Genomic DNA, 576,716 nt, shown 5'->3' on the forward strand with positions numbered 1-576,716 from the left:
GTTCAGGTACTCCGTGCATGCCTCTTGCTGGGATGTACACGCTAATATATGTCACTCATACCAAAGTTTCCCTCCCAAGTGATGTTTCTTCCCCTGCCACACTCCCACCGATATCTTTCTCCTGTGTGCAGGAGAAGGGCCGCAGAACCCACCTCAGGGCTCCGGGGTTCCTCCATGAAGCAATCTGGTTTTGCATCATCTTCAGCGATGGCCTCCCTGTGCTTTTTGGGGGAACACACTTGGCAGGTTAATGACCTCCCTCAGCAGCTATCTTTCCCTTCCCTGCACAGTGAATATCCTCACCTGCACACATTCCTTTGCACTTTTCTGAATGTCTGAGCAATCACTTAAAAGGGCTTTTCTGCTCTTCTTGCCCTTGCCCTCCAGGCCAAGCAGATGCTCCACACTTAGTAGTACTTCAAGTCAAGTTTGTAGAGGAAGAGGAGGCATTCTAAAATGTCTTTTCCCCTCAGTTTTGGAATATTCCTTTTCCCTTTTCTGGTCCTTGATTACTTTGAAATTATAGGTAGATGAGGGGTTTTGGGAGGACTGCATGGGGTTGGTGTGACCTGAGTGCATGATCTGGCACTTGGCCCTTGTTGAACCTCATACCATTGGCCTCAACCCATAGATCCAGCCTGTTCAGATCCTGCTGCAGAGCCTTCCTACCCTCCAGCAGATCAACACTTCCACCCAACTTGGTGTTGCGTCAAACTTACTGAGGGTGCACTGGATCCCCACATCCAGATAAATATAATAAACAGGACTGGCCCAAATACTGAGCCCCAGGGAACACCACTCATGCCCGGCCACCAGCTGGGCTTAACTCCATGCACCACCCACTCTCTGGGTCCAGCCATCCAGTTTTCTACCCAGGGAACAGTGTATCCATCCAAACCATGATCAGTTTCTCCAGGAGAATTCTATGAAGTCTCCAGGAGAATTCTTTATAAAGTCTAGGTAGACACATCACAGCCTTTCCCTCATCCATTAGGCAGGTCACCCTGTCATAGGAGCAGACCAGGCTGGTCAAGCAGGATCTGCCTTTCACAAGCCCATGCTGGCTGGGCCTGATCTCCTGCTTGTCCTGCACATGCCATTTGATGGCACTCAAGATGATCTGCTCTGGCATTGAAGTCAGGCTGACATGACTGCATGGCAGCACTCCAGCCCTGTGAGCCTCCCCACCCTGTTCCCATGATGGCAACTGTATCATATGTTTTCCTGCTGCATAATGAGTTCCTGCTCCTCCTGATTGTTGCCCATGCTGCATGCACTGGCGTCGATGCACTTCATTTGGGCTATTGCTCCCACTGCCTTTTTGGGGGTAGAAGCCCTAAGTCCTGCATGACCATTTTCACATGCTTCTGTGATTTCTAACACCTCAATGACCCCTGCATCTTTGCTGCCCCGTGGGTCTCCATCCATCTCCATCTCACTGCCACTGAGGCAGCAGACTGAAGGAGCTTGCTAGCACACTGTCCACCAAATATTGATGCACTGCCTCCAGGCTTTTCTCTAGCTAGACTGGTTTTATTCCCTTTCCCCTTCAAATCTAGTTTAAAGCTCCTCCAATGAGCCCTTCTAACTGGGAAAAGATCTTTGAGATCAGGAGTATCCTGTCTGTCACAAACAGACCTGGAGTCATGTAGATTGACCCATGATTAAAAAAAATCAGATTCTGCTGGTTTCTTGTCTCAGGTTTCACACCAAGGCCACTTTCCTAGCATAGGATTTTTCATTTATTTATTTACACCACAGTTTAGTTTACAAAAGCACATACTGCTTACTGTCTGGAACTCAATTTTGAGGAAAGATGGGTCCAATTCATCTGATAAAATGTCAGTGTCTGCAGGGGAGATGAAGATGTCAGAGCTGGTCATAAGATTGCAAGAGTGGCCATATTGTGTCAGTATGGCCAAGAGTTCAGCTCAACAGCCACAAAGGCAGTAAGCATGGGCTTAAGAAGGGTAAGAAAATGGAGAGCAAGTTGGATAAATTCCCCAAGTTTCTTTCCTAGCTCTTAATTATTTTTAGTTCCATATGATGAGTTTTACCTTTTCAGTAACCCTTAATAGATCTATAATTCAAGTACTTTTCTGTCTTTCTTTTAAGTGAGTTGTGTTTTTACCTTATTTTTTGCTGATGTCAAGCCAACTAGGCACCCTTTATGGTCACAGCAGGAAAACAGTTACTTTGAGGTAGAAATTCATATAAAAGATGTCTAAAATAGATCAAGAAATCTTTCCTAAGAAGTGGACATTTCTTTGCATTCATTGGAAAGGAGCCTACAGTGACTAATTCAAGTGCAGAAATCTGCTCTGTAGGTAGATGGAATGAATGTCCCTTGAAGTCTCTGCTTATCAAGTCACCCTTGACTGAAGGAAGACTCTGGGCTTCTCAGGAGTCTACCTCCTCAGCACATCGCAGCCAGCCTGGGGTCTGCCCACTGGCATCGTCAGCATCCGCTCTGGCTTTCCCTCACCAGCACCCCCCGGCTGGCCAAGTGACTGCAGCAATGCTGGAAAACTCGATTGCTTTTCGGTCTGTTGCAAATCCCCCTGTGGTCTTTGCTTTGGGGCACTCAGGAGAGACCTGGGGGTGGCCTCCTGCCACATAGCGTAAGGACTAAAAGCAGGAATGAGTTGTGGGCATGTAATCAGCTGGAGAGGGATATGTACCAATCCTGGGAGCGGAGGAAGTGAGCAGAGCAGGGAGACAAGAAAAGTCTTATGCTGATTTAGTCATTTAGTCTCTACAGTTAAGGAAAGAAAAGGAACTCTCAGTAGACTCGTCCAAGAGTGGATTTATTCCATCTGGGAAAGCATGCATGAAGTAGGACAAGTAGCAGTCCGCAGATGCCTAGGCTCCCTCTCTCCCTGTCTCTCCCAGCTGATGGAAATGAGACAGCTTACAGAGAAAATAAAAGGGAGCATTTAAATTACTGAAGACAAAGGGAAATTTATCTCCTAAAAATTTTGGAAATCTTAAATCTTTTACTTGTAAAAGAGGTGCGCTTTACATGTGCTTCTCTATCACATATCGTCATCTTTTTTAACAGTTAAGATACAGGAGCTATGTACACAGAGATTTGGATTTCACAACTATTTCAAAATGCATCATTCTTGAGTCATTAATGAAACACAGTATGTTTTACCAAACAAACCTTTAAAAAGCGAAAACTCTCTTTTAATCCAGATTTTACTCTCTCTTATAATGATGTTAATCTGAAGTAAATCCACTGATATCTGCATTGCCAAATATTTACAATGAATTTACACTAAACATTAAAGGTCAGAATATTATTCTAAAGCAGTTTAGGGGGGGCTTATCTGACTAAATACAAAAGCCTACAATGCAGGTGTGGTAGTAAGTATTAAGTGGATCCTTCAGTTCACAGAGGACATTGAGGGCCCGAGGCTCTGGGGGGCATTGAGGGCAAACCTGATCGACAGCTCATGAGGAGCCAGGCAGTGCTTAGTGATGCAGAGCTGCTCTACAAATACTGAATGAAATTCAGAAGAGGACATGTCAGTGTGAAGATAAAGAAGATGTTGCTATAGTTTAACTATAGAGACAAGCAGAAGATACCAACATGGTGTGGAAAGGTTCAAAGAGGGTCTAATGCGATCTTAAACCAAACTCACTGGTTTTGCAGGTGCTAAACTAGCTTCAAGTAAAAATAAAAACTGGCAGGCAAGAAAGCTGCTTCCCACAAAATTAGGCAGAAATCACAAGCAAAGCCTGTGGTTTGACAACTGAAAGATGAGGGAAAATGCTTCTAAAACTGCAGATCATGGAAATTACAAGATTCTCTACAAACGCTGTGGCCTAAAACCACTTTAACCCTGTTGGCTGATCAAAGGGAAATTGCAGATGGCCTGCTCAAATATCTCAGCAATTTCTTAAACCTTGCATTCTTTAGCCCTGCTAGAGTTAAAAGCCACTTCTCAGCTCCCCATTCAGAAACCGTGAGCAGAGATTCCTACAGCATCTGAGCTGTTGCCACAGAGCAAGGCAAAGTCTCTGCTCACACCCTACCCCTGCACATAAATACAGTGTCACCAGCCAATTAGAAAACATGAGTTCACCACTATCACCTAATAAAGAGATTGGTACCTCAAGGCATTCAAGAAGACAGATGCATAGTGCCTTTTACAATAAAAAAGGTAAAAACACTCTTGCAATGACAGCAAGGCCTATTGATTTTTTCAACTGCTGAGAAAAATACCTGTCACAATGACATCAGCAGTTTTGTGGGTGAGGGTGTTGGAAAAGGCTTTTGCAGAAAAAACAGGGCTTTTAGCCTTGTCCTGTTCAAAGTGAACAAAAGTCTCTACCTGGCCTTTGCAGAGCTGGCTGACGATTCCAGCACTGCCAGCCATGGGCAACCCAGAGGCATCTGCATAAATTTGGGTATTGAAATAAGTTTCTGAGTATATTTTGGTTCTTTCATGATGATGTGAGGTAATGAAAAGGTTCTTAGTGATGACAAGATGTCAGAACATGTCACTGTCAAAAACAGCCCCAAGCAAGGCTATGTCCTAGCCCAGCTCTTGTTTACTGCCTTTATGCAGCAGTTTTTGTTGCTGCATCTGGAAGCCGTGGCAAAGCAAGCTGCTTTAATTATTTTGTAAGTGGCAGAATTGCTAAACTGGAGACATGCCAGGCTAAATCAAAAGCCAGAGAGGTCCTCTCAGACAATCTGCCCTTTGGTGCTGACAGGGTGCTGGGTGTGCAGGATAGTACTGGTGGTTTTGACTGCACTGCCACGGTTCAGCCCTGTCACAATCATAAAGAAAATAATGCTGTCTTTTTTCAGCCAGAAGCATGCTGAGCCAGTAGTGTGCATTGGAAGTACAATCCTTCAGTCTTGCAGGTGAAATTCTGCTAACGTGGCAGCAAGCTCCCCAAACACTGTGACTGATAACAAGTTGTTTGGCTGAGGGAGAGGGCCTTGTGGCTTTTGAAAGATTAAAGCAGTGTATGAAAGCAAGGAGGTTCCTGACTTCAAAGACAAGTAAAGGAGATCATGTCATTATCACTCCTCTGTACAGTAGGACTCTCAGGCAATACACAACAATTGCTCTCTCAGCCCACTCTATGTGCACTACTTTCATGCACTTGCAAATAAAAAAACCCAAAAATTCAATGTCCTGAATGCTGACATTTGATCCACTGTCAAATATTAACCACTGACAAAGACTACTGCAGTCTTAGGTACACTGGTGAGAGCACTGGTGCATACAGCACATATATGTGCTGCATATGGTTGGGTTCTGGGGCAGAAGGTGAAATACAGTCTAACAAAATCTTACAAGTGCATCCAGCACTAATTTTTAATTATGGCATCAGTTTCACAACACAAGAGGCTCACCACTGGCTGCTGTGGCAAAGATATGCACTGATGCCATCACAGCATCTCACCTAAATGGAACAAGCCAAGGACACAGAAAAGGACTAAGAGGGAAAGGTCCAATTAAGCTTACCCAGTGCTACCCCTATTTATTTATGCATTGCAACTATCAGTAAAATTTCTCAGAGGGAAAAAAAAACTGCAACAACAAAGCTGGATTTTCAGGGTACAGTATCTCAGTAAAAAGATACAAAATGAGATCTAGAAATTCAGATTATTTCAAAATACTTCAACACAAAGGGAGAAAATAGCCTTGACATAATAACAAACAAGGAAAACTGTTAAACACATTATGCTATGGTGTTTTCTGCTATAGCAAAGTGATACCATGATAAAGAGTTTGAGTATATAAAGTAGACTTCCCAAATTTTATTGCCACTATGAAGGATAAAGAAAACAAGAGAAAACTGAATTCTAGAATGAGCATAGAAGTGCACATTTCTTTATAGTTCTTCAACTGTATTTCCTGCACCTGATTTCTCACTTTCTGGGCTACCCCACATCTGCCCAGCCTACTTGAAGATTTACATTCCTGTAGATCCAGTATAACAGCATCTAGAATAACTTACTCTTATATTGCTGTTCCAAGTCATGGTACTGGTGTTACTGGGGCTGCTTCAAATACATGACTGTGGATGTTGGCTATGGAGGTTCTTACATGACACAAAGGTAAGTAGACCTTCAAACTAGACTGTTCTTGTGGAGAAATCATCAATTCTAATGCTGTGAAATGCACTTCATACCTCTTCATTGGAAACATGATGGCCTGAAACTGTACAAGTGGACTGGGACTGTATGTCAATTGTATCTAGAATATTTGGGGTTTCAGATAACCAGGAGCAGCAGAGACCCAAATTAACATCCTTGCCTCTGGGTGAGATGGCATCAGGAGTTCAGTAGTTCAGTTTGGCCTGATCCCCCTGTGTTCACTGAGTGACACAACACAAATGCAGGGAGAAGCCAGAGTTGCTGTGGTAGGGAGATCACATATGTGGATAAAACTGCACACACCCCCACACTGTCCATTTTATTGCCAGTGTATAAAGCCAAGTTCTGACAAACCTGAGAGCAGCCTTGCAATTAGCAGCTTTTAATTCCCTTTAGCATGGGGAGTATCCTTAGCAGGAGAAGTAGTTTGGAGGCCAAGACAGCAAGATATAAGAATCAGGACATGAGAAGCAACAGAATCAATTTTGCTCACATTTTTTGGCAGCTTTAAGTAATTGCAGTCTTAACAGATACCTCTCAGTTAGACTGTGTTGCTGCAAACCCAGCCTATGAGCTTGTCTAAGCATGAGCAAGAGGAATGACATTGTTTTCAGTGTGAAGAACTTTATGCAGGTATTTGATTGTTTTTGTGTGTGTCTGGATTTGTTTTCTGAATTTTCAAACCCTTGATGTAAAAATGATGTGAAAAAGAAATACACTGTCATAAAGCTATGACTTACAAAAAATTACTATGATCTTATCCTTTGGGTAACCAAGGTGAGAAAGACCACTAACTAATATAGAGTGTGCACTTAGAGTCTGATCCCTACACAGAGTATGATTACCCACTGTCGACTGGAATCAAGATAAAAATAAAGCATAAAATCTCCAGCTAAGATTTAATTTAGCTGAAAGAGAAAACAATAATATCCCTGTAGATGAGGCTGTCTAAATCATGCTCACAGTAAATCTGAAAAAATCAAGAGATTCTTGCATTATTCTTGTCCTGTCACCCCAGGACAACAGCCAGAGAAGTAAATCTTCCTATTTGTACTTACATTCTTAATATTTATCTTGAAAAATACTTTCAGGTATAACAATATATGGATATATATGTCTGTACGCTGTTATAAGAGCATATAACCATATAAAGGTACAATTCATGTGGAATCATAAGCTATTTAACTTTTCTTTTAAGCATAAACTATGAACAAATAATGTGAAAAAGACTGTAGGACCTAATCCAACACTTACTGAAATCCTTGAGAGCTGTTACCTCATAGCCTCTCCTCTGCTAACATGTGCCAAAGAGCAAAGAGCATGGCCTTGGTAGCGCCAGAGCCTTTGTAGCATCCAAAAACAACACCCTCCACCCCCTCCTTCTTCACTCTGCTTTTGTGGAGGAGGTGTCATGCTACAGTCCATGGTCAGATGTAGACATCCATCTCACTCTCAACCTAATTCAGCTCAAGAGCAGGTTGTACATGAACCTCATCAGGCTCTGATGTACTTTCTAGATGAAGGTAGACTGTGTCTTTCCTGCCTAATATCACCACAAGGAAAACAAAGTGGAGCTAGAGAGTACACAGCATGGAGTATTGTACACTTGACACCCAGAAACACTGTATTTCTCCTCATCTCCTTGGAGTACCCCAGGTGACTGGTCCCAGCAGTCCTCCAGCAGGTAGAGAACCTGAGTATGTGGTATCAAAACTACTAGAATTTGTCTGACAACAGTTTTTAGGAGACAGTGCATACGTTTTTTTTTTGTGGTTCACCTTTTGTTCTAACATGAGCAGAAATCTGAAATTTAAAAGCAAACAGCTGATTTATATTTTATGATAAGAAAGCAGCAATAATTATATTTAAAACCTTTGATTAGAAGCTTCTCTTTGAGAGAAGCTTGACATTTCAGATCAAAGTGTGGAGGTACACACGGTGCAGACCATGTTCCAATTTTTGACCACATTAATTTGAATTATAAATACCAGCTCCATGAACAAGAAATAAGGCCGTACACCTCCATCTTTCAGCAATCCTACATACAGTGGTCAGAAGGCTGTAGAGCACTCCTGTTAGAGTGTAGAGTTAGGCTGTAGAGTACCACCTGTTAAAACATTCTTGTGATCTACTACTAAGGTCTCATCTCAATATGTACATTCTGATTTTTAAAATTCTATAGCCATATAAGTGGGTTTGGTGGTTTGGGTTTCCTTTTCCCATTAGCACCTTCAAAACTTTTTGGATTCATAACTTGTTTTCTTATAACCTAGTGGCACAAGTTTACAATTCAGTAAAATTGCACATGGTTAGAACTTTCAGCACATTCCTTTTAAAGCCTAGGTGGGGCTTCAACTGCTGTGTAAAGTGTCTTCACTGAATCAACTAAGTGCTATGCAAATCTCAAAAGAAACTATGGACAGATGAGTCTGCTGGTCTCAGGCTGGCCTAGGGGCTTCTCTGCACAGCAGGTCAGATGCAGCCACGGCACTTGGGCGTCCCCTGAGAGAGCACAGAAAGGGAGATCTGTCATCCCTGACACCCTCAGGTGGACACTCACAGCACTGGCTCTTGCTTGCAGCTTCCTCGAAGTTTGGTGCCAAGTCTAGTTTTGCTCTGAGTCCTAAAACGCCTAAAGTCGCTTGTGTTTTATGGAGATGGTTCAGGGATTTGTCTCCAATTCCTACTTTTTTCCTTCCCCTAGGAATACACTCGACACTTTTAGGTGTGGATGCCACTGGATTGCCAGTGCAGTGCTGTGGATGTCTCCCAGGGTGTTGGTCACAAGCAGGCTTTGAGTGTTGGGAGGGAATGGTTTGGGCAAGGAGCTCATTGCTGGGAGCCACAAGCCTCCTTCCACCACTCACACGCCTCGGGGATCACAGGTGTCAATGGCCAAACTGGGGCAAACCCAAACATTTAGACATGTTCATTCTGGGGTAGTTTTTTCTCTTTGAACCACCCTGCTTTGGTTATCAAACAGCAGTCACAGAACTGCACATTATAACAGAAATCTTCCTCAAAGTGTTTCCTCAGAGATTCATTAGATTGCAAGCACCTTGGATATTTACTCTCACCTTTTGCAGTACCAACTTTCTCAGCGTTTTTAATATGTGAACGATGCCTATCACTTTTAAGAAAATAAGTCAGAATTATATAACCATGGTTTGGGGAAATTTGTCTTTTAGTGGGTCATTTTAAATAAAACCAGAATATCCTTAGAAGGAAAGTTGGATTTTTTTTTCTAAAGGGAATTCTTTGACTTCTTCTGTGGGCTCTCCTCCAGAAATCAGGCATATTTTTATGATGACCAGATCTTACAGTGCACTTTCCATTGATTCGGAGGTGAGCAATTAGATGGATTAAGAGGAAAAAAATGTCACTTTCTGAATAGCACAACAGATTCTGCATCACAATTTGATTTCAGTGTTAAGTAAAAAATATAATTAATAAAAGAAAAACAGTAATGTTCTATTTCTGCATAGTATTTGAAAGCAGTTTCTAACATCACCATGGCACATACCTTACTTACTAATTAACTTTTATTTATGCATAGTATTACTAAACATGTCCTAAAAATCAACTCACTTCTAAAAATATTGATTAAATTACTGCCTTTGACAAGCATATATAATTTACTACTAAAAATACTCTCCTACAGAGAGTTATTTGTAACCCTCTTTTATTTGGCTTACTTTATAACTAGATTTATAACCCAGATTATATTTGGTTTACTTTACACTTAATGTTTCCAGAGTATGTCTGATCTGGTTTTGGTTTCCATCTTCAGACAAGTGAAATTGCACCCTACAAGTGTGCCACAAACTCTTGCAGGAGACAATGTAACAAACTCAAGAGTCAGGTATTTATGCTGTAGATATCGATGTTTGGGCAAATGAGGAAAAATATTTCTTGTCTGCGCTGAGCACTGGCATGCTGTAAGAGTGACATAATCCTCCAAACTATCTCACTCTGGCTTGTTCTGTCTTTAAATAGTTGTATTTGCTTCTCTGGGCCTACCAAGTAAACAAAAGTCTCATCTTTAGAAAGGTGATGGCAAAAGTGAGTAACTAGATCCCCTCTCTCTACTAATCCTTGCTTCAGAAATGTTCTTGTGCCTCTCCCCATGTAAAAACTCTTCCACCAGCCTTAGGTGGAGAGGATACACAATGTGCAGGCTCTTTAGCCTGTTCTTCTCTTGGAGAAGTTACATATTTCAAGCCGGAATAAAAACACCACTCTAAGTTACCATTTCTCAGAAGGAAGTACATTATTGACAAGATTTGTGCTGCAACAGAATGGTAAGTGAGTTGATTTTTTTAAAGGTTTGATTATAAGGAGTCTTCTTGAAACATCAAGAATTTTCTCCATGTGCTTTTCAGTTTTAGATGCAATTCACCAGATCTTTGACATGACTATATTGATACTAAAAGGTGTCAGACTCCCAGGGCTTTTGATATTTCAGGACTTCTTATGTTAGGTCTGGGTAATCTGTTGATGACAAAGAAAGCCCACAGTGCACAGCGCTGTACTTTCTTGTTTCTTACATAATGATTTAAAAAGAAGAGCCAAGTCATGATCTTTATTTTAAACTTAGTTAGAATGATTTAATTGAGAATATGGTTGGAAAAGGACAGGCTATAAAAAGAATAAAAAATGAGTTAAATGAGGACTTGGCACAGAGAATGCAGGAGAAAAAATAAAACGAAGCAAAAATAAAGCCTACATCCAATGCGTAGACAAAGCTACTGAGAAAGTTGTGATTGGTCACTATGGCAACAGATTTTTAAATGGAAATAAAATGCTTTTAATACTGCAGGCACATTTTTCTATACAGATCTGGTAAATTAACTCAGACCCATTAAAGTGAACATAATTTTACAATACGTATTCTATATAATGTTGGAAAGAGCAGTACACAGAAAATCAAAATATAAATAGCTATAAGATGTTGATGGTTTTGCCGTATTACTGGTTCAGTCACCCAGAGGCTCAGGCAGTAAATGGTAGCATTAGTTATTTTCTTTCCTCAGGGAATATTTTAATAACTGGTTTAAATCAAGGCAACTGTAAGCTTAAATGAGAAATATTTGCTTTTATTTTCTTGGCTTTTATACTAATGGTCTCAGGGTGGTGAACAAACATATTAAATTCCATTCCATAATGCCAGAGTTTGTTCATACACCCTCCACTCCACACTGATGGACGCGATTCACTTCTCACCCCCTTTGCTCTGCATCCCACACAACAGCATCAAAGCCGAGCCAGCCTTGCATCATTCATGCACATTTTGGATGTCTGTCAACAAGAGCTGGCATTCCTGCAGTTGGAGCAGGATTTATCCTGTCCACTACCAATAAAACCAGCATCTAAGGTGATGTGCACATCCTGGTTTAGACTAACACGGCTATATTTTCACTTCTGCACCTTCAACTTGATCTGTTGTGCTCGGGGAAGGTAGAGGGCAACACCCCGAATGAACAAGCTTAACAGCTTACATTGCTTAGAAATGTAGCAAGCAGCCACCGTGTATGAGTGACTGATTTATCAGCAAAGGTTGGGAAACGCAGGCAACAGCAGAGATTGCAAACATTAATCAAAAACCCTGGCACAACCCGTGGGCGTAGGATGATTATGAAGCCACATCAGACCTGCACTGTCCCTGCCTCTCTGCTGCCTCCAGCCGTGTTTGTGATGCACTGCTTAATTTGTGATGTCGCCTCTTCCCTCTCCAAACATTCACGCTTTCGGCAGATTCTTCCATATGCTTTATTTCGGCATTGCTTCAAATTCAGTCCTTCAGAGCAAGAACAGCTAGATTCCCAGGCCAGCAAAGAGCTGGCCCTTTGATGTCTGTTTAAAGAATACCAGCACTGCTTCTGCTAAAAGTGTTTGTATTCCTTCATACATCAGCATTTTGATCCAAAAGGACTGGCATTTTAGAGCAGTTTCAGAACCAGAGATCCTTTCACACTTCAGCTGTTTGCCTGTCCTAAAACTCCTGTCACTTAATTCAATATATATTTAATATCAAGGAAATAATCTAATATATAGTAACCATCTCATAGACACCATCTCAGCTCTGTACAAATCCCACTTTAACATGCAAGGCAAAAATTATTGGGAAGATCCTGATGATAAACTCTCATCTTCAGCCAGCTGCTGCCACAGTTCAGCCCCAGCAGGGAGCCCAGCCAAGCAGCAGCAGCCCCACATCAGAGTGGGCAGGGAAGATGCAGCTGCCTGCAAGGCACTTTCTATGGGCAATCAATTATTTTTGCTCTGAAGGAATACTTGTCTTTAAAGAACTGCTTTCCACAGGCTTCTTTGAAACCATAGTCCATGCCTGACTGCATCAGGAGGAAAGAAGTGGTAGAGATTCACATTCATATTTAAGTTTGGTTGCAAAGTCCTACTGCTTTACATACTGTCTGATAATCAGACATCAAACTGCAAAAAATATGAGGAGAATTTTCCAATAAGCATAGATAGGCAAGATTTGTCTTCTCCATGTCTTAGAAATACTGTCCACTTGATTTTAAATTCTGTGTGCTTGCTTCGTGTTTAGAGCACTCATGCCCTTTGAATCAAAGAGAACCTTCAAGCATTCTGTCTTGGTGTCCATGGTTTTTCTTTTAACGGTCTTGTAGAAGCAGTGCATTTTGTGCATACTTTTTATAGGACAATAAACTAATAATTATCTTAGTAGTAATTTTTGAAAGACTATTCCTCATTTTAAAATACCCTAAATTTAACAGCTAACTCTCCAATATCAATAGCTAATCCAACCCTGAACTTCTGAACATGCTAATAAATAAACTGATAGCAGGAACTGGAGCAACATGTAGAAATAAAGGAAATGGGTCCCTGGGGCTGAAGATGGAAATAGCAGGCATGAAAGCCAAAACTAAACCCATGGAAGGATGGGCTAAGCTTTCACCACAAAGACAAGAACATCCATGAGAACAAAATTCTGGATCATTTCCATCAACTTTTGATTTTGTAATGCATGTGTATCTTAAGGCTTAAGCATGTCACTTGCTCCATATTTCAAAATTTTTGCTTTACTGAAAACAAACCTACAAGGCCCCAACTCTCATCTGCACATAGGTTCCCAGTTCCTAGGAAGTGTACATCAGGGACTTGGGAAGTTTATGTCTAAATGCCTTTGAGTATCTGAGACTGTTTCCATCCCTTGCAAATGAGAACAAAAGTTAAATGATATAACAAAGAACAAGAGGAGGATTCAAAACTAATGATAGTAAGAAGGTTTCAGGTTAACCAACCACAGGGATGAATGTACAGAGAGGGCTTTTCTCAAAAGATTGTTTACAGCTGAGCACCTGGAGAAGATACTTTGCACCTGGCAGAGCTAAAGAGCTTTTTTCCTAATAAGAAATAAAGCAAGAAGCATGGGGATGATTTATGTAATCGTCACACTCAGAGTCAGCATCCTGGAAAATCAGATAAAATATGACAATGGCTAAAGCTGGGAGAAAGATGTGCAGCAGTGAAAAAAAAAATCAATATTAATATTAGGAAAAAAATGTGCTAAATGAATAAGTAAGTGGGCTGTGCTTAATCCAGTTTGGGAACTGAGAGCTGTAAGAAACAAGGGATATACTTGGCAACACAAGGGATATACAAGGTAACATTGCCCACGGAGTGGGCAGCAGCGTGGCAGACTTGGTCTGATGCTGCAGATGCCGTAGGGGCCGCGGCAGAGCAAGGGGGCTGTGATCACCACTGCAACAGTATTTCTACAAGCATGCGCCGTTCAGAAGAGACCAAAGGGTGAGATTAACTCAAGGATCTAGTTTTTTGCTTCAGGCCCACAGATCTGATGTTCAGTGCATTTTCCTCCTTAGTATGAAGGCTTCAGAGCAGAGCAGACTGCTTCACCCGGAGGTGTGCTCCTGCTGTTGAAGTGACCCCCATTAGCCGGCCACCAACTTCCCTGCCCAGGTGTGCTGGGACACTGCTGCAAAGCAAGCCCCTCTGGAGCCTGGGAGAGGAGAGTATATGTGATGCCACCTGTGTGGGTGACCTTGCATCTACTGCTGCTCTTCGCACCCCACGATGCTGCTACTGGAACAGGGCTGCTGCAGAACAGGCCAGCTGGCTGGGGACAGCCAGGGGACTGTCAGGATGTTCACTATCACAACTTGGAGCAGCCCCATGGCTCTGCTTGCATCCCCACCATTCTTTGGAAGCATTTCTCCTTTTGCTGGTTTCCTGCCTGCCCCAGCATAGAGCTCAGAATGTTGGTTTTCACCTCCAAACTCCATTCAAGCTGTTCCCAGCTGTGAGTTATGTGGTTGTCAATAGATGACTGCTCTACATCAGCAAGTGCCGATGCAGGGGCTCTGGCTCCTCAGGAGTCATGCTCGGCACACTCTGCCAGTACATCTTTTCTCACTCTCTGCTTAAGCCTGCCTTTGTCTTCTTACGAGCAGTCCCAACTCTGATTTTCATACACGCTCCTGTGCCACCCATCATCCTTCTCATAGCACCCCAGTGGTGCTCGTGCACTCACCTCTGGGCAGCTCTGCACTGCTCAGCTCAGCTGCTTGGTGCCCAACCTAATAAAGGACATGCCCCACTGAAATCAGTGGAAATACTTCCCTTGACTTCAGTGGACTTAAGAATAAGCCAGTGGTCATGCTGATGGAGAGGGTCCCCAGCAACTCAACTAAAGCCAGGGACAACGGTCCCATCACCTGAAGTGGGAAGAAGGGTGCAGATGCTGTTTGCTCTTCTCTTGCTTGCTGTGTAACCTTCACACCTGCTTCTTTAGGAGCTGTCATTTTAGAGGGGCAGAACCAGCCTGTCCCCCTGAGGTGAAAGTATTTGTGTGCCTGTGTTGCGTAGCACTGCATGGAGCAGAAGGAAGGGTTGGAGGCAGGAGCTGTCTGCCTGGCAAAACTGTGCCTTTGCATTAGCTCTGCAATTTAGACAATTGATCCTAAATGTGGAAGCCATGTTTTTTCAGTGGTAGTGTGTGAATGCACAGCACACATGACAGTCGCCTCAAGTCTAACTTACATATTGTAACCGTCATTTATGTTATCCAAGGGATGAGCTATTGTTTCACAGTAAAATGTTCAGAATATTTGGCAGACCTGGGGTTTGGATGACATCAATGTTGACTTCCAAAGTCAAACTGCCACCTTGTGGTACGATGAGGGAGAAGTCTTCAGGAAACACACACAACAAAAATACAGATGTATAGTAAATACTGGCCCCTTTTGTTCTCCTCATGTCTTACAGTATTTACGTATTCTTACCCATGTTTTGATTATATTTCAGGCAAATTAATAAAAATCTTATTTCATGCTTTAAAAATACTATCTTACTTTTTGTGACTGTTTTCAATTTAAAACATAAAAACATTTCCTTATTCTTGTGTGTAATTGTACTGAAACCACGCATATGAGTAGATTTTTTTCAAGATTAAACCCAAATGCTGCTTACAGGAAAACACTAACTACAAAGTCCATACAGGTATCTATATAGGTTATATATGTATCTATAATTATTTCCTTTCTTTTAAACTTAATAATGTTTAGAAAAATTTCTGAGAGAGTCAGAGCAGGGCCACACAAATTGCTGAAGGTGAGCAAGTTGTAATGCATCATCTGGTCTGAAGTGCTCTTCCTTCCTGCGCATGCTCTTGGACCATGACAAACATAAGGTAATTTTAATCAGCTTTCTGGGCCAAGCCAGCACAAATTACTTCACCTTTCTTGTCAACCAAGAGCAAGCACAATGGATCAGCAGATGAGCAGTAATCTGTTACAGCAACGTGCTTGTGCATGTCGACCTTTGAGCAGCAGAGAGGCAGAGAGATGTCCCAACACAATCCTTTCAGCCAGATTGAACGTCCTTGTGTCATATAATACTATTTATGAAAGATGATAGATAAAAAGCTAGTCCGCTCCAAATCGAAAGTGTAGCTGAGGTGAACAGTTGATTGCAGCCACATATCAGTGCTTTGTGCATCCATGACTTTCCAGGAATATAGTGGTTTAAAAATAAAGTTGCAGGTAACAAGAGGCCTGTAAGATCTGGAGTTCACATCTTGTTCCTCTCCTCATACCAGGTAATCATCAACACTTTTCTTAAAGCCTGAAGTCGTCCACTACTGCAAGTAACAAAATAAGTGGGAGGTGGTTCTGCAGGAGGGAATGTAAAGGTATGAAGATCCTAATGCTGACTCTGGTCTTAAGCCTCAAAAGACACAGATGAGCTGTCTGAGACCTATAGCACCAGGGCAAGTTGTTTTCCTTCCCACTGTGTCTATTACAATGTACATTACTTCAGGGAGTTAGTTTCTATAAAGTATTTTTCATTCTAAAGTAGAAGGAATTCAAAAATATGAGCTGCTGTCTGGTACCACCTTTGCTGAGCACTGGTTGTAGGAGAGAGCTGGTGAGCATTCCCATGGACAGGGGTCCTGCAGGTCCTCATAGGGCTGCCTGAGGAACCTGGCCTCTGGAAACCCTTCAAGCAGAGAGGCTGCTCTGACTTCTATTGTCACCAGGCTCATGTTTCTCCATCAGCCCACTTGGCAGCCAAACTCACAGGAAGGAGAAACATGAAGATTTCTTTATAATGATGGTTGTGGCCGTGTCTGGTTTGCTGGGTGATTTAAATCAAGGGTAAATAGTGTCCTTCTAGCTATGGTCTCATCCAGCAGCCCAAGTGGGTGCAGGTGTGAACCACTTCTAAGTGATGCATAGCAGCAGCTCATGCTAGCTACATGTAGATTTTCATCCTCTAACTGCTGTCAATGGGGGGATGGGGCTGGCAAAGACTGAAGGAAAAGGCAGGGAGGGGGCAGTGTTCAGTGGGTGATGGGCTTGTGAGAGAGAAGTTCTGAATTTAGATGAAGGGTGAGCAGGGGAAGGAGAAGAGCCTAGGGACACATGCAGCCTCCTGTGCTTGCAGCTGAGTTAATTCACACATAAACCCCCTGCAGTGCATGAGATCCCCCACCCCATAACATGGTTGTACAGCCCTGCAGCCCCCTCGTCCCAGCATTTCTCCTTCCAAGGAGCACTGCTTGTTGCCCCTGAACCCAGCACCAACATGCAGAATGCTGTCCTGGAGAAGAGTGGGTTACCTACCTCCCATGTGAAGAGTGCCTTGGAGATTTTTAGATTTTTTTTTTCCGAATTAGATTAGTTAAAAGGCATCTGCAGGCAGAGCACCACATCCCATTGCAGCCAATAAATCAGCCATGGCAACCCTGAAAGGAAGTGTGGGTGCTTCTCCAGCTGAGAAATGACACCCAGGACTAGTGTCTTTTAATGTAAGTGTATGGGCAGGAGCAGAAGGTAATCAGGTGGTTAATGAAGCCTGATGTGTATGAAGCCCATGGAAATAACTCTTATTTTGTTTTAATTGCTAGTGTGTCTGTCCTTGCTTTCATCAAAAGAGTGTGGTGATATCCAAGAGTGGCATTTCAATGCCTGAAATGCTCCTCATATAAATAGAACAAGCAGATCAGCATGACTGAGAGATAAAATTACCTTCTGGTCTTCAGAAACTTCAGCATGCATTTGTGGTATAGGGACCTCGGTGTGTCCCTCTTCACAGCACAAACAGATACCTTTGGAAATGGATTTGGAGGAGTCATACAAAGAGGGAGAGAATACAGAGGGGAAAATTACTCGAGCTGCAGAGGCAAAGTTGGTGAAAAAAGCTTTTCTTGAAGCCCTGAAGTCCAATGACTTTGAAACACTGGAAGAGCTCTTGAGCCAAAAGAAAATAGATGTGGACACAGTGTTTGAAGTTGAAGATGAAAACCTGATTCTGGCATCCTACAAACAAGGTAAATGTGGCAGCATTCACCAGACAGGAAGTAGAGGGGTGTGAGTGATTTCAAGGAACTGTGGCCTTTTATCTCTTCTGAAACTGCAGCACAAGCCAGTCCATAGGCAGTACCGTCTCATTAGGCTCATACGGACAGGGCTGCTGTAGTAGGGGAGCTTATCAGCTGTATGGGCTTGGTGGAGGGCAGGCCAGAGCCCAGCCTGAGCCTCCGTGCAGCAGCTGCAGGGAGTCCAGAAAGAGGAGTCCTTTGCCATTTCTTTGCAGACAACTCGGGTGCAAAGCCCAGAATAGACACATGCAGACTAAATGTGGTATACACATTTCTTACATGAACCCATTCATATATACAGACTATTTAGAAACATAAAATATTCCCTGTCTTCCATTCTCAATGGAAGTAAAGTGGATTCTCCCCAGCTCAGGGGAACTAAGGAAATCCTGTGGACCTTGGATGTTGCTGGATGGGAGAAGATTTATTCTTCCAACTGACAGAAAATGATGATGTGCTAGTTTATCAAAACAGAAAAATAATCTGGAAAAACAAAACCTGAACAATCAACACAACATCTGATTTGGAGTGTAGAAACTAGTTCCCAGCCAGATACTGAAAGAGTTTCCAAAACCTTACAACTTAAAGCAATAAACCAAGTTTGCTCTTTGATAAAATCAACATACTTCATGACCTACTTGCTAACAGACTCTTTGTGTGTATTTAGAAAACAGTAATGATCAGTCTCTGCCAGAAGTTAATAGTATGTGGAGATAAACACTTCCAGTAGCAGCAGCACAGCAAATGCTACTTTCTCTTCTGTGACATGAAGAAGGTACTATCTCCCCTCTTCTCTTTATCTGTTTACGCCTTATTTAATGATTGGTTACTGCTCTTTTGATTTTTTCAGGGTGAGGATGATGCAGTCATGAGGTACTCTTAGGAACAGTGTATGAACTAAGCCACACAGTGCTGAATTTATCTTAAAATACACCTTCTTCTGTCCTCAGCAGGCTAAAATGCAGCCTGGTTGTGGTTTGAGACTACAGGATTAATGCATAGATTTTTAATCATAGATCATTTGACTGCAATCATTAACTAGTCTCTTTTGAAGAATTCTCTTTGTTTTCCAAAAAGTAGAGAGAGAGGAAAATGCACCCTTATGGCCTAAATCACAGTATTGTATTCACTTTGTCTGAAAGTCAGGAAACACTTCTATCAACACTTGTGTAAATTTTACTTTTGTTCTGAATGCTAGATAACTGTGTTATTAAAAGGGGGTTTCCTCAAGGATGAAGAGGGGAGAAAAATTCAGCACCCCACCATTCTGACAGTCTGAGCTTTGCCATAGCCCTTAGTGATGAAGTGGAAAAGAGATGTCATGAGTGACAGAGTGACTTTTCTTCCTCTTTTCCAAAGAGGCTGAGAGCTCTCAAAGGCACTGACCTTGCTTGCACCATGGCTTTTTTATGTTACTAACCAAAGCAACAGGTAAGCTGAATGAGGTTTCCCATGGAGCCCACACCTGCCTCCTGCTCAGTGTCTGTCCCTGTCCCTCTGAGCTCAGAGATGTCTGCAGGTTTGGGCAGAGGTCATGGGAGATGCTCCCTGGGGATATCTCAGCACAACTCACCCGCAAGCAGCACAGGCAACAGAAATCAATGTTTCAGGCAGGAAAATTGTGGCTATAAAAAGTGGTAGCTTGGCTTTTAAGTATCATTTTCCTGCTGTTAATATATAAAATATGGCTTACATCTGGCCATAAACAGGAGACCCAGCCCTATGTGGGATAAGCTGGCAGTGCATCACAGCTCACTGGCTACAAGAGGGAACACCGCACGTGGAGTTGGAAAGGGAGGGGATTTAAGAAGCTTGCTCTGCTGTATGCAGAGACTTTGGGATAGAGCCCACCTTCTCTGTGCCTGGTTTGAGGGTATATGATGAGAAGGTTGCCCTAACAGAGTTGCCAGTGTAACCTGCACAGTCAGCAGGTTGAGTGTCCTCAGAGGAGGCTGTCACCCCGCTCAGACACTCTGAGGCCTCAGGGCTGCTGCCCTTGCCATTTACAGTGTGGGGTCCTTGAGAACTGGTTCTGGCAGTCCCAAATATTTGGTCCTAGAGTAGATGACATGATCTGCAGTTTATTGCCCCTATCTGAAAATATACTTGTAATAGATTTAGGAGGGAACAAAAATTTTAATCCATTTCTCCCTGACACCAGTACTCTGTTTCCTTCCTTCTAGTACCTCATGAATACTGTAAAAACTATATAAATATGACATTAGCCAGAGACTAAAAAAGGAAGGTTTGAATTAATTTAACCTCACTATACATCTTCAGTATTTTTTCTGTGTTTTTTACATGATAACAGGCAGTGGTCCAAGGAGAAACAGATAAATCAAACCCACAGAATTTTGTAGTCACATTCTAGCTAAGATGCAGCTGCTGTATCTGGAAAAAAAAAAGTAGACTTCTCTTGTCCTTCTGCACATTATTATAATGCTTTATTATTTTTAAACAAGTGATTATAGTAATCACTTCTGAGACTGTATCTGTGCAGTCATTAAGCATGTAGTCCTATTTTGGGAACAAGTATTTATGTGTTATTTGGTCTTGCACCTGTTTGTAAGTAACAAAAAAAAAATTTTAAAAATAAAAAATTCATTGTGACATTTTCTGAGAAAAAGCCAAACATTGTGAAGCCAAATTTCCTGCTAAAGTGTCACTGTTTCTATTTGGCTCTTCAGCCTAACTTACATCAGCATCCAATCTCCTCACTTCATGCTCCTGGGCAGTAGCTGGCAGGAGGTCCCTGACACAGCTGCAGCCACATTATCAGGGGTCACATTATCAGGATGTGTAAGGCATCCGTGGAGGTCTGCATCCAGCTCCTGACATGCAGGATCCTGCCATCTCCCACACAAAAAGAGTAGGATGAGCTGTCTCTTGAGTCATTGTCCTAAGTAAACGCTGCCATCTTATTCCAATGCCACCTTTGTTTAGCTATTGGCAGGCTAAAGATCCCACTTCCCCCATATCTTTTAGCTGGTGGCATTTCAAAATCGCTAAGCTTTTTTTTTTTTTAATCTACACAAGTCACAAAAAAGTGTAATAGCTTATTTCAGAGTACATCTACATGGGAATTATCTCTCCAAAAGGCAGGTTATTCAGCACATGCAGTAACAGTGCTTAACGAAAATGAAGTTACGCTTGAGAGAACTTTGTGTGCACTATGCTGGTGAAATTACAGTAAATTACATTAAAACTCCAACCCTGCCTTCCCCTTCAATTATTCTCAGTAGGTACATAGCCCAAAGAAAATTCTTTGCCAAGGCTGGTAACATATTCTCACTTTGCACAGGGTACTGGCTGCCTAGCTATAAATTAAAAATATCCTGGGCAACTGGACTTCATCTAGCTGTCATGTATGGACATCTGGAGAGTCTTTTGGTCCTCCTCAATCACAAAGCTACAATCAACTGCCGGCCCAATGGAAAAGCTGCGATCCACATAGCCTGTGAAATGGCAAATGTTGAGTGTCTCAAGATCCTTTGCAACCACGGAGCTAAGCTGAACTGCTTTTCAATGAGCGGGCAGGCGCCCTTGCACTTCTGTACGACACGAACCTCCATGCCTTGTGCCCAGCAGCTGCTTTGGAGAGGTAAGGTAAAGCTCAGGAGCACCTCTCATGCCATGGACAAAGATATTGGGTATGGTCTGGGCTTTCACTAAGGAGGCAATTTCTCAAAGCAGATGTGTATTTTTCCCTTCCATCCACAGGTGACTCATGTCTTCATCTCAGACTCCTTGTCCTCATCTCTTTGATCAGAGGAAGTTTTTCCCATTCTGTTTCCTTACTTCATCTATCTTTCCCTTTCCCTAGCCACTGGTCCTTGCTGCACGATTTTTTCCCTTTTCAGTGTCTCCAGCCCACTGTCCAATCAGTCCATCAGCAGCAGAGCTCCTCTGAATTAGGGACTCCCTATTTCTCTTGGGTTTTTTTCCTGTCTTTTTTGTCTAGGTTTACTATTGAGCTATTTTCATATGAAAGGGCATCCCTCCTCTTCTTTCTTGTTTAAATTTCCTGGACCTGAGTAAAATTCTTCCAACCACTTGTTTTTTTGAGATCTGGCCTTGAAATATTGGACGCAGTTTTTTGTACCATCTTTTCATTTGTCATGGATGCAGCCAAACCCATGCATCTATGCAGGGCTTGGAGAAAAAAAAAAAGGTAATTTTTTAAGATTTTTGCTTTCCCCAGAGTAAGGTACATTATGCTGCCGGACGTCTGTAACAAATGAAGCTATAAATAGATGTAATTCTTCCATAAATATATTTGTCACACTCTATTTTCTGACCAGAAGGGTACTGACACAGGACACAGTACAAGAAACACAGTTCAAGTCTTTAGTTACAAACAGAGAGCCTCCCGTATTTATCACACTGTGCCATGGCGATACAAATGATTTTGGGTTGGTTTTGTTACATGAGTTGTTATTGAAGGCTTTTCCTGAGATGCAAAGCCCAAGTGCAAAGCCCATGCTTTGTGGGCAAGGCAATCTGCAGTCATAAATGAATAACAACATTGCTTTTCTTCGGATGGAAAGATAAATATTATTTTGTTTGGTAGAAAGGAAAATAAATGCTGCCAGTTGTATCCTGCCCAAAGCAAACAGTCCTGACAGCAGGAGTTGAATTTGCTAGCATAGAAAAGCTTAAAAGTCAAATGTACTCTTATGAAACTCAGCATAGGATGAATGCAAGTGAAAGGATGTATTCTGCAGTCTTTCTCCACCCCCGCATCAACAACAGCATAACAGAACTTTAAAAGCCACCCTTCCTCCCAAAGCACTCATTAAGCTCTGATCCCCATATGAGCTGAATGCTGAGACTCCAAATAGAATGGGAAAGGTCTGGAGCAAACCGTGTCAGACGTGCAGATTCACAGAGCAGCGCCCCCCAAGAGCTAAAGCCAGGGTGCCAGTTAATGTCCCTGCGCCAAAGTTTCCAAGATGCATCTTCCACCTGCCATCTCCACTCAGTGGTGCCCCTTGGGATCCATCCAGGTGACTGCAGTTTAATCCCCTCTGGCTGGCGCGACAGCGCAGGCAGTGCTGATCCCACGTCTGGTTACCACCTCCAAACTTGGATTGCCGATGCTGCCTCAGGGACATCGAGCACAACTAACACTCAACACGGCTTAACAGCATTAGCACTCGGGTTTTCCAGACCAGAGGCAGTTTCTGACCCCTTTTCCTCGCGATCTCTGCCCGTCGCTCCCGTGCAAGCGCCGGGGCCGGCTCGCTGCTCGGCAGATGGTGCTGTTGCTTCAGCTGCGGCCGCCGCTCCGCACGGACGGGGCGCTCGGACCCTCTCCCCAGCACTTCGGAAACAGGATCCGGACCCCAGCCGGATCCCTGGCAAGGCGTTCTTTAATATCATCCACGTATCTGTCATAAAATGTCCTTTCATCCAGGCTCGCGTTAACGAGGTGCTGCAGGGAGTGTTCTCAGGGTACAGAGCAGAGCAGAGCTGTTCTCTGGAGTAGGAATAAGGCTCTCCTTTCTCCAGCAGTTCTCAATATATAGGAAAAAGCATTTTACACAGAAACTTGGGCTTGCATGCTGCTCTGAAATAGAATGTTCCTATAAGGTCTTCCAGCTTGGGGCCAGCATATCAGATCTGAAGCTGGACCCAAGAATCTTGAGTTTCTAGGAGCTTCGCTGGAGACTTAAGTAATGCAGGATCCACGCTATTTGTATTTACATATGTGTCTTTCATGCCAGTTTCCCACCCTGACCTTTTCCTTGGGAAGAAGGGCCCAAGCAGAGAGAGGGCCAAACAAGTGTTTCGTTGCCTTCATTCTCCCCCATCATATTTCTTTGGCAGGAGCAAATGTGAATATAAGAACAAACAACAAAGATGAGGAGACTCCTCTGCACGTTGTTGCACGTTTGGGTGTCCCAGAGCTCGTGGCCTTTTACGTGGAACAGGGAGCACAGGTAGATGCTCTCAATGCCTACATGGAGACACCCCTGGCCTGTGCAGCCTACTGGGCTCTTCACTATAAGGATCAGATATACAGCCGGGATCACCACCTCATCTGTCGGATGCTCCTAGACTATAATGCTGAAGTGAATGCTCGTGATGAGGATTTCAAATCACCACTCCACAAAGCTGCCTGGAACTGTGATCATGTCCTGCTGCATATGCTGCTGGAGGCAGGAGCAGAAGCAAACATCATGGATGTCAATGGCTGTGCACCCCTACAGTATATCATAAAAGTGACATCTGTGCGGCCAGCTGCTCAGCCAGACATCTGCTACCAGCTGCTACTGAATCATGGAGCAGCTAGGATATATCCTCTGCAATTCCACAAGGTTAAGGATGACTTCGTACAGTAGGGATATGGAGAGGCATGGTGTCTTGAACAGGAATGGGTTGAGAGATCAAACTTCAGGATTGAGTGGTATCTTTATTTGCCCCTGTCAGTGTGGGCCCCAAATGCCCAAAACATTGTGAGATGACCTACTGTAGGAGTGGTATCATTCAACTGAAGCGAAATTACAGCTGCCCATACCAGAAACCAGATCCAGATCTAATTTTCCCTCTTAACCAACCTGAAATGCCAAACCCTAAATGCTGGTTGAAGCCTAATTTTTCAGAGCAGATTCGTTTTCTCATTCCAGAGAACTCACATCCCATTGTCAAATCTGGCTTCATACTGGTTTAACTGAGTTATATGAAATGCGTATTTCATGGTCACCACTGAAGATTAGAGATGAGACCGCTTGATTCAGTTTGTCACATCTGACCTTTAAAAATTTATTCAAATCTATTCAAAATGAAATGCATCTCAACAAAGCTTTGGATTATTCCCAGGAAATGTGAAAATTAAGGGGAAGTGCTAGGCCTGGGCTCATAGCTGATGACCAAATTAAAAAAAGAAAAGAAAGAAAAAGACTTGCAGGATCTCTCCTTAAAACTTCTTAAACACCTGCAAAGCCCCAAACACTGACAGAAGGACCTGCGAGTCTTGTTACATCACACAACTAAGTAAGCTTGCTGAAGTCAGAACTTATTCTCTCTCATCCAGTGCCCTAAGCAACATTTTGCAGTTCCCCCACTGCATATGTAAAGTTTTAACAAGCCAAGAAAGCAGAAGCCTTTGAATAAAGTGCCAAAATTTTAGTTGTGCCCTCTTGAGCCCAGGATGATCAGGTTCTGTCTGTAGCAGAAAGATGCTTAGCCCCCTAGAGGGCATTTGATAACACGGTCTGGACTCTCCTCTTCCTACCTCCTATTTCATGAAGTGGGTCTCTCTCTTCCAAACCATTATTTCCCCATCTGTAAAAATGAAGGATGGTATTTATCCCAGAGGGATGTTCTGCAGTTTTGTTTGTGAAACCTGGTGACTGTATGGGACAAAATTGGGTGAATGCAATGTTATCCCCTGCATGTGAGTGACAATAGACTGGGTTTTTCCCTGTTGAGCTGAAGTTACTGGACAGAACAGTTGTTTCAGGGGCCTTGTGTGGCTTGAAAGCCTTACTTCTGAGCTGTCTTTTCTCCTGGTCATATTTTAAATTTTTCTGTAACAATGCATTTTTGATTCATATGATGGGATTTTTTTCTGTTCCTGAGCTGCATAAGCTGAAGATTTGTGCATGGCTTTGCCTGGTGTTGACTCACTCAACCCAGCTATGAACAAGCTATCTCTAGATTTGGGTGATAAAGCCCATCCCATCTAGATTGCTGGGGAGATCTAAGCCAGCACTTCTGTATGGTGTTAATCTGGGGATGAGGCTGGGGTTTCTTGCTGTGCTTGCACAGACTAGTGTGGAGGGGCCTTGCATCTTTTGCATCTCCAGCCTTATCCTCTTGTAATCGTTTGGCTGTGTCAGTCTCAGTTTGCTGTTGCACAGTGCCAAGCACCCAGCCTAGCCCCAGCTTCCTGTGATATTCATGGTCTCCATGCATCCTGCTTGCAGGTGCTACAAGCCTGTCACTCCTACCCCAGAGCTGTGGAGGTAGTTGTCAACTCCTATGAACACATCAAATCGACATCTAAGTGGAAAGCAGCCATACCTGAGGATGTCTTGGAGGTAAGCTCTCAGTGAGTTATAACTGAGTAAAATCCAGGCTTATTTGCATAAGCCATACCCAACCATAAGAAAGAAGGAACACTTTTGAAAGACAAGAACATCTCAGAGGATGGAGATTTCCCCACTTAGTATCTCTCACTTGACAAAAGCATATCACTCACTGAAAAAAAGACATATTTTTGAGATATTTTAATTGCAACATTAGCCTTTGGAGCACCCCCTGTCAAAGGTACAGCAGGAGTTCAGCTGTCCCTGCACTCAACAAGTAAAAAGATTTTGGCTGTGATTGGTGTTTCTTCAGATCTGTCAATATGTATATTTATATATATTTTTAAGTCATCAGATATTTTTTAAGTGTCGTATTACACGGGTATGACTATGCACCTCTAGGTTCTGTTGCATGGATCAGATTTCTGTGAACAGAGTGAGTTAGCTGCAAATGCAAGGGAGAATTTAAATGAAAAATAAGGGATTAAAGAGGAAATGATGTTGTCAAAAGGCAGAATTGTGGGACAAACTACATGCTTTGACATAATTATCCCTTTAATTCAAAAACCCTCATAGTCCAAATATTCCAGTTGCCTTAAAACATGCTTGTGGTTTTCCTTACAGCAGCACCAGGATTTCTATGACTCTTTGTTCACTGCGTGCAGCAATTCACCACGGTCACTGATGCACTTATGCAGATGTGCTATTCGGGCAATATTGTCAGAAAGGTGCCACCGAGAAGTCCCCTTGCTCTCCATCCCTCTGTCCATGAAGAAGTACTTGCTGCTGGAACCAGAAGGAATCATCTACTGAGCCACCACAGAGCAGGCACTGGCATCTCCCTTCCCACATCCATATGCCTCTGTGGGGTGCCAGAGAACCAGGCACAATCCTGACAGAGCCCTGTGCATGTGTCCATTTGCTGGCAAGCTGGGTTGGCATTTACTGGCTCTCCTCGGAGCTGCTCTCTTTCCCTACACTGAGAAATCACAGCTGCAGGCTGCAGTTTGTACGGGGGAGGCAGAGCTGGAAAGGCCCCTGCTCTAAACACAAACAGGGCACACACTGCTTTGTTCAGCCTAGCTTAAACAGTGCTGCTGCTTCCTTCAGTATTTATACCACTGCCTGCTAGACAGCATTAGCTTAAATCTGAGCAACCTTTCATATTGTTTCACGATGATTTTCTTCAGCTGTCATTTTGGGAGTAAAAGAAAGGATACTGTCAAAAAATAAGTCACAGAAATGCTTTCCCAGAAAGAAATAAGCAAACTGATTTGAATTGTGGCCACAGACAGGTCTTCAGTAGTTTCTGTATTTTCCTGTGCACTGACTCTCAATTCAGTGTTAGTTCACTGTTCACTACCTGCCTGTATCTTATAAAACTTTGTCATATTTATCCTTTTTAATTGTAAGATTTTTTTTTCCTTTTTCAACCACAGTATGTAAACAAGATAGAAACAAGCAACCTCGACATTTTTGTATGTTAATGTTCAAGCCGGGTAGCTTTTAGCATATGCTGTGTCTGTTCCCACTCTCACTGTGACCAATGTTAAATTAATATCCCAGTGTCAAGAAAGGTGAAAAAAACGTGCCCCTGAAACCCGCACAGCTGTACTTTTACCCATCCCTATACCTCTCAGAATGGTGTTGGATGTGATCTGGGAAGCATATGACCCTTCTCTTCATTGGCTACAAAATGAACCTAGCCTGCTAGCATGGACTATACACCTCATTTTTGGCAGCTAAGTGCAGGTGAGAGGAATCCCACATTAACCAAAAGGGGTTTCCAAGATGAAGATGAGTTGGCTGTGCTGTTACAGACCTTCCAGGCCCCCTGATTTGCAATTCCTGTGGTTTTGGACCTGCCAGCATTGGTTTCCTTTACTTCTGACCAAGCTACTTTCTCCAGTCCAGGAAGATGAAATGCAGGGCAGTGGCAGTTCACACAGCAAATATCTCACAGCAAGCACAAGTATATGATCTGACCTACATGTAAACCTTAATTTTCTTCCTTTTTTTAGTTTGATGCAACCCATCTGGGCTGTTCCAGATTTTTTAGGTCCTGACAATTCTGGGCTCTGTGAAAAGAGAGGTGAGCCATGCCTGCCACTGGGAGCCACTAACTCCTGACTTCTCATTGCATCTCCTTATCATTATTGTTATCTCTTTGCGAAACAGACCACAGCACACTAGGCTCTTCCCAGACAAACAGGAGCAGCCAAGCTGTTCAAGTGTCCCTGTGTCTCACAAAGTGGCAACCACAGCATTTGAAGAAATGTGCACATTATTTAGCATTACAAATCACTTCCATTTCCTTTCATCTCAGTTTTCATTAATTAAAACATTTACACTGCATACAAGAATCCAATTCACGGGCCTGTTTATGTTTAGCCAGACAGGAATGAAGATTGCTATTTAGCAGTTTCCTATTCCAATAAGGAATTTCAAAGTGAACACAGACCATGAGTAAATGCTTTCTTATGTGAATAAAGTCGTAATACAGGTCCCTGTACTTTACTAAACCAATGAGAGATTTCTGTACAGCTGCAGAGATGTCTCTATCAGAGATACTATGGTAATTTACTGGGGAGAACAATTCAGCATCTGGGAGAGGTTTTCTATAGAAAAATCTGCTTGAGGTACTTCCAGGTCAATGGGACCCACTGGATTCTGCACTGCAGAAAAACAGTGAATTTGGAAAGATGAAAAAGCATAGGTTAGCTAAACCCACTGCTTTTCTAGGTGATGCATCTCTTTAAGTCAGGCATGAGGAAGAGGATTTGCCAACTGGTCAAGGCAAGAAATGTTTGTTGCTTTCCGAACAGTCTGACAATGGGGCAAGTTGTGTAGTCCAGAAGAGACAGATGGAGGTAGTTGATTTTATTGGAAACACATCCCCACACTGGCTGCTTCTGAAAGTGAAATTCTGCACCTGGAAAAGAGAGGTTTAAGGCAGAACAATAGCAGCATTTTCTGACCTGTTGTAGCCAGGACTCTCTTGCTGAGAGAGAAGAATAAAGGCTGTCACCAGTGTTCCTAAATTCCCTCTGATCCTTCCCCTCTGCAGTGAACACGCTTAATTTTTATTCTGTGGGCACCCAGGCTCACTTCCAAGCTTTGTACCAAGCAGGTGCCAGATTATAGCCATTGTGGTATCTGACAGGGAGCACAGTGGGATCAGGCTGATTATAGTCATAGGAATTTGCAAGCTGTTAAAAACACTAGAGAACATCACTATCACAGAAAAAAAGACCTGATTGATGCACTTTAATTGCTTCTGCTGTTGAAGTTAGAAAGACCAAGAGTAAGCAAACTTCAGTATTTTTTCCTTTTTAGCACTTTTTTCCTCTCTTACTGCACTCTATTCCCACACACTGGATGGAGTCGCTCATGTGAGGTGTGGGAGTACCTGATCATAAGATCACCATTTATTAAATTCATGGGATGCACAAAGGAGGGGCAGGCACTGATCTCTTCTCTGTGGTGACCAGTGACAAAACACAAGGGAGTAGCCTGAAGTTGTGTCAGGGGAGGTTTGGGTTGGATATTAGAAAAAGGTTCTTTACCCACAGGGTGGTTGGGCACTAGAACAGGCTCCCCAGGGAAGTGGTCACAGCACCAGGCCTGACAGAGTTCAAGAAGCATTTGGGCAATGCTCTCAGGCTCATGGTGTGACTCTTGGAAATGGTCCTGTGCAGGGCCAGGAGTTGGACTCAACAATCATTGTGGGTCCCTTCCAACTCAGCATATTCTGTGATTCTGTGAGATGTCTTGAAATTTGATACTGTCATATAATTCCTGATCATGCTTTTGTATTTTCAAAGCTGCATCAGATTGGATGACTCCACATGGAAGAGAGACCTCTACACCACAAGTTTGAGCACAGTCATGACCTAAAATGACAGAAAATTGTTTTCAGGGTTGTTTGCTGTCCTCTGTGAAATAAGTTGCTTTTTGCCTTTTGGCTTCTTAATACAGATGTAGACATGTTTGAAACATTTTCACTGCATTCTATGGCCTATTAGAATATTTAAAGCTCAGATGGGCACAAAGAATGAACTATCCTTACCCGTTCCCATTGGCAGCCCTTTCCCAGAGCTCCCTTAATGACTTCTCAGTGGATAACAGTGAGATTCTAAGTTTTGGTCCTTGTGCTTTTTTAAGAGTTGTATATAAAGATATGTTCTTAAGACACATGCATTGTGGACAAAAGAAGTTACCCATTCTATGACCATAGGAATACTCTGCATGTGTTTGGGGACCAGTGCAGCTGTTCATGGAAACATGGGCATCCTCTCTGTAAGGTGCTCTTGCAACATTTTTAAACTTAACCTCTGATGTCTAACTGGGTCCACCTTGACTCAAAACTCCAATAGTTTATCCATGGAGAGTCCGCAGGTGAAACTGAAGTCTAACAGTGTTCAGGAGTGTATTTCCCTGCAAAAGCTTTAAAAGTCTATTCATACTTGATCAGCTTTTAGATACTAGGACAAGGAGTTTAAAAGAGTCTGACTGCTTTAGCTCTTCAAAATTGCTGCCTGTCCTGATGGCATAATGCCAAGAAGAGAAGACAGAGACTGTGAAGCATCAACTTAGGTCATTGAAAGAGGAAGCAGTAAATGTTGACCATTTCCTGCTCAGCCTCCATCTAACATTTTTAAAACTTTCACTATTTGTCCTTGAGACAGGCTATTTTCCCAGCGCTGCTGGTGGGAGGAGGGGAAGGATATATTCTTAGCCTCTTACTTGATGCACTGATATCAAGAACAGGAGGATTGCACAAGGCTGAGAGATCTGCTAAGTAAGGTCTTCTCTCCACAAAGGGGGCTTTAATTAGGTAAAGACAATTACCTGCACACAAACTAGTCCTAGAATGTGACATGTTTTGTACTGTGCTCACTTCTTTAAGATCATACTCAGCAGTGTCACCCACGTCTACTCCAAAAACAAACTCGCTGGTGAGAGCCCATTGCTTGGCTGAATGGCAGCAATACTCAGCCTCAGGACCTTCAGCACAAGGGGAGGCTGTTTCCACATCCCTTGCTCCTCTCATAATGGACTGTATTAATTTGAGTTTTCAATGAAGAGAGGAAAAGGTTCAAAGCCCAAACCAGAATATAGGGCCTTAGTGCCCCTGGCACAGGCAGCCAGGACTCCAGGCCTTCCTGCCCTTAGCATTTCAACAGCCGGCAGAGGAAGGAGGGAGGCGCTGCTATGACCCAGCCCACTGCGGGGCTGGGGCAGCGAGATGCCAATCAATCCCAGTCCATCCCCTGGATCGAGTTTCCCGAAGAGGCAGACTCAGAGGGTGGGTTGATGGGCGGCTCAGAAGCCTATGCCACACCCCCTGGGCGGTGCCTGGGTCCAAGCCGCCTCCCCCGGTTCGGGAAATTTCCCGGTTACTCGGTTGTTCACTGGTTCTCTGTTATACCTCCGGCCTCTCGGTTTGCCCCCAGTGGTTCTTGTTGCATTGTATCCTCCCCCTGGCTTGTAACTCATTGGTTGTTTTCCCCTTTCCCCGCGGTTTTCAAATTCCCTATAAAACTGAGGACGAGCCTCGGGGAAGGATCCCATCGCATTCCATCCCTTCCGAGCTTGTTCGGGCTGTGAAACTTCTAACAATAAACCTGTTAGGAGTCAGACCAGAACAGCCTCTCTTCGTTTGTCTCCGAGCTAACGTGAGCCGATCCCATTGGCTCCTGCCGTGTTCCCTCTGCAAAGAAGCCAGCCAGCTAGCCCAGCCAGCAGCTCTTTTCCTGATGCCGAAGTTGTTTCTGCGATGCACAGAAGAACGCAGCTGGACTCCCTCTGACCTGGGGCACGCCAGAGCTCGTGCCTCGAGCAGCAAGAACTGCATTAGGGGGGTTGTCTGCACCCCTTTTCATGCTGTCACATGGCATTTTCTCCAGGGCTGTGTGGAGGATAACAAGGTTGTCTGCATCATCTTGTAAAGTTTTGAACCAAACCTCATGACTACACGAAAGCAGAATGGTGTTGAAATGCCCATTTTGATTCTGGCAGCTCTCTGTGTGTCTGTGTGCACGCTGGCTTGTGTGTGCATCAGCACACCTGTGCATGTGTGAGGAGACCCGCACAGGGATCCCACTCAAAATCTTTGACCCAGTTTCAGTTGGAGTGTTCAACCCAAATCAGGGTATTGGAGCTGAAACCAGTAAGTTCCCACAAGTGTTTTGGCATCAATGACATTTTATTTATTCAAAACTGCTCACCATCTTGAAAATAAACATTTCTCATCCTTCTGTGGGCCAATATCTTACGGTCTATACATCAGTTTTGACAGAATTGATTTAACTGCTGTGATCATGAATTTATAAAAGTCTCCCAGGCTGAGCAAGACTGACTATTTTTGTAAAATATCAGCAATAAAAATATTAGGCAGCAGGGGAAAAGGTCTGGTCTGCCGTACTTTTAGCTGCAAGCACTGCTGGATCAATTAAAATGATCACAGGGGCTCAGCTCATTCATATTTAAGGCATGTCCTTTGAAAACGCACTAATGCTTCTGGCAGCAGATTTTGCTCATGGGACAAATACCTTTAAATTAAACATACAAGAGTTCAGTCTTTGAGATTGAAAGGAAGATTGAAATAGTCTGGGGTAGTCTATGCTATTATATGCCTTATTAAACTTTGAGAGGATAAAGAGGCATGCCAGGTTTTCAGTGTGCTGGAAGGTTTGCAGGGCTCTTGAAGGGCTGCTGTTGCTTTTCTGAAACACTTCAAGATACACATGGGTCAGACACAGCAATATTTCCATTTACTTTCAGGATATGTCAGTAGAATTTCCCTGTAATCCCTAGGGTTTGCTCTTCTACTAAATGACAGTGCAGAACATACTATTAGCAGAGATGCCAAAGCCTAGCTAGTGTCTGACACCTTAACCTCCCCAGGAGTTATATTAAAGTAGCAGAAAGATCTACCACAGTCTCTCTTTCTAGAAAGGCAGGGACCTCTGGCACAGCAAACAAATGGGTCAGGAAAAATTGCTGTATGCAGCACCTGTTAGATGAAATCAATTGGCTGCTCGGAAATTTGTTTCTGATTATTTCTCCAAACGCATCTTAAGTGTCATAGGACACAAAGCGTAGAAGTGACAATGGATATCATGCATTCCAATGACCTGTTTGATTTTAATATACAGTTAATGTTTTTCAGTATGTAGCAGCTGTGTGCTGCCCTTCACCTTGCACAGGCACCCCATGGAGTGCTGCTAAATTACAATTAAGGCATTTGGAACTAGGACAGTGGGCATGTGATGATTTTTATACCACCAATGATCCGTTCAGTTCTGTTCTTTCAAGCTGGGGCTGACTAGGGATGATGGTAGCAGCCTTCTGCCTAGTGCCCGAGTCACACTGTGCTTCAGCTTTGTAACAGTGCAATTGATGTGGCTGCTCAGGCTGCTGGTACTGCAATCAGCACTGAATTATTTAATGACAATAGTAACTGTCAGTGGGGAGTTGCACAGCCTCAGTATAGCCATAAGCTTGCTGGCTGTTTGTGGGAAGGAAGGGGGTTGAATCCAGACAGATCTGGTCAAGGACAGGGATCTTTACCTCTTCATGGTAACCCTACAAAAATCACTTGTTGGTTAGAAAGTTAAGGATAAATAACTGCTAAGGTCTGAGGAAGAAAGTGCAGGAACAAAAGAACAAGAATACTCACAGAAAGTCTACTTTATAACAACATGCTATAAAAGAGGAGACAGAATTGTGTGCCTTGTAAATATATGGCCATTGGTTCATACTGTATGAAAACACAGGCATCACTGAAGGGCAGGGCAGTGCCTGAGCTGGCTACAAGCACACAGCATGCTGGAAAGCACAGGTGAAGTGACACCACTACAGTCAGGGCACAGCCATTTCATGGCAAAAAGTAATGTAGCTACTGTAATATTTATGCAGAGTAAAACTGGCCCAAAAGACCCAGTGGCACCAAAGTCCACTGAATTACACCTACCTCCCAAAGGCTGAGCCAACCCTCAGGTGAGTCTATCCTGCTGTTTCCAAGTTCCCTTCTGGGGAAAGGTGTGTGGCTGTCCTGAACTCAAGGGCACGGTGTCAGCCTGTATCCATGGTGAGCACACCTTGTAGTGGCAGCAGATCTGAACTATACCTTGCTGGAAATTTGGACTTAAGTTTGTCATATGGGTCCATTTCTTCCACAGTCCTGTCCTTCCCTTCACCATAGATCCACAGAATTTCACTGATTTAGTTTCTTTCTGTCTTTCCTTTTCTTTCTCCTTCCTGGCTATGTACCCTCTGGCACATGACATAGGGCCTGACCCCCACTGCAACTCTTTCACTACTCCCTTTTCTAACAAGGGCAGCAGAGCCACTACCCCTCTACGCCCCTGTGGTTCTGCAGTTTTGTGCCATGATTGACCACGTCTGGATTTCCTAACCCACAGAAATTACTCATTTACTCAGTCTGCTGTTGCAAAATCTTCTCTCAAACGCCCCTCACTCCTATGATGGGTGGATGAAACCCAAATGCTGGATGGATTTTGTGGGGCTGGCAGTGTGCTTTGCCTTGCTAAGCACCAGCCGAGTTGAGCTGTGCTCACACATTTCACCTGCCAGCATAGCAGGGAGGTTTCTACCCTGTAATCAGAAACATGGCAGAGACTCCTTGTTCTGCCAGCTTACTGTGAAATCAAATTCTGCATCCTCCAGTGGTGTGGGAGGAAATACAAACCAGTGACCTTGGCTTCTAATGACACCAGGATGCTCTAAAGATCTGAGGTCTATCAGCAAAGCCTCTGTTCATAAAGCCATTTATTTCTGGCAGTTTCTTTTTGTGCTGCTGGAGCAGCGGTTGCACTCTTCCCTGGCCAAAACAGTTCGGCCTGGTGGATGGAAATGGGCAGATGTGGCAGGCAGCTGTGCAGGGGAGAGGTAGGAGCTCAGCCTATTTACATGGTGTTGGGAAGAAAAACTGAGAGAGAAAGGGGAGAACTGGCATCAGAACTGATATTATAGATTTTCACATGGTGAATACTAAGTGTCTCAATAAACCTGGGAGAGTTGCCATGCACATTTGGAGGTGAAGTTCAACAGCAAATTAGAAAAACAAAAAAAGAAATCTAATGTTAGACAAGAAGATTAAACATTGTTTACTTAACAAAGCAAATCTGCATTTTGAGGGCTGCAAACTATGACTTGTGGTACTTGAAGCTGACAGTGTTATTATGAACAGAAGACTCCTTTTGGTCACAATGTTCCTGTGTGCTCTTCCCCCTCAGGCACACCCAAAGGCCTGTCCCTGGTACCAAGGTCTCACGAGCCACCAGTGTGGGCTGAAGCCCCTCTGTGGAGAGCAGCTTTCCACTGCAGTGACTGCAAGTTTAAGGCAAACCCAAACATTTTCTCCTGCACTTCAGGGAACCTTAACAAAGAAGCACATACAGCCCCATCCCAGGCAGACAGGTGGCATTAGCAAGCCTGGATGGAGGCATGCAAGAGACCCTGACACAGCTGTGGAGAGCTGGATGCCGGAGGTCTCCATAACCCAATTCTCTCCTGCTTTTCTTTCCAGCTGATTAAAACTCCACCAAGTACTTAACATGCTGTGCTATGGCTGTCATGGTCCCCTCTTGCAGGGCCCCCCACACAGCCCCTCTGTGCTTTAGAGATGTACTTGAGTTATGCACTTGGTGTCCCTTTAAGCCTTTCACGGGGTGCATCCTGCCTGTAAAAGATCAAGGAAGAGGACTCATTTTTCAGCTGACCAGGACACACTATCTGCTGTTGCCTGGCTGTGCTGCGAGTGTGGGAGGGTTTGATATCAAATGGCACTGAGTTCTGCCCGGTTGCTGGAACTTGCTCGAGCACAGGGAGGGCTGCCCTTTCCAACACAGAGCAGGGAGAGGGGCAGAGGGGCAGCCCTGTCTGCCCTTCACTTTCAGGTGACCTGGGTGCATTGGTGAAGTGGCGGGTGAGTGACTCTGGGCAGGCAGGATCCAACTGCAGGCAGTGCCTGCAACAGACTTAAATGTGGGCTTGGACTTTGACGCAGCTCCTTCCAGCAGCCTGGAAGGGGAGAGAGAACAGTGCATGACCGGTCTGGGCAGTTTTTGCTGACTCGACATAAACATGTTTTGAAGCTTACAGTGCAGCCAGCAGGGAACAGACTGTCCCCGTGGGTTCCCTGCCTTTGGCTCAGGGGGCTGCCAGAACAGCGGCCAGAGGCAGCACTGCTTCCTGTGGCCTCCACTCCCGGCTGGAGCAGGCTGTGCTGTATCTGCAGCCAGGGTTTGTCCTCATAAGAAAAAAAAATTGAGAAAATAAAAGGATGGAAAGCTGTAAGTAGAACAAAAGATCCAGCAGCTAGCAGCAGAACAGCAGCCATGTGTTTCCTGAAGGGTATTTTTAAGGTTTATAATTGTTCACTTCTTATTTACAGTGCTGTTTTGTATTCTTTTATTTAGCACTACCTACTAGTCTGCCCTCTGTTTAAACCAAGGTATTCATGTCCAAGTGTCTGGAGCTCAACTAACTATGGGAGGCAAGCTTCACTTTTTTAGGTTCCTGGCCCCAAACAGCTGGAATAATCTTCCAGCCGTATTGAAGCAGACCCTCACATTGTTTGGGGTTTGTACACTCTTAATCCTTTCTTTAAAAAGCCTCAGCTGTGTGAAATGAGCACAAGCTGTGGCCAGTCACTGTCATGTACTGTTAAAGAGTTCTGTCCTTCTGTCTCCAGGCAGGGGCAAAAACCCTTTATCTCAGTGGGGCTCTTGGTGGCCAGGGACACAAGGACAAGCTGCCCACTTTGTGGAACAGGGACATGCTTATACCTCAGACACAATGGTGTCTCTGCACCCAGACTCCTGCAGCATGGACCTGGGCTTTTGGTCTCACCTGGCTTGAACAGAAAGGTTGAGAGCTGGCCTTCCTCTAGTGTGGGGTGTTTGGATCTCAAGCTTCCCCAGAGTTGTACTGCATTAAGTAAGGAGGATGGGCTGAAGAAAGAGCTGCCAGCCAGTTCAGTGCATTTAAATAGGCCATATGTGCATATACACATTTCTATTCAACATATCTTGAAGGTCTAAATGTCAGTCATATACTTCTCTTCCTCTCCTAGGTATGGCTCTTGATTTTAAATTCTTCCCACACAACGAGCGCCATCTTGCAGAATTCATGGTGGGTAACACAATGAGGCCCATCTCTTGTCTGGTCTTGTGCTCTGAAGGAGTTAAAAATTAATTTGCTTCATGTTTTCTAGAGACCTTTAGGGGTGTATGTGTCTCTTTACAGATCAACAGCTTAAAGCCCTTTGGCTTTGTCTGCAACTCACTGGTGTCAACAGGAATCTTGTCACACATTTCAGCAGACATGGCGTGAAGTCTAAAAATGAATTATTACTACTCTAATATCTATGATTTACATTGTTTAATATGTTGTTCCCACATTATATTACAGTCTTTTATTGGTTGGAAAAGAATTAGCATATGTTAGAAACATTACAGAAAAGAACAGTAAATTACATCAACAGTTCTCAGACAGGCTTACAGACAACTCATTGATCCATCACCTATATTCTGTATTCCATACTCATACGCTATTAGAATAAGAACAACTGAATAACTGCTTCTGAATCTATTATAAAAAAATACTTCCATAAGTGAAGGTTTACCATAATTTACAGCAATATACTGTTATTCTTCTAGAAATGTTTGCAGTATTTAAAACCCCCAAGCTTTCCAGTGTAAATATACTTTAAAGAAATGCTGAAAAATATTTATTTTACCCTTTCATTGTCAACAATTTTGCTGGAATCTTCTTCTGCTCATATGAAAAGAAACCACCCTCTTCTGAAACAGCCCCCTGTTAAGGGTAGACCTTTTCCCTCCAAAACTCTCATTTCCTAAGGCAGTGGATATGTTTATTCCTGGGAAGAATTGGGAGGATCTCCAGTTCTTCTCTGCTTTGTTTGACTACTATTGTTCAGACTTAAAGTCAAGACACATCATCTCCCTAAAGATCAATACTCAGAGGTGAGGAATATTGTTCTGCTGCAAAGGAAAAGGCAAGAACAATTCATTGGAGAAGGATGGTAACATGTCTTTCAGGAAGTCCTGAGTACCGTAATATAATTTCCAAGGTCTGTCTGCATCAATTTATGGCACTCCCGTGAATAATTTTGCCATTGTTTCAGCTGTTCTTACATGGACGTTGTCATTCAAAGGACAGAAGCCTGGGAATATGCAGAAGGTGTCACAATTTTTTTTCCTCAAGTGAATTGATCATCCAGTGGCCTTGAAAAATCATCAAAAGCTTTTGGAAGTGTGACATGTCTCCAAAGGACTGTTCCCATCCTTTGGCAGAAGATAGGCTCAGAGCATGCAGAGCCAGGCATCAGTAGCCAGAGTAGGAAGAACACAGGAACAAGAGGGTGAGCCCATGGGGGAGAAGCACATGAAGGAATTTGTACCAGAAGAAGACTTCTGGGCATCTCCATGAATAACATGAATAATGAAAACTTCAGGTGTCCCTGGCCAGAGCTTGAAAATGAAGATTTCTTCGTTGTGCATTTATGTAAAACTGGAGGCAAAGCTGATCAGAAGCAATGGAAAGTTGTGAGATCAGAAGGTTTTATAACAGCCCCTAACTAAGCAGAAACAAGTGCTTCTGTGTAAACACAAACATAGTTTTATGCCTGAGCAAACAGCTTCCTGCGGTCTCTGAGGCAATGACACATACCTAGTAACACCGAGAGTAGTCCAAACCACCTGATCCACCCCTGTGTGAAGGTTGAATTCCACCTGTAATACCCTTTGTAAGCAGGGGAGTGACTCTGGGTCACCAATAGGCTTTGCAATGCATGTTACTACCTCTGCTGCATGCCACGGTGATTGGAGGAGATGACAAGCAGCCCTGGCAGGTATTCAGATCTGTTTCCCAGTTAATTCGTTAAAAATCAGCCCAGGGTGTTGTGGGCAGTAAAGCTGCTAGGAAGAGAAGACCATTCTAGGGAATAAACACTACAAAAAGGAGCTTGCAATGCATTACGATGCTGCCTCATGGCACCTAACAATCAGCATCAGCTACAATTAGCTCCTAAGTTTCTGTAAAAGGTCTGCTCAGCAATTGGTATTTGGTTGTCCCAGGAGTGCTAGGCATGGCTCAGAGCTGTCTGACAGCACTGCTGCCTGTGGGGTGCAGAGTGATGAGCCTCATGCTGTCTCCTGCAATCATGTGGCACTAGGACCAGTCCCAAACACAGACAGATCAGCAGTGTCAATGATGACAAGCTGCACAGAGGCAGCTCCAGGCTCACACAGTTTGTGCCAGCAGCCAGCTTATCTGCAATATCCCACTGGCACTTGCTGCAGAATAAATATTGTCTGTGATTTTCCATTATATATCCACCCTGGCCAGCAATGACACAGCAGCGATACAATTTTGAGCTCTGTTATTTCCAGTTTCCCACAACCATGCAGAACTAGTAAGAGGACTTGAGTCATTTACCTAAACATAAATATTCACTGCTACTTTAGAAAGCCAGGAGTGTCCATACAAGGTATTTGCATGGGACTGGCAGGCATGATAAAGGACTTGTGGAAGATCTCTGTCTTCCAGAGTGACAGATGAGAGACAGGAAGAATACTCCAGCCTTCCTCATGTAGGACCGGGTGTCTATTTTTCAGTAACTGAATGAGCTGAGAGCCAGCTCACAGCTGAAGCCATCTAAACACAGGTGCCTAGAGGCATCCCCAGTGTCTGGGGTCCCATTAGAGTCAGTTGAACTCTGCCACTGGACACAGGATCACTCTTCCAGCACCAGAAGTGTCTGTTTCAGAAGAAGCTTCTGGAGTCCTCTGGATAAACTGACACTGGCCATGAGAGGCAGCTGAGATATCTAACTCACACCTCGGCACACACACACAGAGACATGTACACAGTGCCATGATAAGGTGTAGTACTTGGTGTGCTGAATCCCATGCCAAGGTTCTCAGCTTTCAGGCCCAGTCCAGTGATGTGACAAAGTACAGAAAGCCCAACCTATAACGGTAATGAAAACATTACTTGATTTTCTTATTTCAGCCTTGCAGACAGGGCTGTACCACATTAATGTAACTTAAAGCATGCCTGTTCTAAACTAGAAACTCTCTGTCACCTTCCAAGAGACTGTTTGGCAGCTCAAAATAGTGGGATTGTCACTCCTCTTGCTGTGTTTCCTGCATCACACTTCTGTCTGAATTTTAAACTGGGTATGACTCCAGGAAGGCAGTGAGTCTCATTCCTCAAGGCTGTGCCCCTCACACAGCAGGAAATCAGATAGATCCTTTCCTTTCTTTCCCCTTCCTTTTAGGAACTGCAAAGCAAGAGAGTGACACAGGGAAATCTGTGCTAATTCTACATGGGCCAATTTGTTGCACTCTGCTTTGATTTTCTTTCATAGCTGCAGAAGGGATATTGAGGAGAGTTGATGAGGAGCAGCTCCTGATACCCCATACATATTTTTCTGTTTATATAAAAATCTTACATTATTAAGAGTTCTCAGGATATTCTGAAGACCCAGGACTGTGTTCCAGCTTTGACACCCAACATTCGAGATTGCAGGGAAGAAGTAAGACTGCCCCTGGGTATTTATGCCCTTTCCTCCCTGTGAAGTGAGTGGAGAGAAGCAGGAATGACTGAAGCTGCCTACCAACGTGTCCTTTCTCTTTGCTGACTGTGAGGAGTAGCAGCATCTAGCCAGGTACTGAGTCAGTCATTCTGTCTTGAATGTGCACAACAGCACAGGTGTGCAAAGCCACCTTTGTAATACAGGGTCAGGACACAGACATTAAAAATTGCGTTGTCAGTTCTTGGGAAATACAAACTCAAAGATGTTAACAGAGGAGTGTGCCCCTTCTTCTTCACCATCCCCACCCCCAAAAATTACCTGAGCGGAGCTGAGGGACTGCCATGTCCTAACTTCCATTTGCTAAAACTGCTAAAGAACATCAGGGCAGAAAATTCTTGGGTGTTATACCTGATCCTCTCAAGCTGTCATTGCTACTCTAAGGAGAAAAACACCCAACAGTTTTTCCAGTCCAGTAGTGTTTCTTATCAAAGGTAGCAAAGCTTGTTTTGTAATACTGCTTTGGGAAGGACATTATTGCATGTTAAGGGCAAAGTCTGCTGAACTTAAAAACTTGGTTAAGGGATAGGGAAATGATGACAATGAACAACTCTATCAAGGCTCCAGGGAGATTTATCTGGATATGTGCCCAAGGCACAAGTAAAACTAACCAGTAATCAGTGTACACTTTTTAGCTAATGATCTGGAAGAGAAAACACAGGGTGCTTTGGCGTGGTTTCTGTTGACATCAGGAAGCTGGCTGTGTAAGGTCCTGATCAGGGGGCAAAGGGCGAAAGTGCAACACCTGCTTATCTCCTGTGAAACCAGCACACTCTTCAGCTGTGGGTAAACGTGCTGATGTCAGTGCCCCCCAGACGTGCCAGCAGCAAGCCAGCCCCACACAGCAACCAGGAGCTGGTGCATGGCCTCTCTTACCCACTGGGCTTGTGCAGGGGAAGGAAAAAAGACCCACCTTTTGCCTTCCAGACTGTGGGAGCTTGGCCGGGACTGATGGTCTGTGCACAGCATGTTGCAGAGAGACCTGGATCTGCTGGGGCCATGTGCTCAACAGGGGGCTGCACAGACAGCAGCTTGGGTCTATCCTGCTGCACTTCAGATCCCTGCTCTCAAGCCTGCAACAGGCAAGGTATAGAATGCATGTATGTGTACTTCTGCTTGGAAAAACCTGACAGGAAACATGCAAGTCCTGTCTATAGAGACTACAGGACAGTTAAAATGATGGGAAAACACAATGGGTGTTTGTGTTGTTGGTTTCCTTTTGTTTTCTGTAGTAGTTTATTGAAGTCCCTGGTGTACTTAAGTTCTGGGTTGTTTCTCCAAACACACCTGGCATACTGGTATATGTCAGAGTGGTACATTTCTGTAACTGCAAAATGCAAAAAAGGGATGCCATGTGATCTGCTTCCCTGGCATTACAAGTAAAAACCCTTAGGAAGTGAAACCCACACTGCTAAGGAGGGTAAATTCAGTACACAACGCTGTCACTTGTAAGCTTGCTGCCAGACACAGCTGTTTTTCACCTTTCCTCTTTCAAGAAAAATATCTACATGTATTTTTATAGTTACTCTGTACTTAAATTACGGGAGATGCAGGATGGCCCCAGGCAAACACAAGTCTGCGAAAACACCCGTTGTACAGGACTGTTGGATCATGACACCATCTGATCCAGAGGATTACTACCATTTTCTTACACAACAGGTATGAAATGCCAGCTGTCCCATGGCTTCAGAGTTGAAAGACAGCCATCCATTTAGTCTGTGGAAAACCTTTTTGTTAGATATAGACCCAGTGAAGGACATCTTTTTTTCTTAGTCCATTTTCATTTTCTTTAAAACTGAACAAAAGACAACTATTTTAGAGCGTAAAACATACTCTGATGGAAGATTCCAAATTCTCATCTCAAAATGAATACTGTCCTAATTATAGAGTAAGGAGCTGCATAAGGTAATGCACTGATTTTAGGTACTATGTAACCTCTCAACCAATGCAACATTAAGCATAAGCAGGTAATTCTGCCAGTGTTTCTTCCTCCTGCTGTACCTGACATGGTATGAGTGTTGTTTTTCTCAACTCCATTTGATAAGGCTTAAAACAAAAAGCCCTTGCTTGCACTAGACTTCTTAAAAAACCAAAGATACAGACAACCATTTAAAAGATTTTATTATAAAACTATTTCAGCATCTACATCCAAGTAAAAGACTTAAAACTACAGCTCTACTTTCAGAATAAAAAGTCAGTGAATGCTGGAAAAGGTGCTGTATTGTCTAGGTAGACAGACATAGTTTGTAATACTACAGAGATTTCAAATGGATTCCTTAAGTGCTACAAAACCTCTGCCTCCATCATGAATATTCCACAGTTTCTCTCTGCAAGCAGCATCACAAACATTTTTCCATCACCCATCCTCAGCTGCTTTGAAACAGAAATTACAGCTCCTAACTGGAGCAGCTGCAGCTGTGTTACAGATGTACCATCAGATCACAACTCAGGTTCAAGCATTACTGGGTGCAGGCAGAAAGGTATAAATTGTGTTTGCTTGACAATAATGACTACCTAGGTATGTGTTTGTATTTTTGTATTCAATACAAAAATCAACGAATACTCATTTATTTTATGACAGTGAGACCAGGTTTTTCACACCTGTACATTCTAGACAAAGATATTTCCTTTTTATTAGTCATTTCATTCACTGAGCTGAGCCCAGATGCATGATCTGGTGACCTTTGGTGACTGCACCTCATTCACCAGGATAAAAACAGCCCAGATGCAGTACTAAAGTCATACTCAGCAGTTATCATTAATACATCTAAAATGAGTTTTTAAAATAAATGAGGCATATCAAAATTCTATTTTATTTTCAATGAGAAATAAAGCTCAACAGGACTTCTAGAACACAAAGGTAATTTCCTATTAAAAACCATTTTAGATTCACAGTGGAATATGAAGTGATTTTCCATACAACAAATAGAAATCTCTAATAGAAAACTATCATACTGAGCAGGATGCTCTGCTGTATTTGCAACTTCTTGCACAGGATCATGTAAGATAATATGATAATTAGGTAAAAAATTCAAGTAATATTATACAGCCCTGATGAACTTCTGACTGGCCAGCTTGGCAATGTCCAATAGTTTAGCATCTGTTAAGTTTACCTTGCTTACAAAAGTGAAAACACAGAAAGATAGGCAAGGAAGAAGCTTATTGAGAATGGAATATTTTCGGAACAACTCTCTCCCACTGGCTCTGTTCCTGTAGGAATTCCCCCTACTTTTCTGTTCATAAAAGCTGTTCTGTAATTTTCAGTGCTGCTTATATTTTGAAACATTTCCTAAGCCCTTTCCATTGTAATGAACAGTTCCTAGAATGAATTTTTATAGTTCCAACACCACTCCTGAAAACCTTTCCAAAAGACCTTCAGTGCTCACCACAGCTTTCAGATTACAGATTCCCCATGTACCTCTTTGAGCTGCTGTGGTCGGATACTAATTTGGAAAATACAATTGGCAGATTTTGGTTTAGTGTACTGAGCCACTAACCTCCTAACAGCACAACAGAAACAAACCACAAGACTGTGTTTTAAACATGCTGTTTTTCACAACATGCTTATACAATACACATCACCAAAACCTTTCTACTCAACTTGCACGTCTGACTTCAGTTCTTGGAAAATCCTAACTGACTTACTTGGCACACATTCTCCAGAATACAGGGATGTAGGCTAGATGTACCCTAACGTTAGAGCTGTTTATATTTCCATTTCTTTCCAGTAGCTTTTAAAAATATCCTGATTTTCTTCTTCATTACCTTACGCATAGAAGCCTTACTTGGCTGATTTCCCATGAACAGCTTAACATAAAATATCTAGCAACGTGACTCACAGGGCAAGGCATCGCAGAAGAATTATTCCTGGAATACCTTTTTTCTTTAAATGGGACTTCCTTATATAGGGAAAACACTTTCTCCCTACCTCCCAGGGCTCCCTCCCTTCCAGTCAGGCTGTATTTGAATGCTGTTTGCATCTTGCTACAAGACTGCCATGTTAAGTGTCTCTTTTCCAAATGTTATAAATACAGCTTTAAAGCACAGATGTTATCTATCTACCTGAGAAGTTCTGTAATAAGATAAACTGCTGATAACTATTCTAACAGAAAAATATGCATCAATATAACTCATGTTTATCAGTATTCAGAATTCAAGCATTAAACAGGATTTGAAAATTGCACACCTCTACCACACCAAGTCTTTGATCATAGTAAAAAAATGGCCTGATTTTCCTCTATACACAGCTCTTCTTTAAAGACATATGTGCTCCTATTTTCCTCATCCTCATCCTGAAGTCCACAGCAAGGTTTCAGATCCAGCACATACAGCCTAGGTTTATAATATTCTTATCTTCTTTCTCCTCTGCCAGTTCTGAAACTTGCTTGTTTGGAGGTAGATTAGTACTTCCAGACGCTGCTCTTGAAGCCAGCTTGATCCCTTTGGGTGTCTGGATACCAACTTCTCTTCAGAAAGCTGCACTCTGTTTTGCCACGTTCTTTGGGTCTTTACTTGGGACACACCAGTCATCTGCTTCTGAGGTAGCCTGGTAATGCTTGGAAGCTGATTTGTTAAAAACTGGGAGTTTTTCTACTGATTCTGTTGATAAGGCCTAAAAGTCAAGAAGGAACAAGTTACTTGGTTTCTATCTCTCAATAATGCCACTTAGCAAAAATTCATTCAGCATGCCTATAGTATTAAGCCAGTGACACTACAAAATGAAGTTATTCACGCAAGTGTTTCTACAATAGATGCAGTAGCTTAGGTGCTTCAGTATCTATGACTGCTTTGGATAATTTGGCAGGACAAATGCAGTAACATCACATCCTATTTATGCATTTTTAATAGGCCTTAAGCAGTACCCTCTAACATGATTTCAAGATAGTCCAGGAATGCATGGAAAAGGACCTTCGTTTGCAAAATTCCGGTGAAAATGTTTTAATAGAAATGTTATATATATATATATATATATATATATAGCTGAACTGTCTCTTCCTTTTGTACTTCTGCTCTGATTGTGCTTCAGTGTTTTCAGTTTAGCAAAAGAAATTCAAAGCAAGTTTTTCCCATGATTAAGTGCAGAAAGTAGAAAAGAACATGTAGTGCTGTTTGCAGGTTTCTTACAGAAACAGCAGTGCATGTTATATGCCCAGTGTTCAAAATTACTGGTATCTGAATCCCATAGCTTGCTATAAGGCAGATGTTGAATAGCACCTTGACTCCTTAAGGATTTAGTTTACATGGATTTTCTAGTTTTCAGAGTAAACAAACTAGATCTGTTGCTCACACCTTTACTTCACTCTCTTCAAGTACTTTGTATTCCATGAACAAGGAGATAATATCTTAACACAAGCTGAAAACCAACAGGGCTCTCACTAGTAGTTTTTCAAGTAAACTAGTTAAAGCCAAGTGACTTTTTTAATACCAGTTAAAAACCAGTTACTAAATCTGTAATTTCTCAAGAAAAAACAAGAGCTACTCATGAGCAGAGAATTTGTTTACCTTAAAATGGTAATGAGTAAACTCGCTGCATTAATGGTAGTTATCTTTTATTTAACTAAATTTAAATACATACCTTCAAGTAGATGATAGCATCTGTTCCATAACCACATATGGAGTAAAGATTTAGATCTCCTTGAAAGTATTTAGCATACAGACGAGAAATTGGCAAGCCATACCCAAAGCCAGCCTAAAAATAAAGTACAATATAAAATTAATTAATTTTTTACTAGCTCTTATGGCTTAAATATCTGGAAAGTCTTCAGAGATTTTTAAGCTGTTAAAAAATCCTTTGCACTTCCTCTTCTGGTAGAAGAAAACATAAATCTCTACTCCGTTTCATAGAGAATGCTGAAACTGACCATTAAAAAACCCAAAACCACAAGAAAAAAGATCTCCATGGAAGTGGAAGGGTCTATATTCATGTCCCACTTTTACATATTACATTTCAGTATTTTTCCCTCCCTTGTTTTTGCTAGTACAGCTTGATTAGTAAAAGGAGCTTGCTACTGGGAGATTAGGAACAGTCTAAAAGCCTGTTCTAGTTGCACTTGCCTCCAGAAAGACAGTGTGATTTACAGTAAGTTTGAGGACTGAGTGGAGAGTGAAGACAAAGTAAATTAGTGTCATTGGAATGTAAGAAGAAAAAAAAAGGGGTTAGATTCAGGTTGCAATGCTCTTCTTCATTTTTTCCTTTAAAAGCATATTTTTGTCCACTAAGCTAAATATCAAAACTTTGTTTCAGAAAGTGTAAATTCATATTTATGGAGCTAAGTAATCTTTGCACATCCCACAAAGCAGGAGGGGGGACACAGTGCTTCATTATTAACACAGCAACACTTAACAACAACCTAATTGCAACATAAGTATTGAAAGTATCTTACAAGAGGGGTATTTCGACCATCATCCATATTTGGCCTTGGTGCGGTGGAGTACATGTAGCTGAACAGCTGCTCAATTTTCCTTACTGGAACACCACCTCCTCGGTCTGAGATCTGATTTAAGAGAGAATGAAGTTAACAACAAGCATGCACTAAGAATGGTATTTAAAATGCTGCTATTTGAACACACCTTTCCAACAGTCATGAATGCAAACATTTGTTTTGCAGCGTATTGTTTTCCAATTAGATAACTGTGCTATGTGGAGGCTCATATCATCAAGAATGCTCATGTGCTCATACACAGTATCTTTGATCTTTTCTCAGAGGCCAGAAGATCTTTTAATAGAATCAGCTAAGCACGTATAATAACAAAGATTACATTGAGTCCATATTGTAGTAGGCCAGCAAAATACCTTGATTGCCAGGTCTTCTTTCCCTAGAACAACTGTCACTTCAATTGGAGAAAGGGTAGGACTGTTTTCTTGGAACTCAACAGTTGCTCTCATTGAATTCTGTGGAAAAGAAGGTTACCATGATCAGAGATTGTTGAATCCATGCACTTCAAACCATACTCGTTGTACATAGAGGCAAAATTACCCTCTATTCCTATCAGTGCCTAGCTTCCAAGGGACACACTTAGCATTTTGGCATAATGGGAACAGAGGAGGTCTCACACCTAGAAGTATCTAAGCATAGCCAAGACTCTTCTGAGTGAAAGATTACAACTTCTTGCCCAACATAACTCAGGCACTGTAAACTGAATAACATAACTCCCTTAAAATCAACAGGTTTATGGAGAAGAGCAAAGTTCAGCAGTTGCTAAAGGCTGCCAGATTTCTGCATCTCATGCTGGCAGCACTGAAGTTTGGCCCATTCACTACTCCTAAATACACTGTCCAATCCACAGAAAAGGCACCAGGGCAAACCTGCAGATGTAATCTCTAAAAGCAGAAGGCTAGTGGTGGTCACAACCCCACAGCCCACTTAACTCTCTCAGTTTATATTGACATACCTTAAAGAGCTCAAAAAGCATGTGAAAAAGATGAGATGGAACATATACAATGGTAATTGGCTCTCCTGGAGCTTTTCCTAGAGGAAAGGAAAAATACAAAAGATTTAAAAGGGTGATGACATTTTTCTATATTGTATCCAAATTTTACAATGAGTGAGTTGCCAAAACAAACAAGAAAATAAATCAAGTTTAATTTTTGGTTTTCCTCTCTCCAAAATTGGCAAACAGCTTTATGCATTCATAACAGTGTTTAGATTGCAATTGCCACTTGCTTTGTAACAGCTTCTTTTCAAATAAACAAGTAAAAAAATCAAGTATTAATACCCCTTTATAAATAAAGGATTTTAATAATTAAGCAGACTGCTGACATCAGACACCTGCAGGCAGCTCAGACCAGACCCAGCATTTCAGCAGCCTCACTTCCTCACCCCAGATATGGAGCTCCTCTGTAGCAACTTCTTGTGTTACTTCAAGTCCAGGTTTGTCTGACTTTTCTCAAATTCATAAATGGTACCTCAAAAATTTAGTGTTCAAGATGCATTGACATTTGAGTTCTAACACAGGAGGTTAAATGAGGCACCTCTAATAGAAAATGAAGAGGAACTAGCCCAAGTCAGATTAACTAGTATGTGCATTAAGGTTACAGAACTGGGAGCCTTTTGAGTCAGTAAAAGCAGCAGTTTGGTATCAATAGGAAGCTCTCATCTTACCATTCACTTGAGTAAGTTTCAGTTCTGGAGATGTTAAGTAATACTGGTCACACAACATCTTGGAACTTTCATAAGCATCTGAAATAATTATTTACATAAATGATGTAAAGTATAATATCAAGCAATGTAGAAATTAATTTTAATGCATGGCAGAATACACCTTTTAACTGCACAGCTGCTAAGGTGTTAGAGAGTCTAAGACATAGACAAGGGAATGTGTGTCAAGGGAATGATAACATTGCATCCACTGTGTGCACTATAGATTGAGAACAACGTGCAATTATGGCGGCATGAGCAAATCTTTGTACACTTTGATAATTGTATGGAACTGATGCACCTGTTATCTACCTGTAGGTAAAACCAATCTCAACACCTCAGACAACTTCAACTCCTACCTCATCTGTCACTTGCTAGGACTTACTCCAACATGGTTTTTTGCTGCTACTTTGTATTTTAAATTCTGTCCTCTAAAAGCTCATGCCTTGGTAAGACTGCTTTCAGCTATTTCAATTAAAGCCAGTCAGCATCCTCTACAACACAAGTTGGTACCCAAACTGCTTGCAATCAGATATAGATACTGATCAGGAAGACAAACATTAAAGCTCTGAGAATACGCACCATTCACTACTTCAGCAACATCACAGCAAGGATCAATACTTCCAATGTGCCTTGGGTGCCCCGAGCCAGATTTATCATCAAAAAGAAGAGCTGTTTGAGATGAGAACAATACAGTATTTAATCACAAATACTGTATTATGTAAAAGTCTAAACATTGAGACTAATACAGTGAAATCACAACACATAATCACATAAAATACTGGATGTTTTTTATGCCTTTTATGAGTTAAAATGCTATATAATGTCAGCAAACTATGTTGGCTTTTCTGTAGTTCACATCTAAAGGTTTTTCAGACATTGATAATATCCCTATATATTCCACAAAAGAGTTATTTCAATTATTCTGTAGTCTAGAAAACAAGTTTTTCCATTACTCTCGTAAGTGATAGTTTCCATTTCTAACTTTTCAGTGTCACACAAAATCATGTGAAGCAGTTCTCCATCAGTTTTCAGAAGTGCTGACATTAACATGTTACTCATCAGGTTTAAGTTTTTTCTCAGGCAAAAATTTCTACTTACTGTGTTGGTTCATTAGCATCCGGGTGGAAATACGGCTCATGTAAAAACGATCCAAAAAATACTGGATGTTATGATTGGTGACAGGATCTGCTTTGAAAGTGTCTTTGTATTCAATTATTCCTTGTGCCATTGTAGGAACCACATCATGATGTCTGTTTCGAACTCTAATTAGAGTATCTATAAAGCTAGGTCAAAAAGAGATCTTTTTAGAACATTATTCTCAGACTACACAGATGCAAGCTTTGTATAATGTAATTATTTAATCCAGCACCAGCACAGGTAAGTGCTTAACAGCCTGTTAAAATACAGTCTGTTTCTTTCACTCTTTTAAAAGTAATTCCTCACTAACCTAACCCAGAAGAGTTTGGCATTTTTAAAACAGAAGGTATAATGAGCCATATCAAATTCACTGCCTGTTTAATCATTTATTTGAGCAGAGAAAAATGTAAGAAAGGGAAAAAGATCCCAAGCCAACATCTTGGAAAGAAGCAGAGATGTGACTTTACAGATAATTTTTTTTAATATTTCTCTGTCATAACAGTTCAAGGGACAATAGACCAGCTTGTTCTATGTTCAGCTCTTCTGCTAGATTATCAAATTCAGATGATGGCTGTCAGTCTAAAGTAAATATATTGTGAAAAGTAGAATGTGAACTAAAAAGTTCCAAAAAACAAATTAAAAGCTTACTCAGATAAGACTTTTTGGTCATCTGGGCTTTTCTGATTGAACTCAACCAGCTCCTTTAGGCTTTGGATGTACCTATTGAAAAAGAACACAAGAAATATATGCTATTAATTGATTTTTATTAATCTATCAATTTGAAAAATACTTTGTCTTGTGCACATCATTAGTCCTAACAACTCATCTAGGAGTTTTAAGTATCTCTGAAATATCAAAGTTACAACCAGCAATGGGATGACAGATTAACACTTCTCGACTGCCTGAACCCCAGAAGTTTTACGTCTTTTTTTGTGCCTGCCACCAAAGAGGAATCTAAACCCTCGCTTAAGGGTTCCCCTTATAATTCTCGAGTACAGAGTATTTCAAAAGAAGATCCAAATGACAATGACAATCAGTAAGATACTTAAGCAAAATTTTTCCAAATCTGATCAGCATTGGCAGAAGCTAAGTAGCTGAGCCTCTTGCACTAACACCTGACAGTCTTGACGCATATGGCAAAGGCACAACTGTTGGCTATATTAAGAACAGTTTCTAGATCTCACTCTAATACTTCTACTATTTATGTCAGCCATCCTGGCAAATGCTGCAACTGTGCCAGTAAACAAGGTTAAATCAGATTCAACCACTGTATCAACTGCAGAGATTATGTTAATTGAATTTCAAACACTTGTTGCACGTGTTAAGGCAATATACTTTGGAACAGAAGCTCTGTTAGTAACTGCATCAGTGACAGATCAAAACAGGTACATAGCCTACTTTCCCATTTTGTTTGGGTCTAAGAGTCTGTAATGCTATGGGGAAACAGAACGTGTTTTCCCCCTTCTTGAAGAATAAGAAGTGAGATTTGCTCTATTAGCTATTTCAAACTCTAAACTCCCCCCAAACATACTAATTTAAAGATGACAATATAACCATATTGGTTTTCAATTTAATTTTAGTGTGCTAGAAACGGACAGTGTGTAACAGCTCGCAATTCAGCTTTGAGGAAGGAACTGCATTTCTACTGTATTTTGTTGTGCTTTCTACTATTCAAAAAAGTCTGTAACAACAAAGTTCTCAAAGCTATGTTAATTTGCATGCTGAATTCATGCAGTTCATACTCACCAGCTTTTTACTAATTTTACTGATGGAGTGCCTAGTAATTTATCAGGAAGAAGATCGATTTCTTTCAGGATGTTTGCAAACCTCACAGGAAGCTCTTGTCGCAGAAATGAGAAAGAAGTTCTCTCACATCCATTAGTCGAGCCTATGAATAAATCCAAAATAAAGTTTTTGTTTAAGAAAGTTTCAAGATGTAACTACAGATTGCTGACTTTCCAGAAACTTCAGGAATCTATCCGTCTGCAGTCATGAGGCTTTTACTGGCCAGGTCATCTAAGTGTACATATATGTTTGTGCTGAACGCTGTTTACATGACAGTAAGACACAGCGTGTTCTTGGACGGGATACTTGTACAGTTCCCACTTCGCATGAGACTTAATTGCAATCCCCTAACAAGTACTCCAGCCTCTGTAATCAGGAGCTTCTTCGGGGTGACGTCTGGCAGTATCGTGCGCGCACGGCCGCCAGAGCTGCCAAAGCGCTAATGGGATCAGGGAACAGCGCGTTCACTCCGCCTGACACGCCCCGCAGCCCATGGGCCTCTCAGAGCCCGCACCCTCCGAACACCGCCGAAACAGCGCTGGAGCGCATCTTCAGCTCTGATGACGGCACTCAGACGTCTCCAGCGCCTGGCACCTGGCCAGGGGGTAACTGCGGCCGGGGGTGCCCACCCGAGGCGACCTCCCCGCTGCCGCCACCACCCCGGGATCGGCAGATTCCCAGCGGGGCTGGGAATACCAGGCAGGGGCACCTCCCCTGCTCCGCCCTGGCGCTAGGCAGCCGAGCCGGGGGTCGGCAGCGACTTCAGCGCTGGCCGAGCGCGGACCCGTCGGGGCGGGGATCGCCGCCTCCTCTGTCCGGCACAGCACCGCTCCCGCACCCCCTTCCGCCGCAGCCCCCGGGCTCGCCCCTCTCCGGAGAAAAGAGCCTCCGAGCCCCGGGCTTGGGCTGTCCCCCGGCCCCGACCTCCTCCTGTTCCTCCCCACTCTCACCAAAGTCCAGCAACTGCTTGATGGAGAGCGGGGACGGGGAGAAGCGGGAAAACTGCTCCACCTCCTGCGGCAACCGGCCGCTGCTGCTGCCGGCACTGGCCCCTGCCAGTGGGGCGGCGCTGCGCAGGGCTATCCGGGCGGCCTTCATCGCTCCCGGGGTGGCGGGTGTGTGGCACGTAAGCGATCGGGTGGGTGAGCGGGTGATCCAGTGGCTGCGGGACTGTCGCTATCCCCTCGCCTGTGGCGGGCGGCTTCACGTGGCGCCTCTATTTACAATCGCAGCGGGGCGGGGCTCCGGCAGGCCGCGCCCCGCCGGGCGCCTCGTGACAGCGCTGGCGGGTTCCCCTTGCCCGGAGGCCCGGGCCAGCGGGCGCCTCGCCAGCGGTACGGTCAGGGGTGTCGGGCCGGGGGACAGCTGCGGGGCTAGGGCACACGGAGAGGCGGGTGCTGCTCCTGCACCGCCCGCGGTGACCTTGTGTACGGGGCAGGGGCCGGTCGAGGCCGGCGGGGTGGTCGTGCCCAGCTCCGAGGCGCCGCGTTGCCCCCGCCCCTCACGGGCTGCGGGGGGTCCGGCCGTGCGCAGGCACCCAGCGGGCGCCCGGGCTGCGGGGGGAGCGGGTGGCGCTGACACGGCGTGAGGGGCGCGATGGCGTCCGGGGGAAGCTGTGTCTTCGCACTCATACCGGGGCTGCTGGTGGTGCTCGTACTGATAGGGTAACTCCAGGGTCGGCGCAGAGGCTGCATGGAATGCAAAAGGAGCAAAATGAGATCCCAGCCGCAGGGGTGAGGGTGCCTACATGTAGGCCATGGCTGTGACCTTGGTTAATAGTGACCAGATACCCGAAGACAGCTGTGTTGGTGACGCACTGGCCCCAGATCGGCATGTGGCCTTTATTTACTGTCACTAGAGCTGATCTAAGAAGGGCCTGATACAGTGCTCTCAGGGACAGCTCATCTTCCATTGTCACAGTCGATCTGGGAAAAGCCACCTTTCCTCTTTGCTGGAGAAGGAGCTTGGAATTCCAGTGCTGCCTGGCCTTTTCCCAACATACTGAGTCCACTTCACTGAGGGCAGGGTTTGCATAATGCATTGAAGAATGGAGTTAATGTCAGCAGAGGGCTTCTTGACATCTGAAAATTTGGTCTGTAACAGCGGGAGCATGTGGCAGTAAAATAATACAAAATAATGGTGCCCTAATATTTGCATACAACTCCCCAGTCCAATTTTATATGCATATATTTACACACACAAACATGTAAACTTTTTCAAGGGAAGGAAGATAACATTCCTAACAAGAAATGCTTGCACTTAGTTTAATAGACAGAAGAATACTTTAGCTTGTCATTAGACTGTTTTTTAAACTTCATCTCATTTAGTCATTATATCTGTTTTCCCTGTTTATGGTTCTACTCCCACTGTACTGTATGTTTTATTATTTTACTGCTCCCTGTTTTATTATTTTATTGGGAGAGTTACTCTGTTATTTTTCCATCAGTTATATTCTGGTTTACCACAGTGATTGAATGTTGGCATTTGAAATTTGAAATTAAGCAAAATGTAGACCTCTAATAGCAGCAAATGTAATCACTTTGATTTTTCCTGTTCTTGCCAGAAGTTAAAAATTTAAGAATTTGGGATTTTCTTTTGACTGTTTCAAGTTGGTTTGCCTGCAAGTTGCAGTTGACTCACAGAAGTGAAAATATCATACAAATTTGTTTAAACCATGAAACATGTATAGGATAGGTTTTGTTTTGTTCCATTTTCTTCCTGAAGCTACTAATTGGTGACAAGCAGGAACATCAAAATTAACACTTTGCAATAAAATCTGGGTCAAGAAAGTTCTCTGCACTAGGCAGTTATTCCAGTTTATAAAGTCACTATTTCTATTCCAATGAGATACTTAATCTGTTGGTGTGCTGAGCCTGCTTAATACAACTTGAATATCCTATGTGAGTAGTCATTTTACACACCCTGTTCAGAATAGGGAGAACGTCTACTAAGAATAATTTCTGTTGTTTGCATTCATTTTCTTTACAACAACTCGTTTTCTCATTGTTTTCCTGGTAGTTATATGCAGTAAGGTATGAACGAATCTCTTACATATTCAGTTTAGCTCTGAACAAAGGTAAAGTTGAAGTTGCAGGAAATACAGGAAGTGTGTTGCCTTCCCCATTTGTTAAAAGGGCAAAGCTCCAGTAATTCAAAACCTGGATGTTTTTCAAATCAAAACAAACTTCTACAAGAATTTTACACATCAGCAGCACAAGAATGGTGTTTTATTATTCAGATGAGCTTCTAAAAGAAGTGTGTCTCCTTCATATTTCAGATTTGCTTCTCGCTCATTGTATGATGGTTATATTTTACAGGAGATTCTGAACAATATAAATTTCCATTCTTGTATATATAAACTATATATTTGTGAAATAATTGTTATGGATGTCCTGAATGTTGAGCAAGACAGCTAAGCTTCAGGCACAAATGTAACAATATATGAGGATTCATGATCAGCCAAGCTGCAGGTGAACTAGGCTGTGAAAATTGTAACCAGTTCAAAGAATGCCTCCGTCTATCCTGTCTTTAGCAGTGTTCTCACTTTACTTCCTCTCCAACCACCATTTCGCCCTCCTTCTGAAACACGTGACAGTTTTAAGTGCAGGTGTCAGAGAACAATATTTTGACTGTGAAGGACAGTGCCAAATTCTGAACTGCAGTATTCATCAGAGGGGGTCTCATTTCTGCTGCTTAGATATTTTAACTTTCCTCTTCTGAACTGCCCTGGGGCAGGTTTTGAAGAGGTGGTAACAACGCTTGCAGTTGCTTGGTCACAGTAATGTTTTGCTGACTATGCTTAAGGAAATGGAGCTGTGTTAACATTCTGCTTTTTTCCACAACAGATGGGTCCAGAAGAGTGGAATGAATGAAGCCTGGATTTCTGTCCATTTGTGTCCTAATAGCTCTCCATTGCAATCAGCTGTCTCTCGCCTCATGTTTCTTATGTCCTCACCCCTGCTGGAGACACTACATGCTGTACTTAGATCAGAGCCGTGTTCCTGATCAGCCAGCACGTGTAATGACTGACCATGTTGCTGATGTCTAATAGAAGGTATCATGGTTGCTTTTGCCCTACTTTTTTCTATGTGGGGACAAAAATTTAAGGTTTTTTTCCTAACCCAACAAGTGCTGGAGACCCTGTAGGATGTGCTGGGATGAGTGCCCTCTCCTGACCAGCCAGAATACGTGGGATGACTACTGGTGTGGTTGCTGCTCTCAAGTAGAATGAGTGGCTCAGTTTCCCCACCCTTTTATTCAGTGTGGAGCAAAATTTTAATCTCTCCTCCCTAAACCACCTCCTAGTTTGTACAAAGTTTGTAGGGAGTTGATTATCTATTCAAATTTGGTTAAAATGCTTAGGAGGTTTGGCAAACAGGTGAACAGGCAACATTATCAAAGTTTTTTCCCTTATGGAACCAGACTAACGTTCTCTGCTAGGGACAAAGGCAACTTCTAATCCTGCTTTTGTAAGGAAGGGTAAATGATAATCCAGGAGGAGCAGTAAGTCTAGGTGAAAATTAATGGTAGCACTAGGAAGTTTTGAATGTAAGTGGAAGCAATAGTCTGGTGACAAGAGCATGAGTCACATTCTTAGCTCTTCATGAAATTTCCAACAGTACCAAGGGCAAATTGCTCACCCTCTGCCTGCAGATGGTTCTGCATTTATGGAACTGGATTGATACTTTAACCTACTAATACATTTGTTTTCTAAATATTTATGTGGCCCTTTACATGGAAAAAAATACAGAAATAGCATTACAAACAAGGGTCATATCTTCCCGTTCTCATCTTTCTGTCACCCAATGCTGCTGCCTTATGAGCTGTCAAGCTGCTGGGGGCTCCCAGTGCAGCCAAAACAGCCAAAGTAGGTGAAAGGTTGTGGAGAAGCACACAAATAAGCTGGCATGCCTCTTCAGTAGTTCAGTGAGGGAAAGGTTCTGCAGCTGCTCCAGCACTTTCCCAGTCTCCCCCGGCTGGTCATAACTTGGCAAAAGTCAAGACTACGGTAGCTGGATCATTTTACAGGTGGAGCTGTGGCCGGTCAGCAGCATGCTTGGAGCTGTAAACATGGCAACTCAGCAGCCCTGAACAGGAGACACCCTTTTTCCTCAGTCCCTGCCTTTGTTACCCATGTCTGAAATTATCTGTTAACTCCTTTAAAATCATGGAAAATGAGACTGGATTGCTGGTTTCAAAATTGCTTTTCCAGAAAATAGCTAGAGGCTTGCATGAGATTAACTGTGGGTGTTGAAACTGGGAGAGTAGAGATAGCAGAAAGGGAAAAAACTGTTTTGGAGTATAGCTGTACCATTCAGGAAATAAAGCTAAGACTCAAACTGTGATAAAAGTAGGACTCAAAAGTGTTTATCTTGAAATGCTTGTCACAATTCAGGAGGCTGCTTACTAAGTAGGGGAATAGTAATCTTCAGCCAAGTACACCATTGCAGAGGAAATAAAGGTAGACTTTCAGGGTGGGCTGACACTGATCTGAAGTACATAGCTAAATACAAAATAATGTCGTTTTCCAGCCTCAGCTGAATACCGTAGCAGTTCTTGTGGAAGAGCATGTGGCATGCTCCATGAGAGTTGCAGGTGCAGAGGAAAATAAAGAGGAAAGGTATCATCAGGACAGCTGCCACTTTGGGCCATGGCTGCCTTTACTGTGAACAGCCCTGCTCTGGAGAAGATCACCTGGGGAAAAGTGGACACCTTGTGGAAAGTCAGAGAAAAAGTTAACGGTACCAAAAGAATACATCTTTTAAGGTCTAAATATGTTTCAGCTGAACAGTTATATTTTTCTGTAGGAATATGGGAATGGGGTTAGTGTAACAGGATTATCTCAAAAGTTTTGGATTAGACATTTTAGGAAACACCTCACCCAGAGAAGAAGGAGTTCTACCTTCACCTGTAACCCTTCCATGGGTCAGGGGCTTTGAACATACTGCTTTTGTTTTTCAGAGTAGATCACGCTGGGTTAAGAGGAGATGTTTTTGCTAAGTCTTCTACCAGATGCACTTGATACTGTTGACTGTAGCAGGACAATTGGTAAAGTGGATGTGGTGGCTTGAGTTTCTGCTCCAAAGTGGAGCCTTGAACTGTTACTCCAGGTTATTTTATCTGAGGCTGATCTTAGAAAGCATTTCCAGTTGTTCCCTCTCAGCATTTCCTTCATCAGATATGAAAGGGTTTATTTTCTTTTAGTGTCCAAATCATATGAACTTGATTGAGAAGTTTAGTCTAGGAAATAGTAAGCCAAGACATCATCTAGAAAAGGGCTCTCTAGGGTGTTACCTGGCCACTCTTTCAAAAGTTTCATGGTATCTCTGGAATGCTGCTTCTCCTTAGTGCTTTGGATTACCCAAGGGAAGTTTGTTTTTTGTTTGCAACACCCTGACTATTATCTCTGAAGTGTGAGTTCAGAGATACTAATCAGTTGCTCTCATAAAGACTGAATTTCCATAACATACTCTATGGGAGATATCTACACGGTAGGTGCATGGGAGTTTTCTTATTTGATGAAATGTATAGCCACAGGCTAAGATGTGATAACTGCAGTTAAATATGAAAATGTAGCTTGTGTATTAAAATAGTCCTGATAAAGAGCCAGTACTATAAAAAATGTTGCACTGCACAATTAAAATGCTTTGCCTTTGGGTCCCAGTAAGCGCAAAGTATTTTTGTGTCATGACTAACAGGTATCTAATTATGGGTAAATCGCCAGTGCAACATTGCTGGAACATTAAGAACAGTCTAAACAGGGATGCTGTCCCTCTCTCCATTTACTGTGTTACTGTTTCAGTCTTGTGGTATATTAGACAAAATCCACAGTTTTGCTACACAACATTAAGTACTTTTTCTTGTAATTCTTTTATATTATTTATTACTCCACCCACTTTGGTCTTTTCAAATTCAGTTTTCAATGTAGTGCTTATCTAATAGACACTGAAATGAAAAACAAAATCATCAGAGCTATGGTGATACTTGATTTCCAAGATTTCTGTCTACCTAAACTGACATAAAAACTCAATTTAATATTTCTTCATTTCATTTACTGAAATTACACCAATATTCTAAATTTACTGTGGTGCTTACATTTATATGCAGGCATTCATGAACATACATTTCCCATATAGTTTCTATATGGGAAAAGACACCTAGATATAAAAAAAAAGGAAAATTAAGAGTTAAAAATATGTGCAAATAAAAGTCCTGATTCCCTATTATCTGGGACATAATACCTGGGTACAAATAACCAGCAATAAGTTTGCAGGTACTGGTTTCAAAAAAACACCTTTTAAAGAAAGTATTTTAACATACAGGAGAATACAGTCTGTGAAACAATATCTTTTTCTGTTGTGAGACCAATTGAATTACAAATTTAGTTTGAAAATAATATGTTATTAACAAGCATATTTGCACTGCACAAAACCAGATTCACTAAAATGTGTAAGATCTCCATTTACACCAGATAAGAAGCAGCGTAATTTCTTCTTGCACACTCACACAAGTACTGTTGAAGTGAGAATTGTTAAGCGTTCCATTTTTTGGATACTCATTATGAGTACATGTTTAAGTAAGGTTGAATGTTTGGGCATTTCCTCATTCCCAGAAAGAAATACAAGCTTCTTATTCTCTGTTTCCACAGTACTGGAGAAATGTTTTGAAATTTTAATATTCAGATCAAGAAATAAATCCAAGGTAAATGTAAACAACCAGAAGATACTCTAGACAAGAAAAAGCTTTGTGATCACCACAAGAGCCCTTGCTAGCTTTCGGCAACTGCTGAGAGGGAGGGCAGTGCTTTCCCCTGGTTTGAGTGCTGGAGAACCAGTTTTCCTTCTGCTTTTTGTTCCAGATATGCTACATGGAATCCTGGAAACCAGTTCCTTATTTGCAACTCCCTATATGCTGAAGTTTAAGAAAGGGAGATAAGAGTGTTATCAAAGAAGCAATGGAGTAACATGCTGAAACGGATATTGCTTGGGTGTGTTGCCATGCTGAAGTAAACAAGTCTATCTGTATTTATTTTTATTGGTATTTTGGGCTTACAGCATGTACATCAAATGATGTACACGCTTATCACCTCTCATGTATGGAAACAGTTTTTAAATTCTAAGCATTTCATTTAAAAGAAGTCAAATCAAATCAATGCCAAGAACCCTAGTTAGGATGTAATTTTTGCTGAAAATTACCTTTTTCAAGGCCTTGGAGAAAACAATCAGAGATTTAGTAAAATTCAACAAATAAAGACATTCCTATCACACTTCCTTCAGTCAAACCTTCATTACATTTTTCCTCTTTATGTGAAATACAGTAAATGGATATGGTATTTGCCCTTTCCATGAGAAAGGAATGAGAAAGACTCAAAAAAGTGTTGGACTGCATTTTGAGAAGCAGTCCGTAGTTTTATGTGAGCACTTCTGGCTGCTTAATAAAGGCTGCAAGACCTTGCAGGTCTGAGGGATTTATGAATTATGAACCCATAGCACCTTGAGAAATTAGGTGCTAGGTCTGACCTACATGCTGAATTGAACTCTACTGTTGAAAACGGGGGATAAATTTCCATCTGAAGGCACTCAAAGAGAACAGAGCGTTTTGACTCCAAGAATTTTCTCTTTCAAATAAAAAGGATGTCTCTATTTAACCATTCCTGGAGAAAAGTTTTTAATATTGTACTTTTGAATCATCCACATAATTCCAGTCCTTTACAGTCAGTTCATGTTTCAAATCTTGTGCCAAATGCTTACATGCCTTGGAGTAGAGAAGACCCAGAGGGAACTCATAAAATTATATAGGAAGGGCACCAATTCACTCTTGCTGAGAAGTAATTTGGTTTGGTTTAGTAACCTGTGAAATAGTTCTGTAAAATTATGAACTTTAAGGAAACTGTAAAGAGTGTGATTATTGACATCTGCTGTAGGTGACCTTTACATGCTGAAAAGATCACAAGGTAGTAAAGACAAAAAAATTACAGCCTCCTTTCCTTCTTCTCTCTAATGGTCTGAAATTGAAAAATTGGATCTATTGAACCCCAGTTAAAGTTAGGACAGCCAAATAAAACAAGGCTACAACCTGCAACTTGCAGTTTTCCAAGTGTGTAATTTATATACTTTAGAGACTAAATGCTGCTGCTCGAGGGAGTTGAGTCTCCACTCTCACCTGAACATAAATCACTTCATTCACTACCTTTTCCGTTAACTTCCCCCTCTACGGTAAAGAAACATATCCCAGTATTTCAAAGGAATAGATGTACACGTGCAGATCATCCAAAGCTGTTTGTCCTGATTCTTTTCTCAGTGCTATGATGAGGGCTGTGTGCCTCACTATCTTTCCTACTTCTTGGTATCTTTTCTTTGCTGTTTGTGTCAACATAATCTAAACTCCTGGCAGCTTTACAAAATTTGTACTGGCATTGATCAGCTTGCAGGTTATGGTGAATGCCTTAATGTCATAGTTGCTGACATTACAGCAGTATGTAGCAGCTAACATTTTTAGTGCATTAGCTGTGCAAATGACCTTTTAACTCTCCCTAAGAGCATCTCACAGTTGTCCTGAGTCAGCGTGCCAGTTACCACCATAGTCTGAGGGTGGCATTTTAAGTGTCTGTCATCACCTTGATAAGGGACCAAAAAGGCAGTAGCAGGACACTAGGTATGCCCTATGACACACACATGGCCTGAGTGTGCTGGATGCTGGGACATGCTGAAGGGGGCCCAGACCAGAGCCAGAATAGCATTGCTTTCCTTGATGTAAATATCCCCTAACAATTCCCCCATAATCACATCAGTTAAATTATTTTTTCCACAGCTCCCTTTGGAAAGGGATTCTGTCTGGTCCTGTCCTGTCTCACTCTTTTCATTTTAATAAACATGTTTTCCAGAAGTATATTGAGCAACACGACGAGCATTGAGACATGCAATTGCCTCATTCTTCAGTTTTTTTTTTCATTAAGAAAGTTATTAACATATGCATTTTTTAAAATTTAATTTTATGGTTGATACACTGTTTACATCATGGTCAAAAGGATGTGTTTCCCAGTTCTAGTAGAAGTGTATGGACTGTGTGATCCCAACTACTGTGTGTATTTGTACATAACCTTGATTTGGCCTAAGAGAAAGCCTTGATGCTTGCAGAACAGATTTATTCTGGGTCATGACTGGGAAACTGGGCTGTCACCAGTAGGGTACAACCCAGATTTTCAAATGCTTTGGAAAGTATTTGAGGATCTGACAGCTGTGTCTGAAAATACATTAAGTAGAAGTTGTTTACAGGAAAGGACAGGTTTGGTATGCTCACTAACTATTGCTGAAGAGCTGGCTGTAATATTCTGTACTCAGAGTTCAGATAGTAACTCATGAGTTGTTATATGAGTTAAGTGGATGATTTTCAACAGGATGGTGGGAAATCTTCTTGCCAGCTGCACATATTAAGTACTATGCATAGCTGTTGCAGTGTGAGATATTAGAGGGGATTGATAGGACATCCTTGAAGTGATGGGTAAACTTCTCAGCAAGAGGGAAGTTGTACATGTGCCATTTCCAGTTACTGGATAGTGTGTGAATGACTGTGACTGAAGTCCTAATTCAATGTCCAGTGCATTCAGTTTGTTTCCAGTCATTTCAGCTGTAGTCTTAACTGGGAACTGGATCAAACCTCTCTCTGTAAGATTGGAGATAGCAAAAAGCATGCTGAAAGGAAAAAGTCAGTTTTAAGGTTCATATTTTAATTTTTCAATAATTCTTAAAGACTTCCAGAAAAGTATTTTTTAAGTCTGATTTCCCCCTTTTTCAGTTTCCTACATTATGCATAGATTAGTTCTATGAGTAAGAAATTTTTTTTCTTATGGCTGTCTAACTTGAGGAAGTCAGTAACCTAGGCCACCTTTGTAGCAAGGAAAAATAAAGCAGACATTCATATCCTTGTTTTGAAATCCTTTTCTCCATGTGCTTTGTTCTTTCTGACTAAAATAAGCAATACTTCAGTTTTAAAAGTGCTCTGCCAGTGTCATGTCCATCATTACCCATGGACTGTCAGAGGAAACATGGGATATCTGAATTGAGAGAGACCATCGGGGAGATCTGGGGCCAGGGAACCAGGAGGCAGGAAAGGAGGAGGAACTGATATTCCCCCATGTGAAGACCAACATCTGAGTGCACTCTGTGGTCAGGAGGGAAGCAAGGGACACCTAACCCTGGAACTGCCTGTCTCTTCTCCAGATGTAGTAAGAAAATATCAGAAAGGCAAGATGGAGCTCTCCATGGAAATTTTTGACTGATTGAATGTTGCTTTATGCAGGATCTCAATGAAAACAGCCTCTTGCTGTTTTAGTCAGTTGTTGGGGCCACCGTGTTCTGTCAGACAGCTCTCTTCCCAGACTAGGCATGCATGACATGTTAGGGAGCTTCACTGAGCCATCCCACCCGTGTCCATACAGTGTAGACTGCTAGGATGGATATCCCACAGAGTGGGATAGGCCTTTTTAGCATTCATACCACCACATATAGGACCCTGATTAGCTGTTGCTATTACGCTAAAGCACCCCACAGCTAATGACTGAGAAGAGATGATCTTGCTGGGTTTTTTGGTATTGGAGAGGGGTAGGAAAGTGAAAGAAAAAGTGGACTTAATACCCATATTCAAAACAAGACCAATCAAAAGATGAGACATGGATTGTAAGTTGCTGCACACTTTATTGCTAGCAGGGCACGCAAACCTTCTGTTTTTTTCTGGTCAAAACATCTTTGTTTTCCTTACTCCTTCAGACCTTGGATAGATGCTCTTGCTATCAGGATGAACGGTGTTTTGGTTTTTTTCCATGAGTAAGTGATGCATATATGTTTAGATATTCCCTAGACTTTTTACAGGTGTAACTCTGTATTAATTAGTTGTAACATTAGCCTAAATTCTGAAACTGGGTACTTAGCAGGGAGTCAGATATAGGCTGCTGCTTCAACCCACACAGTAAGACCTCATGAAACATGGGAAATGTTCCTAAGTCCCTTCAAGGAATTGCATAAATTATGTGTCCTATAGCAAGTCTCTAGCTCTAAGCTAAACAAAATTCTTTGAAAGGTTTTCACACCCCACCCTGGCCTTTTGTGTTAGCTCCCAGATCAAGACTCTCAGCTTTCTGCCCAGTTAGTCAATCTGGAGGGAACAATACACAGATACCATTTGCTGCTGCCTGCAGACATCGAGTCTGAAGATCCAAGTCAGTGAAGGTGTCTCTCATTGTAGAGTGGTATCCAAAATGAACAGAAGCTGAAGATGTTTTACAAGGAAAAAGTAGTCTGAGCAAATAATCACAAAAAAAAATTAATCTAAGATGGTTTGACTGCCTCTTTAAAATTATTACAGGAGAGGACCCAGGCACAGCTGACCTCCCTCTTTGTGCTAACTTAGGAATGGTCCCTCGGATATTACGAGGGTTGGCATCCATACAGGCCAATGCCCACACCTTGAGTTTTGATTGAGGTTTGGCACCTCTATGCACTTCTGAGTAGCGTAGGGAAGAAGAGCAGGAAAGAGTGTTGATTTGGGGAAGAGGGTGAGGGTGTCTGAATGGAAGACCTTGTGCCTTATCCATTAGGAAACTAATTTTTCAGTCAGCTGCACAGAAGCTTCCCATTTGTCACAGGGGATATTGAGGGATGGGAGAGGTCTGCTCAGCTGTGAAGAGACAACAGTAGCCATGGCTGGAGTAAGGGCTGGACTTGGAAGGACTGAAGGCATGTTTTTGTGTGAGCCCCTGTGTCAAGGGCTTCACAGATTGGAATGGGGTTGGACTGAGTGTGAAAGGCTGGTAGGTCTCAAGTGGGCCCTAAATCCTCAGTCCCAGCTCTCGCTGCCTGTGGACAGTGTTCAGCACTGTGTTCAGAGCCACTATCCTATGCTTTATATTAGGATGGCTAGTGGTGTTAGAATTAGGGTAAGAGTTACAGTTAGGGAAAGGAAGAGTAAAATGAAAATTGAAAGAAGCTAGATACAAATATGTCCTGTGGGATCTGCTTGGACTTGTGCAGGTCTGGTGTTGGCAGTGCACTTAGACAACATTTTCATCAAGGTACTCAGGTCATGTATTTTCTTGTGGGCTCCAATCACTTTGCTATTTTTACTTCAAGGATTATTTCAGATTTATGTTTAGGGACAGAAAGAAACAGAGTTGTTTTATACTGCATGTATAATTTGGAGTTCAAATGAGGTTTGATATCTGTACAGGGTAATGGTTTGTTACTGATACCTGTGAAAACTTTAGTCCCAAAGTGAAGAATAAGATTTTTGAGGGTGTCAATCTTCCATAAGTATAAACTCACATGACTTCTTTTCCTTGGCAAAATACTGATGAGAACTGGCCCTAGTTCTGCAAGAAACGTAAGTACAATTCTGCACTAAAGATACAAAGTGTGTAGGACAATGAACAAGATGGTATATTAATATATTATTGTTCTCTACTTTCCAAGCAAACAGGTTGTAGCGTTTGAACTAAGCATAGACATGATTAGAGCCTGGGTTACATCTCCTGCATGACATAAACCCAGAGCTACTAGCTTACATAAATAGAAATTTGTTAGTTTAAGGAAGATACGAAAGAGATATAAACACAGCTAAGACAACTTAGTTTCTGTCAGAACCATGGCAGTTGTAGTTATGACACATTAGAAACAGCCTGTTTATGAAAACTAGGCAGCAATGCAACAGTATGGCATTCCTCTTTTACTCTGGCAGATAGTACTTAAATATCTTCTTGCAACTTAACACAATAAAATGAGAAATATTTACTATTCTGTGGACCTTTTCTCCTCCATATGGCTGAATTCCTTGAAGACATTATTTTTCTCATTTGTGAAGTGTCAACATTTCCATAACACATAATTTTTTTCCCACTGTGGAAAGAAGGAATTCCTCATTCACTGACATTTGTCTGAGAGCTTGGCATGCCTATACATGACCAAGTACCCACATGCAGCAGGGTTTGTGTTTTGGCTCTGAGCAGAGGTGGTAAGGGAAAACATGATACAGGTGTACAGAAATAGACTGGGTATTTAAGATTCTAAACAAGTTGTCAGATCTAATCTAGGCCTCTGGTAGGGCTAAACCTATTTTCTCATTTAACACGGACATTCGGTAATATTCTGGAGGAAAATGCTATAGAGTTGAAAATTAAAATTTTCATAGGAATTGAAAATAATTCTGATATTATTCTACACATTCAAGTTTTTTATCTAAAATTAAATAAAGGGAATGATTTTAGAACTGACAAATGCCTTTTATGTGCCCAAGTTTCTGGGAGTCCAGCTCAAAACATCTTAAATGGACAATTAATTGTTCTTTCAGAAAGTTAACTTCCAGACTGGCACTGAGCAGACAGACACTGTATCCCCAGTCCTTGGCATAGTGAAAGTATCTGCTAGGGAAGCTGTTGCAAAACAGAAAGGCTCATTCTTCCTGGCCCAGAAAAATTAAGTTTCTGCTAAGTCCTTTCAACTAGAGTTTGCTCCTGAAATGGGGAGAATCTTGCTGTGCACTGTGCAAACATAATTTGTGTAGCTGTTAGAATAAATGTGTGTTGTAGCCAAGGTAAATAATCAGAGAGAAAACTTTCTAATTATATTCTAATAAGTGACAAAAAAAAGAAAGCAAAATTTTGTCTAGAAAGCAAAAGATTTTGAAATGGGCAGTAGACATTATTGAATTCGATGAATTCTGTCTCTGTTCCTTGAGACATTGCACCCCAGCAGATTTCTGTGGCAATGCAGGATGTCATGACAGCTAACCCAGCCTAGGTTAGATTTGCCTGTGTGGCACTGTCTGAGCTCAAGGATGCTGCCTGCTGAGATCCTGAAATGTTTTCTTATAATGCTGATCCTTTCTTTTGCCTGGTTGCAAAGTCATACTTAAGACTCTTATTTACTCCTATTTATTTCTATATAATTTTTTTTCAGTGTTTCTGGTTGGTCATTTGAATGTATTTGGTGTCAGCTAGAGAATTATTTAGGTGTGTTACTTTGAATCATAATTGAAGATTTCTGAGCAAAAATAACAATTTTCCAAGAAAAGTCTTCAGGCTACTTTAAAGGTACCTTACATTTTACATTCCTGCAGTACATATCTGTCACCAAATAAACAATAAACACCCTGTCACAGTATCATTATATATTACCAACAGACAGTTCTACAGGGTGTAGTAAATCTGTAAGTACTTTGGAGGTTAGTTTATTGAACGTTCCAGAAAAATAATCTTTCTTTTTCCTGAACATTTTTCCCACTGTTTTCTGTATTATTAGCAGACAATCTCATGTTTCTGATGATGGCAGTGATGGCTAAAAATGAAACAGGAATCTTATCTACAGCACATATAATAAAACACAGTAGAAAGGGTCCAGTCCCAAGTCCAGTTCCTGCACACAAAGAGATCCTCAGACAACATGGCAAATGGAATCTTGGGTAGTTCTGTGGATCCTGCACAAAGGACTGCCAAAGCCATGGAAGTCAGCTCATGTCAACAGAGTAAAACGTATTGCATAACAAGTTCAAAATACAGCGCTGATTTAGATAGTATTACCTGCAGAATATCAATGATAACAACACTGTGGGACATAACAAGCCAGGAAGTTCCTGGAAAGCATTTATGATAACTTCTTCCTCCAGGCCTCCAAGTGATAAAGAAGCCAATGAGGAGAAGTGCTCTGCTTGACCACATCCTCACCAAGGAGGGGCTTATTGGGGATGTGAAGATCAAAGACAGCCTTGTGTGCAGGTCAGCCTGCAGTGACCATGAGATGGTGGAATTCAGGATCCCAGGGGAAGGGAGGGTGGAAAAACAAGGTCAGAACCCTGGACATCAAGAAAGCAGACTTCGCCCTCTTCAAAGATCTTGAAAATATGCTATGGGATAAGGCCCTGGGTGAAAGGTGGGGCTAAGAAAGACGATTAATATTGAAAGGTTACCTCCTACAAACTCAAGATTGTTCCATCCCAATGAATAAGAACTCAGACAAAAATTTCAAGAGGGCCACATGGATAAACAAGTTTCTCCTGGCCATACTCAAACACAAAAAGGATGCAAGGATGGGTAACCTGTGGGGAATACAGAATCATTGTCTGAACATTTAGAGATGAAGCTTGGAAAGCTACAACCCAACTGGATTTGAATCTGACCTGGGGTGATGGAGACAACAAGAAGGGCTTCTATAAGTACATAGGTGACAAAAGGAAGACTAGGGAAAATGTGGGCACCTTGCTCAGTGAGATGGGGCATCTGGCTACCCAGGGCATGGAAAAGGTTGAGGTACTGAATGTCATCTTTGCTTCCATCTTTACTAACAACACCAGCCTTCAGGAATCCCAGGTCCCAAAGACCAGGAGGAAAGACTGGATCAAGGTACAGGTACCCTTGGTGAAAGAGGATCAGATCAGGGAATACTTAAGCAAACTGAACATTCATGAATCCACGGGTCCTGACAGGATGCTGAGCGAGCTGGCAGATGTCATTGTGAGGCCACTTTCAATAACTGTTCAATGATCTTTGATTGTTCATGATTACTGGGAGAAGAACCTGAAGACTGGAGGAAGGTAAATGTCACTTTGATCATTCAGAAGGGCAAGAAGGGAATGACAGGCTGGTCAGCCTCACCCCGATCCCTGGGAGGGTGATGGAACAACTAATCTTGGAAACCAATCCCAGGCACATGAACAATCAAAAAAAAAAGCATCAGGAGTGGTCAGCATGGCTTGACTAAGGGGAAGGGCTTGACCAACTTGAGAAACTTGTATGATGAAGTGACTGGCCTGGTAGATGAGGGGAGAGCAATGAATACTGTTTACCTGGACTTCAGTAAGGCCTTTGGCACTGGCTCCCATAAGATCCTTATAAACAAGCTGTTGATATATGAGCTGGATGAGCAGTGAGGTGGGTTAAAATCCTGCTGAACGGCAAGGCCCAGGGGCTGGTGATCAGAGGCATGATATCTTTGCTGGACTTTCTTCAGTATGTCCATGTCTGTCTTCTACTGGGACCTCAGAACTGGACATAGTACTCCAGGTGTGGCCTCAGTACTGTTGAGTAGAGTGGAAGGACCACCTCCCTTGACCTGATGGCAACACTCCTAACGCAGCCCAGGATCCCTTCAGCCTTCTTTGCTACACAGGCACATCGCTGGCTTATGTTCAATTTTGCATCTACTAGGACCCCAGATCTTCTGCAAAGATGCTTTCCAGCTGGATGGCCCCCAGCAAATACTGGTGAATGGGGCTGTTCCTCTCCAGATTCAGGACTTGCACTTTCCCTTACTGAACTTCCTAAGGTTCCTACTCACCCATTCCTGTCATGGTCCCTCTGGATGGCAGCATGACCCTCTGGTATATCAGCCCCTCCACCTAGCTCCCAGATTTGTATCATCTGCAAACTTGCAGAGGGTACACTCTGTCCCGTCATCCAGACCATTAATGAAGATGTTGAACAGAATTAGACCCAGTCCTGACCCCTGAGGTACACTGCTAGTTCCTGGCCTGTGGCTAGACTCTGTGCCTCAGATGTTCAGGCAGTTTTCAGTACCTCACTGTCTGCGTATCCAGGCCATGCTCCACTGGGTTCTCTGTCAGGTTCTTGTGAGAGACAGTGTCAAAGGCCTCACAGCAGTCCAGGTAGACAATATCTGCCACTCTGACCTTGTCTTCATACTTTCTTTATACTTTGCCTCTAATTTCTATTTGTAACTCCCTCACTATGGCTACCAGGGCAACAGAACTAAGTGCACCACTACATAGAAGTTTTCAAAACAGTGATCTTCTCAAAGGGAGGACCAGTTCCACTGGGGTTTTAAAGCCTTTAACTGAGAAGCATAAGAGAGTAGACAAAATTATCCCTCAATCCTTGGGGGATGTGAGCCATAGCTGAGCCTGCGATCCTGCTGCCCGGGTGGAGTGAATTTTGTGTCTCTGACACCTAGTGGCAACATGGCACTGTGTAGCAGTAATTGAGTCTGTGATACTCGTTTTATTACGATGCTCACACTTTTATGAGGTGTTTTATTTTCATTTTCACTGTATTACCCCTCTTTTTACTAATGGAAGATCAAGCATCAATCAATCAATGTCTAAAGTCTTAATTGAAGTTCTGATATATGATGAGAAGCCTGAATAAATAGGAGGATCAAGAATACTGAATAACTATATTTTACTAGCAGTGTATCAAACATGATTATTTGAACAAATTCAAAATACAGAGGTGAGTGAAGAAACAAAAGAGGTGTTTTTGTAATAAGTAATGACTTATTAGGTTGATTTTCTTATTTCTTCTAATTTAGACATAAGAGTTATTAAATAAGAATTTAAATGGGAAAAAATTAAAAATGAATGGCTGTCCCAATCACTCTATTATATCATGTATATGTTCTGCCATGAAATACACCCCTACCCTTTTATTCACCCATCATATCTTCCTGAAAAGTTTGATGGTTAACAAAGCGATGTATAGTGAAATGATTTTTGCAGTAAGAAGTAAAGGGGTGGGTTCATGGACTAAGGAAGTATTCATAATCTAAGGAACAGAATCTATGGTTTGTATGATGAAGAGCAGGATCATTAAGTGGATGAGATGTTGGCTTGTCAGGGACTGGTGTTGTGGAGCAGCTCAGTCTTCTGAAAGATCCCAGCCACTTCATCTGGAGACTGAACATCCAAGTGCTCCCCATTGACCAGCTTGATTGACCCTGACTTATCTGAAGATGATTATGAAAATATACTATTTAGACAGAGGTAGGAGAAGCACTTACAGTGGAAGACTTACGGTGAGCACCTCTGTGGGGAAAGATCACAAAACATGAAAGAGGCTGCAGTTTTGGGTAGCAGAACATGGGACTGGTATCAATGGCACAAACCTAAGGATCCATTTATGAGGTTCCCAAATGCAGGCCTCTCTCTTACTGTGTCAGTGGTCATGCCAAACTGATCTCATAGCTCAAGAGTTGCTTTGTACATAATTCAACTTCTCTTGAAGGGGGGTGGTGATCTGAAATAATTGCAGAGGCATGGCAGTGGTATGTAATGCAAAAGCTTCTCCTTCAACGTGACACCAGATGGTGATGCTACATATCTGTTTGGTGTTAAGTTTTGCACAATGCACATTACATGCACTCTGAGCAAGGGGGATTTTGGCACTGACTTCATCATTGGCTCCTGTACAAAGACATGAGCCTGGGGCTTGTCACTGGAATGTTGCTTACTTACATGTCTCATAGATCTCACTGAAACTTTTTGCACAATTTGTTTCACAGCTTATGTGCATATTAGAGGTTTTGGGACAACGATAGAGTACTCTCAAATACTAAGAAAACCCACAAAAATCAAGATACACAGAATTAAATATAGAACTATCTCAGCATGCATTGAAATTCATTGAAATGAAGTTTCCTGTTACACATAGAAAAATGTTCTTCAGGTAAACAGGGAAGATAAAACCTTTATTTAAAAGTAGACTGTTATCTGTCTTTATGATAGTAATTAAAAAAAGTATGTATATAGGATGAACCAGTGGAAAGCAGAGTATCTGTCATGCTCCAGAAAATACTTATATTTACTGGAGAGAGTTGTATATATATTGTCTAAAAACATGCACAGAACTATTTTTATTTACATCATAGTCATAGTGAGAAAACCGTGCGGAGGTAAGGATACATTCATCTTCCTGGCATAGACTGTGTCATAGGTAATAGTTCCTCTGGCTCAGTTTGACATTTTTCACAGATACTTTTCTATTAACTCTGTGACACCTTTATAGTAGTACTACATGGATTGGTTATTTTAGGGGATGGGTTGAAAAGCAGTATGCCTTTATAAATTCATCTACTCTAATTAGTGGTTACAAACACAAAACATCATCATCCTAATGCTAATATAATAATAATATAATAATAAACATCATACTAATAAATCCTGCAGTGCCCTTCTAGATCTTTATGAGATCTGTTGTGTTTTCTTTTTCTGCATAACCCCGGAACAGGATCTTATGGACCTGTAATACAATTGGGGTACAATTGCGCACCTTTGTAAACTTTTTACTCCTAAGCTGCTTACAATGCTTTCAACATAATTTCATGTAATCATCATTTTCTCTTGCTATAGCTGTATTTATAGCACATTAATAAAAGCTGCTGGTGGTGAGGAGGATTTTACGTCTGTACTGTACTGCAAAGCCTGACAGTTAATTTTCAAAAACTAATTCCTGCTAATGAGTTACTACTCCTGGATGCTTTTGGAGAGGCATTAGCAATATGTGCCAGACCTGGCAGCTGTGCTGCTGGGAAATGGTGAGAAGTAGGAAGCAGATATGGACTGCAGGCAGCTGTCAGGCAATTTTGTAAAGGAAGGTATCAAAGAAAACACTGCACAGCAGGTGCAGCCCAGGGAAGAAGAGGCAACACTAGCCACTGACACAGAAATGGGAAGGGTTGCTGAGATGTAAGCTGGTGGCACACACAGTCCCAAGGCTGCAGCAAAGCCTCTGCCTTGCCATTAGCTGTGACTGCGCAGGAGCAGTCTGTGACAAAAAGTGAATCTCTCACAACATGCACTTACACGATACTTCACAATGGATGGGTCTACCTGATGTGTAGTTCATCTGACTAGAAGATGTCATCCACATTTAGGCTACAGGCATCTCCCAAAGCTGCAGCCTGCGTTCAGTCATGCAGCAGGTACGTCACTCCCCTGCTTATTCAGAGGGAAGCCTGGGGGCATTGAAGACTGCAGGTGGAGCTGTTCAGTGCTCTAGCATCCCTGAGCTGCTTGCCAAGGTGGCTGCAGGGCTGCAGCCAGGGCTGCAGGGCTGCAGAGCTGCAGCTGCTGAAAGACCCCTCTCCCATGTACCATTCATAGGTCTCCTGCAGCAAAAAGACCTTGGAAGCCCGTGTTCTTTTCCAACAGTGAGACCCTCCCCTTGTAACACAAGGTCTCAGAAATGCTAGCATCACTGCAGGGCTGGAGGGCAGCAGCACTACTAGGGACAGCAGATCTCCAGCCTCAAGTGGAGGATTCCAACCCCTCAGCCAGTCACTGTCTTCTGCTGATAATGCGTATGTCAAGAAGAAATACCTTATCTTGGGAATGGCTGGGGTAGGACAGACTCTCAGCAAGGCACAGCAGTTCCTTGGGCAAATACTGCACAAGAGTCAAGACAACACTGACAGATTTGTCTGCTGATAGACAAAATTTCATGGGGAAAAATATGATCCTCAGTTTGTGTTAAGAGGTCCTTCTTTCATGCTTTCTCCCAGACTCTTGGCACCATACAGCCAACTAGACTCATGGCAGCTCTGCATCAGCCCTGATGAATGATGCTAAACAGCTCTGCTGTAAGCAGGTCAAACTATGCTCAAATGAAATCAGTGCCTCTCTTAGCTACTCCAAAGCATGGCTACTCCAAAGCATGGTTTCTCAACAGTGTCACGTGGGGCCTCTGAGATGACATAAGTCTGGCAAGAATGCCCTTTTCTCCTTCACATTGGGCATCATGAACAGACAGTTTGGGGATTGTCACATGCCCTGCACTGTCCTCCCATGGTCTGACGAGGAATGTGGGTCCATGGGTTTCCTACTGTGGCACCTGACTGAAGCTCCCCTCTGCAGCTGCCTGCACACAGACAAATCTGGGATGTGACAGCATTGCTGCAGTGAGGGAGTAGGTTCATAGGGCAAGAAACAAGTCATTTAGTACAACTCTCTGCTTCCAGCATGACTGGCAGTAAGACATCAATGCAGACACAAGGTGTCTACTAATGACACTGCTGATCTCTCATCACTGAGACGCCACCAAGCCAATGCACAATACTTCTGACCAGACTACATGTTTTTCCTTTCTTTCTGCAGACCATTGCCAGATGTCTCACAAGCTTCATGGGAATATGGTCTGTGGATGGGCACTTAAGATAATTTGGCACCACAGAGTTTGACCCCTTTTAACAGTCCAAGAGGTAAGAGAGACTTAGGAACACCAACCTTGACCTCCCTAATACTCCCCTTCTCTCCCTAGTCTCCACTGTAGCTCATCACTTCCAGTGTACAGCTTTCCAGGAAAAGACTGTACTTCTAACATGACCTTGATCTTATCTTCTCAATCAAGATTTCATATTTTGGGCTGTTTTCTAAAGATGTCCAATGTGCTCCATAAAACAGAGGCCAGCAACTATTCCACAACAAATTTGTGAGGCTCTTTGGCACTGCAGAGCACTGGTGCAACTGTGTAATTCATCATGGATATATTTCCCACTATCAGTTACTATCCTAGCCCTCCAAATAATGAGCTCTGTCAAGCTGATGTGCAGAAGGAAGGTCAGCACTCAAGTGAGCCCCTGCTGTACTTGATGATCACAGCCCCCAAGGTAAGACAAGTTGCCCCTGCTTGGGACCATGAATTTCAGGCAGATACCTCCTGGTTTTTTGGGTGGAAGTACAGACATAGCATCTTTCTCCTTCCATTGCTGTCTCAACATCATCTGGGCTGTGCTAGATTGACATCTAAACTTGACATCACAGCAGCAACATCTTTGACATTCACCACCTCTCCCTTCACCACTCAGGGAATGATTGTGCTGTGACTGCTGTCATTTACTCACAGAGAACCACTCTTGGAGCTACTGTCACCTCAGCCTCTGCAGCAGCTGCAGACCTTTCCTCATCAAAAGGCTTAGGGGTGAGTTCCTCCACCACAATCCAAGTAGACAAGGCAGGTGCCACAATCACTTTCAGACCCTCTCAGTTCTTTAGGCCTCTAGCTGTTGGACTCTTGCCTATATCTTGCAGAGCTGCTTGTTCTGACCCTGTCCAGACCTAAAGTTCATCCCAGGCCTTTACTCTCCCTAATCCCTATTTACTCTAATTGTCACTGGCTTTATAACCATCTAGTGTACAAATTCCTAAGTAAGCCTTCTGCCTCCATCTCTTCTGCAGTCTTCACTAACCTCTAAGTTAAGAAGAGTGGGCAGGAAATTTTATTGCCAGTGGATAAGATTCAGTCATCCCTGGCACTTCATTCTAGAGATGCCTTTTGTTGCATAGTTCTGTCACGACTGGAGAGAGCAGGCAGGCAGTCCTTGAGAATGGCACAGGGCATGAAATGTCTACATCACAAGTCTTAGTGGAGATGTGTTAGTTGTATGTACAGGACAGTGACATAGACATCCCTCAAAGCAAAAACGTTGGAATTGTGCTGCCTACCAAGCACAGACATCCCATTCAGGACATGGGTGTGTTAAAAATTGTGGGGAAGTCAAGGTGAATCATTGTCATGCACCACAATGTGTAAACTGACACTGGATGCCTGCCTACTTTCAGTTCCAAGTCATAATCTCAGTGTCCTGTGAGCTGAGGGATTTACCTGCTATATGCCAGACATGCAGCACTCAGTTCTACCATGAAGTGAGGACAGATAGCCCTGTTCATGTCATGCTAAGCAGTACTATTCATTTTGGCTGTGTGGAAGGAGCCTCCTGCCTCTGAACTGAAATGTAAAATTGATTTGATTTTCCAAAAGCTTGGGTATGAAGGCCACTTGTCTGCTGAATTTTAATTTGCCTTGTCTTGGTGGAACAGTCTGTGCTGCCATATCTTTTCCCTTAGGCTTCCTTGCTATGATGGTTGTCATGTCTGAAAAATTCCATAAGAAATTTTCCCCAACTCCTCCAGTATTTATTTTTAGATTTCAATGAGAAAAAACCATACCTATCTACAACTCTAGGCAATGACAGCTATTTGGGATCAGAAGCAATGCTGAAATAATCATGCTCACACACTGCAACAATAAATTGCCTTAACCAAATAGCACTTTGAAGCAGTGGAACAAGCCCACCCCAGAACTGCTTTATCAGCTATCCCCTTTTAAGAAGATTAAACTGTTATATTTTTCTGCTGCTTCTTTCATCTTTCCTCTGTGAGTGTCATCCAGGCCTTCAGGCAAGCATAGCTGCTTATCATCATCTGGAGACTTTAAGTCAGGAAAAATGAGGGTGAGAGAAAAGAAAATGACAGACATATTTGTTAATGAGCAGTGGGTATATATGAGAAGAGCAAGGTTAAAAAATGGAAGCCAGGGCCAGGGCTGGCTGTCTCAGGCCCCTGGTAAGTGGTTTTCTAACACTGCAGCATCAACTCAGAGCTAGGACACTGCTTGAAAACTTTTGTTGTGCACTGACACGTTGATAGCCACTTCTACAAAGATCCAGATCATTACTGTAATTAGTACCTACTGTTGTTGTGTCTGTAGATGGGACATTAAGGCCAGAATTTGCTATTAATTTACACCAATTATTCCATTCACTTCATGGTTAAGGCATAATTGTAAGGTGAGCAAAGATTACTGTCTTGGGCAGAACAAAATATGAAAAATAAGGGATATTTCAAAAAAACATTTTAGATAAATATTTCCTTTAGAATCTTCTCTACATAATGCATTTCTACTTTCACACGTATGAATAATTTGCCATAAGGTTAAATTTGTTGTTAAAAATAGCACTTATCTGCTTTCATACATTTTAATACATTTTCATTATGTATTAAATTCATGCATCACCTTTTATGTATCGCTGATTTTAATTTTGGTAAAGATAACCTTCAAGTTAATATTTGGGAGGTTTCAGGAATCCTATAAGGGAATGCAACATCCTTTGGTGTTTGCAAAAATGCAAACTGTCGTTGTTTTAAATCAAACATAAGTGTATGGATTTCAAACCAAAGGTGGTATGGGGAAATGAGACAACCTTTCTTAAAAAGGACACAATAATTGTAAAGGTATCTGAGTGCTGCTGGTAATTCTGTAAACTCAGACATTTCTTTTGCTCCCTTCAACAAAGCTATTGAATTCTCAGGAACTCGAAACAGAGGTGAATGGAGAAACCTGTGTAGTTTGGTTTTAAAGAGAGCATTTCAGAGCCTGTGTTCCCTTAACTGTCCAGTCCTGCCCCAAGCCCATGTCACTTACAGGTGCTGCCACTCAAGTTGTGGAGCTCTCCTGTTGCAGCTTTCCTCAGTAATTCAGAACATGAGTACAGTAGCAAAGCACAGTAAAACCCTTCAAGCCTGAAGTCCTCTATATGCTGCTGAATCTGCATGACCATTGCCAGGAAGTGTCTCCCAGAACGTTCCACTTCCTTCCCAGGTTAGCTGCTTTGCTGACGTTTCCAAGCCCTTCCCAGTACAATGAATCTTTTCAAATGAAAGGAACTGGTTGCATTACATGGCAAGCACCTACTATTTACAAAGGCAGTAACAAAATTTCTGGAGCCTTTCTTTCTTGCAGGCTATTTCTGTACCTTGGTTACAAGTGCAAAATCAGAATCCTGGGCAATTACGTGTTTTAACAGGCAGAGTCTCAGATGTGAAGCCAAGTTCATAATTTCTATTTTAGATGTACAGAACTGTTGAGTTTTAGGACAACAGCTCTTTGGTGACAATGTTGTAGGAAAATGAGGAATAAAGCAAGAAAAGAGTCTTAGAAAGGACCCTTTCACTAAAATAATTGTTTCTAAGAGCACACAGTTGCAATATGTTTGAAGAATAACCCAAATCCAGAGCAGCATGGAACTCACCCATCTGCCACAGATCTCCCTTTACCTTCTACTTGTATATATCATCTCTTATTTTTGATGGTTTTTTTCTGAGAAATAATTTATCTTTTAAAAGATATGTACGGTTTTTTAGCTTTGTACATGTGTTTGGGTGAAGATCTTGGAACTGGCAATTTACCAACAGAAAATCAATTGACAGAGGAATTATTAGTGACTGTGTACCAGATACATTTGAAGTCTTCATTTGTATTCTTGCATGTATTGTGGATATTCAGACTTGCAGAAATTTCAACTCAGTGATCTGCCTGGAGATCTAACTGATTTCAGCAAACAGTAAAAAGAGCTCCCCAAAACTTTCTGCTTTTTTTACAGCTGAGCAACCACCCATGCATTTCTTACATGAGTAACTAACTAGTTCACTTGTGAAGGAAAGATTTCTGAAGCCATGTGGAATAGTGGCTTATAGTGACTTTACTGCTGTAACAATAAACCTGACTTCAGAATATTCCTCACTTTTTCTAAAGCTTGCTTTCATTCTGCCTTTTGATCCTTTGTTTAAAGCTTTTGAAAAGCTGGAAGGCATATTGTAACATCCTCTGTTATTTGCCAAGCCCAGGTTATGCCTACCATGCAAAGTGTCTAAAATGTGCTGCCATTTCCACTAAGTCTTAGAAATGTCTGCTTTGAAATTAATTTTTAATCTTCCAGTGGTGCAAACTTCCTAGAGGGTTTGCTCATTTATTAATGCCCCTTGTGATTGATGTAGGAGTTGCTGGTGTCTAAGGCAGGGAAATGCAACGCACTACTAATTATTACTAATTATTTGTCTTATGTTGCATCATAAACAGCTATTCATTTGCCAGAGCAACTTATGCCCTTCTTCATTAATAACTTAAATGTGAACAACTCTATATAAAGTACTTCAAAAAGAAAATATGTCTTTTTTTTTTCCCTTGAACTTTTTCAATCTAGCAATTAACCACATAGTGCACTTACTGATGTTCACGGAAAACTCTACATTTTACATGTGTGTAAGGCAGAAGAGGGGAGACAGGCAAACAATGAATTTTTCTAGTTTTAACAATTGCCTTTTTCTACACAATCCATGGTCCGTGATGGACCTCAAACTTTCTGTTAATCTTTGATTTCTCTTCAGGTAACAGCGTGGTGGCTGTGTGTCCAGGTACAACTGACCTCTGCTGCAGGGAAGGCAGCTTGTCAGATATCTGTAATTGCTGACCAGTTTGCCCTCTGTTGTTCTCATAAAGCAATCTGGGGCTGCAATAACTACCTTCTGAACTCACAGAATGAGAACATAAAAGTTTTGAAAATAATCTTAACTCTGTGCTACTGCACATTCACCTGATGATTAGGACATACATAATCAGATAATGCCTACTAGTAGAATATATTGAGTTGAATAATATTATGGATTTGTGTTTAATGGGAAAATGTAAAATTAGTACATATCCTGGGGTATACTGAAATGACTGGATATTTTTCATTAAAAGCAGTTACAAAGACGTTATGGATCATAATTCTTTTGTTTTGAAAAATGAATATAATCATATCTTCTTGCTGTGTAAAGTTTTTATCCCTGTCTTGTAAAACTAGTGACAACACAAATGAAAAAAATCCACAAAAATGGTGAGACCTTTTGCTGTGGAAGATTAGAGAAGGCAGTGGTGAGATTGAGGTCAAAAAGGACAGAGCATCACTTACAGGGAAATTTGTTTTTCCTTCAGAGAACTGCTTAACTGGACTGCTCATGAATTCTTCTTGAGTTCCTGAAGGTTGTTACCTGTAGGAACACCTAACCTATACTACCTAGGATTGCTTCTCTCCAAATGTCCTTACAATAATTCATTCTGAGGAGAAATTGGTGGGGTTTTTTATATAATACCCTGGACACTAAAGTTATCTCTGAACTCCTCTGTATACAATTCCCCGTTTTTTAATACTAATTTTTCTAAACCTGTCATTATGTTAGATGAGGATTTTTAAGCATTTTTTCCTTGACACATCCATTTCCATCCTTTATTTTTATATTTTCAAAAGACCAAATCACCTCGATTGAATAACATGATAATATATAATAATATGAATATATAACATGAATATAACATAATAAATGTGAATGTAACAGATATCAAAATTGTATCCCATTGAACTGGGGTTTACAGGGTTTTTTAAAGAAACATCTGATGTAGTTATTGCTAGAACACAAGGTACCACTACTTTGTAACCAAAAATGTAGGGCTTAACAAGCTCTGGAAACCTACTTATGACATATATTAGTATGCCTGATATCATCATACAATGTGATGTCATGGTATATGTGATACCATGTTGCATGTGTATGATACCACAGAATCGTATGGATTATTATATGGATAGGACAGCATGCTAACAATAGCAGGATCTCATCAGGCCCCATGGAGAACCAGTATCATCTGTCGATTCAGGAATACTAAATGACTCCAAGGCCCTCTTAGGTCAGGAACAATTTAAAGCAATCTGCTGAGTTTGCAGGAAATTTGCAAGTGACACGCAATTCAAAGGATCTGAATAAACCCTGTGGCATTTCTATTAAAGCTGTGACTAAGGCCAACACTCCAACACTTTCAAAAGCAAAAAACAGTTTCTGAAGTTTAATTTTGGGTGTCTGATATTGAAAGGGCCTTATTTTAATAAAGCATTGCAAACCAAATGCTCCAAACTCAAATCTTTTCAAATGGCGCATTTAAAAGCACAGGGTTTTTTCCCACATGTTCCAGCCTGCAGAATCAGAAGATATTGCTCTTTAAGGACTTTCACATGAGAGCAAAAAATGAATCTTTCCTGATTCAACTCAAATTAAATTAAGAAACTGTTATTTCATCACTGTATCCTCACCAGCAATCAAGCCTTGTGCTCCTCTTCAGGATTCTTTGACTCCTGGCCAGGTGCAGTCTGGCTGGGTCTGGTAGGAACTGGAGGTGATGTGAATTCTTTATGGCTTTTCAGTGGGCTGGGTATACCTCACTCTTCCCAGGACAGGCCCTAGACCTCGAATGACAGTGGCTGGAATTAGTGTTTCCCACCAAAAGAAAACAAGCCATTAGGCTCCAGGGACAGGGTTCTGAAGGGTACCTTTCCTGCTCTCTTGGACCAGAGGGATGGAGAACAGTGTCCAGAACATCACATTTTTAAAGGACAAACCATGGTACCAAAGGGTACACTTCCCTTGAGTGTGGGGCAACATACCTATGGGCAATAAGGGAGAGAGAAGCTGGGTTATCTACAGCGGAGGTGGGTGCTGTTTGCAGGAACTTGGACTGTCTCCAACAGCTCTCCTTGGCGCCTCTCCCCCAGGAGATGGCTACGTCGGTGTGTGGAGAGAAGCAGGGGCAATGCTAGAAGCCTGGCCCTCCTGTCTGCCATGTCCTCACATGAGTGGTGTGAGGAAACAGGGACAAACCAAACCCTCTGCCTTTGGGCAGTCTTGTCCTTATTTAACCATGAAAGCTTCGTCTCGTTCATCTGTTCTGGAGCTCTCCCTGTTCTTCCTGAAAGAGACAGGACTAAGCAGGAGCCTGGTGCCCTCATGACAGGCCATTGACCAGGCTGCTACGGGGCTGATGGCCAGGCTGCCGTGGGGGTGATGTTGATGGTGAGGCTGGCCTGGGGGGGATATCCTAGGCAGCTTAGAGAGTGATGGCTAAGCAGTTGTGAGGCTGCCAGCTGCTGCCGTGAGGATGGTGGTGGGGTTGCTGCCTCGACTGTCGCGGGGCTGACGGCTGCTGCCATGGGATGGTGTCAGGGATGCTGTGGAGGGTGCTATGGATGCTGCCTGGGCTGTCGTGGAGCTGACGGTGAAGCCGGTGTTGTGCTGACAGCCGGGCAGCCGCGCAGCTGCCGGCTCGGCTGCTCCTGGGGCGAAGCCTGCGCCTCTGTGGGGCTGACAGCGAGGGGAGCACCGACGAGCCGAGCGAGCCCACTTCAGGCAGGAGTTGCTGGGGAGCCGGGCGGGGACACTGAGCCGGCCCCGCCACCGCCACCTGCCCCGCGCCCCCCGCGGCCCCGCCCCGGTCCCACGGGCGGCGGCGGGGGTGTCGCTACCGGGGGCGCGCGGGCGGAGGAGGAGGAGGAGGAGGAGGCGGGAGGAGTAAGGCGGCAGCAGCAGCTCTCGGGAGGAGCCTGTCCACCGTGAGACAGCACATTCAGCCGGCGGCGGCGGTCCTGCCGCAGCGGCGGGCGGCACGGCACAGCTCGGCTCGGCTCGTCACGGCTCTGCTCAGCACGGCTCGGCTCGGCAGGGCGCAGCTACTGGCAGCAGCCCTTCAGGCAGCGGGGCATCCCTCTGCTCCCCCGGCGGCGAGGGCTCGGTGAGAGCTGCAAGGCGCCGGGAGCCGCTCCGCATCTCCCGGGCGCCGGCGGAGGTGAGGCACCCTCGGGGGCGGCGGGGCCGGGACGCGGCGGGGCCGCGGCGGAGGGGGGAGCGGGGGCTGCCCTTGGGGCCCGGCGCTGGCGGCGGAGGAGCGGGGCGGGACTCACTCCGCGGGATGCGCAGCGGCCGCGGAGCCTGGTGCGGCCGCCGGAGGCGCTCCCCGGGTAGGCGGGCCGGCTGGGCGAGCGGGCATCCCCGGCTGGGCGAGCGGGCATCCCCGGCTGCCCGCGGGAGCCGGGCGGCCCTCGCCGCGGGTGGGCTCTGGCGGCCCGGCGGCTCGTCTGCGGGAGGGCTGCGGTGAGAGAGCCGCGCCGGCCTCGGCACCTGCTCCGGTCCCTGGGGCGCATCTCGGCCCCGGCCGCGAGTGGCGGCCGCAGGCTCCCGGCTGGTGCCTGAGCGCCGAACAGCTTAAAGCAAAAGGGGGTGGTAAAAGTTTTTCATCTATAATTCTTCGCACAGCTGGAGCGGTAGTGGGTTTACTCAAGTCCAAGACGACAGAGGACAGTAAATAGATCTTTTCCCCTTCCTAAGGTTTTCTCACCTAAAAGGGTGAGAGAATGAGGGAGTCAGCCAGAGGCCTTTTTACACTGGTAGCCCACTGAAATAGATTTTCAAAAGGATGTTATTACAGTTACATCATCCCAGGAATCCCCCATGGTTAGCAGAGAACATAAGGCCCCAGATTTCCTAGACAAAGCCTCTGTTTTAAAGACTGGAACTAAGTTTGTTTTTCTGTCAATATTGCCATTGACAGAAAGTACAGATTTGAGCTATAAATGTGTATAACATAAGGCTTCTCAACAGATCAAGTAGTCTAACCTGCTGATATAGAGGGGATGAGATGGAAGGACCTGACATGAAGTTGGCATGTGACTTTGGGACTTGCACCTGGCAATTTATCCTGACATACAAGGTTTTGTCAGTGCTTTGCTTCTGCATGAGGACTTTAATTTACATTGGAAGTTGCGCTAAGTATCATGAAGCATGGATCTGCAAAAACCTATTTCAGAATGGAAATCCCAAGTCCCAGGACTGCCTATCTCCTGATAGATGGTGTTATCAGAGCAATTAGGGGATTTAATTTCTGCTACTACCGATGTGTTTTGTCAAAGTGCCTCATTTGTTCTTGCTAAGTTAATGGGGTAAAGTTACATCCTGATTCTTTTAAGCTCTTTCTTTTTGTTTTTTTTTTTTTTTTTTTTTCATTTGAGATGGCATTTCTAGTAACATTTTCCACAGTTAGTGAAGGCAGATAAAATTCCATTTATAATTTCTCTGCAGCATTTTTCTGCAAGAATGGGTTTCTTCAACACAAACCTTGGGGCTGCATCCAGGTCTTCTCCCCGTGGGAATGCTCACTCTGATAACCATCCTCTGCTTTGTTTTCTTTTCCCAAAATCATCCATTTATAGTCCATAAAAATACAAAATGTGTTGCCCCTTCTCTACCTTCTTTATGAATAGACTGTTTTGAAGGTTGGGACTTGCCCTCATCTTCCTTGATAAGCAAGACTTCTGAGGGCCAGGTATGTGGAGATCCAGAAGATTTTTTAGAGTTGGATTGGCTGGATTTCTCTGAGCTCTAAGCACCTCTGCCTCAAATTAGTCTACCACAAAAATGCACTAACTGTGGTGCTGCCGTATCCTCAGTTTAAGGGAGGAATCTTTAAAAGAATAGCAATAAACCACACCCATCACATGCAGTACTTATTGGACGTTTGGAAATGTGGCTACTCAAAGAATACTCAGGGAAATACTGTTTTGTACCCCGAAGATCTTAAATTAAGAAGCTGACCTTTCAGCTCTTTCTATAGAAGGAAGGGGAGTGAGCTGCCCCCTTTGTGATGCCCTTCAGTGGCTATTTTTTTCATGATTGAAATGCATTTGCTTTCCAGTGTATTTTCCCAACCTCAGGTTTCTGGTTCCTGTTATGCCTCCCGTAGATAAAAGCTTTGCTTTAGCAGCTGTCTTCAGTGTAGGTACTCTAAATGATGCAGCAAGAACTTACCTGCCTTATTTTCAAATAAATTAACGGATCAAGTCTCTTGATCTTCTTTACTTTTGTAAGACAGGTTTCAAGAAGCATTCCTTGCTGCCATCTAGTTTCCTGCCTGCAAGAAGAGAGAGGAGTAGTACTAGGTAGAGCTGCTTGCAATGGGTTGTGTTAGAGGTCCCACCATTGCAGGATACTGGACAATGATGTGTAATGGGCTGGAAGCGAAAACGATGAGGGATTGAAATAGAAAAAACATGAGGGTATAGAAAGGCAGTGTTGTTTTTAAAAGCTTCACTTAACTCCTGCTAATGATTCAGGTAATCGTGGTATCTTTCAGCTCCTCAAACTTCTCACAGAGCTTTTAAACATATTCATGATCACTCTCTAGGACTGCTCAGGCTTCCTAACCAGGGCTATGCCTCGAGTGCCCTGTTGAGCTCCTTTGGCTTGGTTTGACCCAGCAGCAGAAGTAGTAATTAGGAATCTTTCAGAGTTACCAACACCTAGTGCCAAAAGGAGTTGCTGCTTGGTGGTGGTGAGATGTGGTGAGATGTTAACAGAATGATCCTCCTTGTCCTATCCATGGGCTTTAATTTTCAGAGGAGTTGGAGGGAAGTAACACTGCAGTTCTCACTGAGGCACACGGGGCAGTTCATACCTGCAGAGATACGGTCTCAGGCTTTCTGCAGCCATACTCATTCTTAGTGCAATACTCATCTGGTACTTTCAGATTTTTATTTTAAAAACCTTAAACATAATGACTTTAGATGTAGTCTGTGTTTAAAAGGGATATTTTCCAGCCCAACTACTGATGGAGTATGCTGGCAAAGTGCCCTCAGTACAGATGCAACTTGTGTTAGTAAAAGTGTGCTTTTGCCAGTGCAGCTTATTTCTTTTCATTAGAGGAATGGAAATCCTGCAGGTGAGCACACATTCATGTGTCCATATGGGGGCTTGCTTTCCAAATGAGGGCTTGGATGGTCTTCCCCACAGGTGTTTGTAAGCAGGCAGAAATGGTAATGCAGGAATGATACTGCTTAACAAAGAGACCCTGACTCAGTCTAAATCTCAGATCGATGCAATATGTCCCTTTTGCTACCTGGTAATAATCCATCTGCTAGCTCTTTTTTGTTAGAGATGACATTGGGAGCTGTTGTTTGCTTGGCCATTGCTCCCCCAATACTGTTCATTTTATGTGGCATCATCTTCCCAACTTTTCTGGGAAAATGGCTACTTCCAGGCAGATGGGAGGAGCTGCAGGAAGCTGTGAAGCAGACTAATGTGTGAGCCACTAGGTCTTACAGTGATCATCTGTGACAGGTGATGTACCAACTCCTCCTGAGCTTAAAACTATACCCCTTCCTTTTTTACTGAGCTTCTTCAGCACCTTTTGTACCTTTTGAGGCAAAAGCATTCTGATGAGTGTCTGGGAGTGCAGTGCAGCATGGGGAAGGCATGGAGCAGGAGTGACAGTTTCTTGAAGCTTTTTGTGGGCAGCACACTGTAACTCCATGCTCAAGTTTAAGGACAGAGGTCTTAGCCCTATCACTGCTGACAGTAATAGGAGTTTTTCTCTGACTTCTCTAGTGGTGAACCTAGCCTCTAGAGTGATGGCAGAAGCCAGCTGTCATCACTGTTTGAAAGCCACGATACTTCTCCAAACGCTATTGAAGGAAATGAGAGTTTTGCACTGACTTAACAGAGTTTGTATGAGTCCCTGTCTGGCTGCTGCATTGACTGGTGTGCAGATATCTGTGTTACCTGATAAATAATAGCTGCCTAGATGTCTCCTGTGATTCTTGGGTCTTAATCTTAAGAGTAAAAATACATGTTTTGTATTTAATACTGCTCCCATGCATGTGAATCAGGTTACCTGATCTGGAGAGACAAGTTACATCAACCTGAGGAGCAGACCTCCTGGGAGTCCTTCTGGAGATCTACCCTTCTGGAGATCTACCCTTCTGGAGATCTACCCTGTGGGTTCCCCAGGTGGTGGCTGACTGTCCCTGCTTGGCTCTAGAATAATTAATGAATAATTTGATAAAAGGAGAAGGCCCATTTATTGCTTCTCTGCAGAAAACAATTACAGAGGGAATCTTTTCAAGACATAACATTTTGTTTACAGTGGTATCTCTTCTTCACATTTCCTTTCCCTCTTGCTATCGTTCTTTGAGGCTTACCCTTTTCTCTTTTCCTCAATAGTTTTAACATCACATTCCCTGCTCACTGGCTTTCCCTTCCCCTTCCCTTTGTTTTCTCTCCCTAGCAGAGAAATTATATTAGTTCCTTGTTCTTTTCTCCTTCCATCTATGATGTGGTACAAATAATTCCAAATCCTGCTCCTCAGTTACTAATTTTTCACTTCAGCCCAGCAGAAAGATGCAGTGTGTTTTGTGTTCAAACAATGGGGAGTTACAGCAAGGCAAAGACACAAAACTGCCAAGTACGATTAAATATAAGTAACTATAATGGAGAATTTATTTCTTATCTATTTATATCACTTTATATCAAGCCTTCCTTGATTCGAATATTTTCAGGCTGAATTTGACAGAAAAAGCTATGATATGTTAGTACTGAAACTATGCTGTGTTAGTATTGAAAGTTAGTCACTGTAGGTCTTAGACCACATGCAGGGAAAATATGGATTTCCCTTGCCTTAAACTATTCAGCCCTTCCGTTTTGTATCCATTAACAGAGATCTTAGCTTTTAAAGGGCATGGACAGCCATATTAAATCCTTACTATTCAAGGCATGCCCTTGTTTCGTGTTTTGCACATTAGGCCACCACTGTTAGGATCAGAGTGGTTACCAGGTCACTTGGTAATTGGGGCAAAGACATTTCAAATTATTGCTATTGTATATTTCTAGAAATTAAAATATTTAATAAAACAGGGTTACAGGAAAAAAACCCAAACCAACCCAGACTATTTATAATGTTTTCTTATATTTGAACCTGTCATTCCTGGTTTAAGGACTGTTCCACTGACACTGAGCTTTTAAAATAATTTCTTGTCAGATTCTCACAGCACAAAGTTGGGGGACTGTCTAAACTCATGTGACTTGTTTCATAATACATGTTTATCTTCTCTTTAAGTAATATAAAAGATTTGCCATTTTTGTTAATCTCACTATTCAAAGTCATATGACATTGTTGTTTCTTTCATCAGTTTGTTTCTAGTTACATGTTGAGCAATTGCTGAACCAGAAGGTGGTTTGTATCATAATTCTGAAGTATTTCAGATCTTAGCTTGCCCTTAAATGAATTAATTCTTTGTCCGTTTTAGCTGTAATTGCTCACAGAGCTTTGTCACACGCTTATACCACTTTGTTACAGACTATCCACTTCTTCATTGCCTAGGAACACAAATTACTTCTGCAAAAACCAGGGAAAAGATAGTTCAGGTTATAAGCGCTTATGACTGTAAACTGTGTGGTGCATTGAACACTGAATGGCTTAAAAATCTATAACCTTTTGGAATGAAACAAGAAATTTGACCTAAATCATACCCCCTAGTGTGCAGTTAGCTATTCATGTACATAATCTGCTGCACTTGGCAAAGCCTGTGAATGTTGTATTCTTGCCTTTCACTGTCGCCACAGTAGTAATAATAATACAACAAAAATTGTGCTGATGGGATAGGAGGCTATTGTACTGGAGACAAAATAAGAAAAAAAACGGTGATGCCATTCTCTCTTTGTACTGAAAGAGCCCATGGGAAAACTGTCCCTTTATTTCCCACAATATTTTCTTTTTCACAGAAAGTTGAATAGCAAGAAAATGCAGGAAAGCCTAGTTTCTCAGCCTTTAAGGGCCTCTGCAAATATATTAAAAACACCTTGTGGAAATTCCGTACTTTGTCTGATAATTATAAATTAAAGAGCTTTAGGATTTTTCCCATATGTTTAAGCATAGATCTCAAAAGGTGACAGTAAATTATATTCTCTGTAAGGGACTAAGATGGAAAAACCCCCATGTTTCAGCCTTACTACTGGTGCTGTCCACACTTTTTAGGGCAGCCTTCATGTACATAACCCTTATTGGGTTTTATTATTTACTTATCAATAACTCAGGGGACAAGGAAGTAAAAAACTCTAGACTTCCACATGGACAAACATATGTGTTTTTGAACAAAAATTATAGTAAAATGCAGCAGTAATATTAGTTACTACTAGTATTAATTTTGAAATCTTTAAATGGAGATCGCGTTTCCTCAGTGTTCATTCAATAAAGTTTAATTAAGTTTAATTTTTTCCCCAGAAAGTTTCTGATCTCACCAAATCAAGGGATGAATCAGGAGTAAGTATGATTAAAGTTGTTGGCCTCCCATTTTTGTGTTATTTTTCTTGAGGTAGTGTGTACATATGTATATGTCAATGAGAAGGCTGTGCTTTCTCCTATCACATAATGACCAGTTTTGCTGAATGATTAACTATTACCCAATTACTCCTGGGTTCTCTCTGGTGATACTTCAATGATCTGTAGAGTTCTAAAACTACGTTGTACTCTTAATTCTCAAGACTACCTGTTGGAAGCAGTTTAACAGTTTGATGTGGCTGGAAACCAGACATGGACCCTTTCTGATTGCCTTGTGGACCTTCAGTGGTCCACAGCCACTAGTAAATGTATTTTGACAGCTACTAGTAAACGTTGATATATTTTCCAAAACTACCTATATCGTGTTCTGCATTTGAAGAGAGCTGGTGGTCTAGAACTAATGTCTTGTTCTCGAATTCTGGAGCCAAGGTCCTGGTGGAGTGGGCCATGCACTGAGGCTTGCTTCTGGAGGAGTCCTGCAGTGTGCTCCAGGGATGTGATTGCCCCACCATGTAGGCTGGGCACTTGTTTGCTTTTGCTCTCAAGTCAGCCCGTTTGCCAAACTTGTTCTCAGTGGAAGCCAGGGCATTTGAGAGATACGTGCGTGTGTGGGAGAGAAGAGCTCATGTGCAGCCAGCCTTGCCTTTGTCGGAGGCTGTGCTTAAAGTGCAGAGCATGCCCACGTCTTAAACCTGGGATGCAGTCTTTATTTCCCCAAACTGGAAGTTCTTATGGTGCCTGGGAAGGTCAGCTGCATCTAAACCCACAAAATGGTGTGGAAACAGAAACTATAATTGCTGTCCTCAAAAATCAGCTTGGCTGTCACCTAGCTCTTGAAACACAGGCAGTCTCTAAAAACTCACTTTTTCTCCTTTTTTCCCCTTTTCTGGTGTGTTCTTACCCTTGAACCCCCAGACTCAGCCCAGGTGTCCTCTCCCTGTCTCTCCAAGGCTGCTCCATCTAGTTCACATTCCTTGAGCCCATCTGCCAGATTCTGTGCTCTATGCCGAATTGCATCTGACAGCATCTGCTCCTGCTTTTAGTAGACCCTGGTTTTAATGGGACTCACCTGAAGTAAAAGAAGTCTCAGGTAATTTTTGCCTTTGCTTAAAGAGATATTTGCCTTCATCCATGCTCTGACCAGCAACCTATGTGTCTTCTGCAGTAGGTGCCTCCCCAGTCTTTCCCACTGAAGCTGCTCCACATAAGTCTAAAGTATTAAAGTTTCTTTGGGTGCAACAGAGCATGTGGGAGAAAGAGAAAGGACTCTTCAGCACCTTGCTTCAAATGCTCAGAAAGAGGAGTCTTTGGCTCCAGACACTTAAATACAGCATTGTATTATAAACTAAACAGTTGCTGCGTATAATATAAACTAACCCTGAAACAAAGACTAGAACCCAGGGGCCTCTGTTAGGGATTAATGTTCGCTCTCTTGCATCTGCTTCTTCTGGTCCAATGAATCTTTGCAGAAAAGAAATTAATAGAAAATAGCTTCAGTGGTTAAAAATGCAATCTCCATTCCTCCAGTCCTTCTCACCCATTAGCCAGCAGTCACTCTAGGAATGTGGGTTTCAGTTTTCTCTAGACAAAAAACTCCAACTCCCCCCAAAAACCCCCAAACAAACCACAAACAAACAAAAAAAACCCCAAACATATTTCTCCTATTTGGGGAGAATGCTTTAACCACAGAAAAGATAAATGGAAGACACAGATTTCTTGGTTCTTAGTCCTCTCTCATATTCAAATTCTTTGCAGATGTCCTTTAGATTATGCTGTTAGAGATCTGCATTTATCATCTTGCCTTGTTACCTGGACATACCTTTTTTCTCTTCTGTTGATCAACAGGAATGATTGGCTAAGGCAGGCTCTGAGCATTCATCTTGCTTAGTTAGTATAGCCAGATAAGCCCTGGGAAGTACAGAGGGAGTGGTAGTGTTGTTTATTCTACTTTTTGAGAACTTTCTGTATATTTCTTACAGCCAGGGCTCTTCCCTGCTTTTTAAATCTTTAGCTGTCTTGACTTCAGAAATGAAATCAGTGTGTAATATTTTTAACCTAGTTACATCCTTACAGACAGCAGCAGCAAAGCAAAGCGTATTTTGTTATAAGAAAGAAATGATATCTGGGTAAGTCTTCCAACAAAACCTGTGTGATGGCAGCATAGCTTGTTCTTTGATGTCTCTCTGGCAGTTGTCATAACTGGGTTAAGAAGCAGACACTAGAGCATGCATTTTTCATGTTTGGGTAAATGGCTTTAAGTATCACGTTGCTGGCCATGTACCACTAGGGTTAGCTCAGGAGGAGAGTGGAAAAGTCAGAGGGGTTAGTTTTACCCCCCATATGGAATGAAAATAGATATTTTAATGTCTGAAATATTTTCAGGATGGAGAAAATGAGTCTTTGTTCCATTTCAGGAGAGACTAGTAGACATCTTGAAGCAAAGTTCTATGTTAGGTTTTAGTAAGTCATTAAATTTACCCCTGGGAGGCACTTTGGTACTTTTAGGATGAACAAGATATTTTATATAGGTTTTGAAGAAATGGTCATATCAATGATAGCAGCAGATCTCACTGACATCTGAGCATTGTATAAGAAATACGTACAAAAGAAAGTGAAATCAAAACCATCAAAATACAAGGCTCTTATTTTTCTAGATAAGTGACCTGCAGCTTGAGGTTTAGATTGTTACCTCTCTCATGTTATCCATCTCTAAAATCTTACCAATTTACAGCTTGCATTTGGCTGCCTTTTACTGTCAGAAAACATCTTTAAATTATCCTGCTAGGTCACAGAATCATAGAACAGTTGGGGTTGAAAGGGACCTTTGAGATCATCTAATTCAAAGCCCCCTTCAGTGGATAGAGACACCTTTCACTCAGAGCTCCATCCAACCTGGCCCTTAAACACTTCCAGGTATGGTGCATCCACAGCTTCTCTGGGCAACGTGTTCCAGTGCCTCACCACCATCACAGTGAAAGCTTTTTTTCCTAATATCCAACCTAAACCTACTCTTTTTCAGTTTGAATCCCTTTCCCCTTGTCCTGTCACTTCATGCTGTTGTAAAAAGTCTCTCCCTCTTTCTTGTAGGCTCCTTTCAGGTACTGGAAAACTGTAATTAGGTCATCCCAAAGCCCTTTCTTTTCCAGGCTGAACAAATCCAAATCTCTCAGCCTTTCGTCATAGGTGGTGTACTCCATCTCTCTAATCAACTTGGTGGCCTCCTCTGGACTTCAACCAGGTCCATGTCCTTCCTGTGCTGGGACCCCAGAGCTGGATGCAGTGCTCCAGGTGGGGTCTCACTGGAGCACAGTAGAAGGGCAGAATCCCCTCCCTAACCTTGATGGCCACACTGCTTTTGGTGCAGCCCAGGACACGTTTGGCTTTCTGGGTTGTAAATGCACATTTCTGGGTCATGTCCAGCCTCTCATCTGCCAGCATCCCCAAGTCCTTCTCAGCAGGGCTGCTCTTGATCTGTTCATCCTGCAGTTCATCTCTGGAGCAAGCTGGGAAATTCACAGAAAATAACACAGTGCAATGAGGAAGACCAGTTAATGTGTGGTGAATGTAGAGTCACAAAATTTGGAATTTCGCTGTGTCCATTCCCAGCCATACACAGAGCCACGTGTGGAGCGCTGCGTGTTACCACACCCAAACAGTAGAAGATAACAGAGACAGAAGCTGATAGAGTGGGAAGTGACCAAGAAGGCTTAGGAATCGCTTCTATATTACAAGATCTAAAAGTTGTCAAGCATGCAAGTGGTTGTTATGTTAGAAACATCTGCTCTTCATAACTGGGGCACAATTCCTGAGTCAGATTCCTGGGAAGTACAAATCAGTATTGGCTGCTGCATTGAGGACCATCTCACAGCAGCACATCTGAGATCACTGTGCAGTTATAACTATGCTCATTAAAGCTTATTGAGAGAAAATCCAAGATGCTTGAAAAGACCTATTTAAAATTCAGTTTTCTTTGAGGTGATACATGCAATTGGTTTTGTGGAACTCAATATAAAGGGAGTGTGTTTGGTGCAAGATGTGCAGCAGTTTTGCTAGAGTGACATGTTAGTATGTAGTCCTCGAGTTCATTCTACTGCTTGCTGTAATGTTGTGTGTTTCTTGCTCATCTCCAGTGAGTTGTTGCCAGCAGCTTCTTCCCTTCAACCTTGATGGCTCTTCCATGGCACTAGGTTTGTTGGAATTGGAATGACCATGGTAAATTTAAGAGATTAAAGGGGCATGAGAGAAAGGGATGGCAAGAAGGTGTTGCTTCATTGATTGCTCCTGGTGCTAGAAGAATGGGCAGTAGTAGAGTTCTGCTCACATGACGCTTTGTGGGGGCCCTACAATTCTGCTGAAACTGTGTTAATTTTGTAGTAGGGCCATTATGGAAGAACAAGAGTGAAGAGATTAAATGGTAATAGATTGTAAGGGATGTAAGAGCAGTTGTGGCTACATATCTTATACCCTGTCAGCACTAAAATAAATAGGCTAGAGATGTGCTGACCTGTTGCATAGCAACCAGGAAGAAGCACAGAACCAAATCTCTGGGTGCTTGTGATTTGTAAACCTTTACAGAACAAAGTACAAGACCTTTGCCCATCTGTTAGAAATGTTCAGAAGCTGAAGGATAAAAATGGTACATTCCCTGAAATGGAACACTTGACAACCATTTTTATTTATAGATAAATACACAGATGCAGTGTAAAAAGCCTGACTGTTTTGCCTCAAGGTTATATGGAAAAAATACTTAGTCTCTCCAGTTTTACTTAGTGTTTTCCTGAATTCATCACACACAGGAGATTCCTTTAAATACTGCAAATGCTAAGTTTTTGCAGCTGCAAATATTTGCGCATTGTTGTGATCTCGTAAACATTGATGTGCCCATTTAGCAAAATTATTTATGTTATTTGACTGAAGTCAAGTGCAAATTCTGATGCATGATGAAAAGAGGCACTCATATTTATGCAAAAATTGCTGTTGAGATGCTTCTAGCCCCTTTTGCCCATTTGAAGTGTGTTTCAAACATTACTTTCAAATGAATGCAATGTATTAGAATGCACTTATACTAGGGTAGCAACTCCCTCTGGTTTCTTGCAGACCAAAGACATTTATCTGCTTTGTACAGTATCATAATGTGCATGCACACTTTATAGTTGTAGAAGTCATAGGTAGATCTCATGGGAATTTTTTTCTATTGTAAAAATACATAGTATTCCTAGCTGTAGGAAAGATGCTAATTTGTACCAAGTAGAGATAAATATGGTACATGATAGAAATGAATAAATTTTTTTCCAGTGGAACACTTCATATGTGAGAGTTTCAATAGTAATAGTACTCCCACTCTGTAAACCCATTCTTTAAAACCAAAATCACTGAGTAATATATTTTATTGGGGAACATCCTGTGCATTTCACACGAATACGTTTTGCAGTTTTGGACTCCAGTAACTGGCTATTTATGAAGGCATATGAAAAATACATGTACAGCATCTCTAAATATTGGATGCTGCCTATTTTTTAAAGAAGTATATTAATGAATCAATTATTTATAATTAGTTACATAGGATGACTAATGCCATATGTAACAGTATTTAATGAACCCCTTTGGTAAGTGCAATGGAGATAATAACGAAAAGGACAACACAGGCAGGCACAAGCCAGGAAAGACCTCAAGGCTCATGAAGGGCAAAATTTCTACTCCTTCTGGAAAATTTCTACTCTAGTGCAGCCTACTGAATGAACAGTGTGTAAAAATCCTGCAAACACCAAAAAAGCAGTACAATTCGTAGGCTTTTTTAATGTCCTATTAGAGTTGGAAAGTTAGGTTTCTTTTGAGATGAGCTTAACGAAGGCACGCAGGCAAGATGCTATTTTAGGAAATATAAAGAAAAGGCTTGAAGAGAAGGGAGATCTTATATATTGTTTACTTCTTCTACTTAAAAAGTGTGCACTGTTGTAATTGTCTTTTTATTTTATTGTTTATACATTGGACATTTTGGACTTATTTTTTCCTGTATTTAGTCCAACCTGTGTACATGTCTTGCTACTCTTTGTACCTGTTCTTCTGATTTTATTACTCTAAAAAGTATCAACTTATAGGTACTGAAATTCAAGTAAACCTTTTTAGATATCTGTGGCTGTTTCTGCTCTTAAGTGCTCATATAAATGTTTTGAAAAAATATCTGCTCAAATGCTGTGATATTGATCACTGATAAAGACCTTGTTGCTTATAAAGCTGTAGTAAAACTGGCCTGTACCTGTTAAAGTACTTGCATGGCTTTTAGTCCAGTCGAGGATAAAATGCTGTTGTTTGCATGTTTATATTCTTACTGCTACCACAAATGAAATTGTTGTGAGATGTTACTACCTGTGGGATGAGCTTTGTGGAGTAGTTTGGCGTATGTTCTGTACAGCAGAGAAGTTTGTGCAAACATCATTACTATTTTTAGGTTAATGTAAATTGTCTTTCAAATATCTTGTTTCATACACTGAGAAGCTAAAAGGAACTTCTGGGAGCATGTTAAGGACAGGATTGTTCTCACCCTGTCTGAGACATTTACAGTGGAGATTTCTAGAACTTAATGTAGATCACTCAGGGCCCTTTATCATCATTAGAGAGGAACTGGTGACTTTGGGGCATGCTTAATCTTAGCTGCTTTTAAACGTCTGCTTTAGGAAAAGTGGAATCACATCCTAGGATACCCAGACTCTTTAGATTTTACCTGTCCTGATGGTAGGGATAGCTCTGCATGTACACTGTGGGCATCTAAGGTGCTGTGAGCCAAGCCAGTAGATGGTGATGTCCCAGAAAGCAGTCTCCAGAAGCCAGCACTGCCTGTGCACAGGCCTGGGTAGCTGCCATCACACTGGCTCTGATGTGTAAGTGGAATCAACTGCATTTCCAAGACTAAAAGGGGACTATGAGGCATGTTTAATGCACATGGGGAAAACTGACATCTTGAAATAGAACACTCTGTTTCATTAAAAGTCATGCCATGAGGAACCAGCTCCTTTCTTCAGTAACTCAAAGAAAGGAGAATTTTCTCTGAGTATTGGGAGTTCAGGCAGGTGCTCTCTGTGCAAGGTCCTGGTACAAGAACCTATGCTACCATGTGTGGGAAGCTCTTCTGCAGTGGGAGGACTCTCTCTCCCCTTTTAAAACCATGACAATAAACTGGGCTAAACAAATAAAAATTGATCTAGACTCTAAGATTATGCATCTCCCTTGAAGAGGGGAGCCCCAGGGTGTTGCCCTGCTATGAAAGTTATTTCTACACTTACTCAATGTTCAGTGTGTTTGTTCCTGTGTGTTCCTTCTCCCACACAAGGGATTTAATTGCTTCAGTACAAAATGTGCTCCTCAGTGATTCCCTCTGACCAGTGCCTTCTCCCAGGCTGGAGATTAGGTCATGCATAAGCCTTGGGCTGTCATCTGCACCACAGAGAATGTTTAAAGTAAATCCTTTTTACTGTTTACCTTTATCTCTCTTGGTGTAGCATGCCTTTTGGCACTGAGAACAGCATTTATTAGAAATTTGCTCTCAGTAATGAACAGTGTTAACTCCATGGTTAACGCCAAGCAGAGTGATAAGTACACTTGCCTCCTTTCTTGGTACCAGCTTGCTGGCATCTGAGAAAGGTGCTTACATACCCTTGGTGTTCAATTTGTGCTAAAATTGTAAACAGCCAGTCTGCAGGTTGGTAAGCTGTCTGGGGGGCTCAGGCATGGCTGTAATATATTCAGGATGAAAGTGTATAACTGAGCTCTGGCAACATTCTTTGAAGGGAATTTAATACATCATCTTTATTGTATGTAAATCTATTTTGTTAAAAATAGAGCAAAGTTATAATAGGATTTGATCACCCTGACTGGAGCATTGTAAAAAAGGGGCCAGGCACTAAACCATTGATGCTCAAATCAGGGGAAAAGCTAGTTAGCTTCCCTGACATAAAGGGAATGAATTTTTAGAAAGCCATTCATTGATATCTGACAAACAGCTTGAAAGGGATGACAAACCCTCAGGGTTTCTGTCAGGAGCCTTAAAATGCATTTGCATATTTTTTGCATAGAAACAGGAGCTCTCTCTCTGTAGCCAAACTGCAGAACTAAAAGGATGCTAAAACTCTATCTAGTCCAAAGGGCGCTGAGGGGTAACTTCATAATCAGAATTCAAATGTGTGCAACAGATTAGGAAAATGACTTGAAATGGGATTTCAATCATATCTAAGAGAGACACAGAAATCCTGAACAGATTGGTAGGCAAAACACTACCTGCACTGCTACTGAAATGCTTTTTTTTTCTCTGGGCATTTCTCATGTAAAAAATAGTTCACTGACGTCAACTGATCACACAGATTAATGTTGTTTAAGGTGCTATGGCTTAGTTCTCTTGACATCGAATGCAATTTTTTTCTGATGGTTTTGGTTTTCTCCAGTTGATAGCAATACTGTTGTGAATAGGATGAGAGTGATGGAGGAATAAAGAAATGGTGGTCCTCCACATGCAGCCGGTGTATCCAGTGGTCCCGTTGTTTGGCAGCTGAATGTTCTTCCTAGCTATACCATTTGCTGTGGATTGAACCAGGGATTGAATGCTGGCCTTGAAAGGATGCCTTGCCAGCATGGGCAGCTCTGCTGAAGTGCAGAATCTGTGGCAGTGTGAGCTGGACTTTGAGCTGCTCTTATGCCTGTCCTTTTCATTAAATGGTTTCCTTGTCTGATTCCAGATGTTATTCTGTTCTTTCCTAAAAGAAAAATGCTTGCAAAGACAACAAAGCATTTGGGGCTGAGATTGTGCTTAATGTGCAGGTGATGTTTTCTTGGCAATATCCTCTATGTCACAGGCTAACTATTCCTTTATCATTTTGAGGAGGAAGCTGATGACTGCAGAGAAATCCATGATGTGTGAAAGTGCCATGTAATTTTTAGCATGTAATTTTACTCTCTGGTCATCCACCCACCCAGGCCGTAATGTGAGTAGAGTTCTCATTATATTAACGGAGAGTTGACATTCAAATTTCCCATGCATCAAGTGAACAATAGACTTCCATTGCATATACATGGCACTGCCATTGATCTGATTGATTTTGAGCTGCAGCAGTGGATACAGTTGGTGATGTGTGAACAGGAAAGACACAGTTAACTCTTTTCATGAATGGCTACGTTAGTCAGAACTGTCTTTGAAGCAAAGTCCTAAGAAGAAAATCAGTATTGATACAGTTAGATTGCAGTTCGTAATGGTTATATGTTAGAAAATCAATAAATAATCTGTGATTCAAGTTACGGATTTGTGCAACACTGGTGGGGTTTTAAAACTGTAGAAAAAGACTGGATTCCTGTCTTCTGTAAAGATCTGGATCTATATCTGTATTGTATGACTTTTTATTTCCTTACCTTTCATTTTCAAGGCTTGTGTACATCAGCTTAGGCTGCCAGAGATTTAAAAGACAAAGGGTATTTGTGGCTTCACATCACCCTCCTAAAGAAAAATGGGTTTAAATGGTGGAAGAGGTCTTTCAGCATCTCAGAAGAAATGTTTTTGCCCAGTTTGTGTGTTTGGCATGAAATCAGGATTGTTAGGCATATCTCCTGCCTCATAGAAAGATGGTCTGAGCACATGACTGTTGGCAAAGCAATGTGCTGCTTCATTAAAGACAAACTTAGATTTGCTGGGTTGTGTGATTTTGCTCCTTGTCTGCAGCCACTTGAGGGAATGGCCTGGCTTTCCCTGGAAGGGGTGGAGGAGATTCCTATGCAGGATAGCTCATACTTTGGTGAGCCAGAGGGGTGCATGTGTGAAAGGTACTGAGACTGAGCTGATGGTCTGTCTGGGACTGTGTTGGTGTAACGGGGGGTCCCACCTGGCAGCCGTGCAAAGCACCTGCAGAAGCAAAAGCTCTCCCGTTTCCATTTTTTGCAAGTAAAAGTATTACTTGCCTAAGAAATATGGGGCTGTTTGGGGCAGATCTCATTCTGGTACTTGAAATATATTTGTGAATCTGAGTTCTACAGTCTGGCAGAGATGCTGAAGATCACGAAAATCAAAAGACTTTAGCTTCACTTCGAAAGCATTAAAGCATTATTTTGAACAGCAATAGGTTTGCTTCACAAAGGTAGTTTTCTAGTAGAGGTAATCTGAAAATATATTCCACATTTGGTGATACTCTGGTCTAATTTCTTGAAATGAAAATTGCGAAGAAAATGCTCTGCTTTTTACAGTGTCAGTATAGTCCAAGGACCAGTGTTTATATAGAAATATATTTGCTGCAATTTTAGAAGCCCTACTTTTGATATAATTAGCTATCTTTTTTTCAGTAAATAGGGAAATCATTCAATTTTCATCTTGATCTCCATGCTTTTGTTTCCAGCAGAGTCAAAATGTCAGACAAAAGTGATTTAAAAGCAGAACTTGAGCGCAAAAAACAACGTTTGGCTCAGATAAGAGAAGAGAAGAAACGGAAGGAGGAAGAAAGGAAGAAAAAAGAGGTAAATTTGCAAAACCGCCTTTTAGATAGCTCATGCTTGCACAAGGGGCTTGCTGAGGTTTTGACATCTCAGTGTTGTATGCCCCAAGGTATCTGTCATGTGGAATGAGATCCTCAAACCCACGTCAGACTAACCTTAAAGTCAAAAAGCTTATTTTTAGTCAAGAATGTTGGGGTGAGGGAATTGCTTTTAAAACCACGGCACTGTCAAATGACAACAGTTTAGACAACATGATGTGCATGTGTATGGAGAAAGAGAAATTGATTTGCCACAATGCTTTTTGCTGGGCTCTCCTTCAACGCAAAGGGAGTGGAGAGTGGGAAAAGACTGAAAGAGGACTCACATCTTTTCAAGCCATTACAATCTAAATATGTATTTTTGTACTCTGAAGACTAGTTTGATTACTAGCTAAGGTAACAGATTTACAATTATTATTCTCCAGTAAAGTAAAACATAATTGCAATTGCATTTTCTTCTTCTGGCATGGGTGCATCTTTCAGTTCTGTTAAAGTTTGATTGACATATTAGTTTATTTGTCCTTGACAATATGCATTAAGTTTTTCATTAAGGGATTTGTACTTCTTTTTATTCAGTCACTTAGTGGAATAGAGGTGAGAATTGACAGGGAGTGGATATTCATTTTCATGCAAAGTCAGAGAAGCATTAAGTGATTATGCTTCCTTTCCTTCAAATGTCAACACTTACTATAGTTTAAAGCACCTGTTATCCTTTACTAATAACTGGTTTCCTTTTAAACTGACACTTTAATATTGTACATGAATTTCGTGGAATTACCGTGGAAATGTGATGTGATCCAAGAAATCAGCATTCCAGTTTTGTCTGTCTTTTTAATCTCTTTTCATTTGAGGTACATTTGTGCAGTTACAGCACATGCCCCAGTGAGGCTCCTGGAGTCACTGGGGAAGTCCTCCATAAGCAGACCTTTAAATGGTAATGCTTTCAGTGTTGGTTACTAAAGAACTAGAGGAAAGGGGGCCAAGCCTGTGGCTCGAGGGAGCTTTTAGGTTCTTTTTCTTTGTCCCCTGGCTCTGACTTTATGCCTCGTGGAGATCTTGTGGTGGTTGGAACTTTCCATTGGCCCCCAGAGCCATCTCTACAGATAATGCTACGGTGCATAACTGTGTAAATGGGCTGTGCTGTGGTGCCACATGGGTCCAGGAGTGAAGGCTGACACTCACAAAGGTGCTTGCCCATTCACACTGGTGCAGGAGAGCTGTCCACAACCCTACATACTCTGAGATAGTTCATGTGAAGAGCTGAGCATGGGAATATGCCTGGACCTTGACTGTAAAATCAGTATTTTCTGGCTGTATCCAAACTAAAGAATGTGGAGATGCTTCTGAATTTCCAGGTTTTCTGTTGGTGCCTGCACCAAGATCAACACCAGTCTGAGGAGCTGTACAAGTCCTCACTCTGTTCTCGGCAGAAAGGACAACCTGTTTGTGGGATTCTGGCTAATGTAGGTGCACCTACTGATTTTAGATGCCCATAAGTCAGAGTGGGAGAAGGCTGATGTGTGGAAGCTCCAAGGATGTGGAGATAGCTAAGCAGAGGGAAGGGTCTTGTGGACCTTTAGTGGGCCAAGGGCTGCCAAAGTCCTAGTTTAGAGATGTTCTTTCCTTTGCACCTTTAGATGTTGAAGTCAATGAGAAAGTATTTCTTTTCCCGACAAGTGCTTGGGAAAAAAGTGTAGGACCTTAAGCTACATCACTGAAATCCAGTGAAATTTTATGCTTGATCCCTGGAGAAAGGGGCCAGTTTTATTCAGGGTAACGATACCTGTTGCTCTATGGACAGCTTTTGTTAGTTGAATAAGTTGCGCTTAATGAGTGAGAGGCAGAAAATTTCCGTCATTGTCCTGTAAAAAATCTTGCAAATATCCTTGCAAAAGCTGGTTCTACCATCCATTTAGGGTAAAATACTTTTACTGCTATATACAGTATGAATTATCTAAGTTATAGATTACCTAAACATATCAAAATGAATTTCAAAGTGTACCTAAGCAGTAGTGCATACAAATATTTCCACGCATATAATTGCTCGAGCTGATTATGTGTGAAATAATTGCTAGAGCTGATTAGGTATGAAACAAATTGTTCTGTTTTCTTCTGGTTTAACTCAGGCTGATCTACAGCAGAAGAAGGAGCCAGCTCAGGAAGATTCTGACCTAGACCGTAAAAGAAGAGAGACAGAAGCTTTGTTACAGAGCATTGGTATATCCCCAGAACCACCTCTAGGTATTTAAGAGAAGCACACTGTAAAGCATTCAACTCTGCCACAACTAATGCTTTCTTTCTACTAAAGCATGCTTGGCTTTTTTGGTTTTTGGCTGTATTAGTGAAGTGAACTCTTCTGTTTGAATGCCTGCCATACCATTCACATATACAAGCTCATGGCATTTTGAGTACTTGTCATTGCCAAAAACATCTGTTTCATTTCTTCAAGAATTTTTTATGAACATAATGCAGGTTGATTTTGCATACCAGCAGTGATTTCTTTTCTGATGGACTGTTTTATCTTCTCTCCCATCTATCTGATGACCCAAAAATATAAGTGCTGTACTTCATTAGCCCCAAGTTTTGTTTCTAAAATTCAAATTAAGCATTTGTAAGGAAGGAGGAGCATAGTCATGTGGGAACTCCCACTGAGTTTCTTCTAAAATCAAGCAAAACTGGAGAAGGAAAATAAAAAAAAAACCAAATCACAAATAGAAAAACAGTTATCAACAGACACTATTGTAGATTTTTGCTCTGGTTTCATGTGCTTGACTTCTTTTTTGGTTTTGATGTTTCAGTTCTCGAACCCAAAGTCTTCAGTTTAAAAATACATGCAGTATCTGAGTATGGGTTACCTTGATGAAGATCTGCCTCATTTATTGAATGGTCCGAAAGCAAGAAATCCCTTCCCCTTCCCCTTCCCCTTCCCCTTCCCCTTCCCCTTCCCCTTCCCCTTCCCCTTCCCCTTCCCCTTCCCCTTCCCCTTCCCCTTCCCCTTCCCCTTCCCCTTCCCTTCCCCTTCCCCTTCCCCTTCCCCTTCCCTCCTCTCCCCTCCCCTTCCCTCCCCTTTGGAATCATTCTCACTGTTTTAGCTGAAATCTTGGCCTCTCTGGAGCTATCAAGCCTTGTCATTAAGTTCATTGTGACTGAATCTAGGATTTTACCCCTAGTTATTCTTGCCAGTAATATACAGGAAAAACTTCAAATTTGATGAAATAGTTAAGGTTTTATTTAGGAAAGCACCTTAGACAGATGCCTGGGTGCATATGCAAGTAGGTAGTGACATTCTGAATTGGAATTTGAATTAATTAGTTCCATCAACCAACATTTATTGAGAAAAATTACTATTTTTATAAGTTATGGTAGAGTGACTGAAGCTTTTAGACACCACTTCTCAGAAGAATTGCCTGACAAGTAATGGTTAGGTTATTTTTATGAATAATAAAATATGTTTTTTTAATTATATCATGATACAAAAATAAGGTCCAAGATAAAATCAGATATATTTTTAATGTATAAAATTTAAAATACTCATTTTTATATAAGAATGAGTATATATGTCCTTATCATTTTATTAACTAGACACATATATTCATGTTGCAAATTACCAGGTTTTTTCTTAGTTAATTTTTTTTGTATTTGGTACTGTCAAAAGAACATGTAAATTTACATATGATTCCTTTTAGTTAAAAATAGTATTGTGTTCTCTTTTGTTCCCTTTACATACACTCCCAATTAATATACAAAGCAGGCTTTAATTCCACCTTCACACGATGCCAGGTCTCAGTGTGAATATGGAATATGTAAACAACCAGACATACCTGTAACCTGCCAAAGGGCTGTCACAAAGATGAATTCACTTTTCGTGCTGCAGTCATTTCTGTGACAATCTCTAGGGAGAATCTGCATTAAATGTTTGACCACATGGAAAATCTGAATCTCTTGACAGGTCTGTCATTATACATTGTAAACCATAACAAAGTATTTTAAAGTTTTACTCTGTTAAATCTATAAAAGAAAATGGATATGATTTAAACCAAATGGGAAGCTTTGCTTTTGCATTAAACCCCCTTTTTGTGTTTTATTCAATGTGGCTGCTTTGAAAAATACTTGCATTAAATCTTGACTGGAGCCATCTCTTAATTTTTAATATTTTTGAGAAACCATTTTAAAAGAAATCAGGGTATTTTTACTCTTTTATTTATTATTTCCTTGCTGAAGAGCTTTAACTCGGGCTGACCTTGAGCTATGAACTTCCTTTCCTGTTTCAGGAAACAAAACAGCCTTTGCATGAAATATGCTTCAAAAGCCCTGGCAAACCAAAGAGAAAATCATTTCAAGAGCTTGGGCAAATAGTGTCTAAACCAAGGGAAACTTTTCCTTGAGTGTTGAAATCATGTCCCACCCAAAATGGAAATTTTGTATGACCTACATTGCTTAAGAAAACACAATCACCAAGCAAACTAATGTGTATTCTCAGCATCTTTGGGAAATGATTTTAACTTAGCTGGATTTCCTTATTTAGCTTTTATTTTTTATGTCATTTCCACACTGCAGCCTTGGAGCATATCTGATGGACACTGGCTTTTGATTTAAATTCAGAATTTGAAAAGTGTGCTTGTTCTGTTGCCTACTTAACTTTACCAGAAGAGTTCACTTAGTTTTTTGACAAGACAAGCCCCTGATATTTCTTCATACCTTTAAAATCTTTTGCAAGTCAACTTCAAGCCAGACTCAAGAAAACAAGTCCTATTTTATTTCCACAGGTATCTTCTCCATTGATTAGCTGTAAATTCCCATTGGGCTTTCAGTCCTGTCTAAATACATGTCAGTGGTAACACTTCCAGAAGATTTAAAATTCACTTGACTCTCTTCCTTTTCTTTTTCTTTCCTTCCTTATTTGCTTTCACCATTTCAAACTCTCCCACTCATTCATCCACTATCATTTTGGTCCATTGGTTTTGATTTGTCTGACACTGCTCTTCATCAGTGCAGTCGCTGCATGTGTTAACATGGGATACCTGTTATTTTCATTATTTAGTCCCAACCCCTATGTCTCCCTCTTCGAAATCAGTGAGCACACCCAGTGACGCAGGCAGCCAGGATTCAGGGGATCTGGGACCCATAGGAAGGTAAGACAAAGAGTTAATGGACTTGAATAAATATGAGGTTTTTTCACTTTGCTCTTACTTCCCCATTTTTTCCTTTTCTGCTGTAAATAAGAACATGCTGTATCAAATGTGTATTTTTGTTTCTGCATTGTCCGCTGTGTGTTACCATCCAGTAATACTGGTGTAGGAACCCAGAGTGCCAAGAATATTTCTCTGACTGTTTTTAAGGGTTCTTACTCCCCTGAACAACACTGTTTTAACCTCCAACCTTGTAAAAAATTACCAATGATCAGACAAGAACTAGAAAATACAGTGGTGTGAATTAGGTGATAGACTACTATGTAAGATTGTCACGGGGTGAAAAATTTAGAGGTCTTGGGCTTCCCTTTGTAGTAAATAGATAAGACTAAAAAATAGCAAAATGGAGGATTGTTGTTGTTCTCTAAATCTTCTTCTCCTCCTTCTACTACTCCATGTTCTGCAGTAAAATAGTTTGGAATGATTGGATAGAGAATTCCTCAGTTCCTGCCCGTGTTACTGAATAATTGGTAGGAAAATGAAAACAATATACATTTTTAGTAACCATTGGTTAAATTATCTTTAAAAGGCTGTGTAAATCTTGATAATGAGAGACTTCACTCCTGCTTTCTGTGCTCTGTCTGTACCTGGGTCACGCTAGTGGCTCTGCTCCTCTGATAAGACTTAATAAACAACTATCCAGCAGCATTGAAACTCCAGGAAAAGTCTCGGTTTATCTTTGAAACTCCTTGCAAGAACTTTTAGAAAGTTCTCTCCCTTCCGGAGGGATTTGATTTATGGCACAGTTCAGTGTCATACTGGTCTCAGATCTGAGGTAAATAAATGCATGCAGCAAGTAGATCTTAAACTCTGAGCCTCAAACCTTATAGTGGAAGCAAGAGCTGAATTTTCACTTCTAAAATGGCTTACAGAAAGCTCTCATGCTGTTTGGAAATACACTAAAATCAGGGGGATATGCCCAGGGATAGAACCTGTTATTCATGTTGAGTTATCTTTGTTCACATAGCCAGTCCCCTTGGAATTCCTCCCCCATGTAACACCAGGTTGCCTCAGGTTCCTGTGACTAGTCTTGGCAGTGTGTGACGCTGACAGTGGCAGAGAAGAGCTTGGACAGGAGCTCGCTGAAACATCCCAGGACCCACTGGCAATTCTGCCTTGGAAACTCTGGAGAGTTTCATGCACAGTGGAAGGGAAGGGGCTCTGTTCTTGTTGGAAGGTGGAATGTGTGTGAGGGATGGAAACAAGAGTAATCTTCTTATTTTTGTTTCCATGGTGGAAATAAAAAATGAAGTGGCAATCCCAAACCAATTCCTTCTCTGGAATAGAAAAGAAAGGAGAATGTGAGGATACTGCTGGTAAAGAAGGGTATGTTCAAGTAAGAAGAGGTGCAAGCAGCTATATTTTGAGAAGTATATGTATATTTTGAGGAGTGTAAAAGATGGATCCTAATATCTCTTTTTGTATGACACTAATTCATTTAGAGCTGAGCTGCCAGCTCATCCAAGTCTGTGAGCCAAGACTCTGCTAATGGCTTGAAAACACAGTGATTGCTTTCTGTAGTTAGCCGTGCTCAGTAGACATCATACCTCTCCAGACACAGACTGTCATGTGACACAGCTTCAGGTCACCAGATTTCATGCCACACCAGCCTTCTGCTTAGAAAAATCACACTTCCATAAGCAGAAGGTATGCTGTGTCCCTTTCAGCCAGATGCTGATGCTCTCCCTTGTGATGTGGATGCTGCACAGCTGCTATTAAATCAGCTCAGCCCTGCTCCCAGGTCTGCCCTCTAGAAGAAATGGATTTTGTTAAGTTAAAAGCCCTAGCCTGTGAGATGTAGCAGTTTAAAACACAGTAAATAGTGTAATGCTGTCTTCATAAGTAAATTCAGTAGATTTCAGCAAGTCAAAATACTCTGTGTAGAACAAAAATCTTTTTTAAGCATAGTATAGCCTGCTGTTCAGGATGAGCTATTTACCACAGTCCTACGGGAAGCTCTGACAAAGGTGTGTGGAGACTTCTAAATTCCTGCTTTTTCTCTGAACCTTAATGGTGTAACTTTTTTACCATTAAGGTAAAAAGGCTGTTGGAAGAGTTTATTTGGCTGTGACCCGCGCTAGCACTTTGGCTCTCTGTCAGCAACGAGCAGTGAAAGCACATGACCATGTGTCCTTTCAGAGGAGAATGGAGTTTGTCCCCTTCTTCTGAGCTCATGACGCACTGCATTGTGGCCTTTCATTTTGGATCCATTTTTTGGCTTCTTGTGGCCATACTAGGAATTCAGTGGGAATCCTAAGACCTTGCTTGTATTGTACCAGTTTGCTTGGCATCTTCTCAGGCTTTGAAAAGGCTGTGCTGTGTGCCAGGAAGGCTGCTTGCAGATGTTTGCCTAGAGCGATTGGTTTGTGGTAATGGAAATATGGTAATGTCTGGTCCAGGCCCCAGGGAATGTCTGTAACCAGTGGATAGTATTGAGTGGCAGTTAGTCAAATTAGTGTCACTGGGTGAAGGTAGATGTGCTCAGTGTTTGTGTGGACAGGTGCACTCAAGCCTGCATGTGTGATAGAGTGGTCAGACTTGGTGAGAAAGATGTTGGTAGTACTGTCATCATGGTGGATAAACAGGATCAAACCACCTCAGCTGTTTTCTCCGAGAGGTGCCCAGACCATACATCTAACTTATTTTGACTACTGCATATATTATTGCCTGTTTTTCTGTATAAACAAGGTTATCCTGCTTCATTTTAATGTATTTTTCCATTTCACTCTCTGTGATAGAGAGGGCACTTTTGCTGGATCCCCTGTCATGCCATCATGCTTGTTAGATCTTTTCCTTATTCTGCTATGAATTTTCTGTACTAGGCTGAGGTCAGGCTTTAGAGGAGAGCAGATTAGTTTCAAAGCTGCTAATGCCCCCATCTTGGCGATCACAGCTTGTCTGTCGTTGTTGCTGCTAACTGCTGCAGAAATGATGAGCTCACACAGCCTGGCAGAAATCCTGCGGGCAGTCTGATTGCTCATTGCTGAAGTGTTCCCCAGAGGAAGATGATGGATATTAAAAAAAAAAAAAAGCTGTGGAGATGCAGATTTCGTCTCGTTACAGGTGAGAGGCTCTGTTGAAAGCTTTGAAGAATGCAGAAGATCATGCGTTCCCATTAGAGGGAGCAGATTCTGGTACAGAACTAGGTTGTGTTCATACTTCTTTGAGTTGTTGGTTCTTCTGGTAGTTGTCCGACTTAATCCGTTGGTCCCAGTATCACCAAGTATATTTGAGATATGCTTTGATCAGCAAGCATCTGTGATTTCTTGTACAACAGTGAATGGAGTTCAGCCAGAAACACAGGTTTATGGCATCTGCTTTTCAGGAAAGAAAATTGATAAACTGGAGTGTTTGAACACTGTTCAGTAGTTGTAGTCCTGGAACCACAGACCTCATTCACTCTTACTTTGCAAGATGAAAACTGACTGGTAACTTGTTTACCATGTGTAATAGTTATACAGTGAGCAAACAGGCTCCTCCAGCAGAAAAGGTGAAAGCAGCAAAGTGTTTGGTATTGAAGCTGGAAAAATATAAACCAGAAAAACTTTAAAATTCAATAGTGAGACAAATTCATCGCTAAAACAATTTACCTAAAGACTCTGTGGGGTCTTCTATCACAGGCCATCACTCATTCAGGACAATGTGCCTGGCAAACTGGCAGATAATAGGTCAAACAATAATTCATTCATTACAGTTGTATGGCCCTTTTGTTGCACAGGAAGAAAAGCTGCATGGACACAATAGTCACTTCTGCCATGGGACCTACAGACTAGTAGTGCTGCTATCCATCAGGACCATTGTCCATTATCTCCAGCACAATAGCCAGAGCAGCGTTGTCTTTTCTCTGATGCCATTCAGTGTATTAGAAGAGATAGGGTGGACTTTGTAATACCACTAAATTCTGGAACCATTTCTGCCTTCTGCATGCCGTGTTTCTATGGGGATTTTTTTCTGCTTTATCTTTAGTACCATTTTGCTATTTGTCATAACCTTTTCACTGGGGAAAACATTAGGTTTCAACAGCATTCCAGCTTCCCTCTGAGCCATGATGGCAACTATAAGAATAAGCAGATATTAGATGGATAACAGTTCTAGAAACTGCTGACTGAATGCTTTCAGTTGGACAGGAGAGCCAAATTTTTTTCTTTTCTGTGGTCTTGGGAATCATTCCTGGGTAGGCAGAGAGAGGTGTGTTACACTTCGATTCTGATGCTGCATGTAGTTACCAGGCTACATGGAACAATTCATTGGAGCCCAGTTGTTCCTCAGAGAGCAACTTACCTATCTCCACATTGCTTTGCACATCCCACTTTGCTTTATTGGTGCCTGTGTTGCTAGTGCTACACAGATAGGAGAGAAAAATTACATCATAGCCTGAGCAGATACCCATCTCTTAATTGATGGGTCATTGGTTCACAGAATTTTTTTACATGATGTATTCAGACATGACTCATTTTCCATAAGACAGTATTGCAGGATTGCATGAAGATTCTCCTTGGAATAGGGCATGTTTGGCTCTTTTGAGATAAGTGTTTTGGTTTGTTTAGTATTCTGTAAGCATTGTGATGATTCCCAGTGTCCTCTTGTTGATGGTCAGCTTATACGGACAGGCACAACTGCAGTGTAGATTTGAATGCATGTGAAGAAAAGGGCTGAGGTAAAGGCATTTGTTGAGAGCTCCTGTGCTGTAGCATAGTGTGAAGCACAAATTCGCCTCTATTAATACAAAACTGCTTTGTGATAACTATATGCATCTCCCTGGTGGATCCTCTGAACTTTTGCTACCCTAGTGTGCTAGAGAGCATGCTAACTATTATGGTAGAGCCACCATGAAACATGCCCATGGAGAGGCATGTTCTGCTACCTTAGGCATTTGTAAATCTCCTCAGCACTCATGGCCATGAACTCTGGATTTATGTTGTCGGAGGAAGTGCACAAGGACAAACTTTGTACAGTGCCTCAGAGACAGGCAGTGCAGTATAAGGTTGTGTGGGCTGAGCAGCTCCCTGGAAAGACTTTGTGTCCTTGCTCAGGTAGGGTCAGTCTGGGCTTTGCATGTCAGCTCAACATAAGAGAGCAGAAGTATATCCATGCTGGGAGGATGTGCTGCTGTGGCTGGGTAGCTTCCAGTGCTCACACCAGCCTGCGTTGGTGTGTATGCCTGTATAACCCACAGGGGATCCTGGGTTCGCCCTGGCATGTGGCATCTGGGAGGAGTTCCATTTGTGGACCAAGGTGTGATTTATCTGTGTGGCCCATTTTGCCCTGTATCCTTCACTGCTCCTATATGTTCCTAGCTGGGAACATCCTACATGTTCTCAGCTAGCTTCACCATCCTACAGTAGTAGGTTTGCACAGTAGCATCTCATTTATTGTGGACTCTGTGTGTGTGTGTCCAGTGGAGTCCCATGTGTGGAGCACTTCCTGCTGTGCATTGGGGAACATGAGAATCCCATTAGGCTGGGTGTAAGGTTTCCTGCCTTCCATCTGCTCAGTGAACTGTACCAGGCTCAGCTGTCTTGGATGTGTAAAGGTTAATGGTTGCCCTTCTTTCTGCAAGAATTTTATCTGTGCTCTTTTGCTTTCTAACTTGTGTATTTTGCTGTGCCTAAGTTTAGGGACGTGATTATTTTGTGGGCTCCCATAAAGGCAAAGGGATTTATCTTCTGGTGGCTTCTTTCAGATGATAATTATTTCAAAATGGTGCTTTATTTGCTGTAAAATAATGTAAGATGGATTATTTTGTACTATTTCTCTGATAGCCCATTGGACTCTGCAGATTTGTCAGGCTACGGCTACTCTTTCTGTAATTATTTTTCTTACTTGGATTAGGGCACTATGTAATACTTAGTTTAAATGATTCCTACCTGATTTATGTTGTTGTTCCTTTGATAAAGCTTAGGTTTTGGGATGGGTTTTATGCACTGAAATCCATTAGCTTCCTTCAGTGTATGAAATGTACTTGCGGTAAAGCAGGGTTAGTCCTTGTTTGGATGAAGCTCTAAATATTTAATGAAAATTCCTGTGAGAATGAGTTTAAGCATTGCATTAGGTAGCAAAGAAAACAAAAAATAAAGGGAAACTGGATTTCTCAAAGAGATTTTGTAGCAGTAATATGCTGGAGAAGTTAGATCACTCTGGAATCCTGATTGTCTCATCATCACTAGTTTTTTAATTCTACATAAAATACATTATGTGAGCAATCCTAGAAATAGAACAGCCGTCTGCAATGCTGGAGCACTTTTCTCTGAGGAGCAGTATCGCCTTTGGCTTTGGCTCATGGCATGATTTTTTGTCCACTACATCAGTTCATCTTACAGTCACTGTGACCTCTGAATGTTCCCAGTTGTATTCCAGAGAATATAGTAGCAGCTGTCACATTAGGTTGGATGTCCTTACTGATAGAGAGTAGAGAGCATGTCTTCTTCTCTCTCATTCTGTTTGGAAGTTTGCTGACAGTATTAGTCTGCATTCGTATATCTTTTCATCAGATGTGATCTTGTGTTGCTTTCATCTACCATGGGCACTTTGAGCCATATTGTTATAAAAAGAAATACACTAGGATATATTTTCTTTCACTGTGTTGATGTTCACCCCAAGATTTTATTGGCCCAGTGCCAGGAGAAGCAGATCTAATTCCAGTCCTTTTTCTCTGCAGCATATTGTTTACTCATTTTTGTATAAATAATAGGTGTTCTGATTTATAATGGAGCATCTAAACACACACACCAGTCTTGTGTTAATCCCATATTACTTCATATCTGTCTGTCAAACACAAATATTTCTTACTTTTCAGATACACAATCAAAAGGAAGGAGGTAGCTCTGGAGCATCTGGGCACGAAATGAGTCAAAGCATATCATTATTTTACAGTTTGGTATTTAATCTTGCTCACTGTCAGTCAAGAAAAAAAGATACCTCTACTCCAGTGTGTTCTTACCACATAATATTTAAAATCAGAAAGATACTTTTTGTTTGATGATCGCTCATGAGTACATCTACATGTCATCAGAGTGTTTGGGTTCTGTGCTTTTTTCCTGAAAAATCAGACTTGGCAACTCAGCTTTTATTTTCAAACAGCTTCTTACCTAGAATAGTAATATAACACATCAGCAAGCTGAAAAAAGATATCAGAATGCCATTCTCCCTTTTAAGTGTCTACTTTGCTGTTGAATTAGACAGATAAAGAAGGCAAAAGAAGAAGATGTATTTCCTATCTTCTCTTTAGCTGCAGGAAACATCTCTCACAGACATTGGCAAAACCATGTTTCTGTAATATCTGCTAAAACCACTGCCAACAGAACCGTATTGCCTCGGGCTTAGTTACTTTATCATTAAGTAAATGCATTTGACAGGTTCTGTGCAATGATGCTGTTTCATCACTGCCACTCAGCTTTGCATTACCAGCGTTTCATTGTGTTACCACATTCAGAAATGACAGGGATCCTTCTTCACTTGTGCAAGGACAAGTGGGCCTGTGATGTATTGCTTCAGGAGTAACAGCTGTAACAGTTATTAGTAGTGGATTATTTTCTTTATGGAGATTTTCTGTAAGATCAATTTAGATGTACAAAATGCTTTCTAAATGGCTGCTTTAGTGGCATACTTATTTCATAAATGGGCTGACCCAAAGGGAAGCACAGAACAATGTAAAGACTCTGAGGGAGCTACAGGAAAGACTGAGGGAAAATTACTTCATGGCAAACTTCGCTTGCATGGTGTTTCATTCAGAAAAGAGGGATTGTAACCCTCGGGACTGTTGTGTAGTCTTTCACAGTGCAGAGTCAAGAGAAGTTTTCTGCTCGGTGGCTAGAGATAAATGGGATACCCTCTGGGATGCTGTATTGCCACTCTGTTTTGGTGGCTTTGGGCTTGGATATGCAGCATTATATGGTAGGACAGAAATTAATAATGCCCAGCTGTTAAATTTTTTCCCATTTAATTTGCCATGACTCCATCATCAGGATCTCTTGGCACACATTTCATTTTAAAATTTCCTGCAGATTTAGAAGCCAAATTGTGCCTTAAGCCTTCTTGAGCTGAATGGTGATGGCTTCTGTGAAGCAGTGACAGTGTCAGCCTCCTGCCCTTGCCTGGGAGAACACTGGCTGTCTCTGCTGTCTCTGGCCTAGGAACTCTGCTGCTTTTTAAAGAGATGCTGTGATCTCTCACACTTCCCAACATCAGCCTGTTTACAGGGTAGTAACGAGTGGCTGTGTCGAGCTGTTTGCACATCACGGCTTGCCCTGCAGATGTTAGGATGCAAGGCTGGAGGATGGCAGATTTCTTACATTGTCTTCCCTCCTTTTGTCCCTGCAAAGAAAAACCACAATCCTTCTTTACATTCAATGGATATTTAGCCCTAAATATCTAAAGCCTCTCCCTGCCAGTTGGTTGTGGTTTTTTTAGCCTATAAACAGAAGCAGACACCTTAGGGACTGATATTTGGCAGTTGCTTTCAAGTGTCTGTATATCTCACCTAGAAAGGAGGGAGTGTTTTTTGGTGCATGCCAGTTACAAAGTCTAAGTGGTCCATATTAATTAGAATCATCTGCAGTCCTTTTAGCGTGTCAGCCTGTGGCATCATTAAGGATTTTCATGCTTTCCTTCCTAAAGGATTGATAGAGTTCAGTCCTCCAGATCTTTGATTATTTTTCTCACTAGCAAGCATCTCCATGCTATAAATCAAAGGAGAAGGAATGATTGCCATTCCCAGGGTGCTACGTAAAATGCCTTGGAAACCTGAGCCCCAGCTGCATCCAGAAGAAAATAATATTAATGTATAAAGCCCCACTTAACCATTTAGGTTATCAGCCCAGCTACACTTATATCTCTTTAGTTATTTACAGGCATATCATCATATATTTAGTCAGGCAATCAGATGATTTTAGGGACTAAAACACTAATCCTCTTAAAACAAAACAACTTACTTGCTAAGGCCAGCTCAGCTTAAACAGTTCTCTTGTACTCAATTTCATCTTGATTTAATTAAATTTTGTGAGATCACCTCCTATGTTAAACCGTTTAACATAGTTAAACTGGTACAGTTAGTGCATATTGATGTTTTCTCCTTCTATAGCCTATTAAAAAGACCCTTAGAAAATTCCCATTCACAATTTTATGTTTCATCTGGAAAAATAAAAATATTCTATGAGTGACTGTTTTGGTAATGCAATTTTTAGGACTTTTCTTCAAATATATAAAGTGGGAATTGCTGCCACTGGTGAGATACTGCTAAATTTCTTTTTTTTTTTCCCCAAGGAGTTTTGAAACAGTCTTAGTGTTCCATATAAAATTTTCCGTAAGCAGAACCTATGAAAATGAATGGGTTTCCATTTAAAACAGATTTTGTTTCATAAATTTTAAATGTACTTATTTACTGTAATAGTTCAAACTCAGAGAATAATTTCTGAGCTGGTCTATTAGAGTCAGATCATTGGGCCACAAGAACTTTTGACATTTTTGACTGTTAATGTGAAAAATTTTTGATAACTCTCATACAGTGAGTTCTTGTTTCAACCCTAGTTGTAGCCAAAAATCTCACCCCCTTTTGGAATGATTTTGCTTTTTCTACCACAAAATAAATGGTGTAAAGGAAGGGAAACACTAGCTGTTCTTCCAGCTAGTAGTTACTGGGTTTTAGTACCAAAGCAAAATTAAAAATTTGCTGAAATCTTCCTACTTCTTCAGCTGAATAATGCCAGACCTAAAAGTTGTGGGTTCAGACTTTCATGTTACCTCTTCGAGTCCTCTCAAAGGTTATGGATTGCCTTTCCTAGATTTGACTATTAAATGTGATTTTGTCTTTTATGCAATTGTACCAAAAGCCTCTTGAAGTTTATGAGAAAACTTTTCTCATATGCATATCCATGGGTCTGGATCAAAGACTCCTAATGTGAGTACTGCAGTTCCTTTCAAGCACTTGCACGAGCTGATAGTATGTAAAACTTCTCCTGCCAAGTTCTTTCTTTACATTTGTGATCATTTGAGTTCTGTTTTATTGCATAGACTTACTCTTAGTATAAAACCAAGGCAGAAACAGAGTTTGAAAAAAGAATTTTCAGGGTTTGCTAAAGGAATAAAACAACTTGTGCCTTCCCCCTGAGCCTGTTTTTTATTACTGCACTTTCGAAATGACCATTTTGGTATCTGGCACTCAGAGTAAATCTGTGTCAGTTCTAACTATTTGACCTTCTGTCCTCAGAGATCCAGGCTGCTGCCCACAGTGACCCTCCTGGTAAACCAGCATAAATTTGCAGACTAAGATTTCTGTAGCTATAGAATAAAAAGTGTTAGTATGACATTGACATGAGATCTGTAATGTAGACCTGAATCAAAGGACAGACTTTAAATATAGCAGATAAGTTCAGCAGCTTGGGTGAATAAAACTGCTGATTTAATTAGTGGAATTCTGTGAAATGGGAATCAGCAAGGTGTTGGTCTTTATCATTGCAGGCTTGCCAGAATTGTTCATCCTGATTTAAAAGTCAAGTGTTTTTTGAAAACTATTAAATCCATTCTGCAGCATAGCCTTGATTCAAGAAGAATTTTGAAATACACGTGTTTTAAATATTATTTGTCCATGATTTTTCATAAATACACCTCAAAAAAAAAAAAAAGCGTTTGAACTCATGCCATTCTGAAAAGGGCTCTTGTGGTTGCCAGGCAGCTAAAAGATAGTGCTGTGCTCTCAGGGAGGTCAGAGTTGCTCTTTTTATTGGTGAAGACTGGAAGTCAGAGGTGCCAGCCTGCTTGGAAGTGTAAATGCAAACCCAAGCAAAACCTTCTGGCTGTGCTCCAGTAGCGGTGCCAAACTCCTTGTTCTCTGAATGTATTATGGCATTTTATTTTATGATTAGCATTAGCAACCCAGCTCTGAACAAAAGAACACACAGTGAAGTCAGAGCAGACTTCTGCTCTACGAGCACAAGTGAGCATCTTGTTAAGATGCACAAATCCTCCCCTAGCTGCTGATAGCCATCTTGCTTATAATGTGCTTCAGAAAACAAGTAGCACAAGGAAGGTATTTTCTTTTTGCCAATCCTTTCAAAGTGGAACAGATCTGCAAAACAGAGCACAGATGGCAGCAGAAAAGTGGCTTAGATGCAAACCATCCATTGAGGCAAGTGGTACTTTTCCATCTCTTACTCGTAGCTTTGAATCTTCTTTTTTTTTTTGATATAGTTTTTTTGGAGATGCACCTCAAATGTACCAAAAATATCAGAAAGTGAAAATTATAGTGGGAAAAATTAAAATTATAAAAATCTAGAGTGAAAGGAGTAAAAATAAACCAGCTTATCTGTACACACATTTATATTTAAGCATCTGCAGTAATTTCTCATCAGCAGTTTCTTAGTTCAGATTTTCTATTTAATCAGCAGCAAGGTAGGAGCTTTGGAGTAACTGACACAACAAACTAGGTAGAACTCTGCAAAGTAGCAAAATAATTACACAGCCTTAAATTCATTCTGGCGATATTCAGACATTAAGAAAAAGTAGTCTAGATACATGATAGATTACACATTGAAATTGCAAATAATACTGGATTGCAATTTGCTGATGATATTTGGTAACATATTGGAAAAATGCATTCATATTCTGTTGGTGATTTTAAAATATGTCTCATCTCACAATTGTTGCATCCAGGTTTTTTTAAGATTGTATAACTTGGGTGTAACGTGTTTTTCAGTGTGCCCTCAGTGTGAAGATGCACAGTTTTTAGTTCTGAATCTTTTGGAAATTGTAATCCAGGGTTAAAACTGTAGTTTTAAACGTGAGGCTCCTCCTTACATCAAAGTCAGAAGCAAGAATTGTGTTGGGCCTGTTGGTTAGCTCCTTTTCCCTAATTTCCTAATTCACTACTTTTGCTAGTTGCATTTGAAGTTAGAAGAGAAGAAAGCATGAAGCAGACTGAAGCCTGCAGGCTCTCAAGTAGTAGCTGATGGCTTCCTTATCTATTTCTCAGCAGATCAAAGTGAAAGTAAGCGAACAATTAAGATACCAACCACCTCTAATACCTACTCACAATTGGAGTCTAAGTTGGGTGCTTGGAACTGCTGCGTGGAGCAATCTCTCCTGCCTTTCTGTTTATATGGAAGAGTCCATGGTAATGTTTCGCTGGTGGAGCTCCTCCTTTAGGTGCCTGAAGATTGTGTAAATACCTCCTGCAACATCAAGACCCCCTCCTACCATAGATGGGGAGAATGAGATTAGTCACATTCACATAATTTTAGAAATACTGCTCTGGTAAGCAAAGGTACCTTGGGATTTCCTACAGGATAGGAGAGTCCATATGCTCTGTGTGAGTCCCACCTTCATTTCAGGTCTCTTTGCTGCAGTGTAGTAACAGTCTGTGCTCCGCTTAGTGGGCTGGCCTTTGATCACTGAAAAACCCTGGCACAGCCTAATCTGTGGAGTCATGGCACAGTCCATCACTGAATTTAGGGTTAGGAGGGCATTGCTATTTACCATATGAAGGGTCATTTTAGGACATTGTTGTTGCTGCAAGGGGAGATGCTTGGTTTGGGGCCTGTCAGATCTAATGGTGTTTCATTAGGGACACATATGGATATCTCAGTTCAGCAGATACCTCGGGTCTCAGTACACTGTCAGTGCAGTTTTCTCCTGGTCTGGAGAGCACAATAGCTCTTGGTGACAGGAGATGCCAGAATATGGTGTTTGCTTTCCTCCAGTTCTGCTTGAAGGTGTGATTTGCAAGGCTGCAAAGAGGTTTCTGCCCTGCAAGAAACCCTGGGAAAGCAGAGTTTGCTATTATTCCTGTGGGTAGCCTTTTTTTCAAAAGCATGGTTTTTCAGGCCTGGTTGCTCTTGACCTGGGAAAGGGGAGTGGGGGGAGAAAAGAAGTCATGCAGAACACTTGTTCTGCAGCATCAGCAACAGATGAGGAAGGATTTGATTTTGGCTGCAGGGAAGCAGAGTCAGAACTAAGCTGTCAGTATGTTGCACATGAAAAGTGTTGGATTGGGGCACTTACCCAGAGCCAAGTTCTGTTGCAGTATGACCATGATTACAAATATTAAATATCATTTGATGATGGCAAATTGCTAAGTGTGTGTATTGGAACTGATGCCTTACATGTTTCGTACACTACTGCTAAGGCCAGACCCAAAGTTGCTTAAATCAGCTGTGAAGTTCTCACGGATTCCAGACAGTTTTGGATGTCAGATTCTATGCTTCATTAATGCATTCTGATGTTGGGAATTTTCCAACAGGTTTCAAGTGGTTTATTTTATTTTTAGTTTATTTATTTTAGTCTTTTCCACATTTTTAATCGACATAATTGACATTATGCAATCAGAATAAAATCTTCTGGAAGTAAGGTTACACAGAGCATTGTAACATATGGCAGTGCCTGTTTTTCCATGGTAATAATAACAATGCTACAAAAAAGGGAATGCTTCTGTTCAAATTCCTCCCACCTTAAATTTTGCAATGGTTCTCTATCCTCTTAGAACTGTGCTTTGAACATCTTCCTAATGCTTTGAACTTGAGTTCGGAAGAGATAAGTGTTGTTTTATTATCCAATCCTTTAGTAAATGTATGACATCTGGGCCTCTTCCTCTTGTTGGTTTTTTTCTACAGGTTATTAAAAGATGATGTGTCAAAATTATCTGGTATTTTCAGTAGTAAGAGCTGAAACAGCACCAGCACTAATACTGTCCTAAATTTGAGAAAAATAGGTTATTGAGATGCCTATCCAAAGGAGGAGAGTGAAAGCAGATCAGTTTAAAGAGAGGTAATAACAGTTGTACCTTGACTTCTTAGTGCAACATCTAACAGCCCCCATTCCCTTTGTGCTGCTTTAGAACAATCTGTTATTTGGTGATACAGCTTCTTATCCTTCAGTCAGCCAGCGTCAGCTGTTGTGCACCGAACATGTAAAAGGGGGATGGACCATGACACAGGGCTATAGTTTGCCACTGTGTGGGAGACTGATAACAGCAACTGGCTCTGAAACTGCGTTGGGTAGTTCTGGGTAGAATAGTGTCAGTGCGGTCTGGGTGGGGGAGACGGACTGATCTGGCTTAGCCCTGACTGTGCTGTTCAGTGAGTTTCCAGGGTCCTTCCCATGCCTGTGTCACTCCCTTCACCCATGGGAGGAGTCTGCAGGACTGGAGACTGCAAGGGACCACTGCTTTTACCTGCTTGGTCTAATGCTCCTCTCTTTCCCCCATAAAAATGTTCACCTAAGATGTTTTGCATCTCTTCTACATAGACCTGTGCCAAAATCCATTGAATCCAGTTGGGGAAACTTGACCAACTTGTGCTCTCTAGAAGAGTCCAGAGTGGGAGCACCTCTGCCTGACTGCTGACTCCTAGGCCATACACTTGTCCTCAGGGTCTGTGGCATTACCTCCTCTGCCTCTGTGTCTGGGTGACTTGAAGTCAAGCCATTGCAGTTTTCTCTTATGAAGAAGTAAGAAAGAAAAAAGAAGAGCAACAACACCTAATCCTTTTCCTCCTGAGGAAGTGTCTGGAGGAGGAACTCATGCATTAGCTGGAAAAAGGTTGGCAACCGCTTTTCTGCTGAGATCCAGTGACATTTCAAAATCCTCACTGAGAACAAGCGTAATTATGATGCTCACCCATACGATCAAGGAATGTCGTACGCACTGTATGTTCATCACAACAGATTAGCTTTAATTTTCTAGTCAGGATGACAGCACAGGCTATTCAATATCATTTTTGGGTTGCTAATCTTCAAATAATCTATTTCTTTCTTTTTTGATGTTATTGCCATGGAAACTGGCTAAATTGCAGGTCCAGATTACATCTTTACTGTTCACTCACTTTCATTTTGATCTGATGACTTTCTTCAGGTGCCAGGAAGAGACAAAGAACAAATCAGTAGTGTTCCTTGAAACACAGAGTCATTTCCTGTGCTCTCCAGCCTCCGCTACATGAGCGTAGCCACTTGTGTTCTGTCTCCCAGGGCAAGAGACTTGAAATCTGAAGATTTGCTACCTGCAGCCTCATTTTCTTTGATAGCATTGCTCAGTCAAGCTGGAGAGGACAACTCAGCAAATGGCTTCCTCATCTGTTTCTCAGGCCTTTGCAAGTGGTAACACAGCATTGCACAGTGGAGCACAGATCTAGGAAATGTTTTGCAGAAGCACTAAAACTGTTGAAAACAGATACAATCAGGAGCCAAGGAGAATTGCTATTATAAATATGTATCAGTGTCCAGAAAGGTGAAGGCTCTGTGTCAGAATCCAGATAATAAATACTAAGGGAAGAACACGTCTCTACTACGTGTATGCATGTGATGGCCCAAACCATAAGTGTTGCTCTTTTCATATTTTTGGGATTTGAGTGCTGTCTTGAGTGTGGGACATCTCTAAATTTATTTTGTTTCAGCATTTTTATCTGGGTACCAGGTAAAGGTGTCCTCTCTTGTGACCTGGCCTGGATTCTTAGAGGTGGAACCTAGGGACCATACTTCTAGAGACCTCTTGCAAGTTCTTGCTCTAATCAAATAATAAAGTTTTCTTTCTGATGAAATAGCCTTTATCCCCCTACAAATTCTGTAGGTTTGAAAATGAATGTTGGGGAGAGGAAACTGAAATGAGTTATGTATATTTTCTTTTAAGAGTTTGGAAAACCTGGACATGAACGTACAAGTAGCCCTTAGGCAGCAATAAAATTAGAAACTGGCACTTAGATAGAAAGATCTAATATATGCTACTGACCTTGCTGACATTACAAGAGTAATCTTCACACAGATAGCATTTTTAATGGAATATCTATAAGGCATTAGTCATTGATGCCTTTGCCTTGCATCAGGCATTCAGATCTTCTGTCCATTTTCCACTATACTTACGCTGCAGTGAAGTTACAAGGGAAAAATCTGTTCTTTATTGCTGTATTATTTTATCTCTGACCTTTTGTAATACAGCTGAGTTTTGGAGAAGCTTTTCTCTGTTTATCAGGATTAAGTCTTTTATTCTGATAAACATTACTATGGATCATAAGAAGTTGAGGAAAATGAGTGCCCTTACGTTGCATGAGAAGGCAGCTTTGCAGTACAGTTTTTCATTCTTCATGTGCACAGGGGCTTGAGATTTACTCTTTTTCATTCTGAAATGACAAAAGTGCAGCACATGCCCTTGTCTGTCTCTCCAGAGAGTGAGTTAACATTGGTAATAGAATGGGTGAGTTTACTAAGAACAGGAGGTAGAATTACTTGGCTTTAAGAGATCTATTTCTAACCTAATTCAGTCTCTTGTTAGTTTGTATCAGTGATTCATTTGCAGAGGTTGCTGTTGCAGAAAGGCTTGTGTATATTGAACACAGCTGCTTATATGGCTGGTTTTGGCTGAACCTGGAAATATTATGATCTCTATATCCTCAGAATTTGTATTCAGAAGGAATTAGGGGAGTTTTTAATTTTGACAACTATCATTATCCAGCATGTCTTCATGACTTGCATGCTTAGTGAAGGAGCACTGCACTTTGCTTTAGCCTCTGCTAGTGAGAACAGGAAAAGGTGCTCAGGAGCCAAAGATGTGTTCCTGATTCTGTCATGGATTCCAGCAGTTTTCTTGCATATAAGATGTGGCTTCCTGAGTGTGGAAAAATAAAGTAAAATTAAGACAGAGGAAGGAGCAGGCATTTTTGAAAATGTTGGCCTCAATATATCAATTTTTGCATTTCTAAATTGGAGGATTCTGAGTATTTCACAAGACTCCGTGAAGGCTCCGTGAATGTTTGCAAGGCATTTTAGAGCTGGTAGCATGGCAAGGTGCCCTGCTATGCAAGGAGCAACATCTTCACTTCAGACCACACCACTAGAACATTTGTACATTTGGTGATAGCCTCATCTGACAGCAGTCCATTAAGAGATTGTAATAGAACTGATTTTCCCAGATGTATTATTGCCCTCTTCCCCAGGAATTTTATCTGGAGGAAAAGAAGTATTTATTTGTTTGTCCCAGATGCCCTCAGAGTATGTCAGAGCTGGTATCAGTGTGCTGTTTGTTATATGTACTATGTGATGTTCATGCCCAGAGCAGTGTTGTACAGGATGGATTACTGTCTGTCTCAGGAGTGTGTGGAGGGATAAACTCTTCAGTGGAGTTCATGGCAAATTCTCAGTCTACCTTATAACAAAAACATAAATAAATTGTGCCTGCAGATTTTACAGATTGTTGTGAATCCATCAACCTAAGTTAAAGAGTTAGAAATTTTTCAGGAAAAGGAAAAAAAACCCACCCCATGTCTCATTTATCAATATGTGACAGAAAATCCAGCTTCTTTCCTTTGTTTATCAATAATATGTAATTTTAATAAATTTCCTGCCCTGTCTCAGTTTGACGTACAAACCTTGTTTGACATATGGTGTCTGTCGCTTGCACTGGGAGGTTGAATGTACTACATAGAGCATGTAACTAAGGAGATGGGGTTTTGTTCATCCTTTCAGTTAATTCTGTGTGTTCTTTTTTTCCCTCCCCTTCACGCTGCACGGCTGATTACCACCCTAGGACCTTGCAATGGGACACAGACCCCTCAGTGCTGCAACTCCAGTCTGACTCTGAACTTGGGTATATGTCAGCTCTTTTTGTTATCATTTCTTTGCAAGAATTATGTTGAAAATGCTTCCTAGTTGAGCTGGTTGTATGTGATTTTCCTTTGCTTTTTTGACTCAAAAAGACCATAATTTAAGTTTCCTTTTTTAGTTTCATAAATAAGAAGCTTCAGCAAATTCATCTTTGTGGAAAAAAAGCCCAACTATTTAAACAAGCTTATGAAAAGATAAATTGCTGTTTCTGTTGCCTGAAACACAATACAAATAACTATTTCATTTCAGATGAAATGTTATTATTGTGGCATATATGTGCATGTATAGTTACATTGATTTTGTTTGTACCTGTTGATTCAGACTGTTCTCTCTGAATCATTTGCAAGATACTTTTCCCCCTCCTTTCTGCCTGCTATTGCTGTTTCCACATGCAGTAATTATGTCCCCTTTTCTCTTAGGAGCTGTGTATGCATTTAAAATTGGGCACTTAAGTATGATCATAGTCCAAGAATATTTGGCATCTTAGTTGAGTTCAGGCCTATCAAGCTTTTCTAAAATTGTTATAGAACTAAAATGAATATTTTATAGTTTGGGATGGAACTTCTTTATGCCATACAAGTGAAAAAAATAGTTAATTTAGATAATGTAGAAATGCTTGTCTGCAGAGGTATTCAGGATAAACTGTTCCTCTAAAAGGATAGGTAGCAGTATCTCAAGTTCTTCAGAGCATGAGTCATAGGCAAAAACAAATCACTACACTGAAAAATTTGCTCTACCAATGAACTTAGGGGGTTGTTTTGAGTCTCCAAGCAAGTGTCTTGTGCTTTTATTTGTTCATGTGCTGCTTCATTCAGCATTCTGTAAGAAAAACAACAGCTTCCCTTTAGCTGCTGATTGACAGTGCTCCCAGCTGCAGTTAGGTGTGTTAGGTCTATTTACTAGGAAAGATTGGAAGGAAAGTGTCCAAGGAGCTTTCTAAACAAAAGTATTTCTCCATATCCAGAACTCCTAGGAATGTTTTTAGTTTTTCATGTGAGTGTGACTTCAAATAGGTCACAATTCAGCAACTCTGGCTGGGCTGTACCAAAAAGGTAGAGTTTTTTGAGCTGTTTTAACCTACAGAAACCTTTTAGAAATCCCAGCTGCTTTTTTTACAGAAGTTTGGATTAAAAGATGAGCACTCCTAGGAGCAAGGTTTCTCAAACAGCTGTGCAAAGCAAGTTCCTTTATTTGACTCGTGAAAAGATAACTCTGTGTGTAGCTACAGGACTTCAATCATTTATGAGCGGTCAGTGCAAAGACAGAAAAGAAGCATGCCAAAGAGCAAATCCACAGGTGTACATTTTAATGAAAGTCCTGCCTCTTTTGAAAGAAAACTGTCTTCAAACCTAAGGCAGAGTTAAACTTCCCTCTGGTGTCCTGAGACTAGGGCAAAAAAGCCCCCAACAAAACCAATGCAGAAGAAATCCTGCAGTCAGCAATTAACTGATGTGTGTAGCAAAACACTTCTAGCAGATACGTCTTTCTTGTGATACCTGTGGACAGAAGAACCGATTTTAATGCGTGGGTTTTAGTCACTATCCTCCTACTGACATCCCATTGGCAGTTTGGAAAGGAATCCTTCCAAGCTTGTGTGCTCTCTAAGATGAATATTCATTGAATTTATGAGCTTTATGAGCATCTCAGATGAAAAATGGGGATGGGAAAACAATAGACCATTTAGTGTTGCCCTAAAAAGAACTAGAGACTAGAACATTACAGCCCATATCTGGTAGAGTCCAGCTACTGAAAGGATGCTCCAGTTGTCCCTAAGTGCTTGGGACCAAAGGCTAGGCCAACTTTTAGTAACATGAGAACCATTAGAGGTGGCTTGACACAGGCAAAAAGCAATCAGTAGATCGTGTTCCTTCAGATAAAGAAAGACCTCCCAGTAATTGCCAGAATACAGGTGGCACAAGGCATTTGTACAGGCACCAGTAATTCCTGAATTGGAAGTGTTTTAGATGAAAAATTCCACACGTTGTCTCAGCACAGTGCTGTGGGAAGTAGCTCACTTCTGGGATTCAGTGTGCAAAGAGGTTCAATACACCCAGCTAGGGGTTAAATCCTGATCTCTGTTAGGGTCATGTTCCCCATCCTCAGGCAGTCCAGGAGATACGGAGTGACCTCATGTGAAACTGTTTTAGAATTAGGTGAGGTTCTAATTAGGTCCAGATTAGACAATTAATTAGGGATTATACTTAACCAAGACCCCTGTCAAGAGACTTTTTCAATGCAAAGGCTTAAGAACCTCAGTAAATGGAAAGAGTAGCCTGGGGCAGTAGGGGACTGCTTACACAGGGAAGTCAAACTGACCAAGCAGGCAACACAGATTGCACATCTGGTGCTGAGGGAAGCAAAGGCACATGAGAGTTGTCTGGGGTGAGATATTTATTAAAGATTGAATTCACACAGACCCTAAGTTAAAGCACCTACAAAAATGTCAAACTACTGAAACCTCTGCTAGCTGAAGAAACTTTTCTGCCCCCAGTAATGAGGTAGAAGTTTTTCTGTAGAATTTTTGGACAACTGTAGATTTTGTTCATATTGGCAAAGTCAGAGATGGTTGTAAGGAGGGAGACTTGCTAATTTTTCTTCTTTGAAAAGAGGAAAGACTCAGAGCTACAACTGTTTCTGCTCTAGTGGTTTGTTACACAATACAGCTGATTTGTACTGATTACCTGCTGAATCTAATTGCAGTCAGCTTAATAACAACTCTGGCAGTAAAATAGATTAGAAAAAATATAGCTGATGTAGTGTTAATCAGGTGAAAACTTCAGTAGGTGCTACCCAATGATGTCAGTTTCCTTTTGAGACGCGCATTTCCTTTCAGACATCAATCTTAACTGAATACCTAAACCACTGTAAATTAATCAGATCAGAAGCCCTTTGACTTCTGTTCTTCTAGCAGTCTGGAAAATGAAGAGGATATGGATAATGTGTAAGAATTTTCTGCTTTTCCAAATTGTTCTCTTCAATAATGTGACAAGTTGAGAAACATTGTGTCCAGGAATTTATTTCCCCATAAATGCACAAGCATGCTCACACTTGCTGATATAGGTAACTGGTCTTACTTAGTTCATTTGTTTATTAAATTTGCATTCTTTTCTCTGCTAAAATTGGCATTTTTTCCAGTAAAACACTTCCAAGTAACCATTTGTATATTCTTCACTCCCTGCAGTGAATCAAATAATATTCAGGAAATAAACTGATTTTTTCCCTCACAGAGTGAACTGTGAGAACTAAAAGTGTTCATGACCATGCTCAGCTGCCTCTCTTCTTTTTCACTTACAGTTAGCTTGCTTCACTGTTTTATTTCATATGGTTTATTTAAAGTAAGGGAAGTAGACAAAACAGAAGGCTATAGTGGCCCTGCTCTGGTTGTGTTTTAGCTCTCCTCCAGCCCTAGCATTAAGACTCCACTAATCATGAACCTACATCAATGCCATGATTAACGACTTCTGTGGAAGGGAGAATCTCCTTCTTTATGGAAATTACCCACCTTGCCAGCTAAAGACTCTGTTACTGCTCCCAGCTGAACATTTGGCAGTCCTAATCCATCCTGGTTTAAACACCACTGTTCTCTTTCCACAACTCTGTATCCCAGGCTGAGGATGAACTCCTTTGAGCAGGCGGAACATTATAGTAATGATGGTATGAAAGAGAATTTTGTTGCAGTTAAGAGGGGCACAAGCAGGCCATTTCTCTCTCCCATTTACAATCCCTCTCAGCAGCATGATCTATAGGTTCAACAACTGTACTTTATTATGGCAAATGGTTCCCAGGTTAATTTTTCTTCACTGCAGTATGGTACTTCTCATGCATACTGTGTTGTGTATCATCTTAACAAACACTGAAGTATTTTTTATCTTGTTCATAACAGCAAACATTTGTTCCTGCTGCTGATTTACATTTAGCATGACTAACCTTTTGATGTCATGTATTCTACCTTAGACGCAGACTGCACAAACTAGGGGTGTCAAAGATTACCCAGGTTGATTTCTTACCTCGAGAGGTGGTATCATACTCCAAGGAGACGCAGACACCTCTTGCCACGCATCAATCTGAAGGTAAGATTTATGCTTTTTTTAAAAAAAATTAATAGAAAATTTGCATTTGAGTTAAAGAATGTAATAAAAATAATAGTAAGTCATAACATGGCTGCTTATCATGTATTTTCTGCAAGCCAGGTATTGTTTATGTGATTAATGGCTGTTCTGATGACAAGAGTTATAAAAATCACTTTAAATGCAGGTGGAACCAAACTACTTCTGACTTACAATGGGTTGTGCTCAGATAGCAGTTTAATGAGAACATTTTTCCAAATAAATCATTATGAATGTAGTTAAAATAGTGCTTCGATTTTTTTTGCTTTCTCAGGGAAGTTATTAATTCTGTGCTTTGTAAAGAGGCAGTGTTGGAAAGTTGCCCTCAGTTGTTTGGTCATTGTAATTGTGTCCCCCTGCTGTAGGTGAAGCTTAGGGAGAAGTTGCAGCTTAGCTCCATGTACTGAAAAAGGAGGTTTGCATACTCTGATATGGACAGTCCTACTTTCTCTCTGCTGACATCATGCTGGCATCTGTACTCATGGAGCTGTTTGTTGGCTGTTTGGCTCTCTTGTTGATAAGTAAATACACAGAGTGGCAGGGGGGTGCTGATCTGCCAGTGCTGTACTGCAGGATGCTGAATGCAGGTCAGTGGTGCCATTTAAACTGAAAGCAAAACTGTACATTAGCCTGATGTTGTCTATGCACTAGAACAAAGCGGATAGAAGAGGAAAAGCTCATACCAGTCTTGACCATAATCTTTGCTATTAACAATGAAGGATCAAGAAAAGTTCAACAACCAAGTAATTTTCTGCAGAAGATAGTGTAGAACTTTACCAAGCTTCATTCAGAGAAGAAAAACACTCAAGTAGGTTCAAAATGTGGTGGTGGTGGTAAATCTGTCTAAATATAAGTTACTGTCAGGGAAAACAGAGTGAAAAACATAGCTAGCTTTCTTCTGCAACTGGGTTACCAGGTCTGCATTTAGGAAGGCAGCTGCCTTAGGAACCAGAAACAGAAACTGCTGAGCTAGATGCTCAGATTCTGCTATCCTGGAGCACAAATCTACCCTGGTCATCTGTGGACTGAAATAGTGCCTTCAAACATAGACAGCCCTTTTGCTTGGATGACGCTCCTTGAGCAGTGTGTCCAGAGAGCTTTGCCTGCTCATAGGAAGACGCTGTCTCAGAAGCCTCCCTGGATCAGCCCAGCTCATCTCTGCTTCTCTCTCTGTGGGCTGCTGAAGCCTCAAGAAAAGCCCCTGAGTCCTTGTCTTCTTTGATTAAGACCAGTTAATGCTCAACCCCAGAGCATTACCGTGAGTTCATTGTTAGATCAGATGCAGGGGGTGTCCTTCCTCTCTGACACATGGCCTTTATCCAATGCAAGAACCTATGGATATGGGAAATTTAAGACATGGCTTTGTGTTTGTGTCCCTCAGCAACTCCAGCGCTCATGAGCTGACCTGTCTTTCTGAACAGGACAGCCTCACTTGAGGAAGCATCTTCTTTCAGTAAGATCTTCTTGCTTTTTTCCCAAGGAGCTCTCCAACTATTACAAAATCTTTTTCTTGGCTAGACAAGATGACAATCTCCTACCCTTCAAGGAAAAAATCCCCAAACAACAGCATGATGCTGTAGAGCCCGGCAGTCGGGACAATGAGGAAAGAGGCAGTGTGGTTTGAAATGGTCCTTCCAGCACAGAGGAAAGTCACTTGTTTCTCATTTGTGTGAACAAAGATAAGTGGAAACATAAACCACCATGCACTTTAAGCTGCCTGGGCCAAAACTGTGATGGAAGAGGTCAAATATGTGGTTTTGGTGACTGGATTTGTTATTTTTCCTATTCTCTGTGTCATCACAGCGAAGGAAGAAACATCAGCAATAGTGGTGCTCAACATGTTAAAACACAGAGAAAATATCACCCAATCACTTCCTTCAGGTGTGTGAGGAAGAGAAAGCGTAACTTATATTTTCTTTCCAATCTGCTGCTAGGGAATTCTCTGCACATAACTTGGATATGATTATGGCTGTGCATCAGTAAAGGAGATTCAGGAAAGTTTGGTTATTCCATTGAAAGGCTATTTAATTGGAAATTCTCTAGGGGGTAAATAAGCCCTGTGGTTTTGGTCTCCCAGGTGTGATGGAAACGAATTCTCAGGTTTTCAATCTCCCAAGCCTCTCTATGAATGCTGAGCCTTTCATACTGTCACTCTAAAGATGAGCAGCAGAGAGAAATTCCTCAGGAGAGCAGCTTAGAGAAGAAGTCTTTACACTGTTTCTATGCATTCATGTGATAAAACATAGCCATTATCTTTTCAAGATAAATTGTTCAGTCATTACTACAGTTATGGGCTCAGTTATTCAGCATCTGAAGCCTTAGAATTTGAGAATAGAAAATAAGAAACTTCTTATTTACTTGGATGAGTCTGACTTCAGCATTCGGAATTCACACTTTTCACTGCCTGCCTTAAATACTGGAAATGTCAAAATGCAGAATTTTAGGATGAGATTGTCCCATGCTTGCTTCTTTTTTGGAAGACAACTAATGAAGGGTACAGCTGGTTGGAAAGATGGGTAAAAAGAGGACTTTGAGTCCATTCAGTATTCTTCAGCTTTTTTTCAAAATATCCTTATCAGGTTTTCTGCATTTGCTTCTCTAGAGAGCAAGAAAGAAACTCTGAGGTACTTTAAACCTACTGCTGTCTGGAGCTTAGTGGATGTTCTTTGTGGTAATGGCTATTGCCCAACAAACCTTATAAAATTGGAAAAGGAAGGGTTCACTCTGGTAAGTCCATGTGGTGCCAGAGAGCCAGATGCTATGTTCACTGAAGTCTCAGCTTGTCAGCTGCTAATTTTAGAAGAAATAGTGTGGCATTATTCTTCACTGAATAAAAAACAGATTAACTCCTCTTTTCAGAACAGGTAATTTGATTTATTTCAGAGGAATAATGACATGTCATTTCCCCCACAAACTTTATTATTTAGGGAGATGTGTATATGCATCATTCAGTCCTTTGATCAGAAGTACATAATTCTTTTGCTTTATTTAGGTCACAGTCAGCTTCAGCCTTTTCTTCCTTGCAGGATGACTTCAAAAACACACAGATCTTGGCTCTGGAGCCTGAGAAAAAAATGTGCTCTTTACTTTCCCCGTCCTCCTGCTATAATTGAACTTGAATTTAGGTATTTGTAGGCATTGAGAGACATTTTCCTTGTGCTGCTTTTTCCATTCTGGAGTTGATTAAGACCTAGACAATGCCAAATCTTTTTTGAGAGGTCTCTGGGACACTTCCTCCACTGTGCAGAGACTCTCACATCACCTCAGGAGTGTCAGCCCCATGTAGCCTTTAATGGTTGGACCCTCCAAAGCCCTTCAGACCTGCTGTTTGCTGAAGGTGCGCCTAGGAGAAAAGAGAAAAGCCATGGCCTGGCCTCTGCCCAGGACAGATCCCTCACTGCTGTGCAGCAATGGAAGAAGCTCTGTATGACTGCCTGCAGCCCACCTTTTCAGACAGGAAAACAGTCTGCACATTCAGGCTCTGCTAGGTGACTGCCTCATTTCCAGCATACTGTTCTGCTCTTTAATGGTTCAGGAGGTAAAATCTCAGAGAAGGAAGATGCTCCTCTGATCTGGGTCCCCTCGGAAACCAAGGGCTGCAAGAAGGAGAAATTATGTGAGCTTTCTGGCTTTGCTGTCCAGTGTCAGGAGTGTTGTTATTCCTCTTTTGTGAAGTAGAAACTACTTCATCGGTAAAATGAGATGTTCTCACATTCTGGCTTGACAGACTGTCACTGCAAATAGGTTAGTCAGAAATGCATTCCTGAAAGAGTAGGTCCTGTGTGCAGGAGAAGATCTGACTCTCTAGAACAGTGGAGGTTGTGTGCACTTCATCAGTTTATCATCTTCAACAGGTGTTTGTTCATGTGGGGAAAACAAATTATATGCCATACTCACCTCCTGAGCAGGATAACCTCATCTTACATCACAAATGTAGCCCAGTTCTGGCAAAGAACACAACTGAGACCTGTGATCCATCTGTTTATGTGCCGTTTTCAAACACTAAGGGTATTTTGACTATTAGGGAAAGAAGAAAAATAAACTCTCTACTCCATCTGGAAGTAGGCTGGAATGAAGTGGCAAAATGGAGGTGGGGCTCCAGAGGCTGGGTTGGGTTCTGCATGTGTCTGACAGTGTTATTCTCTGAACTAAGGTTCCTGAAAGTTGCCTTTTTTAAAGCACTGAGGGAAGAGAGGGGAGTTCTGCTCACACTCAGGCTCATGAGACACATGAGTTTGGGTATCTGTGTGATACCAAATGTTAAGTGTCTACTGTAGGGCGAACCAAAATTCTGTAGGTGCCACTGATTGCATGGACTAGTTCTTCACTGACAAACTTGGTAACAGAGCACTTAATATAGCCATATTAATTTAGGTTTCTTGTTATTGAGTAAAGTGCATGTGTCTAGAAGAGTGATACATTGGCATCCTGTGAGGCCTGTGTCCTACTTTGAGTTTTGATAATTGGATGGGAAGTTATCTGTGGCTGGGACTGCCAAGCCCCAGTGCCGTGAAAGCAAGTCAGGCCTCTGGAATTTTATCATTTCCATGATAAAATCCATAGATAAATGTATTTATACTTTGGTTGTTAAGGTCTTTATGATGCTGTGCAGCAGACCTCTAGCACAGCAAACTCGGCCCCAGTCCTGTTGTGCCTTGCCGTGCCTGAGTGTAGCTCAGCTGTAGCTTTGTGAATGTATTCTGTACTTTGGAAAAGCCAGTCCTGGAACTAAGTGAGATCATACTTAAGCTTTCCTATGGCCAATCTGCCTAGAGCCCACGGATCAGAAGCTGGGCTTTAAGTTAAGGAGCTTACTTTGGCTTTTCTCTTCCAGAGAATTGTAAGCTCAGCTCCAGTCTGAAAAGGATGAGTCTGGATGCAAGAATAGCTTTGAACCCCTCATTTAATGGGAAACGCAGATGCACATTTGTGCATTACCATGCACGCAACGTATGTGTCAGGATACATGATAATGTGTCATGGAAAGGCATTGGACATAACTAAGGGGAAAGCAAAGACCTTCTGTTGTAAACAAAAGGAGGTGCTGAAAAGCAAAACTAGGATGGAAATCACTATTAAAAAGAGAAGACAACCTAAAGATGAATCAGTGTTAAAGCAGAAGTTATGTTTTTAAAGAGACAGAGCCTTAGTATTAGTATGAATGGACACTAATTTTGAAATAATTTTTTGTAATTTTGTAAAATATCATGCTCTATCCTAAGCGGTATCATGTATCACTAGGTGTTCTTAGTTAGCTATAAAAATCCATTTTGCCTTTTCTTCTCAAACTGCGGGCCATCAGAGTTGTACTGTGGATCTCAATAGCTGGCATAAGCACTCTGATTCAAGATGGCTTTGTTTGATTAAATCAACAAAGCTTAATTTGTACTGTTGTACCAGACTGTACAAGATTGGATGAGACTAGAATGAAGTGGTGCAAAGATATGAGGCATTACATTGTATGGCAGTCTTTCAATAATTCCTCTTCTTTCATGCCACAGCCGCATCTCCTTTTCTAAATAACAAGGTTTTCAAGGTGGATTATTTTTTTTCTGATTTTAAATTCGGCATGAAAATCTTTCAAAGGCATTCAGGCAGCGCCCTCTGGTGGTGAAGCGGTGAAGCGCCGCGCCCCAGGGATGCCGGCAGGGAGGGATGCAGGGATGCTGGAGTGACCTGCGGATAAACGCTGGCCTGATCTTTTGTCTGAGGCAGGAATTATAATTAACAGAAGGTGCTTGAGTTGTGTGACTGAGATGTATGAATGCAAGTGCTGTTTAAAGAAGTGTGAGAAGAGACCAAGGCATTACACAGAAATTGGGGGGAAAATATATATTATTTAGAAAAGTTAAAAAACGTTTAAAAATCAGTCATAGGTATCCAGGGCAATAATACACTTGTGAAATCAGGTGCAATCCCTTGTTATTCCAATCCCTTATTGAAGTACAATTAGTAAAGTACAATTTGTTACAATACATATATTCCAGAACAGCCACAACAGGTAGCTACCAGGTGTGGTGGGTCTGTATTCCGCTCCTGGCAAGTTGCAGACATTGGGTATGTGCCTCTGAAGGCTTTCTTCACCAGAAGGCTCATGATAATTTTATGTGGTACAGAATTAAAATAAGGACTTGACTTAAGAAATTAGTTTCTCTGGGTTTTGTTGTGCAGAAAAATATATTTGACACTTGCAAGGATTTCTTCTTGGAGGAAGAATGAAGAGACCACAGTCTGGTCATGGATACTTTGGTGTTTGAGTGCAGAAGGGGACATCAAGTATCTGTTCTCCTTAAATATTTAACAGGCTTGGGATCAAACAGCAATTCTGTGAGACAGTCCCAGTCCATTTCTAAAAGGTGGCCTAACAGTATATTAATCAGCAATCATTGCTTTAGTATTTGGTCCCATTCCCTGTTTCTCCTTCCTTAGGTTTTCTCTAAAGACTTCTGGAGAAAGGCTTTTCTTATACTCAAGATGGTTTTCAGATAGTCTTATGCAGAGAGCCCTTTGAATGCTAAACTGTTTTGAACAAGCAGATCTGACAATTTATAAAGCATCAGTAATTCTCAGGGAATTATCTACTAAGAACTGGTTTAACAGAGAGAAGATTGCCTCTGGTCACACAGTTGGAGGTCTGAAGAAAGAAAACTCTTTAGCGATCTTAGACTTTTTCCCCTGATCATTTCATTACACAGGGATCAAGTAACTTGACTCTTTGCAGTTTCTACACAGTCTTAACAAAATCTGGGGCAGGCCTCCTGAAAACCAGGTACTTACACATAGGAGTTTCCTGCTCCAAAGTGTCCCTGACCTTCTGCAGACTGTAGTTTCTTTTGCACAAGGTGCCTCTGCATTAAATGCAGGCCAAGAAAGTGTATCTAGTAATTCTTTATGAGGGTGGAGACATGTCCCAGCTGAACTATGCCTTCTCTAAACCATTCAGGCAACAGAAGATGAGGAACAAACCAAAGCTTAACTGTCTTTTGGATGGAACAAGGACCCATTTTTTGGCCTGTGCTGCCTTGGAAGGGAGTGTTGTGCAGTTTTCTTCTGTGAATGGAAACAGTACTGCTTCAGAGCCTTTGCAGACATGGGGAAGGATCATGCTATGCCAGCCCTCCTTGCACCTTCTCAATCCTAATGGGTGATCTTTGCTCTGTGCTTTTAAGCAAGTGGATCCCATCCTGCACCCAGAGATGGGAAGCTGTTCTCTCCAAGAATAACCCAAAAAGCATTGTAGTCAATCGCCTTGTGCAGAAACCAACCTTCTCCTTTAGTTGCAGTGGGAAATAATGCAATTGAATGAGATCCTGGTACATCTGGTGTCGCATGATGGAAAACAAGAGAGCTGATGTTAAGAGCCCTGACCTCAGACTCCTTTAACTAGCTTCAAGTCATCTCACAGTGCCTTTGACCCATCTCTGTGTCCTGACATCTGAAACTAGCAGCGATCCATGAATTCAGAGAGATGCCCTGTAACACCTGTATGCAAATTGAATTCTTTGTTGGCTGGAAATTAAAACCTTCCTCTAAGTCTTTCTTCTCTGGAAAAGATCCTGGCCATATTCTACACATGAAGAACTGCTGTATTGAGCTGATTTGTTAAATGTTCCCCTCAAGCGACAAAATAGTTCTAAACTTATTTGCAAATATATGACTTTTAGTATATTGCAACTTGGCTTTAACGTGAGAATGAGGAAAGTGTCTCACTAATGAACAGCACCATGATTTCCCCAGTCAACACTCAGTGGAATGACAGTGGCAAATTTTTCTCTATTTGCTGTTTTCATGTGTTCCTAGTTACCACTTTATGTATAATTTCAGTAGTGTTTGAACATGCTTTGAATTAGCAATGTGTATACATATATTACAATGCTCAAATGAGAAGGTTCAGACCTGAAAATGTAAAAAGTGTGAAATTCAGGTTAACAGTGCTTCCAACAGAACAATGAAGACATGGCTTTTTGTTTTCTTCAGAAACAAAGCATGCTTTTTCCTGCCATTCCTGTAATTCCTTCTTTAGACTAATGGGTGATGCCTATTCAGTATATACAAGAAAACTAATACCCAGCACCTTCTATTATGTGTTTAGTAACCTTTGGCAAATTCTGGCTTTGTAACATGGACCAATCTCCACTAGAATTAAAGACAAGATTAAGAAAAATGTGCATTGCAGAAGTAGCAGTTATTAACCCTCAGTGCTCTAATTAGCACTTATTCTTTCTAATCCTGTAAGTAGATACAAAATAAGGGCTGAAATAGACACAGGCCATAATGTGGAAAGGCCTTCATTAGTGGTGTTAAAAAGATGTACAGAAAACTGCTTGGTTACTTCACACTTCTCAGTTTGATCCTTGGCACTTGGACTCTAAGAAATAAAAAAGATTCACATGCCAAAATCCCCTCCTCTGTTTTAACCCACAGTACTAATGTACTGGGTCAAAAATTACGCAGCTGAAAATTCTCCTGTTCAGCACCTCTCTATCTTCAATTCTATAGCTGAGCCTCAGCCTGAGAAGCTGGCCTATTGTGCCCCTCTATAGTCTGCTTTAATTGGCTCATTTCCATAGGAGAGGCCACCTGCCTTGGCTAGGGCAGTGTCAGCTGCTTGCCCTCAGACTAACTGGAGAGGGAGCCAAGTGGCTGGGCTGGGTCGAGTGAAGACTTTGGCACACCCTGCATCACTGCCCGCCCTCAGCATGAATGGGGATGCACCCCAAGCTGGGCCTTTGTTCACCAAGTGTGTCCTCACATTCTGACCCCAGCACCTGGGCAGACCCCTCCAGACCTGGCACCCCAGGCCCCCCTTCTCCCTCCTGAGAGCTGCTCCAAGGTCATGTAAAGCCATGCTATATTTAGTATAATGGCAAACTGTGGACCTCATCTGTATGTAGTGCTTGAGAATCCCTGCTCAAAATCAGTAGTAGCTGGATCCTTTCCAGAGAATCCTTTTGCTCTCTCACATACACTAAGAGTTACTCTGAAAACTGAAGAAGGGATCTGGATGAAGAAACTTTTAATGAAATGGGCATGTCAGTAAAGTAAAAGTCTCGGCATGAATTCCCGCTGGCCACTATTAATAGAAGATGGAATTCTCTTTTGCTGCAATACAATAGACTGTCTCCACAAATAATGTCACTTTTCAACCAGACCCTGGCTGTCACTTGCCCATCTATCTTATTTAAAATAAACTTAGCATGTATTCACTCTGAGCCACAATTACTTCAGATGTATGTCCTAGCCATTAACCTCCAACCCAGCACCCTCTCTTCCTGCAAGCTAATACCCTATTTAATGCACACAGGAAGTGAAAACATAATCATTATTTTTCTAAAATGTGTTGAGCTTGAGCCATGAAGCTTCATACTTATTTTAAGTCTATAATTGCATGTTGTTGCTGTGGATACTCATTTTTTTTCCTCACTCCAATTGTCTTGTAAAGTTTCTTACATCCGAGCTCAGTATGGGTTCAGCTCCTCTGTGATTGGCACAAGCAGATCCCTGCATTTATGAATAGCCTCACTGATCTCAGTAGCAGCTGTTGGGTTTTGAGGACTCTCAGAATTCACTGCTTGGTTTGGAGCTGAACTTCTTTGAAGGTCTTGCCCCAACTACACAACTGGAGAATTTTTGAAATTTTAGCCCTTAATCATGGTTGTTTCATGTTTTCTTTCTTGTCATCTCCACTCAGATGTTCACTCTTCCTCTCCTAGGCACCAATTACTCAGCAACAACATGCTCAAAACAGCCACTCATCTGCTATGAAACACAGAAAGCACTGAAGATCTTGCTTGTGACTGCTTGAAGAATTCTCTGTGCTGGTATTGCATCACAGATAATGTGCAGGTTGAAAACACAGCTGAAACCAACATTCCAGAGTGGAGTCTCAAAATTGCTTTGACCTGTTACCTTAACAAAAGGATGCTGGGAGATGTGTACTTTTATGGTGGGTTGACTTTGGTTGCCCATCCAGCCACCCTCTTACTCCCCCTTACTGAACAGGATGAGGGAGGAAGGAAGATGGCAGAGTTCATGGGTTGATGGGGATCACTTGTCAGTTACCATCATGGGCTAAACAAACTCCGCCAGGGGGAAATGGATTTAGTTTATTGCCAATTAAATACATTTGGATGGTGAGAAACAAAGACAAAATTGAATTACCTTTTACCTGTCCTTTTTCCCAGGCTCAACTTCATTCTTTCATTCCCAGCTCCTCTATCTCCCGTCCACTGCAAGTGACTCAGACGGATGGGTCTGGGAGGTTGTGATCAGTTCATAGCAGCCCCTCCTGCTTCAGTGTGGGTTTTCCCCATGGGCTGCAGTTCTTCAGGACAAACCTGTTCCAGCATGGGCTCTCCATAAACCACAGTTCCTTCATAAAATATCCACATGCCCCAGTGTGGGTTCCTCCATGGGCTACAGTGTGGGTATCTGCTCTGGTATGGTCCTTTCCATTGGCTGCAGGAGAATATCTGCTCTGGCCACTGGAGCACCTCCTTTCCCCCTTCTTCTCTCACCTTGATGCTCACAGGGCTGCTTCTCACACTTATTTTTCCTCATTTCTCTCTTTACCATGTGGTGTTTTGCTCTTTCTTGAACATGTTTTCCCAGAGGTGCCAGCAGCATGGCAGATGTCTCAGCTGTGTCCTGTGGTGGATGTGGTATGGAACTGTGTGTCTGGCACAGGGCAGCTCCTGATCTCTTTTCATTGAAGCCACCCCTGCAGAGCCTCCCCCCACTACCACTAAAAACCAGTAAAAATCTTGTTGCTTACACCCATATTTAGAAAAATTGGTAGCTAATTAGCCAAAATTCACGTTTCTTTTATGATGTGTCTGGGATCAAGTCTTAGCTTTGCCTAATAGGCAAATGCTTTAGCCACTAAAGTCTTAGGTGATCTGGGTTGAGCTATTTGTTGGACCAGGAACCAGAAGCATAGTGTTTGGTAGTGTAGCTGAATGTTCATTATCATAACATAGGACTAATTTTTTTTGGGGTATCTAGAGCAGTCATCCTGTTTTTACCTTGACATCTGTGGATCTGATGCAATGTTTTGAAGTTTTTGGCTAATTTGAGTCCCTCTCGTGTTTTCTGGTGATAGAAAATCTGGTGATAGATACCTTACCCTGGAGGAGATCCATTGCTGAGAATTCTGAGAAGTGGTAGATGCTTGCCTGGACCAGAGGTAGGAGCTTGGTTCTGGTCAGGCCAGCTACACAGGTGTGTCTTTCTGGTGGTGATCCTACAGAATGGTCCATGATGCCTGTGCCAAATGGTATGGGTTGGGTCATCTCAGCTCCCATAATCTCTTGGAGCAGTTAGCTGTGCCCATATTGCTTCTTGTCAGGCTCACAGCGTCCTGTGGTAGCTATCCTACCATCCCATCATCTTACACAATGAGACAGCACAAACTCGTCCTGCATGTGTTTCACAGACTTCTTACCTGTGACATGAGACATGCTGGGATTCACATGGGGGGATAATTGAGGCCAAAAGAGCTGAAGCCAACATAGTGTTGTGAGGGGGATATGGACCCTAGCCCAGACTGTCCTTCGGTCTGTGCCCAAGTTTCCAGACCAGTGGAACTAGTTAATTTGGTCCAGATGTGAACTGCGTATGCTGTAACATGCTCACAGTTCATACTGATTAGGAATAAGCATCTCTTGTAATCTGCCTTTTCCTCTTTGCCAGATCGGGTGTTGCAGAAAGCTTGGATTCAGGATTTCCAAATAGGCAGGGTTCCTAAGAGTTAGGCATGTTTATGTGCATTTTAGGCATGTAAGAGTTGCTGTTTAAGCAAAGATACAACAAATTTACATCTGGCTCTCATTTGTGCAGTCATGAGAAGGTGTCTAGTGAAGAGTGAGCTTCCATTTTCAAGAATGCCTTGGACAGAGTTCGGGTGGAGTGTGCAGGCACAAGTGCACTATGACACTTGTGTGCTTGGGAAACATCTGTCCTGCCATTCCTAGGTTGTAACAGGATGGAGGCAGAGACAGGACAGGAGACGAATCTGGTCTCTCTTTTCTCTTTTTGTCTCTCTGTTCTACGGACAGAACTGTGTTAAAAAGCTGCAGGTAGATTTACATAGTTATTAAAGTATTTTCTTATAGGTACAGCTATAGATACAATGTTTACATAATGTATTACCTATCTATATTGTATCTGTAGATTTACAGATACTCGTGGATGCATACATAAAGCTGACCACTACAAGATGTCACTGCCTGCCAAGTGATACCCTTGGGCTCAGAGCAATGGTGTGAATATCAGCCTGTTTGTATAAACTTTCTATACTCAAAAGAGTGAGACAGAACCTCCCAGAAGGCAATTTACCCTATCTGTTATATTTATCATAACACTGAAAAATTACCTTCTATTTGTGCCTTTCTCCATTACTTACAGAACTTAGCCAATACATTCAAACTATAACCTTCATTTTTAGATGATTGAGTTTAGATAATTCCCACCATTTTCTGATGGGAATATGGGCAAGTGTGTTATGAAGTGTTTTACTGTCATCCCCTGATACAGTTCTGGGACTGCTGTTATTGCTATTTCTTTTCTTCATCTCCTTCATCTCTTAGCTATTCCCCTTTGAAGTTCCTTCTTGTGCCTGTGTGAAAGTGAAAAAGCAGGCATCTTATTTTCCTCTGAAACCTATGTAATTGAGGACAGCACTTTCCCAGCTGATAAAGGCAATAGGGTAGAGAAAAAATAGAAAAATTACTTTGCTCTTTTATATCTTCAATTAAATAGTGTTTTCATACTATTCAGAGGACTTTATTGTGTAGACTCAATACTACACTTTTTGTGCTAACATTTATTTTGATACATCAGTCTAGTTTTTGTATTGCGTAGTTCATCAAATGCATGTTTCTGTCATATTTTGCCCAAGGCATGCCTTACAGTAAAGCCCTTCAAAATCCCTGCCCCAAAGAGTACTGAGCATCAAGTGGATACATTTCTAGATCTAGAAATTATAGCACCGTGACTATGAAATGGACAAAACCACGACTTCGTTTACTGAGGTGTAGGATGGGGAATATATGCTTTCATCTGTTCTTTCATTACTTTCAACCATATCACATAGGTTTTGGGACTGTTCATTTGACCTGTGATACTTCTTGTATTAGAGTGTCTTGATGAAGTATTAGGGATAAATACCCAAGCCGTATGTATTAGCCATGCAGTGAGGATGTTTTCAGATCTAATTACTGAATTACTTAGTACTAGTTTACTATTATCCTTAATGAATCTAGATTAGAAAAGGTTAGTAAAAGTACCTTTTCTGTTTTGCAGTTCATCAGCTTGAGATAATTTAGTAACAAAGGCTCATGTTGCAATCAGGGAAAGGACTCCCACTGACTAAAATGGGACCTGGACTGGGACCAAATTAAGTGCTTGCCATGAGCCTAAATAGCTGACATTGTCACTGACTCATCATGTGAGGCCCTTCAGTACACTGTAGAATCAGTTTATTTGTATTTGATTAAATACAAAAGTATTTTGCAAGGCTTTCCAGCTTCGAAAAACAAAGTCATTTACATAAGAGCCAGGCAACCAAATAGCTATCCTCTTCTACCCTTGTTAGCAGGCTTAATCCTGCAAATATTTATGCATGTTCTGTGCTCATCATTAGTCCCCTGACATATTTGATTGTCTGATATCAGGCATGTATGTGTTTGCAGGAGGGGATCTGGTGCTGTATTTGTTGTATCCTGTTTTGCTGATGTACTGCAAGTTCTGAAGGGCAGGAAATGTGTTTGTTTTTCCAACTTATCAGCACAGAATATAGAAAACATGCTGTAAAGAAATACCGATAATGAAAAATGCATTTATATATCATAGAATAGTTTGGGTTGGAAGGGACTTAAGTCATTTAATCCAATCCCCCTGCAATGGGATATTTTCAACTAGATCAGGGTGCTTAGAACGCTGTGCAACCTGACCTTGAATGGTTCCAGGGATGGGGCATCTGCCACCTCTCTGGGCAACCTGCCCCGGTGTTTTACCACTCTCATTGTGAAAAAACTTTTCCTTATATCTTTTAGTTTAAAGCCATTGCCCCTTGTTTTATTCCAACAGGCCCTACTAAATGTATACATTACATATATATATATATACATTTTAAGGGGATAATATGCTTCTTTCCTGTATTCCAGGTCGATTCACTTTGGCAACTGCTAAAAATGTGCATTTTATTATTAACACCTTTTATCAATCCAGTGAACAATAGAAACAGCAACTGTGCTCCAAGACCAGCCACATCTTGCAATAATTTATAAATGTCCCGTATTAAAAATAATACAGTTACTCAAACTTTTTCAAAATGTCCCAGGGTAAGCAAATGCTTTTGTATTATTATTAGTTTTGACAAACCTGATTGTGTGCTGGCCATTGTTAAAGGGTTGTATCTGCCTCCAAACACAGTGAGAGACAAAGAATTTTTAATGAATTTAATTAAAACTTTATGTGGTTTATGGTGTTCACCTCCAGCTGGTGTGCCATTCTTCTCTGTTGAATGAAGTTTCCTCTAATGCATAATGATGTGTTTTATAAGAGGGATGTTTGAACCCCCTTCCTAGTAGCCCTGAGGTAGTTTCCATGGCATGACACAGTGGTGAAGTATTTAAAAGCAGGTTTCTTACACTTAAGTGAATTATGTATATTGTTAAATGCACAGGCATGGATGCATAGATATGAATCTTAAAATAAATTTAAGAATCTTTTTTTTCCCCTTGAAACAGTCCTTGTGGGCTAGCTTTTATGACCCGTGCTGCTGAGCATCTGTTTGTACAAATGGCACACTGACATGAAAGGGTCCTGTTATTTGACTGCTTCTATTGGGGCTAGAAAGTTGACTGATGTGTTCTCCTTTGGTGAACACACTGACATCTGTACCAGGCACAAGGTCCTGATATTGATGGGCACTCCTAGTGCTGCTGTAATAAAAAGGAACAATAACATGCAGATAGCCTCGTTAGCAAATGTTTCAGTGCATTTTATGAGACATGCTGAGACGCTGCAACAAGCTGGGTCATTCCCGTGGCTGGTTAGAGTTAGTGGAATTGTAGTCTTGTGAATCTCTTGTGTGTTAGGGTTTTCACTCAGGCTCTCTAAAAAGAGCAGTGGCCTGTGTTCTTTTCCTGCAAGCTGTCCGTGAGTATTTCTTCAGCTGAGAAGTAAGCCCTTGCTGAAAGAGGTAGGCTCTTCATTAAGCACTTTCTTTCCAAAATCTTGAGTCTGGGTGTGACCAAACTGAAATACTGAGCTGTATTTTTGTGGCTCTTTGGATGGTGAGATCTCAGTTGTGCAAGAATCTTGAACAAGTTCCTCAGGGAGGGAATGAATGAAGCAAGATGTTTTGGACCAGAGGAGTAGGACTTTGGAACAACTCACATCTCTACAGGGAGTAGCGTGATCCCTGGAGAAGTGTCTGCAATGGAGGCTACAGACTTCCAGTGGTTTTGCAGAGACTGGAAAACTGAGATGAATGTTGAAAGGCATCTTCATAAATAATGTGTCTTGTTCTAATAGTTGTGAGGAATTGGATAGGAAACTGGTTACAAAATCACTCTCTGCCAGCATCACCCTTTTATATCATTGGTCAATTCACTGAGGTGGTGAGAGCCTTTTATACCATTTCATTGGAAGGTGACTAAAAGAGGAGGCTTTCCAGGAGAATCAGTGTATCAGCTGGAAAACAAATAATCCGTGGTGACCTGGAGATAAGACTGTTCTCTTGGGAGTGGGGTTTCAGTGTTGAATCCACCTTTGACCTTTAACACAATTTTCTGAATTTTAGCCAATAGTAATAACAACAGTAAATCACCATATCTTTTTTTTCCCCAACTGATGAAGAAACAAAATGATACTGGAGAGGACCAGTCACAAGCTAAATCAGAAAAAGTGTTTAGAGAAAATGCTGAAAAATATGACATTTGGCACTTGGTGGAATGACAAAGAGCTTAAGAGATGAAGGAGCATCAAAAGCTGAAGAATACCTCGTGGTATAGGAGGTTTCATGCCATAGGCATGAAAAAGAAAGTGTGGTGAACAGAACAAGAAGGTGGATAAATACTAGATTGTAATGAATGAAGAAATAAAAAGGAATTAAATGAAGAAATAATTGGAAGAAAGTAGCGGAAATCCTGAAAACCACAAAGACATATTGGTATTTTTCCTCAGAAATGAACAGGATTCTCCTGGAGGTAACAGAAGGAAAGGATATGAGGAGCTGACCGTCCTGCATGGGAAAAAGTCTGACCACAGACTAATGTGTCATCTTGTTGCATTGCTCCTGATTCCAGATGCTCTGACTGCAGTCTCCAATGAAGCTTTGCTCGTTAGAGCAAATCAAATAAACTTGTTCTGGTCAGCTGCAATGTACCCTTCAGGGAAGGTAGAGCTTCTGTCAGTTAACACAGGGAGCTCTTGGACTAAGTGTACCAGCAGCTGAGTGTCATGTTCTGTCCTTGGGGTCTGTTGTCAGCTGGTGGACTAGATTCTGTGCAGTGTAAACCACAGCAACTTATATTTAGTGTGAGCGTGGAGGTGGCAGTCTCAGAACTGCCACCCTGTCCATTGTGGTGTGGAAGTTTCTCTGGACACAGGCATAGCCACATGAAGGGAAGATCACACAGCTGTAACAATGTAATAATTTTGTCATACATCATGGGATTATGCTCTTCTGTGTGCAGTATTGACATCAAAGGCTCTGTAACTCACCTCCTGGTAAATCCGTGCTGCTCTTTGCCTTTGGTTAATGTTGTCAAGTGGTCAAGCTTTTAAGCATTGGTCTTTATTCCTGTGGTCTCCAGCTCCAAAATAACATTATGTTTAACTAGTACCCTTTGTTCCTGGAGTTACTTTTGATAAGCAGTTTTGGGAACAAAGTAGAAGAAACCTGGGAAGGACTAAAGCTTGGGACTACAAGGGCTGAGTTTCAGCTGCATACGCCCATGACACACCGTTAGTGTTTCGTCAGCCTGTGAACACTGACGGTCTGATAGCGAACCAGTGGGTCCTTTGAAGCAGAAAGGCAGGGCCCTAAGGAAGTGTAGGAGTCCACGTGCTGGTTGTAGTCTTGCTGTTAAAAAACAGAGAAGAAATCAAGCAGGAAAGAATTCAAATTGCTGAAACCAAGGATTTGTTTCCATGGTTTGTAGATAGGTTGCACAAAGTGGCTAATTAACAAAGGAGGAAGATGCACGAGGGTCTGATTTGTTGCAGGTTTTATTGGCACATGAAACCGCCACAGAAACAGAGGCTTGAGGAATGAGCTTAGTGTGTAAAAGGGAGCCTTTCTCAGTTCAGCTGAAGTGCAACGCTGCCTGCCCCAGCCCTTTTGCAGAGCAAGGGCATTGTGGAAAATGGTGCTGCTAAGAACATTTTGATAGGAAGTCAAGGTAGCCAAGCACACATCCAAGCGTGTGCCATTGGACGCTTGTCCTTCAAGGTACACTTCTAGGTGACCCAAGTGGGAAGCTTCTGGATGATTAAGGCCATTGCTGGATTTTGGAAGCAAATCTGTGCACATACATTCATAACTATTGGCAGGACAATAGTGGAGAGCAGAAACAGGAAATCTGTGCCACTTACTCTTTTGCCTGATTTAGGGAGTTATTGAAGCAAAAAGTGATTTAGAGAGAGTGGTCATTGGCAGGTATTGTACATCCCTGTCTGTATATACAAATCATAGAATCATGGAATTGTTAAGGTTGGAAAAGATCTCTAGGATCATCAAGTCTAACTGCCAGCCCTGTAGCACCACCATGTTCACCATTAATCTGTGTGTATGTAGATTGATGTCATTTTAGGGTGAAAGAGGGTGGTTTTGATGAAAAATATGGACAATTAGTAAGATACACTGTAGATATCCTTTAAGTGTTTTCGGATTGGAAACACTGGATCTGTCAGAATATAAAGAGAATCTTATAAAGATAAAAAGTAATAGAAACAGACAATACAAAAATAATGGACACGTAATAAGTCAGCCTGTATTTTTCCTTGTCTCTGGCTTCAGGCCAGATTGTCCATGTGTGGAATGTCCTTAAAATCATAAGCAAATTATACCATATTTTCTTCAGAAGAAATACGAGATTTGGCTCCTGTATCTCCCTTAGATGCTTCAAAATCCCTGGATCAAAGCCCACAGAATCTCACCTGAGGAGAAATCCGAATGTGGATAATTATGCAGGAAGCTATGAGCACTTTTATGTTTTAGCTTCATTTACTATTTAAGTAGAAGTTAAAATGAAATAAAAAGATGTATCATGTCTTATCTTGACAGATTTTTTTCCTTTGTTTTGGAATCCAGTATTCACACTGTTTCTAAAGACATAATGAAAAATTTTATGTAGAGTTAGTTTAAATCTTTCCTCCAGTAGTCTTTATACTGAAAAGTCTCTCTTTGAAAAGCAAAACTTAATACAAAGCTTGCCAGTATTGTCAAAGTGACACACTTTCTGGTGACCTTTGCTAAATCTGCATAAATATTTCTGTCACTTTAATTATTTCTTTCTGAAGTTTAGAAAGTACTTTAGAAAGTGCTGTGCTGTGTCCATGTGATTAGCAAAACTCATGAACATTTCCTTTTTTGAGGGCAAACTTTTCTGTCCTGTGCTTGCCCACCTGAAAAACAGTCTTCAGCTCTGAGCCCTTTGACCCTCTTGGTGATTTCAGTGAAGGGATAGCAGGAGGTATTTGAGCCAGGAAGCTGTACAGCAGAGGATATAATTCACTTGTGAAGGATGTAAATCAGTTATGCATTATAAGGATGGACATGACTCATTCAGGATATGAGTTAATCAATGTTTGTCTGGTCAACACACTTCTTTGGTCACCTTGCCTTGAACGGCACTTGCCACGTCCTGGTAACCTCCTGTAGATGTGTGTCATGTAGGCAGCAATAACAACTCCCTTCTCATACTCCAGCAGAGAAATACTTGCTGAAGCCAGTTACAAAATATCTATTGATAAAACTGAGATCAAGATATTATTTCAGTGTTCTAAATCTCCTATATAGCTGGGCTGCTTTACAGCTTTGTGCTAGACCATAAATCACATTTACGGTAGCTTTAATGCCCTTCTCCACTCCAGTGCTGTATAAGACAGCTTCAGTGTAGCTGAATGTGAGGCCAGAACAATTTGCATCCATTTGAATGACCTTCACTGAAGTGATAGCCATTTGAAGCATGATCCCATAGAGCCAAATCAGCAATGTGGCCTGAGATCTCTGCCCGCTGCCCACCCAAGGCCCACCATCCCATTCCCAGGCCAGCTTAGTTATGTTCTGTCCTACTGCATTCCTCTGTAAACTGCTCTAGGTGTCCCTGCTTTGGCTGGGGAGCTGGACTGGGTGATCTCCAGAGATCCCTTCCAACCCTCTGTATTCTGTGACTGTTATTCTGTGATGAGAAATCAAGCCTAGAATTAGTTTGTGTTACATGGTACTGCACAGAGAAGGTGGAAATCACCCATATAACTGAAGGAAGCTGTTTGGTAGACTCTGAGCCTGCAACATACAGTAAGAACATCAACGAATGTCAGGCTTGGTAGAAAACTTCAGGCTTGCTCTCAGTGCACCACTGATTCATTGCAGTGGTCACTGTTTACAACATGGATTAATGAAGAAAGGCAGTTCATGTAAAATGATTAAAGTGCTGATTGTTCTGCAGCCTGAGGCTGACTCAGGAGAGGATGGTCTCTTTGCCTTGCTGCTGGGATCTCCTGCTTTATTGAGGTAGATGTGCATGTGCTCCATATCATTATTGGTGGTGTGTTCTGGAGTTGTTATAAATATACTCATTTTGGGTCAGAATTTAAAAAAAAAAAAAGTGGTCTCTCTGATTTGTTGTAATGATGGTGTACTGTCTGCAGTGTGTCATTTTCCTTACCCTTGTAGTGGGATAACATGCAATTAGAGACTGATGTCAGCCTGTAAAACTTTGGTGTAAAATTTTGGTCGCACCAAAATACCATACTTCTTAACAAAGCTGGCAGACATGTCCTTTGGCAGCAGCTGCTTGCCATGTGATTTAAAACTTCCTGTCACTATAATTGATGTGTTTTTATTCTTTCCACTTCCTGAAGCCTGATCAGAATTAAAATTGCTGTTGGAATTTCCTGTCAAAGCAACTCATTTATTCGCCGAGCGCTGCACTGACAGTACTTTGATTGGACATTGCCTTCAGCTATTCTCAGGCAGAGAGATTGTTGTGAATTATGCTCCTTGCCCAGGTTTGACTTCCCTGCATGCCACATCTGCAAATATATACAGATTGTCCATCATGTGGTAACCTTGTCCTAATGAAAACTCCACATGTAAAATGTTAGATTTGAATATCAAACTTGGCCACCTGCTGGGGCCCTGGCTTTTGTGTTTATTTAGGAAACCCCGGAGTTCTTCAACTGATTGTCTCACCGTAACTTTCATGTTACCTACCAAAAAGAGTTCTGCTATATTTCTACACTGAAAATTTATGCTGCTTTTAATATATCCTTCAGAAAAAGCTAATTTTTGTGTGGGTTTTTTCTTTAATTTTCTGCTTCAGTATGCTGCCTGAGCTCCTTCCCAGAGGTGGCTGTGTTGTGTTGCCATGTGGCAGATCTCAGATGTTACTGCAGAGTTTGTGCAGTGCTTTTCGAACATCCAGAGTGGAAGATTCTGTGTAGATACAAGTTGTCATTATTTGCAGCGTGAGTGCAATGAGGTGGTAACTCTGTCCATTAGGAGAATAAGCTGTTAAATTCACTGTTGCATGAATCATTCAGTTGCTCCATTTGTAACTTCGTTTTCCTGTTAGAGCTGCTTAGAGAATTGCAGGTTATTTTGGGAAGCTGAATAATGGGTAAGTATTGGATTGTTCTTCAGTTATAGCTGACACAAAGTCATTGTCACCTCAGAGTAGAATAGATATAATGATACTTACCTAACTGCTTTTGTAAAGTGTTTTGATAACCTAGGTTGAAAGGTACTTACAATCCTGTGAACTATTATTATTATTATTAGAGGCAATATATTATTTTTAAAGTTCTAACCTACATTATTTTGAGGATGTAGTGGGAATCGAAATATTCACATGCAGGCTCTTTCCCTTGACCAAACTGAGTGCAAAATACTCTTCCAATATTTTAAGGAAATTCCCGTGACTGCTTTGTCTGGTAGTTGTGGTATGAGGCTGCAAGCAGCCGTCTTTGATTCATGCTCTACCTGCAGCTGGTGGAAACAGCTCCCACCAGACCCTGGTTGTGGTGTAAGCTACTGTTGCATATTTATTAAATCTACCATTTATCCTACATAAAAACAAAGAAACAACAAACACCAACCCAAACAAAACATTTTTTTTTTCCAAAAAGTTGCCCGAAGAACATACTTGCCTTATATTCACCGTGTTTTCTTTGTGGTTAGGAACTTGGACTTCTTATTTAACACACAGACAGGTAAACAGCATGCCCCCTTCAAGCCTCTGCAGTGCCTGTAGGAATAGAACAGTGTCCCTGGGCTTTCTAGCTGAAGGAATGGGAATGGGGACGCAGGTGTTTTATGGTGATAGAAGAGGACAGTTAAAAGGGAGGAACTGTGAAAGAGAGTGGGTTACAGAGGAACAGAGGTTCAGGGATGGATGGTGGGGAAGCAAAGGAAGTGTCTGTTTCCACCTCACAGGCAAAATGTTAGGTCATCTTTGAATTCAGGGTCACTCTGCATTTAGATAAATATGATATGTAGGAGAAAATACTGAATTATGGGTTTGAAAGAAGATGGAAAAAAAGATAAAAAGTCTGTAAGGGAAGTGTCCAGCTGTGGTAGGCAGGAGCATTGGCAGGACTGTGAAGTTTCTCTGACCAAGGGATATAGTCAGAAAACTGGAAAAATGGCAATTTAGTGAAGGAAAGCAAAAGTGGAATCCTACTTGGAAAGTAAAATTGGCTCTTTCTCTGAAGGTCAGAAGGGTATGACTGCTAATGACTTATTTTAGTGCAGAATTTAAGGAAGACTCTAGCTATTCAAATTTGGTCCTCTGGACAGGGCTGGCTGGATGAAACCTCTCAGTAAAGGGAGGATTACAGGGACCTACATATGTGGATCATGAGACATGGCAGCAGGAGCTCTGCTGTCTAGTCCTTAACAGCAGAGGTAAAGCCAGGACAGCTGATCAAGGCAGAGGGAAACATCACATTTAAAGAGTTTCCCCAGGTCGCTTACCCTAAGTAGACACCAGTTTCTCTTTGGGAAGAATGAGGCTGCATATTGCAACATATCCAACAAAAGAGTCTCAAAGTGAGTCCCTGGCTCTGGGCTGGACTCCTGCCTGCAGTGCACGGCGAGGGGGGAGCATGGGCAGACTTCTGAAAAGGAAGGGAAAGGATAGTCAAAGTGAGTTCAGTTCTCCTGATGTGGGTTGTGTTTTTTTTTTTCAGGAGAGAGGCCAGGATAAAGAGAGAAGTATAATAAAAAACACAAACAAATACACTCAGTGGGCTCCTTCTTCAGCTGCCACGTCAGCCCAGCTGTAAATGCCCAGTGCAGGAAGAAGCCAAACCAACAGTGCCGAAGGCTCCAGGAAAGACATAATGCTGACACAACAGTATCTGAGTTCCCAACTGATTTCAATCACTAGATAAATATCAGTTTCAACCCTAAATGATATTCTCAAATAATTGTCCAATGCCCAGTTGGGCTGGATTGGTGTTCCTCTGGAACTAGCTCAGGCCAACTTTAACTGCTTGGGAGTGCGTGGCCAAGAGCAGACTTTGTGCTGGAGCCTGAAATGCCATTAAACAGGCTGTAGTCGAGAGGACAAAATGCCTCATGTGTTTAGTCTAATACACCATGGGACTTGTTTGCTACAGTTACAGTATTAAAGCTGTAATTATAGCCAGTGAACCGCAGATGTACTGTAGCCATAGGGTTTAAATGGGGTGTTATTGCAGTAGAAACCACCCCCAGTAGGTTATAAGTTCAAAGGGTCATTTCTCCCTCTCTGTTTAATCCCATACTCAAGCCTACAGACTTCTTAGTAATCATCATCAGGTATTGAACATCTTAACCTATTTTATGTAGGTCCCTTCGGTTTCTTTTCAGTTTTTGTTTCTGTCAGAAGAAAGACGATGGCTTAATGCTTGCATATGACCCTGTGGTCAGTATTTAGTGCCCAGTGCAAACAGAATACCATTTTTATGATGTGCTGGTTAGATAGAGGTATGCCACCCTGCAGCAATATTGGGCTGCAGTTCTCAGTAAATAGTGATGTTGATGCTTTGTACTTGAGATGGAAAATCACAGCAGAGACTGTGGATTTTGGCACAGGAAAGAACAAAAAGTAACCTCTTTGAGACAATGCAAGTACAATACATTTAAAGATGGTATGTCATAGGTTACAAACCCAGCCCGCGACATGGTATTAAAATATGCTCTTATTAAAACATAGATTTAGGGTTTCTGACCTTGTTAGCCATTGCATGCTGTCAGTCTTTATGGCACTGGTCTGAACATGAACACACACACCTTTTGCTAACACGTATAGGTGTCAAGTCTAGATTTGAAGTGACTGAAGAAAAATGTCAAAAGTCATATACTTTTTCCTCCCTGTGCTTGACAGACAAAATTTCATATTGAACCTAAAAGAGATGATAGCTGAATATTGACTTTGCATTTTAGCAGTGAGCATAACATATTTTTTTTTTCTGATTAAGCAGGACTGTAATGGTTACCATGTAGGAAAATATAGGTAATATTAAACTGAAATATGTCTGTCTAGGGATCCATTCATTTCCCCAAAATAGCTAGTTTCTATTTATATATGAATGTCTGTATGTTTATATATATTTAAATGCCCCATTTGCTAGACTGGTTTTAGCTTCTTGTTAGCATCACTTCTTGTTAGCATGATGTTCTACAGCACAAGGCAGCTGGAAAAGTGAAACATGTGTTCAAGAATTTATGCAGTGTCTTTCTTTCATTAAGAGAACTAACAATAATAGGTGCATATTATAAGTTAGCAGTGCTAAGCAGTATGTTATAGCCACGTCTGACAGACATGTTGTTTACATTCATATTTTATATTGGTGAAACTGTAGCTTTTTTTATCAACATGACATTTTTCAAAGGCAATATTTATACCTCTTCTTCCATAGAGAGGAAATTTAGTCGTCTAAAAACATGATACGTTTTAAATACACTTGTCTCCTTTTCAATTAGAAAATATTTCCAGTTATTTCCCCAGCAAAATACGTAAGTCAGCATGTTCTGTATTCCAGGCCTTCTGTTAATTGATGAGGGGAAAATTTCTCACCTCGTACTAACAATAACCCATCTTATTTTAACACGGCTGAAACCTCTGTGGGTATGTGCAACCCCCCCTTGTTGCCCTTAGCACTTTCTTTGGGCTGCATGTACCATCATTTTGCATGTACTGTCACTGACAGTGTCAGTGGGAGTTGTTCACATCCTACCATTTTTCCCAGAGGAATATCCTTGCCTAAACTGCCTGAACTGTGATCTCTGTGGTCCTCAGAGACAGGTAAAAATTCAAAATCTTTTCTTACATACATGTACCCCAGGGAGATGGTGTGATTATGAGCTCCAAAGTCTAACTGCACTTCACGTGAAATGAATATATATGTGGCTTGAAAAGACATCTCTGACAGTAAACAAATAAACGAGTAGTTAGTTAATCTATCTGAATATTCTGTCCTTAAAGAAAGCTACCTTGCATACAGTACAATCCATTGTAGTATACAATCAACAATGCCATACGCAGGAGATATTTGGTAACATAAATGCCAGCCTGGATCAACTCTGAGATCCATCCAATATAGTACTTTTATTTTCAACAACATCAGAATGAGGTATTTCAGAGAAATGTTTCAGCAGCTCAGAGCAGGCAGAGGTGGATAATTCCTCCCTCTTTTCATCACACTCAGAAAAGATCTCTCTTAGTAAATTGAGATTGCTTTAAATCCTGAAGCATAAAGTTTCATTTTTGTTCCCATACTCTTCCTTTAAGCATTAACTATTACAAGCCTGGATATTACTACTCTTTCAGTACATGCCTACGCTCTCCTAAGACCATAACCCCAGTAACATCCTGTCATAATGAGCTCCAAGGTCCAATTACACCTCCTTTCAAGTTTGAATTTGCTGCTGTTCAGTTGTACAGACTCTTGTTCTTGTACAGTGCAATAGGAAATTTCAAGCTACAGCTTAGGAGCTTTGTGTTGTAGATGCACAAAGCCTGAAACATGTCTTTATCATGAGCTGGCTCTCCAAATATTCCAAGGTTTTCTCTTATTCACCAGTGGATCAAATCCATGTAGATAAACTAGGAAGAGACAAAATCCACCACTTGTAAGGATAGAGGGAGAATGCTAAGGCCCAGCAGGGCCTGCTCACCGGCCCAGTGGTTATTTAGAGGGACTCTCCTAACATTTCACCAGAAGCACCTAGCAAAGACTTCAGTGGATGCTGTGTTTCTCGCTGTCTGAGCCAGACCCTTCTAAGGGTCTGCAGCCTGATCCCTGAATGCAGCATCTGTCTTACCCAGCTTGCTATGGAGTTCTTTGTTTCTCTTGGTTGCTGGAGTTGCCTGTGTAGTCAGGGACATCTCTAGAGAGCAGCAACCTAAGAATCTAAGGTGGGATGAGCTGCCTTTAGGAGATGCCTATTTCAGCCTGTTGACCACATGGAGAGCCCAGATTATACTGGGCTGAATTCAGGTAGGAGCAAACCCACCTGTGTCAGCAGGCAGCAGCTGTGGAGAGCATAGCGGGTCACTGGCCCACAAACACAGTCACGTATGACACATTGTCTGGCAGGCTCTGCAGCAGACAAAGTGTTGGGAAGATGCCTTGGGAAAGAGAACATATCCATGCAGCTGGCTATGTGCTTACTTTCCAGTGGTCAAAGTTGTCTTCCACATTTAGACGGGGCAACTAAAACTAGGCAGACCCCTGATTACTTCTATTTCATGCAATTGTAGGTTGTAGCAACATTTCTCTTTTGCTGTGCTTATGTTTCATCAAGCTTTCAAAAAATACTAGGTCACAAGATAGAAATAGCTCCACACATTTTAGATCTTTATTAATGTGTAATTCAGAGTCTATTTTAGAAGGATGTTTGTGTCTGTTGATGATGAGCTGATGTGATCATTAGATTTCTTCTCTACATTGGCAGGCTTTTTAAAATCCTGGAGAGGAATTTTGTGACTGTGCATATTCCAGAATTTCTGTCAGTAATTACACAAAAATTTATTTGAACAAATTTAGTAAAGAAATAGTAAAAAGTACGAACGGTACAGAGTGAACATAGTTTGTCATTTTTGTGGGGTTAAGGCAATTCAGTAATTCAAATGGCAAAGGTATGAGCATGCAGACAGGTTGGTAGACTGTTGCATTATCTTAAAGGAGGTAAGTAAATAAAATGGACCCATTTAATATTATTATTGCACTTAAAAGAAAGGGAGCATGCAGACAGGTTGGTAGACTGTTGCATTATTTTAAAGGAGGTAAGTAAATAAAATGGACCCATTTAATATTATTATTGCACTTAAAAGAAAGGTTGGAAATTAGCAGGAACTAGCAAAAAAAAGAAAAAAAAAAGGCAATGGCTTTGGTGCTTGTATAGCTTTGTAGACTGATTTTCTGTGTAGTACACTTTTGGTTCTGCTGTGGAGAATTATGTTTTTGCACATTATATTCTCTGCAGTAAAATCTGCATTTCTCTACATGCAAAATATGCCTTTCAGTTATTCTCCACTTCTTATTTTACCAGAAAATTACACACTTCTTCTGGATTTGAAAATGATATCATTTTATTAATTAAGTTAATTTTTACCTGGATGTATGAACTAAACACAATTGACCCATATAACCTTATCCCAATTCTCAGTAAACCTTTTCCTCTATTTTATCTAGGTTTGCTGTTGTTAAGACTCTAAATCATATTTGCACTGTCTGCGTTTTTATGGAGTTCAGCTGTCACCTCCCTCGTGTTGATCATTTAGACCTATGGAATGTACCTTAATTCCAGTAACAGTGAGATAAAATGGGATTTCAGGAAATGCTTTATGTTCAAATGGCTTTGACACATGTATGTGACAACGGGAGAGCTGTTTCTGGCAAGTGGCTCTGCCAACAGTCCATACTATCTGACCATTACTTTGGGCCTGATAACAATGAAATATAATTCTCCCAGATGAGAATGAGAAGGGAAAAAGGACCCACACTACTCAGTGCTCTGCTGAATAATGCATGGCTGCTAGAATACCACAGAGATGCAGATTTATAGAAGCAAAAAGAGAAAGGCAGCACCTCTCCAAGAGCAACCCAGGGTTCTGGATGGCATTCTGCTAGGACTCAGCCAAATTTAGAGACACTTAAAAAACATGTAATGGGCACTGTGAATGCTACCTTTATAAATTTAGACTGATTGTAATGGCCGTAAAAAAGCACAGTCCTTGTGCATCTGACCCTTACTATTACAAGTGTCTGCTCTGTTAATTGGTGCTCTTGGGATGTGGAGGGCCTTATGCCATGCACTCCCCTGCAGTGAAAGGCTCCCAGAGCCCAGCTCTGAGTAGGTCTTCTTTGCTGGGAAGGAATGCAGGGCTGGGAGAAAGTTGTTTTCTGAGATGAATTGTAGTTGTTTCCAGCCAGAATCTGGCATTATTTTCTGCCATTAAAATAAAACCAGCTGAAGTAGTTTCTGGATATGAATTCTTTGGTGCACTAAAAATCTCAGCTGTCTCAAGCCAACCATTCTTCTGAGGCCACTATGGAGATACAGCAGAGGAGAAGGTACAATAGATTGATTCTGTATCCTCCCCAGTTAGTTCTTTGGGAGATAATATTAGCTGCAGTAATTTAGAGCAGCCCTGAGCCATGAAATATGCACACTGGTTCCAATGCTTGGGAGGGTGTGAAGGCATAAGGGTGAGTGAAAGGTATAGAAGCATGGCTTAGGACCTGAGCCAAAGTTACTGCAGTCAGGGGAAGTCTTTCTGTTGACTTCAAAAGGTTTTGAATCAAGCCCTAAGGACGAAGGAATTGATGTCTGGCTGGTTGAATTATAATACCAGAAGGATTTAGCTTCTCTTACAGGGTTAAATTTCATCCCTCCTTAGCTGTGAGACAGAAAGAAGTGTGTGAAAAGTGCCAGTTGCCCCAAATAACATTTCTCTGAAAACCATCTTTCCTATTTTCCTGTGATACTGTTCATGATCATATATTATTTTGTACACAGTGAAGTAGTTTCACTAAACAAGCTCTTGTCCAGTTTTTCAGGTAAAAGGGCTGGATACCCTATACATAGGTGTGATTGATTGAATGTAATCTCATTTAAACCTAGAAAAATAAACTTTAAATTCTCTTGAGAATTTGATAAAGGGGAGTTCAGCATAGTGCTATTAGAAGGAGTCAGAGTTTTGTGGAGGTGATATTGATTTGTTTTCGTATAAACTAAAAATTGCAGCTGCACATAAGAGCCAGTTTGACTTTCAGTGACCCCCAGGGAATTGTTTCTTTCTCTGTAGAATAAAAGGCTGGAAGTCTCTTGCAATCATGTTGTCTTTTTTGTAGACTCTCTAAGAGTTTGATTGTATTTCTTCACCTGCAATCAGAAAAAGACAAAATCATTAAGTGAATTACAGGAAAGAAATAGGCTATTAATTAAAAATTTGCTATGTAAATATGAACAAAGTTATTTGTAGGGTCTGGGGGTTTTTTCCTTCTGTCTTAATTCTATATCTCCAGTTAGGAAGTTTCTTTAAATAGTGTTCTAAGTAGTCTGTACATATACAAAGGTGTAGCTGAGGAATGAAACAATGTTCTTTTGAATTACAAAGAAGTTAATGTAATATGTCATAAGGAAACAAAGATATCAGTAGCAGTGATATACTAGAAACTGTTGCATAAATTTAAAATTAGATATTTGTTTCAAACTTTTGCAGTGTACTAAAGACTACTGATAGTTGTTTGTGAAATCAATGTTTTTGCTTTAGCAGCTGAGATTTTTTTTTAATAGGTTAGTTTATTTCAACCCGAAAGAAGAATTAGTTCTCTGTAAATGACATTGAGGGATGTTAAGTAAGCAGGCTGGTTTTTTAACTAACATTTTGGGAACATACTGAATTGGTATATTTTGAAAGGAATAACACATTAAACCCATCAGTTACATGAAACTGGATTCCGTGTACCGGGTGCTAACAGCAGAAACCTCACACAACACTGGAGCACCAGTTTAACTGTTTCTTGTGGTCTGACACACAACTTGGCATGTAAGGCACATGCCTTTGAGATGGACTTTTCATGAGAGTGAATGACATCTCTTTGTAATGTACTCCATGCAAAATCAGCAAAATAGCAGTCTCCAGTTTCATCAGCTATAGACTTCCCAGGCAAAATAGTGTATTTACACAGAGACACAAAACGAAAGAACAGAGGGAGTTTAACCACAAACATCTTGATAAGTATACAGACATCATTCTCCTGAGACTGTGCTGTGCTACGGCGTTGGAGAATCTTGAATGACTGAGCTGGTACGAAAGAGGAAACATAAACCTCTAGCATTGTATTTTCATTGTGAATATTGGAACAACAGTACTACTACTCTCAGTCTGTGCCTTTAGACTGCAAAGGTCAGTGTGCTCTGCAGTGGCTGGTTTCATTCTCCTTGCTCTATTAATATGGAAACTTTAGTGCTGCAAGTCAAGTCATTTGCTTTCAGCAACGTGAACCGGTGGCAGAAGCAGGACTTGCTGTCCATATCCTTTGGTTTTCTTTTTTTCCAGCTACACCATCTTTTCTTTGACTGTGTCAGTGGAATGGTAAAAGATTCTGATTTACAGTAATGTGTAGGGCTCTACCTAGAAAACTGCAAGGAAACAGCCAGTAGAGTGTGCTGCTCTCTCATGATGGAACAGAAGAAAATCCTTAGTTGGTTTGCTTAAAACCTCCAGAATATATTTTCTTTTTATTATTACTTCACGTAAAATTATTCTTGCCAGGTTAGACTTTCAATCCCTTTACCATTGCCTTTTCTGGAGTGGCACTCACAAAGTCAGCAGGTAAAACAAATTGGAGTTGTGTAGAAGACACTGACAACCCCAAACCAGAAATACAGTATAGGAGAGCAGTGGAGTCAGATTATCTAATTTTTCTTCCAGCCTGAAGTTCCTATTTTGAGAGTCCCATTCATGAAGGTCCAAAAAGAGTGTTTACATTCCCCCTCTTCCAGCTGACCTTACCAGTTATCCTCTGACCCTGTGTTATGATCTCAAAACATCTGTGCAACCCTGGTAACTTCAGTATTTGAGGGAGGGATAGGGAGGGGGAATTGAAGTTGTACAGGATCTTTCATCGCCTTTTGCTTTGGTTATACAGACTTTGCAGTATTTTTCGTGCCAGAGCATACATAAAAATATTTAAATATTTATATTTAAATAAGAATATTCAAATACTTATAAGTTATAAATATTTATATTCTAATTAATTGTTTCTGAAAGACTCTGTGTCACTGCTATATTGTCTTTTGCAATGTTCTCATAAGGGTTTGTTTTTTGTTTGCTTTTTTACAAATAACTTACTAAAAACAGTGTTTCTCAATATGTCCATACTTTTTCCTACATGGCGTTTTCCCACCAGCTGGGAATGGAGGTGATGAGCATCCTTTGCAGCTGGTGGGTGCCACTCTTGGCTGGCAGATTAGCTGGCACAAGATGTGTTGTGACAGCATGAAAAATGTCATGCGTTGGCAAATGAACCCATGCCTTCTACCACGCATGCTGCTTTTGGACTGGGAGTTCAAAAGAAGAAAACATGAGTCATGCCTCAGAGTGCATGGGTTTTGCTGCTCACTATAATTTGAATAAGCCTCTATCTTCAATGCAAAGATTAGGAGAAAACATTGTAATAGTTCTTAATCTTTATTTCTGGTAAAAATCAATAAACAGCAAGATTGCCCCTTATATTCCCAAGTTCCAAAGCATACACTAGAAAACCTGACTTGTTTTCAGACTTAATGAGACAGGATCTCTCCAGATTATTATTTTGGCTTTGTATCAAAAAATATTGTAACTCATTAAAACAAGCTTGTGCCATTAGTACAATCTTAATTATTTAATTAGAATCATGAAACTGGAAACATGATTTTTTTCTGTCTTTATTGGCACAAAAAATAATCAGTCTATCGGAAGAAATTTGATTTTAACATTAATGAGTTGATATTTCCGGAAGTGATGGGAAAACTGGCCACAGTTTAAAAAATGGACTCAGTAGGTAAAACTGTAACTGGTGTGAGATCAAAAGAGAACAGTACTCTGATGTAGACAGCTCTTCATGGCTTGTATAAACAAGTGCTCCTGTTGTTACTACCTTTGTTGGAGCTGCAGGCATCAAAATGATCACAGAAAACACCATGGAAGAAGGCAGATTTAGCAAATGCTTGAGATGACTGAGGGAAGATCACAGCTTTCCTAATGACATTTATTTAACTTTTGCAACCATATATTTAGCAGGATAGGAGTGGACTGACTTAAGTCATAATGAGCCTTTAAGGACCTAAATGCATCAGTGCCAGAGGATGTAGCAAAATCAACGTGAGGGTTTTTTCTCCCTAGTACAAGTGCCATTTCTATTAACATATAGGGGAAATACTTCTGGTGTGTTTTCCTAAAAATCCTCTAGCCATGCCTACCCACTCAGAAAGCAGACAAGTCAGGCTTTTCCTATATGCCCTATACAGGGAAAGCAATGCAAAGAAAGTGTGGGACTTCTCTGAAACTGTGCTGGCTACACCTATGCTGAGTGTAGGCACGTGGGGCTGGGGCTGAGGCATAGATTACAGCCCTCTTCCCGACCTGTACTCCCACTATTCAGAGTGTGCACTGTGGGACATACCTAGGGAAGCTCTGTTACAGGGCTCAGGGAGCTCAGGCTTCACCTCTTCCATGTTCTGGGTCATACACAAGCACGTTTTGCAGCATGGATGATGCATGGGCATGTGGCTGCAGGGGGAATTTTAGCATATATGGGAACTCTTGTCTCACAGTTATTCCCTTCCTGCCCTTAGTAGTATGTCATACAGGCACACCACGATCAACTCCTTACCAGAGACAGAGTTTACATGTCTGTGTTTAGACCCCAGTCTCGCACTGAGTCTTTGCCACAGCACCTCCTTCAGATTTCTGGGCTAGGAATCTAGTCCAGTTCTTTCTGTGAAATGTTCATGCAAATTGTTTTTCTTTGTTGCCCATCCTAAACCCCCTCTCCCACTCCCACACAAAAAAAACCCCAACCAAACCCAAACTAAACAAAAGCAAAAAACCCCAATACCAACCAAAAAACCCCAGATGTACATGCCACTTTTACTGTAATCCATGGGAGCTGCACAACTGACATACTGACATGAAGATAGGATTTCATGCTTCTTTCATTTGGGGTACTGTAAGAAATGAGTTTATAAAGCTTTTGCAGATTGCTGTATGTAAGTATGTCTAGAGTTCAGAACACTAGTCAGTAGTGCTCAGGAGCTGTGCCTGACATAAAATATTTTGGTTAAGTAAAATTTCACGGTGCAAAAATGCACTAGATGCCTAAATGAAAGTAGAATTTAGTACTGTAAGATTCAGTCAGAGAGATAATCTCAAATACTGGAATTTTTGCAGTGAGGAAGAAAATGGAAAGAGAGTGTGCTTTGTGTGCTCGTCCTTTCCCTCTGTGCCTTTGTAATATAATTACTAGGTAAAAATGTAACAGCATAAGAAAAAGAAATGGCATGTCTGAATTAAGTACAGCCTACTGCATGCATGGAGAGGAGCAGAGGCTTCTGCTAAATTCCTTGTGTCCCTGGGCAGGGTTTTGTGAAGTTGGTGCACAGTTTTTATTCAGCAGCAAAGTTCAGTAGTTGGGGTGCATTTACACGAAGAGTCAGATTCTTCAACAGATAGCAGCTTGCTATAGTCATTGCTGTATTTCTTACAGACTCTGTGAGAGCAAATGCTCCTGTGCTACATGCTTCCAATAACACCCACTGTATTTTTTCCTTGGCACTTCAGCTTTCTCTTTCATATGGCTTGCTCTTGTTTGAAAGAACAGTATATATTTAGTTTGTTGACAGAGCTATGCTTGAGTAACACTGTCTGGGGTGATAGACTTGAGTTCCCAGAGGATAATCTGAACACCATACTCATTATCCCAGATATTGACACAACAGTCACCTATGCCAGATAGAGGAAATATATCAGATGAAGTGCACGACTGTTACGGCATCATTACAGTAAGACTAAACAATCTGGAGCACTTCAAATTTTAGAGAGAGGAGGGCTGTGGCATGCATCTTATACAAGGAAAAAGTAGCTGAACAGCGGTGGAACAGTGAGAGCTCTGATTGTCCTAAGGTGGAAACTCTGCTCTCTCCCCAGTAGGCTCTTGCCTTGAGGTGGTCAAGGTACTACACACAAGAGAACATGTGGTAAATGCGGGTGGCTTTCGGCATCGGTCCAGGAGAGCTCAAACCCTGTTTGTCTGTGCATAGCAAAACACCTCAACCACTAAGCTCTGTGTGTTCTTGTAAACATCTCTCTTATTTATACACATGATACTTGCACACTCCCAGTGTATAGGTTCTGCCCATGTGAATCCCAGTGTTTGCATGCCTGAGGGCCAGTGCGTAAAAACTGCATCCACAAAATTACCTGTACCTAAACCAGGCTATCTTGGGTCTTTGAAACTGTGACATTTGCTGTTTCAGGGAGGTATTTTATCCTCAGAAATAAGTGCAAAACTATGTGACTGGAGTGGAATCTAGATTTTCTAATAAGAGACATATGATACATTTTTTGACCCATTAGGAGACTGTAGAAGGATCATTTTGTGAGAAGTCTATCAAGCTAGGTATAACTAAATCTGTGACAACTATCTGAATAGGCTTTTACCTAGGTTTCCCAGCACAGACAATTTACATTTTAACTAGCATGTGGTTACATTTTCTTTCCCAGGTTTAATCACTAAACATTGGAAATCTTAATTTCATCAAATGCAATCAAAGAATTTTGTATAGTAGCAATTAAAAGTGTAAAACTAGCATTCGAGCTATAGCAAATTAAACAGCTGCATTGGAGTATTTTTAGCAGTCATTCCAATCAAAATGCACAAAAGGCTTTTCTTTTTTTGAGGAGTATCTGCCGGGTGTAGCTCTGGTTTCCATAATTCAACAACCTCACTAAATATACACACATACTTTTAAAAATTCAGTTACAGAGAAGCAAGAAACTATATTTTTTCTACCAGGCAAGTCGGGTGAAAAAGTTCAGAGGGCTTGTGCTGACTGAGTTGCTTTTGCAGAAGGGGAGCTTCCAGCTGTAGTTGAAGTGTTTAAATAAGGAAACCAAGAACTACTTTGTTGTTTCTGTTACTTTTACTGTACTTCATGTGTGGCATTGAGTTTTCCATATTGTAAATGCCACACATGAAGCCAGAGGACCTTGTTTCTCATCATTCCTAGCTCCTGCCACGTTGTGGCAGTAGGTCTTTCTATTTATTTTACTTTTTTTTACTGGAATGCCCTAGCTTTTTTGTATAAGTCAGCCAACAGAGTCCTACATAATCAACTATGTAATTAACCAAGAGGTAGTTCTAAGTTTCAAGTACCAACATGTTCCACATCCCTACTCTGTTTAGAGACTGAATGAAGAAATTTGGAGGAATTTTAGAAGCCTGTGCAATTCTGAGTTGCTCAGCTATGGGAATTTGCCTGCATTTCCTGAGTCTGGGAGATTTAAGAGATCTCAGTCTCGGTATGCAACGACACCTAGAAATATGGAGAGAGTCACAAGTTTTGTTTTGGTCTGGACCATGTGGGAGTCTTTTGACCAAGCATTTGAGTGCAGGATGTAGATGATATTACAAAGGGACAAAGTGGATCCAAGGCATGAGTAGAGAAAGCAGTTTTGGAGTAAGGACGGGGTGGGAAAGGCAGAGTAACTCCGTCAGTGTACGTGCTCATGGAGAAACCAATACAGCCATGGAGTTTGATGTAACTGTGAGGTGGGGTCCCAGCTTTTCTTCAATCTAAGCAGAAACTCGATAACTCAAGTTATCTTGAAACTGCTGGTGACCAAAAGGATCATGTGAGTCAGAGTATGTGAAATAAACTGACATGGTTTCATATCCAGGTCTCCCCTCAGCTTCTTTGTATATTTTTTTTCTGTAAAGGAATAAAATAAATGAACACCCTAGTCATCCATTGGGACAGAGATCCTACTTTATCTAATGAACACTTAGGGAACCTGCCTCTTGGGGATTTTTTTGTGTTGCCAGCCCTGCACTGAGAGACACTATTCTCTTCCATTCTTCTAGCTTCTCCAACTTCCTCTGTTTCGCTCTTTGCTCCATCTGGCTTTTGGTCATTCCTGCTGTTTTACAGACCATCTCCTGTTAATCAAAGCTGTTCTCCCTCCCCCAGTGATTCAGTTTGTTGTTTATCATGAAATGCATTAGCGTAAAGTTAATGAACTTCCACTAGAGCTCTTTCCTTTTCCTTTTCTTTTACTTGCTGCCATGAAGCATCAATCAGTATCACAACAGTAAGTACTAGTTCAGTGTGGATGACATCTTTAGAAGTAGGGATGCAGCTGAGGAGGTGAAGGGAAGTGGCTATTTAGAGCTCAAGTCATCAATTAAATTACTCAGTGATAAAGTCACTGTCTTGTTCTTCAGTGATGTTCATGTCATGTTGCTGTGTGGGGAGGTGGTGATGCATCATTACACTCTGATGCTTTGTGATGTCGTATCAGCGCCGGAGATATTTTGGGATAGTGCCAATATTCTGCAAGCTTTGCAGGCATGAAATGCTATAATGAGCAAGAGAAATAATTACTAAATCACCACTCCCCTTACACTGGGAGCCAGGACTGGAACTCAGCTTTCTTTTAAGCATGTTTCCCAGAGTGACAGAGGCGGCTTCCTCACTGCTACCAAAACTGCATTCTCTCGCTGGCTGGAGAACATGTTTTCATCTGTCTTTATGCCTGCGTCAGGAAGTGACATTATGTTTTTCACAGCACTTTTGAAGCCTTTCAGACAATCCTATAAGTAAAGAAAACTAATGTTGCTTCTTTTTGTGTGCTACTGCTAGTGCAGAGTCCTCCAGACCTTGGCATTGCTGTCTTAGCCCCTGGCCTCTGCCTAAAGATTTAGTCTGACTTCAAAGGAAGGGATATGATGTCATTGACCATCCCCTTGAGAAGGTTCTGGAGAGGAAGTGTGAATTGGAAAAATACGGACATTCAAAATGGGGAATAACCATTTGAAGAAGGGAGGGACTCAAGAGCCTCCAAATTACTTCATCAACTGACTTGCTCCCTAAACTCCATCTGGCATGGAAAGTCTAGAAATGCCCTTAGACACCTATTTGGGACAAAATGTCTGTGCACTGTCAGCCAGCCCTTGCTGTAGCAATGTATAGTGTGTAGTGTTCACCTGAATTCCCATGATTAAACAGTTCTCTTGCCCAAGTATCTGCTTCTGATTTTTGTAGACTCATGCTTTTGGGAACTGAAAATGCACTGAAAACCATTTTGCTGTTAACAATTGGCATGAAAATACCATCGTAAGTATATGGAACACATGATTACAGTGATATTAATTAAAATACTTATCAGTCTACCCTATTGCCAGTGCCTGAAGAGGTTTCCAAGGGATTTCACCAGCAGCACTGTAAATTATTTGTCAATGAATGATGAAAATATTAGGTTGTTTATACTTCAAAGATATCCTCTTAATAAGCAACTGCCTCCCTGCTGCCCTCCTTAAATTTTTTCCCCCTTCAGAAAGGTGTCGAAGGTGGGGTTCCACTGTGGGAGTTAAGATTCCATGTTTATATTTCAAAAAGCAAGCTGAAACCCTTAGAGTTTGTCTCCAGCTGAGAGAAGCACACATTTAGAAATTACAGCATTGGTATTGGCTATCTGGAGCTTTAGGAAGTGGCTGAGAGCTGGCAGTCAATTAAAACTGGGCTGGAGTTCAATATCAGAGTTATGCTGCCTGTTTTTGTAGGATGTGTTTGAATCCCAGGCTATGCTGCAATATGGTTTTGATGTAGAAATATGTAAAAAGGAAATGTAACCCTTAAGAAGCTGTCTGCATTTTCTGGTACAGACAGGTTGTTCTACATAACTCCAGGACCATATTTGGTCTGGAAAGTCACACCCCATGTACTGTGGTGCTGATCCTGATCCCATTTTTTGTGGTGTAAACACAGGGTAAAGCTGTTAACTTTGTTCCTTTCAGCAAAGACCTGTGATACATGTATTTTGAAGTGTGACTAAGGTATGTGTTTCTGTCTGCAGCACAGTGCTGGCTTTGGAGTGTGTGCTATGCAGTGGCAGAAATAAGAAATAGTGCTTCTTCTTGACAAGAAAAGATGTAATCCATGTATTCTGTAAATATGGATGTCTAGTGGTTTGATCCCCAAACTTCCCAGCTGTGATATGGAAGATCTGCCTGATTGTAGCAAATCTCTCTGCCTGGCAATTTTAAGCCGCTGGTTTGTGCGGCTGAGTTCACAATTGCTTTCATATAAGGACCCTGAATTTTTCTTTTTACTTTTTTTCTTTATATAACTGTGGACCCTTTCAGTGTGCTATGCTTTACTCCCATTGAGCAGCACCCTAAAAGTAATTTGCCACATTGGCTCAAAGTAAGCATGGTGTCCAGATCTGTTAGCGCTATCACATTCACTGTTCACTGGAATAATATTGCTCTTATCAGACAAAGCAGATCAGGCTTGTAATCCAGAGACCTCTGGGGGTTTTTTCCTTCTTTTCCCAGTATGGTTTGGGGCTTGTAATAAGAGTCCTTTGGGAGCATTTGCCGCACTGTTGTGTATGCATGAAAAATACCACCTCCCGGCCCCATGAGTTGGAGAACAAGTTTCAAAAAGGAATATTTGCCCTAAGGGTTTTCCCCAAAGACACTGAAACTAATTAAAAGGCTCCCCATTAACTTCAAGAAGTTTTGGATCCGATCGCCGGTGTTTTTGTTTTCGGAGCGCTGCCTGTAACAGAGGTTTCTGAGCCGTGGTGCGAGGCAGCCTCACTCTGGTGGCATTCCTGTTCCCAGCAACTGATGCCCCTTGGAACAGGCCACAAATGTGTAAAACAGATTTGCCTCTTTGTAAAACCATTCTCAGATGAAACCATTTAAACTTGCTTTAAAAAAGAAAGGAAATAATTATTCCATTTGCTTTAAGGGTTAATTACACTGGCTAACTAGACTGTGCAATACAGAGAGGATCCAGGGATCTTCAACCTAGGAGTGGAAGTCATGCCCCTTACTGGTAGAGAAAAGAATGGTAATTGCCTGCTGTGAGTACGAATGTATTTTGCTGGCTAGCAAAGAAATGGCACTGACAACTGGCAAACCCACTCTGCTGAGGAAAAAATGTATTTTTGAGGCAGGCACACAGCCAGCATTTTCATTCGGGAAGTCTCATAAGTGGAATCCAAACCCTTGCGGAGGTAACATGAAACTGTGCCTTAGAAGGTTGGTTTTTTTAATCCCACATTTAATTCTGTCAACATTTCATGCTGGAATAAGAAAAATATTCCTTAGGTTGGTTTTAGTCAATCCCCCTCATCTTGGTTTCTCCCCCCACCCCAGTTCCTTTCTCCACCCCTCTCCTCAAGACTTCTTTCAGCAACACATTTGTTTAGAAAGCAGTGGTTCTTAGGTAAAGGGTGATATGGTCTCTGTGAAGGGCTGTGTGAGCAGCACCCAGTATTTTGAACCTGGCCCTTATTTGGGGATATCCTACATGGATTCACATAGGAAGAGTGGTCTGGTGGACAAGTGACACGTCTGGGGGGGCAGCAACCCATCCAGGTCACCTCTGGCACACCTGTGTCTACTGCAGCCCTCTCGGCTCTCGCCTAGCAATGGCAGTTTTGAGATGAAGTAAGAATTGTAAAACTACCATGTGATAGGGAAATGCAGTTGAGATGAAAGGGCAGAGCTGAGACCTTAAAGATGGGGCAAGTCTTACACAGCCAATCTAACAGCAGTAGGTGCAAAAATTATCTAGTTTAGTGCATTTAGGGAGAGAGTCCTGGGGTCATGTCTGTAAATACATTTAGGTCTTATTTAGGTCTAAGATAAGTAGACATTGTAATTGATTCTCTACAAGCTTCAAGGTGGCCATACTGGGAATTGTTTGGTATTGAGGTCTTCTTAAATTCTTCTCTATAATGTACATTTGCACCTAATCTTTTTTACTGTAATTAAGAAATGAGGACTTGTGAAATATTGACCCTCTGCCATTGTGCATAAGGATTTATAAAGAGCTGAAACTTTGGCTCATAAATCTGTATACAGGCACTTAAACAAATAGCCTGGTTACCCAAAGTGCTGAGCATGCAGCCTTTCCGGTTGATTTTCTAGGGTTTGGCCTAAAAAAAGGCTTATAGAGCTGAGCTCCCATTCTTTCCTTTCCTCCCACTGTTTTTAGTGGTTTAAACTGTGTTCCTCTCTATAGGACTTCACTTTTGCAGTGATGTCTGCTACATTTGTTCAATGTCACTTGCAGAGACAATCACTAAAATATGTTGTATGGAGAGTTTGAAATCACAGGTATCCTGCAATTGCCTTAACATGATGCCCCTTCTGTATCAAAAGCTTCATTTCATCAAAGTTCTTTAACAAACCAATTTTTACCTAAATGTCTGCTACTCTTTATCCTGGCTCACCATGCTTTGATGTACAGCATGTAACTGGAGTATGTTTTTGGTGCTTTTCTATTAGGAATTTACTAAAGTCACCTTCCTACTTTGAATACTCTGGTGAACAGCTTTCAGGTAGCAATTGTTTCTTGCCATCAGATAGAATTTGATTAATAGAAGTCCTCAAGACCATTTCTTGGTATCATTCATTTCTCCAGTCATCACCCTTCATTATAACTTGAACACTGGAATAAATGCACCATTGTTCATGGTTTAGCTTGGAACATCCATTATGTTCTGTCTTCTGATCTTTGTTGGTTCATTTGGTGTGGTTCTTTATCACAAAGAACTTTAACTTAGGGAAAGTAAAATAACTATATGATGCCATAAGTTTCTAATAGGGCATCTTCCCCCCCTTTTTTTTAAAGAATTCATAAATGAGCAAACTTGTTGCCAGAAAATTGGTTTGTTGGGGCTTTTCTATTTGTTACAGAAGGAGTAGCATAACCAAGTACGAATGTGCAACAAAAAGTTGTGTAAGAATAGAGGAACCTTTGGAACAGGAGCTAGAGAAGTCATTAACATGAACTTTTAAAAACTGGAAGCAGGAAATAAATGTTGAGGATTTTTCCAGAAATAATTCACTGTTGTGCTAAAGTTTTCTGTTCTGGAAATTTTGTGAAGATGCTGCCGTGGCAAAACAGAGAACACAATAAAAATTTCTCAAATTGTTAAAAGAGCAAAAAGATCTCTGATGATTGTTCATGCCAGGAAGAAAGAAAAAAAAAAACAACAGAAAAGGAAGATATTTTAATTGTCTGTCTGGATTTCCTCTAAACAAAGATGAAAGTAATTCTGGAGGGATTTCTACTTAGAACAGATTGAGATTTTTCTGCCCTGCATTGTTTTATAGTACTGCCAAAAAATGTAATTGATGGAGGTAAATACTAAAGATAAAATACATTTGTTGTTAACTCTGGGAAATATTTTTTGTCTTTTTACAAAAGCATGTATAATAACTTTAATGGGATTGAAAAGTGGGGGCAGACAGAAGTCCTCTGTAGATTCAGGGATACACTGCACCTGCCTACCATTTTATTTGGCCGAGGTATAAATAGAGGTCTTTGGACCAAGTTGTCATTAATCTCTCATCTTTCATTATTATTCAGTAATTTAATCCACAAAATACTTTGTGGTATATTATGACCCTTTGATTTCTAAATTATTTTCCTCGTAGATATTTTTCTCCTTGTGTGTTTATTGCATTCCTGTGCCCATGTAGGAAAGTCTGGGTCTGCTAGCAAGACCAGAGCAGTTTTCCGAACAGAAAGCAGTTCTCTCTGATGTTTGAATTGTAAAGTACTTCTAAAGGGAGGGTTTTAGCAGGGCAGAACTGAGCATGAACAGACATCACTGGACTGAGTCCTTCAGAAGCAAGGGCTGGCTTTGTGCCTGGACTTGCACTCACTGAAATTGTGAGAGAGGTGTGAAATAGATCTGTGCTTGCGGTGTGTAAGTTAGGCCTCTGAATGAAAAAGAACTGTAGAGGGAGGTTCTAGATGAGTTTCATTACTGTAGACTCTGGAAGAATTACAGAAGTAAAAGAACAGCCCTTTCCACTCTCGTTGTAGATACAGGTAACTGCAACTGCAGGGAGCGCACATTGGTCTCAGGCTATCAAAAAGAACTAAACAGAGGCCTCAGCTACAAACACTGTGAGGGTACTTGTTTGTTCAGAAATGCATTTACTAATAAAGTTCACTTAGCATTTTATTAGTAAATGCTGACAATAGGGATGTTCAAATAAAAAATCTTGTCTGTCCAAAATTTAAACAGCTCACATGTTTGAAGACAGCATTAATGTCATTTTTAGTCAGTTTTCACAGAATCAAGTAATGCTTGAGGCCAGAAGGGATCTCAGGAGATCATCTGCTCATCATTTTCCTCTATTACCTTTTGCACTTGAGCAAACCCATGAAACAACAATATGAGAAAGCTGCAAAATACTGCCCTGGGTGAAACCTGAGTGATGTGGAGATTTGAGAGCAGAAAGATTTTCTTGTATTTCCAATGTACTTTCAGAAAAAAAATAGATGTTGAACTGAAGTCCTGCAAATTTTGGAGAAATATCTGAACTCTGGGACAGTCACCAAAATCAGACTTGAAAATAAAAGCCACGTTCAAAAAGAGTACTAATATGCAATTAATGTTTGTGAAAGAGGCAAAATTGACATCTGAATATCTAACGTCTGTGCTTCAGAACAGAGCTGTTGGCAGCATGAGTTCAGTCCAGGCTGGGCTGAGGTAGTGCTTTTCCTAAAGCAAACTGTGCCGTGTTCACAACCTTCTAAGTCTTCTGTTCTGCTGAAGGATCACTCAAAATAGTCTCAATATTCCCTGTTTAGAGTGTTAGAAATTTTTTGCTGGTGAATTTTAGCATTTACATCACTGTAAACTGTGGTTTTGTTATCAATTTCCATTCCCCTTTACTCATGTCATTCCCAAAATAGGTGATCAAGTATTACTTTGGTGTTACTCCTCCCAAAGGTAAACTAGGACAACCCATGTGATTACTGAGTACGTTCTTCTCTCAGCCTCACCTCTTGTGATTCTACACATCTTGTTCTGGAGCTACCTACCCCCAAAATCACAGTTCCTACCACCCAAAGCACACCTTACCTTAGAGAAAGCACACCTTAATCTAGAGAAAGCTTGCTTCTAAAAATAAAAAGTTCATTCGAGATCTTGTCCTTTTTCTAAGACAACCACCCGATGTGTCAGTACTAGAAACACCTGTCCCTTAGGCTTGGAGAGACTCAGCTCTTCACCCCATGTCAATGAATCCTTTCTGGAAATAGACTACAGACCACTTTAATAATTGCTTTCTTTTGTTTGTTTGCTTTTAGTTAATAGGAAAAAACAGAAACATTCTAAACCAAGTTCAAAGGGAACTTGGTCATCTCTATTTCCCCATCCAGGAGAAAAGGGGTAAAATCTGTTTTGAGTTTAGCTATCAATCTAGTAGTAAATTGAATTAAATAAGAAAATGTTTGAAAGCCGAGTTGTATTTCATTTCCACTGCATTGCTGATTTAAATGGGGTGCTGGGAGGGGAATAAGGCTTAAATATTCAGCATTTTATGATCAAGTATCCCTTGTGTTTCCACCACACCTCCTCTGGAGACAAAACACAAAGTATGTTTGGAGCAGCTTGTTGCTGCCACGCTGTAAGGCTCCAGTGCCTGTGGCATCAAAGCATAGCCCAAAGCAGGGTGAGGTGCTGAGCTGCACCAGTGCTGTCGGCTCAGTGCGTTTGGATGTGTGTGTGTGAGCTTGCACATGCGTGTTAGACCTTGTGCAAGCATCACAAGAGCCAGAGCTTGTGCTCTAGATATGCTACAGTGGACTTCCAAGGCAAGTGAAGGAAAGGAGAAAAGGGTTTCCCGAATTGAAAAGCATTCCAGTGAAGGAAAATGCCATTTGAAGGATCAGCGGATGGGAGGGGAATAATGCTAGTTAGAGTTTTGCAAAGGCAGGGAAAGAAATCAAGTCTGGCCTTTAATTCTGAATTCCATGAACAGTACAGGGAGGGAAGTGTATCTCTGGCATTCATTTAATGTAAGGATGATGTACAAGTGTCCGTGTCACTAATTTGTATGGGATAGTCTCTGGTTCTTACAGTGTTAGGCAGCCTCAGAAGAGTGACAGATAAAGCAGATGAAATGAGAAAAATGACATACAGAGAAATGAAGGCTGCTATTCACCGACACTCAACAAAAGGAAATAGTAAGAATAAGCACGTTCATTTCCAGCACACCTGGGAAGTCAGGCATTAATGGCAAAGCCCCTCATCCTGGTGTGGTCTTCAGGCAGTGGGCCTAGTTCAAAACGCAGCAGATCTTACCCACATTCCAGGTGCTAAAGACTTTGATTTGGTCACCCAGACAGCCTTTTGTGTAAGGTATCAGACCCAAACACAGAGCCCTGGTTTCAATTCTCGTCTCTGACTCTCAGGCTATTTCTTTCTGTTGTCATGAGGGTTCCCAGTTAGAGCCTCAACTTAAGGCTGAATGCCTTGATGGTCTGGCTGTTGCCTGGCTGTTGCCTTGCAGTCTGGTACCCCAGGTGGAGAAACTCAGTTGGGTGGGAACACATCAAGATACTGATCTGAGCTCTGATGTCACCACCACCAGTAAGGTGGGTGTAATTGGTTGAAACCACGTGGCACAGGAGATATGAGCAGACATCCAGACATGGCTAATTAGGAAAGGGTCTCACATCCTAAACTGGGAATTTGTGAACTGAGAAATGATGAGCAGTCAGGACTGACAAAACATTTGGGCAAATGCTGAAGCATGGACCGACTTGTATCAAGGTCCAGCCATGGACTGTGAATCCTGCTGCAGCAAGCACTGCAGGACGAAGCTAGAGTGGTAGCAATACTAATGTGCTGTTGATGAAGTTTAACTTCTTACCATTTGTAAAGAGCTCTGGAGTGCACTATCTCCTAGATTAACCTGCACTGATTTCACATCCATTTATATGGGAAGACATGTATTTTTAACATTAGTTCTGCTGCATGTTTAAAGGAGACATGTGTTACAATGTAATTAAGAAACTCTTCACACAATTGTCAGCTCACACTTTTCCCCCTTTGCTAATGCCTTCAATGCACAAAAGCCATGAAGAAAATCTTTCCGTGACATGATGGCATTACCAGCTCTTTTCAAGTGGGAGGACTGTACTCCTACACAGCAGATTTTCCCTGTGTTGTGGTATTCATGCAGCAAAGAGCTGTACTTCTGAAGGGTTTCTTGTTAAAGCTCTTTCATGCTTCTTGCCTTGGAGACTTCTTTTAGATTTGTAGCCAAGAGGAGGTCAGGAAGTGCTCCATGCTGCAGCTTCTTTTTCTGTGTATGTTTCTATGTGGTTCTCCACAGATCCATGAACACATTCCCTTCCATCTCTCTCCCTTTCAGAGTAGTTTATGTTTCATTATTTGCAGATGGAAAAATGACAACTTGACAAACAGGGGAGGATCTTTTTATTTAAATCATCATCTTCTTTCAGGCTCTCATGAAGTGTAATGAGATAATACTGAGAATGTAAAAACCAATTGGATTTATTTGCCCAGTGCATTGAAAATGAACTTCTGTGCACATTTCTATGCAAGCTATCTTTAGCTGTCATTCTGCTTATGGAATTTGCCCATCTTCATAACTTTCTAGTTTGGCCAAACTACTGATGCATTTACTGATGCCATTACTGCCTTTGATTTTAGGGGGCTGAGTTGGCTTTATAAAGTCTGTATTTTCAACTCTTCCATACTTCTTTTTTCATTGCTGAGCACACAGAATAACAACTAGGGATAGTTTCAATCTTGAAAAAGCCACTAGGAATTTTTAGCAGCCTGAACCATCCCAACTAACCCAAGACACACAAGCTCTGTTCCTCAGTTTTGTTTATTCTTTTCCTACCGGGATTTACAGCCAAAACACACTGGCTGTGCTCGCTCCTCACATCCCAATCACAAAACCAGAAAAGACTTTGTTGAACTGAGCAACACTGTTAAGCCCTTGTCCAACAATTTCAGATTCATTTAACCATGAGCCCAAAGTTAATCAAGTTTCATAAAGATCTGTGTGTGATCTCAGTCACGTTAGTAGGAGCTCTGAAAAGTGGTGGAGTTTGAGGGCAGCATCCTCCCTGCTGCTTTGTGCCAAGCTGCTTCTCTTGTACTTCTTTCTTTCCCTGCTATTACATTTCAGTTCTGTGGAGGAAAACACTGAGAGGATGAGGCCAGAACTTATTCAAAATCTTTCAGCGGCAAATGGAGTGATGGGGAAGAATGGGACTCAGGGAAGAGCCTGCCTTGAAGTGGAGCAATCAGCTCATGGAAGCAATGGTGGGCACCAGCTGGCCACCCTCCTCCATCTTCCACCTTTGCTGAGCTGCCCATGTAAGAGAGCAGTGCTTCCACTTACCTCCCTGTGAGCACAGGGTATTGACCAGAGTGCTTTCCCACCCAGCTGGCTGATCTTCCTGTGCCCAAAGCCAGCCTGTTCAGCAGTGCTGTAACCTGGAGCAGCATGGCTATCACTCAGCACAGCAGTGGGGTGGGCAGAGCTGAGTACAGCAGGTACTCACTGAAGAGGATCTTCTGCCTTTCTGCGTCACAGGTCCTTGAGCACAATGAGTGGTCTGACCACTGCATTTGCTATTTCGTTTCACATTTGTGTCCACGGTAAGATTTGTAGCACATCCACAAGTCTCTTCCAGCATCCCGGTTTTCTAGCGCAGCAGCTGAGCTTGCGTTCATAAACGGAAGCAATTACTTCGTAGCAGTGTGTACTGTCATGAGTCTGTTCTAAGAGCTAGGAGCAAACCCCTAAAATTTCCTGTGTCCTGTGTGATTAGAATAGGTGTTTTTACAGAAACTGATGTCATGGAATCAAAACAAAATGCTTTTTTTGCCTGTGATTTGCTCTGAATCATGGTTGTTACTGCACTATAAGACCGTTCTTCTGTTATCTTCAACCTTCTCTCCCCAAAAATCACGCCATAAAAAAACCTGTCTAGATTTTAGCCACCTGGTTATAGTTAGTTTCTTATTTTAAAATTGCTTTCAAAATAGATCAGACATTACACTGTTAAAAACAATTTTCCCTGTAGGTATTGAATATCAGACAGGGCTTGTAGTAATAACTGATAGGTATCTAGAATAATCTTCAGTATGAACTGAGACTACAAAGATCTGTCAATCACTGTATTTAACTTTAAACACAGATGATTTGAATTCATGTTAGCAGCATGAGGAAGTCAAAAAGATGGAATGGTGCTGTTGGAGAAAAGATGATAGGATTACCTCTGCTGTTAGCCATTCCTGCTACTTGTTTGAAATACTAAATCAAGGTGAAGTTTATGAAAAAGGCTACAACGGGGGTTTGTAACTCTTCATTCCTGCTGGGATTTTCCTATTATAAATCTGCTGTCAGAAGTAAGTGCTTTACTTGTGGCTTAATTTTATGCAGGCACAAACACCTTGGTTCAACACATTTTGCCAGAGACAATCTTGACTATCTTAATGCAACAGAGTCCTCATTAACAGGGACCTGTGAAAAAGAAAAATGCACACATGCTCTTTTGTCATTGGTCATTCATGAGCAGCCTGATGAAAACTGAAATAAAACATAAATCCCAAGCTGGTGTGGAGCTGATGTGGAGTCATGAGTGTTTGAATCACACAGTTTATGTGAATTACCCATCTTGGAAGAACATTACACTCCACCTTTTGAATGAAGTTTCATTAATGTAGTGGAAAGCTTACAATTTCTATTTGTTCTGCTGTGGCTGCTGAATTTAGCACCATCCCCAGTACCCAACCCCAAAACAAACACCTCTGTTGAGGTGATTTTTCCTGTTTTATCCAACCATCTAACTGTACAGGGCAATTAGGACAATGGTTTCCAAGATGCTGGTCAGACTTGCTTGTGCAATTTTTCTCCATGTAAGAGCCATCAAGGCAAATTGGTAACACTTTTCTGGCTTCATAATGCATTTGTCCTGTTCATTTTGAGTTCTGTGTGCAAATATAGAAAGTCAGGATCAGGCTTCAAAAGCAATAAATGCCTGTTTGCTCATTTCCTCTGAATATTGGCACTGTTTGACGTACTGGGCTGTGTTTCAGGTGTGCACCAAGGTTGTTACCACTATCCGTTATCTTGTTCTCAGGAAACAATATCTGTTACTTTGTTCTCAGGACATGGATGTGAAATTTGCCTTCGGGCACTCAGAACTGAAAGCAGGACTTGAAGTTTGTCCCATCTAAAAGAAATTACTAACCTGAAGTCCTAAGAGAGGGAATCCCAGATCACAGAAGGAAACACCTTGTCATTATGGTGATGAAAGACATCCATATCCCCAACTCAGTGTGTGCTTCTATGTTGCTTTAATATCAGATTTTAAAATTGCCACTCAAGTATGACTGCATCCCTTAGGCAGTGACTGCATTAAAGTCAGGCCCAGAAAGAATCTCTTTTTCATGTGGTGCTGTAAAATTTCAAATTTCAAAATAAAATTTTGTTCCAGCTTGAAAGAAGACTCCAATGTACTGACACTCTACCTTAGGTAAAATTTTGCCTTGTTTTCCAGTCTGGTCACTGAAAATGTCTATGTTTTAACAGAACTGAAAGCTTTCAATTTTACTTTGCTTTACCTCATATTTTAAAATAGTGTAAAAGTAAAAAATCCAAGAAGTACTTTTTAGTGGAAGGCCCCAAAAAATCCACTCAGAAAATGCGAAAACAAACAATTTTAATGTTGCCAGGACTGCCTCTTCATCTTGGTTTCTTTTTTTAATTTTCCCACTTCCATGAAGAAAGTGGCACCATTTTGCAAAAGACCAAGATTTTATGGAGCTGCACCTTTTTGATGGAATATGACTCCAGTGTTGCTGGCTTTTGTGATCTGCCTATACAAGGAAGAGTCAACTAATGAAACATAATGTGCTTTGAATTATCACAGCAAAATGCTTCGCTTGTGGTAAATTCATTGGCGTGTATGCACGTTGTGCTTCCTCAGATCACGATGACAACCTCATTGCTGCCTGGTTTGTGGCATCCCAAGTTAACACATGTAACTTTGCAGCTGTGAGCTGTGTTACAGCGAAAGGACAGAGGGGCTAAAGCCAGCAACTTCTTTCTTTTGTTTTCCTGAAAAGAAAAAAAAAAAAATGATGCAGAGGTGCTTCTTCAAGTAAAGGATCATGAGGTAGCATAACCCAGCTTATTTTATCTGCTTTCATATGGTTCTCCTGACTTAACACTCCTGTCTGTAGCTGAGAGCTTCCAAGAGCTTGCTGAGGAGAGGGTCTTAGCAGTGTTTTGGGAGAAAAGGAAGGATTTTAATTTACAGGAAGGCATTGTGTGGCACTTCAAAGCATCCATTTTCCAAAGAGGGACAAAGTAGCCACGGAAATTATTTCGCTGATGAACGGTGAAGTGGGAAAAAGGAAGCATATTCCATTGAGTGGTTGTGGTGCAGTTCAATCTTTCCATGTGCCCCAACTGCAGGTGCAGTCTGCCTCTTTGGACATCTAAACCTACTGAAGTCTGTTGAGCTTAAGCACAGAAAAACATACCTGATCCTCCCTCTGAGTTGCAACAGATAAACTGGGTTTTAACCGTAGCAGTTGAGAACTGGGGTGATGGGGGTTGGGTTTTGTCTTCCTTTTTTATTTAATTAATGTCTTACAACCCAAGTTCTCAGAAAAACCTGGAAGTTAATCTGAGAATCCAGATTAGAGGGCATTTCTGTGTCAAACAGGTATATGCAGGTGGGTAGGGCTCCTGGCGTGCACAAAGCCCCACATTGCAAGTAGGGGATTTTTGATATCTGCTTTGGGAAGACCAGTTCCAGGGAGGCTGGAGAGGGGCTAGGAGGAAGGAAGAGGCCTTCCTGGGGGTGCGGGAGACTTTGAAGTGTGACCCTGAGCAGAACTGCGGTGGGAAGGGTGGGAGAGGAGGTGAGAGGCAGCCGGGTGGGCAGCGGGGTGCAGGAGCTGTGGAGGCAGGGAGGTGAAGACAAGGGTCAGGGTGGAGGGCATGTGGGCAGGGGGTTCCCAGCCCCGGGGACAGCAGTGCCGGGAGCTGGGTGCACTCCAAACAGGTTGCAACAAGCAGCTGGGGGAAACCGGCTGTGTTTTTTAACAGCTGGTTTGACATAATGAGGGCTGAGCAGCCTCCAAAGCAGCCCTGATCACATGCCTCAGGGGAAGCAGTGGCTGAAATATCAGTTTAGGAATCAGGAGATGAGAATTTTATTCTGTCATCTGCAATTGTTTCAGGAATGGCTTTGCACAAGAAGCTGATATGCTTGTGTTCTGGTTTCTCTACAACCGAAAGGTGTTGCTCACCTTGAGACCCCCATAACTGAGTCTCTGAAAGTGGAAGCTTCTCCTCTTCCAGTGTGGTAGAACAAAAACATTAAATTGAAAATGAAATTAAAATATGGCAAGTTCAAAACTGTCAGAGGGAGTTCCTTTTTCACATATGCTGATGCAAATCATGGCTAACAGCAGTGACTAAGGTGAAGTGGCGTCAGTGGGAAACAGAATTAAGTGGGGTCTGTTTAGTGCCTATGGAAGTAATAAGCACATACTCATTGAGCCCTGACCCAGGTTTTCTTTTGTTGTTTAAAAATTTTTAATAAAGCATTTTTTGCACGCCTTTTCCTGAGAAAAATGTTGAAATGAATCTTTGCTCATGTAAAATGCATTCACCATATGACTAATGGTTATTTTTAAAGTGCTGAGAGAAGTGTATGCATGTGTGTGTCAAGGAGACAAAGGGAGGGAGTTTTTGTCTATTTGCTGTGGTAATTGTTTATGAATATAGTTGTTTTTTCCAATTATCCTTTCCAGTTTTAATACATTAGCAGTCTTGTCTTCATTTCTGTCGAGATTTGTGTATAAATGTAGAGATTTATGCTCTCGGATATTTCAGTTAAAAAAGCATATGCTACATCTTAAGCACTGGGGTTTATTCATAAAGTGCCATAGAACTGAGTTGGGGAGATTTGTGGAAAAGATGTCACTAAAAGTTAAACCATGGTCATACAACCAGCTATGTGGCCATTCAGCTGATTTCTGGGCCTTGGACTGAAAAGTTACTTCATGTTCAAAAATAAAGGAGGAACTCTGAAAGGCCAGAACTCATGCTAATACCTGAAGGAGAAATTAAACCCAGAGTCAGGGCTGGAGAATTTTACCTAAGGCATAGTAGTATGGCTTCATGAGCAGAGATACAGTATGGAAGTGGAGAATTAATTTCTTCTACAAAAGCCAGATTTTGTAATCTTGCTGATGCAAAAACACAGTGGAAAATTGGAGAGGTGGCCTGTGGAGTATAAAGTCATTTGCACTTGGAATAAATGAGTCTACAAGGGAAGTCCTAGTCCCCTGTATGTCAGTAGTAGCAATCCCACAGAATTTACTTGGTCTACATTGTACTTGAGGTTTAAATACCTAGTGCCCAGCTGAGGCAACCACGATTGACCTCTGTATCAGGCACAGTGTAAGTGCCAGATACTTCATCTGTGTGTGTGTGTTTAACGTGAAAGCAGCTTTTGTTTTACAATTGCTGCTCATGCCATAGCTTCTGGGGACTGGTTTTCATTAGCATACTTAAGTTTTTGTGATTTAACACTATTGCATGATCTGAGTGTTTGAAAATGACTTGAGCAGGCCCTATCCAGAAGCCTGCCACTTGTCTCGGTGCCCTTTCCCAGGGCAGGAGTCATTTCACACTGCTGGCATGACTTGATTTCCTCCAGCAGCACAGCAGGAACAAATCCTCACAGGTCTCAGAGGCTGTGAAAATCTGCAGGATTTAGCAACCCCTTCTTCATCCACAGAAATAAAGGGTCTCCATTTTTTCTTCCACAAGGTTAACTGCAGTTATAATGGAGCAGGGTATTTTAAATTTATACTATTTGGTTTCAGAGCTGGAGGTCTGTAAATGCTACTGTAAGGCTTCTGCTGTTCAAACATTATTTCATGTTGGCATTTTTATTTGAAGGCCCAACCATGGCCAAGGAAAGGAAACTTCTGTATTTTTCTTTTTGTGTTACATCTCCCAACTGGAATATTTTCAAGCACAATAGAATTGAACATGAGCTTTGAAGAGGGAAAGAGAGGAGAAAAGGGAGTCAGCTAGAAGAGGTGATGACTCCAGTGGGGTACTTTGCAGTTTAGTTCTCTGGGGACTGAAAAATGCTTTCAACCAGTGTGATGTTGCAACAGTCCAAAAGAGGAGAGAAAAATCCACGTCTGGTCTAGACCGACCAGAAACTAAAAACAAGGGACACTTTGAATTCTTAGACTCTCACCACAACTGAAAACTGTGTTCAGGCCAAGGAACTGGAAAGTCAGTTTCTTGGGTTAGAGAAATGCTTCCCTGAAGAATCAGAAGCAGCTTTCCATTTTAATTGGTAAAGAAATTATTGTATTCTGAAGCAGTGATCCTAATATTTGAACCAGTGCAAAGGTTTGCAGTCAGGGCTATGAAGAGCTTAGTGAGATACTACAGTAAAACAAATTTTTCTGTGACATTTTCTTGCCATTTGGCTCTGTTAATCTATCATTTGTCACAAAATGGAAAATTAAGATCTGTCTTCATAATGTACCAAAAAGAAGTCTGACTGCAAGCACAAGTCAGGAAGAGGCATAGGGAGAGGAGCTGAGTGGTGTAACCCTAGATCAAGAGATGGTTATGAGAAATCATATACTGGGGACCTGAGAATCCCCTGACCAGGAGTAATTGAATGTGGTAGTTGTTAAGGAGAGCTTTGAGAAGAAATGTTGAGTAAAAATTATACGGTATGCTTGTTTTAAGAGGGAAGTGTAGTAAATTTCAGGACAAATTTTTAAGTGGCAATAGCACAGGCACGGCCTGTGCTGTAGGCAAAATAAATTTTCTGAACTAAATGACTCCTCTCAGTCAGCCAGGCTAAGTGTTTGTTTTTGGGGTGAAATATGTATTTCCTTCATTGTGCTTGTATAAGGATAGCTGAAGCCTGAGAGGAGGACTCTAGGGATCTGGTTGTAATGGCTGGTAATAACACCTGCCCTTTATGGGATGAGGGGTGAAGTCTTGCAGAGATTTGCATTGCAGAATAAGGGATGAGATCAGAAAGCCCTTCTTAGATGTGTCAGAGATACGGGAGATGTACTTAGTTTTACAAGAATCAAGAAAATTAGGATTTTTCCCTTAGTCCTTCACTTTTAAAACTGATTTGTCATTACTAGTCTACTTACTGTGGAAGACATTAGGCTAAATAAATTAATCCCATGGAGATCTGCCCTGCAGTCTTCTGGATTAAAATGGTATGTGTCAAGCATTATATTATTTTATGCATAAATTTTAGAACAATATTTTCTTTAAAATTTTTCCGTTAATATACTTGACTCTGGTATAAGTAGTGTGATTCCTACAGCCCATTTTTTGCCAATATGCAAAGATTCTCTTTAACGTAACAGCACCACAGCACTTTGATAACAAAACATGACAAAAGATAACAAAGATAACAAAATCAGGGGAGTTTGAAGGTGCTAGGCAGTCTGTTCTTGTAGCACCGTGATTTTTTTCTTGCTCTTGCAGAACTGCAGTCAAGTAACATACAGACAGACCATTTTCTTCAGACAATTAGAATCCTGTATGTGGGAAGCGAAGGAAGGACATCATTTACTTCTGTTCAAGTTTTACAGGTGCTGTGGCCATAAGATGGTTCCAGAAATTCATTCATCAATTCCATCCTTTCCTTTTCTAATGTTTTCTTGTCATCTGATGGCCACTGGAAAGCACAGCTTCATTTTGCTAGTTCATAAGGACGAGATGGCGTGTTGGGAGTGTTCTCTAACAGGGATGTGGAGCTTCACAGGGATGACCTGGAACTTTTTTATGTTCCTCCAATGCACACTTAAGTACTTTTCTGGGTAGTGAGCAGCAGTACCATACATGCATATGATTCTTGCCTGCAAATATATTTCTCTAGCTCACATGAAATTCTCATCTGAAATTTGTTGCCTGTTTCCTGGAGCATAGGGCAAGCTCTGTTCAGCTCTGGGTTTTTTTCTTGGTATTGAGGTTTGTGTTCCTTGCTTTGGCTAAATACATTTTAGAAGGCAGCTGCCTATTGCCGAGAAGAGCCCTAATGCAACAATATTTCCATCTGGGATGACTAACGTGCCCAATATACATCCAGTGTCACATCCCACTCTGCAAACAAGACCCACTGATTAATTAATTCTCTTCTTGCTTCAAAGAGCAGTCAAAAGATGAAAGTCAAAAAGTCAAAAGTGAAAAACTGGACGTATTTCAAAAAACGACATTTTATGAAAAATAGGTCATTCAGCCAGATTGCAAATCACAGATTTTCAAAAATGTGGAATGTCAGGCAGTCCTATTAGAAAAAAATATGTCTTCCCTTGTTTGTTGCATATTTTGCTAGTGATGGAAAGAATGTATTCATAAAGGAAAGACAGTGTTTTAACTCCTACTTAGGATAATGCCAACAGTATTCAATTTGTTTGGTCCATACTTCTGCCAATATAAATATGATGCATTTGTTCCTGTTCAGTTTGTAGTTCTTCTGTAACAGAAGCAGCAAAGTTATTTTGAACAGTTGTAAATATAAAACTGATAAGTGGTTTCTGGTATTTCATAGTTGCAAATATGGAGTCTGCTTTTTGTGAAGACACTTGATTTTATTGAATGTGTCATATGCATGGCTGATCCTTCTCATGCACTGAAGGAATGTCAATGTTGATCTAAAACCCCATATAATAACCCACTGGCTTCTCATATATCACTGACTCAGTCAATAAAATATATAATTGTGATGCTAATTAAATTGCGATTTTAAAGCTGTGTCTTTAACAAAGGGATTGTTTGTACCTACCCAGAATTAAAACCAGAGCTATCAGTCTAGTTCAGTATCGCTGTCAATACTGAAAACAATACACAGAAGCTGCAACTTCTTAGCTTCAGAGGTGTGGGTCTGAGGAGGTGTAAATCCTCCACCCAAGAAGAATGCACAACATGCTGCCTACTGTTTAATTGGTGCTACATGTATTAGCAGAGCAGAGACCTATAACTACGTAAATCCCCCCAAAAATCAGCTATTTAGTAATCTATTTGAGTGGTACCAGTGCTAACTGCCTAAATCTGGCAATCAAAAAATGGCAAAACGGTATTCATCTGAAGAATTAAAACCCTAAGCCAATGTCATGTGCCGTCCTCTCAGATGCAATTATTTATTCTAGTATTCTAGTTTGTCTTGAATGTGCCTGGTGGGTTTTTATATGCTATAAAAGTAAATACAGTATATAAAAGCCCTGGAAAGTCCAAGTAGGTATTAAATAGTCCAGCACTGCAGAAATGCAGGGTCTGATTTTCTGAGATCATCTGTGCTCTCTGTGAATACCTGATCCAGTTCAGCACATCTGGGCATTTCTTCTACAGGTGCCAGGGAGTTGGCTACATATTCGCAGTTGGATCCTTATTGCAAGTGGTTGTGGTGGCCTAGGCAAAGACCAGGCATAGAGGCTCGTTGGAGCTAGTAGCTGGATAACATTAGAAAATTGGTATTTACACCCAGACAAAAAAACTCCAGGTTTGTAGGGAGAGGTCATGCTCTTATTAGGGCAACTTCTATAGTTGGGAAAAGCAGACTGGCTTTTAGACCGACAAGACCACTTCTGGTCTGGAACAGGAGTATTCAAGCTAATACCAAGATGAAAACAATTGCTCTACTTCTACTTTGTCAAGCACTTTGTCAGACTGTTTGGCCACCTCCTAGAGCCTGGAGAGTCATCAAACTCTTGAGTTAAGAAGAAAAGGTTTTTGGTCCAGTTATCTCAGTCTGTAGTAATCCCACATATGGCTCCACCAGCTTCAGTAGACAAACATCATTATCCAAGCATTTAATGATCATTTCCATTGAGGATTTGTTTATTTACAGTAAAAAGCAAGGTGGCCTTAGTGGGCAGGACTCTAGGCTGAAACTCTGAAGCCCACTCTATCTTCCCTAAGCTGCTGGTCTGCTCAGTGTTCTGCAGTGAGTGGGTCTATCTGTCAGCTTCTGTGTGGTAACTGGGCATAACAAAACTGGCCTTCTTGCAAAGTCCTTTTATATTTACAAAGGAGAAGTGTTGCACACAGCTATACACTTCTTCATTACTAGCTCTTTTTCATGTGGTTCGTTTAATAGACATTTGAGTTCTGATAGTGTTATACCCTGTCCTATTCTGAACAGGGTGTAACACTACTACTGGTGCTGCTAGCATCTCTGTGTTTGCCAAATGTGACTAGAAGACTCCTACTACTGTGATGTAAGCAGTTAAAATGTTATTTCGCTAAACTTCCTAATATCAGATATGCTCTTATAAGGGAAAGGCTGTGTATGTTCAGGAACTACACAAGTTTCTTCATCTCCCTGGACAATTACTGCAACTGGAGTGGGCACATGTGGAAATGAATAACTGTGTAGATGTTCACAGATTCTCCAGTAAATGTACAATAAATTCTATCTTCATCACATTTAAATAAAACACAGGAAAATGAATGCTGAAGCATTTCCCATTATTCTTAATGTATGTGTATGTGCAATCAAATGTGCAAATGCATAGCCATACTTAGGCACAAAAGCAAATGTATGTGCTGTGAACATGTGTAAGGATGTGTACATTGGCATTAAATAGTGTGCAGTATATATATAAAAATTATGGCAAATAAGCATTTAGGTTGCAGAGCCAAGCAACACTGGGTAGTCCAGAATGCAGGTTTCTTGGTCATCCTTAATTAGCCCTCTTGAATATATAGGATGATACAATTTTAATTGCATTATAACATACAGGGCTTTTTTCTTAAACAGATTCTTGCTTCAGCCAGTCAATAGGGGGCAGTTTTTTAACCTTTCTGGATTTTTTCTTATTCCATTCAGTGCTCTGGCCTCAGATCTCATGTTAGTGCACATGATCAAAGTACTACACTGAACACAATAAAAACATGAATCCATTTCCAAGGTTTAGTTTTGCTGTTGCTTCCCCAACAGTATCTTCATATGCCACAAATCCTGATGAACATATCTCTGCAAAACATCTGTGCAGGGTAAAAATTCTAGTTTTTTTACAAGATTATTACCATCTTGCAAAAGCACGTAAGCACAGGGGGAGAAAGGACAAAAATGTCAGAATGATATGAGTGAAAGCTGAAGGAGGGAGCTGTGGGAGCGTTTGCATGTGTAGAATTTCCCTAAGACTTTCTCCACTCAAAGCACAGGGCCAGTTGGCTTCAGCTCTCAGCACTTCTGCATTTCAGGCCCCAGGTGTCTCTTGCTGAGCACCCAGAAAATGAAGCCAACCACTCAAGAGGGAGGAAATTCCAGAATTATGTCATCATGCCTACACGTGGGGAGGGGAAAGGAGCTAATCGTGCCCAGGCAATCCAAATTCTGGCATTTGCTAACATTTTAGCATTTGGCTCACAACCCTATCATTCTTTTAGCTGAGTTTCTCTGTGTTTGTGTATACATTTCTCTCCAAATAAATAAGGACACCTAAATTGTCTAATCTGCTAAAAACTCTTGCACTGCCTTCTCAGTAAAACGAATTTATTTATGTTTGTGCCCTTGGAAAAAGGCACAGCATGTGTTTTAATAATGTTTACTTCCATTTATCCCTACTCTGCATTAGAAGCAAGAAAGGGCTATAGGCAAGCAAATAATTTGATGCCCAAAATTAGGGAGATCAAGCACTTCTGGAGAACAGGGATAAATTTGCTTCCCTTCAATCTGAAAACCTGCTACTAAATCTCAGGTTCTAAATTATCATCCATATCCATTACCAAAGTGGACGTGAAGCATTAAAAAAGCATTGGAAGGAGCCTTAAAAATCAGTTGAATATTGGTTTCGTTTTTGTTTGCTGCCTGGAAATTTTCTCAAACCCTTCACCTTCTGAAACTTTCCTGCACAAGCTGGCAGGTTGGAAACAGGTTAAAAATGGAAGCTGAAATCCATATGTAAACATCTGGTTCCAAGAGCTGGTGCTTTAGGGAATGAAAACTTTTGATGCAAGACTCACAAAACTTTTGTGGGAGCTGGTTTTATTAGTATCTGCCATAAGTGTGTCTGTGTGTACATATCTGTACACTGTGTGATCCTATCTGTGTGTGCATGGTACTTGAGGTTAGCAGTGTTCACTCCTTGCTGCACCAGGCACTCACACTTCTCACCTGTTCTTTGAAACTGGGAGTGTCTCTCTCTCCCATACATCCTCATTTCCACTAGCACCAATGGCAGAAGGACCTTTTTTTACCCCTCCTCTGTGTGTTCAGCAGGAGAGCTCTTCTTGCTGACTCTCTGCTGACTGTGTTGGATGTTATCTGTCTTTCAGCCAGTGGACAGAGCAATGTGTTTACCCTGCCAAACTGAACTGCCCTGTCTTGCTCTCTAAAAGTTCTTCTTTAGTCCTTCTGTGTAGGGTACCTAGGGAAATGTAGGCACCAAAGGGAGGCATCGTGAGTACCCTACCGTTTTTCCATGGTCTGAAAAATCCCTGATAAAGGAGTGGCATTTGTTAGTAGTGCTTTTGTTGGGGTCCCTCCCCCGCGCCATGTAGCCCTGAGGGCACAGACACACGGGGTTTCCCTGCCCCTGCTCAGCCTCGTTCCCCATGGGTTGGTTTGTGTTCCCCTGCGCGGGCAAAGCAGCTCGGGCCCTGCGACTGGAGCAGAGTCCCTCAGCAGAGCCCGGCCATGCGGCTGGGGAAATAAACATCTCTGAAACATCTAGCAAGAATCCGTCCGTATATATTTGTTTCTTTTCCACGGGACTCCTGGTTTGATATAGGCGTGTTGCAGTATCCCCACTGTAACATAATGGTGGAGATTTGAGGGCAGAACGATCCCCGATCCCTAAGCGACTTTGTGTGAGTAAACCCTGGAAACTTTGGATTCTTCTTCTTGGTTTTGTTTCGCTATTCCATATCTGGACTATGGAAGAATCGTGGGAAATGGGGCTCTCTGAGCCACAGAAAAAAATGTATCTAGAAGTAAAAGGGATCCTTGAACAACAAAACAAAAAAGTATTGGAACCGGGAGATCTTGAACACTTTTTTATCTGGCTTTTCAAAGAGTTCCCCTATATTTCTCGAGACTTACTTTTTGATATCAAACCTCCTGGATATTCTCAGGAGTGTTTCTGGAACGAGATCTGTGATAAGCTAAGGGATGGACTAGCGATAGAAGCTCTCCGTGGATCCTTTATAATCAGTGACGCTATTCAGGAGCATCTGTATGATCCCATTACCCCTAAAGCAGAAGATCATACTTCTCCCGTGGCCGAGACCGCGTGGCGGCCACCCCAGGAGTGTATGACTGCAGCCGTGCCAGCGGAGGTGCCTGTGCTGGATGCGCCCGGCCCCCTCGGGAGCGCGCGCCTTACTGCGGACCCCATCCCTGTCTCGGAGTCCCCGGCCACCCAACCGCGAGTGAGGGAGCGACGCCGCAGGCGCCATGGGTGCCGTGGACCACGAGCAGCCAGGAACCGGAGGTCAGCGTGGAAGCCCGCTCTGTGCATACGGCTCGGAGAGCCCTATGCAGGGAGAAGCGGCGGTTTCCACAGCGACACGAGAAGCCGCGCAGTGCAGCGCCGAGCCGGAACGGGGCCGCTCTCGAAGCAGCGTGGAGTTTGCGGAGCGGAGCCGCGCAGAGCCCAGACACGCACCGGAGCAGCGTCGTGCAGAGAGCGCAGAGCGGCCGCGGCGCGGGGGCCTGACCAAGACGTCGGAGTTGGCGAGGCGGCGGCCACGCGGGACCAGCAGCCACGACAGACACGCAAGCACGTGATAGGAGACGTTCTAGCAACGAAAGTCACAGGAACTGTGAAATGGTACAATGTAAAAAACAACTATGGATTTATAACACGAGATGATACAGGGGAAGATTTATTCATCCATAGAACTGCCATTAAAAGGAATAACCCTAAAAATTACCTGCAAAGTGTAGGAGATGGGGAAGTTGTTCAATTTGATATAGTGCAAGGAAAGAAGGGTTTACAAGCAGCAAATGTTACTGGGCCTGGAGGTATTCCCGTCAAAGGCAGCCATTATGCACAAAATTATAAACAATATCCATTCCAGCAATTTCCCTACCCACAGCCTAATTTCCCCTTTTACCCTATACCCAATATGAACCCTTTCCTAAGTTTACCCTATCCCCAGTTTATTCCCAATCCATTTTTTCATCCATGGTTTCCCTCACAAAACCCTGCCTTTGCCAATTGTTTCCCCTACAATTCCTCTCCGATGCCGATGGGGGGATGAAAAGGGGGAGGGAAGAGATTGAACCCTCTCCTGCCTCAGTTTCCCCACAGGCATGTCCAGAGAGTTCTGTCTCCCTTCTGTCAGCCCTAAGATGTTCCGCAGAATCTGTTTGGACATTTAAAGACTCAGGAGGGTGGCTTGTTTTGTTTTGAAACTGTTCTTGTTATGTTTATCCAGTTGTCTTCATTCTCCTTTTATTAAAATAAAACGGGTGAGATGTTGGGGTCTCCTCCCCCTGCCATGTAGCCCTGAGGGAGGCACGGGGTTTCCCTGCCCCTGCTCAGCCTCGTTCCCCATGGGTTGGTTTGTGTTCCCCTGCGCGGGCAAAGCAGCTCGGGTCCTGTGACTGTGGCAGAGTCCCTCAGCAGAGCCCGGCCATGCGGCTGGGGAAATAAACATCTCTGAAACATCTAGCAAGAATCCGTCCGTATATATTTGTTTCTTTTCCACGGGACTCCTGGTTTGATATAGGCGTGTTGCAGTATCCCCACTGTAACATGCTTTTAATTCTGGAAATGCCTCCTCATCCATGCTGGATTCCTCCTCTCTTTCAAGCTTGTGAAGCACATGGTTATCCCTCCTCCCTGGTGGCTGGGGAGATGAGCTTTTCCTTTCTCCCCACTGCAGTCACTAGCAGTAAGGGGAGTGATGGCAGATTTTATGCCAAGATTTCCTAATTTTTCCAATAGGGAAAAGCATATCTGTCCATGCTGAGACACTGCCTTATAGTATGTGCCTAGGCTGTGATCTCCAGCCAAGATACCATAGAATCACAAGAGTCACAGAGTATTCTGAGTTGGAAGGGACCCACAAAGATCAAGTCCAACTCCTAAGTGAATGGCCTGTATGGCAGCTAGCAACATGTCCCCTCTGGGCTTCTGGGAGAAGTCCTAGAGTACGCCATGTGGTGGGAATAGTATGGTATCTGTTACGTTATTGAAAACAAAATACAGCTGCATGTTCCTGTTGGTGGAATGCAACCTGTCAGCACCACCATCTCACAAGAAGCCAGGACTGATTGCAGCCAGCCTTCACAGGAGAAGGTGCCAGTTACCAACCAGCTGGAGAATAATGATGTTTCCCCCATTAACATGGCAGGTTAGAGCAGGAAGTGTGCCTGGAGAAGCACCATGACACGAGGAACTGTATGGTGACAGCAGGTTGCTCAGAAAGCTCCAGAGGAACTGCAGTGTTTTTCCTGATGGCTGAAAGCCCCGGGGCCAGGACAACATGTGCTCTCTCATGCCATGGACCAATACAGGGCACCAGTGATGCTTGCTATGCCTTGCTATGCCAAGGTGGTCTGTCAAGCTCCAAAATAAGTGCAGCATAATTCCTCCGTAGCCCATGGATTTACTCATCCTAATTGTTAAATACTTTTAGGCTTTTTTCAGTCCTTGTAGTTCACGGAATCTAGAAAGTTGTGTGTCTTGATCCTCTCAAGAATATGAGTGGGTTGGGTGCCAGCCCTGGGCACAGGGAATATGGATCACATTGCTGTAGCTAGTAACAAGTAATGAGGGCTGGGTAGACTTCAAGCCATTTTGGTTCATCACTGTCCTTCCAGCTCTGCTTGTATTATGTTTTGGTCTGGGCAATTAGAACCCGTGTAACTTCAGAGAAACATCAAGGAGTGAATGGTTTGCCCTTAAAATGAGAACATGTGGGTGTGGGGAGAGAGGGGGAGGGAGAGATGCATTTGCATAGGTCAGGAAAGGTCATTAAAACATCTGGCGGTAGTAACTGACATGCGTCAAATTTTAGTGTTCATTAAATTCGTATTAATGCGAGAATGGTTCCTAAGCTCCAAATGCCACTTTTGGTTGCTGTGTTCCCCCAGTTGATGGTGATGACTTTTCAGAACTGTGCCATGCTTGTTTCCTTGCTAGTGGCATCTGACCTGAGGTCAGATTTCTGTTTAACCTATTCCTGTAGGTCAAAAGACAAATTAATCTGGTGAGAATTGAATTGGAAATGAGTTGTCTGGATAGCAGGTGTCCCAGCTGTGGAATAGCTGCCAGGCTGAAAGATGTTTGTATCTGTCCTCATGCCATCTGAGAAGTCATATCCGAGGTCAGGGAGATATTCAGTTGACATCTGAGATGGGAAGTTATGGGGAGCAGAAGTGGCAGGTGCCCTGTGCAAGCAGATTATCTTGCAGTCAGGGGGAAACGTCTAAGAGTGCCATTCTGAGCATAAATGCAGATGTTCCATGTGTTAGGCACTTTGCTTTACCTGGGTTTACTACCAGTTTATAATTCTAAAGAAGTCATACAATTTCTAGGCCCCTTAAAGAGGAGAATCTCACAAATCTTTTTCTTCCTTTTTTTTTCAGAGGATGAAGATGATGAAGAGATGGTGGAGCCAAAAGCACAGGATGACTTAGAGACAGAAAATCAGGACCAGAAGCAGGAAGTGAAAGAAGGTACTTTAAAAAGTGAAAAGCATGATATTAGATGTTTAAAGGACTGGATCTTGCCAGTAGTTACTCTCATAAGTAGTTTCCATTATTGAGAACACTGAAATTGAAACAATCACCAGTTTCATTGATTCAAAACCATATGAGTAGCATAAAAGCAGAAAATTGTATCCCAGTGACCCAGCTGGTAGGCCTGAGAAGATTGCAAAATACATGAGACTTGAGCTGTTTGGAAGAGGCTACATGTCTTTATAATTTGAAAACAAACTAGAGATTCTTGGATCCCAGTACTGGTACTAATTTGTCCTCTGGCTCAAATACCCTGCTAACGTGAAAGGTTTAAAATGGGAATGCCAGGCATTCCAGCAGCTCTATAAAGTTCATTGGTCTTCAAAGGTACTTGGAGCCCATAACTGTCTGCCTGCTTGAGAGGAACAAACTTAAACCTAGTGGTAGTCAGGAATCATCCAGAAGAAAATAATTTCACTTGAAAAATGTTAGCTGTCAAAATCAAAATGTTTTGTGGGAACAGCTTCAAGGAACTTAAAAAAAAACCCCTGAAGCCAGACAAGTCCAGCCCTTCTGTCCATTACTCTGTATTGAGATGTTCTGCATGGTTACAAAAATTCAGGTTACTACTTGCTTCTGGTGCAGACAAGAGACACTTGCTTAAGTCATACATGTCAGCACTGGAGGTCGTAGATATGCTTGGTGTCTCTTTTCCTTTTCTTGGACCTGTCCTAGCTTTCAAATTAGAAGGAGGATGTGAAATTTGGTCTTCCTCATCTAGAAATTTACAAGAGTATTGGCTATTCTAATGTATCAATGCCTTCAACAGTCAATGCTCACCCCTGTGTTGAGTAGAGAAAAAGAACTGGAATAGCAGCAGCTCCAGGGTGGAAGGAAATGGGTGTCTTCTCCAGCATTTCTTAGTCTGTATATCCAGGACTGCTCAAAATTCTGTTTAGCCTCTTCAAAGGTAGTTTACTTCTTCAGGTAGGGCCTAAGTCATTTCTTGCTATGGTGGTCATTACCAGGATAATTTTGTGAGCTGGGTTTTTCCCAAGATAATCTCACTAGGGGAAAAGTATGGAATCATTTTACATAGAAGCCCATGAAATCTTTAACTGGGAATACAGCAGCAGATGCTTATTTCTCATCCAGGGGAGACTGGTATATTTTCATCAGTATCAAAAAAAAAAAAAAAATCTCGTACACAGTGCCCACATTTGCTGTCCTCACCCACTGAAGTGAGTTGCAGTACCAGCCATACCATTTTGATTACAAATTGATCTTCCTTCCCTCTTAAGAGCATCATAGAAATCACCCGTGCCATAAGTCCTGCAGTGTGCAGTGCTTGTTTGGGTCCTTGTAGAAATATAGAGAGAGAAGGTCACCCCCTCCCCCCCCCGCTTCTCATCATTCTGCTTCTCCCATTGGCCCCAGCCACTGATGCCATGGGCAGAGGGGAGCACTGGAGACAGCAGGAACAGGAGTCAGGCAGGTCTGCAAAGGCAAAACTGAGGACATGAGTAAGAAATGTGGCAACAGAAAAACTTCATTTTTCATGAAAATTACCCTTCTTTCCAAAACTGTGAGGTCAACTTGCATATGGGCTTTTGCAGTCACTGGCCTAACACAGTATCTCTTCCACTAATGGCAACAGAAAGCCATAAAAACCTCTGCCACTGCACCCCATGCATAAGCACTGTTCTGAGCTGCTGAATGTCCCTGTAGTATTCAACTTACAGCTTATCCCACACCCATTTATTCCCACAGAAAAGTGATGCTAATGCTTATACATGGGGAGAAAGCACAAACTCCTGCAAGAGGAGAAGAAGAAAAAAATCAAAATACGAACCTGAACTGATTTATTTCACTTTTTAATGGGATTTCAAGTTAGCCTTTTATGTACTTTACTCACCAACCACCACTGCCAACGTCTTTTGTTTCTTTGCTGTGTTTTAGTTAGAGGGCAGTGCTCCCCTTTCCTGCCTAGCAGACCCTCAGGAGCAGTAGATCATCTGGGCTGGTCTCAGGCACACAAGCTGCAGGCTGTAAAATCAAGGCACAGCTTGCTTTAGCAGAACCGGCTTTGTGAGGTGCTAACATTTGACTGGGCTCAAGGAAGAAGAAAACTTGGTCATTGCCTGATAGAAAGTGAACTTGACCTGCAGCATGGGTTGTGGTGGATAAAATAGTGGCATGCTGGTGACAGGCATTAAATGCTGTGAATCAAATGAAGCCATCATCCCCAAACTGACACGGAACGGAGTCCCATTTTTTAGTGTTTGGTTTCATTCTCTCCCTGTTGGCTTTAGCCCTTTTGCCTACAAAATCCCGTTTTCCTCTCTGTTGTAATCACCCTTCTCATGTTCTGAGCAACATTCAGAGTTTGAAGCCATCGTTTGTGTTTCATGGAAGTGATTAAAACCACGTTACAAGTCAAACAGGAGTTTAGAAGAACATTTCCTGTCGGTGCTGCACTCTGTGTGCCTACTCAGAATTAATAGCTTTTCTGCAAATTAGCACATAATGGGTTAAAAGCATGTTTATGTTGGCATTAAGTACTCTGGCTTCTTTTTCTCTGCAAGGCAAGACAATATTTTGCAAACTTTTTAAAGAATCTCTAATAGACATTATAGTGGCGCCATTCACACTGCTATATAGTAGTTAAGGCTGTGTCAGCACTTCCATTATGAATCCTGTTTTTCAGGGATTTATAACCCAGCCGTAAAAATTTGCTCTGGGCTGAAATTTGGTTTCAGCTCAGGGAGCACATTTTTTAACAGATTAAAAAAAATCAGCGTGGCCTTTTTTGAGTTATAGGAGTGTTAAGAAAAAATCCATGGGAGAAAGAAGTGCACGGATAGAAAGGCAGACCACTTTTTCATGAATATAACTCAAAAATAGGTCGGAATAAAAACTAAAGGTTGGATCCAGTCTGTTCAGTCTCCCTCTCTCCAAGCCAACAGGACAAGAGTGCTCTATTTTTATAATGGTATTTTAAGAGGAAACGTGATTTTTTTTTTCTACATGGTTTATAGGTAGTTCAATTTAATTCTACAGACATTTATTGCATGCTTAATTTCCTCATCTTCCCCCTGCACACCCCAGAGTTGCTCTATGGGGTTTGGTGGGATTATTCAGCAGTCATGGGTGTTTGCAGGGTCTGACCCTGGTTCTGAACATGTCTCAGCATCACTGTAAGACACACTGTGCACCTGCACTGGGGCAGCCTGTCTGGCACAGCGCCTCTTGTAGACCTTCACTGCCGTGGAGGTTCAAAGGGCAGAGCAACAGCTTAAGCCCCCCAAAGTGGAGTGGGAGATGAAGAACTGACTTGTTGACCCCTTGAAGTGTATGAAGCCTTGGGACCACCTTGTGCCTCTTCTGTGAGGCTGCCTCTTGCCACCCATGTCTCAGGTGCATGTTCTCCCCATTGTTTTTGAAAGAACCGAGTGTGGGATACCTGACGGTGAACTGGGCTGGGCTCTGCCTGTTCCCAGCCTCTCCTGACCACATAAACAAGAGACTGGTCCCAGACTGTGGCATCAAGTGGGATGGGGCTTTCCACCACCAGAGAGCTCTGGAACTCCACCTAAGGCTCCTCTTTGTGTCAGTAGAAACCACATGAACAACGGAACGGGCTAGGTCTTGAAAGTGGGCCTCAACCTGCATTTATCTGAAGCCATGGGCATACCCACAGAAACTTGCATGAAAGGCTGTGATGGGAAAGGCTGGAATCTGCAGCTCCAAAGACCTGCTGTGCCCTACTCTTGCCCTGGCCCTGTGCATGGGGCTCAGGTGTCCACAGAGCAGGCTGGGCTGGTGGGGATGGTTTCACTCTCAACAGCTCAGGCATCAGTATTGGAAAAGCAAGACACATTGTGGTGAGGTTTGTCGTGGCCAGAAATGCCATGGTTTCACTGCCACCAACACCACAGTGAGCTCAGGTGTGCTGACCCATCCTTACAGCCAGCTTGGGCATGCTCAGGGATGGTGTCCAGCATGGCCCCTGGAGAAGCACAGGCAGTGGGAACAGCCCTGCCTGGCACAGATTCAAATCTAAGGCTCTGCAACTTGCTTCTCCAGAATCAAAAGATCCCTGAATAAAGCTTGAAATCTTCCTTTTTATGTTTATGCCATGAAGGGACTTGCCAGAACAACAAAGACATGACATATATCAAGCCATGGTATGGCACACAGCAAGCAGGATATGGCATATATCAAGCCTGACATGAAAGTGCAAAGCACTAGAAAAACGGGAGGATCACAAGGTATCAGCAGGCAAGGACTGAAAGCTGCTGAGAGCCACTTCACACCTTGCAGTTCTCACCCTGTACCTTTCAGCCATCTTCCCTCGTCAGCACATCTAAAGTTTACACGGATTTAAATGGATGCTGAAAGAAATAATACAGCTCTTAAGGGGTTTTAATAATCTCCTTCTGTGTCTCATTATATCTCTGGGTTGATAACAAGGCTGCTTCCTGCTTTACTGTTTTTATTAGTCTGCCCTTTCTTTCATTCACTTACTCCTTTTGGTGTTTTTCTTTTGGTTTGGTTTTTTTTCCTTTAACGGACTTCATTTCTCTTGTCAGGTTTTTAGAATTTCTGCAATTCCAGGAGAATCTTTTTTATATTTATTTAAATGTGGGGTTTTGTTTGGTTTTTTTTTAATATTTTTTAAGGTTTTTTTAACTCCCTTAGGAGAAGACTCAAGTCCTGGTACTTGAATTGTAAATTTGATCCTGCACTGTTATCCCACCTATTTATGTTGTATTTATGACAAACATGCTTCTGCTGAATAAGAACGAGTCTGCAGCAATTTTATTAAAGATTCAAGAAGATGTTTTAATATAATTTTTTGTTTCTTTCTGTTTTGTCCAAAGAAATTTATGGACAAAGGACCTGATGCGAAATATGGTATTTCTGAGGATTATGTTAAGTCACATGAAATGATAAAATGTTCCTACTTTTTGTAAATAAGTCTTGAATAAATTGGCTGTGTTCACATCATGTTCAATTATTGTTTCATATTCTAGACCTTCCTGTTCCAGCACAAGTATATAATATCTTTCATTACAGATACACCTCATAATTTCTTTCCCTGTGGTGTCCTCTGTGCATATATTGCTCTGTACAGCAATTTAATTTTAAATGTAAATTCCATTTTATTTTGTACAGTATTATACATCAGCATGAACACAGGGCTTCTTTGATACATGTTGTTGACATCATACCAGAGCCACTTGGAGGGCAGGCTGCTGGTGGGTGCAGGATCCCATTGACATCTCGGTGTGTTCGTGGACAGATGGGATGCCTGCTGGTCCTGTTAGGCAGGACTTGTTGGCTGCACCATGGGTCCTGCTGCCATGAGCTGTGCAGGGCCACAGATGGGTTCAGCTCCTCCAGGTGGGATCAAAGCACAGGCACAACAGTTCCTTAGGAAGCTGTGGTGTCGAAATGAGCAAACTATGGAGCTTCCTTTGCAGGAGTTCTCATTGCACGCCAGGCAATAAGCATGTAACATTTAGCAGTGGTAAACTACACACTGCACTGGGCTTTGTTCAGCACAGAAGGTTAGATGTGGTTGGTTTGGGTTTTATGCAGGGAGAGCAGATACTTGATGACAAATGCTGTATTCTTGCAGGGAATTTCTGAAAATATTGTCATATCACATAGGTCTCTGTGACAAAACAAAACAAAAAACCACTTTGATCAGCTACTTAAGTTTCTCAGTTTTCCTTGAAGAGAGCCTGTGTCTCTTGAAAGCTGAGATCAAAGTCACTGTAAGCTCCCAGATCGGAAGAAAAATTGCAGAAAATTACATAGATTCTTTTTATTTTATTTGAGGTAATGGACAGACAGGGAGAAGGAACAAGGAGAAAATGGAAATGGCTCTGAAAGATAAATGGTTAGAAAACCTCCGTATTTGAAAGAGCAAACCTGTCTGTTTGGGGCTTTTTGCTTATATTTCATGTATTTACAGTAGTTATAGCAATGTTTTAGACTGGAAAAAGTAATGATGTTAACATTCTTGTAAGAAGAGATTGCCTCAAATAAAACTTCAGAGGCGGCCGAATGAAAGAAGAAAATAAGGCTAAAATATGAAGCTTAATTTCGCCAGGGGGCATCTGGTGTGTCAGTCAGATGAATGAGGTAAGCTGATTTATGCCCTAAAAACTTTAGCCAAGGTGTTCCTGATGGTTTAATAGACTGCCGGCCTCCCACAGATCATTGCTAACTGCAAGGGAGATTTTGCTGAGGTAGAGCTACAGTCATGTGTGCCACCATTGCTTGTGAGCACTCCACAGCTCCCAAGTTGTTTATTTTTTGCCTTTCCATTTCTATTGATTTTGGGTTGTATTTTCTTTGCAGTTATAGTCAGCAAATGGCTGAGTAATAAATTTATATTCCAAGCTGTAGAGAGGATTTGATTTAGAAAATAATTTTTACCATTTGGAGCAGCTTTAAATGAGTTTTCCAGTTGCCTTTGCAGTTATTTTCCCTCTCTTTATGCCATTTTGCTGCATTGTCATGCTTGTTGTCTTTGATTCTCGGAAAGCAGTGCTTTAGTGGTGACGATGGGATATTGCCTCATTACAGGCTTCCTTGCCAGATGAGTTCCCTCAGTGCCAATTACTATTCAGCAGTAGATGCTGCAATAGGTCAAGCTGTACTTTTTGCTAGTCATTCTTTTTCTTCCACATGCTTTGCTTCTGTGTAAAGCATTTAGGGGCAAATCGTGCTCCTGCTTGGTAATTGTCGCTCTGCTACTCAGGGGGACCATGTGGGGGATGCAGATATTCTCTGGATGTGTGGAGCTCCACAGGAACCACTAACTGCTGGTAGGAAACATAGGGCCAAGGCTACAGGAGATCATCAAAGGCTAGCGTTTCTAACTTCTTAGCTGCTCTGTGTCCTGAGGGCCAAATTGCTCCTCCTACCCTCTCTGTTTAGCTCAGGTGTAGTGCAGAGATTTTGTCTTTCAGAGCTAACGCTTTGACCGCTTGAGGCAAACTTGAGGCAAAGTGTGGTGGTAGCAGCCTCTCCCAACCGCAGCAACTCTGAAAGCAGGGGGAGCTGAGTACTGCAGGAGTGATGACCATGTCACTCCTCCTGCCTGCTGCTGTGCTTTTCCATCCGTTCCTGCCCTGGGGCCTGGTCCTGTCATTGTACTCGGGCACTGGAGTGCATGAATCCAGTGCGAAGCACAGGCAAATCAGATAGTTAGCAAGGGCCACGTCGCCCTGATCACTGAAAGCAACTGTGTGGCACGGCAGAGAAACTAGAAAATCATTTTGAGTTGCAGCTTGAAACTGTGTCACTCATTGTTTAATTAAACATTGAGATATGTATGACAGGGCTGGGAGTTAAACTTTGCTGTATAGTGGGTGTTCTCTGAACTGCTGAATTCCCTTTTTGGCTGCTGATGTTTTAACCCAGTATGGCCTAGGGAGACTGCAAGGTCATTTTCACAGGTAAACACCTCAAATCTGTAGTGTAAAGCCAAATGCAGGAGACCCTTGATCACTTGTTAAACTCTTACATAGGACTCTCTGTAATTTTGCAATAAATCTGTTTATGATATGTTGTTTGTGTTCATAATTATAAATTTGCAACAAAATTCTCTGTCAACAGAGCTTTTTATGCTCGGAATTCAGGCTAGTTGCAGGGTTGGTTTGGGGTAACTGTAAAGATACTAATGCAATTTCTTGAAGTACAGGTAATTCTGAAGTATAACCAAAATGATGATTCAAAAGCACATGTGGGAAAATGCATAATTGATACACAATATTGCCACAATATCAATATGACCCTGATAGTGTAATTGAGAATAGAATTTTGTACTGTAGTAACAGCAGCATCTCAACTTTCATTCCCCCTGATTCTCACATTTGAGTTATAATTTACCAACCTGTCATTAAACTGATGGAGACGTTGCATTGGTGCATTCTATAAACAGTATTTTTCAAATGAAGGGCCAAACTGGAAATATTGGAAGTAAAGGTTTATCATCTCTGTGTACATGCAAAGAATCAACTTCATCTTGTGGGGGACATGCTATTCTTACTGCTGTCTAAGACACCCCCTCTCCCTCCCAGGGCAGCTTTGCCCATGGCTCAGTGACATTGGTTGCTCTGGGTCTTAGGGTTCCTCTGCAGGGAATAACGCTGCCTTAAAGAAACTGGTGTTGGCTGGTTGCTTTCAGCTTTTCTGCCTCAGAGAATATCTTTGGTTATTCAGTTCATTACTTCACAAAAGCTCTGAAGCAAAGGCAGAATTTATCAGTGACACCAAGTAGAAATTGGAAGAAGTGAAGGGAGAGATTATGTGAGCCCTTTTAATACAAAGAACTGTAGTATAAGTTAAGAAGATTATTTTATCTTCAGCTCCTCTGACAGGTCCTCTGTTACATAAATGTTCTGCTTTTCCAGTTAGGTATTGCCTAAACGTCAGTCATGGCCATTTCCTGAAATAGGAACATGGCGTTTATTTAATTTGGGGGGTTTAAGAATTTTCCATTTCAGAATAATAAATACATTAGATATAGGATCTCGTCTATGTAAAGGCTACATTCTGGGAATATACAGGAGTATGTTTAGACATATTAAAAACTTCTTAGTCATGATTTTAAGAGTAAAGCTTTGATTTTTCTCCTGACATTGCTACAGCAAGCTTTCATGTCAGAAGAAACCCACTGAAGATGTTGATTCATTGGGAAAGGGGTGAAATGTCATACTCTTAACTATATCTTTTCATTTTCCAAGCTCCTCCTAGAGAACTGACAGAGGAAGAAAAGCAACAAGTTCTCCATTCAGAAGAATTCCTGATATTTTTTGACCGCACAATACGTGTAATTGAGCGAGCTTTGGCTGAAGATTCAGACATCTTCTTTGACTACAGTGGCAGAGATGTAGAAGAGAAAGATGGGTCAGTTTGGGGTTTTTTTTTGCTTTTGTAAAATGAGTTTTATAAAGAGAATTCAAGTAACAGGAAGCCTTAACTTTAAACAGAATTTAACATTTTTACAGTTAAGAAAAGCTCAAAATTTCTCTGTGAATGCCTGGGTCACTTTGTCATCTGAAATTGTATTGTGAAATAGCTTTGTGCTTGACTGATCTGGGGTTGGGTTTTTGTTTCTTTTTTTAACTTGACATATTATTCAGCTGGTTTAATTTTTTGTTTCATTTTTAGGGTGAAGTTTAAAATTCTGAACAAATAACTGAAATAGATAAATGTGTGTATACACATGTACATGTAAATGTGTACATTCCAGTGGTGTACATGTATGTGCTTATGATATTTTCACAGATTCAAATTAGTGTTGTTTATATTCTACTACTGCCTCAGGTCTGTAATGGATCCCACTATACCATGCATTGTGAGGATAAAATTATGATCTCCCAAAGCATTTGCAATCTAAACAGCTAAGACAAGAAGTGACAAGTTTTGTTTTCAGCAATTGATATGGGAGCAAAGCAGTAAAACTTGTTAGTTGGAGAGGAAATATATAGGTTGTAACAGCTATGTATCTGTCGAGGCCTCATGGCAAATCAGGAGCTGTATTGCGCTGAAGTTACTGGAGGTTAACCCAGAACACCATCCCTATGGACCAGCTGAGTGCATCAGTGTGGCAGTGTGGGACCAGCACTGAGCTTCAGCCTGTCCTTGCAGTGTCACACAGCATCTGCTGTCTCCATCTCTGGGAGGAGGTGCTGTACCTTTAAGATTTCAGGAGTCAAAAGTGAGAGGTTTGGTTATAGCTTGGAGGTGAAGGTTCAGAAAAGGGGGAACTGAATGCCAGGGCTGGGTTCATCCTGAGAGACAAAGAGGGCAGAGAGCCCAGAGTGACCCAGAAGAGTCAGGCAGACAGTGAGAAATTAAGAAATGTGGTTTTGTGAAACAGATCTAAAATGTGTTCCTTGTTGCATCATTTTCAGCCAGACAGTCAGTGAGAGCAATTAAATCAAGGTGGCAGACTCCCCAGGCTGAGCAGAGATCTGAGAAGTAGTCAAAAACTTTTGCACTGCTTTTCACAGCATTTGAACCCTGATACTTGAAAATGTATCACTTTGTTTGAATTCACACAGAGATGTTCAAGCAGGAGCCAACCTTTCCTTTAACCGGCAGTTTTATGATGAGCACTGGTCAAAGCATCGTGTCGTCACCTGCATGGATTGGTCTCTTCAGGTAAGATGTGAAGTTGGGAGACATATTTCCATATCACTTCCACTTCTCCCAATAAAACTTATGGGCAGCCTCTGTGTGCTCTTCTTTATGCAGAGCAGGATGTTATTTTTGAGATAACAGCAGGGCCTTGTGTGAGTGAAAGCACATTTCTCTGTAAAGAAGAGTAATGGACAATAATGAAGCTGTCATTTTTTTTTTTTTATATGTTACTTGGTCTTCAAAATCAGGATGTTGTGTTTAAACCCTAGGTTAACAAACCTACCAAGATGAAGTCTTTACTTTTCCTCTCCCTTTCACTACTTCAGCCTATGCAAACATTTTTAGGACAAAAGGTTTAAAATTAAACTAACTAAAATTAATTTACTAAATATGCATAACTATACATAGTAGTATATACAATTTTAAAAATAATGGTGAGAAATAAAATTAATTTTTCTAATATTCTAAAAATAAAAAGGTGAATGTATCTGAACAGTTTGAAAAGATTGAAAAGAAGTCTTTCAAAAACTGCTGGGTCCTCTCTTCAAGTGATGGAAGAGGAGACTGCAGCTGCCCTGGGGCATGCCAAAGCAACATGCCTGAAGTTTACCAGTTTCTGTGCACTGCAAGGCAGTCATTGCAGAAAAAAATTGATGATAGACCGGCTTAAACTCTCCAAAACCAATACAATCACATCAGCAAAGTACAGAAACCAGGTTAATTAGTTACTCTGTTGGAGAGCTGGGATTAGCACACACAGACATCATCACAGGTCCTGTTAAATTAATTTAGTTCTGGTTTTACTCCAGCCCCCCTTGTCCTGTTTCATCATTGTTAGCCTGTTCCTAGGTTCTGGCCTGGAGCAAAGCATCTGGTTTCCCTGTGGAGAGAACTAAGGACACTCTGCTCCTAAATCCACAATACAGATGCAACAAAACTGCTCCAAGAGGACATGGAGCTAAAAAATGCGAGCACAAGCCAGTCTGCCCACTTGGCCCAAAACCCAGCCTCAGGGTCTCCAGAGACCTGGTGCAGCCTGGTGTGGGCAGCAAAGGTGCTATAGATGTAGTTCAGCCCAGTGTTAAGAACAAGCTTTGCCTAATCTTAGAAGGAGCAGCACTTTCTGCACCACATTAGATATGCACATGAACAGAGCGAGTGCTCAAGGTCAAGTACATAAATGATGTGTGCAGACTGGAGAGAGGCAGTGGATAAGGAGCACAGGGACTTTGAGTCTGTGCTTCTCTCTTTCCCCTTGAAATGGCAGCAGAGCTGCTTCCATCCCTCTGGGTACTTCCCAGGCAAGGCGGCAGCTGACTGCACACAGGACGTGGAGGCAGCAGAGAGGAGAAGGGTCGGGGGGTCCCAGTGAGTGTGACTGGTAGGCTGAAGAGGTCTGGGGGGTGCACAACAGCCAGCTGCAGAGAGGCTTCTTGTAATAGCTATCTTGCACCCCATGCGTGAAATGAAGGATTTATACCTTTGCTTTCATAGAAAATATCAGTCTAGCAACAGGTATGCACTATTGTGATGTGGGTGGCCTTTAAGCACATATGGATTTCCACAGAAATCAAATATAAGCCTGAGGAAACACTTATCTTAAACTGTTCACTTGTTCAGGGGCTGGAAATTACATGGAATTCTTATCTGATATTTTCCTAACAGGCAGCTCTTACTGTATTCCCAGGGCAGCAAGAAAAAAAGCCGCCTCAGAAGAGCACTGCCAAATGTAATTGTTCAGCCCCTGGGGCTTGAAGGCATGTTCTGCTTCCCACCTCTTTGTTCCAGGGTGGCCCCGCCTGCCTTCCTCTTTGTTAACTCCTCATGCTCAGCTCCCTGGCATCCCGGCAGGGGCTCCTCTGTGTGGGGGGCTTCTGCATGCTGCCCTACAGTAGCTTGGGAGTAGGGACTTGCCTCCTCGCTTTCCTGCTTTGAGTTGTATCCATGGGACAGGAGGTGGAGCCAGACAGAGGTATTTCACCTAACCACTAGCTCTGCTGCTCACACATGCTCCAGGACATGACAGTGTCCACTGTGCCAAAGAATAACTTGAATAATCATGGGAACTGCAGAACACATTGCTCAATTTTCTGAGATAAAACTACTGCTGCGAAACAGCCTGGAGGTAAATAGAAGCTTAATCAAACAAAGGACATTGATACATCGATTAAACAAGTTATTCTGTTCCCAGTCACATGTACAATATGGTCTCAAACATGTGGGACCATTCATAGTTCAAGATAACTCTCTAGCCCCTTGATTCTTTCACAGAGCAACAGGAAAATGGCTTAGGTGCTTAAGGATCTTAGGGAAAGGCCCAACAGACTGAGAGTAAACACAAAGAATGTTATCACCTTACTCTGTGCATGGGAGGGGAGCTAACTTAGATAGCCTAAAGCCAAGAAAACCATGGTCTCGGGGATGGCGATGTGTCTTTCTTGACTCTCGGGCAACAGCCTTGAATGAGGTTTCGCACAGCACCGTTTTCATGTTGTTTTCAGTTGCAGGACGTCTGGGTACCTGGTGAGGACTGAAACTGTGTAAGTGGAAGTAGATTGAGTGGAGCACTGGAGTGTGCAATGCCAGAGAGGATTTAGGGTGCTGCATTTAGCTCTGTTTTTTTAAGGGTCAAAAAGCCTCATAATGGTGTTACCCAGCTAGGTATGACCCCAGCATGTGTAAATTTTAAACTGTGTTTCCAGTCAAATACATAAACTGATTGCAAAACCTACCAATAGACCAACAAGATTTCAGTCAGTGTTTGTTTATGGCCAGACGTGCTGCTAACCATGCTCACTAAACTTCCCAGGAGCATGAGCCAGCCCCAAAGTGCTTCAAAATTGGTACTTTGGAGCAGGTCACACACCCTAGCTGGTTACAGTCATGCTGGCAGGAGGGGTTGTTGCTTCTGCCTGCCCAGGTATCTGCCCCTTCATGACTGCAGGCTTAGCCACTCGCGTGAATGATACCCAACCTGTTCAGCCAAAACGTGATGGCCTGCCAAGAGCCTGCTGCACACTCTGTTTGCTTGGACATGGGCCAGTGTGGGATGAAAAGGTTCAAAGGAGAAGCTGAGCTCGCTGTTCAGAAGTGGTTATAAGCTCTGTTGCAGGAGTGGGAGAGGAGATGGGTGAGATGGATGAGAGCAGTTGAGGGCATGGTTGGCACAACTGTGTCCAGAGAGGTGGTATCTCAGGTGTGGGATTAATCCACCCTCAGGTCTTGATGAGGGAAAAGATGTGGTTGGTCTACTGCATCCTCTAAATCCCATGCAAGTGAATTGGGTGCTAAATTGTCCTTACAAGGTGTGCCAGCAGCCAGGGTCTGGAGGGATGTAGGTACAACCTAGTCAGAGCTTCCTTCAAATGGGAAAAGGGAGGCTATGGTGGCCATGTGTCATTGCTGATTCTTCCACACATGGGGCCAGGCTAATTTGGAGCGATGAGCTTGGATAGAAAAATCATCAGCTCTTTGATACATTATCCATGGAAGTGTACAGAAAGTGGGAAGTAACAGCTGCTGGTGGCAGACGTTACAGCTGTGTGCATTATTTCTTCCAAATGAATTTTGAGAGCAGAGAGGTTCAAACCCCAATAGTAATGATATAAAGAGTGATGGTTTGGGGTTTTTTTTATTGTTAAAGTGCATTTGGACCGAATTCACAGCTCCCAAATGGCAGTTTCTTTGTCCTGCTTCCTTTGCATCTACTAGCTTCACTGTTCTCTTGTAAAGTGGTGGATGGCTTGGCAGGAATCTACCTGGGACAGACAAAAAGTGACAATAATTTGCATAAATTGAGGAAATTGTTGAGAAATTTTGAGAGAAAGCATTTCTGGTTTACAGGAGGAGAATGTAGGTCTTGCAGAACCTGAGCTGCTGACTCGTTGTTCTGCAGAAGCCACATGCTTTTCTCTGGACATGCTATAATGTCCACTACCCTATCCCTCTAAATGGGCAAATATATAGAGGGAAGGACAGAGGTTACCAGAGGTGCCTAGTGTCAAACATGTGAGAGTAGACAACTGGGAGTTACTATGTAGACAGAAATTAATTGATGTTTTGTGGATAAATTAGTACTTCTTATGGTGTTTTAACATGATGCAAGGTCATCAAGACAGTGTGAAATTCTGATTTTTCACATTTGATATTATGTATATATAGATAGGTATATATAAACAAAGCAAATACATATGGGTGTTCCATATCTACTCCTATACAGCAGTGGATAATGGGTATACAAGAACGTGTAGATCTGATTTTAGAGTGCTTATTGCATCAATCTCACTGAGTCAGTGGAATTCAAGGTCACCCTGTGCTTTACAAGATGACCTCAGCATCTTGCAAAATTGAGCTTCTGTGAAGAAAATGTTTTGTTTGCCATTTGAATCATCAAGAAGAGCTTTCACGTTGATTCCATGCATAAGTGCATAAGAGTGCATAATGAAATAAGAAAGAATAGTTTTCAGGAATGCTGAAAAAAAAGTGAATTTTCGAATAAAAGCAAGTCAACCCTATAGTTGTAGTGTTTTATTATCAAAATCAATTAAGACAGCAGTTTGTCCCTGAAGAGATAGTTAAGAAAATACATTAAAATTATTCAAGCTTTCAGATTTTCCCTCTTCCTTCCTTTTCATTCCCTTTATAAATATTGTGTTAGTTGTCTTTTCTTAAGAAAATACCTGCAGAAAATAACATTGCCCTTGTGATATTTGAGAGTAACTGATACAGAGCAAGTATCTGGGGTTTTAAGGATGTTAGGGATGAGTAAAATGTAAAACCAAAATGAAGCAGAATAATATGATTGAACTAGCATGTATAATAATTAAAACCAGATATTGCACGTTTAGTGTAGATTATTTCTGTCTCATATGATTTTGTGTAGGTTTTTCATCATCCATGTTATTTCATTTGTATTTTCTTTTCCTTTCTAGTACCCTGAATTGATGGTTGCATCTTATAACAATAATGAAGATGCTCCACATGAACCGGATGGGGTAGCCTTGGTATGGAACATGAAGTTCAAGAAAACCACACCAGAGTATGTGTTCCATTGTCAGGTAAGACTGAGGAAGCCATTGGTTTTATGTTAGACAAAAGAGTTTACTACATAGTGCATCTCCCCGCTGTTTATATGAAAAGGTTAAGGTTAAAAATAGGCATTTTTAGTAAAAGTACAAGTGACAGTCCAGTGTTTTTAGAAAGCAACCAGCCTTCTCCAACAAAAGCCTGTCAGGGCTGCATGTCGTTCTTTGTCTATTTAAAACAGTCCCTAGGAGATTTAGTTCATAAATCCCTCGCACTTATGAAGTAACTGTGGTGTACCACTTCCTCATCCAGGCAGTAACACATGCTTTCCCACCCACGTTAACTTCCTCGCATCCTCTGCACTCAAGCTGCCTACCCTTGCCTTGGTTCTGCTCAGTATCAATGTTTTGCCTTTAAAATTGAGTAGTAAACATCACATTTTTGGACATGCGTCTGACTTCCAGCTTGATCAGAATGGTCTCGATTACAAGAACTACTCCACCAATTCCTAATTTCTGTTTGACTGTCCTTTAGGTCAGCAAAATAGTGCTTCACTTCACTCAGTGCTACTTTACAGTCACCCTGGTTTAGAAGTTTATGGACAATTAAAAAATAATTGAGTGGTTTATTTCTGTATGTCTGTTTAGTCCTCTTTTGCCACTGCTTTTGTGTGTGAAGTGGCACAGCCTCGTATTGACGGAAGTGTTCAGCTCACTGGCTCTATCTCCATCAAACTGTCCAAACTGTGGAACAGGGCTTGGGCCAAATTTCAAATCTCTTCATTAATATCCTTCTGTAGTAATTAAATACAGGACAGTGGTATTCAAAAAGCCATATGGAAAAGTTTCAGCAAGTAAAACTTAACAATCAGAGATTAGTAAAACGCAGATAATTCTGTGGTAAAAATTGCTTCTCTTGGAAGGATATGTATTACCTGTCTAATTGTGTAAGCTAAGTGTCATTTTACATTCAAGGACCAAACATCTTTTTGAACTAAGTTTATGTTTGGACTTGGGTACATTATCAGATGTAACATAGTGGGAGGGAGTTGCTGGAATTGAAGTTGCTGCTTCAACCCAATTAAGTAACCTTTAATTCTGGGCATATTTTTCTAATTTGCTATACTGAAAAACAACTTCACAAGGAGTTTAGGCCTGCAAATGTGCCATACAGATTTATGTACGTGTATATATATATGTGTGTGTGTGTTTGTGTATTACCTTTGAAATGAGGACTTGTATTTGCCTGGATATCGTATTCGGCAGCCAATGTGTTCTTTCAGACTGGTTAAGGCCTTAGCTCAGATCCCATGTTCAGATTCTTCTATGATGTACATGCTGCTTAATGTTTTGAACAAAATTTTCAAGAGAAGAGATGGCATTTCTAGGAAGGATAATCCTTAAACTAGATTGATTTTGCAAGATAATGAGCAGATTTGGGGTAGCCCTTCTAAGCACACAGAGGAAGATTGACTAAAGACAACAGTTTGCTCCATTAATTTAAAGTTCTATCTAGATACACTTAACCAGAGGATGTATGACTCACTGCATTGAAAGCAATGAGACAGGCTACCCTTGCCATTAGAAAAACACACATAGGACAAAATGGTGGCCAGGAATTTGGCATGGCTGAGCTTCTGTCTAATCCTCACATTGTTGGATGTGCCCCTTTTTAGAAATGGAGCTTTAAAACCTGTGAATTGAGAGACACATATGACACTGTGCTTGCACACGTATCCTGGATTCATGCTCTTTCAGCTAAAGGACATCAGTTCTACCCATGGGAAATACTTACTTTCTTTTCAAACTGACCATAGATAATTTGCATTTAAATCCATTATGAGTTGGATCTGCCTTTGAGTCACCATTATAGGGCTTTCGATGTGGAATATCTTCTGTGCATCTTCAGATCAGATGGGAATACCCACATATGATTAAATGGGGAAGCAAAAAGTACACAACTTGGTCTCTTGAACACAGGTTTTGTTCTAACTGACTCAGATGGAAAATAAGAAAAAAATAGCATCTTAGCTCAGAGTCTGGATTTCAGTTCTATAGATCATCATGTTATTCTGTTAGTGGAAACAGACTGTATTATTAGTCAGCCCCATATCATTTATATTACCATTTTGCTACAGAAGCATTCCCTTATTCAGTCCTGATCCAGTTATTTCTCTAGGCCTTCTGAGAGAGAGGCCCAATTTTATTTCGCCAAATACATGACCTTACAACAGTCCAGCCCAACAGCTAGAGATGAACACACACCTTATTGTTACAGCTAGGTTGCCCAGATATGATAAACACAGTACTTCAAGTATACTCAAATAATTGAGTGTACTCAAATTTCCACAATAGGCCTCTATTTTCCTTCCCAAAGACTTTCCACAAAAAGTGGTCTCAATAAATCCTACAGATGCTGACTAATATACCTTTTGCCTTTCAATTCTTGGGGCTCAGAGAGCAAGGTACAAGGAAGTAGAAACTCATTTCAGGTGTGACTGTCAATGAGCTTTTGCAAGCCACTTTGAGAAGCCAAATCAATAAACAGGTTTTTGAAGCCATTTCTGAGAAACTGCTAAGAAATTTCACCTCAGGAATTCTGGTAACATTAGTAGAGATAGATCTGTGAAGCATCTCTGGACAGCTGAAGAGCTGGCTGGAGTGCAGCAGGGAGAACTTCAGATACCAATTGTGCTAATTTGGTAAATTTTTGAAGCTAGAACCCTTAATGTTTTCCTGTCTTTCCTGATATATTATCCAGATTTAAGTGAGATGAGTACCATGGAATTTCTTCATTTTCTTTACCTCTTTCTGGGACTGTTTTTAATCTAACATAGGAGAATGTGAAATGCTGAAAGTTGACAGAACCAAGGAGCTTCAACTAAAGTTGTCTATCAGCCATGACAGACAATGATGTAAAAATCTATTGGCAAGGACATCTTTGCCTAACTCCAGTCAGCAAAACATTTGATTTCAGTCCTCAAATGTGAGGGGTGGTATATTCTGTAAATATGAAATTCTTACCCAATTTCAAGTCATATGAAATTGTTGGCTCATTAATACAATTTAAGTAGTAGTAAATTTCATAGCTCTACAACGTGTTGTGCTACAAATACTGGGTTCAATTTTAGTTATTATGCATTAAAGGAAAAATGACAATGAGCCAAGTGCACATGTTTGCTCACTAATTCATGTGTACTGCCATGTGCTCTATCAGATGCTTTCTAAAATGAAACAGTCCTGCTGGCTTCTAGAACTCTCACCTCCTATGGAATTTTTTTTTTTCTACATGTTTTATTTTTGCCCTTCTTTGGGTTTTTATTTTTCTGCTTTATGTGCTGACAGTATTTTACTTGTGACTCCCAAATTTTTTCCTCTGTAGCTCATCATACATCTCTTTACCACAAAGTTAGAAATAGGAAAACAGGGAAGAATGAGGGATTGGACAATTTTTTCATTTGTTTTCCTATGCAAGCAAAAATTGTTGTCTCAGAAGCAAAATTGGAATGACAGGGTGATATCATTTGCCAAAGGAATGAATGCTCAATGCTTTCCTTATGTAGTGAGAAATAAATGGAGCATGCAGTTAATACTGCAGAGTGCAGACTGGGAATATCTTTGTAGGGAAGAGTCAGGAATATCCTCTTCCCCCATGCTGGAGCATAACATACTATTGGTGTAATCCAGAGCATTCCAAAGGCAAGACACATGCCTTTCAGAAGTACTTCATGAAACCCTGCAGATGAGTCATCCCTAGTTGGGTTGGTTTGGCAGTATCCAGAGATGGAATGAATTCCAGCAACAACATGGAAATCTCATTGACTCTCCATTGGTTTAGTTGGGAGAATTTTAAGCAGTGGTTCACACTGCTTCTCTCAGCTACTGCTGGTCTGTGTTTAGGTGGGTGACAAAACCAAAAATAGTATCTCACAGTTATCGATGATCTGACTCAACATGCGCTCAATCCTGGATTGATTTCTGGAATGCCCGGGGCTGGCCTTCTATGTGAACATTCCCATACCATTGATTGATAGAGTAGCACTAACCATATTTCTCAATATTTCTGTCTTTTTCAGAAAGTGCTTTTTATGTTCTTAATGTGTTTTTTTCCCTGAACATACAAATAAAAATCTACATTACCCATTAATTATGAGGATTATTTGCACTACTTGTCATCTCTGCCCATGATGTTGTTTCTGTTTCACAGTGGTCTGACCTAAGCTTTCTAAGCCAGAGTTACCTGAAGAAGTATCTGAAACTTTGCAGCAACATATCTGGTCAAGTGAGGCAAATGAGAACTCAGAGTTTGCAGTAGATGGGCTAGCAGGTAATAGTTTGAGCTTTATGCCCCTTCTTCCAGCAGGGCCTGTTAGCATGTGTACAGCACAGCCCTTCTATCAGATCTCGTAGCTTCTGGGTTAGAGCTGATCTGCAGAGACAGAAGTCAGAAGGAAAAGAAATAATCTGTGTCCAAGGGACTTTAGAGTATTACAAACCATTTCCTTTCTTCTGGAACTAAAGAGGGGTTATTAAAGTTGGTTGAGGTATCTGGATCTCAGCCTCAAACATTCATCATTTCAGGAGAGGAGGGGTGGAGGAAGACAGCTAAAGGTATTAGTTTCATGCAAATAAACCAAATTGAATGTGACTTTCTGATTTGGAGGGCTCTGCATTGTGATTGGAAAGTAAAGAATTCTGCTTTACTACACCCAATCTAATGATAACAGAAATAAAAAAAATACTGCATTGACTGTCTTTTGATTTATTATGGATTATTTCCTGATCTACTAATTTCCTCTTTGTCAGCTATGTCTTTTCCAAATGTCTTAAAAGGACAGTGAGAAGTACAGATCTGACACTTTGAAGCAACTACATTCAGTGTATTTTTAAAGAAGGAGAGCAGATATGAAGTAGCTTTTATTTGAGGAAGCAGTAACCATTTAATAGTTCTTTCAAGGAGTCAGATTGACTTTTAGCATAATCACAAAAATATTTCAGCAGTGTATCACTTTCAGTAGCTGCAGCTATTTCTGTCCCTTTCCTAAAATGCCATGCAGTCAGATTTACTTGGTTAGTTCCATCTTTTTACTAAACTGTCAGGTTTTTTGTGGGAAAGGGGATTTGTGTTCTGTATTTTAATTTCAAGAAAAGCTGTCCGTGCTTGGAAAATATTGGTGGATTGGGTACAGAAATCAGCTACTCAGCTGCACCACAAAATGTTTCATTCTCCCCTAGCTTTTTTGTAGTGGCTTCCATACACTGCCATTAAGTTATGTGTTTGACCACTCTTCATTGCTTATCCTGGTGTGGTCTTTCCCTTTTCAACTAAATGGATGGAGTCATAAATGCATATCTTAGAATTAGATGCATTGAGGTAAGTGAAAGGCTATATTTAGTGTCTGATATTGGCCAGAGTTGCCTTATTTTTTTTCCTGATTTGGTTCCTTTGTTGTTGTCTGCTCTTTCAAAATCAACATAAATTCCTTCAGATGTGCTTTTTGCTCCAGCAGCCTGCCTTCTAAAGGTGCTGAGCGCCCAAATCCACAAGACTTGTGTGTGGAACAGGCTGAGGTAAAAGCCTGAATGACTAATATCCTCCTTTTCCCTTGTCCTTGAGTTTCCTTCTCTGTGGAAGCCAAACTAGAGCTCAGTCTCTAAAGAAAAGAAATACTACAAGAAGTTTAGGAAAGTCCAGAAAGTATGGTTGAAATACTTAAAAAATGAAGAAAATTTTCTCTTTTAGTTATAATGGTGCTTTTCCACAAAAACTTCCTCACCTTGTTAGCACTGACTTTCAAGCAGGGATTCAGCTCTTCAGAGACATAAAAGAAATGAAAGACCCTGAACTCCAAGTGTCACAGAATTCCCTAAGTAAAATCAATCCAAAGAACCAGCATGTCCAATTCCAGAGCTGACTTATCTAATTCCTCAGTTTCTAGTGAGAGAGGGTATCTGTGGTCAGTCTTTAAAGGGCTGTAAATGTCAGAGAAGACATGTGGTTCTGAGATGACTACAAATTTTCCCAAAAGAACCACAAACCCCTTCTTTGGAAGAGAAGGTTTTTTTCCAAACTGAATTTCCCCATGACCCTATGACCCTAAATATGAATCAGATTCTGCCTGTTTTCAAAGTAGTTCTCTGGTGAATGGACCTCTGAATGTCTGCCTGTGAAGACACTGAGACAGCTGTCATAGTGGGAATACCTCAGCACCCAGGGCCCCAAGTGTGTTGCAGACTTTAATAACACATACCAAAATATTGTCAGTCATACCAAGGAGGGCTTCTTCAGCAATAAAGGGGCCATTTTGTTTTCATTTCAGTTTTGTTTCCTGCTGTGCATTGTTGGTAGGATGACCTTTGTGGAGCTGTGTAGAGCTCTGCTGTGCCTTTTCTCTGGGACATTCTGTTGCTCTTACATTTGTGCCTACATGGTTATTTCCACACTGTAATAGTTAATGCAGATGCATAGTTGCACCATTCTGAATTACAGTTTGGGGGAAGTTCTAATTCTAACTATATGACTGGGGGAGAAGAAGAGTTTCAGCTACAGCTTGTGATAGAATGACATACTTTGTTCCTGTTTCAAAACTTTTGTTCTCTGCCATGTTTGTGTTTGGAATGTGGAAACACAGAGCACAGTTTGTAAGAAAGAGCCCATGTCTTGTCTCTTAGGCTTTTGTTTTAGATTCTTCCCTCTGTTCTCAGGTGATACCAGTTGTCTTTTTTTGCTCCTCCCATTGGAGGCTACACCACTTCTAGCCTTTGATGATTAAAAATAACTATCACTTGGCCTAAGATTAGTGCCCCAATACTTGTGGAGACATTGTGTGTGAGTCAGTAGAAGTTACACCCACACATCTGAAGGCTCAGTGTAGTACTTGGAAAATGGTTTTTGGTGTCTTAGGTGAGAGACCTGCATGCAGCAGATTTGTAGAGGGGGACAAACAGGACCACATGTATGAGGGACAGAGTGTCCTGTCTCCTGTCAAAGACTTTGGTGGGGGAGGACAGAAAAGGCACTGAAAATGTGAAAATGCATATTCTGGCTTGGGTGCCACAATGTCTTAGCCAGTCCTGAAATCACCAGTCTTGCTTTACGGCTGAAATGCTGCAGCCATTAGCGTGGAATCTACTAGCATCTGCAGTTCAAAACAAAGTATGCCGTGTTTTCCACATAGCCCTTCACCTTTCAGTCCTAAAATCTCTTAAAACTGACTTATTTCCACAAAACTCAAATCATTATTTAGACTAAAGGGATGTCACAATGTTGCATACCTTCCCTTGGGTTTTAACTGTATCTTTCCAAACCCTTAGCAAAGCTGATTTTTCCATGATGACCTGGATCTCTTGCTGTCTTGTACAGAACCCTGAAGAGTGACACACCCATCAGAGCTAATTTGTAAAACAAAATAATTGTACCCTGTGTCAGTCTGTGAAATGACTGCTAGTACAAAAGGTGGGTGCACTTCCCCATTAGTAATTAACAGTCTGAATTATTTGAGGACAGTGTTTATACATACAAAGTCTGCTAGCAACAGAATGCTCCTTTGCTTAGAGCAAGGCTTAAGACAGATCACCTTCCTCATTTGAAACTGAGATTTCAATTATGAATCAAATAATTAGGAAGTGACAGCTTTGCTTGTCTTGGATAGAAAATTTTAGGTGGTTCTCACTTCTAAGACTTTTTTGGAGGGGGTAGATGTCATACACTTAAATGACACGCTGTCACTACTAGCAATAGCATTGTGCTTTTTCCAAGTGTGAAAATAGAGATTTGTAATGAACCTGTACTTAAAGATGCTATTTCTCTTCCTAAAGTTCCATAGTCTTCCTTTCAGACCAAATATAAAGAATATGTTGGCTACTTGATACAGCAAACATTGCTTTTTTGTTTGTTTGTTTGTTTAAGTTTCTTTATTTCACGGATAACTTGCATTATACCTTTCTGAATTACTGGCATCTAATATGCAATTTGGAGAAAGCCTAACCTTTGAATTTGCCGAGTTAGAAATGCAGTATTTTTAAACTTTAGCTAGCTAAGGGCAAAAAAAAATATGTCAGTCAAAAACTATATTTCATAAGAGAAAATTATAGTGATATTGATGGTTTGCCAAAACCTCAAGCAGTGACAAAATCCACAGTGTCCTGAAAGAGATGCCTTTGCAAAACCATTCCTTTGCAGATGGCTTAGATTATTGATACTTACAAACACATGACATTATTCGTTTGACTCAGAATTTTGAAAATCTCCTTTGATAAAAAAATGCAGATTTGTCACACTATCCCAAAATTGCAGAGGAAAAGATCACCAAATCCTGCAATTTTTCCTGGGGTTGTTTTATAGTTTAGAAGTTGTTGATTTGGTTCCATTTCAACATAACCTAGTGTAAAAAGGAAGGAAGGGAAAAAAGAGCCCAATTTTCCTTCGTTGATATGAACTTTTTTTTTTTGTATATTTGAAACTCCCAGTGCTAAAAGGTGAACAAGAAATGCAGGATCAGATGTGAAATCAATAAGTCACTGAGATCCTTCCACCAAACTTTTTTTTTCCATAAAGGATGTAGAATACCATGCAATTCCCTAGCTGCACTGCAAATGATGGATAAACAGCCATAGGCATGACTTTTCTGTTTGGGTTATGTAACTGTTCTCAGTGCAAACTACTTGCAATGAAGAGTACATTTGGTCCAAATTCAAGAAAATTATTTCACCTCATGATTTTTGTCTCTGTGGGAGCTCTATGTGAGGAGTGAAGCCTCTTTCTGTATTATCTGGCACAAAATATAAAACAGTTATTCTTCTAAATTGCTGTAAAAGGCCCCAGACACCAAGGAATCCATCATTACAGCCCAGGATACAACTGTCCACTGCCTTAGGTTTAAAATCAACAGTTTTCCGCCCTCTGCCCCCATGGCTGGATGACTGACAAGTACTTCCTTAGAAAGAACTTTTGTATATGGACATCATTGATTTAATGATGATTAACACTCCCAGCTTCCCACAAAGGGAAAGCAGAAGCACGTGCCACATGGCTGAGATGCTGATATTATCCTTGGAAGATGTTTCCTACGGGGCAAAAAGAAAGAAAAGCTAAAGTAGAATTATTTTAGTGTAAGATGACAAGCAAACGTCCTACATGCAAGAAGCAATATGCTTTTAACAATTTGTCTTACTGGAGAGATCAGAGTGTTTTCATTATCTCTACAACAAAATGTACCAGAGTGTGTTAGGACCTGTGATTAATTCATTTTGATTGCTCTTATAACACTGTTAGTGTTTTTGTATCTCAGAAAAAATATCAATTCCACTTCAATTTCATATTGTTCATGAACATATACTGAGTCACCAGTCATTTCACGGAGAGAAAAACATGCTTAACATTTGTTATCTCATGTTTACATCTGTAAATAAATAGACTAGGCCAAATTTAGACTTGAGTTGTGCAGAACTGCTGACATGAGTTTTCTGGGATAAATCCATTTTTCCTGGCAGGATAAAGATGCATTATAAAATGTCCCATCACTGATGCAAGTGATTGACCCAGGGATGCTGTTTTTTGAGCAAGATGTGGTCCTCTGATACTCCAGGAGTCAGCAACTGTAGGATGGCATAACTATACTGATTTAGTGTTACTAAGGTTTTGACTCTGAGACTGGAAAACACTTATCTCAACCCTTCCTCCTCTACAAGACTACTTATGGAAAAAAATTGTAGAAACCAAGCAGCATAACCTTGCAGGTGACAAAAGCAGGATGTGAAATTTCAGAAAACTAAGGTCTGTTCAGAGAAAGGGGAATTAAAAATTGTCTATAATGAGTTTCATTTATTCCTCTGTGATCTTAGCTTCTTCCTAATGCTCTATGAGTGCAGAGCTAGGCTACTGATACTAGGATCTCTACCGTAATTTACTGTAGGAGACAGGAACAGTGTGAAAGCAGCCCATGCTTCCACCCTCATTCTTAAATACAGACCCGCCTGTGGTATCTTCTGTGTTTCCACTAGATAGCTGTTTGTTTGTGCCTCTCAGTTGCTCAATCTCCACATCTATGTGCAGTAATTAATTAATTTTCAATAATTTTCAGTTATTTCCAATTACACAGTGACACTGCTTATAAAAGGTACATCAGTGAAAGTGATGGATATGGGCAAACATAAAAGCCTATTAGTTTTCCGATGACTGACATCATCTACCTGGACTTGTGCAAAGCATTTCACGCTGTCCTGCACAACATCCTTGTCTCTGAACTGGAGAAACATGGATTTGATGGATGGAACACTCAGTGGATAAGGAATTGGCTGGATGGTTGCACTCAAAAAGTTGTGGTCAATGGCTCAATGTCCAAGCGGTGACCAGTGATGAGTGGTGTCCCCAGGGGTCAATGTTGGGACCAGCACTGTTTAACAGCTTTATCAGCAACGTGGACAGTGGGATTGAGAGCACCCTCAGCACATTCACTGACCACACCCAGCTGTGTGGTTTGGTTGACACACTGGAGGGAAGGGATGCCATCCAGAGGGACCTTCACAGGCTTGAGAGGTGGGTCTGTGCAAGTCTCATGAAGTTCAAGATGGCCAAGTGCAAGGTCCTGCACCTGAGTAGAGGCAATGCCAAGTGGAAATGCAGGCTGGACTGAGAAGGGACTGAAAGCAGTACTGAGGGGAAGGACTTGGGGGTGTTGGTTGATGAGAAGGTCAACATGAGCTAGCAATGGGGTTTTCATCCATGGAGACAGTCAAAACCCAGCTACCCACAGTCATCAACAATCTGCTCCATCTGATCCTGCTCTGACCAAGGAGTTGGACTAGACAATCTCTAGACATTCCTCCCAACATTGGCAATTCAATGTCTGTCTCTGACACTTCATACTCCTTTTCCCTTCCCTGTCTCTGACATTGATGTGGAAGTCAGCTGGGTAGAGACCGTCTCTACAGAGTCTTCCCAGGACCAGCTGAACATTAGAGTGTCTGTCTTTCCTCACAGAATGGAGGTCATTTGCTTTCAGAAGGCCTTAATTTAAAAATTGCTTGTTTAGGAAAGCACTTACCAATTTACTGGGCTGTGAGCAGGCTTTTGAGTCATTAAAATCATGGAGAACTGAATTGAATTGATTACAATTAAGTTCATGGACTTCTGAGAAAAGATGGGCTTAAGCAAGTTCTTTTCTCATCTGGGGCTTTAAAGTGTTCTTGGTTCGATGTGTTTGATCTTCTGACTGTGCCTTGGTTCTCATGGCCTTTGCATTTCTTGTGGGGGTTTGGACTCTGTGCTACACTTGAGATCTATCTGCAACTCTCTTAGAAGCAGCTATGACTACTACACCCAGCTTCACAGGCTGAGTTGTAGATAATTGTTCTTGCAGCATCTGTACTGATTTCTAATTCATTTGTGGCTTCACATAGTCTGGTTGATCAAATACATTGGTTTGAGGAACTGCTGCCATAGAAACCACAAAACCACCACCACAGCACGAGAATAACTTGTGTTTCTATTCCTGTTCTCCAAGTCTGGAATTTGCTATCTCTGTGGGTTCTCTAAAGTCTGACTCTGGTATTTCCAGAACTTGCCATCAAGTAGATTATCTGTTGTGCTTTCACTGTGAGGAGAAGAGTCCAGGACACCAAAATCCCAGCCTAACCCATACCTCAATCCCTGGGGGATCTCTTCTACTTCTGCATAGAGTTAGGTGGGAACACCTCTGGATACCTCTTAAGCCTCACTCCTGAGGCCTGGTCTTGGTTCCAGCAGGAAGGAGGTTCTGCCTGGAGAAGTGTGCAGCAACAAGAAGCTTAAGTCCTTAGACAAATGGCTGGGGCACTTTAGGGGGATGGAGCTGAGCTGCCCAGACTACGCCTATGTTCTGTATCAGATAATATCAGAGAGATTATATGCAGAAGTAATTCAGGAAGCGTGACCAACATGCCTGAACTTGTCCCTCACAGCCAGGTTCCCCAGGTAATTGCTAGACAGAAGTGACTTCACCTTCAAAGATGCTTTAGGAGTTGACTAACTGCAACACTTACAGAAGGCTTTAGTTTGCGTGACATTTTGAGTAAGTGCTTCTCTAGATCAGATTTCATTTGCAGTGCTTAAAATAAGATGTTTATCTGCCATTTCTGACCACTGCACCAAGTAAATTTGACAGGTAGTGCTATTATTTGCTCAGTTTTAGAGGCTTTCATCAGACTGAGATGCTTTAGTAAGGATTTTGTTACAAACCCATCATAACAAAGTAGTAGTCTCTGTGCCACAAAACTTGCAGCTATAGTTAGCAGTGGTGGCAGGCAGTGACACCATGACCCATGTCCAAAGGTGGCAACAGGTATAGCAGCTCTGGTCCAGAAGCCTTTGGCTAATGCTGAGCTGAAACCAATGAGCCCTGCTGCATGCAAGCTGCATGCCAGACTGCCATGCTCAAGCTGACACGTACCATCTGCTCCAAATTGTGGGCAGCCTGTGGAATGAGCGGGAATGGCAGAAGGTCTCTGTGCTCCACCCACAGACACATGCCCTCAGGCTCCAGGACTGAAAGGGTGCTGTAGACCCATCACTTGCCAATAATTTAATCAAAACAATTAAGAGTGCTCATGAATAACTGTTAGAGTATCATGACCTAAATAAAATAGACAAAGCAAGGAAGTGCTTGCTTCTCCAACATTTAGGCACACAAACATTAATTGTTTGACCCTGCAATCTGATAAGCATCCAGGTCCTAATCAGAGAAAACAAACATATTTGGGTACTTAACATCTAAGTAGTTGGGTGGAAAGTAAACTTTATTTTAATGTGCTGTTGTTATGAAATTACTCCTTATTTCTCCAGGCTTTAATCATCTCATCATCAGTCTAACAGAGCCAGTATGATGCTCGGCAAAGACTGTATTCTGAGGCTTGCATGTGTGTGCAGTAATTCAGGGTCACTGAATCGATTGCTTGTTGCAGTCGTGGATAAAGGCATGCAGGATCTCCCTGTATCACATTTGAGAAGTATCAGGATTATCTGTGTTTGCAGTACAGCAAGCAGTTTTGCTGCTTTTCTGAGTCACCATGACACTGCTGAATTAATAATAACAGCAAATGCACTTTCCAAAAGGGCCGAAGTGTAGATTCCATTTTGCAAAGGCAGCTTGTGGACATTTTTCCTGATTTTTTTTCTCTTGTAGTTACATGGGCTGAACCTGCAGTTACAGAGATGAAAGCAGAAAGCTCCAGCTTTCTACTCTATTTAAAGTGAAGTCATAAGGCTGGATATTGCCTTTCTGCAGACTTGGGCAGAGTGCTCTGATTCTACTGCAATACTCAGATGTCAGCACTGAGGTTAGATGTCAGAGTTACCTACCCTGTAAACTAGGCTAAGAAAGGCTGAGTTTCCTGACATACTCTTTTCCTTCTTTTTAAAGACTTAGTACTTTTTCAATAAAAATTAATTTAATTTGTGGCTACATTTCAGCTCCACTGGTTTGATGGTATAAGTGGAGCAATACCAGCTTTGGATTTAGAGCAGTCGTGTGGCTGAGTCTCTCTGTGCATCTTTCATGTGGTCTGGTAAGACATTCTTAGAATCCCCAAACATTTTTGAAGATCCTAAACTGGAGACATTCACAATTCTTCCCTCCCTTTCTACCATTGATCCTTCGTGTTTTAACAAGCACTGAAGTTAATACAGCCTACACTCTTTCCTGTCACACTGGGCCCCCCTCCCTCCTTTCTTTCTCTTGAATAAAGCAATCTGTTCTTTCCCGTCCATACTCTTGTAAATCAAAGGGATAGATGTCAACACACACCATAACCAAGTATAAACTTCCTTTTTTTAATTAAACAGAATTCTGACATTTGGTTTGAAGAAGTGTTTGTTTGGTTTTATTTATTTTTTTTAATATGTGAAGGATGTCAACTGCTTTTATTTTATTTTTAGTAGAGATGAATTTTGTATGGTACCGCAAATAATCTAGCACAGAATCTTTCAGATGTTATTTCATAGTCTAATAGGAAGACAGTTGGAGGGGAGCAGTACAGAAGTCTTGGAATTTGAAGCTTTTAGAATTAAGAGATAACCTCTTTTGTAAAGGTTTTTGTACACATAAATCATGTTTTAACTTTTCAAATTTAATTTCAAAACCAGCTGTAATTCTGTTGCTATTCTCTCTGCTGTTTTCTTATTGCTACTAATTATACTTAGTTATATGAAACACAGAAATATCCGAATTCACAACAGCAGATAGGAAAGATAAACAGGACTCTTGGAAGGAACACAGCTATTTCAGTGTACAATACCAGGTATATCAGTAGTCAGAGCAACGTCACCCTAAAGTTGCCTCTTTCAAGATACCTCGCACCTTTTGTGGTGCAGAAAGGATGTTATAGGGCCCTAAACCAGAGAATCAGTGTTCAGATCTGATACTGCTACTTTCCATGATTATTCTCAGTCCATGACCAGTCAGGAAAAAAGGGCTTTATTTAGTAATTCAGTTGCTGTTTTATTTCTAGATGATGGCTCTAATCTACCTTTGCAGTTGAAGTATATCATCCATATGATGTATGGGGCTAGATATATGTGTGTATAGCAATGCAGGAATTAAATGGTCTCCTGATTGCCTGGCCAGAAGAAGGTTGGGCAGCTCTCAGAGGGACTGTGAATACTTAGACTCTTTAAATGCTGCTCTTGATGAGCAGGAGTGAGAACAAAAGGTTATGAGTAAGTTGCATGTGTACCTCTGGCCTTCCTCTTTATTTATTTATTCCTCAGGGGGCAGACATAAGTAATCAGAGTTTCAGTCCCTATTCTTCAGTTCCTGTGGATGAAGGACTATGAGTTTGGCATCTTTTCATGGTTTTAGCTAAGGAGCAGTACCACAGCTTTGTCCCTGTGCTCTCAGTCCCTCAAGCATTGAAAAGGATCTGCCACTTCAGTAAGAGGGCCAGCTGTGTTCTGCAGTGCATCAGGCACAGCATCGCCAGCCAGGCAAGGGAGGGGATTGTCCTGCTCTGCTCTGCGCTGGGGTGGCCTCTCCTCAAGTACTGGGGGCAGTTTTGGGTGTCACAATATGAAAAAGACATTAAATTGTTAGAGAGTGCCCAGAGGAGCACCATGAGGATGGTGAGGGGCCTGGAGGGGAAGCTGTATGAGGAGCAGCTGAGGTCACTTGGTCTGTTCAGCCTGGAGAAGAGGAGACTGAGGGGAGACCTCATTGCAGTCTACAACTTCCTCATGAGGGGTAGAGGAGGGGCAAGTACTGGTCTCTTCACTCTTGTGACCAGTGACAGGACTCAAGGAAATGGCATGAAGCCGAGTCAGGAGGGATTTATGTTGGATATCAGGAAAAGGTTTTTCACTCAGAGGGTGGTAGAGCACTGGAACAAGCCCCCCAGGAAAGTGTTACAGCACCAAGCTTGACAGAGTTCAAGAAGCGTGTGGACAAGTCTCTCAGGCACATGGTGATTCTTAATGGGTCCTGTGCAGGGCCAGGAGATGGACTCGATGATCCTGATGGGTCCCTTCCAACTCAACATATTCTACGATTCTGCAGTTGATTTCATTGCCTGCTGTTTCCTGTATCAGAGTGATCCACAGCAGCATGCCACTGATGGTCGTGCTTTTTCACATGCATGTGGTCAGCTAGAAAATCCACCAAGGAGCTTCCTGAGAGCCTGCTGCAATGTAACCTGTATTCTGGAGCCTAGAAATGCCTGTGAACTCCTCAGATTGCTTCTTCCCACTGACAAAGTATTGTTTTGAGATACATCTGGTGTCAGGCGTAGGCATATGGCACCAGTATGGCAGTGCTGGCTCCGGGGGTGGTTTCCTGCAGAAGAGGTCTGGCTGAAGGCAGTAGTCTTTGCCTATTGAGAGTTATTATTATTTAGCACCCCAGTCTTTGTGAACTTGTTCGACTGGTGGCTGGGCAGAGTGCCATCCGAGCATATAGACATGAGCAGAGACAGCCAAGTCTCCAGGGCCTTACACACATCAGATGTGGGTACTGAGGTCAGGCTTCTCACTAAGGAGAAGCTAAATGACTGTCTGTCCCAAGCACGTGTACCTGTGGTTGACGGGATATGCCATCATTAATCCAAATCTGGGCCGTATTAAGGTTCTAAAATAAAAAACAGCTTTGCCAGCCACTTGAAGTGGGCTTGGGGGCCTGTTTGGATCAGTGGATCAGTGCATCAGTGGGGGGGGTGGGAGGGAGGGAAGGAGCAGGGAGGCAGAGACGGCTCCACAGTGCTCCTCCCTATGGGCTGAGGTGATCTGACCCCTCACAAAGGCAGGGGTCAAAGGGTGCTGCTTTCCTAACCTGAAAGGGACCGAGTCAGAAGAGCTGGCCGGATAAACGACACATACACCGATTTGATTAAGCATCGTTCTCCCTTTATTGTTCAACTATGCAAGCTTATATCTACTTTTGCAAAGATTCACGCCCAGTCCCTCTAGACAGCCTCTAATCAGCGGGGGAGAAGACCAGTGTATAACTTTGCCAAGGACTCTCAGGGCTGCCTGCAGCCAGGTGCCTGTTCAGGGGCTTTTCCTCAGCAACCCTGGGTTGTCCAGTCTTTCCAGGGGTATCATATGCCCCTGTTCCATAAGAAATCCCTCTACACATCCCCTGTTTTCTTTTTGGGCAACCCAGGCCTGGTCAATAATCTTTCGCAGCCCTGCTTTGACGCAGGAAAAAATGCACCCAAATACTATTAAGCCTATTATAACTACAAATAGCAATCGGCAGCCTTCTACTACCAAGGTATGCAGCCATCCGTGATACCCAGACCCTTAAGCCAATCTCCAGTAGGGTCGTCTGTCTCCTGAAGGTTGTGCAGGCCCCTCTGGAGGTCAGAGAGGTGCTTGTGAATTGAGACAGAGTGGTCAGAAAGATTCATACAGCACATATCCTGGAAATCTTCACAGCCGTGGCCGTGGGCTAATAGTAGAAAATCAATGGCTGCCCTATTTTGTAATACTGCATGCCTAACACTAGTAACACCGGCGCTTAGCTCATCAAGCATCTGCAAAGTTATGTTTAGTTCGTATCTTGCCCAGCAAGCAAGTTTGTGTAACATTGCATGCGCCCTAGCTGCTGAAGCACCAGGTAAAAACATGGATGTTTTTCAAGAATGCAGCTTGCCAGCAGGCACGCTGCTGCACAGGCTTGAGTCCGATCAGCCCTGAACAATTGCCATTGCCTGTGGCGTTCCCTATCAGTGAGCTGTTGTCTAGCATCCCTCGGAAGTCTTGTGGGTTAAAGTATGGGACCCCAATTAAGCAGGTGCGAAATGGGTCCCCTGGCGTGGCCAGGCTCAGACACATAGAGTCTTGCCCCGTTAAATTAGCTAGGGTGACCCACATGTTTTGTCTCTTTTGGATTGCTGTCAACATTGTGTGGGACACTGCTAGGATGCTTACGAGACGCAAACCTCTCAGAATGTTTGCGTAACAGACAACTCTGTTCCACCTCCTTTGCAATGGATCAGTCCTCGCCGTCAGGGCTGACGGAGGCAATGGCTGCACGTCCTCTTGCTGCGAGGGAAGGGCCATAGGCCCTGTGCCCGGTTCTCCCAACGGGAACAGAGGAGTTCTGGTGGCCGTCTTGACCAGTGGGTCCACAGGACGCCACGGTGCTGATGGTGTGATTTCGCGAGCCTTAGACTCCAGCGCATCCTGACACGTAGACAATTCAGCAAGCTTCTTCATTACTTCATGCATCATCTCTTGGTGCTTCTCCTCCTCTTGGGGCTGACTCCCGGCAGCCCTGGTTGGCTTTGGCTCTGCAGGCAACAAAGTCGTGGAGGCTGCTTTGCAGTCAGACGTTGATCCGCTGTCCAGCAGAGGGGGGTGGCGCGCTGCCGTTTTCGGCCGGCAGCTAGGATCGCTTGCTTCTCCTCTGCTCGCCTGCGCCCCGCCCCCAGAGTTGGGAGGGTCTACTTCCACCTTTGCTACCAGTTCTCCCTCAGGCTTCTGCGGGGTAACTTCCTTCTCCATCGGGTCCAGCAGCTCCCGCAGCGAGCGTACAGGTGCTGATGTCCCCTTCATCAGTCGATCCGCGGTCAGCCCGAGGAATCGCGCAACCCTGGACTCTCCCCTGGCCTCTAGCTGCTGCTCCGTGAGACCCCCCTCTCTTTCTTTTCTGGGGCCGCCACCCCCCAGCGCCTCCATGGCTGCCGCAGCCACCTTCCTCCCTGCTTTCATTTCTGCAAGGGTATTAGTCACAGCTCTCCATGTTAGTCCCAGAGCTTTAGCTTCTTTACCTTCCTTTTCACCCTCAATTGTGAACTGCCATAGTCTGTTTCCGACTCCCCACCACTCTTCGGTTAAAAACAAAAGCGAAGTGCATTTCAACCCACATTATTAGGGCATAGAGATCTCGATCTTTTACAGTCTCACCTCTCTTAGAGAGGATACTGGCTAGGAGATGAGTTGCAGCCTTGTATTCCATAGCTGTCTTACCTGCAGGGACTTGCTCGGCCATGCAAGCTCTGGTCTCCAGCACCACCCAACTTTTTGCCGGGACACTCCCGCTCCAGCTCTCCAGACTCCTCACCATCAGTGTGATGATTCAGAGTCTTGCCGCATTTAGGCGAACCGCATTTAAGCGAAACAAACCGCATTTAAGCGAACCGCATTTAAGCGAGTAAGATCACTCGAGTCCCTGTTCGGGCGCCAGGTATTAGGGACCGAGTCCGGAGAGCTGGCCGGATAAACGACACATACACCGATTCGATTAAGCATCGTTCTCCCTTTATTGTTCAACTATGCAAGCTTATATCTACTTTTTGCAAAGATTCACGCCCAGTCCCTCTAGACGGCCTCTAATCAGCGGGGGAGAAGACCAGTGTATAACTTTGCCAAGGACTCTCAGGGCTGCCTGCAGCCAGGTGCTTTCCAGGCCTGCCTGCAGCCAGGGGCCTGTTCAGGGGCTTTTCCTCAGCAACCCTGGGTTGTCCAGTCTTTCCAGGGGTATCATATGCCCCTGTTCCGTAAAGAATCCCTCTACACTAACCCAGATTGCAGACCTCTCCAAGGGCTGGGCAACACTTCTGTTCATGAGGCCCAGTCCTCTCTTTGCTGTAACAAGAGCACAGGCATCTCATGTTTTGTTTCTTAATTATGTTTTCAGCATGGTTCTTGCAGTAGCTGGGAGCAGAAGCATTAGCATTTGAGAAGCAGGATTGCCTGTTTGCCGGGCAAAACCCCCAGTTTACCAGCCTGAGCTCTTATGCTTGGGCAGTGCATGGGGGAACATGGAACTAGGGTTTGCTCCTTTGGTCCTTGGAGATCTACTCGCCTCTACAGAGAGGCAGAGCATGCACAAGGGATGAGGCAGCAGCACCAGTATTGTGGCCCCACTAAGAGTAGAACATCTGGGTGGAAGATCACAAGGCCAGAAGTACCAGAAGTACTTTGGTAAGGCCACTGAGAAAGCTAAGGAGAGACAGAGAAAGCAAAATCCTGTAGGCTGTATTTGCATAGAGGGAGAAAACTGAGCATTAAGCTAAAGTAAATACTGAAATGATTCACTGCACAGTGCAATTCAGAGAAATGCAGATGACCAGACACTGGGATTTTGCCTGTCTCTTGTGGGTCCCGGCAGTTACTCAGACAGATGCTCTGTGGCACCCATAAAAAGATAATGCTGGGAATCTCCTAGTCTAAATGCTGCTTTTCTACTGTGAGCACTAAACTCCTTGTGGAATTGCCTTCTGACTTGATTCCTCCTACATTTATTTATGCACTGTTGCCAAATACTGTGAAACTAGCTGCTTCTGTCCTCTGCAACAAGTAACTAAGCACCTACAGTATAAAATATTTGTAACTGAAAAAAAGGGAAACTTTACCATTGCTATTGGAAAGTGCCATGAGATTTCCCTAGAAGGGTGTGGTAGAAGTGCAACCAAGGATATGCTGTTATTTTAAAAACCTGACCATGTGCTGGTTCCTCCCCCTTTGAAGTCAGTGGCAAAGCTGTTTTAGAGGAGTAAGACTACTTGAACAGGCAAACAAGAGGCAGCCTGGGGGCAGAAGAGGCTTACAAGGAATGGTTTCTGCTGCTGTCCTTGAGCACAGAGCTGTTCAGACAGACTGGAGACCTGTCAGCCACTCTCTCCCATTAAGACTAAGAAATGAATGCTTTTCAAGTTATTAAATGAATGGGCTTGATCTTACAGCCCTTACTCATCTGAGTACTGCCATTAATTTTAAGAAAATAATCACTATATTAAGTGCTATGGAATCCTTAAATTGTTAAATTCTAATATTTGACAGAATTTTTTATTGGATAGAAAAATAATGCTGACATAATTAAAAGGATATGAACATTTCACCTTTTGAAGACTGCAAACTACTTTGGAGCAAATTGTAAAACTAGAAGCAGTGCAGAGAGCTCAAGCCCATGTCATGTCTGTGGGTTATTTTTGAACTTTATGAAAAACATACTTTAGCAGTTTCTATCCTGACCATTCAACTGTATTCTGGCATTCTAAATGCAAAAACATGCTAACCATGAAAGCAGAACGTTTAAAAATACACTGTCCACTTGGCTTCTTTGCCCTGCTTCAGAGTCTCCCAAGTTTGTTTGGGACAAACTTGGGAACTTTGTTGTGGAATGACTGTTTGAATTGGGGTTTCTTAAAATACATGTGGAGCCTTGTAGCTGCCGTGGGGTGTACACAGTGGTGGATCTGTACTATTTTAAAATCATCTGGCTATTTCACTTCATGTAAGAATATCTGTCAGCTCAGTTATAAGGAATGAGAGGGGTTGATTGAAACAACTCACGAAGCCATTAAACAAAGAGATAAAATGTAGAACATGTGCTGTAGGGTCGTTTTAATTATAATGTGGGGGGATCTGTGGAAACTGGATGGCAGCTGCAGTGTAGCTGAGTTTTAAACCCCTCTTAATAGCACCTACATCCTGCTCCTTAGGGGTGGGGTTTCTTTTCTGTAAAGCTAGGTCCTTTGGAAATGGTGTTTGGAAGGTACCTCTCATTGCTACGACTGACCATAATGGAATTGCTGTGCTCAAGCACTTAGATATGGACTAAAATAGGCATTTATGTACACTAATCATCTAGTCATTAGGTGCTAGACTATGTAACATCAGAGAAATGTATGCAGAAATGTTAGTCAAGGGGGAAGGTATAAAGATGTCAAGTGAACAGCCATGAGAATGCACAGAAAGTGGGGAAGAAAAAAAGTAATGACAGCTTTTCTCATTGTCTTGATTATCTTAGTAGGTCAAAAAACCCCTTATAGCTGTATGCTATAAGTATGTCTGTTAAATTCATTTAGCATATAATCTGGCTTTAAGCAATTGATACCAGGCAGACACATGAGTTCAGTAAAAAACTATTTAAACTTCCCATTTTGCTTTATTCTTATCAACCTAGTTATAGGCATCAAGAGTTAGCATAATTAATTCTAGACCTATCAGAAGTGGTTTCAAGTCTCTTGTGAGCTCAAATCAGTCTGTAGCCATCAAAATCAGCATGAGGAGCAGTAAGGAAAGGAGGCAACACATCTGCCTGTGTCAGAGTTTTTGCAACCCCATCCACTTCTGCCAGAGACAGGGCCATTACGTAGGTAGACATTGGGTCTAGTTCAGCTAGACAGCTCCAGTGTTCCTAATGCAACGAAGTTTGCTTAAATGTCTGCCATGCTTCTTATGCAAATGAAGTACAGTAATTTAGTTAACCCTTTGTCACTGAGTAAAGTGTGTTCCCACATAGGAACACCAACACTTCAAAACACTATCCAGTCATTAAAATATAAAAGAAGATTTGCATAAAACAAAGACATAACATCCAGGACCAATTACATAAAAATGGAAAATAATTCTTGAAGAAGAGCATGGAAGACTTGGAGTTACTGCTTCTTGCTCTTGGCTGTAGCTTGTTGGCACATTAAGGTTCTGGGGACTGTTCCCTTGAGGACTTCAGCTGTTGCATGTTATTTTAAAGACACTGAAAAGTGGTAGTTGGGATAGATAACCACCTCCATACTGGCTTGTGGGGCACTCTACCACGTAGCCAGGGTAACCATCACACCAGTCTGGCTCCTTAGCATCCCGAGCTAAAGAAAATGTACAAAGACAACTCGGCTGCCATTAGGATGAGGAAAAACTCAGTTCTGCTTAAACAATGTAAAGTGAAGTGTGGTTCCCTTTGTTCTTGGAAGACCTTGGTAGCAGTGAAATCAGTCATAGATCCAACAATGACACACAGCTTGTCAGCTGATTCTCTCAAGACAGCACACCTTGAGGTGAACTTTGGAGAGTCTTTCACAGACTCGCCTCAAATTGCCTGAGATAAAAGTTAGAGGAGAAACAGGGGAAGAGCTCTCCCTGATGGGATATCATGGGCCAGGATGACAGTCTCTGTTTGGTTGGCATCTGGTTAGTTGAAGTTCTAACTTCTGGAAATGAAATTAAGCACTTTACCATCACTGTCATGGAGAGGTTATCTCAGGTTTTTAGCATCGTGCTTAGACTCATCCTGTATTTCCCTAGGACTAATGGAACAACACATTTTAGGGTCAAAGTTAGCTCTTTGCATGTGTCCTGTTGGCTTTAGTAGAATTACTGGTGTGCAAGGAGTATGAATAGAGTTCATACAGTGATTCCTAAAATACAAAATGCTAATTACAATATGCTTCCCTAGGGAGAGAGTTGAAGATGGCTGACCATGTAACCCCTCTCTTCTCTCCCTCTTTTATTCCAGTCCTCCGTGATGTCGGTCTGTTTTGCCCGCTTTCACCCAAACCTGGTCGTTGGTGGAACATACTCTGGCCAAATTGTCCTGTGGGATAATCGCAGTCACAGGCGCACTCCGGTTCAGAGAACTCCCTTATCTGCTGCTGCTCACACGGTAAGGATAAAAATCACCTCTTTTCCTTAGAGGAGATGGTCAGCAGGAAAAGGCTGACTGCCTAGTTGTGTCTACAATGGTGGTTGCCACACAGATGAAAATGTAATGTGGCCCTTGAAGGGAAAAACGTAGATATGAGAGATGAACAACCACCTCTTGTAAGTGCTTGATCATCATACTTTGTACAGTCAAGTCAGGACATTATTTTCCTTTCCAAGGAAGAGGGCAGGATTGAATACAACACTTGGGTGAGGCACCTTTGTGCCAGCACAGTGGCACTGTAATTCTTGTCCCCATTGTCTGTAAAGAGAGCCAGACCACTGTGGAGGCTGTATGTCTGTCAGTCCAACATGGCAGGCAATTAGAGTCATTATTGTTGTCTTGGTGCATGCAAATTTCTGCTTTGAACCAGATTAGGCACCTTTGAGGGTCTCATAGTGAATTCCTGTAAGCAGACACTGGTGCCCTTGGAAAGAGTGGGGCAGTTTGCTTCTGTTTTCTAATAGAGCAGTACATAAATCCCTGCTGTGGTCTCCTACTCCAGACAGGGCCACAGGGCAGACTTTGCACACTGAGGGAGAGTTTGTTTCAACACAATGATGCAGGAGAGCATTTTGCTAACGCACACAGGTACTTGCAGATAATTAATGATGGTGGCAATGGGCTCTAGTGATGTCTGGGAGATAAACAGGCAGAGCAGTAACAAAAAATGCCTGAGAAAGAAGAGACTTCGTCTGTGATACAAGGATGATGTCTGTGATAGGAGACTCTCTTACATTGCAAAGTACTCATATTGTGCTGGAGGAAGAGACAAGCCTGGGTTGCCTGCTAAAGTGTCCTCATTGCTATGGCACTGACATCCAGTCCATCCCACACAAACGTCTAATGCATTCTTGAGCTCTCCTCCTCCAGAGTCTGGGCTTGGGCAGACTCTTTAGGGGAGATGGAAGGTGGAGTAGCTCATCCTGGGAGTGGGCTTAGGGCAATTCCTGAGTGGAAAGTGGAAAGGAGGAGGAAAATGTAGAAGTATGATGTAAGAGTGCAGAAAAACACAGATTTTCTGTAACATAAGGAACTGAACTCCACAGAGTACTCTGAGAGATAAGACAATCTTGTTCTAGCAGAATGAAGGATCAGACAAAGTGATAGTACTTTTGCATCTCCGGCTTTTACAATTCTGTGATTCTAATGTTTGGAATTTGCAGATCAAGGTTCAGCTTTCAGTTGACCGTGACAACATAATCCCTGGAGTTAAAAGACAACTCCAGAAGCCATGCCATGTGAATTACTGCTAAAGATTCAGTATGGGGCCAGTATTACGATTGCAAGTCTCCTATATTAAAAATTACAGATGTGCACAGACATGCTTAGTGGGCCAGGCAATACAAATATTGTTCCCCAAATTTCCACTATCATGAATGTTGATGTAATTATCTAATGATCTGTGCCATGGGTTGCAACTTCAACATTGCTTTTGATTTCCCTAATGTTTTTGCTCATTTTGTCGCCAGTAATGTTCAATCTGCATGAAAAGAAACAGTCTCTCCTGGAAGTGCAATTTAGAGATGTAGCAGACCAGAAAACTAGTGGCAAGAAGCTGACTATCACTGAAAATTGAACAACTGGGACTCAAAATCTAGTGGAAAAGCAAAGATTAATGGGAAGTAATTTGTTTACACTCAAAAATCATTTAAGGCAAAATTGTACCTCCTGGAATTATATATTAAAGCGGTTTTATTATTGTAATAGAAAAATATGTAATGTTTTGCTTTTGACAAATATAAATAAATTACTTTCAGTTGTGGATGGGCACTTTATGTGCTGTCATGGATTGATATAAATAAGTGTTTACACAGTTTAACATGAGGAAATATGATGTTTTAAGGAGTGCTTAGATTTTACAATAAGAGTTGCTTACTTTATGTTCGTACATAGGAATTACTTACATAAACTGTAAATGAGGTCTTGGTTGCAAAAGGCTGGCTTGAATCCTTGCTGCCAAGAAAAAAATAAAGGATTAAATTAAGACAACACTACTTTAGCGATGTTGCTTTTTGTACTGCTAGATACGTGAGCTGAATAGTCATTTTTAATTTGAACTCAGGCTGTATGTGAAGAAAGGATTTCTCTCTTTTCTTACTCCTACTTTGTGTATTTGAAACAGATAGATCATGTGGTTCTCCCTGACTTAAACCTTCCTGAAATTTAGTATCACTGATTACTGCCTGGATTCACCAGGAAAGAGAATTCTACCCACAGCTTACTCACTAATTTCCTTTCACACCCACCACACATCTGCACTTGGGACAACAGGAAATTTTAATTAAGACAAAACCCTTTTGCATGATGATTTCATTTCCAAAATAAATAAAAGCAAGCTGGCAGCAACCCTTTGAAAGGAAGGAGCCTGTTTAGACTTTCTGTTGCATACAGTTGGTTGTCTTCATCTGCTTTCCTTACATCTTTTCATTTCTGCTGTGAGTTTTATTGTGCATGAAATTGATGGCTGGTAGCCCTGATTAAAGCCAGGCTTGACACACTGAGGTGCTGCTGGAAAGACATGGCTCACTCTTCCCCCCCCACTAAATATTCTAGATATTCCACTGCTTGCTTTAGCTTCCTCCCACCCACTCTGTCTGTTTGGACTACTGGAGGTCAAAAGCCCATGAAAAAAATAGGTCTATGCTTATTTCACACATCAGTACGCAGTAATCATGTTTAGCACTGGGGTCATTAGCTTACACTAAACAGCAAGAATGTCCATGGTGTGAGAGTAATAGTGTGAGACACATGCGAGGGACCGGTAGGGGTCCATTTGATGACCTGGGAGAAACCAGGTGCCTGAAAATCTTGAGAGAAAGAAAAAAAATGGCATCAAATGGACCTTGTGACTTACTGGTGTGCACAGGTTGCCTCCAAGCACACTATTTCAGCAGCAACTGCTTAGTCCATCTCAGTGCGGGCACAAACACTGTTTGTACAGGTGCTGCACCTTTTGCTCTTAGAGAGGGGACATTTACAGGGCCCACTCAGGTATCAAACCTGAGAGCAAGTTAGAGCTCTGAGGATTTCTGCCATTCCCCACTGACTGGGTAGGTGACCTGCAGCTGGATCTTGAAGTAGTCTGACATAAGTGGCAGTTCTGCCATTCCTTTCAGCAGGACCAAATGCTACATTCCTAACACTACATAGGGTTAGCTTAGACGCTCCTAAGGGATCTCCTGTATGTTGGTCCTAATTTTCTTTGATTAAGGAAAGTATTAGAGAAAAATGTTTTTTCTTTCTGCAGAGGCAGGTCTTCTATTTATTGGTAAATGCAGCAGAGAAATTAAATTTTTGTTTGCTCGACTTTTGTATATGTCTAACCCTTAATTTAGCAGTATCACTTGTAATGGTCAAAGGAAATGAAATCTTATTGTTCAGTCTGACTGATTTTTCACTCTGGAGATTGCTGAACTTGACCCATCCCTCATATGTCACCATCAGACATCAGATGATGCTTTGGGCTCAAAATGTTACCAGGTTCTTTGGAAAAGGAATAGGCCAAGTCTCAATTATGCATACTAACTGGAATTCAGCCTCCATGGAATGACTGCACTATGGTGAACCAGGTGTAACACCCTAAATTTAGTCACTCCCCACTTAAAATGACAGATTTCAAAAGGTGTATTGGCCAGTGCTGAAGAACGTTGATGGGCTTGTTCATGTTCTTCAACTGGAGTACATTTGCAAATATTTAGCATGCAAGCCAAATTCTGAGAGAGTTCAAGTTTTATGCAGCTGTTTTCTTGAACAAAGTTTTCATTTTTATTCTGTTTGGACAGTTTTTCCTCTTTCTGCTGGTAATTTTCAGTGTCAAAAGCCATCAGTAGAATGATACATGTCCCTGTGGGTGAAATCTCATCCACATAATTCAGTATTTTCACAGCATTACTCAGCTGGGTTGTTTTATTATGAGGAAAATGAAACTTTGAAAACATTTCCACCTCCATAACGTACTTTGTAAAATTTAAATGTAAAAAACATAAAAACCCAACCCAAACAATTCCTATCTGGCAAAAGCTGAGTCTTATATTTTCCAGGCATTGTGTGACTACTTAATCATTCTTTAAAATAACATATGAGACATTAGAAGTTTGTTTGTGAAAATGTAAGAATGGCTCTCTGACTTCCAGTGTTATGTGTTTTCAGCATCCTGTGTATTGTGTGAATGTAGTTGGAACACAGAATGCACACAATCTTATTACTGTCTCTACGGATGGCAAAATGTGCTCCTGGAGCCTGGACATGCTCTCAACTCCACAGGTGGGTTTATTTTCACCTACACGGGGGGAAAAAGTGTCTTTGGTAGAGCAGGATACCTGCATAGTGGAACATAGCTCCTAAAAGCCAAAATCTCGCATCCTATACAAACTAAAACCAATGGATGCACTTGAAAGAGTACAGCTTGCTTCCAGCAGTCTCTGCTAAGAGCCAAACCCCATTTCCTTTACCACAAATCATGTCATTATTGTAATACGTTAATACATAGGTCAGTTTCAAGTGAAAATGAAACAGTCCATTTAAAGTACGGTAATTACAGAAGTCGCCTGTGGTATACATTGCACTTATTCTACAGCATTGTTTAACAAATATGGACTAGATTGCACTGCTGCTGAACACACCCTAGGCACTGCAGGTTTCCAAGGCACACAGTCAGAAACTCAGAAACTTACTTTGCTGGCAGCCTTCAGTAGCCAAAGAAACAAACAATGCAAATCAAAAGTTTTAGAACTAATCCTCCCCCTCTGGAATGTTTGCTGCTATTGTCTTTCCCCCCTCTCCTCTCCTTTGTATCAGAAATGAAAGGAAACACAGGAAAATTGCCCAAACGACTAGTGATTATAATAATGGAAACTAAACAAAGAATCTGATGCTGAAAAAGGTGTACAGAAAGCATCTTTTAAGTGTTATCTTCTGAAGTAGTACATTTTCTATTTCAACACATCACTCATTTTTATACACAATTTCTTAGAAAAAAATTTAATATCATTTTTACTAAGCTTCATGGGATCTGATCTTGTTTCGAAATGCTGCACAGAAACTCCCAGTAATGATTCCATTAATCATGCATTAATGTGCAATTACTATTGAATTATTCGCTTTTCAGTGTTGACACAAGAGGTGGGACTCCTCTATCCTAACCTGAGCCATCTGAAAGTTGATCTGTCAAGCCTAAGTTCAAAATTCAAGTTTTCTGTACAGTTGAGGTAGAGAGAGGCTGCTACTTCTGGAGGATCACTCATCCCATCCAAGTGTGAAATGCTATTTCAGATACCCACCCTGGGACATGGAACTGTCCTGTCTTAGGGTGGGAGAGGATTCTGGAAGCCATCGCATCTACTCCCCTACTCAAAGGGAAGCCAACTTCGAAGTTTGACCACGTTGCTCATGTAAGGCAACAGTGTGGGGCTGGTAGTTGTGCCCTGGGACTATGAGAAACCAGTACTCTTCTGCAGTAGAAATGGAGGCATCTAAAATGGCCCAGGCATATATATTCAGGCACCCGAATCCCTTCCACAGTTTCTCACCTAAACATCAAGAAGATAGATCCCACCCCTGCATATTCACTTACTGGAATACTAAAGACTGAAGCACAGATCTGTGAACATCTGAGTTCCAGTACCTCATCACTCAAATGGCATTTCCCTGCTCCAAAACTGACTCTCAACAAGGATGGGAACACACCCCACATTACACTGAAGTTTGGCACATGGCTCATGGTGATCTAGAAAAGAAAGGCACAGGACTTGACATCAAGCTGCATGCCATAGCTTTAAACTGGGAGGAGTAAAGTGTTGCTGATGTGTGTCAGTCTGAAACTTTCCAAAGACACAGATCCAGAGCACTTGTGTACAGCCATGGTGCTGGGAGGAGAGAGTCCACCACAGTCTATGGCCATATCTCTGCAGACATTAAATTATGATCTCACCCCAGAAGATTTTAACAAAAATATATTGTCTCTCTCCCATATTAACAGAATTTCTTTCTCTCTCTCTTTCTCTCTCACTCACATATTTACAGAAATATGAGGTGGTCTCCCAATGCATTTTCCATGTCTTATTTTGCCTTTATAATAGAACCAAATTTATTTAAAAGAAAAGTATAAACCAAGCAGAAATATTTCTTTATGGATTTGCATCACTCTCCTCTCACAGGGATACCCACTTTCTTTGCAGCAAAAAAGCCCTTCTGAGAAAAACCCTACTGGCTTTGGCTCTAGAAGAACAGCAGCATAGACTTTTTAAACATAGAGAACATACCCACTTAAAGAGCTAAAAATGAAAATGGTGAAACCATTCAGGCCTTTTGTGGATTCTTGGGTTACACCATTTAGGCTGAGAAACCAAAAAGTTGTGCAAAATCTGCTCGAAGCGTACACATCTTGCAACAGCCACAAACTTGCACGGTGATTGTATTTGCAATTGCAAAAGTGGGCATGCTGATTTACTTTAAAATATAGCTACCAAATGAAAACAGAAAACATTCCTGCTGGTTTGTAGCTTGATGGTGGAGTCTAGAGGGAGTGTTTATGGTTACCTCTGAAAATCCCTGAAAAGCAACACTTAGAATGGTGGTAGTGACAGGACCCCAACTTTGTAATTTTGTTCTGCAAAGGGACAAATGACACAGTGCAATAAATGCTTCACATGCACACAATATTACATGTGCTTCCTGACAATTGATTTCCAGAATGTTTCTAAATAGAAGGGTATTGCATGATTTGTTAAAGCCTGAGGCTGGCAAATGTAACCATTAAGGTATTACCTTTAGTTTCTGCACCATTAGATTTTAAATTCTCACCTGTTATCTCTGGCTGATTTAAGATGATGCAGAAAAGACCAGTGCCTTCCTGCCAGTCTCAAATATGTGACAGATAGCAATGGGGATGGTAAGAGCATCCTGGTTTTGTTACATTGCATCTTCTCACAATGTCTTACGTAGAAACCAAAGTCCTGTGTCTGGGTCAAATGATTTCATCTTCCTCTCCTGCTACCCCATGTAATATTCAGAAATCAGTTATAAAAAAAAACAACCCAGACTAACAAAAGGAGGATCACAGCATAATAACAAAAACCTGTTTTGGTAGGAGAGCATGGAGCTGGTATACAATAAGTCCAAACCAGTGGCAGTCACAGGAATGGCTTTCCCAACGGGAGATGTCAATAACTTTGTCGTTGGCAGTGAAGAGGGAACAGTCTACACAGCCTGTCGTCATGGAAGGTGAAGTTCAGCATTTTGTACTTATAAAACATTCTGTACCTGTGTTGATGAGAGATAGCCAAGTGCATGTTCAGTGTTTTTTTCTCTTTGATCAACAATGTCTGTACTGTTCCTGTGACCAGCACAGGAGCTGCCTAACTTTGAGCAACTGTGCTGACAGTATTGCTAAATTGCTTCTATTTAGGCATATACTGATAGTCTGTATGGCAGCTGATGGTTTGAATGAGTCTTAGGCTGCTAAGATAAATGAAGCATGCCCAAGGGCATTTCTCATTTCTAAACTTTCAGACTTACCTGATTTGTTCCTCACAAGAGGAGGAAGGTGCCAGATCCTTTTTTTAGTACACCTTTGTAGAAACCTACTGACTGTCGACAAAAGCTCTTCTGCTCCTGCCTGTCTTTCCTGGAGCTTTTTGCTATCATCCCTGGTTTATTTCCAGAGGCTCCTGTGTCCTTCAGCCCAGCACAGTGAAGAGACATATGTTATTCTGGAAAAAAGGTGTGTCAAAGCACAGCAGATACCCAGGATGGCCTCAGTGCTCCAGAATTCCCCTTACCCCACTGACTACGTGGCAGATAGCTGGGATGAAATAAGAGGTGTCCTTCTTATCTGGCACTGCAGGACTCAGCCTCTGCTCCAGCACATGCTGTGAGGTCTGGCAGGGGGAGCCTAAGTGCGGCCACACTGTCCACACAGGAGAGGTGACGGGACACTGCACCAGCTGGATGAAGGACCAGTTTTCTCTGGTGCAGCTCCATATCTGCTTTCACTACACTGTACTCACACTGGCACCGGGCTGACAAGCTCATCAGAGCTGTGGCTATTTTTAATGTATATTCTTCCACTCGCAATTTTTCTATAATCTAGCTAAAAGGGTAATTTCATTATTCCCTTTTCTGTGTACACTGTGAGACAGCACTGACAACTGATCTGGCATAATTTGTTTCCAGGAAGAAGAAAACTGTGCACATTCTCTCTTACACAGCATTGTATTTTTCCTTCCAAATAGCTATTCTAACCTCCAGCTGATGAAATGCACATCTCCCCTTGTTCAAAGTAATGACTGTATGATACCTGATCACAGGATTAGTTCCTTCTCTTTTTGTGAAAAACCATTTGCTTCCTAGTGACTTGATTGACTGCTATGAAAATTTATCTTAGATATTTAAGAGAAAAAGAATTGCCCATCATAATTCATTAACATATCTGCATTTTTATTTTAATGGTTATTCCTTGTGAAAATGGCTTACTCAGAGGCATAAGCTATAGTATAATTACAATTTAGAATTATTTTATAATTATACATAAATGTTATTTCAAGCTACAGGAGTAGACAGTATATGTAGAAGTGAGTACGGTAAGTCTTGAGAAGTAAGAGAAATTCTCCCTGTGCTCTCTCTGAGCATTAATTTTGCCCATTGGAATAAACTTCTGCAGGCAAAGGCCTTAGCAAAGGGAGAGAGATTTACAGGTTAAATAGAACTTTAAAAGGAAACAGGAACCTAAGAGTAAAGAAAAATTACGTTAAATCACTAGGTGGTAAATCACTCTCTGCATGTAAATCTTTCTTCTTCCTGCAGTAAAGCTGGCATTGGTGAAATTTTTGAAGGCCACCAAGGACCTGTCACAGGAATCAATTGTCACATGGCAGTGGGTCCAATAGACTTTTCCCATCTCTTTGTCACATCATCATTTGACTGGACAGTGAAATTGTGGACCACAAAGGTAAGAAATATGAGTTGGGCTGGGACAAGTAATGCTACTTGTGAAAATTCTGTTGTCAGAAATACTTTAATGCCATCTATCAAGTCCTAAGAACAAATTAATTGAAAGGCTGTGGTTAGAATGGTCATAGTGATAAAATTGTAAGTAAAATATATAGCTAGTGTAACTCTCAGTCATATTTGCCCTGGAGCATGCCTTGCCCTTTAGCTGGCCTGCGCTTCAGTATTAACCCTAGTGCTGAGCACTTTCATGAGGCAAGGAGATGAGGATGTCCTGGACTCCCAGCCATCAAACAATCCATTCAGCACTCCTGTGCAGGCTAAATTGCAAGGCTAATACTATGCACCGTGGTGGTGCAGCAGCACGAACACTTTCCTCTGATGAAGCAACAGGGGAAGTGCACGTACAACTTAGTGCAATCAATATCACTTGTGAAATTCACTGCTGGAGGAGGCTGTGATAGCCAAAAGATAAAATGTCCCCATGACATTAGAAGCAGGGAGAAGTACATGCTGGAATTTACATTCACGACCACCAGGGATCTGTTGCTGACTACTCTGTGGCCCTCTGCCTGTGACCTCTTTCAGAGAGAGCAGCAGAACAGCAGAAATGTCACAGTCCTGTGAAACTTTGAAACCCCAACACTCCATGGGACAGACTAAACAGACCAACCTGGTTTATTGTACAGGCTGAGTAAAACAGGACAATGAGAGGTAAAATCCTAATTATGAAAGTCATCTAAATTTATTTTTTTATACACCAGAGTGGAGAACTGCCTTCCAAATGTCAGGTTCTTGTCTTAACCAAGGTGTTTTTATGCCTGCATTTGGTTCACATCTTGAGCTGCACCCGGCAGAGTTCCAGTACTGGAAGCTGACCCCAGTCAGGAAGTATCTCAGCATGTGTTCTTCCAAGACATCAGGGCTTGGAGATGATAGAACAGATGCACAGCAAATGTAAATACGAAAGTGATCAGAAAGGCTCATGTGACAACCTTGCGCTGGAAGAAGGCGCACAGTTACCTAGATGATAACTTGAATCAGCTTCCATCGTGGCTTCCCAATGCATTTGTTAATGGCCTGATCCAATGTGCCTGCTAATTAACAGGTATCTTTTCCTAATCAGCAGTGACCATAGCTGGTGTTTTTGTCTTGGGCATTGCGTTTCAGGAAACTTGTAATGAGAAAGGTGCATTATTTACCTAATTCGTATATATACATCACTAGACCCAGCCTTAACCAATGCAAAAGTGGTCCAGAGAAGTGGATGTGGGCAGGCTGGAATGGATCTGGGATGGTTCCTAGGTGGTGAATGTTGGAAAGGGCTGCAGGATAGCCATGGGATGGACAGCTTAGATGTTGGCTCATAGATAGGCCATCTGGGTGTGAGACAAGGGAGTCCTGGGCAGTGGTGACTGGGGGCAAGGGAGTACAGGAGTGTTGAAGCTGAGTAAGAGGAGAAGAATTTGTGGGGAGTGCAGGGAAGATGAAAGGCAAGTATTGAATTCCAAACACACATGTACAGAAAAGTCTTGGATGCGTATTCAACCATCAGCTTGAGGTTGAATATGGCAATAAGGGCCTCATTCATCTGCAGCTTAAATGAAACTGTATTAAGGGATAATAAAGCCTGATTTTTATTTTAAACTCTTGGGATTTTAGAAGTTAGTAGTAACACTAACACAGCACATTTTGGGCACAAAGACACTGCAGATAGTAATATAGTTAGCCTTGTGGAATATTTCAGTGCCAAAATGGTTGGGTCTGATTTTGTTCGAGACAATCAGTTTTCAAAGAACCAAACCATTTAAATTTCTAATATCTATCAACCTGTGGCTCATCTGGCAAGAGGGGCTTCCTGAGAAAGCTGTTCGACTGAGCTAGGCGAGCTGTGGTGTGCATGTGACACACCACAGCACCGCTCAGAGCTGGAAGCTGTGTTGCTGTTTTGGATCACTTGCTTTCTTCTGGAGCAGGTTTGAGCAGCAGCAGCAGCCCCAGGCTGCTGCCCTGCCAGCCACTGCCCTGTGAAAACATACTCTGAGACAGTAGACAAGTTCTTGATTTGTGATGAATATTTTCTTTTTCTCCCCATTCAACTGCATCAGTTTATTTCCATATTGTCTGAATAATTTTCTTGGCTGGAGCTACTACATATTTAAGGCTCTCTTTGTTCAATTCATATAGTCAAGGCTCAGTCAATCAGTGGGCTCTGAAAAAAAAAAATAGTGGATTGATATGAAGTATTGAGTACTTCTGCTGGCTTACAATATTTTAGTCAGAATTGGTTTATTCCTTTAGTTTCTTATTTGTAATTTTAATCTTCCTATCAGCATCCAAAGCCGTATTGCTTTCCTGCTTCTACCAGTGTTGTCTACTTAATCCTGTGCACATTATCCTCTTTGGTCATGAAATTCAATTCCTTTCTGTTTCACAGGTTCAGAGTCAATGTCCAATTGTAAAGTGAACCATAAAAGCTTTGTGTTTATATTGTCTATTGATGTTGTGTAGCATCCTGGGGTGCTTACAAGAAAGGCACTTTCATAGCAGGAATTTGACTGATGGATTGAAAGCACCATCTCCCTTAAAAACTCTTGCTTGACATTTTATAATCTGTTTTTGTGGTTAACACATTTTCTAGCTAAAGGCAGTTCAACCAGGTGACTGAGAATAAGATTTTCACTAGCGGATGAATGAGCGTTTTGTAGATAACACTAATACAAGGTTCACATAATCATCCATCACATTAGCCAATAATTAGATCCCTCTGTGAATAGCAAGCAACCAGAAGCAACAGGAAAAGAAACAGAATTTGCAAAGGGAGTTACTTGATAACCACGGCATTATCTGGTTCCTGATGAAGTTAGTAGGGCTTTCAACTTGAATTCATGCTACACCATATGATCAAGTCTTGGATGCAGAGCTATCAAATGGAAGTCCCGATGTGAAGTGTCTGTGGAGCTCTGCCCTTAATTAGGCAGTGTTGGTACGATGCTTTGAAGAGGTAAAGTGCTAAGTGGAAATGCTAAGTGTTGTTAATTAATTAAACACTAATCCTCATGAATGAATAGCATGAGGTTAAATAATGAAATGTAAGTATTGTTATTATTACAGCAATTGCTGTTTGGAGAGCAAATTTTTTGATACTGTGTCAAGAGATGGGAGCTATCCTGGAAATGTTAAAGCATAGCAAAACATACACTAGTTTCAGCTAAAGCCTAGAAGATGGCTTGTTTTCTCCTAAGGGAGTTAAAAAGGGTCTGTACAGAGAGGTGGATTTTGCTAGCTTTTTCATCCTTCACATGTCTTCTTCAGCTCTTAACCCTTCCACTGAGGTGATGCCTTTTCCTGGTCTTAAAATGAAGAATCAAACATGGTTAGAAGGGAAAAAGGGATTTTACCTTGGTATTTATTTTAAGGATCCTTAGGTGCACCATGTCCCAGTGGAATGTGCCGAAATGCCCACCGCAATGCACACCCCCAAAAGATCTGGTATAACATTATAGGTCTTACTAATTAGCATATCTATCAAAGATGGTAATACCATCATCAGAAGGAGGCTCAGAGGTGAGCAGACTGGTAGTAGGGCCACAACATAACCATTAGCAGGAGCCAGAGGTCATGTGTGCCCTCAGTGACAGACCACCCATTGTGTGTCTGTGCTCAGTTTTGCTTTACTGGTATGTGCATCAGTGGTAGTGCCTTCCTCGTCCCTCTCCTTTGTCTTTTTTTCTTATGATCCTCACATGCTGCTCTTCTCTTTTGTTATGCTGCGCTGTTCCAGTCTGCAGTTTGTTGTGCTTTTTTGAGAAACCCCATTTTAAACAGCAAACATTTCCATTTCTATGCTATGTGCCTTCACGTACATTTCTGTACCTTGAATATCTTTTGCCCACGTGTTTGTTGATAACCTGGGTACAACCCAGTCTTCCTGTGTCTTGGAGAAAATTATTTTACTTGTCATACCTTCCTATCAGCATGTAGCTTCAGACTCCACTGGTTTTCATTTGGCCTAGAGTTGAACACCATCTCCTCCAAGGTCCAGCCAAAGCCTACCACTAGAAAAATGCAAAGAAGCATGTGGTGGTGGTGCTGGTGGTGTTACCAAAGGCAGGTACCTCCACCCTTCCCCAGAAGCCTTGATGATAGGATCTGATCAGATCCACTTGATAGACCAAATTTACTGTGATGGAAAATAGTGTTGCAGAATGAACCAGAGCACTACTTGATGGTCACCAAGAAAATGCATGCACACATGGCCAATTTTTTTAAGTTTACCAAAATAGCAGGCTGTGATTTTTTGAGATTAAGAACTTACTGTTTTTTTACATTACAAATACCATTTTTCAAGTTATCTGGTTACAGGCTAAGATTTTTTTCTATTATAATTTCAATTGCCTTAAATGGGTGAGAGCCTCTTGTGTTCCAGTTAGCATTGTCTGAAGTTAAAAATCCAAGTAGAAATGTAGTCAAACGTCCTTATGATGAAAGGACAGTAAACTTAGTGAACTGTTACAACAACTTAGTGAATTGTTCCTTGTGAAAAATTTTTGCAACTGTAATTGGAAAATCTGGAGTCAATGACTTGATTTAATGAAGTTCTGTGGCTGGTGGTTAGAATGGATCACAGATTAGAGGCACTGATGTTAGTGGTTAATGGTATACACCATTTCCCTACCTTATGGAAGATGTTTCTATCCCAGTGAATATGCAGTTATTTATGAAGAGTTTAGGACCTCCACAAGAGTATCCTGTAAGCCGCGGGGTCTGCCTGAGCAGGACAGGAACGTGTGTCTTCTGTAAGGGGAGGAAGGGATGATCTTGCCAGTTTGCTCTGAGCTCTGTCTTGTGCCTATAAACAACTCTGGTTTCACTGACAGCAGGATCTTCTCAGAGTAAAGCTTTGATTTTAATGTGTTGGCACTTCTTGATGAAGCCCGTTCTGTCCACCTGGGGCCAGCCCTTCTTCTTTCTCCAGTTTTTAACAGGATCAAACAGACCTCCAGCAGCAAAATGGGACTAGTGGAATGCAGAGATTACTCAGGTACCTTATCTTGCATATGCATATGCTTGAGTGTAGAGAAGAGCTGGACTTAATGAGATTTAGAACATAAAGTCTTGAACATGTTCATTCTTAATGCTTTTTTCTAAGCTTTCCTAAATCCTTTGGGCCATATCTTCTCATATTATCATACAAAGCATTTTAGGTGATGCTTACTTCATATGAATTTGGATCCTCCTGGATTTTTTATTATGTAGAGCTTTCACACTTTGGTTTCTTATGCAGCCACTGGAAAGAAGTAACTGTACTGCATGCATTAGACATCTCTTGGAGAGACCACCATTACTGCCCACCACTGACTATGCAGGAGCCCAAGTCTGGCAGATAATCAGTTGCTGTAGCTTTTGGTGGCTTTCTTGCATCTGGACAGCCTCAGGCCATATCTAAACTGGCAGACATGTCAGCACTTTTGAGCTCCTGAGTCTGTCTTACTCTGGTTTCTCCCAAACCACTACCAGGAAGGAATCAGCCTCTTTATCCCACACCACACACACACATGCATACATATGTACCTTGATTTGCAGCCAGAATCCTGTGGAATCCTTTACAACTCCTCCCTCTGACTGATTTTGGTGGGGCTCAAATGTCTATCTCAGGGGACAATTCCACTGCTCTTATTTTGGATACATGACTAGAATGGTCTCCCTCACTGCTCCATTACTGCACAAAGCTCCTTTTCTCTTTGATAAAAGCAATTAAAACGATTAATTTGATTAATCACTGTCCAAATGTTAACTTTATCTGATTACAGGGAATGACAAAGGGTGATAAAATAGCATGCTGGGATTTCATGGAAATGGTCTCTCTGTGGTGTGAGTTCAGAATTTTGAGTTTTGTCCAAAAACAAGGCACTGAATGAATTTGCTTCAGAGCTCACTTTCTGTGAAAAGGCCAAGCTGACTTGTGGAAGAGGGTGGAGTTGCCTGTTCAGACAGGATTTTTTTAGGTTTTGCCCTTTACCTCTGGAGCCAGAGGTCTGGCTCTCATCCAGCTGAACAAAAAAAAAAAAAAACCCAAACGTATTTTCTAGGTAATTTTAAAGAGCAAAACCAAAGTGAAGTCAGGTGCCTTGAAATCAGTCCCAAGTTCTTCACTTGAAATACTTCTCATTATTTCAGTTTTCTGTGTAGCCATATTTGATAAGTGTTAGGAAAATACTCATCAGATGGCCAACATACTTAATTTGCTCACATGAAACATGGTGCTTCTTTGCAATACATTTAGTGAAGAATAGCATACACACAAATAAAACAGTCATCTAAAATAGTGAGTTCTAAAAAACTCAGTGGGCTAAACTGTATTTCAGAAAACCCTAATATAAATCCAGCTGTAAGCAGTGAAAGCTCTATTTGCACATGGAAAGCAGAATTGGATTTCAGGAGCTTATATAATCTGTGCAAAACAAAGTCATCATTCCTTTTTTCCCTGAAATCAAAATGCAAACCTCCCACTGACAGTTCTGTTGCAGAATTACGCTGGAGGATCAAGCTCACATGCAATAGTGAAACATTTCAGGACAATTATCAGTATATAAAGCCCAGGACTTCTTCCCTAATGGAAATTTTCTCCCACCTGCTTCATGCAGCCATTCTTTCTCTGCCATGTGAGAGACTTTTGTTATCAGTAAAAAAAAAGGAACTGTGTTCAAAGTCCTACAAGATGAAGTCGTCTTCAATAATAATTAGGCTCAAAATCATTGCTTGCTGACCCATGAAAACCCTGTGGGCATCCTGGTGGCAGCAGCTACAAATACTAATCTTGACTGTTTAGCAGACAGAGCTGTAACATCAGGCTGTGTCAGCCATCCTGCAATGTTCCTCATGCTCTTGCTTCCTGGCAGCTGAACTGCAGCAGCAGCAGGGTCACTTGAAAGCCTGGCAATTGGCTGAGTACAGACACACTGCTGGGCCAGGTACTCTGCAATGAAGCAGCATTTTCCATTAAAAAGAAAAATTGAATTTTCAGGGGCCTCATACTGAATGTTCCTGTCAGAATCACAGGGGTGGGAAACAACCAAACCTCAGCTACATTATCCCACTCCTCTCCTCGCCTTGCAATTTGAGCTAAACTACCTCTCTTTAACAACTTGAGGCCCGAAGCAGGGAGACCAGTCCCACTGACCCCAGGAAAGGTACGTGCAGGACCTGAGTGTGGGCTGCTGCCTCTCCTGCATGACAGGAAAGCACTAGTGCACCAATCCAGTTTCTCCCAATTCATCCTACTCATTCTCCAGCTCTGTTTCCTTGTCCAATCTATGTGGCATATAAACAGGGAGTGACAACTGGAGATAGAAGACCAAATGTGCCCTTCAGTGTTTCATTCCGTGTTCAGTGTTTCCTCTGACCAGGATTTGGTCATTCTTCCATCAACATGCCTTGCTTATATTTCTCAGCAAGTCCCTCGAGCTTCCCTGAAAAATAATCCGGGATTATAGTGATAAAAAGGCAGGAGTATGAACTACAGAAACTGTGAATCAGTTTGCTAAGCAAGGACAGTAAGACTTCTGTAGTGTTTTGAGCTTCTTAAAAGAAATTGAGCCATTTTTAGAAGTAGGTACAAACTCCAAAAGAAAACAATAGTATTTCTAAAGAAGTCTCTTGATACAAATGCATGGTTAGTAGTTTAGGAAGAAGTGTTGTCCTGCTTAGAGCATGTTTTAAATAAAAGGTGGAAAACCTGATTACCATTTAGCAATGAAGTCAGCAGTCTGAGGAAATACAGAACAAATGGCAGATACCTGTATAGGCTTTTCCAGTGTTGCTGTCTGCACTTGCCTCCAGCCTGATGTGGGTGAATGAAGCAGAGAATAGTAAACCTCACACAGTGGAAACCCATAGGCACAACTCTTTTAAGTGTGGATTAAGAGGGGCTCCAGATTAGGAATGAAACTGGATGATCTAAAATGCAGAAACAAGAATACACCAGCCTGGCCAGAAGGAACTAGGGACAAAAGTGAGCTGAGGAATACTATAAGCCAGTCTGCCTTACACACATTCTGATGGTTTTAAACTTCATCCTCTGCAAGCAGATCTTTTAAATCATTTAAATTTACAGTAGGCATCAAGTAATGCACATTTATATCAAACTCACTGAAAATAGCCCCTCAGCTAATATGCAGTGGTGAAGAGGAATGCCATGCTTTCTGCTTTTTTTCTTTCGAAAATAAAAAGGTCTTTTTCCATTGGGTAGATGGAAAGGCATGGTAGAAGAGAACGTTTGCAGTAGAGCAGCACAGCCAGAATGTGTTGCACCTCTGCTGAGTACTTAAAAGAGTTAAGAAGGATTAACCAAATAAGCAGTTTACCTGTCAGTAAAACTAGCTTCCAGGCTATCTCCACAGATTTCAAAAGCTCTGCTGTTTGAATTTCTGATGCTCTTAAAAGACAAGTGTTGTCTGACTTTCCAAGTTCTTTTATTCTTTTCTTCATGCCATAGCATTAGACATTAAGATCAGTTCTCATTAAAACCGCCTGTGCCAATCATCAAACCTTTTTTCCTTTGCTTCCTTCTTTTATAGTCACTCGTGGTGCTTTGACTTTGAAGGAAACCACAAAAATGTAATCATCAGGTTATCTCCAGACTTGGTCTGCTCTCGTAGCCCCTTTCCTTTCGGTCTTACCCTTGTCCCCTCCTCCATCCATAATAATTCCCACATGTTTATGCAAAAATATTGGACTTTCTTTCATTATTGACAATTAAGAAAGGCAAGTTTCAGCCTCCCTGCAAGAACAATACTTTCTAAAAGTGAACAGTTTTCTGCCTTGTCTGTCTGCAACTTTTAGGATGCCAAACCAAATCAGTGTAACAATACTACAGCACTTAAACAAAAGGGTTGTGAAGAGTGTAGGGATCATTTCCAGACTCATTTCTTTCCCTCTGTTGCTACTGAGTCTAAACTTAAGCGTGTTACCTTGCCAATCAAGCCAGTTTAGACATGATTCAGTGACCTAGTAATTATCTGACAGCGAGGTGACACAACATACAGACAGGTCATAGCCCAATGAAATGTTCTCCAAGTCCCAGAGGGTCATCTGCAATCCAGCACTGAAACTGACTGCCAGAAGGAATTTTAAGGCAGGTAAAGAGCTTTTACTCGTGTAACTCAGTTCAGGGTACCTCAGTACTAGTGCCTCTGGTTTATGACATCTAGTAACAGTTCCTGGGAGTGCTGTAACTTTTAAAAACGAGCATAAACTGAACTAAGTCAAGTCCCACAAGTATAGTATCAAAGCAGGAGCTATTGGGTAATCCTAGATCATTGTAACTATTAGAAAACAGATTTGGGAGAAACGTGATAGTCCAGAACTGGCAAAATTCCTGTGGAGATCAGTCAGTCTGAATGAAAACCACGGCCTCTTTGACTGCGTATAAATGGAGAGAGAACATGAAGGCTTTCAAAAGTAGTAGAGCCTTATACAGAGCAGAGGACTTAACTCCACACCACAAGAGGTATGGAAAAGTAACCCCAAACAGCTGATAGGTGGTGTCCCAAGAAGGACACCATTGAAAGGGAAAAGGTCACAACCAGAGTAAAACCGATTTGAAGAGTATTTGCCTCAATATTCCCAGCAGCTTTTAGTTTCTGCTATACTGTCTGCAGTTTTGAGTTGGCCTGGTTAAGTGTCACAGTCAAAAGGGAAACAATGAGCCTGGATTCAGCAACATATTAAGAGGTCTCTTTCAAGATGGAGAAGACTGGGCATATAAAATACTGAACAAGCTCAGATCCTACCCCGAGCAGAAGTTCCACAAGCTGTGCCCTGTCCTAGTTTTTCACATCATCTGGTCAGTGTGACACCAGAGCACTCACTTTAAAGGAAGACAGAAGATTGTACCTTCCCTACATGTTTGCAGGTTGTGGTTTTGGGTTTTCTTTTAATCAATAAAGACTGTTTATACAATACTTGGTCCCACAGGGGCTAACTTCATAGAATCATAGAATGGTTTGGGTTGAAGGGTCTTTAAAGATCATCTCATTCCCACTTCCTATTCCCTGGTTTGTTCAAGGGCCAGACAGAGGAGCAGACACCCTGCTCAGGACCACTCTGGCTCTGCTCTTTCCAAGTGCCTGAAAGCCTGAGCTTGAGCTTAAACAAACAACATCAGCTTGTCTGGAAAGTTTCTCTGCCAAGGACTAATGAATCTGTCATACTTGCTGCACACCTAGAAAAATCAAATCATCTTGAATCAACTTACAATACTGCACAACACTCATGGCTGTTGTTAATATGGTGTGAGCCAGAAGTATGGTGTTTGGCTTATCATCTTTAGAATAGAAGACAATTGAGTGGAAAGAAAGAACTGGTGGCAGCAGAGTGTGTGGTGTCACCACACATCTGTACTGCTGAAGGTACAGTCTAGGAAAGTACCTTAAAGTGGAGCTGACACCCACAGAAATGGCGGCAACGTGGAAAAATATGCTCTTTTCATGAAATAGGCAAAGCCAATAGTTTTTTCCATGGCTTTTCAGAAGTCAGATGCTAGTTAAAACCTGTGGATATGTATACATTCCTTTATATGGATAATTAGCTACTTTATGTGTGGCACCTCCTGGATTAAAGAAAATTCTTCTATGCAAGTAAGTGGCATAGAGTGGTCAAATATATATGTGTAAAAAAAACCCCTCTTTTATATAAATGTGTAGAATTTATTTTTGTGAGCTTCTTATTTCATGGACAAGTGTTAGTTCCTAGACAGCCCATGGGTATTTAAAATGTTTACTCTTCACTGTCCTCTTAAACAATGCCTCTATACAAACACTGAGGATAAATTATTGACTTTGATAACGTGTTTCAATAAATGAGAAAAAAATCATGTCTTGAAATTGGCTTTTTGCTTTTTCCATTAAATGCTCAAATCATGTCCTTTTGGAATCAATGGCAAAACTCCATTGATTCATTAGGGCCGTATTTTCACCCTACACTCTACTTTTTCAGTAATAAGTAGATTTGGCCCAAGCTTTTCTGAAGATACTGCTTTAAACTATTTCTTCTGTTCTATTGAATAACAGAGTAGGCTGATACTTAAGAATGAAAGCTCATCAAGTTTAAATTTCAGTTGTTTTATAATAACAGCCATATGTTAGTTATGGATTGTGTAGGTCTGAAGTTTTGGTAATTTAAAACTGCTTTAAAGTGACCTTTACGTGGTTCCACATTTCAACATTTTCTCAAAGCAGTCGGTATCGGTCCTTACTCATAAATCGTTGCATTAAAAGATCTGCAGGCCTGGGCCCATAGTTAGCAGGCCTGCAGTAAGGAAGTCCTGTGAACATTTATACACACACTTAAACCCAGAAACAGAGTCCTCTCAATGAAATCAACGTAACTGCTCTCAGACCAGTAAACTTTTAAGAAAGTATATGTATGTAAACTTTTAAGAAAGGCCAGTTGCTGTTAGTATTGAAGACAGGAGGTGAAGCAAGATGGACCTAATGCAGTTGTTGTGTTCTTCTCTAGCTAAACAGTGCAAGAAGACAAGACAGGGTGGGAAGTACTTTTTCTTTTTTCACTGGCAGAAAGTCACACTGGGAGGACTATCTGCGATACTGGGGGCAGTATGAAGGTGTAGCTCAGCTCCACTACCACTGCCTGATTTCTGCCATATGATTTCTCCCTGATTTCCCAACCACACTGTAGCTGATCTTGCCTTTTGGTTGGGCTGCTCACAATCCTGCAATTTCTTATTTCTTTGCAGTGCTCCACACCCTATTCTTCTCTATTCATTTGTGTGTCATTCCTTGCATGTCTGAGATCTTTCTCAAGAGCCATATTATTCCTGTTGTCCACACTTTCCCTCTGACTTTCTATCTGATCGAGTACTTCCGCTGTTATGGTAAAGGCATTTCATTTTTGGTATTTGAGGCTTTTCACCTCAAATACCAGCATTTCGAAAGTGTTTTTATTTTGATAACAGGGAAACAGAGGTACATCAGCTAAAGCTATTTGCCAAAGACTACACAACATGTGTAGATATAGGCTAGCACCAAATCTCCTCACCCTTCCTTCTAATGCCTTGGTCTTTAGGCATGAAGTGGAAAATAAAGTAGCAGAACTAAAAAGACCATTAAAAAAGTGCCACACTCAAGATTAAAACAAGTTTTGATATGCTGACAAAAAGGAAATGCTGATTGAAACCTGCCCTGGATTGATTGATTGATATCTTAATAGGCCCTTAACTCCTGTGGAATTTTGTTACTTCTCCCATGACATTAAATGTTTAAGTGCTGTATGTGCAGCACTTTTCCCATGAATAAGAAAAATACCAACCACCTAGCAGTTGACCAGATTTCCTTTTCTTTTGATATACTGCTATCTTCAATGCCCACCAGGATTTAGACAGTTGATATATTTGAACCTGAATTCGATGTTTTCAGTGAAAATAGACAGTGCAGAATTGGGAATCCATGTGGCTCTCTCTAAATACTATTTCCCAGCTCACAGTTGTAATGATTTACTTTGAAATTTCCTATGAAATACCTCTGCCTATTCAAAAGTTTGGTCTTTATTTGGCCCTAAACCCTGCAAAAGCTTTAGCACAGGCATGGAAGTAACTCCAGTGATAATATGCTAAGCAAGACACATACTTGTGTTTGGAGAACAAGACCTTCTTCAGGTACGAAAATATTTTTGTAATTTTTTCCTTTTCTTTTGCAGAACTCCAGCCTGGGAAAAGAAATTAAAATGTTGCATAAATTTGAGATTATAAGGTCAAGCTCTAATTTAATTTCATTGTTACACAAAATGTTTGCTAGTCTTAGAAAATGGACAAAAGCCATTTGGCCGGTTATGAAAATCTGAGATCCTGTAATCAAAGCATCTTTCATTAATTCAAGCAGAGGAAAACCCAGCCTCTGGAATAAATCCCTATGTATTTTCAATATGTTTTCAAAAGACAAAGTCAGGTAATTAAATCTCTGAATACTCTCAGTAATTTTTTGTGATACCTGTGATGGCTAGAAATGTTTCAGAATTGTTTACAATACAGTGCTGCAACAGCAGTGTACCACATCAATACTCAGAGACATGGCAGCATAGAGATGGACACATACCTGTCCTGTGTACTGACCCTGCAGTGCTTCCAGCCCCAACATCCACCCAAGCACCATGGGGTGCAAGAGGACCAAACCCAAAACTAGCGAGGACCCATCTATAAATAGATATCAAACCAACTGCTTTATTGGTTTAATAGTATACGAAAGGAAAGCTATATAATAATTGCAATTAGTCATTCCACTTTTCGGAAAACTAATGCATGGCTATACATTGAGGCACTCCGGACAATGTTTCCTTTGTAAAATGCGCGAGGGTGCATTCCAGAGGGATCTGACCGAGGTGTTCCATGGGTGCGCCTCGGACACGCACAGGGTCCGCTCCGTGGTGCTGCATTTCCCGGGGGCGGGGGGACCGCGGGCGCCCGTCCCGCCGGGCCGCGCTCGCCAGGGAGGCGGCAGGGAACGGCAGGAGGAGGGAGGCAGTGAGGGGGACCCTCGCAGAAGTCCCATTGTTTAGATTTCTGTCACAAGCCATGCGAATACTTAATTTCTTTCATCTCTGGAGTTTTCATTATCATTCAAATTTCATTTTCCATTAATTGATCGGGGATTAGCGAAGCCATTATGCAAAAATTAAAGACAAGCCAGATGCGATGAATAATTCATGAGGGACAATTACACTTTATTCCTGGTGTACTTCCTAACTTCCCTCCGACTCCCCGCCTGCTGCAGATAACAGCCTCCCCTCCCTCCCCGGCTCCCTCCCTCCGGAGCGCGCCGGGCGCGGGGATCCCGCGGCGCGCAGGGCCCGTGCGCTGCCGCCGCCCGCCGCTAGGTGGCAGGCGCCGCCCGCGGTGCGCGGGGGGCCGCGGAGGCGCCGCGCTGCTCCCGCCGCTCTCACGATCCTTATCGGAGCCTCCGCCAGCGCGCCTGGCTCGGGCGGGAGCGGCGGTCCGTGCCCGCTGCCTGCCGCACCGCCTCCCGCACCCCCTCCCGCCGCCGGGGTGCCGGCCGGGAGCGGGAGCGGCCGCTCCCCCCGCCCCGTCATCCGCGCGTCCCACACCCCTCACACCGGGCATCTCATTTATCCCACCGGACAGTTGTTGCCCCATTAAAGCGCAGTCCCGCCCTTTGCGGAGGACCTTTCATCTGGGGAAGTTTTATGACACTTTGTAAATGTGCAAAGTTTTTAATTAGACTCGCCAGACAGCCCCAGGCAGCACTAGCGCCACGAAGTCTTCATGCCGCTCTCTGCTTTACAGCACAACAAGCCGCTCTACTCCTTTGAAGACAATGCCGACTATGTCTACGATGTCATGTGGTCGCCAGTGCATCCCGCGCTCTTCGCCTGCGTGGACGGGATGGGGCGCCTGGATCTGTGGAACCTGAATAACGACACCGAGGTGAGGCGGCTCGGCGGCGGTGGGAAGGCGCGGGCGGGCCGCGGGGCGCCGGGCGAGACCTTAACCCTGTGAGGGCCGGCACTGCCGGGCACCCCTCGCCATCCTCCCGTCGGGGCTCCGCGGGGCGCCGCGCTCCCTCGGGGCGGGGGCAGCCCGGCGTCGGCCGCCGCCTGTGCCCCGGGGCGCGGCGGGGAGGGGAGGGTAAGGGAGGGCAGGTCCCTCTGCCGGGGGCGCCCGCCCGCCCCCCTCCCTCCCCCGCCCGCCGTCCCTCCTTCCCTCTCTCCCGCCTCCCTCGCTCCCTCCCCTGCGGCGGGGCTGCTGCGCTCGGTACCTGTCAGGGGCGGGAGGGCCGACTCCGGCACCCCCGGCAGAAAGCCAACGCAATTAAATGCCGCGGTGCCGGCTCGGGGAGGAGGCTCTTTCCTCCTCTGTTATTTTAAGGTGCACTTTTAAACCGCGCCCGTTCTGCAGGTTTTTCTTAGCACCCCCCACCCCGTTTCTGGCGCACAACGCTCCAAGCGCCAGGTCTGCGATGCCGGCCCTCACCCAGGGGGTCACACCTTGGCAGCCCGGCCACGCCGCCACTGACTGCCAGCGGGGACCGAGGCTCGTGTTGGACTGCGAGACTTCCTTTCCCTCTGTATTTATTATTCTCTGGGCTAAATTCTCTGGGAATTGTAACTTGGAAGCCCTGTGCCAGTGCCTGCGGCGTGTCAGAAACCAAGCGTGTACCCCTGCATCTCCCCTGCATCCTGCCTTTGAGTTGCTTGGTACCCCGCTTCAGTCTTTTAAAGCACAGGGCATCTCTCTCACATGTTATTTGGGACTTTACACCCTCTCCTTTTCTTGTCTTTAAACTTTGCTGTGGAACTTAAAGGCACAAATGCAATTAATAAATAAGTTTTCTTTTCACTGCTATTAACTAAATAGTGGGGACCATTGGAAAGGAAAGGTCTCGCCTTTGAATTTCACTGGTGAGAAAGGATTAATCAGAGCACTTCTAGCAGAGATTGAGACTGGTAAACCGGTGTTTTTTAAAAAACATCTTTCTAAATGTGCAAAACCCCGTTTTTTTCCTCCTATTATTTCAAAATTTTAAAAACGCCAGACACTTTAATTGATACTTTTTTCTGGATTTGAGTTTCACCCAAAAATGATTTTCAGCAAACCTGTCATCACCTGAGGTCAATCTTAGATGGCCAGTAATCAGTTTTCTGCATGAAAGTTCGAGTCTTTTTCCACACACAAAGTCTTGCATGTTTTTCCTTAATGCAATGTAACATTAAGAACAAACAGACTGTAAGAAAACAAAAGTTCACATATTAGCTGACACATTTCTTTTTTATGTCCAAAAGAGAGACTATGGAAGAACAAGAGGCAGTATTATCCTCCGTACACATTATTTTAAATTTTTTTTAAATTTAAGACTATTTGGATCATTAATATGCCTTTCACATAAACGTGCTATGCATTTCAGTCAGAGTAAAATACGGGCACAGTTTATGGCTTCCAGTGAGTGGTGCTTGCCATAAATAAGCATGGACAGGTAAGAGGAACCAGCACCGGGCACTGCACTGTCAAGGGGAGCACTGAGGCCTTTTGAAGTGCTTTGAGCAGGAAGCAGTGCAGCCTTTTTAATTAGAGCACATACAGCTGGAGGATATACAGGAGGAGTCTCCTAAGAATTTATTTTGGGAAGGGAGGGACATATCCTTCAGGTGTTCTCATTAATGCAGGCTTAAACACAGAGCATAAACCCCAGCATTTTGAGAAGAAAAAAAAACCCTTTCCCCCCAAATACCAGGGCTGAAATCCTGCTCTACTTGAAATCAACTGATGTTTTGCCATTTTACTCAAGGAGACCATAATTTCTTTCCAAAAAATTAGTATGGACTGCTTGATCCCATTCCCATCAATAATAAGACTGTATGTAGCAAACCGCTGTGTGTTTTCAGTGTGTTTACATATAAATATATAGAAACATCAGAAAAAAGAATTAATTTCAAGCTTCATCCTGCTTTTATTCTGCATGCAAGGCCACCCCCTGATTTCACAAATTATTTCCGTTCTGAGAGGTCAAAATCAGCTCTCATGTAAGGATCAGACTGGAATTATTTCCATGGTATCCAAGCTTTTTATTTTTATGAGAATCAAATTTGGATCTCTGGACACAGAAATATCATTTGGTGTTTTTTACTGAGCACTGATTAAACAAATTTAAAAATCTTTATAAATGATAAACGGTCAGATGCTGAATGGATGTGAAGTTTTGTTATGCAGGAGAAGCAACAAAAGTATCTCTGAAAGAGAGAACTGCAAACAGTTCTAAGCATCATAACTGAAAGTGATCGTTGTTTGCTTTTACCCTCTATCTGGTAGGTCGTAATTAGCTAATAATTTTCAAGATTTCTGTAATTGATTATGCCATTTAAGTCTACACAGCTATTTGCTAAGAAAAACTCCTTGTCAGCACTTCTGCCTTTGTAATAAGATCTTGAAACACCTATTTTTTAGATCATTATTACTTTTAGATGTCAGATATGTGATGTCAAAGTATTTGTGAAGACAGTAGAAAATGACAGGTCTATTACTGTGTTTAACTACTAGCTCTTGATAAAAATCTCTGTGTAAGAACGAGATGTGATTGTTATTAATGAGTTCTGGCTTTGTTTAATTTGGGGAATAAGCCGCGTTAATATTTAGGTATTATTTTGAAATCAATTAAGAAAACACCTGGGTTTAGTTACAATATGCTACCTTCAAATTTTTGAATTGCAACAGAGTTTCCACCAGTGTTACTCTCTGTATTTATTGAAAACATTTTTCCTGAGACCTAGATGCTTTCTGATCAAAATAACATAGATCATTGGACTTTACCAAGGATTTAATCGGTGTAATAATTATTTTTAAAATCTCTGTGGAAAGTTGCAAGGCTATTGGGGTACTTCATGTTTATTTCTGCATATCAGAAATTATTTTTGTAAGAGCAGGGAAAATCATCACGTTTTATTTTATATCTGATGAAGTAGTGTAAAAAATATTTAAAAGAAAAAATCCTTACCCACTCCATCATTCTTTGCAAACTGAATATTATATTTATGTATCAGTGTAGTGAGGTTTGCTTCAGGATAGCAAATGCTTATTTCTTACCTATGTGTCCGTAACATTTATTTTTTGATCAAGATTGTAGAAGATCTGGAGGTGATTGATGAGTCTTCTTTATGTATGAACTGATACGAAACTGATTTACAAAGTCACTTATTCCTTCCGTGTTATATTCCGTTGAGATGTTTCTCGGGTTTATTGCATGCTGTACCTTAGCTTTTAAAGTGTGAGGATAGTTTCTATTTCTAGAAACAGGTAACATGTATTTGCAAGCAGGTTTTGACACTACATAGGCAATAAAAATAATAATAAAAAGCTATATTCTTATCACGGAGGTTTTTCTGACTGCATCTTTCTTAATCTGTTATATGATAAAATTTCATTTCAAAACTGTTTAAAATCTGACAGGCACCAACTTTGTAGAATTTATAAAGTATTTCAAATGTGATTTTAAAAACATCATGCTACTATTACAAATAAATTCTTATCTTGAAATCTAAAATAGGCATGTGTAATTTAAACTATCACTACTGAGAGCAGACAAATCTATTTTAAGATACTATGGTTTGACTATATTTCTCTGCATATTACTGGAGAAAAGGCTTTTTCTTTAGATTTTAAAAGACTGTTTCATTATTGCTTTTTGTATTGTTAGATAGCTTTGTGGATTAGTAACAATTTTTCAAAACCATCAGGTTTTAAAAAAAAAGTATGGGTTGTGTTTTGTGTCTGCGGCATTTGTGCTGCTTATTTTTATGTGGAACACTGAAAAAATGCTGTATTAACAACAACAAAAAATAAACCCCAAAAAACAAAAACCTAAACCAAATCCCAGCTCTAGAGTTATGTATTTCAACCTCCTGAAAGATTTTTGTGAAAATTCAATGCCCTAAATATACACTGTATATTTGTACATGAAACACATTTCTTTGATCTGCAGTTTTCTGAGAAACATAGCTGGTTAGCGGCTTAGTCCTCTAAAATGTGGCATTTAGCTCTTTCAAAAAACCCATTTCCAAATGTTAGGAAATTAATTTTGGCTGGATTTTTTTTTTTTTTTTTTTTTTTTTTTTCAGAAATCCGTGATCACAGCAGTGAAACTTGCTTGTTTTCTACTGTGATTTTTATCATGGATCGGTGACTCCATGTCAGCTTAAGGCCATTGACTCTTGCTTAGGTAGCAGACTTGGGACAAGGAGTTAGGGCATGCCAGTTTTTTTGGGTGGTACTGCCTTGGACAGCACCTAGGCCTTGCACAATGGGGAGATGAGTCCAGTAGTTATTTGCATTTGAATGACTTCCTAGAGGGGGGGAGAATGGTATGTGCTTTCTGATTGGTATCCAGCATTATTTCTACATCATTCTGCAAACGAAATCCTCTTGCATTTCTCATGTGGGGCTGAGGACACTACCGTGAAGCCGTTTGCCGAGGTGATGCTTTAGCTGTGGCAGAACCATTGTGCTTGAGGTGCCAGCTGGTTTTGCAGCCTGGTGTCAGGGTTGGTGAGGGGGAGCAGGCAGCCTCCAGGGGCAGAGTCAAGGGAAGCAGCCCTGCTCCCCAGTCCTTGTCCAGCTGCTGGCGTGGCAGTGCACACGCTGGGGCTGTAACGAGAGTCTCAGCAAGTCTGCAAAGGTTTGGCTTCCTGCTGTCACTCATCTGCTGTGACACAATGAAGGCAATAGGGCTGAGGAGGAGACTTGGCATGGGAGCTGTACAGTGTTCATTTTAAAATTATTTTTCTCCAGGATCTTTAGACCTGTCTCACAACAAAAGTGTAAAGCTACAGTCAGAGAACCGAGATGAAGTCAGCAAAATACTGGTTTTGTTAATCTTGCCAGTTTGTCAATGTTCAGACCAGGCTTTAATATGACTTCAAGCTGCTTTCTTCCTACTTCTACTGCACTGTGCTGCCAGTGAGGACAGAAGGAGTACCTGTCACTCCTCCCAGGGTAGCCTGGACTCTGGTTCTTGTCCAGCTACCTTGTTTTACCTGGACTGCTCTCCATTCTATGCCCATTTATAGATCCTGGGACACTCCCTTGTCATCTCACAGTGTGACTGAAACCATTTCCCACCGGATGGATCTGGTGGAGGAGTTGTTTTTGCAGCTATCCTATCCCATTTACCTTGACCTAAAAAACACTGAAACTAAAAAGCCTTGTTTGGAAGACTGTTATGCCAAGCTACAGGCTCCTTGCTCAGGCAGGTTCTCTCCTATTAAAGGCAGCTGGGTGGAGCATTAGTAGGCTTGCAGGTTACTGTCATTTGTCATATGAGGTGACCTAAATCAACTGAGTGATCCACCTAACTGGGACAAACACCCACACAGTTCCTTCCTCCTGCAGCATCTTTTGATGCCCTCATTCTAGCATAGATTACAAATACTTCTTTTAAGATCATGTTCATTGCTTTATTCATCCCACGCATTAATCAGAATCCTTATGTATTCTTGTGGATCACCTGTTAAGTTGGTTGACTTGGGGCAGGGAGGTGGGTTAGGAATTGGAGAGCATCCAGGTGTATTTAAAGCAGAAGTAATGTCCTGGGGATGTAAAAGAGAATTGTGGGAATATACTGTAGGAGTTCCAAAATGTTAGCTCAGCTGTTCTCACTTCTACCATGTCCTCACTCTAAAGTGATTAGCTCAGGACTTTTCTGATATAATACTTAAGGTTCAACCTCTGCATCTAGCCACAGAGGTGAATATGGATTCAAAGGGTGTGTCAGCATGAATACAAGGATGCGTTTGCTGACCGGCAGGTTATCTGGGCCTGAGTCAGAGCCAGGGCAGGACTGAAGCCAAATCCTACTCTCAGTTGGTTCTTGGTCATGTTAGTGACTTTTCAGAAAAAAGCAGATGCAGTTTTGCATGTTCCCAGGGCTAAGGGGGAAAAATGGTTTCATTTACAGCCCTTTACTGTTCATTCCAAGCAATCTGTTACTCTTTCTAGCACATCTGATCAAAGAAACAATGAACCCTTTCGTTTTTTTTTTCTCCTCCCCAATGAGAGTTGTTTGTTTCTTCCAAAAACACCAAGGGACTTTGACTCATCTGGGCCATTCAAAACTGACCCCTGGGTTTCTAGGCAGTGTGATTTTATTGTCCTTCCTGTTCCTATTGTTTCAACAGGTTCCCACAGCCAGTGTCACCATAGAAGGAGCGTCTGCCCTCAACCGTGTCCGCTGGGCCCAGGCTGGGAAGGAGGTAGCAGTTGGTGATTCAGAAGGCCGCATATGGGTCTATGATGTTGGAGAGGTATCTTCTTTTGGGATTCTTCTGTGGTTTGTTTGTTTTGTTGGGATTTTTTGTTTTGTTTTGTTTTTAAGCTCAACTCTGGAGACTGCCACATCCAAGTTTAAGAAAGAAATCTGTCTTACTCTTTCAGTGGGGTCCTCATTGAATTTCGGTTGCCAACAGTGTGTTAGTCATAAAGCTACCTTGCAAAAGAGTTAACTTGTTAAAGTCTCATGAGAGAAGTCTCTTTTAAAAGTTTCCAGTGTTTTTCAAACTGTTTTTTATAATGGTTCTGTGGGTACAGTTGGAAAAAGTTAAAAGAATATAAAGAGAAAAAACTGAGGTGCAAAAAGAGCCAGTGCTGTTCTAAAGCTGGTCCTAAAGGGTTCACATTTTATACTCCAGTACCTCTTATTTCATGACTGGCTTATTGCTGTAAATTTTTGTCAGCATGGCATGTAGAGAATGCATCTGTTCTTTTGATACTGCTTCATATGTCTGAATACATGCAAAAGTATTAACGGGAGGAAATGAGAGGTGTCATTTTGAAGGATGGTAGGTACATGCGTGATAGACTATAGCAGGATGCATATTCTGTGTCTAAAGCTGCTCTCAATTCACCCTGCTACATCTTGTAACAAGCATCTAAACTGCAGTGTGTTTGGCAGTGATGAATCTAACTCTTTGTTGATGAATGCGGTATAAAGTATTCCATCAGCATTACAATCCCTTGGAACATTTAAGGGTGAATCTCTGAGCAATCAGCCTTTATGTAGAGAATTTGTTTTCCATCATTATCTGTGATAGGATACTGAGATACCCATCTCTACACAGTGGGGAAACATTATAGAGTGCATACAGAATTATCTGTAACTCTCATAAAGTGATTTTATGGCCCATAGCAAAATTGCTTGTGCATGACTCATATTTTTGGATTTCATTCACTTGTGCAGGAGTTGCTTTTCCTCACAAATGTTTGTTGAAACTTCTTGCCATATTGTTAGCATAATCTCTAAATTGTCTCAGGTTACTGTGCTCAGATTTCCACTGTGACACTGGCAGGTCAGCTGTTTTTATTTATTTTTCATTTTTGTATGACTGTTCTGTCTTTCAGTTGATACGACAGGCTGTGGAAATGTCTTTGATGACAGCACTGTCTGATCTTGTCTGGGAGTCTAGACGGGCTGTAGAAAAGTCTCTTTTTGCATATCATACACCAAATCATTCATAGGACTATTTACTCTTGCAAGCTCACCCAGAAAAAAATAGTATTCTATGCAGAAGTAGCAATACTGACGTTTTTGACCTTTCCTCTGTATAATAAGACGTCATCTTGCAAAATGAGTCATAGTGATACACTCAAATAAGAAAGAAAGACAGGCTTCTACTACTTGAAAAAGAAAACAGAGTCGTTCAACAATATGGATTTGTGTGAGTCCAGTTCAGTGTTACATAAGGGGTTCTGCTGCAGAGATGTTGTGTGCCCTGCCCATGCAGAGCCTCAGTGTCTCCAGCTCAGTTCCATATGTGCTTAAGTAAACCGATGGATGTCCATCCACATGGCTACTGACAGACCACTGCCAACCCTCCTCCTCTTCTGTAATGAATGAAGGAGCTCATTAATTTGTTGCCTGGTTCATTCCAGCTGTATCAGTCTCTGCAGTAATTCCTGTATGAAATTCAGGAGAGGTCATCTGGGCTGCAACACTGCTGGGGCTGCTGTGTTATTAGTGCCTTTTTCTGGTTTAAAAGAGAAGGGTGCTCATACGTTCTCTAGCCTAACTGTTCTCACTGTAAAGTCTCAAGGGAGATGCAGAAATACTTTGCAGATCAAGAGCCTGGAACCAAGGGCATGTACGGTGAGTGGCAGCTTCTCGGGTCGTTTACCCTGAGGGCCAGTCTATAAAGAGTCTGTAAAGATCTCATCTCTGATGAGAGATCCCGTCCTTAGCTGTCCTCAGGTGTGAAGCACAGGGGATTCACAGTGCACATGCACTTTTGGAAGTGTCTGGTACAGAAATATGGCAGCCTTTAGGGATTGTGCTTTACTTCACTGTACAGGCACTGGTCAGTTTTTTGGCTCAGCTGGGGTCCTCCTTTGACTATCCTTTTTGTAGGGGTTTGATTCTGGGATCTGATGGGGTCAGTCTAACAGTTTAAAAGGGGAAGTTCTTCTCCTGCCAGCCATCTCTAGCCACATCCCTTACTGCCCAGCTTTTGTGCAGGTAGCAGTGCTTGTCATCATTCACGTTGTGCAGAGGGAGTTAGGTCAGCAGAGAAGTATTTATTTATTTATTTGTTTGTTTGTTTTCTTTGGGCTGTTTTTCTCCATGAACTGACTCATGTGGGAGTAGATGAGCAAGCATGTGCCTCGGGTTGAGGGGCTGGGAGCTGGGCTGTACAGCACCCAGCAGCAGCTAACTGTGGTATTTGACCCAGCAGTGTTGCAGATCCTGACACTGAGCTGTGACAGGTGACCTTTCAGCAACAGCACTCTTCTTAACTCCTACAACATCAGCTTCTGAAAAGGCCTCATCACTGGAAGAACTCATTTCTGCCTGGCTGATAACTCAGTAGCATCCACTTGTTTGAAGGTGCATCTCCCTGATTTGGGAAGATGGGTGTGATTACTTGCATTAGAAAGTCATCAGGCCATTTTACAAAGACCCTAAATACACTCACCAAAACCATTAATGCTCCTCTTATACTGCACCCTTTCAAAAACCTTTGTTTTCCTATGACTGTTGCAAATGTCACATTAGATCAGCTGTAAACTCAGAAAGCACTGGTTCCATCAGAAGAAAAAAAATTCTGTATTTGTATTTTAATACACCGTGATATCTTTAAATTTCACCTTACTAGGTAAACATTTTTCCTTACCTGTTTCTTAGACAGCATTGACTCTGTGAATTTTGATCAGAGCAGAAAACATCAGGCTGTCAACCATTAAGGAAAAAATTAAGTGCTAGGAATTTTTACTTTGATAGATTCATCACAGTTTTAAGGAACTATCTTAGAGAGCAGTGAAGTTTACTGCTGCTATTAACCCATATGGTATAAAAAGAAAACATATGACCTAAGGGAAAATCATAAGACATAAGGTCTAACCTTGCATCCTTTGTGAAGGAGTGTGGGATCAGGGCTGTTTTCGCTCATGTAAGAATTTAGGATTTGGCCCATGTTAATGTTATCCAGTCATGATCTTTATGACACAAGAAATGTCAGACACATGAAGAACATGGCAGGGTCCATGACCAGGGAGTTAAAAATAATGGTGACACTTTCAGTTAGGCTATATAGTGTTATCTCCTTTGACTGTGTACTTTTAGTTGTTTGATTTTGGCATCGCATCTGAAAATAACTGAACACATTTATTTTCACAGTGAGGGGTCTATTTTCTCCTCTATGCGTGTGCTTTATGCCCATTAGCATTAATGGGAGTTACACACACACTTCCAGCGGAGAGGAGACTTAAACAGCCCATATAGATGTGCTCTTGTGGATCAGTAAGCACTGATTTAAAGAGTGTGAAGTACAAAATGAAATAAAAACCCAAACATGCAAAAATTGATTGTTTCAGTGTGATGGGATCTTAAACCTATATAACTTAACTATTATATATAAACAGTCATTGTAAATACACTTTAGTCTCCATAAGATCTAAATATTCAAACTTTTGCTGGTATAGTAGTTGTGATATTATTATTATTATTGTGATAGTTTGTGTAATATATTTTAGCTTCTGTGGCCTTATGGCTTATTTGCTGGGCAGCAAGTTTTCTGTGTGGTAGAAGTTGATTTTAACAGAACACGGACTGCTGCCTATAGATTTATTCACGTGTTCAGATGATTGATAGTTAGACCTAACTGCATGTCTGTTCTGCAGATATATTTTCTAAAAAGCTTGCTCCCATTGTGCACGCTTCAGTGATGTTACACAGTGCCTGCTGTCATAAATATTCCTTAACAACCATGTTTGTTGCTTACCTGGCTTATTGCAAATGCTCTTTGCACCTTTGGTTGTAAAAGAAGCAGCTTCTCATCCACCTTCTATTATTTCTTTTTCTTTTTTTTTTTCTGGTTTACCTCTTCCAGGTCATATTCTGCTTGCACTGTGAGTACATAGATAAAAACTGTAAGTCAATGACTCATTATTTGATTCTAATAAAATATAAAGTAAGTTTGCAGCATAGGATCACAGAGTTTGAAGCTGTAATCACAAGGAGAGTAATGCAGTACATTATTTTGTTAAAGTGGTTACAGGAAAAACTACTGCATCTGTTAGGTGGTCTTTCAGGCAGTTGGTTCTAGTCATGCTTTTAAAAGGCAACTAGTATGACAGGTGGACTGGAGTGAGAAAATGTCCTTCTCTAGACCATCCAGGAAGGCTGGCTCTGCCAAGAAGGCAGTTACCTGGGATTCTTTGTACAGTTATTACCTCTGTCCTCGTTTACATGCAGTGAAATCAGAATCATATGGATGTTTGTGTGACTTTGTTTGGTTTTAGAGTTAATACTGCCTTAAGTCTTTTTAGGGCTGCTGTGTTAGGTTGTTTGTGTACTTCCCCATTTGCTCCATGATAGGTGTTAATCCCGTATCTCATTTTCAAGTACATGACCAGTGAGGGAGGAGCTGGTAACTGCCCTGAAGTTTGTGGATGAAGTGTACAGTAAGGATATCCCGCTGGTGCCTATAAAATAATTTCCTTTGATTTCAGCAGCCTTTAACAGCTGCTCTGAGATTCTTAGGGTTCTAGACAGAAACAAATGTATATTTGTGACCAGCTCTCACATTTTAGCACGACTACTGAGTCACTTGTTTTTCTGGCTAGAGTGGGGAAGGATTTATACTTTGTACTCCTGTCTTGTGATGCCCATGTTTCACTATAGATTTTGTACAGAAAATACATATCCAAGCATCTCTTTCATGCAGTTAAAAACTGCTGTAGTCCAGAGAGAGAAATATGAAGCTAGATTTTGTGTCATGTAGTTATCCAAGTAGATTTTCCAGTAGGTTTGCTTTTGCTATCATAAAGCTTCTGTAGAGCATATATTGAGTTGGGAAATGTTTTTGCCACAAAAGCAGAGTTGAGACTCGCCATAAAACATTTGATTTTAAAATCTGTGTTGAGTTACAAGTATTCTTGGAACACAGATAAATGCTCACACACATATCATGAAGGCAGATTTGAGCAATAATAAGGGGTTGTGCTTACCACCAAGTTTTATTCAAAAACATTCAAAGATTAAGTAAGACACAACAGTTACAACAACATACACAATCCAGGTATAAAGGATAATTAAATTTCACCATTGATATTTCTGCTAGGTAGGCTGGAACCCTGGCCTCAGAGAATTTTAAAAACATGTTTTAACAAAGCAGAATCTCTTATGAGTTGTTGGAAAATGCAAAGAACTAAGGTTTTGATTTGTTTCTTCTTTTTCCCCAGTTTTATAATGTTCAATCTTGAAAGACTTTTAAAACTGGAAGCATTTAGAGATGACAAAAAAAAAACCCCAGGAACTTCAGCTTTTTACTTGAATAATATCTGAAATATTGAGCAGAACAAGCTCCTCGTTCCTCATCATTTCAATTTTGACTGATATAGTCAGTATTCACAAAGGGATTTTTGAAGTAGGTTAAATAAGAACTCCCTAATGAAAAAAATGCACTAGTTTGAAATCAGTCAATTTCATTACTGTGTTTTATGAAGGCCATTACCCATTGCTGATTACTAGGGTGATAAAATCTGGAAGCTTTAGTAGCCTCCATAGGGGGTGAGCTGATCTAAGTAGAGCAAAGTCCAGTCATTATCACCCTAAATACTTGTGTTTCTCATTACAATATTCATTACTTTAGGTTACTGTGAACGCTTTGAGGTCTTTATATAAGCACTGGTTTATTCCTCTGTAGAAAAACAGTGTTATGTTGATAAGTTAAAACCAAGTGTTTATATACTTCTACATTTTAAAATGAAGCTTAGCTACATTCATACATAGAAATGCATAAGTTTATACCTCTGAATATAAATTTCCCTATACACACCTATTGATGGCTGTTTGCCTGTCAGTGAGGTTGTATTAGTCTGATAAGAAATAGAAAGGGATATGAGTTACCTTGTTCTTTCAGTCTGTTTGGGTACTTAAAGAAGCTGGAATGGAGGCTTGTGTTCCTAATAACAATCTTTATTAGGGAAGTACTTTTCAAGAGGGAAAACTGAGCCGTGATCTAATTAATCTGAGTTACCTAAGGCTGGTTGCTGAGGATTGGAGCTCTTTATCTCCAGTGCCAGCCTGGGGCCTTGAACTTCTCTTTCTCTGCCACCTCTTGCATATCTTGTGGCATCACTGGCTCTCTGCCCTTCTCAGTCTCCCTCATCATGGGCTTCAGACTTACAAAGCAGCTTCATAAAACTGATGTTGTTTAAAAGATCAAAACTTTGCTAATGCTCTTTGCACCTTTGTGAAAGAAGCAGCTTCTCATCCACCTTCTATTATTTTTTTCCCCGTTTGTATCTTCCAGGTCATATTCTGCTTGCACTGTGAGTGCAAAATCACTTACTCTTTTGTTTAAAAAATATTTTATTTTAAAAAGGAACTCTTGAAACATGTCAGGGAGGGATGTGGATCTGGGTTCTGGGGAGAGGAGAGTAGCCTGTAGAAAGGGACAGAAGAACTCGGTTTGATTAGGCCAGGGAAGCGTGGGCCTGGTGACAATACAGATGTTTCATGTTCCTGCAGAGATAGGAGTGCTTGGGGCCAGAGGAGGAGAGCCAGTGGAGCTGAGGACACGCTGCCACCAGTGCATGTGGCTGCAAGCTGGCTGTGTATTCGAGTCAGAAATTAGAAGAATATTTTTAACTACCAGAAGGCTGAAGTCCCAGAGTGGGTAGAGACAGTGGGACAAACATCCTCTCAAAGTGGAGCCTGTCAGCAGGATTTTGTGATGTGTTTGTGAGTGATGCAGAAGTGGGTCACACCTGCTGTATAGGGTCACTTTCCTGCCCATGCCCGGATATTTGCTTGTTCTTGGCAACAACAGTTTCTTCTGTTTCTCTCTCTAGATAAATGGACATGAAATTCCACTTTCATTTTACTATCTGAATGTTACTTGTTAAAATTAAAGGAGGAAGTACCAGATTTTTAATGAAAGTACCTTTTTTTCTCATTTGTTGTTGATTAGACAGTGAAATTAAATTGGTATTAGTGAAAACAGACAGAAAGAGTGGGAGGTTTTAAATGGTCATCCTAAAAATTCAGTTGATTCTTTATTCTTAGCTTCCACGTGCTTATGATGAAATAGTTCAGCAGTTCTCCAGAGACAGCTTACTAGCTGTCTCCCCAGAGAATTTCACAGGGTAAAAAGACATGAGTTTCCAATATGACACAAATACCTTTTAGAAGAATTATTCAACTCCTCATCATATGAAATAAAAACCTTAAGAAACCCAGTCAACCAACCAACAAAACTTTGGCCCTAGTCCTTTTTATTCATTTGCACACTACTTTTAAAGCTGACTTATGTTTCCTTTTCCTTTGCAAAGGCCCAGATCCTCCCCCTGCAGAGAGGATCAGAGAGAACAAGCCACATGTGACAGGAGTTAATCATGTAGCTTAATGCATTATTGGAAGGCACTCAGATAACAGAGTGATGAGAGCGGCAGAAGAGAATTCTGTAAGAGATCATTCCCTTTCTGCACAGTGCAGCCTGCAGGAGGGGGAGAAGGGAGAGCTGTGTGTGACAGTCTTCCTGCTGGTATTTTCCTGCTGAGCTGGGAAGCCCTGTAAAGGGCAAGAGGAAAAGAGCAAAGGGAAGTCCAGATCAGACATACCCCTCTGTCCACATGGGCACTGCTGGGGGCTTCACTACAAGCTCCTCAGTTACTGCTTCTCCTGAAAACTTGTCAAGAGGCTTAGTGGAAAAGATAATCTGGGTCCAGGCTTTCTATGATACTTGTAGCTGAGACAGTGGTCTCAGCTTTAGCTGGTCTGCCCCCATCCTAACCCTGTATCGTGGAACACTGTGGCAGAGCACAGCTGTAGTCAATGCATGTTAATAGTGTCACAGAGTATGTATTTTAATTATCTAGTTAGTCTGTAGGGTGACATTTTCTCTGAAACTTTTTACCCCCTTTCTGATGTAAAAAGAAGTGTTACTGAAAAATGTCCATAGCTTTAAGTAACAGGGAGTATGGAAGAGGAAAATTGCCAGGTACAAAATTTAGTTTAAGCTCAGTTTGTGTGCAGCAATTTGCAAATTTCATAGAAATCCGTGACTTATTGTGGTGTTAAAACAGTTCTGAAACAAGAGCTGCTTTGTATAATTAATTTTTTTCAGGGGGCTTCTGTGGTTTGAACCTGTCACATCCAGTAGCAGTTTTCATTTTGAGAATCCTTAACTATGTTTTCCATCTTTATGGTTTGCAAAAGGGTCTGTATTTTGAACATGAAAAAATACTTAATTCATGACTTGGAAACTAACAGTTAAACCTAAAATATCAACTGAGGGTAACTCTGGGCCTTAATACATCCTATTTTGCAGCTAAAATTCTATATTCTGTGTTTAATTTAAATGTGAAATGTATACTCCAGTGCCTAAAGTGATGGAAGAATCTGTCTGAAATGAAAAAAAAAAAAAAAAAGAAAAACTACAAAATAAAACCTGCTGCTGTTTCATGATGGATGAGCTCTTGCAGATAATGGGATGTGTACACAATCTCAGAGAAGGCAGCAACTCTCCTGCAAACTAAAATCTTTGAGCAGTTTATAAGCTGCTTATGGTGCGAGTCCATTTGCCAACTGAGAGCCAGAAAGCTGTGGCAGAAGTCCTTTACAGTTCTTGTCCTGCCAGGTTTCCATGGCATGGACATGGCCAGCTTGGTTTGGATGGGAAGCAAGCTGAGCTGAATATGATTTATTTCTTCCCTGAGGCAACAGTCCTTCCCACAGCTGAACTTCCAGGGAGGCACCTTTGCCAGCATAGCTACCCCACAAGCTGAAGCTCTGGTGTTTCAAGTGAGAGCGATGGGCCCGTTCTTCCAATCAATGTAGTTGTCAGTAAAAAAATAGTAGGTATTGGAAAAAAACAGGTCGAGGGTGCCTTACCTTCTAGTTCAGTTCATTTGGTATTTTTAGGCTTCCTTGTGCAATAATGACAGCTGATAACATAATTTGGTAGAGGAGGAATCCTGATCGCTTCGCTCCAAATGTTAAATGTCCTGAAACACGTTAAAAATTCCAGGAATTTTCAATTATTTTGAGAAATGACAACTGAAACAGGACTGAGATCTCCATGGGAGGGGAATGGCAGGCAGCATGCCTCACTGTTTTTCTCAACCCACATGTAAATTGATGGCATTACAGAAGAAGTGGAATGGCAGGAACTGCAAGAACTTCATTGCTTAGGGCACCACCTCTGTTGAAGCAAAAGTGTGAGCTTTCCTCAGGCATGGCAGATGCTCTTTCTGCTGATTAATTGCATTAAATCTCTTCTGTTTCCAAGGACTTACAGACCAATAGTGTCTGCCATTGAAAGTATCCCTTGAGAGAGATGCATAGGAGAGGCTCCTCCCAATATGACTGGTGAAAGCACTTCAGTGGGCTTAAGAACAAGCTCTAAGCTTATAGTCAACCTTAGCATTTTAAAAATAAGAGGTGATTTAAGGAAATAAAAGTTATTGAAATTTCAATTTGCAGTCAACTCTTTCAGGACAACTGATGATTACTCGATGTTTTATCCTCTGTAGTCGATGTCAAGTGCAGCACTTGATTCGTTAGCTGATGGAGGCATTATCTGTTTGATAGCTTGGACATCATTCTTTGTGGTCAATTCAGGAGAGCCTGAGCCAACTCTGGTATTAGAGGTGGAACTGTAGCATTGTCTACAATTAAAGATACTTCCCACTTCCTTGTTTTCTTTTCCATATGCCCTATCAAGCTGTAATCCTTCAGGCTGACGTTTTCCATAATTGGTCTTCGCTTCTAGCACAGGTTTTGTTGTTTCTTACTTTTTCTTCTTTTTTTTTTTCTTTTTAAGATTAAAGACAGTACCATAATGCAAAATTAATAACATGCTCAAATTGAGGGAGTTAGTCTTAACTCTGACATTTCCTATCTTTGAAGTGTTACAGTCTGCATTCTTAATGTTCTGTTAACATGCATTTATGTGTCATGTATGTATAATTTACGGGCTATGTTTTATTTTGTTCTCCTGTTAGACTGGCATCGAGATGACTGATGCAGACAAAGAGTACTAAGTTTAGAGAAGAATTAATGGGCATTCAAATGCTTCAGTTCCTATGTAGGCCCTTTGTACAGCATATCTTTGCACATTACATATAAATTATTAAAATAACACCATTGTTAGCTTGGTATTCAAAACATAATTTGGAATCAACTGTGTAACAATTCAGAAGTTACTGTTCTCCTTAGAAGAAAAAAGTCAAAGTTTGCTGAAAATTGATTTAGTTTTTGTTTCAGTTGGGGGTTTTTGATATAAGCTAATATTTTGTCTTTTTTTTACTAAGGCAGCACTAGTTAAATCAGACCCTGCTGGTGAATTGCAAAGAAATAAATCACAACAGACATTAATCTAGATGAGGGCTAAGTAATTAACTTCATAGAAGGGTGGTGTATATTGTGTCTGTGACACTAGACCGACTGCTGTGCATAGAATAAATGCAGTATTTAGGTTGCCTATGGTATTCCACCCCTTCAATTAAGTAAACAAATATATATAGAGCTACTCTGGAGTGTATCCTTTGCGGTCTAAACACTGTATCTTATTAAAATCATCTGCATGCAGTATGTGGGGTTTGAGTTCCTGCCAGTGGTTTCAACCATTGTTAACAGTGATGCTCGGCTCTCCCAAGAGTTAAATACAGTGGTACTTCCAGTTATGTGCAGAGGGTGCTCTTGGTTACTTTGGTGGCCATTTCGTTGCATATTACCTCCCACTTTGTTTCCATCCATGTGTGTGGCATAGGGTGTTGCCTGAAAAAATATAGGTTTTTTCAGGAAATAAAATATCCATATAGGTTGAGAAATATATCAAAGGCAGCCTGTAATTGATTTGGGGGGGCAAGACCAGGGCCAGAATAGGTGTGTGCCTGCCTGCTTTATGTGTGTATCAAGATATTTAATGTTTACATTTACATATCTGTTTTCACCTCAGCAATAATGACAAAACATCTGTTGAACTCCAGAAGATAGGATCAGTTCTTAAAGTGGAACTATGATTGTTCATTATTGTTTGTATCGCAGTCCTCGTTCTGCAAGTGCTGTCTTTTACCTGGAGAATGAGACCAAGTGATTGTTCTACTTCTTCGAAATCATCAAGTTCAAGTAGTTGTAGTTTATCATCATGAAACACATTTTTACCTACAATGTCGTAACTGCATTCAGATGTTAATCCATTGCTCCAAGTATTTGCAGCAGATTTCTTTTCAGCACTTAGAGATACAGACAATATGGATTGACACAGATTTTGCTCAGAGAAAATCCAGCTAAAACTACGTTTGCCTGAAGCTATGTTTATTTGATGATGCTGTTAAATTGAATTGAAAGAATATTAAAATGGTGATAATCCACATACAGAAACAACTTAGTGTGAAGTATGAGATTTTAGTCACCAGTTTACCAGACTTGCTTGACTTACACAAACTCAGATTAGTCTGAGTATTTCCTAAGTTTTAATTAGCTATCTCTTCAAAGAGTATTTAACTTGCCTTTCTAAAAAATTGTAATAGCAACAGGCTATTTTAGAACATTAATTTTTATATAGTTCTTATTTTCCCTGCCAGGTACAAGATTTTATGGTATATATGGCTGTGTGGAAGCAGAGACAAGTAAACAGAATTGTCTAGAATAAGATCACCCTTTGTCTCCAAACAGCAACAAACCCAAATGCAACTAATGAAAGATGAGTGTTAATCAGAAAGTGTCTGACCCTTTGGAGCATAATGATTAGCTATAGAAAGCTGACAATTTAGATCAGAACAAGCTTTTTTTCTTAGCACAATGCTTTCTTATTTTTGTGTTTTTATGAAATGTTCGAATGGGTCACAGATTTTTGAACTGGGAACCGTTATCACCCTTGGAGTGTATGTTGGACCACCATGCAGGCTCGTCTGCAAGCTTCTAATTGAAAGCAGTGTGTGGCACTAGGGCCGCCACCACAGATTCTGGCAGATCTTCCGAGCCATGGCGTAGCTGCTTGTTGTCAGAGTCTCCGTTTACACCGGTGTCCACGGGACATGTGGGTCAGCAGTGTTACAGGCTCTGCTGGTGGCAAAACCTCACCCCTTCACAACAGCCTCTCAGTCACTGACAATGCTGAGGAGGTTCTTCCCATGGCTGTTTTTGCTTTGAGGCTTCTGAACTCTAGTGAAGACAAAAAAAGAAGTGGATATTGAACTGGTGACTGGGGTTACACAATTATTTCACCAGTGATCAGTGCTGCAGATTAGGAACTAGTGTCTCAGTGACAGGTAAGTAAGCCCATGAGGTACAGTCATTAAAAGCAAATGGAACAGGTTCAACATGGACAACTGGGCTGCCTTTGAGCTTATAGGACACTGGTTCCTCCAAAGTGGAGGTGGCTGCTGCTGCTGAAATTGCATTTTGATCCCTTCTCAGGAGAGTCCACTGTCCTCAAAGGAGAATTGTGATGGACAAGAGCTTGGAGGGATGAAGGCAGGAGGAGTTTGTCCACTCCCATCCCAAAGATTTAGAGGCTTCAGAGAAGGCAAGGAGCCAGAAATAAAGTGAAATATCCTCAATGAATAATTCATTGGCTGGAAAGTGGTTTTTCAGGGAAACTGAAGCTATACAGGGATTTGGACAAGTTCAGCTGAAACACTCAGCCATAAAAAAGATGGATAGGAGGGAAATATACAAAAGTCTTGAAATATGTTGTAGTATCTTGTTTCAACCATCTGGATAGATTCCTTTAAAAGGCACATTCAAAGATTTGGGGGTTTTGTCTCAAAATCTTTTCCCTTTTGCCTTTTGCCTTTTGCCTTTTCCCTTTTCCCTTTTCCCTTTTCCTTTTCCCTTTTCCCTTTTCCTTAACTTAAAAGAGCAAATGTACTAGAAGGTGTTAAATGATCTGAAAATGAAATTTGTGTTGATTTGTGTCTTCAGGCTCTGATTTTTTGTTCCTTTCCTGCTTGCTGGGGGAGCCCAGCACTAACTGACACAGAGGACAACATCCAGAGTTGTCTGGTCAGAGCATCTCCTTTTCCTGAGTTCTGTCACAGTTTTCAGAGCAGAAGTGTTCAGTGAAGTTGCTGTTAGCACAGTTTCTAGGAAAACACAGGAAATACAGCTTGTGTTTGTAAAATCTCTGGTGTTTGGGTTGGAAGGTCTGCACACAGAGGAGGTCTCTGGCTCCATGAGAAGGTGGAGGAGGCTGGTTTTGGGGAAGTTCACGTGCCCAGTGCTGCCTGTGCTCCCTGGCGAGCCTCAGGGGCGGAGCGCTCTGTCGCACTCCTGCCAGATGCACAAAAACCATCTCCTTGGTCAGTCCTAGCACAGAGCGGGGCACGTTTTAGGGCAGGAAAGCTGACAGGTAAGTGAAGTGCTTGACTAGAGTGACCTCCCAAGAAACAGAAGCTTCAGGAGGTTCAAGAGCTCCGTAGTAGCACTGAGATGCAGTTTGTGTACTGCATAAATCATGTAGAATAGTGACACATCAGCAAGGCAAGGACGGGTGCTTGTCCGAAAGATCCTGGTGGCCGTTTTTCTTAAATAACACTGGTTTTCCTCATTAGAATTACTGTCTGATGGAACCTAAACATACCACGATGTTAAAGCAGTGTGAGTAATTCAGTCAATTAACTAGGTGTGGGTAGCATTTGCCTTCCATTGTAAGGGGATCAGAGGAAAACACTTAATAGCTTTTATGTTCTCGTTTTGCTCCATACCTTAGCATCAGTTCATTCAAATAACCCTCTGACCCAAATAAGTTATTATATTAAATTATTATGGTTTGGTGAACATTTCTACCCTGCATCAACATCATGATGTGGAAGTCAACACATGCTGCTTTGTAGTAACTGGAAGTGGACAGAAAAATTGCCACATGAGTGAGGAACACCCAGATAGCTCTAAACCTCTGTCCTTCCTCTATGGAGTATCTCCTCATTTCTTCCACCTCTGCCCTGGTATTTGCAGAAAACACATGTGCAGAGAAGCTGAGAGGGAGATCCCACAGATAGACCCAGGTCTCCAGCACTTGTGGGAGTCACTGTGCCCAGATGAAGGAACTTGAATGGAAAATGACTGGAAGGAGAGCATTAGTCCAGAGAAGAATTTGAATTGGAGTTTGTGGATACTTTTGTTTTTATATGTGGTCTTTTGCTGTATAACTGTTGTGGTTTAGTATTGGGGCCTTTGCATAAAGAAGGGGTTTGGAGAATAAAAGACAATTTTTCCTTTGACTTCATTATTGCCAAGGTTTCCCTCTGCGTCCCTGAGGAATTTATATTAGAGGGGTTTATTCTACTAAACGTCTATTAGCAGGATTGGCCCCTTGTTGCAACCATGATGTGGTGCATGAGATTAAATAAGGTAAAATAAGATGAAGATGTAAGGAATTAGGTTGTGTGTGGGCACTGAATGTTATTTCCTCTGTGCTAAAGGTATTGACTTTGGTCATTAAATGCTTTGTAAACTGAGTAACTAGAAATGACCCAGACCTTGCTAACACTGCCAGCTAAGAATAATGCACGTAATGCATATATTCCTGGGACACTCTTCAAGTTTGAGGTAACAAGTTGTTTTAATAGCCTGGACTTTGATTTTATTTGTATGTGGCCATGCTGTGGAGTAAAGGCAATTAAATTATCCTCATGTCATAAATATATTTAATTTTTTTATTTAAAATAATATATTTTATTTTTCAGTCATTTAATATAATATAATGCTGTTAAAGACTTTAGAAGACAAGGAGAAATGAGGCTTTATTTAATTCAGAAAGTCCTTTGCCTAGGATATTGCTCCACTTTAAAGATTTTTCTACTTGGAATCAGCGAGAATCATTTCATTCAAGAGTTTGACAAATGGTAGTGCTGTACACATCACAAGAAATGAAATGTTTTAGGAGATGCAGTAATAACAGGGAGATGGTTGCACAGCTGGTTTTGGTTCCATCTCTGACAGAAGGATCTCTGCACTGCTCCTTCCTACTATACAGAAGGTGGTATAGGTGTGTGGCTGTGACCAACGTGTGCTACAGGTACTGGGGTCCTGGTGCAGTGACCTCTCTCCTGGTGTTACATTTCCTTCTGCTGAAGGATCTTGAAAGAACAGAGTGGTCTTTCAAATATAGGCCATCCCAGATCCACATCTGTGTATGTGAGCATGAGAGACAGCTGTCTGAAAAGAGTAACTCTTGTAACTCTGGTCTCCATTCCTGGGAGAAGGAGAAAAATGCCAGAAGTGGAAGACAAAGAAGGGAAAACCCAGAGATTGCAGTGATGCCTATATCAAGTGGGCTGAGGTGGCTTTTTCACAGGTTGCACTTCGGGGTCTGTAGCCTCAGCTAATGCTGAACTGTACTATATTTTGTGTTTCAGCAGCCAAAACCCCGAACTTGCACACCAGCCCTTCATACTGTAGCTCAGTCACTGATACATGTGTAATACAGGGGAAGCTTTACAAAACACGCTGATTTCCCCCAAAATACTGGATGCAGAGGCAGAGCTAGGTACAGAATAGTTGAAAAAAACTGATAATTACCAGTGAGATATGGAGATGTTTAGATCTTGTATTACAAATTCCTGTCCATCCTGTCCAATTCCTTAACACCTGAAGCAGTGTGTGTGGAGTTCCCACAAGAGTTAATCTTGGACACACACACGAGCTGTTTCCCCAGCTGGGTCACGTAACAGATGCTTTTCTTAGTCTTCAGTTCTGGGTATCCAGATGAGATGTAAGTAGAGGAGAATAATTTGACTGTTTTCCAGTACAGTGTACCATACACCTCATGGGCACCTATGATCTACTAAGTGCCACGTGGACATACTTAGCTGACCATCTGCTTGGCACTTCTTGTGGTGTATTAAAAGATTTAAGTCAGTTCAGATTGAATACTTGGTAGTGCAAACTGGATTAGCTATGGTTTGTACCCATTCTTCAGTCCAAAGGCATCCATTTGCTAAGGTGGACACCAGTTTATTATGTGCCCTGTAGTTTCCAAACAGTTGCCTTTTTCAGTACCAAGCACTGTGTAATGTCTTGAAACAGTTATTCTTTCATATTATATGCAGGACATGATCACAGCACTTCAAGAGGATAGTAAAAACTTGCATGGTTCATGTGGATGCTTGTTGCTGTTTTCTGAAATTTGGCTTAATGAAAACAAAGTTGAGAAAAGTGCTTGCTTTGTTTTGGTGTTTTGTTATTTTTTTTTCTTTCTAATTATCTCAATCCCAGCTTGCATTATCTTCCAGAAATTGCAGTATTGGATCCAGCTGGAAATGACTGCAGTATTATTTTGCCATAGCACTAAAGCGTTTTGTCTGGAAGTTCAGCTATTTAGATTACATGTCCCTCTTGAAGCCTAATGTTCAAGAGCTCTTCATTAGAAACATCAATGCTATTAAATGGAAAAGGATCTTGCATGCTGATATAAAAAAGTCAGACTAGTAATGCAGTATCCAGTTGGTATAACATTTCCATTGTAATGCATTTCCTGTAACTGTGAATTCCTTAACATAGAGGAGGGTAATTAAAATAACACAATATATTTATTTTATTACTTAGAGCTTTAATGAACTTCAGGAAAATAGTTTCAACACAGTGTTGTAAAAGCTCTGTTACCTTGTGCACACTGACCTGGGTCCTGCAAACAATTACACTTGGGCACAGCCTTGCTGACTGCCAATGGCCAGCTCGTGTGCATAAAGTGAAACATACGTGTGTGTGTACATGTAGAGATCAAGGCCTTTGCTCTAGTTTGGGAAATCTGAAATATTTTAACCAAGGGGTAGATTTTGCAGCAACACTACAAAATCAAGCAGATAAAGCCTTTTGCTCTGCCACTGACTAAAAGCTCCATCTGGCTGGTATTGAATCGGAAGCTGCCAGATGTGCCTTGTGAATTCGGCCACACTCCCGGTACCAGCCCCCCGCGGGTTGGTGAGGCACATGCCTCGATGCTTCACCATGCATGGCCATGCTGATTGTGGTAGGAGCTCTCCTCAAAGGAGGTGCCTCAGATGTGGGCCAGAGAGAGAACCAGTCCCACACCACCAGTGTCTTCATTAATTCCCTGCTGGTTTCTCCTGCAGCTGGCTGTTCCACACAACGATGAGTGGACGCGCTTCGCCCGGACCTTGGTGGAGATCCGCGCCAACCGCGCCGACAGTGAAGAAGAGGGGGCGGTGGAGCTCGCAGCCTAGAGGGAGAGGAGCAGTGCCCGCCAGAACAGCAGCTTCCCCCGCTGAGTACGCCAGTGTTCAGTGTCAGAGTCAGTCTTGCTGTGGCTTTTGATGCCAGTGTACATGCCAGTATTGCTCAAAGCATTCCATATTAATCACACTGCTTTACACAAGGCTGAAAATATCCAGAGCATTTTCATACTTTATATTTCTGTCTGAAAAGTAAGAAAGAAAAGACAAATCAACCCTTTATGGGTTTAGTTGTTGCCTTTTAACTACTTAGTAGCTGTATTTAATAGCTAGGAACCCCTGGTTAAACTTGTGCTCACATTGCCCTTCTGGCATAGTCCTATTAAATCCATATGAAGCCAGATATGATTATGTGCAGATGTGGTGTGCTTCACTGTATGGGACTGGGCCAAAGACCTTAGATGTGGTGTATCACATGGTGACTTACATTATGAATGGATGTACTATATGAAAGTTGCTGCTCCTTATTTATTGCGGTGTGCTGCATGGAACATATTTATTTGAAAGCATTAAAATAAACGATCCTAAAGCATGTGCATAATGAGAGAACTGCATTGTCTGTGTGATGCTGTAGAGGTTACATTAAAGTCCACGTAACAATTACAGTACATCAGTTGTGCTTAAGATGTAAGATCTATAAAGGTTGGCTTGAGTGGATGGAATGAGTTCCCTTTCCTTTTTTTTTTAAGATGCCTATTATTTCTAGGCACTTCAACTATATTTCAGATACAGTTGGTCACTGATACTTGTCATGCAAGTTAACACTAACAGTCTGACAAAGGGTTGTGGTTCCCAAGTATGACATCAGTATTGCCAATAAAATGTATCAGGCCTGTTCTGTTGCAGTGTGGTTGATCTTTCCTTGCCAACAGTGCTCAGTGTGTTCATTACCCGTCACTGGTGAGGCACTGGGGAAATGTGGCTGCCCTGACTCACAGAACATTCATGCAGCTGCTCTGTAAATAGATACCTTTGGCATTGGGACTGGCCAGTAGTGGACCTACGTGCATCAGACCCTGCTACCAATTTTACCTGGGCAAGCACTGCTGCATGTCAGCTTATGGGCTAATTTTTATTTCCCCTCCAATCCCAGCATGCTTACCTGCACACACATATACACACAGAGCAGCAGCATGCTGCCATATGTGCTGAGAGACAAGGCCTCCTCAGACTGTCCTGAGGGATAGGTTGGGACAGGGGACACAGGAATAGGCTCTTTTATAAAAATCTCTTCTGGCTTGAGCAAAGAAACAGAGTGCAGACTGGTCTCACTGAGTGCTGTGGCCCAGATAGACATTGGTAGTGAGGCTGCTTGATATGTCTATGTCACAACACTCTGCTGAGCCAGAGGACAGCTCTGACATCTAGATTCAGCAGTAGTTCACACTCAGGGGCATGGAGGTGAACCATTTTAGCAAGAAATACTGTGAGTCTGGCAAGAAAGATCTTGTACCTTAAGTTTCTCGTATTGTCTCATTGCCACATCTTGTCTTTGGGCAGTCATCTTGAGGAATAAACACGTCATCTAATCATGTTTGGGGCTATGGTCTGGTCCAGAACCACTGGGAAGTCTGCACTGCTAAAGCCAGGGCAGACAAAGAAAATAAATCCTTTGGAAAAGCTGCATTTCCCTCATCCTTGTGGTGGTTAGAAGCAACTCCCAGTGAGAGTGCATGGGCTACTTTCTTCTTCATAGTGGAACCTGTAAATATCTCCCAGTGCCCATGGAAGTGTCCTGCCACTGGGCTGTGGGGAGCATCTTCTCCCAGAAGGCCTTGCACACAGCAGAGATACATCAGTCGTTTTCTGGTGGCTCCCTGAGATTGGAGCCATGTGTTAGAGAACTCTTGTGTTCCTCCTGCTCCCCTGGGTGCTTTGGGAGTTGTCCTGAAGAACCAGTGTAGGACTTGAAGCATTTTTGTAGCTTAAAGGTGAATGCTAACAAACCAGCCAGGTGAGATGACTGTAAAGGATCAGTTTAGATATCATCTCTGGGTTTTGACCTGTTTTCATTTCAAAAGCTGTAAGTGTTGTCTGTGTGGGTAAGGCAGATGTGGTGCAAAGTGGAAGAGAGGGAGGCACAGTTGGTTCTCAGTGTGTCACAAGATCGAGAACGTGCACAGGTGGATACCCAAAGTACTGCTGTCATGGGAGGCAGAGGTGGGAACTCACTACACTTCCACCTGCTGGAGGAGCTGCACATCACAAAGTGTGGGGACACCATCTGAGAGTGCCTGTGATGTAACGGGAAGGGCATTCAGCTGATGTTGTCTCCCATTCATCATTATCAGTGCAGTGGGAACAGCTGGCAAATTTGCTTCTACTTTTTCCATATTACTGCTCAGCTTTTGGAATCTAAGGGGGGGGTCTGCGTGTTCATGTCCAAGTTCTCCCTACTTCACGGCATTAATAGCTTCTGAAATGGTTTTAAGAGCAGCCTCAGAAGACCTTCAGCAGTTGCTGCTGTGTGCAAATCAATATGACCAAAGTCCTTTTTTGAAATTTTTCTCTCCTTTTTTTGTGTGTGTGGGGTTCAGCAGTACACACTGAGGGAACACACAGAGGGAACAAGGAAAAGATCTGAATTTCCACAGAAATCTCCAGGTTTGTATGAACAGAGCATTAACATGAAAGGGCCATTTCACACACTTGAAGCAGATGGAAAAGCACCCAAGAACAAGAGGCATTTACTTCCCTTCTGCTGCTCCTGATTGTCCTGCAGTGGAGTTTCTGGCCCGCCCTTGTTGCTGCTCTTCCAGGCATCTCCCACAGTTCTTGTTTGATTTTCCTGCTGCTAAACAAATAGCTCCACTTCACGGGCTTTCTAAAAGAGCCCATATGACAAAATGTTTCTCAGAATCTGCCCAGTAGGGAAATAAATACAAAATTATCCTTTAATTTGAGCAAAGAGAAATCACCTTCTCCAGTCTCTTTTGCCTACAAACATCCAGAGAATAGAAGGAAGAACATAAAGGGTTATGCCCTATGCTCTAGCACTGTGAGGATGCTGCCATGACTGCTCTGGGTGTGGAATGGGTCGGAAGACAGCCTGGCTCTTTTAGGGCCATTGCAAGTGAGCTTTCTGTGAAGGACATAAACTGTGTGCTCAGACAGCTGGAGGGCACATCTGAACCACAGAGGTCAGAAAAAGCAAACCCAACTAGAGCAGAAGTAGGCAGGTGGCAAGAAGAGGCTGAATTGAGGATTAGGATGGAGGACAGGACTGTGAGGTGGATGTGGAAGGGACAAGTCTCCTATACTTGTTGAAGGAAAGTCCAGAGTCTCCCTTGATTTCAGTGCCAAGGATCAGAGCTACACCACGAGTGAGGGGCAGAGGAATGATGTGGCCAGGGACTTGGGATTTGTTCTGAAGGGAGCTGTGAAAGGACATGGGGAGACGTGACAAGTGGCACTGGGTGTGGAAGCTAAAGGCATTACCTAAAAGTTCGTGAAGCAGGGTTCTTCAGCTTTATGACGTGTACTTTGTTCAAGAGACCCCATGGTAAAAGAGAAAGAAGATGATAGCCAGGTATACTGAAAGAACACATCCACAGCACTGGCCAACCTGGAATCTGACCAGGACACACAAAACTGAGCATGGGGCTGCACTGCCAGGTCCATCATGTAAATAACAGCACTTGGACCAAGTGGATCTTTGAAAGGTGGAAGTGAAATGGGCTACCTCTGGAGTCTGAGAACACCACAAACATCTCCACAGAAAGGCTGTCAGAGCAAGTCTTTGCTGCTGAGATTAGACTCAGCAGAATTGTCTATACTACTTCAAAGAGAAAAGGCAGGCAGGACAAATGGTGCTGGGTTGCAATGATTCAGGAGCTGCAGCATTTTCCACAGGGTACTTGGCAAGTGCTCCATAATACATTTTCCAAGATGGATGGTGTTTCCTCTTGGGTCTCAAAACCAGTGCCCGAAACACTTGCTACTTCTGAAAACATCAGAGCCCCTACCACACCCTGGAATATCATCATCTCACACTACAAATGACAGCCTGCATCTCTAGGGCTATGGAAACAACTAGGAATAGGCTCTTTCACACAAGACAGGTGGAAAAAGCTCTTAAGAGTTTTAGTGACTGTAGATAAAACGCATGCACAGCAGAAGACTGGAAACCCCTCATGGAGCAAAACGGCATCCCACATGGACTGGGATGGTCTCCATTGACCAGTGACAATGTCACCAGGGCAGCACCAGTCCTAAGGCAGGACTCAGTGCCTAAAGATGCTGTAGAGCAGCCACCTGTCCTTGGGAAGCTTACAGGACTGGTTCTCCTTCAAAGTCATAAGATAAAAGATACTTCTGAAGTAACACCACCATGTCTGATACACAGTGTCTGCACAGCCTGGGGTGTGAGGAAGGCCAGGCAATATAACTACAGCAGCTGGAATGAATCTTGCAAGCAATAGTACTGCTTCCTGGTGCGATGAGGAACAGTGCAAGGAGCAGTTAAAATGATTACTACACTTCAAATGTCATCTCTCTGAAGGGCAACAGACACTTTGATGACATCCCAACACTCAGCACCAGGAGAGGCTGCCCAGTCTCACCGCCTGAGTTATCTGCTGCTCACCATGCAGAAAGCAGAACCACCATATGGCATTAAAGAAACCATCTCAGGCTGCTTCTGTGTTATTTGCTGTGTTTGAAGGTCTCTGGAGACACCTAAAATACAAGCATCTTGAGATTTGTATATTCCCAGCCATTAAATAACTTACAAATGATCACTATCTCTGCAAACCGCCTTCTAGTTTATGCAAAAAAGGCAAATGTTTAAAACAAAAACAGAGTCTGAGTTTCACAGCAGTGTTTAAACAGCAAAGCTGGAGGATTCCTGATTGTCCCTGTGCCACTGGAGAGGAGCTCAGCAGCATGCACTGTGACATGTATGTGCACATGGAGGCTACAGCAGAGTCATTCTGAGCAGGCTGTCCCCTCCTAAGATGATGCAGAGCAGTTTGTCAGGTTTTGTATTTTTAGCAGTTTTAGAAAAACCTGCCCAAGTTATTTTTGAAGCCCGTGGTATGTTTGGTCATAAAAGCATCCCTGCAAACTGTCAATATTAAGTCAGCTTAAGCCCAGCCCATTCCCTGGGGACCAGGCAGAAAAGCATCTCTCGGCTTCTGCTGGACCGAGAAACACAAACATGGGATAACTGCTTCAGGGACACCCCTGCCCCACTCTCAGTCCGACAGGTAACATCATCAGTACTTGGCCATTTTTCTTCTAGAACTGCTGTCACAGGGAGTTAGCTGGAGTGCAGGAAGCAAGTGAGGTTACTCTTTATCCATTTGCATAACTCATGCAGAAACCAAGAGAGGACAAACATTGTCCTCAGGGTGTTTTGTTTGTTTGCAAGGCAATCTGACAATTCTTGGCCTGCAAGCTTTTCAGAGCAGGAATGCATCCTTTTGTGTCTGGAGGAAGCCGACTGTGGGCACAGATCTTCCCCAAGATCTCTGGGCAGAGCTGCAGCACGATTTGGAATGTTTTGAACTGGGCTTCATGTTAACAAAGCAGCCACTGGCTCTTCCAACACTGCTGCCCCTGCCTCTGCTGTCTACTGACCCTGAAGAGATGGGCAGAAGGAGAGAACAATCCTCCAGGAAAGTTAATGGGGAAGGGAAGGGCCACCATGGATGGGGGTGTCAGTCCAGTCTTTCTCAGAGGAGATGAAGGCTGCAGCCTTCTGAGATGGATTTGCCATAGGAGAGCTGTGCCTGAGCTTTGTTCCTGGGATGGGAGCTTTGCCCTTCATCCCCAGAATAAAGAACAAGTCACAAATACACTGCCAGGCCTGGGAGTGAGAGGGCACCAGGAGGCAGAGAAATTGGTTTTGTGGAACATAAGCAACGAATGGTCTTTATCACACGAGCCAAGAAGTTGTGCAAGCCCTACAATAACCCGGCTCTAATTCCTCTTCTGCTCCCGGCTGCAAAGCTCCAGCAGCACTGGGGTTCGGTGTCAGGCAGCAGAGGGATGTGCTCTGGTGGGTGCAGCCTGGGTGTCCCCCTCCAGACTGAGCCAGGAGGGAGCAGCTGCCAGCCAAGCCCCTCCAGTGGCCAGGCATTTCCTCCCCTGGATCAGGGAGAAGGTACCGCTCTGCACTCAGACATCTTCCCTGAGCTGCTGACTTTTCACAGAAACCCCTGACATGGTATGTCAGGCAAATCTGAGGGATGAAGTATACAACCAGCTCTTAAACAGCCTAAGATCTCACATGTGAAGCACAGGCAGCTCCCAGTGAGAATGTTTTACTTCTATGACAAGCCTTAACCAAAAATCCCAACTGTTAATTTTGAAGTAATAGTAGAGACAGCTTCTTTTCCCCCTATTTCTGAAATGAAGGAGATGTTGTTTGGAGAGACTTGGATACTCAGGGCTGAGAGGAAGCAGCTCCTGGCTGTCAGAGCCCAGTGCAGTCTCTGCACACTGGTTTAGCCAGACTCCAAGATGCAGCCACAGGCAAATGTCATCTGCTCCCCTCGCCTTCACACGCACAAGTGCTGCTACTCCAACCCCCAAACTCCATTTCACTAGTAACTTAAAAAATACAAAAAATTAGTCCAAGAGAATAATTTTCATGATGACCCAAATACAAAACCAGAGTGATTTCCATTTCAGTATTTCCACAAATTACAGCACAGTGTGATACTGCACACCAAACTCATTCTTCTGCAGAGATGCTGCATCTGTGCATTCCCGCAGTTTACAGCCAAGGTTGAAGGCACCCACCCCTCACCCGCCCCTCTCCAAGGAGACAAGTAAGGTCAAATTCCTCATCTTAAGAGGTATCATAGAAGACACCCACAGGACCTTCAAGTGACTAGGTGATCATAACCATTAACCTCCCCCCAAAAGTAAAGATCAAATATCAAAGCTTACTCCAATCCTGGCTTTTGACTGAAGAAAAGTTTCTTTTTTCCTGAGTGACATCTCCACCAAGAGATGTCTTTTCTAGGCAGGGGAACTGTGGTAATTTGTTCTCAAGCTGCAAGTGTTTTTATAGCCTACAAGTGCAAATATTAGCTTCATCTTAACCTGACTTTATCACTGAAGTCGAACAAGACATTTGATGTACTGTGTTATTTCCGTAACAGAATACCATGTGTGCATCTCTTTGAAAGGTTTATTTCTATCTCCATAAATACAGAATTTTCTAAACACTGTGCAAGGCACCAAAAATTAAGTAAAATCTTTTATTTTAGATTATAATAATCTCTTTTGACTCAATGAAGTAAATAAGAATCTGAAACCACCTATTTGCCAATTACAAGCCAGCAGTTAAGGCAGGTACCATTGATACAGTGCATGAATTTTCTATTGCAGTTATTTAAACAAGCAGCGTTTTACTATAGAAGTGCATATACAGACTGAATTCCAAACACCAGCAACCCAAGATAGGCACCTAGTTATGAAATTTTCTTGTATGTGTAGTAGAATGCCAAAAGTTCTGCCATAAAGTGCAAGGACTATGGACAATAACACTTTCTTTTGAGCATTTTGATACCAGTAACATAATACAACGGCTAAACATTTATAAATGTGGTTTCCATTACAAAAACATGTTCCACATAAAAGCTCCATAATACAATCCAGAAACAGAACTTGTGCGTGTACAGATGTAGGAAGTTGAAGCTGTACTGCCTTACTTAGGTACCGGGTATGTATTTGCTGACCTCTACAGCCACGCACCAAGTTCAAACCCAATTTACACGCACAGTCCAAATCATTCTGCTTTGAGCACCGTGATACCCACTGAGCTTTCCATTTGAGTGACAATGTGCGACATCTGCCCTGGTAATCTGCAACAGAGCATTGCCTGTAAAATGATCTGGTTCACAGCTCTCACCCAGCCCTCCCCAATAAATGGAACCTAAAATTAGTGTCTTCCCAACATAAGCACATGTCAGATGTGGACAAATACATTCATGGTCCCAAACTTAAAACAACTGGTAAGAATTTCACAGTGATCTGGTTACGGAAGCACAAAGACAAATGATTACATTTAAGATGAAAGTTACCTTAAAACTCAAATGAAGCTAATCTTTTATATGATGAGAAGCTAAAGGAACAAAGTATTGACCAATTACAAAAGTGGCTCTTTCCCAACTAATAACAAAAACCCTACAGCAATAAACTTAGGGTCCTACTGCTGCAGCAGCCTTTGAGGTAGGTGGCGATGGCTTAAACCGAGGTAGGTAAAGTCCAAACTTGTTTTCAATCCCTGCAAAAGTGGCAACTGCCAACTTATAACCACCAACATGGTCAGGGTTAGGAGCAGGGAGCGTGATCCTAGATTTAGGAACTGTCTCTGATCCAGCTGGTTTTCTGCAAAATAATAAAAATAATAAATTAACTTCCACAGAGTAAAATCAGTATTCACAAAAGTCTCCTCCATAAAGTAAATTAATGAGACATCTGAGTGTACTTCCCTGTAAGTAACTAAATTAAATACTGCAATGTAAGGAGAAATACCCTGTTTTAAAACCTTCCAGAACAGTTAGGAGCCTTCATGTTGATTGAGTATGGTCAAATCCAGATAAAATTTGCAGTGCATTAATCAGAACTGCAGTTTGAGGTAATGGGTTCATAAGTCTTTGCTACAGCACACAACCAATCCAGGAACATAGCAGAGTTTAAGTAATTTTTGTGGTGGCTTTCAAACTGCTGTCCCCAAAGATCCATAAAGAGTCTGCAGCTGCTCTGGGATCAAGTTAAACAGCTATATATGCACATCCACCTGTATTGCCAACAAAGGCAGGAGGCACAGCTGAAGCTCCAACAAATTGGTTTTGAACTTGGTGACAACTGTATACTTTTTTGGATGTTAAATGCCCTAATCAGGGACACAGCTCTTCCACCAAATAATGAGGACGAATGCAGAGTGTATCCTGACCTGGCAGGCATCACATTTTCCCTACAGTTACATCCCCAGCCCATTATTTAGCCTCCCACTGTCTCTGTTTATGCTAACATAGGTCCCCTGCTTGAAATTGTGATATAAAATGTGGTAATATCTTGCTATGAAACAGGTACTGGAATATCATCCCAACCTCCATGAGTATAGTGTGCTTTAAATAATATTTACAAAGCCTCTACAACATGTCCTAGCAAGCCCCTGGCTCTGATGTTCCAACGAAGACCAAGACCCAACAGAACCAAGGATAACTTCAGGATCCCTGGTATATTCAGATACCACATACTTACACTCCTCCGAAGTCCACATAAAACCATCTCTGCAGTAGCTCGTAAGTCACCAGAGTTACACCAAACTGAGGAGAAGATCGAAATACACGAGCTTGAAAGAAAAGAATACAGTTCCTAAGTGACAAATGCCTCAATTAGAAATCACCTGGCAATAAAAGCTCTTTTACACACCTCCTGCTCCTTTCCAGAGAGCCTTTGGACCTTCTTCCCGCAGGATCTTGGCAAAACAGTCCACAACACCGCTGTAGGTGGTCTGTCCTGCTCGGGCTGCCACCTGTAGCCTTGTTTTGATCACATCTGCAGGGGTGACCAGAGACGCTGCAGGCATACCTGCCCAACACAAAAGTCATCAGGTGGGTACCACTGGCTTGGCACATATGCTACACACACCTCATTTATCCAGAGGTAAGCAGGTCTTTCCTCCTTACATCAGGAGAATCCAGCCACATTTGATTTAAGCAGAAGCCGGGAAGGAGAACAAGCAACAAGCAACAAAAGGTGGCTGTTGTGGATGTGGCTTAACCCAGAGAGAGCTTCTCCCAGAGGAACCACCATATCACATGCTTCCTGCCAAGCTGGGAGGCACAGATTGGAGTTTTCAGTGCTAATCAGAAACTTGCATAGTTAATAAGCACAAAGCTTTTGGAGGGAAGGTTGATATTTCCCTTTCCTTTTCATTCCTCTCTGTGGTTGCTGGCACCCTGGTTGTACACTGTGCTAGAATAGGCTGCAGACACATCCAAACACAGACACACAAACACCCCTCACGCAGCAATGCCACCGAGAACGAGATAATGCTGTGCATGCTCAGCATGGCTTGAGAGCTAAGGCTTACAAAACGGGTCATTCTTCTCATTAGGAATGGCAGACTGCTCAGCTGCAAAGCCACAGCTGACATCCTCAGCAGAATATGTGGAGGAAGATTTAAATTTACCCTGGCAGATAATCAACTGAAAGTAAAAAATACCAAATCACCAATGGGTGGTATTTCTAAAATCATTCCTATCCAAATTTGGGGCTGCCCATGTTTAGAAGTGGGGAAAAAAAAAAAAAAAGAAAAGCACCAAGACTGTACCCAGAAGACACTGTCTCTTACGGTTTTATTACTTTTCCATTCTGCATCTGTTCCAAACCAACGTGGTCAGATGTAGATGCATAAATCTCCTTTCCCTTTCTTTTTTTTCCGGCTTAGTAATTCTGTAACAACTTTTGTCCAAACCAGCATGGTCTGGCCTCAAGCTCCAGAGCACCCTTCCTGCAGACTGCTCCAAGAGATCAAATCATGTGCATATCACCAAAAGATTTCCTCCTCCTTTCCTTGTCCCCCCAAAATAACTCATTGACTGAGTGTGCACTCAGTGCAAGCACGAGCTGTCTGGCAGGCAAGCACTAAAACCTGGTCAAGGTTTTTGAACACCAGAAACACTGAAATTCCTCTTTGCTTAGCCTTACCCACACCAGGGTATTGCCTGAGTCTTCAATTTAAAGCCCGCCATTTGTCCTTCAAAAGCCAGCCAGTGTTTTCAAGAAAACCAAAGAACTTACTTAGAAACAATTCTGCTTACTACACGTTGACTTCCATCTCCTTATCACTCACTCTATATTATTGAGGATATTTTGCACTTGAGATACTTAAAATCCTTTTTTTAGGAACTATGTGTACAGGACAAAAGCATTTACAGACAAATTGAATTTACAGATTGCTGCCAAGAGAAGCTTACAATCAGAATGTGACAAATAGCCCAGCAGGAGCTGACAAGAAAAAAGAGGAGCTAGGGGAAGAGAAGGAGAAGTTCATGGAGGCAATAAGCAGACAGAGCAAATTAAGGAGAGATCCTGCAGATGATATCAGAATCATCTCAGAATACGCTGCGGCACAACAGGTTGAGACATCTGGTGAACACTGAAAACCAGCAGCAGATCAAGCTAGATGACATGCATGTTGCCTGTGACCCCAACCACAATGGAAAGGAAGTTAATGTAAGCAGTACAAGCAACAGGCACTGGCAAAGGACACAGGTGCACATCTGAGTACGGCTAGCTTGAATATCCCAGCAGCACGGGCTGTGTGTGGGAAGGGGGAGCTTCCCACACGCAGCCAGAGCTCATGCACACATCTGAAGTCCCATGACCAGGTGAGATTCCTGGCCAGAGAAGAGACATCAGCCCAGAGACCGAAGCCAGCTTTTCAGAAGTGGTGGGTGTTTTGTTCTGTCATTCCCTTGACTTTTGTCAAAAAAGTGGACACATGCACCCCCATCACGCTTTACATGTACCCAATAAAATAAATTTCTTGTTTTTTGTAAACAGTATGATGAGTGTTGTATCTCTAACACTATAATTTGCTCCTGAGAGTTAACCTAGGATGGGATTCACAGGAAGCACTGGGTAAAATTCACATTATAGCTAGATTGGTGAGCCATATCAGCAACAATAAAGACTGCTTCTGTGCCTGAACTTCAAAGGGACAGTTATCTCAGTCTGCAATCACCTGACAATGGCTAGAAAGAGAAAAATAGGAAAATCTAAGAAATTACTTGGCTTAAAAAACCCATCTTATGTTTCAAGTCCGTAAATATGATCTAAAGTTCAAAAATTGTTTTGTTCCATTAAAACGGGTGAGAAATAGGCTGGCTGTAAAAGCTCCTGTTGGAGGGTTTGGAGCCTAGCTCTGGAATTGGGTGGGGGAGGGGAGAGGACAAGGGGATTTTGAGTAGCAGTCACTGGAACACAGCTGGCTTTGCTAGTGCCAGCTCAATGCCTTTGGACTATGAGCTACTGAATAGAGATCTATATGCCTCAACAAGACAAACCAACTGATCTTAGCTGTTGTCTAAGACCAGATACTGGCTATAAAAGGGCCCTGCTCCTCAACAGACACAGTCCCAAGTATAATCTTGACCGGTCAGGAAGTTTTCTCAGGGAGGAGAAAGCTTAAAATCAAATGAGAAAACATTGCTAAACCACCTTTCTGTACTGGATTCATGCCATTCCATCATTTTTCTCACCTGGCAGGTCACAGCAGTCTGCCAGGGGCCATGCTGGAGGAAGAACCTGGGAGAGAGCAAGCAGCCCCTGCCTGATAAGCATGGTGGAAATACCTGCTGATGTGAGCCCTCCTGCTTGCTACTCACTCCCCTAAGGTCCTGTTGCACAAATTTGCAAGCCTATTTGTTTCCTAGGGGCAACCATAGACACTGCAGGAGCAGGACACTCAAGCTGCCCCCTGCAGCAGATAGCTATCAAGTGGAGGTCCCCTTTGGGTGTAGAATCTGGGTGCTGCAGAGGGCCCTGCCACACAGCACACAAGGGCAAGCTGAGGCTTACAAAGCCTGTCTCTGTCTTTTCCCTTAGGCTCTGGCACACTCAAGCTAAATTAATCTGTGAGAAGTTAAGCATGTTTGGGCTCTTCTGTCTGTTTTGCAGCAACCTAAAACAACCAAGTGCTCAAGATCACACTCTGCACCTCTGTCATATCTGGGTATGCTAGGAACTAGCAATCTGTGGTAGTGCAGAAATGTTTTCAAGATCCTCTGCTTTGTTTAATATTAAAAAAAAAATGATAAAGGTAAAATCCTCAAGAAGCCAGGTAACTTCATGGGATACTGAGGGTAGCAAATACTGTCATCATTTTGTCACCTGTTAAATCATTGTGTTTGGAGAGCTGTACTTCTAGTGTGGCTTCTGGACTATATATACCAAAATTCAAGACTCATTTGATCACAAATAATTTTATGAATGCCATGGTTTTGTTGATAAATCATTTCAACAAAACATTACCTCTCAGTGAGGCACAGCCAAAACCAGCAGAGTAACTTCACAAGGGATGATGATATATGATAACAAAACATCAGCAAAAAACTTTATTTTCCTTTTCTTTTGCTTCCTGAACGTTTTGATTATACCAGGAACTTACAGTATCTTCAACTTATTCTACAGCACGGTAACTTCATTGTTTCTGTGTAAGGTTGCAAAATACAGTATTGTTGCATACAGTCCTTTTGAGAGCTTTTGTTATTGTTGTCACTGCTGTAACTATTGTGCTGCCAACACAGTATAGAGCCACGAAAAAAGAAATCTGGGCACTTACCAGCTATTGATCCAGCCAAGAGCAGATTTCCAGGGCTAACCCTCCCATCTTCATTTGCAAATGAAGCTTTCAAATGAGCGTAACAGGGGAAGTAAATGGCAGAGAAGGGGATGTCACGCAAAAAACATGCCTTAGCACCCTGTGTTGAAAAAGAGACCAAGTTTTGAGAATGAGCAAATTTACCATGAATATCCAAGAACAGAGCAACATTGTATTTTTTCGTTTTGCTGCAAAGGGTTTATAGAAAAAGCAATTTCTCCTCAAAATTTTTAGAAATTCATGTATTTCACCCTGCTGAGGAGTGACTATGTGTTATTCCTTGGTTCACTAATTTCTGTCATTGTATGTATCTTGTCTACATGTCCTCCCTTACTCTGTAGCACTGTAGTTATGTGCTGGTAATGAAGAAAGTATCACATGTTTGAGTAAACTCTGGAAACACCTTTGGAGAACTTTAAATAGTTGACCTTGTAGCCATGAACCCATAGTGGGAGTGTGAGATGTGTTTGGAACAGACTGAGCCACAGGATAGGTCTGTCACCCCTCACTCCCACTTAAAAGAAATACTCCAGGGGAAACAGTGCCCAGTCCATACATCTAAACAGGCACTATAATTGATAATGCAACATATATCGAGGGGGTAGGGCCATAACACCAAGTCTTTTGCAGAACAGTAACAGCTTGATTTACTTGTGAATTTTGAAGTACAAATTATCTGGGATACAGTTTGTTTCAATGAATTTCATCTCTTACTGTTAAATTTGCCTTGTTATCAATTTGTGGAAGTGGCACAATCAGCCAACGAAGTTGCCAGCAATACAGCTGGTTTCAAATCTAAGAGAGAGGCAAACAGGGAAGAAGATTTTTGGGGTAGTGGCAAACAATCAAAAGTTTTTCAAGCAGAGGGAAAAGCAAAAAAGGCCACTAGGGAAGGTCTACCAAAATAAAATATCAAATAGTATCTGTGCTCCAACAGCAAAAGTAATTTGAAGTCTGCCTTTCCTCAGTATGGAGATCCAGAGGACACCAGAGCCTGCCAGGACTAAGACCAGGAGGAAAGCACAAACAAGAGGTGGCTTGGGAAAATGGGTAAAATCTTTCAGGCTTGAGAAAGAAATGGTTCATGGATGAGCCTAAGCCTCTTCTCTTTGAAGGAAGGGTGGAGACCTGGTGAAACTGCTTGAGGTTCATCCACAAACCCTCGGGGGGTGCCCTTGTTACTGTACTTCTCTTTTTCACAGGTCTACCAGACCATGCCTCAGTGCCAGACATTTCACAGGGGACATATTAATATCCACATAATTTAATTAAATCTAATGATATGCCTGGACACATCTGTAAGCTTAGCTTGGGCTGTAATACCAGTTAAAATATAGTGCTTATCCAAGTTGGATGCTGGTTATCAAAGACAAAGGAGCTGCAAGGTGTCAGAAAAACCGTAAAGTTGCCTTTCCACGAGGCAAGGCAGGGGAAGGCAGCAGGATGTGTGACAAGAAAACCAGGTCCTGCAAGCCACTTCTCCAAACACTCATAAGTGCAGTCTGCAGTCAGAGAATGCCTCTGAGAAAATAAAGATGTATTAAAAAGGCCATTAGATCTTGTAGTCAGACTCTGTGTGTCACAAACTCAGCTACTGAACACAGGGAGCACAACAGGCTCTGCTCCAGCTCCCACTGCTTCCCACCACACTTTGTCAGCTTATTTCTTGTGTTTTCAACTGAGTACTGACCACTTCCCCTGACACTCCCTTTGGAGGTTAGTGACTCCTGCTGTTCAGACCCTCTGGCTTCTCACTCAGTTGGATCTGTCTGATTTATGCTGCCAGTCGCTGGTTCTTGTTATGCCTTTCTAGAGATACTAAGGAAAATGCCATAAAGGAACTCAAAAAGCACTGGTGTTGGTGCTGCTCTGCCTGTATGTTCTACCTTGAGGACAGGGAGAAGGTGAACCTTTGTATTCAACAGAAACAAGGATTCTGGACTCTCATGTGCAACAGAAGCCTGTTTAACAATTTACCTTTAATCTTCAAATAGGAAGACAAGACTACAGTTTTACGAACTTCTGCATGAAAAAACCCAACAATTTAAGGATCAAATGTCCGCACTGTATTTACTTCACAGGAAAATTATGAAACTCACTACTGAAACATTCACAGACTGACATGGTTTCTTCAAAGATTTATTTTTAGAGCATGCTTCTCCTCAGAGCAAATCTCCTCGCTACCTTTGCCCTCAGGGCACATTACTTTTATTTTCTTTGCAATGTTGTCATCAAATACTGCACACATTTTTTCCTCTGCATTTTTTTCATACCCTGAAATATCCTGACATAGTTAAAATAACTTACAGAAATCAATAAAGTCCAAATGCAAGCAACTCTTAGTTCAACCTGAGCTGCTAATATTCCTCCCCCTTCATTAAAAGGCTCTTTTTCATGGGGCAGAAGTGGCATATTGTTAATATCACTAATAATATACATTCAGGTATGCAGAGAGGGAGGGATGTCCATCAGCTTAGTTGGCTCAGTGTAAACAAAACCTGGATCAAAACTTGGATCCACTTTAATAATAACCCAGCTTGGCTCTGGTCCAGCATTGCAACAGTCTAAAGTTTCCCCCCATCATTCCGTTTAAAGTCTGGGAAAGCATGTTTAAAAACAGGCCCCATTTAACTTCAAGTTAATCATCCGCAACCAGCCCAGGCCAATTAGGAAGGCTTAGGGAGATTGGCCACAGTATCTTGAAAAGCAAAAGAAACATTTATTTTACTTCTCGCACCTTTTTGATGTGGACAACGTGATGAAAGCCAAAGGGAGGTTTAATCAATCCCCAGAAAGCAGTAAGGAGCATCCACCCGAGTTTATTCTGGCAGCCAAGGTGCAGACCTGCCAGGCATGAAATTATTGGGAGATCCTACACACCAGGACATGTGCCTTCCTCGAACAACAGCCAGTTGGCTCCCATCTTCAATCTCTTTAATAACCTTAAAGCTCTTAATCTCGGATAGTATCTCACTGAATAAACCAACAGAGGAAAAAAAACCCTGATTGTCAAAGATTCGGATAAATAAGCCCAAGTCAGTGCTGGGACAGGTTCTTTAGCATGCTAATTCCTGCTTATACCAGCTCTACCTGCAAATAAGGCTCTAAACAAACTATTTCTACTACAAGGGGAGGGTAATTATACTGACAAAGGCACCTCTGTGTCGGGTTGGGCAGAAGGAGCCGGCAGGTCTGGGAGACGCAGGCTTAGCCTAGTCTCCTGCAGTGAATGCACATTGTCTAGTGCAGGGGGAAAAATGCCAGACTGGGGGGACCTAGCAGCATTCAAGACAACAGTGGTGCACCTTGTCTGAGAGAGTTATTTAATGCTTCTGGCACCTGTACTTACAGCCACCCCCTCTTTTTCTCTTTTACAGGTTTAGAATTTATTTGGCATGTATAATTGTTATTTTGATCCTATAGCTACAAACAATAGGCAGCATGTCATTTCGTGATCATTTTGCATTCTTCTTGGGTTTTACTACAGACTTAACCCTTTAGAATCAGAGCCCTAGCAGCACCTAACAGGTTTTGAAACAGTCAATCAAATATTACTGGTATTTGCTTTCAAGGGCTGCATTCTTTTTTCCACTGTAAAATGACATTGCCTTAAAAGCTATTATAGGTTTTATTCACATACATTTATACCAACCAAAATATGAAACTGATTTAGAACATCAAGTTAGAGGAATAAAATGTTGATTTCAAATGCTCTACCAGCAATTTCAATTCAGTTTGCAGGAAAAAAAAGATAGCTGTTTTAGTTGGAAGGGCGTTGTTTAGGGTAATTTCAAAGGAAATTTCTGAAAAGCAGGTTCTCACATACGAGAACAGTCACAGATAGGCACGGTGGATGCAAAATGTAACTCAAAACTTTTACTCCTGTGTTTCATATGTTTGTCATCCTGCTGTAAACCCTCAGCTTCATGACATGAAATACCTCAGCTGTTATCAAAGGAACCAGGTGAGAGCTTCATACATATCCTGTCACCTGAGATTACACTTTCCAGGTCAACACACCAGAAGCTTGTTTATGAAGTATTTGGGGGTAAGGGAGGGGAGGGGGAAAAGGAGACTTTTGGAAGCTTTTCTGACTAGTTTTGGAAATAGAAACTGTGTTGGCAATATCAGCCAAAGCACAAATCTGAGCTAAGTACCTTGTAGTAATTATAAAAATAAACATTACCACAACCAACATACCCTTTCCTTGAAGAATCATTTACCACTCTATTATTTATTGTCTTCCTGGGATACAGAATAACTTTGTTGTGGAAAATTATGGAGTGGTACTGTCTGTTATGTTGTAAAGCACTATTCAGAATGATTATGTATACAAGGAGTAACATTTTATTAAACATTTTATGGCAGATATTATATGGATATGAGTTTGCTGTGATGTACAAAATAAGGAGGTATATTTACAGTGTTTATTTACATGAACACTTTAAAGATGTCTTTTAAAACCAATAGAATATAAATTCAACTGACTTTAACGGGACTTTATTCATATTAAGGTGTAAGACAGGTAGAAGACAGCAAATGTATTAGCTAATCTTGGATGATTACTTCAATATTCAGCTGTGGCTAGGGATTAAACAAAATCTATTAAAAATACTGAAAACCAGGAAAGTATCCTTTCCCATTTCTGCCAACACATACGACATTTTGCATTAGGTTAAATGATATTTTCCCTGACTGCGATATGTTGTCTCTATATTTTTAAGAATAGCTGTCATCTACAGAGTATCTGTAGCTAAAGAATTTACTAGTCACAAGCTTCCATGCCCTGGTTACTATTACTGGGAGAAAGAACACAAAGAGAGGAAACAAATTCCTTCTGCAAAAGTGCTGTTATGTGCCTCCCCAAAGCAGCAACTGGATTTTGAGAAGTACAATGTTTTAAAATACTTATTTACACAAGTAGTTCACAATTTTAGACAAAGGCAGAAAAAAATATTTGCTTTCTAGCTTTAAAGAATGACAGGGGTTCAACCCAGCAGTCAGCTTAATGAGCTGTATGTGTCAAATCTTTTTATTGCTGGAATTAACATGCATTTTATTTCTAAGCTGCATATCATTACAGAATGGCTAATATCTGACCACCCAGTGAAGGAGCAGGGAGTCTCAGAGGAAGTTCTGACTGTAAATTTTGGCATTTATTATGACCCTAGACCTACTGTTTAGTTCTTTGGTGAGGAAGGAAGAGAAGGACATTTCAATTATCTGACCCTGAGCTATATGTGCTGTGATAGGAATTTTCCCCCAAAGAAAAACTTTAGGAGTTACAAAGGTCCAAGGACAGTCTCCTCAAAAGCACTAGGATGGTTTATTCCACTGTGTAGAAGGCTGAGCAACCAACTCAGATAACCAGCATGGAGGAACTCATGACTGAGCACAAATGCAGAAAATAAAATGGAAGCAGAGGTGGGTGTAGGCTACTCAGGATATACAGAACCACTGCTTGAGTGTGCTGCAATTCAGACAGAAAAGCCAAGGATCAGCTGGAGATCTATCTAGTAAGGGATGTGAAGGGGGAGTAAAAAGGGCTCTGGTAAACACATCAGCAGCAAAAGGACAATAAATAAATTGTGAGGCTGTTGCACAATGGGGGCAGGAAACCTAGTGACAAAGTACACGGAAAAAGCAGAGAAATTACATTTGTCTTGCTTTTTACTAGTAAAATCTGTCCCCAGGCCTCTCAGCTCCACAAGTTACCAGGAAAGTCTGCATTACCTGCAGACAGGGCACTTAGAGCCATCTGCACATACACAATCCTGAGACCAGAACAGATACCTCCAGTGGTGCCAAGACAGCTGGCTGATGACATTGTGAGGTTGTTATTAACTTCAAAAGGTCAAGTCAGACAAGGGGGTTCTGGTAAGTAGAACAGACAAACATCACACCCATCTTGAAGAGCAAGAAGGAAGATCTGGGAAACTGCAAGATGTTTGGGCACACCTCTGCTCCTGGGAGGTTTATGGAGCGAATGTTCCTGGAAGCCATTTCCAAGCATATGAAGGGCAAAAGAGAGACTGGGAACAACCAGTTTACCAAACTGCAGCTGACCAACCAGTTTGCCAGACCTGTAGAAAAGGGGACAGCAATGGATGTTGTACAACTTGACTAAAAGCCTGGCTTTTGAGATGGTCTGTCATAATATCCCATAGCTAAACCAGTGGAACATAAGCTGCACTCTCAGCAGATGATGCTGAATTGGGGAAGTAGTGTGCTATAGTGAAAGGCTGTTGCTCAGAGACACCTTCACAGGATGGAGATACAGGCAGACAAGAATACAATGAAGTCCAAATCAGCAAATGCAAGGTCCTGCACCTGGACTGGAACTGACCTATGCAGCAGCACAGGCTGAAAGCATTTTTGGAGAAAAAGTCTGGAGGATACTGTGCCCAAGTTGAGTATGGGTCAGCAACACCTCTTTGCAGTGAAGTCAGACAGCCACACCCTGGGCTATAGTAGCAAGAGTGCAAGGGAAGTGATTATTGCCTCCATTCAAGCACTGCTTGGACCACATCTGGAGCCCTGTGTCCAGTTCTGGTCTGTGCCATACAAAAAAGATGTTTTCACACTGGAGGGAGTCCAGTGCAGGGCCATCAAGCCAGTTGTGTAGTCCACGGCATATAAAGAGAGGAACTCAGTGTGCTCAACTCTGGCTTGCAGAGCAGGCTCAGAAGAGCAGGCTAGGGAGAAGACCTTATTGCCCACTTAAAGGAGAGTGCAGAGAAAGAAAACTACTCTTGGAGGTGCACAATGGAGGGATCACAGGAAACGGACAGCAGCTTGAATGTGGCCAATTCAATGAGGCCTAATGAAAAGGGTGTGTGTCTTTTTGTTTTTCTTTGTTTGCTTTAAACCATGAAGGTGGTTAAATACCTGGTCAGATTGCCCAGGTGACCTCCAGGACTGGCTCTCAACAAAAATTATTCTAACATCAAGTCTGCAAGTAGAGAGAGCACCGAGCAGAGATCTCGGCACAGTACTACTGTGAACTGTTTCTGTCGGTAGCACACTGAAGTGCCACACTCACATGCCAATGAATGATGCCAAAGAGTATTACTCTCACTTATACAGAGAGGCACCAAAACTATGCAATCCAGCTTCTCAGTGATCCTCAATGGAAATTCATTTGCACTAGAATGCTGGGATAATTATGATCATAATCAATACAAGATTCACTCAGCTGGATGCAAAAAGGGTTTACATAGCATTTCTTTTGTTAATTTGTTGGCATGAGATATAAGATTTATCTGTCTGTGCCTTGGTTTTCTCTGTTAATGCAAGACAGGAGCACTGAAATTACCTGTATCAGGGGTGTGTGGGCATTTTATTTTGAAATCCACAGGAAGTGCTTCATAGGTAGAAAATAATACCAAATATAAGAATTCAAATAACAAGCAGTACATCTTGTTAAGACATGCAGGAATTTGCCTCATGAAGCTAAGACCAATTCTTCACATCTTCTGGCTGCACTTAATACATTTTTCCTTGCTGACTACTATCTGGGACTCTTACAGATTTTCACCTGAATTTCAGCTTAAACAACTCATGGGAACTAAGCAGAGCATGCCAAATGGATCTGTAGTGGCAAGAACAGTTTTCAGGGATGACTTTTCTCTGAACTAGGAAAGGCGAATTTTTACTGCAGTCCTTGTAATGTGGTAAATAAAACTTATAACCAAAAAAGACATCCATTTATTTCAAATTAAAATTCCTGAAATTAGAAGTCTAAAATTTTGCTTTCAACACTTGCAAAAGAAAGTCAATCAGTTAGTTTAAGTCATGGCTAAGATAGACAAGTGTTTAAACAGCTGGAATACCTACATGAAGGCCCATTAAGCCTGCAAAGAAACTCCAAGATTCCCAAATAAAACTATTTTCTAGAATAACTATCTATTTTTGTTCTTCCACAGCAGTATGTATGGAGTAATACCTAGATCTACTAAAATAAGTACATTAAGGGCTTGAGATGCAAGTATTGTGTCTTGAGACCAAGGAACAAAGACCTCAGATGCAAATGGAAGAGTTGTTCATGTTAGAGTGAACAACATGAGAAGTACTGAGATAGTCATAAAATCCTCATTCCTTTTTTATAGTTCAAAGCCAATTTGAGTTGTTAAGAGTATGAACATTCCAAACATATCAAGATATTTCAGTTCTCATTAGTAGAAGATTCATTATTATTTGATGTCCACTTGGTCTTTACACTTACTAAATTAATTTAGAAGCTCCACCAGAGAAGGCAGCACCTACCAAATCTAGTCTCATCTGAAATCCATTTAAGACCATGGATGTGTCTGGGTAGCACTTACTGGGGCTGGTGACTGATGCAATGCGTTATTAATGCCTGCCTGGCCTCACAAACACTGCCAGCTCCAGCACAAGCATTCAGGAGAGGGCTGCTTTTGCCTCTAACACTGCTCTAACACAAGCACCTCAAGGCAGCTTAAAACTATTCTGAGACAGACAGGCTCCCCATGCCACAGCCATTCCTCCTTTTGACTGGGTACAACCATCCTGGGAAGCTACAGAAGGCTGGTGTGGTTTCAAAACAAATTAAGCCTTAAGGAGAAGAAGGCTTTAAGGACTCTCTTGTTCCAGATCATTATGTGGGTGCACCAATGCTCTCACCGGCACAGAGGAAAGGGGGCAGCTGCAGTGCCAAGTGTTTGGTAGAGAACAGCACAAACTGCCCAATTACAGACCTAGCTGTGACTAAGGGTGCCCTTGGACACAAGCCTTGTGACGTGGTCTGTGCTCAGTGGGTGCCTACCATCACCAGGCTAAATTCTCTACTTTTGTCAAATCATTCAAATTTTTGTAGGCAGTGAATCCTAATGACATACAAAAGGACATGAACACAAGAAGTAGGGTGGGAGGGTTAAAAGAAACAGAAACAAAGACAACTGCTGAGTAAAACCAAACCCAAACACTTCTGTGGCTTTTTTTTTTTTTTGTGGAGCAAAAATGAAGCAATGAAACTGTGTGTCTTGTGATTAGATAACTGTCTGTTTCAATGCAACATAGTGCTGTACTAGCTTGTGTTCATGTGTAGTCCTGACTAATATCCACCGGTATTTACTCTAGTGGATAGAAATAATTCATGATACAACCCAAGACATTAATGCCATTAAAAATGGAAAAATGTAGCAAATTCTGCTCAACCACGAAGAGAGGTACTCAGGGAGAAAAAAAAATCAGAAATTGCCACTTTAGTAAACTAGTTCACTGGTTGTCATTTTGGGTTTTCTTTTTGCTAGTCCAAGTATAAGTCAGTAGCTGACCTCCATTCCTGCGCAGCCTCAGGGAAGCAGACTCTTTACAATATCCCTGTTTTCAGTTGTAAATGTTAATCTGATCAACACACTAATGCCATTTACTAGGAGTTTACACAATAGCCTCAGCTTCAGTAAAACACCTAAAAAATTAGCAAGTCAATTTAAAGGGAAAAACAACTCCCCATTAAATCCTACTCAGACCTGCAACTTCTCTCCAGGCCAAAACATACAGACACGTTCTCACGGGCAGGCTCCTTCTTTGTAATGTTAACAGAACAATTTTAGAAGACTGGATGCTTAAAAAAGCAGATGGAATTCAAACACTGTGGATAAAGGGAATGGGGCTCATTTGGTGTCTTCTGAAGCATCTTCAATTTATGGCTGCACTGCCATAAATAAGAAACAGAGGAATACTGCCTGCTTCACTGGAAATCCTGGGACAAACTGGAAGTGTGAAAGCTTTCTTCTGAATCGTAGGCTGCAGAGTCTGAAAAAACACCACACAGTGCTCTGCAGTATATGGTATTCATTACAGCTTTTGTTTCAATGCTTGAGTGTACTGGCTATCTCAAAGTACTTCAAGACCTTTCATATTCCCCCGTATCTAGTCTCCTTCATCTAAAAGTAGAAGACATCATAAAAGTATCTTAATCCTTTAAATTATTTGTAGCATATATCCTATTAGATTCAACATTCAGAAGATGTTTTTATTCCTGCTGCCATCATTAAACCTAACTTTGCTTCTACGTATTTATGTATCTATGTGAAGACAGTAATGTAGCAAGCAGAACTGTGGAGTCTGTAGCATACACTCACAAAGGCAGCTTTTCGTGGTATTATTTAGGGAAATATTCTTCTAAGGAAGCCAGGGGAAGCTTGCTTTAGGAGTTTATTTTTATGCTGGGCTCCCACTGCCTGTATTTCTTCACTATTATTGTGCTGCAATTAATTCCCATCACCAAATGAATGATGACATCTGGGAAAGTTGCTGAATCAAACACAGAAGAGCAAAAGCAAAATTCCAAAACTGTAAGCTCTATATCATGTAGCAGATGAAAATAAGCTTATTTTTACACCTGGCAGAATATCAGGAATCACAAACTAATACTCAATGAACGTTAAACCTGCTGAAGTGAGAGAAGAAGTCTCAGTAAGATTTACAAAAACCACATGCTCAAAAAGATGAGACAGTTTCTTCCCTTAATCAAAAATGAAAAATGAAAATATCACATAATAATTGTTTTTTTAAAAAGTAAAATTATGTCTACCTATGAAAGTTTGTGGGAACACTGAAATTATACATTCATTTGAAAGATTTATAATAGGCTTATTTTAAACATTTTTTTAAAACATACCTTGTAGAGACCAAAGAAACCCAAGTCCCTTAATACACTGAGGGCACTAACTCGTGGACCAGTAGTAATTTCTCCAGCCACCTGCAATCGAATCTTGACAATTTCCAGTGGATTGGTAAAGATTACTTGAGAACCTCCAGCCTGAAATTAAAAGTAGAAATCAATATATTAACCTGCTACAATATTTGCAGTGTGCATCCTGCTACATTCAAGGTAAGGCATTTTCAATCCTGCTGCAGTCGGTTAAGCTATTAGCAGACAAGAGTTTTAGTATTAGAGCACCTCACAAGGTAAGAAACCTACTCCCCCACAACATGAGTGGTCAGGAAAAACAGAAAGGAAGCAGGTCACCCACTGAAGGACACTGCAGTACATCAGACAGACACTAGCTAAATTCTTTTTGCAAGAACACGCTCATCAAGTTATGCAATACTGACAAGCCAAGAACACTCTAACACAAGTAATGAAGTAAAAGGAAAAATTAGTAACTAGTAAAGAAGCTGTGATGTGCAGTATATAGAAAGTGAAATCATACTGTTGAAGAGTAGAAATCTGGCAGAAACTTTTTTCAATTTTGACATGAGTTCATATAACAAAGAACACATGGATTCTAATAAACAGAATTGCAAGTATATTGTGCTTTCTTTAAAAAAAACCTCTGAACTACCACTTTCAGTGCCATTAAGTGCCATTTGATTCAAGAGTCTGAGCTCTACATCATTATTTAGGTACCAGGTATTAAAGAAAAGAAAGTCTACAGACTGAAGGATTCTATTAATCGAGAACCACTAAATGCTTTCAATGTGTTAGTCTCCATTTGTTGAGAAGACACCACTCAACCAATTCTGAAAGTCTGATTTAAAACACAACAGTGGCAAGCATTTTGGACTCCCTTTACTTCTTGTGAAGTTCATCTCATTCATCACATGTAACTTAGGGCACAACCTTTCCACTACACTGACAGATCTGGAGCTAAAAATCTGCAACCAGAAAAAAAAGTAATGCGAAGGTTACCTAAGTGTATTAAAAAAAATACTCATTCAAACTCCTTCTGGCTCAAATTCAACAGAGTGTCATTCTAACTTCTGTTAAGTACGTAATTCTGTGGCCTGACAGCTATGCTCTCCTCTAGATTCTGAAATCACACAAACTATGCAAAGGGAAACCCTTGCCCTCCCTACAACAAACCATTTTGTTCTAGAAGGTAATGACTAAAATGAAATAAGTGTTTAAAAGTACTTGCATGTAGTGATATCTAGTATGTAAACACCATGAACACATCTTTTTTATATTATCCCAGTGTTAAAATAATTAATTGTAGCTCAGATTAACTATCATTCAAAATCAAAAAATACGCTCAGTAATATGGTTCAAATCATGTGCTGAAGAAACGGCAAATCACACGAACAACTATTCTTGTCTACCACTCAGAGTGAGCATACACAATGTGGTTACAAATTAAAGTCTTTACATAACCCCTGAAATATCCCAAGTGTTTCCTATTTTGACCAGAAAAAGCATGCTCTTGTGTAACTCAACTGGTTTTGACTTTCAAATTGGCATAATTTAATTTAACTGCTTTTACCAAACCAGAATCCTGGTATATATAAAACTGCTATTCTTGTTGCCATCAAAAATTAGACTGATAAATTACGTGGCACATATGCTAACTTAAGTTTTGCACTTAAGCTGAAACATGTTAAATAAGCATTCAAAACAAAAAGAAAAATTCTTTTCCATGTCTACTCATCTTGAAAATTCTCAAAATAAATAAAAATAATCCTGGAAAAGTTCTTTGATGAATTACATATTCCTATTTAATAACAATTTTGGTGTAGGTATTACAATTATTAGGCATTCCCACATGCCAATATATATATTTTTTCTTCCTAAAAATGATAAAAACTGAATTGCAGGTGATAACGTTCATTTGCAAGTTTGTTACACCACAGCCATTTTCTAAAACACATTACTTAAAAAACTCGTATCACTTGATCTATTAGCACAATTAAAGTACTTTCCCTCAGTATGATATTCCTGCAGTTTATTGTGCCATGACTCCATGAGAAATGTTCCTTTAATTTTCACTACAGAAAAAATATATTAAATTTTAAAAGATTACAACGAAATTCAGTATTAGTATTATTATTGCTATTAATGCACCAGAACACTGAACAACTTAAAAATCTACAAAAATGTTTATAAGTGAATGTCATATTTAAAGAAAGGAAGTAGAAACATATCTCTGATTTTAAAGGAGAATAAAGGCAAATAATTTCAATATAATATAATTTCCATACAAACAGATGGGACGTACATCAGGTGCTAGCACATACAAATGCCTATGTTTGCATGCCCAGCTGGCTGTGTTGACACTTCCAGCATCAGACGTTTGCTGCTCTGGCTAAATCACACAGGACTTCCTCTGCTTCAGCTTGCTATTTAAAAACATGGATGCTATTATTTACCCACTTCATACAATCAAGCTTACTACACTCAAATTTTTAAAAACACTGAGACCTGCATGCACCAGACAGTACTAAAAGCACTACAGATTTTGCTGCCCACACAGCAGGTTTGAAGAGAGACACTGGTCATTTCCAGTGAAGTGTTTCCAAACTGTCCAGATACTAGCCCAGAACTCCCTGAACAACCTTTGTCATGCTCTGAATTTGATCAAAGATATACTCCAAAATCAAACGGTGAATAACTGAAAGCGATGAGCCAGACAATACCTGACCGAGGTCTCAGTAGGAGGGTTTCTACCACCTGCCTGCCTCGTGATGCAGAGGGAGGCTGGTTTATCAGCCTGCGCAGAGGCAGTTTCAGTGGCAGTAAGTACAGTCGCCTGGTGGGGAGCTTTGATCATTCTGTTATTTGAGCATCTGTGCTGGTAACTGCAGCTCCTTGCTCTCAAAATGGGGGGGAAGCAAACTGGAGATGGCTACTGTACTCTAATGAAATGATTTCTTGCTTATCTAGTACTGGTAACTCCTATTGTGTTATTCATCATCACAGTAATGCAAGCGTCTCATAAATATTAATTTATTTCCTCCCAGTGCTTCTGTGAGGAAAGTACAATGACTCTGGTTTTACAAGGAGGAGTTTTGAGGCAGACAGGTTAATTGTACGACCAGTGTGTGCATTCCTCCCTGCTCAAACATTCACAACTTGTCAGAGTCTCCAGATATCCTGATCTCCAAATCAGTAGCTTGAGTCACAACAGCATGGCTTCTGTCTTCTTTCTAAGTTTTTGCATAGTGAATGTAATGGAAGAAATCTCATCACTCTGTTTTTTCCCAGTCTTTTCCAAGTACTGGTATGGAAAAAAACCCAGACAAAATATCCTCAGCACATCGTATCACCCTGCTCATTCATTTTATTTGGCCAAAAGTTGAAGAATACTGCCTTCTGGTTTGCTAGCTTTTGCAGTTAAAAATGTATTTAATTATAAAATTTAAAATAAGCTCCCAAAGGGCAGAATTTGAAAACCACTTTTTTTTTTTTTTGTCAAGAATAAACACCATTTAAGCTCAGGTTGCTCAAGCTTAATGATTTCTCCACTGTGTGTCAGAAAAATCAAATTCATCAACTGTTTAATACAGATGGTTCCCAGTAACACCAATTTTTTTGTACTGAAGTTACAAACTTGAATACCCTCAATTCTCAATTCCTTATCACCTCTCCCAATCATTTTTTAAACAAATGATCTGACTGTAAATCTATTACTTTTCAGTTATTATCATGTGATTAAAGTAAAAACTACAATTTTGAGTTATTTATAGGAGTATATACCCAGAGGTACTGCATAGATAATTATCTGTAAGGGCCCACAAAGGGCCCATATTATTCTGAAAGAATTTAACATTTGACCTAATCACAAGCACTTATGGTCTTGTTTGATTTAGAGCAAGAAAATGAAAGGGAAACATCACATCCAAGAACGATTCATACACACACAACTAGAAATCTGTATGCCTTTAAATGTGCTTCAACAAAGTCAGCCAGCTATGCACCTACACACGTGAATTTTTAAAAAGAAGCTGGGTTTTTTCCCATTTTTGCAGTTCTTTAACTCTGCAATTGCTATGATATCACCCAACACCTCTCGATGGCAGTATAGTCTTGTACAGTAATACAGTACTGTCTATCATGTCTCCTGCTACTTTCCTACTCTACTGAACAGAAAGAAGTAGGAATAGCCAAGGATTGGTTGGGGTTTTTGTCCATGGAGAAATAAGGCCTAGTCTGTAATGAAAAAAAAAAGTTTATTAGCAATCGATTAATACTTCAGTTTAAGTCAAAATGTTTTCTGTTTCTTCATGTATTCAACTCACTCTGCAATAAACTTACTGGAAAATAAACAGATTTTCCTCATTACACTGAGAGAAGAAATTCCTGTTCTTTTTAATATAACTGCTTTTTGTGCCGTTACGAGATTAACTAAGAAATGAGCAGACCAGACACAACTCTCCTCAGGCTTTCACATCTCCATTTGAAAGCTTTGGTGTATGTTCTGAAGAGAATATAGCTTGCAATCAAAGAAGGAAATTCTCTGTTCTCCATTCCACAAGAAAGTACTAGATTCTTTCCCTTTCAGTGCTACTGACCATCAAATGTTCTTGTTCCCCTAATTACCTTATTACCTATTTCAAATTGTAGCCCCTTTCCTGCTCTCAGTTACAGCTTCTGGGGTCAGCCGGGATCTTTATTCTGCATCCCATCCAACTTACCACATATTCCCTGTTTTGGTTTCACGGATGAAGAAAGGATTACTACTGCTATTAGAGTGTTAATGTTTCTCAACAGTATCACCCAGGGATAGCAATTATAGCGATTAATGGCAATCATTAAAATACACAAGCAATATATTATACAACTATCAAAAATCAACCCCTGCAACAGAAATTGTCTACAATGTCTTGGTTACTTGTTTAATTTACAAAAGACAAGCAGGTGCAAATTCCAAAATTTTTAGTCAACTGTTTCTCATATTCAGTCCTACTGCATATCATACTCTGTCCCAAGCCCTTACTCCTTGCCAGTTGCCAGATGCAGCTTGTTTTCCTGTGCATTTCCTAGCATCCATTAATCCTAATTAAAGGTTCCCTAAGTACAGACACGAAATAAAGAATTCTCCTTGTCATAAAAAAAAAAAAAAAATTAAAAATGTACCAAGGATTTCAAGAATGGAAGAATTACCATCCTCATTGCATAATAAAGGGCAACTAAGGCATAGAACTGTTGAATCATTTACCACAAAATCACATACCAACTCTGCAACAGAACAAGGCTTAGAAGCCAGATTTACAGAGTGCCACTACAGTGCTTCGAACTACTCTGAAAGTCTTGGTGTTTGTGTGGCAATAGATCCCAAGAGTGTTATATGAATTATGCTCAACTGCTCCAGAGGGGATTTCACTATGGACGTTCCTGTTACCAGAAAAGCTCCCAAGTAACAGACAGCAGTCCAAAGTGACTGTTTTCCTTACGGATCTCAAAGGTGACAACCCTAATTTCATGGTACTATATGTCAAGAGCAAAGTATACTGGGTTCTCAGAAGCTTGGTTCTATGTTATGTTTTCTTTCCATAAAGTCAGGCCACAAAAATCAAGACAAGCCATCTCATGCTATTTTGTGTTCTCTCATCTGTGGTCCTATCTACACAGCATTTTGATAATGCTCTTTAGCAAAGGGAGTTCATATAGTAAATACCTTTTCTTCAGATCACAAGATTTCCTGAGCCCTCACTCATCCGCTTTTCACTACCCTGATCAGGCTATCACAGAAACAGCTTCCATGCTGCTCAGGCAGAATTGTGTTTTTCTCTAGCTAATCTTTCTTGTCTTCTGAGGACAGCCTTCCCTTGGTCTGGCTAAGGTTTTACTTTGTGCAGCTCAAGCAGCAAACACTGCTAGAATCACAGTCTTGTTAATGTCCAAATGCACATAAAATGTACTGCAAGCTCTGTCAAATCCTCACATAAAAGTGCTCATAAATAGAATTGTAATTAATCTGAACAGAAGTACATTCCTACTACTGCATCAGCCAGATTTCCAAGACCCAGATACCAGTTGTGAGGACTGTCCTACAACACAGTATTAATGACCTGTCTAAACAGAAACAATCAGGAGTATGGTTTGTTATAAGCACTGACCAAGTCTGCAGTGGGAAAAAAATTAAAATTGTGGATTTGATATTTTCCACGTTATAGGTAATTCACTTCTCAGAAGCCTAGCCAAAAAATCAAAGTGGAGCCTACTTGATTGGCATTATAAAAGCAATTAACTTACAGACCTGTCAAATATGTTAACGTTTGGCTCTGTCTGCTCTACTTGTCTATTTTGACTAGTTGTAGAATCATTTAATGATTTACAGACCTTTCAAGTCCTAAGGCATGGTAGCTGTATTAAAACTGTGACCCATTATTTCTTGGTCACATCATAAATTACTGTGACATCATAAATATCTTCCTTTTTCTCACAGAAAGCTAGATTTTAATTCCTGATTTGAGCTTGGGCCTTTGTTTTTGGATTTGGTTTTTTTTTTGAACCTTCACTGGTAAACACTGTAATATTTTACTGCCAGTAAAAGAAGTAGTAATAGGAGAGAAAGGCTTATGTAATAAAATATAATTGTCAAAACAAATACATGTTTTAAACTGCAGTGTGCATTTATACAAAACTCTGCAGTCATTATTTCTAACATAATAGGAGAAAAAAGAAAAAGATTCAAATTGAATGAATAGGAAGTTTGTCGGAAAAAAATTGACTTTTTAAGCATTCAGGATTATTTGGTTCTAGACTCAGAAACCTATCAACTTAAACCTATGCATCCCTCCTTGTTTTACAGTTTGAAAAATTTTCTCTCTCTCTCTCTTTTTTTCAGGGGAGAAAGGAAATTAAAAGAAAGAGGAGAGAGAAAGCAAAATGGGAAAGTATCGCTAATTTGTAATGGAAAAATGTTTTGTGAAATAAAAATTAAAATTAGATTAACTAATCCAAAAGGAAAATTCAAAACAAACTGAAATCAAGTTCTGCAAAATTCATTACTGATTTGGGGAAAGACCAGTTTAAGTAGCTATGACTGGGTGAAAATTTTAGCAAACTGGTATTTTTAAAACATCCAAACCTGCAAGGAAATAGGGAGTGAGGACAAAGAGAAGCAGGAACTTTACACCAGGAACTTTCCTACCCTTTGGTACAACCTCTTGGAAGGGCTATCATGCTACTGTATGCTGCCTTCCCAAACCTCATCATAAGGCTTAAATCTAAAATTAGATGAAAATTTATCAGAGACAATTAAAACAGAGCAGTGTTGAAATACAGTGAGTTTGCAAATGTGAATTAAAATTTAAGTCCAGATCTAGTCGGGGTTTTTGTATACCAAACACTTACAATTAATTTAAAGGATTTTCAGCAGGCTGAAAATAACTACAATTATAGCAGTTCAGAGAACAAAACTACACTTTAAAACTACCTAATTAATTATATTATATTCAGTTACATTATATTCATTATGTTAAACAGAATTTAAATCTGATTAATTTATTGAACAACATCAATTATATGCACAAAGAAAATAGCTTTAATCAAGAAAAGAAAGCATGTATTAGGAGTTTCTGAGCTTTTCCTTAAACCAGATGTAAAAGTTGGGCATACACAAGCAGGTAGAACTCCTCTTGAAAGTAATGGATCCTCAACCACAGAAAGAATAGACCTCTGAGAATAAATCTGCTAAGTGTTCAAGAGACATATGCCATTTGCTTTCAAAGGTCGTAAGAGCAATCGTCAAGATTACCATCTTTATTTAACTATCTCAATAAAATAGACCAAAACTTTTCTGTGTGACAGCAGCTGTTTGGTTGTTTTGGGTTTTTTTTTTCAGATATACATGCAGGTATTTTTTTCCCCTGGCATACATAAGGCTCAGTTTAATTTTAACCATAGCTCAGCTTCCCTCACCAAATATAGGAGAATGTTATCATATTTAGGTTTCAGAACAATGGAAGAATGAATGAAAGAATGACACCCTCAGTTTCCTTTAGTCCACAACTTCCAAATCTCTGAATTTCTGCAAGTAAGAGATCTAAATGTGGGAATTGCAGTTTATACCCCCTCTGCCTCCACTGCAATGCCACAGAGAAAATGTAGCTTAGATCTGGACTTATCTTTATTACTCTCTGAAACATAAAATACATGTTTTAAGTAGCTTAATAAAACTATTTGCACTGGATCTGTTATTTGGCACAATTCACCTGGAACTTCACATCACATTCCTTTATAAAAATGAATTCTGGGCAGGATTTTGCACTCCATCTTAACTGTATCTAATTTTTATGTTCCACAGCAGAGTTGAGGCTGTCCAAGCAGGTCCAATACATTTTAACTTTATTATGATTCCTATAAAGTCTCTCGAAATATGCCTAAAATTGCCTTGACAATTTAAACAAAAGCAGATCTGTATGGGATCTGTAATTGTATTGTGCTACATGATTTAAGCTGGCTAATAGGGAGCACACACTGAGCAGCTAGGAAGGAAAAGACTCCGTGCTCAGGAGGAGAAGGGAGAGCAGGAGGAAAGGTTAATAAAGCAAAACGTAGTTCTCTTTTCTTGCTGAAAATTAAGCCTCCTACTTACCGATATCACCATATTAATATATGCAGACAAGGCAACATATATCATATAGCTGTTTCTTTTCAGTCATGCTATAATCCTTCTTCTGTTTTTCTTAGCATTCTTTTATGTTTTATATCGCTCTTTATTTTGCATATTTGCATCTCTTCCCCAGTTACACAAACGTAACTTTTTCATTACATGTGGAATTGTTTTATTTAAGGTACCAAGCAAAATGACTGTCTCACCTGAAAAGTTAGTATTAAAGGTAATGTCTCAAAACCCCAAACATATTTATGACACTTTTACAAACAGTTTTCAATGTGTTAATATAACTCAAAAAAATAAGAAAAATATATAATACTTTATTAAAAAAAAAATCAGGTTACTTTCAACAGATGCTCTTAAATGAATTAAGTTTTAAAAAAGCAAGCAGCTAAACTTGGTATGACTTAAAATTATTTTTTATTTAAAATATAAAATCAAGCAAAAGACCATGAAATAAAGCTTCCAGAAATTCAAGATTATTGTCACTCTAAAAAAAAATATTTCAAATTGTACTTACAGCTTACACATCCTTTTATGAAAGAATTCTGAAGGTAAGTTATAGCATTAGCAGAAATCAAACCTAGCATATCTGTGCCCATTTTAGTTCAATACGGTTAAGTCAGCTTTGTGGTTTAGATGCTCAGCAGATCATAGCTCTACAGCATCATCACACTGTGCCTTGAAACTGAAGCTTTTTACTAGTCTAATAATGATAAGGGCTATATAGGGTTTGCATGAGTGATGAGAGTCCGAAATGCACAGCAGAGATCAGAGTTCATGGTGGGTGTCAGGCACTGTGCAAATCTGAAAGCTACACGCATTTTTATGGGTAACAAATACTGTAGTCATTAGGAAAATTTCTTACAAACAAAGGAGATGGAAATCTTGAATTAGTAATTTACATAACAGCCGTCCTTAAGTATAAAGGTTATACTTTTAATTATATTCTTGGGGGTCTCAAAAAGAAAAAATCTCAACCACCCTATCGCTTTCATCTTCACATAATAAAAAGCTATGAAACAGGCTGTTAACTGAATTAAGTGCCACAAGGTCATGAAATAAATGATCTATTTTCTTCTTTTCTTTTTCTTTTTTTTTTAGGAGAGAAAACAGTTTACAAAACAGAAAAAGACTTGTTCAATGAAACAATCAGCTTTAGTTACAAGTGCAAAAGTCAGCCATGTGTACTAATTCACAGTAATTATGATGCAAAGTGAACTCCTTGGGGACTTAAAAGTCAACGCCTGGCAATGGTTGGGCAAACAGCAGAGTGGAGCTACTCAGGTGATACTGACCCCTTCAAAGCCCTTTGTGTTACTGAACAACCCAAACCATCCAAGTATCTGCTTGTCCTCCCTTTCTTAGGTATTATTACTATACCGTATTCACAGGGCTGCTATTTTAAACATTACAAACGAGCATGCATCCCAGCACTCAGCTCTTGCATAAGCAATGAATACACTCCAAGGAAACTGAAGCACTGAAGAAGAAAAATTTAAATCTGTGTTTGCAACACAATCCCAGCTGAGAATTAGACATGGAAAGCAGAAAGGTGATAGGGCAGGTGTCTTAGAAAATTCATCTTAGTTGGCTTCCCCTTTTTAGACTTTAACACATCATGCCCTCCTGTCTTCTTGCCTCCCACATAAATGATTACTACATTGTGAAATGAGGTAAAAACCAAAGACTGACAGTTTTTAAGCATTCAACACTGTCCATGCTGCTTCCACAGTGAAATCACAGGTTTCACGATGGCTTAAACGGGGACAAAAAGTGAGGCCGATACAATGCTGAAAGCCTGTCTTTGGCATCTCGTATTTTACACCATGAGAGAAAAATTCACCCCAAAAAACCCAGGGCACCACTGCTAATGAGAGTCTCTGTTGCTAGTCTGAATTGGGTTTAAAATTACAGAAGAACCCAAAGACCACCTGCAGAAGAGACAAGTTGCAACCTATCTACCTGGCACCAAACTATGCCCTTAAGTGGAGCACTACAGTTAAAAAGAAAACTCAGGGCGTTCTGCCACTGCACGTCTACTGCTACAACTTTATGCAGCATCTCACCGTTAATATAAATTTAGGGCAAGCCAACATTTACAGCACATTTAAAATACATCTCAAACCACCTATCTCTTAAAGCAGATCCTTAGTTTACAATGAACTGCTGGCAAAAAAGCCTGCTGCAGCATTCTCATGAATGACAGGTCTCTGTAAAGAGTGCTTTTTGTACTGCATTAAAAAACTCACAGCAGTCTGTAAAATAAAAAATCTAGATCAAATGACATTTTAAATGAAAATTTTGCTGAATTCTCTGTGGCTGCAATGTTCATGAGACATTTTATTAGTGTAAGGGGCAAATACTTTTTACTCTGCAAGCACTTTATTGCATTTTTCTTTCATTTACAGCATGCTTTTTTATTTAGGGCTTTAGAGACCCACATTCTTCTCTTCCTCCCCTTCTTTTTTTCTTCCCTGAATGCTCCTAAAGTTACAGAACAAGGGGATCCTACCTGGCAGTCTACAACAGGTCAGTGATCAAACAGAAGGAGCAGTGAGACAGCAGCCAAATCCTGCCCCATCTCCTGAGAATTACAGAAAGCCAGGGCTTCTCAGCCTGCAATGCAACCGAGCCACTGCACCCTGAGGCTCAGATAATCGTAGTTCACTTTCTGCAAGCACATACAGCACAAATCTCTGCACGTACTGAGGTTAAGACGCAAGCATTTTTTTATTAAGCTGCTGCTCACTGTAGTTTTCGACACAGGTAGAAGCTGCTTGAAAATGTGACCTCATCTGTCTTATGACAGCAGAAACAAAGATAGATTAAGAACACACCAACATTGCTCTGCCCCAGTGATCAAAGCTGTTTTAAATAAACAGTGCTCTTTATCTGTAAAAGGTACTGGTCTTTGAACAACTATTCATTTTACCTAAAGTATTTACATTTGCTAGAACAAATCAATACACCAGATACAGTAACCTGTAATATGAACAGACAGAACTAGACCAAATAGTGAAGTATTATCATTTACCCAGTGATATGCCAGTTGTTCATTAAGATACTACTTTGTGCAAGGAAAACACTCTTAAAATCTTAGTGGGTTTTAAATACAGCCTACATTCAGGAATGCATTATGCACGGAGTTAACATTACACAGCCTACGTCTGCTATGAACTCAAAGAAGCATGAGCAGTCTTTGCCATTTCAAAAAGCCAGTATCACTGCAAAAAGTGAAAATTAGTGGGTGCAATAACACATCAGGAAAGAAGTGACGTGGCAGAGTGGGTGCCACAAAGTAGTAACTAATTATTAACTTCTGGAAAGGTTAGCATGAATCCTCTTTAGGCCATAAGCTACAGCCAACATGAATAAAGAGACATTCTTTCTTAAGGAAACAAACTCTAAGCTGTGAGAATTAGAGAGTGCAGTTAAAAGGCACGATGCACAGAAACATTTACCCTTTCATCAAGAACGGCTGGCCTATCTAGGAAAGAACTGAGATGCTCTAGTAGAGTCTCTTGAACCGGATCTGTGGTTAAACAGAAGCCTTAGTCCACACAGTTAATCGTATAAACTGCACTTTCATGAATCTCATATGAAGGAAATTAAAGATACTTACACAGCCACCAGCAAGAATTTCTGCAGCCAGTGGAACAGATCCATCTTTACTCCGAAACTTATCTCTCACAAAATCATTAACCTTAAAAGACAAACATTTATGAAAGCTAATAAATTAAAAGGTCAGAGAAAACACTCATCAGCTGCAAATTCTGTGCAAATGAAAATGCAAATACATCCACTAAGCTACCAAACTACAAGATATCAAAAAATCAAAGTCTGAGATTTTATATCAAATATTCTAAAGCTATGTTTTTCTTAAAAAAATTTGCAGCATAATTCAAATACTTATTACTGAAAAAATGTATCATCATTAAGTAATTTTAAAAATCAGAAAATTATAAAATGGTATTTTAGAAGTGCTCACTATATTTAAAATTTAAATAAAATGTCAAATTAATATCAGAATGTTCAATACTAAGCTTTAACACAATGGCAATTCAAGTAGTAGCATTAAGCACCGTTCTTTTTTTTTAATGCATACTACCAGCTTTGGTGAATATTACCTTATCAGTGAATAAACAATATATTATGATTCGGTTATAATGAGAAATTCTTAAGTGCCTTACAAACACTCAAGAACTAACAAAATTACAGAAGTAAAACATTCAGAAAAAAAAAAAAAACAAAATACAAACAAGTTTCTTTCTTACCAACAATTCACTACATGCTCATATTACTTATCTCCTGCTGCACTAGAATCATACATACAGGAACCACGTGAAGATACAAAAACAAAAGCCCTCCAATAAGTAACTATTCTGACTTGTTAAGAAGTGAAACCAAAGGTTTCTACACTACTTACAAACAACCAGATGAGCTGAACAAGTTGAATGAGCTTTTTATATTTTGGAGTGAGTCCAAAAATAAGTTTTCAATAGGATTCTTAAAATGTACATGTACACTTCTGGATGAGACTTGTATGCCACTTGTACTGTTCACAAGTCAGATATTAACAGTTTCTAATTGTAATTTGATGCATTTTACAATGTGGAGAAATGTGAAAACAGTCCATTTACAAACTTACAGTAAGTTTTATGGCCTTCTCTGGTGCTACTCCTAATAGCTGTGGTAACAGACCTGTAACATGGAAATAGAGAATTCAAGGCATTGAGTAACTTGGTATTAAATAAACAAATCAACAAATATATGTAGAGACCAGCACCTAGAAACAGGCGATTTTTACAGCAATTTTGTGTTATTATATATAATGAGAGCACTTAAACATTCAATTTTGAGAACAAACTTTGTGCTACCACTTCAAGTGCTACTACTGTCTATATGTACTTGTTTCTTTTTCTTTTTAATTTATACTAGCTCATTTTATGCTTAAACACTAATACAGATTTGCCAAATATGTTTCAGCACTGTCCTAAACTAAAATCTGTTTTCTGTGTCTCCATACAAAAATCAAGAATTTCTAATTAATTTTGTGAGATACACAATGCATCCACTTCAAAAGTCAAAACCTCAGTATTTTTTTCTAGCAAAAAGAATGGCATTAGATGGAAGGACTGAAGGGGATAGGAATCAAAATATTGCAAAACATTCAAACATGTATGACTGCATTCTTGAGCTCTTTGCCCAGCTAAATCATCAGTTCTTAAAACAAAGGAAATTATATTGCTTTCTTCCCAGGTATGGAAGTTTTTATTTTATTTTGTTAGAAGTGATGTGCTACAGAAGTGGAAGTGTGAATTTCTGACTGCCAGCTTCACTTGTTTGTTGTGAATGGTCGATATTTTGTAAACACTTGAATGACACAGCCTAAAAATAGGCAAAGCTTACCAACAAAGCCTGAAGCTAGAATGGTATTGCAAGCATTCATCAGCATAATTAAATTAGGACCCCATTCAGAAATGTGAGAAAATCACCCCAGCTAGAGCTCCTGGTGCAGAGTCCTTTGTTTTGGCAGCTCAGGCAGCACCTTTGGGTACTTTCTACAAAGCCTGACATTTTCACCTCTCCATGGTTTTATTTTGCTGAAAAAAAACCCAATTAAGTTTCCACTTTTAAAAGTTAACCTGCTGAAAAGCATTTTCCCAAAGAGCTAAATGTCAGAACACCACAGAAAAATGTACATGCTCTTCCACCCTGCCACCATCCATCAGCTTTACTGGTTCCTACTGATGCTCTTAGTAAGGAATTGACACTGAAGAAAAGCACCATTTGGTTTGTGGTAGCAGGAGACCCAACCATATTTAGATACCGATGTTTTTATACAGCTGACGTACACATACATGCAACAGTCACCCAAGACAACTATGGTGCATTATGATCATATGACTGAATATTCAAATTAAAAAATATAGTAGCACTAAGTTCATATACAGTTGTGCAAAACCAAGAGATTCTGCAGAGTAAGTTAAATTTCAGAATCTGAGTTTCTTAAAAAGTTTTACTTGCACAGGTAATTTGAAACCAGACCTCAATGAAAAACCATTAAGCCACTCAGAATGATGTAGTTAAATATTACATTTTCTGCAGCACTATGAGGGAAACAGTAAAATGAACAGGACATTTTTCATTACAAAATTATCTTCGTAATTGCTATAATATTTACATCTTGCTATAGGACATGTTTGGCTTTATATAAACACTATGGCAAATTAATTTATATCTTTAGAGATTAAAAAAAAGTTCCATATACTTTAAAAGTACAATACCTAATCTTAAACCTAATCCAGTAAAATTAGAGCAGGTCTGATATAGCAGATATAATTTTAAACACAAAAGTCATTAATTTTAAAATCACATATACATATATTACTGAACCCCAGAATGACTTTCAAGTCATATTTTATCAAATAAATCACAGAAAAAGACATTCCATATATGAAAATTATAAAAGTAGTCCAGTTGGTTATCTGTATAAACCTCCAGTCTTAGAAACAACATTAGCAGGACAAATCAAATTCATTTTCACTGAACTGATCAAAGATGTCCTTTTAACCATTTTTCAGCTCCCAAAACTTTGCATTTGTAAAAGCACTTGTAAAGCCATAGGGAAAATGGGTTTATCTTGGCACAAGTTATCTTTTTTTTATCTGGTTCTTTCCTTTTGTACTCAAATCTGAATGGGACTGTTACGACTCAAAGCTCTCCATAAAACTTTGAGGTAGAGAAGTTTAATAAAATAGGCAGCATTTAAAGAAAACCCCAACACTAGAAAAACCCAGCTGAACAACCAAAGCCCAGAGCACTTTTCTCTTTTCCTGCCTCTACTTCACATGATTTTATAGTGTAAAAGTGCTCTTTAAGTTTAATTACATATAATGCTGTATATATCTACTGCAAGACAGCAGAGTATTGTATAAAAGGTAGCATGAATTTTTAGACTATGTTTTATAGCATCACCAGGTACCAGCTAGGCCTACTGTCTCCAGCATCTTAGGAAGGCAGAGGGACCCTTCATCTGAACTCATACCTATGCAATAAAGCTATCTCTAGTGGTACCTGTGCATTCTATAAGCTATGACCATCAAAATTAAATCTTCTTTTCTTTATTGTTTTGATGGGAGCCCTGAAACACTGTCGAACATTTTCTAAACATGATAAAGATGCCGGGTTCTGAAAGAAAGAAAGCACATCAAGGGCCCCATATGATAATGTCATGCTTCTGCTGGGGTTATCCTGACACGGTGGGAATTTCTCAGTGTTACTATGCATTAGCAGATCAGCAATATGACATAAACACAGATGGAGAACAGGCTTAGAAATGTCTGACAGTGCCTTAAAAATACATGCCTTTTATAACATCAGAGCATAGTATCTTGCACATAGGCAGCCTGCTAGTATAGTACATAGCAAACACATTATTCAATGCATTTTTTATATCCAAGGCTTTTTAGCAGGAATTACAACGTACCATTTCATATGTGACACACTGTCATAGTGGGACTCTCAGGGAAGGTGAAGGTGTGTGCAAGAGAGAGCACCAAGAGCTGCATTCAGTTTGTGACACTGTATGTGTTCTGAAAGCAGTCTAAATACACTGTGAATATGCACCCAACAGCTCAGCCAGCCCAGCTATACTGATGGCACTGAGAAAAAAAAAAAATCTTACTTGGCCAAAGTATTTTTTTAGATATCTAACAGGGATGCTTCACACTGTGTAATAGATGTGATTTTCCCTTCGTATTAGGAAAAAAAAAAAGTGACTGAAGGTTTTGTTACTCAGTCTATATAAAATAATTGAAACCATTAGGGCATCTTACAGGAACGCAGTAATGGAATACTGCTGAATTTAATGAATAAACTGGACAATTAATCACCACTTGCCATTCAAAAAACACTCCCTCAGACTGGATATGGGGTATTTCCTGAAAATTTTTTGTTTTGACAGAACTTGGGGTACAAGTAGGCTTGAAGTTCCAGTCTCTATAATTTGGAAGGAAAGTTTCTGCCACAGTCTTATTACATCATTAACATGGGAGTTCATCAGTAATAATGAAGCTGGATGATGATCAAATCATTAAAATCTAAATTAGGTGGCATTTGGAGTGACTGCAGGGCTAGAAGCACTATCAACAGAAATAAAACCAACAAACAAGCTCCTGAACAGTTCATGATCACAGATGACAGTGTCTTCAACAGCATTCCTGTCTTTTCCATCCTCTAGGCAAAGTGGCATTAACAGCATGGCTACCAAACATTTTCCTAAACTACATTTTATCTCTGGCACTTAAATTTCCCATGAAACTTCTATCAAGTATGGGTGAAACAATCTCTACTGGATGCACTGCTTACGTCTGTGAAGCATTCTGTGACTCATCTGGTGGACTTCTGATTAAAATTCTATTATGACATGAAGGTAACCTCATCAGTTGGAAGAGATCTTGACAAATCACAGCTTTCAAAATTTTCTTACATTTGCATATATAAAAATACCTGTGAGTTTCTAAATATACATTTCAGGTATAAATGTAGACACAACAGTAAATTACAGGTATATGAGATGAGCATTCTTTTCAGCCATGCTGAGAGACAGATGAAACATTATCTCAGATATGGACTTAAAAATATGCTAACAACACGGCATTCATATAATCCATATTATAAAGACTCTACAGAGGTTTATATCATGTTTGGTTTTGTTGTTTTTTTTTTTTAATCAAAGTGTCTTCTCAGTGGCAACATTGATTATACTTACAACCAAACTGACATCAAACCAAATTCAGTGATCTCTATATATCCACAAGATGGTGTAATTTATCCTTATCTGAGATGGTGGTTTAAAACATGGTTTCCAAGTTTGGAAAAAAAACAGTGATACAAAAAAGAAAAATCAGTTCACTTGGATGGAAATATAAGCCTTGTATTAAAAATATCATCCAAAATGGCTGAGTTCAGAGTGGTGCTTATAATTACTGCTTGCTTTCTTGAAGTCCATCATGAAAAAGAGACCACTGCTCTAAATGTTTCTAGTACAGTTTTTTAAAAGCTTTTCAGCTAAGGAGAAGTCTACCAATGATTACTCCCTCCTTCAAAACCACTCACATTGACTTAACCCTGAACAAATCACAGTTGAAGAAAGAATTGCAGTGACCAATGAGTAGCAAAAAGTAATGTACTCTGTAGTGTGTCCTACCTAGTGTAGGATTCAAGACTAGGAGGAGATGACTCTTGCTATACATTTACTGCATTACATTGGGTAATTACACTAACCTATAAAATGCTCCTTTCAAATTTCTTGTCCTCTCAAGCTTAACCGGAAACTTCATTCTGCACTCAGCTGCTAAACTTTCTTCAACATCATCTCCTTGGAAAGTAGGCAATGGTCCAAATTTACAAAACTGCACAGAGGGAGCTCCAGATTTTTAAGCAGTTTTCTCTATTTGTCTCTTTAAAAAGAGCTAAGTCAGGATGCTCTTTAAGGAGAGAATTTGTAGAAACGCAGGTCTCAATTTGCCTCTAAAATTATGGTGCTCTACTGTATAATCCAGAAATTAGATTATTGGCCTGGTCTTAGAAGTTCAGCTCCACCAAACTGAGATTTCACTATTCAGTATTCCTTAGAAAACTGAAAAGTAGTAAAGACGATGGGGGATGGAAGGACAAGCTATACCGATGAAGTTTCCCAACGTTTCCTAAACTTGGCAATGAAAAAAATTACTCCAAATTCAGGACAAACAAATGGAGTTAAGAAGAACATGCGTTTATGACATTTCTGAGGTTTTTTTGGTTTTGGGGTTTTTTTTTCCAGGTGAAAAAAACCACTGTCCTTCAGAATTTCAATAAGACAGAAGGAGGCAAGAGTGGAATTCTGCATATTTTTTCTTTCAGGATGGTGGAAGAAGCAGATGAAAATTTGCAAGGAATACATTTGGTTCTTTAGCTAGTAACTGGGACTTTTGAAAGACTTTGATTGCTACAAATCCTTACAAAATAGAGACCATGCCAGTACTCTTTATTAAATTATTATGTCTACTCCAAAAATTGTCTCAAACAGAGCCTTCCCCATCTCCAATTGTGCTGAAATAATTACAGAGTCTGTATTTTGCAGAAGAGCTACTTAGCCAACCTCGAGTAGCTTGGGTCATATGTTACAGTGTGCACACCTATCACACCACCTAGTTTTAATGATGTTTCCCACATTGTTTTATGAACTGTTACTATTTTTTAAGGTACACATAACTTTGCCAGTTCATAGCAATATGTTACCAAAATCCTCTGTTCCTCATTCCTTACTCAACTGCTTTTAACAAGTAATTTCTTTCATTACAATATTTCTATTTTCAAAAATGAAAAGAAGATTCTAAGCATGCTGGCTGAAAATGAAGTAATGCAAATTTCAAATTCTCCCCTATCAATATGGCAGAGGGGGATAGAAGATCTCAATAATTGTGACACCAGAAATATAATTTACTTTAACTCTGTGACAGAGAAGAACTGCAATCTCATGCTGAGGTTCTTGATTCTTTATGACTTCTTCGAGGTTACCTGAACTGACACCACTGATGCCACAACCAGGACAAGGATAAAACAAACAAAAAAAAAGCCACCATTTAACTGCAGGCACTTATCCAAGATAGCCAAAGTGAGGATGATTTACATCCTGAACAGAATCAATAGCTTTTGGCGCTTTCTCCATTGACAAAGGCAGTTTGGAACAGGTAACTTCTTAACTTGGTTACATATATAAAGCTAAGTGGGATGAAACCCAGCGAATCACTCTCCCTGACTCCACAGTGACAACCTAAGAAAAGGTATACATAAAACTTGATAAAGACGACTATTTCCAATGATAACTGAAGCAAACGCAATTGGTACACAGAGACCTTTTTGTCTCAAAAGAAATACAACAAAAAGTATTCCAAAGAACAAAAACCCACAGATGATCTAACTTCTTACCAAACAGGACAAAACACTCTTGGGACTAAGGACTGCTAAGGAAATGAAAATTTTACTAACAATATATACTCGCTGTAGGAAATTGCTAATGTTGCCCTATGGCAGATGAGGAGGGAAAGGACAGAGAGGTCCTACGGAAACGTTCTCATTACAGTGAAGTTTTAACTACTGAGAAGTTTGCAAATCTTTCCCCTGTAAGAGAGAAGAAGCAAAACTGAAGTCTGAGCTAAAAAGACTTAAAAATCCAGCCACAAAAAACTCTTAATAGCATCTTATCATTAGTATATAGCACCTTTTAAACTTACCTCGATAAAGCCCAAAGAAACCTTCATAACGTAGCACTTTCTTGAAGCAATCAAAGCTGTTTTTATACATAAGTTCTCCCACAAAAGAGCCTGTAGAACGCTGGTTTTGCATGCGAGTTTTTACTAAATCAATTGGGTAGACTGCAGTGGCTCCAACAGCTGCAAACAAAATTCAAGATATTAGAAAACATGGTTTTGCATTTGCACTGTTTGACTGCAAATGTCATCTTTCACATTTACATCTAGCCTATCAGTTGTATCTTTTTTCTTCATGATATATTCTGGATACATTAAACTACCACAGCTTTAACCAAATGCACTTTCCAGTCCTACCTCATTATTAATCTGATTTTCCTGAAATTTGTTTGGGGACAAATCAGATAGCAACGTCACCTGGAAACTCCAACGGCTCATAAATTCCAAAATTCTTGTAGACCAGATGATCCTTTCCCCTTCAATCTTACAGTCATCCCATCCCTTAGACACAGCTCCAAGGGAAAGTCTGAGAAGCCTTCCAAACTTAAATGAGAGGCAGAAGGGAAAGAAGGGCAAAAGAAAAGAAGAAGAAACCCAAACAGTGAAGATGAATATTCTTTTGCTCAGCCATGACTAACCTCCAGCAACTGAACCAAGGGCAAACCTGTACGCTGATTCTGCAATCTGGATGAGAACAGGTCGAGACACATCGCCTGAAGCTTTCTGTCAAGGCAGGATTTAAAACAAAAGGAAAGACAAGAAAAATAATCAGAACATCTCATTTCCCGAGAGAACATTTCATGATCAGACAGATGTAAGTATACGGATACTTGGAAAAAATCCCTCAATACACTAGAGATTTTGTTCTCAATTATTATTTCTTTTCTACTGAATTCTAAGTGTCATATAAGGCAGCCTCTTCAGATTGGAATAGCAAAGAAAATAGACTGATACTACAACAAAATTATACAACTCTAAAATCAGTGGTCTAAATGTGGTCTAAATGAGGGCTTACATATTGCCCCTTAAGTCATTAATTTTCTACAGCTAAAAGCAACTCCAGCTTGGAATTTCTTTCTACTGTCGCCAAAACCAGGTATACCTATTACTTCCCAGGCTACCAAAAGAAGTATGCAAGCATTGTTCACTCATACTAGCTAAAGGAAAATAAGGTTCCATGAAGCACCCCCACAATTTCATTTTGCTCACAGTCTATGAGTGCTAGATTCAACCCAATGAAAAATAAATTTCAAAAGTGCTCCAGATTTAAAATTGCTATCTAATGAAAGAAAATAATAAAGAAAACAAAATTTCTGCAGGGGCATTAAGTCTTCTATACTTACTATCACTTTTTGCAATATGTTATTTTTAGCATATTACAAGTAAAGGAACAAAATAAAAATATGGAAGGATTTTCCTGTGTTTATGTTTCAGTTTATTCCCATACAAGTGGAGTTATCCAGAAAACAGATTGAAGATATCAATGCAGCTGAAAATCTTTCCAGTCTCAGCATCAAGCAGCTGACATTAAAAAGGAATTGGGTGGAAAAAAATGAAAAGGCAGAACACATATACAGAAGAAATTGTAAGATTTAAGCAGGTTCATATGTCCTTGCCTCTTAGAACGTAAATCATGGTAGCAGAGACAGTGGCCCCAAAGCAAAAACTGAAGAAGCTGCTACTTTCATCACACATTTTTGGCTACCTTTTACTGCCACCTATTGTAACTTATGTTACTTGATATTCAGACCAATGCAAATACTTTTAACTCCTTTAGGAATCTTCTAGGAATAGATGGTGAGCTTTGGGAGCCAACTCATTTGAATTCATCCCAGCATCATCACCATTTAGTCACTGCTCAAACAAACAGCAAACCACCACCCCAGATACTGTCCTGGAGAGGTGGTGGGGGTGTTCACATGTAGGGGAGGCAGGAGAAGAAAAAAGAGAAGCAAAAGAGATGCATGTGTACACACACACATACACAGAGGCCTGGCTTACGGCCTGGCAGTCCTAAAAATGTAGCCTGGATCAACTCATTGTGGTCAAACTGGCGTCTCCGCACAGACCCAGAGCAGGAAAAAAGAAAACCAACAAAAACCCCTTAGTCTCACAAGACACAAAGTTAAGACTGCCTTAAAATAGAGATGGAAAGAAACAGAAAGGTTAGTCTTAAATCTATCTGTATAGAAACTTGTATCAATGAAAATACAAATATGATAAAATAGTATGAGAACTAAAAAATCAACAGGTCTGACATTTAAAGAGCACTCCTATTTCTTTTTGCCTCAAAACCAAAAAAAAGTCCATTTGCAGTTATACCATTGAAAGTAAATATCCTTTAGGTTTTGGACATGCAGAGAATATTAATACTTTTACTGAAACTGTGATGTTTCTATTCTAAAAGCTCTCCTATTTTGATATTCAGCAGAGCATAAAGCAAAGCAGAGAACACTGTGAAGCCAGGAACATGCATGTGTGTTCAGAACAAGGGCTGCCATTTCATAGGCTAAATGCTGAATTTCACCATCCATATTTGAAGTAGGAAGTCTCTTTTCCTCATTAAAAAGAACACAGGGCAATGGAATCACAAAACATAAACACCTTAATTAGGTACACATCTAATATTTACTGAATGGCTGGATGGCACTCCTGTATCTTTTATCTTTCCAAAGTAAATTACATTTGACCCATCCAAATACAGCCCAAGAGGAAGGGGGCATAGAGAAGAGGTGGAGTGAACATGATACAGGTTAAAAAATAAATTCTAACAACATGTTATTCCTCACAGTTATTACAGAACACAAGAAAAAAGCAACTTATATGACAACACAGGAAGAGGTTGGCTGTCTATTTGCCTAGCACTGGAAACAAACAATAGCATTGTACTGGCTTCTGTTCTTACCTGCCTCTGAGCCTCAGCCAGGTTGTAGGGCAACGTCCCTTCCTCCAGAGGAGCGATTCTTTCAATATCAGCTAACGTCATGCGCCTGAGGAAATTAATTCCCATTAGTGTTTGCTTAGAGGTTGGTTTTCAGATCACTAAAAGATATCTGCATGTGGCCACTAGGCTACACTCTCCTGTTCCCCAACACCACCTCCCACTCCAACAAAGAAGAGAAGAGAGAAGAAAGAAGAAAGAGAGGACAGATAATTCTCCACCTACCCCCGTGGCTCATAAAGATCTGCTAACTGAAACAAGATGTCAACTTCCATGGGTGTAACCTGACCAAATTTCTGGGCTGCCAAAACAAACTCCTCTGAAACAGAATAAAAATACAGAAAATAAAATGCAATCAAACCAGAAGAAATAATCCAGAGCACCCCAAATTTGCTCTATATTTTAGCATAAAGTAGAAGACACTGGTTGGGGCGGGGGTGAAAGGGAAGGTACCCAAAATAGAAGTGTTCCTGTCACTACATAAATGTGTGCTTTAAATGGTCTGTCCTTCATGCAAGTAAGTACAACTCTCTGGTCTTAAAGCTTAGTGCTACCAGCAGGATTTAGGATATTTGACATACGGTATCAATCAGCTGCAGGTCAGAGGGAAAAATATAAAATAAAAAGCAAACAAAGAAAAACCCCCAAAACAGGAGTCAAGAGATGTGGAACGTTTCATGCATAGTCCCAGTAGGCCGCATTAATGAAACTCTGGTGTTGCACAGGGAATTCTCTATAAAAGTGGTTAGATACAGCAGATAACATCTTGTTCCAAGCTTGTAGATCAGCTTACTGTGCCGCCAATACAAGTTTATGGAATTCTTCAACTACCCTTGAAGGTCACTTTAATAGGCCGCCAATTTGGCAGGGGTCCTAGGAAGTTTTTTAAACTTTTAAATATCTTTACATACTTTCCTCACCCTGCCCCCACCACCAGTTTACTACGACCTTTTTCTGATTGAAACAAAATGAAAAAGCTGGAGGGTGGACTCCGACAGGACTGTACAAAACTGAGTGGCAAACCAAGGAATGCTAACGAGGCAGGCTTTCCCCCCCAAATTGATTTAAAAGAATACAGATGAGGTCTTTCCCTCCATTCAAATGCCCAAGGAAACTTCCAGACTGCAAACATTTCTACCAACCCTTAGTGACTTCCACATCTTTTCTATTTCCAGCCAGAGTACTGTAGATCTTTCTAATGAGCTCCATGTTGTTAAGGAGAGAATTAAATCCATTAAAATAGGAAAAGCTGACCTGATGGGAAGTGGTACCTCCAGCAGCCTAGAGTACAGACAGTAAAAGAAGAAAAAAGAAAGGAGATTGTTACAAAACTAAAAAAAAACCCCTTGAAATAAAAGTTTTCGAACAATGTTATTTTACAAGAGTGACAGTAGCACAGGCTTGCTTTTTAAAAAAACCTGCAAAATAAAGAACTTTAAACTATGAAAGATTCTTATGTTACTGAAACTAATCATGACCAGAATATAAAACTCTCCCCACCCTACAAACCTAAACAAATACATATGCAGGATTATAACAACATAACCAGTAGTAATTTACAAAGTTCAAGTTTCAGTTGGAAATGTTTCATAAGTTGGCTTATATCTAGTAATGAGGAAATCTACTTCTACATGTAAAGCATATTACTATATAGAAAATTTCAACAAAATCAAAACATATTCTGTAAAAGGTCAACTGAAACCTTTAAATTCACAAGCATTTCAAGTCATGGAAAACCAGCAGTAAGCTCTCAGACTTGTATCAGGCAGTCAAACATAATGGGAACAATAAGGTTCGAACAGTCACTCATTTTCAAATGAGAACTGAGCCTAAACCTCTGTTTTAAAATAGTGTTGGATCTGCACACAGAAAAATTATTGGATCAATTCTCTATTTAAATTATAAGATCAATGATCAAGCAAATTTTTGAAAAAAATATGCATAAGCTTGCCAAAATTTAACTGACCTGGAGGGATAATCAAAAATCTTATCTGATGTTTTATGACAGAGCATATGACCCAGGAAGGCTGTTAACAGGACTGTGAGGGAACCATGGAAGAAAGTACCAGATCTCACTGTCAGTCCCTAAGCCTTCTGGCTATGCTTTTTGCTGCATGCATCTTCTAATATTCTGGTTAGAGTTTGGAGTTCTCATTACTTCACATATCCCCCTGAAACTTTCCCTTGCAAGTCAAAGCAGAACAGATCTTTAAGCAGATCTTTAAACCTGAATATGGCCAAGCTTTAGATTACTTCAAACGTTTTGCTGCTACAAGTTCCCAAAATTAGAAACTGTGGTCAAAACCAAATGTACCTCTTTCTTCAGTGAAATTGCAAAATTGAAGTATTTAATTCAGTTTATGCACTCCAAACTGTGACAAAATATACTCTGAATGTCCTTGGCTGATGTTCCAGTTCATACATTGTCCCAGGTACTTGGAAATTACACTCAGGAGTTTAGAATTTACATTACAAAGCAAGGTCTTTGAGGATGATGTCCTAAGTGGGATGTGATGGCATTCTGAAGTATTTGACACAGTCTACTATGATGGAATGGCTGGAAAAAGGCAAACTCTTCATCTGTAGACCATAACTAAGGTCCATCTACATGCTTTGTCTTTTGTCTCTGGAGACCAAGAACATTGAGGATATACATTCTGCTATCAGGGTTAATTTTCATGTGTGTCGATAATAACTGCTAGACTTCAAAACATGCATCCACAAGCTGGATTAGGTGTCATACAGCAGTCAAGGTACATAAAAAACGGAATCCCACAGCTGTATCCCAGGTCTGCCAGCTGGGATACCAGAACTACTCACAGCTACTAGACATTCTTCTACAAATGGTGTCAGCATGTGTGGCCGGATAGTGACCATAATGTCCCTGAAGTCCATAGCTGTGACTCTTCCAGACTGAGCATTGTCTCTCTGTACAAAAGCCTGTTTTGCATGTTCTAATTGTATCTCCTGCAAACATATGGGGGAAAAAAAAGTTACATTCAAAATCATCACCTTAACAGTTAAATTTAATGTAAGTAATGCAATCCTACAAGACTTCTCATTTCTAACAAAACACGACTACAGGTAATCTAATGTTAAGTGGCTATTGTATGTATATAGTATGTAAATTTCAGCCTTTTCTAGCAGGAGCATATATGGTCTCTATCACTGACCTCAATACCTAGGACAACATCATAATTTCTTTGCTGCCTGGACATTATGTCATGCAATTCATTTAACTGAGAAATGGAGAACCCATACCAACACAACAGTGCAAATAATCTCCCACTCATGAACATTAAAGTGTTCCATGATGTGCATTATCCAGTTTATTGCACGTATCACAGCAGGTCAAAATACTTTCTGTAAAAGCACTCACTACTCCTTGAATGAGGACAATGAAATCATCAGAGATTTCCATGTAGACACCTACTAATCTGGAATGGATTCCCTCAAAAAGCATCCTCATTTAAAACATAAAGTTATTTGTCTACAAAAGACACCAGCAGTTTAATTTAGAACTCCTTGTTATCATGACTGATTAAAGATCAGTTCTCAGTATTTCAGCAGTAGTAACAGGCATAAACATTATCTGATACAACCACCCGATAATCTCATTTTGTGATTCAAATATACTATCAAGAGAAAAAAGGAGAAAAAAAGGTATATAATCTCTCAGAGCTGAAAGTCCTACTGTGACCTTCACCCTTTCTTCTTAAATTACTGTTAAGACTACTTTCCTTTTTTTTTATTTAAAAGGAACAATCCTGCACAGATGTAACTTGTTATTACATACGAATTTTTTTTCAGTTCTACAGGTTTGTAAAAAAAAGAAATACCTTTGCTGATGTAATCAGACTTCCCAACCTGTATTTTTTAGCTGAATGAAGGAACACAAATCACTGCCGTGTCTTCCCTTTAAATTTCAAGGATTATAAAAACTTCTTCATTGGAAATACAGTGCTTATTTTGAATACATATTCATAGTCAGTTACTCAGAAAATGGAATCACAGCAAAACTATGTCAGCAATACTACGCAAGTCTTGCAGTGGATCATGACACTATCCAACTATTTCCATTGTATTTGAAAATATGTGCCTTAAAATACATATTAATCCAAGACTCAAGCTAGTCAAGAGTCACCATCATGATGTATTCTCAGTAAATATGATCTCCTGTAAGCTGATATTTGTCTCACATCAGCATTCAAGGAAATAAAGAGTGAAGGGCAAAAGGCAAATTCAGATGGAGTAGGATCAGACCTGCCAGAGGCCTGCAGATGCCATTCCTCCCTCCCTTCTATTCACTCAGTTCACGTGGCCACTCAAACCATGCTTGTCTTTTTATTTCAGCCTTCTGACTTTGCCAATTTTGGTCCTAATTTCTAATTGCAACACTGTACCCTGACGTGAAAGGTATGATGAAAATATTCTAATATATTAGGCAGAGGGAGGAAAGGGCTGGGGGGAAAAGACTGGTCAATGTTTCACTCCCAGAACTAATCTGAAATTTGTTCTTTTGATGGGAAACGCTCCTGGGGGTTATAATTTGAAGTGGTACAATTTCAGTTCGGACACGTTTTCTTTACATTACAGACCCCCATGTTGAGGTGTTACAATTCAGCAATAATACTCACTCTGGCTGGATGCAGCCATGCAAGTTCCTACTTCACTCCAACTGAGACTATAATTTCAACAGAAATTTGGAAGGAAGCAATTTTGGAAGGTTTATGGTGAGATGAGCACAAAAACACAAAAAGACTTAGTCAGCTTGAGGCAGGCAACTACTTGGGAGGCAGAGAGCTCTGCAGAGGAGTTTGGTATAATAATGCTTATATCCTAAATACTCATCACTTAGCAGGTAGAAATGTGGGAACAACTGAATAAAAATGTTTGTCATTAAATGGAAGCACTACCAGAGAAAAAATAAATTGTATTTAGCAGAAGGATTACATGGGAAACTGTGAATATTGCTTTCTTCTCCTTCCCTCACTCAATTTGTTTTAACCACTGAAACTGCTGGCAGTATGTCATTGGCAGAATCCAGCAGTAAAATGCAGTAAAAAAACCTGGACACCGCCGGCAGAAGTCCAATCTGTTCCCATCTGTGTACACCCATCAGTGAGTCTGGAGGTATTGTACCATGTCTTAGCCACAGAACGAAGTGATGTCTTAGTGATGTCTTAGCCACAGAACGAAGTGATGTCTTAGTGATGTCTTAGCCACAGAACGAAGCAGGGCTCGTGCTCCAGAGAGGTGCATCAAAATGCGTGTTTCTTGTCATCATCCAGCTAACTGCAAAAAGGCTGCTACTACTACAGCTGAGAACAAGCCAAAACACCCTATCCTGTCCTTGCTAACATGATTCTTTCCAATTTTCTTGGTAAACTGGAACCCACTAGAGAGAATTATCCCACTTGGTTAAACACATTGTCAAGGTCTTGGCGCTGCCATTTACCCATCTTTTTGTCAGACAGAAAAGAGCCATTTAGCTGTAGACAAACAGCAAGACAAAACTGTGAATGGGATGGTGTCAGTCTTCTGAAACTCCCTATTCATACCTCCTCCTTAGTTCAGAAACTAAGTTCCAGTGCAAAATGGTTACGAATACTGCACATAGACAAGAGAAGACTGACCTCAGGAAGGGAGAGACTTTTTAGGCTACAGTTACTTTGAGCAGAGCTACACATTTTCCAGTTACACCAAGAAGAAAGAAGCACAGGGATCTTCAGCCACATGACATTCTCAAACCATGACCATGGATGGCAGCAGTATGGCACACAAGAACACGCAGACAATCATATGGTAACAAACCATCTCAAATCTAAATTTCAGACAAACCTACAAAGTCTGTTACAAACAAACCAGACATACGTCACTTTTCTAATCACTGCACCATGCATATCAATGCAATAAACTCCTTAAAGTGTTTACCTCGAAAGAAAGGCTATACATTCCCTCAGCCTCCATGCCTGAAAGCTGAGACAACTCACAGCATAACTGTTTCAAAAGGAGTTTCAAAATTGCTACTAGCAATTTATCAGGAAATTCTTTATGAGATGTTTGTAACATCACCTTTGTTGTGTATATGCAGCTAATATAAAAAATACCACCTTAAAAATAAACTGAAAAACAATAAAGCAAAGCTGTAGTCTTCAGAGATGCTGACTTGCAGTAATTTTATTGTTGCACCTATTTCAGTCCCATATTGTTTACCTAGACAGACTAAGGTTTAAAGAAATACAATTCTCATTACTTTGCAATACAAATTACACTTCCTAAAGAACCTTCTCCAACTAGACTTTCTGTAAACTTAGATATACATAGAAAACAAGCATCTTCCTTGATGCTAGAAGTCCAGAATTCCCCCAGGCAGAATAAGACTCTGTGAAAAATTAATTTGTACAGCATGGCAGGCATGCTGGCACCAGAATTCTAATGAAATTATTTCCTATCTAGAGCTTTTAACTCAGCTTTCACTTACTCCAGCTCATTAAAAGCTTCTTTACCTTGCACTTAGATAGAAATTTATGTTTGCATTCCATCCCAATGGATCAAGTCATCAGATACAACACAATCTTTGCCACTGGAGTAGATCCCAAGGTTCAATTATAGAGACTACTACTTCATCAACTAATATGCTGGGCATAAGTAAATTCCCAGACAATGCAGAAACGGATTTACCAGGCCCACATATGTTAAAATTCATTGTGCAGAATAGATTTTACATGCTGAGAAAGGGGCTGATTTTGCTCTTCATAAGGCAGACTTGCCACTTAAGTGATGATGGAACATGACCATATGCAAACAGATAGAGATATGATGGGTATATAGTACAGGTACACAAGCTAATTTTAAGCCAGCAAATGAGCAGGGTAAAACAACACACCCTGAGCTCTAGGTTGATGCAAATAGATTCTTAACTGTATTAGAGCCAAGGAGTTTGGAGGCTATACTTTCAGGTATCTCTGTTACTACAGACAGAAAAAGTGCTGGCAGGATATAAATATTCAGAATCCCATATAAACACTTCTTATTTAAAGCCACAAGAGATCTATCTTGTGCATGGATAAAATATACTAATGTTATTTTCCAAATACCTTGAGCTTTGCCAGAAGTGACAATTAGTCCAAATGCTGCAACAGATAATGATCATGGAACAAGTTTATGTGACATAATAGGACCCAATGTAAAGGAATTTGAATCTAGCTAGATTATTCCATTAAAAGTTGCAAATTGCATTGTACTTACAAAGCAGTACCTGAAGCGCCCTACAGAACCATCTGGTCCATGTTAAGTGCAGTGTAAACTGCATTCACACATCGGGAATGCAGAAAGGTAATTTGGTATCCACTGTGGTCTCCTGCTGTCTAAGGTCCAAGGTCTAGACATCAGACCAAGAAGACTGACTCATGCACAGGCAGAATGTCAGAAGGAAAGACTGAGTACCGAAGGTTACAGAGCTTAAAGGAAGATTTCCATGCCTGTGAACAGTAATGCTCCACTTAGTGCCGAGAGCCATTTCTGTGCCCAAACTTCAGCATCTGTAATACAATGCTGCAAGGCAAGAATCAGCAGGGAAACTTACGTGATTCAAAGATTTACAGTTTTAGAAAGTGGGTAAACACATGTACCCAATTACTGTGACTGACTGAGCATCCTAATAAACTGTACTGATAACAGGCAGCTTCAGAAGTCTTAGGACAATTAATTTATTTGAAAATCTTTCCTGCCTGCACCAATGCTGAGAGCATCTTTATTAGCAGTATTAGAATTTTTCCTGAGTGCATCTCACCTCTCCAGAGATACCCAGAATTGTCATATTTATTCTCCTGGTTTATGCTCTTCCTCCCATGTTTCTGACCTATATGGATCATCACCAGAAGGGCTGGCTGGTTCATGAGGACCACTGACATCTTCCAACACAACCAACTATCCCCAAAGTATCATCCCATCCAAGAAAAGTCCTTTCAGATAAGTAAAGAGGAACATCCCTCCACAGGAGGAGAAAGCTTAATAGTTAGGACTAATCTCCAAAGTTAGAAAACTCCTGCCTCAGGGCTTCCTTTCCTAATTCAAGTTAAAAACACAAAAGAACCCAAAAAAAGAACTCAAATATTCCAAACACCCAGCCTTAAGATTACAAGCTCTTTTAGGTCTCTGACTCTAACCTCTCTTAACCTCTCTCACAACCCTTACACACACACTTTAAATGGTGAAAAAGTGTCCTGTTTTTATTCTGAATTTTTCAACAGGCTTTCCTCAGATATCTAAACAAATAGACAAATGAAGCAAACAGGACTGGTACTTTGTTAAAACTGTGACTTTAAACCACCAAAATCAGGATACATAGCCGAGGCTCATTCTGTAGTTGGAAGGGGATACCAGAACACATTGCCAGAGGCATTTTTTCCTAATAAAGTAGCACATTTGCTTTTTCATTCAAAAGAGGTTCTGATTCCTATTTCTGTCACAAAACTGGTTTATGTCTTAGCTACTTAGGAGTTACACTAGTCAATACAAAGCCTAAGGGAATACAATTTAATCATGTGATACCTGACGTCCTCTTCATACAAAGTTAATTAGGCTCTGTTCTACAAAGTCAATTTGAAACATTTGTCTCAATAGCATTATCTTAATTATTCCTCATCAAAATGATACCACCTCCTACTGTGAACTAACATACTTGTGTAAACAAGAAAAAAAGAAACCTTGCAGTCTTGAAGCAGGTTCCCATTTTAAAACTCTCTAGTGTAAATACTAATACAGGCATTAAGTATTCAGGAGGAATACAAATAAGAAACTCACGTGTTTCACCTCTTTTCCTACTGAAGACCATTTTAACAGTACTGCTAAAATACAGATAATCAGTTTATTTTTTATTAGCATATTTTACTTCCAGTAACAAAGTACCTTGTATGAATAGTATGAACAGCCAAGAATTACTTGCAAAATAGTGCTTTATTCATTATATACAAGCAAATTTTCCCTAAGATAATCCTAATTCAAAAAAGATCAAAAGTAAAGTGTGTGGAAATGGCTTGTAAAAAATATTATTGGATATCAGCTCTGAATTAAATATATGTTTAGTAAACATGCTGTTTACAGACAAAAGTACTTCTTAATATGAGTCTGGCAAGTTGAGTCCAAAATGTTCAATACTGTTATTTAACATTCTTTGACTCGTAGATTTAAAAATACAGGAGATTTTCAGACATCGAAGTCTAGGTTTTTAATCTCATGTCTATGGCTACACAACAGTGTAGAAATAATCACCTTCTGCACACAGGTGCAAAAACAAAGGAAAAGGAAAAAAAACCCAGCTAGCCTGAATCAGCAGCTTTACCAACAGCATATCCTATTTACCAACATACTATACAAGTCCAGCACTCTGACTGTAAAAGCCTACACTTGGTACATATTTCAGCTTTGCTACCAGCATGGTATTTGGCAAGTTTGCAAACACTTTGATTCTTGCATCCTTCTTATTACTCTTGACAAACCATACTGTATTAGACCCACCAGTAAAAACTGAGTGAACTCCGCATATGTTAGGTGTCTTTTTCTATCCTTTCCAAAATGCAGCTGTACGAACTCTGAATTCCAGTTAAAAGGAATGTGCTGATGAATAGTGGTCTGGCCAAAAACTTGCTTAGCATCCTCTGGGAAGAAAAGAAAAATGTTCATTTAGTAATAAAATAAAATAACAATAGGCACAAACATAAACAAATATGATATTTTGTAACAGGAAAGCAATACTGTTCATATAAATTAGTAACATAAAGCAAACCTAATGTTTTTGTTTACCCAAATCATCACCCTCACAAATAGTTTCTGAATAATAGTTTTATTAGTGAAGTTTTATACCCACAGCATTTAATTAAAAGAAACTCAGATATTTCAAGTTTCGAATTCAAACAAGGAAAGATTAAAATTAAAAGACAATTTATAAAAAGATGACTAAAGCTAACTGATTTTCAGCATAATCTTTTCAAGCTGCTAATAATGAAAGTTTTGTGTCATTGTAATTCAGGCTTTTGAATTTTTCCCAGAGTTCTCCACATTCAAACAAATCAACTACAAAAATACCATTATTTCAAGATCCACTTTTCTGGAGTTACTGACAAAGCAGTCACAAACAGGACAGGGGATGTGCAGAGACATGGCAGGCAGGAACAAAAACTTGTCACCAGCACTATGCAGACTTTAAGCCTAAATCTCTTCTACAAGGAGGGGGGGGCAGCATGACAAGTATGATCACAGCTAAATACAAGCTTCATAGTTAGTAGTCACAACTGGGCAACAGTTTACTACACGCTTGGCAGACTGGTAATACACAGAAGTTTCCGTGAAGAAGCAACTATTTGATACACACCAAATCGTACAGTAGTAAGGACCATACATTTCTGCAACTAGACTGCATATACTGTAACCAATGAAAACACCGAGATCTGAGCAAGTACTTGTCTCAAAGGACAGTGCCCACTTCAATGTGACAGTTTTGTCTGCCAAAAAAACAGGGCAAAGATATCCTCTGAAGACAAGCTGAAGGCCAGAGGTTCCCAGCTGCTATAAGCCTTCCTAATTGCTGTGTGACTCCTCCAGCAACTCAAGTCTCCTGCAAGTTCCTGTGAGCATGGAGAGATGGTTCCCAGGAGTCACTCCCTACCCCCAGGCTGGGCCAGGAGCTGGTCTGCTCCCTTCATGCTTTGTGGAAGAAAGACCAGGAGTCCAAACCATGAGCTCCTGTCTGTCTCTGCGAGCAGCAGAGCTCTAAACCAGTTCCCAAGCATGGCTGGTGCCTGGGGTTGAGGAAATCAGCAGAACTTAGTGTTTGCCTGTGTTCAGAACAAGCTGGGAGCCACCTCACTGGAGCCAGCCTCTGCCTGCCAGGCAGGACTGGGAGCCACCTTCCAGCTCATTCCAGTGCCACAAGCAAAGGTGGGAGCTGACTCCTTGGGGCGATGAGGTTGCATCTCCTGTGCATGTTGAGTTCTGGCTGATGGCTCAGTCCCTGCCAGGCATGCAACACCAGTTCTGTTGACTCAGGGAAATCCAAGCAGGGTGGAATCCCCATTTTTAGGCAAGGAAGCAGGAAAAAGTGACAGTGAAGTGGCACAGCTCAGAGTCAGGAAGATGTCAGGAAGAGCCAAAGTAAATGGAGAAAAAAAGACATAGAAAAATATGGTCACAAGGAGATGAAAGGGGCAGGTGTCTGCTGCACTGACCCAAAAGCCCTGCAGATGGTATAACCCACAAGAATAGTTGTTCTAAAGCAAGAAGGCATCACAGAGCAGGAAACTGCAGACCTCTTCCCATCTCACAACCCAGTCAGTAGTTTCAGCTCTAAAAACACCCACTGATCCCAGGGAATCAGTGGTGAAAGAGCAAGTTGGATTTAACTTACAAACAGGAAAACTAACCCCAGTTAACCTCAAATTCATAAAATTCATAACTCCAAGTCCTAATGTCCTATGAGAATTTTCTCCAAGCAAAGTCAATGCCCCCAGGACAGCCCCATTGTTCATTCATGTCTAAAGCTTCCTCACAGCCAGCTTGGATCTTGTCTGCCAGCATTCTCCAGGAGCAAAATTCTACTCCTGGAGAGCAGAATGGGAGAGAAAGTCTGTTGGTTCAGGGTGAGGTCCTATCCCTCTACTTGAGGTCTTTCATTTAGGGTGCTTCCTACTGCCACAGCTCAAGGCACCGTGCCACATGTCACTGGAGATCACATTCATAAAGTTTCTGCTTTCTGCCAGACTTTCTTCAAAGAAGGCAACCAGCATGAAAAAGACAGCCTGTCTTGCCTGCATATAAGAGGAAATAAAGGTTGTCTCTTTCTAGCAGCGACCACTGCTTTTCCAGAGAAAGAAAGACATTCCCAGAACACCTGTCAGCTGTCTCTTGCACAGAAATCAGATGTTCGTCTGCTTCCTCTTTCCCTCTTATCCCACCTCCAGAATTTCTCCAAAGCAAGCCACTGATACTGTGTGGATGAGATTAGGAACAAATCATTGTTTACCAAAACCTATGTTTGGTTATTATTTACCAAAAGCTATGTTTAGGTCCAGACTTGCCTTTTTCAGAGAAAAAAAGGTGCATTCTTACCTGATGCAAGGTAAGAGATAGCAGAAACTTAGCTAGTATAAAAGGAGTCTCAAATTTGTTTTGATGAGGCAAGGCTCCACACAGTTCTTAGTTCAACTTGTTAACATATGAAAGCTGCAGAGTCTCCATTGAATATGCCATTGTAATTTTATTTTAATTCATTGCCATACATTAGCTACCTTGAAGGAACAATGTATCCTGCTCCCTTAGCTCTGTGTCCTGTAAACCCTCCTTGGCTGGAGCCCAAAATAAAAATTCCATCTCAAGAAAATGAAACATATAGTCATAGAATAGTTTGGGTTGAAAGAGACCCTTAAAGATCATCTAGCTTCAACCATCCTGCCAAGGGCAGGGACACCCTTCACTAGACCACGTTTCTCAAAGCCTCCAGGAATGGGGCATCCACAACTTCTCTGGGCAACCTGTTACAGTGTCTCACCATAGTAAAGAATTTACCTCATAGTAAAGAATTTCTTCCACGTATCTAACCTAAACTTACTCTCTTTCAGTTTAAAACCATTCCCCCTTGTCCTATCTTGTAGGCTCCCTTCAGGTACTGGAAAGCTGCAATTAGGTCCCGCCAAAGCCTTCTCTTCAGGATGAACAATCCCAATTCTCTCCCCTTTTTGTCGATCCCTTTAACCATCTTTGTTTGCCTCCTCTGGACTCGCTCCAACAGGTCCATGTCCTTCCAGTGCTGGGGGTCCCTGAGCTGGATGCAGTGTTCCAGATGGGGTCTCACCAGAGCAGAGCAGAGGGGCAGAATCCCCTCCCCTGCCCTGCTGCCCATGCTGCTTTTGGTGCAGCCCAGGACATGTTTGGCTTTCTGGGCTGTGAGTGCCAAGACATGTCCAAACGTCAAGAAGTGGAAAGAATGGTAACTTCAGACTAAATACAGTGTTTAATTATTGGCATTATAAAAGGCAAAGGAACACACAGCAATGAAACTGAAAACCTCATCAAGCCAATTAGGAATATAAGGTCCCTATCCAGGCAATTTGCATCCCCTTGTCTGTTTTAGAGATTAAAGGCCACAAAAGCATGCCTCAGAAGTTCATGTAAGTACAAATATCACTCTAAATAGCTCAAGCTAAATATGTGCACTTAATTTTTGCTATGACTTGGAAAACACATTAGTGTAGATACAGTAAGAGAACCCACACAACTTGATCTTTTCACAATTGTACTGTATATTGATGTCAGTATGCCTTGGCAACTACTACCAGATGCTTTTCTGACAGAATGCATGTTGGATAATCAGTGCAGGCAGCTGACTGGAAGACTGCCTACTGTGCTTCTACTGATTCTTTGATGGCATGAGACATGGTATCCTCTTTGCCACTGCCTTTTTACACATACCCTGTACTTTCTTTTTGCAGCTATGGTGCATGAACTCCTATGCTCAGTGAAGTCTTTTCCCTCGCTAGGTCTCATCACCCATTCATCCACCACATCACTGACTCAAATCTCATCTGTAGTCAGATTGCCCAATTCAGACATTAAAAACCATTCATACTACAGGAAAAATTTGAAGTGTTTTAACTTGTGATTTAACCATCAAAAGGTATCCAATTATGTACCAGAACTCACTCCAAGTTATTATTCAGTTCTAACAGTATCATCTCCTAATCATCTAAGTCCAGTATAAAAATAAAAAATAGACAATGAAAAAAAAGTAGTTTTGCATTAAATCCCTAGTTGGAAGTTCAACAGCTATCCACACATCACTTAACTGAATACAGCAAAACACAGAGAAGCTGAGGTGTGCTTCAGTGGCCAGGATCCGTTTAGACTTTTTTAAAAAGGAGACTGTTTCAGAGCTACAGAGTAATTTGTAATGGAAAGGACATCTGGATTTCATGGAGTCCAACCACCAGTCAAAGAAGGTCCAACCAGAACAGGCTGCTCAGGGCCATGGCCACATGAGGTTCGAATACCCTCTCATGAATTCCTCATTCCCTTGAATGTTGAAGTCCCAGAGGGTCATAATCAGTGGCACAGGTTCTAGCTGGAGGCCTGTCACTAGTGGCGTTCCCCAAGGTTCAATACTGGGCCCAGTATTGTTTAACTTATTCATCAATGACCTGGACAAAGGGGCAGATGCCTCCTCAGTGAGAACACAAAGCTGGGAGCACTCAAATACCCTGAGTGCTCTGCAGCCCTTCAGAAAGACCTCGACAGGTTGGAGAGATGGGCAGCACAGGCTGGGGCTGACTTGCTGAGATGCAGCTCTGAGAAGAAAGACCTGGGGGTCCAAGTGGACAATGAGCTGTCCATGAGCCAGCGGTGCCCTGTGGCCAAAAATGCCAGTGGTGTCCTGAGGTGCACCGGGAAGAGCACTGCCAGCAGGTCAAGGGAAGTGATCCTGACCCTCTAGTCAGCCCCAGCGATGCCACACATGGAATACCGTGTCCAGTTCTGGGTTCCTCAGTTCAAGATATGGAGCTCCTGAAGCAGGTCCAATGGAGGTCTACAAAGATGGTTAGGGGACTGAAGCATCTCTTTTACAAGGAAAGGCTGAGGGAGCTGGGCCTGTTCAGCCTCCAGAAGAGATAACTGAGAGGGGAACTCATTAATGTGTATAAAAACCTAAAGGGGGTGTACCAACAGGATGGACCAGGCTCTTCTCAGTGGTGCCAAGCAACAGCACAAGAGGCAATGGGCAGAAACTGATGCACAGGAAGTTCCACATGAATATAAGGAAGACCTTCTTTACTCTGTGTGTGTGTCTCAGCACTGCAGCAGATTGCCCAGAAAGGCTGTGGAGTCACTCTCACTGGAGATACTCAAAAACCATCTGGACAAAATCCTGTGCCATGTGCTCTGGGATGACCCTGCTTGAGGAGGAAGGTTGGACCAGATGACCCACTGTGGTCCCTTCCAACCTGACCCAATCTGTGATTCCATGAGTACCTCCAACAACAGAGATTCCACAACCTCTCTGGGCAACTGTGCTTTGATCCTAAACAAGTATTTAATCAAAATATCTGATAAATGGAAACTTTAAAATCCATTTCAGAACACTGTTTAATTGCTTTAGTTTTCAAAAGGCAAAATGTTAATGCTTCAATGTCAAGAGCCGTAACAGCACAAAATAAATCTAAAGCTAGTAAAAAATACAACCATCAGTGTGTTTGCATTGTTTGAACCAGAGCTGTCAAAAAGCAAAACAAACAACAGGTTGAAGATTTTAAATACTCATTTTTAGAAATCCATGCTGTCACTTTTATCAATCTTTAAAAAAATTCAACTTTGCAACTCAATTTTAAAATAAATTGCAAGGTTCTAAAACAAATAATTGTCCCTGCACAGTCTCTAACTAAAAAATAGCTACCTTGCCATTTGTTTCTGATCACTGCATGAAACAGTTGTTTCATTTTCCCTCCAGGTGAACTGCCTGCTGATTTACAGTGGGGGTTTTTGGTCCTTTAAGTCCTGGGGACCTTCTTCTCTGCAGTATACTGATGTGTATGTTTCAATGCTTATTGTGCAAACAAGCATGCTGCATTCACATTTTCATCCCTGTGATTCCATTCAATTTTCATTCCTATGACATTCCATTTCCTGTGATTAAGAAGTAAAATAGAAATAAAGCATGCTTTGGAATAACTACAGACACTCTTTATACAACAAGGACTACCAATATTCCCCAAGTGAAATTTGGATTTATAAATCTTAGATTTTAAAAGGAAAAAAATGAAGGTCATTATTCCACTGTATTTTACATCTAAGAAAAGTCACTTAACAGAACAAGCTACTAAAATCTTTACTGGGTACAGTCCATAAGTATCTGACATATTAAATCTGGAATTCTTTCAAACTATTTATTTTTCGAGTACATTTTTGGAATTTATTTTGCAAATATGTTTTTCACACGCTGTCATCATTAAGCCCAGTAAAGTTAGCACAGTCTCAACACAGTCTCAAGAATTTCATGATCATCTGCAAAAATCCACTGATCTTACAAAATAGTCACAACATTTTTGCAGAAAACCTGTCATCCTCAGCTCTACCTTACATAAAATCAATGCATTTTATATATGTTATTTCTTTACACAAATTATTTGAACATAGTATAGAAAACCTGTACCAAAGCCCTGGGCCTTGAGAAAAAATGAGATTACCCTGATGGTATTTGCAATAGAAACCTCTGTAAAGAACATGGACTACCTACCTCCTGCAAAGAAGAAAACAATTTCATTTTGATGAGAGTAGCTGTTTCAATACCATGACTAGGAAACCCCAGCACCGTACCAACCACCTGACCTGAAGTTCAGAGGAGATGAGGACAGAATGATTTCCACAAGCTTTGGTCCTCACTGACCACTTGAAACAATTCCGCATTTTCCATAAGCTTCCTGATCCTGAGTACACCACCAGGTTCTGCAACTTCTTCCCCATGACCCATGCACAAGCATGAGGGATATGGGTCCAGGCACAGCACTGCAGGAGAAAGAGCTGGGAGAAGCCTCATCTCAGGTCTTAATCTCTCTTGATGAGGCTTGCTGTAGGATGCCTGCACCTCAGTGACCTCAAACCCCTGACTTAAGTTCCCAGCCTTATCTTGGACCTGTCTCATCCCTATGGACGTGTCTGGCCAACCCTGGTCACTGTCACCAGACCTGCTTTTCTGTCCGTGCTCAGGTAGCATGGGACTGCACTCCTTGTCAGTGAGAGCTGTGCCCAGGCGCCAGCCTCTCGGCACTCTCACTCACATCAGGGCTGTCTGTCTGGTGGAACAGCCAGCTCCTGCTCCTCCTGGACAGAGAAAAATAACAGAATAGTAGAATATCCTGAGCTGGATGGGACTCACAACAATCACTGAAGTCCATCTCCTGGCCCTGCACAGAGCAACCCCAAGAGTCACACCATGTGCCTTGAGAACATCGTTCAAATGCTTCATGAACTCTGTCAGGCTTGGTGCTGTGACCACTTCCCTGGGGAGCCTGTTCCAGTGCCCAGCCACCCTCTGAGCAAAGAACCTTTTGCTATTACCTAACCTAAATCTCTCCTGACACAGTTTCATGCTATTCCCTCAGGTCCTATGGTTCAGCTCAGAGCACTGAGACCCCCTTAGCCCATCATTCATGTTGAAGACAACAGCAAAGAAAGTGTTAAACATCTCTGCCTTGTCTATGTCCCTGTTTGTGAGGTGACCATTCTCATAGAGTAATGAGACAATGTTATTTCTGGACTGTGTTTTGCTATTAGTATATTTAAAAAATTATTTTGTCCCCCAAGTTTCTGGCCAGCTTTAACTCCAGTTGAGTTTGGGCCATATGAATTTTCTCTGTAAAATGGACTGGACATACACCTTCTGTTTTTGCCTTAGCTCCAAAGTAGATCCTTGCTCTGCCAAGCCAGCCTGCTGCCAGGATTGCTTTACTTATGACATTTTGGAAGAACAATAAACTTGTGTAAAAGCATATGTGTACAGAGACAGGTACATATATATATATATATATATATATGTGTGTGTGTGTGAGTATATATGTATGTCAGAAATAATCAAGTAATAATTCCTTGTATTATCTTGTTTTACTGGAATTGGTGGGATTTATCCAAGGTTTGGGTTGTCTTATTTTTGGGTTTTATTTTGTTTTCTTGGGTTTTTATTTACTGCCGTGAACTCCAAATTCACAGCTAGTTAGAATTTATTTCCATCCTTGATAATGATGACTTTTATTTTGGAAAATGCATGTCAACATCACATCTGTTCAGGTAAGATGTGGAATGATAAGTAGTCCAAGTACTTTGCTGGGTTTTCCATTTATCCCCATTTATGTAGAAGAACAACACTGGAAGTACAAGCATTACAATCACCTTCTTCATCTCCCCACTGCTTTGATAAGGGAACAGTCGAAATAGTTTTATGGTGGCCATACAGTGAATTGAATAACACGCTGGAATAGTTTGATTACTAAGGAAAGCAAAGGAAAGGTACTCACCCCTCCAACTTCCCTCAACAAAGCATTAAGAGCAGGAAGGGCTGTCACAGCCACCTTTTTCCACAGGTTAAAAGCCCTGAAATAATAAACTAATGCTGTATTTTCACTTCCTCTTAATTCCTCACAAAACATGGACCACAACCTATTTTGCAACTGTGAATTAAAAAAAAAAAAAAAAAAAAAGAAATTAAATTCGGTTATTTTTTCCTTAAAATATTACAAAGAAAGTATCTGGTAGAATACTCAAAGTGAAGCTGGCAGAGTAGAAATGGAGCACATAATTTGCAGATAATGGGAGTGTATTACACGTATCAAGAAGGGGGGTGGTTTGAAAAAAGCAGCTCAGGTCAGTGCAATTTATTTGTGCTCTATCATGTGTTATCACTGCCATTCTAAAAAAGATTCATTCAAAAGAGTGCAAAAACCTGCCTTAGTGGACCTGACTCATTTAGACTAAGATCAGTTTCACCTGCACCTGAAAAAGTGTGGCTGCAGATATATACTTGCATATAAACACCCGAAAACCCCCAGAATTCACTTCTTTTGATAACTTTGTGTGTAAGAGGTAGTTTATTTTTTCATAGGACTAGTTCCTCCAAATCCAGATAAAGTTCTCAAAGACAAAATTTAACTCAAAAAATAAAAAATGTAATTTTAACCAATTTAATTATTTTGAGTTAGTCCAAGTGTGGACTAGTGCTGGATTGTAATGGACAAGCAGGAGTTTTTGCTGCTTAGCATAAGCCAGTGTTGGTTGTGTGTAACCAAAGCTGAATATCAAATTCAATACCCCACGTGGGCAAATGAAATCATCATTTGGACTCATTTCTGTCATCCCCATCATGGGGATATAAAAACACAGGACTTTCAGGATCCAGACTGAATCAACACCTTTTGTTTTACACTGGCAGGGGCTAATTTCACTGTAGTTGTGCAGCAATAAAAAATTTACTTCAGAATTCACATCTTTGTTTCCTACAGCAATTTAATATACCAACCAAAGTGATAAAAGCAAACTCCTGGCTCAAAGAAATAATCCTGAACTTTACTTTCCAGCAAGAGACTTGAGAGCTCTATGTCTTTAACAGCTATTTTGCTTAGTTAGATGATATATAAAAAAAAAATCACTTTCTTGCAAAGCATTAACATACACTTTCCCCTCACTTAAATACTTCAATTTCAAATACATCACAAAATGTACTCCCACAACTGTACTGTATTAGGATAAAACTATTTTAGTTCAATTAAAATGTCTAACTATCTACCCTCAAACCTATCTAAACCGTAATTTGCACTTTGAGCACTTCCAATATGTTTTCAGTTTTGTTTTCTTTTATCAGCTTATCAAACCAGGTCCTGAATTCCAAATGTTAGGAAAAAAGAGTCATTAACTGCTATGTAACAGCAGATTTTCCAATTTAGAAAACTAAACTACACACACCACAAAAACGTGTATTTTGCTATCTGAAATTTCGTATTAAAATCTGTAATAACAAAACACTTTTCTGGCTCTTAGGATCTGCTGAAGTTTTTACTTCCTAATCTGCAATTCCAGGCCAGTTTGAAAACAGGATGGGGAAAAGTCTTAATAAAAAACAAGCTTAAATTGATATACTGCTTCTGACACGGTTTAAAATATATTCTTCTGTGGAAGCTTTTGGTTCCTCCCCAACTACTGCCTAGTGATAATGTTGGGCTTCTTTTTCCAACAGGATATACAGATGGCTAACCCTCAGCTTACCAAAGAGTTTCTCTGTTAGCCAAAGAGTGACCTCATACAGTTGAAACTGACCCTCAGTTTGGCATGTTCCCACCTTTTCCACACCTATTTTTTTCTTTTTAAGTAGCAGCAGAAAGCTCAATATTTTAGCCATCTGAGCATGTAGTATTCTTGAACTATCCCACCAACTGGAAGTCCTCTCTGTTACCTCTGTCTTTTAAAATTGGAGCCATTATAGTCAACTGTGCAAATCTACAGTTGGTTGTTTGTAAAAAGAGGATTGTTTACCCACTGAAGTGGAACATCTTCTGAGCAGTTCTTCAGATCTCTGACAAGTTACCATACAACACATACATGCCAATCTGATATTCCCATGTATCTACATTCAGTCGTTCAGAAAACATTGCTCATATGTCACTTTAAAAGTTCTAAAAATCAGGGTAGTTCTTTTTGTAATAAAAGCTGATCATTAAAGAAGTGCAATAAAGCTCCACATATATAAAAAATTGGATGCCCTCAAAATGTTTTTTCACCTCCAGATAGCATACCAACATCTGGAGCCCAACAATGAGAAGCAAAAGCTTATGATACTTGTTGGGTTGATCTTAGAAAATGCATTGGTTAATTCAGCACACCCTCAGGCATTAAAAAAGACTGTACTGTGACAGCCCCAGTGGAGTGCCAGCATCCTTAGAGGCAGCCACAGCAGGGCAGAGAAGCAGGAGGCTGGAGTCTCCCACTAAAATTGGTCACTTCTGTTCAGATACGAACCACATTCATTTTGTGGTTGGAAGAATCAACGAAGGCTGCACAGCACCTGTTGTACACAGAGGTGAGATGAAGACCAGTATTGGTAGGTAAATGTCTATCAAATGTTGTAAGTAGACTTCAAAGAAGACAACAACCAAACAGATCCCCCAAAATGCCTACAGCAAACCATAAAGTCCAGTGCAAATCCTAAAAAATGTTCAGCATGCATTCTCTATCAGGAGAGAGACACTAGCTACTGAATGTAATTCATTGTCCTAGCCAAACTTTTCAACAAGGACAGAGCAGTCTCACAGATTAATTTTACATTAATGAAAACATTTTCACACAGAACATGCTTGTGCCTCCATGATTTTTCCCAACCAAAAAGATCCATGATCAACTTCGCAAATCTGCTGATATTGTTCTTTTTTTAATCCTCTTACCTTCCCCCTGCTCTGGTTGGTTGTGCTCTTGTCCCTTCTAAAAACTACTAATTCACTTTCTCATGACATATCCATACAGCATCCTGTTCAACTTGGCCCTAATTTTTGACTGAAATACTTGTGTACTTCTCTTACCTGCGATACACACTGCAAATACCACAAAAAAACCCAACAAACAGTCTCTTTCCAAAAGTGCCATCACCCTCAGCAAGTAAGGCATTGGATTCAAGCTTGTCTGCGTCTTCTGTCTCCACTGTATGTAAGGGGTAACAACATGAATTTACACACAGACTATTACATAATTTGCTTACTTAAAATGTTTTCAGAAATTTTCCAGAATGCAATCCCTTAAAAATATTTGTATTTAAACTGCGGCTATCCATAATTTCAGTTCACTGGCAACAGCCTTACATTTCCTTATTACCTTTCGTGTCCTCATTAGAAGCCAGCAACAAACTGCCAGCACCCTAAGACCTCAAGTTTGAAAAGCACTAGGCCCCCTGTGGGCATAAAAAAGAAACTTACTCCTCTTGCCCTGAGTAATAATACTAACCATAATAATAATAAAAAAAAAATCAGATCACTTTCACCAAGGTAAACAGCACAACCTGCTAACAAAAACAGAATATCACTTCTATTTTCTCCATACAAGGCAGCTGGGGGACGATGCATGTGACATGCATAGAGAGGCTGATGGAATGGGGTTTTCTTAGCCTGGAGAAGGGAGATCTAAAGGAGGACCTCATTGTTGTCCATAGCTACCCAACAGAACGGTGAAGGGAAGACAGAGGTGCACAGTGGAAGGACAAGAGGCAATGGATGCAAGCTAGAACACTGACAATCCCAACTAGGCCTCAGGAATTTAGTCTTCCACTATAACAATGATCAAACACTAGGAGATGCTTGCTCATACAGGCTGCAGAGTCTCCAGCCTCAGAGATTATTTAAAAAGTTGATTAGATATTGCCCCTCAAGCAACTGGTCCTGATGGTGGTGCTGCAAGGGTTTGAACCAGATGGCTGCCACCAGCCCCTCCAATCTAATTGTTTGATGATTCACTGACCATGCCCAACAAAACAACAGAATAAAACCAACAACAAAGAACAAACTGAAGCACTGAATTTCAGTTCTGGATGATTTAGAAAACTCAGTTGCATTTTCTAGACCAAATGAAACCAAACAGTGTAACAGGACAAAAGCTCCTCCTAATATTTAGAATTACAGACTCACTTTGTATCTAAACAGGCTCTCTTTTATTTAAGATGCCTGCATCTACGTCTACTGGTTACATAACATTTTAGTTAAAAGAAAAAAAACAAAACATAAACTTGCCAAGTTGACATATGTCTAGAAATGAAATTCTCAAAAAATAGTCTGAGAAGATTTCAAAAATTGTTTTGAAGAAAATATATATACTAAGAAGTCTACTTTACATCCTCTTGTAATTAAAACTGGCAATTATTTGTGCAAAATCCAATATTGTACAAACAACAAAAACCATCAGAGACTAAACAGATGTTGCATTTGTAATGTTGCCACTGGGGCCACCATATCTGTCATTTATAAACCAACAACATTTCACTGTATAGGTGAAGCTGTGATGTGTAAGCTAACACGTCACTAGCTACAAGTGGTTTCAAGTCAATTTGAACCAGCAACAGAAGTATCACTGATAAATACTGAATACTGCAGTTTGTCAAGAGATCAAAGCTTACAGCTCCGGCAATTTATTTTGTTGGTTCAGATTTAGCTTTTCATTGCTTTACGTGGTATTCAATGTACCAGGCTGGGCATCGAGAAGCTAGGTGTTGTGCAAGAGATAAAAAGAATTACAGATACCATAAGAAGAACCAAGTCATACCAGCAATTACAGCGTGAAGTATAAAACAAGTAATCCTCTGTAACAAAAGCAAGAGCTACGTCACACAATCAGAACCTAATTCCTTGGTCATGAAAGCAACGATGAAACTTCTGTAATAACTTTTTGCGTATTAAAAAAATATCAGAGCATTATCATAGAGGAAAAAACTCTGAAGCTTATCACAATAGCTGTGTAGCTATTTAAACCTCTGCTAAGAGCTATGTCCTTTTAGAAAGTTTACAAACAAGTATTCAGGCAATTCAAGTATCAGGTATCAGCAAACAGGAGCACATAGTAAGATGTATCCTTAATTAATGTGTTTATCTAAGAACTGTACTGATATAATTAATAACAGAAACAGAGACCCACAATAGCTGCTGTCTGCATGCCAATAAAGTCTGTTTAGAGACAAAAGCAAAATACAATGCTCAAATCTGCAGCTGTTGCGCTTAACAAAAATTTGGGGGTTGGGTTCCCAATTTCCTTCATGCTTTTGCTGACTGTGGGGGGAAGTTGTTTTTTGGGGTTTTTTTAATTAAAGGACTGACATTTTACAGCATACTCGTATTTCTCAAAGCAGCACAACACAGCATCCATTTTGAAACAGCTTCAGATTGAATTAGAGGACCTCTAAAGAAGAAAACCAAGGCCATAAAAACACACACTATACCACAGCTCCATTTCATTAAGTACAAGAGCAAGAATTTCTGTCTGGTGGGTAACTCTAACACAAATCAGAACTAAAATCTTTAAAGCAGGCTCAATAATGGTTGGCAGCACAGACGCAGGCAACCACAGCTCTTATTGTGCCTTTCCTTACTCTCTTAGCAAAATCAACATGGACAATACTTATTTTGCCCTTCACTAGGGCTTGTGAGAACTGGTATCAGAAAAGGTAAGTTCCAGTTCCTGGGTATCACTGCTGTGCTATTCACAGCTCAGAACTGTTAGGTCCCATGATTTAATTTACCCATCCAAAATTAAAGATGAAGGTTACAACGACTTAGTTTTTAAACACTTTTTTACCCAACCAGCTCACCTTTTTTTAAATGCCATCTAGTAAAGAATTTCAAAGGGCTCTGCTTCTTTAATGAGGCATTAAAATACAGTCATACGACAAAAAAGCAACTCTACTAAGTCTCTTAAACCCCTGGACTTACATTATCAGCTTTTATGTGCCTGTCAACACTCAACAGTAAGAAGCAATGGTTTGCTCTTTGCCTCGAATTTAAAAGCCAGCTAAACTTCCTCTCACTTTCCTGCTGAGAGCTTTAACTCCTTACAAACTGTCAAAGCTTTGACACTTCAGCAGAAAGTAAATCTACAACATGATGCAACAGCCAGGTGTAGTCTCAATCAGCCACTAGCCACTAATTTACTAGTGGCCATTTAACTCACCTCAAAAAGCAATAAACTAGAAATACTTCTCCCCACCATGTACCCACACTGCTTGCACATCATCCCTTTTAAATAGGTAATATTTCTATCAAAGAACCACATACAGTTAACTTGCAACTCGAAAGAAATGAAACATTTAAAATTGTAGAGATGTCAACATACAGCTAAAATGCAAACACACTTCCAACCCAGAGGCTAAAGTAAGAGTGCAGCATTTTTCAAGAAAAGTGCAAAGTGTTAAATTGGGACTTCTTTGCCCAGAACATTTCTCTGAGTATCCACAGCCTGGATCTCACATTCAGTGTAAAAGTTCATTGACATAAGGCTCATTATTAATTCATTCAACAAAGATGCTGAGCCAAGTGCACCTATGGAAGAGGAAGATTTGGATGGATTTGCACGGTAGAAAATGTGAAGTTCACTGCTGGGAATTATTCTGTTTGATATAAGCCAAAATATTTATATCATTATTTTAGTGTACAAAAAACAATGACTGCACAGATAAGCGATGCTGTTTCTTACAACAATAAAATGAGGTACAGACTTAAAATGAGAGCCTTGAGATATAACACCTAACAGCAGTATACTGAAAAATTATCCTTTCCCTTTTCTTCTGTTCCTTTCACACTGTAATTCCACAGTGTACAAAACCCCTATTTAAGTCTCCTAGCCTGGATAAGGACTTGATACCACTCTCATTCAAGTGAATGGAAAAAGATCTCATAATTAACCTCAAAGACGCGTGACTGAGGCATTGAATGGCAACGTTACAGGATAGTATTTTAATAATGTATTTATAAAAAATATTAGGGTTTTTTTCTTAATAGCAGGAAAATAAAACTTCTTTTTCCTCCTTGTGGTTGAAAATAAGGAACTAGCTTTGTCTAAAGGTCAACCATTTCCGCTGAGAATGCACAACACTGAGACAGCTCTTCTTCCTCCCCAGTCCAGGCATTTGCTGGGGTAGTAGCTACAAGGTACTATACAGAAGTTACAAATACATTTATGGTTACAAAAGGGGAGATGAAGGAATTAAACGAAAGCTATCTGAGGTTCTGCCAATGTTGGCATGTCTCCTCTTTCAAATACCTTAAATACAGTCTGGTATGGGATTTTCTCTCATCACGAGAAGGACTTCAATGGACTTCAAATGCCAAACAAATCCTTTGACTCACTGTGTCAAACCCCAAGGGAAGCATTTGACAGCAGGAAAAATAGGAACAAGAATGCCAAGAGTTAAAAAGTCGGACTCATTCAGCATTCAGATCAAACGATTACAGTTCTTCCTAGATTATTAATGAGTGCTCCAAGCAACCGGAGGCTCTGACGCAGACAAGAACCTGCACATCACAGACATTCCAGGAACTCTGGTCTGCCTTCACTAGAACAAAACCCTAGCAAAATATGCATTCCCTCCTGTTTTAAAAGCGTGGCATCTCTCACTGCTTCTCTGCCCATTTACATGCACAGAAATGTTAGGCACAAAATACTTCCTTCATCAAGGTTATAATCTGCAGAAACTTTTTCTGAAATTCTTGCAAATCTTTTATCATCTGTAGTAGCTTCTAAAACACTGCACACAAAAAGCACATCTTTCACAACCTCAACAGACTACCAAAATAAAAAAAAAACCAAAACAGACACAAGAAAAGACAACAAGTCTTCTCACCGGCCGCAACTTCAAATACAGATTTTTGGAGTTGGTGGAAGGAATACAGAGATGCTTCAAGCAATGGTTACAGAATCTTACTAGTTCAAATGGAAAGACAAGGGCTTTTCTAACTGGAGCATAACACATGTATGGGAAATACTAGTAAAAGGCAACGGATGTGTGAACCATATATTTTGGAAAGACAAAGAGTCAATGTCATCAAATTTTCCATTCACTTAGAACTGTTTAACAACCAATCAATAAAACTTAATATATATGAATAACCACATCCAAATGTAGCAGATCAGAAATAGCAATTTTATCCAGTGAAGGTACTCAGCAAAAAATTCCCCATACTTTTTGAAGTGCAAGCTCAATATCAGAAATTAGTCCAAGCTGCTAAATTCTAAATCCTTCTTTCAGATGGAATTGGCCTTGTCATTAGGCAGATGGCAGATAGTCCTGCAGATATCAAAAGCTATCTCTAGGATATCTAGAAATAAACAGTCCCCTTCATCAAGTTTTATACTGGCCTGAGTGTATCTCAGTATCAGTGCAAACATCACACCTCCAGGGCACAGCTGAATTTTCTGGGGGAGGGAATGTCAGAGGGCACACAGTAATTAATTTATTACTGAAAAATATCACAGAATACAGTTTTAAGAGTTAAAAGTCAGCCAGCTTGAAATATAGCCAATTTAAACAAGTAATAATTCTGGGTAATAATTTTAAATCCAATATTCACCCAGGTCTGCTGGCAACTTTCTTGCAGTTTTACAATCATTTCCTATAGTCACCTTTCACTACTGTTCTGGACCTGCACAAGCATGTTGGGGAAGAGAAAAAGAGAAGTGACCAGTTCTGCAGAGAAAACTATGATGATGACCTTGGCTTCATACTGTACACACATAAATGATTTTAAAAGTTCAGACATAAAGTTGCTTGGCTTTAGTGTAGTTCTGCTACCAATCACCGTCTCCTACAGTAACAGAAGGTGAAACAGAGTTTGGCATAGGTAGGGATTTTTACATTAAGAACGCACATTTAAGAATGTCTTACCAAAAGTAACTTCTCCTTTGCCAGTCTTGTCAAACAGCTGAAAGGCTACTATGAACAATGCATCTGGAGCACACAGGACTGATTCAAATGCCACAAACTCTTGAAAGGATATCAACCTAAGAGATGAAGGAAAAAGCAATAGCTATGAAATCAACTTGCTTGCAGAAACCTGAAATACAATATAATACTGATTATACAAAAGAAATAAGATCATAACCAAACTGTGTTCAAAATGTGTTCAATAGGGATTAAAATTTGTCCTAAAATGCCCTATCTCCAGTGATGTCAGGAAGCCTTTACATCACTAAATTGAAGTGTCTGTTAAACAAGGAATTATTCTTCTCAGCAAGTCACAACAAAACATAAAATAAGCAAAACACTCAGCATGGCTACTCACCTCAGCTTTAATGTCTAAGTGAACTGCCCTCTGGGGGAGCCTACCTCCCTCCACTAGCAAAACAGAGCCAATAAAGACATGAGTAACTTCCCTCAAGACTCAGTACTTAGCACTTTTGGAAAGCAAATCCATTCAAGACCTACATGCTGCCACTCACTTCAGAAGGAACCGATCAGAATGTGTTAACCGTTTGCTAGCAACTTATTAGTCATCCATCACAGCCCTCCAGTCCTGCATGTTGAGTCATAAATTTCAATCAGTAGTCTGTGTGTTCTTCCTCGGCCCAAGAGCAGTTTATTCAAATTCATCATTACAGCCAGGTTTCTAATGCGCTAGCATAGTAGTAGGGCATAGATAAAAGTAGAGCTGTCCTTCCAGAAGTTAGTTCATAAGCAGAAATACATAATTAGACAACTTGGCATTGTTTCTAGCAGCAGGTTTGATACAGCAAAGACCATGAGCATTCTAATTTCTCTGTGTCACACCCAAGAGTTGAAATGGAGATCAAACTCCTATTCTTAAAGAGGCAAAGGCCAACTATTCTTCCACTTAGCTGCTTTTTTAATGTCTAGGTTGTAGAGTTTAAAGTCATCTTCAAATATGTGGCGGCGGGGCCTGCTGGCAGTCTGGGATACTTAAGATTGCCATCTCTCAGGCTGCTTTATGTAAGTGTAGCAGGCAGGTAGATTTAATGGGTTCATGTGGCAGCAGCTGGGGAACAAGGATTATTTCTGAAAAGCACAAAATTCAGTGTATCCAGTGTCAAGAAACACACACAAACCCAAGGGATTTTTACTGGAAACTAACTGTATCCTTAGTACTTTGATTCAAAATGAAACTGCAGCCAGTTCAATGAAAACTTCTACTCAGGATGCAATAACAGTGAAGAACTAAGAGTCTGAATAAGTTGGAAAAGGTATTTTTTCCATCAAGTTATGATGACCCATGACTATACAGCAATTTCCAGTCACCTGTTTTATGGGAATTCAGAGAACATGCTGAGTAGGAAGTGGCCCATCAGGATCATGGAATCCAACTCCTGGCCCTGCACAAGTCCATCCCCAAAACTCACATCATGTACCTGAGAGCACTGTCCTTCCTGAACTCAGACAGGCTTGGTGCTGTGATACTTCCCTGGAAAGCCTGTTCCAGTACCCAACCCCACTCTGAGTGAAAAACCTTTTCCTAATATCTAACCTAAACCTCCCCCAACTCAGCTTCATGCTGTTTCTTCCAATTCTGACACGGGTCACGAGAGTGAAGAGTTTAGTACTTGCTCCTCCTCTCCCCCTCATGAGGAAATTGTACACTGCCATGAGGTCTCCCTTCAGTCTTCTCCAGGCTGAACAGACCAAGTGACCTCAGCTATTCCCCATATGGTTTCCCCTCAAGGCCCTTCACCATCTTTGTTGCTGTCCTTTGGACACTCTCTAACAGCTTAAGGTCTTTCTTACACTGCAGCATCCAAAACTGCACACAATATTCAAGGTGAGGCCGCCCCAGTGCAGAGCAGAGCAGGACAATCCCCTCCCTTGCCCAGCTGGCGATGCTGTGCCTGATGCCCCCCAGGCCATGCTTGGCCCTCCTGGCTGCCAGGACACTGCTGAATCATTTTCAACCTTCTGCTGACCAGGACCCCCAGGTCCTTTTTCACAACACTTCTCTTCAGCCTCTCATTCCCCAGTCTGTCTGTATATCCAGGGTTGCCCCATCCCAGGAGCAGAATCTGATACTTTCCCTTGTTCAACTTCATACAGTTGGTGATTGCCCATCTCTCTAATTTGTTGATGTCTCTCTGCAGGGCCTCTCTGCCCTTGAGGAAGTCAGCAGTTGGCAAACTTACTTAGTATCCCTGTAAGTCCTGCATCAGGGTCACTTATGAAGATGCTGAAGAGCACAGGGCCGAGGATGGAGCCCTGCAGAAACCCCCCAGTGACAGGTCGCCAGCCTGATGTCACCCTGTTCACTGTAACCCTTTGTGCCTGACCTGTAAGCCAGTTGCTCACCCACCATGTAACATGGCTATTCAGCTGTGTGCTGGACATTTTGTCCAGAAGGACACTATGAGAGACAGTATCAACAGCTTTGCTGAAGTCTAAAAATACTACATCTACTGGCTTTCCTATGTCAATACTTGAAGTGTGCTTGCTGCACATCAGCAGCCAAATATCCACACAGTAACAAGCAGACTTCCACGAGGAACATAAAAACATGAGAAGATGACTAAAAGAGGACATTTTTTTAAAAAAGCACAGCACAGAGATGGCCCAAAAGCTGTTCTACACTACCTCCCTCAATATACATGCAATAAAAGTAATAGAAACGTAGAGTATGAAATGGTCTAACAAATAATTAACTCTGGGAGCTTGCCACCATAAGTTATAACGTAGTGCAAGAAGTCAATAAAAAGAAACCTCCTCAGGTATTCTTAAGATTAAACTCACAATTGATGATGTCAGCAGACATATAAGAATGCCTTAAGCTTTACTGGCAAAGAAGCCTGTGCCTTGTTACATATGCACATGTTAGCACAAGAGCAATCTATCAGTCCCTTAAACTCCTTGTGAGCTCTCAGTACTCCCCACTATTAGACACGGACTACACAGATACTCAGTCTTCAAAGGAAGAAAATTTCCATCCCTTCTAAGCCAAAAGAAATTTTTTCGCAAGTAACATTTCCTTCAATTTTAAACCAATATATCACAACCTACTCAGTTTTGCATTGATGCATATTTACTGTTACAATGCATATTTACTGTGACTTACTGGCTATAAAAGGCCATTATTATTTGTTATTATTGGTTACGTACCTGACAGAACAGTAAACAGATCAAAGCACTGAGTTCTGTCCCATACATGCACAAGAAAGAACAAATAAGACAGCAGGTGACAAGACTCTAGAATAGGATTGTTTGGAATTAGAAATGTAGAATCTCTGCCAGTGCCATTTTGGTAAAGCCACTTTTTGTGTGAAACAACAACCTGCACATGTCCTTACCAACAGATCACAATACACTGATGACAGCACAGAAAAGAAATACAGCACCTATCCCAACAGAATCCCAGCACCATGTTAAGAACATATTCTATGTTACTAGGCCTGACTTTGATTAAAACTCCATGTATTAACATTCATACAAGATTTTATACTGGTAGAAGCATTCTTTTTCAGTACTTGGAAGCAATAGCCTCCCTAATAAGTCACAGATAGATGCTTAAAATAACCCTATATCCATTTTTAAAAACAATTATTCATAGAACTAGGAAGATTAAAAGTGTACAAATTGTGTGGTTCTAGCCAGACTGTTAAAGAAGAGACATTAATATCTGCTGTGCCAGCTGAATTCAAATTAACCCAATTTTTACATGTTAATTAAACCAGCTATTTTCTTCTTATTGTATTTTTGCTCCCTAAGTAGAGTAGCCTGCTAGTGATTCCCAACAGATCTATTCTAACAACGACGTATTCATTTACTTCTATTATGACCATACAATACAGTAACTGAGCAGTAATTTTTCAGTCAATTACACATGTGATTCTTAATGCTTAAAGATGCTGAAATAATGTGTACTACATAGCCATATGCTCACTTCTCTATACTGCACAAGGGTAGTTGCCTGGGTAACACGTTTTCTCTCTGGTTTAGCATCACCCTTTTGGGTTTAGCATAACCCTTCAGTGAATATCATTAGGTGTCATTAAACAGCACATATTAACAAGGACTTCAATATACTACTTAGGAGTTATTTTATATACCTAAACAAGTAGTCATTTATGTAACAAAAGCAGAGAAAAACCTAGTGATTTTAACAGCACAAGGAGAGGAAGCTGAAATGTTTACAAAATTTTATTTCAGTTTTGAAGACATTCCACCCAAGTAAATCGAAGTCTTCCTTCACCTTCACATCCTCATTATCAGTGCCAATACTGCACGATTTATTCAGGAAGGTTCAAATCTTGATATTTTAAAAGTATCCACATACAAGAGCACCAGTCCAAACAGAACAACTGGGTATGGTGCAGCAAAACCACTATTCACTACTCTCCTTTCTTCCATGTTCGCACCCATGGTATCTGCACACGCCATAGACATGACATATTCCCACCAGAGAAAGTCTGCAAGTAGCCATGCAAAGAAAAAAAAGCCATTGCCTGCTGTAATAATACATACAAATGCAATGATGAAGAGGTTTTCTTCAGAAATCAATGCAGATATTTTTACTGTATCAGCAATTTAAACATGGTAACATAATGGGACACAAATTGAAGCTACATCTATTATTTTACACTGCAAGCTAGGTAAACTAAGTATAGTGTAAATTGCTGCATTAGAGGATAAATTTATATCCAGTAATAATGGAAAATGCTGGCATTTCCAAGTGTTATTTTTGAACACTTTGTCCTTTCTAAAAATAAAGCATATGGTATTTTTCAGTAAAGTGTTAGTTACTACAGTCCAAACAGAGACATGCAGTAAATACTTATTTTGTTAGGCAGATGTTTAAAAGTACAACAAAAATCTGAAAAATGATATTACAGTAGGCAGGTTGGAAAATGCCTGGCCTGTTGCTGATAGGCCTTGAGAAAGCTACTGAATTTTGAGAAAATTTCTGATCTGGCTGAGGCTAAATGAAGCCTTCTTTTTTTTTTTTTTTTTTTTTTTTAACCAAGATTAGGAGCGAGAGAGAGGCTTAAGGCCAGGAACCAGGCTCTTCAATCTGTTTCATACAAACAACAACCACGCAATATAACACCTATTAAAATCTGTGTTATTACCAGTCAACTACTTTATAAGGTTTGTCAGGCCATCAGCAAGGAAAGTATCTCCTTTTCTTAGAGGAAACCTTAAAAACATGCCTCTGTAAGAGAACAGCATGAAAACCCACCATCAAATAAACCTCTGCCCTGGCTTAAGATGGAGGCAAAACTTGCTCCCATGGCAACGGATATTCATTGAAGAGAGTATGCCTTAAGAGGTCTTGTATGTTTCTCACAACAGTAGCTCATGTAGACCCTCCAATCCTTAATTTCTGATAACACAGGAATTGGGCAAGACTTACATGAGATTTTATCTACAGTAACCACTGTGAGATTGCATGTCAGGGTTACAGTTCTTTCCATTTCACGCTCAGAACTTCTTCAGCTCTTGGGTCAGAAACTCTTTGCCCATCACATATGCCCTTCTCATGAGACAGACATTCTTGTGGTGTCTGCCTTTCACCTGTGTACTTACCCAGTTTAGTATTTCACACTAATTACACTTGATACGTATACCTAACTTGTCACCAAAATCAGAAAGAATTAAAAAGCATTCTAAAGAGTGCTAGGAACAACCCTGGGGGAGGCTCAGACCCTTTTAGTGACAAGTGGTCATGTTCACCAGTCATGAACAACAGCTGCTTCTTCAGAGTGAAAGAGGGATCCAAGATGCTGGATAAATGCTTCTGGAAGTATCCTAGCAGTATTTTCAAAACTGCAGTACTTTAGGTCACCAACACAGTAACAAAATTAACTTGTCATTGCTCTTACAAGATACTTTCTATTTTATAATAGAAATAATGCTAAATTACTGAACAGACTCTCATGACCTTAAACACATGTAAGTCTCTAAACACTGGCAAGCCTATTAAAAATGAAAACCAACAAAAGCTGGTTTGTGTTTCGCTGTAAAACTGGCAGTTCTGGACTGCCAAGTTGGCAGTATTCAACAGGAGAAGACCAAAGTCCTGTTGCTGTCTCTAGGAGATTTCATGACAGGAACCAAAAAGCAGCTGACCCTTGCCTCAGATGATCACTCCACAAATTACTTTAAACACCAGGAGAACAAGGTACAAATGCTGAGCCACATGGCAAAAAATGCTACAATGCCATGTTAGAGAGACGGATGCTAATCCCGTTCCGAACTTTCTCCATTCTTTCACACACTAGCTAAACAGGAAGACAGCCTGAATACCAGAAGAGACTCTCCACAGACACGTTACGAATTGTCACTGCACAGTGTGGATTACAGAAACAATCCTTACCCACGGCAGAAAGCAGCAATTAGAAGCCTCAATATTACACCGCAAAACTCTTACAAGATCACGCCAAGTTATGAAATCCCAACTTGTCAACAAGTTCACATAGGCTACGGTTTTACATTTTGTTCTTCCTGACACCAGCTTCTGTTTGTGAGGGAGATCCAAATCACAAGGTATGGATTATGTTCTCAATCTTCTTATTACAAAACGGATTTGAAGCCACGTAATTTGGAAAATGCTGTTTTTGCAGGCATCAAACCAAGGGAAGAAATCTGAGAAATGTTTAACGTTTTCAGTCAAACACTATCTGAAGCCATGGCCTTCTTGATGCCATCAATGTTACCAACAAAACCCTTAACAGAGTTCTTTTACCAGGGTAGCACTCATCACATTAACTCATCTGCAAGGTTTAAGGTGCCCAGCTGCCAAACACATGAGACTGGCTGAACACAAAAGAGAGCACAGAAAGTACTGCAAAACTTCTCAGTTATGCCTGCATCTGTTACCTAGGAAGACTGCATTCTCTAGTCATGCTTTTGTTTATCTCACATTTTACTCTCTGCAACCACTGATATGAGTCATGCCTGAAGTTTTCTGGTTTCTAAAAATGCCACAACTACATACTTTAAGTCCGTAGCTAATTATTCTCAAGTTTCTCTAAGGACACTTTAAAGGGAGGGTTCAACCAAGGCATTCATATGGGTGAAGAGACAGCTTGCCTGGGCAAGTACCAAAAGCAAAAGCTAGGATTTCATTAAAGTAGGGTGAAGGAAGATGGAAGGGTAGCTAATCTTGCCTATTGGCAAAGTCAGCCTTTCAAATGCAAACCATGTGCAACCAACTTCACTGCTGTCTTCCCAAGATTGCAGAGTGGCTCCCTAAATACCTTAGGTGCTCCTCCTCCCTCTTGAAAGAAAAACACAGTGGCAAAAAACCTTTCACAGTGCCATGGCAAAACAAAGCAGGAGCACTTTTTTCTAGGATCTCTTCCTACACCATCTAAACTTATTTTGGATTTCTATTTGAATGTGTTTGTGACAGATACATAAAGTAAACAGAGACAGAGAGACTCAGGGAAGGAAAGAAAGGCAGGAGTTAAGGGAGCCAGCCAACCAACAGGAAAGGTTCCATGAATTAAAAATACATAGTAGACAGAAAATGGTTCGCACCACTAAACGGTAGGTGCAGTTGAAAACATTGTTTCTACTCTTTTCACTTAAAAGATACTGTATTCCTTTATGGATCTGCAGGGGAAAACAAAACGAAACAACCCCCCACCACTCTTCAAGGATCAGACTGATCTTTTCAAAATGGCTTATCAGACATTTTTAAAAAGTGGTTTTGTATTTTTTAAATGAACAGAAAAAGAAAAAAAAAACCAATCAAATACAAATGCCCCCCACCCCCCAAACCAAAAACAAATGCACAAAAAACCACTTACCCATCTTTTGTCTGATCCACCACACCTGCAAGGAGCTGTACAGTGCTTGCATTAGGCAAACCATCTCCAATTATCTTCAGGTACCGTGTGACGAAGTCATTAGGAGACATGAAGAATTCTCCATTCTTCTCCACACTTGCATACTGTTAAATGAATACAATATTTAGTGCCTCAATACATCCTTCTCCAGGCATTTATTACCACCACCCATAGTTTCCAATCACAAGCAGGCCTCTGACAGTTCTGCTCCAGTGAAGCTACAGCCTAGACTCAAACAGGAAGGAGTAAGAGGGGAGTACTCGAGCAGCTGAAGGCTTGGCTTCCCAGACAACGAATGGCAGATATACGAATTTTGGATTATCAACAATTTCTCCATAGTAGTCTAGAAGTGTTCCATACCAGATACGTTTTTGAAGCAGAAAAAGAAGCACAAGCTCATCTGCAAGCATGTATGTGGCATCTCAGGCCCACTGAAACTTTGACAGCAATAGGGTGCTGCAGCATATCTTATTTATCTGTAATGACTCCTTTGTTTAGCCATGCTACTTTGGGATGAGAAGGCAGGGTTGGTTACACCCGCAAAATGCCAGTGGAGCAAATGATCCCGCAGGAATGTCCACCTGGGGGTGCTGTTTTGAAGAACTCTACTGCATCACCGGCAGCCATGGGTGGTCCGTAAGGAAAAGAGAACCTACAGGCAACCTTGGCTTAAGTGCTGAAAGGAGGCCAAAGAACAGCATTTGCAGAACAACGTAACAAAAAACACGAACTCTGACAGTTCAGCACACTGCAAAAATAAGACAAGAGTTCTGACACCTGCCATACATTATCCCTGCTTTACACACAGTTACTGGCATACTACTCCAGAAAACAGCTATTGACAGACCCAAGTGTATTTGCTCCCAGGGGAAGAAGCCTCCAGTAATATGTTACGAATAAAAGAATATTAACATTTTTGAAGATCATATCTAAATAAATTAATAAAATTCCCTTTGTTACCACCCCTACCCTCATTCCTAGGTGATTCCTCAAATGTTAAAGTCCTCATTTTCTGCAGAAGGTCAAATTTGAAATCAATGCTAAAGAATGTATTTTAAGAAAAAAAAAAAAGGATAAGGACAATCATTAAGAGGAAAAGAAATTCCAGGCAACATTTGCAGAACCATGTGTTAGCTTTAAGGGAAACAGGGCTATCTTGGGATAGCAAATGTACACTGAGAACAGGAAAGAAACTGCTAATTTCTCTTTTTTTTTTGTTTTTGTTTTTGGGGTTTTTTTTAAGGCAAGGTGGGATGATAAACTATTGTTGCAGTTCCCCACAGAGCATTATCCACACTAAAGTAATAAATAAATTGGATGCCTATCGCTATTTTGTAGTGTACTTCAAATACACGTTTTCTTTCACATTACTGTGGCTCTGCTAAGGGATGAAAACTGCCAGTTTTCATTTCATACTGGTGCCTGCAGCGTACTGTTATACCTGCTGTAGGCATATAACTCTCAGAGGGATGCCAAAGTGTTACAGTAAGTAGATTATTTCCTTTAGTGCTATATAAATACCATTTTCAGGTACAGCAATATCTTCAAGAAACAAGGCTTCAGAGAAGCAAGCCCAAACAAAATATAACTCGCTTTGGCATCTCTATAGTGGTTAGCGCTAAAGGATTCCTGTCTCAATAGACACTGTAACACAAGCTTTCTAGTTGCTACACTGCAAGGAATTTTGAATTGTATACTTTTATAAGAACTAACAGATCAATTGATTTCAATGTAATCATTTGCAGAAAGACAGAATCCTTCAGAATCCCAGCCTCAGAAACTTTTAACACAGCTGTTATTGAGAAACAAATCAAATAAGTCAGACAGCCTATGCTTCTGTATTTCTTTTTTTTCATCCAGGCTAACCCCCTGCTAGGGCACTCAATAACAGAAAACAGCACAAGGTTTCAGTGTCCCCCTGTTTCTTGTCATTGTGATTTACTCAAGTGTATTTGAAATCCAATCACGTACTCTATACTACATATAGAAAATGACCTTCAAAAATGTCAGCTTGATCACTTTGACTAAAATCTAATCTCTTAGGGGTTATGTTAGAAGACTTAGAAGAAGTACTCTTGGAAATTATCTTCACAAAAAGAAAAAAAATCAATTCTATTCGTATTCGAGGAGCAACATTTAAAAATTGGTTCTTTACAGTTTTATTTCCCCCCACTCTGACAACTATATCCACAGAGAATTTGATATTACACAATAGTACTTAATGGCTTTTTGGTAATTTATTTACATACATTTTAGATAGTCAAGTAATAACAAGTTTAACCCCATTTTAAGTAAGATTTGCAAACACTCTACTGGGGATTTGGCATATTAAATATGCTAAAAGTTGACTGCAATCAACTGCATTTAAACTGATACTTTCATATTTATTTCTACACTGTGGGTACCATTCCTACATGGCAATCATATTTTTTAATTTTTAATTGAAGTAGGAAAGAATGGTTGTCAAATTATTTTTTAAGTGAATATTCCACAATCTGCAGAAGCAACTGTATTGGCTTCACCACTTAAAATAGTCTAGAGAAGCGTCATTAACACTCTGGCTATCACTTACCTGTAGAGCATGAAACAACATAACACATTCACTCATCATTTTTCCTTCTTGGGAGTAAGCAGCACGACAATTTTGCATTACACTGAACAAAACATTTAGCTCATATTTAATTACTCCACTTTATTGGGATCCCTTCTTTTTAGTGGAAGGGAAACAAAAGAGGAAGAAAATTAAGTCAGAGGTGGCATTTAGTGTGCTCAACTACGACCCGTTCAATCCACCAAATCAGAAGGTTGTCAGGAGCTACAATCTTCAGAAATGCAAGAGATGAATACCCACAGGAAGGTAGGAAACAATTTTCACACTATTCCCAGCAAACCAACTAACCAACCTCCCCACTCTCCAACTGAGGATCACCTCACAGTTCAGGGAGGACCAGGCTTCTCTCTAGCGTGTTTATTTCCTTCCTCAATGCTACCATCTCTCAGGTCAGTGTTCTACTCCTTGTCTGCCTTTTCTGCTGCCGTGCTCCTGCTTTTCAAATATTTTCCTCTGTAAATCATATAAACCCTTCTTTTTCAAGAGTTTTTTTGCTGTCCTGACAGATACAAGCTCCAGGACTTAGTAAGTTAAATCCTGGCTTTCTCAACTGAAAATCTGATTTCAGAGCTATAAATACTGACAGTATATGATAAAACTATAAATACTGGCAATATACATTGTGACACCTACACATCTTGTTAATAATAGCTCACAAGGGACAATGGAAAAAATACCAAGAACTACATGGAGAGTGAGGCATGATGCTGGAGAAAGCAAAGGTGGAGGGAAGAAACTGGAAAGGTATGAGCTCCCTTAGGCCCTCAACACCTCCATAAAAGCAATTCAGATACAACAGCTCTCTAATAGCACTGTGGCATCTACCTTGTACTTATTCTTCAGAACCACAAATTTTTGTTCTCTTTTTCTTTAATAACAGAAAACTAAACTTACCCAGACACTGTACTAATAAATCTTAGGAAGGCTAGAAATTTATTTAAAGTTATTTAAATTTAGGAAATGGGTCAAAGAAAGCCAGTTTCACAAAATCACAAAATAGTTTGGGTTGGAAAAGACCTTAAAGATCATCCAGTTCCAACCTCCCTGCCATAGGCACACACATGTTCCATGAGACCAAATTACTCAAACTCCCATCCAACCTGGCCTTGAACATTTCCAGGGATGGGGCACTCACAACTTCTCTGGGCAAGCTATTCTGGGGTTTCACCACACTCACAGTAAGAGTTTCTTCCTTACTTCCTTAATCTAAACCTACTCTCTTTCAGTTTAAAGTCATTCCCTCTTGTCCTATCACCACATGTTCTTGTAAAATGTCCCAATACTTCTAAAATGTCCCTCTCCAGATTACTTGTAGGCTCTCTTGAGGTACTGAAAGGCTGCAGTAACATCTCCCTGGAGACATCTCTTCTCCAGGCTGAACAATCCCAACTCTCAGTCTGTCTTCATAGCAAAGGTGCTCCTGCACTCTGATTGTCTTTGTGACCCTCCTCTGGACTAGCTCCAACAGGTTCACATCCTATGTTGGGAGCCCCAGAGCTGGATGTAGCACTGCAGGTGGGGGTCTCACAAGAAAGTAGGAGGGTTGGATAATCACCTCCCAGTTTCCAGCAAGAAAAGCACACTTCTCTCAAGTATATAAGCAAGTATGTGTCATTTCTTTACTTGCATGCTTTCCACAGCATGCCAACAGAGAAGGAATTTCAGTTAAATAATAAATATGGCTACCACTTCACAAGGTGATCTACCCAACATTTCTACAAATTAGAGAAGCAGAGATAACCCTAAAGGAAGAAAGGATGCAAGGACAGAAGAAGAAAGTTTACCAAATCATCTAACAGTAAGATGTCTACACGAACATTTTACCACATGTAGGAACAATACTGAAACTCCCACCACATTCTCTGAACAATGTGCGTTTTTTCTAAGATAGCAATACTTCTTCTGAGTCAATACAATAATCACTCAGGAATATATCTGACTTCTTGGTGAGCATTGTTCAAGTCTGATAATGGTATTTAAGTCTAACATGGTAATAATACGGTGAATGATTAATGGTTGGAAAAAACTATCAAGAGTTGTATGCAGCAATAATAGAGTAAAAGATATGAAAAATTTAAGCAGAAAGAGTAAAATATTTACTTTACACATACCTTCAAAAATATTGTTTTCAACTCAGCTGGATCAGCTCTTTTGGTTAGAGCCACCTACAAGTAAATACAATTACATTAATATGCATAACTTACACAAAAGATGTCAGTGTGTCATTTAAAAACAAGAACACAAACAACAGAATGAGTGATGAAAAGAAATGTTCACCTTAGATAAATTACGTATTGCTTTAGCTGGCCATGCTTATTTTATCCATTTCACACTTACATAAGGTTATTATTGTTCTGCTTTCCTTATGCAACCCTGCAACTCTTAAACAACCACACATTAACAAGTCATAAAGACATTCAAGAACCAAACCTTTATAACGTATCTCTCTGCTGGGATTCAGCATTATATCATCTTTACCATAGACATTTACACTCCCAGCACCTTTCACCTAAGGATTTCAGAGTACTATATGCAGTTCACAACTGATAAAAAGCAAGAATGAAATACTCAGACTCACAAACTTGTTCAAGAAAGCAGCTCCATAAAAGACAGAATTTCAATGTAATTATTTGGTTTATTACACCATTTTAAACTTACAGTGTAGATCCTTTTAATGAGGTGAATTCAAAAAGCAGAGTATCTAGATTTTTCTGCAGATCAAATTAAGCAGTTCCAACTACAATCTAAGTTACATTTATCACCACAAGCCCAAAGTAATCAGATTTTCTTTTCAAAACACTGAATCAAAAAATATTCAACCCACTGTGGAGTAAGTCCATCAGTATTATCCTGGTTGATATACCATACTGCTTTTGGCAGCAAGTGGATTTGTCCTCTCAGTCTGCGCCTACTATAGTTTCCCCTTCTTTATTTGGGATACTTCGATAAAATCTTGTTTGCTAACATAATAACCCTCATCTGACAAGTCAATTCACCAATCTATTCCAAATTAAAAAAACAAATACTTTGCTAGCAAACCTGGATTTTCAAAAAACTTGTGAAAATATATCTGGAGTGGGGAATAAATAGGCAAAGGACAAGACATACAATCTTACCCTCACTTAAGAAGTAAACATCAGAAACGTTATCAATAAAACACTACTTTACTTTACTGACTCTTAACAGCAATGGTAGACTGTAAAGGTGAACGTGACCCCAAGTGCATTTCTGGTAGCACACTGGGCTACTGCAGAAAATGGAAGGAGTCTGTGCTGTACAACAGCATTATATCTTCACACGTACACTTAATGACAAATCTTCAGTAAGTTTATCCTCCCCTAAATGGATCATTTAAAAACTAAAAAAGACAACAAAACCCCCACAAAAAACATGTAAAAAAACCTCAAAAAACCAAACCAAAACCCAGAATATTTTAAGAAAAGTGTATGATTAAGGTTTCTTATAAAATTCTAGAAGTTTTTTTACAAAGGGAAAAACCACACCTACGCTAGGACTCAACTGACAAAGTCCACAGTTGGAGTCTCACTTCTGTGTCTGCACAGAAATCTGTGTGAAAGCAGTTGCAAAAAATCAAAGTGTAATTGTGAAGCTAAGAATATAAAAATGTGTGTTTTCTAAAATGCAAGCTGTCCTAAATATAATCACTGCAAGCAGAGATTTAATTTAACCCCTTCTGTAAAAATCTGATAGTCGAGAGCAATTGGAAACTTCGTGGAAAGAAAAAAACCAGTATTTATATGCTGCTTCAATCCAGAACCTTGCCACTATACAGGCAAAGTAAAGACAGTTCAAACACCTGTAGCCATCAAATATAAATCAGTGTCATACTTTATCTGTCTTTAAGTTTAAATTCCATACTGTTACAGAACGCTAAGCCTAAAGAAACCAGGGGAGAAAAAAACCAAAGGAAAATGTACATGAACTTACACTCATTTTCCTTTAGTTTCGCTGATATTAACTATCTTGAGAAATTCAGGAGATGTGCTTGGGAGGCAGCTGCCATTTTTCAGCCCCCACTTGATTATGGAGGAATTAAGTGGGGTTTTTTACTGTAAATTTCTTCAAACCATATACTGAAAGATGGGTTGAAGTTGGTCAGGTAAATGAATGCACAGAAGGACTGCAGACTGGCAACCCAAGCAGTGGCTGCATACCACAGCTTTTTTCGATTTCCCACAGTCTACTCCCACATTCTTCCATTTCCTGGCAAACAGGAGAGGAAAGGCATGGTTAACACCATATTAATTGGTGCATCCATGTGACATCCACCGAAGTCCATTCTAAAAGGTGTATCTGATCCCAGTTAAGAAAAAGAGCCTCTATTATATTACATGAGAACTTCAGGAAGAGTGATGCTAATGCAGTCATACCACTGATAAAAAGAAGTTTTTGATTCAGCTCTTCATCCATACCCAGCTAAGGGCAAGGCTGAAGCTGCACACACAGCCATGAAAACTGATCCTGATGACAGGTGTTACTAGAAGATTCCCACTCCAGAAAGGTCAAAATATCACTTTCCATACCAGTCTGTAAATTGTTATGTCAGCAGTTGAAGGGCTAAGTAACCTGACGCCAACAAGACTGCAAGCTGACAGGTAACATGCTTGATGAAAAGTGACCCACAGATGAGAGCTGCTGCTTCTCCAGTCAGCTCAGGTGATATTTACTGACTCTCACATAACTGGGTTTAGGTGATGTGTTTTGTTACAGGAAAGATCTCTCCATTTTACTTCCATCTTCTCTCCATAAAGATAAAACCAGCTATGAGCTGGCAGGCCTAACACCTCTCTAGCGGCATGGGAAGGTATTTGATAAAGAAGATCTGAGGGAAATAATGTTTGTTATTGCTCTTTACAAAGAAATACTATGTAACAGACACTAACACTTAAAACAGCAACTTCTATTAAGTTAGGTTCGGTGAAGAAAGCTCTCCAACAAACTACATTTATTATTACAAATACCCAGGAGAGAACAGGGAGTACAACAACTGAAGTGCAGGACTATAACCAAGTTAGAACACTCACAGGAAAGACTGGGATAATGTATAGAAAATATCAGCAGGGATTTTCATCCCTAAGGTAGACATCTGAAAGTCTTTACCAACATACTATGTGTACATGTGTATTATAATACATATGAAGAATGAGACCAAACAGGCAATATAAGAACTGCACTTAAAAATTCTGAGTCCCTCTCATTAGCAATAACATTCAACAAAGGGTGCACAGAGAAAAGCAAAGCTCTGTGACAGTAACAGATTGATTTGCATGCTGAAGCTCTTCATATCTTTAGACTCCCTTGCACCTTGATCTTAATTTCAGCCCATTTTCTCCAGGAGACCTCTTCTCATTAAGTTATGCTCAATTTACAGAGATATGCATTTTCACTCTCACTTCCGTACTCGAAATTAAATGCAGAATCTTTCCAGAAAAATGTAACTGCACAACACAAGAAAAGAGAATCCATTCAGAATCAAAGAAAATTATATTATATTTCCTACCAACTCTATTAATGTATTTGTCATACACAAGGTAGAAGAAACAGGCTGTCAAAGAGTGCATGGTATCAAAAGACACAAAAAGACTAACAACATAGTGAGTGTTCCATCCAGTAAAGAACAATAACATGGGTGAGCAAGAACGAAGAAGGGCAGTAGGAAAATCAGAATTAATGTAAATATAGCATTAATCTAATGGCAAAAATAGAATATCTGATCTTCTCACCTTTATGGCAAAGATCACTTTAGTAGCCACAGTCTGGATAGAGTAGAAAGGTGATAGGAATCCAGGAATACTTGAGAATTGCTACAATATTCCAGAAAGTTTATTGCAACAACAGCAAGTCCTAACCAAAGATAAAGAGATAAACACCTTATATTGTTTCTTTCTCTTGGTTTAATCTGAATACAACTCAGATGTGAAGGAGAAAGTTGACAGAGGTAAGGCTGCCCCCTCTCCCACCTCAGCATCTTTAAAATCTCCTGACACCAAGCACATAAAATGCTGGACAGCAGTCCTTCTCCAAGCAGAGAGCCAGAGCTGTGGCAGGGCTGACAGCGGTGAGCTCAGTCTGTTTAGCTCTAGAGAAAACCATCTACAGACACGTACAGAGAAAAGATGTTTGATGAAAGCCTCAACAAGTGATCACAAGATCTTGTAACTTGTGTTGAAACTAAGGTTATTTTTCAGAAGTTCATTCATTCTTAAGCACAACTAAAGAATGCAGTGTATTTCACACCACTAAAAGACCTCAAACTAAAATTGAAACCTTATGTCTTATGGGGGTATTCTTTAGTTTCATCACAAGTTATTGAGTCCACCTGTAAGACTCAAACACATGTGGCCCAGTTTATGTAAGAGGTCAGATTAGATCATCGTAACGTTTCCTTCTGGCTAAAAGTATACATATACACATCAAATGTGCAACTCCAAAGGAGATAAAACTGGGGTTTGACCTTACATTCTTTTTTAAATGAGTGACTGGAATATCAAAAACCAGTTAAAGCACAGTTACTGGACAAGTTTGAATTCAGACCAGAAACCCATTAATACTGCTTAAGTATTATGCTAAAACAACATTCCAGTTTTTATTTTAATACAAATAACTTATTTATATAGATGAGAATAATCTTTCTTCCATATTTAGACTAATACCACCACAAACATATATAATCATTCTTCTAATCTAGCAACTCTCCTTGGTCACTTTCCATCATCACACCCATATCCTAAATTACAAGTGCTCTGTATCAGCATCTGTGAAGGGCACTGTCTCCTGTTTCAGCTGCCTCAATAAGCATTTTCTGTTAGTTCAAAATGCATACTCTCACCTCAGCAAAAGAACTGCCATTCCTTCTGCAGTAAAAAACTTGACTGTGATCTACAATGGAAAGTGAACTATGCAGAACTTCAAAGTACAAGATTTCAAGCAAGATGTGGACCAGCTCACCAAGCAGAGAATCAGACAACTGCTGATCAGACAACAGAGCTGGCACTGAATGCAGATCAAAAACCTTCTGAACAGACCTCCCTAACCAAACTGAGTATTTCTCCCAGAAAAATACAGTTCAGATGGCATTTGGCAAATCTGTCCAAAGGCTTAGGGTAGGAAGAACTGCAAGAGACGTTGATAACTACCAAGCAGGTAGGTACATTCAGTCTGATGAGTCTGAGTACATCCATCTTCACTCTCAATCTCTGGTAAATTCCCAGTCTTAGGCACCATGGTAGTCATGGAAGCCTCACTTTTCCCAAGTGCATCAAAGCTAACAAACCTACTTTATTGTGCAATTACCTTCTAGCTTTGATCCTACTTTCAAAGTCCCAGAGCAAATGCAGATGGCTTGTTCATAAGATGGTTCTCACACAAGGAGATTCCAAATGAACCACAGCATTTTTGCACACAAACTGATCAGGGACCAGCACACAGTTATCCATTATATACACACCAGACAATCCTTGTCCAGTTTGTCCAATACTTCCAAGTAGGTACAGAAACCAAGGTGGGAGCAGTACATATCTTAAGAAAAACTGGTACAAGAATTTCCAAGATTAGCTCTATGTAAAAATACATTTAGACTGTGTACTTCTACAATTTTCATATTTAAAGACCTGGAAAAGAGGACAATAAAACTACCCCAATACAATAGTAAAAATAACTAGGCACTGCCATTGCTCAGCAGTATCATTTAACTAACGGAAAAAGCACCATACTTTGGTCAACACAAACCACTCCAAACTTTAAGCACTTATCAGAAAATGGAGTTAGAAACAAACTGGACTATTTGTAGTCAGCCTCCAGACTAGGACAAGGATACAACTGCTGTCCTTCCTGCAACAAAAATTGATGCACTACACTACAGTACAAAACTGAACCTGAAAACCAAAACTTTGTTAAAAACAGGAATTTCTTTCACTTTTCATGTTACTATCAGAAAAAGCTCAGTTCTTCAATAACTCTACCTATCCATCATAAAGTTCTACCATACTCTGACTGTATCTTCTACCTCATAGTAATGTTCCCTATTGTCTCATAAGTCTTTTGCAATACATTTTTACTCAGATTATCTTCAGGACAGTGATCCAAAGATAAACAAGCCAGCTACGTTGTGATGGCCATTATGCAACATTAACACGTTCCAATGTATCTCAGCAAACCAGAGCTCCAGGCCTACTTGAAGAATGTAATAATTATACATAAGATATATAAGGGGCCCTTCAAAAAAAAAAAGAATGAGCTACTCAGAATGGTCTAATGACATTTTCATCCAGTCATGGGTATTTTTCAAAAATACCCACTCCCACTCACCATAGATGGATGAGATTTTAGATGCATCTAATGCTGCTGAAATGCTGCTACTTTGTTCTCTGTTTTGCTTCCTTACACCTTTCAGAAACAGAGGGATATCTAAGAATTATGAACCTGATAAAACATTTTTGGTGGCTACCTCAGCCCATATTACAGACTTTCCCTTTTGTTTCTTCCAGAGCATGTTTTGTTACACCAAAAATGCTACTGTACAACCAGCACATTGACCATAAGCTCAAGACATCAACTGCCTCATGTTCATCTTTTGAAAGTAGTCACCCCAGTTCCAGCAATTTGTCTTCTAGAGGCTTACATCTAGCAGAAAAACAATCATCTCACTCAAAGAAGCAAAGGATAGGAAAATTCTCCAGTGTTGCAACTACAGGATTGAAAGCAGTTTCTGAAGAAAGCACAGTTAAGATACTGAATGATACTGTTATCATTCAAAAATTGTAAAGGAGAAGTGCCAAACTATTAAGCAGCATGAATCTTACCTGGCACTCAATGTTATTAGCATAAAATATGTATTTGAACCAGGGTAAAGCATCCATCTCTGAATGCAACATACAAGTTAATAACAAGCCTCTCCAAGGCACCCATGCTTACAGTGCTCAAGGTTCACAGCTTAAAGGAGACAATCACTCCTGGTTTCAAGCTTCAGATCCCAACCACCACCCAAACACACACTCTTTCCCTGCCACAGCACAAAGCAGCTTTAGCAGCCTAAAGAGGTGCTTCCATCAAGAGATATCACAATCCAAAGATTCAAAAGAACAATATGATGCTGCACTCCCAGGGAACTTCTTCAGAGTCCTCAACTGCACCTGACATTATGCAGTACACACAGAGTCCTAAAAAGAAGCATCCCATGCTTTATCTGACACCTTAATGAATTACAGAACCAAGATAGCAAACAATGGCAAGAACAGACACCCTGAATGACATTACAAAAGGTTTCTGCATACTTCTCTCTCCCAGATGTCAACACGAGGTCCCAGTGAGTGAGCAAGACCATTTGCAGCAACAACCAAAAACCCGCTGCCTTTTGAAGAAAGCAAACCTGGAGCAGTGCCATACAGGGGTATCATAACCAGAATGATCCACTCTTAAATAACTACTAATTCTATAATAAGAAAAAAATTATATATGGATGTGCAATCAGTCCCCTTAAACTTGTGGAAAGTTTATAGGCAGCATCTTAAGTTGTTGCTAGAGTAATTTGTTATTTGTGACTTCATGCTTGTGAATGAGCAAGTAAAAGAAATGTGCTGGAGAGAAGTTCCTATACATTACATGTCTTGACTAATAATTGCATAACAGGAATTATGTAGGAATAACTGACAGGTAAATGTGTTTTGTTTCAGTGTTGTGTTTTCTTCTTTGAAGACAGAAGAGACAAAATGCTACACCTCAGCAGCTAAGAGAACTGGGAAGGGTGTGGGAGCGGGCACGAATCCTTACATGTGTGTATGGATCCAATCTACAGCCTTAAAAAGAACAAATGACACCAGCACAAGGGAAACAACATCACACACACCAAGTAAAATTATTAAAAGGCTATAAATGGTGAGACTCGAAGAAAAGCTAAAGTCCTGTGGTCAGGAACCCTTCCCCATAGCTAACAAAAATAATAGGAGCATTCCAGCACATACTTGGGCAAATGACAACACTGTGCTACTTGAAACAAAAAAAAACAGTTGTTTTTTTTTTCTTTTTTCTGTCCCTACAGTAGTCACCACAGTGGTATACTGGGTCATGGGAAGCACGGCTGTGGTCTGTGGAAGCCAAGTCACAGTAACTATCCTCCTTTCCCACATAAACATGCTAATCGACCCTGACTATGAAAAACCTGGACTTTCATGTTACAAAGTACCTCTCTCCATTACAGGTTTTTACCTGTCATCTCAAAATACGTATGCCAAAACAAGTGTTTGCAAACACACACTCTTTTGCCTGTAAGCAAGGGTATCACTGTTTGTTCAACTCGCATCATATGTGCTTTAGTTTAAAATTATTACATCATCTCCCTGAAGACAGGGAGTACAAAGTAAAGCCAGTTTAACATTTTATTTCACAATTCTTACCTTCAATATTAACAACAAACAACTGCTTGATGTTTAAATATTAGCAGATTACACAGTTGCCACAGGACACTGTGGTTGTGTGACCTTCATTCTTGCTGAAGATCCGAACTGAAAGGTGAAGCTATCAAAGAGGATACTGTGAAATAATTTTCAGTTTCATGTGGGAATATAAAATAATCCAGTGAAGACCTATATTGTTTATGCAAGGCAGTCACTGTAATCCTAGGAGTTTATCTGCCATTGACTTGCCACACCTCAGTCAAAATTGTTGAAGAGTTCACAATAACTCTCCATAATTCACCTAAGTTGTAAGATACCTGACAACAGTAATTAAGATCTTCTCATCTCCTTAAGAAACTGCAGAAACATTTTCAGCATTTTAATTACAAACTACTCTGATTTTAACTTGAATGATTTTGGCTTCTCATCTGTAAGTCTATTTTATCATAGATATTTGCATAAAGCAATAACTGTTTCATTAAAACATTAAATTTACTTCTGCTGCATTGCCCTCAGAATGTTTTTGTGAGATCACTTGGTTGCAGTGGAAATAATGATGATGATATCAAACTGAACACTTTGATTTAAAGACAGGAATTTAAAGATAAAATCCTTAAAATTACTTTCAGGAAAGCATTTTTAGAAGAGGGGAAAACAGCATCAAACCATTTTTTTCCAAGAAAGGCATTTCCATTTTCTTTGACGGCAATGCAGTCAAACTAAACTCTAAAAATACCAGATTAACAAACATAGAGCAGTGTTTAAGACACTAGAGAAAATCTAGCACTATTCTTTCGATGTCTCCAGGGGCTCTTCCATTTCATTCCTTGGACACCTGGGTTGATATCAGCACCCTGACATCACCAAATGAATTCAAAACAGCATGTCTGCCACCCCATAGTATCATACTTTTTAGCACCAACTGTCAAGACTGTAGCAGAATTCCAAAAAACCTCTTTCTGACCAGTTGATCCAGCACTTTGAAACACAAAAAATTAATGCTTTACCTCAAAAAAACCACTGGGTGATCAATCAGTGATTACAACTCACAGCTTTCACAACCTGCACTACCCCAGAAAGCCTGCAGTGAACAGAAAAGCCAGGAGATCACACACTAGGTTTCATTATATACCCCTTTGTTTGATCAAATTGTGGGTCATACACAACACAAAGTATCCCCAGGTTTTCAAAGCTACAAAAGAATTGTAGGCAGATATTCTGTATAAAACTTTCTAAAAACACTGAAGGAAAACAAGTGTATTTGGTAGTCTTTCTGCACATATTTTGCTAAGGTATTTCCATCATTTTCAAAAGTTCAGTGCTCTCTTTACTTCCTTCTCTCCCCACACATCCACAACAAAAGGGAAAAAGCTGCTTTATTATCTTTAACTTGTCAAAGGCACACAGAATAAGGAACTATTAACTGCTGCTTCAATTATACAGGATTTGAATGTTTGCACACTTGAGAATTAAGTATTCTGGTTTGGGCTATTCTCATACATGAGATATTGAATCTATAGGTTACATGTAATGGAAAACCAAAACCAAATTGCAAGAGTTTTACAGGCATTAAGAGATTTACACCACTATTTTCTTTATGGAGAGAAAAGAGGCTCAAAACTTCTGTAGTATAACGTTCACAATGCAGAAAAGACTGAACCTGCTGCTTCACACCAGTTAGTCTTGAAAAAAATGATGCAGACCAAGTGACTGATCTAGGTCTGTGAACAGAGTAAAAGCAATTGTATAAAGTTTGTTGTTGCCATGTTTTTCTTCCTTTTGAACACCATCAACATGGGACTAATTCATGATCTTTAGAAAGTAGTTTCCAGTTAGACTGACACACAATGGCAAGCAGTCTTAGACAGGTGAAGTGACAGGAAGGAGGAAGGCTGACTTGATGTCAGTGACAAAAACTATTTTAATGGAAATGTGAAATTATTCAAAAATTTCTCCTCCTAAACACGTGAAAATTTCTCTAGTCAGATTCAGACTGCACAATGGGCTGAGAGCAGGAATCAGGCAGACACAGTATTTTTACATACCGTGTTTTCCTAATGGCTTTTCATACTCAGTGCCTCACTTAAAGGTTTCTTCTGTCAAAGATCTGTTAAATCAGTGATGTTTCATCAAATAGTAGTTGTCAAACATGATAAAGAACTACAATAATAAAATACGTGACCAAGAGGTTTTAGTAGCCAAGGATCCAGGGAAGAGTGGAAATAGACTGTATTTCCAAGGCACAGAAAAATGACAATAGTAATGAACAGTCTGCTGTTTGTATTCAGTAATATTAATTTTCAGACCTCTTCTATCCTAAAATAAGACCTACACCTCAGACCATGTGATGGATGGATATGACAGGAAAGTCACATAACAAAGGACAGATGATAATGCTTGACTGCTATTGCAGAACATATCTTCAAATTAAGTCCTTTAAGTAGGAAGACTCCTGCCCTGTTACTGATACGAGGCAACATCCTAGTCTCTCTCCCACACTAAGAGCACACACCAGATCCCAGACCCTATTAAGCAGATGTAGGGGGCACCTGATGTAAAAGAACTGCAAAAAAAATGCAAAGCCACACCATAAACAACACACTACTAAGCGGCATTAAGACAGGAGATTTTATTTCTCAGTATAGGAAACCATGTGTCTACACATTTGAACATAGACCTTTAAACCAGAGTTCCATGTACAGAGAATCTTTGTCTCATGATCCTGCTGACGGCCTTTCATGTTTTGAAGATGTTACCTGCATTTTGATTAACACCTATCAACCTTTGACGAAAGATGTAGTCAGATGCTGCTCAAGCTACTCCAACACTGAATAATTTGCTCTAATTTATTCCTTTAAAACTACTCTAATTTACTGCTTTACTTTGATGAAGTGGGCACTTTTGATAACTTCCCAGAATTAAATACCCCCTGGCTGAGGCAAAAATCCCAAAACACCCCAAAAAATGATGATTCTACTGGCTGAGAGAGTTCAGGGAAGTTGGGATAAGAAACAGCAACTAAAATATAAAGACAATTAGAATTTTTTTCCTCCTACTAGCTGATTGATTGGCATTTGGTTTAGGATCATCCTTGTGAAAGCATCCTCCCATGTTGACCAAGTGCATTTTTAGGCAGTAGGCAAACATCATGAGGAGGAAGGCCGAAAAATGTGCCCTTCCATATTCTGAAATTCAGGCATTTTTCCCTGTACACAATGTCAGAATGAAAAACAAAGCACAGCAAATGCTAGTTAATTTTTTCTTCTCATCTTCTTGCAAAGCCAGCTCTAAAAAAAGACTCCAACCTGCCACAGAACCTTCTTTGAACCTTCCATTTCCTATTAAGTTTAAACTTACATTCTCAGATAGAAATGAAGCTTGGCTCCAGGAAGGAACATCTTTAAATTGTCAGTGAATAAAGATCAGGTAATATTCACCTACAGAAACTGAAAAATGTGAAAAGATAAATACAGAACAGTGCATGGAACTGGAAAAATCTCTGGTCAACAGCATTTTACATAACAATTTGAATTCCAGTGAATCAATTTCAATTACAAAGGAAGTACCAACAAGATCACAGTGTCACAAACAGAAAAAGAATAAACTCTATTGGGGAAATGACAAGTGAAAATCAAATAAATCACTGTTCTCATCCTTTTCTTAAAGTTTTCAGTCTAAGAAATTTGTTCAACTATATAGGAAATACCCAGACTTTGGATTCCCCACACTTCCCTCCCTGTGCAGTTCCACAACTGCTCAGGAATTATATATTTTAGATTTGCTCCACAGCTGTTTAGGTTCATGGGGCAGTGCAGGTAGCTGTGGCCACCCTGACCCCAGACGAAACACCAGAACCCAATGTTCGGTGGTCAGGCACCAATGCTTGAAGAGGGCCTTCAGGGTGAGGGCGAGATCCCATCACCCCTTGGCGCAGTTATTTGCCTACTTTGTGTTGATTGGTTCTTGTTTTTCCCTCTCTGTTTAATGTATAAGTCTGTAAATATTCTGTTCTCTTAGTTAAATATGTATTAGTTCTATTAATTTCTGCGTTACTCGATACCCCCACTGGCTATCCCCTGTAATCCCTCCTCTGAGTTATCCCCATTGGCTCCTCCATTGTTAATCCCACCTCCTTTGCCCTGTCCTATTGGCTGGATCCCTCATCCCCGCCTTTCCTGCCCCAAGTAAAATCCCTGGACCCTTTTCAAAAATCGGTTCATGACTAGTCCCTTCACCAGCAATAAACCTGCTCGTGCAACCTACACGGAGAGTCCCCTCCTTCACTCTTTGCCTCTGCCTGTGCACCCCGACAGCCTAGCCCAGGACAAGCTCCTTCGGGTGAGGAGCTCACTCCCTCCCTTAGAGCCGCGGATGTAGAGCGTGCAGCCAGACCTCTGGGCTTCTTGTTTTCCTGGCTAGCGCGCCCTCAGCTCAACAGCCATGGTTTTGATACTACAGAAGACTAATTACATAAAAACATCTGAATCACAGAATCCCAGAATAAACTGAGTTGGAACAGAGCCACAAAGATAATCGAGTCCAATCCCTGTCCCTGCACAGGACCATTCCCCAAGAGTCACACCAAGTGCCCAAGAGCATTGCCCAAACACTTCTTGAACTCTGCCAGGCTTGGTGCTGTGACCACTTCCCTGGGGAGCCTGTTCCAGAGCCCAGCCACCCTCTGGGTGAAAAACCTTTTTCTAATATCCAACCTAAACCTTCCCTGATACAACTTCAGGCCGTTCCCTTGGGTCCCGTCACTTGTTATCACAGTAAAGAGATCAGTGCCTGCCCCTCCTCTTCCCCTCACAAGGAAGTTGCAGACTGTGATGAGGTCTCCCCTCGGTTCTCCTCTTCTGAAGGAGCAAGGAAAACAAGGTCTGCTTCTATGTATTTATAAGACTGGCTAATAACTGTGGTCATCTAGCTACACATCTCCTTCCGTATTTTAGCTTTGAAATTAAGTTTACTCTTTGCAATCCTTCAGTTAGCCTAATCATCAAGGCCATAACAATCATAATTGTAAAAAGCACATGTATTACTCTTCTGATAGGTCCCCATAATTGCAAAAATAACCTTTAAAAGCCTTGAAATTTTTAAACGGATGGAATTTTTTTAAAAAAACCTAAACTTTAAGAGTTACAGGGTGTATTATCTTCACATGGGATTGATTCACAGTGGGACCGGAAGACTGGAAAACAATTTAATGACTACACCCTTCAAGTGTAATGCTAATATCCTTCAAGTAAAACTCTTCTTTGGTATTTCTGTTTTGAAAAGAAGACACAATCAAGTTCCAGCTATATAATTTGTGGCTAATCTCAATATAATCTAACAATAGTTCTGCAGATAACTACAACTCTAGGACTATCATTGCTGGCTGCCCAAAACTTGGACCTTAGCAGGTGAATTTAATTCTGTATTCTGGCAGCTTCTAGCAAATCATATATATGCTGGTCAAAAGCATTTAATGAGCTTTAAAATGCTCAGTTTTTAAAAGACTCTTCTTCAAATGACAACATATCATTAACTATTTGCCTCCCTGATCAGTCTGTTTTGCTGTCAGACAATCCTGCCCCAGGTATCCAAAAGAGGTGCTGGAGTACATTCTTTATCAGCTTTCTGCAAAGCACTGTACTTCACAAAAAGGTGATCTTACAGGTCTGAATGAATATACGTCTGCGTTTCTCTCCACAGTACATCAAATTTAATTAATCTAGTAGTATGCATTAAGATACAGTGTTAACATATTTTTTCATTGTTTGCACCTGATTTTAATCAAAGAGAAGTAGTAATAATTCAAACAGCACTAATACGGCTGGAAAGTGTTCACCTCTCACAAGGACAGTGGGTGGAGCAAGAATTAACACTTTCAAGAGAGGTTACCTGTCCTATTCATTGAAATCAGAACCACCTAAAATATAAAAAGTATGAAGGCCAAAAATGTGAAAAGACTAAGGAGATGTACAGAGTAAAGAAAATTTGTCACTTAAGAATGGAAACATATTTTAGAGTAACTAAAACAATCACAAGTTGCAACAGTACTATTTATTAGAATAAACTTAGATTGCCCAAGTTTTCCAAATATGATATCTGGGTTAAAAAAAAAATCCAAACCAAACCCCAACCAGCAAAAAAAAACCCAACACAAAGATAAATCCCAAAAAAGGTCGCAGGTGTCTGTTCCCAGAGTACCCTCCCTCCAGCTTTGGTCCAGAGCCTTTGAGATTGGGTCTTCTGCTAAAGGGATAAAGCAGTATTATTGATGCTAACATGGCCTGGCTGGTGGGGAGCAAGACCAAGAGCATGTGGAGGTCATAAGTCATAAAGACAACAGTAACCTAAACCACAAATGCATGAAATCTCTCTGTAGCGACCTTTTTCATTTTGACCTTTATACATGTTAATATGGATAATTCATAAAATGACAGAGTGCTTAACAATTCACATATGTATCAATCATTCAGAAACTACCAATCAAAGGAAAAAAACACAGATTATTGCGTGGCACTCAAGGTTCCTTCATCTTCAGCATTACAGTCATCCACCTTTAATTTCCCAAATTTCTGGAGAGTTAGGATTTCATTTCACAGAGTTAGAACTTCACCAGCTGCCTGACACCTACAGACTAAGGCTGGAGTCATCTTCTGTGTGTGGTGTTGAGCTAAGGCTGATCAGCACTGTTAGATAAACATGTAGGGACCAGCTAGACTAATCAATGCAAAACCAACCACAAACTTGCCTAAAGCAAGTGGCAGTTATTTCTTCTACAGCAAAGTCAGGTCACATTTGAATACATAAATAAGCCAATCAGAGACACATCTTTTAAAAAACAAAAACAACACAACATTAGAAACCATTTGCAAGGGCAGTCTGATTTTCTACTTCTGCTTACTCAGAAAACTTTTAAAACATTTCTATCAGTCCAGGTATTAGGCATTATAGAGAAAATGGGACAAAATACTTCAAAAGAGTTGAGTATAAATATTTAAAAGAAGAATTATAACAAAGCTTTCTTGGTGTTTCAGTTCCATTTTTTACTTTCATTCTTTCAATTTAAATTTTTGTCCACTGGCACGTAAATAACTAATGGGTAATTAGTTGACCAGTTAGTTCTATGACAGTCTCACAATTTTGCCTACGCAATATTACAGTTACATCCCCATGGCTACATTCTTGCACTGCACCTCCTACCTTTAGGGAAAAATTCCTACAATCTCTATGGCTATCCCAGCATGAACCATGGCTGACAAAAAGACAAACCACTTACCAAAAGTAAAAAACCTGGCCTTCCTATTTCTCTGCTGACCAATGGAAAGTGCAAAAGTATCTATAAATGCACAGCAGTAAATTGTTCTATGGTGGTCACACTAAACAACCCTTTGCAGGTTTCCAGTTAGGTATTCCTGTGCTCAGTGCCATCCATAGAACTCCTGCTTTGCTGTGAACCATATTAGGAACTGATCTCATCTGATGCAAACAAAACCAATTTATATATACTTAAAAAGAAAAAAAAAAAAAACTGTGACACTTTTTGCCCAGTCAGTTATCCACTCCAATTCATCCCTGCACCCTTACACTACCCTAGTTTTGCCACTGAATCATTACTTAGTGAAATCACAACTTCATGGCTACCACAGCTTTTAAATACTGCAGTGACCTGGCAGTTCAGGAAACAAAGAGGTACCTCTCCACACCAACCCAACCAACACAACAGCTACAGCAAGTTCAGCCCTGGCATCAGAGCAGAGAAACAATCAGCCCAGTATGAGGAAGGCAAAGAACCAGTCTCCGAGATTTCGTCTAGCCTAGCCTTGGCTTTCAAAAAAGAACCATTAAGCTCCTAAAGCTATGGAAGTAGTGATGATATTAAGATCTAAAAAGTATTTTTAAAAGGTTTAGCTATGTGGGCACAAGCCTGCCCATCTCTGTGTGCTCTCTACAAATAAAATGTGTATTTGTGTATTTGCAAACTCCACTTTGCTCAGCCTCTGAAGGTCAGATCCATTAGCACGCTCCACTACCTCAGTCACAGCATGATGCAAAAACCATTCCATCTCTACAAGCAGAAAGTCACATGCGATTTAAGGTTTTAGGATTCTAGAAGTTTTACCAAGGTGCACATCCAGAACTGTGGCAGCCCTGATTTGAGCATGTAGAGACATTTTAGACACACTAACCAGGAGCCCAGCAACCAGCAACCACACATGCAACACATCTAATGTACATTGACAGTAAGCACCAGGCAGCAACCCTCTGAAACTGTGGCAGCTGGAGGTTTCATTCATGCAAAATGCATCAACACTGCTAGCAACAGAGAATCCGAATCTCCCCCCTCCCAGCTGGGTACCCTAATTGCTAGAAACTGAATCAGGTTCTGGCCCACTCCTCTTGCCCTCAGTCCTTGTGCTGCATTATACCTACACAGTGGCCCTGCATGAAACAGAGGTGCAAACCTTGTTGTTTAAAGATCCTCCTGGGACTTTTCTCCATCCTGTCCCTTCATTTCCCATTGGCTGCCTTAAATGCTCCCTACTCAGCACACCGCCTGTTTAGGTACCGATTCCTGACACCTCTGGTAGGTTTCTTAATTCCAAAGTCAAGTAGGTAAAAAAGTTAGGCATGACGATGTTAATCTAAAGAACATCTAAAAATCATCTTTGCCTAAACTGGTTTTCACATGGCCAGAGTGCAAGGCAGATCTCCAAGGAGATGTGAAGAGTGACCATACTGGTCAGCATAAAAACACTTCTTGCAGGCTGCCTAGGGATGCAAGACATCATAGATGTCTTATCTATCATATGAATCCAGCTGCTGATGTTAGGGACCTCACATGTATCCAACAAAAGGAATGTGATTAGTCCTGCGACAAGCTGTGTTTCTTCTGTTTCTTATCTAAAAGCACATAGTTTGGTGTATATGCATTCACTTTGCCTGTCTCTCTCTCAAGTGTTTCTTTTTTCCCTCTTCAGAGAGAAAGAAAAATGCCAACAACCCATTCTTTATGAGCAATTTCATCCTTTAACACACTGGATTTTGTTCAGGTCAAGTAACATTTTTGGTAAAGAATATAATTGCAATTGCATGTTTCTAAGATCTTGTAAATAGCATGACATTATTTTAAAAACTTATGAAAAATGCATTTACAGTGTTCCTTTAAGTGTTTTAACACAGCTTCAGCTGGAATTGCTTTATTCCAAAGCAACTGAATATAGAGTATTTTTATAAGGATCTCTTTGTCTCTCTGCAAACGACTGAGATACAGATACTTTCCAGAAAGAGAATGCACCAGAAAATATCCAACCTTACATTTTACTAGCCATAGTTACCTAGCACCATAAAACACCAGTTGCTCTGTTCCTGAAGATTATGTTGTAGCTAAAGCAAAACAGCATGATTAGCAGAGTCAAGTAGTGCCTAGAGGCCTTATGCAAGTTTAGGTTTGGCACCATACAAACACACAGGCTCTATTCAGTATGGTAAAGCCATTCTACAGCCAAAGCAGAGGCAATTCCATCGATCAAAAGCAAAAATGAAGCTAAAATTCAGCAGCACATTCATGCTATCCTCCAGGAAATACAGTATCACATACCTCCTTGTCATACTCCTTGGACAACATAAACAAATAAAATAGATATTGGCCTAAACAAGCTGGTCAGAACACACATTGTTATCATTCAGGGCTGTAAGCTTGTCTACATTACAGCTCTAGGAGGAGCGCCTTTAACACGTGGTTTGAGGCACACTTGGAAGAGCTTCTCTAACCTCCTGGGACACAAAGCTGCATAGAAAGAGGAAATTATTTCCCGGTGTGATAAAATCCAGATAACTTTAAATACTTTTCATCAGGCATCACAAAAGACAATATATACACATAACTGCTGGGTCCAGTAGCACTCTCCTGGGCTATACAGGAAGCAAAGCCACCCTGCAATTCCTCTTACAGGGACACCAAAATGGAAATAAGCAAGTTTCAAAAATTTGCCAAAACCACCGGCAGTTGCAACATGTGATGGCATCAGTACCTAACATATTGAAGACATGAAGCAACCTCTTTCACCACCTCCTGTTGCCTCCACCTTGCTCTGATAAGGAAAGGTGGGGTCAGAGAGGAAACAGTAGTACAAAGACACAGGTAAACTCAATTGAGACCAAACTCCCACTCTACTAAAGCTTGTTTTCAGGGTAACTCAGCATCCACTGCAGAAGAGAACTGTATACACTTTTTCCACATCAGAGTTGTTCCATGAGTGCCTTTCCTGGGATGATTCTTGTCAGTGGGCCCTGTAACACTGTGAGCCTTGTAAGACTAGGACTCAGTCTTCCTGAAGGTAGCCACGATAAGCAAAGATTTATGCAGTAAAAGAAACCAAATAGAACTAAACACATAAACTATGACAGGCAGGACAGTGGAGTAAATTACTTGGCTTCTTCTCTGTTTCAGCTGCAGTCATCGTTCATGCTACTCTGTACTTAGAAAAGGTCTGAAGTTATCAGCACTCATACAAATTCAGTGTCCCTCTATCAGGCAAATTCTGGTCTCTTAAGAAATCAAGATGCAGTAATAAGTCATAAGCAGCATAAATACATGTTTTTTTGCTGAGAGGAAAGTGGAAAGAAGAGTCTTATGATACATACAGTTTTTAAGAATTTACATATTTCTGCACAGATCCAAAATAACTATGCATGAGCAAGCACTGCTGGACCTGTACAGACTAGCAACAGGACTTTCCACATGGATATTACATAATGCTATCACATCCAAAAAAAATTACTGTGGTACCATTAAGTGTCATGACACTATTAAATCTATAGTACATAAACTCAGTGGTGCTTCAGAGAAACAGATTGCTCTCTCCTTACTCACCAACCACTTTCCTCTCCAAAACTGATCTCACTGAGTGGCTGGAGCCTGTCCACAACGGACTCCACTCCTTTCATGGACACAGTAGCCCATCATGACGCCAGAATCCCTCACCTCTTCTTTTCTGAGGGCCCAACAAATCCATGTCCAATGCAATGCAATTCTTCTCTTCCATTTTGCTGGAGGAAGGGAAGAATGGCACAACTGAGGGCAAGAAGAACGAATTCAGCCTGTTCCCAGGCACACCCCACGCTACTGCTACCACAGGAGAGAGGAGCACGGGAGAAGGAGCTGAACAAAGAGGCACAGTGGAACTGTATGATGCACAAAGGGACACACTGGGTGTGCATGGCAGCAAAATAATCAAAGTGGCATGGTTGTGCCAGCATCTAATATTTTCAGGATTGTTTGCAATCACATTTATTTAGAATTGCATTGCAATGGTGCCTGCATTTCAACCACTGCTTACCCAAACCTCACTAATTCACATTCTCCAGGACAGGCACTGAATCGCTTCTGCAGACAAAAAGGTTCGTAGAGGCAGGGCCAGTGGCATCAATCCCTCACAGAACTCCAGGTAATACAGCTGAGGTGATGAATCTTGCAGGACTGGGATGTTCAGTGTGAGATGTCTGACTACAGTAACACCAAGAAATAAAAGGAGCCTGTGACTGGGGACTAACTATTTTTGATACGACAAGGTTTAGGACTTTAAAGGTAAATGTGGCAGTAACCAGAAACAACATTTAACTCCACTGGTACAGCTTCCATAATAAACAGTTTCAGAAAAACACAAGAGAAAAGAGAATTAAAAAAAAAAAAAAAAGTTAAATATATGAAAATTGCATAACCAATTTTCTTTACCTTGCATTAGAACTATCCCAAATATTGTCACATAAGTCCGCAACAAATCTCTTTTTGTTACATTATTGATTTAGTTCTGACAGTCAGGCATTTGTTCTTCGAAAGACTTACACATGCACTTAAAATTAAGCATGCAAGCAGTCCCATCAGGTACTGATGTAAGGTTCATGCCTTCTCTTGAACAGTCATTTTACACCTAGCTTTTTTAGCATGCAATATTTGTGTTCACTTTGCTCGTTAGACAATAATTTTAAAATAATTTATACATTCTGGGTAGTACGGGCAACAAATATGTGTCCCATGGATAAAAGTTCACACATGACACACAAAAAACCAATTACATTAGAAACAGAGATATTCCACAGTATTTAAAAATAACTCCTGTATTATTATTATGCAATTCATACAATTATTGAACTTTATTTCCTGCTATCCATAGCATATCCAATGCTATCCATAGCAGAGATAAAGTTTAATGGTGTTCAAGTGCTTCCATGCTAAGCCACTGTTTTTACAGTTTTCTAGGCTTTGATTTATCTACCAAAATTATTTGAGTTTGGAATTTTCATTAATGCAATTTTTAACTGTTTTGAATGTAGCTTAGTGGTTATGAAATATAAAGTTAAAAAATATTATGTATACTAGCTCCCATTATAAATGTCAGTTTCTGACCTTAAGTTGAACAGACAAAGTAGAACAGTAACAAAAGCAAAATCAGCTACAGAAAGAAGTCTCACTGAGACATACCTTAGAACCTGAACCTCCCACTGAAAATATGTTCATATTTTACCAAGCAGTAGAACTTTAAAAAGACAGCAAGTCACACTTTGCACATGCATAAGACAACAGTTATGCCCAGAACTGTGTAGCGGAATAGGGATCAAGGGTAACTGACATTCACTCAACACAAACATTTAATTTTGCTGTAAAATACACACCAGGTGAGTGGCAAGGGGCATTAGTTAGACTATGTAAATTCTCTGTAGAACTATATGGCTAAAGGGCAGAAAAACAACATTGTGATTGCATTGTTAAACACTCAAAATGAAGAAATAAGCAGGACACAATATGTAAAACATTAGTGCTTTGTACGTGCATTACCATGAAGAGGTTCCACATAGCCTCTTTTTTTTGCACAATGCAGAAAAAGCAGCCAGTACCCAGGACAGTAATTTAGTTACCAATGGGGTAAAAATCTACTGGGAAATCTCACCTCTGGTTTTTACTGGCAATTTGTGCTAATATAATTTACAGTGTAGTTTTCCCAAAGCAGTTTCAGAAAATGTTTTCAAAGTTTAAGAAAACACATTGATGTCAATATTCATTGTTTAAAATATTGTATAAGTTGCAAACATTGAGCTATATACAACAAAGGAAATTAAATGGGGCTGTAGTGTCCATTTCTTGATACCTGAGTGCTTAACTATGCAGGCTTAACAGTATTCCATTTGGGTTTTCGTTTTGAGAGACTGAATTCCTAGAGTCTGCTTAAAATGTCAACATTTGAAATCTTGCAAGCAAAGACCAATTACATCCAAAGACTCTATGCCTAAAAGGGTATAATTAAAAAATTAAAGGAAGCGGTCATGCAGGATACTGGCAAGGAAAAAGTACTAAATAAATTTTAGAAAAAGCATTTAACTCACCAGTCCATTGTTTGGCTGAGGTGAAAAAGGCAAACATTACTGAGATGCATCAGTGAGGAAGTTAGAACACAAACCAAGGCCCATGCCTGCAAGCACACGTGAGTAACTTCAGGCCCAGAAGCTCTTTCCGTGGCAAAGTTATTCATATGTGTGCTTGCAGAACCTAAGCTGAAATGTTACCCTTAAAGTACAAAATGCTACTTGCATTTTGCAACTGACCTCAATAAAAATAGAAATTCACCTGTGTTTAACTGTTTCAGCTGAAGACAAAAACCCCCTTGAAGTCTAACAAGGTAATGTAATAATTAATCCATTCTAGCTGCTCACAGTTACAGTTCGTTTGTTTCTAACATAAGTCTCTCACGCATTTAGGCTTACAACCAGAAGCCTTCCTTGAAAGCTATGTGAGGACTGTACACCCTGGGGTACAAAGAGCTGTATCTCTGCCTTGCAATGCACCAAGAATGCATATGACATGAGGATTATGCCATTATTCATTTTATTGGGTATCTCTCTGCCAAGCCTGATGTAACCTGAAATGTACAATATTCAGTTAAGTGTCTCTTAAAGTGCTGAGTCTTTCTAACATATGATTGTGTAGATTTTGGGGATCTGAACTGTGTAAGAAATCTAGCTGAAAGAAAAAGAGCACCATGCAAATGTGTAGCACATGTGTCTACCCAATTAGACAAACACTAACTACATATACAGTATTTTTTGAGTATATGTAACTACTATAGGTTCAAATGGATTGCAGAATACAAACCACTGCTTGGAGAAGAGAAAATAAGTAAAAGGTTCAAAAATTCAGAGAATGAAAGACTTTTAAATCTTTAAATGCCAATGGTTTGGTAAGAAGTAACTGATATGCTGTGTGTATGGACCAGTGGGCAATCAAAAATTTTAAAAAAAGCTAGACAGGGCAGCTGAGATTCACAAATAGCGAACACAAGATTTGGGGATGACTGTTCCAATGCATGCTAGCAATAAGAAATCAAATATTGCTCAATCCATTAAAACAGCATGCAGTTCAGATAACCTAAGTTCTTACTGAGAAAGGTGCTGACCAAAGCAGCTCTGTTCTAGACGAGCTGAAATAAAGGAGCACACAATTCTGGCCACACTGAGCCATGTGCTGCTTTGAGTTGTTGGCGGAAGCTTTGTTTTCTGATGTTTCCTCAACATAAGTTTCACCACTGACTTCAATATAAGAGGGACATGGAGTATTTTCTTTTTAAAGTGTCAGTATTCAAATACAAAACCTAATGAAAGTAGTAAGTTTTGAAACACCAACACTACATCTAATTTTATCTGCCATTCGATATGGACTTGATCCAGCTAATTGCAAATTTTTCTTCTGGGATGGGAGTATATTTTAGGCAATTAAATAAAGTATTTCAATTTGTTTATCCTTCTGATCTGCAAAGAAGTCTAAATAGCAGGTATCAGCCTCACAGGAGAGCACTGAGACGTAAAAATGGTATTATATAACCAAATGTGAAAATAGAAGGTAAAAATAGGTACATGGAGAAAATGGGAGAAAAAGCAAAAAAAGACCATCACACTAAGGCCTGCAAGCAGGACAGGGCCAATATCTGTACCCACTCCGGGACCCACCAGCCGCCGTCCCAAGAATCCGCTGCATCCTCTCGTCTAAACCAGTGTGTGTGTCCGCATGTATAACATGAGTGTACGTGTGTATTTATGCATCTGTACATTGTGAAAGAAGGTGCATGGTGGGGCTCTCACTGAGGCACTACTGGGCCCAACTGCGCTTGGCGGAGCCGCGGCCGGGCCAAGGCACAGGTGCCCGGCGGGGCAGTGCGGGGCCGTGCCGGGGAGAGTGACCCCGGCACCGACCCAGAGGCACCGACCGCGAGAGGCGCCGCGCAGTGTCATTCACACCGATGATGCATCGCAAGCGGAGCGCAGGCCCGCTGCTCCCGGCGCGGGCAGGTGCGGATCCTCGCCGCGCTGGCACCCAGCCCCACCGGCCTGGGGGCCGCCCGCTGCCCGCTGCCCGCTCCCCCGGGGCCGGCGGCGAGCGGGCGCAGAGCCCCGAGGAGGAGGCGCCACCGCCGGGCTTCGTCAAGGACAGGCCCGAGGTCAAGCCCGGCAACCGCCCCGCCGCGGCCGCGGCCCCTTCCCCGCCGCCGCCCGCCGCCTGCCCGCCCGCCGGCGGCGGTGCCTTACCTTGGCAGCCATGCTGTGCCCGGCGCGGCCACCCCTTCCCGTCCCTTCCCTTCCTCCGCTCCCCTCCCTTCCGACCGCGGCACGCAGCTTCCCCGCCTGCGCACCAGCCCGCCAGCGCCGGCCGTCACCGCTCTCCTGCTCTCACAGGCAAGGACGGGGCGCCGCCCCCGCCCGGCCCCGCCGCGGCCCCGTGATCGCCCGGCACGGTCCGGACCGGCCCCGCGGGCCCCGCGCTTGGCGGCGGGCGAGGCTGTGGGAGATGCGGCCTCGGGCACCGGCGGAACGCCGGCGTTGCAGGGCGAGCACCGCCTCATCCCTGTGAAGGGCCTGATTGCCCTCCGGGCTCCTCCACGGTTACGGCTGGTGGCCCAGCGGGGGCAGGGGAACTCAGAGCTCTTGGGGGCCTTGCAGCCTCTCCGCCCGCTGGAGACGGTGACCATGTCACCAGTTGGTGGCTCGCGCTGCTGACCCCAGGGAATGCCCCCGCCGTGTTCGGAGAACACCGGGGCAAGCAGCGGAAGGATGCCAACACCTTCAAATCAAACCCTGCTGTCCTGCCCAGCGCTGTTTTCTACCCCTCAAGATAGGCTGCTGTTGGAGGGATATTTCATCCAGTTGCAGCATCCCGAGGCATCATTCTGGGATGTCCCAAAAACAAGCTGTGCCTTCAGCCAAATTTTGTCAATGCTCTGCTAGTTTCTAAGTCAGCATGAACGTGACACATGGGCAGCCCCGCTGCAGTCCAGAGCTGTTTCCGAGATGGGCGCAAGCATGGCACGCTCAGCCTCACCGGCGGTTTGCAGACTGCCTAGCACAGCCTGCCCGGGCGTGTTGGGCAGTGCACCGTTTGGGATGTGGGCCTGTGGCTGCCTCCAGGGCAATCGCCAGGCTGCCAGTGCCACTCTGGCTGGTCTCGGGCCTTCTGAGGGGATTTTAGGATAGACTGGGGTTGGTAGTAGAGGCAGCGAGCTTGCCACGTGCGTGTAACTAAAAGGTTGCATACAAATCAGCTCCAGGGCAAGTTTACAAGTTAATAATGATGTATCAAGTTAGTCATAGCTTTGAGGTAGATATTTCAGCGCTTTCCCTTAAACGGAGTTATGTAAAGATACTAAAAAGGTAAAGGATCTCAAAGACACCTATTACATTACAAACAAAAAACATTTAACTCTTTAATTGCTTTTAGTTGTCTTAGAGACAGTAGGGGAATGATAAGGATTCCTAAATTCATCTTCACGGTAGAGAAATTTTAAGGATTCATAAACAGATCTGTACTTGCCCACTCTAAATCTCTGAAGAATATCTGTTTTTACATTTTCAGTCCAACAAGTTAACTAATTCCAGTGTTTCAGCAAACTGTAGTCTCCCCTGTGCCCCTTGGAAGTTTCTTCCATCACCTCTGAGGCCCAGCAACATATATACCCCCTTTTCAGCAATCTCCCAATCTCAGCTTCTTGTAAAAGCCTCCCACTTGCAGGATTCTCTTCCTTTTCTGCCTCCCCCACATCTGCGTTCCCATTGCACATGCTCAGCTGTTCTGTGAGACAGCACAACCTTTCTCTTCTTGCTGCATCTCCCTGACCTAGAAAATAGCAGTTAGACCAAAGCAGACTTGGAGCCTTCCTCCAACCCCACTTCTCCAAATAAACACAAAAAAACCACTATGTAGTGCTTATCTGCAAACTAGATAAGTAAATACTGTCACCTTGTCATAAATGAATGGATAATAGCAGTCCATTTATAAACAATAGAAAACAATCTTCGATTATTTTAATGATACCACTAAGAAGAGAAGAATTACATAGAGAAAATAACATAACAATTGTCTTAGAATACAAATACAACATTCTGTGTGTATTCATAAGTCAGGATATTTAGATGTGAGACTGAAAGTCGGTCCTATTGAGCTTTATTTTTGTGAAAACAGGCTTCAATGGATTTTTTTTTCCCATTTAAGACTGCTAAGAAAATTACTAGAATTCTCATGTTATACTGCCACATGATCTTGAGCCAATTCTCAAGGAAAAACACTAGTAAAAAAACTGCCTATGTTTCAAGTAGACTGGTGGTGAAATTCAGTGAGGTGAGTGAAGAAGGATGACCCTGGAAAGCCTTATTCAACTGCTCCCTAAATACAACAGCACCTGAGCTCTTTTAACACTTAGAATCATAGCATCATGAAATGGTTCGGTTTGGAAGGGATCTCTGAAGGTCACCTAGTCCCAGCCCTCTGCAGTGAATGGGATGTCATCAACTGGACCAGTTTACTCAGTTTATTCAAGATCAGGTTGGATGGGTAGGTGCCCCATCCAACCTGGTCTTGAATATTTCCAGGGATGGAGCATCTACTACCTCTTTGGGCAACCTGTTCCAGTATTTCACCACTCTCACTGTAAAATATATCCTTTCCTTTGTCTAGTCAAAGTCTTCTTCCTTTCCCATCCTTCAAGAGCTCCAGACACCTCAAGATCTGAGCATGCCTTCAGCACTGCCTTCGTCCTGACAAGACTGAAAGGTCACTGCCTTGCTTACAGGAAAACCGGAGTTTGGCTTCACAGGTCTCTGATCACAACCAACATGCATGTACAGGGCCAAGTTCCTTATCTTCATAGAAAAGGCAGTGAAGGCTAATAATGTTCATGTTTTAGATGGCAAGCAGTATAACTGTAGTGGATAGTGGATTATAGCACTCTTCTTGGCCACATAACCAACTTGTTTTCAAAGTCCACTGTTGACTGAGGTTAGGTTCAGGCCCCTGTGTCATACTCATTTCAGTATGTTTTAACCACAAAGCCTTAGACTGGGGAAGAGAGGGGGAACATTTTTCATTCTTTCTAGTGAAGGCATATTATTGTGAAGAGGAGAATCCAAGATCAGCTGGACTGGAGAGAAACATGACTCTTTTATATGGTAAAATGCGATAGGATGAGGATGAAGTTGTGAGTCAGTTTTCATTACAAAGCATACAAGTATTATTTAGAAAAGATAGGACATTGTGTCTCTCCAGACAATGGTTTTTTTAGTATTTTATTTGTAATACAAAACATGCACAGTGATTTCAGGGCTCCCTTTTACAATGAAAAACATCCTGGAGTTAGCTCCTTCTTGTGCTCTCTTCTGATAGGACATCTTGAATTTGTTTGTACACATGGGGATGGGTTTTGCAGAAAGAGCTGTAGCTTGTTTCCAAAAGAAGCTACATCCAAGTACCTGGACACTGTCCTTGAGGTAAAAAATTAGGCTTTGATTGTTTTCATGTGGAAGACAGAATGAGAGCTGATTCACTGCTTGATGTTTTAGCTGTTAGGGTATTGTATAGCAGGGCAATGTATCTTAATAGACACACAGGATCTTTGCTGAGCTTATTAACGATTACCCTGGAGAGACCAATGGCCTGGAGCTCATGATTTTTTAGACTTGCTAAACAACTGATAAAGGATTAACATTTACCTATTAAGTAGTGTAAGGCAGAGCTCAGTGTGCCGGCTATTTTGGATCTTACTCATTACTCTTTCTGTTACTACTTTCATTACTCTTTCTATGATTTCTCTTAGAATGTTCTGGATTTTGTATGGGCAGACAAATGCCTAAAATGTGGGCATTGCACTATGTAGCCTAAAGGCAAGTAAATATCTTCTTGGATCCAGAAAGATCTGAGTGCATCTGGGGAGGTCTGGAGAGGACTGGATCTGGAAAAATCAGATCTGGACAGATCTGGGTTACCATCTACCTTGGTGAAAGGCTGAGGTAAAGCAAAGACTGACCCAAGGCCCTCAAGATCTGTGCTGCTATCCAAATTATTCATCTGTTTTTCTCAGTATACCTTCTTTCTTCCTCACAGCATAGAAACTATCTTCCAGATGGCTCCTTCCGTGTTATATTGTATGTTCAGCAACATGGATATTTTGCTGTGTACTAACTTACCACAAAACTGGCACTAAGTACATCTTCCTACAAGTACAGCTTACAGTCAAAATAAACAAGGGGCCTCGATCCTAGTGGGAAAGAGCTGGACATTAAAAAGAAACGAGTGCAAGGTTTTCCTGAGCAGATCTTGTCTCTTAAAACTCTTTATTGACCTCTCTCCTTCCTCTCTCCTTAAGTGAAGTCTTAAGGAAAGGCACGAAGCAGTATCCCCTTCCTTAGGTCAAGGGTTTGGTGTGGATTTTTTGTTCTTTCTGTGTTTTTTTTTTGTTTTGTTTTGTTTTGTTCTTAATAAAGGATGTCTGGCTGATGTGAGCTAGCACATCAGTTTTAGTGACTCTTAGCCAAGAATTTGTGCTGCACAGTAGGCCTAACCCTGAGAATTTCTCTAATAAAATGTGACTCACTCTGAATGAATCATTCACAGTTCTTCTGTTTGAAGGATATTCACTGCAGATCACGATTTCCTCAAATATATTTGCTGGTTTTTTTTGGTTATTTTATAACATTGTCTAATGATTGTCAATATTTCCTTTTTTGCTGTTGTTCTTTTAAGTCACACATATTCTTAATTTAAACCGTGTTGTTTATTTGCAATTTTTGAGAAGGACAGCCAAACATGATCTTATTCCCCTTCTAAAATCAAGATTTTCAAGTACTTTTACATGCATGTCTAGAATTCATTGTCTATCAGTGTTTCTGCCAGTGAAAAAAACAAACTGGTCATTTAAATAGTTCAAGGAAAAGTGAATGTAAAAGCAGCATGTAGAAGTATGACTAATTCATTAAAAAATCCATACAAATGGTAGTATATTTTCATGGCTTTCCCACTGCAAAATGCGACACGATCTCCCAGCGTGTGTATTACGTCTACCAGGAGAGTGGAATTCACAAAGTTGGAAGGAGACAGCTATGATTCTGTCTTACAGCTGATAATGGCATTTACACAGGCATTGCTGTAAAAATAAAGCAGCTGAAAACGCTTTACCAGAGCTATGTTTTAGAAATGCTTCTGAAATAACTGGAGAAATATTGCTGCTGATGATGAGTAGGGGGTTAATTCTTCTGTTGGTGTAAATCAGTGTAGGTGGTAGATTTGTGCTGATTTACATTGGTAAAGCCCAAAAGGTAGAGGGGATACAGGACAAACGAAAGATGCTATATTTATTTCGTAATTGAAAAATACTTCATAACTCAGGCACATCATTGACATGAATAAGTTATGAAAAATCTTCACAGCCAAAAGAACATAATCATCCTTCATGTATAACAGATTTGTTTATTCTGTAAAGATTCATTTCAGTTGATTAATTACCTGTATCTGCTGATGGTGGAGGTAACAAGCCATCTCTGATGAGAGAATCATTTTAGGACATGCTCGGAATATTTTATCACCTAGCACAAGTTGTGTATGCTTAGAATATTTATCATACTGTGTACTAATAGTATCACATTTTATAAATACTGAATGTAAATTTTATTAAAGATATAGGATCTATCTATATTTTTCTTGGTTTTTTTTTTAAAAGAAGGATATAAAAAAATAAAACACAGTAACAGTTGTGTTTGCATGTCAAGTGCTGAACTGTGCTGCTGCATTAAATCATTGTTATTCCGGACCAGTAAAAATTTGCATAAATGCAAATGGAAGCCCCTAACAATATCCTCAGAATTGTTTCACCATTCACCAAATCCAACCAGTACCAGGCACATTTCACACTCACTACCCATTATTTACAGATGGAAGCTAACAAGATGGAGGTTTTTCAAGAGATAAATTACCTTCTTTTTTCTGCAATTTTATTTATTACCTAAGATAAATTGCAACTCCAAGTTAAAATACCAAAAGAATGATTAGATCATCTCAGTACTGAAGCATTTATGAAGAGGGAGAAAATTATAATAAATCTGTCAATCACTGCAAAATAAAAAGCAAAAGTAGATCAGATTTTTAATACAGTATATTAATTTGCTATTTATGAAGTTAACCTTAGTAACCGAAATACCTAGAATGTAAAGTATTATTCCTAACAAGATAGATTGAAATCTGTTACTAAATCCATTGAATAGACACACTGCTTTAATCAGACTACTCACAGAATAGACTAGGCATCATTTAACAACATTTGTAGGTCTTTAAAGTGTATGTATGAATGTCCCCATACGCTGAACTTGCATTGTGTGCAAGAGAACAGCTGGATTTTGATTAGCCAAGGCTTTGCAGAAAGTACTAGAACCTCTGCGGAGTTTTGTACGAAGCACCGAATTTCTCATAGCTTCAACAAATTTACATGCTTGAAAATATAAACATTTGGTCATCTTGAAACTCAATGCTTTCTTTCATTCTCCAGCCAAAATCTGTCATTTTTTATTTTCCATGGAAGTAAAACATTTATTAATTATTAAGACACATTTCCAAGGGACTCACTGTGATCTAGTCTTTTTTCACAAGCTGAAGAAAGATGGTGTGGCTCAAAGTCCTTTAAAGCCAGCTGGAGCTTTTCTTTTAGTTTCAGTGCTTTGCTTAAAGTTGAAGACTATCACCCACCTTGGTATTTACAGCTCTCTGTTATCAGCATATGCCAGGTTTTGGTATTTGTTTTGTTAAAACGAGATGGATTGAGGCAAAAGTTCAAAAGGTTTTTAATTACTTACAAGATTGGAACCACTGATAGCAAGTGCTTTTGCCTAGGGAAGTTGGTAACTTCTAGTTATTTGGAGTACTTGTTTTTAATTTCATTCCCGAGAAATGCAGGTCACACTGCTTTTGTATGCATCTCGTCAAAAGTCCGCTGGCATCCCGTTTCAACTAGGCCTGAGACAAAGTAGCACTCTCAGAGGAATTACATTCCTCTCCACATTTTGTAAAAAACAGCAGCCTGATAAAGACTTCTTATTGCTTTCACTCAAGAACTGACTGCACTGTAGGTTCATCTCTTGTTTTCAAAGAATCCCTATCTAAAGAGGCACTAGGTAAAGCCTAACTACAAGGGAAGACATCAGCCCGGCTACTTATCTCTTTAAGCTCCAGAAGAATCCACAGGAGATCAGACTTTCTAGGTTGCTTTGCTCACATAGCTGCGTGCTTGGTAGATTGTTTCTCTCCACTTTTCTCTTTTCATTTTGTTTGCTTCTGTTTTCAGTTTGTTTAGAACCAGCCTTGGTGAGGTGGGAAGAAACAACCTGGACCTGCGGTTTCATGAAGTAGGCATGATATGGCTCAGGATGAGTTGTATGATCGGTGGTGACTCAGGAAAAAAGAGTTGTGCAGCTTTTGTGTTTGGTGTCTCAGAGCTTTTCCAGCCATATGTCCACACTCTACATATCAGAAGGGGATTTTCAGGGCTTTCAAATAAGTTCCTGAAAGTTGGACTGAGACAGATGTTTTAGTTGTTTAGTCCCCTGTTTCTGTAGTTAGCAAGATTTAAACAACAGATACAGAAAATCCCCTGCTATGCTTGCTGAAATCAGTAGGAAAGTTCCCATCTGGGATTATGATTTATCCTCTGTTAGATTTTGTGGGTGGATAGAGGTGTATGAGGCAGAAAAGGATTCATCTTTTTTCTCCTTTTCCACTGCTTCTACTACAGCAACAGTGCTAATTACATGTGAGTCAGCAAAATGTCCTTTTCCAGAGAGAGAAAGAAAAACTTGTAAAGGGGAAAAAAGTATTCATCTCTGCTGTGGTGAGGAGAACCACTTTGTCGTGTACTGCTTTCTTGTTTATATTAATACAGTGTGACTTAAAGTGCACATCACTGAAATGTTCATCACCTGGTAAGGGAATCCATTACCTTAGCCTTCTGCAGGAGCATCAGAAAAATAGTCATAAAATGCTCTCGAGGCCTGTGTACTTTACTCTTTTTCTAGAATATCCCTGTCAGTGTGGAGCATATGCAATCACTGTGAGACACATTAGTAAATTCAGCCAGATAATTCAAATGTGTATTTATTGAGAGAATACATGCAACTTTTGCTCCCAAGATTTGATTACCCTTCTTGAATCCTCAGGCACAAATCAGATGCTAAGGTGATAACCAGCACTGAAGATGTACAGATTGGTTGTTCTTCCATTAGGGTCTGGCACTTTTTTTAGTAAGGATCTACTCACTTTCCTTTTGCCTCTTTGAAATTGGGCTTTATGACATCCACACAGAAGTTAAATCTGAAAACCATTTGGAACTTCAGAAGAGTATTCGTGACTACTTAATATAAGGGCTTATTGGGGGAATTGTGTGTTTAAGAGACTCCTAAAGAAGCCCACTAATATTGTATTGTTCAGAAATTGAAATAGAATAGCATTTTGCAGCTGGAACTCTTATAGTGGATGAGACACATCTGTCAGACTTCTTGACTCTGGGCGATTGCAAAATGCAATACTTATCTCCCACTATGTCAATCTTGTATTGGTTCTTAGATATGTCTTTAGGCATATAGTGGGATTTTAGTAGAGATTTTGGTCTTGGTTTATTTGCTCTTAAAAGCTAAGCAAACTAACAGCCTTCTCTGTACTTCCTTGTTGTACTTGATATCAAGTAGGAGATCCATATCCTGCAAAACTTGGGCATGAGTAGAAATGACTTTCAGCTCCAGAGAATGTTTTCCTCTTAATTCTGGAAGGCCTGAATTTGCTGACCTGCAGTGCCTCTTGAAGAGCCAGTTGTTAAGTACGTTTTTGGACAAGAGCTGAGGAGATGAGTTCTGATCAGTTTTTGTGGAATTGTCTACCCAACTTTGCATTGACTCATTTAAGGTGAAACTCAGCAAATCATACCTTTTGAGAGTCTTGTTAGTCCCAGTCAGAGCTTTATTTCTGGAGAAAAGAAAATATTCCATGAGTGATTATGCAGAAACAAGCTCAATCTAAGCATCTAAGATACCGCTTTCAGTTTCAGGGAGGAACTGTAGATGCTTAGGTCAAGTATAATAGCTGAGCTTTCAGATTCCTTTCAGGCAGATATTCTATATTCTTGTTACTAAAATCAAAGATACTCATTTTGGTGCCAGGAAGTTTGAAATGCTTATGTAAATCATTAACATGAAGCATTTATTCTGACCACAGCTACATGGGCTAAAGTTGATATATGGAATCTGTTAATCATTACTCATCAACTACTTGCTGCATATCAGAAGGTGATTCCAAAAGCTCTGCCAACTTTTCAGAGGTCAGTACCTCGGGTTCTCTTTGCTTAACTAACCAGCATCCAGCTTTTGTAAGTGGTCCTGAAATGCCCAGTCAGGTGTTTTTTGTAACCTGTGACACCTGAAGAGAAATCCTAACTTCTCTCTGTCAGATCAATGAAAAGATGGTAGAACAGTTGGGAATGTTATTCCAAAGCTGGTTTTTTTTGTTTTTTCTTCAACAGAGTCAGGAGATACTGCAGCCCTAGAGAAGCCATATAGTATAGTTCTGCAAGTCTCCAGGCCAGGAACTGGAACTGCCTCAGAGGACTTGATCCTGCACGGACTTTGGACACTGAACAAATTTTCACACAGTGTGGCTTGCAGCTGGGTAAATGACAGACAGTGAAAACATCAGAAATATCTGCAGAAATGCTGGTGCCTCTCAGCTGCTTGGTGTCTGCTGATTTTATTTATTCCTAACTCATTATGGTCTGGTGCAGAAAATATTTTGGTCTTTCCCCAACAGCTACTCCTCATGAACCTCTTTATCTGGCCAATTGCCTTTCTCTTCATGGTCTCCCTTTCATTCTTTCTGCCATTGAGCAGCCTTGCTCAGTCTGAGTTTTTTCTAATCTGGGTACTTGCAACCTCATCCTTCTTCAGTTCACCAGTTTTCCTTTCCTAGCCCAGTGCTTGAAGTCCTTTGCCATTCTGTTTAAGATTTTTCAATGGCTCCTCTTCCTCAGCCTCAGATTTCTTACCTCAAACTCTGTAACCCAGCACATCAGTTCTGACTTGTTTCTCTTGTGCCTTAATGGAGCCATTTTATCCTCTTTTGTGCAGTGAAGCAGAAAAGAAATTCCCTAATTGTGTTTGGATCTAAAGTGTTGCATTATCCAACATCAAAGAGTAGCCATTCTGTGGCAATGTGGGGAGCCAACATCCTTCAGTTGCTGACTCAGTGTAGAACAAATATTTAAAGAATTTTGGTACCAACTGTGAGCAAACCATTACTGCAAATCTTCAGGCTTTTCCAAATTTTCCAAATTTTCATCTTGTCCAAATTAGATCATTTTACTGGCATGCAGTAATAAAAAAGCACATCCGTAATACAAGCATTAGCTCTCTATTAGTTTTCATCCATCTGATCCAGAATAGGGTGAATGCCGCAGCTAACTATCTGAAAAGACATTTAGAATTGAAAATACATTCTTTGCCTGTCGTTATTCAGAATGACTGCATCAGTTTTGCTCAAACTTTCAAAAAAATGTTACTGTGAGCCAGCCAGCTCCATGGAATATTACGGCCCAGAGTGATGGGTTAATCTGTAGGCAATTGAAAATAAAATCTTATAATAGAAAATGCTGAAAAAACTTTATATTTTTTTCTCCAGTTGTATGATGAATAAGTTATTATTGTAATCTCATTTTTTTTCCTTATTGCAGTCTTTTCTTTTTTGAGACACAGGATGTAAGTAGGTACAATTAGAAATAGTAGAACAGCAGAAAAATAAGTGTTGTATTGAAGTGCTAGATGAGAGATTCCACTTGCTTTGAAGAAAAGGGCAGGTTATCAAAAAAATAGCTCGGACTAAATGCACTATTTTTTGTCAGAATTAAAATGCTTTGTATGTTCAGTCTTCTAGAAAGGTGAATGACTGCACAGAATGTATGTAGAAAGTCTTGACATTCCTTGAAACAATCATTGATCAGACACTGTAAAGCCTCAAACAGAGGTATGTTGGTCCTTAGAGAATGACAGAAAATTACAACAGATTAAGAATATTTACTTTGGCAAGACAGAAGTAAAGTTTCTGGAGAAAAATGATTTTTGACACTGCTGTAGAAATAATCGTGTAACAGTAGAAAGCATTCAACTAGAAATGGGATTTATACAAACCACTGATTTCTTTGTTGTCTTTTGCTTCAGCTAGTACCCAATTTTATTCCTGTAACTATTCTTTAATTTAGAACTAATCACAGATGTAGGGTGAAAATGGGATACAAATTTATATTTGCAAATGCAAAAGAAATATCATTTCTATACTACCAGAGAAAATAAAAACATTTACTTAAATACAACTTTTGATGTAAAAGTTAGGATCCCAGCTTTAAAAACAAAATCTTACAAATAACAGATATTATTTCAACATTCATGGTTTGTCAGTGTTCTGTAGAAATACATTGTTTCTTAATAATTTTGTCAGGGATTTAGTTCCTCATGACGGTCAGTACCCTAAAACATAATGTTTCATGGAAGTGTGATGCACAACTGAATTTGGAAGTTAGTGTTATTAAAGATCACAGATCCCACCTTTAGATTTGCACAATTCTTTTGCTGAATAAGTAAAAAATAATAGATTGCATTGACTATATGCACCATTCATTTTTAGTGGAAAGTGGAGTTTTAGTGTGCTGCAGTGTATTCTTACTGTTCTTCAGAGTGGAAGGTACATGCATATCATTGCTTTCATCTGATGCCTGGAAAAAATTCTGATTTCAGGCTGCAGTAGTCGTGCTGGGTTAGCTGGAAGTTGAGAGAAAATGTTTTTAATAGATGCACAGTAAAAAACTGGTTAAAGGCTACTGCTGATGAAGAACAAAGTTAGGCTAAGAATAACCAAAGGCTGAGCTCAAAGGTTTAATTTTTTCATTATAGATTAATTAAATTCTTAATGTGAACTACTTCTCAAGAAACAAACCAAAACAATGCTCTAGTTTCATTCTAAAGGTGTCATTAACGGTAAATCCTGTTTCTCGCTGAAGCAAAGCAAATACCAAAAATAATCTTCCATTACAGAGATGTATTGGTAGTTCTGAGAAATTCAGTTTTATCTTCAATGTATCCCATTTTGTAAAGGACCACTTTTCAAGCTGAAGAATATTCCTGAAGACTTGTCATTTTCTTATTAATGTTTTTCTGCAATCTTTTCTGCACTGCTATGACATTTTTAAGCTGTAGATCTTCAGTGTTGTTTTCCAAGGGAAGTTATTTCCATTGCCTGAGCAAGTGAACTGTGCAAAACAGGCCACAAAGCAGGAAAAGGAGAACGAGTGTCTGAAGGAAAACAACCACAACTATGAGCAACAATTTCATTGAATGAACCAGGGGAGTCTGAGGTTTTGCAGCTCTCTCAAACTAGCCTTTAGAAAGCAAAAGTCGATTCAGGTCACAAACATGTTTACTCATTGGGACAGTTTTGTGATGTGTATTTTCCTTAAGGCCCCAGGCAGGCAGTTTCTGCCAAGGGGTATATGACAGCATAAGCCATGGCTTAGAATTCAGGTTTCAACTAAGGAAGCCCACAGCAGGACTTAGTTAAAGAAACTAATCACATTCTCCAGAGTAGATCTAATGGCCTTGATTCATGTGAGTGAAAATCCTTCTGAAGTCAACAGCATTATTTGCTGGAGTGGAGAAGACTCTAAGGAAAAATGATTAATTGATCCAAACTCCGTATATAGTCTATAGCTTTAGGTAAAGCTGATATTTGCCGACATTGTATGTTCTGGCATTTATAGTAATTGACCACTGGCTACAGAAGGCAGTCAGAGGTGTCCTCTTCTTCATTTATGTCTGTGATCATTCCCTCATAGTCCTAGCTGATTCAGGAAGCAATTTACAAAAGTTTTCTCTTCAACTGAATAACCATGAATTCTAGCATCTCTCTGATTACTTACTGTGAGCTTTGCTTAGACAAATCCACATTCTGCTTGTCTAAAAACTTCTGCAAGTCTGCTTGTCTAAAAACTGTCTTCTATAAATCTTAGAATGTGAACATAGCCAAGAGTATTTAAGCCGTTTTCACCCTGTTCAGTTTCTCACTTGTTTCTCTGATCCAGCTAGAATGGATTCAGGTGATACAAATGTCAACATTGTCCTTGGAAACTGATAATAAATCCTGCAATTAGGAGAATATCCACAATGTTACAGCTAAATTTTCTTTTGTTTATGCCTGCATTTCTTTTGCCTGTTTCCACCTCTGGCGAGTGGAAACTTGTCATCCATAGGGATTCCTTCTTGAGATAAAACAACAAGGGGGAAGAAAATATGTGTGTGGAGGGAATGGTAAGGAAATCCCTTCAGAAGTTTATGTACTTGACTCTTAGTGTCTGCAGGAAGAAGTAGTGAGCGTAGGCAGGAGGAATGTATTTCAATATTCTGGTACTTCCACTCCCTCTGTACAGGCTCACACACTTCATCAGCTTAGAAGGAAAGCAGAAAATTGTTGTGAAAGGGTATCTGCTCCTTTTAGCCCATACCATTCACCCAGAGTCTTTAGACTGCTTTCAGTATCCTATTATACACATCAAAGTCACCACGAGAAAACAGAAAGCAGGAGCAAACAGCAGGGTTATTAAGAATAAAAGCAGCTAATAGTCTTTATTATGTAATGGAATTATAGCAGTAAACAACAATGGCATTTCTGACACAGTTGCATTTAGTGGGTGTCTGATGGTGGATATCATATTTGGTTTCCCTCAAGTTAATCTCAAAACACTGATCAAGCAAAAGCAAGCAAAAGTCAACGGGCTGAAGGACAGCAAACAGAAGAATCTGAGGGGACACTGAAAACAACTGAAGTTGTTTGCTTCATGACGAAGATGGTATATATGTTGTAAGAAAAGGATTGCTCCAGAAAAAAACTGAGCTTAGTAGTCTTGGATCTCTCAAAAATTCCCAATCAGACTGACTTTCAAAGAAATTGAAAGGCAATAAGTCTAAAACTATAAAAAGAGATGCCCTTTTCCACTGCACGTAATTACATTTTTTGAAGACACCACTACAAAATGCTGCTGCATTAAGGTACTCCACACCAAACAGATTTTTTTTGTTGTTATGAATACTAAGAATCCCATTCTGTTACATTTGCTAGAATAAAACTATGTTCAGTCCACAAATTGTGTTTGAATTTTAGAAAATGCTGCTGGAGCTGAGAAAAGATAATTTTGCTGATTTTTTCTTTTGAAGTTTTGGGGGTTTTGTAACTTAGAATTGTGTTCTGTGGGTAATTTTTATTATGCTTTGAAAGAATGACTACTTTTGGGTAATAAGAATGCTATATTGCCTGAGATGGAAAGACTCTATTGCTGTGCATACATCCTGAAATAAGAAGCTCCCTTTTTATATTGCTTCATCATTTTTCCCTTCTTTTGAATGCTTTGTTCCTCAGATACTTACCTCTTTAGATTTCAGTGTGATTACAAACATTTGCATTACTTCAAAAGAGCTTTACACTTTCTGTTCTCTTTGGTTCTACTTTTTCCTAAAGCCCTTGGGTTTCTATCATTTGGGTACTCCAGTCTAAGTCTTCAGCCATTCTTTGTTATTGGTGCTACCCTTTATTCATTTTATGTTAGTATCAGTGACTCCAGCAGAGATTAGACCTTTGCTGTGTTAGATGTGTTATAATCAATAAGTAGGATTTTAAAACTGTATTTATTTGTTTCTGTAGAAGGAAAAATTAGAAATTTAATTTATAAGTTAAAATTTTGTACTGGCAAAAAAATGCTAGAGATCTGTTTGTTGTTTTCTTTGTCTTTGAAAATCACTCCAGAATAATTCCTGTGGAGTGTCTGGCCCTTTGGTCACGGTTTTTATTCAATCCATGTTGGGTTTGACCATGCTGATGAGACAGGGATGTTGAGCTGCTACAGCCTCAGCATTGGAAAATATGGTTGTATTTCTTCTGATGCCAGAGCTGGCTTGCTCAGAACAAGCGGGGAACTCTCTGCAGTGTAAGAATGACCTTTACAGTGATATAAAAGAGACTTAATTCCATGAAATTATAAATAGGTGGCTATTAGCTGTGTTCAGTAATGAGGAACTGTTGTGATAAGCGCTTTTCAGGCACACTTTGGCGCTTCTATCATCACACCAGATGATCGCCTGTAGCCGTATGTCTGTGCAGCCCCAGTTTGGCTCATTGCCTCCCCAGCCTGAAGAAGCCTCAGCTTCTGCTTTTTGCTATTTATAAGGAGCACTCTGTTTTCAAAGGTCCTCAGCTCTATGAAATGTCAGACTGATTTCACAGCCTGGTCCAGCTAGCCAGACCCATGCAATACTTTTCTTACAACATCAAATCTTGAAGGCAATGGCAGAATGGTCTCCACTGCGGCCAGAAGAACCCGTGTATGTAGTGCGCTGAGGTCTGCAGAGGTCATTCAGGATCAGATCTCTATATAGAAATGACAGAGCTTTTTATAAACTTCAAAAGAAAGAATGAAGGTTTCCACAAAAGCCCAGAAGCCACTTTCACTGGGAACTAACAAAAGGTGTATTATATAGCTGTCATCTTAATGGGTTTACTATTTTGGACACGAGGATGAAAATTATGCAGTTCTTCCATTTTCCCTTTTTCTAGACTTGCATTGGTTACAATGTGGTAACTGGTAGACCAGAGCCTTTTCTGTGTAAAGTGGTGAACATTCAAAGACCTACCACATGAAGTCCCAGTCCTGCAATCAGACACAGAGAGAGCTTCCCATGCATCCAGAGGCCTACTACCAGCCAACAGAAACAGCAAAGATCACTTTTGAAGGTGTAAGCTCAGAAACTGAGACAGATTTACTTTGATGTTTTTCTGCCTCTGAAATGCAGACATATTTTATATTTCTTTTTTTATTAATCTCTTTAATTGTTAATATTTTTAGTTATCAAAAATGTGCAAAAGCTCCTGAAGTGTAACATAAGAGAAGTGATACGAAAATACATTTTAATTCCTAATATAGAGAATTATAATTATGTGATTCAATGATATTTTCTTTTTCCTTCCCTGATGTTTTCCAGAATGTGCTATAAAAATAAAAACTTACCACTGTCTCCTGGCATGTGGTAACATGGTACTGGCTTTCTTTATTTTTCTTTTCCGGCCAATTCAAAGTCCCTATTTTGAAAAAGTCTTTTTATTTATCTTCCTCTGGATCACTTTATCCAGAGTAAGTGTCCAATATCAACAAAGAAGAAACGTAGTAACTTAGCATGTCCCTTTGTTCCCTCTGTGAAAAACGGCAGTGCTATACATCTTTGCTCCCACTGGCTGCATGGCTGTCAGACATCAGCATTTTGGGAGTAACTTTCTCAAACACAGTTTGTATTTATACAGACTAATTTATGTGTAACAGAGGATTCTTCTGGTAAAGCAAGTAGAGCTCCTGAGGAAACCAGCATATCCTCTTTCCTACAGAAAGCTGGAAACAGAAAGCTAGTGGAAACCTTTTTTGTCAGTGTTAACTTATAGAAAACAACAAAAACCTAAATCTAACTGCTTGTTGTTATTGATATCTTCCTGCTGGCAAGGTGTGGAAAATCCTGTCATTTCAGACCTAGGTCATTTCAGACAGTTATAAAATATTCATATATTATGATAAGTAACTTCAAAAATAAGTTATGCAATGACAAATGAAGATAAGATGATGTGGTATGAATGTAATATCTTGCCATATACATTACAGAAAGATGTTACACACTGTGTGACCCCATATAAGATGAGACATTTTTTTCTTCATCTCAAGTGCCTGAGAGGTCTAATCCTGGTCCTGATGGCTGTTCACATTACTGAGATACCCTCAGACCAGAGTTTTGGGGGGCTAGTGTGATGTGGTACACGTGCCCTTTCTTAGATATAGGGGCTTGCCCCAAAGAACTTCCAGTTTCAAAAGGTCTTAATTTGCTGTCATGGAGAGGACTTGAAATTCAAACACTTGATTAAGTCATTAGCAATTATACAGTAAGAGGTTTAGTAGTAATCGTAACATACAAATAAGCCTTTAGGCCTTAAGTATATGTTGTTTTTATTATACTGTAACTAGTTTACCATTATGTTTCCTTATGACAGATTGTTTTCTTCCCTGTGGAACACAGCCATTGCTAATATTTCCATTATGCTAATATTGTAAGGGCCAATTATTGATATTGACATCACAACCTTTTCAAAAAAAAGTACCATTCATGAGTCCATGCCATTCATTTTCCTAGAATGAGTTAATTTTTTTTACCATTAGCATGTCAATTACTTGAGTCTCCATAGATTACCCAGTTCCTGTGGATACTGCTGCCTGTCATTGCTGCTGAACACTGATTGCTATTCAAGAGCCTGTCATACCAGAGAATATTTTTGTAAAACCAAACTGGTTCGCTCCAGACACACAGGACCTAGGAATTCAGATGGCCAACCCCCGTCTCCAAGAACTAAATAAACCACACAGCTGAGCTCAGATATGGAAAACCCTGCAAAACAAACATCCAACTCAGTATACACAGCAAGCCAAAAATTCTCCCAGATACAGAGGCCAGACTGCCAGCTGAGAGTGGCTATTGCTAAACAGGAGAACATGCAGGCAGGAGTTGCTTAAGTGAGCAAAAATTAGGCAAAAATATTTAAGCTGAAGCAGGGTTTAGCACAGCAGTGACATCATCTGAATGACTGGCTCTGCAAAGGATTGCATATTGTCAAGACGATGGATCTTTTGCCCTCAGTGATCGTGGAGCAAGCTTCTGCAGAAGGTGTGCAAAGAAGTTGGGGTGAAGGTAGCAAGAAGTCTCAGGTGGAGACATCCCCAGACATGTGGCAGCGTGCACATAAAGAGCTTCTCTTGGTTGCAGCACTAACAACTCACAGGGACAGTTAAGTTTACCAGTGTCCTCACCTGCCTGGCCTGAAGCTGAGCTCACAGTGTTTTCTGGTGTTGATGGTCACCTGGAGCTGGAAATCCTGGGGAGCAAATGAAGAATATGTGTGAGTGGCTGCAGAGGAGGCCAAGAGAGGCGGGGAGAGAGTTGCTTTAACTGCTCCCTGTAACCTTGAAAAGACTTTGATGGGAATGGTTGCAAGGATTAAAAGCTAATGTGATTATTTTAACAAATTACATTTTTGAAAAAAATAACAGGAGTAAGTTTCAAGCAGAAATATCTATGAGACTGTGAAACAATTTCCAAAGAAAAATGGTTCCCAAAACTTCCTTGTTAAGAGTTATTTTAAATTAAATTGGACAAGTAAACAGGGAGGAAATTATGCATAAAATAATGAAAGTAGTTTCTTACTTAATAAACAAACTACCTAGAGAACAAAACAAACCGAAGTTTAAGTATGTAGGAGAGGAAAGAAATATTCCAGTTTTAAGAACTTGTTTGTCAGAGGTCAGTGTCTCTTTACATAAGGAGGATATGTGCAACATATAGATTCCTATTTTTTTGCAGATTCTGCAGACCAGCAATGAGACATTTTGCAAAATACAGTAATTTCTTAAAAACTACATCATTCCTTGTGACCAGCACATAACTTTGCACAAATAACTGTCACATAGCACAAAAAATGCACTATCTTGTCAGATGTTGGAAGACTCTTGAGGAGCCTTTTTTTTTGACATACAGCATGATTGCTCTACTTTTTTTGACAAATTTGTTTTAATAGCTTAAGAAAAAAGGCAACAATAATGTCCAAATTCCTTTAGAATTTCAGAGAAGGACCAGAATATTAAGGTATGTGTTTCATGACAATTTCAGCACTTCCCATTGTGTAATTTTAATTCCTAAAAGATCCTGGGGCTGTTCTGCATTTAAAATTATTTCTAATGTAACATAAAATAGAATTCAAACAAAACTAATCTAGTATAGATTTCCGTTAGTGCCTAGGAGCTACATGTTTTTTAATTCACTCAGTTAGCATATCAGCTCAGTTAGCACGGAACCACCTCTGAGCCCCTCTCACCAATGAAAACTGAGATCCAGAGGTACCACAAGTAACATCGGCAAAATATGTAAGTCACATCTTCAAAAGCAGGTTATGCATCCAAAGAACAAACCTCACAACTGTATGAGCTGTCAGCTTCTACTAAAATAATCAGAAATTAGGCCTGGGAATATCTAAATATCATAGCCTTGTTAATTGAAAGTCACTGATATTGTCACTTACAAACCCAGAATGAGAAGGAAACAGGTATCCCGTTGCTGTAGTCAAAGCACTGGCCTTTCATTAGCCTTTATTTTCCATATACGCTGCTAAAGGACAGTTGTGTGCTTTGGGATGGCTTCACGTGTTTTGCAGTACCTTGTGTCTCTAAAGCATTTTAACAAAAAATAAAAATTCAGGCCCATATGTTCCTTCAGTGCCTCTGAGGTTAAGCTGTAGTTGAGCAGGAGTTGGCAGAATTGCAGTCTTGGTCACAGGTACTTAAAACCTCCCTAAGTTCCATTTTAATCACATAAGCCCTTTTCTAGATCAAGACTTAATGTACAAATCCCTCTTAGAAATTTTATCCTAAGAGAATGTCCTGAGGTCATGTGGAAAGCCTATAAGAGAAGGAATTGAAATTAGGTGATATTCTCAGATAATACTCTCTGAATATCCTCCCCAAAAAAATTGTTTTATGTAGTAATAAGCTAATGGTGATTTTTGCTGCTCTAAAATGTATCAGAAAATCATTAGGAAGCTACCTATTTTCAGAGCAAATGAAAGATGCCTTTCAAAAAGGGGTAGATATTTACATCCAAAGGCTTTTTTTTTCCGTAGGTGAGGCAGGAAAATGCATGATTCCTGATCATATAGGCTGTATTTGCTTTGCATGAAAATCATGGTTAGAAGGTCAGAGGGCATCAGGAGTGGAATTAGGATGTCTCAGCATGAGATACTCACAACTGTGGCAACTGTGAATGAAAGGAGAGGTGAGAAGACTATCTGGAGCTGACAGCAGTATTAAAATGGGTGATGACTTCCATGGTGCACATAGCAAAGGGAGTATAGAGCAACATTGCTCCTGAATAGGAGACATGGCTGAACATAGAGAATGAGCAAAGTCACTTGCCATAACTACAAAATGTATAAAATGGGGTTTATGTCTCCTTTCAGCTAAACTAACGCAGCATTCTTAATTTTGTATGTTATTAAGTCATAGATTATGTAGTCCTTCCTTCACTGCAGAGAGTACAGAGATGGCACTTTATGATTTTGTGGGTAAGCAAGTTGACTGTGCTGTGACTCTGCTGATGTAAATTGTTCTTGCCTTAGACCAATGAAAGGTGACAGTTACAATGCTTGAAGATTTCCCTTTTCTTTCTAAATAATCTGTGTTTATGAAAATAGCCACACCATCAGTATGGTTAATCATCCCACTTAACACCAGAAAATTAGACTCAAGTTCTGTCTGCATAAATCTGGTTAGTCTTCTAGTTGAAATTATTTCTAAAACTCATCATTTGATGCTGTATGTTCAGTTGATACAGAATGTGTTGTTACTGTATTTAGGGTTTGCCAAACCTTCATGAGGTTCAGATAAAAGCTGATACCACATAATAAAAATATCTAAGTGCAAAAATAGAAGGAATAAAAGGAGGTTGCAGTAGTTTGGTTTAAACAAACAGGGGAAATAATTTATTTTCATATACTCCATTAAATAAAGCTTCTCAAAGTTACTTTTAAATGTAGCCTGTGGATTTTATACCTTTAATCTTTGTTAGTCACATCCTTTTCTTTCCAGCCCTGCATATGAAATCATAAACGCTCTTTTATTAGAGAGGGGAAAAAAGTAAAAATTGTGCAGTTAAAGAGGTCTTTGCATGCTTGTTTACTCTCAGATCTCTGGAAAGCAGCTTTTAAAATAAAGCAGAAAAGATGGCTGTCTGACATGTGAGGAAGATTTATCATTCTTCAAATACATTTTAATGAATGTGAAGGGTTTTAAACTCTGTCTCTAACTGTACAGCTTTCTATTCCCTTTGAAAGCAGTTTAATTTCTGTTAGCATGCAGACACTGCTGAGAGTCTGAGACTGCTAAAACAAAACAAGCCCAATTTTATGAGAAAATCTGTTCCAGTATCTTAATTTTGCTTTTATTAGTCGCTTATTGCTTGAGATCATGGGTCAATAGACTCAGGGACCAAAGCAAAGGCACTTGGCTCCATGCTTCACCTGCTGTACTATTTGAAACTTCAGAAAGTTGCATGCTGAACACATCAAAGATTGGTTGGGGTTTTTTAATACAGTAAAGGTATATAATAGAGCTTTTGTGCTTTCTCCCAAAAGTTAATAAGCATCCTGAACTTTTAACATAAAATCCTGACATTAATTCAGTTGGGCAAATTGAGTAAATCCCATGTTTTGACATGAAACAGTCTCTTGTTCTCATCAGATCGAAGTGAATATCCTGGTATTTTAGGTCTAGGAATCTGAAAATGTTAGAGCGGTTTATGCCTGTAAAAAGGTATCCAGTGAGGAAATATCATCAGTAAAGAATAACAGTGGATTAATTTTGTGATATACTTGGGTTTATCATTCCACCTTGCTTCAGATGTCCAGTAGTTCATGCAATGTGCATCACAAACAGCCCACATTCTACCTGCAACATCAGACAGAGCAGATAGGAATAACAGAGAGTATCCTGTTGCCCTGTTTCAGGTTTGATTGTGGCACTTTATTATCCAGCTGACATGACACATCGCCATGATACAGCCTGTACGTGGTGTCAGTGAGTGAGTGTGAAGGGACTTTCCCGAGAGACTGAGGAAACGCCACAGCTCTGCATCTGCTGCTCCTCTGTTCCTCCTCTCGGTGACTGCAGGCGTGGGTAGGTGAAAGCTTGAACCATGGTGGAAGATGGGGTTCATGTGAACAGGTTGCAGTGGAAAGGAGACAGAAGAAATAATTAGAAGTAGCAATGTAAGAACCAGCAATGCAGCAGAGGTGCCTCTGCTTCAGCCTTTGCAAGCCTTTTAGTTTGAGGGGGGAAAAGTTAACAAATGCTTCATGCCTAAGTTCACAGATACTGTGTGCCTGACCTTCCCATACTTCCTTGGCAGTGCTAGAGGGCAATGCTAGAGTTGCAAGAAACTCAGAATTGCTGACCCTTTATGTGCCATCTCATGAACCATCCTTAACAAGCAAAAATGAGAGGGGAACTACCTTAGGCACCAGCTATCCTGTAAGAGCTTATTGCAAGGACCAGTGCATCTTCCTTTGAAGCAGCTGGTACTGGTCACTACTGCAGAGCAAACCAGCTGATCCCATATGGCCATTCTGCGATTACCAGCTATTGTACATGTTGGGATTGCAAATATTATACAATATGTGCCCATGTGCTAGAAATCTTCCAAGTGTACATTCCAATGTCCACATCTCCAGTACAGTCAATATTAAGTATGTCTAAAAGCGAACATCTAGGAGAAACTGAATGTAGTGGTTTGGTCTAAAATACTCATTACTGTTTATCTTCTGTGAGATAAGAATTAGGAGAAATGCAAAGCAGGCACCAACTTGAAAGAGTATAAAGAAGTTTATTAACAGACCTAAAAGAAGAAAAGAAAAAAAAATTATACCACCTTCAGAACTCTCCTCCTCCCCCCACCTTCCTCCCTTCTCCCACTGACAATGTAAAAAGACAACCCTTAAGATGTTCAGTCTGTTTACCACTTCCATAATAACCTTGTTCAGTCCATTTAGAAAGAGAAGTCTCTTCTTGCTCGTGCTATGAAAACAGTATCACACCGAGACAGCCGCCCACTTCCAAATATTGTTCAGTCCATTTAGGAAGAGGAGTCTCTGCTTGTGATGTGAGTCCCTTCCCCCGACTTGCAGCTTTTCCCGCAACTGCTTTTGAGGGTCCACTCCTGAAAGTTTTTTGGGGTACAATTTTAAGGTTGAGCTGTTCAGAAACAAAGAAACAGAGGCCCTTCTCCTTCCCTGGGAGCAAAGGGTCTTCCTCATCTTCATCGTTAGGACTATCTCTGGGAGCATCTCTAGGAATTGAGGTTTTTCTCCTTTCCCATTTGGAGCAAAAGTCCTCATCTGGTTCATCTGGTTCATCTCTCTCTGTCCAAACTTCTCATGAAATTACAGCTGCGTCAGCATCTGCCTATTGCTTATGAGTTGAACACTCCACCCCCCATATCTTCATGAAATTACAACGGGATACTCTGATATATCATAGCTTCACAACAGAATTTCAGCTTTAAGCATCTCCTCTCTCTCTTCCCTCAGGTTTTCAGCTCTTCACAGCAATAAAAGGGTTAATCTCACCTCGGCCTTGCAGCTGGAATGTGGCTTATCGCTGTTGGTCCCTGACCTCTGCCGGACAGCGGTGCCGCTTTGCTGAATCTTGGCCGCAGTGGAGGGGGGGGGTTCCGAGCCGCTCCGGCTGCCCACGGCAAGGCAGTGGGGGAGGGGGGGGGTTCCATGGCTGGAACAGGCCCATGGCTCCAGGATGGCCGTGGCCTGGCCCGGCCTGGCCTAAGCAGGGCCTGGCTGGGCCCGCTGGCCCCTGCACGGGGCCTGCAGCCACCTGTCCCAGCGCCGGAAACGAGAGAGAGCTTGGGGGGGGAGTTTGTCTATTCTTAAGTGTGTATCACAGAGGCGGTCACAACTTTAAGTGGCTTAAAGAATTGTCCATATTCAAACTGGCCAGCTGATAGGTTCTATCAGGTCCCAGAGGAAGCTGTAAGCGCCCCTCAACAAGGACATCCCTTCCGGGACTATGCTTGCTAACCTATGACACTGAACTGCAAATTTGGCAAGAAAAGCATCTGCCAAAAGTGAGGTTGTGTCCTTTTTCTCTCTGTAAACAGAAATATGGTCCTCCACAAATGCCTTGTCAACTCTCACTCCCAGTTACATCCCAAAAGCTCAGTTGTGCTTCTTGCCTTCATCAGTTTTGAGCTTTAGCAGATTTCTCTTTCAGCAGGTAGAAATGTATTTTTATGACCCCAAGGAGAACTCTGTGACACACACACGGATGTTCAGAGAGAATTTGATTGATGTTGTTGGCAGATTTTACCGAAATTTGTGTTTCATGGTGCTGCTACCACAAATATTCACTGCTTCCTTGTGGCCTCCACATGTAGTTTTTCCTCTGAATTGTTTCATTAAGATAATTCCCAACTATCAAAAGAGGGGGGGGAAAGAAGCAAAACGGGGAAAAAGAAGCAAAGGAAATAGAAAAGGTGTAGTGATAAAAGACAAATGAAACATGGGCTTGGTCAGTGAAACAGTTAATTAGGAAAAAGTTACAAAAAAAAGATCCTTGAAGTTATTGTGAGCTCAAGAATGGCTTCATTCTGAAGGATGAAATTGCGTTGTGTTAGACCATCACTTTGATTTTACCAATTTAACTAAGGAAGATGTATTATTATTTTCATAGTAGGGGTTGACCTACTGAATTACACGTTGCTGATCTGTCACTCAAAATGACAACACAGACAAGGGATCTTCTTTGATCTCAAGACAGTTGAGGTTTCAGATGGGAGTCCACCAGGAAGATAAAGTTAATTTTTCAGACCTTGAACCTCAGAACATCCATGACTAAGGGAGGATGATATTACAGAGTTTATTTTTAAGCCATCAGTGAAGGCCATTGATTTGCCTTCTAACAGCTATTACAATGAGAATCTAGTAGATCTTAGAAGCCAATTGCCAACTGCATTATTACCATTACATCTCAGTTTAACTTAATTTACCAAGAGTTTAAAAATAAATCAGTTAATTCTTCACATTGGTTAGGCTGGCCAGATCTTGAGCTCATTTATACCAAGCTCTCTCCTTTAAGTTCACTGTAGTTATTATGCTTTGCAACATTTGAGGATGCAGTCCTCCAACTATACAACATTGCAGAAGATACTTGAAAATATAGGGACTTATTCAAAATTAGAAGCAAACCATTTTTCCACAGATATTTGGACGATAAAGAATAAATGAGATCGTCTGGAAATGAGGCAGCAGATTTACCAAAGCAGGCTATATAAAACAGTTGACCAGTTTAGGCTTGGATCCTCATTCAAAGCATCAGGACTCACTATGTAGTTTTCTGTTCTGGTGGCATTTGCAAGCAAATATTTGTGTGAGAGCCTCTTGAAGTGTGAATGTACTACTGACAGCATATTAAGAAAAAAAAAAACCAAAACAAAACTACCTGAATTCTTGACAGTTGTGTTTCTTCAGCTAAGTTTGCAGAATATTTTTAACCTCTGGCATCTTAACTGTCAATTAGATTTTCATAATGTAAATAGCAAACAATGGAAGAAGGGTGCAGCCCCAGGTTTCCACACAGGATGTGTAAACCTTTTTGTTTCCTGACCACAGACATCTCTGTTTACCGACTAGGACAAATTAGTAATTGCAAGTGTGTACAATCACTCACATTTTCATGTAAGCCTTTACAATTGCAATATGCAAACAGGTTTTCCTTAGCCCAGTACTTACTCATGGGGAGCTCCAGCCACAGTGTGACTCCCAAACCTGAGCAGCTGGGGCTAAGTCAACAAAAAATCAGTGTTTCTATTCACCTCATGTAAATGATAGGACATCAGTGCTTGGAGAAAAGGGACATCTCCAAAACAAAGAGGAGCATCTGTAGCTGGTGCAATGGAGGTGTGGAAGAGGAAAGGGCAGTGGAGGGGTGTGCACTGTGTGTGGGGCTGTCACACTAGCTGGCTCTTAGCAGCATCCCTGCACATTCCACCTTTTCTCTGAGATGGGCACTGATGGTTGCTGTGAAGCAAAGCAGATTCTACCTAAAGGCCACTTTTCAGAAACAAGGAAGAGAGGAAATCTGTGCAGAAAATCCATGCAAGAAAAACTGAAAAATATTAAAATGAGATATAAAAGCAAAGCAGTAGAATGATGATGTATATTTCTGTGTCCTTGTTTTTTCCTCTCGCTCTTCTACCCAAGAATAGAAGGACACAATATTTTGAATCAGAGTTACCAGCTTGTGTTTGAGCAAATTAACAAGTATATTCTTTAAATTCCAACATACACATTGCTAAAGCATTGCTGCTGAAATTCAATGTGAGAAAGCAAAAGCTCTGCAGGAGAATGGAAGAAGCTTTTTCATGCCAACCATGCCCTGGCTATCCCAAAGTGTGAAGACCTTTCAAACAGACAAATGCTGAGTTGCTTGAGTTCCCACTCATTTTCTGCTATATTTTTACATTTTTTTTAGTAACTCTTGCCTTGAAATAAGCATCAGGCTGAGCTCTGCACTTTACAGTCCTGATCTCATACCTGGTCTAGCCCAAACTTCTCCTGCCCTGCCCTCTCATCCCTCAATGGATATAATTCTCCTCTCTATCTTCTCTGGTTTCTTGTGCTTTCAACAGCTGAACCCAAATCCTTTGCCCAAATTCTCACTCATCCCATTAAAAGTGATTTAAATATAGTGCAGATGCAGAAATTTCCATTCTTGGGGAGATTACCAAACATCACTCCTGCTGCTCTGAGCCAGCCAGGGGGTATGAGCCCACATCAGTAGGACTATGGACCTTTTCCATTTCATATTTCTGCAAAATAAAGAGCCCTTCACACATGTTGGAGAAAACATTAATAAATGGAGACAAAACATGTTTTGTTTTTCTCTCAAAGGAGTTCAGTCTTGAATGTACTAAGACAACATTCCCATTTCTTCTGAGTTTTAAGAGGGATAAAAGGCAGTATTTACAGCTTTTGCCATGGGGCCAGTACAAGACATGAAATAAATAAACAGTTTTTGGTGGGTGATGATGCCTGGAGTGATCCAGTCCATGGATGGGGTCAACCAGCCAAAGGGCTTCTTTACCACTGCCCTGTTTGCTGGAAGCCAAAAGCCACCATCCAGGTGGGAGGTCGTGTCCCAAGGTGAGCAAGGGCACACAGGCAGAGTGTGAGGACAAGGTGTAGCATCCCTGGGAAGGTGTTCTGGCTGCATGCCTCCAACAGCATCCCCTGCCAGCTCACTCACAGAGTGGCCTTGGCAGCAGACTCACAGAGGTTATTTAAGTGCATTTCTGTCCGGGGTAAAGATGTTACGGTGACAAAATAAACAAACTTTGCTTTGCTAATGATGTAAAGAGGAAATAGGAAAAAGCAGGACAAAATAGTAAATGTTGCTTTAGCAGAGGGATGAAATAGAGCGCAGAGTGCTCCACCTTGCATAGCAAACATCCTTCATCATCCCAAAAAGTAAATAATCTCCCCTTTTTCAGTTTCTTGTCCCACACTCTGAGCAAAAAAAGATATTTGGGCCTGTTACATTACACAATAGTGCACAACTCGCCAATAAAATTGAGTCTGATTGGAAAATGCTGTTGCTGGGATTTTCAAAACCCCTCCGTTTTTTCCAATGGTGTTCCCTTTCAATGCCAATGAGAGCTGTAATTTTAATGAGAAGGACTCCCCATTACTTCTGGAGAAGAATCGTTAAACCAGGAGTGAAAACATTGGCAAATCCCGGCTGCTAATACTCCATCCCCATTAATTTTTTATTTAGCAGGGAAAACACATAAATCCCTCTGCTGAAACTGCTTAATCATTTTTCCCTGATCATTTAGCTGATTTCTTTTGGAAGACTACCCAGATTTATATTGGTGATTAAGGGAGACTTTTCTGTCCTTTTCGTTCAAGCAGAGGCAAGGCTTAGAGCCCATGAAATTACTTCCATTACTACATTAATTAAGTAAAAACATTGCAATAAATGGGATGTGAAACTCTCTGCATCTTGATTCATCTACAGAATGAAGGATGATGTTTGACCTCTGTATTTACACCTGATGTCTTTCATAACAAACGCAGCCATTTCCTATGTGCATAGTTGCTATATTTTGTTTTAACTCACTATGGCCAAGAAGAATTGATTGAGTTAAATCCTTAAATAACAAGAGATTTTTATTTTCTGTGCTATTTAGCATCATCTTTTAAAATTAATTTTGAAGAGCTATGTTATCATTTGATTTTTTAAAGTACTTAAAATCCGTGATAAAATTGTAAGAATTAGCAGCATTAGCCCTCTTTTAATGTGAAGACTTCTTTGCTAACATATTGAAAATTTATTCTACTTCAAAGAAGGTAAGCTTTTAGTTCTCCCACTGTCCAATTTTGCATTTCTGAACACTTTAAAGTTTGATCTTAAATTTACTACTTTTTACAGTTCTTCTCCTAATAGATTACATGAAGCATGAGTTAAATTACTTTTGGTCTTTATATACATTTTGGATATATGCTGGGATATATGGCTGGGATTTGAGAAAGGAAATGTAACAAATGGTGTGATGCAGCAGTCCCATCTTCTTGCTTTACCTGCCATGCCTTCTCAGGACTTGTAATGAAATCTGATGAGATGATTCCTGTGATTCAACACAGCAGTGCAGTGGGGGTGATCTTCCTGAATACTCTTTGTTGACTGTCCTAAAATATGTCCTTTTTTCTAGGCACTGGTCCCAGCCCTGAGGTTCTCCTGTTGCTCTTGCATCTCCTCCTGAGTACTCCTGAACTTCAGAGCATGTTACAAACACACGGCTTTTGTTCAACAGTTGAGTTTGTATCTTGCTGATTAATAAAATTTTCTATCAGTTCTGGCAGTGTAAAAAGATCTCCTACAGTCAGAGAGACTAATTCCTCTTTTCTTCCTTTCACAACCTGCAGGCAATCAGTAGATAAGCTTGGCAGAGAGAAATCCTAATTTCAGGTGCAGGAAGGCTCAGCAGTATAAGCCTGCTACCACTGCAAAGGCCTGGTGACAAAACAAGAGACAGAACAATAATACTGCACAGGCAGGAGTGGTGAAGAGGCTGAGAAGAACAGATGAAAGAAAGAGAGCGGAAGAGGTTTTGCATTGTGGTGGGCAACACAGTTCTCCAGCAAGGACCCTGTTCAGGGGCCCAGGGAGCTGTGGTCGTCCTCCAGCAAGAAGCCTCTAACACTGGCAGGTCTCCTGAAGGGAAGAGGTATGAGGACAGGGGCAGAGCTGAGTGACCACCATGTGTGCCAGGTTACCATGGCTGGTTCAGGCAGGGAATTGGCAGAACAGGAGGAGGCTGCACTTTTCAAGGACTTCAAGGCAGGTCAGACATCATCACACTAAGCTTGTAAAACTGTTCAGCTCATGAGAAGTGGTGCAATGATGGGGCACTTCCCTACAGGAATGTTCCTTCTAACTGACACTGGCATGTGGCCCCAGCTGTGACAGAGTGTGTGTTCCCAAGCCAAGCACCATTTCCCCCATGCAAGTCCCCTGGTGCATAACCTCTGCAGTCACACAGAGGGAGATGCCGTCCTCTGAGGGCCCCTCGGGAGGCTGCTTAGTGAGCCCAGAAATTTGCAGTGGAGTTTGAGCCAGTGCTATTCACTTATTCCAGGAGGAGCCTCGAGACTTTTGAATAACACATTTGTTGCTTCCTACAATGGCTGGCAGTGGGGTACAACTGAATACATGAATAGAATTATATTTGATGAAATATGATATGACTTCTCATCTCTGAATTGATACACTGTCCTTCTGAGTGGGTCTCTGCATTTTTTACATCCCCAGAACAGTGTTTAGATATTGTATTGACAGACACTTTTGAAATATTTTTACTCAGTCACAGCTGGGAGTCATGGTACTGTGGCTCTACTTAATGAAGTGTGTGTTTTTATTCATGAGAGCCTATTGTTGAGATTGGCAAATTTTTTAAAACTTTTCAGCCACAAGATCTGCTGACCAAAAATTTTCTTCTGAAAAATCTCATGACCCTCAGACATCACCTCAAAAGGATCCTACTTACTCTGGAAAATCTCATATCTTATATTTGTATGCCCAGTTGATGGTATAGGAAGTAGCAATAGAACTTCAAAAAGTCTTTTCTCAAAGATACTTTTTATGGCCCTACAAGGCAGTGGCATGGCCCTGCTCTGAGAGGTGGCAGTTGGAGAATCAAGCCTGCTCTGGAATTATCTGATTTAGGATGCTGCCTCCAAGCCTTGTATTCCAGCAGAAGGCTAAAGAAGAAACGTAACACCGAGATCCTTTGGATGTCATGCCAGAAACTTGCTTGAGGAGCAATGTCTGCATCCACTTTGAAATAAAGCTTTTTGGTTGCATTTCTAGCTAATAATAACAGGAATTAACAGCACATCCTTTCATCTGGAGCAATCCTGAAAAGACTTGTTCAAACATTGGTGAAATATAACCACACATACCACTTAAATATAGCTGACAGTTTTTCTCCAGCAGCAGTATATGAGACTCCATAGGAGAGGAAAAGAGATGACCTCCCATTTTGGAAGCAAAGGGTGAATCATTTGAGGTAGGAAGGGTGTCATTAACCAGTTTGAGAAATGTCCAAGGCTGTACACAGCAAGTCACCACACAGAGGCAAACGGTGGCAAACTAGGAGCAGGAGGAAGGAAGAGGAAGAAAAAAGAAACTGCTGGCTGAAATATGGACTCAAATTATTGTTTTCAAAATAATAAACCAGTGATCAATTCAGTTCACAGGAGATGGAAGGACCTGGCACAGAGAAGAGAACAAATACTGACTTGTGGACATAAAGCCAACTCCCAGCTTGCATTCTGAGAAAAATCTTATGTAAGCTGAGCTCAGCACCTAGAGGGTGTCAAGCTATTCCAGGGAAAACCAGTCTCTCTGTGCACATACAAACCCTTTCTTTACTCAAACACCCAAAAATGCAGGCATCATGCTCTTGTCAGGAAAATGTGCTGCTGCTGCTGTGGTAGCTAGGAAAACCTTTATCCCCTGTGACACATCAGCTGCATATTCACTATCTTTATATTCTCATACATCTGAGTCAAATTTGTTAAATCGTCCAGTCATTGAGACTGTGTGTGAGCTATTCCTGTTTAGCGAATCCCACAGTCAGGCACTTGTGCGCATGGGCAATGGCAGAATGCCACTGCATTCCCACAAAGAGAAAAGCAGCTATTTTTAAAATGTGTGAGATTAAAAACTCTGCATTGTAATTTTTGGTAGAATTTTTATTTATAAAATTTTCATGTACAGTGAGTGTAAAATAATGAGCCACATTGAAAAAAACCTGATGAAATAATTTGAAACCCTTCTAAAATAAATATCTTCATGTGTGTATACACAGACATGCTCACACATATATAATATAAATGTATAAATAAAAGCATAGCTACGTCTCACATTAAAGGCATCTGTGGCAAAGACTCTGGCTTCCTTTGAAGTCCTTAGTCACTTGGCAAAGTATTTTTCAGGTACCTGGAGTGTAATGAAGGTGTTTTCTAAACAGAAGGAATAGCTTTACAAAGTCCATAAGGGCACAGTAAATAGGCAACTCATCCAAGTATACAGAATAGCCAAAGAGAAATGTAATATCTCTGACACTAAGTTCAGTTCACAGTTTGGAAATTCCCTCACGGAGTTAGAGAGGCAGAATGTTTTTTAAGGCCACCATTTCTCTTTCAGAGTCAATACGGTTGCGGTGAAGCGTGTAACTCAAATGTGTTCCTGAAATATCCCAGAATGCAAAAACAGGAGGCTGGATGAGTGGCTGCAGTGTTTACTCAGGGCAGTGCTGAACCAGCACTAACCCAAGCTGTGAGTGTACCAGTGTGTGCTGTTTGCAGCCAAGAGTGCAGGGACCTTCAGCCCTGAATGGGGCGGCACCAGGCAGTGAGGTCTCTCTGTTAATGAGAAGCTCATATAAACATTCTGTACAAGATAACTAGAAAGAGAAATCTTAATATGCCTTGAAAAATGGGCTCTGGCTGACTATGAGTAGAAATACTGAGTTTTTCCATTTTGGTGGCCGTGCAACATCACAGAGCTTTTGTTTTCATGTGCAGTTGAATACAGACTCAGGCAGCGCTGCAGGGCCATGTCCAAGGTAGGGCTCCCACTGGAGAAAAGTGCTCTGCATCTCTCTTTGTCCTACTGCTGCCACCTAGGGCAGGATTCAGGTGCCTAAATCTGGTGCCAGGGAAATGCCTTGAGGTAACCAAGAGGTTTGCCTAAGACTATGAAAACCATGTAGGAAATCTGTGGAAGGTTTCTAGTAGTAATGGTTGTCTCTACTGGGCCAAAGAAGCTCTTTGCAGCTGAGGGAAGGGGGAACTTGGGGCAGAAGCCTAATTTTAGAGAGAGCTTGAAGCTAGTTTGTTCCTATCCCTTGCAATGTCACTGTGTGACCGCTTTCTGCTCTGCAGGACTCTGCAGCCAGTATGTGCTGGTGTGTCCCTCAGCAGCTCCCAGCTCAAGGCCTCAAGCACTTCCTTCTGGTGGAGCCAAGGGATCTGACCAGAGACAAGCAGAGTCCATACTTGCCCAAGAACATGCCTTCAGCTATTTGGGAAAAGAAGGGAGGTAATTTCTGGGGTTTATCGAGGGGAGGTGAGCCCTTCTACGGATGAGACTTATATCATCTTGCAGCAGATAACTATTGCTGAGAGCCAAAAATAAACAGCTTTTTTCAGACATAAAACCTCTTGGTGCACCGGGATTCCAATGTGGGATTGATGCTCTGTGGTGGCAGAAAGCCCTCCTTCTGTTGGTGACAGGGGGGTGGCACATCTGTGTGGTCCATCTAGGAGATGGGAAGCCTGAGTTCCCTGAGTGTGCCACAGAAACTGAAGAAGAATGCTCTGTCTGAGAGCAAAGACTCAGTGTAAGGGCATGGAGGTGTAGGCTCTGATACGCTGTCCCAGGAGATGTGTGCCGGTGGGTGGAGGTGGCTCTAGCAGGGAGGCGCGGAGCCGTAGGATCAGGGAGTGTGTGGAGGCACCGTGGCTCAGAGTGTGTGCAAGGATGCACAGCAGCATTAATCAGTGAGGATAATCTCTGCCTCCTGTGCCTCTCTCTGTGTGGGACTGCTTTTATTGTCTCTGCTGAGGTGATGTATAGCTGGGGAATATGTCCTTAACTGTGCTCTGGGGATCCAGAAGAGCATGGCTTCAGACACAAGCCTCCTTCCCTTGTAATCAGTGATGCAAGCAGTTTTTGGTTGCATGGAGTTTGAGACTAAGCTCCTGTTTAAATTTAATCTAACGAGGTGTTGTTTAGCTCAGGCTATCTGGGAAAGCCTGCAAGTTTGAATGGAAGTGGTGAATTCCCTGATAATAATGTCTAAAAAAACCCAAGGTTAAGTGCAGCAGCTGTTCCCAGAGCAATGAGAACTGAGATGCTAGAAGGTATCTGTCAAGAACAAATTCAGAATAAAAATAAGTGAGTAGAGAGAATGCTCATCAGAAAAATAACTTGGAGATGCAGAAGAAATGTGGTCTTCATGTAACATTTCTGCATAAAGAAAATTTTTTGGAAAACCAAATTTATCATTGGGAGAATACTACAACACTCTTGCAAATTATGGGAAGAAAATTATTCTCTTGGCATAGTAATAGACTTCATATATTTCTATAAGGGTGTATCTTAATTTGAAATAACAACCCCCAAGTCCACTAGCTACAGCAATGCTGTGATCTATGTGAGGTGCATTTGATGACACAAAACACCTCTTCTCTGTGTGGGAAGGACTAGTTAAAACACTCTGTTACGTATTGCACCAGAGCTGTGACTAACTGAGATATCCATGTTGACATGCAGAAACTGCTTTCCCAGGCAAGTGTGCTCCTGTGTGCTTTCTATCAGCAGCCAAAAAATGGGGCACTGAAGCAGCATCACATCACGAGTGTGGAGTTCAGTAAGCAATCCCAAGAGCATGGGGTGAGTCAGTATGCCTGTGAAATGTGGTTATCTCTGATACTGCCTCTACTGCTTCTACTCCACTGCCTCTGATACTGACTCTAACCCAAAACCGCCTCATTCCCAAAACTGCAACTTGAGAAGTTCACAGTTGACAGAAGGATTGCTGTGGACTAAAAATAGAAAAGTAGGGCTCATGCTCCATGCTGCCTTTCAGCTTCAACAGGTGCTCCAGCCAATGCTGGAGGGAAATATGGTCAGAAAGTACTGTGTTGCAGGAGAATGTACTTTTGGTAGGATGTCCTTTGGAAAGAAGTCAGCATGAGTAAGCTTATTTGGATAAAAGTCTTGTTTCTGAATGAAGCCTCTGACAGCCTTCTTGGCCTGGAGTAATAGTAAAGAAATTCCAGAAAAGATTTTTCCCTAGAAGCAAAATCTAATCTCATTCAAAGCCAGGGATCCACAAAGAGAAGGAGGTAACCCAGAAGATGGTATAAGCCATGCCAGGTCACAGCAGTTGTTCTGAATTATTTAACACTAAAGGGGTCACCAGGTTTAAGCCCTGTATGAAAGTGCAGTAAATAATGTAACCAGTCTCAAAGACATTACTGCTGTTTGTGTGGTGCCTTAACATGTGCACAGTAGTTACCAGACAAATAAAACTGGTATGGTTTCAGCCTGGAGGAGTTGTCTCTATTAGACAGAGCACACAGCATTAAATCATGAGTCAGTAGGGGCTGGGAGAGGCAGGGGTCTCGACGGACTCAGGGAGTGGTGGTAGCATTATTCCCCCTATCTAGCACAGTCAGCTGTGCCCTCCAAAATAATAATCCAGGAAATTTTTCAGGCTAGAGGACATCTGAAGCTGTCTGCATAACTTCCATTTCAGAGAAAATAAAATAGCCAGGTGTCCTTATGGCTGCAAAGCTGGTAGGTTAAACTGATAGAGTAAGCAAACAGAGGATTTTAAAATGAGGAGGAGCTAACACCTTGGAGGGGGAATAAAAAATGTAAGCAATTTATTTTCTTTTATTCCTAGCAAGCAAAATCCCATTGAAACACATTTTTCCAATACATAAAGCAGTGTCCAGTACATTTTCCCAAAAACCACACCCCTCAATGTTTTTTATTGCCTAAAATCTCATAGAGCCCTTTACAAGTCTTAAGGGCATATTATTGTCTAAAGGAAGGTTGAAGAAAAAAAGTTATTTTATTTTAAAAAAAAAGCAAAAACTTATAAATGAGTTTAACATTCTGGGCATGAGAGAGTATCTGAAGAGATGGGGCTCTTGTTTGGGGAAGAAAAGAAGTGCATATAAAACCAAAAAGAAGGAGGGAGGTTTTCTAAGAAAGTGATTTGTGAAAAATATGTGTCAAGCAAGTATACTTAAAAACATGCTCTCTATTTCTCCTCAGAATCTGGTTTTAGTAGCGTGTTTTTTCCTGCACTGTGCTTTCACACAGAGCTTTCATCTATGCATATTGCTAGCTATACCAAAATACAAATATATTGAAATGGCTGCAAGGGTAAAAATATATACCAGAAAACAAAGGGTAAATGAGGAAATTTCAGCTATATCAACATTATCTGAAACTCAAGTATTGTGTACACAGAAATTTGCTAAACAAAGTCACACTTAAAAAAAAAAATCTGAGCAACTCAAGGTTAAAAAAAGCAGCTCAGGTAAACGTCTGAAGCAGCTAAATTGTCCTTACAGACATTCCATGCAATCAGCATATTATTAAAACATTTTAGTACCAATCATTCCTGCTTCAGTGACTTTGTTTTTTAAAGATATTGTCCTTTAATAAAATGTTTCACCTTCCTGATGCACTTACTCTGACATAAGTGGTATTTTCCCTTCATGTTTAGTAATATGGAATTGTAAACAAGTAAAAAATCCATCTTTCTTTATTCCTCAAATATAACCACCCCAGGAATTTTGTTTACAAAGCCCTTCACTACAAAAATGACAATTAAATTTTACTACAAAATAACCTCTTTGAAATCTAATGATATCTTAATAGTTTGGGAAGGGAAGTAACAGAAGCTCAATTGTTTTAGGAGAAAAACCCACCCACAATGTCTTATTTTTAGTGAACCTATTTTTAGCATTCTAAAGTTAGCATTAGAATAACAAAGTAGTAAACCAAGGTCCTAGACTACTTCATTATCTTAGTTATTAGCCTGACAGCCTAAGTGACTCGATTAAACATCAATGACAGAAGAGATGAAGAGTTTAAAGGTCAATAAATACGGTGATAGGAATCCTTCAAAATAACCTTTTGCTACAGACTTCTGGGGTTTAAATGTTGACAAACTAATTATTCCTCTTCCCTAATTTAGCAAGCAGCTCTTGATCAGCTGGTCAGTGAACAGCTGATCACAATTGCTGATTTTTAAGTTCCCAGAGGTCTAACCCAACCTAAATAAAACTTGTAACCGGCAGAAATGAAAGCCAGATCCCAAGCAGTTGTTGTTATTAATTGTACAGTTGTTGGAGAAAAATCTATTCCCAAGTTTTAAAACTAATTATGCCATTGAGCCAAGTTCTCATTCCCTGTCCCATGGAAATGAGCCACCTCACTCATGTCCATCAGGGTGGATGAGTCTTGAGAGTATGAAGCTTTAATATGGAAAGTGTCAAAGGAAACAGGCTACAGCATTCTCAGTTGCCTTCTTAACCTCTTAATCTCTCATAAGCTCTCTGTTTTCCCCATTGAGTGAGGATCTCCACAATTACCCTGAAAGATATAATCTAAATCCTCTATGAATTCAGAGGTCTGCAGGAAGAAGAGGGCAGATAAAGGTAGCTCCACTGCCACCATGATCAATGTATAACATATTCATTGGCCAGGTAGGAAATGGTTATCCTCAGGGCATCCTGCTTTGGCTGTGGTGTACCAAAGAAACGGCCAGGGTGGAAGAAATCTCCCAGTCCTCTCGTTCGTTTCCTGTCAGGGAAGGATTTGAAAAAAATCCTAAAAGCTTTCATGGGAAGCATGAAGCTCCTTCAGTTCCTCACTAGCCTGTTATTAACACTGTTTGTCTCCTATTCCTGCCATTAATGACCTTGCAACTACCGGTATCAAAAAGCAGTGTATTCTTTCATATAGATGTATGTCCTGTGGTGGCTTTTCAATAGCTCTGCTGGCCATTTGTGCTAGCTGCCCCTCTTTTATATAAAGGGAATTTGAGATTATGTGTACATAAAAATACAGGTAAGAAGTAGAAAATGCATCAGTCATAAAAAGAAAATGAGCCACATGTAACAAAAAAGAATTTTACATCAATTTCTCTAAAGTTGTACGGCTACATGAGGCTTGGTAAGCACAGGGGAAATAGAAAAGCAAAGAATATACTGTGCAGAGCAGGACAGGATATTGAAGCATTGACAGAAATAAAGGGATCCTGGGGATACAAGGATAAAACAGTGCAGGGGATAACAAAAAATAGAGCAAACACTGGACAAAAAGGCTCTGGAAGGAAAGAGATAGCAAAACTTTCACCCCAGTTTTAGCCAGTATTATTCTTTCCCCTCTTCACAGTTTCTCTTCAAATGCTTCTGGTGTTTTGTCTGATCCTGGCTGCTTTATGGCCCACTTCCACCATGCCTGTAAGTAGTGGCTTAGATGGAAGAGCTTCCAGATGAGTACTGCAAGAGAGAATCAGGCTAGAAAATGGCATATGTGCATGATAAGAAGGCCCCAAGGAACAGACCAGCCCAAATAAAAGAAAAAATTGGGTATTAGTTTCGCTGAAAAGGCTGGAGGACTTCACTGGGACTGCTGAAAAATTGCACCTGAGTGGAGAAAACACTATACTAGGTTTTGGTGGCTTTTTGATCAAAAGTTTACTGATAAACTGCACTCCATTGTCATGAATTCTTCCTTCTATTAATTAAAAGATGTATCAGTCAGATTTGCATGCTGTAAAATTAATACATGGCTGGAGATTAGTGGGTTTTCCACATTTTTCAACTGACTTTTTTACTGGAACTAAAAATCTGGCTCTCTGATATCACATGTATTTGTTCTAAAATCTATACAGCAATCATCTAGTGCTTGGAGGTGGGTATGTGTCTAAGGATTTTCTTAGATGCTATAGACTGAACCTCTATGCCATGAAATGAACACAGAGATGTCTGAGTGCTCACAGGTGGCAATATTTCTCCACTCACAACCAGTGAGTCCCAAAGGACAAGAAAGCAAAATTTGCCTGGTATAGGGGACATCAAACACAGAAAAAGAGAAATGTGGTAGTAAATTGGAGCAATACTTCTGATCTCCCCACGCTTGCCTCCCGGCTATGGACAGCTGATGATGTTCCTTCTACACAGCTCTTTGTCTGGACTTGGTTGTTAGTTCACATTGACTCTGTCCATACTAATAAATTAAATAGCCCTGAAGAATGTTTCCAGGCACTAGAAATCAATCATTCACCCTTTTAAATTGTCTGGGGGGTACTGACAGTTTAATAGCACGGACACAAGCCATCCCATGCCAGCCAGCCTCAGAAACAGAAGAGCCCTGGGCATATTGACACTGCCCCTTGCCCCCCGTTGTCAGGTTGAAGCCAAACTTGTCATAGTCCTGGTGTGGAGTCTGAGGACAGAGGTTGTCCTAGCCCTTCCTGTTGAACTGTGCCTCTGCAGATCAAGCCCATGCTGTCTGGAGTTATTTGAGCCATTGTAGTGGTGTCCTATTTACCCAAATTTGGATATTAAGGGCCAAAACTGGTGCCAGGAGTTCACAGAAGCCCCCAGCTCCTCAGTAACAGGTACCGGCTCCCCAGCCTCTTAATGTCTCACAGCACTTGCAGCCCCATTCACACATGTATTTACTGCTGCATTAGCCTGAAGAGACTGTTGTGCACACGAAATGTCTCAGTGGGATGTTCTTGGCACTCAGGAATGAGGAGCCAGGAATGAGGAGCCACGGCTGCAACGGCTGCGCTCCACCGCCTGCAGCTGCTCCCCGTGTCCTGCTTCATCTCTAAGCCTCAGACCCAACGTTTTAGGAAACTGAAATGATCCTGTAGTAGAGTAAGAGAATTATAATGTCTCATGCAAAGTGTAAGAAAAATGGCATACACTAGTGGAATTACCAGTTTACTAAGGAATATTTGATAGAAGTCCTCTTTAGTTCTCATACAAGGAAGGTTCTGCTTTGTTGACTGTCCTAAACCCCAGTGAAACTCTGGTCAGCAAACCTACCTAAGCAGATGAAAATAACATTAATAAAAAGCCCTCTCTGAACATAAAGGTCATTCTACTCATCTTTTGCAGTGTTCAGACACGCTGATGTGCAAATCTACTTTATCAGACAGGTTTTTTGTCCACATTTAGCTGCCCCATAGAGAGGGAAGTAATACAGTGACCCTCGCTGTCAGAACTGCCTCTTCTTTCCACATAAGCTGGTGCTCTCGTGTTCAGATCAGAACACAGCTCACTCTCGCAAAGGCTTGACCCCTGTATCGCAGCTTCTTAGGTACAGGATATGAGTCAGCAATTTGTAGCAGCATCATTTTAGTGCTGTTTATTTGCTTGGCTCAAAGATCAACAGCTGTTTTATTTCTTTCCTCTCTTTGGCCATTCAGCCACTGCTGGGATTCCTGTAAGTGCATTATCGTAACTTTCACAGCACAGAGGGAGCAACAGCTTTGCTCCAACTGACATCCCCTTCTACCTGGGTGTATGTTAAATACGTGGCCAGAGGGGACTGCCCCCAGCAAAAAGATATTTCTAATCTCCATTTCTAATCTCAGATGCCTAAACCTCATCCCCAGACACTCTGTAAAGTGATTTGGTTTAACTGAAAATTGAGATGGGAGCAGCAGCACTGGCAGAAGCTTAGCTCCCGTTGATACTGTAATTACTTTTACTGATCATTTCATTCACACGTGGTCTGCCCTCAAGGACAGAAGTGCTGTTCACATGGCAAAGATGGGAAAGGTGGAGCAGGTATCAGCATCATTTTCAGGAAGAAGCTGTAAGGGAAAAATCCCAACTGATTCAACTAAACCTAGCAAGCCAGATAAACATGGTGAGTGAAACTACTCACTGATAGTAACTTCTGTCAGTTTTGCAAAGAGAAAAGAATATTCTTTTTGCTGCTATACCCACTCAGCACCATAAATCGCAAGTCTTTAGGAGTTAAAAAAAATAATTTAAAAGGGACCTCCCCATACACAGATTTTTTCAGAAATAATATCTCTTGTGGAATCACAGGCCAAGTTTAAAAAGAATCAGGTCCATTGCAAAAGAATAGTGCACCATTTTATTCTTCTACAGTGTTTCTGGAAGTTGGTATTTTGTAGGCAACAAACTCCATTGTTGTTTCGACAACATATGGACATTCAAAGTGTAGGCACTGTTGCATTACTTAAAATAGTAAATGGACTCTTATTTTTTGGTTTGAAGGGGAATTGCCAGCCAAACTCTAATCGAAGTCTCATTAAGAATTAGTTAATCAGACTCTGTGTTTTGCCTGCTGGAAGGGTGTGAAAACTTTCAAGCAAAATATTGCCTCATTCTCAAGCCTGGATGTAAAAAAAAAAAAGTATATTCAATTTAGCTGTCTTTAATAAAACAAAAACTGTCCATTTACTTCAAGAGCTGTTGCAAGGAGCATATGCAGCTGTACTAAGAGTGACTAAAATTTTATTTGACAACCAATAGGGTAATTAGTAAATTAAAGCTTGTTTGTTTTGATGTCTAATTTATTTGAGTGACATCAGGATTTCCACTTTAAACTAACTCTTTTTTTCAAAATTCATCACCACTGGATTTTATTCTTTTAAGTTTATTCCTCTGGAACACAGCTCTGCTTCCTCCTGCTGCAGAAGACCAGCAGATGGTAATCAGATCTCAGTGGGTTTTTTTAATTTCTTAAAGAAATCTTGCATTTGTCAGTTTGCTTAACACTAAAGACTTCAATGCAAACCCCGACTACAATACGTCAAGGGAAAGTCTACTTATGGAGGAAGTAAAGTTACATAATCTCATTTTCAATTACGTTTCATTTAGGGCATATTCTCATCATCACCCACTATTAAATACAAAGATTCTTGACAAGGAACTCCTTGAGGAAAACATGTCATGTTTAAGGATATATAGCACACATGCTTTGTAAAGGGCCAGAAACCTTGTTTAAAAAATCCTAACAGCTCAGTGCTTTAATTATTCTGGGAGGAGCCTCTGCAAATCTGACCCATATAGCTCCCATTAGGGAAAGTCTGGTGATTACAGCTGGGGTACAATCCTCTCGTCAGCACACCATGCTTTCATGCCATGTGTTAGTGGCATCTCTAGGGTGGACGTTCGCAAGACAAATTTCCTGCTAAGAGATGGACATGTTATATTCAAGATTAAAGGAAGGTAAAGGACACTTCAGAAAATCCATGTTTCTGATGTTTAAATGTTATGGGCTAGTTTAGTCCCTGGTGCAGGGCAGGGAGCTATTGCTAAGATGAACTTTACACAGTTTATTTGCTTTAGAGAAATGCACCCTTGTACATGGGGCAACGCGAAACTGTGCCAAATGGACCTCTGTAAGAGCTGTCACTGCCTCTGTGTCCACTACGAGTAGGTCCAGCCACGCCCGGTCAGCTCTGGACACAGCAGGCTGCGGGGACCAGCCTCCGGTTTAGGAGTGACCGGAGGTCTGGCTCGTGGATCCTTCCGGGGGACCACAGGGACAGAAGCAGGCGGCGGAGGAAAGGAGGCAGGCTTAGAGCAGGGTTAAGTCCAGAAGGTTTTATTGTACCTCCAGACGGAGGTCCTCACCATCCAGGGGAGCCCAGCTCTAAGGCACCGAGCCAGGGCTGTGCAGGGGATTTTATGGGTGGGTGGCGGTCAAGGGAGGGGTTACAAAGGACCCAACCGGGGAAGGGAAGGGTAGGGCAAACAGGGTAACAGACATTAACGAGAGCCAATAGTAACAAAGTAAGGGAGGGGCTCCAATCCCAGGACCAATCACCTGGCCCCCTGGCTAGAACTTTCTAGAAGCCTGGGAGGGGCGCCAGAGTGACGGACAGGGCCCTGGGAGGAGACAAAACCGATACATAGGGAAATTAACATAAAACAGGGACGGCGCCAACTGGGGTAAACCAAACATACAGAACTTAGGGGGATGCCCGGACTAAACCAACATAAACACTCCCACATCTCCCCCTTTTTAGTTTTTTATGATGACACAGACCCGGGTTGGGGACAATACTCTGAATCGGGGTAAAGGTCCCCAAACCATGCCATTTCGGGAGCCATTGCATCCAGTTCATAGTCCTCTGGGAGCTCCGCTTGGTTCACCTCGGGGGAGGATGCACTCCTAATTGCGCTCGTTATCAGTCCTTTCATTAGTCCAAGCATGATTATAACAACCAATAAAATAACAAACAAAAATAGTCCAGTTCGGAGGATGGATCCGGTCCAGCCGGATAATCCCCATCCGCTAAAGATGTTACTGAGCCAGTCGCCAGTCTCGTGCTGAATTTGCTTTACCATGGCCTGCATTCGGTCGATGGTTTTGTGGATGTTCTCCGCCCTTGATGACAAGTTGAGGCAGCATAGCCCTTCGAACTCCTCACATCGGTGGTCGTGGAGGAGAAGAAGGAAATCGATGGCCGCCCTATTTTGTAGGGTGGCCTGTCTGGTCAGTTCCTCGTCTTTTAGGAGGTCGCTTAGGGCGTTTGATGTAAGATTGGCATGCTTAGCGACCCAACATTCTAGATGGCCTAATTCCCCTAATGCCTTGGCTGCGGCCACCCATGGCAAAAATACGGTGATCGCAACTCCTTTTGGTCTGGACCAGTGAATGACTTCGGAATCACACTCCTGGTCCAGTTCGGCCAATTCACGTTTTTTGAGCACCAATTCGAGAGTTTGATTTGTTTGATTTCTTTTGATTTCCCAATGGTTGACTAAAGTTTGGTTGGGTGTAAGCAGCGTCAAACGGCCAATTGTACATGGGCCTCCTAAGAGGCGAGAGGGGATGCCTGCCCACGCCCTGTCGCCGCAGATAAGAAACAATCCCCGGGGTAACCTTCTCGGGTGTGACCGATGTGGATTTTCTGTTGTCACTTTACTGACGCCCAGGCACCACTTGGCTGCGTTGTACTCCCGGCGATTTGGGGCGATGATCTTAAACGCCTCCTGGTCCGGGGACAACCCGAACTGAAATTGGACGCAGTAGCGAGCCGGATATGACCCCAGGAGGTCTAATTCCTGGGGCTCGCTACTGGCCCTAGAGAGCCGGGGCAGCCATCTCTCGAGGGGGTTGTCAGTTTCCCGCTTCCCCCTGCGGTTCCAGCTAAATGGTTTTATGGGGCGCCTCCGAGAGGGTACCCGAGGATAGAGCGGGCCGACAGGTGGCTTATTCCGGGACGGAGTTGTTGGAGCCTGCGTGGGTTCGAGCAGTTTGGAAAAGGAGCTGAACTCCTCTTGCTCGAGAGGGATCCCCACCAGACACGTAGCCATGGGGTTCTGGGCCGCAGCGGTAGACAGGCAAATATGGTCCTGACCCATGGTACGCGCTAGTACTGACCAAACATTTGCTGCCGGCTGGGGAACAATCCACGCAGATGCAGGCCATGGGAGAATCTGCAGAATGACGACGAACTGCAGGACTTTGGCGACTGTCCGGGCACGGGATACGGGATCCATCTCCGACATCTTCCGAACTGAAACAAACTCAGAACAGAAACATTAAAATTGGGAATCCTCAACTGGGGTAACTGGGGCTTGGGCTCAGAGAGGGACACAGCTAACCGACCCCGGTCTTAGGGGGTATTGGACTGTCCTTCCTGACGGCTTGGGAGACACATGGTTTCACCCACCTTGATGGGATCCACCTAGGGCCCTCGGGGGTGGATACGCACGCGTACCCTTTCCCCCAGGTAACCAACTCATAGGGCCCCTGTATCTCCCTGGTCTCCGGGTCCCTAACCAACACCGGAGGCCTTTCTCTTGGCTGCAGCTGCTGGGACCGCCCGAAGTGCCGCACAATCGGGGGGTTCAGGTTCTCAAAGGCGCAGTTGAGGAAATTCAGTGTGAACAACGCCCTTGAGAGCCTGACTGCCGGTGACTGCAGCCCCTTGGAGGAGCACTGGCGCTGGAGCATCCTTTTGATGTTCTGATGGGCCCTTTCCACAATGGCTTGGCCTGTCGGGGAATAGGGGATGCCGGTCTTATGTTCTATTCCCCATTGCTGCAGGAAGCTCCTGAACTCCCTGGACGTATACGCTGGGCCATTATCTGTTTTAATGACTTTGGGGATGCCCAGGGTAGCGAATGCCTGCACTAAGTGCTTTTGGTCATCGCTAGCCTTTTCCCCAGTGTGGGCAGAGGCGAAGACTGCTCCCGAGAAGGTGTCAACTGACACATGTACGTACTTCATTCTACCGAATGAAGCGACATGTGTCACGTCCATCTGCCACACCTCACAGCTGTTTAACCCACGGGAGTTCGCGCCGGTACTGATGGCGGGAAGAGCCAACTGATGACATTCAGGACACGCAGCCACGATCGCCCTGGCCTGGTCATGCTTTAGATTGAATTGCCGAACCAGGGCAGGAGCGTTCTGGTGAAACTGCTGATGGCTGATTTTGGCCTGCTCAAACACATTGGGAATTGGGGCCATTGCAGCTGGCGCAGCGAGGGCATCCGCCTTCCTGTTGCCCTCTGCAATGAACCCGGGCAGGTCTGTATGTGACCTGACATGCATCACGTAAAAGGGTTGCTCTCGGTGGGAGACTAGTGTTATCAGTTTTGAGAGCAACTCGAACAAGGCCATGTTGGAGACCTCACGCAACACGGCGTGCTCAGCTCTGGAGACTACTCCTGCAACATATGCCGAATCAGTTACTAAATTTAGAGGTTCGGGGAACCTTTCGAAAGCCCTGACGACTGCGTCTAACTCAGCTACCTGAGGCGACCCATCCACCTCTTTAATGTCTGCCTCCCACCGCTGAGTTTGGGGGTCTTTCCAAGTCACCACTGACTTGTGGGACGCCCCGGACGCGTCCGTGAAAACTGTCAGGGCCTTTAAAGGCTCCTTACTCCGAACACTTTTGGTATTCAACTCAAATTGCATTTCCGAATTGAAAATTTTGTGGGCCGGCCTATGTAAGGAAATTTGGCCTGTGTAGCCCTCCAGAGCGAATTGCAATGCTTCACATTCCTGAAGCAAGCTCTCCAACATTGCCTTGGTAATTTGGCCCGTTTTAGTCCGAATTGGTACGTGGATGCAGTCAAAATCACATCCCGACAGTTCCCTGATCCGGACCCTAGCTTTCCGGATCAGTTCAGCCATCAGCTCTTGTGGCTGCGTCATCCTTTTGGACCGATGGTGACTGAGAAATACCCACTCTATGATTAAGAGGGGATCTCTCCAGTCCTGGTCCTTTCTGCTCTTCTTCCCATTATCTTCCCATTGGAAGATAACCCCATGGAGGTGTGGCAGATTCCCCAGGATGATAAACTTAAACGGCAAGTCAGGCCTATATCTGCTTGCCTGCCTGGTGGACATTAACTGTTGCACCTTCTCAAGAGCTGTCCGAGCCTCTGGGGTAAGCGTCCGGGGAGAACTAAGCTCCTCTCCCCCTTTTAACAAATCAAAGAGGGGGGCTAGGTCTTCGGTGGACAGACCCAGCCACGGCCTTACCCAATTCAAAGACCCGCACAGCTGGTGGACATCTGCCAAAGTCTTAATATCAGTTTTGATGGCCAATTTTTGCGGCACAATGGTCCGCTTGGTGATCTCTAGGCCCAGGTACTTCCAGGGTGGCATCCTTTGAATTTTTTCTTCCTGGAGCTCAAACCCTGCAGCAACCAACGCACGAGTTGTCAGGTCAAGCGCATTGGCAAGCATGTCATCGTCGGGGGCACACACGAGGACATCATCCATATAATGAAAGATGATGGCCCCTTTTGCTGCTGCGCGTACTGGGGCAAGCAAGGAAGAGACGTACCACTGGCAGATGGTTGGGCTGTTCTTCATGCCCTGCGGCAACACCTTCCAATGATATCTCTTCCTTGGGGCTTCTCGATTGATAACGGGAATCGAGAAGGCGAAACGCGGGGCATCGTCAGGGTGTAGGGGAATTTGAAAAAAGCAATCCTTGATGTCTATTACAGCCAAATTCCAATTTTGGGGGAGCATCGTCGGGGACGGCATCCCTGGTTGGAGAGAGCCCATGTCCTCAATAACATCATTAATTTGGCGAAGGTCTTGGAGGAGCCGCCACTTGTCTTTGTTAGGTTTTTTAATGACAAAGACAGGGGAATTCCAGGGGCTGTTGGATTCTACGATATTCCCCTTTTGTAACTGCTCCTCCACGAGCTTTTCAAGCGCCTTTAATTTTTCTCCATAGAGCGGCCACTGCTCTACCCAAACAGGCTGGTCTGTTTTCCAATTCAGTTTTTGGGTAGGGCGCTTCTCAGTGACCGCCACCTCAAAATTTCGTGGGTGGTCTGGTAGGTCAATTGAGACCCCCCACTGTTGCATGAGGTCTCTCCCCAAGAGGGGTTCCTTGTAATCTAGTATGAACGGACGAACGTTGGCCAATTGTCCGCTCGGTCCCTTAATTTGCACGATGCTCTTCGATTGTTTCGCTAATTGAATACCCCCGACACCTTGCACGTGTCCTGACACGTTTTGCAACTCCCAATGTGGCGGCCATTCCCGGGTGGGAATGATCGTCACATCTGCCCCTGTGTCCAGAAGCCCCCTGATGTGCAGGACTTCCTCCCCCCTATTGATTTTGCAGTCCACCCGAGGCTTCCCTTTCCCTATAAGGTGCGTTGCACACACCATTGGGTGTGGCCCCTCTGCAGGGAAAGCCTGGGCGATGGTCTGCCCCCTGGACAGAAATAGGGGTGGATGGACACAGCGCAGCCAGAGAACGGGCCCTTCGGGACTAGATGTTAACAGTCCCGGAGCGACCTCGATCTCTTGCGGTGTGCAGGAAACATCTCCGACTATGACATACCTGCTGGGGCTCTGATCTTCTGTCCTCAGCTCACCAGTGCTCACCGGTGCGGTATGCCACTCGCTGTCTCTCAGGTGTAGCGGTGTCAACAGCTGCAACCTGAAAGAACCGTCAGAGAAGGAAGTCACATCAGGTGGTTTTGTCAAGTCCGGTAGCCGTGTCCTGTCATCTTTTTCCTGTCTGAGTTCCCCCTCCCCATCGCGTCCCGCCCCTTTTTTGTCTTCACGCGGGGCGGGCGCGCGCTCCCCATTCAGTTTTTTTGAGGCCTTTGGCCTTCTTGTCCCCCAGGTCTCTGCTCTTTCTTAAATTGTTGGAACTGCCGCTTGAGCGGGCAGTCCCTCGTCCAGTGTCCCGGTTGGTCGCATAAAAAGCAGGTGTTCTTCGCTTGCGACGCTCTCCTCTGGCCGGTTGCCGTTGGCGGTGTCTTGTTATTTGGGCCCGTGGTCCTCCTCTGGTCCGTGGTGGAGTAATTCGTTGCTGCTCCCACCGAGGCCGTCCCTCTGGGTCTCGGTCTATCCGAGCTCGCAGGTTGCAGGTGTGGCGCCTTAGCTGCACAAACCTCCAGCATGGCTTGGATGGTCGGCGGGGGGTCCAGGGGGAGACTCAGGATGGCTGCCTTGCATTGCGGATTCGCATTTACCATGGCCATCTCCGCTATGACCTCCTCCCTGGCCGCCGGCTGCTTAACCTGCAATTCTACGGCTCGGGTTAATCTCTCGACAAACTTGAGGAACGACTCGGTGGGCAATTGCCGAACTCGGGAGTAGGACTCCACAGGCGCGTCAGGCCGCAGGCCCAGGAATGCCTTGGTGGCCGCTTCTTTGATTTGTTGAAGGGCCTCCAAAGGCAGACCGTGGGCCTGCTTTGGCGCCAAGGCCCAATCCCCTTCGCCGCTCAGATGGTCCATGGATAGCTCCTGATTGTCGGCATCAACGGCCGTGTCTGGACTTTGCAGGAGCACAGGAAGGAGCCTTCGGAGCTCCCTTTCCCATGCCGCTTTCCAAAGCAGAAACTCTGCTGAGGAAAGCAGGCACGAGAAAAGTTGACGCAAATCATACGGCGTCATCACTGCTCCGGAGAGATTTGCCCTTAACAGGCCGCGAAAATATTCGCTCTCTCTCCCGAATTCCTTCTGCGCCTTGCAAAGCTCCTTTATCGTTTGGTGGGAGAGGGGTTCCCAGTTGACATGGGTGGTTCCCCCTCTCCTGGACCTCTGAAAAGAAACCGGAGCGGCTGAGGGAATGGGATCCAGTTCCGGGTTCCGGTCCTCAGGCCCTCCCCCTTCCGGCCAGTCACCGTGGGAACCGGAAGGGCAGGCGTGGGAACCGGAAGCAGGAAGTGGGTGGCAACCGGATGTGGACGCACAACTTCTGGGGGCGGGGCATGGGGGCGTGCACCGATGACAGGTGGGAGGGGTAGAAGGGGTGGCCCCAACGTGGGAGTGGGAGGGGTCAGGGCGAAAGGGGTTGGAACTTGGGAGAAAGGGGTTTCGGGAAGAAGAAGGGGAAGGAGGGCAAGAGGGGGTCCTCGCCATGTGGCACCCGCCATCTTGTCCTCCTTGGGCGAGGAGGCCATTTTCTAAACCTTCTGTGAAACTAAAACGAACTCGGGGTTTAAGAACTGGGGAAACTGGGGAACGGGAGCCCCGGGCAGTCTGGCCAGGACTGTCCGGGCGGGGGTTTCGGGAATCTCGAGGAGAGCCAGGGAGTCGGTAGCAACCCTGCGTATCACGGGTTGCTCCCCTCAAGATGCCCGATTTGGGGGATACGGGTTTGGGAGACGGTTTAGGGGTAATAACTGGGGAATTCGGGGTTGATTGCCCTTCCCTCTCCCTTTTCCTATTTAAAGCTGAACGAATTTGCAGATAGAGGAAAGAAAATTTCTCCAAGTTTTTCTCTTTGGCCGAATCGGTTTGTGCCAATTTCGTTCCCACAGCGTTCCAAAAGGAAACGCTTAAAACTGAATTTGGAGAGCACCGAGGGAAGTGCAAGAACAACCACCGAACAAACTGTTTTAAACACCCTTTAGAAAAATTTTTTCCCCCACCCCCCAGGAGTCCCACAACTTGGAAGTATACCTCCTTCTGTGCTGCGGAGAGCTTAGCGCCCATTTTTCCGGCAGCACAAGGTCTGGAGCGTAAACCGAAATAAAATCTGAAACGCCGGAACAAACCGGAGGCAAGCAAACACTTGCTCCGGGGCTGCGCAGCCTACAATTGGCTCTTCGAGAGCCAGGGACCATGCAGGTCCTTAGAAGCCTTTACCGGCTTCGAGTATTTCCCCACAGGGGAAAATACTTACCCAGTCGGCGAATCAGGCAAGCTCCAGACAACCGATTCCTCCGCCGAGGACGACTCCGCTGGCGCAGGCAGAGCTACCGTCCTCGTCCCCAGGAGCGCGGCTCACTAAAACGGAGCGCGCTACTACTGGGGTAGCTTGACGTCCCACGACGCACTCGCCGAAGCGATCGGTCACTCCCGTGGGGTCCGGCGGAAGCGAAGGGCCCCACGTTGGGCGCCAAGCTGCCTCTGTGTCCACTACGAGTAGGTCCAGCCACGCCCGGTCAGCTCTGGACACAGCAGGCTGCGGGGACCAGCCTCCGGTTTAGGAGTGACCGGAGGTCTGGCTCGTGGATCCTTCCGGGGGACCACAGGGACAGAAGCAGGCGGCGGAGGAAAGGAGGCAGGCTTAGAGCAGGGTTAAGTCCAGAAGGTTTTATTGTACCTCCAGACGGAGGTCCTCACCATCCAGGGGAGCCCAGCTCTAAGGCACCGAGCCAGGGCTGTGCAGGGGATTTTATGGGTGGGTGGCGGTCAAGGGAGGGGTTACAAAGGACCCAACCGGGGAAGGGAAGGGTAGGGCAAACAGGGTAACAGACATTAACGAGAGCCAATAGTAACAAAGTAAGGGAGGGGCTCCAATCCCAGGACCAATCACCTGGCCCCCTGGCTAGAACTTTCTAGAAGCCTGGGAGGGGCGCCAGAGTGACGGACAGGGCCCTGGGAGGAGACAAAACCGATACATAGGGAAATTAACATAAAACAGGGAGGGCGCCAACTGGGGTAAACCAAACATACAGAACTTAGGGGGATGCCCGGACTAAACCAACATAAACACTCCCACAGTCACCTTGTTATTAAAAAGAAATTTGGGTTACTTGAAGGAAGTGTGATCTAGGAAATGCCTGCCCAAAGCTGGGGACACAGGTGATGGATGGGTCACACTGTTATCACAGCCAGGTTGGTGTCACATTCTCTGCAGAACAGAAGCCTTGAGGAAGAACATCTGGGAAAGGAAATTCAGCCATCGTGCTCTGCTGGGGGAGCCAGAGCAGGGGCACCTGGTCCTGGGGGAAGGAGTGGGACAGATGGCTTTAAAGCCAACCTGAAATATGTATAAATTAAGCAAGATTTTAAAGGACTTTGGACTAAATTATTCTTTAGTAGAAGTTTGTTGGTGTTTGTGGAGTTACGCCCTGGATGAATTGGGTTCTCTGGCATGAGAAATGAATACTGCCTGACTTTAAATAGAGCATGAGCTGTTTGCAGTTGAGCCAGGCTTGTTTCCTCATGGAAAAAAGTTCCTTGCAACCTTTGTACCCCATGATTTTGTGTCCTTATAAATGGGCTGACTGAATGAGACAAAAAGTAGCAGGGTACCATGCTGTGTGTACATGACAGGCAGACTTATTTAAAAGTCCTAACTTATGAGCTGGCTTTTTCCAAGGCCATAGATTTTCATTAGCTATTTGCTGTGTTAATAAGAGACAACCACAGCAACAAGTGGTACAAATGTTAGCTTTGAAACACAGAGCACCTCTTAAACCAACAGAACTGGCAATAAATGGTGTGTGTATATTCGCTCATTTGGCAAAGGTAGAAGTTCAAATTATGTCTTACGGCCAGTTGACATATACCTGACCAAATTCATCCCTAGGGAAACTCCACCAGCTTCAGAGAGGCTACTCAGGGAATGAATTTGCAATTTTTCTCTTAACACCACTTCATTCCAAACAGGTTTTTTTTTTTCATGGGCTATTCAGTATGGTCCTGCTGAAACTCCACAGAAACAGGACTGCAAAGACCTGTATATTGTTTCTGGCTCTTCCTTCATGCCTCTGTCACAATTACTATTTCTTATGTGTGGCTATTTGCTCCACACACTTTTTGTGGAGCAGGAACTGTTTCTTACCTTTATAGTGCACCAAAATAAATCACGCTTTTGCTTCCTTAAAGACTTCTAAAGAAGTCATATAAAAATGCAAGACATTAACATTGAAAGAATAACAAGTTAGCCTGAGGAATGGTCAGCAGAGTTAGTCCAATCTGCTCTCCTGTTGGATTTTGTTCAGATTGAGGTAGCTGGCCCTTCTCTGCATCTACATCATGTCAGAGGATACAGATGAGACGAGTAGGTAATTCCCCAATTCTTTTCTGGTTTAACTTCTTACTTCAAAAAGTTGGACACATCTCAGCAAGCGTGGCAAAGTCCCATTTGGCTAAATCCTCCCTCATTCATTTTTTTATGTTGGCTCAGACAGAAAATGCACACATATAAACCTGAATACACAAATATAACCTTACTGTGGAGTCCCAAGAGGACATTTAGTTATGTGCTACCATTTTCTTTGACTGTATTTGCTGGGAGTCTGTGTGTAATGCAGCTGCTTATGAGTAATGAGCAATTTGGTGAGCTGAGGCTGTTAGGAGATGGCTACTGAGAGCCCAAACATGGGAGGACAGGCCTCTCTGCACCTCTGCAGATGTGGTGAGATCAGTGGATCTCCCCATCAGCCAGAATGGCAAAGGGTAGTAGGAGCTGGATGTTTTCTCTTGTTCACCTACCCTGCAGAACATGTCGAGGAGGTATGCTGGTGACCCAGCCAGAAGTATAGACCTGCCTGTGAAACCATTGCCACCAGCTGCAGATCTCACCTGAAAATGGAAAATCTGCTACTTGGTGATGTAATCAGCACAACCACAGAGACAATAAAATTTTGACCAAGAAACGCCCTCCTTTTCTGGGAAGAGCTGCAGCACCATTCTTTGTCTGTAGGTGCTCTATTGGGATATAAAAAAGCTTTGTCTGTTGGAATTTATAGAGTTGGGCTGCTCTTGCATGGAGATGAGTAATTTCTTTGTGCCACACGCTCTGTAGCTAATGCTACTGTCACAACTCTATGTCTTGCCTGCATGGTATTTCTCAAATTTGGCCCTTAGAGTGTAATTGGTGAAGAAAAAACCACTAAATTCAATGAAACCAGTCTAGAAGTAATTTGTGGATTTTAAAATTAAATATTTAAAATTTAAAAATTTGCTGTCAAAATTGTATCATATATTCAATTTCTATTACAATTTAATGCATAAAAGCACCAAAAAAAATTTAAATTCTCATTCTGTTATATATTCAGTCCTGTATGTTCCGTATATGTGATCTGCATGGTCCTTCTTTCATCCTGGCATCATGCTACTCAGTCCAGCATGCTGTGAATCCACTTTGATTTTTTTTACTGAGATTTTCTGGTTTTCTATCTTCAGAATTGACATTGTCTTGCTGAATTTCTGCCTATTTCCCATCCCTGTGGGGCTGCAGAGTTCAAGTCCTCCCGTGCCTCCCTGTTCTGCAGCTCCTGGGGACTACCCCAGCCGTGTCAAAGCTTATTTGCCCCGGCTGAACTGCCTGGGAGGCAAGGGACTGGGGCAGCACGCCTGTTCAGGCTGATATACTTGTGCATTAAAATCCAGGGTAATAAGGAGAGGAAATGCATGGCTTGAAGCTGTCTGCTGGCCTTATCCTATGCGAGTTCTCCCTTCAAAAATTATTATGCTCCTTTTTAAAATTAATTCCACATAAAACACGTTGGTGGATGCAGTTTCTGAAGCACTGGTAGCTGAGTTTTCGTGTTAGTCATGTGGATGTGCTACTGGCAACGGAGACTTTTGCAAAACCTGCTGAAAATACATGACAGACAGCTTGTCAGGAAATGCTCGGTATAGGCAATGATTTGGGACTAATTTCATGGATGTTTTCCAGTTTCTATTTTCTCCCCCTGATCCTCCTTTCTCTATCTCTGAACAAGAGGGCTCCTGAAATTTCCTGTTTAACATCTTTCACTTTGAATAAAAGATATGCTAAACATACCCCCTGCAGCTGGTCCTGCTGAAATTGCTCCTCTGGAGGGACCAACAGATGATGTTGGTGGATTTGAAAAGGTCCAGGGGGGAGGGTTTAGCCCCCAGCATAGCCCACACTGAAACCTGCAACCTGAAACACCCCCTCCACCTCTGCTCCCCACCTTCCCCTCGCACACGCGTGTGCGTGCACACACACATGCAGAGGCAGGCAGGGACTTTAAATGAACCCAGATGGCTGGCACACAGGGAGTAGGCATCCTGGAAAAGTGCCCCAGGGCGCTCTGGTTGCTGTCATCTTATTCTACAAGCCAAGTGCCTTCAAGATGTCTGTGTTGTTTCTTAATCGGAGATCACTCCTGTTTGGGCTCTTAGCCCCTTCCTGTTGGGAAATGTCAGTGAGGCATCAGAGAGATACACAAAGATTGATTTGACTCAAATCAACCATTCCCTTAACTCTGAGGTTGTAGATTATTATCCTTAATAAAGACCATATTGTAATAAAACCCAAATCAGATCCCAATTGAGAGACTGTACTTTCCCTTCTCCTGTGTGTGTACTGTTGTTTGATTGAGTGATTTGGTTCTTGTGCAAGAGAAATTAATTTTCTAAGAGTAATATGAAATGTCGATGAAAAGTGTGAATGTGATGAATTCTGATAACCAGTTTCAATTACTTTTTTCTTCTTTATTTTTTTCTGTTTTGGTCCTACTGAACACATGTTTCTTTATTTCTCTATAAAAATATGCAAACAATTACCTGGCTTTGGAGACATAATTACAAAGAGGTTCATCTCTAAAAGGTTATTATTGATTTATAGAGTTCTTTAGTTTAATGGAAGACAGACAGGAATAAAAAGAAACTCTACCTTCCCCACAAATAATAGATGAGCTAGAAGGGTAATGTAAGATTTAGAAGTAATTTTTATAAGATTCACAAGCTGCTTGTTTTGGAGCGGTGTTTCTTGTACATGCACAGAGTCATTTAGAAACCATAACATAGCAAGGCTAGTACAGGCATCTTCTTCTGTGAGTGATTCAGCATGAGGCATTCTGACAGGCTGTGATAGCCATCTATCACGGGGCTCGATGATAGTGTTATCTGCAGATAACACTAAAGACAAAGTGTGTGGGATAATTGGTAACACCAGACCTGTGCTGGATTTTAAAGGAAAGGTACATGAGCAGAAGTGCATCTAAGAGGAGAATCAGTCAACTTGTGATGAGCAACTACCAGCCCGAGACTTTGGAGTGATTTGCTGGTTTTTTTTTTTAATGGGTGCAAATTTATAAATAAGTGTGTGTAAAAGGATAGAGCCTGGTTTCGGTACACCTGACTTCCCTCCATCTCACCTTGGACTCTCAGGGAAACATCCCAGTGGCACAGGTGGGAGTGGGACCATGCCCTCACAGAGGACACTACTTCCAGCAGTAGAGGGGTTGGGCTCTTTTTCATGTGATTTTTTTGTGTGACTTGTGTCTGCTTTCTGATGCCCCTGAGGGCAAGAACTGCCATTTTGTCTGGCATGCACCCATGACCAGCAGGCTATGGTGGGGCACTGGTGGCATCTGCTAGTGGCTTGATGGAGGGAGCTGGATGGTGCTCCAGCAGTGCAACCTGCTTTTTGGCTGGACTTGGGTACTCATTAATCAAAGTCCTGCTGAGAGAGAGGTGTGGGTGCTACAGCCATAGCCAACAGCAGAGTTGATTCCCTCTTTTCTGTAAGTATTGAGACAAAACAAATCTTATTTACCAGTGTGCAGCAACTTAGGTTTGCTTTTAAACCCACAACCTGGAACAAATGTTGTATTTATGGTATTGCAAAATTATTCACTGTTAGCAACTGTTGATGCTGTGCACGATTCATCCATTTGGATTTAAGCAAAACATCTCTGATTCTCATTCACATAACATCCTGTGCTTTCCCCTTCCTGGTTCTAGCTCTCAGGTATGCACCCCACCAAGGCTTTGGGGCTTTTAGGTGGGAGCTTTCTTGTGCCCTGAGAGCCCTTGTGGAGAGCACGCTTCTGTTGGTACTGCTTTATAATTAGCATTACCTGAATCTGATAAAACAGCTTGTAAAGAAATGCAGTCTGAAGCAATTTTAATAGAGAAACAGATAAAATCAATAGTGCATCATGTGCACTGTGGTTGTAATTGCTCTTGATGGCCATTCAGCTTGCCTTGTTGTTGTTTTTCTGTCTACAACATGGAGATTTTCAGAATAATGGTCTTTTGTTTGGCAGCATTGCAGAGGGAGCCAAGAGCTCCCATCTAGCTGCTCTGGGCAGCTCCAGCACAGCTCCAGCATGGCCATGTGAGCTCTGCTGGCACCCCAAAGTAGTAGGATGGGGCTAGATGGACACACTCTATTTGATTTCATTAAGTCATTTTTATTGTGGGTTTGGGTTGCCCTTTGGGAAGATTTTCTGTGACTGCTCTAGATGAACACCTTCCAGCATTCTGTACAAGCATAGGTGCAAAGACCTTTCACACTGTCCTTTTCTCCTAGTGCATACGTTTAAGATCCCTGGGTTTAACTCCCTACATAGATATAATTTGTTATATTGTTCTCAGCAGAACACAAACCTTACTGCTTTATGCCTTTTGACAACAGTAAGTAACTGCTGCTCCTGAACATTATCATAATTTAACTTTGGGGCTTGCAATGTAGAAAATAAGAAGTGCAGGATTATGTTTCATTTTACATACAATCTTATAATGAGCCATAATATCCTCTTGGAGATTTTGCCATATGAGAAAATAAGACAAGCAACAGGTTTGCTTAAGAATTCTTTTCCCTTATGTGTCTATATTGAATTACTGCTTCACACCTGATTATACTAATTTAGTTCAGATTCTCAAAGGTACTGGGATTCCAGTTCCTTCTCATAAACTAGAAGCCAACTGAAGTAATGGTCCATGAATAGTATTTAAGAACTTTGAAAACTTTGGGGATCCAACCCATTGTCAATAAAATAGACCGTTAATTTTGTGTCCTATAGTTCGTAAGATTCAGCAGTAAGAAAGCAAATTTAGAAAAATTAATTGTCCTCAGTAATTTCTAAGATTTTTTTTTGCCAGTTTGCACCCTCAGCAGTGCCAAAAGTATCAGTTACACTATCCAGCAGCAGAAATGGCAACAGGTACTTTCTGTTTAAAGCAGCCAGAAAGCCTCTGATGGTATCTATACCTCAGTACCATGGCACACTTCCCAAGGTATGGGAACCTGAGACATACCTGAGCTTCATCTTAATTCTGTATCTCCAGCTCAGCCTTGGCAAGCCAGCCGTATCTCCCTGTCCCCTCAGCTTTGATATGCAAAGCTTCTGCAGACAGACCTGGTACATCTTGGTCTGTGAGCTCAGTCACAGCCTATGTCAGCAAAAAAAGTCCTGTTTGTTACTATCCTGTAAACCAGGGAAAGTACAGCTGATGGAATGAATGCCTACAGAATGCCTCAGAGGGAGAAGTTACTAACCTCCGAGTGGCCCACAGGGTCCTATTTTCTCCAACTAGAGCTGAGCTGTGTTTCCTTTTATTGTACAGCCTTAATAGTGATCATTGATCAGCACGGCCAATGTTATTTAATTTTGTTTAGGGCTCACTTTCAGATGTGATTGCAGTTACTGTTTTGCAACTTATTCATTTTGCATCTCATGATAATAGAGAAAAGTGACACAAAGGATGTGAGTGGTGACACTGTGCAGCTGATGCAGTAAAGTGAATTAACAGCTAATAGCTGGCAGATAGCAGCAGATCAGTTGATTAAACAGATGGCAGAAATCTTGACATTTGCCATCCACAAACTTGGAATATTGCTCTCATCTGTTTTCTAGGAAATACTTCAGGAAACAAAAGTACTCTTTATGGCTTCAGTCTGCTAAAAAAGCAAATATGAGAAGAAGGTGACCTGCTTCCCTCCAGAGAACTGAAGAGCTGGTGCTTAGGAAGGAGAAAAAGCCATATTCCCAAGATGATATTTCTGTCAATAAATGGAGAACCTGCAGGATCAGCCCCAACATTCGGAAGAGGCAGCTTCTCCTGGTCCTTCCTCTAGCAACTGGGTGCTCTAAACTACAGAAGGAATAATATAATTGAAAAGAATGACTCAACTATTTAACTGCTTCCTTAAATGGAAACTGTTCAAATGCTTCCTTCATTTGTCTGTCCCAGTGGTGTATGAGAAAAATGGCTTGTGGGCTCTGCCTGGTGCCACCGAGATGAGAGGACGCACATGGCTCGCTGCTCCTCTCTAAGGATCTCTTTGTTCTTCCCAGTCCCTGGGGCACATGTTCCATGTGAGGCAATGACAGTTTTTGTTATCACACAGACGTATCAGTTTCAGTGACAATCAGTCCCTTTTCAAAAAAACATTATTTCTCATGATTGTCTCCCTCTTGGAAAATGTGGCCTTTAAAGCCAAAGTGGGGGGGAAAGAAGAATGAAGGGGAGACAACAAATGTCCTGGCGACACAGAAGTGAAATGGTGTGTTATGGGACAATCAGTCAATCAGCTTGAAAGGCTATAAATCAATATGTGTGCACACAGAAAGGAAACACTGGACCTTACATTGTGAAAGAAGAGGGACCGTTTTGTCCTGCCTGTGCAGGTTTAGCAGATACTGCAAAGGAAACTGCTCATATGAGAGGCATAAAGAGAGGGAAGAAGGCGGAGGAGAGGGGGAAGGGGGACAGGGGGGAAGAAGGTGAGGGGCTTGCTAATAACTACATGTTTTTTCCTTCCTTCCTAACTCAATGGTACATGTGACCTCGTGAAGCCAATAAGTTATGAGCATCTGATGTAAAAGTTCCCCCCCAAAATGCTCTTTTAGCAAAGACCACTGGGTAAACCATGTCATGACTAATTTCTGCAAATGCCTTGATTTAAGGCAGGCGCAGGACCTGAAATTCACACCAGCTCTTTGTGTGCTGGAGTCACGCAGATACCAGGCTTGGTGAGAAGAAACTGCATACTTCCTATTTTATTTCACCACTACTCGACCTGCTTTTCCTCAGACTTAAAATCATTTGCCAGGTCAAAATAAACTCTTCAGAATCCCAATGTGAAAAATGTACCTAACAATTCAACCCTTGTAAGTTGGGAATTGGAAGAGAAAGTGCAGTGGAGTCTAATTAAATTATATAATAAGCAGCTTAACTTGTGGTTTCACTTTGGTTTCTGTTATTCTTATTATCATAAGCACTGTAGCTGGCAAAGAGCTATTGAAATATGCATAGCAGAAATGACCAAACTGGAGATGTTTGGGTTTCACAAGAGCTTGTCTGTCAGAGGTTGGTTTTGCAAAGTTGAATCCAGAAGGGAGGTCAGGCTAATTCCAATTTAATTCAAAATTTTCCTCAGAGGTAGCAATGAGTTCATTTGAACCTATCTTTATTAAAGAAAAAAATCAAAGGAGATCTGGATTTGCAAATCCTCACCTGTCAGGTCCTGCTTTGCAAAATGAAAACCAGTGCTGGCCTAGTTTTGGGTGAAGCTGAGTACATAATCCTGGCTTTAGCTTTCTCTCATTAACAAGTCAGTTGATGTTGCCCAGAAGATGGCACTTCAAAGACAAGACAGTGCTCCTGGCACCCTGGCAGTATTGCTGAATGGTCTGCCCACCCCACCTCTCCGAGTGACCAAAGCTTGCCCATTGTTTAAGCCTACTCTCATGCCAGGCATACAGCTACAGGAACCAGATAAGCAAAGCTGCTGCTGAAGTGGGTGAGGGAGTGCCCAGATAAGCTGCTACCAGGGAGGGTGACAACTTACAGAGGTCAGCAGCTACTGGCAGGGGACACTCACTCCAATGTCTTAAGCCAGTACCAGTTTTTAAGTAATAATTTATGGTCTGTCTAGCATATATATGCTGGCTGATATTTACACCATGCTTTACTGTAATTGTCAGTAAAGCTGTCTAGTATTTACATAGCGGTGGGTTCCTTCATAAGTCAGTGCTCATAAATTTGACTAATCATAACAGAGATCTTTCCAGAAGTTTGCTATGCGTCTCATCCTGCTATGGAAACAGGTTGCACTGCCCACTGAAATCTGAATCTGGATCTAGGGCTTCGGTTTGGCAACATTTCTAGTTTTGAAGACTGTCTCATGCAAGAGTCAAGTAAGAATAATTTCAGTCTGTTTAGTGGTCTATAAATCCAAGTGCCCCAAGTACCAATGAATCACTCTGTTCTCTGCCCCAGGGGTTTGACTATTACAAACAATGACTGAAGTCATCAGCAAAAGACGAGGTCACAGGCTGAAAGAGGAAAATATGCTTTTTCATTTCTAGAATAAAAAAATTGAATGCATTGTCTGAAAATGTCAGTACATGAACTGGGCTAAATGGAAGCAGACTAAGTTGTACTCTGACATCTAATGCTTCCTCCTCCACTCCTATTTTGTTTAATTTGACAGCTACTCACCATGATACACAAGCTGAAAAATTCAGAATAAGCTGCTAAGGAAGAAGCTTACCACATTATCCATCTTCTTTCTTGGCACTGTAAAGTCTGAGGACTGAAGGTAGGGATGAGAAGGAAGAGCCCTGGACTCCAACTCAGACATTGCCCCTGTTTGCCACTGCAAACAAGGCACTTAAACCCTCTGCCAAGGCCTTTCTGTAGCAGTTATCTGCCTTGCAGTGCTGAGGTGTTGCCTAATGAACAATTACTGTCTGGGAAGCACAGTAAGAGTCACAGAGCCAGCACTGAGCATGGGGTGAGCTGCCAAACAATGTAGGGGTTCATCAAAGGTTGATGTTCTCCAGAGCATGCCGAGGAAAAACTATTTACCATACACAGAATTGGTGATTCTCAGTCTCAGGCAACCCCACAGTTTCTCAGGGCTGGTTAAAAGAAAATAATTTGTGTCTTATTTATTTTTGTATTCATACATATATTCAGAGTTATATACCTATTTTTATATATATATATATATATATATGTAAAGACAATCAATCTAGTCAGGGTAAACCACTTTAAAAGGCTTTCCACACACCATCAAGTAAAAGCATGAGCGTTGCAGGCACTACAGAGCAGGAGTGACTTTAAGTAACTTCCAATAACAATGGGATTTTTTTCTCCAGCTGGCAGATCAAATATGACCCTTGGATCTTAAATCCCCAGAGAATACAAAAAATGTCATCTTGTATGTAAATGCACTGTTTTCCAAAACTTCCTATTATGTTTCAAGGCCAGTAGAGTTTTAAAAAACCTCTTCTGTTTAATACATCATTTCCCAATGCTGTATGCATTAAGTGCTTTTACTTTAGTCTTTATCCTATAAATAGAAAAAAATGCAGCCTTACTTGTCAAGCTGCCACAGAAGATGTAGTGTTAGAGATCAGTCTGAACCAAACCTCAGATGAAACTTTGGTCCCAGTGAAGTAACTGTGTTTTCTCAGTGGCTTTAGTGGAACCTGCCCCTCCATTGTCTTGCTTAATCCTAAACTTTAAAACATGGTCCAGGTTCGTATCAGTGGCTGACAGGATTATTACTACCTCCTGTAAATCCAGAGGTATAAAAAAGAAGGGCTAATCAAACACATCCTAGGCTTAATGTTTCATCAGTAAAACTGCCTCTAACATACTTGCAATTGATGACAATTTTCACTTCAATGCCAAGAGTTTGAACTTGTTCTCTGTTATACACTGTTTGTCACATACAGTAGTAAATGTTGGTGTCAAAGCAAAATTCAGGTTTACAAAGAACCTATGACCTCATCTGATATTCTCTGTCTAATGATGCAAAAAAATAAACAGAAGAAGCCAGTAGTCCCAAAGTAGTTTGTTTCACCCGTGTTTAAGCACTGAGAATTTTCCATTGCCTCCTTTAGATGGAATATCCTACTGCCACATTCTTGTTCCTGAGATTTTGGTACAAGGTTTCAAAAACTGTAAAGGTGCATTCCTCATTTCTTGCTGAAATGATGCAATTGGGGTAGAACAACTGCTGCTTTGTCTGGGAATAGCAATTCTCAGCCTTAAATTCCTTAAAGAAAAAGAATTCAAATACAGAGCCATGACATTTGCCTTTAAAAGGAGAAAATGATGTTTTTCACTTCCTCTCCATTTTTTCCTTTAATATCCAGCAATATTTGCAATCTGGCAGAGAGGGAGATAAAGGGAAGAAGAGCATTTCTGCACAGAATAGAAATTCCAGCAATAAGTTAAAGTACCTGCAGGCACAATTTCACTCAAACACGCATCCTCTGTGTGCATTTAGGCAATGAGCTTGTGTACTCCTGATAATGCTCTGCTTGCTGAAGCTAGTGGCAATCTTTTACACAAACTGTTTCCCTGACTAAAACTGTCAAAGACAAAAATATTTTGCAGAAATTTCTGACCTTTGATGAGAATCTGTTTTCAAACATGAGAGAAAAATTAATCTTTCTGTCCTCTAAAAACACAGCACTTCAATTTCCCAGAAGGATGACTTTTTATAAGAGTTTTCATTTCATGTTGTAACAAAAAAGGTTTAATGATATTAAAATAAAATCAAATTATATATTATTAAATTTTAAAAACTCAAATACTGGAACATGCATATCAATCAACTATTTCCATTTCAAGTAAATGCTTTGGGGTTTATTCCAGAATGATCATTTTTTACACTTTGACATTTCACCTCTAAATGAAAAATCTTGCTTTCCTGCCCCCCACCAGAAAAACCCCTTTGTATCTCTGGCTGTTTATCCTGTGCCTTTAGGACATAGATATGCAGTTTTAAAAGGTGCATCAGCAGTTCAAGTGTGATTGAAGAATATAGCCACAATTTCTTTGGCCAACCACCTGTGTCAGCAGTAGAAAAGTCAGCCTTTGGAAACACTGATCTTTCTTTAGGTTTACCACATAGATGGAAACATGAGAAGAAAGTGTTTAGTTTGTCTCAGGCTTCTTCTGTGCTGAAAGATTCTGAAAAACAAAACAAAACAAAACAAAGGAGCCAAAACATTCTCTTTTGTAGCTCCACTGAGCCAACACCCTTTCATCAGAGGTGAATTGGCCCATGCTCCCCAGTTGCTGTAACTCTTTAACCTTAGTGCATATACTAAACCTTAGACTGATTTAGTATTTAAATGATATACAGTAACCATCCTGTTAAATGTAAATTAAATGCACACTTATTCTTTAAGACAATTTAAAGTGTCACCTTTATAGCTATAAGGCTGTGACATTTCATGAACTCACAGCCACATCTTCCCACTGATAATGCCAAGCTGAACTGACTGGGCTAAATTCAGCTGTGGGGTAACCAAATGCAACGTTCTTGCTGTCAAAGGAGTTATACCCTTTTACACCAAGGCTGATTCCAGGCTTTCATTATCTACACTTAAACCTAGCATAATTTATTTGAAAAAGTAGCTGAGAATAGTATAGTTTCAGCTGTTATTCATAATATAGGCACGATGTTCCCTAGAAATGTATGTTGGCTTAGCTCCTTCAACTACTTCATTTATGCTGGGGAAGGATCCAGCCCTAGCTGGAAAGCAAAGACAAAAAAACTTCACCTAAACTGTTCTTGGAGAAATAAGTGAAATCATAGAGACTGATGAAGCAATTAATAGCAATTAATATGTTCCAGTATGAGCTAAAATCACAAAGCAAAAGCATGGGGTTCAAGAAGACACTTTTGACAATAGATGACTGTCCTTCAGGATGCTTCTGAGCAAGACTGAGCATGAAGCATTGACAGGATGTTGGGAATCTGGACACAGGATCCCAGATTTCCAGATATTTAGGTGTTCAAAGATGCAAATTGTTACTTGGAGCTGTTACCTTTCTTGGTGCGTCTGAACAGGAGAGGTGCCTATGAACATTTTTTGACCACAGGATGCCTGTGGAAATCAGACTTGATGGTAATTGAGGTAAGCACAAAACTAGAGTTGGAATCAACTGTGATGTGAATAAAATACTGCCATAAGCAGTCTGTTCTCTCTGGAGGTCATCCCATGCTATGCACAGCCCTCTCCCTCAGCAGCTCTCCCTACACGGCTTCCTCTCTACCACACCTTCCTTGCTCACAGCACCTCCTTAGAGTAATCAGAAGCTCTCATTATGTTTTCCTCCAGTAATCCTTCCATTTCAAAATGGATGGCATAATTGGCCTTCTTAATTAGTACAGAGTACATAGAATTTATCTGAAATACCTTCTGCAGCAGCATTAGAAGTTAGAAAGCATTATGAAGTTTTATTGCATGTTTTTCCCTTCACCTTGGACTCCTTAGATTGAGGAAAAAAGTGCTTTTCAATGTCGAGTGTTTTAAATAAAATGCATTCTTTGTTGTCAACATGTAGAGCTGGTAAATTGACAAATTCATCATCCTATTATAATCCCTGCACCTGTTCGGGTTTGCAGTCTGCGGTGTGTTTTAGCTCATGTATGGTGAGTGCATCTGCTTAACAAGGACAGTTAACTGGCAGGATTTGTTTATAAACCCAGTGAAGAGCTAAATGAGGTAAACTGCATTATCTTACATGTTAATTGTATTTCATTGCAGACAAACATTTATTAAAGATGCAGACGGCACACCATACGTTCTAATTGTGTTTGCATCCATTTCTGGTTTTATCCTGGTTTCCAGAATTTCTGTTTCAACATCATATTTCAGGGATTCAAGAGGCAGCCTGAGATATCCCTAGAAAAGACACTCGTAACAGTGCCCAATATGTGTGCACACAGGCACACATGGAGGAGCCAGCCAAGTAATTTGCAGGAACAGTTTATTAGAAGGATACTGCCATGTTCTCCTGTCTGGCAAATGTCTCTGAAGAGAAGCAAATTTCTGGGAATCTGGCCATTGCTTTGAAATGACATTAAAAATATCTTCTGGCTGCAGTTTGCAGTTTCCTTGGTGGCAGGTATAGAGCTCCTTGAGGTCCCTGGCTCCCATCACCTCCCTCCCATACTTCAACATTATAGCAGGAGCAGGGATCAAACAATACCTGTCAAAGACAGACCCACAGGTCTCATCTCACAAAAAAATTTGGCACACAGTTTCTGTCTGAAACATATTTTTTCTCAAACTTGTTATGATTTGAATAGACAAGATAACACAGGAGGTCAGGAGGTGGAGGAGCAGTCTTGCTTGGCAATTTGGGAGCTGAGGTAGAACTACTCGTGTCATATCCAGATCAGTGGAAAGGGTCAGTACAAAATGGATAAAACCCTAAGCAACACCCAGGCAACACTAGGTCCGGTAATGAACTAAATCCAGACCTCTGAGACCTTGTCCAGCAACGTAGCCAAAAGAACCTCCTCCTCCCCTTGCCCTCTCTTGCATGGTATGTTATTATCTGATCCTGAGCTCACTTTTGTAGGAGAATGATGGTTGGCTCTTCACCATGAGAGAAATTCGTCCTCCCATGTCCTCCAGTCCTCACTACCTGAGACCTTTCTGAGACTTGTAGCTGAGGAAAGACTGGTTGGTCCAGCAGGAGGACCGAAATATTAAAGTATTGTCGGAAGACAACTGCTCAGTTTGGAGGTTGTACAGACAGGATGGGCTTGCTGCAGAGGTGTTATAGGAAAACAAAGGGGACTTGGGGGTAGTAGTAGTGTCCTTCAGGTATATAGTTGTTGCAAAACATCCTTCACTGGCTTCCTACTGCACACTGAGGTCTGAGGGACTGAAAGTCAGAGACAGGAATAAGGTTTACCTTTTAAAATAAGCAAATGTGAGATGGAGATGCAAAAAAATGTGGAGCTCCTAGTGCCACAGCTCTTCAGATAGTTCCCTGAGGAGCCACCACTCTGCTGTTCCTGCCAGGATGGTGCTGGATCCCACCAACACGCCCTGCATTCCTGGGTGCTGCCCCATTGTAACACAATTAAAAACATTGCAATTTCAGAACTTGGGCCCCACAGCACTGCCAGAGAAGATACATCTGTTCTTGGTTTGTTGACTTTCCTTGGGAGTGCTTCCAGATTAAAAGGAGATGGGGAAATCTTTGAAATATTGAGTTCCCTGTGCTAGTCAGTGTGTTTTGTAGGCATGCAAATATCTCTTTCAGCAGCAAAGCAGCCACTGTATCCTCACTCAAGGTGCATCCTGGACTCACTTGCTGGTGACTGAGCATGATTTCTGAAGGTGAGGCCACGTCCTGGCACTGGAAGTCAACTGTAAGAACAAAGGTCAGACCTCCGCAAAAGCTTAACTACAGGTCTGGATTTACAGCAACCCTAGGGAAATTAGAGAAAAACAACTTTTCTGGAGCAAGAAGGGTGCAGAGAATGAAACAGAGGTTCTGGCCAGAGAGAAGAGGAATGAAAAATAAATCTGCCAGGCTGAGGCACTACATAGCATGCGGCTCTCATCCACTCTGCTTTTTGCTTCATATGCAAAGAAGCTGCAGAATTAGATTCCCTAATCCAAATGCTTTAAGACTGATTCTCTAATTTCCCTTGGAAATTCATTAGGTTTTTTTTTTAAATGAGTGGTAATGCTGCTTGCATTTTTTCGTTATGGGAAGATTAAATGAAGGAAATCTTTGCCTAGAATAATCATCATTACTTAACCTAAATTTATTCCATTCCTCTGAAACTTTGAAAAAGTGCAGCTCTTTGGTTGCTGAAGTTACACGGAAGTAAAACTCAACAACTTGCTAAAATATTGCCATATGAGTGGAAATATTCAGCTCTGAGGAACTGATGTGGTGGAGGAATAAAAGGTCGTTTGTTAGTGCTGGCTGGCACTGGGTTTTAAGCAATACCAACAAGCCTGCCAACAAGAAGCCGATAACAAGGCTTTCTGAATATCTTCCAAAGCTTCACAGAAATACTTGCTTGCATAATGTTTTACACTTAAGCTCTTAAAAGTTCACCAGAGAAAAGTGGCTTTAAATCTGTGCGAGGACCCCACACACAGATGTATGCACACAAAGCAGGAAGAAAACTGACATTGAACAAGAAAGTTTCAAAGTTTAAGATTTGCAGATTGAATGTAAACAATAAGATAAATATTTCTGCTCTGCATTCTAATTTCTCCCCTCCAGCACACAAATGGCTTAACATCTTAGTTGGATTTAGGCCCCTGGCTGACCTACACTTATGTTTTAGCTATTTCTCAGTGTCTTAAACCAAGAGAGAACTTAAAGCATGAACTTGAAGCACTCTTTCGCTCCCCTCCCCTTCTCTTCCTCTCCCCTCCCCTTCTCTTCCCCTCCCCTTCTCTTCCCTCCTTCTTTTCTTCCTTCCTGGTAGTACAGTTTTAACTCAGATCTAAGAAAATTTTTGTTTCTGTATATGAGGCTTCTGGCACTTGCCAGCATAAAACTTGAGGCAAGCAGCTCTCTACATGGTGCTCCTGATGCCTTTCAGTCTTGAACTATAATGTCTCTTCTTGCTCTAGTCTGAGCTCTCCAGGGCAGGACTATTGTGTGTATAGAAATGAAAAGGCAATTTAGGGAGGTGCGACCAGAACAAGATCTATAGTCCTGCAACATAAATTTGAACCTGGATCTCTAGGAGTAAAAAGCTACTGTAGGCAGCATTCCTTCAAATTAAACTATCATGGGCATAATCCTACTTCCTAAAATGTTTTATCAAAATGTGGAGTGAAATCCTGGCCTTGTTGTGTCAGTAACAGATCTCCCATTGTTTTAATCAGCTGCTTTATTCCATGCTGGAATAATCTATCTTATCCCTGTATGGCATTTCCAGACTGCATACAGTTCAGTACATGCACAGTAAATCTGATTCAGTGTGGCTGCCAGTTGATAACATTCCCAGATGCCTGGAAATCCCAGATAAACATGGACAATTTTAGAATTTAGATGTTCTGAAATCCCGCCAAGACAAAGTTTCTGGAAAGAAAAGGAGAAATGCTTGGAAAGCCCTGGTATATAATGATGTACCTTTATACAGGTCAGTATTGTCTTATGGAAGACACAGAGCCTTTGACTTTATACCTGCTTTTGATTTGTACACAACTGAAAGAGATTACATTTTTTTTAAGTCATGGCACAAGTGTGGTGTACTGCAAAATGTCCACATGTGCCCTGTCAAGAATGAAACTCCCTGATTCCAGAGGGGCCTCAAGCCCGTGAGGCAGCACCAACCATGACCAACTTAAGGGGCACCCCACCTACACTTTTTGTAAAGGTAAAGGTAAAGGTAAAGGTAAAGGTAAAGGTAAAGGTAAAGGTAAAGGTAAGGGTAAAGGAAGGAGCTGCACAGTGAGCAGTTTGTTTTGAGACCCAGAGCCCAGTGATGTGGGGCTGCTCTACTGTTCCTGCTAACAGCCAACAGTTTCAGCTGGAGCACACACTGTCCTGGAAGCACAGGAAAATCTCCTCTTCCTTTCTACTAAAGGGAATAACCTTGAAATGGTGAAGATTTTTGTCTGCTCAAGGACAAGTTTCATGTGTAGTGCTCGTGGGAGTGAAAAACAATAATACAGGTTAGTTTGAGGCAGTGATGCCGTATCAGACTGCTGAAATCAGGGAGAGCTGTTTCTTCGAGGCACACAAATTAAATTTTCCTCCCCATGTGAGGCTAGTCCTGCTAGCTGCTCATCAAATGACTTGAGACATCAAATGACCTGATCACAGTCATGCTACTCTTGAGTTTGAAGTGGCTCAGGACAGAGATTCCAGCACCTCTGAAAGCTGAGCTGTAGGACAGAAATTATTTCTGTGAACTGCATGTAGAAGCACTAGTGGAAATGCAAAGTGAATTTAGGTATCTGAATTTCTTTGTCAGTAATAGCTGCAGCCCTGGAAGTGAGGCAAGAAATGTTAATGTGCCTATTCTAGAGCTGTTCCCCAATTATGTCCAGAGACCGGTGTAAAAACAGACTTTGAAAGAAGCAGTTGGAGCATTGCAATGTCTTTTGTCTGATAAAGATGAAGGAAAAACAAAGATTTTCCACCTACACTTTGCAGAAATCAGAGAGGAAGGAATTTCATGGGAGAGAAGGAAAGCAGGACCCAAACATATCAATGTCCTTCAAACTCACTGTCCAAACTGGGAGTCACTGCTGAGTCTGGAGCAGAGCCCAGGTACTGCGATCCCCAGCGCCTGAGCAGGGGTTTATCTTTGGCACCAGCTCCAAGGTCTGCAGTGGAGAGAGCACACCCCACGCATGAGGGAGCACACCTCACTTGCTGGGCTTGATTTCCACCTCTCACACAGAATTGTGGGCAGCACAGTCACAAAACCCCTCTGGAAAGTGAGGGGAGAAAGGGACCATAAGCAGAAGAAACAGATGAAGTTCACTTTCTACATCTGGTTTTTATTGAGGGAGCTGTTACTGTGAGTAAAGTCAGCTGAGACATCCCAAGTGATTGCAGCTTGAATTTTTAAGCCAGGCTATAAATATCTGGGTTTTTTTAAACAGTGATTATTGTTTATGTTTTCTTCCTATTTACTCTCCTTTGATTTAGTAGCATGGGGAGGTTTGTATCACTTCAGCGTGTCAGTTGGAAGCAGCCATCAGCTACGTTACAGATAACCTCTCGTGGGTTACACGTTTCAGGATTGTGCTGTCTGTCTCCTCTCTGAGTTGTGACCCCAGGTGGCTCAGAAGTACTTTGGGTCAAACTTATTATATACTATTCACTATCCCAATAAACAAGTAGCGTGTTGTCACATTTGGAGTGCTGCGTATTTTTCTAGTAATTATGCCTTATTATATATTTACTATTCAGAAAATGCAGGTGTGGGCTGTTGAACTGGGGCCAATGAGAATTCGCCGAACTGGCAGCAATTGCTTGGTGAGTCATGTTTCACTGTCTGTTGGTTTTATAACTGTTTTCACTACTAATTTAGCTCTGCGATGCAATATGCAATTAGTCCTATTATAGAAGCAGCTGTATTCAGTTTTACAATGGCACTTTCCCCTTTGGCTTGTACCAGAGCCTGTTGTGGTTCTGCTGATTTGATGACTGAAGTTGTAAAGTGGTATCTGGATGAGCCACAGCAAGCCATGAGCCTCATACAAATATGATTCTTGCTCATACACCCCTGCTCTAATGCTATTTCTTACAGCCCAATTAGAAATGTGGTCACAGAGAAAAGCTGTTTCTTGCTACAGTAAGTAGTACTGTCATGCAGCGATTTGTTGCCATGCTGGTATCACCTCTGTAGTCTTGCAGCTTATTATAAATAACATTTGGTAGCCAGAGCATGAAAAAAAAAAATTAAGCTTCTGTTTGGAAATGAGCATTTCCAGGCTACAAAAATGAGTTTCCAAGCCGTAGCCCCTGGACAGTGGCCACAGGAATGAAGTAGGGCCATGGGGGGATGGTGGCTGGGGTGGACACTGGGAGATTTTGGAGAACCCATGACGCCCCAGCTTGTCATGATAGTGACAGTGACAGATCAGGGCTTTGTGGGCTCATCCAATCCTCCTGGAGTCCATGCCCAACCCTAGAACACCTAATGCCACTGTCATGGTTGGTCCCTATACTCAGCACGTGGATAACAGGCATGAGCAGCCACTCATTACACAAGAGAACAGCTGAGAAGTAAATACAAATATCAATTACACTAATTAGCTGCCTTTACTGTCAACAAGGACATTACGGAAATCAAATACATATTGCTTATTAGTTTAATGTGTACTAGAGCTACTCTGTTAAAAAGAGCAGGGTCTTGAAAAATCACTGAGAACATTCACTACATTTTTTCTGCTGTGTTATTACCCATTTTCACACCCATACATATGTTCTGGTTTTGTTGTGTGTCACACAAAATGGTAATTTGGTGGTGAAAAAATGAGAAATCATGACATTTCACATGTGTTTTCAGTAAAACAACAATTTTCTTCCTAAAGGGCCCCAGTTTTCTTCCTCAGAAATAGGGCTATTTACAATGAAAATGTTCCTGTTGTGGTGGAATAATGACACAAAGAAAGGCACCAGGCTGAATACTGCAAAGAGAAGCTAAAACACCTCTATTTCCAGTGCTTTGAATGCCAGGTGAGGTGAATTGAAGCCTCTACACCACCTGGGAAAGCGGTGCTCACCACAGCAGAGCTGGCCCCAGCAGAGCCCATTCCACCAGGATTGTTTCTGACCACTGTTGCCCGCAGTTATCATTCTGGTCAGACTATTACAGTAGAAGCTATTTTGCAGGAACTTTTTGCTATGAGAAACAAATAAAGTCTCTGCCCTGCAGAGAATAGCCATTTGGGAGAGTGGGACTGATGGAGAGTTGGTAGTTTGCCCAGAGCTTATCATTTTCTATCCAGAAGCTGGCTTTATGCTAGAGCAAACAGCTGGAGTTGTGCACTGTATTTCATTGCAAGCATGTAAAACAATAATGAACTTTATGGTTCTATAAAGATTTGCAAAATTATTCCCAGGTCTAAAGTTTAATTGTTTAATGTCACCAAATGACTTTACAATAACTGAGTACTGTGGAGTGGCAGAAGTTAATCACTCGACTGAAGTGAATTAAGACTTCCTAAAGCTACATTTATCACTGTAATTTCTGGCTAATTTCATTTTCCATTCATAAAATATGATTTCAGTTTCTGTATCTCTATGAGCTGCAGAGAAGGAACGTGCCTGTTTCAGAAGACCTGTTTTTGTCAAGCAGTGTCAAAGGTGATGTACATACTGATAACAGGAATATGCTAAACTCATCTTAGCAGTGCATTCCACATGCCTCTGCACTTGAGTCCACTAGCTCTTTAAGACTCTAATTCTTTTAAAGCTTGGTGGGCCAGATTTTCGGGGTTCACTTTGCCTTGCATATTCTGGCCCGCCATCAGAAGTGAATACACCAACAGCCTTGCTTTAAACAAGAGTTAGCCAGGATAATTTATAGGATAATTAGCCAGGATAATTATAACTAATTTATGTTGCTTAAAGCAAATCCTGTGAGCCAAAAAAGCCTATTTCTAGTGGCCACTTAATGCCTAGAAGGGAGAGTTGTTTGAGGGATGCCTCAGCACCTCCCTTCTTTACTTTTGCTTTCAGGTACTCAGAAGAGGATACAGTTACTTTAGTTTTAGCCATCTAGTAGTAACCAGAAGTCACGTATCATTGAAGAAAGTTGTCCAAGCAATGTCCATAGTCAGTGGAAGGAAAATGGGTGTCTGTCTGGCATGCTTTGTCCCAACTATCTCCACCAGCTATGGTGGGAGCCTTGACAGACATGAACCACAACACCTCTCTCTGGCAGGCTGAAGTTAACCCACGAACCTCACATTTCCTTCCCAGCTTGTACCCCTTGGCACCCCACTGCTCCTCTAGACAGAATTAATTTTTCTCTTCACCTAGATCCTGTGAGGGCCTAATTCAGCTGATGTTGTCAGTGATTGGCCACAACATACTTGTGGGACAAGCCCCATACCAAGGGCTGTCCTGAGGAGTTGGAACTGGCTCTCCATCCCACTCAGAGGTGTCAAGGGCTCAACACTCATTCATCAAGCAAGGGAGCTCTGCTGGGGCATGGTCTATCTGAAGGACTCAAAAAATATCTCCTCAACACAGGGTGAAGCAGGTAGGTAGAGGAAAGGGAGGCAGGAGTACCTGTGCCTCTCCCAGATACACTTTGAGCCTCCTGTTGAGGCTATCCTGTCGATAGCCTGGCAGAGCCTGGCAGTTCCCCACCTTGTTTCAGTACTTCACATTAAAAAGTCACTGGGAAAGATGTATAATCTATTCTGCAGATTCCTAATCGGAAACTGTAGGACCTGAAATGTATCCCAGCTTACCATGTCAAGAAACTCAGAGCAGAACCTCTGCTGCCTGAGGACTCTGCAGAGTTTTCTCACTGTCCTGAGTCAAGCAATTAGTCCTAGGGAGGGATTGGAGTGTCACACACAGCCTTCTCTCAAGTGGTCACTCACCTGCCAAGCGCAGCTCTCAGCTCTTTCGGCTGGATGTCCACATCACGGCATGGAGACATCCCACTGTTCTTGTGCCAAAAATACGCATGGTCGAGGCAAAAGGGACTGATATCCTTGAGCCAAGTATCCCAGCATCCAACACACACTTTGCAAATTATGGTTTTTGACGTTTTTGTCTTGAAGTGAGGGTATTAAGGAATTAGGCAGGATAGAACTGCACCACCCACTCTTCAGTCCAATCTGAAATAAAAGCACTGAGCCCTCTCCTCAGCTTTAGAGGTGTCTGGATATCCATGTCTCAACTCTTTTTCTTCTAGTGGCATCAATGGACAAAGAAAGAGAAAATGCTTATTCCAAAGGCTAACATCTCTGTAGTTTCCTGCATGCTGAGTCAGTTAAAACGTACCCAAATCAAGGTAGCTTTTTTTAAAAAAACCTTTTTTCCAGAGTATCTTTGATTTTTTTTTAAGTTTTGTTTTATTTTTAATTTTTGAAATGAGACCATCTCTCAGCACCCTCTTGCATGATGCCCTTTACTGTGAGGCAGGTAAAAGGTACTGCTTGCTGGTTTTCATTAGCAGTGAATATGAGTGTGGTTAGCCATATTATGGCTCATATATAGACAACAGTTTACACTCCTCCTCTACACAGAGCATGTACTCAGATGTTGTACACACGTGTAACATACTGTCCTGGCCCCAAATTGCTTCCAGGTTAGGTTATCACTTCCAGCCCATTTTCTCTGTTTTCTTCTCTGCTGCATTTTATTGGCCTGGTAGAAATGAGCCACTAATGTAGCCTGGTTTTAGCATCTTCTGCACTCGTTTGTTCCAATTTTTGTACCCCCTGAACTCTTCCTCTCGCATACAATTTATTCCCACACATGGCAGGCATGCTTTCTCATGAATTATTTATATAGCTTTGGTAACTTCTGCTTTTCAAATAATGAGAGAAGAAAATGTTTCCAGTGTAGGAGTCACAATAAGGGAGAAATTCAGGCGGGTTGGTGTTCAAGAAGATGGTAAAATGCCCCAAGTTAAAAATAATACATTGCTTTTGAAAGGCTGAGGAGACATCACAATGGCCTTTCAAAGCAATCATCTACCTTCAGAAACACTGCTGAGTGGCTAAAATTAGGAGTTGATATCTGGCGATGACTACAGAGGCTTTCATTTCCCCCGTTTTTCCCAAAGGTTGGGTGGGATGAACTCCCCCATTGTCTAATATACCAATGTCAGCATTGCCACCTACTTGCATGGAGGCAGAAGCTATCCCTTCCTCTCCTGGGTTGAAATGACACAGCTTTGCTAACAAAACCAAAATTAATAACATTTACTGCAGGAAAATACACTATGTGACACAGCTTCTGTGATGCTTTGATCTTTTATTATAATGAGAAACAGAGGTAGGCTGTGCTTTCACTTCCAAAACACAGCCAAGTGCACAAAGCAGGAAATACAATGTCTAATAAAGATACCTCATTTACACAGAAACTTGGTAAGAGTTTGAAAAAATAACTCAATTTCAGATATGTTTTGAAAACAGGAAAGACACTGTTGGTAACACTGAGAAAGAATATGCTAGCCCAGGGAAGGAGCAAGGAATAAAAGGAAGTACTCATTTTACGTGGGCTTCATCCCAAGGTTAGATAGGGAGGGTAGAAAATATAACCTCCTGAAGACGTTTTATTGTCCACAGTTAGGAGCACAAGGAGGCAGCTACAGCATCAGTCCCACGCTAACAGGCTGTGGCTTTGAGCAGGGGGTGTGTGTTACTGCCCCACCACGGGGGGAGCGGGACCCCGCTGCCAGCACAAACGGTCCCAGCCAAAGGCGCGTGCGGCACTCACCTCCTGTCACTGGCTCTGGGAGATCTGATGATGCAGCTCTTGATGCACTTTCTGGTGGGTTGTCATAGCAACGAGGAAATAGGCAGATGAAAACCAACAGCACCAGCCTGCCTCTGCCTGCCCACCTGCCTGGAGGGATGGGGGGAAGCAGGGCACAGGGTCTGGCAGATGAGGACTGGGAGGTGACCCCACCTCTGGGGGCATGGCATCCTCTGCATGAGGGGCTTTGAATCCTGTTGCTCACAGATCCACTGATCTCTCTGTCTTATCCTTCATGTAGGACTAAACTTGATGTTTCTCCACTTCATGGCTGATGCATACGAAGAAACACTGAAATATCATGACAAAATTTATTCTTCTGAAGTTTCAGATGAAATTCAGTATGAATTAGTTGATTGGTAACTGTGGTGATGGCAGCAAACTAAATAATTGTTCTAAAAGTATAAACCAGTGAGGATTTGCAATCACTATACTTTATTCACCGACTACAAAAAAAAAGTCTATTAAAAATTAAGATTCCTAGTTAAAGATTTTCTTTTTCCCCTTGAAATACTTTGACATTTTCTTTTCACTGTTCTACAGCAGAGTTATTTGAGACTTAGTTTGGTATCCCAGAAAGTGAGAACTACCAAGCTTATTTTTTCCTGGAGCCAGCATTTCTTCTGCAGCATTTCCCAGTCAGGACATATTGCCCAAAGGCTGCCAGTTTTTTAAATGACCCATGTTGATTTGCCTGTCCCAACCACTCTTTGCAGATTTTACAGAACACAATACTATGATGAACAGGTTTCTTCTCAGTTAAAAGGGCATATTTTTCCAGAGAAAGCTGCCCCTCCCGTATTTTAAGACCCCTCTGACAAAAACCATCACTCAAATATCTTAACATCATGTTTCTTCCTATTGTTGATTTTGGAAGCTGCTGGATCCTTCAGCTTAAATTCTGTACCCTCAAAGAAATCACTTAGATGCAGAAAAGTGTCTGCTTAAAAAGTTTAAGCCCAGCAGAATGACAAGAGAGTAAAAACAGCCCCATAAAAATTGAGGAACACACTGATCCACTGATTCCAAACTAGACCAACTCATCTAAGGTGAAAATTGACAAGCATTCAGAAAAGAAACATTTTGTGCTGCTGAGGTTAATTAAAAAAAAAAAAAGAGACTGGAGGCCTAACTCCAAAGAAAGAAAGAGTGAATTTTATGGGATTAAAGGAGAAGGGAATTGGTGCTGGAACCAGGCCTTCAGTCCTGGACTTGCATTGGTTTTGAGATGTTCAAAACAAGACTTGTACAAAAGGTTAGCATAACTGTTCCTTGCTGGGGTTTGGACTAAATGACCTGAAAGGTGTTTGCCAAAGCTATTATCAATGGTGCTGTGATAACTTTATAAGGCAGCTTTTCTACTCCAATATCTCAAAAATGATTGTTCTTTTTAGAGTGACATTTCACAGCCTGCAAATTCTAAAATGGACTAATGGCTTTGACTTTTGGGGGTAGAAAGATTGGTCTGAAAACTAAAGGTTTAGCTGGTACTTGAAACTTTTGAACCTTTATTTGCTGGGAGAGAAATTACTCACACACTTTGCTTATCAATAATGATGGTTCAGAAGATGTCATTAAATTCGATAAGGCCAACGATTTATGAACAACAATTTAAGTAAATGGACTTTGAGAGAAAGTCTTTGAGCCAGCCCACACCATGACATTAGGTAGGTAGATACAGTTCTTTGGAGACTCTAGGAATACTCAGATATTCTTTTAGAGACAGGTCTGAACTCATAGGTAAATCTCTTTATGGATTAGGGATTATATGTGCATTCTTTAATGGAGGCAAAGATATACAGATACAATTTGTTGGTTTGAAGGGGGACACTTCTTTCTGCACAGAGAGGAGAAAAAAAGAGGCAGGATGGTGAAACTGAATGTGATTGTGACATCTTTACTTCTATCTCTAGTGCCATTGGGGCTAATTTGAGGGTTGGCTGCTTTTAAGATCAACCTTAGGGCTGCTCTAAAATATACCACTTGAGATGACTCCTGAGTCTTTTTTACTCAGCAACTCCCAGGCCACTTCCACAGAACTAATTCTTGAAAACATCCCCAAAAATACAAAATTTCTCAATGTCTCAACCATCGCTGTGATATTTTTCTCCCACCATTACAGTAAAGACAAATTTTAAATGGTACCAGTTTGCATAAGGGTTGTAAAAAATAAGAGAGACTAAAGAATAAGCAGGTGTGAGTCTAGTAAGGGAGCTCAAAAGGTGGCTATCTCCACAGTTCTCTAGCACTGCACAGTGCAGTGTGCATATAACCCCTCAGCAGCAGCTAAACACAGCCCCAAAGAGCTCATGGTGGCATCTGGCCCAGAACAAATAGCAGCTGTACAAAATTTGTGTGTATTTTTTGTACAGTTCCTTTGACCTGAATATATATCTCAGAGAATTTCAGACAGAATCAAAAGCTGTTTTCATTGTCAAGGTAGGCATACCACACGTAGCCTGTGTACCTAATCCTGCATTCCTCCTGCATTCCAGGCACCCACAAAGTCAATGAGAATTTGAGATGCAGAGTGAATACAGGACCAGGTACAGCATTTGAATATTTTAAGGAATGTTCTTGGATTTTTACAGTTGATGTCATGTTTTCTAGCCCATCAATATGGATTAACAATGGTCCAGAGCAGCAGGAACTCATTTCCTATTCATATATGCTAATTGCATGGTGCCGGATAGCAGGGATTTCTTCTTAAACACAAAGTTTCTTTTTTTTCTTTTTTTTCTTTTTTTTTCTTTTTTTTCTTTTTTTCTTTCTTTTCTTTTTTTTTTTTTTTTTTTGAGCAAATGGGAAATAGAAAGACTGTGGCTATGAAATAAAGAAGTGAAGAGGATTTAATACAAACACTGACATATTCGTACTTAAGGGAAGCAAGACCTGAAGTTCTTTCATATGTACTTCCCATAGATAAAATCCATCCTTCCTTAATCTGAACCCCAGCTGACTTTGAGGTGAGTCTGTGTGGTGGGTTGACCCTGGCTGGACACCAGCTGCCCACCAAAGCCGCTCTATCACTCCCTTCTTCAGCAGGGCAGAGGAGAGAAAATATAACAAAAGGGTCGAGATAAGGGCAGGGAGAGATCACTCAGCACTTATGGTCATGGGCAAAAATTGATTTGGGGAAATAAGTTTAATTTATTACCAATCAAATCAGAGTAGGATATTGAGAAATAAAATCAAATCTTAACACACCTTCCTCCACCTGTCCCTTCTTCCCAGTCTTCACTTTACTCCCAAATTCTTTACCTTTTCCTCCCCAGCAGCACAGGGGAGATAAAGAATGGGGGTTGAGGTCAGTTCATCACACACTGTCTCTACCACTCCTTTCTCCTCACACTTCTCCCTTGCTCCAACATGGGAACCCTCCCATGGGAGAAAGTCCTCCATGACCTTCTTCAACATGATTCCTTCTCATGCATTTTAGTTCTTCATGTACTGCTCCAGCATGGGGTCCTTCCCACAGGGTGCAGTCCATCAGGAACAGACTGTTCCAGGGTGGGTCCCCCCAGGGTCACAGTTCCTGACAGCGCACCTACTTCAGCATGGGCTTCTCTCTCCTTGAGGCCACAGGTCATGCCAAGAGCCTGCACCAGCATGGGCTGCCCACAAGGTCACAGCCTCCTTTGGGCATCCACCTGCTCTGGCATGGGGTCCTCCACAGTCTGCAGGTGGATCTCTGCTCCGCCATGGATCTCTGTGGGCTGCAGGGGACAGCCTGTCTCATAATGGTCTGCACCATGGGCTGCAGGGAAATCTCAGCTCCAGTGCCTGGAGCAGCTCCTGCCTCTCCTTCTGCCCTGACCTGGGTGTCCGCAGGGCTGTTCCTCTCACATATTCTCACTCCTCTCTTTGGCTGGTGTTGTCCAGCTGCTTTCTCCCTTCTTAAATACATTATCCCTGAGGCATCACCACAGTGGTGTGTCTCTCTTGGAGCTGGCTGGCTTTGGCTCCATCAGACATAGGGGAAGCTTCTGGCAGCTTCTCACAGATGCCACCCCTGTCACCCCCTGCTACCAAAACCTTGCCACACAAACCCAATATGGTCTGTTAGTCTCATCATTTATTTTTCATTTTTGTTTCAATATGTTACTGCATTTTTTTAAATCTCTGTGGAGGTAACTTGGTAATAGTTTCCCAGCTACAATACCACTGTAGAGTCTGGCATCTTCAAACCATGCATGAGAAGTAAAAAACCAGCTTGCTGTATGAGAGAGAAGTGTATACAAAATGTGTCTTCTCTTTAAATCTTTGAGATTTACAACATATTTATTTTACAGAATACTTCATCAAAAGCTATCCTATCTTTGCAATGAAAGATTATGATAACGTTTGAGATGCTGGTCCTTTATTTCTGCCTATCTTAGCTTGCTGCTCATGTGCTAGGCAGGATTGATTTCTGCTTGCTATGGTACAAAATTTTTTGCTGATACGGTCTGTTACTGAGAAAATAGATGGGAGATGGGTTGTTTCTGTTGGCATAGGCTTTCAGCAATGATGTTTTAAAGGCTTTGGAAAAAAAACGGTCAAATGCTGGAAAAAGCTTTCTATAAAAGTGGTCGATGCCTCAAGCCTGTTAGCTAAAGAGGCATTTGGATAATGACCTTAATAACATGTTTTAAGGTTTGGTCAGCCCTGAAAGGGTCAGGTAGTTGAAAGAGATGATCATCATAGATCCCTTCTTACTGAAATAGTCTATCCTATTCTATTCTATTCTATTCTATTCTATTCTGGATTATAATGCCCTTTTATTTCCTGTTTTACATATCTCCATCCAACCAACCTTCAGACTCAACAACTGGAACTCCCGAGTTCTGTGGACAGATCAGTGTATAATTAAAGACTTTACATTTTCAGATAATGCAAACAATAAACCTGGTTTTCTCTCCTAGCTGCCAATGTCAGCTAGGAACATCTATCATCATTTTATAGGTCATCACATCATCATATGGATATAGAATCTGTTTTTCACAAGGTCTTTGATTAGATTACTAGTATTAGATTATGGGGGCTTTGCTGATGCTAAAAGCCTATTTACTTATAATTATGAAAATAGTGCCAGCTAGCTACTACCTCTCTTCACGTTTTCTCTGCAAGCTCTGAATTCAGGGCACATTCTAGTTATCTCCTCTTTCCTGTGTCATCTATAACTTCAGTGTCATTCACAGAAGACACTAGAAATTTGGCAGTGGCTCTGACCCGTGTGCATCCCCCATGTAAAATAGAGTTTACAGGGATGGCAATTGCATTCAGCTTCAGAATTCTCAATATATTTAAGGGCAGGCAGAAGGCTTTGTTTGAAAGGCCAGAGGATCTGGGAAGAAACATGGCCTCCTGCTTCCCCACAGCTCCAGCACGCTGCAGCTCACCCGAGCTGTGGCTGGGACATGCTGGCGCCTCTGCCACATCCTGCTCCTGTGCTGCAGGCAGCAGGGACAGCACAATGGCAGCAGGGACAGCACCAGGTTCCTTCTGCATACTCAGAATATCTGCCATGCTGGAAAAATCCCCAGCAGGAGACTGCCATGTATTTTCTGCTTGTGCAGTGTATGAAGTGATGTTGGCATAGGAGTCAAATCAGGGTAGAAGGTCTGTCAGAACCCATGATTTTTAAACTAGAAGAATAGGGGGACAAACACCTTTTTAATATACATTTTGACTTATAGACAAAGTGAAGGGGAGAAGACAGAGTTTAAAAGGAAAGAAATGTGTTTATCTCCTGCATGAAAAACATCTCTTAGTACAGCAACATGGAGAACAATATTACTTTTGTGCTGATAAATAATCAGAACAACAATTGTGAGGACAATTGGACTTTGAAGCAAGAATGTGATAAGAATGCCAAATCTACCACAACAGCTCAATAGCACCAGCACCCGGTTGCAGCTCTGTCTGTTTGCAAATGAGCATTTGTGTCTCTCTATCTGCATGTGCAGTGTTTATATCTAATCCTGACAATTTGTATTGCACATACCGCATTTCCCTAGATTTAAAGTAACTTCACTTGTAACTTCTGAGAGGTTATTAGGTGTGATTTTCAAAAAACATCAAACTTTTACCGTGAAGTTCACTTGACTGAGAACAATACTAGCTGGGGATCAGGCACATCAGAAAATCATATCCAGAAATAACAAAACATTTTTGAAGATGCAAAGTGTATTTTTTTATTGACATAATAGTGCCTATCAGTCTAATTTCTTCACAAACAGTTGTGAAGTAGATAAGTTTCATATAATGTCTAAGACATACATATTTATCATATTCAAGCTGCAGAATGGTAATCCAGAGAAAACCACGTGCTTTTTACTTCTCTAACTCCTTGTTTTTCTTTGCCTTTACTCTATTCAATCAGGTCTAATCTTATGGCAAATGACCTGCCCTGCTTCAAATATCTGCTACTTCCACTCCATCCTTAGCAATTATTTAACTTTTTTTTTGTATCACCAGACCCATCTATTGAAAGTCTTGTCCACAGCCGTGTTTTCCTCTGTCTCTCCATCTTTTCAGTCACTGTTGCTCTTTCAGGGTTTCATTCAGACCATGAAGTTTCCCACTCTCTCCACCCCAGCAGAATATGCAGTCCTCTTTCAGTAGACAAACTGAAAAAGTGTTCTTATCCTCCAGATCCATTCCAATTAATGCAGTGCTCCCTAAACATGGGATTGTTAAATGCTTGTGTTTCTGGAATGTAAATCTTCCAACTTTAAGTTATCTAAAGCCCACACAAATTTTTGGGATAAGTGCACAAATTGCATTGTTTATTTCAGTTGCAAACACTTCAAATCAAAACATTGATATACAAAATATTAGCATCGTTGCGGTTACATTACATTCAAAGGCACCTAAATCTTCCTGAAAGTCTGGGATTCTCAGAGACATACATCTTTTCCATTCCTTGCCCAGATCTCTGTGAGTATTTTAGAGATTGAAGGAAATAAAATACTTTCAAGGGTCTATTGTAAGAACACTTTGGCAGAGGATTTTTTTGTTTTTCTCATGGACTTTTGAAGCTGGTGTGTGGGAGTGTGTGTGTGTGTAAGATTATATTTAAGATTTAACTGGTCTTTAGCTACTAAAACTTTTTAGCTGCACACATTCCTTATCGTGGATCCCACAGTCTTGTCCAGTATAACTCTCTGGGTCAAGAGGTTCCTCTGGACCCAACCCTGAGCATTCCTCTGCTCCCCAATTTAAGGGACAGAGATTTTTCTCTCACTCATGGCAGGAGAACACTGTTGCTCTGCTCATGGCTCACCATAGATCTTTGTAAGGTTAGTGAAAGGTTTATGTTTCTGCTGCATGGGCTTGAAGGTCTTGCCCTCTGGCCTTAATGAAAAGCATAGCATTGCAAGAGACTTTTGTTTCTATGCTATCTGAAAGGAAACATTCTTTTACTACAATCTCTTGTGAATCCAAAGCTTGGAGGATATTTCACAGGAGGAGATGCCCAGAAACTGAAAATTAAATGTACTAAAGACAAACCTTCATCTTCTCTGACTCTCTGTACATCGTTTAAAGCCAGTGGCTTCAAATCATATTAACAGCTACTGAAGAATGATTGGGATGGGCTGGGATGACTCCTTATTGTGCCCTCTGGAGAAATTTTTTCTTGAGTCTTCAAAAGTGGGGGATACATCAAACCATTACTGAACAGAGTACCTTCCTCCTTAGACCAATGCAATCCCCATGAGAGAAGTGGTTTGTCTTCTCAGGTGGGATGGGAAGACAAGGAATGTGACTGATTCCTACAGTGGAGGCCAACGCACCTAAAGCACTTCAGCTCAGTGCTATTTCTACATCACCTTTTCATTCATTTCCCATAATCCGGCCACAAATGCCTCTCAGTGACCTCCTGAATTACAGCAAACGGTGACCTTTAGAAAGTAAAACAGCTTCATGAAGCAGACAAGAGTCTGGAATCTCCAACTTCAGAGGCTGAGCTGTGGCAAGGTGAAACTGCCAGCTCATGGTGGAGGCAATGGACATGACGTGTCCCTCTGCAGCTACTCATGCATGTAGGCTGTTGTACCAGTTTGGCCAAATTTAGAAATATATACTCTGAGAGAAGGCACAACCACCCCTCCCCCACCAGGTTCGGGACAAAAAAATAAATTTTCCTCGAAGGAAAGTGAAGAAGATAAAACTATTTATTTAACAAACACACGGGAAAGGAAAATGAGGTGAAATGGTAAAATCTTTCGCTGTGGAGGAAAAACCTGGGAAAGCGTTGGAGTCCTCCCTTTGGTCTCCTTGGAGCTGGGGCTTGGGCCAGGGCCAGGCCCTCTGTGCCTGATGAAAAGTCCTCCCGGTGTGCTCTGAGGTTGAAAGCAGTCCAGTAGCAAAGGGAGAAAATCCAGAATTCCAGAGAAGGAAAAGCAAAGTCCAACTCTCAGTTTCTCTCCGGAGAACCAGAAACTGAAACAACTGGCCAAAACTGACTGGAACACAGCAAGCCGGGTGCTTCCTCGCTCCCCTGCCACGGCTGGGGAAAAAAAACCTCCTATCTTTATGTGACCTTGAACAAGCTGCAAACTGCTTTGAGAAAGTTTTGCTCAGTTTTTTTCTTCTCCCTCTCAGGCTCAGTTTAGAGGCATAGAAAGGCACAAAAATTAATTACTGGGTATAGGCAGCGATATGGGATACACATCATAACGTCACCCCAAGACAGCTGTCTATCACTTTTCCTTGGAAACAAGTGCTCCACCTACCCATTTAAGAGAAAATTAGAAATTATTTTTGGAGACAGAGATGCTTGCTTGACTCTTCTTTCTGTTGAAGAAGGAGTTATCAATACCCTAGATGAGGAGAATAGCACCAGGAGAAGCTTACTGCTTCTGCTAGGTTAAGCTTTATTTCATTTACCTAACAACAAAAAAGACTTTCAGTGGAAATAGCTTTTCTTATTAAAACGTTTGATTTTCCCAAAAGGATATTTACATTCACAGGCCAGTCAGCCAGCCCAGAATATAATTTTTGCAAATTATTACACCTCTATTTTTAGATGCAAATCCTTTGTTGACCTCAGTGGGGTTTTACACGAAGGAAAGGACTCGTTCATGGGAGACTAATTGTAAGAAAGGAGCAATAAAGTGAAAATACCATGAATGCCATCCAAGTATAGACTTGAATAGTTGACAAAGTTTTCAGAACAGGTGTTTTAGAACATCGTGGCTAGATTTTCAGGTTATGGTTATCCATATCCGTTGTCTGCTGGAATTGCTTGTTCTTGGGACTTCTGGAAAGTAGGGCTTTCATACTTTGTTCTATACATCACACATTTAAGAATTGTTTTCTGGGGAAGCTGCATGTTTTCTAAAAAATGGGAAAAGCTCTAAAGCAATTTTAATTTTACTTAAATATCTGTCAAAAAAAAAAGCTGTGTTAAGTCTTTCTTCTCCAAATAACCAAGTTAAGGTTTGCAACCGAAGTTTGGCATCTGAAGTTTAATGTAGTCAAAGTGTACAAGAAAACTTGTACATAATTTAGTAGTCTAATGCATTTGTTTAAAAAGGAAGAGAAGGTTTAATTGAGCATACAACCGTGTCAACTTGTCATTCCTGACGATGGTAGTGTCTGCAGACTGGGGTTGCTAAATGTAGCTGTCTGAATAAATCCTGACTTTTCAGTGGAAAGGGACTGATCCAGCATTTTTCTGATACCTAAAGGTCCAATGGACAATGGAGGACATTTGGGATATGCAATGGGTTCAAGCCTGGAGAGGTGTGGGGGAAAATAATAAACTTTTATGCCTTTGGTGTCTTGATACTGGAAGTTATTGGCTTATAAGAATATAGGTAAGAGAAAAGACATCAGTCCAACTTGGTGTTTCAGCTTTGGCCCAGATGATGCAATTGGCTTTCTGCAGCTTGACTCCTGGTGGGCTCATAGTTAACCTGAGGGCAATGGTTTCCCCAGGGCTGCAGAAATCCAACCAAGCAGGATTGGTTGCAAGAATCAGAGCTTCAGTTGTTAAAAACTGAGGATCAGGAACACTCGTTAGACAAAGCATAGTATTTGGGTGAAGAAAGAGAGGGTACTTGATTTGGTGATGTTACAGCTGAATATCTAAACCGCTGTGTTGTACTTGTCAACATAATTGCAGTTGTTTGTCTGATGATCCTATTAAGTGTTACAATTTCTTTCTCCCAGTTTTTGTTCGTTTATTTGTTTTAGGTAATTTTGGAGTCTGTTTTTTAAGTAGTTGCATGTGAATTATAAAGGAAATGGGTAAGAGAAATCATTATCTAAGTTCTATTTTGAAGTGGCTTTTCAGACTGTAAACAGCTATGATGATAACCTTATACCTTACTCCTACCCATTTATGAGCACCAAGGGTTCATACTGGTAGTTACAAAGGGAAGAGAGGTATATGGTCTCAGGAAAGCAACACACATTTCTCAGAAAACTATGTAATAGACATTGTTGTCCATAGCACAATAGCTGTTCAATCTAAAAACCTGGCCCTGTGGTCTACCTGGAGTGAAAGACTAGCCAGACAAAATCAGTAGAGGAAAGGGGCATGAAGAGTCTTGGGGAGGTAAGGTTGTTTTCTGAGTTTGCTCACTATAAGTCAGTAGTAGAGGAGGAAGGAGAACAGAATATTTCAGCAGCAGTATCTCCTCGGCTGCCCTCCCTGTCTGTTTCTTTGTTGGAATATTTCTAGTTTGTTTAGGAACATGGTACCCCAGTGTCAAGCCCAAACTAAGCATCTGGGGTACCCAGGAGATGACCTAATCTCCAGCTCTGTGGCAGCAGCACGCACTCACCAGACGTCCTGAGCTCCAGCATCCCTGGAGACAGAAGTAGACTTGGAGTATAGAGGAGTAGACTTGGTGGGTATAGAGGCATGGACCTGTTCCTGATCCCTGCCTCCAGGAAGCCTAGAGTTGCACTCCTGGTGGTGCAAAGGGAGCAGGAGAAAGACCTCGGGCTGCACCGTGCAAGATCCTCCTAGAGAGAACTGGGAAGGAGCATCCTTCTGCTGCCGTGGAGACCCAAGGGGCTCAGCATCTGACAATGTCCAGAAGGACCTGTTTTCCAAACAGAAAATAATTAGATTTGTGTGTCAGACTAAACACTTGAATGCAATATTGCAAATACAAAGGATATTACACATCATCAGCAAAAATCAGTTAACTTGCAAATCCCATCTAGACCGGGAGTTTTTGTCTCTGTTAAGGTATTTGTGTATTTTTAAATACAATCACAAAATAGCACACTAGTAGTTTTACTGTCAAATAAATACCTTTTAAGTATAAGGATTTCTTTCTCCCCACCATCACCACTTCATTTATCTTTTGCTTAAATCCTTCCTCTCCAGAAATAACACAAATCAAGCCTCTGGGGCCTGTTTATATAATGGGGATTTATGTCATTTCAAGACAAATGGCATTTGCTAAGTTTCAGGGAAGCACCTGTCTTAATTGTATTTCCTGCCCATGTGCTGCTTTTGTTTGCAATAAAAGAATTCATCTCAGGTGAGTTAACCTTGCTTTTAGAGAGGGCACCTGCAGTTATCTTAGTGTTTATTGTAAATGAAAACATGTTGAGCCTTTAAAGCAGTGAAATAAAGAGGTGCTGACAAGAGGGTATGCCAATAGGATTAGAAGCTTTTCTCACCACTTGTATTATCAGGATGGAGAATTGAGTCACGTTAAATTACAGGGAGAAGAAATATTCCCAGAAGTTCCACAGATCGGAGATTGACTTGCTCCTTTAGTAAACCTAGGGATAGGAGGGGCATCCTGTGCTTGGTGAGATTAGGGGGGGAAAAAAAGCCAAAGAAGAGAAAAAAGACACCTCCCTTTTAGCCTTAGGCATCTATAATTGACCAAGATTTTTCTGGTTGTGATTTGATCCATCCAAACCCTGTTAGAGGCACTTGCCCCCAACTGAGACCAAGGCTGAGGTGAATAAGAATTAGGTGACTCCCTCATATGTACTATACATGTATTCACATCTATTAGGATAAATGACATGTCATTCAATTTAAGCACAGGCAACTGGAGATTGTCATATTTTGAAAATGACAACTGTTATTTATTTATTGAGAATATTTATACAGGTTCTTTCTGGGTACAGAGAATGCATTTTTCAGCAGCTCCTGCGACACCAGTGAATCAGGCGATTAAACAAAGACCAGAAAGGCAATTCCACAAACAGAGAAACAAAGCCAGTGGGCTACTGACCAACAGGTCTGGGCCACCAGAGTCAAAATCTGGCAAGATCATTAGTCATTTTCTGCGGTCATTTTTAAAAGTGCTCATCATGATGCTGTGATCCCTGCTAGATTAATAAGGTGCTGAAGAAAACACTGTTTGATGGCAGCAGGAAATGGGATTTATCCCAACTTTTTAAGAATAGGAAAATTAAGAAAGAAACAGACAGATGCTGGTTGGCTGGATTCAAGGGCAGGAGGAGAGGGGAAAGAGAGGCTTGCCTTCCCCTGTCCTCATCCCCCTGTATCTTTCTCCCTCCAGCAAGGCTGGCATGGTGCATCCCAAGTCACATGCTATATACTGGAGTATTTGTCCTTCTTATGCCTGTTTGGATCAGGGCTTTCTGTGTCTACTATCAGGCTGTGAGTTGCTTGTTTAAAAAAAATTTTTTAGTGCTGTTCAAATAAGCATTGATTGAAATTATTTCCATCAACATCCTATCTTTTTATTAAGTACAGACTTGTTTATTAAATAGGTAGGTAGGTAAGTAAATAAAAAAGAAGAATCCACATGATTATAAAAAGACAACATATACAAAGTGATTATGAGTTTCCTACTCTTCTACCTATAAAAAAAAAGACTACCTTTTATATCCAGATGTCCAATCTTCAGGTAGAACCCAGCTCTAAATAATCATTGCAGCTTGATGGAACTCCCTCCAAAAGGGACACAAACAGCTCCATTTAGTACTGCTTTTCTTGTTTCTGGATATCTCTATTGTATTCATTTTCTGACACATTTAACTTTCTTCAGAAAATCTAATGAGTAAAAAGATGATATTTCTGAATCCTTGTCCTCTCCACTGTATATTATTTGGAAAACTTTCATTTCTTTCCATAATTCTGGATTCTTTGCTGTTCATTTTAAACGGCAAGCTAGAGCTCACCACAACATAGAGACACAGCTACTATGCAGTTTTATGTCTGATGGTTCAGTTACACAGTGATATGATTTCTTCCACATTAAAAATTCAGTTTCAGCACAACCTTTGTCTTGTTTGGTCTTTTTCTCACTATACACTTCAGAGAAAGGCAGTGCAGTGGTATGAATCACCAAGTGCACTCCAATGGCAGCCAAGGCCTAGGAGCTGCTTGGAGGGGAAATAGAGCTTTTACCTGGTAGCATAAAACACTTCTCTACACTGAAAAGGTGCCATCAAGCACAGAGGCCAATGTCTTTGGTTGTTGGCTGAAGTTTGCAACCCAAATAAATACCCTATACTTCATAGAATCATAGAAAAATTTGGTTTGGAAGAGACATTGAAGATCATCTAACTCCAACCTCCCCTGCCATGGGCAGGAATGCCACCCACTAGATCAGGTTGCTCAAAGCCTCATCCAACCTGTCCTTGAACACTTCCATGCTTCTGCAACTCAAAATCAAAGTTGCAGCCCCTCTAGAAACTAGTTATGAGCCGGAATAAATGTAACCAGAAGCCCCTCTCGAGACACTGCCCAGCTTTGAAACACTGTTCTGTCTTAATGCTTCACATTACTGATTTTCCTGAGGACATACTTTATAGCGTCTGGCAACCTAAACAGATAAGAAGAGCAAACTGAAGAGAGGGGACTGAATGAACATTAGCAGATCTGGTCTGTTTTCCCATGTGCTCTTCCAGTCAAGGACTTGTGAGAAGGATCAAAGGAAGGATGAGAAAACAAGACATTGGTTGACTGAATTATATTTGTATACAGGAGAAAACCTTAGATACTGACAAGGCAAATCTGCTCAACCTTGCCAGGCACGGGAAGAGGCTCATGAAGAGGTTTGGCCATGCAGCTGACCATGTTTTGAGGAGGACAGGGCTGTGGGCCGGTGCAGTGTCTCCCATATCAGGTCCCACAACGTGTACTCCATGTGACGTGATACAAAACATGTCTGTCCTGTCACCCACACACCAGAATGCACAAGCAACCTGCTCTGCCAGCTACAAACAGGATTTGCAAAATTTTTTTCATTCTTTTTTTTTCTAAGTCATCTTGTAATGATGTAATGCAAATGTAATTGAGATCCAAAGAGTTTCAATCCACCCAAAGTGAGGTGTTTCTGAAGCCATGGGCAGGTATTTTTATCCATATGAGAAAAATAATGCGTGGCATTAATTAAATTATCAAAGTTACATTTTATTTCATAAAACCAAAGGATTTTTTCAGAGGGAAAGCCCCTTCATGTTTGGCTTTCCTGAATTTTACCCTCCCAGTATTATGGCCATAGAGGTGCTGAAAGTTTCCCTTGAATTTATTTGAAATTTACAGACTTTCCTTTGCCTAACACTGTTTGTCAGGGAATTCTTTAAACACCAAAAGAATCTCATTAGTCACCTCTGCAAAAGGGGCTGTGGGAAGCTGATATAGAGATACAAGTCCCTTTTTTCCTCTTCTTGTCCCTCAGACAAAATCCTATGACCCCCAGAGATGACCTTCACTCATGCTCTGCCTTTGCATGATAATCCGTGAGCAGCAAGAGCAGAGAGATCATGGGGAGGACTTTTCTCTCCCATCCATTTCCCATGGACCCTGGCAGCGCACAAGCCATCGACATGAGGAGTTACAGGGTACATCTGAATTGCATTCATTGCTTAGACCCACAGGTGACGTGCCTTCCTCAAAACAAACCATGAGGTACCAAGTTGCAGCAGCGGACTGCCCTGGTAAACGCAGTCCTTGATGGATGTAGGAAGAGAGCAAACTCAGGCACAGATGAAGCAAAAACGGGAGAAGAGTGGAATAAGACCCATTGTCTGTGCCCCTTTGGTATGTCAGAGACATTCAGGGAAACCATGCAGGGAAACTGCAGCAGAAGACAGGTTTTCTTGCTGTTCCCAAGGTTTTAACAAGGATACTGCAATTTGTTAACAGTGAGTATGAAAATGTTAGAAATGAACCAATAAATGCTACCGCAGAGATGCTTCTAAATAGCCTACTTAATTGTGGAGATGGTAGAAGTTATGCTGACAGTTAAAGAGAGAGTTCAATTACTCACAATGTTTACTGAAGATCACTAGCCTTAAATTACAAATAATCAGCTCGCTCGGAAATATCAATTGCAACAACAAAGGTGTTTCAGCTGATGCAGGAGGCTCATCCAGTGTGTATAAGTAAGCCACTTACCTATGCAAATTGAACTGCAGCTCCCTGCCCCATCTTTCATGTTTTGCCCATTTATGACACCTGATCATTGCTTTTTTGGGGATGTGCTCTCTGCTGGCAGAGAACATTTCACCAGGTGATGGAAAAGTGCATACATAATTTATAGGTACCAAAATGATTGGCAGTGTCTGTCTCAGATCCCATGCTTCAGGAAAAGTTACATTTGTGGAAACTCTTGCAAGATTGGGTGTTTAAATCTTCTGTACAACTCTTGGACAATAATTGATTAAATTACCTTTAATAAAGATGGAAGGCTTCAGGAGGAAGTTCAAATTTAGCATCCTTTCAGGAAGTACTTTTCCTACCAGGAGGTTTTGAGGAATATGCATTTCTTAGTGTCTTGGTAACACTCCTCTTTATTCTGTTAGGAGCAATACTCAAACAAAAATACACTTTTTAATATTATTGCTTCCTCAGTAATTCACAGCATCTGCTCTCCGGGTCCCCAATAAACCCACGGAATCCCTACAAATCAGTCATCCCCTTAGCACTGGCATAGTTGTCTGAGTATTAAACTGCGCCCTTCCTACTTGTGGCTCCATGATGTGATTACCTTGTATCACCCAATTTTGATAATATCATGTGTCAATGATGTTTTGGCATAACATGTCAAAGATATTTGATTATCAGAGAAGATAGACAAACTTTTTTCTTTAATACACATCATCCATGTAAATAAAAGGTGGAACAATCAGGAAAAACTGATATAGAAATATATGTACTAAAGCATTCTTTAACAGAAGGTTATTTGTATGAGGTTCAGAGCTTCTTCTAGTGAGTCTTGCTGTGGTCTTTCTGTAGATTCTGTAGTAAAATCTATAACACAATTAAAGAGTTTATCAGAAGCATCCTAGCTGCAAGTCCTTCAAAGCACAGCTGATCTTAAAAACTCCCATTTGGCACAAAGCAACCACCTGTCAATATTTCAATTACCACCCTCCCTGCCTGATCACACTTCAGTTGTTTTCCAATAATTATTATAATCATGCACCACAAGGGCAACTAGTTGTTTCAGGGTTTTAGGTGAGAAGCAAAGAACTGAAAAAAAACCCCAACAAAACCCAAAACCAGCCCAGTCATTTGTACAGATCTTTCCTCAGGGCAGCTCCTTATTTGAACAGCTGCTGCTGAAACACAAATCAGCCTCAGAGCTAAGCCAAGCCTGGATGGTGTTATGCATCCTGATTTCTGGGGGTAGGGGGTGTTGTTGTTGTTGGTCCTAATTTGAGTCCTGCACATGACCAGCCACTTTCCCTACTGGAAATAATTTCTCTAAATTAAAGGTTGCTGCAGTGTTTCAAGCCTGTCAAAGATCTCTAGCTGGACAGGCTTCCTCAGAAAAAAAAAAAAGAGTCGGTGTCTCAAATCTTAGCCTCAAGAGACAGGTTTCACTTGATGAAAGAACTGAAAAATCTTTTCCCAGTCAGGGTAATTTTTCTCTGTTAGTTTTCATGGGAAGAAAATATTTCAGCTTTGTTTTTATTTTACAGGAATAAATGGCTTGGATCTATTGTTATTTATGTGGCTTTATTCCCAAAGGAAAACAGAACCAGTCAAAGTTGTGGCCCACTTTGTTAACACTATAAAACTTCTGAAATGTTCAAGATGTGATGGAATCTAGTACAAGGTAACCTAGAAATGCTGAGTATTTCTGACCCGGTCTCTTACTATTTATCACTGATTTCATGCCAATCTTAGTTCATTTGAATGACTGGAATTTCACTAAGTCTATTTCTTTGGGCTGCTGTGAGTTTTGAAGTGATGTTATAAATACTACATGGAACAAAATTCTGAAACTATGTTGAAATCTACGAGGACTTCAGTGGAGCTGGGAATTCACATCTGAGGATAAAAATCCTGTGGGGCAATGTGTTGAATATTATTTTGCCACTCAACCCTGGCAATAGTAATCATTTTTTCTGCGTGGGGAAGCCAGTGAGATTGCAATGCTAGTAATAAAAAATATCACTTTACAGCAGAGAAGCAAAATTGTACACACTGGAGTATGAGGAAGGCAGGCATAGTGACTCTTAGACCCTACAGTGTTTGCACCAAATCTAGCAGCTGGAGAAAGGGAGATGGGCACCGTCATGGACAGCGTGGGGAAGATTTCAGCCAAGAGCCCAAAAGCAAACAAGTGCTTTGCTGTGCAGGGAACAGCACACTCAGTCATGCAAAGCCTCTGTAAAAAACAGTAGAGAGAGCCCCAACTACAAAGCTGGGCAGAACTCTTCTTCCTCCCAACTCAGAAGAGAAGGGGACCCTGCCAGCCAAGAGACAGCTGGGGAGCCAGGCTGTCAAAACTCTTCTCTGAACATAGAATGGAAAAACAAGGTCAGTTTTCAATAAGAGACAAAAAGAGGGCCCACAAGAAAAGGAGGTAATAGAAGAATATACGTATGAGAGAAATTACAGTGGGAAAGTCTCTTGTCTCTGATAATAACCCAGAAAAAGAAAACTTTGAATTTTTTAATAAAGGGAAGTACTGAACTAGAAAACACAGAAGTGCTTGTTCTAGGCAGTGTGCAGTCAGTCTGCAGAGCTCCCTGCCATCACTAGGTCCCTGGGATATTATAATACCTAAAGTTGTATGGATATAAAACACATCCAGAATAACCAAAAGAGAGGAGGGTAAGAATAAAGAGAGAACAGATCTCTTGGAGGAGAAATTAGGTCAACAGTTAATTAGCAGAGCAGAGGAGGAGTCTTAATGCAATGGAGAATTTCCCAGAAGCTTGTGGAAAGCACTCCCTGAGAGGAGCAACTTTCCTGCCTGGGAAGAGCTGTCAGTCTGCTCAGGCTGGAGGATGCTCAGGGACCATGTACAGGGGCACCAGCAGCACGCCTCTTGCTACTAACCTCTCACCCAGTTCATGAATCCCACCATCTTCCTCCTGGCTGTCAGGAGCATTTCCACACTGAAATACATGTGATGTTTCCATCCTCTCTTCCTACCTCTAATCTCTGCTGTCCCAGTGAAAAGAGCACCCTCACTATTGGTGAGGTTTAGAATAAGTTTAGTGCTTTGGCTGGAGTTGCCTCCTATGACACCCTTTTCCCCTTGCAACATATACTTTGCCCTGAGACACAGTAGTAGAACTTTTCAACTGGTCCTTATCACCCTTACCCAGAGCTCGGCCTATTTCTTGAACTTGAATATTGGCAATATAAATGCCTTTCTCCACTTTTTCTCTTCCAGCCCTTGTATCACAACCTCCTGCTACAGAAGCCCATAAAGTGATTGAGTTTTGTTGATTGACTCCTGCCCTTCATGAGTTACAGGTATCTAAAATCTGTTGCTCTCTCCTTGATATTTGGGAGATCAGTTGTGAGGCCCAATGGTTAGATGTGTGTATTGCCCATCCAGGTCACAGGAGAAATGGTTGTCCCAGTTTTCTGAGAGCTCTGAGCCCAAACCAATGAATCCACTGCCCACAAGCAGTACTTTTTGTAAACTTTTAGTCTGTATAGAGGACAGCTGGGAACAGACCACCACTGCCAGTATTTTTAAAACACACCATGACTTGAAGCAGCCCTGTGCATGTCAGCTGTGGGTGCATGACTGTCTCCCAGATTTTACCAAATGCTCTTCCTTGTGCCTTTTATGAGATTAGGCATAAAACATGAGCAGTAGTGGCAGGATATTTTTGAAAGAAAGTCGCCATAAATACCTATCTAGAAACATATGTAATTGTTGAGGTCAGGAGCTTCATGGTGGCAAACCTTGCAGAGCTGACTACAGGAAAAACACTTTCAATCTAGGTCCTGTTGGCAGTGCACATGTTTATAGCACAAAGTCTATAAACTTTTTGTTTGCTCAATTTATGTGTGGGTTTGTTTTTTTTTTAAATTCATATATTTGAAAAAATACAATTACATAAATATTGTATTTATATTAGTTGACATATGAAATTCACGCTTCCTTACCTAAATTGTGTAATTTTGTGAAGTGCTGCATTTAGCAGAAGTTGTGTAGGGTTATATCATTAATTGGTGAAGTTAAAGTGCATCTCATGGTAAATAGGTTCCAACCCTTGTTGATTTGCAGCCTACAAATAGGCCATCAAGACTATTTACCATAATCCATTTGTCATTTATCATAACAGCTCATAATTCATTCCTATTGCTGCCACTTTCCTCCTCTGTCATGTTGCACTTCTTCACCTGACCTCTGCTCACTTACTTGTTGCCTACTCTGAGCCATTTTAAAGTTTTCCTCTGCTTTTCTTCTGCTCATTTGAGCTCCTGCTAAGCGACACTGCTCTGTTGAGCTGTCCTTAGATTGTTCCTTCCATGATCACTCCAAATTGGCTTGTACTTTGTGCTAGTTATGGTTTAAAATTAGGCAGCTACTCAAGTGCTTTGCTGAACTTGGGCATCCTTCATGTAATTTGGTTTCATCTTTTCCCTGCATCCCAGGCTCCCCTCACTGCTCTGCAGTGATTTGTACTGTTCTCCTCTGATATAGGCTCTGCCAGCAATGTTAAATTTGTGGTTATGTTTCCTGTTGAACTGGTGGGAAAAGGTCATTAACTTGTTGTCTGTGGTCTATTCCTGGCTGCCAATGAACTGTTCCCCACAAACCAAGGGTCAAGAGCAGCCCTAATATAGAGCTGATAAGTCCCTGCTCCAGCAGCTGCAATCTCTGCACTTGTACCACACCATCAAGTACAAATGTACACCTAGCAGCAGGATAATGACACAGAGCCACCACTGCAGTTTTCATCAAGATGAGGTTTCAAGGACTGAAACTAATAGCTATTGCAAAAGCTATCAAAATTATATTAAAAGACACAGTATTGCTCTTTCTACTTAGGTCTTCCATCCAAGGATCCCAGTGCACATTACAAATACCAAGCTGGGCATTTTCCACTAGTGCTGCTTCACTCTCCAAGGTTTGCACCTTTAATGCCACCCATCTCTTCTGCAGCTTTGATTTCTTTTCTCATCTTTTCCTCTACTCAATTTCTTCCGGAGCTTACATACACTTTCTCTATTCCTGAACCATTTGCAATAAAAATCCAGATATCTGTCCCTATCTCTTGGCTTCTTCTCATCTTCCCTGCCCACCACAGACCCTCCACTGCTGTCCATTAACCTCAGCAGTGCTCTGAGCACCACCACTGCTGTTTGCAGATGCAGAGGGAGCATCACTATTTCCATGTCCTGCCTTGTCAAACAATGGAGCCCCTTCCCCTGCTGCAAGTGCTGGCAGTCCCTGCTGCCCTGGCCAAGGAGATCCTGTCCTGCTGGGGGTCAGCAGGGGCTAAATGTCTACACCTATGGGTAAATGACTTTGCCCACTATTAAGGACAAGCAAATTTTCTTCTATAGTGGAGGCACCGAGATGCTCCGTAAGTGGTTCCTATAGCAACTGTATCCAGGCAAAAACTCCTGCAAGAGCTCCCCTTCCCCCTTCCCTCTCCCCACCTCTCCTTTCTCCTTGCAGTGGTTTTTCATGGCAGGGGGTGAGTGAAAGGGATGATAACCAGGATGATTTAACTGCCTCAGTTGCCCACACGGAACACACGCTAAGCGCTGTTGCTGGGAGCGTGTGCCCACGGGATCACTTGGGCAGCTCACTGGCCAGTGGGGTGTCAGTGGCCATGAACGATTGATAAGTATGGACTGAGGAAACACCCTCATTTTGTGGAAGGAGGATATCTGATAATTCTTAAGGCATTGCAAAAGTGTTTATCTGACACCTTCATTTTATTGTACTTATCATCCAGATCCTGCTCTGTGCCCAGCAGCCCTGACATAAAAATTGCCACCTCCTTCCACAGCAAAATTATAATGGAGTGCTAAGCTAGGGAATTAAAAATGTCTCCTGAGTGCAAGAAAGGAAATCCTACAGAATAAGTTGCTACAGCATCCAAAAGGGGAAAATACAGGCATCACCTCCCTGCTGTGAAGGAAGGACAAGGCTGTGCCTGTGTGGAGAGCTTCGCCCAGGACTTCCATTCAGCCCTAACAATGGGGGAATGGCCACACACTGAGGTCCCTTTTCGGGTCTGCTGTGCCCATCCTACCATGTGTGGGTGGAAAGGAGTTATCCTAAGTTCAACCAGCAAAGCTGACTGGGTAAGTGCAGATCAGCATCCTCAGCCCTTTATCCAAGCAAGCTGGCTCTGCCAAAGAGACACTTGAGATGTGCCCAAGCCCTTCCTTTGGAAACAGAGTTGTAGGACAACATTCAGCAATGTGATGTAGTAACAAACAGCTCTTGGAATGCAGGCACCAGCAACAGAAGAATGGATTTCCCAGCCATGTTCAACAGCTGGAGGAAATCTTGTAGGTGATAACATACCTTAGGCAGTACTGAGTTCAGTTTGGACAAAATTAGAAGCAAGAAGGAGATAACGCCTGTGTTATCACACATCTGCTTTGCTGGTGTCTCTGCACAGGTTATTGGACCTCAAGCTTTTGTCTCCAGCTGTAAGGACGAAAAATATACCCTTCATTCAAACAAAAAGTTATAGTTCTGAAGCAGCAAGAGCAGTTAGGCGCTGTAAATAGAACAAATTGTTTTCACAGTCACAACAAATATATAAAAATTGGCAACACTGAATTTGGTTACATATCTGATCACTTTCTGATAGAGACAGTGAAAAACATCCTATTGGTATCAGAGTTTCAACAAGTCCAGAAATTACTATTTCTGCTAGCAATCATACCAGCTATGCGGTAGTTGCAATATAGGAGCAAAAAATCTCAAGAAGCTCAAACCACCAATTTCAGTGTCATGTCCCATATTCAGATCTGAAGCTTATCAAGGTTTAGATCTCTGTTGTCCTTAGCCCATGCTGCTCACAGGAGCTATTTGATGTTGGCAAATTACTGACATGATCTCTGAGAAATTGCTGAAAATCTGAGCAGCCCCACAGCCGTTGCTGAGTGTTAGGTTTCCCTTTCCTTGCCCCACCAGCCTCTGTGAGGATAAAAACACGGCTATATCCTGTATCCTGCAAGGCTTCATCCTGACCCAGCAGGTGCAGAGACCCGAGTTTATCACTCCTCACTGCCAGCCTGCACCTGCTCACAGAGGCACATGGGGTGCCCAAAGTGCAGCTGTGCCCAAGGTGCTGGGAAAAAGGTGCCCGCAGATATCCAGCGAAATGGTGGTTAACCCTGGAAGGGCTCTGTCCCTTCTGCAGTGCTGCTCTGTGGGATAACCCTTACAGCCAGAGGAGGGTCTTCCAAAACTCTGTGCCAGTGTGCCCAAACCATACACAGTCAGACTATGGATTATCTTACTGTTCCAGGATGAAGAAGGAGAGACTCTGTGTCAACACATTCATTACTTACCTCTCATGGGGAGAGTGATAGAGTTTTTCTGGTTTTGTACTCACGGTTCTTTCTTAGGTCCCAGTAAAGAACCACCTCTAATTTTTGCAACTTTAAGTAGACCATACTATACTGACCTGATGTAGTCTATGAGATCACAGGATAATTTAGGGTGAGAGAGATCTCGGCAGATCTTCATCCAGCCTCCAGTTCACAGCAGGGTCAGCTCAAGATCAGATGAGGTTGCTCAGAGCTTTATTCAGCCAGATTTTTAACCTCTCCTGGGACGGAGACTGCACAGAAACCCTGGGAAACCTGCTCCTCCTTGTCAAGGACTGAGAAGAATCAATACATTGACATTTTAGAGATTCTGAATGTTTCACAATCTGTAGTGCAGTAGGTCTAGTGAGAGAAACTGTCTTGTGGAAGGAGAAGGCCAAGAAGACACCAAGGAAAGGATACCTAAAAGTAGCTCAAAATCAAGTAGGTCTTTTCTCTTTGAATCTGAAAAAAAGACCAGATAACCTTCATTTGGACTCCCACATCTAAAGCCTGGTGTCCTAAATTCATAGTTTGCCATTGCATTGCTGAAATGAAGAGTCCCCTTGCTCCTGCTTGTAAGAGAAAATAAGGAGTGATTTTTTCTATTGACTTAAAAAATTGCAAGATGAAAATTCTTGATCAGAATCTGTAGAATATATAAGGGAATTACTGAATGATCTTTAAAACTAGCTGAAAATAACTCAAAGTCTCTGCTGATCTGAACTGTGCTGTCAGGTCTCCCCAGGGACTGCCACCCTTGGGGTAATTGTGGTACATCACGCTTTGCTTGACACATCATGAAACAAGAGGAGCAGCACAGCCTCCAGAGACTGAGAAGCAGAAGCCCCAGACAAGCAAAAGGCACTTTCTTTTTAAGGAATCTAAAAATAAAAGCCAGAAAAGTTTTTTTGAAAATACCTGAAGAGCTGTGGCCTGGTATCTCCAGTCTTTCTTCTGTCACATGTACCTCTCTGCTCTGCTTCATTGTACCCACTGACAATGTGGCTGCTGCCTGCCTCATTGCCTCAAACTAATTTTTAATGCAAAAGGTGTTGCAGCAATGGAGACACTGTGATGAACCTGCTGTTGTCACCAAATGAGGGACAGCTCTCCAGGTAAGCTTGGTTTTACATGCCATATTTAGAAGACTCATACTATGTCTGAGTAGTAGAGTTGGCAGAGCCATGCTGTGGCTTCAGAGTCCTGACTCCAGTTACAATCCAAGTAAAACCAAGAAGCAATCTCCTGGTGCAGCAAGAAAAATAGGACAGCACTAAATGGATGGTCTGGGAATCTCACTTTGTTACGACATTGAATATGTCAGACGTGCTGTCCTTCACATGAGCCAAAAGCCCCATGACTGGTGTGCCCCAAAAAGGAGCCAGCTCAATGTTGTCCTTTGTGTCACCAGAGTCTGCCCTGTGACTCTTGCCAAGACTGGGGCCTTGAGAAGGCAAAGCAAAAGAGAAGCATCCTTTTTAGCTGGCTTGGTTAGAGCATGGTGCTAATGACACAGAGGCCACAGTTTCAATCCCTGTTTGGGCCATTCACTTAAGAGCTGGTCTTGATGATCTCTGTGGGTCCCTTTCAACTCAGAATATTCTGTGATCTGTAACCTTTTTGTGCAGGTTTATGGCTAAGATGGGAAATAGAGGCAGCAATCATATGCCCTTAGGAAGAAATGCCCTTCTAGCAATGATGTATCTATCTAGACCCCCATGGCTGCATGTACGAATTGTCAGGGTGGGAAGGTTACAAGCTTTCTGCATAGTAAAATATGCCAGCACCATTTTCTGTTTATGTGGGACAAGCAAGGAGGACTGGTGAGAGGGGTGAAGGGGGCTCTCGGGAAATAGAAAACAGCAGGAGAGATGGATTTTCTTTGCTACGCTATGCAAATAAAGCAAGCAAACATGACGCTGAAACTGAGCTGATAAATCTGATTCTGATTTCTCAAGGCTCCTCTTTCTGACCTGACAATATATATGTGCATTACAGTGGAGACAAATTACTTTCTACAAATGAAAATCTTGCCAATTCACTTCTATAGTTTACCTGACTTCTTACCACCAACATGATAGTTTGACAATTGAATAATGCTCAGACATGTGCAAATAAATGCAAATAAAACATGTCAAAACTCCCAAAATTGAGGCATCAGAATTTTTTTTCACATGCAGCAGCCAAGCTGGTGCCACTGGGTTCATTCCACACAGCAGTGGTCAGTAACAAATATTGCATTGCAAGGAGAAGGAATAACCTGAGTCTTGGCAAACTATGTGCCTGTAAGAAGAGCAACATTTGGATTCAGCCATGCTGGAAGCTTGCCACAGCTCAGGGAAAATGTGTGTGAAATGACTGGAATCAAAAAAGAGCCTTTAATGAACCTCGGCTTTTCAACACATGTTATTGGCTTTGGAGCTGAGTAACTTTATCAACTCTGAAGAATATACATAATCATTTTGACACAGAGGGAACAGAGAGTGAGAAATTACCATACGTGCAGCCAAATATTTGTTATTTCTGAGCAGTTGGCTGTGAACTTTTCCTAAGATGCTGGAAACTGATCTGGGAGATGTTTTCTGCATGGTGCAGACCCTGTGTTGGTGTTTGCTCAGTACAGTGGGAACAAAAGCCCATTTGACTTTCCAGCCACAGTGCTGGAGATTCCTGCACCACCACAAGAAATCCTCACATTCACAAAGAGTGCATCATCATTGTTTCTCACTGAGCTGTTGCATTTCCTGGCACTTACTCAGTACTGGTAGATCAGTAATGTTTTTTTAATATCAAGGTGTCTTTTATCATCATTGAAATATTCCTTATTCGGTTCAGGACTGTTCCTTAGTCCTTCCACCTAATCTGTCTCCTCTGGGTTGATGGTTTTTATTCTGCTGCGCACCTGACGCTGCAGCCACGAGCCATCACTCCTGATTCATGAGACAACACTGAGCAGGTGACTCAAAATTCGTCTTAGATTTCCCATCCGACTGGGGAAATCTGCTGCTGCCCCAACTGCAGGTGTCAGTTTTCCATCAGGCCTGGCTCTCAGCCGGCATCACAGCCACTGCCTCTGGGGACCAATGGCTCGAATGCTTAGGGATGCTGGCAGTCACACCCTGGAGTCGTGCTGCAGCTCCTTGGGGGAGGGGTCGGCTCAGCAGCACGGGAGCTGCTGGGACATGCAGATGGTGACATACATGTCTCAGTGGAAGATGTGCTGTTTTGCTGCCAAATATTCTGTCTGTGACCACACCAGCTGAGAGCTCAAAGTGATTCACGTTGCCTCTGACCAGACTTCACTCTAAAGGTGTTTGTGTGATTTTGGTTGTTTTGGGAAATACCACAGAGACTTACCCTCAGAAGTAGCTGTCATGTATTTCAGGTCATATTAGAAAGAAGTGAAGAACTAAAATAAAAGACATCTAAAGTTTAACCTTAGTTTTTGATTCTTGTGTGGCAGGCTTTTAATTTCCACTTGCCTTTTCTCTCCTTAGTTTACTCTGGCATCAGCAGCAGAAATGCCAAACATCACAAGACAAATTGTTCTCCTGGTAGTTCAAGCCCAGAGGGCAGGACAAAATGCTGAAAATATGGCAAGGAAGTCTGCACTATGTCATATCCACAAATCAAGCATGCCCTGTTCAAAAGACTGCTTTCCTTCTGCCATAAAAAGTTTTTTATTTTTTGGCATCAGTTGTCTCAACTGGTTCCAACACATCAAGTCTACAGAAATAAACACACAATTCTTACCAGCTCCAAGGTACTTTGCTTCACATACAAATCAATTGCACATTAGCAAAAATTTGGTGTGGAACCTTTAATTATTTTGAGGGAAGTTTTGTTTGATTTTAACGATTTAAAGGGCATAGGAATAATTCAGATGTTTTTAGGAATCATGGGTATTTAGGAATATTACCTAATGCAAAGTAGCTCCAAAGGCTTCTGAATTCTCAACCATTATGAGAAAACATGGCTCTTTCTCAGAAAAGTTTGTAATCACAATTAACAAAAACCAATGATAAAGCATCAATGTTCTTGGAAGAATGTAGTATAAATCAAAATGCTGTATATGCTCTGCAGTTACCCGTGTTCGTGGGCTAGGTTTCTGCAAACTGAAAGGGCAGCCCTTGGCTCAGGTACCAGAAATAAATAACTGTACAGCTTCAGCCCCCACTGAGCCTAGGTTCTCCTGCACAAGTCTTACTGGGCCTTTCCTTTACTCTCCTCTGTAGTTCAGGTTTGTGTTCGTGTAAATCAGGTTTTCTTTGTGAAAACATGACTATTGTGCAGACAAATAGACTTTATAGGGAGTCACCCTTCACCTGTCTGATTAAATAGCAGCTCTGTTTTATGAAGTACACTCCATAAATATCTTTACATAAGGAAAAATAATTTCCTGCATCTATAAAAAACTCTAATGTGACAGAAGACCCAGAATAAAGAAGGCAATACCAGTCCTGACATTAAGGATGCTTGACTACAATTAGATATTCAGCTTTTTTGTTGAATGATACCCAAAGCAACTTATACTTGCAATTTTATTTAGCAAGCAGACTAGAGAAAGCTTTAGTCTTGCAAAATAATTTCAATGGAAATTATTTCAGTTCTTCAAGAAATTAAAAGCAACAAAAATTAAATTTTTCCCACTGAGCTCCTGATTTATAAAAAGGTACATGATTTTGGTTTTGATAAATAATCATAGTAATGCAGAATGTTATAGTATCTTTGAAACTACCTGGAATAGACAATATTGCAAGTACTTAGTAAGTACAGCACAAAGGACATATTCTCTGCTCTTCATCTGAAATATGAAAGCTATTTAGTACTTTGTAAAACATGTTAAATGGAGTTTTCTCTCTCTTGGAAATAGCTATTTTTTCTTCACTCTGTGCAGTTGGAATGTTTGAAAATTGCACAAGACAGGCAATTTTGGAACTCCAACTTGGAGGACCAAATGTTAGCAAATCATTCTGAATGGATCTGAAGTTTAAGGCTGCAATGTTATTCTTTGTGACAGTGGATACATTTTCTTTTTCACCTATTTACATATTCACAGTCAGAAATGCATGGTAGTTATTGTTTAAAAGGGGTCTATTTAGGAAGAAAAGGCAGATACTATTTTTGAAAGCTGTTAGTCAAAGAGTACATATGCACCACAAGGTGTATAATGAAGCTTCAGCCAGGAATGTTTGTAGTGGAAAGCAGAGCTGGACAGCTGCAGAGAGCCAAAGCAGAAAAAAAAGATATGTCCAGCTCTTCACAGGGGGATGCTGAGCTCCTGTGGGTCATGATGCAGTAGAAAAACATTTGTCATGTAGAAGGTAAAGTAGTACAACTCTGTTTCTCAACAAGTTCACATTGCATTTACTCAGGAAAGCAATAGCCCGTTTTGGTGAGCACGAAACCTCCCATCCAGAGGTCTCTTTCTGTCCCTTCTCCATTTCTGTGAAGATCTTAGGCCAGGGAAGGAGTTATACTTGTGGTGACACTACAGTTTGTGCAACTGAGGTTCTATTTTAGGTGGAGGGTTGCGACTGTCATTATTTCATTCTCACTGGCATTTCTACTCCTAGCTTCCCTACACAACCAGCTCTGCTGCTTTTGGGAAACTCCCTGGTGCTCCTCTGAGTGAAGTGTCCAAGTATTGCCACAGGAGCATGTGAGAAGGGCTGGTCTCCACACCTTGGTAGCTCAAGCATGAAACTGTGGATTGTGACTATAAAGTGACAGGACAGAATAAAAGTTATTTAGCTACTTGGTTGTTTGGGTTTTGCTAACAGTAAATTATAGTCATGATGATAGAAACTGCTTAACCACCCAAGAGCACTACACCTGCTCTGAGTTACAGCTCTCCCAACTCAGCATCCAGTGGAATGTGCTACGGATCCAGTCGCCACCACAATGACCACACCAGGTACTCAGGGGCGACAGAAACAGCAATGAAAAGGGTACCTCAACTTTGGGGTCGAAATCTAATCTTAAAGGAGTCAAAAAGTTCTTTTCATGGAGGTAGGTGTTGTATTTTTCCATTACTGGCACCTTAGATCTTTAATAAAAGGTCTAGTAAGGATTACTGCCAGAAACAAATACAGATAGCTGTGTGTAGAATTATCTGTGTTTCCTCCAGCAGTGTTGCTTGTCTACCTCAGCTTCCTCTTTCCATCCTGGCTGAAGCCACAGACTGCTCACTCTTCCAGTTAAAAAGTCCCAACCACTCTCTGTGATGACTATACTTAATATCCAGAGCATTAAACAAATTGGTCTATGTGAGCTTTGGAAGAAAAGGCAGTTGAGTTTGAATGCAAAGGCCAGTCCTGGGTAAACCTGTGGTCTCCACTCATACAGAGCCACATTTGTGATAATCAGAGCTGAAATGGAAGATTTAACCTCTGGGGCTGATGGAGACCAAAATGATGAAAGGATTTTTTAGTCGTGAAAAGACAGATCAAGAGTTTTACTAAATCCTGGGTCAGACGAAATGTTGAAAATTGCCTCTTCTCTGAATCTGAGACATTTCAGACTGAAGCAGGTGTGCCTCACATCTTGAACACTTCATATGCATTCATTTCATTCCCTCTATTTTCAATTCCCATTCCCTCATATTTTATTTGTTTCTTCCAACAATATGATAGCATAAAACAGACAAGTTACAAAGCTTCCCTCTAAATGCTTGATTTAAATAAAGCATCCATTAATTTCTGAACCAATAGTGATACAACATAAAATAGTACATTATTTTTCAGAATCTGGTTCTGCAAACATTAGACCATTTGACTAAAATATTCCTAATGTATAAATAAAGTCACTCTTGTGCATTAGTGTTTTCAGGCTCAAAGCTTTAATGCGTTATTTTAGAGTACAAATATTTTCCAAGGTGAAAAATATAAATGCTACTATATTTAAGTCCTCACTAAAATGAAACACACAAACAAAAAAATAGTGATGATGGCTTTTCTTCTTGCTAAAGGACTTTTACCAATTTTAACAGAACATCCTTAATATACACCTAGAATATTATGTGTCTAGTAGGTTGCTACTCTGTAACTGGTTTGGCTGATTACAATGATTACACTAAGTTGGCACAATAATAGAGCTACCTGGTGAAAGTACTTCTGCAGAGCCCACAGAAATCTGCTCACTGAAGACCATATTGTGTGTTTGGAGGTCAGAAATTCTGATTTACAAAAATGACAGCTTTTTAACATTGCTTACATTTCTTTCAAAAATAAAATTGACTATCTTCCAAGTGTTTCTCAAAATAAAATTACAAAACCTTTTCCTATGAACTGAGATGCTCCTTTTGCCAAACTTTAAGAGATAGTGTTATCTCTTGTATGGGCTAATCCAAAAAGGGTTATTTCAAAATGCATTAAAGAAGCAATGCTTTGCTCTCTGAGTGAGAAATGGGAGGTGTTTAACACCACTGGACTTGCCTGTGATCTGGATATGGCATTTGCAGAGGTGATCCCCTTTGCTGGAGCTGCACTCTTCCACAGAGTGTTGGTTGCACTTTGGCAAGCGAGAGGTGAGCTCACACCAGCCATGAATGCCACCTGTGCGAGGGGCACACCTGAGCACCTCTGCACTCAGACTTCTTTGTAACACATAGATGCAACAAAGAAGAAGGTAACATAACACAACACCACTTCCCAACACACATGCCCCCCTGGCATCGAGGGCAGCTCCTCAATGGATGGTGAAGCTGTCATGAAAGCCCCAGCATCCTCTCGACGGGGGTCCCTCTGTGTGTGAGTGCATTGCATCCCTTTTTAAGGACTCAATGGCTGCCCACTGTGCCCCCTGGATGCACGCTGCCAATGCTTTCTGTTGGCAGGAGGGAGAAACACCCTCATTCCACTGTGGGGAGAGTTAATTTGTTTTTAGCAAGCAATGACTACCTGTAATGTTTTCCAAGAGAGGAAATGAACCTCCAATTAATTATGACACTTGATTAGGTTACTTAAATTGCTGAGTTTTCAGCAAAATCAGCAGTGCCAACTCCCTGACACCATATGTGTGATTCGATGGCCCTTATAATAATGCAGCTCTGCACACCTCCTGTTTTATGGACATTCCCTTTGCTGTTACTCAACTTCCATCTCATTAATGGGAATGTGAATTTCCACCTTGTGACTTCACAATCTTATTTGAGCATTGCACTGGTGATCACCCAGTGATTTTTAGGCAATTTTACCTCCATGAAATGCTAATGCATACCCAATGAAACTAAACACAAGCCTGTGACTATAATATTGCCTTTGGTCAGTTTTATGTCAATTGAAACAGAAATGTGACTTCAAAGCCATTGAAGCAATGGGTGAGTATGCTGAAGCAATGGGTGAGTATGCAAGGGAACATTGGCCTCCAATAACATAGAAGACCACTTTAATCAGAAAGTCTCATAGTAATTTCTTCTGATCATTAACAGCATGTGATTGCCTTATTTGCAAATGGTAAGAGTGACAGTGGTAGTAGTAAAGCAGAATATTGAAAGTGGTGTGCAGGTTGTCATAGTGCTAACCCTGCTGAGAAGCCAATGTCTCTTCCTCCCATCCCAACGCCTTCACCCCCTCTGAGATGGCAGCTGAGGGGAGCCTGCAGTTCCCCTTTACTCTTTGGTGTCCTGGAGCTCTGTGTACCTTCCTCCAGCCCAACACCCCTTCCCACAATTTCCCCCATTTCTGAGCAGGGGATAGTTTCTAATTTGCACGCTTGGAATGAAAAATCTGTGGGCAATTACATATACCACATTCCCTGATGGAAGTGGAAGGACAAATGGCAGATTGGAAGAGGTAGGGTCCATGGGAGGTGTAACAATATATGGACCCATTTGGGTTGCACTGAGATCAAAGCTCTCCTGTGGTCTGAAACCCTATTAAAAGACAGTTCTGGCAACCTGAGCAAGACTGTTTTGGCAGAAGAAAGTAGAAAATGAGGCATCTTTTATGAGAAGGTACAAATTTCAGATACATAAGTGTTGGGTGATTGAAAATAGTGAGAACAGTGCTGCTATAAATTCAGCAAACTTTACCACATAAAAATGACCAATAGGGTCTCAGACTGTGAATTCCTTAAAACAGCAGAAATAGGTGACTAGGTGGTGTGGGGGCAGGAGGGGGGGTGTGTGGAATTTCCATTTATTACCATTTCTTCAACATAAACCCAGGAGCTCCTGAAACTCTGCATGACAAGTGACAAAGACCCTGCCTGGCAAATCACTGGTGGCTCTGGCTGCCACTCCTACACCCAGAGCAAAGAGCCTCCACCAGTGGGTGGTAGGTAGGGGTGTGGAAGGGGACCTCCACCCACCCAGCTACTCCCTACCATCGGATAAGGAGCTGTCGGTAACCCTGGAGTCTCCTGCTCTCTTCTATGTTTATCCTGATCTCAGATCTGAATGTAGCTCAAAAAGATACATTCCTGCAGAGACTCTTGGAATGAAAGAATTTCTGAAAACCAATCATTTCTGCCCAGAGACCTTGTGGCTAACGCCACAGGGTGTGCCCAGATGGGGACATGGAACAGCTTGTGCAACAAGGTGTCCTTGGAAAACCAGCAACTATTTCCAACATTTCAGAGCAAGCAAAACCAGAACATCCTCCTGAAGGAGGAGTATCTACCCATGGGAAGGTTTCTCCACAAAGGACATCCAACTGGGAGCTTGCCATCACTTTCTAAAACAGGTATGTTGACGCAGAGAGGCACAGCCCAGGCCCTGGTGCCACTCTGCATACCAGGCACTGGTGAAATACAGCACTCAGGCACGGGGAGCGGGCACAAGTGTTCATCCTGATGCAACATGTCCCTCCCTGGGAACACTGGATCCTTTGCCTCTGAGGTGATCACAGCCTGGATTCAATCTTTCTTACCCTCTTCAGTTCAGTGGCTGTTGAGGGGTTTACCTCTTTTGCATTTTCACATCTCTCTTGCTGTCTGTACAATTACATTTTTCTTTTTTCAAACTCACTAAAACAATATTTGACTTACCCCATCCACTCCCAAATGAATCAATATATTTGCTTTCAATATTTTCCAGAGGTAGATTAAAGAGGTTCAACTTCTTTCATGAACATTGGGCAGTTTCTCCAATCACTTGAAGCTTCAGTAAGAGCAATCTGTGGTGAGGATTAATGGTACTCAGGACAGAGCTGATGCTGAAGTGCCTCAAACGATCACTGTTGCTTGTCACTCATAGCTGTAAAAGTCACCAGCTTGCACCATGGACATATCCACACATGAAGGCAAAAACACTTCTCCACAACCATTTCCCCACTCAAAACAGGGCACCTGTGTCTACCTGCTAGCAGCACTAGTGGCATGTCTCTGAGGGGCAGCTTTGGCCATAGGGATACTCCTCCCAGCCAGACTCTCTCCACAGCCAACACCTCTGGGCACAGAGCCTCTGGTCTGACCTCTCACAGCTGCTCTTTCAGGCATGTGGCACCTTCACTACATTAAGACAGTTTTATTCTGTGACAACTCTGTGCTATGTTGTCAATACACACAATAGTTTCACTGTGGGGAATCTCTTTTGAGTTAGTTCCATGGTTCTTCCTTGACCCCTTCTCTTGCTTTCAAAATCTTTGTGGGAATGGCAAAGGTGAGCCCAGCATGAGACTCTTCCACCTACTGGAACTGCCTTCAGCAAAACCGAGGAGGAAGCTCCCTGAGTGCTCTTGCTAATATGACTTCCTAAGGGAAAAATCAATTTATGTTCCCAATTCACAGAGCTGAAGCCCACAATATGGTTCCAGCAGGATGGACTGCAACCACTGGACTCCAGCTCCTTGAAATTTGAGAATTTGTACATCTTGCTCAGTATTTTGAAACTTTGTATGGAATTTGAATCTAGTTAAGAGCTTGTATTTAAATCTCTCTCTCTGCAGCCTTCTGAAGGAAGAGGGAAAGGACACCCATAGCCCTCATACACAGAAGGACCCAGCAGTCCAGTGGGGCCTGGGGAACAGCTCCGTATACACCACAAACAACCCTGTGGTGATTCCTTGCGTCCATGGCTGCAAGATCATTTTTTCCTCCTGTTCTAAGTCTCCAGGTTCTGATCCCACATTAATATGAAATTGACAAACACCCTTGGACATCAAGGAAGCAAAACCAGGAAGAGGCAAAGACCTGGGAGGCAAACTGCCTGATTTAGTGTCTTCTGTCATGGAAGAGGTTAGAGATGGCACAACACGAGACTCACGTCACACACCATTAATGCACAGCAAAAATCACTGCAGTGCTGAGCAAAAGGAAAACAGGAAAGCTATGGTGAGGAAAGACGGAAACACTTGTCTGTCCTTCTCCCCTTTAACATATCTGTATTTCCATCCTGCCATTCCTGCATTGCATCTATACCATCTCTCTCTCAGCCATCACAAAGCATCAAGAAGAATCTTGATTACCAGTTCCATGGTGGGCAGACCACTAAATCTGAGAGAGGCTCTGTTCAGAACCTGCTGCAAAAATGTCTAACACAGATTTGTGTAACTTGAGCTTCCAGTTTCTCAGTCTTGCTCTACATTTATACTGAGGTTAAAAAACCTATCTCCTTATGGGACAATTTTCTTCATAAAGGAGCTTGAGAACTGCGATAAAATCACCATTCAACTGTCTCCTAGATGAAACAAACTGACCAAGTTCCCTATGCCTTTCAGGTATGGTGTTCCTCAGGTTAGGAAGAGAGTTCATTTCACATAAGTCTTTTCAATGCAGATGCAACCTGGATCCAGTCCATTTTATCCACTGAAGCAGAACCAGTGTCCCTTGCTTCCTCCTAACGTCTTCACTCAGGAGACTCCTCTATAATTCTTTCTGCCTGACCCCAAGCATCCACTATTTGTGGTCTTTTACGAATTGCCATCACGACCCGCTCCATCCTCTCCTGCAGAGTATCCTCTGCATTGTTTCAGTCTCACTGGCAGTCTCGAGGCGGGAAGGCCATGCCTGATGCTGTGCTTGTAAAAGCACCAAGCATGCCTGTTCTGACAGAAAGCTACTGCTAAAGGGTGTGTTTTCTCAATAAACAACACAACCTGCAAGCCCTAGATATCTGTATAACATCAAAGTTATTTTTAAAAAGAACAGCAATTGCTAAATATTCCACAGGAACCGCAAAAATAAAGAAGCCTATTTATAAATGTAATATATATACTCTATTTAAGATGAGTCATGAAGTTTCGGCAGCTCCATCAAGTTGCAATCAAATCTCTACTCGTTGGCTTTATTACTCTTAACTACTTTTTAAACTGCTATAATTCCTCTAAGGCTAGCTCACCCCATGCCAGACCCTCTTTGTGGTACAGATAGCAAGCACCTACAAAGGGAGCAGACAGGCTCTGATGAGGCAAGCTTCAGCCTAGAAATGCCTAGAAATGACATCCTGGGAGACATGTACAGTACCATTGTAATCTTACTCATGCTCACAGGCAATGAAACATTACTTTGCTCTCTCTTCTAATGGACATTGATCATAGAGTAGCAGAGCAAGGAACAGAATCCAGTGCACATTTTAGTAAAATCCCTTAAATTTCTTAGCAGCTAATACTTCATCTGTGAAATGTCAAGTCAAAGGCTGGGAGAAAGCCACATTCCTAGGCTGAAGCTGAGGCTCCCAGTAGCCAACACATACTAGTACCCGTCTTGCTGCCATCTCTGCACAGCCCATTTCTCTTCTGAGGTATCAGGGGTCAGCTGCAGCTGGAACCTGGCTCTGAAAACCCACATCTGGTTGCAGCACTGAGCACTCAGGAGCTGGGTCCTGTAGCAGGAGACCCAGAGAACTGAGGTTCTACCAGTCAGATAAGGTCTGCTTTGCACAGCACCCTCTGCAATTTTAATATGCCCCAGGAACAAAAAGAAAATAATATACCCTAAAAAGCCACTGAAGCAATAGTCTTGAAATGGATCGATCTACGTGACTTGTTACATTAGAGGTCTTGCCATTTCACATGTATAATTTGGAGTGAATTGCCCTTTACAGTGATTCAACCTGTGATGTGCTCACATACCCTCTCAGATGCTGCTTTCTGTTTAGGAGGGATTTTTACCCTTTCCCATTTTAACCTTCAGACAGAAAACAGGTGTTTTTTTTATCTTGCTGCCATGGTTTCCTCTTTGCCCTCATGTCCTTCTGGGATCCTCCTCCATGGCTAACTGCCAGCCAAAAAGAAAATGTGCTTGGGTCTCAGCTCTGCCAGCTCACGCTCACCTGCACAGAGGGCACAACAGGCAGCTTGGGAAGGGAGGAGGAAAGCTAACATCTTAAATACTTCAGAATAAGATTGACCAAGCTCTTCTTCCAGAGCTTACGCTTCTTTGTGCATTTCTGGCCTGAACCAGATCTCTTTGGCGTAAGAAAGCAGTACGGAGCTGAGCACGACCGGAATGATTGCACCTTTGTTTTCCGGATATGCTGTTACCACCCAGCCACCCCACTGCTTTCCCTGAGGGAGAAGTAGCTGATAGCATCAGTTTGTTACCCAAGTCTTGAAAAACAGGGTCCAAACATTACTGTCAGCTGGACAGTATCACTGAACAGCCCGGTGACTGGGACAATTCCTCCTGTCAATCTTTGTTAGAGGCTTGCATTGTACAGTTCCACCACATCCTATTTGCACGCTGCAAACCAATACCACGAGGAAGGGAAACACAGCCCATTGCCCACCCTCCCCAGCAGCCCTATCTTGCCTTTTACATCTCACACACTACCAGCTCCTGCGTGAAGGAAGGGCTTTTATTTTGCTCCTGGCAGGAGGGACCCAAGGCAGGTGAGGCGGCTGGAGCATTGGCAGGGCTGGTTTTGCCTCCCGGGTGAGTCACCGAGCTACCTCGCCTCCATCAGGTGCAGTGTAAATCCAGACCAGTGCCTGTTCCTTTTCATTAAGAGCCTTGAGCTCACTGCAGGAAAGATGAAAAAGGCTGGTCATTATCCATTACATGTGACCCATTCACTTGCTGATGGGCTGGTTTTCATCTCCCTGCCCTGCCTGTAGGCAAGCATCCCCCAATACCCTAATCTGCTTTTTTTGTTCTCCACCATTTATTTTCCTAGGAGCCTTGTCAATAATGGCTCTATTCCCTTTCCATGCCTCCCAGAGCTGCAGATTCAGAAGCCTTAAAGGGTTCCAGCTCACGGTAACAAATTCCAGAAAGTCTGACCGCTTATTATAAAGCCAGTGTAGGAAGGATTTGAGAAAAGCACGATGTAACAAGTGAGCTGGGTAAATGCAGAGCACACACAGCCTGGAAACGCTCGAAGGTGAACGGGAAAGGGGAGGCGGGGGCATTTGGAAGCCCATTAAATGAGAACTTATCATTCGATTTATGTAAATCACTTCAAATGCCTTCATTTATTAAAAGTATTAAGCTGCATTACTGTTTGCCTTTGGTCCCCTGATTTGGTTGCTAATGTCTAAAACAACTGTTGAAATTAATTTGAAATTAATGTTCCTATATAATTACTTAATGAATCTCACATTCACTGCCCTTAGCTCTCAGTTGACAAAGGATCTCACCCGCCGCATGTAAGAGGTTGGAATACTGACTGTGATTTTAAAACGGTTGCTAAATTATAGTTTGCAAATATTTTACATTCATATCACACACTTCATCTTGAAGGATCTCACTGTGTTTGAAATGTTATGTAACATTTATTCTTTAGTAAAATTCCACCACAAAAACTTTCTGGGCATCAATCTTCTTATTTCCCTGCATGCCTTGAAATTAAATCAAATTTAGCTGTATCATTATGCAAACAAAAAATCATACCTGCATTAAAAGATTATTATTAGTGCTGTAAAGTCAGACAGTTAAAAGACAGGAAATGCTGGAACTGAGACTCTGTACAATATAAATCCCTTTTTCCATACATATGTATTCTCATAGTCTTTAATTTTATGATCACATATTTTCTTATATGTACCCCCTCCCTCAGGGGACTTATTAGTCCTTGTTAATGTTCAGGAAAAAAACAGGATAAGAAAAAATAAGGTTCAAGAAAAAGCTAGCAGGGAAAAGCAGCCACTTGTGGAGTCCTTGCCTCATTCCTCACAAAAGCTGCAAAGGTTGTAATGCATGTGCCTCCTTTTCTGGGTGGCTGACTTGGTACCCCATAAATCCTGATCGGCAGAAATGCTGACTATGCACAGCAGTTACTAAAGCTAAAGAAACATTCAAACATGCAGAGCATTTTACATACTACCAAACCCAGTGAAAGATGAGGTCCTGAGATCTCACACTTAAAATAATCGTACTCTTCAAAGAGGGGAAAACACTTCTCCCGTTCCCAGGGACAGTGGAAAATGTATTTGAGCAATTGCAAAACAGCCATGCTATGCCATGCTGTGCTATGGAGAGCCACGCTTATCCGTTCTGTACAGCACAGGTGGACACGGTGCAGCAGGAGGGGAACAGGACACACTGTGACCCAGCAGCAGAAAATGTGTGGGGAAGCTGTTGGTGCTGTTGCATGAGCTAGCAGAGGGAGGCAGGGGCCGTGGGGGGAAACAGCAAAGGCGATTCTGAAACAAAAGAGCTGAATTGAAGGCCTTCCAAACAGCCTTACTTTGGACTGCTCACCATTTTGTGTGCTTCTCTGTGACTTTGCATTTCTTCTTAGGTGTGTATGGTTTCTTAAGGATCAAGGCGAAGCACGAGTGCCAAACATTGGCAATCAGGAACCTTCCAGAGCTTTCCTCCAATTTAGCTGAACAGTGCTTTGCCTCAAGACATCCTCAGCATCTAGGTCACAGCGAGTCAACCCTCCCCACGCTGCAGAACAGCCCCTCCTTCCTCATGTACAGGAGAGCTGTAGACATGTGCCACATACCCCAGCATGGCTCAGCGTAAGGGAACTGGCCAAGGAAACACACCTTGGCTGAGGGATGGGCTAGTGAGGAGGACAGGTCCCCAGACACAGGGCAACATCAACCTCAATCTCCTTCCCACTACCAGCAGAGAGACTACCCAGCAGCCCACACCCAGCCATCGCCACACACACACCTCCACATGCTGTCCTATTTACTTAACTCGAAAGCCCAACCTCTCCCTGCTCAGATCTTTGCCAAACCTCCCTCTCTTCAATACATTCCCACCCTTGATAGGCTGCAGATCTTCCTTCCAAAATCTTTGTCTTCTCTTGATGTGTTGTTCCTCACAACCCCAAAGTCTTCCTATCTCCCACATTTCCTGCATTCCTTAGCTAACAGGGATCACTACAACACCTCCAGGAACAACCTCCAAGGCAAACCTCTCCCAGCAAGGCCAATCTAAAAAGTCAAGTCTCCAAGCACACAGGAATATTATTTCCTTTTAAAGGTGAATAGCAGGTACATTGGGGTGAATTATACTGTGACATCCTGCCCAACCACCTCAACTTCCCTCTTGAACACCAAAACTGTCAAAGGTGAACCAAAATGGGCAAAAAAGTCTCTAGCTTATCTCAAAACCAGTTGAATTTTAAATTTTTTAGAAAGAAATCAGAAGTAGAAAGGTTCCCAAGTCATTTTTAAACTAGAAAGCATAAAAGCAACCATGTGACCACACAATAAACTTGGGGGAAAATTAGGTGGTAAAAAAACCCCAGTGGTAATTATACAGGCCATCAGCCCCCCCATGGTGTGTTTGATTTTGCAGTAAGCTACATTCTTGTAGCACTTTGCACACGATTTATTTATCCTTTGCAATACATTCTCTTAAGCAGACAGCATTACAAGACCATATCACTGAACTGACCTTCACAGCAGATTGCTCTCCTTTTTTTTCCACTGGGGGGTTCGTATCATGACGCAGCAGCTGAAGGTTAATACTGCAAGAGTGCAGTGCCACTACCTCAGCCTAGGCTTCCCTTCCAATTCCGCTTTTGTGAAAAAAGAGGGAAAGATAAAGATACTAATACAACTGAGGCTCAGCAAAAACAAAGCCTTCTTGAGGCAAAGATGCTTTTCCATCTCCATGGCTTCCTCCTGCTGCTTGCAATCAATGGGATAAGGCTGCTTTAGTCAGGTTTCCAGAGTCCTGTAATGGAAAGCAGCTGTCCCTATCCAGATTGCACCAGACATCTCCACAATTACTTTGTCATCTTCTTTTGGTCAGCTGCATTACTCAACCTCCCAGTACTCTGTGTTAATAACACCAGCAATCCCAGAACTGTACTCCACATACTTTTTTCTTAAAACCCCCAACACTAACCTGAGGATGTCTGTATTGCTATTTGCCACTCAATACACAGATTTTACACTTGTTATGTGTCAAATTATGAACTCCAGGACTTTGTATTCTACTGAAGTGGGCTGCATGAGCCACACATCTCAATGTGAACAATTTAAATTACTCTAGGGCAAGCCTACTTGAAAAGTCCTCCCCTTCTTTTCCCAAGCAGCACAGAACTGGACAAACTGACAACATCCAACACTATCTGAAACATTTAGTTTTGCAGAACCATTCAGATGGCAATGGAAGTTCTCAGTGTTTACACAGCTATCTTCAGTAAGCAGTAAGGGTCACAGTGCATCTTGCCTCCACCATTAAAATAGTACCACCTAATAATCTGGGGGAGGGGAAACTTCCTTCCATTTTGCGTTAATAAATGTCATTAAAACATAAGATACTCAGTTATTTTGTTAACAAGGTTAAATAACTGCATGTCCATCAACTATACCTTTATTCTGAAAGCTCACTTTAAGTAACAATTAAGTCTCTGTTTCTCTAGTGAACTGCTAAAAACCAAGTAGCTCATTCAAATTCCACGAGTATGTAACTATAGTTGCCCCTTTATTTAAAAAAACATAATTTAATTTGGAGCCATGGCTGCCATCTCCCTCTGTCTTTGCATACACCAGCTTTAACAGCTCCTTTGGGAAGCATTCATGGAAGTGGTAATAGGTGTGGTAATTTCCATTTTCTGTTTTCTAGTTCAGAGAGTAATTGAATCCAGTCACTATTGCGATATCTTTCTGGCAAATCTTTGTTGGCCTCCATGAAATGAGCTGGAAGTTTGATTTCCGTTCTCAGCAGGCGTGTTTGTGTGATACAGATGAACTGCTGTAACTGGCAAATTGGAGGCAATTTCAGCAGAGATTCCTAGGCTTAAATAAGTGCAAGAACAGAACTTCTTTCACCTCCAGAGAAGTCTCCTCTTTAACAGTCCTGAGAAATGACAGGACCAGATTGGAGAGTTGGGATTTCTGCTGTTGCAAGACACTTTGAAGTTTGTTTTATTAAACCAGCACGCACATGAAATGACTAGGAAAAAAACCCCAAGTCATTATGAAATAAAATCTTGAGGCAAAACAAGCTTTATCACTCTCTAAAACTGCTTTCTATCTCTGCTGCATTTTAACTGGAATACACAAGTATTCTATTTCCTGTGACAGCAACATTCACTAGTCTTCATTCCAGTTACACCTGTTTAGCTCCCCATGACAGCAGCTAGTGCAAGAGCATCAGCCACTGACAGACCATTAGTGGCATTCTAGGCAGGTCCGTGAATTCTGCCACACAAGGCATTTCAGAACCAAAATACAAGGTACCAGGTGAGTAGAGGCTGAATGTATGACTAGACTAAGATTAAAAACTTTATTTTTTATACAAAACAATAATAAATCCAAGCAGATAATGAACTAAGTGTGTCTTCTCATTTTCCATCTTTTCTTCTTTCTCAATAAAGTCTATCCACAGTTCAGTGTTAAACCACTCCATATTCTGCAAAAACTATGATGTTTCCATCTTGTATCCATGTTTTTCTAATTCAGCTCTGTATAGAAAAGAGACAGATGTATTGAAATACCGATACAATACTGTTAGATGTTTGATTTTTTAAAAACTAAATATATTACACAATATACAATCATTTTAGAATAGCAATGTCATACTGCTTTTTGATTCATACCAATAACCTTAACCTCACTTACTCTGTAGTTCTTGGACTCCAGCTTTTTATCTTAGATCACTACAAGTGACTTCTCAGTGAAAACTCCAAATATTTGTTTTAATCACACTTACTGCCCTCTGACCCACCACATGGCACAAAGCAGCACCTATGCATCTGCAACATTCCAAATGCATTAGAATAACCAAAATATTATCTTATAAATATTCTCAAGAATCTTATATATTATTCTCAAGATTTCCTTAACTCAAATAAGTTCACTATTCTATTTGATTTAAATGCACATGCTTCCAAAACAATTGTAAGCTTTTTCTTTGCTTTTAGAATAGTGCACTCCAGAACTTTTATTTACATCTTGGTGCAATACACCTTGCAGTGAACAATTCTGAGGGAAATGATTGTTGTCCTTAGTTGTAGCCAGAACAGCAAGTCAGGAACTACAATTGTTATCACTCCTGCCCTGCCACCACTTTGCTTCTCACCTGCCTCTGAACACACCAGCCAGGATGCATCCTATTTTATCCCCTAGTCTTAGCATATGTGTATCTAGATATGAAAGTACAAATCTCTAATAATATTTTGGGTTAGTTTGCACATTTAGTAGTAGGGTTTTAGAAGTGGAGGACTGCAGCATTTGCTTTCTAGAGATGAAAGAAACATGCTACAACCAGGCAAACCACTATATGGTCACCAATACTGCAGGCTGCAACTAAGGACAATTATGGAAAGTTTGTCTAGATCAACTATGTCTATCAAGAATTACACTATTTCTTGGAAGTCTGTTTCATTACATATCAACTTGTTTTCCAGTATTACCATTTAACTGCCTCTCAACCATATAAGAAATAACTATACCAACGATTTTTTATGCAGAAGATACAAAAAGAATTGCTTTCTCTGGAGTACAAGGGAGATCAACCCAGGAGTTTAAGCAGGCTGTATTACAGACAGTTTGCTCCTCATGCAACATACTGAGGGATTAATTATAAAATCTGGCTTTGTTCTGAATGCTTGCAACAATTTAAGTTATAATTATGCGTCAGTGAAGGATTACTGAAACTACAAGTGACAAAGAGGATTAAGCAACTGGTTTAGAAGCACCCAAATTGCTATCACTTTTTTTAAAGCATGTAATTAACAATTACTTTGCTGTTGTTGCTCATGAACAGTATGTTCATCACACAGGAAAGAACCTTAACGTTAAATACAGACCACTAATCTCCAGAAAATTTGCCCATCTGGACAAAGAACAGCGGTGCTGTTTTAAAGTACAGACAGAAAACTGTAACACACTTTGCAGACCACATAGCACAAAGGGATAATCTTGGATGCCTTGCCATTAATCTTGGCAGTACAATTCAGAACTTTCACACACACATAGAAAAGTCATTAGAAAAGGATTCACTCATGTTAAATTGACTGTCAGTGTATCTCAACTTCCCATGATCTTTACACTGTTTGCATAACAGAGCAAAATTCTGTCACCACAATGTCCTACGGCATATTTCAGTAGAATTATTAAAAGATGAAATGCTGATCAGTACTTCAGAGTCTTGTAATCCCTCAGTCTGGTTCTAAAAGGCTTTAAATAGAAAAGCAGAAAGTAGAGCTTTCATTTCTTTCCTTTTCTGATCATTATTTTTTTAAAGTAAGCAGATTTCAAACTTTCAGATATTAACTAATCAACTCCATTTTAAATATTTTACCTGTCTTCTAGAACAGTAGGTTTAAATAAAAGTACCTTAACTGATTGGAGAAATCATCTTCTACATTGTCATCATCCCAATTGTCTTCCCAGACGTGTGCATCTTCATCTTCATCTAAACCAGTCCAATCTAAAGACAGAAAAGCAGGTCTAAATATTGTATGCTGCATTTCTTTGGTACCATGTCTTACCAACCAATTAGCTCAGCCACAGAGAAAGGCAGAGTTCTGGTAAATTTAACAGAGAAGCCTGGATTACATTCAAGTGTTTATGAGACAGAAAGATCTAAAACACACCTCACAATTTCTGTAATTACAACAAACATGAAACTTGGTGAAAAAAAATCATTACATGCTTCACATCATGGCTTGCGAGATTAAACATTCCTAAGAGATATTTTGCATACTTTTGGATAAACTGTAGCATCATCCTTCCAGATGTGTATTTAAACACTTAATTCAGACTTAAAAAGTAAATATGTATCAGATGCTTTTGCCAAAACACAGACACATTCTCTGTTCCCTCGAATCATATGCAGTCAGTCTATGGATAAATGACAAAAAGCTATCTGTGATGCAGAAGCAAAGGCAGATTGAGACGAGCATCTGCAAACAGCAGTTGATACCTCTAACCAGCTATTTCTGGGTTCCCAAGACAGCAGAGGCTGTCTTGCCTTTGTAAGGAAATACTTTATGTCCATTTACTAACCTTATTTATATTTTTCCTATAATAAAGTAATCTGGCACATCACCCTTGACAAATTACAGATCACACACTTAATGCTTCATTATTAAAAAAAATTAAAATCAAACTAAATAGTTTAGAAAAATAATGAAAATGAAAGGCTCAGAATCACCATGAAGACATAAATTGGCTTACTTGATCTTTTTTTTAGTTTCTTGGTTTATTCCTACTGAAAGACACAGTTTCTCAAATATTAAAAAAAAAGCCCCCTAATTTTGACATTGGCAACTTTATATTTTTCAAAGTCTGTTGGTGCATTTAAAGAGATAACACTGCTCTTCCCCTTCCATTCTGGTAAGCCATCTGCTGCCCATCCACAGAAAGCTTTGAGGACTAAGGCCTAAAGTAACATTAAGCACTGATGGAGGTATGGAGGGAGTAGGGGAGAAAGTTAGTGGGATAAAACATTAAAAACTAATTCACTGTGAACAACTAACTTTCTAAGAATGAAGCCTGGTCTTTGCATTTTCTCCTCCCTTTTCTAACACTGACAGGCAACAAAATTAATATTTGAGATTCACCAGGACAGGAAAATCCATTTGTCACTGATTAAAGACACACGTGTGGAAGGCATTACAATTAAATTTCCCTACTCAAATAAATCATATAATGGGAAAAGATGAAGGAGCATAGAAATTGTGCTGAGAGCAAAAGAAAAAAAACTGAGAAGAAAAAGTGAAGAAAAAATGCTGTATATAAAAATGCATTATTTGGATTTAGTTGTATTGGTAGTTGCTCAAAGGGAAGGGCTTATATTCTACAACTACCTGCAATAAGCTTTGTCCTTGCCAATTGATAGCTCATTGATATTTTTGTCAAAAAAAAACCCAACAACTTTACCAATTATCTGGATTTTGAAGACAGAAAAAACAAAGCTCAAAGAACTTAAAATTAACACAAAGTCAAACTTTTCTATCTGCAAACATACAAGTAGCTCAGACAGAACTACAAGCTTGAAAAAAAAAATCTCCCAGTAACTCATATCCAGCACAACAAACAGCAGCTTCAGTCATAAAAGGTCAGCTGGGCAGACTGCAAAAAGATGCTCTAAATCACACTGAGTAAAGAGGAGTCAGGCCCACATCATCTTCCACGCTGGGGTGCGGAGGAGAGTGAAAGTAAAGTCTAAATTACATTCTCATCTCCGTGGGACAAGATTCTACAGCATCTGTATATTGATACTATTACCCCAGAATTGTGTAATACAGTTATTATTCCCCACTACATGATATGCTTGTGACTAAACAAAAGCAAAAAATGGTAGAGCATTATCTGGGATTGAAAGGATTAAGATCACTTGAGAGTCCACTGCCATTAAGTATTAATAATATACACCGAAATTATAACCATGTCATGGCTGGGCTTCTTAAAAATGTGTTTTCACATCCTGATCACTGATTGTTTTCTTTTGCACTTGGGAAATAAAAAACAATTTTTAGGATTTTAGGGGTTTTTTATCCCCTGCTCTATCACTTTACACATCACATTTTTATATTCTGAAATGCACTGTATAAAAGATTCTTAAGTCACTCATTTACATGTTTTTCTCTACTATAGCATACTTATGCTATACTTCTAAGTATCCTATAAAAATTGGGCAAGTCTGTTTTTGATCCATAACTTGATTTCATAAATTGTTTAAGTAAATTTTAAGGTTGGAATAAACCCCAAAAGCCCGTGTTTTCATCCCTTAACATAGATTCGCATTATCTCATTTCCTTTGGATAAAAACTGGGTAATACAACACATAGTTCTACTATTGCTAGAAAGTGGTGTTTTAATTGGAAAGAACAACAATTAAGAATGGGTTTGAGCCCAGTCATCACAGTTTTTTCCTAAGCACTACAGATAACAGTCAAAGTGGTCTGAACACTCAACATCTCAAAACTATGACCCCACTTGAGGTTTCAAATAAGCCCCTTTAGAGGTTCTTACTTTCTGCAAGAAAGAACATATAGAAGCTTGATGATGGTCACTTTTTAAGAGGTCTCTGTTCTATCCAGACAGCCTGCACAGTACTTTTAGCATTACAGCTAGAGTCAAGTAAAACTAATTTCACCTTCAGTAATACTACAATTCAGTGCTCTGGCCAATCCAAGGTCCAGAAGCTTCAGAGACTTCCCCTATTGTGAATACTTAATTTACATTAAGTAAGATAAACTTTTTTTTCCTGTTTAGGAAACACTTATGAAAAAGAAAGTATAGTCTTGTAAGTTACTTTAGCTATTATCCTAACTACGTCATGAACTTTCTCTATCAGTACACGCAAAAATATTAATTTTAGCAGTACTGAAGGGTTCAGAACACCTAAGGCTTGTAAAGCCATAGAAAGATCACATGCAATAAGGACATTAGAGAAAAAAAATCCTGACGTTACATTCATCATGTTATACATCATTTCTCATGATCCACAGCTTGAGACAATCCCAGAATTAAGGACATAAAAAGCCAACATGCCCTAATAGGGATGTTTCCAAGACTATCTCTGTCAAGGGTCACTGAGTTGTTTTATTGAATTTAACTTCCTCATTAAGTATATCTGTATCTATGAAAAGCAAACCAGCATATACATATCTGTGCTTCAAAGGTAAAGAGATTCAGAGTAACTACAGAGCGCATTATTTCCTTTTCACACATTTTTCCATCTTACGATCAGTTTCCAGCCCTCATCCCTCCTCTCCCTCGCGATTCTCATCTCCAGTGCCAAGAAGCAGTAAATTTCTCCGGCACTTGTTCCCGGCTCTCTCGCACAATGACACAGCACTTCCAGCGCGATGTGCCGAGCGCCGTGACACCGGCACAGAGCCGTGCGCGGGCACCACGACCGCGCTCGATCGCGGCTATGACGGGGCTGCAGCCCCTGCCCGGGCGGGGGCTGGGCAGGGATCCGCGGGGCACCGAGGAAGCTCCGCGGGGCTCAGCCCGGCCCTGCCGTGCGGCAGCACAGCGGTGCCCCGCGGAGCGGCCGCAGAGTCGCGGGGACCCGCAGCAGGGACGGCGCACACGGCGCCCCGGAGCCACCGCCGCTCCCGCCCGCCGCGTCCTGCCCGCCCCGGCCGGCCCAGGCCGCGGCGGTCCCGCCTGCAGGCCGCGGCCTGTCGTGTCCTGCCGTCCCGGCCCGGCCCGCCCCCGCCCGGCACCTTCAGCCGGGAACTCCTCAAACTCGTCGTCCTCCTCCAGGAGCCCCAGATCCACCGGCTGCTTCTTTTCCGACATGCTGGGCCCGCACCGCGTCCCGCCGCCCCGAGCCTGCTGGGATCCCGCGGCCACCGCCGCGCCTGCGCCGCTGCCGGGCCCGGCTCCGGCCCGCGCCTGCGCCCTGCCGCTCCCGGGTCCCGGCTGCTCCCGGCCCCGCCCGCCGCTCCCGGGCCCGGACCGACGCCGGGCTCAGGTACCCCCGCGGGAAGTGCCGCTTCTGTCCTCAGTGCTGTGGGAAGAACAAGCCCGTTCCCTGCAGCGTCAGGCCAAACTGCACAGGCCGCTGCCGCTACTGAGTGCGTCTGTTCTCTACATTCTTGCATCACTGGTTTGTACTCAGGCAAAAGCTATCGAGTATCAGCCTTGTCTCCTTAGTCTGTAAGTCATGGTGTTAGGGTTTTTTCCCTTCTGGCACTTCAACATAGTGTTTCAAAAGGCATGGGGAGGTTTAGGTTGGACATTAGGAGGAATTCATTCACAGAAAGAGTGATCAGACGTTGGAATGGGCTGCCCAGGGAGGTGGTGGAGTCCCCGTCCCTGGAGGTGTTTAAGGAAAGCCTGGCTGTGGCGCTCAGTGCCATGGTCTGGTTGACAAGTTGGTGTTTGGCCATAGGTTGGACTCGATGATCCCAGAGGTCTTTTCCAACCTGATTGACTCTGTGATTCTGTGAAAACTTATAACTAATTTGCTGTCTTTTAAATTCCTTGTCCATCACATCAGAGAAACAAGCAAGCAGCTTAAAAGAGAGTGTTTGACTAAGCTATTCACTAAGAGTTTAGGGTGTTACATGAAAAGTAGAAATGCTACGGGTTTTATTATTCCGAAGTGTATTCATTCACTTAAATCTAGATTCTGTTGATGATATCGACAAAGGCAAAGTTCAGCACTTAGTAGCCTGAACAAGTTTGTGTGCATGGCAGCACCAGTGGCTTCTCTCCCAGCAATCACCTTACAACAATGCTGCCAATTTGGTGGAGGGGCTGGGATTTTTGCTCTGTGAGAAGCTGATTCACAAGGCAGTGACTTTCACAGCTGGGTTATGCTGTGGCCTAGGTTTAAAGTCAGGAAAACAACAAAACACTGGTGTGGGAATTCATTTTCATTGAGTTCGAACCCAGCGTAAGTATGTTCTGCCATGCAGCCACAGGTAAGGCGAGGTGGGAAATGAGCCCTTCTGCCAGGTGAAAGGTCTAGTTGAGTGGTTACGTTCTAGTTTTTTGTGACAGAAGGACTGACTGACAGTGATGACTGTGAAATTATGAAAACTCTGGTTTAATAAATCAGTATGTGAAATCTTGTTGTAACTTAGCTGGGATTTTCAGCAAGTCATGCATTTTGGAATAATAGATATATTGCTCCAAGACAGTACAAGATAAAGTCATAAAGTGGATAGGGGTCTGTCATATCAAAACCTTGCAATGGTCCATGATCATTCAGTTACTAAGGCTCATATTCAAACCCTCTAGTTTTTGCCTAACCTAGAACTTGACTGAACTGTGAAGTCTGGATAACACCGGGGAATAATGAGATACTCAGTTTCACCTAGATTATCCAAGAAAGAATGTAACTTGGAAACTCCTATGGACAAGTAGCTTCAAGTATCCCTGAAACAGGAAGCAGCCTGAACTTGTTTCATAGACTTTCCCTACGTATCTGCTGTAGAGAAAAGACGCAACAGTCCTTTCCACCCCTTCTTTCTCTTCCTTCTCTGCCAAGCTGCTGGTTAGGAAGCTCTGGAATGCCCATGAAAAGAAGAATCTGCACTTCCCAAGAGAATATGGCTGGCCACTGCACAGTGAAACAAGTAAAATCAAGGACTCCTGAAGCAGTGCCTTACTGATGTAGAGTCGGACCAGAATCAGTCTTGGATTTGAGGCCTCCTATGCATTTCCCACCTGTGGAGCTGAGTATTCCTGTATCACCAGTTACCCAGACTTAATCTTGTGTTGCCACAAAAATCTGTAGTGTCCAAATCTCCTCCTTTATTATAAATCTCAAATTTTTGATGGTTCTCTTAAATTTGTGGTTTCTGGAGTTTTGTCATTAAATAAGGAACTTGGCTCTTGTTTAAAGATGAGAAAAGTTTGTAGCCAAAGCAATTAGAAATTAGCTTAGAAATATGAACAAAATTTGTTTCAGATTTACCTATTTTACTTGGAAGATTGCTTTAAAATCATGATTTTAAAAATAAAAACTCTGAATCCATTGGTTTAAATCCAATACCACAGGTTTTGTAAGCCTGGAATTTCATTAGCTTGCCTAGCCTTTTTAGGAGATGAATGCATGAATGCAGACCTCACTGTCATTTCCCAAATGCTTTAACTCTCTGCTAGTAAGATCTCCAAGGGCATAGGTATCTGGCATGTTGTGTTTCTCTCATCAAGGTATGCCCATCCTCTGTTGCCTGAAGAACCTGATCTGTGAGGCATTCTCCAAGCCAGCCTGCTAGACCTTGCAGAAAAAGTCCCAGAGGGCAAGGCAACAGGCTTACTTTCAGATTTCCACTATGTCCAAGTTGGATTTGACCTGGTGTGAGTGCCAAGTGTTTGCTGGTTGTTTGGGGATCAAACTCCTCCAAAGTATATACAGGTATTTTCACTCATGGTGGAGCAGATTTGACAAGTAAACAACTCCGTCTGCAACAGCAAATAGCCTACCAAGGAGAATCTCCTGGCAGCTGGTGGATGCGTATGACATACCATATCCCTGATGTATGTTCCTAACAACCAGACTATACAGTAAGCAAATAGAAAGAACTTATTCTCCTGCAGGTAGCTGTTAGAAAACACAGTTTTTAGTGCCAATCTTGTGGCTGGGATTTCTCAGCAGAGGCACAGGATTAAATCATATTTTCTTAAGGTTTCTTACTGGCCTTTTTAGGTAGCTTCCAGTCTGTAGGCTTTGTATAACCCACACTTCACTGCCTCCAGGAAGCATTTGAGGAACTTACATTTCTGCACTGAGAAAAGATATCTTCAAATTCCACAAAGCGTCACACCATGTAAAAATGTGATGATGCAGTTTATACTACTCAAGCCTTTTGGTGGACCCAGCCCCATGGAATAGTTTTAATTCTTTAAGGAAAATAGCATAAGGATTCAGCTGTCCAGAACAGATTTTCCAACGTGGAAAATTTGCAGGAGGGTGTCCAAGCTCCAAGTATGATCAGAGCTTGATAGTTTCTAGGTAGACCGTAAAGAATAAGAGTTGCCTTTCAGCATCTACCCTATGCAGCCAGAGTGGGGAAAGGCCATGGATACCTCTGAAGAGCATACTGCCAGTGATTTTTGTTTGATCCTTCCCCTGTCCCAAGACTGGCAGCAACCTTTACAGTCACCAAGCCTGTATCTCACATGGCCACAGGACGCACAGAGCAAGGATTACTTTTGATCAAATTAGGGAAGGCACTTCCTACATTCCCAAAACAGCATAAGGGATCTGCTTTCTTGGAGCTGCAGCCCCTGCACAGTACACCAGCTACATGCTGAATAGGTTGGTTTTCCAAGACCAAGAGCCTGACAATATTGGGTGCTTCAGCAGAGAGATCTACATGCTTGTTGCATGGAAATTCAAGGGAAAAAATTCCTATAGATTTCAGTGGTTTGGGATATGACTGTCTCTATTAAAATCTTTAGTTAAATATACCCTTAAATGGTAACATGTTAGAAATAATTGAACAAGGCAATCCTGAGTAATTCATCAGTACCTCTATTATTCTTTCCAGAGTTGCACATCAGCTATTTACACAATATTATTTGTTTTATTTTTTTTATTCAGCATGTTTTATGCATTAGTATCAGAAAAGCCTGTCTTTCTCTTGGCAAATGTTACTGCAAGTTGTCTAGCAGGGAGGTGGATTATGTAGATTTATTTATTCAGAGTGTAATTTGAATAAATAAAAAATGGAAATAAACCTTATTTTCAGAATTAGAGCCTTTTATTTCCTTCAAGGTGAAACAAAAAGTGTTTGTAGTACACTCATTAAAATTTCCAGATTTTTTTAGGTGGACTACGATTCATTTCAATGCCTGGGCCAATTTTCTTTTATTTGGATGCTTTAATGTCTGAAAGCATATTCTGAGGATAAGATTAAGAAGGGAAAATAGAACAGATTGGAAATTAATTTGCTTATAAGCAGTTAAAGGTGTCCTGTTGAAAAAAAAACGTCAAAGCTATATTAAGTATTTTAGATATATTGAGTAAACTGTTGTTTTGGAGGTCTGCATGGTTCCAGGCTACCATACAGTATCTATTCAGAGAAACCCTGTGCTGCAAAGAAAATTGGCATAGTATGTGGACGGATCAATATCATGTGAAATCTGGATACAGACCTACATCTAATGGTCCTCCAGCTTGGACATCTATCTCATATCAGTTGTGCCTGCAAATCTTATCTGGGTGGGAGAGGGACTGTCTTATTTATGGTCCAGGCTGTTAGATATCCAGGAATGCACCTAATTCCTGAAAAAAAAAAAACCAACAAAAAACAAAAAACCAAACAACAACAACAAAACCCACAGGAAAGCTTATTACCATTGTTACCATTCAGAATGTGAATTTCTGTGCAATGCAGAGTATCTATCCTGTAGTGTATTGGGCAGTCCAAGTACTGATTAATGCATCCTAGGAATCCCTTCAGAGATAGTGTTCTGTATCTCAGGATAGTACTGCATGTCATGCTGTAGTTTTTTTGGATTAAATTGAAGGAAACTGTATCCCACATTCAGTGCATCTGGAAGTGAGGCACGGATTGCCCTGCTTCTTTCAATAGCTCTGCACAACTCTGAATCCATGGCATTATTCCTGAGGTCAGTGCCTTTGGTTTGCCACTATTTGTTTACTCATGCCTGCAGAGGTCCTCTTTTTCTCTCCAGCTGCTCCATCATTCACCAGCACCTCCTGGTAGCCCACCCTGCTCCCACAGCCCATCCGTTCTCAGAGCTGACCCTCACTGGGGTCAGGATGCGATTAGGTGGCTGCAGATCATAAGGAATATTAATCACAAGGAACACTTAGATGTTGCTTTACAGACTTCCTTATGTGAAATATGCTGTGGCAAGCTATCAGGTTACCAGTGGGTGAAATAGAAACAGTTCTCTCTTTGCCCTTGACAGTCAAAAGAGGGTTTGATTTATTTTCTCATTTTCACTCAGTCTAAAGGCAGCTGGGCAGTATTGCTACAAAGCTCTAGCTGTGTGTCATTGTAATAGGGGCAATATGTTTGTTCACTTCTGCTCTCTTCCTCTGTCTAATTGTTCTATTGTCTTTCTGATTTCTCTCCACATTGGGGCTGACAAAATGTCTCCCTGGGTTTAGCCCTCTAGCCAAAACTTAACGGGCTCCTAATCAAGAACTAACACCACCAGCAGGCTATTTCCTGCCTTTGTTTACCATTCCTGGTATCATCTTTCTTCTCTCAGTCCATCATTACAAATTTTCACTGTTATTTTCCTTTGACTCTTCCTCTGTATAGGGTGCAGGAATCTTCCTAAATATTGTTACCCTTTCATTTTCTGGCCACTTGATCTCTGGCCTCTCAGCTCTACATCCTGGAAGAGTACCAGATACATCCAGAACCAGATTTTACAAAGCCAAGTAGCCCTGGGATAACTGCGTATTCCATGTAGCTGTATAGGCAGAATGTTTATTGCTGAACCACGATGCAAATTGTAAGGATGTTTTGAACATAAAAGGGATAACCACAATGGAATTAACCACTAGGTGCCTTTCACCATGACTTGAATTTTGTTGGAAGTATCAGGATTATCAGGGTATATTCAGTTGCCTAAACAAAGGTTTCTAAGATCAGTTGAAACACCCTAAAACACAGAGCCACTTGATGCAACCTGGGAGACCCTGGCCCTTCCCAACTGCAGCTGGAGATGGGGCAAAATACCCCAGGGTTTCTAAAATGACATCCGTTGCCTATGTTTAAGTGACTGAATTCTGACCATACATTGAAATAACTGAGTTTTGTGCTTAAGTGTCCTGTTCATGTTACTGCACAACTGACAATTTATTCTGCCGTGGCTGCCCTGAAAATACTACACTGTGGTAACCTCAACAGGAGATAGTCACTGGATAGGTTAGTATGACTCTTCAGGAATCAGGTGAACAGAGTAGGCCTTTTTTTCCATCTCAAATATACTTCTACCTTAACATATCTAAGGTGGCATCAGGATGAAGTTCAACCCAAATAAAATCAAATGTTGTAGCCTGGGAATTGTTATTAAGCATTATTTCTGATGTTCAGATAGGTAAGCAAGGCTATTCATTAGTAATCCTGGCAAGCTGTGGGACTTTCTGATACTTAGACTGTTTCAAGAGCCAGAGTCAGGCCACTGAACTTGAGGCCACCCTCACCTTAGGGGACTTAGACAGCCCCTCTGTACTCTCAGTTCAGAAAAGAGATAAATGGACTCTTCAAGGTGGAGATTCAGAGCACCTGGGTTTGAATATCAGCCCTGAAATGTAATTTGAAGGGACCTATCTCATCTCTGACTATATTAGGAGGACTTGCTCCATAATTATGTATGAGAAGTCAGGAGATGAAAATAATCTCTTACAAGTTCAGGTAGCAGCAGTCATCCTTGTTGGCCACATTTCTCTGACAAAATTCTTCCAGGGCAGTTTTAGCCCTAAATGTATCTGTTTAGCTCACCTAACAGCTCAGCAATGCCCCCAGGAGCTTCTCCAGTGTGGCTGGTGGGAGCCAGCACTAGCAGTCTGTCACTCAGAGCATGCTGCTGGTGTTGGCTTTGCTGTGCTGGCAGGCAAGAGTGTACTCAGTGCCCTTCCAACCCCTTGGGGCCTGCTTGTCACCAGCGCTGGCTGTCGTTCAGCTGTTCTGCAGTGCCACAGGCAGCACAGCCTCAATGCAGGGAATTTCACTTAATTTAATTTATTGCCAGTTAACACAGCCTTTTAATTACTGATTTGTGTATGGAGGGGAAAAAAAGAAGACATATACAATTGAGCAAACACTTGGAATTACCTTTCCTCACCTTTCTTTGGGCTCTGCTTCAGTCAAACACCTCTCCTCCCTCCTTTCTCACCTCAGCTCTCTTTGTTTTTGCTGCTGGTTCCCATTTTCCCTCCCTCCCCATCCCTTCGGTGAGCTGATGGGCAATTGGGGTCCAGGTATGTTGGTTTCTGCCCCTGCAATTCACTTCTTGCCCTCCACTGCTCCTCACTTCTTACTGCTCCTGTGCCCCAGCGTGGCTCATCCATGGCCTGTTAAGAAGTGCTGTGGAGTCGGTTTACTTCCTACGCTTGTGGACACATCTTCACTGCAAACATGGGTTATTTTATCACATAGACCTATGCAGTCAATGCAAGTCAGGTGTCTAAGGCGTGTTTTAATCCTGATGCCATGGATGTAGCTCCCAGGAGATGCAACACAGGTGCCAGCAGTGCAGGGCCAGTGCGATGCATGAGCAGGACCACCGAGCTGGGCCCCCCAGCTCCTGTGCTGCCAGCTGCTGCCCAGGCAGAGCAGCAGCAAGGCCACCCCAGCTGGAAAAGCAGACAGTGGTGTCCATGGCATGGAGAAGCCCACAGAGCCCCAAAGCTCCTCCTCATCCATCCTGCAAAGCAGAGGATACCTTCTTCCTCAGAGCTCCTGTTAACTTGTCATGTCTTCGTCAGCAAGCACAGAGGTTTTGATGAATCATCTAGTGGTTTTCCACAGAAATGAATGAAGAAATGCTGTGCCACTAGCAGAGGTGTCAATTAATTTCTTTCTAAACAAGGACACTCTTGAGACCTTTTTTATCTTAGTTTGCTTTTTATCTTAGATTACCAAGTGAAGTTGATGCAGTACATCAAATCAAAGCCACAAGGATCAATTTGGGCAAGTCATGATCTTAATTTGGCTCATCTAACCAGCTCCCATGAGTGGAGCAGTTGGCCCAGCCAACTCTGGGCCATTGTATGTACAACTGTGAAAAATGGATAGTTCTTTCTGTTTATGTTAGATAGGAACTTATTCTTAGTTATATTTTAAAGAAAACCCTAGAAAGCAAACTGTTATGGTCCTATCTGCTTTCCAAAGCACATAAGTCTTTTGTAACTACAATCCTTAGTCCCATACCAAGTACAGTGGCATCAATGACAGCTGGAATTCTTATAAAAATAGCATCAGAGTAAATGGTGAGCATATGTCAAACAAATCTACAAAATCAATGGTTTTATTGAGTATATATGAAATCCTTTTGTCTACATTGTACACAAACACATAAGTTAAAATATTTACTTGTATAGTATTTATTGTACAGATAAACTACACAATTAAGCAGGCTAATAAGATAGTACAGTGGTGCTAATTATTATTCTAACATACAAAGTAAATTAAAAGTGGGTAGGATCACCTACAGCAGTATGTTACAGCAGGAAAGTTAGATTTGAGTACATTGCTATTGAGGTTGACTGAGAAAGAAAGTAAAAGATCTAAACTGATTGTCATATGAAGGAGAGCATTAGGAAACAGCACTCTCAGTTTCACTGTTTCTGTCTTGTATCTTTTGTAATACACAATAAGGGAGTCTTTTCTCTGATTTGCTTTTAAGCCTTTAGCACAATCAAAAACTGGAAGTATTGTAAGGAAAATCTGCAAATAGCATGAAAATGTCTTGTGGTGACATTCTTATTCAGGTTCTGGGCCTGATTTTGAAAGATCTGAAACATCCAGAGATGCCAATGCTAAGCTCTTCTGCAGGTCAGATATTTGAGGTCTGGAAGGTTGCTTTATAATCTTGTTTTCATGTTCTTGCAAATCTAGATAGTATTTTTTTCCCTTTGTGGTAGCACTGATTTTATTAAAACCATTCAGAACAGATAGCTATGTTTTAAGTCAACAGTTTTTTGCTCACCAATAAGATAGAAAACTTTGGTCAGCAGAAAAATTTCCAGTCTTTGAGGAAACAGATAATATATTCAAAGTTAAGACAGCAAAATTATTTAAAAAACAAAGTCTCAGAAATGCTGGGACTTTTAGGTCCTCTCCATTGTATCAATCTGCCTGACTATGGCACCATCTTCACAAAAGTTCTTGTACATTAATGGCAAATGATTCATGGGCCATATAAAAAATCAGTGCCTCAAAAAAGTAGATTTTTGTTCTTTGTGTTACATTGCCATGTCATCTGGAGGGAAAAGTCCATTTTTGCCATTGTGTTTTCACTCAGAAGTGGTTTGAGGTGGCTGCAGTCTGAAATATAACCAAAACAAAACAATAAGGTTTGAAATTGTATGTTCAGTGTTTATGCAGGCTGTATGTAAGCCACAAGGAAAAATAAATTTAAACAATCACATGCAGATCTAAGAGAGTCAACTGAAGCAATGGCTCCTCAATTCCCAAAAATGTGACTAAATTTAGAATTTTATATCCCAACCAGTTATCACACACATGGTTTATTGGCACAGTGTAACTGAATACATCCAAATGCCTGGCTCTTCATTTGCAGGAGTTTAAACCATAACCTAAAAAGAGAATTGAATAAATGTATGTTATTTTTAATGCTGAAAGAAAAAGAAAGAAGTTGACAGATCCCCCCTATGCTGTCAGATACTCAGAATTCCTAAGTTATATAAGACTATTTAGAAATATCATATCTTTTCATACTGCTAATAACTCTAAGGGGCTCCAAATATTCACCAAGGACTCGTGACAGCTGCCTTTTGGGTATAATGGAAAACCACCTCCTCTTAAATGCACAAAGCAAGTAGCAATTGGTCTTTAGTTCTGAGGGCAGCCAAACCTTGTGTACTGAAGTCCAGATGCTTTGAAGTATTACAATGTGGGTTTTAGCCATCTGGTTTTCACAGAACAACTCCTTGTTCCTCAAAATTTGGCCCACAGTCCTGACAAACCTTTAACAGTACTGATTTTACAGCTCTTCTTAAGGCATTTTCAGTGAATTTCAGGAATGTCCCTATAATATAGTCATTTTTCTCCAGCATATAAAATGCTGATTCTATTGCTAGAATCATTTAACTTACCTTATTTATTTTAAATAAAATGAAAATCCAATCTATTTGAGGAATATGTAAGAGCAAGCAACAACTATGAATACAGATTTGCTAAAATAAGGTGTGTAACCACCTTCATAATAAAATTTAATCAGCCTTTAATATTTATTTTTATATTATTAATATATTTGTGTGTTATATTTTTGTATGTAATATACATATATACTATATTATATAAGTATATTATATTATATTATATTATATTATATTATATTATATTAGTGGTGTAGCTAGTCTTTTGCAGATTTGCATAAACATATTGTACAAGCACATCTGAAACACATTGCATAGAAAACTTGAACTGTACATTTTAAATAATGACTTTCAAAGGATAAATTGTAATCTTCTTTTATGGCTGGTACAAATTTATATTGAAGCTTCACTGAAATGTACAGTTTTTCAGTTGAGTTTGCTTAATGTTAATCTATTCATTTGAGGGTAAATGCAGAATTTAATGGTGAAGTGATGTAACTAGAATATAGTCTCAAGTGGTGTGTTAGGTTTATCAATCAGTGAAAATTGTGCACTTGAGTGTAAGAGCACATGTCTATCCATATGATTCTTGCAGCCTCAGTTAATTGAAACCCTTTTTCCACCCTATTATCAATACTTGAAAAAACCTCCAACCACATCTATTAACCAGTGCCTTAATAGACGCTTTATCAGCTCCGTATAAATTGCACGTATTTTGCTAAAAAGCAATTTCACTAATACAAGGGTCAGTTCTATGGTTCACTGGAGATGTTCACTCAGGAGGTGTTGGGGCACAACTGGATGGATGGATAGAGATGGATAGAGCTGTGAGCCTGGTCTTCAAGCCACTGAAACACTGGCAAGGTTGGAGGTCCAATCTGATTAACACTCTCAGTCCTCATTAATTTTAACAAAAGCAAGGTGTGCTCATGATGAAAATTAGTTAGGCATGACCACTTGCACAGGGAGATCTAAATCAGACTAGAAATAAGTGGGTTTAAATTTCCTATTTAAAAAAAACCCCTAAACTTTAGACTCAGGATAGCAGAATTATACACTAATGCTGATATGTCCTAAACAACTCTGAAATGAAAAGTTCTTCTTTCCAAGGCAGCTTCTCCAAATTTTTAATTCATACTGATAATTTCCTTTCTCCCCTAGATCCTTGATTCAAATGAAGAATAAGTATATATTTTCTGCGCAGCTTGGCTCAGTGTCTCCTGAGATCATGGACAATTCAGCTGTCAATTCAATTTAGCCAATTGTCAGCATCATGAATCAACAGTAGAAGAAAAATGAAAGCATCTACAAAATAGAAAGAAAAAGAGGGATATGAGATACTCAGCAGTACCTAATCTAGTGCTACCTAAAGCTCTTTAAAGGCTTCTCTAATCCTTAAAGGCATTTTGGAGCTTTGAATCCATAGGGTTTCACCTCTGCTGAGAGATTACCCACATACAACAGATTTTGCTTTTGTTTTTGTGATCAGGTTGTTTAATCAGTTCCATCAGATGTGAGGATACAGGTGAAGGACAATTATGCTTGGTAATGCTTAGTTTTGGGGACATTCTTTTTCGTGGTTAATTTGACTCCCTCATAGTCAGGGAAACTTGTTGCCATCACACAGAGCAGAGATTTGCAGTGTTGGAGGGGTCCACTGACAGCATGAATTTTTTTTTTGTCACTGTTAATTCTTTGTGTAGATCTGTCCCTATGATCTTCACGGGCAAACCAGTGGAGCTTTGAGAATTAACATAATAAAGATCTATACTCAGTTGTAGGCAGAGGTAATATACTGGAAGCATTTGCATTACAAGTGAACAAATAGCTTTCCTTTTAGTCTTAAAGTGCAGTTTTATGGGACCATATATTATGTAGGAAAGCAGAGCTGAAACTGGTACTACTTTTATCAAGGCATGCATAGTTTAGTGCTTGTGGCACAGATATTCATAGGCAGGAGGAAAGAGCCCCCACCACAGCCATCAGAGCAGAACTATGGATCTGCAGACTGACCCAGGCCAGGTTAGAGCTCAGAAAGATGGTAAGAAACCTGGTTTGTATAAAGGAAATTAGGGCTCAAAGTTACAAAAAGGGTACAAAAAAGATCAGTGCTTTATCGTATTTACAAATGTATTGTTTTCATTGTCAAGACTTTATAAATTATAATACAGTGGGCAGACAGGGCAAAACCATAGCTGAAAGCTATCACAAATCTTGTTATGCAATGAAGAACTTCCTTTTACAGTGGGGTATTTCTTCACTGAGAGAAGATCATTGCTATAAAGAGTAGGTATTTATCCATTTTCGAAGGTCTTGGCCCATGAAAGCTAGTGTTAGATTTGGAATTTCTCTTTTGTTGCCAAGGTGACAAACACTTATAAATATACCACATCTTCTAATGTGCTTTTAACTTAGTATTTTTATGGCTTTTAAATCAGATACCATTAGCAAATATATTAGGTAATTTAGCTGAAAGACCATTTTCTACTAACACTTTTTGTTACATTTCCCCAGGTACTTCAGTAAATGTCTGTTGTGACATTGCAGTCCTGCCAGGCTTCTAGCATATAAGGATACATACAGTACATCTGGTAAGAATTAACATATTACCTTAGGGCTTTCTGGTTTTTTGTATTGATAATTACAAATTGTATAAAAGAAGACAAATACTAAGGATTGGATCCTACAGTCCATTGACTTCAGAGGGAACTCTGTGGAGGTAATGACTCTGGGATTGGCCAGAGGCCATACTGTGTGTTGTTATTTTTGGCTCCCATCTCCCCTTTTTATAGCCCAGTAATGAGGCTGAAAACACAGGGGAGACCATAACGGCTCCATAGCTGGGCACTTCCTTCTGCAAAAGAGAAGCAAACAAACCAACAAAACCTGCCTGGGTGTCTTCTTCTTTTTCATAGACTTGAAGGCCAGAGGATACCTTTGCCATCATCTGGTGTGATGCCCTGCAGGACACCAAGCCAGGAGCTTTCCTGCCCGGAAACTGTCTGGCAGCCATATAGGCCACGTCTCGGACAGAGCATGGCTTGATGGAGACCAGCTTGGAAACTGGTGCTGGCAGATGAGGTAGCAACATCTGCAGGAGCTGCTTGTCCACAGGAGGCAGCTGCACCTCAGGAGTCTCTTGGGGCCGTGGGAGAGAGACCTCCCTGTGGGCAGATGCTGCAGGCACCAGTGGTGGAGCCATGAGAGAGCTCGGCAGCAGGACTGGGGCTCTGCGAGTACAGGTGTCCAGGGCCCCTCTGACTACACAGCACATTTCCCTGTGCTTTTCCTGCTACAAAACCGCATCTGAAGGCAGGGCCCAGGCTGGGCTCTACTCCCAGGACCTCCATCTCATGCCAGGAGTCCCATCCTGCACCAAGGAGCATCCTGACTGGGAATGCAACCATATGAGCAGGCAGGGCTGGAGAGGTGGGGTGCTGACAGAAAGAAGCTGTCATTTCAAAATACAATTTTTAAAAATTTTGACAAAGCTTTGCATCACTGAGGATTAAGCACAGTTCATAAACCAGTGAATAAGCTTCCTACAATAGCAGTGTGTTAGAGTGGAAAAGTCCAATGGAGAAGCATCCAGGAAATATCTTTCATGCCTGCATATTAAATTTAATCTTCCACTCCCATCTTTTAAGACTTGGCATTCATCTACTAAAAAAAGATGTTGATCTGAAACAAAAAGAGAGGGAAAAAAACCCCATCCTGCTATAACAGTTTGCTTGGCAAAATGGAAGAGACTCGAGGAATGAATTGTGTGTGTTACAAAGAGCCGTCCCGCGCTGTAGACACTAGGCCTGTATTTGTCACTCTCGCCCCCAGACCAGCATTGTCCCATTGGCCTCTTCATTCAGCACAGCTATCTGTCATGAAGAATTTAAGTTTCATATTTTCATCTGTCAGTTGTGAAAAGGCCTGTCAGCTGAAGCTTACACTACCATTTGCTAAAAGGCCTATAGCCCATGCTGACAATACACTCTTATATTTGTGCTTCCAGGCTCCAGATAATCCCCTCACTTTCCTCCTCAGCAGTCCAGTTATGATGAGGCTTAAATTGCATATTTTGGGGTTTTTTAAATCCAGATTTTGCTGATAAATGCTATCAGCAGGAATGAAATGAAATACAGCACGGTTTAGCTCTTATTACCAGCATTTTGTGAGGGCTATAGAGACAGTATTCATATTAAACAGGTTAATGTCTATAATGTCTATAGTCACAGGAACTAAATGTAGGAATGTTAATATCAGCCTTTATCTACTTTGTCTCTTTGCCATCCCTGAAAAAAACCCACCCATCCTTCAAACAGGGCATTTCCCAGTTTGTTTCTTTAATTTGATTTGCAAAGGGAAGCAAGATAACCAGCTCATTACAAGTCCACAGCCAATTGTTTTATGCTCCAAGATACCACCAAATTACCCATATAATGCCACAGAAGGAAGAAAGTGTCTAAATCCCCAAAGCTTGCTTTCAGACACCAACACTTTTCCTGTAATACTGTAAATAAAATTACCAAAATAAAAACCTGGTCACCAACCCATCTCAATCTGGTGCCTGTTTATGAGGGTAAGGAAGGATGCAAGGAGTTCATCCTCACACCTATAACTTTAGGACTGCACAACTTTGATTCTCACACCTAAAGAAAACACAGCTAAAAGTAAAATTGCTTCAAAAACTCAATCTCACTTGAGGATTGTCAGGGAACACAGTACAGTAACCCAGGTTAAGCATTTGCTGTCTTGTCTCTAAAAAATCAATTTTTCAACCATTATGCAACTACAAAGAAATCATATCTTTAATTCATTACAGGCTTTTAAATTCCCTAATTGATTATGACTCAATTACACTTTCTGAAAAAATATGGGGTTATGTCCCTATGAAACAGCTTTACCTTTTCCTTCTTAGACTATTTTAGAACTACAGGGAAAAATGATGTTTCATCTAAGTACAGTAGTGCCAGAGGTATTTCTGTTTCATTGCTTTATGTTGTCATTTGGAAACTAACTTCAGAGCAATGTTTTTCAACCCATGGGCTGAGACGGTCTGGAAGGAGAAGAGAGAGGGACTCTGCAAAAAGTCCTGTGAAAAGCAGTCTTATTGTTAATGGGTTTCAGCCTGATCCCCTTTTTCCCTGGAAAGAGTTTTCAGGATTTCACCTTAAAAAAAAACAACCAACCAACCAACAAAAACCAAAACCAAAACAAAAAAAAGCCAAAAACAAACAAACAAACAAAAAAAAAAACCAAAACAAAAAAAAAAAGAAAAGTTGAGAGTTACTGCCTTGGAGTATCTTTTTCATGAGAAGTAAGATGGTAATGTGCTTACCCTCAGCTGGCTTCTGTTCAGAAAATTAGAGCAGCTACAAGGCAGTGTTTAAAGTGACTCTGTGGAAATGTTCCTGCACATGCTTCACATGGTACTCCTGTGATTAAAACAACTTGTGTGTGCAGATTTGAGCCCATAAATGTCCTGCAGGTGAGATAATTACACCATAACACTACTGAAAAAGTTTGAAATACAGGACTTCCTTGAATGTCCTAACTGTTTGGGTTCAGGTGTCTTCTACTACAGCCAGCTGTGGCAAAGGATTTTCTCAATGGGGAAGGATTTTCTCACCTCAAAAATATATTTTGTCCCTGCAATGTCCTTTGGCTGTGTCCCCCCAGTAGGTAAAGAGCAACCAAGAGAAATGAAGCTGAAAGGGAGTGATGTGTAACAGTGTGCATTTTTACTTTACTAATTTACACATTAAGATTTTATTAGGATAGTATAAATAACAATAGCTGACATAAAAATATGTTAATAGTATCATTAACAGTAGCAATGATTATTAGACATCCAACAAACTCATTTTTTCTGTAATGATAGTGCAATATTGCCAAGACAATAGCAATGGGTCATTATCTGTTCAATCCCTGGTTTAAAGTAGCAAGTACATCCTGCCCCAGAATATTCCCACACAATGGCTTTTAGAAAAGACGTGTGGGAATTAAGATAAATAAGGATCACTCTGAAAGACAGAGAAAAGGGAAACAGGTCTCTGAAGTCTCTGAGAAGCTAATCAGCGAGCTAAAGCATAATGATTTGTGTTAACTATTTTTTTGTCCAAAGGATTGAAATATCTGAGGAACAGAGGTTTTGTTTTTCTGTTTTCTAAACCATGACAGTTACCACGTGGAGTATTTTGGATCTCACTATGTTCTTACTGTTGTTGCAAACAAGAATTCCCTTAGCATGGCATGTGTGTAGAGTATCTTAAATTTTTTTAAACGGAAAAGACAAATATATTTTGTTTTGGGAAATTACTCCAGGAGCTGTAGCAAGTGATATGATTCCCTAAGCAATACAGACTTTGAATGTATGAGTTGCTCTATCTTGGGCTAAAAATTCAGAAAATAGTTTCACCTCACTGAAAAGCAGGATTTTGCTCCTGAATTCCTGGGAATTTCCCACCTAAGCTAAGAGCCCTCCTTTTGTCTCTCAAGTTACTCATTAGAAGCAGGCTCATGCCTCATTTAAAGAACAACAAATGGAGGAGGCAGATCAACATTTCTTTCTGCATTTCTTTTTACCTGCAATTTGGGAACAGCTTTGGTTAAATCCAGGTTAGTGTCCTCCACAGGCACATTCAAATCAATATAAGGGTGTCCAGTATACTTGTAGATGGAGAAAAGAGTGAGAATTGCTCTGGTAGAATTTGTTCTCTTTGCAAGTTAGAAATACTGGCCTTTTCTACTACTTTAGGTTGGGCAGTTCTCTCCTCCAACTGGTGGCTTTTAGGACTTTAGTCCCAGGGGCTGAGCAGCTACTTTTAACTGCTTTAATTTTTCTGAGCAACTAAGGCCCTACCCTCTTTGAACCCTACCCCTCAACTCAGGGTAATAAACCCATGCAGGCAGCCAGATACTTAACTACCAGGCACAGCAAATACTCATCTCAGAAGTCCTTTTTAGATTTCAGCCAAACCTTTCTTCCCTTTTCTGTTATTCGTATTGCAATTATTCCTTCTTCCTGCCCTCCAGTCTCTTTGAAAGGATTTGTTTGATTATTAGCTACATTTTTCTACTTTAAGTTTGCAGGTGGGTTTGACTCAACACAGGCAGATGCCAGGAAAAATCACTTCAGTCGGGTGCAGAGCTCAAGGTACTGACAGGAGATCTCATCCCCGGTCAGCACCGTAATCCACTGGCACCGGCACGAAAAACCCCATGGCCATATCCATGAAAGCAGTGGCCATGTTCTAGTGCTCCTGGTGGAAAGCTATGGGTGCAGCTCTCTGGGGCTTCTTGGAGGAAGCTGGTTGGATTGCAAGTCCTTGCTTAGTTGGTCCTGCGACAAAAACAGCTATATCTTGTCCTGCCCCAATTCAGACACAGCTGCTATCACCAGAGCTGGTGGTAAAATTCCTAACTTCTTTCATACCTTCTTCATGCAAGGTTTATCTTTGGTTCTATGAATATTTTATTGGTGTGCCCACGTTCCCCAGAAATTTCAGGCTCCTTTATTTTTGTTTTCTTGTTTGCTTCACTAGGGAATAAGAGGGCCAGACACCAGGCATTTAAATTAGGATTATGCTGTTCAATCCTTCTATAGTGTGATAAAGTTATCATGGCCAGCTCTGTGCAGTTATCGCCCTTCTGACCTTTAGGGTCCATATTGGTTTTGATCTGACACTGCAGCAATGAACTTTCTTTGTTTCCTTTATGGGCAGGATGGCATGTGCCTCCAGAGACAGAATGACCCCGAAGGAGAGACACAGTGGGACCTGTGGGGGAAGCAGTGGCAAGAACGTTTGCCATCCATGTTTTATCCCACCGCTTGGCCTTGTGCTGTTGCCAGAAGCTGTGTGGCTCAGGTCAGACCAGACTGCAGGAAAACAGTAAGAAGAAAACAAAGTAGTATTTCCTTTTTGAGTTACGGAATAGTAAAATCAACAGCATGCAGCTACTCATCCTGCTCTGTGAATAAATGGATAAAATAAATGAATAAATGGACTAAGGACAAATAACTTCAGTCCCCAATTTTCCATCCTCATTTGATCCTGGATATTAAATTAGATGGAAGGTTAAACTGGGTAGATTTTTTGCATTGTGTGCAGCTGACAGGGCATAACAGATGAAGGTCCGTAAGCGCGGTGGAGCCAGAAGATTTCCATGTTGCCGTACCGTGCAGCCACAAGTCATCTACTTCATCTACTGAGATGTACTGAGGTGGGGGAATTCAGAGACTCCAGCTGACAAGAGATGAAGAAACAGGCTCATTTCTTCCCCAGGCAGAATGTTTATTATGTTTCTCTCACTTTGTTCTTTGAATCAGTATTTCTTCACAGTTTTTAAACTACACATCTTTGTAAATTCATGGCTTCCCACAATGTTATTAATTTCAGTTTGAGAGGATTGAAAGAGCAAGGGCACAATTAATTACACAGTATGAAATAGTTAGATTTAACAGGAAACTATAAAGCTTTATTTTTCTAAGTGTTTCTCAACTCCAGCACTAAGTGAAAGTGTAAAGCAAAAGAGGCTGGACTTTTTAAATGTCAAAGTAATTTTGGCCTATCTCTGGCCCTTCCATTTGCTACATTAAAGCAGCCCTGTTATTCTGCAAACTTTATAGGCTCAGTTGGAATACAACACAGCATTTGCCAGGACAGCTTTAAGGGTAGACAAAGCTGCCTACACTAAGAAGGAGCTAGATGCAGAAAAAGAAAGAAAAGGCAAATTTGCAAATATAAAACATTATTTGCCAACAGTGTTCCTTGATCAAATTGTCCAGGAAGTGTAATATAATCCTTCAAGTATTTTTTCAGAGGGTGAAGAAACCCATGGGGGAGGACATGAAAATGTCCTTTTTTCTGCCATAAAAGAGGTGAAGTGTGGCACCACCTTCTGCTGCTATGCTATTTGAGGCGGCCTTTGGCAGCTGATGGGCAAGGGGGCTGGTGGGAGCAGATCTGCTAACCCTGCAGAGCAGAGGGCAACAGACCTCAACATGCCTGCTGCTATAGAAAAACCTTGCCTCTACAAGCAAGTAGTTTTGGAATAGCTTTAGAGGGTTTTTGCTCCAAATAAACTGCCTTGCAGCCATATGTAAAAGTTAGGGGATTTTTTGTTCCCACTTTTAGTTTTAAACAGGCTGGTGTTTTATCCCACATCAACTGCAAATTGGACTAAAACAACTGTTCTGAGTTTTTTATCCGATTTATTTTATCTTTGCAGTTACTACACTGTAGAGAAGCACTACCATTTCAGGTTTCTAGTTCCTGAAAACTGCAATCTTGGAAGCTGGAATCTTTTAAATGGAAAGCAAGACAGAAATAACAGTGGTACACAATGAAAGAATAATTTCTGGGACCAGATATTCAAGTCTCTTTAGTTCTGGCTCAAGCAAGCAAATAAAGGTAAAACCCAGAGGGACAAATATACTGCACAGATCAGCTTGGAAAGCATCCTTTTATAGAAACAAACGGGGAAGTAAAACAGTGCTTTAAAAGTGCATTAAGTATACTTGATTCCTCAGCTCAGAGTTAATTCAAGCAATAAACTCACAGATTTCACACAAGTTAAAGCTTCCTACAAATCTCACAACTGAGTTCCCTACTGAACCTCAGGGGAAGCTTTTATAATGATAACTCCCTTCCCCCACCTCCAAGATGACCTGGAAATGCTTAAAGAATTGTGCTCCTGTCCTAAGACTTTTTTTTATTATTGTTATTACCTGTGTTTTTCTCTGAACCAGGTATATAAAAGAGAGGGGATTTCCCCTTGCACCAATTAAAACTCAAATCTCACCTCTCCTTTCTTCCCCCACAACAAGAAGTTAACCCCTGCTGAGCTTTTTCCCCCAAGGCATCTATAAAGCTTCACAGGTGAGCTTGCTGCAGTAAATAGAATGAATCAGCCCCAGATCTTCTAACAGATAAACACCAATCTTTTATTCTAGCCACCTGGCTTTGGACTTATCAGACAAGAAAATGGCAGTGGTTTGAGTTAGGTGGATTTTCTTCTCTTTTGCTATATTCTTCCTTTTGTATTTTTCTTTCCTTTAGCAAGCACTCTTGGGAGAAAATGTGCATTGGAACATCTTCAGGCTGGGATTTTTCTTTCTGAAAAGCCACATTGTGATGCTTTTTTGTTGGAAGAAGCTACCTTGTTTTCTCTAGGCTCAGTCTCTCAAAGTCTTTCAGTTGTGTCAGAACTCTTATTTCACCAAGTCCTTGAAATATGGATGAGTTTGTCACACCTTGACAGAAGTAGTATGAAAATATTTTCATTAAAGTAAAGGTTTAATTGTAATTACATCTAGTTCTTATACCTTAGGGAAAATGAAAAGCTTTGTGTGGTTTTATAGGTAAACTTGTCTTGTCTCCCTGTGGTTTTGACCATAAGAATGTAGAGTCAAGAACTGTAATAGTTCACTAAAATATTTTCTATCCTAGATGTGCATGAATCATATAATTGTTTGTCTAATGAAGCACTTAAGAATAACTAGAAGAAATGAAATGCATTAAGGTGTTTCACAGGAGAACAGGCCATTGTGCCAAATTGCTTCAAATTTTTGTGATTGTTTTCAAGGAGGGAGTAAGGTGAGAGGATGACAAGTCAATTCTCCAGTTCAATTTCTACCTCTTCACTGATTTCATGTTATAAGTAAGTGTTTTATAGGGCTGCTTTCAATTTATTTTCTGGTCCTGGCAGAGGGTACTGTCCTATTGCCTTTAAATTTCACCCTTCTCTCTTACCTTAAATGCTTTCAGAAGAAAACCCTCAGCTAAAGTTGAGTCCCCTTTTTTTGAGTACTTCTAAGAAGTATTTCTCAGTAAAACCACTTGTTTAAAATGTTTAACATTAATTTTTTGGGCACTGCTGCTACCCACAATTTTTTCTAAGCCTATCACTGGGGAAATAATAAGGAGTTCATGTTTTGAGGCTTTAAAGGGTGTGCCTTTTGTCTGCTGTTTTTTTACTTTCTTCACTCTAAAGGGATTGGTCTTTCTGCAAAAAAACCCTTACAGAAACATTTATCATCAGTCTCATGTGCACTGTGGGTATTCATACCAGATAGCAGCATAGATACACTAGCTAGAGTTCATCTTGGGTTAAATTCTGGGAAAGCCACAGGAGAACAGGCCTCTATTTAACTGGCATTTTGTATCTACAAGGGCGGTTGTGTTGCTAAAATCCAGGCAGGGTAAATGTGTTCAGAGGACTGTGATATTAACTGATCCACTGCTGAATTTATAATGGCCATCAGTGGTTTATTGGTTTTGTTGTGCTTCTTAACCATTATGATATATTTAGGGGCATTGCTATATGTGTTTGTTGAAATCTTTCTTCTCAAGAGCTGCAATTTGTATTCAGTCCCTACCTGTGAATTATTCCCTGGAAAAGGAACGTTAATTGTGTTGACGACAATAGGTGCCAGTATGTATTTACATAAATAAACATGATTATTTTATGCATAAAGCATTTTTTAAAGCAATTTTCTTTCTCTTGGAATTGAAGAGAAATATTGTCTCATTTTCTTGGTGACTTAGAGTAAATAATTTTTCTACATTGCATTTTGTGCAGAAAGAAAGATGGGCAGAGAAATAGCCATATTATTTGTAATAAATGAGAATGAAAAGTAATTAGTGAAACAGGACAACTTAAAGGATTGGTAATAGAATCCAGAGCCTTTTCTCTTCCAGGTGTTCAGACTCTGGGTAATGAACATGTCATAAATACCTCCCTGGCGAGGTCAGCAGTTTCAATGAGGTTGTGTCAAGAGTGGCAGGAAGGCGTTCATGCATGAACACTGGTCACTGGGAGCCCCACACCCCTTGTCTGTCACAGAAGGGCGAAGACCAGGCTGTGTTATTTAGGTCAACTCCAGCCCCGTTGCCATAGGACCTTCTGCCAGGGGAGGCTGTCACCCTGTGCCCTGGCATGGGCTGCAGCTGTTTGTGGTAGCTATCCTGAGAGGACCTCCTGAGCCATAGCACTTGCTGTGTTTGCTGTGTGATCTGTGCTGGGTGTTCTTTGCCTCCTGTGGCTGTGCATAAAATGCAACAGCAAAGGGTCCCTACCAGGCTCATGTGCTGGAAGAAGCAAATTATGGCCTATTTGAGGCAGGAGATGTTGTTGCTGGTTGGCTATGCTAATTCTGGCATCACACTGTAAAACTCACAGTCTGTTTCCATGTAAAAATCATTACTTTAAGGAAACACCACACTTGCTAACCTCAATCCATACTCTTCCTCACTGTAGAGGAGCAGGGTTGGATCCTGGGTATGCCTTTTCTGTTTGAGGGCAAAGATGCTCACAGACTTGCTTAGAAAAAAGACATAATCTTTATTTAACAGGGAGTTTGTATTAACATCATTAGCAGTGTAGCTCTTGTTTTGAGCCTTTGAAAGCAGCGCCCACCTTGGTCAGCAGGCCATGTCCAGCACTAAAGAGAATTAATTCCACTTTTTATTTATATGGGAAATACAGTCTATGCAGTTTCTTAGCACTCCCCAGAGCTGTGAGGGGAAATAATGCTTGGAGCTTAGCTGCATATACCTTTAAGTATTTCTAATTGAAAAACACAAAGCATTGTTTTCTCTTCGAGAATCAGTTCCCACTTTGGATTTAGGAAAGAATGCAACACTGAGATAATCTCACTTTTCCCATCATCATCCTTTCATTCTTCTCTACTCCCCTCCGCTCCTGAGACACAAGGTGACATATCCAAGTACTTGTCCTTCAACAGATTCTTCAGCAAGCAACAGAGCAGAAAGCCCTAATATCTATTCATTTGTAATCTGTCATTCTTAAAGTATTAAGGACAATTGACGTCACATGTCTCAGGTAATTAGAATAGTCAGCCTTTGCTCCACATTTTTAAAGTAAGTGTCTCAAACTCTTAATCAGTACATTTATTGATGTCTTTCAACATATCTGTTTCTTGTCAAGTGTGTGTTAGATTTTTAAAAAATCTTGCATATTGAATTGTGGAGGAGAATTATATTAAACCCCTCTTTCTATTGCTTTTGTAATTAAATAAAATATATTAGTGACAACGTGGTATTTTCCACATTCAGAGTAATCAATCTCTTTTTTAATATGGAAAACTGCTCAAAAGCAAATTAATAAACATAAATGTCAGGAGTTACATTTACACAAATGTTTTAGTACTTGTTTTCCTGAGTTTATATTTCCACATCAAGCAATATTAACTATGATAATAGCTAATACCATTTTACAAGCTGTAAGGGGCTCATTAAAAAAGGCTGTTGGATTTCTTCAGCTGTTAGTGATCTTAGCAAGAAAAAGCAGCCATTCTTCACCCCAGAAACCCAAGTCCTAACTTTGGTCACTAACACAGGTTTATGTGATTTTTGTTAGCTACAGGTTCGTTTTGTTAGCTTTGTGAGACCTCTAGGACAGGTACACCAAAGTTCAATGCCCTCTTGCAGCACAAGCAGTCTCAGCAGACAGTGCTCTCCTGGTACAGCAGGTCTGTATTTGTGAGAAGAACAGTCTTTAGGATTTGCTAGGGTGTTGCCTTTATTCTATGGCTATGGCTGTAGGGGCTTATCCACAGATTTCTGAGGCTCACTGTCACATTGCTCATTTCAGCTGACCTTTTCCAGACACTGTTCCCTGGCACCCCTTAACCAAAGAACAGGCAAGTCTCTCAATAGCTGTACTATTGTTTTGGTCCATTTATGCTTTAGAGCAGAGGTTACTCAAACCATTCTGCAAACGAATCTCAGTCTGACTTCATGTATGGGACAGAAGGAATACAAAAGCAATTTGGAGTGGGTTTGGACATGAAGACGGAGTGGGAAAGCAGTTTGGGCAGTGGGAGATTCAGGTCTTTCATTGCCACACTTTTCTTCTGTTAGTCACAGCACACCAAAAGCAGAAGAATCTTTCCACAGCAGGGATTTTGCATGAAGAACTGCAACAATGAAGTCAGAACAGTACAAAGAGTAAAGGCGATCTCTTCATTCCTTTGCCAGTGTTTGCCCTTGTGTACTCCACTCTCCAAGACTTTCTGCCTTAGGATGTGGTATATTTCACTCCCATTAAGGGAGTAATTTGAACTCTTAAACTGAGAATCTTGTCTTTTAGTTCAGGTATTTCTTTTTTTTCCAAATTTGACAATAAATTAATAACAAAGGATAGAGAGGAATATATAGTGATAAAACAAAAATTTAGGGATAGCCTGATGTTGTCACCATCTCTTAGAGGTCTCTCAACTACAGGATTGTCCTGGGTTGAGGTGTATTCTATTACCATCCTCATGAGCTGTTGAAATCAGGTGGGGCAGTGTTTTCCTTGCCTCCTCCCCCCAGACTATCTTGCTGTTAATGGCCCATCATTGTCCTGCTGCATGACTCAGAGATAACTCCCTCCGGACTATCTTCTGTTAATGAGCCTAATCAACACCTGGCCTCATGACTCATTACCTCATTGTGAGATGCTCCACCCAGAGGGAGGAACCAAGCATCCCATCATGGATATAACTGGGACTCTGAGCATCAAAGGGACGGGCTCCACTGGATTTCCAGAGGACAGGAGCTACACAGCCATCGCTGGACTTTCTGAGGAAGAGCAGACCCCTTCTACTACGGGATCACCACTTCAGAGGATTGCAGCCACCATTCCACCAGACTGCTACCACTACCCTGCCTAATAGGGACTCAGGTTGTATCTTGGCTCTGTCAGTGTTTTCTTTTACTTTCTTTTCCTTTTCTTTAATTTCCATTAAATTGTTATTCTGACTTGGTGCCTCTCACTGGTTTATTTTCAAACTAGTACAAGGATCTTACCCTGTGGAATAAGCATTGTAGAAAGACTGAGAACAACATGTAGATATAGACTCCTTAAATGGATATTGTGCAGATCATTTGCAGATCCAGCTTGATGGAAGAAAAAGGGGTTACCTCCAGTAGCTCTTCCTTTCTCTGGCACTCTCTTGCCTGTACATCATCTTCTTCAGTTGTGCAGGCTGTAGTGACAAGAAAAGCAGGAGAGAAATTCAAGTGGATGGGGTGAAATCCAACCTGAGCCTTAGTGCATGCCCCGCTCCCGTGGGAAAGCTGCTTGCTTATAAGAGAGCTCTTTATACGTAAGGGCTGGGCACATGATTCACTACAGGAGATACAAAGGAATATCTTTGAAGTATGCTTATCAAGAGTTCCCCTTCTGGTGAATTTTCCCTCTCTTTCCTTCATCTAATTTCTCTTTAGGACTTGGATTAAGTTAGAACAGGAGTGTGAGAATGCAGGGGAGAACTCCTTACTGAGGAATCTGTGCCTGCCATGCAAGCAAGTGTATGACAGAATACACTGCAGGCCTCAAATGAACCCCCAGCTTCATCAAAGAGTGGAAGATCCATGGGGCATAAGGCAGCTGGAAGTGTGGTAAGTGCTGTAAGTGTTTGCTCTTTCAAAACATGTGTGTGTTTGTGTCTCTCTTTGCTGAGCAGAATAACCTGATCACAGACAGACCATCAGGTCTGTCCAAGCAGCACAGCATTGTGGTTGTTTTGTAGTAATGACAGCTCTCCAGTTCCAAAAAGCAAAATGAAGTCTTCCTGTGGGTGGTTATCTCCATCAGCCACAGAGATATATCTCAGTACTGCAGTATGTTGGGGACCAAAGTGATTCTGAATTGTAAACTTCAATGGCTATTTATTCATAATGGAGGAATTCTCTGATTTACCTTACCTCTCCTTTCCTTAAGAAAGCCCTTGTTTGGAGATGAGACAAACAGCTTTCCTTAAGAAATTAATTGGATCCGCACATATATAATAGTTTCTCCTCTTTGTAACATATTACTCAACGTGGAATAATTAGGAATGGAAAGGTTGCACTGAGCAGCAGAAGGACAATACTTGCCTCCCACTGAATCATTTCTGCCTCTTTAAAGGATTCATTTCCCAATTACTAAATTTTGAACATAATATTTAACCTTCACCTTCTTTAGTTTGCATGCACTTTAAATAAGCCTGATAATTAAGGACTGTTGCTGCATTTTGAAAGTACAGGGCCCCATTCTGGAAATCATTACTGTTACAAATTATCTCAGAGAGATAATTGATGTAAAAATAACTGTGATTTTAATATACCAACGATTGGATTTAGAGTGTTACCTTCATTCATTTCACTGGAAAGTCCCTACCTGCATCCCTCTGAATGCTTTGAAATTATTTTCTGCGGGTATCTAAACATGCACACAGTGATGTATTGCTATGTTTATCGCTCTGTTAGTTCACCAAAATACACTTCAGCTGCGCTGCAAATTCAAAATCTTGCCATAGGAGAAGATAATTGACTTGTGCTTTTGTGGCTTATGGTGTCACCAAACCCTTCGAAACAATTCCAGCTCTCTGTTGAATGGATGTTAATCTATTCTTACTCTAACTGTTGATTTAATGTTGATATAACATCTATCTATACTTTTCTTTCCCAAGAAGACACTTTAAAATTCAGTTATGATAGTAAATATTGTTTCAACTTGAGACTTTGTGACTCCATGGGAAGTAACATCTTAGTGAATTTTTCTACAGATTTTGGCTTTCTAAAACATATAATATTTTATCAAGAGGAAAAATATTGATACTGGCTCTGTTCAAACTTTTATTTCAGGATTGGGACAAAAGAAACTTGATTTCATAAAAATGTCCAGTGCAATTTTATCATCTATTAAAAGCCTAAAAATATATCTAGATTATAAAGAGTATAATAATATATAAAATCTATAGATAATCTATAATAATTTATATCTAGATTATTAATGTATATCTAGGTTACACTTTTTCAAAACTGAGATTGCATAGACTGGATCTCTTTTTCTTCAGTTACATAGCAACAAAAATGAGCTATTACGTGCACTACATTTTGTCAAAGTTCAGAATGATATTGCTCTGAATCCCAGAACTAAAAAGGGGCCAAAATGGAAGCCAGAGAGAGAGCCAGGCCTTAGCTTTACCCCAGTATGAGTCTGTTGACTTAACAGCAGCTCAAAGCTTTAGAGAATGGACTCCTCCTCAGGCAGGAGCTTTTTCACATGGAATTTAGGAAGGAGGTAGGATGGGAGTTTGAAACCTTCCTTCTTGGTTAGGGAACTGGCTGTGTTTGAAGTTAAAAGGGACACTGTTCTTCACTCCTGATCTAGATGGCTCCTGAGTAGAGCAACCAGGTGTAAGATTTTAACTCAAGATGGCAGAAAGCCAGCGGGAGCAATTGCTATCCTGACTTAACTCCTCACCCCCTCTCAACTGGTGAGTATCTCTGAAGGAGAGATTGGAAGAAGTTACAGTGCCAGGTCTGAATCTGAGCTTTATTTGGCCCAGAAATAGATTTTAGGCTAAAATATAGTATTTTCCCTTTGACCAACCACAGGTGGTATGGTAAAAATGAGCTATGGTATGTTACAGTTCATGTTCTTGCTGGGGCAGATCCAGCTTGGATGTCTAGAAAGCACAAAGCACACTGGAGCTGTAGCCACAACAAATAATGAGTGGGTTGGTGTGAACATTTTTATCTGCAGTATGTATTAATTGTTCTTTACTTCCTGACAGGAGAAGATGAGCACAGCTGAAAAGAGAGGAATGTTAGAGTATGCCTGGGGAAATGCAGAAAGCTGAAAGGCAAGGCCTTGTGCTCTTAATAACCATTATAATAAATTAGCATATGCTACAAATAATGCATCAGAAAAAGGAAAAAAAGAAGCTGTCTTGTAAAGCAGGACATAATTCTGCGACATGTCTACTCTCTCTAGATAAAGGTTTGAATGGTTTTCCCAAGAAGAAGCTTTATGCAAATGCATACTGTCATGTGAATCAGATTAAGGGAAGAAAGACTATTTATGCATGAAATCCAAACATGTTTCTGGGGAAAGGAGAAAAGAAATAAACCCTTTCTTTCACCTCAAATACAATATATGTGCAATGATTAAAAAGAAATGAATGTGTCACTTCTATTACTGACACTAAGTGATTTCCCACTAACAATTAGCATGAATCATAATGATAAAAAACTGAAATGGAAAAGATCTATTAGAACACCCAGTCCACCTCCCTGTAAGTACAGGAATCTCCCTGACAATTTCTACATGAAGCAGTTCACTGCTCAATACTTCCATGTTTTCATCAGTGCCACTTCACGTAGGTATTTGCTAAGATGACTTTACAACTTCCACATCTGTTCTTCACCTGAGAAAAAGAATTACATCAATTTTGATCTTCCAGAACAACATCCTTCTGGAGAGACTTGTGGTCTTGGAACTTTAAATATAATGGGTTGTCTTTGCTTTCATGAACCACAGAAGACGTACAAATTGTTCCTGTATTCAACAGCAGCATAGAAAGCAAGCAAAAGAAGACACTTGGCTACAGTGAAATAAAATATTGTAGCCAAAGAATTTTGGGTAACACAAAACTGGACTCCGCTCAGTGGAGGAGGTGCACATGGAGGTGTTCATAGTTGCCAGGTTTTGGGGCTTGTCCTATGCCATGTTTACCCAGAGGGTAGAGTAGAACAAGCTTAGGCTTCCTCAGATTGCTCCCATTAGGGTATAGCCCCCAGAATAATTTGTTCCTGCTCCCTTTTCTCCCCTACCTGTCCCTTCTGCTGGGTCTGTGTGGGAATCAATGACACACATCTGACTGTGCTGGCCCTGCTCCCATCAAGGATCTCTCAAGCAGAGGGCATCTCTCAGTCAGCAGCAGAACATCAGGGCTATGGACCACAGTTTAGCTCTCTGTAACCAGTGGCCCAAGCTTCAATATGAATTTAGGATCAAGTTGGGCGCTAATTTCTTTTTTAATAGTGTAATAGAGATATACCATTAGAAACAGAATTGTCTCGGAGTGCCTTTGAAGGTAGACAGTGTCTGAAGCAAGCCTGGAAGTTAACTCACAGGTTGGCTTGAAAGTCCAGGCAATTGGGTTCATTTCACTGCAATCTCAGTGTACCCAGACGAACTGGTTTTTTATCTGAATCTGTTGGTGTTTACACCAGTGTGGTTCTGTAGGCATATTCCATGCACCTGGAAACTGCCTGACCAGATTTGTAGCTGACGTCTATTGACTTTTCCCCACTAATTTCCACAGAAAATAATGTCTCATCCTGAGCATTTTGCATGAATCTGAGATGCTAGGCTGGACAATTTGCTGGTCATTCTCAGGCACATCATTACAGCATGATTCAATTCCTATCAAAGTTGACTGGAAAACTGTCTGCTGACGCCAGGGGCTGCTGAATAAACCCTGTGGAAGTAAAGGCTGCAAACAAGTGTAGAGATAGACAGCCAAATGCTTTTGTAGGAGGTTTTTATCTTTAAAAAGCTGTGTTTCAGATGTGTGGGGATTCTGTGTTTGTGGCATCCTCCCACATCCCTGCAGAGGCAGCAGCTCCTGTGCAGGAGCTGTTTCTGTCCCAGGAAAGGAGGAATGAAACAAGACCCCTGCATGGGTAACATCAACTACAAATTTTGCTTTGATGCCTGTGGCTGAACAGAATTCATGTATATGCAGCCTGGAACAAATGAGAAGGCTGATCAGATGATCCCAGGTAGATAGATTTTTAAAGGATATTGTTCCTCTGAAATGCGTCAATTTGCCCCAAGTGAGCTAAAGTAATTTAGATAAAATTGATCTGCTCATGGCTTTTCTGATTGCTTGTAATGATTTTTCTGGATTACAATGACCTTTAAGTATTACTTGTAACAGCAGCTCTTACAAAATTTTCAGGCAGAAATCCGATTTACTTTTTATTTAAAATAGATAATGGGCATTTAAAAATAAGAGTTCCTCAGTCCTGGCACAGACCCACTCATGGGTGTCCTGATATGTAATTCAGCACAGATCATTTTAAAAACAAGAAGTTTGCTGAACAAATATAAGCTTCCCTCAGCCCAGCATGTCTGTCCCCATGGACCAATGAACTTCCCCGTGACTCAAGATAATTTTAATTCTGCTCTGGACTTTTTCCAGGAAATCAGTAATAATTACTAATTGTATTTTTGTAAGCTAAATGAAAGGATGCATTCTTTCTTGAAATTCTCCCTTAGCTTTTGCAATTAATTATGTTGCTCTTTTGTGTGATTAATCTTTGTCTCTGTATTACAACTTCACTTAATCAAATAGTACTGTGTAGCATGCCAAGGGTTCTTAAGTGTAAAATATTTTCTCCTATTTTAGTGTCATTTTTTTTCTTTTCTGTGCTACTCACATCTCTGCTAAACTTTTCTCAAAGTGATGGTTTATTAAAGAACTAAAGAGTTTTTAAATCATATGGGGAAATTTGCATGAGATTATTGTGTCTTGGCAAAGACCCCTGCCATGTGTGGAGCTACAAACAGATTTTTGCCAGCTGAGGATATGTCCTTATATCACCAACACTTATTAAGGCAGTTTTCTGATAAAACTATTTCAACAGAAGGTCAGTCAAAACCCCTAAATGACCTCAGGTTTTATTTTTAAGCCTCTACTACATGAAATATAGTAAAAGAGACTTACTTGACCACCTCAAATTATATATTAAAATTATCCTCTTGCAAAATGTCCACGTTAGAAATGTCAGACAGACAGGAGCTGGTTTTGAGTGGTTTAGAGAAAGTCTTAAACACTTAGATTGGTATGCAATTTTGTGGCAAACCTTACTTCTTCCTTTGCAGTCAGGGAAAGTTTTTTTCCATGGTAAAAGTGGAGCATGTCTGTCATTTCAGCCGAGCATGACTGAAATATGGCCAGTATTGAAAGTCAGGAGGCTGGTTTGCACAGAGCAAGGTTCTTACTTTAAAATAAATCACTTTCTCTTCCAGTTTCTTATTTTTTTAGGGTGCCCTGGGGTCATATTTCCAAGGGTCCTCCTGTATTAAAATGAATAAAAAAGCAGACAAAATCAACTTCATAAAAGGTGGCAACCTCTTTGCTCCAGGACCTGGGGCTTTTAGCATAAGGTCTTACCAGCCTTGCAGTGAAAAAAGCCAAACTGGCTGAAACTGCAGGGGAAATGTTGCCCTTTTATCACCACAGTGGTGTTGGTGGATCTAGGATGATCTGAATATCTGTTCCTATGGAAACCCTCTCTGCCTTGAGCATGGCAGATGATGGGCATTGGTCATTTAAACTCCAGCAACATGGGCTGGGCTGGAGTGCAGGACAGCATCAGCTGTTCATTAGGAAAGCACTGAAGAGGCTCCTCACCTTTTGTGATGGGATCGCTCTCACAGTTTAATAATGAAATAAGTGAAGGCAGTAAATGAAATGTTCTGTGTCAGTGTAACTATAAGTGGTTAGTGAATAGATAAGATGCTAAAAGACTCAGTGCCATCACTGTAGGATGAGTCAAATATCTTGCTAGTGGGGGCTACAGTGGATTCCTTTGTGAAGCTTTTTACACAGAGTGCCTAATTGCAAGGAGAATAAGCAGACAGAAGAGAAAAAAAAGTAGAATTAATATCTTTCATTAAGCACTTAATAAGTGCTGAAAAGTAGCTTTGAATATTCAGATGACTGACCTGCATCAGCAGAGCATGGAGGTGCATGCTCACCTTCAGCATAGTTGTAATCTCATGGAAATGAAATGAAATGAAATGAAATGAAATGAAATGAAATGAAACAAATAAAAGGTAGTGAGGAGTTGTAGGGCCCTACTTGTGTGAGTAATGTCATGGATGTGCTTCTCGAACTGGGTCCTTTATGCAAATAATAAGTCACAAATGTGGTAAGGATTTATTTTATGTTCCTTCAAATGAAGATGGGTTGGCTGTATTCAGTATATTAAATCCTTCCTGCTGTTAAGCTTAAAGAAACTGATTCTCTTGTAACATATTTTGATTTGACTACTGTAGCTTCCAAGTGCTATAAAGCACTAGAGTAGTTTGCCTTGGCCTCACACCTAGTTACAGTAGTGCTAACTTTAAAATTGCCGAAGAAACCCACATCTGGAGTCAATTGAGTGAATTTTGACCGGCTTTGGTGGTAATATGCAAGTAATATTTCATCCTCGTGTGTATTTCACTCATCTTATAAAAAAGATGCCTCATTCCAAGACTCCTAGACATATTTCTTTGCTGTCTCATATATCAAGAGTATCAGACTAAGCAGACCGCTTAAAACTGGATACGTCCAAACACTCACTTATCCTAAACAACGGCAAATATTTTTGCCAACACTTCCATTTCCTGCAGTGGAAAAAAAACATATAACCCCAAAGCCTTGGCCAGGTTCTGCTTTCCTTGAAATGCATGGCAAATTTGTCAACAAAACACTCTCTGGCTCGGTAGTGGGGGGAGAAGTTTAACAGCTGGAATTAACCAGCAGGAGTAATGTGAAGCAGGCTGAATTTTCGTATTAGGTTTAGCCTAATGCTGGGGTTCAAGGCTGAGCTTGCATTCTGATTTGCCTGTGCCAAAATCACGGAAGCGACATCCAAAACCAGAACCAGAGAACAGCCCCTTTCAGCTCTGGATTTGGCCCAAAGCCAGACCAGGGCTGTGGGCACTGGTCCAGGAATCCAGTGCTGAGACAGCCACAGGCCCCAGATACAATGGCTGGAAACTCCAGTTTTCTACCATCAAAAATATTAGCCTGGTGCACAGGAAGTACTTCTATTTACAAAAATGTTGTAAACATAATTAATTCCCATTTGCACGGACTCTGCTTCCCTGACAGGTTGCAGGAAGATGACCAGCCATATGGGAGACAGGCATTGAACTAAACAAGATCCCAGATTAGTTTTATTCTTCTCTTTTTTTCCTTTTTTTTTTTAATCTGAAGGGACCACCACTGGTGCAAGGCTCATTTCTTGTAGTGCCTTGAACAGCTATTAAAGGCAATTGTCATGTTGGACAGGCTGAGTTGAAATCCAAGAGTACCATGCTATTGGTGCTCCCAATGTTTGCCTCCTCCACCCCTCTCTGACATGAATTTAATGCAGGTGCAGACACAAGCCTAACATAAGGGAGCAATTTTCTGATTCATTCATGTAAGACCCTGAGGGAGAGCAGGAACAAGATGTACAAAGGTAATGTAGCATTGTTAAAAAATTAACTTTGCTTCCATTTTATGGAGACACAGGGCTGTGTTGCTTAGTTACGTGGATCAGGAATTTAACTGTAAACAAGATATTTCACTCTTCATTCCCTAGGGTTTTCAGCTCCATGTGAAAAGCAGTTAGAAATGAGCATCTTTTTGCCAAACCCTTGGGTTGCTTCTTGCCATGACTTGTACCCTTTGTGTCTGTTGCTGCTGTTCTAGCAGTGCAGGAAGATGGAGGTGGTGGCATCCATGCTAGCGTGACCACTGTCGGGCTAGAGCCACACTCCCCTCTGAATGCTGCACTTGTTCAGAAATGAGACAGACCGCTTACAACTTCTGTTTTGGTTTTTGTTTGTACTAATCCTGGCTGCACAAGTTCTAGGCATCGGGAGTTTGCCAGCTGGACTGTGCAGTTATTCAAGCCATTGGAAGTGGAAAAGGGGTTAATTATGTCAGTATATTGTTACATCACTGATGGAAATTCTGGTTTTGCCCTCAGGAACTCCACTGCTGTGTCTGCTCAGAACTGTTAAATATGACAAGGTCACTCACCCTGCTTTAGTAACAATGACTGCTAACAAATTTGGGTGTTGCATGCATTGTCACTGCTTAACAGGCTCATCCCTGTAAGCACAAGCATTGCCTATGCCTCGTACCCAGCAAACCTCACAGCAAGTCAGATGTTAGGTTACACTGTGTTATGTTGGAATCTGTTTATAAAAATACAGTGACACAAAACTTCTCTATTTACATTCTAAACAAGATTAGGTAACTAACAAATACAGAAAAGATGGGGAGATAAATGGTGAAGAGAGGTTAAGAAGGGATGCTGAAGATATTAACAAAATACTTTAATTGATAAGGCAAAGTTTCAAAATATTTTTCTCTTCCCTTTTCCTTCCGGCTCTGCAGATGTCTGGGGAGAATCTGTCTTTTACAACACCATGTATTGAAGCAACATGTTCTTTTGAAGTTTAGTCACCCACTAATTACTAGTCTTTCATTAACAGCATAGGCATAAATGATGCAGCACTTGCTTATATCCAGTAGTCTCTATTGTTGAGGATTAAAAAATTAAATCGTTAGCTACATGCTTGTTAAACATGCTAAGACTGTTTATGTAAACTCCCTTGCTCTTATTTTGGCTCACACAGATGGTTAAGATATGTCAGCTAATATTTCTTATTTTAAAGAGAGTGCTAATTGCCTAAATGTCAGACGTGCTGAGTATTAGTTGTCTTAGTGAGAATGGAAATGTAATGTGTGCACAGTTCATCATAAATGTGGGTTCCTACTAGCAATTTCTTGTCTGGCTACCAGTTTGTACAAACAGCATCGTCACAGTTGAGAAAAACCTCTGTGGCGGCAATGGTCAAAGGATCTCTCAAATCTCATGTTATTTAGAAACAGTTTTGCGTCTCTCCACCAATGGTGCTCTTCAAGGGAATATCTGAAGACTGAGGCAAACATTAATAAGCAATGCACTTGTTTGGTTAAGGTTTCAGCCTTGACCTCCATCTTTAAGTCCTTGTTTGTTATTAATCACGTGCTTCCTGAATCAAAGAGAATATTTTCGGAGAGGGAAAATTGTTCTGGGACTGGAGTGTTATGCGCCAAACAGACTTGCCCAGATGACAAATAGCCTTCACATGATAGCCAAGGTTCATCCAGCTGCTCGGCCCCGTACCAAGTGATTGATGGTGTTGATGTTCTAAATAGGCTTAAGATATGCCAAATATCAGGGCTGTAACAAAGTCCTTCAGATATATACTGTAAATAGGCAAGAAGGCATGTTCCCAGCATATGGCAAATCTGAGAGCGGTGTCAGGATTATAAGTAACCTTGCAGGGTTTGTCTGGTTTCTTTCGAAGTGAGACAAAAACAGTTTTCTGTGCTGGAATGAGCAGGGTCATGTGAGGTCTGCACCAAGCTTCCGATTACCACCGATTTTCTCTGTAACTGGACACCCTTCAGAGTTATAACAACATTTGATTTCTTTGCAGAGATCAATAAACTGTTTTTCTACCACAGTTCTGAGGAGGAAAGAAGAATAGGATGTGCTCAGAAGTTGCTGTCAAGAGTTTTTTATGTCTTAACGGAATGGTAAATTCACACCTGAATAGTTTTATCTTGATAACCCAACAGTCCTGGCTCTTTCTACTAATCCACAAAGGGCTGTTCATTGATATCCCACAGGATCCAGCAGCTGCACCACAGAAGCAACAGTTTCATTGGTCTTTCCTTTTCCGCAGAGAAATTTCCTTTATTTTGTATTTTGTATTGACCCTCTTCTTCACAGTGAATACTGCATGCCTTCTAGGCAGGGAGCAAGCAGTCCTGGAAGTGCCAGTATACTGGAGGACAAGCTGCCCTCTGCTCTGGCTGTGGGACTGACAGAGGTTAGAGTGCAGGGTGGTAAGGTTTCTCTCTGCTTGGTCATCTGGAGAGGATAGTTAGCCTGCTTTAGACTAACCCCTCCCTGACTGCTGGCAGGATTTCAGACCCCTCTCTAGGGGACAATCTCTGTTGCAATTCCCTGCTTAGCATTTCACATTTTCATCTGCAGCCTGGCAGCTCCACTGGAAAATGTGTGTTCCTGAGCCTGCAAGCTCTCTGCACAATGCCATAATCTTGCTTTCTAAGAGATTAACCCATCTTGGTTTTGAGAGTGTGTTTGAATGGTTTTCTAGGAACAACACTGAGGAAAGCATCTTTTGTGAAAAGGCCTTGATGGTGTAGGTTATTTCCTGGATAAAACCATTTCCTCAGTAATTGGAAGATGAGTCAGGCTCACGTGTAAAGCCAACTTCTGTACTGACTCACTCCAGTTTGGGGCCAGAAGTTCTCTACTGGACACTGCCATGAGAAGTGGCCAAGACAGCCTCTGCACTGCACCAGATCCATAGAGCAAATTGGCCCGGAAGTAGGATCAAGCAACTTCAGGGCATTCAGATTTAGCCAAACCATACCAGTAAACTCAGGATCAGTCATGCCCTGAAACACCAGCTGAGCAACAGTGAATGATATTTCACAATAATCTGCTCAGTTTGGAGCCACAACATGGAGCAATTGACCCATGCTCCTTTTCCACTAGGTCTGGCTATAACCAGCTTCTTAAGTGATCAGAGGTCTCAAACTTCTCTCTTCCGTCATCTCCACAGACTGGCTGAAATTAGCTGAAATCCAGAATCATGTATCTTTATTTATTGCCAATTCACTTCTTATTGGCAGTTAGAGCATTGCCTACAGAGCCAACAGGATGTCAGGGGGAATTAACAATTAAAATGTACACCGTTTAGGGTTCTGTGGTGCCTCAAGTGATTTTGTTTGCATTCATCCTGGAAGCAGAACAACAAGCCAGATTTTAATTCACATTGTAATTTAAGTGTGAGCCTGTCTGCTGATGTTCTTATCTCTGCACGCTCCATTTCAATACAGCTCAAGCTCATTCAAAGTCGCTCAAGTTAAAATGATAGTGAGAGTTCAGAGTGAATGGAAAATGAATAATCATACAATTTTCTTCAACTAATTCAACATATAAATGAAACCAGAACCAGCTTTTTCAGTGAATTCCTGTTCATAGGAAGCCTTCGGTGTGACACATCAAATGCAATGCTAAGACTAAAGCTGCTCATGGTCACAGTCATACTCTTGACTTTCATGTCACCTGCTGTTGGGAGTGTTAAGGCCACAATGGAACACCAGGGGTACATACTCTAACCTGCACAGCATAATTCATCAAACATTACCCAATAATTTGGGCATGGGGCCTTTAACTTCTGCTTGAATTATAGCCTGCATTTCAGAAAGACAGACAATCATGACTTAAAGGATAGAAGTCACTGAGACTACCCCATTCCTATCTGACCTGCTCTGAGGGTTAACTACCCTTCTTAAAAGAACTCCTCTTTCTGTTCTGTAGCCTTTTCTCCAAGTTGCATGTATAAGTCATAATGATAATGAACTGTGATATTCCTTACTTTTGCTGATTTTCAGTTGTTGGGCAAAATAAACCAGCATCCCTGACTTTGGCTGGACTGATTCTACTAGCTAACTCCAGCTGTATAGTTCAGTTCAATGAACAATTTCAGTAAAATTATTTTTGGGAGCAGGACAGTGAGCTTTGCGAGACAGCCTAAATAGAGGGTGATGATCTTGTTCCCCTTTTAGTCAATAGCCAGGACACTCTTATGAGCTGAATTGAACTCAAGTTCATACCTGCCTGAGAGGGTAACACCATGCCAGTCCCTGACATGGCTCTGACATAGTAGTGTTGTGTTTCCAAGTAGGGGCTCCAGTACATCTTTGTTCTGACACTGCTCTTTGCATGGGATGCTGCCACACCATGTAGCCAGGAGTGGCAGGTGGACACCTGTCCTGAGGCTGGTGGGGAGAACACTGATTCCAAAGGTGGAACACCTTACCCTAAGCAAAAACTTTAAATACAAACATAAAAAGTGGAACTGTGCCAGTAAGAAAAATTGGCAGTTTCCTTGCCTTGGGATGCTGGACCCTTGCATGTAAGGACTTCCACAGCTAAAAATGTTGGCTCCTTCTCCCTCCCTGCAACTTTAGTCTCATGCACTTCTTTTAGAAGTGACCAAAAGGAATACTTCATACTGAGCAAAGCAAAATACTTTTTCTCTCATATAGAAGAATTGAAATATTTTAGAACATCATTTAAACTGTTCCTTAATTTTGGCTACTAAGTCAGAGAACCAAAAATTATATAATAACCCTGCAAAATGCTGTCTTTCTAGGAAGGACTTGTGAATCGGTTGTACACAACAATTGGTTTATCTGATAATGTGTCTTTCTTATATGGCCTTTACTGTAAAGAAAGAACAAGGGGTTTTTGTAGTTGTGGTTATATAGGCATAAAATTGAATTTGACCTAAACTCAATCTCTGTTTCTACTATGACTTGCATATATCAATATTAACTCGTTGATCCTCCTGGAATCTCCTTCAGTTATGAGAGAGATGAAGACATGATTGAAATCTACAGCACAGCTAGAAAATAAATCAAGCCCTTTGCACTTTGGTCCCATGCCCTGACAACACTTTCTCCTCTTAGTCTTTATAACAGAATATGTTTTGCACATTATTCCAACACTTGTAATCCAAACTCTATTAGTTATTCTTCAGGCCCTGTAGATTAATGAGATTAATTGGTTCCTCCCTTCCTTTCTACATCTAGATATATTTTCTCACTCCCCTCAACTCTTCACCAGCCTGAATTTCCCTAGTCCCTTAGGCTTTCCCCACATGGCAGGCTGCACAAATATCTCACTCTTGCTGCTCTCCTGAGCTCTCCTCTGGTCTCAGTGTTTCAGGAATTTCAGTGTCCACCTCCTTTGCTACTATGGAAAAGTGTTTGGACCAGTTCTCACTGCGGAGCAGATTCAAATTAGACTTCCAGAACTTAACAGCTGCATTGGGCCATTGATATGACAAAGACTGGTTCTAGTTTTCAAATTTGTAAAGTTTTTAAATGCACCTAATGAAAGTTTGGCTTTGGATATCCCTTGCCTGTGGGCAGTTGATCTACTCGGCAGCTTTGAGTCTCCCAGTTACTTACAACTAGCCATTTGTATACTCAATGGGCTCCACTGTGTGAGGAAACTGCTTAAAAATACATTTTAAAGAGATGTTCTCACTTCATGTGGTTTTTTGCCAGCAGTGCGGTTTTTAAAAATATTTTTTAAAACCTGTGTAGCACACAACTATGAAGTTGTACCTCAAAAGGCAAAGCAGGGCCCTTTACTTGCCGAGAGTGCTCAAGGGTTCTGCTGTTGGAGCACATTGCAAGCCCTGTGCACTGCTTGAAGGATTGGTGGGAGTTTTGCTTTCTTGTGTTGGAAAAACAGTGATAAGGTTGTGCAGAAGCAGGTGGGAAAGGTTACTTAAAAATTGCTTCAATATGGCCATTGCTATAACATTATCTGAATTGGCCTGGATATTTAGAAGAGAATTAGCCATAATGATCTCACTCTGTCGCTTTTCCTTTTGTTTCTACTTTCCGTAGAAAAAAAAAATTAATTTGATTTTTCTGTGAGGTTCAGTTGAGGTTTCTGCCTGGATCTCCTGTGTCCGACCCATCTCTCTGCCATGCCCATGTCTGTCCCGAGAAGGAGCAAAAAGGGCACTTCCAGAGATGGAAAGCCATATCAACAAAATTGCTCCCATCTAATCCTGCTGTCTTGATTAATGTCTGCTACACCAAAAGAGGTAGCAGGTCAGCCAGGTCCAGCTTCAAGGGGAGCTGAGTGTGCCAGTCTTCCCTCTTACTCAGTTGCTTCTCTGTTACTGCAAAGCAGCCTGCATGGAGATCCCACGGGTTGGGAAAGGGGTGATGGTTTCTCAGCTGGGTGGGAGCAGTCTCACGAAGGACATTGCCTGCTGCAGACAAAATTGCTGTTCAGGGAGGCTGAAAATTATCAGACTTCAGACAACCATCAAGCCCTGAAAATATGTTCACTCGCTCAATCGCCAAAGTAGCAAATGTATCACATTCTTAAAACAACAGTAAAATCTCATTTTACAAAATTTATTTTTGAGCCATGACAGACTCAAGATTGTTTTAATAAAAGAACAGAGCTCTTTTCCCCTGTCCTATAAATTAAAAGAAATTTTCAACTTGGAGCAATATTTTTGGTCAAGTTATAAAACAAAAGTAATCAGAGAAAAATGTGGAATTCTTATGGAAATGAAGATAGCAGTTTCTATAATTCTCAACAGCAGATCAGTATCTGTAAGTTTTATCCATACCAACTTTGCATGTAACTGCATGTGTAACTGGTGGCAGAGCCCCTTGTTTTCAAATGACATGGTAAAAGCAGGTTTTTGGCCACATGACAAGAACAGTTTCAGTTATTCAAATTAAATTTGCAAGGAACCTTTCTACTCTGCCATAAATTCTCTTTGCAAAATGCTGTGACAATGAATTCCTTAAAAGCAAGTACAAATGGGGTAAGGTTTCCAGGGAGAGTTAATATCTGTTATTTGACCAGCTGATTTATCCAAAGGCACGTTTCGTTTTTTACAGTCAGATTCCTTGGTTCATATTTGATTTGTATAAAATCTTGAAACAACATATGTATTCAAAATATTCATGATTGATTCAAAGGTTTTCAAATATTCTTCTCCAGCTTGTAGAAATTTTTAAAAATTATAACCCTCAGTTGCTCCTGCTGAATTTTGGGTGTGCCTCACATTGAGCAAAATTAGCTTTGCTCTTTTTTGCCATTGGCTCCATTCAAACAAAATCTTCCAGTTTTGCATTTGCTGTCCAAAAATCCTTTCAGTCTCCTTTTTCTCTACCTTAAAATTCCACAAGTATTAAATCCCATACTGAAAAAATTGTCTTCACACACTTCTGTACAATTTGGTACCAAAGATGTTTGGAAGGCAAAAACATTCCAAATGCTAATAATCATCTGAAAGGGGACAACCAATTGGAGTAGGGAGAGCTTAATTTTCTTTTGCCCCCAGAAACAAAATTAAAAAAAAAAAAAAAAAAAAAAAAAAAAAAAAACCACACAAAACAGCACTTCTTAAGCAAAAAAAAAAAAAATTGGATAAAAAAATAAAGGTGCTAGAAGTGGCTGGGAAAAGATCTTCTGAGGAATGATTTTTTTTTTCCCCCACTACGAAAATAGGTATGGAAAATGTAAGTATGCACAGCTGTGTTTATTCCAATGATTAGCCATTCTATTTTTCTGTGACCTCTCTGCAGCGAGCTGGCAAGACACCTGGGTATGCTTAGAACTGTCTCATTCATACATTTACATTTATTCAACTCGGACCTTTCTTTCTCCCCCTCCTTGCCCTTTTCTTCTCTAAAAAGACCACAGAAAAAAATCAGTTGAATCTGGTCCACTCCTTCCTCTTTCTACTTTTATTGTGTTGGCAAGGTGTTGGTTAAGACTCTACCAATGCTTTTACACATTTTAAATGACATAATAGAGACTATTTTAACAATGAGCATAAAACTTTCTTTTTCAGGGCTTTTTCAGGCTGAATCAGAGTGAAGAGGTGGCTGCAGTGGATCATGTAATGTGACTGCACACATGCTGTACCTGGAGGGCAATAGAATCTGAGTCCCAATGTTTGCGTCTTCCACGCTCTACACCTGCACTTGCATTTTATTTATGCAAAGTATGTGTGCATGCAAAATCTGAGCTATCCTTGCACTAGTACCTGGCAACTCTGGTATTAATGGAAGCTTAGTGGACATGGAGAAGTTTGCTACAAAAGAAGAAGACCAGTACAGAAATTTTGCAGTCCAGACTGTGTTACTGATGCAGAAGTGAGACAGAGTGGGGTTAAAGGGTTTCCTCATTGTTATCAAAAAAGTTCGATACAGAGCTGAAATTCCCTCCTACGTATTCTGAGTCTTAATCCAATGCCTTATCTGCTCCTTCAACCTTGCTCTGCAAGCATGCATCAGGCTGGGAAGCAGAGCTTCCATATTTGTTTGTCTTTTATTGAAATCAGAAGCAGAATTTCCAGAAATTGAAAGTTGCCAGATAAATTCCAGACTATTTCCCTGAAACTTGTTATAGTTTGTCCCCCTGCTTCTTTGGATATCTAGATATTTCAGAGCACCAAATACTGACTGCAAACTGTAGATCCAGTTCTTTTAATAACTGCATCTTAACCTATTGCCATTTTCCTTAGAGTTACTCTAAGTTTGAACTGCAGAAATATGACTGTATATACACAGAATTACAGTAAATGAAATTACAATGAGAAGCATCTGAATATAAGGCACTCATTTTCCTTTCCTTTCAGGCTACCTGAATTCACTACCTGGCCTTCACACTATGTGCTGTATATAATACAATGTCTCGTTTCTCCTCCATTCTGTAAAATCAGCTTTCTATTTTTTCTACTTCAAAACCATGACTCAAAAGCTCTGAATTGGTATTAGGTGTTAGTCAAAGGTGCATTTGATTTGCTGTTTTGGTACGTTTTTACAGGAAATGTTTAGGAAGGGGTGATTCCCTTATATATATTAGTTTATACTTTACATGCGATTAGGATGTGTCCTGTGCAGGGTTGAGTATCCAAAACTGGATCCCAGTATTCCACTGGGATCAGTAGCAGTGGTTTATGCTCAGCACCCAGCTGAAGTACCCTCTACATACAGAATTAAACTGTATGATTATTATTTAATGTATTACTGCATTTAATTTTTTTGGTTTTGTTTATTATTTAATTTATTATTGTATTTAAACACAATCTAAAGAGATAATTACTGGGAGATTTCTTGCACCCTACTCCACAGCAAGGCTGAAAGTCTTGAAACTCAAATGCAAGAAAACCCAACATGGTAACCCACCTCCTCATGTGCCCCTCAACATCATCCCTGAGACCTGGAGAAATGTAGACAGATCAAAAATATTTCACCACAAAGCAGTCCTATAATTGAATTTGTAGGGAAGTGTAAATAAAAAGCTCTGAGTTGAATGGGTTTCTGTGTATTGGTTTGCCTGCCTTTGGCTAGCCCATTAATACCCTGGAACCCACAGGGCCCAGTCTTCATAGTTTGTGGCAAAGGGAGATAAGTAAATTTGGCAACACACAGGGTTGAAGAAAATGAGAGGAACAAATGAGAATAAAAGTGAGGAATAGAAGCAGCTAGGCTGGAAACAGAGAGACAAAGCATTGATGGGGATGCAGTACGAAATCTTTTCTTTCTACTTGACTGGAAGACTCTTCTGGTAGAACATTTAATACAAAGTCAGACAAAGTGCTTGCTTATACAGTCATGTTACTAACCTTGTGTTTCACAGGAACAAGCTCTGCTGGAAGAGGTAGCTGCATGGAGTAGTTTCCTCTGGTGGCAAATCGGATTTGGCAGGTTTCCACCACCTTAATTTAACTACTTGAGCTAACAAAAAAAGACAATTATTTTTTCCAACCCCTAATATTTTTAAAACCTGGATATCTCACTTGCCCAGTTTTAACATTGCCATGAAGAACTTGTTCTGGTGAGCATAAACTGAAGCACCCTAGCAGAGTGGGGGTGCTGCAGGTGACAGTGATAGGGGACATCTCCTATACCGTCAGAGAAACCATGTGCTTTAAATACCATCAGGAGCACTATAGCGATTTCCCTCTGCACAGAGGAGGGAGAGAGAAAGGGGATTTGCTGTCCAGAAGCATCTAATCCCCCAGTAACAGCAGTAGGTGACTGAGTCCTTCAGATGCCAGAGGGTCACAAGTTGGAGGAACCCAAGCAGAGCATCTGCCTGGGATGGGATGAAGTGGGAGCCTGGTTGTCTTGCAGTGTCAGTATGACTGAAGCCACGTCGAGGTGTCCAGACCCAGGGAGCGCCAGGGGAACAAGTTTATGAGATTCCTTTGAGCTCAAAGCTTTTTGCAAGGGTTGGGGAAGGGCTGCCTCCACAGAGCCAGGTTGAAAGGAGGGCTGGAGGGAAAGGGTAGGAACCAGCAGCCGTCTGTGCCCTGGCCCCGAGCGAAAAGGTGGTGTGTTTGCCGCCTTCACCCCTCCCACCTTCCAGCCACATTAAAGCCCAATTATTCACGCTTGATGTCAGCAAGGCTGGGCCTCGCTACCCGCTGCTCCCAGATCCCTTCCCCGAGGGGCCGGATTACCCCGGCGTGCACCATTGGGGTGGGGATCATGGGGCACCCAGGCGGGCGGCAGCCCAGGGTCGGCACCCTCAGCCCCACATGGCGCCTGATTCATCCATCCCCTGTGCCTGGACACATCGCTCCTTTGGCCTCTGGGGTAGGACAGTGGCTGTGGGTGCGAGCCCTGGGTGCCGCACTGGCACCACGGGCCCTTCAGGCACGCCAGGCCTGCTGCTGCCAGTGGAGTCTGCCTTGGCCAGGAAACAAGAGGGAACACCCAGCGGCCCGACGGAGCGGCCAGAGGCACCAGGGATGATCTGAGAATTCAAGAGGAAGGCAATAGCGAAGGGAGAGAACTCAGCTGACCCTTTTTTCCCCTCACCATTCACATGCTCACAGATTTTTATCAGGCTTTTTAGCTGCAGGGCAAAGTGTTTCTTTATAGTTCCTTCCAAAGCAAAGCTGCTGCCAGATCTAGGCTGCGGCTTCAGCAGCTGTATCCCATCCCCCAGGCCTGCACAGCCCTGCTCAGGAGGGCCTGGGAGCCTTGCACAGGCCTGGCAGGAGGAGGGTTTTTGGAACCCAGTAAGGGCTTTGTGCACACAGTGCTGTTGGCATTTCGGGAGGGCTTTTGCCAGCTTTCGCCAAAGCGTTTGCCAAAATGCACGTGGGTGCGCCAAAATCCCGCTGAGGCGACGGGGATGAGGGGCTGCGGCACAGCCAGAGGCACCGCGGGCTCCCCTGAGTGCGGGATGCAGGATGCAGGATGCAGGCTCCTCTCTTCCCGGGGCCACCCGTCAGGAACCACCAGCCGCTGATGCTCGTGCGGTGCCGAGGGGCAGCGGAGGAGGGCCGGGTGTGAATTCCACGGCGGTGGGAACCAGTACTGCTCCCTCCTCCCACCAAGCCCCAGTGTCACATCTGTGGCATCCCAGGGCAAGGGGCACAGGCAGCACCCACAGGTGGGGAGGGGCACAGGCAAGCTGGCACGCAGCAGCTCTGCCCTCTCCCAGGGCTGACGACAAGCTGGTCACATTCTTGAAGCCAGAATAAGACAGTTTTATGGCCTGTCTGGGTTAGTTTTGTCTCTTTTTTTTTCCCCCCTTCCCCAGCGGAGACTTATTCGCTTGTAATACGAAGGTTCATTGTTTTCACGTCTAATATTTCTTTGATTACTTAAAAAGAAATCCCAGAAGCTTGTTTTCACAAAATAGTGATTGCATAATTGATGTGATTATGATGTATTTTGCTGTGTCACTGCAGCTCAGTTGATTATTTTGAGAAGCTCTGAGCACTGTTAGTGCTGCCATGTGTTGTGCATGCGTGGCCCAGGCTTTCATCCCCCTCCACATGTGTACAAGAGCCTTTCAAACACTGCTTCCTCCAGCAGGGACTGCATGAGACCTTCCTCTGCACAAGGAAAATGATGCAGACCCACAAAGAGCTAACATGGGGAAATGACAAACACTGCGGGATGAGGGACATAGTTTTTCTGAATAATGGCTGGCTGGTGTGAATAATCACCCTAGAATCAAATTTACCATGTGGATGAGCACAGAAGTGAAATAGTTAGGCCAAATTCTAGGCTCTTTCCCTGGCTAAAAAAGATAAAGAAAATGCAGACCATTCAGGTGTTCTGGAAATAAAATTGTTCTGAAAACAAAAGCATGCAGCAGATCATTAGTGATAATAATTAGTTAGAGCCTGAAAATACATCAGCTATATGCAGGTAGAAGTGTTTAAGAGCTCATTCAGAGAAGCCTTGTGAGAGCAGATTGCCTTCCCTTAACTTGGCTAGAACTTTTAAATTATTTTCAGCTTGAAGCTAGAGACCATTCTAAGAGTCCTTTATTTCTGCTGGTAACAATATTTTCATCTCCTTGCTGTATTTTTTTTTCTTTTCTTTTTAATTCAGGGATGAAACATTTCCCCCAGTAAAGCTTCTTGGCCAAATTTCCAGATTTCTGAACCTTTTGTTTTTCTCAACATGTGTGCAATTTTCACTATTTTTGTCCAGCAGTGACCTCTGGAATTCCAGAATAATTTTCCCTCCCCTTCCTGGTGCCCTCACGTGACCCAGGAACACAAACATCTGAGAGACCTCTGGGCATCTTCACATCTGCTGGTAGGTAAGATCAGAGCCATTGTGTGATGTATTTTTAACAGCAGGTGTTGGGCTTGGAGAAGGGTGTGTTGGGTTTTGAGGGGTTGGGCAGAATCTACACTTAATTCTTAGTTCCCAGGCTATTTAGGAACAGCTTAAAAAACACACTTAATCTGTTTGTACAAATTTAACATTGTAAAACCACAATAAGGAATTGCTAATGAAGTGCAAGCCTGGATTTAGTTTCAGCTTTGCACCACTGCTGTCCAAAAAAGAAACAAAAAACCCACCCAAACCAAAAAAAAACCCCCACCAACCAACTTTAAAGCTGAGTCCAAGACTCTAGTTTACAACTTATTTTCCTGAAATACTATTGATTGATTACTTGAAGCCTGTTAATTATTATTTAGTCACGGTTTTCAACACAAACTCCTTACAGCAGCAAAACAAACACTGTGGATGTTTTATCTTTTGCCAATTAACACAGTTTGAACATGAATTAAAATAGGCTGTTAGCTCAGGGTCTGATTCATGACTGCATCTCTCCTGGTTGTGCTGCTGTAATCCTGTTGATTTCTGTGGCAATGCGGGAACCTCGGTGCAAAATGAGAGAAAAGGTTTTTTTAATTGACACCCCTCCCCCAGCCATGTTTAAAGGATCTTACACGAAAGCCTCACACACGACTCTTTCATGGTCCATTAGTAGAAATTTATCATCTAAACTAGAGAAACAGTATAAGCAGAGTGTTTCTCCCAAAATATCATTGAAATCCTATTTTCACAGAAACGTCTCTCAAATTTTTTTATCAGACAAATCTAAAATGGTGCTTAGTGTTCAGTTATCTGCCAGGTATAAATGGCATAAATGGATGATTACTTTAAATACATCTTCTCTGAGAAGGGAGTTATAGGACCTCACAAAAGCATCAAGCTGTGACTACTTTCAGGAAATCACCTGGAAATAAACGATAAAGGTTGCTTTCATGTCCTTACATTCTCATTGCCTTTTTAGGCAGATAATTGAATTCAGTATGAGCTGCAATTCATTTCTGGTATCACTACGGAGTAAATTATTTAATATTTGGGAGAAGAGACTGAATGACCTTTCAGTCACAGCATCTGTGATTATAAATTCTCATGGCCCCTGTCACATGACTGTAACCATACCAAAATAAAGAGGGAGATTTTAGCCGTGTTGAAATTGGAAAAATTTTGGTAGTAGTTTCACCAGTAAGATGGTTTCACCTGTTCACTTTTCTAGGCTATGTTTGAATTTTACCACATGACTTGTTGAGTTGTCTCTGATCAAAGTCAGAACAGCTATTTTTGAGTAGATATTTTTAATAATTCTAATAATAATTTTTAATATTCTAAGGAGAATAAGAACTTTTCTGTTCACTTCAGTGTAAGTAGAATTAGAATCAAAGGAGAGGAGATCTCTACCTCAGTAGACGTTCTACTGATTGTGGTAGTGGATGGGTTTGGAAAACTCTTAGTTAATGTGCTCGGGATGAACAACCTCCACAGGTTTTGCAGGCTATGGCTGCCTTCTTGCTCTTCTCCATCTGGGACTGTGGAGTGCTCACTGTGTCTCAGGTCCTATATCCTGTAATGAAATACAGCAATGGACATCTTCCCCAAGCATATCAGATGTAAATGCCACTATCTTTAATGTGGTTGCAAGTAATTTGCAAACATTTTTATTCCCAGTTAGCTGAGTCCAGAGGGCATTATGAAATCTGTCCTGATTGTGCAAATTTGTTTTACACTGACCGGTTCCATAATTGATCTGAACTGTCTTGGAATGTTATTCAATAAATATTAAAATAATTATTACTTGGATTCCAGAGATCAGTTCTCATACAGGTTGGTCTTTGTGTCTTTCACAGCACAACAAATCTAACAAATAAAGCAGAGAATCTGCGGGACAGTTATCCAGTCAAGGTGGGGAAGTCACAACACGCATACAAGGCCCTTTCATCTGCCCTGTGATGTTTTCAAGCTTCTAGAAACTTACTTCATTCCACTTAGAATACAATCTGAGTTAGGGTTCAGACACTGAGGATGCTTTCAGACAGTACTCAGCAACCTACATAGCTGTCCTGAAGTGACAGAGAAAACTTTTTTCCCCCTTTCACCATTCCCAAGAGAACGAAGGCCAGCCATCTCCTCTGCCATACTTCTGCAGTTGCTAAGCATTGTCTCTTGCACCTCTCCCCTCAGAGCAAAACAGCCAGAGAAAGAGGGTAGCTCTCACTTCAGTTCAGTAAATCCACAGCTAGAGTTTTCATCCATGCTGATTGCACTTGATTTCTTTCCTGCTTTTCTCCCCACTTGACCCCATGATTACCTCCTTACTGGCTCTTTCACAGGGCCATTTTGAAGAGCAGCAGTACCTTCAACCACAGAAATTACTTGAGACTAAAGCCTGTAAAACAGACAGGCTCCCCTTGCTCAAAGGGGAGGAACCTCATTCCACATATGCTGCATGGATGTTCTGAACCAGAGATTCACCACCATTTGTCTTACTGAGCTCTGTACTTTGTGTGATGCCTGATCTGGAGGGTGTTCTCTGAAAATGCGTGTCAGGTCAGGCCTGGAAGCAGGGGGTAACACTTTGTTTGCAAATCCCAAAAGAGCTTAGATGTGATTTAGGTGCTTGGAGGCTCACACTGTTATGACCTTGGCAAGTTCAGGGGGGATATTTAGGAATTTTTCTGGCAGGGAAATAGGCACCTCCAGGCATATGCAGCAGCTCAATGGGAATGCAAATGGTGGTGCTGAGAAATACAGTGGAAGGTAAGTGGTGCTAGGTGAGTAAACCTTTTTTTGAATCTAGTCCAAATCCACTGCATGTAAATAAGGATAATATCTGAAATGCTGGAACAGTGATCTGAAGGAAGTGTGGACTTGAAAAGAAAGAGGCTGATAAAGCCAAGAGAGATCCAACTGAAGAGAAAAAAATCTATTTATTGAGCTCATCTAGTGAGGATTATGCAGCAGTATTTAATCATCTGTTAAACATCAGACCCTCTGCACTTGTAGACTACCTTCAGTTACAGTGAAGGGTGGCTAGAACATGGCTGTCAGAGTCATTCATGTCCTGAGGCTGAGCTGAACTCTTACACTGTGTTTATGTAAAAACACAAGTGGTTCTTTTCCTCCCTCCATACCTTGATGCACAGAATTGCTGCAAGCAGGGCAATTAATCTGGTCTGTGCCTGCTCATCAAATCTTTCTTGTGGTAAGAACATCTCTAGTCTTTTAAAGTGAAAATAATTTCATTTTGGAGAAAATTGCCTTGTGTTTCAGATTTGGGGTTATCCAACAGGATAGGGTAGAGGCACCCTGCTGCAGCCTGCAGCCCACTTGAGGGCCAGAAGCAGTGCCTCCTGCACTCACTTGGCCCCAGGCATGCAGAAGGACGTGGGCAGCCAGAGCCCTTGGTGGGAGCTCAGCCCTGCTCAGCTCACCTCTCACGGCTTCACTGGTGCTGCCCTGATAACACCCAATGGGCCACCACAGCCTGGCTGCCCTGAGAGCTCGTTGTGCCTGCAACCTGCCTTCCCTCCTTCCCCCTTGCTGAGGCTCAGGGCAGTCCAGCTGGGCACCCTTCTCAAAAGTCCTTCTAGTCTTGATTCATGCAGACAGCATCTGTTATAAGTCCCATGGTAGGAATGTTATACTTTATATTTAGAGTTAGCTGAATGTGGACAAAATACTGTATCTTACCCATTACTAGAAGCTAAGCTGCCTTTACTGCTGTTAGCAAAACATGTTTTTCTTCTTGGCCTGTCTTTTGTTTTGTGTGGCATCTACATTTTGATGTGGAGATCTTTTACCATGCAAATACATCTAACCTCATCAGAATCATTCATGCTTGATGCAGTATGTTTGTGCATTGGTGTCCTGGAAGAAAGCAGATTTTCTCCATGATATATGGTTGGATTCACCTTAACCCCAAGAATGGATGCTATTGTTGTTGCTTTTCTCTGCACACTGTAGAAGAAACACAGGGGATGAGCAGACACAAACCAGATTTTTCAAACAAACTCTTGACAGAACAATGGATGAAGTAAGTCTCTTCAAGGTTTCTGTGTCATCAAATGTTACTGTTGACACTCTGAATGTAGCAATAGTTGTTACGCTAATTAGAGTGGTGTAGTTCTGGAAACAGGAACTGTGAAAAGACTGTGTCTAGAAGGTACTAATAATCTTTTGATACCTGTATTTTTGCCATTCTTTATTATTATAATGAGAGTGTTAATGTGCGAGGGAGAAATCATGTGTGTCCTTAATAAAGAATGAAGCTGCACAGTTGTTGTCATCTTGAGTACCATATTCATTTAAAATCAAGTAGGCAACTCAAAGGTTAAGAGGTTTAATGTTCCTGAACTGTACAATTGAAGTACTATAGTCCAGGTTATTGTTAGCAATTATTCAAAGTGCTTGGGGTTTTTTAATAGAAACTTCATTTTCCAAAAGAAAGTCCCCTGTAACTTCAGCCAGCATTGCAGTATGACCATTTAACTGCACAAAGTGCATCACAAAACGCTGTCATGACATAATTTGCTCCCAGCCATTTATATGCTGTTTGATAACCACCCTCAAACAATCTTCAGCCTCTCTTAAGCTTTCATGCCACATATATTTCCAGTAAAAATGAGAATGCGTTAAGAAGTTCTGTACTTAGAGATTAATGTGATATTCCACATACGTTCCTCCCAACATTAGAAATACGCCATTTGTTTGCAGCTTTTCCAAGCACAAGAAACAGGCTTTACAAAAACAGAGTGTACCATAAGCATATTGGACTATGTGAGGAAAAAAGCATAGAATAAATGCTATGGCAAAGGAGTACTGAAGGAAACCAACTAATTGCGAGAAGACAGGAAGCTTAGAAAGGAATTACAGATAGTTTAGGAGTGTGTTAAATGCAAAGCTGAACTCCACATATTAAGCACAGGCAACCATAATAGCTGATTGATATAGATACAGATGATTATAATGTGGCATTCACAATTAACCTTTAAAAATAGGGTCCCCATAGTGAACCGGGGGAGTGGTCTACTGCTGGAAAAAATGTATATGAGCCTGCATCAGCCCAAGGAGCTTAAGAAAATGTTTTCAGGAATACTGCAAAACCTAGGAAATGCACCAGCAGAAGGGTGACTATTTACTGAAAGGCAAGATTCAGACTCTCTTGCCTACTTTTCATGTCTTTAATCCCTCCAGGATATTCTAGAAGCAACAAAACTGATGGGTGTTTTGTATTACTTCTCTTCCACTTGATCAGTCACAGCCGTGTTGTTTTCTTTGGTCCCTTAGTAGAGGATTATTACCAAATACATGTACTATGGGATGGCTGTTCCCAGTCAGGTTCTTAAACTCACAGCCCTCTACTTCAGTAGCTAATTTACCGTCTGGTGCCTACACATCAAGACCTTTCAATTGTAACTTTAACCTGCTAACATGATTTATGGAAGCTAAAACTTAGATTCAATTTAAGCAGCATCAGTCTGGGTCAGCCCTAGCTGAGTTTCTCCCTAAACTCTAACTAAACCCAGCTAGAGAGTGAATTCATTCCTGTTTAAGGATTCTCCCACAGCACAGAAAGACCACTAAGTCAAGGCACATGAGCATAGTTTCTTGCCTTTATTGATATGCACATAATTCCAGTTTTACTTTATTAGTTCAGAAGTTTGAAGTTTCTTTAAACTTTGCTGTTATATATATATGTTATATATATATGTGTTTGTGTTCAAAGCAGTCTCTTCATATCAGTATGCAACAGTCCTTCCAGATCCTTTCAAACCCTTGTAAGAGAAGAAGTCACCAGTACCTTCTTGCACATTGTGCCCCTTATGGAGAATAGACAGGCTTCATGACATCATTTGCTGGTCAACAAGTCATGGAGTTTAGTGAACTGAGATAAAAATTTATCTCCATAGTACAGTTCCCTCACGTTTCAACAGAACATCATGTCTTGAAGTCAGCAGTTGAAGCCTCTTTCCTCTTACACAAAGAAGGACACTATCTGATGAGGCAGAGATACAGTTCCTTCAGGACAGAGAAAATAAAGTGCAAAGAAGAAAATGGGGCAGAGCCAGAACATAGAATGATGGACATCACCTTTGCTAACATTTTCCCTGATTTTCAGTTGCTTCAGTAATGGAGCCATGTAGGAATCCCTTAAAATGAGGTCCTGGCCTGACTGCTCAAGTAGGAAACCAGGGTGGCTCCCCAGGCTTTGACTTTGACTGTCTCTTGCAAAGAGTTCCTTCAGGTCCCTGCATTGGCCCTGCTGAAGGTGAGGGTTGGAGGTGCTGGGCCCAAGCAGCATCACTCCAAGTAACCAGGGTCCGTGATGATGAAGACCATGCTGGGGACGTGGTTTTCATTCCATAAGTGTCAAAAATCACCAGCATTAAAAAAAGAAAACCTGAAGGAGAAAATAGCTGGCTGTGCTCATCTAACTAGCCGGTTTCCCTGACCTCTGGCATGATCCCATCCTTGTCAGATTGACTCATAACCAGTCCTGCTCATCCAAGCCACAGCTGCGTCAAGGCACAGTGAGAGCCAATCAATCCCACTAACTTCATCTCTGTTTCATGACAGTTTAATCGCTGAAGACTGTCTCTTTGTTGAAATATTTCCCCTTGGGGTTTTGGATAGCAGAATTATGTCAAGGCAAACAGAACCAAGAAGTGAAAAAGGCACTCGCTCTCATCCAAATTCTTTGGAGTTGATACAAAAACACCTCTTCTGTGGTGTTTGCAGCAAGCATGCATACGTGTCATGAGCCCGTAACCTCATGCAGTTGTAGCTCACAATTCGGCTGAAATGGCTGCATTTTACATTCTCCGTTTTATTGACGTCAGTTATGATATAAGTTGGAGGATACAGCCTAGAAAGATAATCAGTCTCATCACACTCGTCAGCTGAAGTGAAGAAAAGGTATCAGTCAGTGTGAACTGATGGCAAATATATTATTCCCTGGGCCATATTCACTCTGTGAAAATGAGGAATTACTACTGAGGTATTCAAAGTTAAACTACTCTATAACCAGGCTGAGTGGGAACAGGGTCAGAGGAACAATTTCTATTCCGTTGGTGCCTTTTTCGGGTTATAATTCTGAGTACACACTGTTATATTTTCCTCCTCATCATATTTTTATACCATTTGATAGTATATGACTGACATGGCTCCAGTTGCTCCATTGAGATTCACATAAAATCCAAAATGGTGAGATAATAGAATCGAGTACAGAACACTGCTAATGTGGGACCTGAGTGTTTTCAGCCTTCACTGAAAGAAGCATCCAGAGATGCTTGTTCACAATTCACAGTTTTGTTAAAAATAGCTAATCAAACCAGTATTATTAATATGTACAAAAAATCTATCCTGTACACAACTAACACTGCTGTAAGGGAAACAATTTTTTTCAATGGTGTTACAAAAATTATAGGTCGTTGTGCCCACCAAAGTTATTTTAGCAGAGTGATGTTGTTAACACTGGAACTAAGCCATGTTTTCATAGTCAAATGATAGGCCTTTTCTAAGGTCGTGCCCACGCAGTACAAAGCCCACTAAGTGCTTCTTTGTAAAGGCTAAATGGAATTCACACTTCTACAGACAATCATTTTATTATGATCATATGACTATTCACAACGTAATTTTTAAAATCTTGTAAATAAAGCAGGCCAGTATCTAAGGGCAGTCATTATGTGTCAAATTGAAAAGCTTGTGATTTCTGACTTGCACTTACAACATATAACATACCATACAAGAAAATTAACCTTTGTTACCTTACTCTAGCCTTTCAATCACATTTCTGGCTTACAGTTTTGCAGAAAAGAAAGACCCACTTAAACATAACAGAAATCAAGGCATCACCTTTTCATAGTGAGAACTACCAACTCTCACATAACATTATGTGTTATAAGTGGTGTGGAACCTTTAAGGAAGGGACAGCGAAATGTCAGTGCCTGAATTGAGGATACTGCTCATACTTCAGTGGATGTTTGGGTTTAAGCACCTGTCTTAGATAAATCTAGATCAAAGCATGGTCGCTTTCATTATCCACAACAAGTGGATATTAACCCAATTAGTAGATGACCCATGACAATGTATTTTTAGGTAATGCTAGGCGGGGTCTCTGCTCTACCCCTCAGCCTCTAGCCATCATCAGGCTGAGTGAATCAACCCTGTCACATGGTGGCAAAGAAGTCTGACTTCATGTTGGGTGTCTGAAGAATGCTCCTCTTGGGGAGCACAGCTTGCTGGGCATCTGCAGGCATCCTTCTGCTCTACAAAGCGCTAGTCCAGCTTCAGGTGCAACAATGCACTTAAGTTTGACTACTGCACATCAAGGAAAGTGAGGACCTCTCAGAGACATCCCAGAGGCAAACCATCTAAAGTGTCCTTTGAGGAGGAACTGAAGAAATGTCGAGAGTTGGGCTAGGGACTCCAAAGGGGAACCACCATCAAGTATGTAAAAGGGCTTTGCCAAGAAGCGGAACATCTGACCACTGTTTCTATGGTGTCAAGAAACACCAACATATTTTAGTTGTAGCCAGAAAGACTGCCGTTGTGTCCTCTGGGAACAGTTCCCACTCAGCCCGGTCAGCTCAGGACACAGCAGGCTGCGGGGGCCAGCCTCTGATATCATAGTGATCAGAGGTCTGGCTCGTGGGTCCTTCCAAGGGACCGCGGCGATAAAGGCAGACGGCGGAGGAAAGGGGGCAGGCTCAGAGTTGGGTTAAATCCAGAAAGTTTATTGGTCCTCCGAACGACGGGACCTCAACCACCAGGGGTGCCCAACCCAGAGCACCTGCAGATCTCGTGCAGGGGATTTTATGGCAGGGGGGGCATGGGGGAGGTGTACAGAACAACCAACCAGGGAAGAGAAGGGTGCGGCAAGCAGAACGAGGGACACATAAGGGAACCAACTGTAACAGGGGAAGGGAGGGACTACTTTCCCAGGACTAATCACCTGGCCCCCTGGCTAGAACTTTCCAGAAGCCTGGCAGGGGTGGCAGAGTGACAGACAGGGTCCTGGGAGGAGATAAAAATGACAGACAGGGTGATTTAAATAAAACGGGGGGGTGCCAACTGGGGTACACCAAACTTACCGAACATAGGGGGGAACCCGGACTGAACTAAGCTAACACACTCCCACAAAAGACTCAGGCTAAGCACTTTAAGAAAAATCTTTCTAACACTGCAGATAGTGGAGTGCTCAGGTTTGTTGGCTGGCAAAGCAGTGAAGTACCTCTTGCTATAAATCTTATGGATCAGTTGAATAAATGTGTCTCAAGGACAGCATGGAAATGTTGAGTTGCCCTTCTAAGTCCCTTCCAGACTTTTCTTTTGATTAGCTTGGATGTGGGTCTTATCCATAGGGGTTTACTTGATGTAGAGCCTTGCAGGACAGCTTCTCAAACTATCCTGGGAAAGCAGATCCAACAAATAGGCAGCAGGGTTATTCCCAATATGTCTAACAGGGAGGAAAAGCAGCTCTGAAGGACAGGAGCCTTATCCTTCAGATGGGCCCCTGGATTGTTCCATTCTTCAGGTTTAGCCCATCACTGGAGTTAAAGGCCAGCTTTTTAAAGGACTTTCATGGTATCACAAATGAGAAAAACCCCCCTTTGCTTTCCTTTTATTTTTGAACACTGTAATTCATTAATCCTGCTACCACAGTCCACTGGCTCAAATCACATTGCATATATCAGTGCCATCTTCACATGAAAATTTTTATTATTTTGTGACTCAAAATAGTGTGATAGCAATCATGCTTGTTTGTATCAGTGCATGCCAGGGAAAGTGGGGAGACATAATTTGTAGTGTCTCCATTACTATTTTTACAAATCTCATGTTTCATGGCTGGGAAATACAGAATTTATACAGATGAGTGGCAATGAACCATAACTAAAAGATTAAAATGTAGGTCCAGTGTCCCTGGCACCATGCATTAAGTGTCAATAGTACATTAAATCTGACCCAGGAAGGGAAAGGCAGGGCCTGCCTTCTCAAAAGGACTTACCATTTTAAAAGAATCTCACCATCTAAAACGGTCTTCACAGCTAAATGTACCATTTTTCATTTTTGTGCACATACAGATCAAGGAAAAGCTGCAAGTCCATGACTCGTAAATACCTCTTAATCTCATTTTCTTTGGGAAGTGCTAAGATCTGGTCTCCTTTACTTTGCCTTCTTTTATTTATTTTTGAACCCAAAGCATCAGTTCTTTAGAAATAGGAAAAGTTGCTTTGAAGTTAATTTTATAAGTAGAAGCAAACCCTGACCATAAAAATGCCTTCAGAAAGTCACAGCACTGTCAGGAGATTGAGTTGTGCTGACATTTCCTAATATTGGGGATAAGGCAAATTCCTTTCACCTTTATGTGAGATATTAAACTTACTCAGGTGGAGGCACTCAGGTTTTACGGGTTAAAAATTGTATCATACAAATTAAAATTTGGGAGGACTTTTTCCTTTGCTATTATCAGCATTCCTACACCCAAATTCTCCAAGGGTGCCTCTGAATGTGCATTCACTATGCGTATGGCTTTGCATTTGTGGTTTTACAGCTTGGACATCACACAGATGGTTTTATCACTACACCCTATATCTCGTTCCCAGGTGATTACGTGACCACCAGATCCATTGCCGTCTGAGCTGTGTTTTCCCACTAACCTCTCCCTTTTGCTGTGCTCTCCTTGCAGCAGTGACCTCCAGGAGCGTTTTGGTTGTGCCAGAGCAATGACAGCATCTCTGCCCCAACACTACCATCAGGAGAGCTGGGTGCAACCAGGAGCTGTTTGGTTTCCTGAGGAAAAAAAAGAACACTTCCAGTAAAAAGAAAGCTGAAGGCAAAACCAGGCAGAGGGAGATGTGTGAGCCCTAGCAGCGGGCATGCTCTGGCCCTGGAGGAAGGGCAGGTGAGAAAAGCAAATGGGCCCTGCTCTCTGGATGATGCCACACAAAACTGTGGATGATATACCCTTCGAAATTGACAAAGATAGCATGCAGAGGCAGAGCAATGGTAAGCTTTTTGGTACAGAAAGTTAAAAATATGCTATATTAATATTTTATACATACAAACACATGCAATATTATCAAAATAGGTCAGTTTATGACTGGTATATCTAGTCCTATCACAGCTCACATATTTGTGGGTGTATAGGTGTATATATGATATTACACTCCAAAAGGGAGTTATTTGCACAAGTATTGATGTCTTTTCATTACAGGTTACAAATGCCCTTGCAGAATCAGACATCCAAAATCACTCACAGCTGCTTTTATGAGGCTTCATCAGTATTGCTTATTCTTATCTAATTTTTTAATTAAAAATTTACACTGTCTTCTTCATGATGTATTTTTCACCATTTCAGTTTCCATCTTTTTGGGACATCCTTAATGGATCAGCTGAGATGCTACCAAAATTAAACGGAGTCATATTTCTTAGCACAGTTTATAAAGAAAAATGTTTAATCTTACATGGCACACCTTAGAGCCTAACTGAAGAACACCCTCAAACATTGGTCTTTTGGTAAAGTACAAGTTTTAAAAACAGTAATTTAACACAGTTATGATGCAAACACCTTTCTTAAGGCTCCACAATTTTCTGACATTTCTCTGAGTTTATTGAATACATGCAAAGTGCTTGCCCCCAGATCAGCAGCATGCCAGAAGTGAAGCATGTCCAGTCCTATCTGGGCCAAGTCCCCTGTCCACCTTTCCTTGGGAGTGCCAGTCTGAAGGTATTTCCCTAAAACTCTCACTTCTGCCTTCAAGTCACATTTTCCAACCAACCTGACACAGTGGAGAGAAGGGTGGGTTTCTGACTGAGTTTCCTTTCTCTTATAAAGAAAGAACCTCTCAACACTCTTAAATAATGTTCATAAGCTTCCAAAGATCATGTTCACGTTTTACCACCTAACAAGTGGCTATTAAAAAGCAATGTTATCCACACACCCCATTCCCACACAGCTCCCCACTTGCATCTCCCTGTTGGCTGGATGCACCTGTGCCCACCCACAGCCACACCACAACCTCTTCTCCAAAAGCATGGTCCAGAATATTTATCCCTAAATGCATAATTTATAGAAAGTTTTTAGATTCCTTGTCAGGTTCCCAGAAGGTTTAAAGGATATTTGGCTTTATAGGAGGGATGAGGTGAGAAAGGATATCCAAGATGGCTCAGACCATTGGAGACAGGGAAGGTCTTGGCATGATCCCAGTTTACAGGGTCTCTCACAAGGATAGACGTTCCTCCTGAGTCTGTCTGGGTGCTCTAGCAATGATGCAGTCAAAAAAGCATCACAATTTAAATTCAACCAATGAGTTAGAATAGCAGGACCATGGCAAAGTGAGGGGATTGACGCCTACTTTGGGGTGAGAAATGCCATGTGGTGTGTCTGTGTTCACGTGGAGAAGGGCTGTGGTTTCTGAAGCTTCAGGTGGGCACTCAGAGGTAGTATGACTTGCTCTAGGAAAGACTTCGATGTGTTGTAATTTGGTTGCCTTCAGCATGGAAATCCTTGTTATGGTGGTTCTGTATTTTCATTTGAAGGTGCATTAAACCATTTTATTTTTAAGATCTATCAGATAAATGGTAGAACAAACCTTTGAGCGAGCTGGTAATGCATGCTTTAGCTTACTTTATCTCTGGGAATGGGCCAAAGTGGTTTCTGTCTGTGTGCGTGTGCCTGTGTAATTAGCCCGCAAATTCAGACTCAGATAAAAATAACTAGGCAATGAATGTAAATAATCAGGGCCATGATACACATCGCTCCCAGAATGTGATTCCCATGCACTGAGAACACACAGGGACTATAAAAAGTTAGAGAAATCTCAACTTTCATTTCAATCCCTGGAAAATGCTGTGGGAGAACATAGATACTCCCTCACTTTAGTACCTTTCTAAAAAGGGAAACAAAGCAGAAAAGCTGGACCAATTTCCATGCACGAGGAAGTGCCTAGGACACTAAAGCTGGTGGCAGAGTCTAGGCAGATGTTGAGAAGGGAGGCCATGGGTTGCAGAGGGTGCAGGTTTGGAAGCCGCTCACTACCATGGAGGACGCACCCAGCAGGGCGTGTGGCAGCTCGTGCCTCCTATCCCAGGCTCACCAGCCAAGAGCTCAACAAAAGCCAAGCTCAAGTCATCTGACAGAGAAAACTTTTATATCCCGCCTTTCTGGACTGCATAGCTGAGAGTCTGGGCATACTCAGGCATTTGGCCACCCCTCCCAAGCACTTCAGGGACATCTTTGCCCCATGGGCAGCCTCATGGCTTGCATCTCAGTGCCTACAACACTTGGACATTCTTTCCTGCAACCAGGCAGTCTTGCGCATGTAGAGCAGCCTCCAGGAACCTCCACCCAACTTTTTTTTCCTTCCCTGCAATGTGGCATGGCTGTGGCCAGAGATGCCTCCACAGTGCTGATAGAAACCTTGTGGAAACAGGTCTTCAGCCATCCTGCTCTTTTGTCACCTCACAGGAACCAGGACACCCTGTGGCAGACTCCTGTTACCACCAGTAGCCCCTGCTGCTGCCACTGGAGTTAGTAATGCCACTGGCATTAGTAATGATGGAAAAATCCAAGAGCAAACTCTGGAGGGCAGCCTCCCAAGATACTTTCTACAGATACTTTCTCAGAATGAGGTCAGAGGAGCTGTAAGCAGCCACTGTTGGCACACCTGGGCAATGTCATATGCTGTAGGGAGATGCAAGAGAATGGAAATACATGGAAATGTTGCTATCAGAAAGAACTATAGCTGTACAATAGTGTGATTTGTGAAGCTGACAGCACCCACCATAAGTCACAAAATAAAATAAAAAATATGTGGTAACTGTAAATCTTTCTGAGCACAATTGGTGTAAACCCTTGTTAAGTTTTATCACAAAGAAGGACAAACATCGTAGAAATTCCAGATATCTCTTTACTGTTTCTTGCCTTGTCTCTTCTCCAAAGAGTAGTCTGGAGCCCACCAGGGAAAGAACACTTTATCTTTCCTCACTGATTCTCACTCCACTATTTTTGTCTTTTTCACCTAGTTTTGCACAAGGAGGTAGCATTTCTTTTTGAATACCAAGAGAAAAGGCACAAACACTTTCAAGACAGATAACTGTTAGTACAGTAAGAGGTAGGAGACAGGGAGTTATAAAGCCCAATGCCTTATCCCACCATGGGGAGACCATGATGGTGAGATGGGCTCTGGTGAGAGTGTGCAGCTCTACATTTCCTCCACTTTGACACTGCCCAGCTCATGGTACAGGTTTGCTTGCCTCTCATGGGAAGATAGACTGAGTCCCAGACCAGCTGGGCGAATCCCTGACAAGGCTGGTTTTCCATTTACCTGGTGTTTCTACAGCAGGCTGATTGCTGACATCAGGAACATCAGAGAAGTCACAGCAGAGCAGCCCTGTTCTGCTGGTGGGAGGAAGTGCCAAGCACAGAGAGGCTGGCCTAGTCTTTCCAAGTCAAACCTCTCCATTACCTCCTGTGGGTCACAGCCCATGTCACAATGGGTAGCAGGGTACAGCAGATCTTGTGGGAGGATGGGACTGTGTGTGACCTATGGGCTATTCAAGGGGAGCTTCAGCCCCAGAGAGTGGACGGGAATAGTGCTGAAATCCTTTTGCATCATTTGGCCTGTAACAGCCTGGCTGTATATCACTTTCCTATGGGAGAAGAATAAATAGATGGGACTACTCAAAAACATCCCAGAATTTTGAAAGACATTCAGTTCTGGGCTCTGAAACACAATCCACTTAATCAAGCATTTTCTACTGCAATGACACTGGGTCAGTCTGGTAGTTCTTGAGGTCTACACTCAGCTGTAGTTCTGCTTGGAATGTGAACATCACTAGTAATAGAATGGACATCCCCAGCTAATTTCTGAAAGGGAGACAATTGCTTGTTTTTCCCTCTGATGAATACCTCTGAGCTCCTGGACTGAAGGGGAAGGCAAGTTGTAAAAAAGAAATTAGTTTTCTCCCTCCTTTTCTTCCTGCCATCTCCAATATTCTCACTCCCCAGTGCCAACAGCATGCCACACCATTTATATCCTCAGTCACCTGCTTCCGGAAGGAGACATTTTGAAGCAGCCACTGCACTTCCCACTGCTAAGCTATGTATACTATACCTTCATTTATGAGACGTGATGTGGGATGTGGATTTGTATCCCGACACAATCATGTTGAAGGTCTCCATGTGTACTTAACACTTACCATCCATTTACCACTAACTCAGGTGAGTAGGGAATGGAGTAATTTGATTCCCAGTATAACCAGCACTGCCAGGCAATGCTGGAGCACTTCTGATCACTTGTTTGCAGAGCCTTGCACAGTGTTCAGGGCCCCAGGCAGGGCCACGGAGCAGTGACCCCTGTGTGCAGGGTGATGGGATGTGCTGAGTGTGCAGTGTTGGGTCCCCTCCACCCAGGCCCACGAACACGGTGCACCCCGGTCTGTGTGACAGCAGGACACAGGAGCTGCTGGCCAGAAAGGTTCTCTTACAAGTGGGTGCCTGAACAGTACCCCCTGGGCTCATGCCTCAACCCATCACTGACTGCCCTTGAGAAAGTAGCTTGCTGCCTTTTCCCACTATCAGCTGTTCTGCTGCCATGCAACTTAGTAATGCTTACTAAGCCAAGGTTTCAGCATGGCTGTTTATGGACACATGTTTTATCTCAGGTTCCTGGGTTATTACTGGTGTCACCAGCTTTGCTGACTATAGATTGTTCAAGAAGCTTTATAGATGGTTTATTGATCTGAATAATTTTTATTTGACAATTTTAAATGCTAAATATGATCAAGATTTAATATCAGAATGATGATAGGGATGTGTTATTGTTCAGTGCATTGTAATTTAAGTAACAAGATTTCATCTACCCATCTTTTGAGTACTTTTGAAATAGAAATATTGACAGAAAGCTAACTATTCTCAAATGCCACAAATTTACCCAAAATATCTATGTAAAGTTTTCATTTAATTTCACAGTCAGCTGAAAGCTGACTCCAAATCAATGATCTGATTTGTTTTCCACCAGTTTGCAGATGCCATTTGAACTAGTGGCTAAAGGAGACAAGGATGTATTAATGACATTTTACAAGTCCCTGGTGAGAATTTATCTCAAATGCTGTGTACCACTTTGATGTTCCCCTTTCATGGAGGAACTTGAGTTGGTGCCCACAATCAAGCAGAGTTAGAATCAGTGACCCTGGAATTACCTTTCCAGTCCTGTTGTCCTGTGTGCCAACTGGCATATGAGAATGAGCTGAACTGATTTATTTTTCACAACTATTTGAATAACTGCAAAAGCCCAACCTCACTTCAAAGCATACGCTGGATTTAGCTGCAACTATAGGACATCTCATTTGGGTTAAAATTACTGACTGGGATGCAGACAAGGACACAGCTGTGTTTCTGGCATCTGATACACTGGCATTCGAAAATGCATTGCACTTGCGTCTGGGTGAGGTGATTTCTCAGCTCCACTGAACCACGGGTAGTTTTACCACTAGTTTTAATGCAAGATCATCACTTCTAGAATTAGTTGAAATCAGTGCTATTATCTGTGCAGTGACATTGATGAGATGAGAATCTGGTCCTTGTTTTCCTTTTTGGTGAACTAATATATTTAGCAGCAGAATCTTAAATTCTTCTAAAAGTTTATAAAACTCACATCTCCAGGCCCTTCTGCAACACCAAATTCTCTGTTTAGCACCCTAGCTCTGCCAATGAGGATTTCACTTCCTAGCCTTCTGCCTGAGATCCTCCCCTGAAAGATTTATTCCTGTTCAGGATGGAGTGCATGGAGTGACACAGGGTGGAGAGAGCTGCCTCGTGCTGTCTGATCCGTGGTAACCTCCATCCCTGCATATCAAAGGCACTGGCTCCTGTCAGTATGCTGAGAGAGGCAGCAGTATTTGCAAAGCAGCTAATGACAGGCAGCTTGCCAAGAGGGATGCAAGGCATGGAAGACTCAAGCTCCCAAGGACACCAGAAGCACAAGACCCAAAATAACCACCTGGAGTTGCTTATGTCTGTGTCTGGCCTTGCTGGTTTTACTCTTACAAGGGCACAAGGGGTGTTTGTAGCATATAACCCTAAGCATCTCACCTAGTGACCCATGTGTAGTGCCAGCTATCATGGTCATTTTCGCAATGTCTCCCCAGAGCACCTAAGGCAGGCTGCTGCTGCCAGGGAGCCTTCCCTCCTTGGGCACTGTGGAGCAGAGCCTGCCTGCCTCGCTTCACCCCCTGCGCTGCGTGCCTCGGGTTGCCCTGTGCACCTACCCATGCGCACACACACACATCCCTTCTCCCCTTTCACCTCCTTCCCCTCGGGTCCAAATGTATCCATGAGTCACTGGGGGAAGTGCACCTGATGACCTCACAGCCATAGAACCAAATATGAAGCATCAAAAAGCAACCTCATGTGGGAGCTGGGGACCAAGCCAGCTAAAGCCTAACTGGTCAGATACTCATATCTGGGATTTTATCCACTTTCACAATGTCTTCCAAGCAATAGTAGTTCTTCGCTGTAGGAGTTTGACAGATATTCAAACTGTGAAGAGGTACATAAAAATTTACATCTGATACATTATGTGAAAGCTCTGAGTGAACAATATGCAAATAACCGAATTGTCATAAGAGACATGAAAAGGTTATTTAAAGCTTAAAGGTTGCTTTTAATCCACAGATGTATCTGGCATTGATTGGAATAGAGAAGTTTAACACGATCACAAAGCAGAAGCATGAACTTTTACTAGTGGTGCTGTTTGTGCACCATTAAAAGGGACAGAGAAAGTCATTAAGGAAAAATTAAATTGTCATAAATACAAATGATATTTCAGTGTCCATGTGAGGATGCGTGTAGGTGTATTTAAATTGGTCGAGATTTTCTTCAATGTTTTCTGAGGCAGGAAAAGCATTTCTTTCCATTTATATACCTTTTAAAGTAATGATAGAAACTGTTTTTAATAACACAAACACTACCCCGAATGGGAGCAGAGCTCTTGTGGTGCATTTGAAGGCAGTAAATCCTATTTTCTACCAAGATTAACAGGTTTTGCAGGCTGAACGTGCCTGAAGGCAGCTGTACTCTACACACCCAATTTTTTACAAAACACAGCAGGACAGGTTCACGTCTGGTGTAATCCCTTTGCCTCCAGAACATTTCAGTCTTGGCAAATTGGTCTTAGAAGAAAGCAGTATGCTCCAGCTTTCCACTCAGGGCCAGTTTTTCATCTATTCCCCTTAGACCAGATCTAGTTCCTGGGCTTGGACCTTTTCTTCACAGGGGCAGGACACTACAAGGTCAGCTTTGTACAGTACAAGAAAGAAAAATAATATTAGTCTTCCTTCAGTGAAGAAACAGTGCAAAAATCAGAGATGGGCAGGACATCATGGTACAGACCTCGTTCACAGGAACCACTTCCACATGGAAGTGGTTTTGTCTGGAATCTCACCAAACAATCCTTTTCCTTCCTTGCAAAGTCCTTGGAGATCCAACACCTTTCCACCCGCGCAGGCGATCTCTTGTGCATCACGGGATGGTGTGAGCCAGACCCGGAGCTTCACACTACTTTAATGTGGTGGCCTCAGGTTTGGATTCAGTTTGGAATTTGGAGCAATAGCTATCAGCTCATCCACATGAAAATGAAGCCAAGTTTGCTGCTGTTTCCCTTTCTTGCGACAGCCGTCGTTTGTGGCTGTGCATCCACCTCACTACTGCTACACCCATGCAAACGGTGCCTCACCGCAGGAAACGAGCTGATCCAGTTAAAATTCTCCTCTCTCCCTGTCAACATGCAGAAACGAAGATAGAAACTGCTGCCTCCATGTTGCTCAACACGCCGGGCATTTGAAAGGGCTTTTAGGTGAATGTGGAGCCAAAGTGTCTGTCTCCACCCACTTTCCTTTTGCCAAAGAGGCAAGAGGGAAAAAAGCTCCATAAATATAGTCCCTGTCATTGTTCTCTGATTTCAGTGGTTGCTGGATGTGTGTGTATTTAGCAGAGTTTCTGCAATAAAGCACCTCCCTATTCTGGAGGGGAAGAAGTTCTTTTCTGGGTGTGCAATTGACTCGGAGACTTGTTTGTCCTGCAGGAAGAGTTACAGGATTAACTTTAAATACTTTGATATTCAGTGATGAAAAAAGACACACCAACATGAGGATTTGTGGAGGCTCAGTCTGTCCTTCCTTCTTGCTTTTTACACACCTAGAAGCTGGGCATGAATGACAGATTGTAGCTTCAGTCCTGGAAATAGTCTCTTGAGGCTTAATCCAAAGAGCAACAATGACATCACAAAACCTGGTCCTGCTCCACTGAAAAAGCAAGCAGCTGGCTGCAAGTGTGACTGCAGTCAGACTCTAATGGTCAAATTCACAGTGAAGAGAGGCTTCAGTGTGGTCAGTTGAAGCTGCCAAAGACAGAAGTACTGTAAAGCAGTGTCCTTCTCCAAGGCAGCAGCTCACCCTCCTCTACTGGTGCATGATTCAGAAATGAGGCAGTGACTTGAATGGTCACATGTATCTTTTTGGTGACAAGAAAGGAAGAGGTAATGCTGATAGCATCAGCCTAGCAGTCTCCCAGGAAAGACTTAAACACCAGAGCTTCCTCAACCTGAGAAGATTTAGAGCTCCAACCCAATGTAAGCTCTCCAGAGCATCTAAAGCATCTCAGGAGAGTATTACCTGAACACTAATTAAGCTCTATAGTGTGCTAACTTGGATATTATCCCTAACCTCCAGTATGTAACCTGCAAGTACTTAGTCATTCATTCTGCACGCATTCAGAAATTACAGATCAAAACTGTGGTTCTCAGACTGCCCAGCACCAAACCCAATCTTTTCAGGAGGGATGATAAGAGATGGAGCTGTAATGGGGCAAAGGATCCAATGGCACAGAGTGCATTTCTTTCACTCAAGAAGCTGATAAAAACATTTGTCTCTAAATCTCATTCACAATGGCACTTCTGATACAAGTAAGTTACAGTAATTACAAGATGAAGTATTTCACAGTGGAACCAGAGAAAGAAACAAATCTGAAAGGCAGCTGTTGCTCTGCGAGATCCATGTGGTTGCTACAGAACTTCTCCTCTAAACCTTCCAGTAGACCATCCACACCTACACACATGCTTGGCATGAAATTCTACTGTGAAAGCGTTATCTCTGTAGAGGAGAAGAGGTAGGTATGACTTTCTCTTTCAGACTCTTAAACGAAGAACTGTATATACCAATCATAGAACTCTTACCTTTTTTTTTAAGTAATTCCCTCAGCTTGGCTTTTGAAGTCAAGAAGTACCTTACACCCCATCCTTAGGAACCATCTTTCTGTTCTTCAAGTCACTGGAAGAAAATAATTTTCTACAGCTACCGAATCTGTGGAAAATATACGACTCATCCTATCTCAAAATGAGTTTCATTTCAAGGAAAGTAATCAGTGTAATTCCAAAACATTAAGAGAAAATCCCGAAGTTTTTTATAAGTTACCTTAGACCTAGTTAAGAGGCTAATGGTATAATTATGTACAACAAAGTGGGTATGCTGCAGCATCTTATATTTCTTGAGTAGACTGGGGTTTGTACCCCTCTGTAAGGTCCTCACAGCTGACATATGAGAAGGGCTGAGTGTCCCAAATCTAAGGATGCAGTGCTGTCCTTCCAAGGTTCTGTGGCACCAGCAGGTCTTTAAGGGCAATGGGAAACCAAACTGCCTTTAGCTAAACTTTGGTGACATCAGCTGATGGTTTACCTGTCTCACTTTAGAATATGAAACATTTTCAATGACCTTGCATTGACAGAAAACTGTCACATCACTTTAGAGTCTAGTTTGAGTTGCGTCGCTCCCACAGCGTCAGTGCAACGTTGGTAGCTCGCGGTGCAGGATGGCTCACCCTGGGTTTGCACACAGTGATGTTTAGAGGCCTCTCCTGATGAGGGCTGTCTTCCTCCTAAGGAGAGCTTTGCATTTGCCTTCAAAATACAAATTTCATGGGGAAAGGGAAGGATTGGCATCTGATTTATGAAATTATGGACCAATTAGAATGGGCAATATATTTTCACCAGGACTCTGCTAGATGAAAAATGCAGATTTGTCAACACTAAAACTTTCCAGGAATGTCCCACTTCACCAACTTATTTTCACATACAAAACTGAGGAGAAATTCCCTCGAAATTAATATCTTTTGTTCTAACATTTTCAAAAATAAAGACTTGGTGTTTCTTTGCAAAAACAACCTTTTGTTTTAAGATGCCTTTCAGCTTACTTTGAAATAAAATTGAAAACATTTTTTAAAATCTCAATTTCAAAATAAAATAGTTCATTTGGGGATCAAAAAGAATATTTCATTTAAGTGGTCAGAATGGCTTTTTATTCTTTGGAGCTGATCATGAATCAGAAAAATTCTTTCTTTCCATGACTCTGATATATGCTGTTCTGAAGCTGCTTTGATATTTGATATTTATTACCTTAATCTTATTTGTGCCTTAGCATTACTGGCTATAATGGCTCCATCCTTGCCTGATGTTAGATGTTTAAATGCTGTGGGCCTGAACAGTGGTGGAATGGAAGCCCACTTAGGGGTCATGAGTACTGTTGACATAAACCAAGCAATTATGATGGGACTGCTGACCTGGTAGATCCTATTGATCACTGACACTCACATAAATAACATGTGCAAGTCACATAAATTTATGTCCAAATAACATGGACGTAAATAGAGGATATAATAACAGTGAATTTTAACTGTAGAATAATTTGAATGTACGAGAAAAATCAACTCAAAAGAAATTGAGACATCTCATGGCATTCAGATTTACTTTAAATCTTTTTTAATTTAGATCTGAGAGCTGATGAAGAAGTTGTCATGTTTTCAATCACTAATAAAAGTAGTCTTGAGACAAAACTGACCTGATTGCTTTTAGCAAATAACATATGTTAGTGCTTCAATACACTGACTTGTGACTACAGGAAAGCTGCCCGTCATCAGCATTTTATGAGTACATCTCTTTTTTTTTATGCAAACACTAGGGAATGTTGTTCTTTGTGTGGCTGGTTTTCAATACATTAAGAAAAATACTTTTTTTTGGAAAAGAAAAGGAACTTTTTGCCACCAGAAACCCAGAATTATCACATTAGGACCACCCTGGCTGGCTTCTCTGGGGAGTTCTAACTTCAAGGAAGTAGTATGGACACAGAAAGTTATGTTTAAACTGAGAAGACTATATAGGTTTGTACTGGAGATTTTGTTTCTCTATTTGGTTTTTAATATAGTCATTACAAATCAATGAAGTATCATACAAACTTTATTCTTACTGTTTAGAGAATTATTATCTCCTGACTGCAGAGAGAAAAATGAGTCTGAGGTCCTGAGGGTAAAGCAATTTCTCAAGGTCCAAATGTTAGGAAAGGTAACCAAGGTCTTTGGACCTCCAGTGTGCTGTGACAGCCACAAGCCTGCTCTTTCTTGGCAAGGGCTGACACAGGCATCAGAGCTGGAAATCTGCCTTTTTCCTCCTAATTTTTTTTTCTTGTGGGCAGGGCAACCCACAAAAGTGACCAAGCATTACATTCCTAGGCAGTTCTAGGTTTGGATCCTGAAACTGCCCTCAACAAAGTTTCACAATTTTGATTCAAGCATTTATTTCAGGGTTATTTATACTTAGACAATGAAATCTGAGCATGTACCAGCTGAGCCTTTGAACTGTATCCCTTTTTCTTAGTGGTCTAGTCACCTTTCCACAGTAAATATGTTAGGTACAGTGATCACTGTTAGAATGGGTTCAGCCAATTCCACATGGAAAATTCCTTATGTTGAGACATCGAGAAGTGTAACACTTTTAACTTCGGCAGGACACATCTTTGGAAACAGGCTTTAATCCTAGCTACAATGACAAGATGAGACTGCGTTTCAAGTGCTACAAATAGTGGTTTCAGGTCCTCAGGCCAGATTTTCAAGGTCAGATATCTATATAGGCAGCTGAAAAAATGGTCTCAGAAAAAACATGCACAGAGAGGACGTGTAAGAAGAAAAATTTTCTTTAGTTTGCTCCTACTTGTGTTTGTTTTCCCTACTCAGATGACCCTAGCAACCTTCTCTCCATCTCTCCATCTCTCCATCTTGTCAGGATATAAGTTTGTGTTCTGAAATTCTGCCAAAATGCTTTGGTGTGCCATTGGTGTCTTGCAAGATGGTCAGCTCCTTCTGGAAAAGAAGCCACATTTTGGATGCATCTTCATGCCACATCTCAAGACTGCTCCACCCAAATGCAGATCCCACATTGCCCTGCCTGTGCTTGAGCTTTTAGCAGTGCTACAGCATACTTGAGTGTGTGCTTCAGAATGACCAAACAGGCAAGGGAAGAAGACCTGGAGGGTCATCCAGGTCACCTGCTGACAGCGCTGGAGTTTTTCCTCATATGTTGTCCCTGTAGATTAGGCAGCTCTGATCAGGTGCTCTGGGAAACAAGGGGGTCAGACAAAAGACTCACAATTTGGAAATCTTAACGGATTCCTCTGCATTGCTGTGAATACTGCCTGTTTCAAAGGTATCTGGTAAATGTTTTTGTCATTGTTAGTAATGACATGCCAGAAGAGAAAGGAAAGACAAACAAAAGTAAGCCACATCCAGGAGTGGGTGGCCATGCCCTGCCCCTCCAATTTCCTCACAGGCAAATTGTGATGGCTCTCCTTTGTGAACAGATTCTTTGAAACTTCACATCCCAAATCTGATGGTTTCCGTACAGTATTGTTCATACAATGTTCATCTGGAAATGCTCTCAAGTTTTAGTTGTGCCCCCAAAAAACCCCACCAACCAGGCTTTATTCTCAAATGCATCTTTTGATTAAAAAAGCAACCATTACCACTAGAAGAAAAGCAATTCAGTTAGATGGTAGCTATTTGAAAAAGTTTTGCTCCAAGTTTTCCCTGGACAAAATCAGCTCATACAAACAGGAGTTGCTACACCTGACACAGCTTTCCCACATAGAGCATTCAAAGCCTTTACAGAGTATACTCCCACTGACTTGTCCAAGCTGAAAATGAACCCCAGCCCTTCTGTGAGCCAGACGACCAAGCAATGTGCTGTCCTTCTCTGCCTCATCTGCAAGAGGAAGGAAGGTGAGGAAATAGTAATTTTCCCTCTGTCACATTCAAGAGTTAAGTTTTGCTCTCTCTGATCACGGGCAGTAAGACTCACTCATGTCCATATGGAGTCACTGCTTATCTTCTGCAGGCCTGCATGGCCTGGTGGTCCCATTGGAACAGTCCACCTGCACTGTGCTTTTGTCACTTCTTTTTTTTTAAACTGTCTTTCTTTTTTTTTTCCTCTTAGATTTTGCAGCAATAATTGAACCCCTTTGGTTTGTCTCTGAGAAGGGGAAACTCAATGACTGATAATTACCTTGCATGCCATTTAATGAAATTGAAGGAGCACAGTAACATCCATAATCTAACTCTTCTAGCTTGTTAAGCCCTAGTTCTGCATATTTCCAAGTGTTAATATTCAGACATAAATGGAAAAAGGTTAAAAGGATTCAATGAATTTGTAACAAATGTGCCCTTTGTGTATATGAATTTTGAGTCGTCTCTACTGGACATGGTGTGTTGGTTAATCTTGCTATGAATACCAAAATTACCTCCTTGTTAGCAGGACTCATTGCTGTTATTATTGTAGCCCAGTGAAAAGGGCATTGACTTAGGTGTTAAGAGACTCAGTTTCTCATCACATCACTGCTACTGTCTGGCCATTAGTCCTAGGACAAATTCCTGCATCTATTTATTTCTGTTTCCTTTCCCAGCTGGTGCTGTCTTGTGTATCTAGAGTTGAAGCTCTTTGGGACAGGGACCTCCTTATATACTCAGTGTCAGATCTCAGTTAATTTCTTAATGAAGTAGTAACAAATGACAAGCAGGTAAATGTTCAATGAAGAGAAGTTCCATCTAAAATTAATGAACAACTTAAAAATTGAGCATAGTTGGTATGAAATTTAAACCAGCTTTATCAACTACAGTTTCAGCAGCCTTAGATTATCTGGTGCAGGAAGTGGTGTGTCCTGCAGAAGCTTCTTCTACCTTTTAAATACAGAGGCTTTTAATAAATAAGCACTGAACAAAAGCCAAGACAGCTGATCCCATGCCCTTTCAGCTTTACCTTGCTTCCAGTTGGCCTGCTTTTGTCGTGTCACTTTCCGCATAAATTTTTGCACTGAAAATGAAGAACTCAAAGGGAGAAGTTATTACAGAGGAAGATTGAGAGGTGATCAGAGTGAAGGTCTATAAGTTCTGCAGCTGAACTGAGAGCAAATGATCAAGAAGAAAAGAAAAAAAGGAAGTGGGGAACAGAAGAGAAGAGAGGCAGCACTTTATTTATTAAGTGTCATCAATGTTTAAGGCATAGGGCAGAAATTCCTGAACAATGTAATTCATAGTTTAAGTGTAAAATTGTACCTTTAAGAGGGAAAAAAGCCCACACTGAGGCCAAGAAACCACTTACTGAGATTTCTCAGAATGTTTTCCACCAACACTGGGGTCTACTTTCCTCCCAGCCCTCTGGCAAGAAAGGAGTTTGTCTCCATTAATCACACCTCCCTTAGAGACCAGTGTCACCCTCACAGATATCCTATGTTCCCCCTGTGGCTGCTGTTCAACCATCAGAGTTGTGTCTCTGCAGCACTACATGCTCAGGAAAGCATAAACAGCAAGAAAAATGCAGAGAACAGAACACTGCCAACCTAGTGAAAAAGTGTGTTGTGGTTTAACAGCAGCTAAGCCCCACACAGCTGCTCACTCTCTCCCACTCACCTCATCCCTTGATAGGATGGGGAACAGGATCAGAAGGGTAAAAGTGAGGAAACTCATGGGCTGAGGTAGTTTGATGAGTAAAGCAAAAGCTGTACATGCAAGCAGAGAAAAACAAGGAATTCATTCACTGCTTCCTATGGGCAGGCAGGTGTTCAGCCATCCCCAGGAAAGCAGGACTCCTCATGTGTAACGATGACTTGGGAAGACAAACACCATCACTCCAAACATCCCTCTCTTCCTTCTTCTTCCCCCCAGCTTTATATGCTGACCATGATACCATATGTTAAGGGATATCCCTGGGGTCAGCTGTCTGGGCCATGTCTCCTCTCAACTCCTTATGCACCCACAGCCCACTTGTTGGTGGGGTGGGGTGAGAAGCAGAAAAGGCCTTGACTCTGTGCAAGCCCTGCTCAGCAATAGTTAAAACATCCTTGAATTATCAATACTGTTTTCCAGCACAAATCCAAAACACAGCCCTGTACTAACTACTGTGAAGAAAATTAACTCTGTCCGTGCCAAAACCAGCACATTCTCCATCCCTTATTCCATACCATTTACGTCCTGATCCCACACCTTCCAATATATCCTCACTAACCACCATCCCCCTTCCCATCCTTTGATAGAATACACAGATATTATTCCCTTAGTCTATGGACCATCCCTATAAAATGTTCGGAAAATGCCCATAAAGTGTCCACAAAATGTCCAATTACTTCATTTCATCCATAACTTTGGGTTCCATCTGTCATGGGGGTCAGTTAGGACAGGAGAGGCGGTGTTTTGTTAGCATGTGTCATTGGGCACCAAAACCAGCTCAGGTCAGCTCACTGCTGCACTTGCACTGCTTGTCCTAAGACTTGTCCTCCACTTCTTTATGTGGTTCTTGCTGTAATATTCCTATAACATAAAATTCAAATCATGGGTGACAACAGCTTTAAAGTATATCCATTACGACTTTCACCCCTGGTCCCCTCGTGCCAGTTTATAGGTTTTAACATTATGAACTCTTCCTGTTGCTTTCAGCCTGGCTAGCAACCTCAAAACTTCCCTCAGGAAGAAGACCAAGGCTAGCAAATAGCAGAGGGTACAAGCATAAGGACTACTAAAGAATCCCCATCATCTCTAGCTAAGTAGTCCTCTCTCCAGCTGGGTCTGTCATGTTTTCATCAGAAGATATCTGCTGTTTCATACAGTGTTACTTTTGGTTGTCTTGGATTTTTTCCATGTTTATGTGTCTGTAGCTGATGAAGTTTGGTCATTGCTGACCTCACCTCAAGTATCTATGGCAAGCCTTGGCTATTGCAGCACAATGGCCCTTTTAGATCATTTGAACACTTTGTGATCCCATCTTAGCATGCCTGGATATCTAAGGGTTTCTCTGAAGTGCAACTGTTTATGTGATGGGAAAAAGTATAAGAAAGACCTTATATTCCAGCAAGCTGCTCTGTACTAATACCGTGACATCTACAAAACCAGAAACAACAACAAAGAGGGTAACTCTCATTCAGATGTAGGGTGGAAATGTGACATGTAAAACCCTCTGAAGGATTCCCAATGTCATTCTTGAGCATGGAGCCTGTGTGAGGCACAGAATCCTAGCTTCTCCCTCTCTCCCTCCTTGGCACTCTTGTATGCTCTTTGGTATTTTGCATTTGCTGGTGGTGAAG

At 41.3% G+C, this 576,716-nt stretch overlaps 5 protein-coding genes and 2 long non-coding RNA genes across 12 annotated transcripts; 3 read left to right on the forward strand and 4 right to left on the reverse strand.

The window, feature by feature from the left end:
* The first annotated feature begins 17,634 nt into the window (after window positions 1-17,634).
* Window positions 17,635-28,122, forward strand: LOC138106416 (ankyrin repeat and SOCS box protein 4-like). Of its 3 annotated transcripts, none has more exons than XM_069006988.1 (5): window positions 17,635-17,960; window positions 21,313-21,612; window positions 23,841-24,331; window positions 25,943-26,056; window positions 28,066-28,122. In XM_069006988.1, exons 1-5 carry the CDS (start codon window positions 17,747-17,749, stop codon window positions 28,108-28,110), a joined length of 1,164 nt encoding a protein of 387 aa, XP_068863089.1. In that variant the 5' UTR covers window positions 17,635-17,746; the 3' UTR covers window positions 28,111-28,122. The 3 variants fall into 3 exon arrangements, with proteins under 3 accessions (XP_068863089.1, XP_068863087.1, XP_068863088.1); XM_069006986.1 differs by lacking the exon at window positions 28,066-28,122 and adding an exon at window positions 26,669-26,857; XM_069006987.1 differs by lacking the exon at window positions 28,066-28,122 and adding an exon at window positions 26,672-26,857.
* Window positions 28,123-42,798: 14,676 nt separating this feature from the next.
* On the reverse strand, window positions 42,799-52,946 carry LOC138106417 (pyruvate dehydrogenase (acetyl-transferring) kinase isozyme 4, mitochondrial-like). The gene is made up of 11 exons (XM_069006990.1): window positions 52,708-52,946; window positions 51,719-51,860; window positions 50,621-50,692; window positions 49,934-50,118; window positions 49,415-49,504; window positions 48,797-48,874; window positions 48,087-48,163; window positions 47,488-47,586; window positions 47,078-47,188; window positions 46,270-46,383; window positions 42,799-45,306 (listed from the first exon to the last, which is right to left on the reverse strand). The coding sequence occupies exons 1-11, from the start codon at window positions 52,853-52,855 to the stop codon at window positions 45,163-45,165; spliced, it is 1,260 nt and encodes a 419-aa protein (XP_068863091.1). The 5' UTR covers window positions 52,856-52,946; the 3' UTR covers window positions 42,799-45,162.
* An 81-nt stretch (window positions 52,947-53,027) lies between these two features.
* Window positions 53,028-60,815, forward strand: LOC138105671 (uncharacterized). The gene is made up of 3 exons (XR_011148608.1): window positions 53,028-53,091; window positions 55,603-55,811; window positions 59,616-60,815. It is a non-coding gene; the product is annotated as an uncharacterized lncRNA (long non-coding RNA).
* A 20,695-nt stretch (window positions 60,816-81,510) lies between these two features.
* LOC138106418 (cytoplasmic dynein 1 intermediate chain 1) lies at window positions 81,511-273,651 on the forward strand. 3 transcript variants are annotated; one of them, XM_069006991.1, is made up of 17 exons: window positions 81,511-81,737; window positions 98,423-98,540; window positions 100,684-100,798; window positions 103,599-103,689; window positions 121,247-121,306; window positions 125,278-125,393; window positions 187,360-187,449; window positions 196,218-196,380; window positions 197,541-197,640; window positions 202,551-202,676; window positions 225,350-225,496; window positions 229,688-229,801; window positions 232,626-232,759; window positions 234,341-234,485; window positions 248,802-248,942; window positions 255,179-255,304; window positions 272,577-273,651. In XM_069006991.1, exons 2-17 carry the CDS (start codon window positions 98,433-98,435, stop codon window positions 272,685-272,687), a joined length of 1,887 nt encoding a protein of 628 aa, XP_068863092.1. In that variant the 5' UTR covers window positions 81,511-81,737; window positions 98,423-98,432; the 3' UTR covers window positions 272,688-273,651. The 3 variants fall into 3 exon arrangements, with proteins under 3 accessions (XP_068863092.1, XP_068863094.1, XP_068863093.1); XM_069006993.1 differs by having other exon boundaries at window positions 103,632-103,689; XM_069006992.1 differs by having other exon boundaries at window positions 98,426-98,540.
* Window positions 273,652-279,893: 6,242 nt separating this feature from the next.
* Window positions 279,894-383,080, reverse strand: LOC138106419 (electrogenic aspartate/glutamate antiporter SLC25A13, mitochondrial). 2 transcript variants are annotated; one of them, XM_069006994.1, is made up of 19 exons: window positions 380,787-380,838; window positions 378,391-378,455; window positions 359,112-359,165; window positions 354,351-354,493; window positions 346,492-346,607; window positions 329,076-329,215; window positions 322,374-322,520; window positions 320,696-320,834; window positions 319,779-319,872; window positions 319,518-319,602; window positions 317,251-317,335; window positions 316,637-316,795; window positions 310,006-310,058; window positions 308,980-309,060; window positions 296,693-296,833; window positions 286,009-286,147; window positions 282,090-282,248; window positions 281,919-282,009; window positions 279,894-281,039 (listed from the first exon to the last, which is right to left on the reverse strand). In XM_069006994.1, exons 1-19 carry the CDS (start codon window positions 380,821-380,823, stop codon window positions 280,850-280,852), a joined length of 2,118 nt encoding a protein of 705 aa, XP_068863095.1. In that variant the 5' UTR covers window positions 380,824-380,838; the 3' UTR covers window positions 279,894-280,849. The 2 variants fall into 2 exon arrangements, with proteins under 2 accessions (XP_068863095.1, XP_068863096.1); XM_069006995.1 differs by lacking the exons at window positions 378,391-378,455; window positions 380,787-380,838 and adding an exon at window positions 382,980-383,080.
* An 81,278-nt stretch (window positions 383,081-464,358) lies between these two features.
* On the reverse strand, window positions 464,359-480,979 carry LOC138106421 (uncharacterized). The gene is made up of 3 exons (XR_011148984.1): window positions 479,038-480,979; window positions 477,924-478,049; window positions 464,359-467,276 (listed from the first exon to the last, which is right to left on the reverse strand). It is a non-coding gene; the product is annotated as an uncharacterized lncRNA (long non-coding RNA).
* A 16,515-nt stretch (window positions 480,980-497,494) lies between these two features.
* LOC138106420 (26S proteasome complex subunit SEM1) lies at window positions 497,495-503,586 on the reverse strand. Its single transcript, XM_069006996.1, has 3 exons — window positions 503,424-503,586; window positions 499,576-499,669; window positions 497,495-497,699 (listed from the first exon to the last, which is right to left on the reverse strand). The coding sequence occupies exons 1-3, from the start codon at window positions 503,497-503,499 to the stop codon at window positions 497,657-497,659; spliced, it is 213 nt and encodes a 70-aa protein (XP_068863097.1). The 5' UTR covers window positions 503,500-503,586; the 3' UTR covers window positions 497,495-497,656.
* Window positions 503,587-576,716: the final 73,130 nt, after the last annotated feature.

The sequence above is a fragment of the Aphelocoma coerulescens genome, chromosome 2, assembly GCF_041296385.1.
Source record: "Aphelocoma coerulescens isolate FSJ_1873_10779 chromosome 2, UR_Acoe_1.0, whole genome shotgun sequence".
Lineage (NCBI taxonomy): Eukaryota > Metazoa > Chordata > Aves > Passeriformes > Corvidae > Aphelocoma > Aphelocoma coerulescens.

Excerpts from the sequence above, each read along its gene's own strand:
- LOC138106420 (XM_069006996.1), bottom strand. The coding sequence starts at position 503,499 with ATGTCGGAAAAGAAGCAGCCGGTGGATCTGGGGCTCCTGGAGGAGGAC. Across the intron at positions 499,670-503,423 it reads TGAGGAGTTCCCGGCTGAAG|ATTGGACTGGTTTAGATGAA; the intron begins GTGCCGGGCGGG and ends TTCTGTCTTTAG. Across the intron at positions 497,700-499,575 it reads GATTTCTCCAATCAGTTAAG|AGCTGAATTAGAAAAACATG; the intron begins GTACTTTTATTT and ends TTTTCTATACAG.
- LOC138106419 (XM_069006994.1), bottom strand. The coding sequence starts at position 380,823 with ATGTTTGCCTTTTTCACCTCAGCCAAACAATGGACTG. Across the intron at positions 282,010-282,089 it reads TCTCTGGAAAGGAGCAGGAG|CTCGTGTATTTCGATCTTCT; the intron begins GTGTGTAAAAGA and ends TTTTCTTTCAAG. Across the intron at positions 281,040-281,918 it reads TATGTGGACTTCGGAGGAGT|AAAACCAGCTGGATCAGAGA; the intron begins GTAAGTATGTGG and ends ATTATTTTGCAG.
- LOC138106416 (XM_069006986.1), top strand. The coding sequence starts at position 17,747 with ATGGATTTGGAGGAGTCATACAAAGAGGGAGAGAATACAGAGGGGAAA. Across the intron at positions 17,961-21,312 it reads TCTGGCATCCTACAAACAAG|GGTACTGGCTGCCTAGCTAT; the intron begins GTAAATGTGGCA and ends CACTTTGCACAG. Across the intron at positions 24,332-25,942 it reads ATCCTCTGCAATTCCACAAG|GTGCTACAAGCCTGTCACTC; the intron begins GTTAAGGATGAC and ends TCCTGCTTGCAG.
- LOC138106418 (XM_069006991.1), top strand. The coding sequence starts at position 98,433 with ATGTCAGACAAAAGTGATTTAAAAGCAGAACTTGAGCGCAAAAAACAA. Across the intron at positions 121,307-125,277 it reads CAGTCTGACTCTGAACTTGG|ACGCAGACTGCACAAACTAG; the intron begins GTATATGTCAGC and ends ATTCTACCTTAG. Across the intron at positions 225,497-229,687 it reads TATCTGCTGCTGCTCACACG|CATCCTGTGTATTGTGTGAA; the intron begins GTAAGGATAAAA and ends ATGTGTTTTCAG.
- LOC138106417 (XM_069006990.1), bottom strand. The coding sequence starts at position 52,855 with ATGAAGGCCGCCCGGATAGCCCTGCGCAGCGCCGCCCCACTGGCAGGG. Across the intron at positions 50,693-51,718 it reads GTAAAATTAGTAAAAAGCTG|GTACATCCAAAGCCTAAAGG; the intron begins GTGAGTATGAAC and ends CTTTTTCAATAG. Across the intron at positions 47,587-48,086 it reads TGCTTTTTGAGCTCTTTAAG|AATTCAATGAGAGCAACTGT; the intron begins GTATGTCAATAT and ends TCTTTTCCACAG.